Consider the following 553,227-nt stretch of genomic DNA (forward strand, 5'->3'; position numbering starts at 1 on the left):
CCAGACCAATCTGGACAATTTACCTGAGATTGTCCTGTTTTGAAACTTGCAGTTTGGCATTCTGGAAACCTCCTTAGTCCAGGCAAACCAGGATGGTCGCTCCCCGTCGATTGCAGGCAGGGTCTGCTCCGAGTTGCTCGTTGGCGTACAGGACTATGGTTTTCGGCCTGTGCCTAACACTGAGTTACGCCACTTTTTAAAGCAGCAGGCTGCCACGAGTTACTCCATTTTGGAGTACAAGTGCCAAAGCAGAATGACTCCACACCGTGTTTGTGCAAGTAAACAACCACCATCTGCCCAGCACAGCCATAGGCACAAACTGAGGAACAACTTATTTGTGCTAAATTACCAAACGGGAGCATTTGGACATGTGGGCATCTCAACTCATACCAGAAACATCAGACACAAGGAGGTTATCAATCTCAGTGGACAAGTCTCCTTACCTAAGACCTACCAAAGACGGAGCCCCTCGAGAATGGACACAGGCCCACTGACCTCCTCACCTGGTCCCTTTTCACCAGCCTTGCCCAGGAAAATCACCACAGTGGTGAACCTCCGACTTTCTGTCCCTGGGTTCAGCCCAGTGTGGTTTCTCCTGCCCGTGAGGATGGACGGGAGGCCCTCTTCAAATTGATACTTCAAGCTGACACTCTGAAACTGCTATCTGTCTGTCCAGACCCTTTGTTAACGCTGCAAAACTGGTTCCTTCAAACCCTTATCTGATCACCTACAGCGGTGACTCTTTGCATTCCTAGCCGCTCTCTGCCTGTGCCCCATGGTCTCCTGAACCCTTTCTGTTGCCTGTGTATCTCATTGTGTGACCTACGATATGCGACTTGAGTGGTTATTGATATTGAGATGAAGATTGGAATGGAATAAAAGAATTTGTGGTCACCTCAGGCATGACACCAAAAGAATCATGTGTATTTTTGGTGAATTAAAGCCAATGAAAGTGATGTAGCTTAAGTATTTATTGTTATTCAATAAATTTTGACACTGGAAAGACACCAACGTGTTTGGTCTATGCTAGAGGCCTAGCTCACTCTTGACACTCCCCGACTGGCCTAGCAAAGCTCCTTTCTCTTATTGTCCCCTGCATAGAATCTGAGGCCTTGTCAGATGCTTGTGACAAAGGATGAGCTTTCCCCTGATCTTTCCAAGGGACTTTCATTTCAGAAGAGCTCAGGACTGTTTCACAAAGGGGACTGTGCCCAGGGCATGAGTGGACACAGCCTGCTTCCCTCAGGGTGGACGTGCAGGGGAGAGGACTATCCACCAATGGTCAGAATCAGCTGTACCCTCTGTTCCCACACGAAGGACAACTGATGCGTGGATGCTGCAGGCTGCTTGCCGTCCCATTTGGGAGTTTTCTGAGGCTCCCTGTGATGGGAAGATAGAATATATCTGCCTTCATAACTGGAAGGCGGCTACCAATGATTGCATATTGATTTTCATGTTAATAAAACTATAATTAGTGGCTGATAGGATTGTCAAGGACTTGTCAGGATTTCGTTCCCTTGAGTTAAATATGTCTGCTGACAGCTTACGGAGGTGGAGTCATCATGGGGCACACAGGGCCACATCAAGCAGGGCTTGGACTCAGAAGAAGTGCTGGTGGCAGAGGGTGTGATCACATGGTGGAGGGGCGTGGGAGGTGATGAGGAGCAGGCGGAATGGGATCCTGGTGTTCTCTGCAGGTGGGCAGCAGAGAGGACTGTCAGCCACTAGCAGGGCCCCTGACAGGTAGGCAGAGCAGTATTTTCGACCTCTGAACGATGACAGCAAGAAAAGGATGAAGCCACATTTCACAGGGACTAGGGCTTGAGGTAGGTCAGCCCAAGAGGGGACGCAGGGCAAGTACCACAAACTCAGCTGGGCCCTGAGTCCAGCAGTGGCAACTACTTATAGGGGACAAAGGGACCCATTTCTTGGCAGAGGAAGATGCAGAGATACGGGGCTAACCTGCCCCGGGGTGCCAGATTTGGCCATGAGCGCAAATGGCGTTCCAATCACATCTTGCCTCCATCCCGCTGGCTTCCAACCTGCCTGCATCTCCCAGCATCTCAGCACCTCCTTCCTCATCTCCCCACTACTTTTGGGAGTCGGGAGATGCTCCCAGGAACCCAGCCCCCGCTGCGAGCAGTGGAAGGGCGGGGCCTTGCCACAGGGCCGCTCAGGGCCTCTGAGGGTGGCATGGAGCCTCACCAAGTGCTTCAGGAAGATGATTCATCCTGTGTTAGGCTGGTCTCCAGGAAGGTGGGAACCAGTTCCGCAGCTAGGACAGGGGAGAAAGGCCCACGCATCCCCTCCACCCGCACTTCTCTTTCTTGCCCCAAGGCCCTCTTCCTCTTTCAGGTAAGGGACACAAAAGTACACCCACACATCAATCTGTGTGGACAGATGTCCTAAGAGACCCATGGGCTCTGCCCCTGCAGTGCAACTGGGACTTGTCTACAGTGTAATGTCCCTATCCCTCCCCCAAACCATGCCAAAGGATAAAAGGGATGCTTTTGAAGGGACTTCCAAAATATCATAGCCAATTTCGAATTAAAATATGTGATGGAAAAAAATCCTTATATTTGGGATAACTTAAGGTACATTATGGACTCTAATAAATGATGGGGCAATTGATTGTATTGGACTCTAATAAATAATGGGGCAATTGATTGTATTATGTTTCCAAAAAGGATCATATAAAATTCCTATGAGGGTGGAAGGATAAGAGCCTTCCTTTGGTAGTCTTTTGCTTCACGGAGAAGAATTTGCTTGATTTAGTCAAGGAAAGGGAAATGTGGGAAAGCTGACAGGCCAGGTATTTTTAAGGTAGTGCAGTTACTCCGAGTATATAAATTTATAAAGTATCTTCACTTAACCTGTCACAACCACTTGCAAACTTAAGAAGATATTAATTAAATGAAAAGACAACCATCATCAAAAAGAGAAAATCAGGCCAAAGATGAGAATCTGAAGAAAGAAGATTCTCGGTTGCTCTTCTGAGTACTAGAAAGTCAGACCTCTGGCTCCCAAGAGTATCACGGTTAGGCTCTAAGGAGACCTTTCTTGGGTCATCGTACCCTTTCAGACTTTGCAAACAATAAGATAAGAAAAAAGATGATTTTTTCATTTATATTACCCATTTCAGATTTTCCAGGGATGGTCACTCTCTGAACCCTGGGAGAGCCATAGGTGGACCTTGCTCTTGGTTTTGCTGGGGAGTTTAAAGTTTCCACTTGTGTGTCAGGATTCTGCATCCACCATGGAGTCAATAATACCAGACTTGAGTTTGTTAATTATGCATTTAAGAGATGGTTGAAAGATGTAGGGGAGTTTTGTCCCATGTATTGAGACATCATCTGCTGAGGTTGAGTTGACCTGCCCGCGTTTCCTGTGGAATTATGGACAATGAGGAATTATAGACAATGTGCTTTGTAGTTGTGCATTCTTTCTTTCTTTCATGAAGAAATAAAAAAAGATTGCTCATGGTGACAAGGGCCTTGACTATTTCTGGGTTAATTACCCATCACCTTGAGTATCAAACCCTGAGGCTTACTGAAGGAGGGACGTGGGGTCAACTATGATCCTGTGGACTCTGACTCTTCCCTGGAATCCACTCCAGCCCTCTCTACATGTTACAGTGAAGTTCTTCCTGTTCGTGGTGGTGTCAGAGCCAAGAGTTCAGCCAACCTAACCAAGATCCCTTGCGGGTGGCGCTCAGGGAGGAGGATGGATACAATTCATCTTTTTCCCTCTTTGTTAGGTGCAGAGGACTTTTACTATCCCCGTTTACCTAAAATAGCATCAAATTTTCCATCCAAGTCTTCTATGAATAGAGATGACATGACCAGACATTAGGACAGGACTTTGGAATCTAGAGATGGACACTGATGACTTTCAGTCCTCTGCAATGCCATCAGTCAGCCTGGGCTCTAGGCCTTAGTTTCTTCCTTCATAAAATGGGGATTAAATATGTTCATTTACTTCAGGAAATTTTAGGAGAATAATAATTATAACAATTATTACTATTTTTGCAATTGGGGATTGAGCCCAGGGGCACTCCATCACTAAGCTACATCCCCAGCCATTTAAAATTTTTATTTTAAGGCAGTGTCTCCCTAAGTTGCTGAGGCTAGCCTTGAACTTGTGATCCTCCTGTCTTAGCTTCCTGAATTGCTGGGATTACAGATGTACGCCATTGTGCCCAACTAGGGGAATTATTTAAAGACCATCTTTTAATGTTCCAAGTCATTCAGGTGGAAGGTAAAATGGATATGAAGGAATTTTTGAGACAAAATCTGTTTAATATGAGTTAAGTAACCTTTGGGGTTTAGCTAAGACACAGAATGATCTTCAGGCTCAGGAGACCTGTCTTGTAGAAAAGAGCTGTAACTCACATATTAGTGGCAGTTTCTGTGCAGGAGAATGAATTTGGCCCTTCTTGAGGTTTAAACATGTTTGAGGACCATGTTGGAAGATTAATTTTAAAAGGAAGGATTAAGTTCTTTATGCATTTATATTACTTTTGTTAGGATAGACTGGATTTTTACCTACAGATGAAGAGTCAATGCATAATTGCAGTTTCCCGTACATTAACCCATGTTTTTATTTTTTGCCTGCAGACAAGAGCGTGTGGAGCTCCTGTGTTCTTGATTACATCGTGGGTGGGGGATGGTACTTCAACGAAGGTAATCATAAAATACAAATCAACTCTGTTCTAATGATGACTCTGGTGCTTAAAGGTAATTAAAGAGCAGATAGGCAACCACACAGTTATCAGTCCTGAAAACGATTTTAAACAAAATAAACCCCGTCTTCATAAATCTGTGTTGTAGGTTTGCCAAGTTTAACCTTTATGATTTAATTCAATACTTAAAAAAATTTGGAACGAACTGTATGCTGGACACTAGAGGATGAAAAGAACATGAACTTTGTCTTCAAATCAGGACTTTGATTAGAATTAAATTATTAGAATTAAATATTCACCTGAATAATTATAGTAGATATTTATTGAGCACTTATTATGCTAGGCACTATTTTTAAGTGTTAAGTCTCATGTATAAGAGTTATAGGATTTGAAACCTTCATGGGAAGTAGAGTGTAATTAATTTCTACTTTACAGATGGCAAAACTGAGGAACAGAGAGGTTAAGTAACTTGTCTGACTCGATCTTTACCCAATAGAGGAAAAATTTCCCTTTCAAGTTCAGAGGAGCATCTATAGATATTTATTTGCTAAAAGTCTGTGTACTTTTTTAGAAGGATCCTCCCAAATAGTGCTACTGCTTGTATATTGCAATTCTACCAACGTCCTGCTCTCTGATTCGGGGATCCCCGGTGAACTCAGGGCCCTACCCAAACTGCCAGTCTCCTTGGTAGGGAGTCAAGGCAGCCTGGCTGCTGTGGCGGGGGACATCCAATCCCTTAGATTTCTGGTAACTCTCATGGCCTCATTTAAATCTGCACTTGATTACTAAGAACGAAACCCAAATCCTGCTGCTTCCAAAGGAAACCCCATCCATCTCTCTCCCGTCATTTTTACTGTCAACTGAGGAATTTCAGATCAAATGACCTTTAGAGAAAGGCTCTTGAACTTCATTCCAACTCGCGCTTTTGTCCCTTAATGACATGAATGGAAGTGGCTGTGCCCCTCACATGAGGGCACATTAATCACTAATAAGCAAAGCGCCTTTTGATAATGGGATTCTGTCTCTGCCATTTGACCCTTTGGGCTTTCCTGTGATGGGCGGAAAGAGGCCGATGGCCTGGCAGGAAAGGATTTCTGGGGTAGCTTATGATTTTCTTTTCATCCTTTTTCTTCCAAAGTCCGTTAAAGGTTGCCCGTTAGCTGCTCCTGGCCGTTTTTGTTGGCTTTATGCGAGTCAGTCAGTAGTCAGGGGTAGAACCCTTCACATTCCTCACACACCAGGCGTCTCTGTCACCTCTCTTCCGCAGGCCTTTGCTGGGTCCCCTCTTCTCATCCTTCAGCATCCGAGACCAACACCTGCCCTCCGGGCCCTTTCTGAAGGTGGCCTCCTCTCTGTCCTGTCCCTCTTCAGTTTCTTCACAGTATTTTCAAGTCTGGGATTTTTCTTCTCCATTTTTTTTTTTTTTTTTTTTTTTTTTTTTTTTTGTTGCCTGATTTTGTTGGTAGAATAAAAACCTTATGAAGGCAGGGAGCTGCTTATCCGATCCTTAGAATAACACCTGGTATACAGTAGGAATGAAAAGAAATCTTCGTGACCAAATCTAACTTCATCCAGCATATCACGGTCCCACATGTGGATGTTTATGAGAGGACTTGGGTGGCTCGCATCTGGGGGGGCTGAGGAAGGGAGGGGTCCTCACAGGGAGGGTGTGGATATTCTCCTCCATCAGGATGGTAGGATATCATATTGTAATCCATACTTCTTTTTTTTTTTTTTTTTGAGCTAAAATTCACATGTGGTAAAATTCACAGATCTTCAGTGTTTGATGAGTCTTGACAGGTGTCCGCATCTCTGTCAGTCTATCAAGGGACAGAACATGGACGTTTGCTGCTGGTGCTCTCCCTCCCTTCCAGATGCAAACACTTTTCTGACCTTTCATTCTTTAGTTCTGCCCACTCCACACTTCGTGCCATTGGAATTGTACAGCATGTACTGTGCAGTGCTCTACTCCCTCAGCAGAATGTTCTTGAGGTCGTCATGCTGTTGTGAGTAGCAGTATCTTTCCCTGCTGAGTTACTGCCCCCAGATGCCTCTCCCACTGTGGGTTATTGATTCTTTCACTTCTCTTGGGTAAATACATAGGAATGGAATTGTTGGGCCCATGATATGTTTAGCTTTTAAAGAAACTACCCGAACATTTCCCAAAGCGGCTATATTATTTTGCATTCACGGCAAAACGGTATGAAGATTCCACTTTCTCCACATTCTCACCATTTTGTATTGTTCCTTAAAAATTTTCACCATTCTGGTGAGTGCAGCGTCTTTGTGACCAAGTGTTCTAGTCAGCTTTTGCACGGCTGGGACTAAAAGACCTGACCAGAGCAGTTGTAGAGGAGGAAGAGTTTATGTGGGGGCTCACAGTTTCAGAGATCTCAATCCATAGACAACTGGTGCCATTCCTCAGGGCTCAGGTGAGGCAGGACATCATGGCAGAAGAGTGTGGTGGAGGGAAGCAGCTCACATGATAATCAAGAAGCAGAGAGAGAGAGAGAGTCCACTTGCCAGATAAAAATCTATACCCTATAGCCACGCCCCAGTTCCACCTCCTCCAGCCACACCCCACCACTTCCGTTACCACTTAGTTAACCCCCATCAGGGATTAAATCACTGACTGGGTTAAGACTCACAACCCAATCATTTCTCCTCTGAACCTTCTTGCATTGTCTCACATGTGAGCTTTTGGGGGACACCTCACCTCCAAACCATAACCTCAAGTAATGTAACAAATTTAGTTTTGCCTACTCCAAAACTTCATGTAGTGAACTGTATACTTGTCATAACTCACAGAGAGAGTTATGTGCTATGTCACTATAGTTTTTTGATTTTTTGCTACCAGGGATTGAACCCAGGGGTGCCTAATCACTGAACCACTTCCCAAGTACTTTTTATTTTTGATTTTGGGACAGATTCTCACTAAGTCACTTAGGGTCTCACTACGTTGTTGAGTCTGGCCTGGAACTTGCAATCCTCCTGCCTCAGCCTCCCAAGCTGCTGGGATTACAGGTGTGCCCCCTGTGCCCAGCTCTCATTGTGGTCTTAAGGGGCAGTTTGCTGGTGTTGAATCTTGGTGAAACATTTTTCATGTGATTATTGGCACATTGGTTTATCTTCCTATGAACTGTCTATTCAAATACTTTGCCCACTTAAAGAGTTGTTTTCCTTTTATTATTGAATTGTATATTTTGTCAGATATGCATTTTATAAATATTTTCTCCATCTCCATCTCATTTTAAGAAACTGCCGCAGTGTCTTTCTTTCTTTCTTTCCCTTCCTTCCTTCCTTCCTTCCTTCCCCCTTTGATTTCTTTCTCGCCTTCCCCCACACCCCTTTCACAGTTTTTGCTGCTATTTTGGGACTGGTGTACATATATGGCCGTCACAAGTACTTCTGGGATATTCAGAAGCTACTGAATGAAGGTGAGGAAAGCCCGATAATGGTGTATTTATGAAAGATGCGGTAGAATGAAGTCTGGGCTAGTTTCCTGATCCTGAGCGCTATCAAGAGTACCAGGACTTGAGGTGGCAAAAGTCATCCATGTGGCCTGAGGCCAGGTCTTGCCAGTCCATGCGGAGGTGTGAGGTGGGGAGAGGCAGCGTGAAACCACACTGCACAGGGACCTTCCAGGCCTCGAGACAACTCTGTGTCATCTCTGTAAAATGCGGGGAGATCATCTTGCCCAGTCTCCATGATCCTTTGGGAGATCAAAGGAGTCCTCTGACCTGTGCGGCTGGGCATCTCCTTCAACATTTGTGATGGAGAAAGATTTCAAATGGCAAAACCACCATGGTTCTGGGCAGTGTTGACAACAGGTGGCCCGTGGCAGGGCTCCCAGCCTCCTCATGGTGGCCCTGGTTGCCACTCCTTTCCCTGTCCCCCTGCAGGCTGAGTGGTTTCAAGCTGAGTCTGAGGATTTTGTCCCTGTTGATTTTGCTAGGTGGCCTGGGGCTTGCAAACTGCTGTGTGGAAGAATACCCGGACCTCCATGTTACCAAGAATCTGAGGTCGCCCTTCTAGCTTTTCTCTTCCCTTTCATTCCTGCAAAATCTGTCTCCATGCTGAAGGTAACGTGGTGTCGTTTGTTAAATAAATAAAAAGTCTTCATTTTGTTTTTCTTGGAATGGCTTTGTGGAAACACATCCTTTAGAGAATACACTTCCTGTTTACTTCAGAGTGGAATTTGCTGGGGTGGGTCCATCCATGTCCTCAAGGGACATACATTGAGCTCTGGTTGTGGACGTGTGTGTTGAAGTCACAATTGTTTTTGTGGGGACACAGCAGCCTGACCTGTGTGCTGGGCTCTCTGTGGATCACTGACACAACCTGCCTGCCTCTGAGACAGCCTCTGTCTTGATGGAAAGTTCCGCACAGATGCTGCTAAGGCAACCGAGCCTCCTGCACTGGCTGCTTGGAAGCATCGGATGGCTGTAAGAGGAGAAGTCAGGCAAACACATAGTAGCTAGAGAAGAGAACCAGCAACTGATAGCACAAATCAAACTTACTATGAAAATGCACTTGATAAAGAACAAAGGAAAAAGAAAATAAGTCTTCATTTCAAGGAATCACTGAGGAATTGGATGCTAAGTAACTATTCTTGGCTCTGTCTAGAGGAAAGAGGGTCCCACCACCAGCTGTAGATGTGGGTTCCACTGCACACTAGGGTTTAGGGGGTGACAAGGCATGTCAGCAGAACCCAGGTGGCTCTCCTGAGCCTTAGCAGCTGTCACTGGCACCATGCAGGTGACGTTTCCTCAGTTTCTTCTATAAAATGGGAACATTTCTACCTCTTTGCCTACAAAGACCTTGGGAAAGTGACATAACACATATAAACGTTAGGAAAAGAGCTCTCTGTCAATTTTTCCGGAAAAAATGGCATCTAAATACTAGTGTTTCCAGAACAGTGGGGCAGGAAGATGTAGCCAACTCCTGATCCCAAGCAGCAGTTTAAATATCCAGAGCGCACTGCCGGTCTACAGTGGGGACATTTGGATATGAGGCCTGCTTTCCCACTCCTTGGCTGCCTGGTTTTGGACAAGCAGTGAAGACTCCAGGGCCAGGTCACCCTCTCCTGCTCTGTCACTTGCTGGCCATGCTACCCAGCACTGCACAGCTCTTAATCAGTTATGATGGTGACTTGGATCGGGACATTTTGTTTCATATTTGGAAGACAACGAAGGGAGAGAGGGTGCAGAGTCTTGACTCTACAGAATCATTTCCACGTGACCTTGTCCTTTAGAAGTGGGAATAAAAAAACAAAAACAAACCAACCTTCCAAACCTTATACTATGGTATGTTTAAGGAAGTCCTATTTTTTTCACTTAAATTGCTTTAGGGCAGTGCAAACCATGCACGCATGTACACACACACACACACACACACACACACACACACACTTTGGATAAACAACATGTGGAAATAGGCAGTGGGCTAATTTCAATGAACTTTGTGTCTTGAAACGTCACCATAGGGTTTGTGTCCTTCGTTCTAATTCCACTGTCACCAAGTTACCTCTTGGCTGTTTTAATGCCTATTAGATTTGGCTACACGAAGCACATGTACTGGTCAAAGAGGTGAGTTTCAGACCGATTTGACAGTTGTACATATATTTTTTAGTATATTAGTAATCTGGCAAATTTTATTTAGAAATCAGATTCATTACCTAGCAGGAGTCAATGTTACAATAAGAGAGGTTCTATAAATCGAGTCTTAAGAGACATAAAAGCCAAAAGGCAGTGGGAGTTGCTCGAGCAAACAAATCCTGTTAGAGAGAACCAGCTAGGAAAGGCACGTGTGAGACCCTGGGACAACGTGAATAGGGAGAATGAGATATCAGGTAACTCATGTGGCTCGCCTTAGGTGTGACATGGTGTTGTTGCTAGGGACGAGAACATACGAGAACCTTCTAACTCTCTGGAGCTGTGTCCTGACAGGGCGGGGTGAAGTGTTGGATACACATAACTTACTTCAAATGGCTCCACAAAACAGGTATGTGAAGCATTTATGGCAAGGTGCTAACAGTGGTCAAGTCTGGTTGATAAGCACATAGGTATTCTTTCTACTTTCCTGATTGAAAATGTTCCTAGACAATAGTTAAAATATCTTAAGAGATCAAGTTTTGATCACTCCGAAACTTCTTGTGTTGCACACCGTGGTTTTGCTTAGGATCCTGTGGTCCTCAGAGAGCCACGGCTATTGTTGCTGGTCTATCCCTGGTTTCCTGGATGTGAGCAGGGACATGGGGCCCATGGGTGGAAGCTGCCACAGTTCCCTTTACCTGTTATGCAAAATGAGACAGATATTCCTCTAGTCCAGAGGAATCTCATGTCCCTAGGCCTGGGGAAACAAAACAAAACAAAAACAAAAATAAAGAAGAGAAAAAATAAAATGAAGAAAAGTTAAAGCACAGGTCACACAAAGATATAATTCTGTTCCTTTTCCGGAGAGTTTTCCTCCCTCTTTTTCAGGGTTGGAGGTCGGGGTGGGTTGTGGCCAAAAATGTCATAATATGCAAAAATACTGGATCATTTGTTTTTCCCCTTTTCTCCAGACACAGTTATCTTGGGAAGAATGGTCGAAAGCAGAAGCGGTCAGGTGCTTCTGAGTATCCCCTGATCCCTCACGGTAAACCGCGCCTTCCTGCTATGACAGTCAGATGCCCAGTACTTCCTATGGGGACGCTCATTCTCTCCTCCTCCCACCACACGCTGGCTGCACTAAGATTTTATAGCCTTAGTAAGATTATAGATAAGAAATAATTTTAAAGGAGAAAGGTATTCCATTCATCCATTTTCAAATTTTAGAATAAATAAGAGTATGTGGTTTTTGCCAGGCACAGTAGTGCACGCCTGTAATCCCAGCAACTCAGGAGGCTGAGGCAGGAGGATTGTGAGTTCAAGGCCAGCCTGTGCAACATAGCAAGACCCTCTGCAAGTGACCGAGACCTGTCTCAAAATAAAAAATAAAAAGGTTGGGGGATGTAGCTCTGCAGAAAAGTGTTCCTAGGTTTAATCCCCAGTATGTCCCCCGAAATGTGGTTTTAACTCATCAGAGCTAGGAGTCATCATCTCTTTTCAGATTTGGAGTTTTTATCCTTATGGTCAGCCCTCTGTGCCTCCCTCTACTGTGAATTGGTTTACTTTCATGTCCCACGTTATCTGGTAGAGTCCTACGTCCACAGGGACCAAGCCCTGTGTCACCTGCATTCTCCCTGATGTTTGGTGCCAGCCAGTCTGGGACCACCCTGGGGAGGGTCAGCCACTTCTTCCCCAGCCAAATCCCTTCTTTCCCTTAGTTTGTGCATCTTAAAACTCACCTTTGTTTTGGGTCCATTTCTGATGATGACTTTGTTCTGTGGTCTATTTTTTCCACTCACCCCAAACAGTTTTGAAATATATTGTTTCACTGTGCTTTTTAAAGTTTGATGGGAATCTTAGGACAGGTCTTCTAGAAATAGAGAAATGGATTCACATGCGTGTAATTTATTAATAAAGGGCTAGCGGAAGGAGAAAGGGAAGGGAGTAGAGGAGACAGGACTGAGCAGAGGAAGAAACCAAGCAAGGAGGTAGCTGAGTCCCAGCCTCTGCAGGACCCTGCCGGAAGCTCACACCTTGTATCTCAGAGTGTGTCAACAGGTTAATTCTTTTCCTATCCTACACAAGGGAGGCATTGAATCAGTCAATGGAGGGGAATAAACTTGCAAGCATTTTCAATTCTGGGGGTGGATGCACGCAAAGCCAGGCTGGGCCATGGCTCTGAGAGATCTGCATGGGCTGTAGAAGAAACTCAAGGAGGTGGAACTGTTGCTGATGGTTCCACTGTAGTGGAGTAAGACCCCCAAGTTACTCCCTGCCCCAACATATTGCTTAATTTTGTGTAGGATTGGGGGTTGAACCCAGGAGGGTTCTTCTACTGAGCTACATCCCCAGACCTTTTTATTTCTTGAGACAGGATCTTGCTAAGTTGCCCAGATTGACCTCAAACTCTCAATCCTCTCACCTGAATTCCTGAGTAGCTGGGATTACAGGCATGTGCCACCATGCTTGGCTTATTTCTTGATTCTTTTTTTTTGTCCCATAAAATTTTTATTGTCCATTTTCAGAGTCCTCTGAATGAGCCAGGTGGAAATCGAATTGCTATGGTACCAGATCGATAACTGGACCACAGGATGTCCCTTGCTGAGGAGACTTTCCCCTTCCCTTTGAAACACCCCTCAGAATGTACCAGCAAATTTAGAAAGCTTCAGTTGTATGGTTGAATTAAAAAGGCCAGGAATGATTGCTGTCTATTGTTAAAAGTCTAAATAGTGACAGCAAAGTTTTGAGAAAAGAACCGCTGTAATCAATTAAAACCCAGGAATAATACTATGTGCTTAATTAATGCTGAGGATCCCAAATGAACTCTACTTGGGATGGATTCAGATAATGATCATTTATTTTTGTTTTTTGTTTTTCTTTAAAAGTGGTATGTCAACATCACTTCATTTCTACATTTCAGAGTTCTGTACATCTCTTAAAGGAAATAAGCAATGCTCAATGTACAAAGTAAAAACAGAAAACTAGAAAAATCTGAATCAAATGGAGCCAGTTGCCATAGGTCATACAGTACAAATTAGTCATTAGATGTCATCTGAAGTGCAATACCACTGCTGGGATGATGAGTGAAGGAATGAAATAAAAATACTCTATTTTAAACAAACAGTATATATATATTTATATGTATATATTTTTACAGATAGTAGACCCAGTGATATCTGCAGTATTGTAAAAACTTATGTACAAATAACTTTTTTTTTTTAGACATTACATATACATCAGCACCGTAGTAAAAACAAAACAAAACAACCTTATTAAAATCTACCTCTCTATTCATTGGTCCCAGGACTGAGCGCGTGGAGGAAGCTTTGAGATCTTGGAGCCCACCTCTCTCTCCATCAGCCACCTCCAGCTCCTCCTCATTGCTTATGTATTTATTTCCTGAACCTTGCAGGAAAGGGTAACAATTATGCATTCTGTGTCTTCGCATGTTTTTTACTTTTTGGTTTTCATCTGTTTCCTCTCAGCTTCCCTCCCCATTCAGGAAGTTCACGGTCACCCCCCACCACCTCCCATCGGCCAGGTGCCTCTGGCCTCACCTCCTGCCCCTTGCTGAGCAGGCCTAGAACTCCTGGCAGATGCCAAGCAAGTCAAGGGCGATGCCTGCCTGCCTGCCTCCTCTCCACAGCCCTCTGCCCCGGCTTTCCACTGGAACTTGTCTTCTCTGCAGTTTCCCAGGGTGCGCGCGGCCAGTGCAGCCTCCACGGCCTCTGATCTTCCGTAGCAAGATGTGTCTGAGTGCACAGAAGGGAGCCAGCATGCAGGACACGATGGGACGGGGGACAGGAGGAAAGTCCACTCCAACTTGTGTCCTCCGCCTCCATGGAAGGGGAGGCAGACCAACAGACAAGGCTTGTGACATGGAGGTGTCCCTTAGGGTGGACCTGGGTGCATTAGAGAGCACCGGTGCAGAATTTCCAGAGTGGATGGCTTTGCCTTTAGGAAAGGAACCACATCTTCCTCTGTTCACCATCCAAATCTGTAAGGCCGAGCTATTGATTTTTCTGTTCCTCCACCTCTGGGGTTTCAGATTTGTGTTTGATGATAGGAATGATGAGCAAGGCCAATCTGGAATGACACCCCTGGGGTTTTCACCAAGAGAGTCAGAACGGGTGTTTTCCAGGCCAGTCCTCCCTGGGGGTATCAGAAGTATCGGATGTGTAGCTCACGTAAACCCACACCCAAACATCAGCGTGACGCCCTCTGTTCCAAGCAGACGTCTATACGACTCTACACAAGCGGGAGAGTCTCTTGTGTCGCCTTTGCGTTACAGGCAGTGCCTCAGTTCTTGCATTTATTCTGACTCTGCTCCAAGCTTCTCTTCTTCTTGGAGAGTCTATAAGGAGAAGCGGAGGCAGGTTGGGGTGCAGAGAGGCGGGTTGGAGGCAGGGGTGGAGGAGGAAAGCAGCCCAGCTGGCTGAGGCACACATCCAGCAGGGGTCCCTTCACCCTGCGGTCACCAGGAGCGGATGAGAGCCACCTGCATGTGTTACTGTATTGACCGCCAAAGACTCCAGCTCAACTTGGAGTGGTGACTGGCTTTGGGCAGCTCCCTACAGCTGCTGGATGGCCCTTCTCAAGCTCACGACCTGAGGGTCATGGTGGGGCAGAAGACAGGCCTGTAGGAGCCTTGGTGGTCTTCCTGGGATCAGCTCCCTGTTCTTCCTGCCTGCTCTCCAAGTACAGGAGTGTCTGGAAGGGCACATCTCTTTCCACTCAGAGTCTGGACCATTTCTGACCTGTGCACCTGGCCTGTGTCGTCGCTAACAGCCTCTGTGGGACTCTCCTGGCCGAGGCTGTGTCTCTTGTGTCTCCTAAGCTGTGGTTGCGGGACCTGGAGCAGGCGGGCTGGCGGTTCCTCACCTCTGGCCACAGTCCCTCTGGGCTGGAGCAGCTCTTGCTGGGTCTGGCGATCGCAGGGGGCGCTGAGCAGAGGGGCTTCGCGTGCTTCTCTTCCCCACCTGCCCTCCCCGTCTCCTCTTGCAGCAGGGATCAGCGTGGCATCTCAGCTCCATTGCTGTGTGAAAACCAGGTGAATGAGGCCCGGGGGGCCATGGCTGCTACCTGGCTCTTCCACCATCAGCCAGCTGTAGTTTTGCTCAGTTTACGTGGGTCAAAAAAACAAAAAAAACAAGGACGGGTCAACATCCTGTTTCTTTTTCACTTGGTGAGCTTGCACCACTCTAGCTGTGGCTCTTGGGACCCCTCTTGACTAGGGGTTACCAAACAATTCATCAAGCTCTTGCATCCACTCATCCCCTGGCCCGCTTTTGATGATGGAGTCCACCAGGTCTGCGCCGTCGGGGAGTCCAGGGAACGACGCCCCAGCGCCTTCGCTATAATTGTATGACATGTCCTGAGGTGGGTTCCGCTCATAGGCTTGACTCTGGCTGCTGGGAGCAAAGCTGCCACCGGGCATCGGCTGCTGCGTGGGGGGCTGGCTGAATGCTGGCATGCCAGGGACGCCCTGGTTCAGGCCGGACATGACCATTGGTCTCGCCTGGCTGGTGCCCTGCTGCCCCGGGAGCGGTGGCATCATCTGCCTACTCATGGCAGCCGGGTTGAGGGTTCTCACCGTGCCAGTGTTAGCGTCCATGACCGACTGGCTCAGTCCCTGTGGGAAGTGCTGCTTGGTCAGTCTGGGCTGGCCAGCTTGAAGTGGGTAGCTGGCGCCATTGTTGAACGGGCCCAGTTCTCCACTAGTCCTCCCGGGCATTCCCTGCAAGCTCCTCTGTTGCCAGCTTTGTGCTCCTTGCTGGACGGTTCCCATGATGCTCTGAAGTCTTGGAGGGGCTTGGGGCCTAGGTAAGGCCTGGCCCACTGGGCCTTTCATCTGCGGGTGCTGTTGGGTCAGGGCGGAGTTCACCAGCATGCTTTGACCAAAGCTACTCACCATGCCGACCCCCTGACTAGAGGCAGGTTGCCTCGGCCCCTGGGCTTGGCTGTGTGTGATGCTCATGCCACTTTGGTTTGGGTGCTGCAACATTTGGGTCATTCCTGTGCTCATACTGTACATTCCTGGCTGGCTGGTAGGTGTGGTGCTGTAAGGGGCCAGTCCCATCTCTGACTGGGCTGCAGCTGTGGCCATGGTCCCTGGGTTCTGGGAAGGCCCCATACCCATCATGCCTGTGTTCTGTGCCATCAACCGTGACGTTCGCATACTCTGGAGGGCTGCCTGGCTTCTCACAGCTGCTATATCCTGGGGTGAACCTACGGGAAAACACAGGACACACATCACTCACTCTTCTCCATAAGTGTTCTACTGTGACATGTTGCTGGAATTTCCTTTGGGAATGACAAAATTCTTAATATGAAAGGATTTGCTCTGATAATACGTCTTTAATAAAAATGATGATTATTTTTCTGATTATAACATATGCTGATTATGCAAAATTTGGAAATTATCGAAAAGCACAAGTCAAAAACGAAAGTCACCCAAATTTCCACCATTCAGATATGACTACTGTAAATTTTTTTTTTTTTTTTGTATTGGGAATTGAATCCAGGGGTTCTTCACCACTGAGCTACATCCCCAGCCCTTTTTACATTTTATTTTGAGACAGGGCCTCACTAAGTTGCTTAGGGCCTTGCTAAGTTGCTGAGGCTGGCCTTGAACTTGTGCTCCTCCTGTTGCTCCCTTCCCCTGAGTCGCTGGGATTATAGGTATGCACTTAATATAACCTGATATTCTGTTCCCATTTCAGAAGCAAACTATTTCTCACTCTTCTGGATATGATACCATCAACCCAATAGGATACCATTTTCTTTGGAGGTGAGGAGGAATTCACCTTTCCAGCTAAATTAAGAGGAAATGCCTGATCACGCTGTACATTCTATTTGTGAAGTGGAACGTGGCTCAGTAGAGAATGCTATCAATGGAAACCATTAGGCTGATTTCCCTGGAGATTTGAGTAGGATTTGAGAGGTCGGATGTCAACGCTTCTGCCCGGTACAATTTTGACAAGTGGGACAGTTTTTAGATCCATTCAGTAGATTTCCACATTCTCCGGATTCTCTGACTCATGTACATGTCATTTCAAACTGATCAGCTTCTAGAGCTAGAAAAATAAATCATCCTGCTATTTGCCATTTGGTTATGAACTTTGTAGCAAAGTCCACCCTTCCCATTGGCAATGATTGTGAACTTCTCTCTGCAGATCATCAACCATTCTAATGATGCTGTTTAAAAGTTGACCAGAGTATTGGAATCAAGTCATTTAACTTCAATTAGGCATTTGAGGGAAGCCCTTCTTCCTGCTTCTCATGACATGTCCAGACCAGCCAAGTAAATGGAAATGTCACCCGTGGAACACCAGTTAATGTTGTAAAAGGCAGGAAGGAGCACAAAAGTGGATTTTTCTATGACCCTGCTAATGATTAAGTCTATGGGAAAAAGAAAAATAGTTCTTTTTCCTGGACATTTAGAGAAGATACAGCTCAGGAGCTGATCGATATTATAAGCAAATTTGATCCCATCTGGAACTGTGATGAGAAACCAGCTGAGAACAGTCTAACCTTGTTAAACCTGGCACCTTGGCAGATAACTGAAGCATATTTTTGTCTTCCTGATGGGGTTATTGATTTCTGGGTAGCAAATATGTCTCCATATTGTCTTCCTTTCTTTAAGAAAGAAAATTATGAGAATTTTGATTATGACTTAAGTTTTTGTGGCTTGGGATCAATATGAGGCTCCACCGAAAAATGAAACACTATTGTGGGGAAACTGAAGGATCTAGGAACCTAAATCCCTAGAAATATTTCAATTTTTTTGGTTTGTTTTAAGCTTAATTATATTCAAGTGATTTTTGGAAAAATCAAACTGTTTTGGTCAAACACTGGATGGTAGTATCTCCTTCAACTTGTAATCTTGTTATAAAGTTTTGTGACCTTAAACACTGAATTTGTATTGACTGCATGGCCAATCAGATCGCGAGATGAATTATTGAGGGAAAAATATTGCTGACTCAGAGACTGATTGGATAGACTCAAACAGGCTGGAAACAGATGAAAGGACTTTCACAATTTGGACATTTTGGTTTTATATTTATAATGGATGTTGAAGGACTGGACTAATTTTGTGAATGAGGAATAAGTTCCTTTATTTAGAGGGAAATGTTGAAATGCCCTTTAACAGGTAGTGAAACATTAATCAAAGCCAACCATTATTTTTATTTAGCATAAATGCACTATTTAGATGTAATTCTTATTTTTAAAAAAGCATTTAAAAATCAGCAATCAGCACAATATTTTCAGCCTAAGTGAAATAAAAAGACTTTTATTAACCAAGTTTTATGGCTTCAGTAATTTTAAACATACAAAGGAAAAAAAAAATTCAAATGCATCCAGAGAATTAAATTGTCCTTACCTGAATACTACATATGTTAAACAAACTACTTTTTCTTTTTCTTTTTGTCTAAAACAGATATTACTGTGAGACACTGTAGTCACGTTAATTTTCTTGTCTGCTGGTTAACATCACATTGTCAAAGAAAATCTTCCATATTTAAACAGACATGGAAATATGAAGATTTTCCCTCCTAAAAGGTTCTATGTTCTATTTTCACTCACAAGTCTGTATTTGTGAAAAAGAAGCATTTCCCTATAGGTGTGGAGTATCATCCCAAGTCACGGAACTCAATAGGCAAATGACGGTCATTAAGACCTTTAAAATGTGTGCGGGTAAGAGCATGGTGTAACAATCATGTAAGTTATTCCTAATAGAGCTTCTCTCTGAGGATGGTATTTATTATCTATTGATTTATGATCTTCCCAGATGCATAGCAGCATGATAGCTAGGGAGCCCAGAAAACATGAAAATACTGAACACAGTAAAATAAATTATTATATCTCAGTCCAATCAGCTAAGAGGTCTTAAACTGTCATACTAATTTTAACTTATGTGGAGCTAACTTTCTAGATTGATTACCTGCATTTTGGGGTTTCAGAAATATTTAAGGAGTAGAACTTTTAAACTAGACCCAAAGCCTTCAGAACAGCTCATATAAATACATATCTATGTCCTGTAACACAGAGGAATTATTCAATTTTGGTGGGTCCCTTTATTCCAAAAAACAAGAAGTGAGTCATGAACCTAGGAAATTCAAGGGACACTGTGTTTGGTTTATCAGCATTTATGTTTTTAATTAGTTTATAATATAAAGCAGCGATTCTCAATGTGTGGTCCCCTAGCCAGCAGGATCAGCAACTCCTTTTTAGAAATGCAAATTCTCAGGCCCCAGGCCAGACCTACTGAGTCAGAAACCCTGGGAATGCACAGTCCAGCTGTCTGTGCTTTAATAAGCTCTGCTGGTGACTCTGTGGCAGGCTGCAGTTTGAGAACTCAGGTGAAAAGGAGGGCTCTGTATCTGGGACAAAGACTGCATGTCACAACGACTCTCCCCGCACTCTTCTCCACCAGTGGTGAAATGAGAAAAAGTGCTTCTTCACAGGATACTGGCACTGATCAGTACACCTGTGCACAGGTCCATTCCTTTTGTCCTTTCCCCAGGGCAAGTCCAAAGGGGTACAGGGTGATATAAATGGCCCAGGGGTACAAGGGAGTAGGAGGCCAGTGTTTTCACAAGCACTCTTCAGCAAGACCAAGTAAACACTAGTGGTTTCACATTCATTAAGTCACGAGTCATAGTGGGTGATCCAGGATACGTGGACATAGGTTTGTAATAGGAACAAACATTTCTGATAGGCCCTGGTAATTTCTATTGCATTTCATTTACAACATGTTGGTTGTGACCCACTAAATAGTTTTCATCATCTTGTGTGTTGTAATCCAAAGACTGGAAAGCGCTACCCCAGATCAGAAATTGTTCACCCCGTCTGTTGATACAGTTCAGGAGGGTCACACATGTGAAATGATGTCACAGTTTGCAATTTCTGTGCAAGAGGCTCTGTAGCTTCCAACAAATTCTTTTTTCCCCCTATTTTTAAATTGGTATATGATGGTTATATATAATGTTGAGATTTATTGTTACATATTTATACATGTGCACTATATAAAAATACAATTTCATATGACCCTTGACTTTCTGAGTTTGGTTTATTTCACTTATCATAATGTTTCATCCATTTTCCTGCAAAGGACATGCTTCCAGCAGATTCTTAAAGGGTAGATGACATCGAGGTGTTAGAACATGGATCTGGATCCAACTAAAAAGGCAGAGGATGGGAATTAGGATTTCTGCTGCTGGGTGGCCCCTGTGGCCCCCTGAAAGCTCCTGGGACATTGGGAAGGGTTCTTAGCTCTTCCTCTACCCCATACATGACTCTCCAGGATTCTCTCTTGGAGACTATGAGGATTTGCTATTTGAGTGGGCCTTCTACATTTACATAAAGTGGTTGTGCTGGAATACAGTGTGCCCACTAATACTGGGACCGCAATTTAAGGATTTTTGCAAATGGTGGCTGGTTCGGGACAGTTCACTTGACCTTAAGGCTCTGTCTTCTACGTTCCGCAGAGACTAGAGGTTGTCGCAAGCCAGATTCTTCCACTGGGTTGTTGGAAGTGAGGGCTTTGGTCACCTCACCTGTTGGGATTAGCAAGAAAGATACAACACAGAACTTGGGGCCCTGTAGTCACTAACATGACCATCTAGACATAAAAAAAGACTGATACTGAGCCAGCAGGCACTGAGATGTCTTAACTGGTTGCTAAACTAGTGAAATACTCTGTGCCTTTGCCAAAGGACAGCTGCCTGAGTCTTCCCTTCCCTAACTACCCCAATCCTCCTTGGGCTCTTAGTGACCCAGTGACCAAAACGATAATACTGGGCACAATAAGGGCCTCCAGGAATCCATTCTGAATGCTTGGTACTCTTATCTTGCCAGTCACTGAATATTTGGGAGATGCTCTAGACGCAAATACAGGATGCAAGGCAGTGCCACCGGCCACACGTTCCTTCCCCTTGCTTCTCAACTGAGAAGCACACGGCAGAAGGGGTGCAGAAGGTCCTCACCTTGAAACTGATTGACTTGCTGAACAGGGTATGGATTCCGCTGTTGCTGGAGGTGCTGCCGGGGCAGGTGAGACTGCTGCAACTGCTAGAACGAGAGAACAAAAGTGAAGGGGAGGTGAGGTGAGGGGAGGACACTTGATTAAACATCCTGGTGTTTGGGGAAGGCAGAGTTGTTTTCCGAAACTCAACTTTGTGTTGAAAAATAGCAAGCAAACAAGCAAGTGTGCAAAGTACGTAGGTGGCTGGATTTGCACAAAGTGAACCCAATCCAGGTAACAGCCTCCATAGATCCAGAACAGAACTTTACCAGGAGCTCCTGGTGCCCCTTCGGTCATCACCCTCCCTTGACCAGGGCTACCATCAGCCTAACTTTTAACAATGTACATTGGTTATGTCTACTTTTGTACTTCATAGAAAAGGCTTTGATCTGGTGTGGTGGAGCAGGCCTGCAATACCAGCAACTCTAGAGGCCGAGGCAGGAGGATTGCAAGTTCGAGGCCAGCCACAGTGACTTAGGAAGATGCTGTCCCAAGATAAAAAAAGGGTTGAGGATGTAGTTCAGTGGTAAAGTACCCCTGGGTTTAATCCCTAGTACTAAAAAATAAAAAGTAAATTAATTGTAGAAAGGGATTCATATAAGGCTGCTTTTGTGTCTGCCTTCTTACACTCACTGCTATATTTGCGAGGTTCATCTGTACTGAGATTTACACTGATTGCTTTCTTATTATTACTATGGAAGAGCGTCCGATCACATGAACATACCATGATTCACCCATCCTACCACTGATGGTCACCTTGGGTGTTTCTAGCATGGGGCTGTGTTCTGGTCCCTCTGCTACGAACGTTTCTGTACATGCTTTTGGTAAACGCCTGCCTGCATTTCTGTGACTTGTGGGCCCATGAGGCATGTGTGTCGAGGGAGGTGTTTTGGACTTGAATTTCCCAACCTTGGCCTGTATGCCTTCCTTAGCACCCTGGGGACCCAGCTCAAAGGGAAAAGCAACTATTTTTTAATGACCTAAATATATGCTTTGGGTATAGGAAGATGTTATCCTCAGGGATTATAAAAAAGAGCCAATCTTATTCCCGTGAAGCCACACTGCCTGTAACATACATCTCTACAAGTAGAATATTCAGCATTTACTGCTCTGAGGAAACCACACGGGATTCCACATAGACCAAGATCCAGGAGGCCAGCATTTTTGCCTTTCTTCTGCCACTCCTGGGATTCTGCCCTGCTAGCATTGTTACCAGTACACCGGGGAGGCTGTTATGATCATTATCATGTGTTTGTGCAGAGGGAGAGGAACCAGGAGTGAGGTGGAAAGAGAAGGGAAAGAGCTTTTAGTTCTAGGGCTGCCATCGAGTAGCTAAAAACTGCAGGACCTTTGGTTGCCAGTTGACCTCCTTCCTGCATCTGCTGAATATGCATGAAGCACCTTTCATCTGCAAGGGCTATAAAGAACCTACAACAAGTCCTTGCTCTCCAGAGTGTTCATTATAAAAATAACACACATAGACCACTTCTTACCACATGTGTTGGCTTCTATTTTTTCTCTTGTGTTTGTTCCTGAGCAACTCTATAATTTTCTTTTTCTCTACAGGGCCAGCCAGCATTCTGGCATCTAAAGAAGAAAAACACACCAGCCTCTACCCTGTTGACCCCAGCTGAGTGCCTACCACAGGACTCTGCAGAAAACTCTTGACATTTATCGACATGCAGACCATTAAAGTGTAGACCAGAAACCAGGCTAATCTTTTAGGCAGCAATACAGAGGCATTATTGAGAGTTAGCTGAGCATTTAAAGTTTCTCCTCAGCTAAACTTCCCATAATATATAGGAATTTTGGTCTGGGGCAGAGCTTAGAGGCAGAGCACTTGCCTAGCATGATCAAGGCCCTGGGTTTAATTCCCAGCATTAAAAAATAAATAAAAATAAAAAAAAATTAAACCGCCCCATTTATAGGGAGGAACAAACCTGGAGTGTAGCCTGGAGTTTAGAGTCAGGGGTCCCATTTCCCTTTTGGCTCTGCCTCTCTCTAGCTCTGTGATCTCAAATAAATCACATAAGCTCCCTGGCCTTACGTGTTAGTCAGTTTTCTTCACTGTGACTGAAATACCTGACAAGAACAACTTAGAGGAAGAAAAGTTTATTTTGGCTCATGGTTCTAGAGGTTCAGTCCATGGTTGGCCAAATCCATTGCTCTGGACCCAAGCAAGGCAGACCATCATGGCAGAAGGGTATGGCCAAAGAGTATGGCTCTACTCACGGTTCCCAGGAAGCAGAGAGGAAGGGGCCCTAAGGAAGAAGAATCCTTTCAGGGCATGCCCCAGTGACCCACCTCTTCTAGCCACACCCCACCTGCCTGCAGTTACCACCCAGTCAGTCCATTCAAACTAGGATGGACTGATTAGGTTACAGCTCTCAGAACCCATCCTTTCACCTACATATTCCTGTCCTAAGAGGAGCTTTTGGGGTATATTTCATATCCAAACTATGACACCTTAATTTCCTCATTTGTAAAATGATAGGACTTTACTATCTCAACTTCTTTCGTATCTAAAATTCCCAATTCTGTTGACCCTTGGTGAACAGAGGAGAAGTGATGGGGCCTTGCCCCTGGAGAGTGAGGCCTTGAACGGTAATCCGTGCCTGCTTTCAACCTGCTGCACTCTGACCACTAAGCCCACTGAGAAAATCAGTTTAAAGTTCCCAAAGACCTGTAGGATTCCAAAACCTTCTGTTTTCCCTCACATGGCCTTTTAGGAAACCCAAGTGTTTCCAATATGCTGTTTCCAAAATTAAAAAATGCCAAGACACTTTCAATGCTGCAGAGATGGAAAATCAGCAAGGTGTTGATATGACAGTCAGTATTTATTCTCTAGCAAAACATTGACAGCTCACCACGGGGAGACCCCCCCTACCCCCCTGCCCAGGATAGCCTGTACCAACAGGTGTCTCTAGGCCCAGGGCAGATGCCACTCTGATGTGGCTGGTGCATGGGCTGCAGCTCTTCACAGTGCCCTCTGATACCAGGGTCCCATATCAGGTCCCCACATAGGTTTGTGTAGAGCATACAGCCCTCAAAGACGTTTGCACACATTATCTCATGTGACTGTGTAACCAGCTGTAGGAGAGGAATTATTCAAACTTAATCTGGTAGAGGAAGTCAGTGGTTTGTTTCAAAATCACCATTGCAAGCAAGAGGCTGGGCAGGTTCTGACCCTGAGTAAGGTCATCTCAGCTTGGACCCTCATAATAAACTCACATGGTTGCTAAAAAATTGCCTTAGGTCACAGCCCCCTCCACCATCTCTAAGGAGCCCTCTTTGTCCATGTCCTGGATTCTGAGGGGTCTGGCTCATTCTCTGCCTCCTGATCTCTGGGCATCGTTTTGACACCTCTCCTGTATTCCCCAAGCTGGCTGACCTGGCTCCCGATGGGAACACCCTGGGACTGGCTCTGTGATTTCTGCCTGGTCACCCTGACTCCCCTCAGTGCCTTGGTCACAGCACACATATCAAAAGCCATCACTCAACATCTGAGGCACACCTGAAATTTCCTGGGATTGGCCGAGGAGAGGATTTACAAAGCCCAGCTTCGCTCTGCAGTTGCATTTATCACTGCCTGAGAGATATTAGCATGGCTCCTTGTCACACACCTTATGCAGGGTGAGAGGGATGGAGGTTTGTTTGTACAATAGCTGCCAGGCGGCTGACTGACCTTGGTAAAAAGGGAGATAATTACACAGCTGTTCAGGAAGCAAAGCAAAAACAGGGAACATGAGTGAACTGTGCCCAACAGTGCAATTTTTCTCTTTGGGGGATAACTGGTGTTACTTTGAACTGCTGTTCTTGGTTAGTAGGGACCTCAATAAGCCAGTGTCCTATATGGTATCTTGTAAATATGCGGTGATGGATGCTTGGTAAATTTCCAAAATTCTGATCCCATTAGGAACATTCTAGAAGGATTACTGAATCAGAGCCATGTTGGGCCTTGAGCCTGTAGTGACAACCTCACACCTCCTACAATAAAGAAGCTGCCTTGTGAGATCCCCTGGGCAGGCCCCCACAGGGGCCATCTGGGGATCTCTTGCAGGCGGCCTCAGGCCTTCCCTGGGATAATACTAAATCAGGCTCAGGCATCTGTAAAAACAAAACAAATCAAAACCTACAGGAGCAGTCTGCAGGGAAGGCTTTCTTTCAAAGCTGGAGGAATTATATGGCAGGGGTGGACAAAGATGCCTAAGGTAATGGTGTATTTGTGTCAGGCCTTCCTTTAACTCACAGATTTCCTGAGCTGTTTTAAAAGCTGTCAGGAACTTTCTTAAGTTTTCACCCTCTCTGTGACCCCTAGTTCACGTTTCCAGGTGGTTCTGCAGGCCCTATTGTTCTGCTATTGTTCCCGGTCCATTGTTCATGACCAATTCTGCAGAATTCTTTGTAGTCCCTCCTCCTGCCACTTTCCTCCAAGAAACAAAGTTCCTGGAATTATTTTTTGCTTCATGCTAGAAATATTAGTGCTTCAGGAGAATGAGAGCCAGACCCCACTGCAAGCTGATGACGCAGATCCCCGTACCAGAGTTCAGAAGAAAAGGAGCCAGCCTTGAATTGAAGAACTGTCTCTGGCAAATGGGCCTTCAAATTGATGGCTGAAGCTAGTCTTTTAAGAACAAAGTAATTCATTATAGGAAAGAGCCTAACTAATTGAAAAGCTCTAAATTCTGTAGGTTCTTCTATGATCCTGGGAAATGCTGGTCTGTGAGCAGGGGACAGGGATTGTGGTGACTCCCTCATTGACAGCAGGTGCCAAATAAGTGCTTGCTGAATGGATGGATCACACCACGGGGGCAGGTTACCTGCTCAGCCAGAATCTGCTGCTGCTGTTGCTGCTGTTGCTGCTGCTGCCTCTGCTCCCGCAGGAACTGTTGCTTCTGCTGCTCCATCAGCTGAGCCCGCTGATCAATCAGCATCTGCTTCATGATGGCTGCCTGAGGTTGGCTGCCCAGGAAGCCAGGACCAGCAGGACTGGCCCCAGAGACCAGGCCACTCGAGCCCGGGGGCACATTGGACTGCAAGGGGCCTGTGGTCCTGGGAATCCCAACTGGGTGCTGCTCCTGGGGGGACAAGAAGAGAGACAGATGCAGTGATTCCTCATGGACACTTGTTGCCCTTTCAAGGGAAAGCCCTGGGGAGGGGAAATGGATCAGATCCCAGGGGTTCTGAGGGGCACCCATTATATTTCTATAAAAACAACCCAGTAGTCCTCAAACCTGGTCTTCCCTCAGTGGAAATAAGAGGCTACCGGGGATCGTGACAGAGCGTGGATTTGGGAAGCCTGAGCCAAGTTCAGTCCAGTGTGTTTCAGAAGAAACTAAAGGACATAGACTGGATTTTCATCTAACTTCCTGTGCGCTTCTAGGAGAAGGAAAAAGCCCTCAGGCTGGGCTCACCTGGAGCCTGTAGGGTGACATCCTGACCTCACCTCACAATTCTTCCTCCTTACTAGGCATTTGGCCCAAAGGGATGTCTTTTAGCAAGTAGGAGGGACATACCCAGAAAACTGCTGGAATTTATTAAATCAACAGATCTGATATATGATGTTATTAGAATTAATGACAACATTGAAGAGATTTGATATGTTTCAAAAAATCTTGCTGGTCAGAGTTGCGGATGGTGAAAATTGGCAATGTTTTATTCTGACCAAGACTGTGTAATCTCTCAACATCTTTAAAAATGGAATTGAGTCTCATGTGTCTGGGATAATTTTAATGTGGGGGCCTGGATTGGGACTCTTGATTCTATAATCATGTCAGAGAGTCAAATAATGGCAATTTTTAAGGACCGATTCTGAGGGAATACCAAGTGGTAGAGAGCTAATCCCCCCACAGCCCAAGTCCGGGAGTGTACTCAGAGGGGGGCTACACAGCTGGTCAGAGTGGACTATGTAGGAAAAATAGTTGATGGGAGCATCAGGTGGGAGATGTGACGAGATTCAGTTTCGAGACACTTCTACCAAGCATATCTGGTAATGGCAAGTATTGTTCTGCAGAAATATTTCTTCTAATTCATTAAAGTTTCAAGCAACTAATCTGAAGCGGAGGAGCTGACTTCTGAGGTACACGCAAATTAAATGGGTACGGGTATAAGGATGGAAACAACCATACTGTGAGAGACTATTATGAGACCTAAAGAAGAAATGAAAGTGAATAACCCTATGGTTGTGTTTAAAACTATAATATGAATTGGATTTTACCATTTTCCCCTTTTTTGTGTTGCTACCTTTTCAATGTAGAGATTGTTGATCAGGCTGGCCTTTCCTCTCAAAGCAGAGTTGAAGTTCATTTCTCTCCTTGAGGGAGAGTCCTGGATTTGATTCCCCATAACCCTGGCTTGCTGAACGCTGGCTTCCCTCTACTGTATGGGTTGGGCCATGCAGACTTTTCCTTGAATTTCCACCTATACTGAGTCTTTAGCTGCACTTCTCCCCTCTCCCATCCACCGAAACAAACAGAACAAACGAAAAACAAAGATCACAACACAACACACTCCTCCTCTTACCCCAGCATCAGTGGCTCAAGAAATTCTGCTTAACTAGTGCAGTAACCGGGGCAACACAACCAGTAAGTGAATGACCCCCACCTAGCAGAACTAGAATGCTGAGCTTGGTTCTAAATTCAAGATTCTTCCCACTTGCAAGGCTATGCATGGGAATAGACGCACACCTAAGAGTTGCCTGTAGACTAAATATCTAGTGTGTCTCTCAAGAATGCTCAGTGGCCTACTTTTCACACATAAGTGCTGGCACTGAAGTTAATAAAACTTTTTTTTGTGTGTGCATTTTCTTTTGTAATTAGGTAGCGAGTCATGCGATATTTTTAATGTTGATAAAAAAATCTTACACCAAAAAATGCCAAGAAAGTTTATTTTATGGCTGACCTCTGCAGGGGCCTGGATATTTCGGGGTCTTCTTTCTCCCCAATACTTGCTTCCTGCTTTCCAAGCCCTTCCTTCTCACGGAATAGAGTTGTTTCTTGTCACCCATCCAAATGACTGACCGACTTAACAGGTTAACAAATGAGTTTACACTGATGTCTTTAGTCCATCAGCAAGAAAATAGAAATAAAGTATTTTTCCGCATGTTTCAGTATATTTCATGTTTTCTAGTTTTGAAAAGGAGAAGTGAGTTGGAGAGAAATGAGCCCCAAGGAAAGATAACAGTTTTTTGTACCTTGAGTTTTTGAGAGGGCTGGACTGACTGGCCCTGTTCACTTTATGCACTTTGAGGTATGCTTATCCTGTGTGCCCAGCCCTGCACAGCTGGTGTGTCCCCCAGGGAAGGTGGGGGGGCTTTGCTTTTCCAGATTTCTCTCCAAAGGGAAAAGAAATGGAGAGGCGAATGGGGTGATGATGTTCATTTATCAAGCCACTTTTTTGTCCCTGTGGGGAAAAATCTTCCCAAAGGGATAGAACAGTGATTGCTTCCAGGGATTCCATTATTTCCCCCAAATGATCCTCTCCCCAAAGTTTTGCCTTCAGCTTCCTCACTGAAGAACCCAAGACCCACAGGCAGGAGGGCAGTGCGCATTGATGAAGGATCACCAATGAACCATTTTCAGGACCTTCCTGCAAGCTCTGTTTCATTCAACAGCAGTTGAGAGACACCTACCGCCTCAGTCTCAGGTGTGTATTGCAAAGTGTGAAGATGTGCCAAGTGACTTGCCTTACAAATTAAGCTGGTGGGGCCACCACTGTTTCACATTACATGACTTCGTTTAACCTCCAGACTAAGAAGGCTTAATGAGAAATAGTCCCGCAAATCAGGATTGCAAGTCTCTGCTCTTGTTTCTAAGGAGGACACACACTGTGTGGTGCAATTAGAGGAAACCAGGCTGAGCTTTCGTCAAGCGACATGTAATGCCTAGAAGCCAAATGATGCAGTATTTTTAGTTTTAATTACTGGCTTGTTCTCCACTCCCTGCCCAACGACCTCTCTTGCTTTCTCCCCAGAATCTTAATACATTTCCTTCCCCTCAAATCCAATTGGCTGCAGAGATCTTCATGACTCTCCAAACCTTCTCTTTCTTCAGTAAAATAAAGGGAGGAACGAGAAACCCAGGGAACCTGTTTTACGCTTCTTCCCCCTCCAGGGACAAGAACTTAGCAATCTTCTAAAGGCTAGAGTGAGGTGGGAGGTGTAAAAAACACCCTTACCTCCCCCAGTCAGTTTTCAACTTCAAAAAAACAGCTGCGGTAAAAATATCTCCCAAGAACAGCCAGCTGTTTATTTATAAATCTGTGCGCAGGGAAGCTTGATTTTCTCTGAAGTGTTTTCAAGAACATGCACGGTATTTGGGTGAGAGGGGCCGGGGTTACTGGCGGCGAACCAAAGACTGCAGGCTCCTCGGAGGGACTGTCACCAAAGGTTGGCGGCGGGAATGGGACTGGGGTGACAGCGACGTCGTGGATAACTGGCTTGAAAATGCCCAGGGCTGAATCGGGCCTTTTCCAGGCGTTCCTCGTCGGGGCTCCGGGAGCAGCTGCTGTTCTCCCCGCGCCCCAGCAGATGGTGGTGTCAGCCCGGTGCTCCGCACGCGGCGCCCGCTCCGCCCGCGTCCCCTCCCCTTGCAGATGGCTTAATCAGGACTCGGCTGTCCCCCGCCCCGCGCGTCTGGGCCGCCGCTGCGGACGTGGAGCCAGGCAGTCAAGTGTTACTGCGTACAGCAGGTAGCCTGGCAACTGAGAGCATAATACCGAGCAGATGGTGTTCGCACGGCGTGATGGACATCACACACGACAGCCTGAGACAATCCAGGAATTCCCTGGTGACTCGAGGCCCTCTTTACACAAAATGAGTTCTCTCTCCGTCGCCGTGTATCTCCGGGGTTATCTCCCCCCCTCTCCGACAGACACCGAACCGGTTTCTTATTACCGACTTTCCTCCCAGCCCGCGGGGAGGGCGCTGCAGGTGGGGGAGGGCGCGGGAAGAGGACGTGGAAGGAAACGGAAGGGAGCGCGGGACAGGCTGGGGGCGGAGGGGGACGCAATCGGACCCTGGGCGCGCAGTCCGAGAGGGACGGGCTTCCCGGTGGCCCGGGCGGCACGAGGCGCGCGCGGGGAGGGGCGGGAGGCGCGAGCCCGGGGACTGTCGCCGCCACCGCCTGGGATCCCGAGTCTCTGCCACCGCGCTGTCTACCAGCAGCCTAAATGAAATTTAGGATTTTCGTTAAAAACTCCCTGGGGGCGTAATTTAGCCTCTCGACTCGAGCCTGTCTGCTTACAAGTCCTTCGGGGCCTCGGGCTAAGCAGGCGGCAGCGGCGCCCGTGCGCTCCCGGGCTCTCCGCGCGCGCGGCCCTAACAAAGAAGCCGGTCCCAGGGTCCCCGCGCTGGTAGGGCGCGTGGCCAGGCCAGGCCCCAGCCCTGGGGTCCCTGAGGCCAGCGCGTGCATTGCCCTCACACTGCCGGCACAACCACTCCGCGTTGCCAGTGGCCTGCGGGACACCGGAGGGGAGGGCACATGGACAGAGACACAACCGTGGGTAGGAAAGACTAGGAATACCTGAAGAAACAAAAAAGATGTCCCAGAAAACGAATCTGTTTCACACACACACACACAAACACACTCACATACACACACACAGAACTAGGTCAAGTAATTTTGTTTAAAAAAAAATCCATCTTTGGGTCAATGGAATTTCCACTAAATTCTATTTATCCAAAAGGCCTCTAGGTTCAACCTCTCAGTGAGCAGAAGCTTTCTTCTGTCAAGGTACTATCAAGTTTTAAGTTTCAGAGGTGGAGGTCTGTGAGAGGTGAAAGCTAAAATCGCAGGGCTGGGCAAGAGTTCAGCAGTGAGCAGCCAGGGGCAAGTCCAACACCCAGCGCGGGGCTGGAGGAGGCCCCTGGCAGTGACCCCCACAGGCACAGGTAAGCCATCTGACCTCTTCAGCTCAGTACCCACCCCTGAAATGAAAACCAGATTTGTAGGTCTGATTTGTAAGACTCCTCTTTGACAATAGGAATTTGGAGATGGAAATACTAAGATGCTACCCACCCCCTTCTGGTATGGGCAATTTGGGTACAATAATAGGCTAAATCAGGGGTTCTCAAAGTGGGTTCCAGAAGCAGCAGCTTTAGTATCACTTAGGGCTTGTTAGAAATGCACATTCCCAGGTTCGACCCCAGGTCCCTAAATCAGATCCTCTGGGGGTGTTTTAACAAGCTTTCCAGGTGATGCCCCATAGGACAAATTTAATCCTGGCTCTTGGTCACTGACCATAACCTGGGCCTGGAATAGATGACAAACCTGCACTTTCAAAGGCAAGCTGGAGTGCTGAGTTGCTTAGGTTTTATTGCAAATTCTTCTACATTTGGACAAAACTCTCATTTGCTCAGGCCAGCGATGTTTGCTATGTAAACCCATGAATTCCAGAGGGAGTTCAGGGCCATGATTCTTCCAGGAAGGAGAATGTGTTGTTGCTCTACTATGGAGGGTCAGGGGCAGGCCAGACTGAGGAAGGGGTGAGTCTGGTGCAATGTCTTGGCTAAGGGAGTGTCTTCCCTGGTGTGAAGTTAAGGCAGTGCCATAGAAAGCTGTGATTCCAGGCAAGTCCCCTCTGGTTGGAAAGGGTTCCCCAAACATGGAGAAGACCATACACTGGAAGACGTCGACTAGACATGCATGAGGCGCCCACACAAGACAGAGCCCTCTGCCAGGTGCTTCACCTGTGTAATTCAACTCTCATCTTGATCAGCCCCTCCCCCCCAAGTCTCTGAGAGGTTAAGAGACTTGTTCAATGTCCCAGAGTGGGTGGTGGCATCCTTGGGATTCTGACTTCTTCATCACTGTAACGTGCACTTAATCTTAATTGAGAAGACCACCCAGGAGGATTATGGGGAAAAGAATCCCAGAAAGGGAAAGGAATGGACCCCGAATGAAAAGGTAACAATGACTGGGATCAAAGAATGAAAAGGAAAATGCACAAAAATATGTATTTTAAAATTTACTGCCTGGTACCCTAAATTGGGATGCCCCTGTGTATCAACTTTGACATTTAAACAAAGGACATAAGATTAGACCATCCAACCATACGTGGGAGAAAGAAACAAAAAAATAAACTAAGACCTTAGAATTCCCTTTGAAGTTGATCAAGTGTCAGGGCAGAAATGTGGTTTCCGGATGGTGGCATCTTTTACAGATTTTCCTCTTTCCAAAATGATTTTGGATTGTAGGTTTGGAGAGCTGCTTCCAATAAATTCATAGTAGAGCCCTAATAAGATCCATCCCATTTACACCTCTCTGTTTCAGAAAATTGTTAAAGAAGGGTAGATTAAAAGGTTTGATTTGTGATGTGTTGGTTGTGTCCCCAAGATAATTGAATTTAGGGGCACTGATTATTAACCTAGGAAGTTTATCACTGAAATAGCAGTCACTTGGGGCCTACTGGTAGGGCTGCTAAATGGTTTCAGAAAAGTTCTGCTTGTTTATTTATTTATTTATTTTGTGGTGCTGGGGATTGAACACAGGGTCTAGGGTATGTGAGGCAAGCACTCTACCAACTGAGCTATATCCCCAACCCAAAAGTTCTTTGTTTACCCTCCAAAAGGAGCAGTTTGCATTGGGGAACCCAGCAGACTTGGATAGGAACTCAGCTACTCTGTGGGTCCAGTATCTGGCACACTGACCACAAAAGAAGCAGCTGTGGTCTTGCTGCCCTAGCTCTTGGTCATGCAGTGCATCCTCTGGGATGAGGCAAGTGCTGAGTTTCTGGTTCTAGCTTAGCTCCTGCAGTAATGGGGACCAGAACTTTAAACTTTGCATTCTTTCTAGATTTCAATGAGCAGAATGGAATTTCTACCTAGACACTGGATAAAGTAACCATGGTTGGCCTTCTTCATTTGTGGGTTCTACACCTGCGCATCAAAAATCTTCAAAAAGTGCCTCTGTGCTGAACCCGTGTGCACTTTTTCTTCTTGTATCATGCCCTAAATACAGTATTAACACTACTGACATAGCATTTATGTTGTTTAGGTATTATAAGTGATCCAGAGAGGACATAGTACATCAGAGGATGTGTGTGGATTCTACGCAAACACTATGCCATTCTATATGAGGGACCTGAGCATCCACAGATTTCAGTGTTGGCAGGGTGAGGGGTTGTGTCTTGGAACCAATCCCAAGGGATAACTAGGGACGACTATATTTTAAAAATGCATAGTTTGCTGACTACTGCCCTGCCCTCCATACCCCATCACTTGGGGGAAATTTAAAAAGCATTGCAGGGAAGTAAAGAAAAAAAACAAAAAGGCAATACTCCTTTTTAACACTTAAACATAACCATTGTTAATATTTTGATGTGCTGTTGTATTTCTTTCTGCCTTTCCCTGGTAGCAACAACATATTTTCCATGAGTCTAATTATGGCAAACACATGATTGTACCCCTACCGATTCTTACTGTGTAACCCGGGGTTGGTAGAAAGTTGTGGCTTTCCAAGTGCTTACGAGTTAGAATTTTCTGGCAGGGTGCTATAGTATGGCCTCTTTACTGACAAGGTCTTTAGTTCCTTGGGGACCAGGACTGGGAGTTTCCTAGCATCCAGCACAGAGCTAGGTCCATAGTTGCAATGACGTGGGAATTTGCTGAATTCAACTAACTGGCTATGGTAGATTCTGGCAGAAATGAATGAGGGGGGAAAAGATGGCCCTATAAGCTACCTATGGGACCCTCTGCTGACTAATAAGGAAAGGGTTAATGTGGGCAGCCAGTGCAAGATGTGAGAGTGTCATCGGCCACAGGGAAGGCCAGGCTTTCAAGGACTTTCTTGGGGGTAAAAATAACAAAAATACCATTTGTCTTTATCAGCACTTTGACCATTTTACCATAAGTCCCTTCAGTGGAGACACAACTTGGAGAGTTATGTTTTTCCTCTGCCTTTGATGTAAATTATAGAGTCCTTTTGATCCCTTTGTTGTGTTTAATTCCACCACCAAAGCAACTCCAAATTGGTTAAAAGTTCATTAGTGTGCAACAATAGGCGCTTGATTGAATAAATTATGGCACATCCATACCATGAATACGAGGCAGCCAATAAAAATCATGCCTTCCCAGACTAGCTGATCACATGGAGAAAGACCCGCAATATATAGTTGGGAGAGAGGAAGCAGTTTCTAAAACACTGCCACAAATAATATTGCCAGACAAAGTTTATGTGACTTTGATTTTTATACTCTTTCAAATTTTCCATTATGCATGTATATTACTTTTAATTAATGTACTATAAAAAAAAAACTTCTTAACAGTCTAAACTGCCATGGAATGGAATGTGCTGAGTTCACAAGGGACCCAGGTCATGTCTGGGACCCGGGTCATGTCTGGGACCCGGACTGTGTTTTCTTCAAGCCTACTTTATGTTCTGGAGTGTGACAGATAGCCCTAAGTGACAGTTCCTCCTTCAAGGCCTGCACATGGTGTGACCCACTGATTTTGGGTCCAGCCTGGCTTTTCCTTGCTTCAACAGACAGCTCCCAGGGGCCAGGTAAGGCTCTGAAGGGCACTGACCATCTTCCAGGAATCCCTTGATCCACCTGAATGGCTCACTACCCTGATCTCTGTGGCTTTTCTCCATTCTAGGCTGGACACCACAGAGCATGGCCGGAACCGGCCAGATCTTGAGAGTTCGAGAACTTGAGAGATGGGGGAGACTGCCAGTTACTTCCACAGGGGGGAAAGGGTAAGAAAGTCTGAGCCACCAGGGTGGTGACACCTGCCCCATGGAGGCCAGCAGAGCCTCTGCCAGTATCCATGTAGCTGCTGTCAGGACGTGTGGACTGTATGTGGTTCATCAGCTACTCCATTAGCCTTTCTGCTGTGTGTTTGCCACCTTTCTTTCCTTGATTTGCAAGTCAGGAGGGGCAGCGGTCTCAGCTGTCTTCCACTGAGCTGCTAGGAAGATGTTTTTCTTCTTGAGCTACTATTTCCCCCACCCCAACCTTCCTCTCTCAGGGCTCCGCCCTTCTGATGAAGTCATCAAAGATTGCATAAGTGACGCACAGGCCTATCCTGTGTTATACTGGGAGGCAGGCCAGCGTTTCCATTTATAGACAAGAGCAGCAGCACACTGCCAAATGGAGCTCTGTACCGTGGCCGCTACGACAGGAAGGAGGGAAGGATCACTGGGGTTCAGCTTCCTCCATCAGTTCCAGACCCTCCTAACCTGGGAAGGGTGGCCAGGGAGACCAGTGCCAACTGCCTGCAAGGAGCCGTTTCTGCAGAACTGCCTGCTCTGTGTCCCCTTGACACTGCTGGAGGGATGACCTGTCAGCCTGCTCTGTTGGTTTTCTGACTGCTGAATCCGATAGGGGCCAAACACATTTGGTCACATGAGGCTGAGGTCTGTGATGAGGGTCCTGCCTTGACCTTCTTAAGAGTAGCAGCCTTCTCTGTGGTGGGGCTGGGGCTTCAGGAAGGTAGGACTTGGGAGACACAAGCAAAGCTGACAAAAGCAGCAACATTCAAAAATCTGGGATTGGTACTTTACATATTTAGAGATTCTGGCTGAGAACCAGCTACTAGAGGAAGCAGATCTAGGAGAGGGGCTCACCCCTGCTTAGGGAGCGCCTCGGGCCAGTGGGACTGGGACAGAACTGACCCTGGACCTCACATCCACAAAGACCTTGAGTGCAGATTGTTAGATCTATTCTTCAAACAAGCTTTGACACAGAGACACTGAGATGCCCTGATGGGGTTGAAAGATAGCATCTATTTTATAGCTTCCAACTGTGCCCCGTTAGTGCATGAGACTTTGCTGTCCATGATCAATTAATATTCTATTTCCCTGTACATGTCACTAAGAGTATAATTACACCGGCCTGCACTTTTAAAATTATAACAATTACTTTTTTTTTTAACTCCTTAACCCTGTAGACATTTCTTTATTTCATAAATATACCTGGGGACTACAAAGAACAGAAGTGGCCCAGATATTTTCTTTTTTTTTTTTTTTCAAGAGAAAAACAACAAATTTGTTAATATGCACATGTACTTGAGAGTCATAAAATATGAAACTAAGAAAGGACCAGGTATTTAAAGCTGAAATACCCTCTTCACAGGGGAGAGGGAAAGGGGAGGCTGGAGGAAATTTTAGAGATGGAGTAAATGAATTTTTGAAGAAACGAATGATCCCAGAGAACGCACATTGTCCTGGAACAAAGTTCCTCTGTGGCTCAGGTATTTTCTTAGCCTTAAGAAGAGTTGGGGACAAATTGGGATAAAAATGATCTTAGAAAACATGGACCTCAGAGAGCCTCCTGTATTCATTCCACTAGCACTAGTAACCACAACCCCTGACTCTGTGCCAGACACACAGGTACCGGCACAGAGCAATTCTGGAATAATTAGGAATCATCCTCTCTGCAGATCTTAAACTTTCCACTCTCTTTCACCCCAACTGTCTCAGGTAGTACAATGCAGCTGTGCCTGGTCTCTAGCTGGGGCTCATAAATATTTACTCTCATTATTATCACTATTAATAATAATGAGGAAATTAGAAACTTTAGGTGGAGCCTAGACTTCCAGCTCATGCTTATTTTTTTCTTAATGGTCAGATCAGTTCCTCAGCTTTATGAAGGAAAATATGCCTTTCGCTGAGGATAAAAACGAAGTAGGTGGCTAAAGATGGATCTAGACCTGGAGTGGAGGTGAAATTTATGTGAAACTTTTATTTGAAGTGAGGAATAAATCCATTCCCGTGGACAATAGCAATATAGGTCTCAGATGGGGATTAGAAGTCAAATGTGTTTTGCTACTTAGCCTCTGTAGAAAACGTACACCTTTTAGTTTACGTGTCTGTGATGTAGCTCCAGTTTTCTGGTTCTTTCTAACGGAAGCTAAAGTCAACTCCAGCCTCTTTACCATGATTGGACCTTGAACGTCCACTCCCTCCCCCATCTTTTCCTAGACATTTCTTGGGCGAATTCTCCCTCCAGCTAGCTGACCCCCTTCCAGCATCCAGGTGGGCTCCTTCACAGCATCCTCACTAGTCACGCATGCGGTTCCACCTAAACCCACAGCTTCATTTACCAACTTCTACAGCTCCTACCACCCTGCAAAGGTGACTGCTCTCGGGAGGTCAACATCAGGACAGGAGTGCTGACTGACTCCAGAACAGGCCAGGGAGGCCACACCTGCTCTTCAGGATGTTGACCAACCTTTGAGAAAAGCTACCCTAGCATGAAGGATGGTGTTTGTCGCCTCCCTTCCTTCTCCACCATATCTCTGGTAGACACACCTCATTTTTTTTTTTACCATGGCCCAATCAATTTCTTTCTTCCTGGCCTGTCTTGATCCTCACTCTCCCCCATCCTAAGAAGAGACAATTTCTCAACCAGCAGTGAGTGGATCCCTCCCAATCATTTACTCCCTTTTTTGATGTAGTCATAGAGAATGTCCAAGGGAAGAAGGGGACATTGAGTCCTTATAAGTAAACAAAAGTGATCCTCTGGGGAGTGACCCCACATGGGTTGAAAGAACCCAGGGTGCAGGGCTGTCTCAGAAGGTAGATGAGCTGTCTCTGTGGCCAGAGTCCAGCCACCATCACCATGAAAACTGGCTGTATCGAGGTTCCAGTCATCCTCAGCACCTCCCAGAGGTTTTAGGGGACAAATGTATCCACTGTCAGATGCATGCGTACCCTGGCAGGAGCCTTGGAAGCATGGGATATCTGTCTCACTTGCTGTGAAGGATAAAGAAGGAGGACTGGGTCAGAGCATGTATTGTCAGGGCTGCTAAGAGTGCAGGGACCTGGCTTCAGAACCGGGAGCCTGTGAAAATGCCGAACGATAACAGGAAACAGGATCTAAACTACTTTGAGAAGAAATCTTAAAATTTTGTGCTTGTTCAACTTTTTTTGTCTGACTTTCTCTTTCCTAAATGTTTCACTTAACTTTTATTAAGAAAGCACAACAAAGAATAATGAAAGTTATAGGGTGGCCCAATTAAGGGTTTTAACAGCAAGTAGTCTTTGTAACAAATGTGATAACTAATTATTTCCTAGGCTAAAGCTCTTTCTGGGATGGGAATAGTGGGGCACCGTTCTATGTCTTATTGCTAAATCTCGTTTACCCCAGAAATGAGATAGTTACTCTTGCATTGGATAAAAAATAATTTTGAACAAAAATGGTTCTTCAGGAGCAAGCTGCCTGGGTCATTGAAAGTTTGTGATTGCAATTAGGAATGCTTTGGTGGTTCCAGATAAAAACATGTTTTATGTCATCAACTTGGGGACTGAGTATGTTCTCTGAAGATGTGAAAAATCTTCTCTTTGAAAAATGTCCTACCCCTCTGAAACTTGGAATGAAAACAGACTCCGGTTCCCAAACTCTAAAATGACCACTGAGCTCTGGGGAATGGCTGCCCGCCTATGTGTTGAGTTTTCCAACCTAAGGGCGGGGCTGCAGGTCTTTCGTCTGTCCTCATTGCCCTGGTCTTTCCCATGGTGTCTAAAGTGACTAGGCTCCTCAGACGCTGGACACAGAGTCTCCTCCGCAGGCAGCCATTTGTTTTCTTTTCATCCCACCCTGCCCCTCCTCTCTCCCTAGTTTGTATGGAATGTTCTTTCTGTGCACCCACCAAAAGGACAGTGTCTAACTATGATTATTTCTTTAATAAAACAAGTAGAAGGGAGACTGACTGCTTTCCTTCCTTTGATCTAAAGGTAATAAAGCTCTCAGGGCAGGTAGGGGTGGGAGTGGGCTAGGTCCTACCTCCTTGCTCTCCTCTGGAGGTTCACCTGGAGGAATTCTGGGCCACCTGGTTGTGACTTTGCCTGGTGGCCAGAGGTCAGAAGCTGTGGTTTCTCATTTTCCATTTGTGCTTGTCTGTTTTACTGTTCTGAGTCAACTGAGTCTATATGCTAGGAAGGGCTAGGGTGAGCAGAGAGGGAGGCGCAGGGAAATCAAACGTAAATATCTTTTCTGGGAAAGGGACTGCTTTTCAAGATTCCAGACAATCTGAAGGGAGTTAGCAGGTGGGAAGAACAACTCATTTACATCCTTAAAATGTACTACCAGTTTCACACAGAGTTCACCACTGACAAAGGACATGTAACCTGGAGTATGGGGAAGGAAGGGGGTGGGCAGAAGGCATGTAGCACGGGCAACCTTTGCCCTTTGGGGAATGGTTTCCTTTAGGTGCCTGCATCCCTTCAGTTAGAGGATGAATTTTGGGGGAGGAAGTTTTGAAAATCTTGTATGTGGACTGGGGTGTAGCTTAGTGGTAAAGCCTAGCATGTGGGAGGCTCTGGGTTTGAACCCCATCACAGAAAAAAATGTATCTTGTATGATTTTTATTCCTCGCCCACACAATCTTATGACTGCTTCTTGCTAAAAGCAACAGGAATACACACAGAGAAGTGACCCTGTGCAGAGGAGATAGGGAAAGAAACTCCCAGAAACATGGCCTGTGGTACATTAAGCATCTGTCTACTTAAAGGGATGTGCCTCCATCCCTTTAAATCGTCCAGGGGCTCATCCACAAGATGGTACTTGGGAAGTGAGGTTTCGGGCACTGGGTCATGGTGGGAATGCTTCCGAGGTTGAGGTTGCCAGGGCTGCTCACCATGAGTGTCCTTGCCTATCATACCCCCTGTGGGGGCTCCAGATAAACAGATCTGCAACTGGAAATAGAGGCCCTAAGGTCTTGAATACCAGGAGGTGGGTTTAGAAGCTGAAAGACACAGAGCTCAAGTCAAGAACAAATGGGGGGAAAAGAAAAACGAATATCTGGTACTTACATCCAGAACAGACAGCAAGGGGAGGAGAGGACAAAATACACAAATGGAATGACTGAAACTGAGGGAAGAGGATGTGCCGGAGTAGAATCAGCTAAGAAGAGACCAAGAGCAGAGGCTGTCGGGAGTAGCCCTCCACCTCCATCTCCAAATCAGGGCAAGGCTGATTGGCGACCCTCTTACCCCAAACCACGCTTTCTGCAGCCCATACATATTTTGGATAAGGACAATGAAGCTATTGGGATGACATTTCTTTCAGTCTGAGCCAGCTTTGGAAAGACGGTTGGGAGTGTGGAAAGGCAAGCAGAGAAGGACGGAGGGAGGTCTCAACCCGACTGGTGTGTTGCCGGCCGCCATTCTCAAGGCAGACTCAACCTGGTCTTAGTTTTGCAGGCCTCAGAAGAGAGCCTGTCGTGGGGGCTTCTGTGTGCCTACCATTTCTGGTCCTGCATCTCTGGTGAACAGAGGGTGGGCATGCTTTATGGCAGCTGGGGCCTCTGAACTTCAAGAAGACACCCCTTCCTCTTTGGAGACCCCAAAACTGCCAACAGAAAACCAATCCGACAGTTCTAAACAGACTCAAGTGTAACACATCTTTTTCTTCCTCAGGAAAGATTAGGAGTGTCTTCAAATTGGGGAAAGAAAAGATTTTTAAATGTATAGTTTCTATATTCATGAAGATATCTATCCTCATGATGTAAAATGAAGGCAAAGTTCCTATTTGACCTAATAATTTTGTTGCCCAGGTTTCTTTGCATTAATACAGCTTTTAAAAACATGAAACATACATTAATGCTAAAATGCTAAAAAAGTTTTCACGAAGAGAAACCTCAACTCAGGCACCATGGGCCAAGTGATAGGTTTGGTGGCATTAACATAGACATTTGCATATATTCTCTCCTTTATCTGTTTTCCTACAGATCTGAGTGAAAATCGGATTGTTCCAGCCCCAGGAAGAGCTTGGAAATCTCGCCACAGACACAGTACTTGTGGCGACAGGAACCATTCCTTTGGCTTATAAGCTCTGAAAATGTCAAGGGGCTGAGGGCCACTGATCAGAGAGATCTGGAAAGACAGGAGTCTGTCAGAACGTGTGGAAGGTCTTGACGTGGAGGTGGGTTCCTGCTGGACAGTGTGCATGAACACGCTGGACAAATTCTGTCTTCATAAGCAATTCACAAGGCTGCGGTGGCAGTGCTAATTGTTGAGGTTGCTGCCCAAGTGGGGTATCAAACAGGAGCCCTCACTCCCTGGATGAATGATGGAGCTTTGAGCCACGCAGTAATCATTCCACTATCTTTTTATCCCCTGCCCCATAATGGAGTGGAATAAGAACCTCCATCCTTCTGCAATACACCCCAAGTGGAATTCATGTTATTTGAAATCAGCTTAAGAAAAGAGATGACAAGGGGCAGCTCTCATTTCATTTATATGGATGGACTACTCATGTCACCAGAGTGACAGCGAGTTTGATTGTTCCCTGAAGTGCCAATAGGATGCCAGACACAGCCGTGAGAAGCACAAGAAACTCCAAATAGCAGTATGCTTTGGAATTTTTCTGCAAGAAAGCAGATCCTCCAGATAAGGTAGCTGGTTGCTCACATGACAGTTCAATGCCGAGAGAAAGAGGGGAGGGTTAAAACCCTGGGTGCCTCCCACCTCTACTATGAAGGGAAGAGAGGACGACAATCCCCTGCCCTTTCCTAGAGGCATTAGGGGCTTTATAAACGTAATGTGGGTGTCCTTGTGGGTCATTCTCCAGCTTCAATAAAATCACTGAGTAGGAGGGAAGGTTAGGCCTTCTAGGCAGCAGGTGACCAGAGCTCCTGAGGATGTCAGCATTGGCTGCCTCTGCACTAAATAGAAACCAGGCAGAATCTGGAATCACCTTTGGTGCAGTTTGGGACTTTCTCCTCTTTGTTCCTTGGAGATAGGAAGCCTTAAATGCTCTTGGAATTGGGAGTTACCAACTGGGCGGTATCTAAACCACACTGGGTCGGGAGGAAACCCGACTTGCTGAGATTCAGCTCTCCATGGTCCACCCTGTCTGACGCTGTGCAGAAGTTTACCCTCAGGCAGCCAGTAAGAAAATACACTTAAAGAAGGGGTTGGGTCTCTTTAAGCTCAGTTCATTTCTTTGTAGATTGTAAGATCCTCCCACCCAAAAGTGGTTTCCCTATGACCACTGTATTTCCGATTTTAAAAGTTGGTGATACACTTTCATCCTAGCATTTCCCACCCTCAGGCCTCAGCCCTACGCCCACTCCTCGCCTGATTTATTTATTCATTCATTTATTTATTTACTTATTTATTTACTTACTTATTTTTGTACCAGGGATTTAACCCAGGGGTGCTTTACCACTGAGCCACATCACCAGCCCTTTTAATGTTTTATTTTGAGACAGGGTCTCACTAAGTTGTTCAGTGCCTTGCTAAGTGACCGAGGCTGGTTTTGAATTTGTAATCCTCCTGCCTCAGCCTCCCAAGTTACTGGGATTACAGATGTGCACCACTGCATCTGACTGTCCTCATCCTTTTAAATAGGATTGGGAGTTTTGGGAAGAAGGGTTTTTGTTCCGTTTTTAAATCTCTGGTTTTGGATTCAGTTGAAAATGAGAGTTTCTTTATGGGTAGGAGGAGTGGAGGCGTCTACTCCTGGCTGGGGCAGTGGTAAGTTGGTTTCTGTGATTCAATCGTTCTTCCCCCAAGTTGGAGAACTTCAGACCCGGAAGTCAGTCCTTGGGCTCTTTCATGCAATGTAGACAAAGGATGAGTCTTAAAGAGGGTGGGTGGGTGGTTGTCCAGAGGTGACAAAATGCTTTTTTCTTTTTTTGGGGTGGGGGGATACTGGGGATTGAACTCAGGGGCACTCAACCACTGAGCCACATCCTCAGCCCTGTTTTGAATTTTATTTAGGGACAACTGAGTTGCTTAGTGCCTTGCCTTCGCTGAGGCTGGCTTTGAATTCCTGATCCTCCTGCCTCAGCCTCCCAAGCCGCAAGGATTACAGGTGTGTGCCACCACGCCCATTGATAAAATGCTTTTTAAAATACCTCTCCCAAATTTCTGTCTCAAGATGACATTTTTGCATAGTCTAGATGACTGACACCAGAGCGTACCACTAACCTAAAGAGTGCTTTTAGGTTCTAAGGGGTGGTACACAACACGGGTAGGTCTGAAAGACTCCCAGGGGTTTAGGGGGATACAACCTTATGCTTGGGGTCAGGGAGGGAAAGGACACCAAAATAAACCCAGCCCAGGTCACGATTTTGCCCACAGCAAGTCACAGAGTTACAATGACATCTTTGACCTGGAATCCACAAAGAATTCATTCTTACTTCTTGTGGTGTCTGCATGCCAGGTTACAATATAGCTCCTTTTGATAAAGAAAGGTACACATTCAAAGCAGAGACCTCCAAGGATCTCCCATGTAAAAGGAGGCCTGTATTGCATTTATTACTACTGTGGTCTGGGCCCAGCAGCAGAAATCTGAAGCTTATAATTACCTGCCTGACTCTGAAATAGCCCTGTCTTCTCCCTTGCCTGTGACTTGGAGATTCGAATCTGAACTTTCCTTGCAGGTAGGTATTTCACCAATTTCTATAAAATGTCACAGATGGCTATCTTTAGGTCCTCCAACATCTCGTATTTCTTCAACTCCAAGACTCATACATTTTAAGGCATAACTTATATACTACTAGAGAGAGAGAGAGAGAAGCCTGCCTATGACTTGGTGGCATGCGATCGACTGTAAGATGGATCCTGATTTCAGAGAGGCAAGAAAGTGCACCTTAGGATGGATAAACAGGTGTTGTCAGGGACCCGGCCTGGGCCTGGGTCCAGGGTGGCAGCGCTTCTCCTCTGCTGGGTGGTGCCCACCCTGGAAGGAGCGTGGCTCTCTTCATGCTCACAGCCCCCCTGGGAAGGGGTAAGTGATGCCGGCCCCTCCCTACCCTCTTTGGAGACGAGGATAGGGCATCTAGGGAAAGAGGCTGCGGGTCCTGGGAAGCCTTCAGAACCAGGCCTTCCTCCTGATAGCTCCTTCAGACCAAGGCTTGGCATCAACACCTGTTTTTTTTCGAAATGATAGTTAACAATTGTTTTTTTTTTAATCACATAAGATTGTACATATTTCTTTCAAGAGAGCTTGCCCACAGGTAGGAAGCAGCGTGGTCACTCAGAAGAGCATAGGACTAGCACCCACATGATCCTAGGAGACAAAAAAGCTAGGGGCAGGCAATCATTTTAAGGAGAAAAAAGTGTTTTCCAGGCTGCTAATGCTTATGTCACCAGCTGCTTCCTTGTGGTGACATAGGTAAGGACCCAAGGGGGGAAAGAAAATGGGATGACAAAGTTTTTGCAGGCTGGGGTGAATTTTTTTTTTTTTTGGATCTATCTGTAGGTCAAGATAATAGGATACGCTGCAAACGTGAGGAATTTATTCTTCCTGTCTTCAGAAAGACTTATTGTAGTCTTGAGTCTGGTTCAGGAGAGACTCAACTGTAAAAACCAGATTTATAGAAAGAGCAGGCTCCACATGACTCCCTTTCTATTTTCCCTCTTCCTTCCTTCCTTTTTTCATCATGGTAAAATATAGATAACATAAACCTTATCATTTCACCATTTTTAAGTGTACAGTTCAGCAGCATTAAGTACATTCACAGCGCTGTGTTTACCATTACCACTTATTTCCAGAATGTTTCCATCATCCCAAACAGAAACTTTGCATTCATTAAGCAGTCTTTCTTTTTTCAGTTCTTTTCCTTTCATTTAATTTTTTTTTTTGCTGTGAGCATTTAAATGGCAATTATGAGTACTGATACAAATTTGGAAAGGAATGTGACAAATGCATGATGGGAAAAATCCAAAGATGAATTTTAGAAGCTGGTAAGAGAACTATTACAAGCAGACCTTTCCAATGGTCTAATGCCATGAAAATAAAATGTACTTTTACACAGTGGCTGAAGGAAAACCAGGCAATTTCAGACCTTTCACGTTCCTTCCTGATACACCGCCAGGCTGAGGCTGGAACTCGGCAGCGTGCAAGGCTACCCAAGATGAATGGCTGCCAAACCGTCCAGCCTGCTGCTCCTTTCTCCTGTCCATTGGTTGTCGTCCGTCTTTCCTTCCTATCAGGCATTCACCTTTACGGGGCAGGTGCTAGCATGTGCCAGGCCCAGTGCTGGGCACCCTGGCTACCAAGAACCATGGGCATTGGCTGTTCCTCAAGCAACTGTGCCATCAGGAGGGAGACACGGAGATGAAAAGCCACCAGGAGCACAAGGAAGCTGAGGGAAGGAGGCCAGGGCCAGGGCGGGAGTTAATGAAACCCCTTCACCCCAGGCAGAATTAAGATTCCCTGCCCTGTGAGTGTACATTAGTATATTAATGTCCACATGACAATCACAGACCACACATCCCATGGAACTATAATGACAGGTGAAAAGTAAAATATGAAATGGCATCCAGTCTATGACTGCAACCATATAAGCTTAAACAAATGCATAATGTAAAACATACATATACATAACTATGCCAAACAAAGTTGTATTAGGAGGTCAATTAAGACAGATTTTTTTAAATTAAAAAATTTAAACGTAGCCGGGCATGGTGGTGCTGTAATCCCAGTGGCTCAGGAGGCTGAGGTAGGAGGATTCCAAGATCAAGGCCAGCCTCAGCAACTTAGGGAGGTCCTAAGCATCTTAGGGAGAACCTGTCTTTAAATAAAATATAAAAAGGACTGGGGATGTGATTCAGCGGTTAAGCGCCTCTGGGTTCAATCCCTGGTTAAAAAAAATTAAATATTTACTTATATTACTTTACACTTTTTCTTTCTGATTATATATTTATTCACTCCAGAAAATTTGGACAACACAGGAAAACATAAAACAAAAGTAAAACCACTGCCAATCATTATTACAAAATGGTAATCACTTGATAACTTTCCACCAAAATATTCAAGGCTGAATATCATTCCACTGTATGGAGGTGCTATCATTTATTTAACCAATTGTCTACTACCAGACACTTAAATCATTTCCAAATTTTCACCTCTTAAGGCTGAAATAAAGACTTGAGAGTAATAAACTCGTGTCCCAACCTCTGTGTAGTTCCTTCAAATAAATTCTTAGAAGGAGCTCAGTATCAAAGAGCATGGATATTTTTAAGGCTTCTGTTTTGGTGTCTGTTCTCCAATTGTCCTCTGCAATGTTTTTACCTAATTATAGTCCCATCAGGAATATACAAGGGTCTCTTGATTATGCTTTAGAATCGATTTTTTAAGACGACCAATTGGCCCCTTGCAACCGTGATTCTGCATGTTTCCTTCCTAATGAACCTAATGGAAGACGCTGCAAGTAAGATCACCATACCGACATGGAGTCACCCGAGCTTTCCCCTCAGTTTCTTTTCCTCTGCCCCAAGCCCTGGGTATGGGCACAGTCAGCCCCTGCTTTCCTTAATCAGCCTGCTGACACCTGATGTCTCCTGCCCTCCCTCTTCAGGGTGGCGAATGCCCAGATGCCACAAACACTATTCCCCTGAGTTGTCACCTGAGATTCCTCAGCTGTCTGCTTGGAGGCAAGGCCCTTGTGGATCAGAGTGGAAAGCTGCATCCTCATTCCTGTAGTTGGAGAGCCCAGCTGTCCAGCACCAATTCTTATGAATGACAGCTGGTTTGCTGTTCCATATTTCAACAGCCATAAGCCAGTCTAACACCTGTAGGCTCCAGGAAAGAGAAGCACCCAGAACGACACTGCAGAAAGCCTGCTTTGTTATCTGGCTTGGACTCTCACTACCTTAGCATTTTAGACTGACGGTAACTATCAGCAAAGATGGCGACCAAGTTGGAATCTATTGCTCTGTTACAATGGCAATGAGTTCAATTCAGGATTCCATATTACTTTTTTTGGTCTACATATATAATTTATTATAATAAATGTTTCAAGAGAGGAATAGTGAACGTTGCATGTCAGTGTTGAATGAACATTGACGTGCATGAAAGAGAGACACTGTTGGTGAAACTACTAACGGCTAGCATGTTCTATCAAAATTTCTGGTTGTATGAATATTATTTTTTACTAAAAATTTTCATATTGTGTTTGTATGAATTTTAGGCAATGGTCAGGTTAGGGGAATAATTAAAATCAAATAGTAATTCAAAACCTAAAACCCAACAATAACAAATTCCACATTCTGGAATTTGTAATTCAATTTATTGAAGAGGAATTATGAGGTCCAAATTTGATTAAAAGCAATTTTGCAAGTTTGAAGAAAAGTTTTTAGCTTTGCAGAATTTATGTCAAAAGGGGGTGTGAGAACAGGAACTGGAAAGTTAAAAGTTACTTGTTCATTTACATAATTCAATAGCAAAGTTACCTGTAGTAGAAGGAAAAAAAGCAACTTTCTGCTTTGTATCGTAAGAACAGCAAAGAATGTAGGAGCTACATCGAACCTTCAAATCCCAATTTGCAGTTGTTTAGTACGCTTTCGAAGTAACTCTCCTCTCCCAATAAGGAAGCTGATTATTTTGAAAGTGCGATTGCAACAATAAATGGTTATTTGCTTTTTTGAGAGGTTGGTACTGGGGATTGAACCCAGCGTCTGACTCATGGTAAACCATAGATGGATTCTGATAGGCTAGCTAACAACTTCTGCCTCACAGGGAGGCTGCCTTGGGGAGGTTGGTGGGCAAATTCAAGCTGATAATAAAATACTTTTTGGAAATGACTTGGAAGTGACTGTGCTAAGCTGGTTTAGGCTCCTCCTGGCATGGGCAGCTCTTTGCTCATTGCACCATCCCCCTCCCTCACCTGAAACTCTTTGCTCTGGACTGGCTTAATGACTGACAGCTCAGTGTCCGTAAACAGGCAGTTACTGCAAATATCTACACACTATATTCTTGAGATTAAAGCAAGCATAATTCTCTAAGGAAACATGGAGGTTTTGCAAAGCCAGAGCCCCTGTCCTTCTCTCCAAGGTCTTCAAGGAGGCTCTCTAGCTTTGCAGGACCTGATGTGAACGCATGACTACATCCTGTCACTACAGCTCCGCCATCGGCAGAGAAAACAGATAACTCACTATGGAACAGGAATGAAATCAGCAACACTGCCACTCTACTCTGTCCTCTGAAAATAGTGCTGCCATCTTGCCAGTTCGATGTCTGAACCAGAAGACAATTCTAGACCCTTCCTTCCTTCCTTTGTCATTCATCAAGTCCAAACCATCAGAGAATCTGGTAGATCTTACCTCCTTCAGGCCAGCCCACCTGGTGATTCATGGGTCTAGGTCTTAAGTTCCCCTGGGTCACTGTGAGTCTGTTTTCAGCTCTTGGTTCCCTTTAATATGCCCTCCAGCCACCCGCGTGAGGCTAATCTTTCTGACCATGCCTGGACTCTTTGGTACTCTTTCCCACATCCTCACTACAAAAAGGGAAAATCATATTCCTTGCAGGGCACACTTCATGACCCAGCTCCCTAGCCCAACCAGGTGATGGTCACCACTGGGCACCCGAGCTCACTTTGGTCCTACTAAATTGCTGAATGGGTCTTGCTCTCCCCTCTCCGCTTCCCCTTTCTCCAGCTTTCCTGCTCAGTCTTTCTATCCAAACTTTCATACACACATTCTAGTATTGCACCCAGGAAGGCTTCCCTGTCACCAGTGTGGATGGTTGCCATCTGTCTGATCCTTGTGACCTTTTAGAACCAAGTTCTTGACTCAATGCTCATGACTGTTTTCCTTCATCCTTTCCTGCCACTCTCAACTGCAGGAAGATGCCCCATATGTTCCCAAATACTTGGGGTTCTCTCCTGTTGCTTCCCTTTATTTTCCATCAACGGCTGGTCCAGAATAGGTGTTTCCACCTGGTTACCTGCTCTCTGAGGACTAGCTTGCCTCCTTCCCTAAATTCCTCTATATAATTCATATCTTTCTCAAGGCTTTTTCCTGGACCAAACTAAAGTTTCCTGGAGATTGCCAGCCACTGACAGATATATCAAGTGATATCCCTGTTTCCAAAATATCAATCACACATTCAAAGGATGACTGAGCTGGAAGGGACCTCTGGGCAGGGTGGCACCTGAACTTCTCTTGATGGGAATCGACAGGAGATTTTGTTATATGATTGTCCATCCATCCATCTGTGAAAAATCACAGTGATTGATTGAGAGACGGGCTCTAAACTGCACATAATGTATTCAGAGACAGATGTCCAACAAATCACAGTCACCCAGAGAGAACCTTCTCGCCATATGATTCCCCTCTAATCCATGATGCTCAAACTGACGTGTAGGGGAAGACAGAAATGTGTCCAGATAAAGCTCCCAGGCAGCCCGGCATGGGGTACAGCAGTTATGACAGAGAGAGAGAAAACCCTGAAGCACAAGAATGGTCCAGTTATTTCCCTGGGGAAAGAAAATCAAGAGGCTCGGGGGACGGCCGTGAACTGCCTTGAACATCGCATATTAAGACACACTGAATCAAGGAAACAAAACTCTGGGAACATGGCAAAGAAAACCCTGCCGCCCACCACTCCACGTCCATCGTACCTTGTCCCTGGGGCCTGGCCTTTCTCCTCTCCGGGAACTGGTATTCCTCTTTCACAAGTCCAGCTGCTGCTAGTTGGATTCTTGTTGCAGGTGTGGGAAACCAACCCTAGAACTTGCAATGAATTCTTTTCACACCAGGGCAAATTGTCTTCTAGATTCTACAAAGAACTGCTGACAGCAGAGGCCATCTTTAGGACTACTGGACAATTTTGCTGGGGGCTTTCTTTATCTATTTTTGTACTTCCATAGTTTCTAATAGAGATGTGCAATATTTTAATATTTGGGGAAAAGGAAAATGATCGAAGATTACAAAATCTTCTGCATCTATGGTTGTGGAAACACTGTTGATGCTGAGAATAAATGAATAATGGGAGATTGGAGCAAACCCTGAAGACCTGAGCCAACTGCCCCCTTTCACACAGGAAGCAAAGGTGAACAGGACACTAGTGTTGGACAAAGTTTTAGGATGAAAGAGTAAACAAAGATTTGTGGAAATATATAAAATAAAAGAAGCATCTTTCCCACCATTCCTTAGTGCTGTTACACGTTTAACAAATAGGACATCTTCAATCTGGCTTCCAGATAGGTGCTGACGTGGAAAGAGTTCTCTCATGGAAGCCACTGCTGTGGATTGGGATAAAGGCAGAAGATACAATGACACTGATCTGAAGAGAAGAGCCAAGGACCTAAGAACCGCCTGTGCAGTTTCTAAGTTCCTGGGAAATTCAGAAGAAACTCTAATCACACTTAGCAGCAATCTATCTAGAATTAAGGTGAAAAAAAAAAAAAATCAGCTACCCAAGTTCAAGATGGGAGGCAGGAAAGCGGGTTAGTTTGAACATGGGCTTTGGAGTCAGAGTGAGCTGGGTTCAAATCCCAGCCCTTTGGGCAAACTGTATAACCTCACTCGATCCCAGAACCTGTGGAAGAATTAAGGGCGGTATTCATGGTACAATGTTCAGCAGAGCTGCGGGTTCCTGGGCACAGAATGTGCACTTGTAACTGGCAGCCGTTGTTATTATAACTATTAAGTGTGGTCTGCTCGGGGCAGGTTGTGTGCGGAACACTGTGGAGTTTCATTGCCATGAGAACAGTAAGAACTGACAAAAGAGATAAGGCTGTAAAACAAGTGGATTCAAACTCAAGGTGCAGAATCGGGGAGGAAAGTCCATTCTGTACTCATCAGCAGCCACCTGGAGTCTTGTTCCACCCAGGGCGCCATGTTTTAAGAGACATCAGGAGGCTGCAGGACTCCAGAGCTGTGTGACAAGACCGCGAGAAACATTAAGGAAAAGGATGCATTTGATAAAGGAAAATGAGAAACTCTGCTGAGATACTCAAGGGGCTATTATATAGAAAAGAGAGTCAAATTATTATTCTAGAGGACAAAATTCTAAAAGTTCTCAGCTGAGTTTGTTTAACAAAAGGGAAGGCTTTCAACAGACTGGACAATGGAACGGACTGCTGGATTCTCCATTCACTGCATGTGTTCAAGAAGACCCGGGGGAGAGTCACTTAGGGAACTGGAGAGGTCCTCACAACTGCTCCCCACATCCCCTGGCCCTGTCAGCAGCGATGCCTCTACTGCTTGACCTCGCCAGGCACCCTCTTGTCTCCTTAATTACCCTTAGGAAGGACTCAGTCTCCTGACTGCTACCTTTTCTGCTCAGGCAGAGGAGGCACATTCTCCTGCGTCCGGCAGTACCCACCCATGACCGCCACAGTTCAGCCTGTGCAACTTGACAGGAGCTACGGAGATGAACAAAGCATCCCGGGGAGCACCTGGGCTGGTGGGAAACGACCCCCACCAGACCCCTACGAAGTGGGGAGGCAGGTGCAGAGAGAGATTGGCACAAGGCCCTGGAAGCACCAAGGAAGTTCAACGAGCCCAGCTTGACTTGGTCAAGGAGAGCCAGGGAGGGTTTTCTGGGGGAGTAGATTGTGGAATGTGTTACAGGGGCTGGTTATGTAAAGTGTTGGTGGCAGCACAGACAACAGCCCTGGACAGCGGCGAGAGGACTGTGAAGTGCAGGCATGTCTTAGAAGGAATCTGAGCTGGGCGGCTGCAGCCGTGACAGCCCACAGCCCAGCGCGTGTTTCTAAGGGCGGCACGGCGCAGGCACAGACTTGCAAGTGTGAGGAATCTGGCCCAAGTCACAGGATCCCAACTAACTCTTGGCTTCTAGAAATGATCTCTGCAATCGTTGGTTTCATTACTGCGTTAATCGGCCCACTGTCACTGCAACAAAGACCTGAGAGAATCAACTGAGAAGGAGAAATGTTTGATTTTGGCTCCAGTGTTTGGAAGCTTCAGTCCATGGTCAGTTGGCTTCCCTGCTTTTGGGCCTGCAGCGAGGAAGCTCATCAGGGCAGGAAGCAGGTGTCAGAGCAAAACCACTTGCTGCATGGCCAGGATGTTCAGAAAAGAGAGGAAAGAGCTGGGGTCCCACTGCCCCCAGGGCCTGAAGATCTCCACCCCCTCCCAAGAGCACCATGGACTGGGGACCAAGCCTCTGGGGGACACTTACCCAAACGCAGCCACTACCAGGTGCGTGCTCCGTTCCAGAAGCACAGGGACCTGGCCCATCTAACTCACTGCTGTGTCCCCCGTGTCTAGCCCAGCGCCAGTCCATCTTGCATGTTTTCGCGGAGAGAGGGCTTCTGCCAGCTTTCCTAGAGCACCCGGCCCTGGTAAGCAGCCTCAGCGAGCGCTCTCGTCAGCACTCCTCGTTTGCATGTCCCCCTCTCCTGTTCCCGTGGTTGGCAAGCCCACCGCTCGGCACCTTTGCTCTTGTGTCTGTCCCTGTTTAATCCATTTTGATGGGTAATGAGGTTCGCCCAACAAAACAGCCCCAAAGAGGCCCCAGCGTACAGAGTGACAGAAATGTGCAGCATCCTAAACCACAACACGACGCGCAGAGGAGAGTGAGGATGGAATTCCTCGAACCTCAACGGGGACTCTACGACTCATCTCCACTGCGGTCCTCCTCAAAGGAGCGTCCAGGTGTCACACGAGACTCCACTGCCAGGCCGATGGGCAAAACTGGGACCACACAGCCAACACTGGATAAGAGGCAGGTGGACGGCTGGGGGAACAGAGATGTCTACAGACCCCACGGGCCTTAAGGTCGGAAGGGCGGATCATCTAGGGAGGTGAGGTCAGCACAGCGACAGGTGGGCAGGAGTGGGGCTTGATGGGCACAGCTGTCATCACGCTGCTTTCTCTGGCTTCCTTTTTGACCTGGGAATGTCCTGGGTCCAGCTAAACGCTGGTTACCAGCTGATCTTGGTTACAAGGAAATGGACCAAAGGCATTTATTGTCTGTTACTCGTTCTGAAGATTCAGGGGAACAGAACTTTCCCAGAGAATCCAAGGACTTATTCAGGTGTGACAATCCACCTTTTTAGGGTCTGGTAAACAGGTCATGCATCCCTTAACTCCAGAAAGGAGATTTCTCCCATATAGGAAAAAGCCTGGAAAGACCTTAACATCCTCCTCCTTCCGAGTCCCCAAAGGATTCGCTCCTTGAGGAAGATCTTGGAGTCTCCCTTTCCCCCTGCAGGAGTCAGGTTCTGGGCAAGTCTAAAGAAGAGCCTGGATTTTGCAGAAAGGAGCGAGGTGTCTGCTCTGTGTCGGCTGCTGTGGGGCCATCTGTTTACCGGAGGGGAGGTTCTGGGCCAGAGAGGCACATGGCATTAAGACATGCTGGGTCACCGTACCAGGGCTCCTGGTCAGTTCTTGAATCAGAAGAGAAAATGAAGCTTAGGTGTTAAAAGCTTCAGGGAAGCTCCAACGACTTCGATTGCCAAAATAAACAAAATTGCTTAATTAATCTAACCAAAAAAAAAAAAAAAATTCCTGTTCAGCATTGGATTAAAAAGAATCCTGTTGATGTTTCCCTTGTTTATTTGGCTGAGTGCTGGACTGAGAGGGTATATTTAGCCTCGGTGTGCCTGCAAGATTGCATCTTGCCGCTCAACAGGAAGTATCTGGAGTCACAGCTAAAGATATCTCTGCATGTTCGGAAATTTACGAGCAGCTGTAAAAGTGGAGGTCTGGTGGGCAGAGGGCTGGAACAGTCTCCCTTTCAAATGAGGGAGGCCGTGGCATTAAACACTCGAATGTACCAAGTTCATGGCGGGCAGATGCACCTGACATGCTAAAAATAACCAAAGTGGAAGCACTTCTGTTGTCAAAATCATCCTGAACTGATAGACTCCTTTTCCAAACCTATCAGAAATGGGTGAAGGGGTAGAGGGTGGGGTTCCAGAAAGTGTGTTAGAAGCCATGCCAAAGTGAAGGAGATCATTTCCTCACCTTGCCACTTTTCAAAAATAAATAGCTCCTTTAAATGGAGAGAACTGAAGTAGCAGTAATCAATACATCATTTTTTAATAACGTGAGACAGAAACGGTAGCACCAAAAAAGACAATGCATACCTGGTCTGCAGTTGGGCTGACAAGCAAACCTTTTCCATCCTGGTCGGGAGCCATTTATTCGTAAGCCTCCTTTTGCTGGACTCCCCTTATCAGCAGCCCCACGCCCTGCTCACTGATGCCCAGCTGGAAAGGTCCCCACCTACTCTGCACATGTCTGGCTGCCTGCTTAACAGCAGGGACAAGGATGAGTCTGGGTGATTGAATGTGGCCAGGCAGAGGGGCCAGTATCCTCTCCAGAATGGCCACCAGATCCAAGAACAATTCAACTCTCAATTTGGGGCAGAGGAGACTGCCTCATCTTTCCAGGTGCCACTTTCCCTTTTGTGCAACGTGGAGCTTGTAAAGGTCACCTCGGTGGCCTCCTGAGGCTGTGGAGATAGAAGGAGACAATGCCCGTGAGAGCACTTTGTGCATCTGAGGGAAGATGGCGTTACTGTTGTTACCGGGCATTCTCCTGGAAAGGCAGGGAAAGAATGGCCACATCTCCACATTATCAAAGAGCGCTGTGCACACAGAAGGCTAGCCTGGGTTCTTCTGTGTGGGTCCACACCATGGTAAGCAGGTCACAGCACTTTCCACATCCCTCAGGGCAGGAGGGGCATCAGGAAACGGGTTTGTGTTTCATCTCTGCTTGGCTCAATGCGCCTGCTTCCGGAACTGTGCCTCCTCTGGGAAGCTCACAAAGCGGAGCTGGGCCTGGCCTCACTGGGAAGCAGGAACTGAGGCAGGACTGGGTCCAGCCTTCAGGGGAAGGGTTCTCACCAGTGCCCACCGTGGGACTTGTCCCCAGGGGGGAGGGAGATGCTCACCTCCTCTTAGGCAGTAATAGCTTGTTTGACTTCCACTTAACTGAGATGATATATTAATTTTCTTTGGTTCTTCTCCCTCTCCTCTGCCTTACATGTTTCCCCTAAATCTGATAGAAATTTTCAGCTCATCACTGTGCTACCTGGAATGTGTATGTATGAAAATATGTCCGCACGTTGTCTAAAACTGGAAGAGCATATTAAAAAAGAGGCTGCCTGTTGTGTGTTAGGATGATGGGATTATTAAGCCTTCTCTCGCCCCTTTCTGCACTGGCTAATGTTGTTAAATAGTCTTTAAAATAAAGACAAGGATTGTAATTGGAGTTTTAACATTTTATAAAATGGCATTGTTACCATGATTGTGGCTGTACTGGACTTGAAAGTGCAAAGTTAAAGAAACAGCACATATTTCAATATCATAATCATATTTTTAGCCTCTAAAATTCTTCAAGTGTGGTGTCCTTCATTTTCAGGGTTTTTTGTTTTGTTTTGTTTTTTGAGAATGTAGTAAATGGCAAAGGGTAAGTGATGTTAAAATCAAATCATGGTGAGGATATGGGGAAAAAGGTACACTCATACATTGCTAGTGGGACTGCAAATTGGTGTAGCCACTCTGGAAAGCAGTATGGCGATTCCTCAAACTTGGAATGGACCCACCATTTGATGGACCCAGTTATCCCACTCCTCGGTTTATACCCAAAGGACTTAAAGTCAACATACACAGTGATGCAGCCACATCAATGTTTATAGCAGTTCGATTCACAATAACTGAACTATGGGACCAATCTATATGCCCTTCAACAGATGAATGGATAAAGAAAATGTGGTATATATACACAATGGAATATTACTCAGTCTTAAAGAAGACTGAAATTATGGCATTTGCCAGAAAATGGATGAAGCTGGAGACTATCATGCTAAGTGAAATAATCCAAACCCCCCAAACCAAAGGCCAAGTGTTTTCTCTGATAAGTGGATACTGACACATAATTTTGGTGGTGGTGGGGGGGGAATGAAGGGACTTTGGATTGTGCAGAGGGGAGTGAGGGGAGGGGTGGGAGTGGGGGATGGGAAGGACAGTAGAATGAGATGGACATTATTACCCTATATACATGTATGAATATACTAGGGTGTGACTCTGCACCATGTTCAGCCAGAGGGGCTAAAATCAAATCAGAGCCATTTTTATTTGGAAAACCCCTAAAGATTTCTATGGTTTGGATCTTGAGTGACCTCAAAGGCCCACGGTCACAGGCATGGTCCCCAGCCTGCAGTGCTACTGCGATGTGGTGGAACCTTTGGGAGGTGGGGCCTAGCGGAAGGAAGCCAGGTCACCTGGGGTGTGCCTGAGAGGGGGATATTGAGACTTTGGTCCCTCCTGTTCTTCTTTTGTTCCTAGCTCCCCTGAGGCGAGCTGCTTCCTCGGCCACGAGCCCCCACCACAATGTGCCACCTTGCCATAGGGACCAACTGACCATGGGCTAAGCCTCCCAAACAGTGAATCAAAATCAACTCTGCCTCTCCTCCTCTTTCAAAATTTCTATTTTTAATTTTCAATCTTTAACTTTTGAGACCCAGTCTTGCTACATGGCCCAGGCTGGTCTTGGACTTCTGGGCTCCAGGGATCTTTCTGCTTCATACTTCCAAATAGTTGGGACCTCAGACATGCCTGGCTTAACTGTTCCTCTTTTTGATTCACCATAGACATTTATTGTAGTAAAGGAAAGTTGATTAACAAGACATCTACAATCAGTTCAATCAATAATGAAGGCAGTATTTGTTGAGTACCAAGTACGTGTGGGACATTAGGCAAGGTGCTGTGTATTTTGCCTGAGGTCACCTTTTTTCTCTATTTTTCCTCCCACAAAGTATCCTTGTTGGTAGTTTCGTGAGACATCTGACAGTCAAAGTCCTTTGTGAGTATGTGTGTCTCTGTGTGTGTGTGTATGTTTTAAAGCCCTTGGTGCCAAAATAGTGTCAGTAAGGGGAATTTCTAACTACTCGTGGTTCCTCAAGTAAACAACTACAATCCATCATGAAATAGGGTTTGGCTCCCATGGAAGCTTATCACCTTCCACTGTTCCTGCCGGGGCACAGTAACAGGGTGGGTACCTGCTCGGACCTCTCCATTTTCTCCAGACAACTCCATGTTCCCCATTTCCTCTAGCTTGATTTAAACAATCATTCTATTCAACAAAGAGGTAGATGAAGACAAGGTGAGGTGAAGTTCCTGGTGTCTGGGTGCTCTCCAGAGGAAGAGGAGGACTCAAGAAAAGATCAGGGTCGTCTTCTGTACCATCTCCCCTGATGTTGGCTCCACAGTCGTGGTGGTGGAACACACAGTCATGGTGGCAAACATCATCTGGAACTAAGTGGTTGAGCTGGTGACTCAACAATGTTTGTATCCATGCATGGAAGATTAAGAGGACTGAGATGTGTTCCTCCTGACCTCTCAAAAATATCTTGTGATCACCATTATCACCCACTTCATTATCATGCCAATTTGGTCACCTCCATAAATCAATTTATGTTCCTTGGCCTCCCAAAGAAACAAACAAAATAAAACAAGTGGGTACAGGTGATTAATTCTAGCCTAAAAACTCTATGCTGGGTCAGACCTACCATCCATCCACTCAACTAGCTCTGTGTCTCTTTTGGTGGCACCAAGGGACATTTTTAAAAATGTTACCTATACTTTTAAGTTTTCTCCAACATTGCATCTTTAATCTATCATTCATGAGATTGGTTCAAGCCATTTAAAAAGTTATTTATACTTCTATTCTTACCACATCTTACATTAACAAAGTTCCATGAGCTTAGGAAACCAGTTATCTAAGTAAGTGTTGGATTTTTTTCCTTGTTAGATTTGCCTCTTTCAATCTCCAAGATGATCCTCCAGGTGTGGTCTTACCATTCTAGGACTGGGTGAATACATCCATGTTTACACAAATCACATATTTGGTGATATTAAAGAATCCGATTATAGCTTCTCTTGCTTTTTATATTCAGACAAAAGAATTCAAACTTTAAAATCTGCCATGTTGGTGGATCTTGGGGTTGAAGTAGCCCATGCCGGATCTATCTTCAGGGAACAGCGCACCATGATCCTCTTCCCCATCTTCTCAGTGGGATCAGGTTCCTTAGCCTATTATCATAGCATCACTACAACCTAATTTGGGTTATTTCCCCAGACACACTGTCTTATACATTTTCACACTGACAGTCATCTGCTCCTTGGCTGCTTCTCAGTCTGGGTTCTGTCGGATCTTTGGGGACATATGTAATGTGGATTTGGTTTTTTATTGAGACAGTGTCTTCTGCAAATGTATATGTGCTCCTGTGGACTCCCTTTTCTAAACAGTTTATAAATACGTAGCCAAGTCCATATAGTAGGAATAACTATGCCCCCAAATATTGCGCTCTTCTGAGTGGGGGTCTAATCAGCACTGACAATGGTTCCCTGAAACTCTTGGGTCCAGACAAGGCCAAATAACTGGTTCTTGCCAGTGGGACATAAGCAGAAGTGAAAGTCTGGTGAGATGGGGTGGGGGAGTTCTCCATCATCTCCTTCCCTCTATTTGATAATGGGACACAGAAGACTCTGGGAACTTGCTAATAGGAAACAAGCCTGCAAAGGCTGTCTGATGGCCAGGAACACTCACTGACTGTTAGGTGAGTGGGGACTATACACCTGTGCTCCACCGAAATGCAGTGGATTCATTTATGACATCAGCACGCATACCGGCCACTGTTCGGAACAGTTTGCTCCACAGATGGTTCCATTTCTCTCCATGCTTTAATTCAAATGTCTATGCCATTTCCCTATCCACAAGAAAAAAGGTCTTCTTGTAAAATCTTTGTGTCTATTTTTAATAGATTTCATAAAGAGCTTTGTCACAGATATTTTTGATAGTCTCTGACACAGGCTTAAGCTATTTACCTCGATACCAGGTTCTAGTAAAGGATCACATATCTGAAAAGAATTTGGCTTCTCAGAAACATGTTGCTTTAGGATTCCCACTTGTTAGTATTTATTATGGCTTAGTTTAATCTGGCCTTAGCAATCAACCCTACAGTCTCTGCCAGTCCAGTATTAACATGTATTTTGATTTAAAGTTGTAAGTACCTCTTTATAAATCAATGACAACAGAGGTAAGTAACACCGGATCCTTAAACTATTTTCCCAGTGTTTAGGAAATCAGGCAAAAGCAATGTGAATTCCTGGTGCTGATCTTGGCACGACAATGTAGAGAAATTGGCCTTGCTGGCCCGGGGCAGGAGCCGGTTCTGCTGCTGGGTGACACGGTCCTAGCTGATGCATGCAGTCTGGGTGGCTGAAGTCAAGGATTGAGTGCCCTCAGGGCTTTCTTGGGCCAATAAAAACGCTGGACATTCCCTCTTCAGCAACCTGCTTCCACTCAGACCAGCAATAACTGTTTTCCCTTTCTTCTCAGGGGGTAATCTTGGGCAAGACTGTTTCCATCCACTTGGCCTCCATCGACATTGTCACAAAATACACATCACTCCACAGGAATGGGGACAGGGCACCCTGGGACTGGCTGAGCCCTGGTCCTGCCTGTGGTTGCTCTAGTAAGAACGTGGTGTTTAGGAAGAAGAGTCCCGGCCTCTTCCCAAAGCTCACCTCCTGGCAAACTCACTAAAGGAATTCCATGTCTCAGCAAAAGCAGAATCCCTATTGTTAGCCAAGACTTGGAGAACCCTCTGGGTTGGCAAAGGACTCCAGCACTCTGCTGGGAACTGGGAGCAGGTGGGCAGGGCTACACAGCCTCATGCTACGCACCCTTCTCCATGGGAGGTGATGCCCCCCACATCCAAAGGGGCCCTGGGGTCTCTGAATCCAGATGTAGTAGCAGATGAAATAAAGCACTTTCTCCCGAGGATGAATCTCAAGGTCACAGAACATAAAACATGCTGCTTTGATTAAGAGTGCCCTCCTATCTGCTCTGTTCTGTCATCCACAGGAGCAGACCACCTGCCCAACAGTGACGCTCTCTAGTTTACTGTAATGAGCTTTTTCTAGGGAGACTACCTTGAGTGATAGATCTCACAGAGATGACATGACACGGCAGTACCCACTGTGGGGTGGGGCAAAAGGACAATCAGTGTAGGTACTGAAGGACTGGTCGGGAAGGTAGGGGCTGACTCCAGAGGAAATAAAATGCTAACACCTCCAGGTAACCTCCCCCTTCTCCAATCTGTTGCCAAGGTTACCTGCCTCCTGGGAACTCCTCCTCCTAGTAAGGAGTTAATGAAGTACCTCCTGGGTGGCTCCCTTCCTACCCTTTTGGGCAGATATAGAGAGGCACCTTTTGGGTACATAGGTAAGATAAAGGAGAGGGCATGAGAACAAAAGAAATCTGAAATCTATAAAAGGGGCAGGGCACCCCCACTCCCTCGGGCACCAGTTTTGGACCCCCTCCTCTGCTGAGGAGTCTCTCTCTCTCTCTCTCTCTCTCTCTCTCTCTCTCTCTCTCTGTGTGTGTGTGTCCTATTCTTTAAATAAAACTTTTCACACTTGTCTTCGCGTTTCTCAGGTGTTCAACCTTCAACACCGGGTGAACAGGACTCAGAACATGGGTATCATCTCTGGTCTCACAATCACCAGGAAAATCCAGGTCTACATTTATCAACCAGCAACGAAGGGCAATTTTGAAGACCTTCCTTGTCAAGGCTGCTTTTCTGTTAGGAGATTCAGAGACATCTCCAAAGATATTTCCATTACTTTTGCATAGGAATAAAGTAAGGCAAGAAATCTCTGGAAACTTCTGGTTTGAATGTGGGGTGGGTGGGTGTAGGATGGAAGCTCTTAAGAGTCCAACAGTTCCCAAAGACAGGGCAACAGTGAAGGAAGGAAAAGAGAAGTCCCCGCTTTAGTTCTTAACTTGTGCCTTTTCTTTCAAGAGGACTCTTCTGTTTGTGTCTCTGGTAATAAGCCCCTCCCAGGCTCCAAAGGAAACAAGAAGGACAGAGATTGGTGGGGGTTGGGTTGGAGGAGGACAGAACAGGATACTGATGTCAAGGAGCAAGGCAGCCACTTGGTTGGAAAGCTGTTCTTTATTCCTAAAAATAAGTCTGACCCTTTTTTGGGGAATCTTTCCTGGAACAAAGCCAACCAACTGCTGACCTCCTTTTAGAAGTAGCTCAGTAGCTCTCTGTCCAAAGGTGAGTTCCACATCTTCCGGCCCAGGATGAAATGTTATGCAATAAAGTACATGGACCTGAGAGAGAGTTTCTCTGGAAAGGATATGGCTGCTGTGTATATTTTTAAAAGGCAGGAAGAGTGACTGGATAGGACCTAGATGCGGGGGAAGGGGGATGCTGAGGACAGGGAGGGAACACCAGGCTGGAAAGGCTGCCTGGAGGCTGGCGTGTGGCAAAGATGCCTCGCACAAAGGTGTCCACGAGGGACCTTCCTTCTGGAACATTCTCTATAGCACGCTGAGACTTTCTCAACTTTTCTCCATTCACAAAGTCTTCACCCAAAGTTACAGCCATAGCTTATAAAATGGGAGTGATATATCAGGTTGCATATCTAACAAACACAGGGGCCAAACCCTTCTCCTTTGAAGAGGCTCTATTGGGGGAGGGTCAGGGGCCAGTCCTTGAATAGACTGACCACACGTTTTTCTGGGTCCCAGAATCCAAGCTGTTTCTCAGAGCTCTTCTGATCGACCCTTAGAGCGTTGCTATATTGCTTAGGGCTTCGTTAAATTGCTAAGGCTGGCTTCAAAGTCGGCGACCCTTCTGCCTCTGCCTCTCAAGACACTGGGATTATAGGTGTGTGCCACCACGCTCAGATAGAGTTTCTTATTTAGGTGATTCCGAGAGATCACCTCTGCCAGAATCAGTTGTTGGTGCTTTAAAGCTACAGATTCTTGGGCTATGGGACTGATGGTCCTGCGTATAAAGGGCTTTCACCACACACAGGAACACTTTCTGTGGTGTCCTTCCCAACTATTGCAGCAACAGGTCACTTGAAATGACTAAATGCATAAACTAAACATCAGACAGTGAAGTTCTTCCCTGAAAGAGGAAGAGTCTGCGGCCTCAGCCCTCACGCTCCAACATGATTTCCCCCCAGCAGCAACACTGGGAAGAAGATCCACTAAGACCTCAATGATTGTTTTCTATGTAAGTAGTCGGAATTATAGGATTTAAAATAATGGACAGAATTTCACTACCTTATCTGTACACTATCCTCTAGAGTTTGGCTGTTGGAAATAATTTTCTGGTTGAGAAATAGAGAAAGTCCGAGAAACGCTGAGTTTATGGGATTGCAATTTTTTCCCAGCCTAGGCCAGAGTTTTTCTTTCTTCTTGCCTCTTTTTAATTTTAATTTTTGGTACTGGAAACTGAACACAGGGGTGCTTTATTACTGAGCTACATCCCCAGTCTTTTGATTTTTTTAAAAAAATTTTGAGCTAAGTTGCTTAGGGCTTCACTAAATTCCTAAGGCTGGCTTCAAAGTTGCGACCCTTGTGCCTCAGCCTCCCAAGGCGCTGGGATTACAGGTGTGCGCCACCATGCTCAGAGTTTCTTATTTAGGTGATTCGGAGAGATCACTTCTGCCAGAATCAGCTTTAAAGCTACAGACTCCAGGGACCCAAACCAGATCTAGGTCTCTGGGGTGGAGACTGAGCATCTTCACCTGTGACAAAATTACTGGTTGAGTCTTCTTTTTAAGTTGTTGATGAACCTTTATTTTATTCATTTATTTATCTGTGGTGTTAAGAATCGAACCCAGTGCCTCACACATGGTAGGCAAGAGCTCATCCAACTCGACTGGGTGATTCTTGAACATGCTGAAGTTTAGAAATTGCTGACATGTCCTGTCCTCCCAACCTTTTAAAGAAAAAAAAAAAAAAAAAAGAAAGAAAGAAAGAAAGAAAGAAAGAAAAAGAAAGAAAGAAAAAGAAAGAAAAAAAGAAGGAAAAAGACATCACATTCCTCAGGTGTAGTTCTTGCTTGCCTGGCTCACATTTTTAAGAAGTTATCTTAACATTATTGGCCCTCTATTAACTTTTACATGCATTATAGCAAGATCTAAAAGGATGAGCTGTCCAAAAATGGAATGGGTTAGTGAATTTTCCATCACAGAAGCTGTTCAAGCGAAGGCTGGAAAACCACTTATCAGAAACACAGCAGAAAGGACTCAAGTATCAGTAAAGGGTTCTAACTCTGAAATAATGTATTACATTTCCTCTAGCTCTAGGATCCTATGATAACATTATAACAAATCAGCTTTAATATGTCAAGTACTGCATTTTAAAAAGTCTACGCATTCACTCAGAAATTGTATTGGTAGTTTTTAAAAGAAGCAAGAGAACCAGTCTATAAAACTGGAGTCCAGCAGCTGAGGACAGAACTTTCAATGGGCTTGGGAATTCCTAGTCTTAGGTTCAGCTTTGAAACTCGCAGGCTGAGCCTGTGCTGGTGGGGACAAGCATAAGGCAAAAGTCCATTGTCTTCACACTGGTCCACAGTATCCTGCTGAGCCTTCAAATGGTGTTCAACAGATCATGGACCTTAAATCCCTCCCAGTGCTTCAGGTTCTTCCACAGCAACAGAAGTAACTCAGAATTGCCTAGGGAAGCCCAAATCTCAAGAGGGTAAATGTTTGACTATGCTGACGGCACCTGTTTTCACCACCCCAGAGTTTTCTCTTCCTTGGTCAACAGTGCATGGATCATTGCTACTACAGAAAAAAGAATTCCAAATGCAAGAATTCCAAATGCAAAGAAAGGCAAGGCTGGGAGAACAGTAGGAAATTACCAGCAAGCTCTGGGTTAGTGGGGACAGAAAATGGGCAGGGGCAAAACAAAAAGGAGATCTGGAAGTACCTTAATTAACAAAACTAACGATTCAGATAAACAGGGATGTGAATGGTGGAGCTGGAATTATCTGCTACATCACATATATCATGTTGATAAAACGGTTGCTGAACTGACTTCAATTCATGTTGTGTAGACATGCATAAGCATCTCGATTGCTCTGGATGACTTGAAACTGGCCCTCTGAGATGAATGAGAAATGTCCAATGTAATGAGAAAGTACATACCACAGGACCACTGAGAAGTCACATTTATGGATCGTAACTAATTGGGCACTTTGTTTCTGAAACAGTTTTCAAGGTTTGGAATCTAAAACAGACAGCTACAACATGAAGACACCTTCTCAGAGACATACCCGTGTCACAGAATAGCACAGTGCCAGCCAGGACTTGGCACAGCACCCACTGGAATGCCACTCTCCAGAGTTGAGCCTCAGTCTGCCGTTCCTCTAATTTTGGAAGCAGAAATAATGACCAGAGTGCTCCTTCCCCGGACTATCTGATCTGCACAAATTGTCCCCACCAACCTGGGTAGTCATGATTTAACTGGGGGATGATTTTTTACTGTCTGTCTCCCCAACCAATCTGTGAGCGACATGAGGGCAGGGACCACATCTATTCTGCTCACTGTTTTGTCTCGAGTTCCCAGTGCTGTGGCTGGTACATAGCAGAAGTTCACCCCATAGTTGAAGGGAGGATGAAGGTACAAATGAATAAAGAGACCGCAGTCTCTGTAAGTAACTGGAGCTCAATCTTTTTTTTTTTTTTTTTTTTTTTGTGGTGCTAGGGATTGAACCCAGGGCCCTGTGCTTGTAAGGCAAGCACTTTACCAACTGAGCCATCTCCCCAGCCCCTGGAGCTCAATCTTGTAGCCCACTTCTTTATTTATTTATTTTTTTTGTTATCAGGGATTTAACCCAGGGGTGCCTAACGACTGAGTCACATCCCCAGTCCTTTTTTATATTTCGTTTAGAGACAGGGTCTTGGTAAGTTGCTCAGGGCCTCCCTAAGTTGCTGAGGCTGGCTTTTGACCCCCAGTCCTCCTGCCTCAGTCTCCCAAGTCACTAAGACTGCAGGCATGCACGACAGTACCCAGCTCTGTAACCCACTTCTAAAAGCGATATCATTTTAGGAGACCCCGGTATTTTAGCTTCAGAGAGTGCTAAGTATAATTTGTGAGTTATGAAAAAAAAAACTTAAATTCTTTGTCGTTCCATTAATGATCTAGATAGGAAGGGTTTTAAGAAGGGCAAAAGCGAAGGAGGTGAAAACAGCAGGAGAAAAATCACGTTTAAGAACTAATTGAAGATTTATGACAGCAATTTTAAAACCTCAGACAGGAATTATTCTGAACCATGATAACTGAATTCACTACAACCGATACAGGCCAGCTTGAACTGCTGTATGATATTTTATTGAATCTCCACACTGCAAAATTGGTGGAAATCAAGCTGTTTGTAACTTACTTTGGAGGCAAGAGAAATAAATGCGCGTGTAAACGCTCATCAGGCCAATGAGCTGCTTTTGGGTGCCACTGATAGCTACACCTGGGATATGAGCCAAACTCGCTTTAGGGAGAAGACTTACTTTAAGAATACCAGCAACCCCCAAAACCATAATGGTGAATTACACGGATTTGAGAATAAGAGGGAACGTCTCTGGGACTAGAATGAACTGATAATGTGAGGTACCCGGATCAGGCACCGCATGGTATACGATGCTCTGGATTTTATACTGCTTCTTCCTGAGACCTCAGAACTCTTAATCCTGTTTTCATTGCCCTAGCTAAACTGGAAAATATTTTCTCCCCCTAGACTGCAGTTACTCACACAATAAACAGGTAATAAACATTTTACTGCCCTGAGCAACCTCCTGCTGGGCAGGCTGTCAGGAGAGAGAAGGCCAGCCGGCCCCTCCAGGACCCACCGCGGGGGACAAAGGATGCGAGTAACCCTTTAATAGGGCGCACCCTCTGCTGGGCGCTGCTGGATGCATTAGCGACCCGGTTGGTCTAGATTCCTCCCTGCTTGAGGCTAGGAGGGAAGATTTGATTTCACCAAAAGGTAATTTAGTTGCCATTTCAAAGCTCTGTCTAGCTAAATTAAGGATGAGGAATGAAACTGGAGTTTACAATCTCACATCTTAAACCGAGAGTCGTGAGGCTGGAAAGCAAGAAGGGGAAGCCAGCGGCCAAGTGCAGTGCTTCTGGGGACCCCATGATTCTGTTTGATTTCTCTTTGATTTCGCTTTGCATCTTATTTCTCAAAGCATCTTCATTTTCCTTATTTTTGCTTCTATCTTCCTATATGACTTTGTGCCAAGTACCATGGACAGCCCGTTTTCTCGCCACACTACAATTCCCTCAAAAGCCTGTTACCTTCAGTTTAGTTAAAGCGTTTTATGGTTCCAACTGCTTGGGAAATATTTCAGTTTTCTTTCACGCGCTGAAGGTACAACCTGCAACTGTTAGAAGGCGGTACCTCCCCTGCTCAGGGAACAGGCAGAGCCCACGATAACACCATAAGCTGCACTTCTACCACAGCATTGAACTTATTTATGGGAAATCAAAATCTCACTTACATAAATATTTTCCACCAAACAGCACGCCAAGTCTGAATGTATTAACCCAAGGCAGATGACAAATGCATCGGCATAGACGATTTTCCAACATGGAAGTTGAAAAAGTCTGATTATTTTGTAAATCAACGGTTCTTCCATATTGACTGTAGTTCATTTATGGCATTTTGCTCCCATTTTATTCTGAAAGATTAATTTTTGTTACATTTTGTGGCATTTTGTTACATTTTGTGATTGTCTAGCAAGATGCTGCCACTTCTGAAGAGAGCAGAGAAACTGATTGCACCTGCCGGAAGAGGCCAGTGCCTGGACATGAGGCTCCTTCTGTTTTTGCTTGTCTATTGAACCTTTCTTGGGAGGACTCTGCAGACAGGGTGATAACTGAGTAGAAAGCATTGTGAAGACACACGCTCCTGGAGACGAGTGAAGAACAGCAAAGCCACAGGCAGCTGTAGAAACAAGCACCAGACTGTGACTGTTTGGTAAAGGGTCTCAAGTAGACTGAGTCTCTCCTGACCTGTCTTTGTGTTTTTTTTTTTTTTTTGTTGGTATTTTTTTTTTTTTTTTTTTTTTTTTTTTTTGTGGTGCTGGGAATTGAACCCAGGGCCTTGTGCACATGAGGCAAGCACTTTGCCAACTGAGCTATATCCCCAGCCCCCTTAACCTGTCTTTGGATGCCTTCCTCAAAGACAGGGTGGAAATACACTCTGGCAGACACCTGTGGAGTGGAGCTGTTAGGTCCCAAAACAAAAAACACGAAGTCTGCATGGCAAAGCTGGGCCCAGACTGAAGCAAAGGGGCAGAGCTCACGGGTGGACCAAGGATCAGCCAGGAAAGGCTCTTGAGCCTGGGATGGCTTACAAGGAGCACGGCACACGAGGGGCAGGGAGCAGTCCTTTGCTTTATCGATTTTAGACCATTATTAGAGGTTTCTGTTCTACTGTGGCTCTAACCTTGTGCAAACAAGGCCCCAAACCACCCCTAGACCCAATGTGCTTTTTTTTTTTTTAAATTTATTTATTTTTTAAATTTTTAGTTGTCAATGGATCTTTTATTTTATATATATGTATATATATATACATATATATTCGTAGATATGTATACACATGCACACACACACACATACACATACATATAGATGTGGTGCTGAGGATTGAACCCTTTGTGCTTCTGAAAGAGAAGAACGACATGGAGAAAACACAGGAGGACCCAGATGCCAGCAAATACCATGATTAATGGATAGAAAAAAGATTCTGAAAGTTAGACAAAAAGAATTGAGTTGTTTATCCTGCAGAAAATAAAGGTTAAGGGGCGACACTGATAGTATTCAAACATAGGAAGGGCTTTGGAGGGGAACTCATCAAGTCCGTGTGCATGGGAGACACTCCAAAAGCAATAGGTTTAAATAAAAAGCTAGAGAACCTTTAGTCTGATAGAAGGAAGAACTTGCGGAAAGGCAGGGTAATTTAAACTGGGCAGATTATGAAGGATCTTGGGCTTAAGAGGTCTAACATGTCATTTCTGGTTCTTTTTTTCCCCTCCTGAAAATAAGACCAATATCCTTCACGTGCCCTTCCTTTCTCTGCCCACCTGCAGAGCAGCCCCTCAGCTGGGAACGATGTGCATGTGCCCAGGTTTCAGTCCCCACCAGTGTCCCCTGGTCCCATCATCTTCACTTGCTTGGGCCCATCTCTTGTGCCCTCCTTCAGTCACTCTCCACACACTAGCTTTTTAGAGCACAAGTCAGACCAGGTTTCTGCCCAGCTTTATCTCATCCAAAGACTTCCTGTCACGCTTGGAATCAACCATTCCCCGCCCCGCTCCTCACCATGACTTTGAGGCCTTGCATCTTGCTCCTGCCCTCTGCCGAGTCCTCATCTCATTCCTCTGTCCCACTGGCTCACTTGGGCCACACAGACTTCCCTGACATTCTTGAACAAGCGGCTTTGTCACCTTTTGTGCCAGCTGTTCCCCCAGCCTGGGATGCTCTTGCCCAGTCCTTGACTTGGCTGGCTCTTATTGTCATTCTGAGCTCAGCTCCAATGTCACCTCTGCAGGCCGTCTCTGGTCACTAGCAAAGTACACTCAAGTGGGAACCTTGTCTACCTGTTGCCAATGGTATCCTCAAGCCCTGAGCAGGGACCTGACGCAGTGGGGTGAAGGGATGGGTATTGGTTGAACCAGAGTCAACGACTGTAAAAGCAGATGGTCGCTGCTATCCCAAGATATCTGGAGAAGAGCAATAGAAACTTATGGATGGTTGCTATTGCCAAGGACTAGATTATCCTTTGAGTCAGGACTGAGATTCACAGGGCTGAATACCTTTTGACGTGGGGCATCCTCCTTTGGCAAGGTCCCAGAGAAGAACTTAACCCAGCTGGGCACTGTCTTCACCAGCAACCTGGAATTTTAGGGGAGTTTCCCTGAGCAAGAGAAAAAGTATGGAGAGCTGACCTTAAGTCCTAGTGTGAGGGAGGGGGTTGGGGGGAAGCCACAGTGGAAGGAGAGAATGTGGAGGGACTGAGGATCTGTTGCCTCTTCAGAAAACCATTGAGTTGCATCACCTATCAGGATGAAATGAGGTTTCTATTTTCTTGTTCATAAAGAAGCAGGAGAGGCTGGGCTGTTCCTTTATTCTTCCTGGAAGCTAATCCCTAGCTCTAGCTTCAGAGCATTTATAAGGCCCTGTGGTCCCGAGTCCTCAGAGAGTGCTGTGAGCTGTCCTAAATCTGCCTTCCCATCGCCCACTTTGAGTGAGAACTGAACCAAAGAGGAATGGTGAGGACGCGCGCGGACAGGACTGTGGGATTCCGCGGGCCTCACCGGCAGCACCTGCGGGGCCCAGCCGGGCAGCCCGGGCCAATGGCTTCACTTCATTTTTGCTCTCATTTCTCTAAGAGCTTTGAGCTGGTCTTTGGGGTTCTACAAACACTATCGGCAAATCAATGCACAGACCTCTCAGAAGATGTAGCTCTGGTAGGTTTTGGTTGACTTTGTCGCCCTTCAATTCAAAATCTCAAGGTGTCATCGGTGACTGACAGAAATGGAAGACAATTGAAGGAATTAAAAAAAAAATTATGATCCCTCCCTCAAAAACTGTCATAAATTTAATTGTTTTTAAGGCCCTGATCTTTTAATTTAATGTTGTTAAAATGTTCCAGAAAAGCAAGTAAAATATCCTTGAATTTAGAAATACAAGCTAATATTTACTGCCCACTATAGGAAGCGTTTCTTGGTCTCAGTGTGTGTCCTGGAGTTTGCCAGCCACACACAGGACCCTCGGGTTTGATGGCAGCCTGGAACATGGGTGGATGTTTATAAATCAATAACTGGAGGTCTGAGGGACTGTCATATTGGTGATTTCATTTTTAGCCACAGCTGGCCAGATTGCTTATTGGAAAATAAAAGGCATGGCAAATTGAGCTTGACAATAACCAGGCTGGACCACAGAGGCCCCTTCTCCACTCGCTGCACTGACAATGGGCGGAGGAGGGGAGGCGGACAAGGAAGGACGCCCCCGACTCTGTCGCAGACCAGTCTTGGTTATTCTGCAGGCCACAGGGCACAGGTTGCTTCCCCAGTGCTGCTGTCTGTCAGTTTACGGATGCTGCCGTTCCCTGGTTCCTCTTGGCCAGCGAGAGGAACTGGCATTGCCAATTCTGCTCTCCAGCTCCTTAAATGGAGACAAAATCTAGAGCCACGTGTCCAATGCAGCCACCCACTATTTAAATTTAACATGAACAAGGTTAAAAATTCAGTTCCTCAGTCCCATTAGCCACTTTCCAAGTGCTCAGAGTCCCAAGTGCTAGCTGCTGCTGTATTGGCCTGTGCGGGCATGGAACATCTCTCTCATTCCAGAAAGTTCTATGGGACAGTTCTGATCTAGAAGGCTCAGCTGGCGTCAAGAGGCCCTTTCTTCTTGGTTAACAAACATGGCTACCTCTGTGGTCAAGAAGGGAACTGGGTCTGGTAGAATTTGAGGATGCTCGGGCTGGGGATGTGGCTCAGTGGTAGAGAGCTCACCCAGCATGCATGAAGGCCTGGGTTCTGTCCCCAGGACCCCAGCAAAAATCTGGGGATGCTCTGGGCACTATCCGTAAAGCTGGCAGTACAAATGCCCTGACTCAGGACACAGCTTAGCATCCCGAAGTCAAGGTTAGGCTCTGACTGAACCTCACGTTTCTCAACAGAAGCACAGAGTGTGAGGTTTATTCTGCCACAGTACAAAAGACCCCTGGGTGCCCCCTTTCCATTGTTACTCACAATGGAGCCTCAACAAACCTGCTTTCCATCATCTGCATGTCGCTGTGTGTGTGTCACTCCTTTCGGATGACAGAGACTACAGAGGCTCTGATAATTCCCCTCTGCTCATGGAACGGTCACTGAAGTGATCATTTTTTCCTTGTCAGGTTGCTGAGCCCTCCTACCCCCACGCCCAGCCAACTGGCTTCACTAGCTCCTTCCCCAAAAGGCCCTGCACTCTGGACATTTCTTGCCTTGTACATTATGAATTCTTAAATTTTTAATTTATTTGCCACCCTCAAAGGTATTATATATCATCAGTGAAAAATGAAGTTGCAGAGGAAAAATCCAGAAGCACTCGACACCAGGAAGCAATATAACCCACCCTTTCCTACACAGACCAGAATTCATGCTGCATGACTCTGCTGCTGTCCTTCTGGGGCAGGCGCAGTGAAAGGGACAGCCTTTTATATCTACAAATAGATATCAAACTGGGGAGTTCTGTGGTTCAGAAGGTCGGTGTGCTGTTTAGATTCAGTCAGCTTCATGATGTTTCATGTTGGTAAACCTCAGAATCTCAATTCCATGACTGTGTTGAATGTATGGTCGAGCTTTTTTTCCCTAAGGATCTCAGAGCATTTTGGTGCACATACTCTACTCCGGGCACCTGTTGTGGCTGTTTTCTCTACAAACCTCGTTTATTCTGCAATCAGCAGGATTGATTATTGTCCTGATTTCACTGGGGGACAAATGGAGGACAAAGTGGTCAAAAACCCCAGCCTCACACAGGGTCGTCATGAAGGGTGGTTTTACTTTCAGGGCCAAACTTGTTGCACGACTGGGCCCGGGGACACTTGTTTTGATATCATCTACTTTATTCATAGTGATGCTGCCTCTTCTAGAAAACTCGAGAAAAAATATCTGGCATCCCATGGTCAAGGTGACTGACAAAACTGTGTAATGTTTAAGATGACAGGATCCAGATCTTTTCCCACATTTCCCCATATGCATCACCCATTGGTGTCCTTTGATTAGCTAATAATAGGATTATTGGTTTGGTCCAACAGAAGCTGAATTGGCCTGGATGGAGGAAGCTGTAAGGGATGGGGGTGGAGGGTTGCACCCCAGAACATGTTCACTGAAAGACTTGCTGGTTCGTGGAAGGGAGATGGAAAGTGACGAGACTTGGGAATGAAGGCTCTGTCAATATGCTTTATCCACAAATCTTGCTCAGTGCTCTGGCTTGGATGAATGTCCTCCAAAGGTCCATGTGTGAAAGACTTGGACCAGGGTGCTACTATTGGGAGGGGTTGGCACCTTTAGAGGTGGGCCTAGTGGGACGTTTCATGGGGGACGTGTCCTTGGAAGAGACTGTGGGAATATAATCTTTGTTTTCTGGCTCATGAAGTGAGTGGCTTGTTCCACTACCCACTCCTCCCTTGCCAGAGGCCCAAAGAAATGGGAATACCAGATCTTGGACTGGGACCTCCAAAACTGAGAGCCAGAAATAAACTTTTTTTCTTTATAAGCTAATTGCCTCAGATATTTCATCTCTAACATTTCATGATAACAAGAAGCTACCTAATCCAATTAGTCAAAATCAGTTTTTTTTTAAAGCAGCCAAAACACTAAATAATTTCAGTGCATCTTTGACCACCTGAGTATAGTGAAACTTCTAGTTCATGTGGACACAGAAATAAAAGAGTTCAAATCTTATTAATTGTAGGAAAGTCTTCCTTGGAAGCTCTTCCTAATTAAACAGCGTTCTCAGGAAGGACAATACACATGGGAAATGGAGACTGCCTCCCTGGTACCTCTCTGGGCTGGCCTGTAATGGCTGGCGAATGGGGCCAAGGAACGACTGAGGGGTGGGCCTTCTGACCATGAAGGTGCTGGCTGGAGTCAGCGGTGTGTGAGCTGGAACCTGCAGCACCTGTGAGCGAGAGCTCTCTGCAGACAGGAGGCCCTCACCAAAAAGCACTTTCCCCTCATGTTTCGGATGGGGATTTGAAACGTTAGCAGGACCTTACCATTTTATTTGCTGCTCTTTCCTACTTCCCAATTTGGCTTCAGGCTGCCTATTTTCATTGTTTGGGAACCTCAAGACGGAAGCCACGCATAAAACCTCCAGCTAATATGAACCCTTCCTTGGGGCTTGGCATTTAACTGCAGCTCCAGCAGGCATTTTGAATTTAAAAAAGAAAGAAGGGAAGAGAGAGAGAGAGAGAGAGGGGAAAAAAAAAAAGGTGGATGCAGACTCTCAGTGCAGGGACCTTAAAGGAACCGTGGTTCTTAAAGCCCTTTGTGCAGCTGAGCTGCAGAACAGGACAATGAAATCAGAGACATGTGGCTTGGGGTTCCCATGTAAGTGCTATCTCGAGGACACAGTCTTCACAAGCAGATGGCTGATTTCTGCGCTCTAACCTCATTGCTCCAGCGTTCCTGTGTTCCTGTGATGTCCTGCCCCGGGAGTCAGGTCCTAATTGCTGTCAAACGTTCAGAGACAAAAGTGGTGTCTATACATCATTCACGAGAAGGCTGTTCCTGGCTGGGAACTATGGTGCTGCTGGCGCAAGGTCTGCAATATCACCCTCGTGGAGGGTAGTACCTGCCAGTGCAGGGCCGCTCAGAACCTGCCTTTCTGCTTCCAAGAGTCAAACTGCACATTGTCCTTTGTTACTGCTTCCAGCTTGCCCCACCTGCCCCCGTCCAGTATGCCCAAAGCCCCTGCCTTTCTTTGGGGATCTAAATCTGCTTCCAATGGCTCCTGTCTAGTTCTGATCAACTCTTGGCATCAGGCTGACCATGCAAATCCTGGCAGGGCCAAGAGAAGGCATGCTTGTCTCCTCACAGATTTGGGGTCGGGGCTGGTTAACTTGTGGCCCCTTGGAAGCCCCAGTGCCATGGAGCAGACAGGTAATCCTAATAGCCAGGACCCTGCCACTCAGCGATTGGCCGTCTGATTGGATGCACATTCATCTTCAAATTATGTTGTGTGACAGCCCAGCCTGCTGAACACCATTTTAACATGCAGATTGACTCCTCCGAGGCTCTTCATTATGCATTTAGCGGTCTGTTTTCAGACTAACCAGCATGTCAGAGAGGCCCCTATCCTTTTTCCACCTGGGTGGAGGAAATAGCTCACTGACTGGGGGGGAGACGGAGATATTAAAATGCATATGTTTACTTTCTTGAGCATCCACACGCGACACCTTTTCCCAGTGCAAGAGAAGAAGAAGAAAAGAGGAAGGGTCCTGATTCTGCAATGCAAGAGACACGGCCATGCAAAACAAGTGAGGCTTTGTCGAGGACAGGAGTTCAGGAGGCGAGGCCAGGCCCCGAAGCTGGACTGGGTACATCCACATAGCGCTACTGTCACCCATGCATGGAGCCTCTCTTCTGTCTCACAGACACAGCCCCAAGTATTTTAAGCAGAACACTTCCAATTTCCTGTTTCTAAAATTGTCTTGCATCTCCAACGGCATTCCAAGCGATCCTGGCGAGTCACAGGCAGAGCTGACTTCACTCAGAGCAGAGGGAGCGGGCTCCGCGTCTGCTGAGGCGGCTTCTGCAACTGGGCTCAGGGGTGCCCACCCCTCTTCTCTTCCTGGCATGATTTACTCCCACTTGCAGGAATATTTCTCTATGGTTTTGGCTGCTACTGTGCAGCACTGATGTTTTCGTGCACACGCGTGCGCAAGGATCTTTCCCCCTTCCTTAAAAAAGGAATCAAGGAACCATGTTTGTACTGCTTTTAAAAAATTCTCATCTCTTCCCCTTAGCTACTCAGTGTGGTATTTTCTCCCTTCTTCTAAAGGACCAACAGAACTCCTGTGGCCACGAGCTCCTTGGGCTTCCACTGTGGCCCCTCTGTCACCTCCTGTCAGTAGTGCTTCTCAACTTGAAGAGTGGGAGTCCTCCTGCTTTGTATCTTCATGCTACCTGAGAAAGGTTCCGGGCAGGTTTGGAAGACCAGCTCCAACACCAGAGCTCACAGGCCAGGACCTATTCCTGAATTCTAACTGACAGTCCTGCCACCTGCCTCCTGGAGCCCATGGTCTGGACAACACCTGTCCCTCAGCTTCTGGGTCCTTCAGGTGGTGTTGGACATGAGGTTTTGCTATTTACACTAAAATATTAAACAGCAGAGTTCATTTCAGTAGGTCTCTGGGCAGACAAGAAAATCAAAGGCAGAGCTATACTTTTACTTCCCCTGGAAGAGCTGTGAGGGAGGAATAAAATAGTTCCTGATGCTTGCTCAGGGACCAGAATGTTCCTGATGAGTGAATTGGACAGTAACTGCAGCCTTTTATTTTCGTGTGGAATATGGCGATCCCCACTGGCAGGAACAGGTTGCATGTGGTCGCCGGGCTGTTGCTCGGCTGGTGTCACACTGTGGAGTATTGTTTGGAAAGGTCTCACCCAGCAAGAACAATATGGTGACCCAGGGCCCGCGGCGGTGTGTGCAGAGATCTGTCCTCTCGTTCACATATCTCCCCACTAAGTTTTTTTGTTTTGTTTTTCTGTGATAAAACAAATGGAGTTCCTGTTTTAAAGATGCTGAGGGATTTTGGCCCTGGAACAACTCTGTGTTTTAAGAAAAGTCCTTGATTGGCAAGGGAACTGGGGGCCACTTGGGGTTTGATCAGACACAGAGAAGTGAGCTCCAATGATAGCTCCAATGGGGACCTGCCACACGGACCAGAGAACATCGCTAAATCTTGAGGTTTAAGTTCATGGCAGTACAGCCGGGGTACCCACTGTTAGGGGTTGAATCAAACTCCCCACCATCTATATGTTGAGGTCCGAGTCGCCAGTACCTCAGAGCGTGACTGTACTTGGAGACAGGGCCTTTAGAGGCCTAATTAAGGCTCCATGAGGGAATCAGAGTGGACCTTTGTCCAGTATGACTGGTACTCTTCTAAGAAGAAAGTTGGACCAGACTTAGTGGGAGAAGGTGGTTACCTGCAAGTCAAGCAGAGGCGTGGGAAGACATCAGCCTGGCCCACACCTCGATCTCAGACTTCCAGCCCCCAGAACTGAGAGAAAATCTTTTTGTCATTTAGGCCCAATCTTTGGTACCTTCTTATGGCAGCTGGGACAGACTTCACCCAAGGGTGTGAGTAGAAGGAGGGGGAAAGGGGCCTTCAGTTTTTCTGGCAGATCTGAAGAAAGGTGCCAGCAAGTCTAGCCCAGAGGCTAACTTCACAGGATCTGGGTGGAAATGGGGTGGTTTTCTCTTGGCAAAATACCTGGAGAAGCCTGGTTTCTCCTTAGCGTCCTGTGCGTAGGGCAGAACTGACGTCTTGAACCGAGAAAATGCTGTGAAGGACCTATCTGGCCCTTCAAATAAATCTCTAAGATTTTTGTTCGAGCCAATCAATCGGTTCTCCGAGGTGTCAGCCGGTAACAGACATATCTGTCAATACAACAGCTCTGCCGTCACCGGGCAGGTTGTGCTCACAGTGGGAAGCCCAGCTTGGCAGTTCCCTACGTCTGGAAAATGGATAACCTGGGATTACGTGTTTCAGGAGAGGAGGTGAAAGTGGGGTCAAGGGCCAGGGGCTGCTAGTGTAGTCTCCCCTGGAGAAAGCCAGAGCGGTGCATGGACTTGGGGGAAGCACCCGTTTCTGGCCCTGTTTCTCATTCTGCTTCTGTTCCATCCGGTCACCCTTTGACGGGGACTTAACTGTGCCTCATGGATGCACCCCTGCAATTGGTGCCGCAGGAAATGCCTAATCATGACAGTAGAGTTGGAAGTAAAATAAATATTCTGTATATAACAGAAACAAGGAACGTGCCTCAGTTGGGTTCCCTTTCTCTTACCAGCTCTGGGCAGAACTGGGCGGAACCTCCTGCCTCTTGTAACTCCGCCTGTTCTATCATCCCACGGGAATTTCCTTAAACGTCGCTCAGTTGAACAGAGGCAAATGTTAATGTAATCCTGTGCCCCTTAATCAAACCCAGAAGCCCTCCCGGCACAGGGAAATCTACAACTAATGAGCACTGGGTAGGAGCTATCTTATATCTTTGTTTAATATTCTTTTTTGTTGAATTCACCCAGTGTTGCCTTTTCATAGCATGGGACACCAGCACCAAGGAGGAAGTAGCCCTTTCTAAATGATTATTCCTCTTCTCGGTAGTATATCTACTCTTCCTTCCACAAAAGTGTCGTTTTCCAAGTCAGTACGTTTATATAAATCCCACGTCTCACTACTTTTCTAAACTATTTTCACGTCCCTTTTCTGGGATTTACTATCCCCTAAGATAACCCAAACTGGACACAGAATAGCACTAATGTTCTATCTGTTTTCCTAAATTTTCGATATCATTTTTTCCTGTAACCCCCTAAGCATCCTACTGGCTTCTGCAATTGCCTCTGCACAGCACAAGGATATTTTCCCCAAGTTATCAACCATGACTCTTAACTCATTTTACTATGAGTTCAGAGCCTACCAGAGATTATGAGAAGTTTAGATTATTTCCCCCAAAGTGCATTACTTTACACTTAACCAAATTAAATTTCATCTGCTTTCCCACTATCCAATCCCCCAGCTTGCTCAGCTTTGCCTGAAGTGTCTCACAGCAATCCTTAATTTTTTATTAACCGTGCCGATACAAAGCCTGCTACTTAACTCTCTATTTTAGCACTTTGGCCCTCTCCTCTCTTTGTGTTTCTGGAGATCAGTTGATTTTTATTTGGTATGATTCTGTGCTTAGCGACATGTTTAAGATCCCAACAAGTTAAGAAGATAGTCCTGAGGATGAGGTGCCCGAGTCAAGTTCAGCCCCGCAAAGCACCTTCACTCCTGTGCTGAGAACACATGACCCTAAGACGCTTCCCGTTCCATGTGGATATTATATTGACAACGTAAGCCCAGTAGCAAGCTAGTATTTCCTGCAGAGTCACCTCCTATTCTGGCTTCCTCTGCATCCTGTAGCGGTTGCAGGGGGCTTGTCAAACCAAACCCCTGTACCCCCTCCCATGCCCCTCTTCTTCCTGCTGGCTTTTCCTTTAATTAAATAGAAACTAGGATCTGCCGATATTTTTCCATGGTTATTCCCTGATTTCTTTTCTCAGGTATCAAGGAAAAGAGAAATACGTTGTATCTTGTCTCTAATTCTTTGCTCCTTTCTGATTGGGATCTTTTCCAGCCTGAAGGGGATCTTAGGCCTGATAGAATGGAATCCTCCTAACTTAAAAATCACCACTAAGAATGTGGCTGAGGCTTCTAGTTGTCTACTGACTCCCTGTTTTCATCCGGGTCCATTGCTAGCAAGCTTAAGGACTACAACCCTCAAAACTTGCAGATTGGGATGGTCAAGAAACTATGTTTTAGTCTATGGGCGCTAGTGAAAGTTTCAGTAGGCTTTCTTGGTAATTTCCACCAGAGAGGGCATGACTTCTTTTGTTCCTGGTATGCAGTTCATATGTGATGCTGGAGCTTCAGAAGCCACTATGAGCCATGAGCATCACAACCAAGGGAAGCACTGGCAGAAGCCTGTGGAGCTGCCTTGCTGGCCCTGGACTGCTTGCTTCTGAACCCCCTCTATGAAGAAAAACAAACCATGCTGTTTAAGCCACTCTTCTGGGAGATGGATGGGGTGGGGAAGCAGAGGAGACTTCTGTTGTTTGCAGCTGTGTCTAACTTTTATGGATATAGAAAAATTTGGTTTAGGTTTATTTCATATAACTAAAGCCTTTGAATGCTAGAGAGTGGCCTTAGAGACCATCAAACTCAATCTCTTCAAATACGGTCCAATTCATTTCATTTGTTGAATGGCTACCATGTGAAAGGCAGTCGGCCAAGGCACGGGGAGATAGGTCTCTCTGGCTCTGAAGGCGCTTTGGCCACACAGTGGACAGTAACACAGGCAGAGGGTGCTACGTGCTGCAGAGGAGCTCCTGTGTGCCGCAGAAACACCGGAGCCTCACCAGCCATGGGGGTGAGGTGGGCCGGTGGGGACGGGGACGCGCAGCAGGGCTCAGGCTGGCTGGGAGCGCTTCGGCCGGTGCCATGATGTGGAGCTCAGAAAGCGGGAGCGGGCAATGCAAAAAGCGCAGAAGGATCTGGACCTGGGCCGACGTGTGAACTTGGTTGACGGAGCATCGCGAAGCTGCCTGGACTAGATTTTTAATACGGGAGGGTCAGGCACTGCAAGCATCTCGGGAGAATTGGTGGCTGTGGGAACATAGTTTGGAGCCTGGGATAGGCAGACCCTGTTGGGAAGCTGGAGTGGGGACACTGAATTCAGGCCCCGGTAAGGAGCAGCTCCCTGAGGTCAGCCAGCCTGGGGATGTTGGGCTTCTCGCCGGGACAGACGGCTGGGGAGACACAGGCAGGGAGGCGGCAGATCACTGGGCGCCACCCCTGACCAGCGGAGAGACATCTGGAACCAAGCAGGGAAGGCAGGTAGAGAGGTGAGCCTGGACGTCACTGTCCCCAGGCGAAGGCTAAACACAGATATGGGAGAAAGTGAGGCGTGGGAAGGAAAGGGGCGCACGGGCCGGTCCCTGCGAACTCGCCACCTGGCGTAGGCTCACGCAGCAGGTGGAGTGGGGAAGGGAGCCGACGAGGAAGGGCAGGGACAGGAGGACCGGGGACACTGAGGGCCCGAGAGCTTCCAGGACCAGGATCAGCTTCCTCAAGGAAACAGCGAGGGGCGGTACAAGGACCCGGGACTGGGACCCCGTGGAGCCCGTGCCTGGGCCGCCTCAGGAAGGCCACGTGACCTCTGAAACCTGAGTTTCTCCACGCGTAAAATGAGGCAATAAAAATAGGAACTTCCAGGAGTCGCGGCGAGAATTAATAAAATCCTTAATGCCGAACCTGCCCCCCCAGCATGCTCTCCATGAACACAAGTCAAGTGAACAAGTGACAATAATAGACCAAACGCCAACGGCAGGTTATTCTCCACCCCAACTTTTTAATTACAGAGTAATCTTTTTTCTTGATGTATAGAACCAGTTTTTAAAAATTGCAAAATATATAGATAACAAATTTCCCTTTTCCCCCATTTTAAGTGTCTAAATCAGTGGCGTGAGCACAGTTCCAATACTGTAATCACTTTAGTGTGGAAATCTCCTTAGCCAGCCAGTTCTTGACTAAGTCCCCACAGCAACACAGGGGAACCCACATTCTGCAGTCCATTTCAGAAAACTCTCACTGCCCCAAACAGAAACTGCATCCTTTAAAAATAACTCCCTGTTACTTCTTCCCTGAGTCCCTGATGATCTCTGTTCCACCTTATGCCTCGCGAATTTGCCTGTTCTGGGTACCTCATCTATGGGGAATTGTGTTGTGTGTGTGTGTGTGCACAGTTTATTTTACTTAGCCTAATGTTTTCAAGGTTCATCTGTGTTCTAGCATATATCAGAATTTTCTTTTTTAAGGTTGAATAATATTCCACTGGATGTATCTATCACACTTTGCTGAACCTTTCGTCTGTTAAGGGACATTTGGTCATTGCCACCTTTTCACTGTTATGAATAATACAGTGCCTGAATAATCCCATATTAAAATCTCCTTAACCAACCAACCTACAGCAACATAAAGAAACCTACACTATTACACAGTGTTTCTCCTTTTTTTTTCCTGGAAGTTTTGCAGAGGAAATTATATCATTGAAAGATACCATATCAACAAAAATTAAACAGCATTTTTGGACAGAACACTAAGCTGCTATCATGGCATTACATTAATTTAGATGGAAACATCATCCAAATATCTTTTCAATGCTTGATGTGTACTAACTTTCATGTTTTGTAATATCAGAACCTGACAGTAATATAATCTTTAATGCTTATAAACTATCATCTCATTCATTATCCTTGAAGTAAATGAGGGACCTGCCATCCAGACTATGTTATGGACATAAAGTCATAAATAAATTTCCTCTGAAATCTGCTAGAAGAAGCCTCACAGGGGTAGGGGTGTAGCTAGGTGGTAAAGTTCTATCTAAGCATGTGCAAAGGCCCAGGTTCCATCCCTGACACTGTAAAAAGAGAAAAAAAGTTTCATTGCATGTAAGAATTCCCTTCAGGGAGGGGAGGGGAAACTGGGGTAGGAAGGATAGAATGAATCGGACATTATGACCCTGTGTGCATATCTGATTATGTGACCTGTGTAACTCTACATCATGTACAACCAGGAGAATGAGAAGTTACACTCCATTTGTGCACAATGTGTCAAAATGCATTCTGCTGTCAGGTATAACTAACTAGGACAAATAAAAAAATATATTTAAAAAAATAACTCCCTTTTAACTTTTGAACACTCTTAATTCCAAGACAATAGTCAAGGGCAGCTTTACTCCAAACCCAAGAACTGCCCCTCCTAATAGGTACCCACTGAGCTCTTTGGTCACAAAGGACATTACTCCAAAATCCACATTATTCCAGAACCTGAGCATCTTTTACAGCATTTCTAGCCTACTGTGTTCTCGCCGTGAGTTCTGAATCACTTCCCCATCAACATGAGTGAATGTTTAGCAGCTAGCCGCCTGGCATCGCTACGGTAGAGAGAAGTGTTCCCTCCCAGAGCAGCCGGGTAGAGACAGATGGACTCTGCAGTGAAGGACGCTGGGTCAGCTAGTGGGTGTCCATATACCCGAATCTCTGTTTGAATTTAGAGACTTGGAGTATGTGGGCAGATGCGTGCTGTGGGTTAGAGAAACACTAACGGGGACGGTGGGTTAAGTTTTTGTTGCTTTGAGCAAATCAATCCAACCCACACTGACTGAGACCCACTCATGACGGACTCCACAGGTGCCTTCTGCTCATGAGGATCTGGAGAGAGAAGAATGAGGCACAGGCATACGCATTGTCACACGCAAGGACACGACTCTGGCTTGCAGGATATTCAATCTAGGAGACCCAAGAAGTCCTCAACTCTAATTCCTCCTGTAACAAGGAGCAAACATATTTCAAATGGTAGAGATGGTTTTGGAACCAAGATTCAAGCTCATCGCTGAACACCAGTTCAAGTTTAAAATATTTAAGATAGAACTTTGTTTGGTATTCATTTATTGATGTTCCTCATAAATTAATAAGCTCTGAGTTACAAACATTCTGTAATCATCCTACCGCACAATTACATAGAGGTTAAAGTGAATTATCCAAGATGGCACGGCACCCCTCTCTGTATTTTCAGATACACAGCCTTAAAAACAACACATACTTCATGCTTAGAGATTCATGGAAAGGACCCGTTTACATCAGACAGCTGAACAGAGAGGCCTAATGAAGCTGAGGGACCTCCTTCCAGAGGACAATTATTGACGTTCATTGGCCCATGTCACCTCCTCCTAATGGGACTTCAAAGTCCTTTTGGGAGCCTCTCCACTGACTTGGTGGAACTGCCAGGCAAGGTGCCCTGCTCTCTCACCAAGGTGTGGGCACTGATCCGCAGGCCAAGTACATGCTCTCCCAGGTCTCTGAGTCCCAGGAAGATGAACGCAGAGATGGAAAATAGCTGGAAGTGACTCATTTGGGTGGTAGCATCTTTATAGCCTAAATATCACCTCTCGATGAAAGAGTCGCAGAGTTTCCTTATGTTTTTTTAAGCATGGGTGTCCAGTGTTCTGGAATTTATGGGCTACCTACAGCTAGCTAGCTTGCTTCTTTCTTTTCTTCCTTCCTTCCTTTCTTGCTTAAGTTCACTTGAGTTGATTTTTATTGCTTTCTAAGAAAAGCACCCCATTTATACTGAATCCAAAAATGCAGATCTTCCATTTCAGAGGGTAGGACACATTATAATTTGCTCATGTGAGATTAGCGATCATCTATAGTTGGATGTTTGAATGTCCTACAGCATCTACTTGAGAAGGTGCATTTAGAATACATTACTTTTCTAAATAGAAGGAAAACAGAAAAAACAAACCTCTCCACACATCTTGGCTAGTTGCCTTCTCACGTTAGCTAGAACCCTTTGTCAGGAAGTATTCATGTACCTAAGACCTATGTGGATAATCAAAATTCATGCTTGTCCTGGTCCTGTTATGATCTGAACTAATTTGTACATCATCATCAAATAAAGAATACATTAGCAGGGCACAATGGCACATGCCTGTAATCCCAGCAGCTCAGGAGGCTGAGACAGGAAGATCACAAGTTCAAAGCCAACCTCAGCAACTTAGTGAGGCCCTAAGCAGCTTAGGGAGACCATGTCTCAAAATAAAAAATAAAAAAAGCTGGGGATGTGGCTCAGTGGTTAAGTGTCCCAGGGTTCAATACCTGGTAAGAAAAAAAAAAAAAAAAAAAAAAAAAAAAAAGAAAGAAAGAAAGAAAGAAAAGAAAAGAAAAAGAAATACATTGCACTTACTACTTACTTCATTTTAATGTAATGAATTTCATTTGAAAAATTATAATATTCATGTTCAGTATTCTGCTTACTCCAGTAAGATCAACCAGAGCACAGTATTTATGGAGAGAGTCAGAGAAGACAAAGGCATCACACATTCTTGTCCAAACAATGTTGTTCTGGCTAGGACAGCTCTCTGCTCTCTGCTTTCTTGGGGTATCAGAAAGGACATGTAGACTGTAAGGAGGGAGGCCAGCCCCAGGTCAGGAAGGTACACCACAGAACCAACCCAGGCAAGCAACAGGGAGCCTGGTCCCCCAGAAGGATCACCCCACCCCCAATCTGTCTGTGCACTGGGCACTTGGGTGCCTAATAAGCCTTCCCCTACTTCTGGCCCTGCCTGTCTGTCTATCCACAAGGTCTTGTTGAAGCCTACTGTAATTTCTAGCCAATTCCATTCTCTACCTTAGCATTTTCTTTTGCTTTAAAATGTGGCCTCCTATGACTTACTGAGATGGCCTCCTAATTTGGGCTTGGTCTAAAGAGCTCTCTTGGTCTGGGAAAATGGCAACCTCTTTGTCTCCCAGTTTTGTGGCTAAAATGTAGTTCGAAGGGCAAATCTGTGTTCTTTGTTGGAAGAGCACATGGTATCCGATTTTTGCTGGTGGCACTGCTGAAAGTCCCTGCTCCTTGGTAGAACTGGCCAAAATTACCCATCTTGCAGTGCTTATTAGACTGGGGTCAGGTGCCAAGAGATGGCCTGCCCTGGAGGCTTCTTTTTTGGAAGAAGGCAAGAATTGGTGCAGTGACACTTAGAAACTCCCAAATAGCTGAAGTTTTTGAGAGAAAAAAAAAAATCTTTTCCCTTAGCAACACAGTTATCTCTGCTTACAGAGTGACTGGGCCCGGAATTCTACTGCTTCCCATCAGGACTTGGGGCAGCCACACAGTTAGGTGAGAAGGCACAGCTGGCAGCAGAAGATTTGTATCACACCTGTCAGGGATGTCAATAATCCATCCTGAAACTCAGGAAAGCCTGCAAACTGTCTAACTTGAAATTGCATTAATAATAGTAGTTAAAAAAAAAAAAAAAACAGAAACCAAAAAACCTAACCCAACATAATGTTGAATTCATAGATATCTCACTGAAGAGGAAAACAGCAAGCAAATTTGGAAGCCCTGTTTAAAATGTAGACTTCTGGTTGTCAATTTTTTTTAAAAGACAAAATTATAAGGGTGTCAACTAAATCTGAATTCGATGGAACAGGTCATGCCTTCGGTGTCCTGCATATTTTACAAGAAATGTTTTTGGATGCATTTTCGCGAGTGTTAAGGGTGAAATTAGAATGGTTTAAAACTCTGAGGCAATTTCCCGTTAAACTGTCAACTCTTGTTTTGTTACAGGAGCTTCTGGGAACTGTTTATGTCACCCTAGTTCTTGTGTTGTTTTTTTGTTTGTTTGTTTGTTTGTTTTTGTTTTTTACAAGAAACCAAAGAAGTGGACGACATTTTTACACTTCGCGGTAAGGAACAGACTCCATTCTTCCCTCCATAACACAGATGGGCTCTCCTGGCGAGGGCCCCATGAAGTTTCCCACTACAGAGCTGCACTCTCTCCAAGCTTGCAAACAGGAAAGGAGCACCTGTCCTTACAGATGCCACTCCTGGAGGTGTCAAGCTGAGCCACACAACCCTCTAGATCTACTACTGTCAGGGTATAAAGCATTTCTGGAAGACTCTAAATTACTCCAGAAGAGTTCCCAGGTGTGTTCCCACACAGGTATGGGCACACAGAGGCACACCCAAATACAGACAGAAGTCCCTTGCAGATAGACACCCCTGCTTCATGCACCCACACATGAACCCCACCTCTGCAACATCTGCCTGCAGCACAGCTGTGTGGACCAACTGAGGACATTTGATAGGGTAACTGAGGTGGTGCATGACAAGTCCCTCCCTGGATGAGAAAACTCTTTTCTCCTGGGCAGACAATTCCAAGGGAGGTTTCAGAGGGCGTGGCAATTACAGGGGCCTTCCTTTTTTCTCGCAGAATACCTTTTCTGTAATTTTTTGGTAAACAAAGGATAAGACCCGTCTCTGACACCGCAGCAGATTTGTTCCGCGTTATAATCCTTGGCTTACAGGCATCGCGACAATTATGAGGCTTTAGGAACTGCTGATATCTACTAGGGCTTTCAAGAGGGAGAAAACTTTGGAAAAAGAAGATATTTTACGCTTCACATGTCTGACAAGGGTGTGTGGGGCCAATTTACAGCAGGGGCTTAATATATTTTTGATGAAAATTGCTGCAATGTGGCGCACAGATTAAAGAGAAAACAGCTATTTTGTAATGACAGCAGTAGATTCTGAAATGCAGCCCAGCTGGTGCAAAGATCCTACATGGATTTCAAGAGACGTTACCCTCTTTCCAGGCTTCACACAGCGTTTCAAGTCCCTCCAGGCTGCAGTGACTTATCAGTGTCCTGTGGGTGAGAATGGATGGCTCCAATCTCCAAAGGGATTGGTTCTTTTTAATGGGAACTCCAGCTAGATGAACATGTTGAAAAGCCAACCATCAGCTTGGATTTCATGGGCCATGATGTGGCTTTCTCCACCAGAGCCTACAGCAAGCATCTCATAGTGAACCAAAAGGCAGAAGCAGGTTCTATTTCTCTGGGCCAGCAATATGTCACAATACGTACGGTGTTTTTCTCTTTATCTTACCACTGGACCACACCCCCCCCAAACTTTTTATGTTTAATTTTGAGACAGGGTCTTACTAAGTTGCTTAGGGCCTCCCTATGTTGCTGAGGCTGGCTAAAGATCCTCCTGCCTCAGCCTCCTAAGCTGCTAGGAAAACAGGTGTGCACTACTATGTCCAGCCAAATGCATATGTTTTTAAATGATCACAAATCCAAAAAGAAAGGGCATCCACCCCAGCAAAGCATGGCATGTGACACACAGCAAGAACGAACAAAGGACTGAATGGTGACCATGATCAAGACCCAGCAGTGAGCTTTCCCAGAACTTATTTTGCACCCGAGCATTGGAATTGAACCCAGGGAGCCCCTAGGTACGTTATGTGAGTTCCTTAAACTCAATTTCCTCATCTGAAAAATGGGGCTGATAATCCGCAGCATTCTTATGATGCCTTAAAGGGATAATATCCGGCTTATATGGGGTTCCAGATGGGACAGGGTGTTGAGACCCCAGCCTTCAAATTTATCTTTACAGTTGAAGAAAATATTACATATGTCGCATGAAACCTCTCTGTTTTATAGTTGATCTTGGACAAACTTGGTATTATTTTAAAGTAACAAAAACAGGATAGATGCACACACATACATCAGGTGATACTTAACTAATGAGAGCACAGTCCGTGGAGGTGCCGGCCATCTAAACAGTGAACGTGCGGGCAGGCTGGTGCTGCGGGGCATGGGGGGTGGCTGTCAGGAGAGCCAGGGAGGTGCCACGCTGAGGGCCACATACAAGCTAAGGACCTGTGGCACTGAAGACATCTTTCTTCAGCAAGTCAAGGGCAGGTAATAAAAGAGATTAAAAGAGTCTTAATGCAAACTGCACAGCCTTGGTGGAAGGGTGTCCCCATCAGCACGCGCCCTGGACCCGAGGGTGTTGCACACTGAGGAACACGGCCAATTATCTCCTAGAAATACAGACTCTGTGTATGCGGTAAACTGACGTGATGGTCGAAAAGTTTGCTATAAAAGTACTTCAACAAGGGCCTGGGGATGTCGTTCAGGGGTAAAATGCCCAGGAGAGACCCTGGGTTCAAGCCTCAGCACCTCAAAAATAAAAACAAAACTTACACGTACACAAATATTCAACAAGTAGAAAAAAAGAATAAATGAAATAAATACGTACTCTTGACTTTTGTAAAAAAAAAAAAAAAAAAAAGACTTAAAGATAAAACATTTAATGCAATAGATGGACCTTGTTTGCATCCTGACCAGCCATACAAAACATTTTTGAAACAATGTTAATGTAGCTGAAGTACTTACCATTAATTTTTTTGAAGTGTGACAATGACATTGTGGTTGCCTAAGAAAATAGGCAATATTTTAGAATTGTATCATGCACATAAAGTGTAGGTGTGAAGTGAGCTGAGGTGTAGCACTCACTTGAAAATAGACACACACACACACACACACACACACACACACATAAAAGAAGAGGGGCTGATCAAGGAAGTGTGGCAATATCTTGAAACTGATTTTGAGCAGTGTGTCTAAGGAGTTCATAATACACTTATTTTGTTTAAATATTTTCATCATAAAGTAAGAAAAAAAATCACTACTCAATCTGAGCTCTGGCACCAAATATTTAAAATGAGTGGTATGTTTTGGGTTGAGTCACATGAAATTGCCATCTTTGTAACTCAAAATTTGCCATCATTGTTGTGTATGAGCAGTTTAAAAAGGTTCGACTAGGGACCGGGGGTGTGGGTTAGTGGCAGAGCATTTGCTGAGCATGAGTGAGACTGAGAACAAAACAACCCCAAACCCTACAAGGTTGAACTCAACTCAGTTCAAAGCCTTTCAAAGTGATGTTCATTCCTGAAATTCTACCCATAATCCTAGACAGGTAAACTCTGCAGCAAGTTCAGAGTTTTGGGGCAGGACTCTCCAGGAATGTGCTGGACACAAGTTAGATAATTGGCTACCCTCGTCCATTAACTGCTTCCTGTGGAAACTGCATCATAAAATGCAAGGTAAAGACAAAGTCGAGACAAAGGCTCTGCTGTGACCCGCCATGGCTGTTATGGCTGAGCCCCCTGCCCCGCTGCTCCACCACTGGTCCTGGCTGCTTGTTCCTTGTCAATCACTCCAGAGTCTCCCTTATACACGTACCATGTTGCTCATGGCCTAGGAGGTAAATCAGGTCTAGGTCAACCCACAAATTCTGCTTTCCCCACAGTGCAGATGGGAGACTTTAAAGTCTAATATTCCACCGATTTCTAAACTCAGTTCTAGCCTCACTTCCAAAATTAAAATAATAAAACTACTTTTGGTATTGTACTTCAAAATAGCAAATGTTGTCCAATTTAACAAGCTGTGTGTCAACATGTCATCTCTAATCTTGATCCTCTATGGGCACACTTGTGACCTTCACCCATTAAATTTGGTAAATTTTAATATCTCATCTAATACGTTCATTTTTCTGAAGTGGGCAGATTAGAAGCAGCTGAATCCTTTAGTTGGTAAGTAATTAGTTTAGGCACTAAAGCAACTAAACTTATGAACGAGGTTTTGAGTTTCCCAGTTCTCTTCTCTGTCCTGTGGCTAATAAGAACATTCCAATCCTGGCTGGCCTACTGCAGGCCCAGGTCCCCTATGCTGAAAGAATGGTGAGCACTTTTAGAAGCCTGGCCTTTATCCTTCACGGCTGAGCAGTGCCTGTTCTGTTTGTGAAGTACTACCCAGAATTAAATGACCAACTTCTAAAGCCAATTACGTCCATGAATTAAAACTGCTTCTATCTGCCTGGGATCAACAATCCTTTAAGTGATTCTTGCAAGGAAAACTATCCCAACACTATCAATCAATCTAATGCTACCAATTGTCTAATGATAAGGTAACTATTCCACTTTCAAGGTTGAAGCAACTGAACTCAGATAATAACTAGAAAGGGTTCATAGAGCAAATGGACATTAAGTAAAAATAGATGGCTATGAAAACCCTTTGGTAGTGAGAGGGAAACTCCCAGCCTCCAAGGAAGGCAGTGAACTAACTTCTCTTTCTGTCCTAAGTCAGTTCGTTACCAGATTCATGTAAGGACAACTCAAAGTGCAGTTTATAAATTAGAAATAGCTCCAAAGAGGAGCAGAGGCTCAAGGATGGGAAAGAGAGGAGTTGGACTCTCATTTTCCCTCCAGCTTGAGTTAATCCTCACCTTCTGCAAAAGAAACCAAAGACTGGACTTCAGAACACACCAGTCCCCTCCTACATCAAGTGAGATGGGGAGATGACCAAACCCAGCTGCAGTTGATTTCGTTTGCTTGTTGTTTCCACAATCTAACAGTGCTGGGAACTCAAACCCGAGCCTCGAACATGCAAGGCAGACACTCTACGTGAGGGGCTATATGACCAGCACTGCAGCTGATTTCAATTGCAGTACTTTAGAATTATTTGTCCAGAAGGAGGGGTCCGGTAAACCCTGTGACTTAGATTTAAACAGAAGCAAATGCAGTTTCCTATCTTCCCTCTTAAGTTTCAGAAGTAAGGGAAAGAGAAAGAAAAAGAGAATGGTATTTATAATGTGAATCTTTGTATAAAACAAAACTGAACTGCAAAGGATTCTGTTTGTTTCGTCATACTAAAGACTATATTTAATCTAATCTATGCCCCACATCATTTTCATTTTAGGAAAGAGAAGAACCAGGTTATTTTTTTCAGGCTTTAACAGTCTATGCTTTTAAAAAGTGTCACATGCGTCACCCAAAGTGAATATTCTCGAATGTTCTCTGGCACGTTTCGAGGGCAGGACAGAGAGAGGGCTCGTTCTACGTTTCATCATGACCTGTCCCATCTTCTTGAAGAAGGTAAAGAGAGTCACACAGGAGCCTAACTGTGAGGGCCCACAAAGGCAAATTTACAGATTCTACCTTTCCATCACATGAACTCTGTCTGGGGCTGTCATGAACACCAATGAACTTCATAACTGATCTGACGATGATGTTAACTAAAGAAGGAAAGGAGAACTATGGAACTCACTGAAAATGGTAAAGTTTCTGTTTTCAAAGTTGTACAGATCAGAGAAAGGTTTTTGAAAGAGGAGAAAAGAGAGGAGGCACCTCTCGAGTTGCCACGTGGACTGTAGCCATGAGAAGGCCTCATGTCGCTGTCAGGCTGTGTAGAGCCAGCAGATCTAAAAGGATCAGAAAGATCTCCCAGTTAGTTTCTTTGGAAAACTCAAGTCAGCTTTCATTTTTGAAAGCAATGGGAGATAATGACTCAAAATACAGCAAACTCATTTTATAAATAACCCTATGCCCCAAATGAATAATAATTGCAGCTGATGAGTTATACACCTCAACCTATTTCATGTATTTTGCAACCAGGAATAATGTTGCGGGGAGACAGGACTGGCAAACTGTTTTGGATATCTGCAGTGTCTTTGGACCTTATTTGCAAAGATGGAGGAAATCCTGGCAAAGAGAAACAGAGAGTGACATTTTGATCCTTATCATGAGATGTATTGAGGGCATTGGTCTGACCATGTTGGCTTCAGATGTCTAGTTTGACTAACAGACCAAGATGGAATCTGCTTAGTTCTTAGAAATAACCAGGCTTCTAAAGGTAGCTAGGAGCCTGCTGTGGGGCAGACCAGTTTTAATGGCAAAGACCACCTTTAGGGCTGTGACCATCTTGAGATCTCTTCCTGAGAAGATATTGAGGCACCAGACACGGCTCCTGAAGAGGTATGCCAGGTAAATATGGGACACCCAGTTTAATTTGAAATTCAGATTAACAATTTATACTACACACTATACACATCCTAAAAATTATTTGTTGTTCAAGTGAAGTTCAACTTTAACTGGGCACCTTTTTTTTTCCCCCTAAATCTGGTAACCTCATTCTCAAGACAAGGTGAACTTCCCCCAGGCCAGGGCTAAGCTATACCTCTGCAGCTCAGAGATGGAGCCAAAGCAGCAGGGAGCGGGAGGGGGGCATCAAACGTGGACTTTTTTTGCACCAAAAAAGAAGTCCATGGCATATGTCCTAGTGATGAAAATGAGAACAGATTTCAGACTTGGATCGGCATCCGAGGGAGACCTAGACTGAAGAGAACAGGAACAGGCACATGTGGACACAGGTCTGAAGTTCCAGCGGCCATACTGCTGAGGATCAGGAGCGGATCAAATGAATATGACAGGAAAGTTGTTCAAGGAGAAGAGCAGATGAGGAAAAGGAGTAGAGTACTGAAAAGAGTTAATTCCCAAGTCAACAGGCTGCACGCAAGTTCCCAGATGCCCCAGATACCTTAAGCAGAAAGGGGATAATGGACAGAGAGACTGTTCCCCTCAGAACAGGGCAGGGTGTGTGACTCAGGGGCTGTGGTTGGTTGTTTCTGGACACCAAGGGTTGGTTCTCTTTCACTATAGGAGTTCAACCTAGGCCTCAGGTTAGCATCGCATTGTATACTTCCAAATCCCAGATACAGGTGAGCGGGAGAGCTCCAATTCCCTGCCCGGCTGGGTTCAGCTGGGCCTTGGATGGGTAGGGAGAGGGCAGGATGTACAGCTGAAGCTGTCCTGTGACTGGGGACATTTAGGATAGAGCATGTCGGCAGATAATACCTCCTTCTAACAGGCACCTCTTCCCAGATCAATATTGTTTCCTCTCCTTTTTAATTGACATATGTGAATTGTGCATATTTATGGGGTACCATGTGATGTTTTGATAAATGTGTACATCAGAATAATTTTAAAGGTGGTGTTGCCAGATATGATTTAAAATAATCTGTTTTAAGCCATGCTTTACCATAGTCTTTCAAAGATTACAGACTATCATTTTTTTGTAGGGGGGGATATTTTATAAAGTAAAATAAAACCAAAACAGATCCCCTATTAGGAAGTTCTAAGAGTTACCCGTTCTTAGGTGTAGCCTCATAAAGAGGATTTTTGTCAGCAGGTGTTTGGGCGACATGTGAGTTAATGACCATACTTGCTATCAAAACAGCAGAGAGGACTAATTAGTGTAGTGAGGCTGGCTCTGATGGAGAGGAAGTGCTGGAGGTTACTAATGCTACCACGTGACTCCACTGTGCTTTCCTCACCCTGATTCCCCCAGAGTCAGGATGAGAACAACCAGCAATCTCCAGCACTTTACAGTTTATGAAGTACCTAGGTATGTGCGCGCGCACACACCCACACACATACAGAGCATCTGGTTACATCCTCTTGGAGGCCCTGTGAAATAGGTCTTATTTGGGCAACCTGACTTCACAGAAGAGGAAACTGAGGCCAGAGTTGGATACTTTGGCTACGTTCACACAACTGATGAGTCTAGAACCAAATCTCAGCTTAGGGCTTGACTCTAACTAATTTCCACATTGGTTCCAACACACCCAGCTCACATGATGTGCACACGCTGGGTGGGCAAAGACCAGACAGAATCTCACAGGTAGTGCACAGAGAAAGTTGGGGATCAGAGACCCAGCTTCCTTCCCTGGCCCTGCGCTGGCTCTGGCCTGCAGGGCTGTGTGTCCCAGGCTGTGTCTCCTCGGCAGTTTGAGTCTTCTTTTTTTCATCTGACAAATGAGAGGGTTGGGGCAGTTAATCACCCTCAACTCTTTTTAGGGTCTCAGCACTTGGATCTAGAATGTCCCGCAAAGGCCCGTGTATCAAAGGCATGGTTACCAGCATGGCAATACTGGGAGGTGGTGAAAACTTGGGGTTTGGTGGAGCTTGCCACTGGGGGCATGCCCTCTAAAGGGGCCTGTGGGACCTTGACCTCTTTCTCTCTCGTTTTTCACTTTCCAGTCGTTGGGTGAGTGACTGTTCTACTACATGTACCACCATGATGTGCCACCACAAGCCCAAAGCCATGGAGCTAACCAGTCATGGACAGAAACCTCTGCGACGATGAGCCAAATAAATCTTTTTCTCTTTATAAGTAGATTATCTTTGGTATTTGTTACAGTGACAGGATGGTGAGCCACACATATGTGAAATTCAGTTACCCACTCTTTCCTCAGAAAAACGTGTACGTGTGGTTCTATGTCGGGATTCACGGATCCCAGTGGATGGCTTGGGCTAGTTGATTTTTAAGGTCTTTTTACACTCTCAAATCTATAGTATATCCCCCTTCTTCCTTCCCTCCTTTCTTTCTTCCTTTTTAGAGACAGGATCTTGCTTTGTTTCCCAGGCTGACCTTGAACTTGTAGGCTCAGGTTGTTTTCCTGCTTCATCCTCCTAGGGAGCTGAGATTTTAAGTGTGAGTGAGATTTTTATTGTGCCTACTTATCATTCTTTTTCTATAAGCATATTAATTTATATTGCTTGTACTCTCATAGTAGGACACTAAAATGTTCACTTTTGTGGCAGGAAAATGTATGTTTGAGGAAATCAAAAGAAACATTTTACTGAGCCAAGGCCTGAGACTTAGAAGTGTGACTTTGGAATAATAGGGAATAACTTGTCTAGAACATTGTTATTTAGTAATAACAAATAACAATTTGTTTAAAAATGAATTTATTATAGGCATGAAACTCATTTATTTCTCATTTACTCAATGACTAAGAGTGGCAGATTATTAGGGATAGTCACCAGTGGTAATATGAGAATAGCAGCTGGGCATTTCTTGTCTGAGAAATAAAACCTTAAAATGAGTTAATTTAATCCAATTAGTTTTCAGATGGAAATTATTTAATTACTAATGACTTCTAGCTTGTCAGGTTCTGTTGGGTTTTCGCATAGTCTAACCCCAATTTAGCTAATCAGGACCCTCCTTTTAAAAATGCCACTTTGCAATGATTTCAGAAGCAGAAATAATTAAACATTTGTGTTACCCAAGAACAATCTTAATAAGAAATGAATAGGAACTATATGAAAAAAACTTAGAGAATCATTTAAAAAAAACTTGAGTGAATGGAGTTATATTTCATTTCTGAATGGAAAGACTGGATATTTTAAAGATGTTAATTCATCCCAAATTATCCAGTATACTTAATGTAGTTCATAACAGCATTCCAGGGGAATTTAATAAATTTAATAAAATGAAATGTTTATTAGTTATTCTGGAAAAGATCATCTGAGAGGAGGAGCTAAGGAACTTGAAGAAAAATAATTAAATCTACCTATCACCATACAAATGGAAAATAGTGCTAGCAGAAGAATTGGCGGGTCAATGGAAAAGAATAGTTCAGAAAACTCTTAAGAATCATTATCTGTTAAAAATACCGGGAAAGAAGGATTGCTAGTATTTGAAGTTCTATGCCTCACAAATACCCCAAAATACATTTCTAAAAAAGCATAAAATGAACTGTAAAAAAAATGAACTCCCCAGAAATCTAAAAAGTCAATATTTAGTGATTCTGGCACAGAGAAAGTCTTCGTAAGTAAAAAATGAAAGTCACAAAAGAAAAATTTAATGTTATTACATAAAAATTAAAAACTGTACATAAGATTATTAATTTAAAAATAGATCAAAGCTAAGTTATTTGCAAAAATGCAAATTTATGGTATGAAAGTTTTTAAAAGGAACAAATATATGTATTATTATAAAAACTGGTCAACAGGCATGAACATAAGACAGTTTATTAATAAAAAATGCGATTTTGCCAATAATTACTATTAATATTCAATCTCACCAATGATCCTACAAATGCAAATTAAATTTCAAAATTTATATTTTCACTATCATATTGCAACTCTAGAAAAACTCATAATTCTTAAAGCTGGACAAGGTGTGGTGAGAGAGTTCATTCAGATGGCTGGAAAAATCGATATGATTTTTCTAGAAATCAATTATACAACACAGGTCAAGATCCTAAGAATTTGTTAATAGCTTCCAATCCAGCAATTGTTCCTGTAAGCATCTACACAGTAAAAACAATCAGAAATTCCACGTAAACTCTGTTTAGAAGGATGTTCGTAAACAAAAAAAGTAAACAACTACAATGTTCAACAAGAGAGGACAGATTAAATTTTAAATAATTTATGGTATAGCTATACCAGGGAAAATTAGGCAGACATTAAAAATCATGTTTTATAAATAATGTTTAATGACAAAGAAAAAAATCTCAATAAAAGAAGTGAAAATGTAAGATACTACACCAACTGCTATATGATTAATGCTATATAAATCAAAATCTTATAGGCATAGAAATGACTGGGATGAATCAGTTCCAAGTGATATCTGAGTATTTATCTTGAATGGTATGATTATGCATGACTTAAAAAACATTATGTGGTTTCCAAATTTCTAAAACAGACTTTTTAGAATTAAAATATCAGGTAAACAGTAATTTGTTAAGATTCCTCTTAAAAATTTAGAAAGACACTATATACTCAGTGGCAAACTAGATCAGAGGTCTCATCAACGTCTTCTACTCTAGTTTCTGCCACTTATTTGCCACTATGACCCTAAACAAGTCACTTATCTCTCTAAGCTTTGGTTTCTCCAGCTTAAAAATAATAACTGACAATACTTGCCACATGAAAAGCTGCTTTGCAAACTGTAAGCTATCAGTGCAAATAGAAGACATTATTATTAGGTAATTTTGTGTCTGTCTCAGTTTAGCGTTCCAACCTAAGTGGAAGTTGCAGATTAAAGCAAAAAGTTACTAATGCATATCTGAGGAATCCAGATTCTGAAAATCTTAATTTATGTCATTGTTTTGTCATATACAGGAGCCATTTTGTTATAGATCCGCACGGTACATATACATGCTGATCTGTAATAACTGACTTTGTAGCCAAAAGGAGTGATAAATTACATCTAGGGTTATGGGAGGGGCAGGTAAAAGAAAGACCCAGCCAAGGATGGACGGCCTGAGCTGAGATACCTCAGGACACCACGACGGAGCATACATGTACCCAAAACACTTGATGCCTCAGAGGCAGAAGCGACATGGTAGATGCACCTACTTCTATGCCTGGGGTCTGCTAGGGGGAACTGTTGTTTGCCCTCCTTCTGAAGTTAGATATTGGTGTCAAACTGGGAAGTAAATTTAAAAGGCTGACATTATTATTAGCTTGACAAAGGCAGAGTGGGCTGTGGGCATATGGCCCATACATGATGGCAATGCACAGCCACCTTTGATGGATTTTCTTATCAGACAAAACAAATGACCGTGAACTTGAGCTTGGCAAGTCCACGGTCAACGGTAGCACTGATTGGCAGTGAGGGCTGCTCCTCAACCTGGACTGCAGGGCCGAGTGGGGCGAGGGGCACTCCACTTAGAGCTAGCTGTTCCGACCCTCACTTGCTTCTCATCGGCGGGCACGTGTCGAGCAGAGAGGTAACTTACAGTGTGCGCAAAGCAACCGGGCATTCATTTGTCACAGAAGCTGGGCAATTTTCCTGACTTTCCAAGCTGTGTTCATAACACGACACTGAACTCTATTTACCCATCATTCATTCATCCCCCTCTCCATTCACATATTCATTCATCCATCCATTCATTCCTCAAACAGCTCTGTGTGCCTAGGGGGGCCCCCTCCCCCAACATCTCTGGTGGCCTCAATATTTTCAATGAGCATCCATCAGCCTACAAGGGAAGGGCGTATATCAACCGGCCTGTGGCCAACCGCTGCAGGCTCTGTACCACTTCTAAGCCCGGTTATTTGATTATCGCCATCTTTATTGGCCACAGAGGGGAACGGATATTATAGCTTTGTGGCTTTTGAGAGTTGGGTCCTCTCAACTGCCAAGCCTCAGCAGCAGCTCCCAGATCACAGGATGGGGGATTTTTATGACCACATCTCCGTTCTCACCAGAAAAAGCAAAAAGAAGGAAGCAGGCGGCACATTCCAGAACACACAGCCGCGGATAAGCCGGACAAAGCCAAATCCTCATCACTCTCTCTCTGACTTCTGTGTTCTCTCCCTCCCACTTTTCCTGTCAACTCCCCCCCACATCCCCTCCCAACCTGTATTCCAGAAGAATCTAAATTGACTCGACCTCAAAGAGAAGGCAACATACACTGTTTATTATATTCTGTATCATGCTTTTCTTAAAAAAAAAAAAAAAAAAAAAAAAGAGTTGCATGAAGCTCACCCCAGGGTGGGCAGCTCCCCTCAGTGAGCCCTGGGAAGAGGGGTGCAAGGGAATCTGTATGGGATGGGCACAGGGTGCATGCGTGACTGTGTGTGTGTGAAAGAGAGAGAGAGGAAGGGGAGCGGGAGGAGGGAGCAGGAGGGACAGTATGAATGGTGGCGTGTGACTCCCCCCCTGCTCTGCGCAGCCCGAGTGACTCTCCTCTCTCAGAGCAATTACTACAAATGATTAATGTGGCCAGTCAAGAGGGCCTGCCAGGGTTCTTATTTCATCTCCAGAAAAAGGAGCTCTGCTGGAATGTTATCAGGGAGCTTGGGATTAAACTGACAGCTGCCTTTTGTTTTCCTGTGAAAGAGCTTCTCTGGACTGTGGCATTCGTTTTCCACACAGAGAGCCCGAGCTCCAAGCCATGGAGGCACCGATCCGATCGGCTAGCACCCGCCACCAGGGGAGGGGACGGCGGCTCTCTCCCCTTCCCCACTGCTCTGGCCCCGGGAAGATGTGTTCTTGGAGGGATTTCAGGAAGCAGCCTGGTCCCGGCAGGACTGGAATTTTTTTTTTTTTTCTTTAATGTACAGAATACGACCACAGCAGGATACCTGGGTCCTCTGTCACCCGGCTCAGGATGGAAAACAGAGGCCCTTGCATTGTAGGTTGTTGAAATGTGACCCGGCCCAGCCTCTGCTAGACTGGCACACGTCAGGTCCCAGGGAATGGGGCGGAAAATGAGGTGGGCTGCAAAACACACAGTCACACGCGTCTCACCCCCGGACAGCCAAACACTAACAGACCACTGTGGTGTTCCGAGGCCTCCCAGCCCAGCCTGGCTTCCTGGGTGAGGGAGTGAGGGGTCATGGGGCTGATTAAAGCGAGGCGTGTCCACACACACTCAACGCACACAATGTCCCGGTGACATCAGTGTAGAGCTTTGAGGATAAAAAAGAGCAAACACGAATTAAGGAAAAGCAAGGTATCAAGAGAAGAGTGTGGTAAGAAGAGGTTCATGGGAGGGTTGAGAAAAGGGAAAGGACACAGAGGAAGATTGAGGATGATAACAAAGACCGTAAAATCATCTTTATGGTATTACATTTTCTGTGTCTTAAATTCAGACATTCTATGCATGTTTTTAGCTTTTGATTTTGAAATTTTGCATTTACTACTGTTTTGCCCAAAGCAAAATTAATTTGCATCAAGTCACCTGTCTGTCTGTCTCTCTGTCTAGCCATCATCCATTCACCCCTCTATGTCTCTGCAGCACATGGTAATGGTGTGGTGGGTTTGGAGGTCAGCTCTCAGAGGGCTCACGGAGGGATCCCTGATCCCAGAGAAGGGAATCAATGATCACAAAGGCACTTTACCTCTCAGGTGTGGTGTTCTGCATTCTCGAAATGTTTTCTCCTTTATTTCTCACTGTGATTCCACGAGGTAGGTGTTGTTTTTCTCACTTTACAGACAAGGTTATGGATGTCAAGTGAGATTAATTAAGTTGCTCCTAGTGTTGGTAGACACCAGTAACTGCTTTTCCCTTTTTGCTTTAGAATCATGATTGCATTCTTACATTTGAGAAGGGATTTCCCAGCCTCCCTTGCAGCTGGGGGTGGTTGTCTAACCCAGTATTGGCTGAGGAGATGTCTGGAGAAGCCTGGGAATTTGTGAACCAGGGCCTGCCGTTTTCTCCTGTTGCTCTCCTCTTTCTCCTCTGGCTTGGAGCACAGACATAAGGCTGGGTAAGAAGACACCATCTTGTGATCCTGAGATAACAAGCACAAGGATAAAAGCCACGACAGGAGGAGATGGGAAATACCTGCCATGGTGGATCAGCTGCATTTCCTCTCGGCTGCCTGTCTCTGGCTTCTTATTATGAGGAAAATGAAACATTTGTATGATGCTGCTGTAATCTAATGCTCCTTACACACAGACGAATGTGGCAGCGCTGAATGTGGCTCTCAACCTAATCTAATTTACCTAGGGGCATCCATCACCCAATGGTGGTCCCACCCTCTGTTTGCAGAGTGCCCTGGACAAAGGAAGGAGCATGGGGCCATCTCTTTGATTCATACGGAGACTCGCAGCTGGGGTTATTCCAGTTACTTAGGTTGCTCTGAAATTTGTGCACAGATCTCAGTGCCAGAACCCAGCCAATTGGTTGGTTTTGATTATGTGTGAATTTTAGATTACTTGCTGGTGAACCAGAACACCTGACTTCTGATCCTGGGAGAGCTCTCACCTTTGGACCATGTGTAAAAGGTACATGTGAAACATAAATCAATTCCTATTTAGATTTGGATCTCATCCCCAAGATATCCCATTATGTATGCAAATATTCCAGAGTTTGAAAAAAAAATCTGAAATACTTCTAGTTCCAAGCATTTTGGATAAGGGATACTCAATCTACATTTCTCCTCCAACTTGAAAAGTCTGTGGTTTACTCTTTGAAGAAGTGGAAACAGATTTGTTATAGGGACACAAAGCACAGTGGAAGGTGGAGGTATTGTACTGTAAGTGACAATTAAGTGGAAATCTACAATTCAGTGGTGAGAAAACCTTATTTAGCCAAAACCTTTCTGCCACTTGGGTTCAAGAACTCTAGCAGACAGAGTCGTGGCTCCTAAACAGAAAACTGGCAGATTCCTCTGGGAAATTAACCAGCCCACGAAACATGACTAATAGATCTCAGATTCCCCATGGCTTCCAGGTAAATGATCACCACTTTAAAGTCCTCACAAGTACACACAGGACTCCCAGTTAGACTGTTAATGCCTTGCTCTGACTACAAATATCTAGGCAAGAATCATGACACGGTTGGGCATGTACACCGCTGTAATCCCAGTGGCTTGGGAGGCTGAGGCAGGAGAATCACAAGTTCAAAGCCAGCCTCAACAATTTAGTGAGACCCTAAATAACTCAGCGAGACCCTGTCTCAAAATAAAAAATAAAAAGGCTGGGGAGGTGGCTCAGTGGTTAAGTGCCTCTGGGTTCAATCCCCCGGTACCAAAAAAAACACCAAAAGGTACCACAGCACATTTGAGGAAAGTCTCTAACACAAAATGCAGAACAAATGGAAAAGAGAAAGCAGAAAAAAATACAGGCAATGGAAGAGCATTTGAAAAATTACTAATACATTCTCAAAAAAGTAAAGAAAAAGTCAACCTATTAAGAACAGGATATTAAACATTTAAAAACTGAAACAAAGCTTTTTAAATTAAAATCATGATAGCAGAAATAATAACAAACTAGAGGGTGGGAAGGGAAGGTTAAGAAATCTTTCAAAAGGTAGAATAAGATTCAGAGATAGAAGAAAGAAAAGAAAATGATAACGAAATAGGGAATCCACCCAAAAGGTACAATATCTACAGAATAGGAGTTCCACAGAGTTAGAAGAGAAAACAGTGAAGGAAATCTTGAAATTATCAATGACATCATACAAGAAAATTTCCCAGCACCAAAGGACAGGACCCTCCAGATTGAAAAGGTCTAGAAAAGTTCCAGACTGGTGAACGCAAAGAGGGTCACACCAGAGTACCTCACTGTGAAATTTCGTAAAGTCAAGAATACAGAAGAGATCCTGATCATTTTCCAAGGGTGGGAATTAGAATGGCTGTGTACTTTGGGGCAGCAACCCTGGAGGCTGGATGAGAAGGCATAAAGTGTTTCACTGTTCCTGCTGAAAGCTATCTACAGCTTGCAGTTCTGTATCCAGCTAGATGTGAGAGAGAGTGAATCTATTTTCAAACATGGCAAGTCCTCGAGAATTTACCTCTCATGTACTCTTCTTAGGAAGTGATTAGAGAATACGCTTCACTTAAAATGGGAACTAAACCAAGCTGGAGAGAACTTGGAATCCACAATAAGAGATCCAGCATAGATGTGAGTGGGGGGGAAGGTCCCGAATGTCAAGTTTGCAAGTCTTGGCACCAATCCAGAAGGGTCTAGGTGATGGGACTCGGTGAAGAAAAAGAAATGGCTCGATTACGTCATGTTCCAAATGAACTGAGAAAGACGTTCACTTCCGATGAGGATTCTGTGAACATTTTAAGGGCAGAAGCAGAGGAAACTGAACAAGAAATACAACCAAGACCTGAAGGAAAAATTAAAGTCAGTCAATAGCAGTGCCTTCAAAGTCCACCATTTGGTTCAGCTGTGAACACCATTCATCTAGACGTAACACACACAGACGCACACATTAAATACTAATCGCACCAAAAGTTGTGATATTGACAAGATGGAGGGTGAGGAAACCGGTCTGAGCGGTGGGAAGAATGCCAGGTAAATCCCTGTTTTTCATGGTAGGGAGTCAAAAGGTAATATCAAAAACACAATAATCGAGAGATGACCGTAGAAACACGTTATTTAGAAATACAGAGGTTCATATCAGAAGAAAGGGCTAAAACACTTCAAAGCTTTGGGGAAGAGACACTGGGAGGGGGTGGGGCAGTACTGATGCTTCTCATCACATACACTTTACAGATCTCATGCCTCTCCAATTACCTAATGTGTTGCGTGCTAAAGATACTGACTGAAGGAGGAGAGTCAACTAGTTCACCCTGAACACCAACGCTCCACCAAGGAGAGTGGGCGTGACTGATCCCTCAGGCTTTGAAAGCCATGCTGTGAGCATTTCCCACAGGGGGAAGTTTCTACACTGCTAGCATTGTTCCTGGTGAATCTGCACCCATAGTTGTCTGGGCTTGATGTGTGGCTGCTGGGTAGGTGGGGCCAAATTGCAATGAGCCACGTGGTTCACATAACATTTTGGTATGCCTCTGCTGGCTGAAAGCTGGGTGCAAACCCTTCGGATAACAGTTTCTGGGGCTCTTTCTGAAGACTGACTGAATCCCACTTGCATCTGGGTTCTGTGACATCCCACACTGGACTCGTCCCAGAACGTCCAGCAAATGACCTTCCTTCATTTAGTAAAGAGGGCAGGAACTGAAGTGATGGAGAGATCTGAGTGACGAAGACAAAGGAAAACTTCTACAGAGAATTTTATATGCTATTACCATGGCTGTGCTGTAGAAATGAAAAGGTATTGTTAGGGTTTAGAGTCTAATGAGGCAGCGTCAGATAAGCCAAGGAAAAGTCTCTGAATGTAAAATATAATTATCTGGAGAAGAAGAAGTAAGTGTGCTTGGATTTAGAGCACATGAGAGCCAAAACCTCATTTCGATGAAATGAGACTAAAAGTTTGGCTATGGGAAAGGCAGACTGGGAAGCTAGAAGATTCCACTTATGAATAAGAGACAAATAGGCCTGTTCTGTAAGTTAGTGTCCACTTAGTCTCTACAGAATGGATGGCTTGTAAATTTGGATATGAGGGAAGGTAGGATCCTGAGTGGACAGTGTTGTTAAAGAAACCTCTTTTGAGGATTGAATCATTTCTCTTTAAACAGGTCTGTTGTATGACAACAGCTACATTTACTGACCGCTTATTAGATGTAGGTACTGTTTTTAGTTCTTCACGAATACTTTTTAAATCCTCAAAACAATTCTGAGATATGCTTGATGTTATATGTGTGGGAGGTTAAAATCTCCATTTTATAAAAGAAAAAATTAAGACACAGGAAATTAATTACTCCAAGAATACAGGAAATAAGTGGCCAAGTGGAATTCAAATCCAAGGCTCTTAACATATCTGACTATATAAATTATAAATTTAATATAATTACCAGCACACAGAGACCTAGGCAGAAGATATCTTGCTTCGATGGGGCATTTATTTTTCTTTTATAGGTAACATTGTGTTTGGTATTAGCTTTATCTAGTCTCCAGGTCAGGTTTCTAGAATTCAACCAGGATGAAGTTAGAAGTTTCAGCGTCAAACTGAAGTTTTCTCTGAAGATGAGTGTTGGCAATCGGATCCAGGCTCCCTCCCTTGCCTGCAATTCATCTTAGACCTCAGGAGATAAGAGCAGCTTGCACAGTCACACAGCAACAGTAAGGATGACGATGAGCCTAGTAAATAACACTTCTAACGCTTGAACCCTTGTGCACTAGGAGAAAGGAAAACACTCGTTGCATTGAATGGAAGAAATATCGCAGCTGTGCGTAGATTCACCCCCAGCCCCAATATAATTCTTTTAAGGCGGGCAAGCTCTGAGATCTAGAAATGGTGAGTCATGGGGTGGGGTGGGGGGAGCAGAGATAAAAATAGAGATGTTGATTGCATTGTTACTAATTCAGTGGAGCTCAGGCAGCCCCAGCCTGCTGGTGAGTCAACCGCATGACAAGAAGACACCGAAAGAAAAGAGCTGGATGCTCGATGCTCGGTGGGGCCGAGCAGAGGGGACATCAGTAACTTCACGCCAGAACAGACCCGCAGCATCGAGGCTGTGGCGTGGTTCAAAAACAAACAAGAGGAAAGGGTCCAGGAGGGTTGAGGTGGGCTCCAATCGATGAGCAGCAGCGCCCTGACCCTCTGGTGAAAAGCTGCCTTTTGTAAGAGCCCTGGTTGTGGGGGATGGGGCTGCAGACCCGAGCTCAGAGGCCAACTTACAAGGTTCAAACGGAGTATTGTTCTCTCTGGGGCATAAGGCTTACTGTGATTCCAGACATGTCGCCATGGCAGCGGTGGGGGAGGGAGGGAGAGGAGCAGGAACAGATGGGGGTCACTGGGGTCCTAATTCTCATGCAAGGGCCCCACGGCCCGCCCCTTTCTCCTTGAGGACTCCAGGGCTGTGCGCACCTTCTCTCAGGACCAGGATGCCACTGGTGTTGGTCCAGTTCGACTGAATAGATCTTTCTGAGTGCCTACTATGTGCAGGTCTCTCCCTTCCAATTAAAACACCCAGCTTCTGCCTGGGAAAGCTGAAAGCAGAAAAAAGACCTCGTCTTCATACACCGAAAACGGGTCTTTTCCTAGTCCCAAACTGTATGGCTTTAGAGGTGAAGGATACATAGCCACATGGATGGAATATAAAGAATGAATGTATATGAATTTGCTTGTGGTCTATGAGAAGGAATCAAGTAGTCCTAAGCTTCCTTAGAGTTACTCTAACAAACTTGCCCCTTTAGTCTCTTGCTTGTGTATAACACTGCGGGTCAGTCTTTCTGAAACACACCTCTGCCGTGATGTTCAGTGGTGATCCAACTTCCCTAGCTTGGATTTCAGTATCTGCTTTACCTGCTCCTCCTCCCTCCTATTAATCTTCCTCTTCTGTCCTTCAAATGTCCTTCCATGTTCTTGGGAGGACATAATAGGCAGAATGAATGAATGAATGAATAATAAAAGAGGCAGATGAATGTTAAAAACTCATTTCCATCTCCATCCTTTGGCTCATATGGTCACTGTATCTCCCTCTTGAGAATAATTTTTTCCTTGGTTTTCACTCATGCAATTTCTACCAAGGTCTAGTTCATAGCTCAAAGCACCTCAAACTCTGTATGATCCAAATGAAATGCTTGATCTCCACCCTCTGTCTCTCAGTATCTGGGACTATCACTGTCAATCTAGGTTTACAAGTTGGAAACCTGGCCTCTGTCCTGCCACATCCCTTTCCCTCAGTCCCCACTTCAAAGTATCACCTCTCCCTGGGGTTCCACTTCTTCAATATATGAGATTAGTTGAATTTCATTCACTTCCTTCTGTCTCCATATCCCATCATTCCCCTGTATCAGTTATGGGTCTGAAGCCATTTCCAAATACATCTTTCCATGTCCACTGCCCCCCATCAGTTTTGTGGTCAGAGGGAAACTTTGAAAATGTGAATACGATCCTATCACACTCCTGCTTATAACTTGTCATAGCTTTCTCCATTTTTAGGACAGTGGGCAGAATCCTCACCACAGGCCCTGAAGAAATCCAGCACCTTCCGCCTGGCCCCACTCCACTTCCTTCAGGGTCTCTGCCCTGGCCTGGCAGCCCCTGTGTGCTGTGTCCCTTCCAGCCTTGGGGCCTTACTGCACTGTTTCCTCTGGTTGGAAGGCTCTGCCTCAGCTGGGCACTCACCCCATCTCATCTGCTGATACAGTGGTTCTTGAACTTCAAGGTCCATCACGATTGCCTAGAGGGCTTATTGAAACCCACAATGCACACTGGACTATTATTTGGCCATAAAAATAAAATTTTCTCATTTGCAGTAACGTGGACAGAACTAGAGGACATTATGTTAAGTGAAATAAGTCAGGCACAGAAAGGTGCCACAGGTTCTTACTCATATGTGGAAGCTAAAAAGTTGATCTCAAAGAGGTAGATAGCAGAACACTGCTATGGGAACCTGCAAAGGTGTGGGGAGGGAGGGGTGGAGAGGATGGACAGTGGGTACAGGCAGACAGTGTAGGAGGGATAACTTCTAATGTTCTACAGCACGGTACGATAAGTATGGTTGACAATATTTATTTGAATATTTCAAGATAGATAGTAGAAAGATTTTGAAAGTGGCCAAGAAAAAGATATAAGTCTGAGGTGATAGGCCAATTACCCTGATTTGATCATTACATATTGTATATATGTATTATGTGTCACACTGTTCCCCATAAATATCTACAATTACTATGTGTCAATTAAAATAAAAATTATTTAAAAAAAAGAAAAGTGAAGGTGAATAAAATTTCTCAAACTTACAAAAAAACACCCAACCAACTGCTGGGAGCCACCCAGAGTTGCTGATTTAGTTGGTGTAAGGAGGGTCCTGATCATTTGAATTTCTAACAAGTCTCCGGGTGCTGTTGATGCTGCTGGTCCTGGAACTACATTCTGAGACTTGCAGCCCTAGGAACCTTCTGTTGGTTTTCTGGATCTCTGAGAAGCATTTCCTGCAGGTCCCTCACTTGGCTAGGTTACACGAGTTCATGGCTGTGTGTTTATTTCCTTCATAATACTGCTCTTACCAGGGGCTGTAATTATACATCTGTGTAATTATTTCATTAATGTTGGTCTCTGCAGTTAGACTCATGGGCATGAGGTTAGGGCTGTCTCTGTTTTCTGTCCCCAGTGTTTACTGAGTACCTGGTACATTGTGTATGCTCATAAATATTTGTGAAGCAGAGAAATTCTTCCATGAAGTTCTCTAGCTAAGTGCATATCGCCATCCCTTCCCATGCATAATTATTTTATTTAGAGAAAGCCCATCTCCTCTCAGAGGTTCCCTAGAATAGGGGAATCACCCAACACTGTTGAATACCTATGATAGGTGGAGAAAATGTGTAACAGAGAAACCGTTACAAAAACATAGCACCTGCTGCGTAGCCTGCTTCTTGTGTGGTGATGATGGATATTACGCAGAAAGAACCTAGTGCCGAGAATGTAGCACAAACTCAAAATACTAGCTGTTATTATGGATTGATATTATAATATCAATTGCCTTTACAATCTGAGATTGCCTTTACAATCTGGGTCTTTCTAGGACCATTCTAACTTCAAATTCTGTCCTAAGGTCTCATTGCGTACCTTTTTATTTATTTTGGGGTGGGGTCAGGAGAACATGATTGCCCACATGGTCTATATCAAATCCTATTCTGACAGTATACTATATTTGATTAAATACAGCAAACATGTATTAAGCATCTACAGTATGAAGTTTATTTGGTGCATCAGAGGTAGATGCAGATAACAGTCTGATGGGAAGAAACAGGTAAACAACTAGCTGCAGTGAAAGGTGGCATGAAATAAGCATTTTCTAAGTGCCTTAAGAGAATGGAGAGGAAGATAGATTTCTGGCTGAGGTGGTATCTCATTGGGTCTGGAAGGCAGAGAGTAGTCTTGATGGACAGAGAAAAGCAGCAGAGGATCTGAGGGGAGTCCAGGTGGAGGAAGCCTAATGGACTGAGGCTCCACCTCCTTGAGGTACGTGGATCATCCAGGAAAGAGGAAAGAACAGTGAGAGGAGAGGAAGCTGGAATGGGATTTGGGGTCAGCTCATGTGTGATCTTGAGTGTAATGCTAAGTATCCTGTCCAGTAGGTAGTGTGGTTCTGGCTGTGTCCTCTACAGGAAGTTCCTCAATGGGTCATTTTGTCCTCTGGTTTGGCTTAGGGAAGACGGGTTTGATGTGTACAGTCATCTGGATGGCCAGGTGGGCAAGGCTACCCCTAAACTTGCTTTTAACATCTGTGGGCTATTTTCTTCCAACTGGACTATTCTGCTACCAGAAAAGTGGTCATGATTGTTAGGATGCTATTTTTTAAATACCCAAGGATTCTCAGAGATATGATTATGAAAACAAGATTAGCAAAACACTCAGGTGTAATTACATAGCTTTCTTAAAACTGCTTGACGCAGATTTCTCTCCAATCTGATCCTATTCAGGTTTGAAGACTTTTTTTTTCATCTGACCCTGAGTGTTGACTTTAAATCTAAAGTTCCTTCCAGGTCAGATGCAGTGGCGCACACCTGTAATCCCAGCGACCTGGGAGGCTGCGGCAGGAGGTTGGCAAGTTCAAGGACAGCCGTGGCAGTTTAGCAAGACCCTTACCAACTTAGTGAGGCCCTTTCCCAAAATAAAAATAAAAAGGACTGGGGATGTACCTCAGTGGTAAAGTGCCCCTGGGTTTAAAAAAAAATACCCAGTTTAAAAAAAAAAAGAGAGTTCAGCCAGGACATAGATAATTCTCATGTTCAGCATGCATTGGAGAACATACTCATTCCTCTAGTATTAATATAGTATTTTGATGACCTGGACTTTCTCATGCAGTCAGTGGTGCTTTGTTTAGCACTCAAGTCCTCTAGCTGCCTCCCATATCTTATCCCTAGTACCAAAAAATTACTTCCTTTGCCACATGACTGCCACAAGGTAGGACAGCAGAGGCATGTCTCCATGTTGGCCTGCAAATCTCTCATGTGCGTTTTTCTTTTATTTTTTTTTATTAATTAAAATTTCTTTTATTTTTATTTTATTTTATTTTATTTTTTGGGTGCTGGGATCTTTTTTATTTTTACAGACTGCATCTTGATCCATTTTTCTGATGGGGTCCGAGTCTGTCAGTCAATTGATCTACTTGCTTCCACATCCTGGCCGTGAAGTAACTGTTGCACAAATGGTATAAATACCTCTGCTCTTCACACGAAACTACAAAACTATCAGCTTACATCAGAATATAACTTGGGAAAATGTTTTGAGGTAAAGAAGAAAATAAAAGAAATACAAAGTAGTTTGAAGTCAGATATTCAGCTATACCATGATTCCATTTGGATCTTTGATGAGAAAAAGTCTCCATTGCTCAATTTTCCTCTAGGTTCTGGAAATTTTTACTCCAGAGTCATTTATGCTTATTTTCCATCTCACAAAACCAAAAATCCAATCTCAAGTTATTTACATTCTTGCTCTTCTAAAAATATTTGGATTGGGAGCAGTTTTTCAAGATCACTTGAATCTGTGTTTTCCCGACTGCAATCCTAATTAGCCCCAAATCAATGTAACTTTATTTGCTCTTGGGAAAAAAAAAAAAGGAATAAAAATAATGGGTTCATAGGTAGGTTTATATTCTACCTTTTGTCACTTATTATTGTATCACAGACCCCATATTATTATGCGCTTTTCTAAAATAACTAATAGCAAATGAATGTATCATAAGTAATTTAACTAATCCTCTACTTTTGGTCATATAGTTATTTTTTTCCCAATTTTTCACTACTATAAATAACACTAGAGTGAACATCCTTAGAGATACTTTTTTAAAAAATAACATCTATGATCATGTTATTAGGATAATTTTTTTTTTTTTTTGATTCACTAGGTCAAGGAGTAGGAGTATTTGGAGAACCTTTCCATACTGCTAAACTGTTCTATATGTGTTTCTTATGTGGAATCTGGTGTTGGAAGGTGCATAGGAACTAGGATGTTCCTATGAGAAACCTCATTGTTCAACTGATTGGCAGAGGCAAATCCTATTACCAAAGCAGACCTACTGTTCTTGTTGCAGGAATGGAGTATTTTATCTGCATATATGGAGCTGATCCAGGTTTCAGTTTTAATTAAGTAGATGAACTATCTATTGCAAAGGTTGTGAAACACGTGTACCAGGCCACAAGCTAATCTAAGTTAAGAAGAGCCTGGTTGCAAGACTTGCCATTCTGCCACACACCATCCAGGAGAAGAGAAGAGGCAGAGAGGAGGAGAGTCAGGGAACTTGGCCTGGGAATTGGAGCCCTGAGTTCCACTTCTGAGTTCAAAACCTGATCATAGCTTGAGAGGGAGATAACTGAGCCAGGCTCATTTTCTTATTTACATAATATGGACAATAGTGCCTCTGTTCAAAAGATGTGTGGAGGTTAAGTGAGATAGAGGACTACATCATGGCACCATGTGAATTGTGGGCATGCAGGAAGTACCTAGTTTTGAAAATTAATTCCATGCTCACAATTCCCTATGGAACTTCAATATTTGGGGAGTACTTAGAACCAGAGAATAACCAGAAACAAACCATCTGTTTGGGACCAGAGTTTCTAAAGTTTTTAGCCCTTTTTGTTGGTAAGACAAATGGAAATGCACCAAGTACCACTGACCATGGCAGCCAGGGTTGGTACAACAGACAGAATGAACTGTGGCTGCTGCCATGTCACTGTCCCCATGGGTCTGTGGCCCGTGTGTCCGCACACTCCGGGTTTGCATGTGTGCTCTGTTCTGGGTGGAAGGCAGAAGTTCCAGGTGGCCTGGAAGGTGGCAGCCCTCTCACCTTCCCCCACCCTTTCCCCCATACACTTACAGCATCTTGCTTGCTATACAATTTATGCTTAGTTATGATGTCTGATGTTTAGAATGTAAGCTGCACAAGGCCAGGGGTCTTTATCTTTTTCATCCACTGATACATTTTAAGCATCTACCTCAGTGGCTGGCACCCAACAGGTACTCAGTATCTGTTTAGCGAATGAATATTTATTAGCCATTCTAATTCAGATTCTAGTTGAGCAACTGATGTGTCCACAGGCCCAAACCTGCTCATCTGTTGGAAGCATTTTCCCCACCGCCCACCCCTCAGACTCAACACGCTCCCCTTGTCCACAGCAGGACTGGTTCTGAAACTGCCAAGCAATCACTGTCACTTGGTAAAATTGAGAAGGAAGTGGAATACTTAGTGAAGCAGAAATTCCAGGGGTCAGTAGGCTGGGTTGTTTTCACTTAACTAATGATGGCCACTGGCACCCCACCCCCACCTTGGTATTTATTTCAGAAGCCAAAGGGACAAATGTATGATTTTGCTCTGTGATTCAAGGAGAGTAAAAACAATTTTGACACAGTTTTGAAAACCTTATATTGCCACTAACTATGATCAGGAAAAATCCTACCTCAGATGCCTTTCTATCCTCAGAATGCCTTGCGCATGTGTGTATGTTTGAGAATAGTCTCGAAGGTATGCAAGAGAACAGAGAATAAAAATAAAATCACACTGAAACTGGGGATCTCTCAGCTTCTCCTAGTTGCTGAAAGGTATAATGAGGGCAAATACATAATTTTCCACCCAAACCAGGACAAGTGGCATAAACTGGGACAGCCTGTCTTGGGCAAATTATACAGATGGTTGCCTTGGGTCTAATCCGCTTCCATCACGCTAGGAGATGGGAGAGGACTAGCAAAGATTCGTGTGTCTGAGATGTCACAGTTCTGTGGTTTGCATCCTCCTCGGTTTGAATTCAAGGGTCACAGATGTTGATCAAAATATTCATATTGCCAATTTGCACTAATTTCACTAGTTTGTAAGTATCAGGCAAGACTGTTCAATAATTGACCTAGCAAATTAATCTATTTCCCCCCATTAGTTTTCGACTCTTTAGCATGACAATATCAGATACCCTGTTAAAGAAAAGGCCCGTTCACGCTGTGGAACTGACGGCCCCTCTTCCTCCTTGGAGACGCATCTGCCTACTTAGCACCCCGCCCTGCCACCCTGCTCCATCCCGACCAGGCCTCTTTTTCAGTTCTTGCAGTACAATCGGAACAAGTGAAAAAGGACCCCGGTTTTCCGGAGGGACCACGCAGTCTGAAAAGGTACATCTTCAACATCATTAGCGGTTCATCTTCTGAAACCTCGGGGCAGCCCCTAGGCAGCACCCCTGCAATCGCCCTGCCCCCTCCCATCGCCACCCCTCGCTTTTGGTGTCGGCTGATCAAATTAATGAAGCCGATCCAGACGGGAGGAAGTGGGGTAGAAGAACAATTCCAGGCAAGCCCCTCCCTCCTTAAAAAAAAAAAAAAAAAAGAATGGGGGAAAAATCGGAATTTCTTTCTCTTAGAATGGGAAGAGGGAAAGGAAACGGCGCTGGGGGTGGGGCGGGGGTGGCTGTGATTGTCTCCTAGTCCCCGAAGGAGGAGGTGTCTATTTCCTTTCCCTGACTGGAAATTTGCATGTTAAAAAGGCGCAGTTCCTTTGTGGGCAGGATTCATCAGGGCCACGTTTTCTACTCCAAGGAGCAGAGTGCTGGCTGGCTCTGGACTCCAGGTAAAGGAGGCAGCCACTTCCTAACCCTCTCATCCTTTTATCAGTTCCCTGTACCACAGGGGCTCTGGGAGAGTGAGATTTTGTGCCACTGTATGCAGCCTGTTGGCAGGTGGCCCAGGGCTGGTCCCACTGGGTGGCCGGCGTGGGCTGCATTAGAGCCTTCCCATTTCCCTGCATCCAGAGAGGCAATTTTCAGGGCGAGGCCCAAAACATATCAGCATCTCTCATCACATCACGTCACTGACCTAAATATAGACAATGACTTCAAGCAAGAGAGGAAGGAAGAAGTCACACGTTCTTTTCCACCTGCAAATGCTGCAGAGAGCTTCAAACAAACTGGCAATGAGGAACAATAGATAACCAGTCAGATGTGAAGGGAGAAGAGAGGAGAGACGGCTGTTCTAGAGTGATTGCTGTGATAAGGCCATTACAGTGTCTCAGTGTAACATCAATCCTCATTTGTAACCCGGGGTCGAGATAGCGCTTAGGGAGCAGTTGTGTGTCCCTTGCCAGCTTTTCCACAGGGAGCCCTGCGGGAGGAAGGGGGCATCTGCCATAGATCTTCCTGGCTGAGCGGGGCTGGTCTCTTCACGGGGTAGCACAGGCCTCTGATTCAGAGACAGGCACTCACTTGACTGAGAAGCCATTTCTTTCCACTCCAAGAAGAGTGCTCTGCAGTCTTTGTGGCCAACAGCCTTCCCCAGCAGCCACTTGGAGCCATCCCCAGTCTGGCCTTCCATTGTCACATCCGGTGTCAAAGCCCTCCTCCCCTCCGAGAGGCAGAGGTGCACAGGATCCCTGGTGATGCCCAGAGGGGTGTTGGGCAGGTCACTTTCCCTCCCAGAATGAACTCGGAGTCTTGAATGCCATGTTCATAAAAGTGCTTACCTTACAAACGTGGACATTATTCACTTGCCAGGTGAGCAGAAGGGCTGTATTAGCTGCTTTTATGAACACGCATCCCAATGTCCCTAGACAAAGACACGTGAGCCAAACATTCAGTGTAGACAGGCTGGTGACATTAGCAATGAGGGCACAACCATGGACAGTCCATCGTGGAGGAAGAGTCGCCAGTCTCTCACGTTTCTAGTGCTCTTCCTCGCCACCCAGACAACTGCCTGCGTAAGAACCGCTGTGGAGAGCCTCCAATTGCCTGCTGTTAGAGAGCCAGCGAGTCGCTCAGACTTGGGCTGTCCACAACTCCGTCATTTAGGCTGAAACACAAGCCCACACGCTTCTGTGTTCGCAGAGCATCTACAAATGCAGCCATCAATTTATTACCTCAGAATATGTACACAACCCGAGCAGAAGCAGATTCCACCATGGCAAGGAGAGCCCTGGCCCTTGGTCAAGTACCAGTGCAGAAGAATGAAAAGAACACCAATGGTCTATGAGGTAAGGAGGCCAAGGCAGCGCTGCACTTGGCTCCAGCAAGAGATGAGGAGGAGACGCCAGCCACTTAAAAACAAATGACAACCAGGAAAAGGTTGTGGCTCTAGTGGAGCCCAAGATCAGAATCCCTACCCAGGACAGTCTGGGTAGGGATATATTTTGGTTGCTTCCCTGGCACAGTGACCCCCTCTCTGGCCTTTACTGCTGTTGAGTCAGAGCATGAAAAATAAGGAGCTGTATGAAATCAGAAAGAAAGACACCCCAAAGGGTGGCAGAAACCATGGCTCAGAATTACAAATGTCAGTTTAAGGGGATCCACCAGACCAGGAATCTAGTTGCTCTGCTCTGTGCAATGGGGAAGATTGGCTGCTGCTGTTTCTACAAAGGACTGGGAGCTAACTCAGTTCAGAGTCTGGAAGATCCTAACAGTATTTTGCTTCTACCAGGCTTCCGCCTCCCTCCACAGACACTTGGAAATACACTCTCTGGAATAGGTGAATGCAATTAAAAATTACAAAAGACTAGCAGGGGGAAAAAAGCAATTTGGTCAAGAAGAAATATGCCCAGAGTCATTTTTTTTCCAATCCAATATCTTTGTTAATTAAGCATTTTCCAACCTATGATGAGAATACTAATAGTAATCGAATACTTACTACTCATTACTAATAAAACATATTTGTGAAATGGAAATATAATGTGCCTATTTCCAAAATGTGGTTATAAATGACTTACTCTAAGCCACAATTTAAAGTGGTTTGAGAAATGAGTCTTTAATAAAGAATTGATGAGGAATGACGACTGTTGGAAATAATTCTATTTGGTAAGATTATGTGGTTTGCTATGGCAATTTGAGCTGAGGTGATTGCCTCAAAAATTACTGCAAGTAACTAATATAGGGAAATTTAATTGATGATAAATACAGTGGTGGTATGTCAACTCTTGAAAAAGTGAGCATGTAATTGAACAATTCAGCATCATCTTGTCTGCTAATTATACTTGTAGTCATTACAGTGTTGTCAAAGATGTTATTTGTCTGACACATTTGCACATAGTAGGGATTTAAAAGGTGAGTGAATAAGTACCTATAATTAGTCCTTGATGTGAATTCCTATATACAATTATAGTTCATCATAAATCCATTAACATTTAGGAAAAAAAAAACAATTATAATATGGCTTAGGCTAGAGCCATAATAGCATTTGTAATAGTCAGAGAAGTGATGTTCAGTATGGTCAGCCAGCCTGAATGTTAGGTCGTCATGACTTGGCCTGAGCTTCTTGGAAGGAAAAGACAAAACAAAATACAAACAAAAACCCCACCAAAGCTCATTTCTCTTTTTTAACCATCTTATTACACTAATGGGTCAGGGTATCTTGACTTGAGCAAAGCATCTGCTGGAACTTCTTTGGCATCCGTTTGGGCAAAGAGAGCTGTGTCCTTGTAGACCTGGACAGATACACGCACACATCGACTCTTACCAAACACAAAGCTTTGTCCTAGACTGTGAAACCTGAGGGAATAAAAGGCCCAGACCCTCAAGAAGTTGAAAGGCTAGGGAGGCCCAACCAAGAATGAACAGCTGAAGAGGACATGAGAAATGATTAATGACACTGTGGACCAGCACTGCAGGTGGGCTGCAGGGGGGCTTTCTAAAGTGATGACTGTTTGCATTTGTTTAAACCTGTTTTTTAGTGTAATGAATAAATGGCTTTTACTTAATGTGAAAACTAAGCAGAGCAAAGCTACTCATGGGATGTTGCTGGCCTCACAGTTTGGACGTGAGGTGGAAACCCTCTGCTGGGCCTCCCTCTTGTCGACCTGTGGCTCTTGAGTTAAGCCTTAAAGGAGGAGTGGGAGTTTATGAGCTAGGGGCTTATGAGTTAGATCAAGTATTGCCAGAGGCTTCCAAGCAGAGAAACAGCCTGCAGAAGACATGAAGAACCTGTGTAGGAGCAAGCGCCGTGGTAGATCCCATAGAACTTATGAGGTAGGGGCAGGGCACGACAGGGAACAGATGATGAAGTTCTGTGACGAACCAAGGGGAGGGGATTCTACTGGGTAGCAGGGGACAACTCTGAATGGATTCTGTTCTTCATCTGTGTTAGCCATTTGTATCCTGGCATAGCAACCAGGAAGAATGACAATTACAAGAAAAAAATAAATCTTACTAGACCAGGAAAGACAAATATTAATGCCTGAATATACAGCTTCACAAACACCATTCTTGTGCTGTGCTAGAAAAATCTTTTCTATATGTGGTTTATGTTAAAAGATGTGAGATCTGTAATTGATTCAAGCATCATTAGGCTGCAGTTAAGACATGCGATAATTTTCAGTGCACTCTGATTGGTCAAATGACAATTTGGATGTGAAATCTCATTAAAAAGGTGTCAGGTGTTCTGAGCAGGTCAGAGAGAGGAGAGTCTGTGACAGTGGGTCAGGTAATCATGCCTACTTGAAGGGACAGTGGAAGGAGCTGGAAATGTCTGAGTTGGAGAGAAGATGAGAAATACGAAGGCGTTGCTTGGACCTCTGGGAGGCTGCATATGAAAAAGAGATTTACTCCGTGTCACCACATAGGAGCAAGGGAGAGCGAGATGGAGATGGATTTCAGCTGAATGCGAGGAAGGACTCTGAAATCATTCCATATCCAAAAAGCGGAAGAGGAGATAATCAAGGAGTCAGCAGCCATCCTTGCCAAGAGTTCAGGAGCAGATTCCTGACTTCAGCAGGAGATTCAAGTAGATGGCCTGGACAGTCCTTTCCACCCCTCCATTCTTTAAAATGTCAGTCGATCCTGGCTATATCAGGGATCTGTAATTTTAAAGTCAACCAATGATCCCATATAATTTTACACCTCTGGAAATCTAGTTTGTGTGAAACATACTCAATAAATATTTTTGCACAGTTGGTCAGTTTCGGAGGAGGATCAAAAATTAAAATATGCTCCTATCATCTGTGCTTTCCTGGAGGCAATGTGCAACACTCCCTATGAAGGATCTCTGATCGTATGAAATTGGGGATGGAGTCCAATTTGGCATTAATTGGGAAGCAGAAATCGCTCAGAAACTGTTATGCTAATATTGAGCTTATAAAGTACCTCAAGGATAAGGATATGAAGGATTCCTTTGCCTTATGCAACCAAAACAACAAATTCAACCTTGACGGAGTCTGTGGAGTCCGTCAGGTACTCTGCATTCTGGCTGCTGGGCTGTAGGGAAACGGGCAAAAGAAGAAGAAATTTTTCTCTTCCAAATCTGTACCAGTGGCACAGTCATGGCCACCAAAGCCCCTCTGGGAATAGGGGAGATTTCAGCTTTCATAAGCAAGGACAATCGATGAGGTCATGGTGAGGAGGTTTCCGATGACTTGTGGCAAAACCAGTGTAAGGATCAATTTCATATACCAGCCACCTATTTCTACTTGTTATTTGTCAAAAATCCTCAGGGTAGAAATTAGCATTCGACTGCTGTTTTAAAATGTTTAATGAATTTTAAAAGCCCAAATGAAGGTCCTCAGATGTGTTTTGGGAAATGATTAACACCTAAAATCTTAAAATGCAAAAATCAGAATTAACCAAACATTTTAAATTTAATTGGCACCAGGTCTCAAACTCAAACTTGGGGTCCCTATTAGAACCTTGATCAGACACTCCCGTCTTATGAGAGTCAGTTTTCCCACATGATAAATATGCTGCTTTCTGTTTATTGATAAAGTCGTGCTATGTAGCAACATTTTCTATCCCTGGTCTCGAGGGTGTGGCTTTGCTGATCGCAGTAACCAAGATGGGAACCAGAGAGTATTTCTCTCTTGGCAAAGGTACCAAATACATGCCCCATCTTAAGTACAATCTTAGCAGCCTTCTCCTGTGTGACTGAGGCTGAGATTCTGAGCTTGTGACCAGGAGAAAAGAAAAAAAAAATCAATCAAAGCGAATATGATATCCTGAGGAACAAAGGCCAGGGCCATCCCCTCATATTTTAATAGGGATTGTTTTCCTCCTTTGCTGTGCAGGAGGCTGGAGGGAGGAGGTGGATGTATTTACTGTCGCCTCTCGTTTCCTTGAAGTGGGAAGAGAAGCTAAAATAAGTGGAGCCACAACCTTTATTCTCTCTGTTCTCCTGACCTTCCTTCTTCCCCTGCAGATGGATTTCTGTTTCTCCCTTTCCTCTGGTTTTGCTCTGCCAACAGGAACATCGCCTGGTATCTTCTCACTAAACTCTCTGCCTCAAAAGTTAGGATGTACAAAAGTCATTACTTAACTCCCCTCCCCCACAAGGGTTGACCTTCATATTAAAGTAAAACACACAGAAAAGCAGAGATCTACCTGATCAGGTAATCGAAGTAAATAAATTATCTTAAAGGCTCTTTGGCAGTAAATAGAAGTGTCTGATATTAGTGCATATCATCCTTCTTGGACCAGCATGGATTCTTCCTCTTAAATTTTAAATAGTAACCTTAGAATCAGGGAGATACATCTCCTTTATTTCTAGTTAAGCAAAACAACAGGCCAGAGAGCATAACAGTAATTTATGATTTTGCTGGTGTATTATCATCCTGTAATAAGTGCAATGTGAAACTGCCAATTACCTCATAAGAGGGGTATCACCTTTTCTGTTGTGAACGACTACATCAATAACTGTGGGTTCAGCCCCCTCGCTCCCCCCACCCCTCCCCAGTGGCTCCAGCAGCTTTTCTGCAGCACAAGTGAGCCAGAGAAGCAGAGGAAAAACAAAAACAGTCAACACACAAACACTCAAGCCAGAGAGCCCTTGGCCAGGGAAGCCAGAGAGCCAGAGGAAGCCAGAGAAAGGCGGGGGGAGGGGCCGAGTAGATTGCCTGGAGCAGTCGGCAGGTCACACGCACACGGTGCTCGGCAGCAAACTCAGTTTACAAAGAGACATCTGTTCCATTACTCCAATGCATTGTGGCTAATTACATCCTGGCCCGTCTGTGAAATGACAGCCACTTATTCTCCAGTGAACCGTAAAATCTGTACATGTTCGATTTGGGGAGTGGGAGAGCAGAGGCCTGGAGGCTGGAGTTGGGGGGAAGGGGGGCGCAGCCAAGGCAAAAGAGAAAAGTCCGGAGGAACCCGGAGAGAGACCCCTTTCTGGCAAGAGAAGCATGGGCCCAGTGGAAGGATGGGATGAGAAAGAGAGGGCCTCCTCTGGAGTTCAGAGGCCCCGAGTTTAGGATGCAAGAATTTATACTTGCAGGTGTTGCTTGTCCTTCTTGTTCAAAGAAGGTGGTGCCAGGGGCTGGTCACTGGAGGTTCTCCAATGTCATTACCCCAGGCTTGTGTCTTGGGGACAGACAGACTTGCCCATTTGCTGCAGTCTCCAGGGGCTTGTAAGAGAGGCAGCCGGTGGAGGCCAGGTGGGTTCTCCTGTAAGCTCTCTGGAAGAGTAAATCACTGCATCCCTTTTCATCAGGGGCCTCTGCATTCCCCAGAAGCTTCTCTGATAGATTGTGGGTGGGGACTGGGCTTCCTGAAGTGTGGGAAGAAATCTAGTTCAAGCATTTTTAAATGAAAAAAAAAAAAAAAAATCAGTAGAGGTAACCTAGGTGAGAGAGGAAAAAAGAAAGGATGCTCTCCTTCTTTTTGGTTGACATTAAAACTTCATCCTAACAAAATCCAAAATCACTTAGGTAACTTGGTGACAGGTACAAGGGAAACAGAAATGGGAACCAAGAAGCAATGCCATTTTGAAATGAGACTCCGATTCACGGTGGGGTTTAATAGGAAACCTATTCTCATTCTTACACAAAACCTGCCAGAAACTTCGTGCGCTTCTATTGGAATCTATCTGAAACAGGACTGGTTATCTTCTGGGGTTTTGCTGTGGTTAAACATCCTCTTTCTTTCTTCTGGAACAATACCGTATTCTGTGGATCACAATTGGCAGTGGAAAGATCTGACAGTTTTTTGAAGGGAAGACCCTGTACTTTCTGTTGGCTACCACTGCTTGACACTGCCTGTTTCTACTCTTGGAGACCCTGGTGCCACTCTTCTGTGTGGCCTGGGGATTCCCACGCCCGGCCAGTACAGCAGTGCTTCTTCAACTTGAAGGTGTCGAGCATTCACCGGGACCTGGTGAAGTACAGATTCTGATCTGGTACATCTAGAGTGGGCAGGGTGGTGCAATTCCCAGTTCTGAAGGGAGGCTGATGTTGCTGGGTCCCCTAGAAGCAGCAGGTTATAGAACACCCACCAGCATGTATTCCTATCCAAGGGTCTTTAGGCTGAAGGGAAGGGAAGAATAAGACTGAAGTCCTTGAGCATGAAACACTGCATTTAATTGCTCTAGGAATTTTTACTAATTTTTGAATCAAAGTCATTTAAACAACTCTGCATTAACTACAGAGATGTCATAAAATTAATCAAAGGGTGACCACCCCTCTCTGGGAGAGGGATGAAGGGAGGTGAAGCATAGTTAGAGACAGGGTGTGAAACAGGAAATAGGCCCTGATTTTATGGATACCCCCAGAAGTTAATTTTAGTCCGTTCACAAGGGGAAAGTACTCTTAAGGAGTCCTGGATTTTTATTCACATTCTAGTGGTGCATTTTCCGTTCGGCTGAAAAGGCATAGCTCTCGAAAAGATGCCAGGGATAGGGAGAGGGGAAAAGAGCAGGGGATCTCCCCTTTTCTGATGCATGTCCTTGCATAGTAATTTGGATTCAATGAAAATTAATGGAAGTTTATGTAAAGGAAATGATTCCATCAGTAGCAGAGGCTGAATAAAGAGAGGTGACCCCTCCATCCTGGCGCAGAGATGGCCCCATGTGCCGGTGGTGTGCACGGGTAACTTGGGCTGTGCCTGCCTTTCTATTTCTGCCCTGTGCCCCTGATGAATGCATTTTCAGGTGAAGCTGTGGGGCTCCTGATACAGTACTGCAAATACTAAATGTTCAGTGGATGCTCCTGATTAAAGACAGACACGTGGGTTCAGCTTTCATTTATTATTTGAGGCGTCCTGAGGCTGATTTTATTTTGGTCCTTGTCATAGTCCTATCAGACTCTGAACCTGCATTTTTCTGTGAACCAGAGAGTTACGACTAGCCCATGACTGAGTCTGAAAGTCCACTCAGCAGTGGGTGGCCACCTACAAGCAGCCATGATAATATTCTGCAGACTGGGAAAACAGTGTTAAAGCTGACCCGAGAGGATCTAACTTGATCTACATTATCAAAGGGGACTGTCTCCATTTTTACTCAATGGCCTGTAGTCACCAAGGAAAACAAGTAGCTGGGTAGTATGAGAACTTTTGCTTGAACCCAAGCCAGCTGACTCTCACTGGAGAGGATTTCCTATGGTGCAGTGTCATGTCTCACTCAAAATTGGAGATAACTTCTGAATAATAAGAGGTCCTTAAATTCCTTCCCTACAATGACAGAAGAGTCAAATATTATTTCTATGAAGCAACTGATTGTGGCTCAAAAGAAGCAAATATAAATGCAATACTCCGCTGATGGAGTAGAAGAAAGAATGGCTTTGTAATTCAGGGTGCAGGTCTTGGGGAACACATTTCTGCTGCTTACCACGAAGGGGAAAGGGTCTTTAGGGGTGGGGCCTGGGGGCTGTCCCTGAGTCTGCAGGAGGGAGCAGATTGTACAGAACATGGCCAGGCATGGTGGTCCTTGGTGCTCTAGGGCTGGAATGCCAACAGAAGATATCAGGGACCACCCTTCTGTATCTTCTCTTCTGTGGCTATTTCTATAGATTAACCACAGTATATAATACACACAAATAATAGGCACATAAACAGATAAATACCAATGGGGGTGGAAAGGTGTTCTAGACCAGACAACTATCTACATTTCAGTCAGTCACTCAGTTCATCTGCTTCACCCTCCTATTGTCTGCCAACTCATCACTAAGTGAAGAAAGTTAGAAAAGGCAGTTGGGAGAAATGCATCAATACAATATAAAATCACCGACTCAGACGGCCTAAGATTACAGGCGGAGGAGGGAGGGTGGTGGTAGAAATATCCTCAGAGGGTAGTTGTGAGAACTATTTCCAATGCAAAACAACCATGTTGATCATCTTTATTCAATTATCAACTTTGCTGTCTCAATGCCACATTTAGGGGTGGTCAGATTACCAATTAAAAATGGAGTACCACAGGCCCTGCGAGAAGCCCCAGGAGTTTAGCAAAGTGCTGGAGCCTGCCTTAGCTGAGATGGCAAGGGGCCCTTCCCAGCTTCCCAGCACCTGCGCCTGTCTCCAAAGGCCCAGAAATAAATGCTGGCGAGCATGAGCAATATTATTCTTGGTGGAATACATCATTGCGCTCACTTCCAAAACAATACTGTTGTTATTACTGTTCCACCATGTCTCCAAGAAGATCTGAGGTGATTACAGAGCTTTAATTTGCCGGAGTGACTAACACAACACAACCCATCCCTATCCATATCTTTTCCCACAAAAACACAGCTCAACTCTCAGGGAGAAGGAAGGCACTTTCTCCTATATCACATGATTATTTTATAATGCTATTAATTATAAGAACAATAAAAACCAGTTTGACTGAATAAATAAAAGCCATTCTGGTTGGGGGCAGTGGTGCACGCCTGTAATCCCAGTGGCTCAGGATGCTGATGCAGGAGGATCTCAAGCTCAAAGCCAGCCTCAGCAACTTAGTGTGACCCTGTCTCAAAGTAAAAATAAAAATGGGACTATGGATATGGTTAAACGTCCCTGGGTTCAATCCACAGCGTGCACACATACAGACACACACTCATACACACAAAGCCATTCTGACAGTCTGCATTAGACAAAAGATTGAAGAGACGCTGGCTGAGAGATCTGACAATGCTAGATTATTCTCCCCATAAAGGAGAGTGGGTTTGGGTTACATTTCCTAAGATCACCATGAACAGGGTGAGGCAGGCAGTTGGGTAGGTGCCAATCTGGCCTGTCTGGCTCTGTGAACTTTGGGTCTCTTCACTTGGTCCCACGCTACTCTTCATAGTGACATTAGCTTGCATGTGAATCTACTACTAATTTTCCACCAGGCACTGAATTTTTTAACATTCTTTTTAAGGTTATTTCTGAAAAAATACTGCACGTCAGTAGGACTTCCCCACCTCACAGATACCTCCTTCCCTTGAGATATTCCCTACTGTCTTGGATCATGTCGAGTCTAATTTTGAGGAGGATAGTATCCATTAGATATTGCTCAATTCATCTTTTTCTTCACCCCTGAGTACCTCTCTTTGTCCATTGAATTGGTTTGGGGAAAGCAAGATGTCTTTCTTAGAAAAATGAATCCTAAGCTTTGTAAAATGTATTTCTGAGAAAAAGAAATTTTGTTAAGTGTTGCTCTTGGATCCTTGACTCAAAAAAAAATTTTTTTTTTCTTAGTTCTTCTACTCATTGGCTTTTTCCATTCTTTTTCCTGTAAAATGGATGCATTGTCTAAATTTTCCTTAGGAAAAGTGGTGTTAGGTATGTCAAAGACCTCGTACTATTTGCACAGTACGAGAAAAACCTTTATAATCAGCATCATCACAATCTTCATCTTCATCATTAATATTCCTGCCACTACTATTGCTATTAAACTCTAACTGCCATATTTGAAGTACCCTCATAGAATTAAGATGCAGGGTGCTGCCAACTTCCTTGGCTTGTAACATGAGGTCAGCAATGGTGAAGTGGCCTTCCTGGCCACTTGGCCTTTGACACAGTGACCATGACATAGTTCTAGGCAGATTTCTGAGGTCTTCTCTTCTGACCATTGGCTGAAATCACTTGAAAACACTCATCTGAAAAAATACAGGTGGGCTGTACCTTGGCCAACTTCTTAATATAGCTGAAAAGTCTTAAGAGAACAGATTTTTCTGGAAGCCAGGTGGTCTGCACATCTGGAAGTCTGACTTGCAGACCCCCTTCGCCATCCAGAACCTGCTGTCTTCGTTCCTTGTCAGAGCAGCATCTGATCCCTACTCCAGCTCCTCACCAGGAGCACGGGGAATTGAGAATCAGATAGGGCGCCCGATTCTCTGTTGGCCTGGAAAGTTCATCGCTGTCTACTGTCACATAAATCAGATCTTACAAGAGCGAAGGGGTCAAGGGGCTAAAGGACTCTTGAGACGCCTTCTTCACCAGAAAGGGGGGCTAATAACCCATGACGTTGGCATGCTACTCACACTTTCTCAAATCCGATAATCATGAACTGGCTTACCTTCTGCTACTTAGTGTCCCCTCCTCATCCTGCAGATCCATTTCTCTCTTTTTAATGGCGGCTTCTTTGGTTGGCTTTCCTCCTACACCTCCCCTGAGGACTTGAGTTGGGGAGCAGATAGCATGTGTGTGTGCGTGTGTGTTGTGCGTGTGTGCCCCCAGCACGTATTTCCCCCTCCCCACCCGACATTGTTTGTTGAAATAAATATGGAAATAAGGCTGAGCAAGACAGCCAAACCAGCCAAACTGAAATAAATTCATCACTCATGGGCTCTCGAGGGAAGGAAACAGAGCATTTTTTTCTAGATGATTATTTCTGAAGCACTGAAGGAATGGCTATATCACTAATGAGGCCTGTACACCATGACTGCTGTTATAAATGACCTGTGAAGACACAAGGAGATGGTGGACGCCAAGGGGAGATGGTGGCAGGAGCCGAGGAAGCGACTGCTGCTGGTGACAAACAGGGGAGGCGAGTGTCCACCGTCTGCCCGCCCTGCTTTTCTGACCCTGCAGCTGGCCCCAGAAAGCAAGCAACTCATTCTGCGTGCATTCAGGTGGATGGAGGTTGTCAGAAGCCCCGCCCCCCAAAGGAGAACGAGCATCTTGCATGCAATCCTTGAGTCACGACAAATGCCCCTCTCCTCCTGCGCAACACGTTCTTGGCAGCAGAGCAACATCTGCAAAAGGTGGCGTCGGAGCCCACGGCGACACATAGACACTTAATGGTGGCCTGGGGAGCAACCCTTCCTGTCGACGACTTAGGCAGGTGGGGCAAGAAGGTGCAGACAGAAACCCAGTTCATATTTGGATTGGGAACTGTCCACAGAGCACCTGCGGAGCTCTGAGCCAGGCAGATAACTGGGCTTGCCAGCGTTACCATAATGAAGGAACTGAGAAAGTCAAACAAACTTCTCGGAGCTTTGTGACTCAGTGGCACTACTACTTCATGGGATATGCTTGAAGAAAATACCCAAGAATCTTTTGGACAGAAGAGCTCACTATGCTATGAGAACAGCAGCTAGAAAAGGCCTGGCAGGGGACAGACTTGGCAAATGAAGCGACCCTGTTCCCGAGGACAAGGACAAAGTGATGTGGTGGTTGCTTTTTAAAATGTGTCTGTCACTTTACTCAAGGAGATGTACTACTGATCTTCACATCCTTATGGACTTGGAGGCAGAAAAGAGCTTTGGCAGCCTGTCAAACTAGGAGACTGAGACCCGGCGTGAGACGGACATGTCAGACGTAGGTGGTAGTGCCAGAGGTTCTGAGGTTATGGAGGACGGTTGCCCTCTTGGTCCACTGCACCAGTGTGCCCTCCACGACACCCTGGTAGGGCTGCCAAGCAGCATCTCGCATGTCACATGCATGCCTCTGCACATGCATTCAGTGACACAGAGCCATATGTGGCAAGAGTGAAGAGCTGGGCTTGAGCTCCTGCTGCAATGAGCACTCTAGCTGTTACAGGTTATCAGCAACTGATTACAGGGACTGCAAAATGCACCGAGGATTCTGGACTCTCTCCCTCCATTTTCTTAATGTCCAAAGCATAATAGCACTAGAGCCTAAAGATAGGTGCTTCAAGCATAATGTAGGAAGTCTGCTCCCCGGATTTGTCAAGGCAGTTCTCATAAACAAGGAGGAGAACAGAGGACATACAGGACTAATCAGAAAGTCCCACTCAGTTGACTTCTACTTCTCAGCCTTGCTGCTGTGGCAAGAAAGACACGTGCTTCTAACTCCCTCCCTTGCAGCCTCTGGGCAACAAAGAGCCACGTGTCAGCAAAGAGAAAAGCAACCAGCAGCAGGCCCCAACCTTCTTATTCTTCATCAATAGGGCGAAAGCCATGCCCGCATCTATCTTCCTCTCTCATCTTCTCCATGCAGGGTCAAAGAACACACAGGAGTTCTTGAATAATCATAACAAAGAAAAGAATGAAAAGTCACCCATTCCAAGATTCCAGCTCCTGCCTGCCTTGCTGCTTCCAACAGGGGAGCAGAGAGACTCTCAGCAGATGCCGCCTCGCTCCTGGTCCACTGCTCTCTAATGAATCTGACCCCTGGCTGCAGCTCTGAAAGGGTGCAGCAGCGTGTCAATGTAAACAGCTAAACCTAGTGTCATGTCAAGTGGTAACAAGGCCACTGCTGGTTTTTTACAAGCACTGTGCACTTAGCAGATAAAAATGAGCATCCTATCCCTGGCCTCCACAAGTCACACTTATCAACAGTGAGAAGAAACAATGCTTTGTGTGACAGGTGTTGCTTGGTGGCAGTGATAGGAAGTTAAATTTCTTACACGCTGCCCATTAGCATGATCAAAAGGCGAGTAACAGCTGCATTAACAAAATCTTTTTGCATGTTTCCCAAGTAAGCAGCGAGGAGCTTCCTGATGTCCCCTCCGGTAAAGAGAGCTAATTGCCCTCCACAGGGCCACCTGGGCTAGAGACAACCCACGTCAGGAAAGGGCTTTGACAAACACATTTATTTGTACAGGACTGAGGCCAGGGCCGGCAAGCTCCATTCTTGTTGGTATCAGAGTGGAGCCAGATGCACACAAGATCAATACGAGGTCCAGAGTTCACTGTGGGCTGGGGGCAGTACCCGCAGACAAGGCATCCCCGGGGGCTCATGGGTTTCCATCAGCAGCAATGACGATGCACTCCACGCCTGCGCAGAGCACAGCGCTGCCTGAGCACCAGGAGCAGACACCAGGTCAAAGTTCTCGTTTGGAGAAAGCTGAGAGGTGTGGAGGCTGTCAGACCACACAAGGAAGGGGAGCTGAGAAGAAGGGATGCTAAGGTACCTGGTTTAAAATAGAGGGATTTTAAGCAGGTAAATATGTGTCGGCATTATTACTCCTACATTTTACATACTAGGAAACCACACTGTAGGTGAGTGTACCACATGTCTGGAAAGGAAAGAGAAGAGAAAGTATATTTCCTGAGCACATACGCATTACCTACTTGAGCCACTTCCACAATCCCAGGAGGCAGGCTTATTTATTTATTTGGTACTGAGAAATGAATTCAGGAATGATTTACTATTTAGCTACTCCCCAGCCCTTTTTATCTTTTATTTTGAGACAGGGGCTTGTTAAGTTGCTGAAGCCGGTCTTGAACTTGGCCATCTTCCTGCCTCAGCCTCCAGAGTCACTGGGATTACAGGTGTGCAACACTGCATCCAGCAGAAGTTCATAGACACACACACACACACACACATCAGGTACCACACTTGGGTTGAGGACACTGATGTTTAAGGAGATTGATGAACTTGCTCAAAGCCACCCTGCAAGGGCTGGGTTCCCACCTTAATCCACCCAATTTTAAATTCCTTACTCATTCTACCCCAAGCCGCCCAATGCTACAATGAACACTAAGCTCTGCAAGAAGCCCAGTGAGCTGCATTTTGGAACAACTGGAGCACTTTTCTCAAGCTGCTGGGCCCTTCAGGAAGCTTCCAGGAGGCCTGGAGTCTTGGTCCATCAGTGAAGCTTTAAGACAGTGAACAAGCCAGTTGCCAATGCATTCTTCAACCTCTTTTCCTTCTGAAAAGAAGGGAGGACTAAGCCCATAGTTAATGACATCTGTTCCTCTGCGAAACTCTGTGTATTCCCATTGGATAATGAGGCTTTGCCAGTTACCTTGATTCTCCCAACCCAATTCCTCAATCTGCTGTCCAGCTCAGCAGGCAACAGAAAGAACATTTCGTCTCTCTTTTGCCCCCAGATGAGTGAGTTCGTGACTAAGGTGTGTTTCCTCTCTGGGTACACATGCTCACATCTGAGAATCACACCAGAAATAACTTGATATATCTCAAGTGTTGATTTACTCCCAGTCCCAGTGCAGGGAAATAGAGTATTTTAATTATGAACTAAAATGCCAACTTACAGTACTGTCAGGTCTTAATTACCCGTGCTTAAGGACAATGCAAAAATAAAACAAAAAAACTAATTAGTTAAAATGCATGATAATTTAATCCAGCCCATATTTTTACCTTTCAGCTCACCAAATCTTTTACCGGAAAGACATTTACAGACTACCAATTCATAGATGCAAGTCATTATATGCAATTGGGGTTTCTCTGGCAGTCACTTCTAAAGGACTTTAATTCTTTTGAGTCTTGTCATGAAACAGCTGCTATTCCCAGGTTAATAACCAAATGATTACCATCCTCCTTCTTGGCCTGGTCCCTTCCTCATCTGGCCCTGAGCTTCTGTTTCAAAAAATGAGCTTCCCCTCATTTCCTGGAGTCTCCCTCTGTGGGCCTCATGAAATGACCTCCAGTGGGCGGCATCCCAGCCATGGAGAAAACCCTCACCCACCAAAGGAAAAAGCTTTGCCCACAGGGCCCCTGGGAGGTACCATTTTCATCTTCTATTGCACGGCACTGACATTTTTAAATTATAATGACTCCATATCCCAAATGAGTCCTAAGAACATTCTGAATCAGCTAATTAATAAATCAATTGCTCTTCAGGATGGCATTTATCAAATTCACAACTAATATGTGTGTTGAGGTTGGAGTGGAATTCTGCAGCTGCTGTGCCACTGGCTTTAGTACCACCCAATTGTGCAGGAACCAATCTGTTCCAAGACCTTCCACACTCTGGTTGTGAGCTGAGCACTTGCAAGTACATACGGGAACTCTTTGAGCCCACTGGGGGCACGGCCTTCTTATCAGACACAACATCTGATGGAACAGTGAACAGTTGCTCAAGTCTGAAGAACAAAACATCCTTCCTAATCACTCCGTGTTCCACATGATGGTGGTAATGGACACATCCTTTTGGTCACACTGTTGAACTAAGATCAAAACCAATTAGATGCCACCACTTGGATGTTGGTGACTTCCGGTGCCTTTACTTTGTTCATTAGCATGGATGACATAATGGTTGACAATACCAAGCTGGTCATACTTCTTTGCAAAAAGTAGACCACCGGTGAACTCTGGAATTCCTTAAAACCTCGTACATTTTCTACGCCTTTCAGAATGGCTGCCAACACACATGGGTTGCGACAATCAGCGTGCACTGCTCTTCCTGGCCTACTTGGTGCCTCTTCCTTGGTCACAGACTGTGCCCTCACTGCTTTAGCCACATTGCTCCTCCTGGGCTCCTCACTTAGCTAGCTGGTGTGGGCAAAGGAAAGGAATGATGGGAAAATGGTTCAACGGTATCATCCATCAATAGGATGGTGAAGGTGGACCAGACGACAAGACAGCAGAGGGACTGGGGGCTTGATGAGTGGAGAGTCTGAGAGCCACTGCACAGAGGCCAAAAGTCTGCCACTGACTGCATCCTTTTCTGGCTTACACTATTTGCCCTCTTTTGCTTCTTTTTATCATCAATATGGTTTTCTCCTGGAGGGTTTTTTTTTTTTTTTTTTTTTTTTTTTTTAAGAAATGGGCCCTGACTTTGCAGCACAATAGTTACTCAAGACTAAAGGTTTTGCAAATTACTTAGGCAGAATCTAATCTAGGGGGTAGATATCAAGGATAGGGTGTGGGGGGGGATAAGAAATGGCACTCTGTCCTACAGAGAGGATGCCCCAAAGAAGCAAGAAGATGAAGTGACAGAGAGTGGATGTTGAGTGAGAGTGGGGAGGAATTAGACAGGGGGTTGTTGTAGATGGAGCACACAGAGGGGGTGCACCAACAGAGAGGTGGGCGAAGGTGTGGGAGTTGAGAATGGAAAGAGGCTGGGTGCAGTGGTGAGGTCTGTAATCCCAGCAGCTTGGGAGGCTGAGGCAGGAGGATTGTGGTTCGAAGGCAGCGTCAGCAAAAGCAAGGCGCTAAGCAACTCAGTGAGACCTTGTCTCTAAATAAAATCTAAAGTAGGGCTGGGGATGTGGCTTAGTGGTCAAGTGCCTCTGAGTTCAATCCCTGGTACCAAAAAAAAAAAAAAAAAAAAAAAAAAAAAGAATGGAAACAGAAGCCATCTTTACCCAAGTCCAGGGTGTCTGAATCAGGCCAAATTGGCAGAGACATTCAGGTAGAAATTGAAATTAGAAAAATTAAATAAGAAAATGGTATTTGGTTGAACAAGTTCATCTCTGAACAGATGCCAGAAAGCTTCGAAGGCTGCCTGTATTCTTTCCGTGACTGTACTGAGATCTCACAGGAGCGAGCGGTATCGGGAGTTAGACTGGCTTGAGACCAAAGCAAAGCAGGAAGCTACTTGAAATAAAATTTTACTCATCTCGATGTTTTTGGACTTGAAACAGACGCTTACCTTATCTGAACTAAAGCATTTCACAGGATGTGATTTCCTATTTTCTCTTTTGTGGTCCCATTTATAAATCTATGGTGAGCGGTTTAAAATGGTTTTGTTGGCACCACCATCTCCTTATGCCCAATATTATGATAATTCTGAAATACAAACTGAATAAATACACAGGTAGGTCATTTTCAAAATGATTCGTATTTGCTTAGCAGATTGAATCTGTGCAGTAGTAAAATTACAGTTGGTTAAGTCAATCTTGAGTCAGAGTAGGGTTTACCAGGGTAATGTTGCTCTTTAACCCCTTAGTCTAATGTGGTTTTAGGAGTGGGAGGAAATCCCAACATCTGTATCAACAGAGAATCCACAGAGTTTAAAATGCTCCAAGCAGACTTTCTCACAGTTATTTATGACAGTTTGACAGTGACAGAAAAATCTGGAATGCCTTCTCCTCAGCTTTGCGGATGCCTATTTATACAAGCCCGATTGATCATTCTGTGCCTTTATTTCCCTTCCTGCACATTGCCGGAAGCCTTGTCGACTAAACCGTGGATTATAACAAGCTCAAGTTGCACCTTATTTTTAGTTTACTAGCCAGACTCTATTACCAAACTACGCATTTGTGTCTGTAAGGGAAAGAGTTTAAGAAAGAAATGATCTACTAATAGTTTCAATATTATTTTATATTTAAAGACATATGCTTAAATAGTCATCAGTTTATATGACTTTTGATAGCAAATGGAGTTTTTCTGTAGTCACAGTCTTTACACAGAGCTCCGTGTGAACGTTTGCTTCTGGCTCTCTGTGTACTTCCAAGTACCTGCTGCATGGCTTTCTCAGGATGTCCTGCAATGCAGGACACCAAGGTGATCCATTTTGATATTTTGGAGGGAAATGGTGTGAGACTCTGGGTCCATGTCACACTGAGCTCTTTGATAAGCATGAAGGCAGGGGCAGGGGGACCCCCAACAGGATAATGAAACTGGATGGATCTGCTTTTCCTCACATCATTCAATAGGATTTTCACAGTTCACACTTAGGATTTTCTGAATGTATGAAAAGGCAGGTCAGGGACAGGATAATGGAACAGAGCTGAGTGTGACATGGATCAGTAACCTCACAGAGAAAGCCCCCAGTTTCCCTTCAAAATATCAAAATGAATCACCTAGATTCTCTAAATTGCAGGGTATTCTGATGGAGGCAGGCAATGTGTATCTGAAGCACAGTGGTGCAGACCAGAAGCAAACACGTTCACATGGAATTATTTTTCTAAAGATTAAATCATTTTACAGACCAACTTGCAAATGGTATCCAGCATACTACTGGACAAAACTTCCTCTCTCCCTCCCTCCCTTCCTTCTCATTCTCCTTCCCTCCCACCCACTTTCTTCCCTTATTCTGATGGTATAAAATTACAACATTGCAAACAACAACAACAGCAACAACAAAAATCCGTGCTGTCCTGTTCTTCTGGGTCAACATGACTATGTGAGCCCAGGTAAGCGTGGACGGGGCAGAGAGCGGGGAGCGCACAAGCTCACTCTGGGATACAATCTACTGAGCAAATCATAACAATATTTTTCACGGGGTCCTGCAAGAGTCATAAGAAATTACAGAGCTTATTTTACATGTGTTTCCATGTTCTACTTGATATCGAATCTCTCCCGCAAGGACTTCTGACAGCTCAGGTCACGGGGAGGGATCAGATAAACTGAACACTGATTCTGGGCCTCTGCACAAAGCCTTTTAAATATGATTTAGGGAGTTGGAAACTGATTAAGAAGCCAAGTGCAGTGGCCAGCGCTAGGCAGCTGATTGCACTGATGAACAGGCGCAATTAGGCACAGGAGGAAGAATCTTCAAAACTCCTGTCCAGCCATGCACAACAGGCTGATCACCAAACTCCGGCAATGAAAGAAAACACACTTCGCCTGACTGTTGTGACAACAGACTGCACCGCTGCTTCTATTGTTGTGAAGAGCTCCCTTGGAAAGGAAAGCTAATTTGGAGGAATGAATGACTGAGTGGAGAACCCAGGTCACAAAGCACGGGGGCTCCCCTGTGAAACCAGATATCAGGACTCAGAAAGAAACAGAATTGGGGGTATATTTTGTTTGCTTGTTTGTTTGTATGTTTGATCTGGGTAGGGGAGGACTTTAGGGCTCACCAATCTCATCTGTTTGATCTATTTTTCTCTTAAGCATGTGTGCTTAGTAAATTATATATTGTAAGCGACCCTGGGGTGCAATCACATCTCTTTTAATACACTCTTCCATTCTGACAAGGAGCTTCAGTGGATTGGAATAATCCTCTTCAATTGACAAAAGAAGCCCCCAATTTCGAAGTTTTTAAACCATTAGTGGCTGATCAGTTGCAACAAATACGCTGCCACTACTGCTGCTGCACCTAATGATTGAATTTTAAATATTCATGATGGATGGCTGTCTGTGTGTGTGCACAGAAATGACAGCGTGAAGGGCTGCTTCTCACCAGGGCACCGTTAAAGCTGAGACAGAAGCTGCATATGTCAGATATTTTCTGGTTAAATATTCCAGCCATTAAAAAAATTATTCTATCATATAGATCCAGCAGCATGAGTGTGTGAGATAGAGTCTACACAGATCCCACAAGGTGAAAATCGGCAGAATCCATCCCTCCAAAAGAGCCCTTTAAAGATCAGGGAAAAAAAAAAAAAAATCAAAAACCAAAACCCAAACAAAAAAACATTTAGCACACCAGCAATTCTGACACCGGTTATTTTGGACAGTGTGATTTTCAGTGATTTAAATTTTATTTTTATTTTGCTTATCTGTATGTTTTTAAAAATTTCCTACCATAAACAATCTTCCATTTTCTTTGTAATAAGATGAAAGTTCATTTTTTAAAAAATCCCAAGCTAAGCAAAATTATGTCACAAGAAAATTTTGACCAATTAAAAATTCTCATTTAAAAAAAAAGAAATCAAAGAAAAAAAAAAACAAAAAGAAGAAAGAAAAAAAATTCTCATTTGAGAAACACACACTTATTTTTCATATAAATTAACACAAAAGAATAAGTTTTATCTAGATTTTAGCTCTGAAATATGTGGGAAATAAGGTCTGTTTTTCTTCTCAGATGAGAAAAAGCAATCAATTTGGGGGAGAAATTCAACACAGAGGACACGCTCAGAAAAGGGACATGCTGTATCCTATGAAATTATGAAAAATGTACTCTTTGGCCATTATTCGTGGCTCAGATTATAACTGAGACTAATTAATTGAATGAAAAATACTCCCAGATTCTCCCAGTGAGCACGAGTCCCTATGTCTTTCTCGTTTCTCTTTTCACTCCTGTTCAGCAGTCCCTAAGGTTCTTCCTGACACACATATTTAAACACTATGAAATCTTTCTGTTTCTTGCATCGTAGGTTCGTTGACGTTGTCTTCTTTCAAATGGCTCCATGCTGACTAGCCTGATCACAGGAAAAGGGGAAAGCAAGAAACTCAGTTGTTTCAGAGAGCAAAACCAGGCATACTTGAATTGCTCTGTATGTGTGAACCCAAATTTAGGCTTGTTATTCTATAATAGCATTCCATGAGTTCTCGAGACCGGAGATTAAGTAGTTAAAAGGAAAACTGTATTAAGTGCTTGTCTATGATTGGTCCCTAGGAATTTCCTGTAGAAAAGGATTAGAGCAAAAACATCGAAAGGAGGGTCTGCATCTACAAGAAACACCAGGCAAAAATAAGACAAGTTATGACTTTGGAGCTGATAAAGAGGTTGAACTGGGCATCTGGGGTTGGCTCTGGTGGCTTGAGAGGTTGGCTCATAAGTTTGTTCAGGAGAAGGGGGAACAGCAGGGGTGGGGCACAATGGAGGCAAAAGGAGTCTCGTTAGGAAAGAGTAATTTTGAATTTTGAGCCTGGAAATTACTTGCATTGTAACAATACTGCACCTGGTGGCGACTGAACCCCAAAGTACAGACTAGTTAAACACAAATGAGAGCCACTTCAACAACCGCGGAGATTTTAATTTGTCATGTTTGCTCTGTCCTATCAAAATATCCCTTTATGGCTCATTTGTGGTTCACTGTGTTTCCTTGAAACGTTACATAAAATTCTGAAGGGTTATTTTTCTGTAATGGTTATCATTTTCAATAATAATTTGGTCCATTTACAGAAGTTATGGAGAAAACTTTCTGGTGAGAAAACATGACTTGGTGTGGTAACCAGGAACAGAAGAGACATATGGAACCTTATGGTATATAAAATACTTCATGATTTATATTAGTTTTACAGACAAACAGTATTGGTATTACCAACCATCTTTTTAGTTTCCTTAAAATTCTTACCTGCCTAACATCTAATTTTATTTAGATTCTGTGTATTCCCCCTCTCTTAAATCCTATGTGTTTATAGTTGGTTATACCTGGTATCAGAATTAAAAAAAAAAAATCAAAACAACCAGCATTTTTTGAAATCAAAGGTTCTATATGATTCTGTGTAAAAGAGATGTAAATATTTACACAATGTCAAAAATTTTTAAAAAGTTTCAAGTCATAATTACTGTCTTAGCACTCTCTGTTCATTCAAATAATATCATTTAGCAAAATTATGGTGACCATCTAGCACTTATCCAAATTCAACCTAATATATTTTCTTTGCTCCTAAAGGACAGTTGAGAGTAGTTTTTTTTTTTTTTTTTTTGTACTGGGGATTGAACTCAAGGGTGCTTAACCACTGAGCCACATAACTAGGCAAGCCCCCACCTTTTTATATACATATTTTACTTAGAGACAGGGTCTTGCTGAGTTGCTTAGGGCCTTGCTACATTGCTGAGGCTGGCTTTGAACTTGCCATCCTCCTGCCTCAGCCTCCCAAACACAGGTGAGAGTAGAATTTTTTTTGTACATATAGACTCATGTTATGACAGAAAAAGAACTATTTGCAACATGAAGAGGAATCACTCCACCAAAATGTGGAATATGATTGACCCTAGGAATAATTCATATTCTAAGAATCCTTTTTTTAGAAAGGTGAGAAATTATGGTGATTTTACATCATTATTATTAATCTGAGGTTTTAACATTTGTTTCTTCGGTTACTTAAGTTCTAGTACTTTCTATCAACATATTCTTCTTTCAAACACTGTCCCTCTGGGTGTCTTCTCTCTGAGGGTACCAATGGCTCTATCATTTTATAGACTCCCCAATGACACTCTTAGAACTGGTCAGAACCTGGAACTGAAGGTCAGCTTTTCTCAGACACAATGTGATAATCTGCCTTCTCTTGGGTGCTGTTTATCTATGGGGTGGTCTGCTATTGGCTTGCACTGCCTGTACGACATCACAGATTTGACAAGACACCCGGACTGCTTTCTTCTTCTGGTCTTTCTGAGACTCTTCAAAGGAATACCAACTTCCTTTGGCTCTGAAAATTCACTTTATGTTTCCGGTGTCCATGGCTGCAAATCCTGGAGCTTCGAGAGAAATATGGAAGAAAAGGAACAGAAAGAGAAAGAGCAATCTACCAAACTGAATCAGAACATAGAAGGTCTTCAGGCCTGTTCTCTTCTCAAATACTGACAACCAACATGTGGTTCGTTATTTCCATTTCCCAAAGAGTCCGTGTTCACACCTGGCAACGTGGGGCTAATATAAGAACAAGTGAGACAGAATGCTGGGTGCAGAGGCTCAGGCATTTAAGCAGAAATTTGTACCTGACTTCAGGACTCTTCATGAGATGGGAAAATGTTGTACGCTGGTAGGTTAAGATCATTGCAACTTGTAGGTAGATGTTATCACATTAAAATAATGGTTATGTGAGTAACTGATTATTTCAGGAGGGCAAAAGGACATTTCTGTATGAAACTGACCTCAGTGATCTTTGAGTGCATGGCTGAGCGGTCACTGATAGGAAACTGGGAAGTAAAAGGTGTCCTTCTGTGGTAGTCAGTTTTTCATTACTGTAACAAACACCTGAGATAATCAACTTATAAAGAGGAAAGGTTTGTTTTGGCTCATGGTTTTGGAGGATTCAGTTCCTACTCGCTTGACCCTGTTGCTTTGGGTTTCACAGCATATCATGGTGGTAGAGCAAAATTGCTCCATTCGTGGTCAGGAAGCAAAAAAGCATAAGGAGGGGACCAGTGTCCCACTTTCCCCCTTCAAGGGCATACCACTGATGACCTCCCACCAGATTTCACCTCTTAAGGTTCCACCACCTCCCAACAGTGCCAAGCTGGGGACCAAGCCTTTAACACAAGGACCTTTGGTGACCTTAAGATCCAAACTAGAGCGCCCTCTACATCTGTATCATTTGTCTCCCAAACAAACCAAGGGCTTCTAAGACCCCTGAGTGCCCCGGGGCTTGCTGCTAATTTCAATTTGAGTTGGACTGGCGACAAAGCAATCTCTACCCTGGTCCTAAAAGCTGAGTCACAGTTTAGATGGGTCACACAGGATAACAGATTTATAGATCGACCACCTGCAGGAATCAGGCCCAAAGGAAATACACAATTTGGAATTGTTGAAAACATTTTGGAACATTTGTTCTGTATTTCTAAACATTCAATCGGGTATAACATCACTGCAATATTGAATAAAGCTTGGTGAAAACTTTGCAAGGCACAGTTCTTTATAACCTCTCTCCAAATCAACTTATGCCTGGGTCATGTTCACAGAATAAAATGTAAAAGATATAGAAAGCATCACAGGTCCAACGAAGTGTGAAACCTGTCGTCAATGGCTTATTTTTATTCTCAGCTATCACCAAGATTCAGAGGCCTGGATATTTTTAGTTTTATGGTACTTATCTTATTTCTGGACTGTTAGTAATCCATTCCAGGAACTTTGCATTTGCCAAAGTAAAGCATCCTGGTTAATTATCTCTCTTCCTCACAGACTCGGCTATGGTGAATGGAAAGCGCACACTGGGTTTATCTCCACCCGCAGCCCTCGATGGAGGGCAGATGTCTCGGGCAGGCCTCATACCCTCCCTGGTGGGCCTCAGTTCTGTTTTTATTTTCTTATTTACAAGAAGCAAGGTATGTAAAAATGACCTATAGATGGAACTTGGAGAATACATGTTATTACTGTCCTCTTGAGTTGTAGATGCAAAGGCAATGACACACAGAACGACTAAGCGACCAGAACCTCAGAGCAATTCCGTTACAGAACAGGTTCCGTCAGACCTGGTACCTCCACATTCCAGGGACAAGCATGTCTTCTTATTTCTGTCTATACATGACATACAGATTAAGGACAGGCTTTTAATCAGCATTTAAATTCATCATGTTCAAATGACACTCTCAAAAAGACTGATCCTGTTCTCATGATATATAGTATGTTTCCTTAAAAACGGCAAAAATCGAACTCATTACCCAACCTTGCTGAAGTTGCTCGTATGTTCCAGAAGCAGCACGGATGATTTTTATGTCCTCAAATAAATGAGGTGAAAGTAGAGCAGGTGAGGTCTGCAGGTTGGAGTGGGATGGGGAAGAAAACTAGAAGAATGCTTTGAGGATTATGGAGAAGGCCTGAAGGTCCCCAGGAGGCAGAGTTTTGGAGGCTGGATCGTAAGATCATCAAAGACTCTTGGGTAGGCAAATGACCTCTGGTCAGGCTTTTGCTTTATCTCTCAGAGTAACTGAGGAGAGTGGCGAAGCTCATGACACCCAGGCAGAAAATCAGAGGATGTTAACGGGGGAAGGAACCAGAACACCCCTCCTAGGTTGTTTGGGAATTAAGGTCCATCTCTACAGAGCTGCAGCTCAGTGTCTGGCATAGAGAACCATGGCATTCAAGACATACCAGTGGCTTTGCTCCTAATGCAGCTTCCTCAGTTTCCAGTGAAAAACTGAAAGTCACAGAAGTATAGAGACTTGCTCAAATCCATAAGGCTCGAAATAATGGCAAAACACCAACTATAAACCCAACCATTTAGCCACAAATACAATGACCTCCCCCACTCTCCAACTCTATGCTAATTCTGATGAGCAGTGTGCCCCAGGGCACATCAACTGGGCTGGATGTGCTGTCAGGGACCTCTATGTCTACAGAATCAATGACAGAACAAGGCACAGAACTGGCTCTTCACGTTCCGTGTCATGAGGGAGAACATTTTCAGGGACAACCCCAAGCAGTAGACAATCCGCTGGTTCAGGAGTGGCAACAGCAGAGAGCATCAATAATCACAGTCGCCAGCCAGGAGATTCCCGTCCCTAGGATCCTCACAGAGCTGCATGCTGTGGGGCAGTGAGGCCTGCTCTTGGTGGGACAGCATGCTGCTGGGTGTTTGGGCTACCTTGGTGGGGAGTGTCTCTCCAGCAGCATGGTAGCTGAATTCTACTAGAAGAGGTGGCTCTCTTAGGTAACTCCTAGGTGTCTCAGACTCTGAAGACTCAGTGATTATTCTCAGCCCATCCACAGTCTCCCTCCATTTCCTGAACCTTCTGCGCACTCTCGCCCAGGAGAAAAGAGTCTCAAACTGGTTCCATCCCTGGCCTTGTTCAATGGTCAATTCTCAGTCGATGGATCTGAGCCCAGGGGTGGCTCTGCATCTTGACTCTGTCTCTTACCACTAGAGACAGGCATGTCAAAAAGTCGGAGGTTTCCAGAAGAGTCACCAGAGGACGAATGGGGTGTAGCTGGAGCAGGTGTTATATATTAAGCAATGCCGTCCTCCTCCTATTTGAATATGAACTTCATCCTATGCTACACACCATGGGTAATAAATCTCAGGGTCTGACACTTCTGGAGGTCTGAGGGAATGAAGCTGCTGCGAGATAAAGAGCATTTCAGGCAAAGAGATGAAACAATGTCAGAATAAAAAGTTTATCAATGTATACATTAGAGAAAAGAAATTTATCCAAGTAACTGGCTTCAGGGATATGTTACAGTTAAAGCAGTTTTTAAAAGGCCCCTCTCTATACTTCTCCCTGTTTTCCAACACATGTACTAGCTCCCTCAGCCTAGTGGCACATGGACACACATGGCAGACAGTTTTTTGCTTCATATTTCCAAAAGATTTCAGTCTTGCAGGCTTAAAACAAATCACTAGGGAATTTATAAGGAGGGGAAAATATTCCAAAAGCAGGTCTGATAGCTCTAAACCCTTTCACTGGTATGACTGCCTTTATATATAAAGTGTTTTATGTACATTATCTCATCCTTATCAGGCATCTAAGGTTTGCTATTGTTTGGAGAGCAGGAAGCTAGTTCAGGTCTATGGAGATGGCATTGCAAACTGCTTCTTTCTAAATTTTAATTTTCATATGGCAACAAAAAATTTTATGAGTCCACAGGAAAGTAAAATAAACTCATTATGAGAAAACCACTGTAGGCTTCCTTATGAAAATCCCTTGTAAAATTTGTTGTATTCCTAACATAAGCTCTGGAAAACTATGAGCCACCCTTTAAGACTGTTTAGATCTCACTCCTTCTGGGGGCTTCTTAAGCAGTAAGATGACTATAACTTTGATCATTTCTAAAGTGATATTCAAATGAAGGCAGAAAAGAAGAGTCGGGAGGGGGATTCTCTTGCTGGAGAAAGAATAACTATGAGGACCTGCAATGTAGGAGACCTGGATGGACGCAAGCAGTCACTGACCTTAAACCTCTCCTCCAGCTTTCAGCAGTTCTGTGGGTGGGAAGATTCTAGAAAGGCAGAATAAGCAGGCAGGGCTGAGTTGATTGCTAGTTATCAGAAAACAAATGAACAGCTTCATCTTGATGAGCTATACCCAGGCAGTTACGGGCTGAAATAAAGCCTCTTGCCCAAATTCTATGAAGCTGTGAAATGGTGGACCCCATATAAGCCACGAGAAACATATCTTTAAGAAAATCAGCATGTTTTACCTCTAAACTCTGAAGAGTTACCAGAAGTGCTCTGTTCCATCCACCAAAAGAAAGCAAATCAACCATCATAATCTTTGTTACTTATTATTGAAGAATATAATTTGTAACTCTTAGGAGCCAGCAACTAATAAACCATATCTGAATGCTATTTTGTAACATTAACAGATGCTTAAGGCAACAATAAATCTAAACACACAAAGCAGAGGCAAAACTGGGTATGAGTTTTGATGTGGTTCTGAATTTTAAATCCTAGTGGGGGTGGAGTGGGGTGGGGTGGGGAAGAAGGACAACCCAAGAAAGAAACAAGGACACAAAAAGAAGATAATTAATTAGCATAGGCATAATGAAGTTTCGTGATTTTAAATAATAAACGGAACCCAAAGCAAATAGGATACACAAATATCAGTGACATTAAACACTGGAAAGAAAGAGGAGTGGGCAGTCAGCTTAACCTCTGTAACTGGTTTGCTGCTGGCTCAGGCAGGAAGAGGTTTAAAAGAGATTAAGAAAGATAAACAAGAAGCAGTCTGGTGAGCCAGGGTTTCTTGGCTGCGTGCGTGTAGCCAAGCGGAAGGTCTGTTTTTCAGTGAGTGTGCTCACATGCGTGAACAAAGCCAGGAGGCAGACAAGGAGGGGTTGCTTGCTCAGGAACATGGAGGAGGTCACCCCTGACTCCCAGGGAATCTGAAAAGAAACTTTCCTCACCAGGTTCTGATGGGGTGCTTTTGGATTTTCTTCATTGGCATATAATAAATAAATTCATTGATAATACATCCTTTTGCTGTGTCTTGATCAAATGGCCCTGTTTGTTCTCAGAATTCCAGAGACCAGACATTAAAGGTCACATGTCCACCCTTCGATTCATTAGGTGGCCATTTGGCCTATGGTCCCCTCTAGTGACAAGGACCTCATTTCCTCCTGAAGAGGTTGTCACCATCCTTGAGCAATTCTGAATATTAGCAAATTCTTCCTGGGATTGAGCCAAAATTTGTCTTTCTGAAATATCCACCTTTGGCCCCTGGGTAGAAAATAAATCTAAACCATCTACAATATGAGAACCTTTCAAATATGAGAAAATGCTATTATGTACCACCTGAGTCTTCTCCACTTCAGGCAAAATACTCAATTCTTTTAACCTTTCATCATATGATTTTAAGTTTTCCCACCACCACAGCTACTTTCCTCTGAACTCAATCCAATTTCTCTCTCTCTAAAATGTGGTATTTACTGGACATACGATACCTAGTGTGTTCTGACAAGTACCAGTCACAGCAGACCACCCCCACCTCTGACTTACCATGTATTTCCATCAGACTGAAAGCAGTACTTGCTACATTTACAGAGCATCTACAACACGTGAGCACTTAAATGCATGAATTTTAAAGCTGAGAACAGTCCTGCATAATCAATACCATTATTATTATGTTACACCAAAGACAGAGAGGTTAAGTGTCTTATCTAAAGCCACACAGCAACTGGTGAACTTTACACTGATTCCCGGTACACTTCATTTTCATAGATTCTGTGCAGTATTCCAGATTGTGAAGATCTTTTTAGATCTGCATTCCTTCCTTCAATGTACTCTGTATTCAGAATTCCTCTCAGCCCCATGTCATGTCCAACTTGATAAATGTGCCCTTTATAACTTAATACATGAAATTCATAAAAATTTCTACCAGGACATTACTATGGCTGGGTGATGCTTCTTGGAGTTCTCTCCCCCACCTCTCCTTCCCCCCCCCCTCTCTCTGTAATACCAATGGAAATTATTACATTTAGTCAAATTATGAGACTTCATTTTAAAAATGAATTCATTGTTAGTTCACTGAAGGCTGAGACCACGTCACATGCTTCCGTGCATCCCACACAGTCAGTGAGTGCGCAATAAAAATCACTGAAAGAAGTACTGTGTGTGAAGTAGGAAGCCCTGGGGGGGGCACCAGAGTCTGCACAGGCCCGCCAGCAGTGCTAGGGTAGCATGCAGTTTCTCCACCCAGCCTTTCTGTGCTGGCAGATGTCATCCCACACTTTCCGTGTGACAGAGATACTGTGAACATAACCAGGATATCATGGCTTCCAGACTGCAGACTTAACTGGACACCGAGAACTTTGGAACATGAGCCACGTTTAAGACTGAACAAATCATGACTGTATTAGAAGTCGTCTGTAAGGAAGGGCTTCAAGATGACAGGTGCCTGTCACACAGAGGACTGGAGTCTAGAAACCAGAGCAAAAACCAAGAGGAGGCGGGTGTGGCCCTTCCCTTCTAGGACACCATCTGGACTATGCGTGACCACACCATCTCCCAAAGCATTATCCAACCACACTATGGAAGGGCAGCCCAGTGCGCAGGCCGGCTCAAGAGCAGCCCAGGAGGCTGTGCATCCACCACCCTGGTGGGTCAGCTCCTGTCCCCGCCCGCGCTGACAGGAAGGCATCTCTGATTTCACCTGAGAAATCTTACCCGACGCCAGCTTAGCAGGGGTCCCCCTGCACGTCACGTAAATACCTCCCAGTGCGCTGGAGTGGAGAACCCTCAACACAACGCCAACTCCAAGAACCAGAGTGCTGACGGAGTCCGGGAACCGTGTGATTGATTCACAGCCGCGCTCTCGTTTAAGAGTCACAGTGAATTTATGAGACTATACCGGCATTATTCCCCGATTGCCGACGGGTGAACGGAAGCGGAGAGGGTCACTGCCTGGCCTGCGATGAGCCGCGAGCCCAGGTCCAGCCCGGCGCTGCTGCACGCGGGTCCTAAACCCAGTGCGAGTCCGCGCGGTTCTTCGCACGATGGACGCGACGCTATTAAGCGGATGGGGACATTACAGGGGAAGGGAGTGAGGCTCGGTGAAGAGGTGCAAGTGACCAAGATGGTCACAGGGCCGAGGCAGCTGCTGTGGTCAGGTCAAGGGCACCGCGGAGGCCGGCGGGCAGGTCTGGGGTCCTTGGCGCCGCCCTCCGCATGGCCACCAAGCCTCCTCTGGTCTAGGAGAGGGAAAGTCAAGTATTCGCAGAAGGATGTTCATCCAGCAGCGGAAATCTCAGACCCTGCGGAACCGCCCGCCCCCTCTAGGGCCACACGAGTCGGGGAGTCCGCCTGGACAAGTCCAGTTCCCACCAGGAGCTGGAGCACCTGCCCCCGGGGAAGGAGGGCCTTGGGGTCCTGAGCAACCCAACACACCCACTTCCAGAGCACTTTCTTCTGCAGTTTCATGGTTCTCTGAAAAACATTTGGGAGAGGGGTTTCTCTGGCCACATTCCAGAATGTTCTGCAAAAGGAACTTCCTGTGCTGTGGTGCTCATGGAAATAAGCTGGGTATAAGGCTGCCAACACCAATGTCCTTTTAATCTTTCTTGCTCCTGTCAAGCCAACATCTATTCTTCTACAGAATGCCAAAAATTATGATAGCAACTCTTCATTTATATTTAGTTGGAACCGAGGGGAGCAGGCTTATTATTCACCGTGGCCACTGTCCCACACCCTCCTCCTGAGTCAGCTATGACTTTGCTGGTCTTCTGAGTCTGGCTTCAGTTTCGGCTATGTGCACAGACAACACACACGGGTCATCAGGCCTGCATACGTGCCCCTTCATGTACCGACATCTCCATATGATATGCATAGAAGGGCATACAACTGCCTGAAATGAGACTCCACCCTCCTTTTCCTTGGTAGAGCTAATGCCACCTTGCAATCTGGTTATCATCTTCTACCTTGATTTCTGTGTATTGCCTGGTGGACACCTTCAGACCTTGGGGCAGCACTCCTGTCTAGCTGTCCTTGTATCCCCAGATAGCTTCTTTCTGTCTTACTTCCTTGCTGTTTCCTGCGTGCCTAGTCCACTGGGTTCTCCAGGCATGTGCTGGTGAGGGTGGACACACCTCTTCAGTGTCTGGATATTCACAACCAGAGCACAATGCCTACCAAGGAGGAGGGGCTCTGTAGTGAAGGAACCAATGAGCAAGTGAACTGTAGGTCAGTGAATACCTGCATTTGAAGAGGAAAGGACACTGGTCTACACTAGGACTATGGGGACCTAAATCTTCACAGCAATATTGGGTGGAAAAGCATGGGGTTTGGAGCAGTACAGACCTGACAGATGACACCTAGCACAGTCCTGGCAGATGGCAGGCAGGGAAGCAGAGCCCCAGAGATCTAGGCTACTGTGTAGCTCATTCACTAACTTGCTGGTCTGTTCATTCTTAAGGCCTCAAATTCATACTCTAGTATGAATTCATACTCTAGTAGAATTATTGATTCTCATAACTGATTCTTTGGCTTTGCTTGGGTGAATAAAAACCTTGAATGATAAATAACTGAATACCAAAAGTCAACTACGTTCCCTTCCTCTCTGCCCTCTACAGTTGCTATAACATGTTCGAGGCAAAGGGGGCTGGCTCTGTGAGGTGGGGTCCTCACGGAATCTCCCACTCTTCCCCTGCTACGTTGATTGTGAATAAAGCTAAATATGGACAGACAGACTTTCAGGACAATAATAACGCAAAGTTGTGTCTTGATTTTTTGCTACAAATCTTTACTTGTTACTGAGGCTCTTCCCTGTTAAGTCACTCAAATATTTTGTTTCTGAAACAAAGAACTTGTGAATCGGAGACAAATTATAATGTTGAGATGTTATTAGAGTTGTCTTCAGTTCTACAAAGTATGTTTGGGCAATACTGAAATTGTCTTTTCCTCTTTAATTCTGCAAATATTGTATCTTCAAACATAGTGACTATCCTTTCCCTGTTTTGCTAAAGGTTCGATGAACTACCACACTATTACTTTTTTAAAAAGTTCTTTTTTTTTCTCCTCCTTGGAGAATTAAAATTAACCTCCAATTTGGTTCTTCTCCAGGGGATACAATCAGGTGGAATGTTTTCTTTTGAAGGGGTCAAGGGCCAGTTTCCAGCAGGAAGAGGGGGAGGTGCCAGACCAAGATAGAGTCAGGTGACCTTGGGACAAATCATTTCCCGTCCCTGATTTTAGCTCCCAAACCATCATTCTTTTGCTTTCATATCCCTTGTCACTGAATTACAGAGCCCTTTGGCCTCTGTAAAAGCAGCTTTTTTTTTTTTTTTTCTTCATTCTTTAACTAAACACAATAATAAATTAAGAGTCCTCTGTGTAGGGCTGCTCAGATTCTAGCCTTCGCCCTTCTTTTCTTCAACCTCTCCTTCTGCCTGTTTCACTCTTTCCCACTTACCATCTTCTCCCCAAAATGAACTGAATTGTCTTAATTAGTCTTAATGACTCTGTCTTAATCTCCTAAGTCTCCTCCTCCTCTTCAGCTATGCTCTTGGATGTGGGCATTGAGGGGCCCTGGGCTTTAGGCTCTGACTGGATTCTCCTCTGGCCATCCCTCTCCCTACCAAGGCCAGAAGTTGGCAAGGTCAAGATGAAAGACTGTGTCCCCATGTCCAGACCATGCTCTGGATGCTGGGGCCCCCAGAGTCCCTGTGTGGAGACCACAAGTCTGCTTCCCCAGCTTGTCCTCTGGAAGGTAGCCAGATAGCTGTGTGCACTTTTAGACCCCAAAAGCTGCAGGGGGCAAGCAGATGGACTATGGCGGCGTGGGTGAGAGGGTCCCACAAGTTGGGGAGGCCTCTGCGGTACAGCCAGAGTCAAGGATAGAAAGACAGTTGGGTAGACCAGGGAAACTAGGCAGCCGAACCTGCAGAAGGCCAGGATTCTACATTCCAAGCTGGCCTTTGCTCTTACTGTGAGATGTATACTTCCACCCTCAGCCAATGGAACAGATTTTGCCTAATAGCTTGTTAGCTGGTGTATAATGATCACAGGAGGCATAAGAGAAGCAGGCCTGCATTTGTTCTCTCGCCTAGGCCCTCATCAGAGTTAGGGACAGGACTGTCTCTTCCCACCCGACCTTCTTCCTGCAGATCTTCTCTTTTCAATCCACACGCCATTTCAGCCTGAACACTGAACAAAGTTTGGAGTTCATTGCGGTTGAGGTCCCTTCTGACTAACCAGGCCTTCTTCATTCCATCCCTCTCGCACTTCACATTCAGCCACTGACAAGCCTGCTGGCTAATTTGTAAACAAGGAAGAGAAGCTGCTGTGTGTCCCCAAGAGAGGTCTTTACGCAACTGGGGTGCTGCCGGGTCAGACCCTGCCCAATGCGGGATCCGTCTGCAGCAGTAACCACAGATAGACAAGTGACCTCTTTTCTTTCCCTTTATTGATTTTTCTCTCTTCCTCACTGCATTATTTCACCCCTCTTTTCTGAAGTGTGTTTCAGACTGAGAGAGAGGCTGTGATGGAAGTCGGCCAAGCAAAGACAAGGGGTGGGGGAGCAGTCGGCAATTCCAGTTTGACGCTAATGATTTGTGTACAATTCAAGGTCAGAGAATGATATGTGCGGCTTGCGCACCCACCCACACAAGCATACACAATTTAGTACTTGATTATATCAGCATATAGCGCTAATACATCTCACACTGTCGCCTTCACTCGCCTCTCCAATTAGAAAGAAACGCACGGGGCAGGGACCACATGTTAAGCTCCTTTTGTCTCCCACAACACCCACCACCTTATTAGGCATGTAATAGGCATTTGATAAATATGTTTTGCTAAAAGAGGCTGCCTCTGTTAATGAAATAAATGTGTTCTTGAGATGTTCTGAATAAAGTGGGTTTCTGTAAGTGGAATCTGATTTTAATGATGCTGGGAAAGTTGCAATGGAAAGACTCTGAGAATCCTTTTACAAAGCCGATAATCACCCCGTTTGGATTGTCAGATATTGGACCTAAACCAGGGACTCTCAACCTGGGTGTCTATGAATCCCGTGCGACAGAATCCACGCTTGTTGTGGGAATGTGTGTTTTTCTGGTGATTTTGTTAAAGCTTTCATCGTATTCTCAAAGGGATGTGTCACTTAAAAAAGGGAAAAAAATTCAAAAAACTCATGGGTTAGCAGGTGGCCCGGAAGTGAGTCTAAGTTTCTCAGAAAACAATCCACCAGCTTTGGTAAGGAGAAAAAAATGAACGAAGCTACACCCAACACATGACATTTACTGTGCTTAAGGTTCCCTCCCAGGTAGCCATTATCATCTGCATGCAATAGTGGGGAGACTCACCCCAGGCACTTGGTTATCAAACATCAAATGTGAGATTTGAGTCAGGGATGTTTGCTTCCAAATTTAGAAGCTTTTCAATAAAATGGGTTCTGCATCTCTGATATCCTACCTAAAATAAAAATGATGATAATTTTGAATAAATAACTTAAGATTATATTACTATCCCTGTTTCACAGATGGGAAAACTGAAGTTAAGAAATATACATTAGGGGGCTGGGGTTGTGGCTCAGTGGTTGACATATGTGATGACCTGTGTTCGAACCTCAGCACTGCATATAAATAAATTAATTAAATACAGTTCCATTGACAACTAAAAAAAATTTATATATATATATACATACATATATACATATATAAAAGAAATATATATTAAAAAACAACCCAAATATATATGAGTGGCCAGGGATACAGCTCAGCAGTAAATCATTTACCTAGCATGAGCAAGGCCCTGGGCTCCATCCCCAGCACTGGGAATTAAAAAAAAAAAAAAAAAAAAAAAAGGAAAAGGGAAAGAAATACACATGAAACTCAAATATAGAGGATAACTTGGTGAAGAGCCTATAGCTGACAATGAAGGGGACAGTGTCCAACTGAGGTCTATCCACTTGCCGAGCCCAGAGCTCCTCACTACCTTTTCCATGTCCTCAGGGGGATGTCCTGCCCTCCCTGTGATGGATACAAAATTCACTGGGCTGGATCCTGATTTCAATATACAATGATTATTTTTCTGGAATCGAATTCTTTTCCTTCACATTTCTTTAGTGATAAGTCCAATCCTTCCAGCATTTGTAAAGCACTTCTTTTGTACCTATGGCTGTTACTGTGGGAACACACACACTTTTTAACCAAAATTTCAGGTGCTGTTTCTGACTCTCTGATTATACTTCAGGCTGTTCAGGATCTGGGGTGATTGCGTAGTCAACTATGCAAGTCACATACGTACCGCCCCGTTCAATCCTCAAGGCAAACTACCCGCAGATTTAGCTGGCACTCAGAGACAATACTGTTGACACAATATATATGGAAGGTTGGCCACATGATCATTTGAGATTCATTTGACATTATGAATTCATTCCATTTAGCTACTCAGCTTGAGATCAGGAGAGTAAATTAATATGTGAAAGTGCCGTTAGCTCTTTGAAAGAAAATAATGTTGAAATTCAGGCTTAGTCTGCAGCCTTTCAGAAGGCAGTTTTGCACAGAAGGGAAGGAAAGTGTGGATTCTGAATTCATAAGGCTCTGAGTTCAAATTTCCACTCTGCCATTTAACAGGTTCTGTGCCCTTAGGAAAAACGTTGTTTGGTTTTTCTAAGCCTCAGTCTTTCCATACGTAAATGGAGATAAAAAATATCTTTATGACAAGCTTTGGGAAAAGTAAATGAGGAAATATGTGCAGAGTACATCGAATGATGCTTGAGACTATATATTCACTGAAAAAGCAGCAATATTTTGTGTAACTTCATTTAAAGAAATAGGCTGTGCAAAAGTAATGATTGGTAAAACTTCTAAAAATTTAAACAGGATAAAGGATACAAATTCTCCTTCTCCATGAGTGACAGTGGTGGGTTTGAAAAGAAACTCCATCCTTAAATAAAATCTCACAGGGAAAGAATTCTAAAATAAGTCTTTTCCTGTGCATAGGTTTATCCAAATGTCCTTCCCAATTTTATTTATTACTGTTGACACTTTATTGCTTAAAATAATCTTGTGTGATCCAGAGGGAGCCACAGGAATGGGTGGGACACGCTGAACGGCCTTTCTTACATGTCAACATTAGCCTGAATTATTTCAATCCCATGTCTGCATGGGAAGCATGACCCAGGGAAGACAGATTGAAAAGCTTGATGGGTGTTCTCACCGCTATAGTCATTTAGTATATGTAAGGTAAAATTCTTTTAAAATCCTAATTTTCAGAAAAGAAGAGGTGAGTGATGGAAGCAGAGTGTCCATGATATTGGGATCTTTTTTTTTTTTTTTTCCTGCGGTGCTGGGGATCGAACCCAGGGCCTCGTGCTTGCAAGGTAAGCATTCTACCGACTGAGTTATCTCCCCAGCCCCTGATATTGGGGATCTTGACCCTTCCTTCCCATCTGACAAGCAAGTCGACCAGATTCACTGAGTGGAATATCTATGCTTCAAGGACCTGGGGATGCCAGCTTTCTAAAAGCAATACAATTTTTGTTTTTTGTATGCAGTATCCTTCACTGAAAATGACAAGGAGGTTGTAGTAACTTTAGGTTACTGCAGACAAGAATTCTTCAACTGGAGGAAACTGGATAAGAGGAGTATAGTAATATCTGTGTTCTTACCAACAGGTTACTGGAAAGTATGAATTCTCAGACATTTTCAGATCACTTCCCCATGATCCAAAGGCCTACAGACCAGAAATACATTGGAACCCATTTGCACAAACATGAAAATAACCCTCCATTCCAACAAAAAACACAAAGTATTCGTTAAAAACAAACAAACAAGCAAACAAACATAAACCATTTATCTGAGAGATGGGGCTGGAGGGAAGATCGTTTTACCACCTATTACACTCTAGAAGATTAAAAGTGGTCCAGAAGCGAAGAGGCTGGCTGCTGTCTTGGCAAGGGAAAAAAAGAGTAGGAAAAACAAGACCTGTCCTGTGACAATGTGTCCTGTGATCTTCCAATGACTCTCTGGTGCCATTTTGTTCTGTGAATGTCCATGTGGAGCCCAAACCTCGTCTTTGAGCCCAGGTTTGGATTCAAATACACTTTGTTTTGGTTCCTAAATGGTGTGCTTACTGATGACCTTGAACAGACTGTTTAACTTTATTAATATCCCTGAGTTTCAAGATTATTTGAAGCTGACATGAAATGATTCATGTCAAGTATGTGAACCATCAGTGCTTAGCACAGATCTTGGCACACAAAGCATCCCACAGGTGGTAGGTATCAATACATACCTCACTTTGGACCAGTTTCTCAACCTTGGAATACTGACATTTTGAGCTAGATACTTTTTATGTGGAGGTTGCCCTGTGCATTGTAGGATATTTGGCAATAGCTCTGGTCTCTACGCACTTGATGCTAGTAGCAACCTCAATCTCCCCTTCCACCAGCTGCAAAACCAAAAATATGTCTAGATGTTGCCAAATGTCCACTGCAGGATCGGGGAACACAATCACCCATGGTTGAGGACCACTGCTTTGGACCAGTTCAAGTTCTAGAAGGTAAAGATAACTCCATTCTTTTCCTTGACACATAATCTTAAGCCCTGTGTGCAAGAGAGTAAGAAATGGGGTAACTAGCAGGGTCTCAAGTTTCCTCACCTTGAGGTCATTTTTTCAAGTTCCCTCTTGTTCTAAATTCTGACTCTGAGAAATCTCTTCTGATCTCTCTCATTTCTCCAACGATTTAGAATGATTTTTCCCTAAGAAGAGAATGATACAAGTAGTATACCTTCAACTAGAAAACAGGAAGTTCTGATAAGCAGAAGAGAAATATTTGTAATTCAATTAGTCAGAACCAACCATGTTAACAAGATGGTAGTAAAGAACGAGGAGGTTTCGAATGTTCTTTGAACACATGCACATATGTCCATGCACAAACATGTATGTGCACACTCACACAATGCACACACACAAATATTTCTTGTGTGCTTATCATTTTTTCACAATTACTGATTCTAGCCATCTCTAGACCTGGTGCTAGACTCCATGTTTTTCCCCCTCAGGTACAGCATCCCTCAAGAAAATGTTCATCCATTTATGTATTTTTGGCTACCATGCAGATATAGATGGGTCTGAAATCTACACCTTGATTCCTTTTTTCCTCTACAGGATGATAACTTGAATTGCATGTTCAACCAACAAGCCAAGTAGTATTAGAAACTATGCTGTTGGGTCAGCTCCTGCTTTACTAGGAAACAATGGCCATTCTCAGCACTTTAAATTCAAAATTCGGAAATGAAATTTGACTCCTGTCTCCCTATCATGCTCTGACTCCTTCCTGACATGGTCACTTCCACCATTGCTGCTGCTTCTTTTTTTTTTAATCCCCTTCCAGTGTTGCACGCAGTCGGGTCCTAACTATCCAGTTCCAGGGTGCTGTACCTGAGGGGGAAAAACATCTAGCATCTCTCCTGCTAATCACTTGCCTCCAGAGAGTTCTTGACTGTTTCAGAAACCTACAACACTTACCCATTATGCTTATAGTACGTTAGATCACCAGGGGCTCCCATGGAGCCCTTGGGAGGAGATGGAAGGGAGGGAAGGAGCCCCTGGTGACCTAACTTACTGTAAGAGAAGCCTACATTTTATCCCTGATCACCTCCTCACCGTCCAGGTCCCCCTACTCCCCTTGTGGAACAATAGTCCATTCAAAGTCAAGAAAATCAAGGCAAAGCACAGGACTGATCCCTTTTAAAAACCTTGAAGATCCTTCTGTGAACACTTCAGCTACCAACGGTACCTAATTCCTTATGATATTAATAGGGTATATCTTTTTTGTTACAGATTATTCATAAATGCTTTATTTTATTTTATATTTTATTATCATATAATTCCCAAAACACGTTGCTTTTTTACCAGATTGGGTGAAACATGTTTACACTACTCAGAAGTCAACCTGGGGCAATGATTTTCTTGTGGCAATATCTCTGATTGAGCATGTGCAACGCAAGCCACCTTGCATTTTCAATCAAAAGGTGGACCAAGGGGGCTGGGGAGATAGCTCAGTTGGTAGAGTGCTTGCCTTGCAAGCACAAGGCCCTGGGTTCAATCCCCAGCACTGCAAAAAAAAAAAAAAAAGGTGGACCAAGGTACAGTCCTTGAATTTCATTATTGTAACTTGGACAACATGTTGCTCTCTTGGCTAGAAATGGAAATTTCAATGTTATTATTTAAATTTCTTTTTTTTTTAAATCCAGCTTTCAGTAAGAGGATAAACTTAAGAGCAGGGGAGGTGACTTTTGCTTCCTTGTGACGCTCACTGTGACGGAAACGCAGCTCTGCGTGCGGTTGGTCCTGGATAAGTGTTGCTAGGTGATTCACATTTGAAGGGGAAATGGAAAGAACAGCTTGAGGACTCAGGGTTTGCGTGCACGCATCTTGCTGTGAATAACCGAGCGGGAGACACGACGAGGTGGCCAGCATGAGGCACAGAGAGCTTTAACCCCAGAAATAGTAACAGGAAGTTCCACTATGATTAGGGCAGCACCTGGGTTGTGACTTGAAAAGCAGAGAAGGGACAGGAACAATAAATGCTTTAAGGTGAAAAGGTGGGGAAAAGAATTCTGAAAGCAGAAATGAAAATCCTATCCGTGACAAGGGTTAGAATGGACAAGATAATGGCCAGATGCTGAGGTCCTCTTAGGTGTCATTTCCTGCTTTAAATAAAAGCAGAGTCTTCACCTTTGACCAGGGAATGGGATACTGCTTCTCTGCCACGGGGCAAAGCTGTGGTAGCAGGTCCAGGGCTGCTAAGTGAAAGGATGGAAAATTGGAGCCTATGACTTCATCCCTCACCCCAGCAGGCTGCTGGGTCCACATCTGCTCGCACCGCCAGCTCAGGGCTTCCCGTCCTGAGCGTCCTCCGGTGATGCCACGTAAGCACTTTATGAAATGTCAGAAATCATTCGTGGTAATTATGTCGTCCACGAATATGTTCACGAATTCTCCACATCCCCTCAGAAGGGAGGCTGTCATTTCCCTCCCTCTAGATGGTGGCTGGACTGACTTTGCAAGTAATGAATGGAACAATAAGAAGCGAAGACGACTTTGGTGCGATGTCATAAAAGGCAGTGTGGCTTCCTCCTTGCCTCCCTTGAGTCACCCCCTCTTGGGAAGCCAGCTGCCATGTCACGAGACCTTCAAGCAGCCCCATGGAGGGGGATGCCTCCAGGCTCTGAGGCCTTCCGCCAGCAGCCACAGGCAGGTGTGTGCCCTCTAGGGTGCAGATCCTCCAGCAGGTGATGCTTGACTGTCACCTCTGAGATCCTGAACCAGAGCCACCTGGTCACCCTGCTGCTCCTTGACTTCCTCAGGAACCAAAAGTCAATAAATGTTTGATATTTGAAGCTGCTGAGTTATGGGTATAATTTGTTACACAGCAGTAGATAACTCTATGAGTATTTCTAATAGAGCTCTTCTTTATGTTGGAGTTCAAAGTTTTACTTAAATATCTTCTTAAATTGGAATAACCATCAACATTTTTTTTTTTTTTGTACTAGTGATTGAACCCAGGGGTGCTTAACCACTGAACCATGTCTCCAGCCCATTTTATTTTAAAATTTGAGACAGGGTTTCACTAAGTTGTCTAGAGCCTTGCTCAATTGCTGAGGCTGACTTTGAACTTCCCATCCTCTTGCCTCGGCCTCTTGAGCCACTGGGATTATAGGCATGCACCACCATGCCTGAACCAAGACTTATTTTTTTAAAAAAGCATTTTAAAGTAAAAAACACTTTCATGATTTTGGAATACTTGTCTTTTTTTTTTTATTGTAAACAAATGGGATACATTTTGATTCTCTGTACATGGAGTCAAGGCATACCATTTGTGTAATCATAAATTTACACAGGGCAATGTTGTTTGATTCATTCTGCCATTTTTTCCCCCTTCCCCTCCCACCCCTCTTTTCCCTCTATACAGTCCTTCCTTCCTCCATTCTTGCCCACCTCCTTAACCCTAACCCTAAACCTAACCCTAACCCTAACGTTAACCCCTCCCATCCCCCATTATATGTCCTCATCCGCTTATCAGCGAGATCATTCGTCCTTTGGTTTTTTGAGATTGGCTTATCTCACTTAGCATGATATTCTCCAATTTCATCCATTTGCCTGCAAATGCCATAATTTTATCATTCTTTATGGCGGAGTAATATTCCATTGTATATATATGTCACAGTTTTTTTTATCCATTCGTCAATTGAAGAACATCTAGGTCGGTTCCACAATCTGACTATTGTGAATTGAGCAGCAATGAACATTGATGTGGCTGTATCTCTGTAGTATGTCTATCTTCTTTTAATAAATGCCAAGTTTAGATGTTATAAGTGTTTGGGTGAATTAATCCCACTTTCTTTTTTAACTTTGATTTTAATAGAGACAACTAATTTCTCCTATATAATGAGGTTCCAGAATCATCCAGGACAGTCACTGTAAGGCTCTGAAGAGTGCACAGGAGTCCTAAGGAGGGGAGTGGCTAGATTATTTCTCTTCATTTAAGATTATTTAACTTAAAAAAGGCAGCATTTTCAAATTAAAATATGACAAATAATTTTTATTTGAAACAGAAGTAAATGTATGGGTAACAATCTTGTCAGAACTAGGATGAAAAATCTCATCAGTAGTGGAACTTCCTAAAAATGGACTTTTGGGCAGATGGGTCCTGGGGTTGGTGGGTGTGTGGCGGGGTAGTGGGTATGCACTGGGGATTGAATCCAGTGGTGCTTTATCACTAAGCTACATTCTCCACTCCAATTTATGTATTTATTTATTTGAGGAAGGGTCTTGAAGTTTTCAGGCTGTTCTCCAACTTGCGATCCTCCCCAGTCACTGGGATTATGGGTGCCTGGGCTGCAGTGTGTGTCACTGTGCCCAGCCTGCACCCAGCCTGCACCCAGCCTGCACCCAGTTGAACAACTGAGTTTAAGAGAGACACTGCTACCATTTTGCTGGCCGTTCCCCGTGTGTGATTTTCACGTATATATGATAAGATGCTTCTTTCATATCCTTCTTTGTATACTCAATGCCTAGAACACAGGTATATAATAAATGTTAACTGAATGAATGAATGAATGAATGAATGAAGCTGGCTTTAAGGAAATCTGAAACAAAGTTATACTCTGCTAGAGGATTAAAAAGATGAATGGATAAAGAAACTCTGGTATATATACACAATGGAATACTATTCAGTCATAAAGAAGAATAATATTATGGCATTTGCAAATAAATGGATGGAACTGGAGAATATCATGCTAAGTGAAATAAGCCAAGCCTGAAAAACCAAAGGCCGAATGTTTTCCCTGATAAGTGGAGGACGATATATAATGGGGGTGGGGGTGGGGAATGAGAGAATAATAGGGGAACTTTAGAATATGTAGAAGAAAATGAGAGGGAGTGGGGTATGAAAAATGGTGGAATGAGACAGACATCATTACCCTCTGTACATGTATGATTACACGAATGGTCTGAATCTACATTGTGTACAACCATAGAAACGAAATGATGTACCCCATTTGTGTACAAAGAATCAGAATGCAGTCTGTAAAAAATTAAAAGCTAAATAAAAATAATAATAAAAAAAGAAAAGAAAAAAAAAGATGTGAATAGCATATGAAAAGATCCACCTTTTTTTTTTCTTTTTGGTGAGGGGGAGAGGCAAGTCTTTATCTACCTTTTACATGAAAACAAAATCTGGGGGAGGGAGAGAGCACAAGAAGGGGCTGGCTGCTTGGACTCTTCTGTCGGAATGAGAGCAGCTGGTTCAGACGTGGAACTGGGTCCCCACAGTGCCTGGTGATTGTGACTGACCAGAAGTGGTTTATGAAAGCACTCGTTTCAACTAAGTCTTGCCCAAGCTAGCTCCTAGGGGAAGCCCTACGTGACCAAGGAAGAGCTCCACCAGAACCTGACCCAGGAACAGGTGGACTACTGTGTCTCCCACACGAGGCCCTAAGTGGACGGCAGGGGTCGCAAACTCTCCACTGCCTTCCACCATGCAGTTTGCGGCTCACTCTTTGTGAACTCACCCTTTGCTCCCCACCAGCCAGACCCCACCACTTGCCCACCAGGGCCCTACTGCATGTTGGCTCCTCTGTGCTCTTGGAGACAGTGTTCCTTCCCAAGATCCATGTTTTTAATTCCACAAAGAGACACATACAGTAAAGGCTATGGTTTAACACTATGCTAAATGCTCCACATAAATGAGCATAGAGAATTGTCCTAATGACCCTAGTGACATCAACTCCATTTCTAAAGAAACCTGAAGTTCAGAGAGGATATGCGACCTGCCCAGGATCCTGCATGTTCTGAAGTGGTGAAGTCAGCGTTTGAAGGTCTGTCCTGGCTTTGGAGTTGACCCCTGACCTCTACATTTTACCCCTTCCCTAACTTACTGCCCTACACCATCTCACCCCCAGGTGCTCCCAGGTCAAGAGAAGACAGAAGTGGTGGGGGTCCTGCCAAAGCTGCCCTGTTGGGGTTGGGGGACTTGTGTTTTTTTCACGAGTTTCCCTCACCAGACCACCAATTTAACATTCTGCCAAGTGGCCAATTAGCCAGGTTCACCTGAGCTAAGTGGGTTGTCCTCTAGTTGTCTGCCTTTCTTTCTCCATATAATCAATGAAGCGCCTCAAAATCCTAGGAAACAAGCCCAGAGCACCAGCCACTCATTTAAATCAATAGTTGGTCAGACATTCCCACCTCATCACAGGGTGTTTATGTGGCCCCAAGGCTGCTCACAAACATTAGATTTGACAACAGGATGTGTTCCTTCTTTGATAAGAATCCCAGCCTGTTACTGGACACTCGAACAGCTGTGGGAGGACCTGAAGCCAGAGGGACACCCAGCTCAGGTGAATTCTAAGGACCTGGGCACAAGACTGGCTGGGTGTCTGACTGTCCAGAGGAGAGGGCTCCTGGCTGGGTGGAGGGCGCTGGAAGGCACTAATGCATTGTGTCGTTTAGGATTATGTAGTTTTTAAAAGGGGATGTCAACAGTCAGAAGTTAGTGCCTTCTGATCACAGAGTAGATGTTTTTGTTGGTTCTAGATCAGGCTGTCAATCCTGGTAGCTGCAGGTCACCCATGGATATTGGACACTTGACATGTGGCTAGTGCAAATTAAACTGCTGTGTCAGCGAAACATCAGAATTCAAAGACTTGGTATGGAAAAGAGAATGTAAAATATCTTATTAGTACTTTTTAGATTGATTACTGTTGACATAATCGTGATTTTTAATACATTGGGTTAAATTGAAAAGTATTAAAATAAATATCAGTTTCTTTTTACCTTTTGCAACACGGTCAACAGAAATTTTTAAATGACATGGTGGCTTGCACTGTATTTTGACTGGGTGGTGCTGCTCTCGAGTTTGGAGCATCTAAAAATCATTATGCTGAGAGGGATGCAAAGGCCACATGAGTTTCCAGTCTTGTCTCTGGGCTTTTTCTGCCACACTAATGAAAATCCTACTAATGGGTGATATTGAAACTAGCATTATCGACCACCAAGGATGCTCGGCACTCAGACAGGAATCGCCTTGAATTCCAGAGCCTTCAATCACCCTCAGCTCACACGACAGGCTCAGACTCGCCCAGCAAGAGCACCCCATGGCACTGCAGCCCAAGTAACTCGTTCTTACTGCACAGACCTGGAGAGCTGACTCTGTGTTGTGCTTGGCGGCTTTTAGGGAATGGTCCTATGGACCCTGGAGTGCTGCCTGTGCCATGCAGTATGCACCATGCCCAGAAGAAGCTGCAAGGGCTGTCATCACAGCAGGGACGCCTGGGGACAGGGTTTCAGCTCATCTACTCAGAATGGGTGCCCGAGGTGGACGGCTCTCCACACCCAGAGATGGTCTTTTTTCTTGCACCACTGGCTCACTGTAGCCAGGCCCTGAAAAAGTTCCTGGCCAAAGAAGCCCATTGAAATAGTTTTGTCTGAACTCTCTAGAGCCCCATGCAAGAAGCCCAAATCACCTCCAAACATTTCAGACCTAGCGCCATTCAAAAGGCAAGAATGATCATAGAGTCCCTCCTAGGAAATCAGAGTATTGAGAAAATTAAAATAAATAAATATAAATTAAAATATACAGGTGAACTGTTTTGTCTTACACCTTGATATCAACTAATTGTGACCCTGTATTTGTAAACCTAACTAACATGACAGGCATCCTGATTCTTTAGGTACAGGGTCAGATGCAACAACCATTTGGTTTCATGGAGAAAATTGAGTCTATGAAACCTGCCCTGGAACCAAGATGTAAGAGAAGATGTTTGTAAAGGAAAGGAACATTTTCTTTTTCAGAGTTTTATAACTTCTAGAAAAGTCCAGCATTGATATGAACCAATGATGACATACACTACTTTCAAGCTTGCAAGTCTGCTCCTCTCACATACTGAGATAAGGACTATAGAGAGGGCTGTCCTCAAATAAGAGACACGACAAAGTGAATCTTTAAAATGAAAATACTAAGCAAAGAGAGGGTGGGGATGTAGCTCAAGGGTAGAACACTAGCCCAGCATGCAAGGCCCTGGGTTCATTCCCAGCTCTGCCAATAAATAAAAAAAAGGAAAAAAAAATGTAAGCATATGATAAAGGCTGTTACTACTTTCGTAATGATATGAATTTCTGGAAACAAAAATAAACCCTTGTAAAACCAACCAAAAGGTCAACTATAAAACACAGGAGTAGCTATCTGTGGTCCTACGCAACACAAGCTAAACAAACCTGCTTTGAGCTTGCTTCACACCTGTTGCTGCGTGTGGAACAAATACCTGCACAGATAGAAGAATAAGATATGTAATGGTGAGATAAATAACCAGTGCTTGAATTGCTTCTAACTACAAACAAGATTTGATACCTAGATTTACACGACATCACCGTCATCTTTCAGAAACTATCATATTCAAAGGTTCGATTGTAAACGTGGCTTCCTTTCCCTTTCATCTTGCCATCATCACTGAGTCCTGTTACAGCTTTCCTCTAAATGCCTCTGTGACCATTGTCCCTTAAATTCTCTTTGTTTATTTTGTGGGGCTGGGACGGAACCCAGGGCCTGCTGGGTGCGCTGTCCCGCCGAGCTACACCCCCGCCCTCCCTTACAGTTTAATCGCCACATCCAGATAGACATCTCCAGGACTCACTTGAAATGGCAGCAAGTCTGAATGTTTACATTTCACCTTTCTCTTCAGCATGAACCCTTCTCTCCAGCCTGGCTGTAGTTCCAATTATCCACTCATGGAACAGCCCTTCAGCTCCTCTAGGTGCCTCTCCAGCCACCCACCTTCTAGCTCCTTCTTCTTCTCCATCTTTCCGGAAGCTCAGCTGCCTGTGGAGGCTGCTCTGGTCTGCTGTCCTCACCTTTCCCTCTGCCCATGAGCCTGCAAGCAGCACTTGGTAGGGCAGTACTGACTGCTCCGTGGTCTGTGCTGACTGAACAAGGACCCTCCTCATCTTCCTGACTGGACTGTATAGCGCTGGACACCAGACACAGGACCTTGGTAACTCTTTGTATTCACTGAGAACTTCAGGAGTGAGCATACCCAGGGAGGGCATGACTGGTCAAGTGTCACCATTTTCCATACTTGTCAGACCCCTAGGCTAGTAGGCCTGTTCTTCTTCCTGTAAATGTAACTTGTACCCATGGGGGCCACAGGCAGGGGCCTGGTGCAGAGGAATGTACCTTGAAAGGAAGGGAATCCAAGATGCAGGACGTGAAATGAACTTAGGAGGCTGGGTTAGGTGACACCCTGTTCAAAGTCCAGGAACACCTGGGACAGTGGCCTGGGTGCCATCTGTGATGTGGTTGGGAACAGTCCTGCCTATGGAAGATATCCCAAAAGAGGTCCTCCGTGAGCCTCCTGCTGGCTTTAGTGCACACCATCCCTTCCACTGTGGCCTCTCTTCCTACAGATCTCAAGAAAGCAGCTCAGCATGCACAGGGCTGTGCCCTTAGTAGGTCCTCAAACAGAAAAACTAATAACTGAATAATCAACCCTCTCTTGGAAATTCCACCCTTCACCATTTTGGGAGTGGAGAGGAAGAAGATGAACTACTTTATCCTGTTAAGAAAACTGATAGGACATTAACTTCCAGGTTTAAGCAGTGAAGTCAACAAAGGCTGCGTTAACTGTGGTTCTGGTAGCATCTTATGCACGGGTCTCCATTATGGAATGGCAGTGGTGGCGGAGGCTGTTGGGCGGGGGCAGTGCTGCTTATTAAAATGCACGTCCCCAGGCCCCGGGCCAGACCTCCTGATTTGGCAGTGGAGTTTGATTTTCCGCATCTTGACCAAAATCCCCAGGTGATTCTTAGGCCCATAAACATTCTAGAACTGCTGTTTGAAAGGTTATAAGCTCTCTCAGTAAACAAGAATATCCCCATCCTGCAAAACCCTTGTAGAGTGTTCTCATCGGGGGCTAATTAAAACCTCCTTCTTCCATAGTACTATTAAAAAAACAATTCTTTTCCTAAAACTTTTCCTTCTCTACTGTTTTCTCTTAGCCTCCCATTTCTAAGACTCTGACAGAATGTCAATCAGGATTTTCAAAATCTGCCAGCCTGCGTATGGGAATGATTTACTGAACTCATCAATACAGACAGTTCACTTACTGTTTGGATTTTTGTAGCACTTGTGCCCATGGGTTCTCTCAGCTGGGAGGGTCTGGATTCCACCAGCAATGAGTTAATTCTTCGCCTTGAGTCAAGGTACCAAGTCCAGTTGGCTTAGTCAGGGTCATGGAATCTAAATGTTTTTATAGTCCTTGAAGTGAGCCAATATTTTCAAGGTTCTAAAAATGACTCAATGGTTATGATCATAAGGTTATTATTCCAAAATGGCACAATGATCATGGTGACACTGCTGTCCTTTTCAACACATGCATCTGAGATAAGTAAATTTTACCTAAAGAGAGCACTTTAGGTTTTATGAAACCTGCTCTGTTGAAGCCAAAAATAGTAGAAACAATTGCATGAAATTTGCCATACAACATATATTTCAATGTTGGACAATTTTGATATTCAAATGCAAAGGTGTTGAAAGTCACTGCAGAAGCGTCTGATAGAATGAACTTGGCTTTCTCCAATGCCCCAGTACAGTGACAATAAAGGAATTAAAAATGATATAGAGATTCCTGAACAAAGAAGATGGGAGATGGCAACAGCCATCAAGGGGGTGTCAACAAAATTCTGGAAGATGAAAATCAGATGACTTATCAGCTCTGAGAAAGCTAAATCTAATTCTGCCGCAGGGAAGTAAAAAAACAAGCGAGATGGTTCAAAGCAAAGCAGGCTATACAGGCCTAGGAAGCAGAGGTGCCTCTGAACATGGGGAGGGAGGTCTTGAGACTCTCCCCCAGACTGGAAGAAAGAAGTTGCATGACCTTGCAGAGATGAAGCCACTCAATTCTGGCATCCTGGATCCCATGCCTGGCTGAGAGCAGGTTGAGGAGAAGCCATACAAAAACCAAGTTTAAGTTCAAGTCTACACAGTCGCCATTGCTGCTACCTACGAACTCTCTTTCCCTGCTTTGTTGTGGGAAGCCTGCTGCCAGACTTAGAACCCTCAGCAATGAGACTCAAGGAATCTTTTCTGTCTGGCCCCAGCGCAAACCAGATACTGACCCAGCAAACTGGTGAGTTCTGATCTAACTTCCCTGCAGCAAACCACATTTGACAAGTCCTGTCCAAGGACACAGAGCAACTCACTGGCTTTATTGAGCCTCACTCTCAATAAGCAGACATTTGAGAAAAGCTTCTACGATGAAACAAAAAAACCCCAAATACGCATACAGACAAAGGTGCATGGGAGAAACAGACAAAGCAGGAAGCATGGGAAAACTCAATTTAAAAATGATGAATAATATATTGGGATAGAAAGAATGCATTGGAGAATAGGAAAGAGCTTATAGAAGTTACGAGTATGAAAAATAAAATGAAATATTTAATATTAGGGTTGGAAGATAAAGTTAAGGAACTCTCATAGAACATGGAATAAAAAGATAAAAACATGAAAAATAGAAGAGATGAAAATAAGAGAACCATCAAGGTGATTCAATACATAATAAACAGAAGTTATGGGAAAATTTTTAAAAAAGGAAGAAAGAAAAGGAGAGGGATAATTGATCAAATAAATAACAACAACAAAAACCCACCAAGACCATATCCAGATCTTATGATCATACATTACCAGATTAAAAATAAGAGTTCACAGTACCAGATGTACTGAGTGAAAGAGAGCTACCCTAAGATGGGTCGTCATGAAATCTTAAGGATAAAGAGAAGATTGGAAAAGCTTTCAGAGTGGAGAGACAGGTACCACCCACAAGGCGGGGGATCCAAATGTCACTGGACTTCTCAATACTCTGGAAGTCATAGGACCATGAAGAAATGTCTTTAAAACAGAGTATGTTTTCTAAATTATAGTTCTACCAGAGGGTAAACTGTCAATCAAAAGGACAAGACATTTTCAAGAAGAGTTTTCATTAAAAACCATCTCCTATACCCTTTTGCAAGAAACTATGTGAATGTGCTCCACTAATTTGAGGGAATGTTCCAAGAAGGAAGATAGACCAAGAGCACAGTGCGACACAGAAGGTGGTAGAACACGTCCGGAATAACACTGAAGGGCAGGTGCAAGAGCGGAGTCACACAGCAGGGCTGGAAAACGGGGGAGGGGGCAGAAGTAGATGGCAGCAAGAGAATAGAAGCCTTCAGGAAAGACATGGAAGGAGAGAGGAAGGAGGGAGGGAAGGAAGGAGGGACAGAGGGAAGAGGAAGAAATACAAGAGAAAATAGATTTTTTTTATGTTCTTGATCATATTGAAAGTTTTACAGGGTCAGGAAAGTGTGAGGACAGACTGAAGATAGGTACAGAGATAATGATAATTTTTAAAAGAGGCAATTACTAATTCCAAAAGCTGTACAAGAAAAGAAATGCAATCATAATATAAAAATGGCTAAATGGTGAGGCACTGTGCAAAAATTAGCCATGTAAGCATGGAATACTTAAAAAAATTTTTTTGTAGTTAGTTGTAGATGGACAGCATGCCCTTATTTGTTTCATTTTTAGGTGGTGCTAAGGATCCAACCCAGTGCCTCACACATGCTAGGCAAGCGCTCTGCCACTGAGCCCCAGCCCCAGTCACAAGGAATACTTTTAAAATCATAATCTGTGATAGGGTTAGCTATATTGAAAGTATGGGAAGAGAGAGAGAGAGAGAGAGAGAGAGAGAGAGAGAGAGAGAGAGAGAGTAGGGGCTTAGACATATTTATGAGGACGTAGTGTAAGTGAGCCAAATCCTCATCTTTTATAGAATCAAATAATTGAAAAATTGAGGAAGAGCCGTTTATGGAGATAAATAAGGAAACAATGAACTGAAGTGTTGGCCGTTGTGAAGCAGAGTTTAAGAACTGGCAGGTGGAGCAGGGGACTGCTATCTCTCATCAGAAGCTTGGCAGTGACTGCTTGGCTTTCTGATCAACGTAGGTGCATTATTTGGATAAAGTAAGCAATGTGTATTTAAGGAGAATGAACAGAGGGGCTCTAGTTTTTTAAAGTTAGAACACATGTATACTCAAAGAAATTTCTGCAATGGCTGTGAATATTGAAGGTCTATTCTTTCTATGGAGATTCGATAGCTGAAAAGCTCATAATAATATACCTTACAGGGTACCCTACAAATTTTGGTAAAATAGCCTTGAAAGGGAAAGCATGTATTTATGATACACAAAGCCACATGCAGAAGACACACACACAAAGAGCAAAGTAGCAGAGTCATCGATGGCTTATCAACTCCTATGATTGCAAGTTCATTTTGGAAATGACTTAACCCTCTGCCTGTCAACACAGGAATTATTCTTGGGCTCTGGGTAGCTTGTGGCCTTCCCTGACCAGTAGAAAGTCACATGCCTTCGGTTTTCTTCTTTCAGCGTTTTGTCATTGTTTTTTGTTCGCTAAACACAGGACTTGTGTTTGCTTCCCAGCAACCTCATGGCTGCTCCCCTGTTGGAGATAACCACCTCCTTGCAAAGGGTTCTCTTTCAACTTGCTTTTCCAGTTCTTCTATTTGATCTCAAAAGCAGGCTTGAGTCATTTGTGCTACTACTTTCTCCACTGGAATCACCTGAAAATATATTTTTGGCTCAAATTTTAAGAATTTCCACCAAATGGCTTATTAAACATCCTTACGTTTAAGATGCAGAGTTAGACCCTACACAAAAATGAATGAGAGAGAGAGAGAGAGAGAGAGAGAGAGAGAGAGAGAGAGAGAGACATTGAGAGATCTTATCCTTGAGAAATAGCAACATTAGGAAAAGATAACAGATCAATAAGGCCAAAGTAAGTTCTGCAATATTTTGTTACAGAAACACATATTTGAAAAAGTAGAGAGTGATCTGGGAGGGTCAATCCATGATGAACAGAATCAGAAAGGAAATAAACAAATGAACAAAAAATAGGAGTGAAGGGAAGGGAGAAATGATCAAAGAACTAATATAAGAATATGTTTATTTCCAATGGTGGAAATATGTTTTTCTTTCTTTTTTTTTGGTGGAGGGATTTAACCCAGGGGTACTGAGCCACATCCCAGCCCTTTTTGTATTTTATTTAGAGCTGAGGTCTCACTGAGTTGCTCAGGGCCTTGCTAAATTGCTGAGGCTGGCTTTGAACTCACGATCCTCCTGCCTCCACCTCCCGAGTTGCTGGGATTACAGGTGAGTGCCACCAAGCCTGGTTAATGGTGGAAATTTTATTAGTATTTTAATTATCAATAGATTAGCTTAAATTTTATAGGAATTAGGAGAAGATGGTAAGGAGGAAAGAGGGTAGGGAGAGAGAATGCAAAAGAGGGAGGGTGGGAAGAAGGTTTTAGAATCACCTGAAGCAGGGATTCACAGCTAGTATATGTAAATGAACAGGAAATAATGGCATTGCGTCAATCCAACTGGCAAATCAATTCGACTCAGAAATCTTTTTTAAAAAAGAATTTGCAAAGTGTAAACTTTTTTTTTTTTTTTAAATAGGGACTTTTCCTTCCTTAAAATTTTTTTTACTGATGGTAGAATTAACCATCCTACGTATGATAGGATTTAGAAAATTCAGTAAAACATGAAATGCAAACCAGTAATCACTTGACTTTACCAACCAGAAATACCATTTCTAACATTTTGGACATCATTTTTCTATGCATATTAGACAATACAGTTTGGATTGTAACATAAACTGTTTCATGATCTGCTTATTTTACTCATATTAGGAGCACACCTGTGTGATTAATCATTCATTGGTATCATGATTTTCACGTACATTATTTTTTCCAAAATGTTTATTTTGATTCCAAATTTTCACTGTCACAAGTATACCATGAGCATAATCTTTGTTAAATCTTTGATTATAAGGAATATGTAAACTTTGAGAAGTGGAATTACTAGATAAAACACATTCAAAATTGTGAAATTTTTTTCTTCCTATTTTTGGTTTCCTCTTTTTTGAAATATCAGAAAGCGATGGCATTTCTGTTCGTTTCTGAGAGTAATGGGCTTTTCTACAAGCACTCCAAGTAAGCAAAAATCTATACAACTTTCTTGAATCAAATATGGCTACTATTCTCTGGTGCTCAAGTCATTCATTAGAACTAAGTGTTGATCGTGGCCCTTGTGGCCAAGAAAGAATAAAATGAATTTTCTCCAGCAACAGCAGAAAACAAAACCCAACTATATTTTGTGTCCTGCCTGTAATTCACGCTAGTACCTGTGCAATGTGCCTGCAGACAGTGTAGCTATGTGAATATTGCTCTACGATCAGCCAAAAACGTGAAACCAACGATGTTTGCTAAAAGATATCCACATGTCTATATACGTGTTTTGAAGCGTCTTTTGAGTAGTGGAGAGTTAATATTTCATTAAAAAGCATGATTTCGCCTGCCAGTACTTTGTGAGGTTGAGAAGTGATTATTCTAATGAGCGTTTGCCTGGGAAGATTCTGTCCACACTCAGAGCACCTCGGGATAAGGCAAGAGGAGCAGAGGTACACAGATTGAACCCAGAAAGACTCACATTTGCTCCTTCACCTGGCTAAGCCCTTTCAAAACATGACCTCTGCAGCTCAAGGCTTCAGTGACTCACAAGCAAGCATTAAGGACCAAAATGAGCACCTTTAAAATTCATGTTCCAGCAAAGACAAGAACTTTATCCCAAGTGAGCACATTTCAAAAGCAGTTTAGTGAGGGTGGGGTATACAGGTGGGTACATAATTGCACCTACATGTCTGCAGGATCTGTGAGTTGAAATTAATCATCATTGGTCTGGCTTGGAGGAAATACTGGTGTAAAAACCAGTGAATGTAGAGGTACAACTTGTATTAAGATCAACAACAGTTCATTGTGACAGCTTTTAGTCTCATAAGTCTTGCAACGTCTCAGCATTACCACAAACACCCCTATGTATTGCCTCTGTTTTTACCTGCTTCTGAACTTAGTCTTTCAAAAAGTATGTAAAATATTGCATTTTCTAATAATGTGTGTATATATATATATTTAATATATATTTATATATATTTTATAGACATATTTTTAAATGAAACCAAGATAAAACATAAAAGTTCACATTTCAATGATGTTTTTCTACCAGTTACTGATTGCAGTTGATGTAAACTAAGCGATACTTTTATTTATCCAGACAGAATTTCTTGAGGGCTGCTGGCATGTGCAGACAAGAAGCCACTGTGAGGTTTTAGGGTTGGAAGGCTGTGAAGGACAAGAATGAAGCCACAGAGCTCAGGCTTGTCTCTGCAGGCCAAGGCCACCCCCAGCCCTGTAGCTTCCATGGAACTTGGGATGGGGGTGGGGGATGGGAGGCAGAGGTAGGGTGGGGTACTCCAGGAGATGTAAGATGCAGACAACCACAAAACAAGAAAAGATGGGCCTGCGTGACTTTCCAGTGCTCCTACTGCACCCCATTGTGGCTGTATATCCAATCACCAGTTTAATCATGAAGGCCTCTAAGAGCAGAAGTCTGCAAAATCTCCAACTGCAATACCCAAAAGGGGTGGAGCTTAGTAGCAACTGGTAGTAAAGCGAGTCCCATGAATTCATCCATGATGGGGGAAGGAAAGCATAAAGTGCATTTCTCTGCTCCTTCTTTCTTTCATGGTAGATACAGTGTTAATCTAGAACTGGGCTGGGATGTCACTCAGTGGCAGAACGCTTGCCTAGCACACACAAGGTCCTGGGTTCCATCCCCAGGACTGCAAAAAATAAATGAACAAAAACTAAAGCTGTGGCTGTTGGTCACTGGTCACTCTTAGCAGAGGTAAATGCTTGTTGATGAGTATTTTCTACCCAACTGTAGCTGCATGAACCACCCTACCCCGCAAAACAGGGCCTCACAAAGGAAGATGGTGGGAAACAGGAGACTTTGTTTTTAATACAGCACCAAAGGACATTCACCATCCAATTTTCCTGAAATACAGCTGGATGAGCTGGACAGAGGTCATGTCCTCTCAAGTAACAAGACTGAAACTGCTTCTCACTCTTGCTAGTCTAGCAGCACGTGTTTAAATATTGACTGGTCCTACAAAATCTACCCTCGACTTCACTTTGAAAATACAGAAAACTCTCCCACATTTGAACATGGAGAATCCAAATTTCCCATTATTCATCATTCAATAAGATAGTGGAAGGTTGCTCAGTCCACATAAATGGTTGTAGGGAGCCCTAAGTATCCCTGCCTTCCCATCACCTGAGTTGGGGATTGAACCACCTGGAAGGGAAGTTACAGAAGTAGCAAAATGTTTGCTCATGTGTCCTCAGCCTGCCTCCCCCAGAGCAAGAATTTTGTAATTTTTGGTTTCTAATCAGGCAGGAACAGGAAATTCGAGTCCTAGGCATTCAAATACAAGGAAGTTGATGGGGTCACGCTTTCTCCATCTCTTAGAAGAAAGGAGAAACATACGCACGCGCTGTAACTCCAGGAGGACGTGGAGGGAGGATTTCTGTGGGTAATTAGACCCGGCTCAGGCTGAAGCTCCGAGAGCATCACACTTGACAGCTTGAAATGCACGGGGAGGAGTGCTCCAAGCGTGTCTCACTTTCACACTTACCTGACCGTGGGATGGAAGCGCGGCGTAAGCCATGGGCTGATTCATCACTCCTTTCTGCTTCAGGAGAAGCATGCGCTTCTGGTCCTCGCTCAGGTGCGCCCTGGGAGCCTGGAGCTGGGGCGGGGGCGGCGGCGGCGGCGGCTGGGGCTGCTGCGGGGGCTGCTGCTGCGGCTGGATGTAGGGCATCAAGGGGTTTTTGTTGGGGTCGGCCATGGGTGGTGTCATTCTCTGACTCAAGTCTGCGTTAAAATGGGTCAGAGGTTTAGTGTTGCCATAAGTGAGAATATTGTGCTGTTTGTTTAAGGAGTTTGTACCCAAGTTATTTGGCTGATGATTGATGATGTTTATGTGGTTCTGAGGGAGGTAGTTATTCATCGTGGTCTTCTGCAGGTTGTTTGCCATTGGAGGCACTATAGGGTTTTGGTTGTTAAAGGCTTGGGGGTACATCATTGGGCTATTTGGTTTTTCTGCAGTGAAAGCTGTTCCATATGGACTAGATGGAGGCCCCAGGGGAGACCAGCTTGAAGTCTGATTGGAGTGCTGCTGTTGCTGCTGCTGCTGCTGCTTCTGCTGCATGAGTTTGGCCCTTTGCTGCTGCTGGGCAGCCATCTGTTTGAGCTGCTCTGCAGGAGACATGTCAGAGCTGGGCACAGCCACGGGCCCTGTCCCTGTCCCAGCCACTGTCACTGAGGCTGGATTCAGGAGATAACCGTTGCCGGGCCGAGGTGGAGCTTGGCCTGGAGTGTGGGCTTGGTTTGGCGTTTGAGGGGACGGGACAGCACAGTTGGCTGGTGAGCTGGCAGGGTTTGGAGCTGCGGGAGTGCTGGCAACAGACGGTAAGCTCGTGGCGGTGGACACAGTAGAAAAGGGAGGACCGGAAGAGGAAGGCCTGGCCTGGGGAGAGCCCATGGAGACATGTGCAAAAGGAGAGTGAGAGGGGTCACTCTTCACGCTGGTGCTCTCCTGGGAGAGTGGCGTCTCCACGGCTGCCTGTGAGAATTCTGGCTCCTTCTTCTCTTCAAAGTCCTCGTTGAACAGGTCCTGTATGTCATCTTCGGGAACCGTGTTGGCCAACTCGTCTATTAATTCCTGCCACTCCTGGTCATTCAGGTTAATGTCTGAGAACAGCTTGTTCTGATTAGAAAGAGATGTTTCTGATGTGTCTATGCAAGTAGGGTCGTCGAGAGGTTCCTGTTTGAGGTCCTTGCTCTGCAAGATGGCAAAGCTATCCTCCAGGTCACTACAACCGTTGACTGGAAGCTTAATCTCAGGGAGCCTACCGTTCTTACTAAGATCCTCCAGAAGCCCGGGAGTGTGAGTTCCACTATTCTGCAAGGGCAAAGAAGGCTTCAGGTCAAGTTGGTGAAGAGGAGAAGCTGAAGGCAGGGGCATGTTGTTGGGCAAACTGTTGATGGCTTCCATCCCCGCGGGAATGTCCTTTCGGATTCGCTTGCTAGTTGGAGAAAAACTTCCATCGCAAGCTCCATTCTGTTGGTCTCCATTAAGTGGGGATCGGGCTCCTTCCAACTTCCTTTTCACAGTCTCTTGTAGCTGGAAAAGAAGCAGAAAAGAGGTTGACTCAATCTCCAATTACGTGCATGGCTGTGAACTAATTTTAAATGCTTTAGAATATGTGAGAAAGAAATGATGCTTCTAATTTCAAAAGCAGGCAGCACTGCAATTCAAATTCTATGTGAAAAAGTTTTGTCTAAATGAAGAGTTTGGACGGCTAAGAGAGAGAAAGCAAACTGAAAAGTGGAGGGTGGGGAACAAAGAAAAGATCGTAAGGGAGAGTCATCTGTTGTTCTTTTCCAAATGAATGCTAGACACGAGACCAGACCAAAATGCTTCATACTTGAGAAAGATGTGAATACCCATCTTACGTTCTTGCTGCACCTTGGGAACATCAAGGAATTTAATCGATATTTTGAAGAACACTAAAAATCCCTCTAAGGATAAGGAATTTAGTCCATCAATTGAATAGCATATAATAGGTGACTAACACTGGACATGATCACAAACCTCCTTTTGGTTCCTATTTTACAATTCACTTCCAGTGAACCAGTGATCTGCTCTCTTCTCAAAGCCTGTTTGAGTTGGCTTCCATGATACCTCACTCTTGTGGATCTCCTTCCTGCTCCGTCTGCTCTTTCTCAATCTCCTATAGTCTTATTTGTCCTAAATGATGGGACTCTTTAGTCTTTTGTCTTAGGTTTCTTTTTTTGTTCTCCTGTTCATTCTACACACTTCTGTAGATAATTTCATGGATTACACTGGCTCCGACTCTCTCTAGGTTTATGATCCCAAACAGTGCACCCAGTCGGGCTTCCCCGCTGAGCTCCACTAACTCCAAGGCACTCTCCTCTTGGACATTTCACGGGCAGTTAAAACTCAGCATTGAGCTTATTAGCATTTGTTACCCAAGTACGACAATCCTCACCAATGTTCCCCACCTCAGTATCCAACCTGTTACCCAAGATGAAAATGGATGCATTTTTCTGAAGTCTCCCATGTCACCAGCCCCGTGAATAAGTCCACTCTGTCAATGTACCCTGCCACTCTCCTAGCCGGGGACACTCATTTCTTACTGGCCTCTTTGCTCTGTCTTCATTCATCCACTCTCTCTCCCATCTATCCCTTGATTCACTGTTTTGTTCTCTTCCAGTGTATTCTCCATGCTCTTAAAAAAAAAAAAATGTCCTTCCTGTTTATAACCCTGCAATGATTTAATGAGTGGGTCTGGATTAAAATCCAACTGGACTCCTGATCAAATCACCTGGCTGCTGCTTGTCCTTCCAGGTTCTCTTGCTTCTCCGCTCAGAGTCTCCCAGTCCCCCACCCTTCACCTGTTATACTTCCAGTCAACTCTCCTGCAACTCCTTCAGTTACTTCAAGGTGCCAGGCTTCCTTCTGCCTCCAGGGCACCATGTGTCCTGTTCATCTCTTGGACCACATGCCTCCTCCTTTCCTCCCTTCCCTGGTTAACAGTTGCTTATTTTTCAGGTCAGATTGCAGTCAGATTGCAGGTCAGATTGTAGGAAGTCTTATTTTATATCCCTTCTCCAACCAACCAGTTCAGGAGCCTTCCCTGACCCATCCATACTGTGATGGATAGACAGGAGTAAGTTTTCCCAGGCAATCTCAACTTCCCCATAGAGCTTTTATCATACCTGAAGCTGATGACTGACATGTCTGTGTAGTGGACTGTGGTTGACTTGCTTATGCTATATCCACAGTGCCGTGCCCAGCACTTGGCTCCTTAGCAGTGGTTAATAAATAATTGCAAATTCAATGAATAAGTCTATTGTCCAATTCACAGGGACTAAAAGAAGCCAGTTGGACTCAGAGCAGGAGGCAGCGCCACTGACGCCGAGGAATGCCGACTTTTGAGACTCGACATTCCTCGTGATGGGAGTGCTGGATCTCTGACCCCAAAGGGTGTGACATCCACTTAACTTGACCCATTTAAGAAGTCCAGTTAAGAAAGGTCTTTCTAATGCTATAGTTTAGAAATTTTCACCCCAATTCACCTGTGTGCTGCCTTCTTTTTTGCCAGAAAGTGCCAGCGCACGTGACTCTGGTAACAGGGCTTGGCATAGAGTGGGTACTGGCTGAGTGACCGAGGGGGCTCCGCTGCCTTAGAAGGGGTTGAGTGGCTTTGCACAGTCAAAGGGGAAGGTAGCAGGATGCTGGGTGGGGGGAGCAGCTCTCCCACCTGCTGCTCCTACTCTTGGCAAAGCTGCTGCATTACAGAGGCTGTGGGAGAGCAGCAGGACTCCCCTGTCCCCACCCCACTGCGCCCACATGTGGAAGATCCCCACTTATGAGAAGATCAGCGTCATGATGATGTCGTCAGTTTGAGGAGCGTCACTCATGGCTGCGCACCTTCTCACAGCAGAGAACTCCACTGCGAAAGTGAGGAGAGTAGAAAGGGCTCTCAAATCAAAAGCCAGTGTAACCCTTGTTCCTGAATCTTATAGTTTTAATCACAACATCAGATGCTGTCTGCAGTCACCAGATAAAAGTTCCTGGACTCTGAAAACAGGGTCCTAACAGGGACACACTGGGAATTTGACTTCAGAGAAAATACCGATTCAATCCATCCCATTAGGTAGACACTGCTTGAAAATGATGTTATTTATGGAACAAACCAAGAAGTCGGGGTTCTGACCATAGAGACAGCAGACACTTGAATGTACGAGGTTCCAAATCCAGTGGCAAGTTCAAATATCACAGCTTCAGGGCCTGAAGGAAACGGGGCTTGGGGGACCTCCTGAAGTGATGTGAGCTTCAGAAAATAAACACTTGTCTTAAAAACGAACCTGACTCTATTTTAGAAAGCAAAGGTTCGTGATGATTCTGTTCTAGATCGTGTAATGGGTGGGGCAGGACAGAGAACCAAAGACGCTCCGTTTGTTCCCCTGTAAGACAAGGTGGCGCATCATGGAGACAGGTCTGGCTGGAAGCCCAAGTTGTACCTCCCATCAGCTGAGGGGGTGCAGCAGGAACACAGTGTCACAGATGGGGAGCAAGCTCTGGAGCCAGATGCCAGGCTCAAACCCAAGATCCCCTACACGAGAGTCAGCATACATGAATATCGGGCCACTCCTTAATGACCCATGGCTATGATATCCTCCATTAGAAAGGAAATTACATGAAGGCAGCGAGTTTTCTGTTTTATTCACTTTGGGGTCCCCAGCAGCTCATAGTGGACACTCAATAAATACCTGTTGAATGAATGAATTTTAGTAAACTCATAACACAGAGCCTCGATTTCCTTCTCTGCAAAAAGGGCTAATACCTAGCTCATGGAGTGACTGGAAGGATGATGTTAAATGAAATAATGCAGAAATAACGCAGGAAGCCTTAGCTTCACCATTTTTAAAATTCAGGGACGCAAATAGTCATAACTGCACTGAGATAGAATGCTTCCTGGATCTTTGAAATACAAATAGGTAGAATGATAATATTTCTGTTCCCTGGCTGGCAAAACCCTAATGTTTTCCAAGCATCTGGTGGAGCTTTTTAAATATGAACAACAAAAATCAAATTTGCAATTCAAGTCCAAGTGCAAACGCATTCATGTCCTAGATTGTACAACAGCGGAGGCGAGGTTGCTGAGGTTCAGATCAAATACATTTTCAGCACGCCACCTGAACGAAGCTGCCGAGCACCGCCTTTCCCCAAGGGCCTCACGTTCTCCACCGATGGCCCCTTTTAACCCAAATCTTGATATATGTTTCAGGTATCAGCGTTTTGGAACGTAAGAAAGACATCATTGAAGATGCGAGGTTATGGTTTTTCATGTTGTGTTTTGTTTTATGATGCCCCAAATAGCAGCGCAATCTTCCCATCAATTCTGTCTGTCTCATCATCCTTTGTTATATGGAAAGGTGGTCTGAGAGTCCAATTCTCTCTTTACGTCCCTCGTGGGAGACAGGAGAGAGGGGAGGAAGATAGCCAACCAGCTGTGCGTTTGAGAAGGCTGACTAACTCGCCAGCAGTCTGCTCGGTGAGCGTGAGCACGGCTACCTGTACACAGGGAAGTGTCTGCCTGAAGGACTCAGGTCCCAGTCCAGCCCAAAGACTTAGCAGGTCCCTTGTCCTTCCACCTCACCATGCTGGGAGTCTCTAGTACCACTGGGCCTTGTGGAAGAATCACAGAAACTCTTTTCTGAGCATCGCAGCTCTTTGCTCCTGAATGACCATTATTACATATAAATGTTGCGCCCTGTTAAGAGAAGCTGAGGTGCCAGCAGCCGAAGTGTGACAATATGGGCTGCTGTCATGTGTCAATGGCTCTGGAGGAAACAATCCCTCCTCCATAATGGCTCCAGCAATGGTCTCTTGTCCACGGGGTGTGGCTTGATGGCTTGTGTTTCTGTGAAGTTGTGGCGGTGGCGGCGGCTTGTGTGGCGCCCAGATCAGTAATAACAAGAATAGCTGCGCCTTTGGAGTGATCAGCGCTTTCACACCGGATCCCACTTTATCGTCCTAGCAAAACTTGGGGGCGGGCCAGGTACTGTTTTGATGGTTCTGCAGGGAAGGGGGCAGTGTTTGGGGGGGAGGTGGAAGGGGCAGGTGTGGCTGACACCCGTGACGAGGACGAGGCTGGCTAGGACTACCAGGCCTCTGGCTGGCACAGTGGAGTGCTGCTCCCAGCAGGTTCTTGAGGTGTTCCCTGGGTCAGAGTGTCCATAAGAGATCTTTTCTTTCTTTAGACTTCCAGCAGTGCTAGCTAGTTCAAAGCAACTCTCCTTGTTCTGTCCTTGATTTTGCATGAAATTGGGCACAACCACTGAGCTTGACAATAATAATTGACCATTAATAATGAAGACTCTGGGCTGGGGATATAGCTCAGTTGGTAGAGCGCTTGCCTCACAAGCACAAGGCCCTGGGTTCAATCCCCAGCACTGCCAAAAAAAAAAAAAAAAAAAAAAAGAATAATGAAGACTCTAAGATGGAAGACATTGCCAGAAACCCTCAGAGTCCCCATCTCCTACTCCTGATGATTTTTAAAGGGAGGTTTTATTAGAACCTTCTTACAGAGGAGGGACTCAAGGCAGAGCAGTGTTTTTGAGATTACCAAGAGAGGTGGCTAAACTCAGGGCCGAGGTCATAGCGCACCCTACGCCCTCATCCCAGACTGGGTCACATGCCGCCAACCCAATCCATGGTATGGGTCCTAATGCCAAGTGCAAGGATGCTCTCCAGATTGTTTTCGGGACGCATCTTCCATTCCACCCTCTCCCTGCCCCTAGCACCCAATTAAGGCTCAAGGATTATCTGGTCCTATCTTCTGTGGATTTTAGGCTCAATCCACCTCAGTGTGACCACCTCCATTCAGATCAAAACCGTTCTCTTGCAGATTTCTGCATCAGTTCCCAAGAAGACCCTGCCTGTCTGCTTCCTCCAGCACAGCCCCTGCGGTTTTCTTCTTCGGCGTGAATGGGACCCTGCCTGCTCTCCACCTTCAGCTCTTCTGCAGCCCCTACTGTCTCGGCCCCATCTGAACCTGGCACACAACTCGATCCTCACTCACTTCCAACCTCTTTGCCAGCACCAACCAGCTCCTAACATTCAGCTCTACCGTCGTGTGTGGCTGGACAATGGAATACGTTCTGAGAAATGCACCTTCTGTCCTGTTTGTTGATGCTCATCAATGACGTTGATGTTCACAGGGTGTGCTTAAACAGAAATGGCCATGAGGTCACTAGGCGATAGGATCTCATGGGACTGTGGTATATGTGGTCTACGGCGGAGGGGAATGTCATGATACATTTAGTGTCCGTACTTAACCATTTGTAGTCCCTAGGACACCCAGTGATTCTTCTCTCTCTGAGTCTTTGCACGTGTTCCCACCCACCCAGCTTCTTCGGCTGGTCATTTATCCTTCCCAGACCAGTCTAGACCTCACTTTCTATGCAGCCTCTCTTGACAGCTCCTGCCCACAGCTCCTGATCTTGGTTAGGTGACTCTCCGTGCATACTAATCCATGTCACACTATAAAACTGTTTTCCTTTTCCTTCATGAGTGAATGAATAAATGTTAAACAGAGCTCTCAAATAACCACACTGAGTTCATGTCATTGATCCTCGAAGCAGGCACTTGAAAATGTTTGGCTGTATAGTGTTTTCAGGGAAAACATACAATTTCTTTTGGTTATTTTGAAACACTGGAAACAGACCATCTCTTCCTTCATATTTTTGAAGATTTTAAGGGTCCAGGGAAACCACATTAGGAACCACTAGGGAACCCATACAGTGATTGTGAAAAAGAAAGCAGAAAGTGAAAACTGGTTTTCTTAAAGGGACACTACCAAGGTCACATGTTTTCACATGTGTGTGAGATGCTGGATCTGTTCAGAGTTGAACTTTTAATTTCCAAACGAAGCTTTTGCCCATCACACGGCACCTCCGCCTTCACCAGCTGCTGCAGACACGACTCTTTCCCAAGACTTGAAGAATCAAAGCTGTAGATGCTCTAGCTAATTCAGAGGCTCACAGAGAACATTTTGGTTACTTTGATCTGTTCTGGTCAAACTAGAAGATGATTCACTGCAATCGATTTTCACACAGTTTTCTTTTTCCCTCTACCATCAGATTCTAAGCCTGTGGACACATGGATGGATCTGATTTGCTTATTTAAGGTATTTGATGAGAATACTCAAGCGTTCTGGGTATTTCCATTAGTAGAATACGGACTGTGTGCAAAATACTTCCAGAACTGTCATCTGCTTGTAAGCACTCCTACAAAGGATTTTTAAAATTAATTTTTTCATTTGTTCTAATTAGTTATATGACAGTAGAATGCATTTATGCATTTTGATAAATCATCCATAAATGGAGTATAAATTCTCACTTTTCTGATTGTACATATTGTAGGATCACATCAGTCATTGAGGTTGATTTAGAAGTTTGATTTTCTTTAGTGATATTCAAACTTCAGTGAGACCTGAGAAACTATTAAAAATGCAGCTGTCTTGGTCCAGCCACCATAATTCCTGATTGAGTAGCTCCAGGTGGGGTCCAGACTGGGACACAGGATAGGGACATGCATCTAACGAAATTTAATAAACACCCCAGGTTCTTTTGAAACAGTTGGTCTAGGATCTGCCTGTAGACATTCTGCTCTAGGCTAATAACTATTAGATTCTGACATTTTGAAATCATTGCTTTGATTTTTTAAACATACAAATGCAAACCCAATGTCAACATAGAATGTTCCCGACTTGGGTGATACCCTGGAGCATCTCCTAAGCATGATTATGAAATAATGCTCTAGACTGGGATTTTCATGAAAATCATGAATACTTTTCATGAAAAATGTATATTTTTCAATGTTTTCTGTTTCTCTGAACACAGTAATAGTCTAGACCTTTCCTCCTTACTCATTAGCTATTAAACTCCACTCTCATTCAATGGATTGGGGAGGTGCTAGGTGCCTGTGTGCCCCAGCCACCCCACCCTGTTCCCGAGAACAAAGACCACTCCACACAGCGAGCACGTGCTATACATATGCTGCCAAAAGTTGGGTCCTTTTGTTTCAAAGAGATCTGTACGATGGACAGAGCAACACAGAAAGTAAAGAAGAACCCTTATCCCAGCTCTTGAAGCCTACACACTCCTAGTAGTATTTTAGGGACAAAACCATTCTACTATATGAATTTTTAAATTTTTATATAAATACATGAGATTACTAATGTGTCATATTGCCATGAGATCAAGTGCTTATAACTTCTGCTTACAACCATTCTGGAGTGCAGCTCCCCTGGACCTGGTCTGTGACCAGTGTTGGAGGGGGGATGCATCAATGTTGGATGATAGCCATGACTAAATGGCTAAATGGAGACTAAAAAGTCTCCATTCTGAAACGGAAAAACAGGATCACTTTCAGAGGGGCTCCACACTCTGAGCAGGCATCAGCAGTATTAGCCAAAGAGCCCCAATGGAAGACTGGGACGCTCGAGTCTCCAGCCCAGGGGAACAGGACCATTCAAAACACTTTGATGTACTTTGAGGTTATTATTAGCAATGCCCATGATCCTTTTCTAGAGTTGAACTTAAAACTACCCCCCCATCAGTCTTAGGTATACACAAGGCTGATGGTACCTCTTTTTCGAGTCTGGGACACAAGAGATGGTCATCTAATTCCAGCTGTGAGGTATTAAAGCAAGGTCAGGTTCGTTTTTAGTTTCTCTTTAACAACATTTGAAATCTTTGTGTGTGGGGCTGAATTTTTAGGTATGCTTTTATCTTTTAATTGTGTTTAAACATGTATTAAGTACCGGTGGAATGCAAGACACGTTGGGAATGGATCACAAAACATCAGGAGCAGTAAGAGACAAAGCACTTGACATTTAGAGACCCCAAGTCTTAAGACTCCCTCAAATCTCCACATTTCCAAATACATGAATGTTCATGCAGGCTTTTGACTTCCTCCCAATTGAATGAATAAATTATATCTTCATCACAAGTCACATGAATCTTGTGTACTCTCTGTATCTGAAGTTACAAGGCTTCTCGGAAGCTCCATACACGGTTTAAACTGGTGCATTAGCAAAATGATTAGCTACTTGTTAAAACCAAGACTGCTATCTCTGTAAAATACCAGGACTATGGGATTTTCAAATCTCCTCTCAAACGGGTTTCTGCAGAATGCTTTAAACTTCTAAGTTTTTATCAGAGAACTGGGTTCAGTGCTTAGTAAATATTTCCAGATATTATTGTCATATAATATTCGAATTAGCTGAGAACTTTGGCTACAAGCAGGCATCGAACTAAGTACTTTACATGTATTACCTTGATTAATCCTCATGATAACCTAGGAAGGAGGAGAAATGAGTTCAGAGAGGACAGGTCATTTGTCCCAGAGCAATCAGCAGAGCCCAACCCAGTGGTGAAATCTGTGCTCTCACCTCCTCTGCTGTTCTACATCTGATGACACCTGTCCCAATCAAACTTTGGCAACCCTTGCTTAGAAATTGTGGGGAAGTGCTTCAAAACCTGTGTCATGACGTGTCTCTGAGTGAGGTTGGCCTGATTGACAGAGGAGAGTCATGCTATTCTGCAAGGGAAGATGCTGGTCTGCCGTTCCGCATGCGCTGGGGAAGCGATGCCCGCAGGGCTCAGCAGAGCTCCCGAGCATCCAGTGGCAGCTTTAGGAAAAGCTCCCCCCACACCGGAAGTTGCCCTAGGAATTCCACAGCCTGGACCCTGACTTCTCTGTCTTTTCATACACAGAAGCCAAGGTACATTTGTTTTTAAGGACAAGAGACAGTTTCCAGAGGAATCTCTCCCAGTATCTCTTCCTAGACTCATGCATACATTTTCTATTCCAACACGCTGTGTACACGAACTGGTTACAATCCGAAATTCCTGATGGGATTTTATGTAGAGCTGTAAAGAAATGACGGGGAGGGAGTAGTTGGGGAAGAAGGGAAAACCATAGGGAGGGGAAGGGGGCAAATGGGAAGATCAGATCTTATCTGCATCATGCGTAGCTGGAGAGATACACCAGCAACTGCAGACCAAAGGACAGGCGTGGAGGACCAAGAGGGCGCTTGGACTGCTTTGTTTCCCGGGAGGAGGAAGGCAGGAAGGAGAAGCTCGGTGCCCTTCTCTCCCCTGGGCGGGAATCAAGGATATTTTCATTTTACTCTTTACTCAAATCATCCCTTCTTGTCAATGAGAAGTTCTCACTTTTGTTTTTAGTCCCTTCCAGGAGCCCAATTTCCTCCCCAGCCTGAAGTTGTGAAACAGCTCAGGCTGGGGAAGAACGCTGGGCTATTTGCATCCCAGAGTCCAGATGTGACACTGCTTTTGAATAAAATCACAGCACATGTTTACCTCCCACTGGAAACCAAAAGTACTGAAATAAGACCTCCTCCTCTATAAAAAGATCCAGTTTCCCCCAAAGAGGTCAGACCAGTCCACTGCCTCGAGTTGTCTGTAGTGTGGATGAAGCAAAATCACAGACAGCCAAGAGCTACCTCCTGGACGAGATTTCGCTCTCTCTCTCTTACACACGCACACACACACACCCATCTCAGTGAGCAAGCAAACAGCTGAGTTCTTATTTCCAGAGAGTGTTGGACTCTCAAGTCTGTATTTCACTCTATTTTGGAGTTTTTACTCCAAAGCTGAAGGCCGAGGGACTCGCCTGTCTTCCTTCACCAACTGGGGGTGACCATTATTTACACATCTTTAGCTGAACTTCGATCACAAACAGAAGACAAGGTAGAAGAGGTGTTTTCTCTCCAGGATGCGTCACCGGGGGAGGGTGAAGAGGGCCACGTGCCAGGAACGTGTCTGTACTCAAGCCAACGTGGAGGAGATTTAGCCCACGCTGAAACTTTGCAGCGGGCAGCGGTGAGCACCACGTACCTGGCCCCTCAACGGCAGAGCTCCAGAGCCTGTTGGCAGAGTTTCATCTGTGGGGAGAAGCTGCTCAGCTTCATCCCGCCAGTTGAAATTCATTTCTCAAAAGAAATGACGCTGAGGAACTGTTGTTATAGCAACAGTAAGTCATTTACACAGTCTCTTCCCCAGAACCTCACTCTGACTTCTGTGGGCAGCAATTTCAATTATGTATAGGGAGTGACCAAGGCTGAGTGACCAAGGTGGACCCTTTATTAGCCTTTGAGACCTGAAGCCCAAATCCTCTATGACCACTCTGAAGCCCAAAGACAACAAGACTTCCTTGTGTTCTGGAGAGTTCTCCAAGTCCTGAAGTTCTTATGAGCTTCATCTCCCAGGTGGGACCTGAACATGTGACCGCTGAATTTCCTGGGTGAACCAGGGACCAAACACCTCATAGCAGGAATTTCCAGTGAGGATGGTAATGGGGAATCCTGAAGGGATTTTGTTACTTGAGCGCCCCAGGACTTCACTCTTGGGGGTGTGGACTTGTCAGCACCCCATCTCACTCCAACCTCTGAAGATAACACTCAACTCCAGTGGCTCCTTTCTTGATGAAAATGTACACTTATCACTGAATCTTTATGGCAAATAACTAGCCAGAGAATTGGTGCCATGGAGAGTCCATATCTACCCTCAGGGCACACAGAGGTGGTAAAAATCTACAAGACCAGTGCTCAGAGCCACAGTTATGTGCTGACTAGTGCCCCACCCCCCTGCCATCTTCCCAGTTTACTTGTTGAAATCCTAACCTCCAATATCTCAGAATGTGACTATATTTGGAGATGAAGTCTTTAATGAGGTCATTAAGCTAAAATGAGGTCATTAGGGTGGACCCTAATCTAATATTACTGGTGTCCTTACTGGAAGAGGAGATTAGGACACAGACACTCACAGAGGGAGGCCCATGTGAGGACACAGAAAGAAGATGACCATCTGCTAGCCAAGGAGAGGTGCCTGCCTTAGTTCATTTGCGGTACTATAACAAAATGCTTGAGACTGGGTAATTTATAAAGAACAGAAATTTTATTTTTCAATAACTTCAAGATGGAGACACTGACAGGGTCAATGTTGGGTGAAGCCCTGTTCCTCACAGATGGCACCATCTAGGTGTTCTCCTGTGTAAGAACAGAAGGTAAAGGCCTAAACTAGTTTCCTTCAGTCCTTTTACTGGGCACTAATCCCATTCTTGAGGGCAAAGACCGTATGACTTAATCGCTTCTCGAAAGGCTCCATTTCAATACTATCACATTCAGATTAAGTTTCAACACATGAATTCTGGCATTCAAACCATATCAAGGTCTTAGAAGAAACCTGAGCTTGGACCTGCAGCCTCCGAGCTTGTGTAAGCCATGTATGGTACTTTGTTGTACCAGCCCCAGCAAACTAACAAACTAACTGAGTCATTTGATTTAAATTTACCTCTGTCCTCTCAGTGTCTTATATGAGTTAGGTACTTAATAACTATTTGAAATGAGTATCTTGCACAAATTTATTCATGCTTTGACTCAACTCTCTGAGCACCTACTAGGCGCTGCTTCTGCAGCAGGTACCAGGCCTCTAGTGAACGAGGGACGGTCTCTGACCTCAAGACCCTTCAGGATGAAGGGGGCAGGAAAGCAGATGAGCCAGAACAGCGCGGTCTGCACTGGGCACTGTCCTGTGGGGCCACAGAGAGCACATGCCTCTCAGCACACAGGAGGGAAGGCTCTCTGGAGGGACTAATGTGGAAACTATGACTTTTGGGACCTAGAGGAGAAGATGGTCTGGGCAGAGGGCACATGGCCTTTGGCCAGAGAAGAAAGGAGTATATTTGTAAGCAAAATCTCACGTTGTTGGCTTGAGCCAGAGTGTCAAGTGGAGTGCTGAGAAATGGGCCTGGAGAAGTAAGAGCTACATGGATCATGGAGGGCTTGCAAAGCATGGCAGGAAGCTTGGACTTGATCCAGAAAGTTCTGGGAGACAGTGGAGGAAAAATAGTTACTTGTGGTGCTAATTTCTGATTTCATACTGATAAAAAATTGGTTAAAGGTGATCATAAATGGTAAACTATTTGAAGTGATCTGTACTACTGTTTGCTAGGGCTGCATAACATAATGCCAGACTAGGTGAGCCTGGGTGTCCATCAACAAATAAAAGGTTAAAGAAAATTGTGGTATATATATACACACAAATAAAGAAAAATGAAAATATGTCACGTGCAGGAGAATGGATGGAATTTGAGAACATTAAGTAAAAGAAGCCAAACTCAGAAGGTCAAGGGTCACATGTTTTCTCTCCTATTTGGAAGCTGGAGAGGAAAAAGGAAAAGGAAGGGGAGGGGAATCTGGTGAAAATCAAAGGGAGATCAGTAGAATAGAGGAAATGGAACAGGAGGTGAGAGGAAGGAAGGGGAAAGTGGTGGGGAGGGATGTTGGCCAAATTCTCTTGTTATACTGTGTGCCGGTACAAATGCATAACAAATCCTATCATTATGTACAACTATCAAGCACCAATAACAAAATGAGGAAAGAAACCAGTACCAGACTGGGTGGCTCTTAGAGTCTGGAATGTCTTCCAAAGGCCCAGTGTTGACAGCTGGGACCTCAGCCTGTGCTGCTACGGGCCATGGAGGATCTTTAGGAGGTAAGACCTAGTGAGAGGAAGTCAGGTCACTAGGGGCATGCCCTTGAAGGGGACCCTGGCTTCTTCCTCACTTCCTCTTTGGCTTCCTGGCTGCCATGAGTTGTCAGCAACTCCTTCAACCTGCATTCCCACCATGATGTATTGTTATTGTGTTGCCTCTGGCCCAAAGCAATGGGGCCAAGTGACTGAACTGAAACCTCTGGAGCCATGAGCCAAAATAAACCTTTCATCTCTTTAAGTTGACTTGTCTCAGGTGTCTGTCACCAGGACAGGAAGCTGACTAATATAAACTTACTTCCTCATGGTTCTGGAGGCTGAAAGTCTCAGATAAAGGGGTGAGTGGGGTTGGTTTCTTCTGGGGCCTCTTTCCTGGGCTTGCAGATGGCCACGTTCTCCCTGTGTTCTCTTATCATCTGTCCTCTGGGACCTCATACTCCTGGTGTCTCTCTGTGTATCCAGAGGTCATGTTGGGTAAGAGCCCCACTTAACTACTTTATTTTGACTTAAACTGGTTCTATCTTCAAACAGTCATCTTCTGAGGTATTGAAGATTATTAATCCAGGAATTCTGAGGGTGACACAGCTCAGTGCATAACACAATCCCATATCATTCCTGCATAGCCAATGGGGCAAATGGACAAAGCCATCCTCGTCTTATAAATCAACAGGATGCAGATTTGGCCTCAAGAGAAAACTAGTTCAACAGTTGCTACTTGATACAGAGCTTAACCATGGTTTTCATCTGAAAAGAGTTTGTCTCTCACCTTCAAAACCAACTCCGTGTTCATTCCTTAACACCTTAACTGTCGGCCAAACCTCAGCAGGAAGAAGGGAGCTTGTCCTGACTTTAAGAGGCTTTGAATAGTAACTGAGTAAATAAATGTTACTTGACCATGATAACCACCTGACGTCACAGAGGCACAGAGAGGGAAAGCTGTCACACAGAAATGAGGGCCGCAGCCTAATTCAGAGGCATGATGACCAGGATTCCTGCTCCATCTGATGCCCCTTGCAATCAATCACTTTGCTTATAAAAGGTTCCAAGTTTGTCAACTTGCTGTTCAAACTGTAGTGCACTGTAAATGTACTGTAAAACTGTAGAGTCAAAAGTCTGTATTTCAAGGTTTTATCTTTCTTACCTAGCCATCCAGACATTATTTATGCAGTTTCCATTAGAATGCTACAGTTAAGTTTGCATAATATCTTCCATAACTACCTACTTGAGCATGGTTATGACTCTTGAGAACTCCCCTGGGGCAGAATTATTTTTTCACCTTGGTCTCTGTTCAGAAGTACCAAAAAAAAAAAAAGAAAAGAAAAGAAAAAAAATTTTTTTTTGAACAATGGATGATGACTTTGGAGATATTTTTGGAGTTCTGTGAATGGAAAAGAAAGGAGGATTTTTACTGCAGTGAATATTTTGTTACCTTTTGTCCAATCAAATACCACACATCAAAAAGCTGAGTATAAAGGCGTTGAGTAGAGCTGTAATAGATTTCACTGAGGACTGCCCACACTGCCAGATGTAGCCAAATGAGGTCTGCATTCACATGGTTATCAGCATTTAAAAATACCCTGCGTGCACACAACACAAAATGTCAGGAACTTGAAAAGCCAAAAAATATGCATGTGGCGTTTTCCAAATCTCTCCAAAGCACAGCAACTAAACAAACTTAATTATGTGATCGGGCGGCAGTTACTTAACCTCTCTGGACCTCTGTTTCCTCAATTATAAAATGAGAGGGTTGAACTACATGATCTCCAAGGGTTGTTCTAGCTCCAAGAGTCTCTATTTGGACTCTGGATTCAAATCAATAGCTTACTTTCAAAATCACCCCGGAAGGCACTGTTAACTCAGATGGGCAGTTGAACTTGGCAGGCAGTTACTGAGTAACTAAGATGCTCGTTTTCCAGCAGAGAAAGAGAATTCATTACACTCTTTTGCAAAGGTTTCTTGGCTTGGGTACATTTGAAAGACAATTACACTTGAATCTTAATCGTAATTATCTTTGGGAAAAAAAATCGGAAAACCATGTGTGCAAATTACACAATTTATATAAAAGAACGTTTTATTTTTTTCTTGGCACACCTGGTGGCAGGTATTGGGCTGGGTGCAGAGGACGTGAAAGATACACCACACCCCTGATTTCAAAGAAGTGTGCAGTTTATTGCATGTTCTCATTTTTACTCCTCAGCATCTAATTGAAAATGTTCCTGTTTAGGGTAAGGCTTTCCTGAAACAGGTGACTGTGCAGCACTCTCTTCCCGCGACCCAAGCCCGGGCTGACCCACACACCTGCGCACGGCTCTTAGCTCCACCAGGGATGATTTTGAATAAATGGACTTAAATGACATGAAGAGTCTGAATGTGTCCATTTGGGTAATTAGATACTGGACCAGGTTACAAGAGAGAGCTGTGTACCTTCGAAGGGACCCACTACTGTGAGCTCACCTAGAAGAGGAAAAAGGCTTTTAGGCCTGTCTTAGGCTTGGAGTCAGGGGCCCTGGGCCCTGGAACCCCTTCTCTCCTGACCAAGCTGTGTATTCTGTGGAAATCAGTTGACCATGCTGTCATGTCATTTTTACCTCGGACAAAATAATCTCTAGCGTCCTTCATAATTTCATGATCTCTCTAGTTAATCTGGGTACAGCTGGAAGATAAACTAATTGACATTTTAGGTTTTACTTTAATATAAGTAAACAGTCTGTTTATATAGTCCTTCCTAAAATATATTACTAATTGCTAAATTTGAAAGAATAAAGGAGTCTGTGACTTTTGCTGTTTCTATATATTGTACAGCAAAACCTGGTTAATTCGCTTCCTGCTAATTTTGCCTTTCTGCTGTATCTTGGCAAAGGGCCAACCCAATATTTATCCTTATGTACAAAAAAAGAGCTTACCATGTAAAAGAATAAGCACAATAAAGATTATAGGGGGAATGCTTAACCTACTTAAGACAGAAATGAGTCTCAAGGACTCAAATTTAAATCAACAATTGGTGCATGTATTATGAATTCTTCTCATATATTAGAATGTCCCCCAAGGATGCTTATTTACTCACAGTTTGATAGTCTAGTTTGAATTGCAGTTGTTACTTTTAAATATATCACATGCCGTATATATTTATTACTATACTTCAATTCAGATTTTTCACCATTCAGGAAGCTGTTTGCCCAAATTAGTTTAAATTAGGGGGAGTCTATTGTATTCATAAAATCTTCATCTAAACAGCAGAAACGATGACTGTAACATTTGTCTTCGGTTTGTTGGAACTCTGCAGCTTAACTTCTAGTCTGAGATTCATAAAGAATGAACATGGAAGATTAATGGCCATTACTGATTTCTTACAGCTGTAACTTATCAGAATATGTATACTCTAATACTGTACCCATGGTAATTATCTCATTACTATGAAGTGTCACAGAAATGCATTATGCGAAGTGCGCGCTGAATCACATTTGCGCAATTTCTTTTTATGTTTAAGACCCAGAAGCTCCAATGGTTGGAGCTCCGCTTGGGAGTCTGGGGCTGAGCATGAGTCATGTACCTGGGCAGCAGGTCTGTGACGGCTGTGTCACCCTGACCACGCCTTTCAACTTTTCTGCACCTCAGTCCATAATTTGAAAATGGGCATATTCATGTGTGACCCCCCACTACAGCTCTGGGAAGAATCGGGCAGAATAAGTCTATAAAACAGCTGGTCACCTCCGGGAAAGGCATTAAGGAAATTACTCAGCCTGCTGCAGTGGCGACTTCTCCAATTGCATGAATATTTAATGAACAGGTACACATAATACTTGACATTTCTACGGTGCCTTTCACATGAGCATCTCAACACATTGCCGAAAACGAAATGCATGGCGACAATTATCAGAGACCTGGGAAGCATCAGTGCACTGGTTAGAGAGGGTAGAGAGAGAGCTGGCAGCTTAGTTTTGAACCTCACGGTGGTTCAGAGTAGTGGTATATCCCAGCACAGTGATTCCGCAAACCTGAAGACATGGCCTTAGGAATAGGGGAGGTCTACCTGAGAATTATCCATCTAAACTACGAGGTGGCCCAAATGATGTGGATGAAAAACTCCCTAAGATGAATGCAGAGTTGAAAGTGGCCCTGTTAATAAGACAAGAGGAGCCAGCAAAGAGACAAAGGAACATTATAAGAGATCAAAATGCAACAACATCAAGAAAGTAGAACAAAACAAAGAGCAATAATTTGTGGTCACATCTGTAGAGCCACTTGCAGCTTTGGAATGAAAGCTAAGAGATGGTTTGATTGGCATGGGAGTAATTTCCTGGGACTCTAAGAGAGGGTTCCTCTGGACCCCGGTACCATCAACACCACCACCTGAGAACTTGCTGAATGCAAGTCGTCAGTCCTCAGACTTCCTGAATCAGAAAGATTGAGCATGGGGTCCCACATTCAGAGGTTTAACAAACCCTCCAGATGACTGATAAATTTCAGACTCCTTATAAAGGAACAGGGCAAGGACCTGTCCTCCAGTAGAATTTGATAAGAAAAAGGAAAAGTTCTGCATCTGCACTCACACCTCCATCACTAGCTGCATGTGGCTTCTGAGGCACTGACTTTGAATCCCAATAATTTTAATTAAATTTAAATTACTACATGCACCTAGTGGCTACTGTATTGGGCAGCAGGGTTGTAGAACTGCACTGGAAAGGAATGCCAGGGTTTGGGTCAGTCGACAGAAGCAAATGGTAAAGGACAGAGATGCTAGATGTGACTTTTGGGTACAAGAAATCTTGTTTGGAGAGGCAGGAAGGAACAAAGGCATTATAGCTTATGTGTCATGAAGTAAAATATAGGTTCTTTTCAGGAAAAGGAAGCTATGGGCACATGTGAAGGAGAAAAGAAGTCAGGGGGCCCAGGAAGCTGAGGGATAAGTGAAATTTTGTGTTGGAAAAATCTAAGAAGTATAACAGGTGTGTGTGTGTGTGTGTGTGTGTGTGTGTGTGTGTGTGTACATATTTAATTGTGGAAAATATTGATGACAAAATTTATCATCTTAAGTATCGTAAGCATAGAGTTCGGTGGCATTAAGGACTGTCACACTGTCATACAACCATTTCCGCCATCCACCCATCTCCAGAATTCTTTTCATCTTGCAATATTGGAGCCCTGTTTCCACTGAACACCTCTCTCTTCTCACTCCCCCACACCCATCCCCCACCTCTGGCCAGCAGTCTACTTTCTGTCTCTATGAATTTTACTACCGCAGGGAGCTCATTCAACATTTGTGTTTTTATGACTGGAATATTTCATTTAGCATCACGTCCTCAAGGTTCCTAACATGTCAGAGTTTCCTTCCTTTTTAAGGCTGAATAATATTCCAAAGTATGTTGCTATAGTTCAAAAGTTTGTGTCCTTCCCCAAATTCATGAGTTGGAATCCTAACCCCCAAGGTGATGACAATAAGAGATAGGACCTTTGGGAGGTTCAGGTAATAGGGGATCCACCTTCATGAATTGGGTAGGTACCCTTACAAAAGAGATTCCAGAAAGCTCCCTCATCCCTTTAGCATGTGAGGACGCAGTGAGAAGTCAGCTAAGGAGGCAATGAATCTGCAGGCGCCTTGATCTTGGACTTCCAACCTCCAGAGCTTGTGAAATGCTTCCCATTGTTTGCATGGCGTTCGGTTCCAGCAGCCCAAGTGGACTAAAACATATGCGCATGCCACATTTTGCTTCTCCATTCACCCACTGATGGACACTTGCCTTGCTTCAACTGTCTGGTGACTGTGAGCAATGCTGCGAGTGAACAGGAGAGTACAAATACCTCTTTGAGACCCTGCTTCCATTCTTTTGGGTGTATACCCAGAAGTGGAGGTAAGATGACTGTTTCAATTCTTTTGAGGAACTGCCATATTGTTTTCCACAGTGGCCTTTGTTTCTGAGGTAAGAATGGCACATCAGAGTCATGAAAAGAACAATGAAAAGGCAAGTGTGTGGGAGAGATGTTTTGAGATGCAAGTGGTGGAGCAGAGAGAAAGCAGCTTGCCTCTAGTGGTTTTCATTTTCTCAATGACCTTGATCCAAGGATATCACCTCCAAGGAAGAGCATGGTGGGGGAGGAGAAGACAGGCCCCAGGAGAGCAGTGCATGATGGTTTTTTAGGGATAGTTCATTAGAAGAGAGCAGGGGCAACTTCTGAGGGCGCCAAAGCAGAGATGTGGCTGTTGTTGTTCCTCGGACTGTGTCCCTTTGAAAAAATGATGTGCTTCACTCCTAACCCCACAGTGCCACAGAATGTGACCTTTAGGTGGTCTTTGCAGATGAGATTAGTTGGGATGAGGTTGCATTGGAGTAGAGGGAGCTCCAAAGCCAGCACAGCTGGTACAAGAAGCTGGGCACATGAAGACAAGGAGACGCACAGAGTGATGTCGTGCAATGACAGAGACAGTGATCAGGGTAAAGTGGCTCTAAGTCAGGACACCATGAAGGGTCTCCGAGGGAGCGTGGCCCTGCTGACACCTCGGTTTTAAGCTTCCAGCATCTACAACTGTGAGACAAAAAAATCCCTAGTGTTTTAAGCCACCTAGTCTGTAGTACTTTGTTTTGGCAGCCTTAGGAACTAATACAGCCACAGAGCAGGAGTCTGCAGTAGCCAAGGTCATCCTGCATGAAGGGCAAAATCAGCATTTCCAAATTGCTGTGGTCCCACCTATGAGCAATATGCTCTTTGACACTCAATGATAATACACAGACAATAAGTCAATGTTTTCAATCAGAGTCCTTACTAAAAGGGCTTCTTCCTTTCTGTCTTTTCCAGACAGAAATGGGGCATGTGTAGAAATGCACTAAACTGTAGCTTCTGAGAACCGGTATCAGAGGTATGTGAAGTCCATGTGTCCAAGCAACGCCCTGGTGCTGTCTTTACCTGGAAGTTGTACTGTGTTTTATTTCACCTACATTTGTCCCCTAAAACTTTTATCTGAGTTGTCATCCTGATATGGCTCTTGCTTTACCTGTAAAAGTCAGACCTTTCTAAGTTTTAAAATTTCTAAATATATCTGCTCTTACTGATTTTGGTCTTTCCCCTAAGTGCCAATGATGTTTTGCCTTTCTCTTTATTTTTATTTATTTTTTGATGCTGGGCTTGAACCCAGGTTCCTCACACATGCTAAACACATGCTCTACCACTGAGCTACACCCCAGCCTATCAGTGATTTTTGGAAAATCAGTAATACAATGGTTTTCCAATTTTTGCACTTGAACTTCATGGAAAAAAGTGTTAAGGTAATGAGAACAAACCAATGAAGCTTTTTATGAAAAGACTGTCTGGTTACGAACTCTCTCTCAGAGGTGGACGTGCAATGGCTCTGAGGGCCAGAGAGCCAGTGGACTGCGAGGGTCAGTACTGTCCTGACTTTCAGTGCAAGGCAAGGAGGGTTGAATCCCTCACCAGGTCCTCACCACGGGAGTGGCAGTATACTCTGGAACAGTAGCTTAGCTGCACTCAGCAGTGTAAACTATTTGGTTAAGCAGAATAACCTTGGGCATTTGGCAAGTCGAAACACAGCGCCTCTCCTTTGCTGCCTACTTGCTCTCTTTCAAACATACTTCTTACTTTTGTTAAAATTCACCTAGGAAAAGTGCTATGAACTGCAGTTGTAAATAAAAAACAAAACAAAACAAAAAAACTTAGAGATCTACATTTTTGTATTTGTTTACGAGAAAAATATCCAGCAACAAATTCTTTCCCTCCACCCTCTCACCCTCTCTCCCACAGCCCGTCACATTAAACAAACAAACAAAAAAAAAGGAAAAAAGCGTTTAGACTTTGGCTTTTCATGAAAGGCATATAGCAAAAGCATCACTGCGGCAAAATTCCAAAGCACTTTCACAATCATAATGAAACGAGGGAGGAAATGGCTTTGTTTAGGTCTTAAAAACAATCACCCCATGTTGGCACGCAGAGTATCTTTATACATTACAGAGGGTTTTGCAGAAATTAGTTCATTCACTGAAGGGACCCTCCTGGAGCACCATGTCTGCACCAGGCCCTGGGTGGGAAGCCGGGGTGGCAGAGATGAATAGGGCTCAGTCTGCCTGGAAGAGCCGGCAACAGAGGGGACGGATGTTAGTATTACTCATTATAATGCAGTTGGGCTTCCCGTGCCCATTCCTACCTTCAACCCCAGGAAACTTGATTTTATTTCACGAAGAACCACATTGTGGGGAGGAAAAGGAAAAAATAAAAAAGAAAATGACTACGGTCCATCCTGTACAGGTGGCAGGTCTCTCCAGAAACAGCCACACTCTAAGCTCAGCCCTCCTCTGAACTAAGGGCAGGGACAGAACTGTCACAGCAAAAAGCCTCACCGAACAGTACCAAATGGAAGCACGGCAAACATCTGTAAGCAAGTGAGAGAAATTCGAATCTGATTGGGAGAGAAATTACAGATGGAGTCAAAATCAGTGAAATAGGAAAATGAAACAAACTGGAATCGAGTCCAAAGCATCTTCCTTCCTCTCCTTTCCCCTCGCAATTGCCCCGGAGTATCCGCTGAAGAAAGACATTGGGGGTTTTCTCATAGAGAAAGGATCCAGGTATGGAGTTGGTAACCCAGTTTCCACCATTTCAGCTTTCATTCAGATGAGACAACTCGAATTGCAAAACCCGGGTGTTGAGACGTGACTCTAGGCTTGCTTAACGCCAGGGGCTGAGGAGAAAGTACATATCCGATAAATCTAAAATCATTCAATTACCTTAAGTCAACTGGGAGGCTTCTATTTACCGAAATAGGCATTTGACTCCCATATTACAAAGACATGCAAATGACTCCCATGTTGCAGAATCATTCTGGGTAGTTTATGACTCTGCTCACAGTTGCTGCAGGAGCCGGGGAAAGGTTTGAGAGCTGGATCAGGAAAATACTACATTTGTCAGTTGGCAAGAGCGGCATGTTAGCAGAGCCTCCTGAATTAACTGTCATGTGAATGTCAGCTCACAGGAAGGGAAAAAAATCAACCTCTCTTTGGAAACAGATTCATGCTGCAAAATTATCCAAGTTAATTTCCTTCAGTTAATTAAGCCAGTTCCCTTATTAGCAAAGGGAGATGACCAAGTCTAGTCTACATCTAATGACTCACAGGATGATGAGGTTAACGGGCCCCATCCCTATTTTTAAACTTAACTTTTAGACAGAGTCTCATGGAACTTGCAGAGGCAGAATATATTCTACCCAGTATTTAGTTCTGCCTCCCTGTACTACTGTTGAGGAAAGGATTCTCAGCAGTGTCCATATAAACTACCATCGACATCTGCTACCTGCTGAATCCCTACATTTCCTCATTGCAGAGGTGTGTATGTCTGTTTGAGTTCAATGTACCAAAATATTCAGTGTCCCTTTTGAAGCTGTGAACTAAGCAGCATTTGGGGTGTTCTCTGAACCCCTTCAGTGACATGATACCTCACGTGGAGCCTGGGGTTCACCCTGAACACACCCTGACATCTTCTTCACCTTAAGCAAAATCTTAGGGTAATGGGGGGTGGGGACAGGGACAGGAATTCATTCCTCTGGAATCACTCTGAGATCTGGGTCAAAAGAGAGTGAGCCTGAGAGTGGGGCTGGGCCAAACTGACCGTGACTGAGATTGTCCCCAACAATTATGCAAAATTATCATCAAGCGACAGACAACCTTTTTTTTTTTTTTCTTTTCTGTGCCAGTTACATGCCAGGCAAATCCAAGAACTTTCCTCTTAATTTCCACATTAACATGTGAGGTAGGTTAATGAACATCATTTATTCCAATAAGGAGACTGGGACTCAGAGAGATTAAATAAAATGCCCAAGGTCACCCAGCTAGAGTGAGGGAGTTGAGATCTGAATTCCAAAGTCCAAGTTTCCCCCCATTACATGCCTTCCACTTGTGAGTGGAATGCATTTCTCATTCCCGAGCTGTTCCATAGCAGGGATCCTCAGTGAGAGGAACCAAGGAAAGGCATCCTCTGAACCGTTGTCCCCGTCAGAGGCCACCTGACACAGAAGGAAAGACCATCTGAAAGTGGACTTCCTATAAGGGCTGAAGTTCTTTCACATGTTCTCCAAACAGTTTTAGAGCCATTTGAGTTGCAGATGTCTAGTGACAGATTGGCCACTGACCCCACTCCAGCCTCAATCTGAAGAAAGTGACATTGGTGATGGCGTGTCACCCATGTGAGCCCCAGTAAGGATATATCACACCAATGACCAGTTTCCAGGGACAGTGCTCCAGAGACACCCACACAAGCACACATTTCCCAGGAAACTCAACCTACTCCCGAGCATCTGGAATACCACACGCTACTTAATCTTATTCTTTCAGAGTAAGGAAGGCCACACCCACCACGGCTCGTTGCAGAGCCTGCGAGGACTCTCACTGTGCCTTCACCTGGGGCTTCCTGACGCTTTTATTAATACCTTTAAATTTCGTTTGACTCCCATTATGGTTTGGGTATTAAATGTCCCCCAAAGGCCATGTTCTGAAGGCTTGGTCCCTTGACTGTGACACTCCTGGAAGGTGGTGGCACCTTTAGGGGCTGAGGTCTAGTGGGAGGCAGTTAGGTCATTGGGGGTGTGCCCCAGAAGAGATAGCGGGACCCCAGCCCCTTCCTCTTTTTTTGGCTTCCTGGCCACCAAGAGGTAAGCAGCTTTGTTCTCCCACCTGCTTCCTGCCATGATGTTCTGCCTCGTCACAGGCCCCAAAATGATGGCCAACTGGTCATGGCCTGAAAAAATCTCAGAAACAGTGAGCCAAAATAAATCTTCCCTCTAAGTTGATTTTTCTCAGGAATTTTGTCACAGTGACAAGAAGCTTTCTCACTAAGTAAGTTAGGGCTGATGTGATCTAGTTCAGAAGATGATTATAGGGACAACATGAGGTCCCAGAAGCAAATGTAACGCCCAATGGCACTTGAAGACTTTTTATAACTTTCCTCTTCCATTGAGTAATTTGATAGTAGGCTGTACAGATTTTCAAATTCCCCTGTACAAATATGTCCTAAAAGATACAGATCAGGCAGATATGCAGTTGTAACCGGGGTTCCACAATATTGACATGGCTGGCTTCTTAAACTGGAGGAGTACGTGAATATGGATTTTCAGAGCTCTGAGAACTCTGAAAAAGTATTATGTGGAATTCTATAGGTATGTTTTTCAGAAGGGAGGGTCCAAAGCTTTTATCAGACTGTCAGTGTGGTCTGTGACTTTCCCAGAGTTCAAGAACCACTCTCCTATAGGTAAGCAGTAACAAATAAGATTGGGGGTATCTTATTGTAAAGTTTTGCCTTTAAGACAGGAAGACCTGTCTTAAAAGCAGCTTTGGTTTCCTTTGAGTTCAAAGTCAAATGCTCTAGCGATTCCAGGTTGCATTAATGAATGTCTATTCTCTGAATTCAGGGAGGTTCTACACTGATGGCACCTGGAAGGCTGGGTTTGGTCCTGCAGATCTCATTCTCACCAGACAGCTGTGCAGCAGGAGGTAAAGAAGACCCTGGAAACCAGGTCAGGTGAGAAAAGTGTGAAGGAGCTAAGGACATCTGGCTACAGAAAGTTCTGGAAGAGTAGAGGTGCAGGCATGCCAGAGAGCCTCTTTAAACAGTTGACGACTGCTCCTAAGAGGAGAATTAGAGCTAATCTATGTAGCTCCAGAATACGGAACTAAGATCAATGGCTGCAAGTCATAGGGAGAAGGAATTCAGCCTCTCTATAAGGAGGGACTTTAAAAAGCGATTAGAGAGATTCAAAATAGAAAGGGCTGCCTTGTGAGGCTAATGAGCTTCCTGCTCCTTGAAGTTTTCCTACCAAGGCTGCATGTTTCTCCGTCAGAGATTTTTAAAGGGGATTCTTTATCAGGTAGAAGGTAGGAGAAAATGACCTCTACGATTCCTTCTAATTCCATGTCCTGTCTATTAAGGTTTTATATCTCTTATTAAAATTTATAGTTAAAGGCCCAGACACATCTTCCTTTACTTTGTAGAATAGATACTTGAGTCAAATGGCTTTATTCAGGGAATGATTATTTTTTAAGTTTTGATTTTCACATATTTTGTATCCTTTAAAGGGGGTGCCACCTGTGTGCAACATGGTGCGTCTGGATGGCAGCCCCCCGCCTCCCACATGACTCCTCTTCCAGCTTGCTCTGCGCCCACCAAAGTTCACCCCACTCCCCTCCCTGCCCTGGACTTTTGTGCTACTGAGCCTGCTTCCCTCTTCCCAGCTCAGTCTATACTCCATGAACATCCAGAGCAATCTTGGAAAAACACTAATCAGCTTGTGTCTTTCTGCTTAAAACCCTTCTATAGATTTCCATTGAAGTCAAATTCATCACCCTGGCCTATGAAGAGCTGGGTGGCCTGGAGTCTCCCAGGCGCATTACGCTCTAACCCCCATGGCCTCTCCTCTGGCTCTTTTCCTCTGCATTTACACCTGAGATTCTCCACTTGAGGAACGTGCTTCTCCTGGCTCAGGCTGGGCTGTCATTCAGGTTTTGGCTCAAGTCCCTCCCCAGAAAGAGGGTCCACTCTGTCTCTGCCAGCCGCACCTCCCCACCTGGGCTCTGCACACCCTGTGTTTCCTTTCCTCCTACTGCTCACCACAGCAGATCACCTTCTTTTTTTTTTTTTTTTTTTTTTTTTTTTGGGTGCTGGGGATTGAACCCAGGGCCTTGTGCTTGCAAGGCAAGCCTCTACCAACTGCGCTATCTCCCCAGCCCCGCAGATCACCTTCTTGCTTCTCATTCTTTCCTTGGATTTGTCTTCTTCCCTGAGTCAGAAGATAAAGACCTGGCCTGTGTTGTCTGCTTATGTGTCTCTCTGGTATCCCACAGAAGGCCAAGCATAGGACTGGAGCCAGTAAGCACTTTTGAATGACTCAGTGAGTGACAGAGATCGCACAAACAAGTCTGTCCAGTATTTATGGTGAGCGTGACCTCAGCCTTCTCTTAGACCATAAACGTGAACGTGGACTTGGTTCTTCATCCTCTCACCTGTGAGAGGGCTGTGCATGCTCCAGGCCCTCAAGAGAATTGGGGTTGACCTTCAGGAAACTCACAAACAATTTAAAGCCAAAAGTCAGTGAAAAGAGTCTTTTTTACTGGTGAGAGAAAGACACAGTCCATGCCTCTGAGTTTCCTCCAGTGCAAAATGGGGTAAAATCCTAGAGGACTCTGAAGGTCCCCAAATTTAGGAGAGTGTGTCTTTTTTCTCTCTGAGGACTCCCAGGAAAAATGCTCTGGGAATGAGGAGCAAGAGATGCTGGGATGGTTATTGAGGAGGTGGGAGAGACTCCTTCTCTGGGTATCCTTAAAAATAGAGCTGCCATATGGGATGCTTGAGATAGGAGAAGGGGGACAGGAGGGGGTGAAGGACCTCTCTGAGTCCCATCTCCTTCTCAATTTTCTGATATTTCCCTTTAGAGCTTTATTCACAGTAAAAGTCTGAAAGAGCTAGAAATTCACTTTTTCTTTTGAACTGCACGTTAAATCCCATTTATTCTGAACTGTCCTTCTGCCGTTTCACTACCCTTCTCTTCAAATGGGAAATTTGAATGCCATCACTTTTTTGTTATTCAGGAAGTTTGGATGAAGCTTAACTTCCATTTTCTCTTTCCTAGAAAGAAAAGCGAAGGGATTGAAGATGGGAGAGTTTGGATACTGGAAAGTGAAAATCCAGAGAACACAAATCTATGGGTGGGTCCTGCTCGTGCTACTGAAAGGGACAGAGTGAGGGGCTGGCCAAGATGGTGCAAGGTGTGGTGGTGCAAGGTGTGGTGGATCCCAGCACGGGACCTGCTGCAGACGGACATGGAAATGAAGTGCAGCCCAAGATCTAGTTTTCTACTTACAACTATGGATTCCTCACTTATTTTTTGGTGGAATTGAGCTTGGCAAAATCAACATGCAAATGAGTATATGTTTGTAATGTATATTTTTCAATGAAATGACAGTAACTGAGCTGTGTCCTAGTTTTGCTCTTATTGACTCTAGCTTGATGTGTCCAAGTTGCAGAGTCAAAAGAAAAATAGATTCTAACACACATAGGGCTGAATTTTACTATTTTTACCATAGAGACTACACTGTAAAAAACAAAACTAACAAAAGCCTTCTTGAACTTGTTTCTTGGTAGTATTTACATGCCATAACCATTTTTTAAATCTAAATAAACGTGGTTACGATTATCAAGTACATTTAGTTTTAAATGTTCATTACAAGCACTGCTATGCATAAAAAAATAAGGACCACTATGACTCTAGAGTTTTTTTCCCAAAAGGAACACAGCTTTCAATGATGACATTAACTTTTTTGTCTTTCTGTGAGTTAATGAATAATCCATATTTTAATGGAATATTGTGTTAACTCAGAACAAAGTGTGACCATGAAAGTCTTCACAAACCATCCCTGAAAACTGGCCTTGTCACTTCACCTGATGTACATCGAGTGCCTGTGCTCCTTCATGTGCTGATGATCCCAGTCGTTGGCTGAGCGTCCATGCGGGTGGCCGCTCTGTGGATCTGTGTGGTGTGTCTGTGCATTTGTGCTAGAAATCAGAGCTGAACCCAAGGGGGGTCACAGAAAGAAAATTCCAAGGTAGAAATAAGGACTCCCCAGAACAAAAAGGCATCAATGGGATATTCCCAAAGAACTGCAACACGACTTATCTAAAGAGCCTTCATCATCTAAAACCCACATCCTGTTGTGCTTGGCACATCCTGTTGTGTAATCATTTGCTGAAGTGGCCACCACCCACTTCCCATTAATGGATGGAGGGTACATATTTGTCCAGACCAGACAGAAACATCTGATCCTTTAGCAGAGCAGAATTAACTGTCTGCAGGGACACTGCCATTTCCTCAGAATGACGCTCCAACTGTCCACCCATGAGTTTAGTTCTGTGCTAGAGACCCGGGAATCGCCACCCGGTACAAGAGCCCAACTCAGCCAGTGGCTAAAGAGCTGTAGACTGTGATGATTTAGCCCCTGGGGTAAAGACTGGCCACAGGGAGCCACAGCGAAACTCAGGGCATCAGTGAGGCATCCTCTGAGGAAGCCAGCTCTGAATGTGGAACTGGTCCCTCAAATTGCCCAGGCTCCAGGATGACTGGTGCAAAAGTGGCATGATTTTCTTCTCCCAGCTTCTGGTTCTCTCTTCTCCCTTGCTGGCTGGTGTATCAGAGAATCGGTCATTTTGCATTTCCCAACTGTAGTTTTCGGTCTCACTCGCTCTCCTGAGCTGCTCACCATCCCTCCTGCGGGGCTTGCTCCTGGCCTTCCCTCACAAATTCAACACCACCAGTCCCTGAGTGAGTCACAAGCCTGGGGAGCTTGCTGGGGCTTGCAAGAAAAGGGGAGGGGCTGCCTTCCCAAAGCCTGTCCTCTGGCATCGCCAATGTTAATGCAGATCTGCGGGGAGATTGCAATTCTAACATAATGAGATATTAATGAGGTTTGCACATGTCCCCAGCCACAACACATCTCCCCCCTCCCCCCTCTGCCCCCTCTTCTGCAAATCCAAAGAGAACCAGCTGCATCTCTGACACCATGATGCCTTCACTACCCCCGCCCCCCCAGCCCACCCTCTCCGACTCCAGTGCCCCGGCTGCCCTGCTCACCTCGAGCTGCCAGCACTACAGAGCACCAAATGGGCTGGCACCGCCTTGTTTCCTGGCCTAATGGATGCTTGTTTAAACACTGGAGCTGTTTGCATTGCTGCGGCTCACTGCATGTTAAACACAGTCCTCTGAAACCCTATGCCAATCCAATAAAGGTATCAGCAGTTCAGTGTGGGGAGGCAATTACGATATGGTCCCAAGTGTGCCTTCTAAGCTCTAGGAAGGAAAATTTGATCGAACAACTAAAAGGAAAATCTGATTCGGCTCAGCATCACGTGGAGGACACAAGGCTTAACTGCAGCCAGGTCTGTGGAGGGCAGAGGGAAATCAATCCACGCGCGAGGGAGAGCAAGTGCGCGTTTTAAGAGGGCCTTAAGCCAGCCTGTTAGTCGTCCCGTCTCACATGCCTGGCCTCCGCCTTCTGCTGGCTTGCTCTGTAATTCCAGGGGGTACACTTATTTATTTTTTAATGACAAACTGCCATCTTTCTGAGCCCCCTCCGCCTTCTCCCTCACCTTTAATTCCTTAAGCACTCAAATAAAAAAAAAAATGGCTTTTCTTGTGCAAGATCATTACCATATCAAAGGTGGATGGAAAAAGCAGAAATGATAGCGGGCTAGCATGCAGGCAGGTGAAGAAGGCAGGCCTGCTCAGAGATCCCTGGGTCCCTCACCTTGAGCTCCTGAGACCAGTGCACGAGGCCATGGGTTGTTTTTCTACCTTAGCCAAGTCCAACAGACCAGGGGAATAGATAAAAGATTTATATTTATTTCTTGTCCACGAAGCAAAAGTTTGGGAAAAGTGAATCCTTTCTTCTGTCCTGAGGATCTGGCTATGAAGAGATGGGGTCTTAGCTTTCTTTTATGTCTCCTTTTTGCATTGAACAATCTGCTCCAAAATGGCCCTCCTTTCCCGAGGAAGAGTGAGAAAGCAGCGATGGATGTGTCTGGCAACACTGAGAGATGCTACCCACAATGCTCACTGGGTGCCATCCACTTACCAGGAATTTTGCCAAATTTCTGTCTGTTCCCCAAGGTTCTTGGCACAGGGGACACAGCCAAGATGGAGCTGGATGGCTGCTGTCAGCGTCAGCCAGCAGCAGCTCCCAACCAATGGATGTGAGGACAAAGCTATGCCTTCAAGGGGTTTGGGCCAGAGTGCTGGGGATCCTAAATCCCAGGTGACCCCAAGGCCCAGAGAGGACTCTGCCATGATAGGACTCCACAGGGCTACGCGACACACTGACCAGTGTCCAATCCATCAGCACGATCGTGGGCCTCTCGACCAGCACACTCCGAGGCCCTGGAACCTAGAGGGCCCGGTCTAGTCCCCTGCACCTGCCTTTTGCTACTCATGGCATTGACCTTACACAAACTCCAGCTCCCTCTGCCCAGGCTCCAGGCTCCAGCACGACTGTACTGGCTGCCTTTGAGGGGGCACCAACCCCTCACCTCCCTTTGTCACTAAGTGGGAACAGCCAAGGCAACTTGTAGAGTGTGGTCATCTTCAGTGCCCATAACTGTGGACGCTGGGTGCAGTACTGCTGATTTACACAAGCCACAAATAGTACGTTTGGTGTGTTCTCCTTGGTTTCCTGATTTACTTCATGGAACAACCTCACCTCAGGCCTGGTAATACAGTATGTGCACTATCAAACTCCTTCTGAAAATGATAAGAAATGCCTTGCTGTCCTGCACATTGGGGAGTGTTCTACTTATCACATGCACACACACGTGAATACACTCACAGACATATATCTTAATATATGTCTAGCCGTAGTGTGTGTGTGTATACAGGGGTGTATGAAGACACACTGGTAAGGCTCCCTTTAAAATATAACCATACACACAGAGATCTGTAGGTGCATGCATTATACACTAAGACTGCCTCTTTTAATAAAAGTGCCAAAATGATTTCTCAAGATTTTAAACCTTTGTGATAAAAAGCCTGTCTAAAAACACTCAGGTGCTTCTTGGTTTATTAGAAAGTAGATCTTTAACTTTTTTTGATAACTCATGGGGTCATAAGTTGCTGATCCTGTATTGGTTATAAGTCTGATGTTTAGTTTCTTTGTCTAGGAAAACAGTGAGGGCTACTTATTTGATTACCAGTTACCTTTTGAAAAGGAACAGAAGCTTGCAAAAGATAAAAGAACAATGTGTTTGTGAGGCTCACTTCTGGCCCTGTTTTGAGACAGTACCAGGTTGCATTTTCAGAATATGGAGTCTTATGGGCCTGCTGGTCCTGCTTCTTATTAATGCATGAACCTTCCCATTTCTACTCAGCAGGAAGAGCACATTTTAATTTCTTTCTTTTTCCTTGTGTTGGACATGTCACCATGAAATAAAAAGAGTGGTCCTGGCCCCAAATGTCTTCAACCTACTCTCTCTTTCTCCACCCACATGCAGAAACTCACCTCCAGTAATTCTAATCCAGAGGCAACAGCTGAACTGTCAAGTAAGGAATTCTGCTCCAGTGATAGGGAAGTCTGGTAAAAGCAAGTCTATATTTCAATAGCCATTTGAGATTTTCAAAGCAGAAGCAACTACAGAGGCACAGGGTATTCCTCTTCTTTTGGTTGCTGTTTGGTGAAGAGCAATTTTAATTTAAAGTATACAAAAACCCACCTTTCATTTTGCTTATATGAAAACCTTCTTTCCTTTTTCTCATTTGTAACACATGAAATTTTCCCTCTCTGGGGAGTTTCAAGATGGCAGAATAGAGGAGGTAGATTTTCCTGGCTGCTCTGTGGCATGAAACCAAGAAAGCTGGCAGGCAGTTTCTCAGCTATGTGCTACTCCTTGGGGTCACCAAAACAAGAAAAATTAGCTTTTATTTGCAAGATCTCAAAGCCCTCTTACATATAAATAAATAACTACCAACAAATGTGAGAATGCTAAATATTCAAATGAAAAACCCTAGACAGGGGCTTCTTTGGGGTCAGATAGTAATTCAGGGCCTAGTTCTGCCTAAAGTTGCTCCTACGACAGAACTTACATCCAACTGGGATGTTTCTAATCAATAACTACTGTTATTGATATACTTTGAATATTATTAATCTGAAATAGATGCGATATATAATTAACTTAAAATCTTTGTGACTGTGATCCTAGCTACTTGAGATGTTATGCAGGATAAGTCTCTCCATTTTTTAAAATAGAATATAATTATGTTTGGCTACAAACATTTTTTTTCTCCCTCTCCATGTGAATACCTTGAAGCCTGTTATCCTGAACTGAGAAATGGTATTCTATCCCTCTCACCACCATGAAACAAAAATCATATTCTATTGTAAAACTGTTAGATGATTATTAAAATCACTGAAGCCAGGCACACTGAAGTGGAGTTTCATCCTCTGGTTAGTGATACTGAATGAGAAGCCAAATGTTCCATTGCTTCCCTCCCTACTGGTCCTTCTTCCAAAGAGGTGTGTGGTTTCGCACTTCGCTACCAACACGGACACAGATGTAAATATCTCTTTCTTCCCCTTGGGAAACTGACATTTTATTATTCATCTCGTGCCTTCTCTGGGAAGAGTTACTATGATCTCATTTCAGTATCTACTCCGGTCATCACTTCCCAAGAACCAAAAATTGCTAGAGTGCTTTGTTAGGAATAAAATCTGAAATTCCTAAACCTGCATTACTGATGATGGAAAAACCCAAATTAACACCTGGAAGAGCTGTGGTTCTGTGACCTTTCATTAAGCTTTTTCCTTCAATGTTTAGTAACGCAGAGGTCTAATCAGTGAAACACAATTTCAGCTTCCTTTGGAAGAATTAGACCTTTAGAGCAACAGTGATTTTGACATTATAGTAAAAGCATAAATTAAATCATGGGCCCTTTAGCAAAACACTTAAAGAGGGTCCCTTTTCACACACTACCCCCAGAAATGGCCTCAATTTTGTGCAAAGGAGTTGGAGAGAGGAACTTTTAGTGGGTTTTTGCACTCTTGATAAGATAGAGTGGCCAAAAAGCAAGGTGTTGGTCCAAAACCGAGAGTATAAGAGCAAGGATGAGGAATGCTGGGACCTGGGGTCAGTGATGTCCCTTATTCCTGCCATGGATGAACGTTTTAGGTACCTAGCTGGTTAAGGCCAAGTTGATAAAGGTTTTATTATTTTCTATTTATCTGTAGATTTGAACATTTTCAAAATAAAAAGTATTTTTAAAGTAGGTTGCCTGGCTTACTGGAAAGGAGAATGCAAGAGGGTAAAGGAAGTGTATAGTCCACTAGTGTGGGTGGGATCCCTTCCATGTCACCGTGCCAGCAGAGAGGAGGACCGACAGTCACAGATCCAAGGAGGCGGTAGTCCCTGGTCCTTTCCAGAGAACTTCCTGGGGTGAAGGGACAATCCAGGGAGAGAAGAACAGGCTGTGGGATTCTGCTCCAGGAGAGGATTCAGACAGAGCCGGCTCAGTTAGAAAAACCCAGCAGCCATATTCAGAGAAAGACATGGTTTTATTCTGACCCTGAAGGAAAAGGCTTTTGACATAGTGTCAGCCCCATTTATCTGGAAACAAATGGAAACAAGAGTCAGACATGGAAGGGGGTGGTGAATAGAAAAAGAATAGAAAAGGACATTTGCTTGACTTTCTTTAAAGGATCCTCTTTGATTTAAAAAATCCTGAAATATTAATTACCAATAGCCTCCCTTGAAAAAGACTTTTAAAACACTGAACTATTTTTTGACTTACAGTAAAGTTGAAACATAGTCCAAAGCTCTTCTTTTCCTTTACACCACTTCCTTTAATGCCAACATCTTGCATGACCATAGTATAATTACAAAGAACAAGAGATTAACATTCATATGATGTTATTAATTAAACTACAGACCTCATTTGAATTTCATCCCTTTTGTTCCCTGTCATTTTCTGTTTCAGGAGCCTATCCAGGGTGATCCCAGATTGCACTGAGTTGTTTCTCCAGCACAGGCTCTTCCGGTCTGTAACAATACTCAGCCCTTTCTTGATTTACTTTGCCTTGACGTTTTGAAAGAGAACTGATCAAAATGATTTTATTGGATGTCCCTTAATTTGGGTTCACCCCATGTTTTTTCATGACCAGAGTGACGTTATGCATTTTCAGCAAGAATACCATGAACATGATGTTGTGTTCCTCTCTGTGCATTGTATCAATGGGTTCATCACGTCGATATGTCTTTTTATTGGCAGCGTTCCCTGACTCACTTGGTTAGGTTGGTGTATGCTGATTTCTCTACTGTAAAGTTTCCTCCATAGCAAATAAATACCTTCAGGGAGATATGAATGAGACTCTGAAGGACTGTTTCTCCTCACACCATCGCTGGCCAGTTCTGGCATCTGACTATGGATCTCGTCTGCAACAATCTCTACCATGGTGTCTGTCTAACGGTGATTCTATTGCCCACTTTCCTTCCATGTCTATCATTTGGAGTTTTACTTAAAAAAAGAGTTGTGCCTTTTCCCTCATTTTATTTAGATCAGAATATTTGTTTTAGTCTGTGGGTTATGATCTGATACTGTCATTCTTTATTTTGCTCTTCAAATTGTTCTGGTTTTGGACACCAGGAACGAATTTATATCGGATTCCTGGGCTCTTCTAACAATCCTGTGTCTTTGCAGGGACAGCGCTGGGGTGGGGGCATTTCCTTGTTTAGTGGCACTGTAAGATGTTTCAGGTTCATTTTTGTTCTTTCTCTTCCTGAGCCCTGCAATCAGCTGCTTCTCCATGGTGACTTGTTTCGTGTCACTAGAGAACGCTGTTTAAAAACAAGATATGAGTACTGAATGAGCTTAGTGATACTGGGCTATCTTCACTTGTAGGCTGTGGTAGCCATTGCTTGGTAATGTATGTATGTATGTATGCTAACTCACCTAATTACACATATCCGTATTTCTTTATCTGTTGGAATACTTACATGTATATTTATAAATATATATATATATATATATATTTATAAATATACATATATATATATACATATATACAAATATACATATATATTATATTATTTCAATATAATATCACAGGGTTCGTCTCAGCCTTCCCCTTTCTACATTGATGTCTGAGACAGCCTCCTTTTAGTTTATAAGTCAGTTACACTTAACAATGAGCTTCCAGGTGACACAGGCAGGTAGATTACTGGAATCCAGGGCAACATAGCAAGACTTTCTCAAAAAAAGGAAGGGGGCAAGAATGTAGAACACCCACAGGCAGACGGAATAAGGGTCTCAGGGAAGGGAAGGAGGTAACGATACCATGCCATCCTGGGGGAAGCTTCGGGTCTAGAGAACATCCAGTCGCTGCCCCTGACAGCTTTGGCCATGATGGCTTCTCCTTAGCTAGGATGGCCATCACTGCCCCTGACAGCTTTAACAGCTCTTCCTTACTTACCCTACCCCTAGCCCTGGTGATGACCAATCACAAAGTCCACCCCTACCCCAAGCACTTCCTTTAGTATCAACAAACCCTCACCCCCACCCTTGTGCTAATAGAGGTTTAGAGATCACTTTTCTCCAGATTGGCTGAAGAGGACAAAATAGAGTGGATGGGTCCCTTTCTGAATCCTGTATTTACATGTCATCCCACCCACCACCTGTAGGGACCAATCAAGACCATAACCCCCTAGACAACAGGCACCGTCGGCTACTCTCTCGGGACCCCTCCCTATTTGGGAGCACTGCTTTCTTTCTACTACTCTAACAAATCCTGTCACTTTGTCCTCACCCTTGTGTCTGTGGATTTCATCCTTCCAATTCATGAGACAAAGACCCGACCCACCCATGCTCCTTGTTACAGCAACAACCAGCTCCACAGTCATTTTGATCTTGAGTGTCCCCAGAGACCCAAGTGTTGAAGACCTGGTCCAAGTCCATGGTGCTCTTGGGAGGTGATGGAACCTTTAGGAGGTGTGGTCTAGTGGAAATAAGTTAGCCTACTGGGGTCTGCCTTTGAAGGGACTATTGGGACCCTGGGTCCTTTCTCACTCTTGGCCTCTCAGTTGCCATGAGATAAGCAGATTCTTCTGCCCACGCTCCCACCATGATGTGGAATATCACTACAGGTCCAACAAACAATAGAGCCAACTCACCATGGACTGAAACTTCTGAAACTGTGAGGCAAAGTAAACCTTCCCTCCTTACAAGTTGATTATCTCAAGTATTTTGTCACAGTCATGGAAAGTTGATTAACACACCGTTCATTGATTAGTTTGGAAATGAGATAATTTGTTTAGTAAATATTCGTTAGGCATATACCATATGTAAGCCCGGTACTCTGGGGAAACTCTGGAGAACAGAGATGAATTTTAGGTGTTGACTCCAGGTAGTTTATGGACTATCAGGAATCATCCAAATAATACAGAGAGAAGTCTTAGGAGAAACAAATAAATTGCTGTGGGCAGACAGAGAAAGGAGAAGTGCATTCCTATTGAGGGAAGATGGACAGACTCCAGGCAGAGCTGTGGATCTTTAAGGGTGTATAGTGTTTGGATCTTGAAAAGATTTGGGGACAGCATTCCTGGAAAGGAGACAGCTTGAACAAAAACACTGAGGGGAACAAAAGAACAGCGAGGCATATAAAAGAGACAGAACATCTGCATCTGGGTGGGAATAGGGCCCACGAAGGGAGCTTGCCCAGGGTTGGTGCAGATTCTGGTGGAATCTGGGCATCCTTGGGGGTGCCATGGAGAGAGAGCCCATGAGTTTGTGAGTAAAGAAATGACCTGTCTTGGGTGACATGGCAGGATCCAGAATGGAGGGGTATTTGATGGACAGGGAAGATCTTTGTAGGGGAAAGTGAAATAGTTTAGGGAATCAGAGTCTAAATTGGGATAAGGAGAACGGGAACAGAGAGGAGGGGATACATCTGAGCAGAATCAGTAACACTTGCCAACGACTTGATGACAGCTCAAAGGATGAGTTAAGGTAAGGTCAGGGTTCCAGGGAATGTTAAAAACCACTGGAGTGAGAAAGTAGGAGGTAAGAGGGTGGGAAAGTGTCTGACAGCGCCCCAAGTGCAGAGTTGGGATACACTACTTCCCTTGTGACCCTTTTAGTGCCTTGTTATGAAGGAAAGAAAAGAAAAAAAGTCAGACTTCATACCAAAAAACACTGTTACCTTTTAGCAGCAATGCTAACACTCTGGTAGAGTAGAAAACGATACTAAAAAGCAAAATAAATTCCTAGCTAGTAATGAAATTTAATTTACCCATGGCAATGGTTAGCCACTGCTACTGATAATCGCCACTTGGCGGTATTTGCTTTGAAGTTAGGTAGTTAGCACTCTCTAAACTAGAAATTGCCCACATTTTATCCATTACGACTTGGAGGATATTAAAACAGTCATATAACTCTAGTCTCCAGGGAGTTTTAGAACTCTGAGGTTGGGATGAAACCTTCAGAGCTACTCTATTAATGTTGTATCACCATTCAGATGCAATCTTTTATTTTTTCCCAGGGAACAGCTTAAACTGACGTCTACACAATGGTGACAACGCCTATTCGTGCATAATGTACAGGCCTAGGCTGCGCTTTGGGAGACTAGCTGTCTTTCAGGTTCAGGAGGATGCTCCAAGCTGTCTGCTGTTGTACCTGTCTCTGTTCATGATGTTCTTACTGCGTAGGCAAGAAAAGCAGTAAACTTGTTCATCCGTTTTGTAAGATGCTATACAACTCAACCACGTCCTAGGGCGACCAGAGGCTGGAAGGAGAGTGGGAAGCAAGCAACTTTCCTTCCCTTATGTTGGAAGAAGTCTGGGGCTGTAGACCCAATGGCTGTAAGGTAGCCTGGTTATAAGGATGCCCGGTTTTGCCCAAGCCTAGGTGCCCAAGCGGGAGTGGGTGGCATCTTTGAGGGCCTCTTCCTCCTTCCCCTCTTCGGTGCTGGTGAGCCGAACTCGAGTCTTATTTTAGACAAAGGGTCTCCTACCCCAAAGCTCTCACAGAACAAAGCTTTTAAACCAGTTCCTAAACCAGACTTTCTTCTGAGTGAAACAGAGTTAATTTTAATCTTCAGAAAAGAAAATGAAAAGATAATTTAATTATATTCTTCAGGACATAAAAGTACCATGTGGAAAATGGAGGCTGATGACTTTTTTTTTTAACTCCAGGAAAGTCAAAAGTGTCACATTGAAGGAGAGGGTCGCAATCTGTACAAGGAATCTGCGACTGTGAGAGCCGTTCACCGCCGGAACCGTTTCTAGGCAGTCTGCGGGTGCAGATTCGTCTACTGAGCTGGTATCGCAGGGCAAAGGTGGTGAAGGACGGGAAGGTGGGGAGGAAGTGCTGACCCCTGCTCCTGGGGGTCAGCACCCTTGCAGATATCAGGCAGCAATTCCCCCAGGAATCTGGTCCCTCATGACAAAGCTGCCACATCAAAAAAATAAAATCCTCATAAATGAAGGGGAGCAGCATTGGCAGTTGTGAAGAGTCAGTCGCAAGCTCTGAAACACACAGCACAAAACAGGCAAAAACTGGGCAGCAGTGTAGCCTGCGGTGTCCTGCTCCCGCCCCTCCCCTTGGTGCCCACTGCCCCTGAATCCAGCACCCTCTTCTTAGACCCTTTTCTTACTTTTCAGTGGGGGTATTGCGACACTAGACCTTTATGCTGATTTATTGATGAATTAGGTTATCATGTTATCAACTGAGCCCATGATTTTGTTTCTAATTATGGAACTGAGGCCTCTGCCAATTGCTAGAGGCACCTCGAGCCTGGGCCAGCAGTCTGTGATGACAATTGCCAGGGGTCAGGGAGCAGCTACAGGCATGTTTTTTAGTTCTCTGAAAAAGAGGTAAAAGAGGCAGGAGAGAAGAGTTAGCAAGAGGCGAGGTTCCCGTTTCCTTCTCTCTCCTGGGACGACCCAGGCTCTGGTGCTCATGTCCCCAGCTGTTGTAAAGGAACCTTTGCTTCCAGCAGGACCCAGTTTGCAAAGAGCAGTGTTAAATGAAATCGCTCGATCCAAAAATGATAATCTCCAGAGGTGACAGCAGTCTTAAACCAAGTCCCGGTCCCAGCCGCCACACAGCTCCGATGCTGAGCCGCTGAGCTTTCTCTTTGGTCCCCGTCCCCTGGCGACCTGGTTCATTCCTTCCCTAAACCTTCACTGCTTGAGAGATAGGGTCGCCCAGCAATCTGTGGTTCTTACACTAATATTACCCAACATGTTTCAAACGCTACTAGGCCACACGGGTTTTCCCACTGTCTTTTCTTCTTCCCTTCTACTGGCTAGAATGGCATGTTTATCAAAACACCTTGGTGTTCTTTAAATCACATCTAACTTGCATCAGATGCTTTCACAGGATGTCTCATGCTCTGGAACGTGTCTGCAGGTTTCCTCTAACGTTTTCCTACTCGACTGAAGTTCCAGTGGGCCTACTGAATACACCCTCTTCCTCAGGAGCCCCACCCTGCTCTGCCTACCTCTCTTTACCATGTCTCCTTTAGTCCACTGGTTCTGGGATCACCTTCTCGAGAGGAAAAAGAACTTTCGAGAAGAAATTTAGAATCATCTCATGACTTGCATAATACTCTGAGTAGTGTTTTGGCCTGACTTGCTTTGCCCATATTTAAGCAAGGAAAATATGTAATTAAGAAGTACTCAATTTGTGTCTTGGGACACAAACTTTCTCCTCAGATTTTTATTGCTTGATGTATACTTTAGTTCCTTACTGGCTGATAATTTTTATTATCTTGGATTTTTTAAAAAATTTCTTCTTCTAATTTAGACTAAATGGAATTGGAAGGCTGTCATCAAGTGAGAAAAAAATTTTAAACTATTTTCAGAGAAGTTAAGGTCCATCAATCTCAAGATTAGGCAGTACCTCAAGCTAAGGTTGACCAAATGTTGCTTAGTTAATAGGGACCAGGAGTCAGTTAAGTGCTTTAATAAATAGATAAGGCTAATTTGTAATTAGCATATTGATTGTTTATATATAAACGAGTGTTTCTAAAGTGCTTGAGGGGAGCTGAGAACAGCTTGTTAGGGGCTTTAAATACCCCCTTACAGATCATTTATTTCAGTACGAATAGACACTGTCTTCTAATCCTATCTTTGCTGGATGCATCAACCAAAAAACTAAAACCACTGCAAATTCCAAATAAACATCGTTAACCGATAATCTTTGTTTGTAGAAAATGTCACCAAAGTCCCTCTTCTGACCCTCTGAAATTCATGTGCAAACCTAAATAGATGCATCGGCAGTGGCAGCAGAACCTAAAAGACAGTGACATGGAAGAGATGAGTCATAGGCGAGAGTCGGAAATGCCTGTGAGGAAGCTGAGATGTTGAGAAAGAAAGAAAAGGAAAAGGAAGGAAGACTGGGGGAAGGAAAGGAGGGAGGAGAGAAGAGAAGGAGCAGCACGGAGACAGACCTCCCCAGACCTCGCTGAGACAGATGACAGACCGACCAGGTGATCCCCAGGAGGGAGCAGTCTGTCCCTGGAGATCCCCTAGTTGGCCTTTTCTGCACAGGCCAGCCCACAGCATCCTGTAGGGCGAACCTCTTTGTTCTCTGAGATCGAGACGGAGTCCTCACGGCTTACTCTGTGACTTGCTGCCAGGGACTAGCTACAACTGCCCAAGCCAGGAGCAGGAGCAGGGCCCTGGGCCAGGGTGGGACCCAGCACACACTGTCCCCTCAGGAGCCTCCCTTCTGACGCTCTGCATTGCCTTCAGTGCTGGTTTCTTCATTAAGGCAGAACCACCAGAGGGTCTTTCCCCGTGTGCCCGAGGCCTAGAAGTGAAGAGACCCGCGGGTGGCTGCGCTCACTGCTTGGGCCTGGTGCCAGCGACAGGGTGGAGCGTGTCACACGCCTTTGATGTGCTCAGTCAGGACAGCCTCTGCCTGCTGAATATTTATTTAATCCAATTTGGCCAATCAAACTTCGGGTCTAATGAGTGATTACAGTAACAGGCAAGCTCTTGACCCAGAGTGCCCTTCTACTTCCTGAGGTCAGCCTGGGCTTTGTTTGAAAACAAGCACAGCAGGGAGCAGAGACCCTGAAAAGGGCGCGTGCCTGTGAGCATGTGAGTGTGTGAAGATGTGACTGCATGTGTGACTGTGTGTCTGTGTGAGTGTGTGAAGACGTGTGTATGTGAATATGTGTCTGTTAGTGTATGAATGTGGTTGTATCGTGAGTGTGTGTGTGTGTGTGTGTGTGAACATGTGTCTCTGAGTGTGTGACTATGTGATTGTGTGCATGTGTCTCTGCGAATGAGCGTCTATGGATATGTATATGACGGTGTGTGTGAATGTGTTGGTCTGTGAATGTACGTGTGTGTGACGTGCGAGCGTGTGAATGCATTCCTGAGTGTGTGTGTGTGTGTGTGTGTGTGTGTGCACATGAGTGCCGGCCTGAGCGACTGTGGCTGAGTGTGTGTGACTGTGGGCGAAGGAGGAGGAAAAGAAGGCTGGGAAGCTGGGGAGGAGAGGCTGGTAGAGGTGCCTCTTCCCTCAGCTGGAAATGCAGATGCCAGTGGCGCAGGAGCAGCCAGGAACCCGGCTGCGCGCGGTGATGTCACCCTCCATTAATCAGGAGGCAGATGCTCCGCCCGTGCGCCCCGACATCGCCCAGGAAGAGGGTGAGGAAGCGGACCCGGGTTCTTGGGCTCTCCTATTTCTACCTCCACTGAAAGACAAACAGGAACCACGTGGCTTCTCCACCCCTGGCTTCAAAGCCTGTGCTGGAGGGACCTCCACTTCCAGGGGGGCCAGTCTCCCAGGCCTTCCTGCCACTGCCCGGCCCCTGGCCCCTGGGGGGCTGCCCACACGGCTCCCTCTAAACCTCTTTGCCCTAACAACACTTTGTACAGCACGGAAGGCAAGATTCTCTATCTGCTGGGAGAAAATAAACTCCAAGGCATACTGTGATTATCTGCTTGTTGAATCTTGTGCCTGTTTTGTCTCAACAAAGCCAGGTTTCCTTAGCATCCCTGGCCCCATGGATAGCACGGGCACTTCCAGAGAGTGTGACCATGTTTAGCACGAGATCTCTGCTTTGCCAGCTGCGTAAGTCCTGCACAACCTACTGCTGCCCGTCGCCACTCAATCTGAAGGTATTAATCATGCGTTTACTGCTGTCCTGTGCTGCCTACCCCCGCCCTTCAGCAGCAGGACACGCCGCACAGCAGACTTCTCAGGAAACAGCCTTCCAGGCAGATGCAGTTACATGGCAACCAGAAAGACTCCTTCTTTTTTTCCTTTTTTTTTTCTTTTTGGACTGATATTCTATTAATCCTTACAAGTTTATTAGTTCTGACTCACAGCAATCCATCAGCTATAAGTGCAATAAATGATGCTTGGAAATGAATACCCACATTTCAACAGAGGAGGTTTTACATATTAAATTATCTTTAAAGTTATAAATAAATAACATACGTGAAATAGATTTAAGCAATAAACATACATTCTGCAAACAATACTAAGTTTAATATTCAGCAAGCTAGAGCCATTCTGGCAATATCTTGTTAATAGGTCCTTCACTCCCTGATCTGCTTCTCTTCTTTGGTAAGATTATAAATCCATCACATCAAATATGGTGGTTGTTCCTCTCTTAGAAAAAAATAGTGCTTCCTCTAATACTCGCAATGCTTCAGCTTTCCTAGGTTGTTGCTGAGGATCTTTTGTTTTTTCTTTTTTAATTTTTAAATTATTTTATTTCTATGCTTTCCATTATTTTTTTCTCCAACTTTCATGAAGTATTTTTAACCAATAAAAACTGTACATATTAAGGTGTACAGCATGCTATCTTGATACACGTATAACATGATGGCAACGGTCAAGCTAATGAACATAGCCATGGTTTTTTGTGGTGTGCATAGTGGGAACTCTTAAGACCTACACTCTTAGCAATTTTCAGCTATACAATACAGTATTTATTGGTCCCAGTTACCAAGTCCTCTGCTAGACCTCCAGGATTCATTTATCCTGTAAAACTGAAATTTTAGACCCTTTGGCCAACATCACCTGATTTTCCCTACTCCCAGGCCCTGGCAACCACTGACCTACTCTCTGCTTCTATGGGTTCAACTTTTTTAGATTTCCTCATATAAGTGAGTTCACGCAGCATTTGTTTTTCTGTGCCTGACTTAAAGTCACTTAGCATGTCCTCCAGTTTCATCCATATCATTGCAAATATTATAGACTTTCCCTTTAAAAAAATCTGTATAATATTTCAGTGTGTGTGTGTGTATATATATACATACGTACACCAGATTTTTAAATCCATTCATCAATGGACACTTAGATTGATACCATTTCTTGGCTATTGGGAAATAGTGCTGCTGTGAACATGGATGTGCAGATAGATATCTCTGAGATACTGACTTCATATCCTTTGGCTATATACCCAGAAAAGGAATTGCCAGATCATATGGTAGTTCTATTTCTAATGTTTTGAGGACCCTCCATCCTCTTTTCCATAATGGCTGTACTAATTTACATTCCCACCAATGTTGTTTTAAAATAATAATTAAGAAATTTTCTGTGATATCTTCATTTGATCCTGCTTCCTCTTCTTCTACTCCCCCCCTTACACAGTTCCTTGAATAGCTTTTAAAAAGTGATTCCCTTAAAGGACGTCTTGTTTAAATCACAGCTTCAGTAGATGTTTTCAAGGACCAAAGCTATTAGAAATTCATCTTGCTTGTGGGAGCCCAGAGTGTGTGCCTTTATGAGCCAGGAGTTTCTGTTTTTGTTGCATTGTGATATGAAAGCAAGAGAGTCAAATTTTAAACAACTGTATCACATTATCATCCAAAAATAAGTAAAAAAAAAAATAGCTGCTTATTTTTGGTTTTGTTTTTTCAACAAGGAGAACCAGAAAGAGCCTGCAGTGCTGTTTGCTAACTTGTATTTCTTGCTAGCTAAATTCTCTAAAAGAGACACTCAAATGAAAAGTTTTATAGTAATGTTCTTTTTTCAGTAATGAAGTAAGTCTGTATAATTTCATCAAATTTTTCCCCTTGTGGAAATGCAATTATTGCGCTCTTGTTTCCTATAACTAAATACTTTATTCATGATTAACCTCACTTATAGATTTAATATATAACAAAATGCCACAAGATTCATGCCAGTGCCAATTTAAAGTGAATTAAGGGTTAACGACACGGGTGTGGTCTGGTCTAGTCTGGTTATAAATAAATAACATACGTGAAATAGGTTTAAGCAATCAACATATACTCAGGTCATGTGACCTATCAAGGGGCATTTTATTACTTAACCTCAAAGACTCCAAATGCTGGAACTGCACTTTTTGTCAGTCACTCCTCCGGTGTCTCTGGTCCCTCTCTAACATCTCCTCTTCCTACGCCTCTCTGCACACAGACCTGCTTTGGCTTGTGAATGTAGGAAAACCATATCCATAAATTATATCACACCTCGCTGCCAGCATGCAATCTCTCCAGACTTCAAAACTTCACAAACCAGACAGATCAGGATGCAAAGAGCTGCACTCAGTGTCCCTGCTGGATTCTGAGGCTGGAGAGACAAGCACTGATTCAGTGGCTGTCTGCCAGGTGGACGAACGGCTCAGACAACGCCCGACCAGAACTCCCGGTTTACCTGTCTCCCATGCTAACACGTACCAAAATCTGGTAGCCAGGGTCTAGGTGGGGGCCCTGAGTTTGAGAGATTTCAAAATACAGGCAAAGACATATTCTGAAACCATAATAGCAAAGAGTTGGAACTGCACTTGGTGTTTGGGTAGACACTCAAATTCTAGAAATGGGGATGGGGCAGGAATGGTAGGCCTTGGACATCAAGTAGCTTGCAAGTGAGGGAGACCTCATGACCTACTAACCCACCTCCTTTGGTTTTCAGAAAAGGACACTGCAATGCAGTCATGAAGTGATTTGCTCAAGATCACAATGCCTGAAGCAAGCTAGGGCCTGAACCAGGGCCCACGATCAGTCAGTAAGGCATCTTACAAAGCTAATTCCAGCCAACTGCAGATCAAATGATCACAAAATATAATGATGTTCTAATGCTGAGGTCCATATTGCGTTAGAACAGGACATACCACTAACCGTCTTGACATAATGGCACAATTTCATTTTGCCTCAAGGGTGACACAATGGATGGAGATAAAACTCTAAATTAGAACGAGAATGGACACTTTGTCAATGGAGGCCATCTTTTCTCTGATAAAGGCACTTTCAATATATGTAGTATACATATTGTAATTAAAATAATGAGACTAATTTTACTGGCCAGGGGTGTTAACAGTACCTACCCAGTGCACAAACACCTGTGGATAGACATAAACCCAACAAGTACAGCATGTGGAAATCTCTTGTCCTCCCTAGACACAATTCCGCTAATGACTTCCTCCCCCTGATGCGCACTGTGGTTGAGACAGATGCACACCATGAGGGCTGGCTTTTCATTGACGTCTGTCGTCTGTGCATGGCATCGCTTGCCCGCTTCACGGACACTCAATACCTTTTCCAAGGAACACCCAGAGCTGCATCCCTGACTCCTCACCTCTCTCGTTGGTCCATGTTTCATCTGATGCCACCTTTTCAGGGTCTGCGTTTTGTCCTTTTCAGGGTCTGCCATGACTTGCCTGAAGTTGCCCTACCTCTTTTTGTTTGTTTTGGATTGAACCCATAGGTGTTTTATCACTGAGTCACGTCCCCGTTCCTTTTGATTTAAGACAGGGTCTCGCTAAGTTGCTGAGGATCTTGCTAAGTTGCCCAGGCTGGCCTCGAACTCTTGATCCTCCTGCCTCAGCCTCCTGAGTCTCTGGGATTTTAGGCATGCACCACCACACTCTGCTCCCCTATCTCTTGTATAAACTGTTTTTCAAAAGCATTTCTCTTCATCCTTGACAAAGGCCTCAGAATTAGCATCCTCAGGCACACCTCTAGACACCATTAAATCCCTCGGGAACCTTCTGTGACTCCCCAGGGCTAATTGAGTAAAGTCCAAATTTCTTTGCACCATGTTTCAAGTTCCCTATAAGATGGCTCAGTCTGGATAAGCACCATGGGCCCAATCCTCTGGAAGCTCCCACCTTGCACCTTTGTGCTGGCCTTTGTGACGCCTTTTCACTCATTACCATCTTTCTCCCGGCCCCCTCATCCAGGGTCAAAACTCTGTTCTTCAAAGTCCAACTCCAAAGCCACACACTCAACCGTGCTTCCCCAAATCCCTGAGTTCAAGTTGACTCTGTTGTCCCCTGTCCTTCTACAGTGCCTTGTTAAGACCACCAATGAGAGCACCTAATACCTGGTTATATGTGCTTTTCTCCATTGCACAATAAATGCCTGAGGGCAAGGAGACCTGCATCTCTGGACAAGTCACTGGCACCCTGCTTTGTGTGTGGTCTCAGTCAGCTCTTGCTAGAACGAATCCCCTACCTCTACATGTCTGCGAGTGCTGATTCTCCAGCCTGCGCCACTCCTCTGCACAGTTTGGAATCCTGTTTTCCATGTATTCTTACACTCCCCTCTTCCTCATCCGCCCCTAATACTGCTGTGATCGCTTCCTTTAACTTGACAGGAACAGCCTTCACTTGTGTTTGGGCAGCTTGTTTTCTCCACATTTGGCCTACCCAATCTCCATCGTATCTGTGCACCCTCTAAAGATTCATTAGGGCCCTTCTAGGAAGGAGTGATTAGAATCTGTGCTCACTCACTTCCCTGCTATGTGGCTTTGAGCAAGGTGCTTAACTGCCCTCAGTCTTGGTTTCCTCACCTGAAGAATAGGACAGTAATTCCTCAGTGCTGTGAGGATTACTGTGGCAGTCATATCTGACATAAAAAGACATTCAATAAATGCTGTAATGTGCTGTATATTTTAGACCAGGTCAAGGTGAGTCAGCTGTAAGGGAAGCAAACTGAAACCTTCTAGCTGCTTCACAAATGAGTTCTTAAACCCATCCCCAAGTTTGGTTTCTCCCCTGCACACTGTACTTCTGAGTTCCTTCACAGGGGTGCCTTTACCCACCCTCTGCTCGTAAACAACACAACGAACACCCGGCACATACCGCCCTGCACTTTGGGAACACAGTACAACTCAGATTCTATTCTGCCTTGTTCTAGCACACAGAGATAATTCTGGGGAGTTGCTGTTCATTAAGATTTACATGCATAACTTAGGCATTTTGCTAAATCCACAGACTTTGTTACTAATGACATTGTCTTATAATCTACGATAAATATAGACTATGAGTGATACTGATGAATGGGTTGGCTCTCACAATTGTGTTCGTTCACTTTACAATCATAAATTAAAATGTTCTCTCCTCCTACTATGTAGATTTGATCTAAGTTTCATTAACAACTTCATATTCTCTTAGTTTTCATAAAAACATGCTGGCTTTTCATTTTGTTTTCTAACTTTAGATGTAACTGTATATGATTGGCAACATGTACTGCCCAGAAGACAGAATTTGGTAATAAGGTATATTTATACTATCCTTGAAATTCTTTTCAGGGTGGAATATTTTCTAGCTTAAGTCGTTGTATGTGTTTAGCCCTTGGTTTCCCTATAGTATTATGAAGATTCTGCAAAATGATCCACTGACTCAAATATTTATCACTGTAAGTTCTGAAAGGCAGCCATCAACATATGGAGGTAGGATGAGGCCTAGATGTGAGCTTTCTATAGTATTCACATTGGTTAGAAGTTTCTTCCCCAGACGTCATGCTGGAGCTTCCCTCTGGTACATAAAAGTTGGATAGCCCTTGATAAGCCTAATTTGTTGTTGTTGGTACTGGTGTTGGAATCTTTCTTTAGGGCTGGGGGAAGATTTAGGGCGGTAAGAAAGACAGTAATGAGGGGCTGGGACTGTAGCTCAGTGGTAGAACACTCACCTAGCATGTGTGAGGCACTGGATTTGATCCTCAGCACTACATAAAATAAACAAATTAATACATAAATAAAGGTATTAAAAAAGTTAATAAAAAAGAAAGTAATGACCAGACATCAACTAAGGCCATGTTCTCTTCTATGCACAGGTGCATGTATGGGGTAAGCGTGTGCCATGTGCACGTGTGTCTAAGGTGATACATGTGCAGCGTGGCTTGGGGCAAGACGATGGTGCTCAGCTCTGGCCCTTTGGTCCACTATGCTTTTATATTTCAGTTTGACTACAAATAACTGAATAAATGACTTAACCTATTACTTCACATCAGAAACCTTAATATGGAAACAAAGCCATAATATCAAGGAGAACACAACCCAGAGGATTTCATATCATTCTTTAGTAGCCAAGCGCTAAGAGATGTGGGAGTCCATGCCACCTACAGTGCACCTACAGAGCAACACAGCCTTGCTAGTTCCTGTCCCCTGTCCTGCTGCAGACATTCTGTGGCCCAGAACCCCTCCTGATTACTGAAGGAAGCTCCCCGGGATTCACCTCAACATAACACTGTCCAGATGAACCAAAGCAGACCTCTTAACTGAGAGCCACCACCCTGTCACGGCGTGAGCTCATTGTCCCCCTCTGTCTTAGGCAGCCTTTTACTGAAATCACTCATCAAAAAAATTGATTTAAACCAACGTTAAAGAAGACACGATTTCATTTTTTTTTCTTACCAATTATGCCCTTTTTGTATATACTCCTGATATTAATCACAGAGACCTCAAGTTTGTAGCTTTTCCATGTAAAGAAGGCACATATTCTATGTATAAACATGTTAAGGCAGTTACATTAGAAAACTGAATTGTGATTTGACCATTTTATTCCCCAAAGCTGAATAAAGCAACTAACCTGTGACATCACAGAGACAAAACATTTTCAGACTGACAGGTTAATTTAGGCAACATTTGGGCTCTGCTCTATTAGAATAACCAGCATAACTCAGAACAACTGATATTGAATTTTTGCCAAGATAAAATGTTGATATAAACCTGTTGGTATTTTGGATCTGTTTTCTCTAACAAAACGCAAAGATTTTAATCAATCTATAAAATCAAAATTTATTTTGTTTATAGATTAGAAATGGGGTGCTGACAAAATGGGAAAGAATGTCTCACCTAAAGAAAAAGATTCTTCCAACATGAAAAAAGTTCAATTATAAGGTTGTTGTGAATATTGCCCTCCCCTTCGAATCACAAAACTTTAAAGGGTAGAAAGCTGCTTTTCTTGTAGAATAAAAAAAAGGTACATAATCTTTACAGCATCCAAATATGAAAGAAGATACTGGAGACAGGCCATATTGATGGGAAGAGAGTAAAGAGGAGCCAGGGTTGTGGGGGTCTGGAGGCAGGCTGGGTTGGGGGTTCATACATTGCCGAGGGCTAGAAAAGTAAAATACCCAAGCTTTGAAAACAGAGAAAAGAAGAGGTAGAGAAGAAAGGAACTAAGCATTAAAGAGGAAAAATAGGGCGCCAGTGTAATTTGAACCCTGGGGAGGGAGGCATCCAGGAGGCTTAAGGAGCAACCCCACCACCGCATTCCTGGAATTCTAGAGGGGCCTGCTTTGGATTCAAACAATGATGTATGGGATGATTTTGGCTAAAACCCAAATCGAACCAGAATGAGGAGTTCTTCCTTGACCCAGTTGTGCATCAGCTTGGGTCCCACGCCTACCACAATGGGGGTATGTGATTTCCTTATGCAGAATAGGTACAGAGGAGATCTTGCTATGGCAGTTTTGTACACTGCATAAGCACAATCTGTTCATTATCCACTACAAAAAGTCTGGAATATCACATGATACTGTAAGGTTCGGCTGTAGGACAAAATTTGAAAGGATCGATTTCACTTTCCCCAACCCCACCAACCTTGACCCTAGAAAGGAGCAAAGCAGTTTCTAGAAAGTTCTGATTGAGACCCACCAGTCCTCTCAGCCCTCTCCTCCTTGTTTATCTGGGCTACTGAGGAAAGGAGCTTCCTGCCTTTTAAATTCTAGGCTCTTCATTAAGAGTAAATTATTCCAAAGCCAACAACTCTTCCTATTGCTGCAGACTATCTGTATTACCATTTTATTTGTATCTGAGGAATTCACATGTTTAAATATCTCCAGCAATACAGTGATGTGTTCTCATCTAAACCTTTTTACAAAACTTTTTTTTAAAAAAAGATTTGTCCCTAAACCTTAAACTTTATATCGGGTTTTAGGGGTTGGTGACTGGTGAATGCCATTTTCTTCCTTTCTTTTTTTTTTAAGTAGCTAAACATTTATCCTTTATGCTAAAACCAAACCCACGGACAAAGCAGCATATTCCACACCCCTCTGTATTCTTTCAAATATCATTTAATAGTTGAAGTTTCAATTGTACAAAGATATTTAAATATCACCAAATCATGCTTATCCTCACCTCTGTCATTTGATATTGAATTGGCAGACTCCCCACTTGGGACTCACAAACTTTGTTTCACTGATTTTTAAACAGTCTATTGAAGGATAGATATTTAATAAATGTTTGTCCAACACAAATTCCCCCTCACCCTCACACGATTAATAAAACCAAATCCAAACTTTATTTAAATCGTTGACATATTGAGTTCCTCCTGGTCACGGCTGCGCCAGCACTGTTTCGTCTACCTATCCATGCATGTGACATGAAAGCAGTTATTCAGGCAGTGGGTTTTAATAAGTCACTTAGGAAACACAACAAAAAAATCAGGGGAAGGCGCTGCCTGGAAGCTAGGAGCAGTGACCAGGTGCAGGCACATGGCTCCTTCCTAGCCTGCCCTGCACACCTACCTCCCCAAGCCTGATTAACTACCTTCTATTTTAGCACCAGACATCTCCTAATGAGAAAATGTTAAGTTTCTCCCAATGGGATGATAGTAGAATCAGAAGAGAAAATACCAATAAACCTTGGGAACACCCCCCACCAAAGGTGAGCGTATAAACGGTTTTATCTTTCTTAGTTCCATCTTGATTTCTTTTGAATTAATCACTCGATATGCATAATCCTGAAAATTTGCCTTGTGCAAGGTATGGTAAAATCTTATATCCAGAAACTCAAGATAATATATGCATTAGCTTCATCATAATAGTGGTTTTTGAAAGCGAGGAGTTTATTAATTATCTCGACAAACCATCCAGGCTGATGCTTTCAGGCTCAGGGAATGTTGGCTTGAGCAAATTTTCATGGTTGATCTGAAGGACTTAAGCCTAGAAGCAAATACTTTTCAGTCTGTGTAATGAGCCTGACAATGTGAATAATCTCAATGCAATAATTTTGCAGATGCTAAACACACAGGTATGTGCAAATTTACAAAGGTAGCCCCTGAAAAGACAAGAAATAACTGCTAATTCTAGAGGTAACATAATAAATAATTTTGATTTTTTTAAGTACAAGTTTCCATGCTGGAAAAAAATTATTTCCAGAAGAACAATTAATGTATTATTTAAATAAAGATCAAAACGAAGCCTCCTAAATAGTCCAGGTGGCATTCCTGGTATTATAAGCAAATAAATATAAATTTGTATGGAAAAGCTAAAACAGACAAATAAAATATTCTTCCTGATCTCAGGGAGGTTATCAGTTCATTGAGGGTCAAGAAATAGCTATACTTCTTATACTACCTTACTTACTTTGTAAACTGCTCCTATTGCTATTTCAAAAGGAAAATAAAATAATAGCACACAAACCTCTCTACACACACACACACACACACACACACACACACACACAGACTCTTTACAAAAGCAAAGTTTGCAACATGCTATAATTAAGCTCACATCCTGACAGTAAAAACACAAAGTTTTATTCTAAATATAGAGGAAGACTCTGCATTGTGTGACCACTCTGATGGCTGTTTTTTAACATTAGTCATTGATACAGAGGTGTCTCCTTTGCATAAGAAAATGAGTCTTTCTGAAAATACGCTTCCAGGAGACACGGAAATCGTACTGCTTTACGTCTTCATTTTGCATGGAGATTTTTCTTCAAATCTCTGGTACATTTGATCCCTGCCTCAGCCTCTTCATGGCTCTAAACCACTTCATTTAAATGGCATTTTCCTTCTTGCTGTCAAGGTTGGAAAGTGCTGTTTGCTACGCGTACATAGACAGCTATCTATAGCCTCATTTCTAGACCTCAACATTCTACAAGGGCTGACCCCAGCCTCCTCCTGAGATGACATTTGTCCATGGAAGACAAGCTACACACACAAGCCAGCTGTCGGGAACCCCACAAGTCCTACTCCATGCAACACTACAACTGCGACATGGAAATTCCACTTCCCAGCATATCAGAGTGGACTCAGTACTATTTAATAAAAGACTTATTACCTGAGACCAGCTCAACTCACGCCCAAGAAAGCACTTTGAAGTCCGGAGGGCAAAGTCGGGCTGATTGTAACTTAGGGGACTTAAAGAACGTCCCTAGAGGGTGGCTGTCAGTGTTTGGGCTTTTGTACTCCTGCCACCTGGAATCTACCTGTGGGCCAGCTACCAGACACAAGTTAACCTCTTCAAGCCACAGTGTCCTCCAGGGGAGAAGAGTGATATTTGGTTGGATTGTTTTCAAGATGACATGTGAAGATACATATAAAAAACTTAACATGGTGCCTAGCAATGAAAGAACTCAAACTTAACTAGTACTATTTTCAAATTAGGACTTTTTAGAAGAATGAAATCTTCCGCTTTGCATCAAACAGCAAACACAGAGGTACACAAAACAAGCCCTATGTAGAACTCCCCCCACAACACTTCACAAAGGGAAATTAGATATACAGGAAGCAAACCCACTCCCAAACACCCCTGCTGCTCTGCCCCTGGGCTTCATTTGGCTGTTAAGAACAATTGCTGGGCCTTTAGAGAAAATATTTCGGCTTTCAAATAACTGCTTCAAGAGGGACTAAAAACTATATTTAACTGCCTCTCAGGCAATTAGACCATGACCATCACCACATCTGCTATTTGCTCATCAGGAAACTGCTTCCAAGACATTTAACATTCATAGGTGTATTAGCTCATTATTAATACCCTAGAAATCCTCCATGACCCTAGGAGGTATGGTGCAGAATTTGAGGCAAGAAAGCTCCATCTTGGTTTCAATTCATCTAGGAGGACTATGAATGGAACCTCCCAAAGGACAGTCCATAAAGTGGTCTCAAACATGGACTGAATCATTGCAAAGTTCCAGTAGAAAGACTGCTTCTAGAAACTTTTCTTCAGGGGCTGGGGCTGTAGCTCAGTGGTAGAGCACTTGCCTAGCATGTGTGAGGCTCTGGGTTTGATCCTCAGCACTGCATATAAATTAATTAATCAATCTTTGCTCTTACTCAGATTTCATTTATTCACATTCCCAGGAAGCAATCATGATAGCAAACATTTATGTGACATTAACTAGGTGCAGACACATATGTTAATACAATGAATCCTCACAAGACCCCCATGAGGTAGAAACTAAGACTGTCGTTCCCATCAGATACATGAGGAAACTGAGACCCTGGTAGGTTAAATAACACGGGAGTGTTGCTGGAGCTGAGATTTGAAACCAGCAGCCCCATCCCAGGGTCAACAAGCTCTTCCCTATAGCCACTCCACCTCTAGTCTCACTACCAAGCCTCTGAGAGTCCAGAGGTGGTGGTGGAAATTCATTATTCCCACTGTCACCATTTCACTCATTGTACCATATTCTTCTTCTGACACTGAGGTGAAAAAGACTCTTTCTGATGAATGTCCACTGGAACTGAGATTATACCGTGTCACACCAGCAAGCATGTCATTGAGACAACCTGGCTTTTGTTCTAAAGACATTCCCATCATTGGATGTAGGGATATCTGAATATAATTTTCATTTTTCCATTTATAAATACAGATCAATATACATGAAATTTATCCAACTATTAGGCCTAAAGATAGCAATGTTATCTTGAAATAATTGGGATTAGATTGTCAGTTGCCCGAGGAGTCAGGTCCATATCTTTAATTTCCCTGAATTCCCCTATGTGATGGTTAATTTTAAGCATCATATTGGCTGGGCTATGGGGCCCAGTTGTTTGATCAAATGCCAGTCTAGATGTTGCTGTGGAAGTTATTTTTTAAAAGTGATTAACATTTACACGAACAGATGTTAAGGAAAACAGATTTCCCACCATACTATGGGTGGGTCTCACCCAGGCATAAGAGCAAAGACTGAGGTTCCCAAGAGGTAGCTTTCTGCCTTAAGACTGCATCACAGAAGACCCACCTGTACTTCCTGCCTGAAGATGTCGGCCTCAAGACTGCTACATTCATGGTTATCCTTTGTTTTTTGTTTTTGTACTGGGGACTGAACCCAGAAGCACTTACCTACTGAGCCACATCCCCAGCTCCCTTCAATTTTTATTTTGAGACAGGGTCTCTATAATTTTCCCAGGGCCTTGCTAAGTCACTGAGGCTGACTTTGAATTTGCAATCCTCCTGCCTCAGCCTCCTGAGCCATTGGGATGATGGGCGTGGGCCACTAAACTAGGCGGCTATGGTTATATATAGAAAGACAGGGAGCCCCTGCAGGTTCTGTGTGTTCAGTTCTGAAGATGCTGATGTGGTGCTGTGTCTCTGGAGGACACTAACCCCAAGCACCACTCACCTGTCCCCTTTCACCCTGGAGACTCTCAGCAGAGCTGTGGTGATGGAACCCCATCCTGATTTGCCTCTGTTGGTCTTAGACACAGAGTGTCTTAGAGACAGAGTGGCCAGTTCCCAAGAGAGCACCCAGAGCAGCCAACTTTCTGGAACTGGGTGGCTCCCTGTTCCTGGTTGGGTGTGGTAGATTCGAATCCACTCCCACTCTGCAAAGGACTGTGACTTGATAGGTTGTAACGACATGTCCCCAAATGGGACTCCAGAGACCCCTGGCCACCCTGCATGGAGGGGTCCAGCCCAGCCCTGCTCTGCAGATGGTCAGTTCCCCCCACTCCAGGCTTTCTGTGCCCCTCAGGACTGGCCTGAAGGAAAAAGAGGCAGTTCAGTTTACATTTGGCTTGGTAACCTTTTCCTCCAGGCCTGTCGAGAACCATCTTGCAGCCCTGATGGCTTCCAACCGCTCTGCATGGGGTTCAGTGGTTAGAGTTCCGGCTTGCTCGCTTGAGCCCCACCCATTTCAGCTGTTGCAGTTCTTCTTTTCTCTTGCAGTCCCAAAAACCCAGTGGTATACCAATATTTATTTTCTTAAGACCTCCCAGGCACAGTGGTGCATGCATGCCTATGATCCCAGTGGCTCAGGAGGCTGAGGCAGAAGGATCGCAAGTTCAAAGCCAGCCGCAGCAACTTAGCCAGGCCCTGAGCAACTCAGATCTGTCTCAAAATAAAAATAAATAAATAAATAAAAAGGGCTGGGGATGTAGCTAAAGGGTTAACTGCCTGTGGGTTCAATTCCCAGTACAAAACAAAACAAAACAACCAAAACCTCAACAAGCCAAGCCTCCATCTCCTTTCCCCTTCCTTCCTCTTTTTCCTCATCCTACCCAAACCACAAAGCCCCATACTTTACAAAGGGCTTGTGCTGGGAGCAAGGGCTATGTCACACCAAGAAAATCCCCCAATGCCCAGGGCTGTTCTCCCTGTGGCTTCTCCAGTAGCAGGCAAGCTGCCTCCAGTGTTTACAGTCAGCAATTCTGAATGTGCTGACATGGATAATGGTGACCACAGAGTCAATTCAAACCAGCAAGGATGAGCAGACAGCTGCGGAAATGCTTCCCGAGGCCCCCAGTGAGGACCTGGCTGGGCCAGTTGGGGCTGGACGCAGGAGCAGAGGCAGCCTCCCCTCCCTTCCCCTCCAACTCCATCTCCACACTTCTATTTCGGGGGCTGACGCACGCAGAGCTGTGGAGGAGGGAGCCATTCCCCGGGAGACTTAGGTTTCCCTCCCTGCTGCTGGTTCATACAAGAGGAGGGAGGAAAGGGTCAGGCTGCCACGTTCCCAGCAGCTTCAGGAACTTCTCCCTGGCCAACATTTAACTTAACAAAAGTTCTTTATATTGCTGATTTGTGTTTGTTCTTTTTTTTTTTTTTTTTTTTTTCCCTCCAGTAGCAAAGGAAACTTTCGTAAGCAAAACGGGTGCCAGAAAATGTCTGGGTAGCAAGCCTAGCATTATAAGAGGAGGGGAGAGAGAGAGGGAGAATCCATTAAATGAAAGCTTGAAGAGGACTATTATAATATGGCTATAATGTTTTACAGGCAGACTGGGATTTGTGAATTCTGGAATCTCTATAATCTGAACCCTATTTGGGTTCGATAACAGAAAAGTCATTTCGTCCAAGGTGGTTCAAGAAAAGAAATGACCAGGTAGGCAGTGGGTCTCCCTGTCCACAGACACAGGCCTGGGGCAGTTTGGGGAACTGGGCTCACACACTAGCACAGACAAAAGCTGCACTGGTTTTTTGGACTTTTGTCTAAAGTGATGCTTTTCCAAGTTTACAGACCACAGCTGTGGTCTAAAGATCCCTACCAACCTCCTACTGTCCTCTCCTGTGCCAAGAGGAAAACAAAGTCCCACTCCCTGTAATTGAAAGAAAACCAGGTACATTTGGGAACGACATCTGTGGCAGAAGTGGCTAGCTCCTCACCAGAGACATGTGCACTCTTCCAACTGTGTGGATTTGATCCTGGTAAGTGGACATGCACTTAACTCTCAACATGGACTTAACCCTTCTAAAAAAGTGTGGACAGATATAACATGCACCGTTCCCAGGCTTGGGCCATAAAAACCTCCAGCAAGAGGGCCAGGATCCTCCAGGTTCTCTCTTTCTCCATCCACTAAGTGGACATCAAAGATCCCAAGACCCATGAAGCAGCTATGAGAGGAAGGAACTGGCCACCTGCCCAATACCTGCCCCCACTGGGCCATTACACAAAAGGGAAATAAACTTCCACGTAAGCCACTGGCGTTCGGCACTTCTCCATCTCCAACATTATAATAACGGCACAAAATCAATAAGTGGTGTCAGAGGGAAATTATCAATTAGACATGATGACATAGGCATTAAAAAGTATGTGCTACCATTTATATTTTCTAAAAAAAGCAGATATCCACCTTTGTGTTTATATATGCTTAAGCTGTCAGGGAGAAGAAAATGGTACTTTGGGGAAGAAAACTGGGAGAAAGGAAGAAAGAGATAGGAGAGACATTTATCTTTTACTGTGTATTGTTTCTAGCCTTTTGAATTTGTCCAATAGCAGGTATTACCTACTCAAAAGTTAACAAAAAAGACAAATTCTGAAAGGATCCGGTTTTCAGACCACCGGGAGAATACTTCCGCACACTATTCATCCCTGGGGCCCTTTTTGAAAACCAATGGTACAATGTGTTGACATTTAAAAATACACAAAATTGTACATTTCTGGAAAACTCAAGGGATGGGAAGAAGTGGCGGGTGTGCCTCCAGCGCCTCTGAATTCTTGGGGTGAACTTTCTCATTCCTCCAACAGTGGCGGTGACTGCTGGACGGGGCTGTTCCTAAAAGTGCGCACTGAGAGTCCCCACAGTGCTCTGGAAAAGGAGGATTCCTGCGCCTCTTTCCCAGAAATGCTGAATCAGCAGTTCTACAGCGAGGCCTAAGAAACCAAACCATTACCAAGCCTCTGCTGACTCTCAGGCTGGGCACACTTGGGGAACCCCGTTCTCATCTGTCCACATGCATCCCCTGCCACCCGGAATGAGTCGCTTCACTCTCACACTTCATATCCCTGGAATACAATGACATTTATGACCTATGAAATGCAAAGGTGTCTGCTGACCCTGGAGATGCCTGTGGAAGCAGCTACGTTCCCTACAAAATGACATCATAGACAAGCATCAGTTACCATCGTCATTACCATTGTTAGCACGTGCATTCTAGATTGTTGTTTTAACATTCCCTTTCTGAAAAAATACTTCATTTACTAAGGAGAAAGGGGCTAGACAACATGTCTGTGCTTTCATGGAAAGCTTTTTAAGAATTTCTGCTGTGCTGCTAGGTGTTGGGCAGGGAGCTCACGTGGGTGGATCCTCTGCTTATGACAAGAACAGCTGTTTCCAGAACTGGGGAGCAGGGCATGACCCATACGGAATGGTGCATGGGAGCCCAGTGGCTTGAGCTCAGAGCAACTCCAACATAAGAAATCCCAGCAGTAACTATTCCAGGGAAGATCACTTTAAGGAATGGGGTTGAATGCAAGAGATTCACTTTGCATTAGAATTGTCTTGAGGAACCAGGCACGGTGGCACATGCCTATAATCCCAGCAGCTCAGGAGGCTGAGGCAGGAGGATTGTGAGTTCAAAGCCAGTCTCAGCAAAAGCGAGGCCCTAGGCAACTCAGTGAGACCCTATCTCTAAATAAAGTACAAAATAGGTCTAGGGATGTGGCTCAGCGGTCGAGTGTCCCTGAGTTCAATCCCTGGTACCCTACCGCCCCACCAAAAATAAGAAAGAAATTCAGAATGAGTGTGCTTGAGTTTTTGCTCCCATCTGAATCTTTCAAAAGTCAACGTGATGTGGGTGAGGCCATTTTGGCTCTGTCACTGAATCAAGTGGCATTTGAAAGAGGGCAGATGTGCAAAACAGAGATCAAGTGCTTGGAAAGAAGGATGATGTTGAATCCAGAGGTTCTTTCTGTCTTTGTCTTAGGCCTCTCCCCCAAACCCCCTAAGAAAAAGAAGTGTCTTGAGTTGCCCAGGCTGGCCCTGAACCATTTTACTTTCTGCCTCGCTTGTGGTTCCATCCTGCACCTGAATATGCTAAAATCTTTCAGACCAAAGGGCCACCCAAATCCAACCTCTTGATGTAACTCAGTCACTAGGCTAGGGAAGCACTCTACCACTGAGCTACATCCCTGACTTTGAGGCAGGATCTTGCTAAGTTGCTAAGACTAGCCTTGAGCTTGTGATCCTCCTGTCTCAGCCTCTGGAGTCACTGGGATTACAGGCATGTGCCAGCTCAGAGGTCCTTGCATGGTGTCTTTAAATATGCCACCAAAAATCCTGTGACAGAGGGATTTCTGGGGCTCATCATAGCTAGTTCCTTTGTGAGTATCATGGGAAAGACTTCCCAGGCTCTCACGGAGTTAACTGGGGGCCAAGTCACCAGTTCTGATCTTTGGGTGTGCATGGAGAAAGAACTGGCATTAGTTCGCCCCGTTCTTTTCTCCTTTGCAGCAAACCTGGGGGGGTCACATGAGATGGTGGAGTTTCCGTCAGCCTGGTTCCCTGAGAGACTAGGTGGAGCAGAACCTCCCTAATCTCCTCCCACCAACCTGAGCAGGAAATGTAGCGGGGGACATATTTTGCATGAAGCCAATGAAGCCAAGGTGACATCAGGGAGGGTGGATTTGTTACTACAGGATAATCTTGCCTTTTCTAATGAATTCAAAGCAACTGATTTGAAATCTCTGAGCTCTAGTCAGAATACCAGACTTTCCATCTGTATTATTGGTAGAGAAGTTCCCTTATCCTTCTGAGCCTCAGGTTTTTTCACTGTAAAATGGGGATAATGATTTTTGGCTCGTCCACCATTTAGAGATATAATAGGATCAAATGAGTTTTTCTGGAAGTGTTTTGAAACCTGCAAATCACAGCTAAAGGGGATAAATGTGACTGCTAATTTGGAGCCAGTTATTTGAACTCACTGCCACATCATTCTTAAAAAGCCAAGCAGTCCATTCCAGTGCAAGATCAGGATCATGAAAAGTCAAATTCTGATCCCGGTTGGAGAACAGCGTATCCTAGGAGTGTCGGGGTAGCTGAGTGGTTTCAGAAGCCTGGCTCTGGCAAGCAAACTTAACTATTTGCCTTTGGCATAAAAAGAAAGGAAAAATAGAGGCCCCGAATGAAAGACCTGGCACAAAGCCCTTCGTTCCTCCCACTGCCTGTCAGAGCGGGAGCAAGAGGGAGGAAGGGAGACTGGGCATTCCGGACTCCGCCCCTGCACAAAGGAACAGAGGGGAGTGTGCACACGTGGGTGGGGGGCAGTGCAAATCTATTCTCTGGGACCCTTGCAGGGAAGCAGGTATCTCTAGAGGAAACAGCAACGGTGGAAAGGGCCCTCATACAGAAGATCCAGAAGCAGGACAAGGATCTGTGTTCCCTGCTGTCACTGACCAAGGGGCCCAGCATCTAATCCTAAGCCAAGAAAAGGGCTTCCTGACCCCTAGAATGAGTACTGAGAACGCCAATGCACAGACCGTTATACCACAGGGCTATGTTCACCCAGCTGCTTAGGTTGTCAGATGTTAACTTAAGTTGGCTTTTTTCGAACACTTGCAAAATGCCAAACACTGACATTTTATATATCAAGGAACTGAAAGCACAGCAAAGTTAAGCAATTTGCTCAAGGTCACACAGGAAGAATTTGGCAGAATCAGAAGTCAGACCCAGACAATCTAGCTCCAGACATTTGGGTTCTTAGCCACTGCTTTTATAAGGGAAGAACAGAAAAAGAAGGAAAATGGGGGCGGGGCAATCTATCACCTGGTCCATGCCTTGCAATGGGTTTCATATGTGTAACTCACCTAGAGCTCATGTCTATTCTAGCATGATTGGTATTCTTGCTGCATTTTATAGCTAGAGAAAGAGAGGGCAAGAGAGGCTGATTAACTTGCCCAAAGTCACAAAGCCACAAAGTAGTAAAGTTGGAATCAAATCCAACCTGACTGTACGAGAAGGTGGGAAGTTCTAGGGCTGCAAAAATATGCAAGATTTCTGGGAAGAAAGAAAATTTCATTAAGAAATTGGTAGAAAGAAAAACCATGGAAGGGATTTAGAAGCTGGCATTCATGAAAATAATAACATCCAAATACGGGATAATACCAATCAATAGAGTTCCCATTATCAAGAGTGCATTTGTGTACAGGGTTCAAAAGACAGCGAATCAGTGTTTGGACCAAAGAAAAATAGTCCAGAGCATCAGGCCAACTTCTTACACTCAGCAAGCGGAGGGCTGCTATGAACGCAGCCAGCTGCTTGTTCTCAGCTGTCTTTACATCTTCTCAGATTAAGTTATCGTGGTCATATACTTCCACCTTTCCTAAACATACGAATCACTGAACAACTGTTGGCTGTTTTGTTATTGTTATTTTGCATCACTTGTTAATTCGCAGCTAGAATGTTCCCCGCACCTCAAACTCCGTGGGAGCAATGCAGTCATGACACAGGAGCAGAAGCAGCTCATTAACATACTCGTGACTGACACGGAGGATCATTAATTAGGCATTCCAAGCATAAGTATATATGTATAAATTAGCATCTATTCACCATTTAAACTGTAAGCGATTTTTCATATCTGAATATTAACTATGTTGGAAAATTACTAAGTTTTCCTGAGTGAATTCTACAAACAATACTCATCCCTGATAACAGAATCAAAATGTAGAGAAAGGAATCTCCGGGCAGGACCGGACACAGAGGGGTCAAATGGTGCGGTTACTCTTCAGCTCTCAGGACACTCCTCTGTTTTCTCTTGTTTGTGTTTCTGGCTATGCTACTTGTCAGGAGCTTCCTGGGACTCCTCTGCTGCACATTATCATTAATGTTCTAGAGACGCTGTGCCGAGGTCTGTATTCTGTCCTTGTTCATCCATTTATCATTTCAATAAATACTTACTGGGTGTGGCCTAAGCACAAGAGACGAGGTGTAGGATGGAGATGGCAGAGTCCCTACTCTTGAGGACTTTACAGTCTAGCTGGGAAGATGAGACCTGAAGCGTACAGAGAGAGCTAAGTGTAAAGTTTACAATGACAGCTACCCAAGAATCTAAGCCCTGCTCAGCATGGGGACAGACTTCTCCTGGCAGGGACAGGATTGGGAGAGCTTCACGGAAGAGGCAGCGTTTAAGTAAGCCGTGAAGGTTGGGAAGAAGACACAGATCAGGCGAGGTTTGAGGCATACCTGGAGTCACCTGGAGAAGCCAGAGTCACCTCAATATCTATCTTTACATCCAGGTCTCAAATTTTGCTACTACTGGAGCCAACCAAGCTCCGCCCCCAACCTGTCCATGTGTCTGGAGTATTTATCCCCAGGGTCGTAGTGATCAGGAGACTGTCCTCGCGCACATGTACGCCACGAGGCCCACTGCTCTACAGAGCTCGGCCCGCTTTGGTTTTCTTGCAGTAGTCTTGGGGCCATGCCGGCACGTCCTGTGTTCAATGTTGGCCTTTCCTGTGACCAGTGGCACGTTCCATTTCTGTACCATGGCCATCCTGGATGAGGGCTGGAGGGTGTAGCTCTTGGACTATTTTTTTCTAGGATCTCATCAGGTCTGTGTGGAGACTGAATGGAGGAGCCTGGCCTTCAGGACACTGGACTACGACTACGTGAACCCGCCAACCCTGTGAGTGTTACTGCCAGGACTTTGCCAGGGGGAGAGCTAATGCATTTTAACCACATCTCCTAAATGAAGAAAGGCCGTCAAGTGAGCAGCTTGTCTTGAATCTCCATGCTTCACAGTTCTTGATGTCTACCCATAAAAATCATGTAGCCCACAGATCCGTGTGCTCGGGAAGAGGTCCAGAGCATGGGCCTTTCTCAGACGTCTTGAGTCTGTATCTGTGGGCACTTGGGCTGTGGGGCAGTTTGGGCAGACACGGTCAGTTCTGTCCGCCACGGGGCATTGATTCTTGAAACACCTCGGGCGGGATTCGAGGTCTCTCAGCTTCACACTGGATACTGCTCTATGGCGGAAAGTACTGCTGCCATCCATGTCAGACTGCAGTGTGCTCATGGGACAGAGAAAGTGGCCAGCTGTGGTTCTCGTGAGTACAAGCCTATTCTGTCTCCATGATTGGCAGGCACTGAGATTTCAGAGGTCCTCCAGGCCCTGAAGGGCACGTACAGCTTAACTACTGTGAACCAAGCTGGAAAAACACAGGCTTTTACTGAGGAAAGTAACATGATGGCTGATTTCTTCCATGTTCCTAGTTATGTATACATCTACCTCCTATTTGTGTGGCAGATTCATGGAGAGTAAATATTAATATTCTGTTTTTCTAATGGAAGTAGACCTACCCAGGGCCATTAATACCCATGATTAAAATGGTAAGACAATTCTTGACTTCTACATCACTACAGGGAATAGCAATTAATCAACTGAAAAACTTCATGTTCTATTCCCTACCCGGTGCCTGGTATGTAGTAAACAGAGTGTTAGAAAGCAGAGAGCATCAGTTAGTTAGCAAGAGTCACAGAGAACCAAATATGTGCTTGTCCTAGAAATTCAGAGGAAAGGAAAAGTTCTTGGTGGCCCAAGGTCATTCTAAGTAGTCTACCTGCAGGGAGGAAGAAATGAAGCCAGGTCCTATAGAAAATGAGGATGTCGCATGATTTTCACGATGGAGTTATAGCCTGAATCTTGGAAACACCCAGGGCAAAAAGAATTTGAGTTCATCTCAGTAAAAATTTCCCAAATTTAACTGCATGGCAGAAGGAACATGAACCATGTCAGCTGTGAGCTCTGCAGAAACATGTCTGCTTTAAGAGATGGCTGGCTTCAGCCAGTGGGAGTGTTTGCCCTCCTCCCTCTCTACCTTCTAAAACTGGACAAAGCTCTTCCCATGGCGGCCTCCTGACAAAAATGGAGTCCTGGATTTTTATGTCGGAGCTCCTCTGCTACCCCGAGTGGAGCTTGGTAGAGCTTCACAGAAAGAGATGTTCGCAGGCCAGCCTATGGAGACACGTTCCAATTTAAGCCGTGGAATGAAAATTACAGGGCAGCCACAGAGGCAAGTTTAAAATTAGGACAAACTTCACTTTGGGCCTCTTAAATCTCAAAGAGTTAGGAGATGAGGCAAAAGAAAATGAGAGAGAGAGAGAGAGAGAGAGAGAGAGAGAGAGAGAGAGAGAGAGGAGAGAGAGAGGGAAACTGCAGTAAGGACTTGAAAAGCAAAACCCCTAGACTTCTGTTCTTTCCCATGATCCTCCTGACACCCTAAGCTTTTTGCACATCTGAAAATTAGCAGCTAGAGCTTTCTTAGTCCCCCGCTGTTTCACACGAGCCACTGCTGAAGACACAGCCTGTGAGGAGATTCTGAGTGAAGGTTCAGGAAAATCCTAACTGGAAAGAAGAAAGAAAAAGAAGTGAGAGGAATCATCCCCGGCACAAGTCCTGTATCTCAGTTCCCGTCACTCAGTCCAGGACTAGTCCAGGTGATTGGCTCAAGAAGCAGCCACCAGTATCAGTCAGCCTCATTGTGGACACAGGAGACAGCCCTGCTGGGCCCAATGGACGCTTCTTAGGGGGTGCCTAAGTTGCTAGCCCATCAACAGTTTTGGGGTTCAGGGTAACACAGAAAACCTCTCAGTTGCTTTGCCAACTTAGCAGCAGTGACCACCCTCCCTACAGAGTTGGTCTGGGAGAAGGAATCTATGTTGTTATTTTCTTCTTGCCTCTGCAAGTTCATCTATTTCTCAAAGTTAGGAAACCACCACCTACATTTCCCTCCTTTTGAGACTATTTTTGACTCAGGTGCTATGTTTGTGAAGAGTTTTGAAACTCCAGGGAATTCAATGATTCCAAAATAGAGAACAAATTATTCCTACTATTCCATAAAAAGGGGTATGTTCCCCCACACACTGTGTGTTTCCTGAAAGCTCAAGGGCAAACAAACTCAACTTTCAGCAGAAAACCTTTCATTAGCTTATCCTGAAAAAGGTACTGAGTATCTGAATGTGGGAGGAACCAGACAAACGCCATCAGGTTTACAAGGTCCCACGGTGGCCTGCCATGGCTTCCATTTTCAAAATCATTTGTGCAACTCACCTCCTCGAGGCAGACTGTCTTAGATGTGTAGTTTCTAGTTCACATTCCCAAGAGCGAGAAAGTAGAGGACAAGGACAGAGAGAGAAAAGGTCACTTTTCATGCGTGACTTCCTCACTGACGGTCCGAAGCCTATGTACAAAAGTTGGTTAAAGGAAATGCCCACATTTTGTTATGTCACTCTTTGTCAATCAGAAGTAGAATGAGTCTCCAGATAAAGAAAAACTACCTTCCTGATCTAATTCACAGTGTAAATCAGAAGTCAGCCATGTTAGCAGAGGGCTGCTTCTCTGAGGTGGTCATGTTAAACCTCCAACTTTCTTGGTCCAGAGAAGGAATAAACCAGCCCATCATATCATGGTGCCCCTCCAACAGGTGTGGCCTTTTAGGATACACCGCTCCCTCTGTCAGAGCCATTTCAGTTGACTTAGAGCACACCCAGTTCCCCACTTGATCCCATTGAAATATCTGGTGCCTGCTGATATGTTCAAACAAATTCACCAGATCTTGATTATGTTCTGGCAATTAAAGCTATTAAGTCGGTAGATAGACAGCAGGTTATTTCATTGCTGTTGGAAAAAGCCAGCTTTCTTTTCACCCCTTTTTTATGTGACAGCACTGTAATTAGCCTTAATCAAATACTATTTGTGTTCAGTGCTATAACTTTGCTTCCTTAGCCAGGCATCTAAGAAAAAAAGGGAATCTAGGAAAAGGAGAAACCCAACTCAGGTCAAAAAGCAAGAAAGCTAGGCACGGGGTGCATGGGGACTCTCTGGGCTATCTTTGCAACTTTTCTGCAAATTTAAACTGTTCTTAAAAAAAGTTTAATTTTCTAAAAAAGCAAGAGGGCTGGAAGTGTAGCTCAGTGGTAGTGCACCCTGGGTTCAATCCCCAGTAGTGCAGAACAATAAAATCCTAATAGGTATGTAAATAAACTAATCAAAAAGCAACAAAGGGGGAAAAAGAGAGAAATGAGAATGAAAGATGCTATTTAGTGTGACTTCAACTCTAGCAGCCTACCATGTAAAAGTAAACTTTAGAAATAGTTAATTAATTCAGAAAATACGGTTCCATTTGGAAATTCCAAGTTAACTCCCTGGGGAGACCCCAGTGCTTCTTTTTCCCATGGTAAATTCCCATGGTAAATGAGTTCATAGTGGAAACTAGAGGTGAGCGAAGGGAAAGACAATAACCACAAATACAATTGGTTCTTCCACCACGTATCCAAACTTCTAGTTATTTCTCTGTGTCTTAAATTCACAACTTCCTTTAATGTCTCTGGAAGGAAGAGCTTGTTAGGAAATAACCTTAGCGAACCATGGAGACAGGACTTCTCAAATTTTAACGTACATACAAATCATCTGGGGATCTTGCGAAAGGATGGATTCTGGTTTGATAGGTCTAGAATGTTCCCCAAGATTGTGTCTGTAGCAAGTTCCTAGTTTACACCAAAGCTGCTGGTCCACGGATGTTACTTTGAGTAGCGAGCCTATGAGATTAGTAATTGGGTGAGTTCAATTGGTCAGAAGCAGAACAGCAATATCTTGTCTGCACTGTTGACAATAAGAATCCTGCATGAAATAGCTGCCAACAAACAGATACACACTTTCTATTCTTTTGGCTAATAATCCCCTGTGTCAAATTTTCAAAACACAGTGGTAGAATAGCATTATACTACAAGGTAGATAGTTAGTTCGGAGAATCCCAGTAATAGAAGTAACTTTTTATTCTTGTTCAAAGAGTCCTTGCCATAAGGAGGAATCAGGGACAATTTAAAAACCAATGGTCTGATTTTTACTTGTTATTTTGTTCTGTTTTTTATACCTCAAATATTGTAGCTCTAAAACATTATCTATTAGAACTAGTTATTTTATTGTTGTTCATCAGGCATTTACTTGTATGTATATATTACATTCCGAGAAAAAGACTCCCAGGATTTTGCCTCCTGTGTATTTTGGTCTTGCTTCTTTGTGGTTCGTGAAGCCAGCTGAAGTTATCGTTGTGATGAAATCAAACTGATGGCTTGGGAACAAATTATTCAGCCATTTCTCTAGAACTTTGAGTTGCACATCAAATCTGGGGCTAGTCACTCCATGCTGGTTTAACCTGTCTGTGAAGTTCACAATTTTTCCAGCTCTGTGATCACCTGTGATTTCAAATTCACCAACATAACTGTGATTCACCGTCACAGTTAGGAACCCAACAGTGACGTGAGAACACGGCCTAGTAAGAACCTGCTGTTTCCTCTCTGTTCATCGATGATGCTCTTGAGAGATTCCTCTAGAACATTCATGTGTACCACTATGGCAGCACAGGACGGTGGCAGATAGCGCTAGCACTAGTAATATTTTGAGGTGAGGAAAGAAATGTGATAGAATTCTTAGAACCTTCCCCACGGTAGTTTGCCTTTTTTTAGGAGTTGATGGCAGTTATATTCCATGGGAGGGACTGTAACAAGATGAAATGCCACCCTGTCATCTGGCTGATGATCACTTGACAAAGAAGATTACCCTTACTCCATTCAAAATGGTGAGACTGGGCCATCATGGCTTTGAATAACAGAGGGAAACTTACTTCTGACAACTCGTGGAAGGTACTGTCGTAACTACAACAAATACAGTCTGATTCTCCTCATCTGGTTTGTTTTCCTCTTTTTGTACAATGACTGAATTCTAAACAATGGATTTTCTGCTTATTCTAGATTTCTCCCATCTCTTGGTTAATACAACTCAACTAGGCTTTAAATCCAGGTGTCTGATGGCAAATATTTGGTAACAAGTTCTCCAGAACGACCACAACAAGAAGGCCCTACTATACAGCCAGCAATTTTGATGGCACAAATATGTCCACTGTGGCTGATTCCAACCACCTCGTTTTACTGAACCACAGAATTGGGAAGAAATGTGCACAGTGACAAACCTGAACAAGTGTTCTGTGGCACATAATAGCAAGGGATCCCTGAAGATAGATAAAAAATAACAAACCAAAAACCCTGTGCTTTAATAATTACATTATAAGGATTTAGGAGGGGTAAAAGCATTCCAGAATTCCAAGATGGCCCACCTCTTAAAATGTTTTCATTTCGTTCTGAACAGCAGTCATCCATAAGCCTTTGTGTTTTCATAAACCAAAAATAACTCCTTGCTATTTTTTTAAGACATGATCTATGTAATTATCACAAAATCTTGTAAAGTAAGCCCTTTGGATTTTAATGACACAAACATACTGCAAGATTCAGAATTCTTCTACCTGAACTTGAACACTGAACGCTTCCATTTTTGTGTTTTGCTCTTTACAAGCTCTTCCATGTACTCTAAGGCACAGCTCAGTCAGCCGCAGGAGGCTGCAGGAAAGGTTAAAACATCACCCTGTTTCTTGCTGTTCCCTGCGATTGCTTCTAAGAAGGATGGTGGCTTCATATTGTCATGTCCCTTCCTATATCTGAGATGATTTGTTTTAAATGAAAAATATATATTGAAAAAGACACTAGAGTAAGAAAACTGCATTTTAACCAAAAAGCTATCACATAGGCGCATTTCTATCTAACACACACAATTCTAACATATGCTTCTTTGATTATCCTTTTAATCTATGTGATTCTTTGTTAAACTGTGTTTTTCCTATTTTCCTCAAGTACACCTGCTTATTACCAGCGAGGCTCTTTTAAGAACACAAAAGCTAAGAAGCCTAGAGCTGGCAGGATGGGGGAAGGGAGGACGCTGGGGAAGAAATATCTGGCCAAGTAATGTAATTAACTTGAAGGAAAACATTTGCATCATGGCTCTCCTTGTGTCTTTTTCCATCAGCAAAAGCCAAAACCAAGCAAACAAAAAGCCACACCACTCGCCCACCACCTCGAACGCAAATGATTTTGGCAGTGTCGTCAACGTGAAAAAAAAAAAAAAAAAATACTGCTTGAAACAAATCCAGAAAAAAAAACAACCACACACTGCTTCAAATCCAGCCCTCCTGCTTGCTTTCCCCTTATCCCCTTCAGATCGTGAAACACGTGGATCATGTGTACCTATTAACGCTTCACAGATAAATGTATCTCTTCAAGTCTTCTTATTTTTTCAACTCGTAGTATTCATTTTTACTAAGCACCCCGTTTATGATGAGCACGTTTGGCTCCAGCACATGCAGAACCCAGCATCGCACGTGCCCCCTGCCATGCTCCAGATGTTAGCAACTAGAAGCTCGCAAGGATTTTTCATGTTGGAAAAATGGTGGAAGTCAGCTCATCAAAGGTGAACAGGCAGAATATGTCTCTGCCTTTCCGTTCTAAGGATGCATTTAAATTCACAAGGTGCACTTGTAGTTTGACAGGATTATTAATAGGGTGGGCTCACCCCTTATGTGCGTGAACCTGTTAGCCACAGGAAAACCTTTTGCTATCTTGGTGTTTCTTATCAATGTCTGATGACTACCAGCTAATCTTGCCATTAACCAGACATTCTGGCTGATCCTGATCATCAGTTTATAACAACATAAAAGTGGCAACATTATTTTTACTAAATTGGAGTGTAGTTTTGTGGTTATTTTCTTTTGTCCTGTTTTCTTTTGTTTCTTGTTTAAGCGGGCTATTTTTACATCCATCAGAAGCCTTTGGTTAACAAGCTGGAAAGGTAACAAAGATACCACGATGAAAGACCTCAATCCTGGATCTTCTTGAATGATGGCAACAGAGCCCTCTTGACATCCCACTAATCAAGTGCACCAGCCCGGCCAGACCTAAGTGGAAGCTACGTCAAGACATTAAAAAAAGAGACTGAAGAACAAAGATTGACTTGAGGGACAGATTTAGAAATTGACTTGAACATGGACATACACACAGCACAGAGTCAGATAAGCAAATGAGTGTTCACATCGTTTCTAACCATCCCGAATAAACTTAAAAACCAAAGTGAAGATGAAAACAAAAAGATCCTAATAATCTCTATCAAAGGAAACAATGAAAAATATTTGGCAGCAATGGAAAAGAGAAGCTTTTTTTTTTTTTTTTTCCTAAGTGATTCTTTACTCCCCACAAGCTGACAGCTTTATTTATTTATTTATTTATTGTTTGTGGTGCTGGGGATTGAACCTAGGGTCTTGGCCATGCAAGGCAAGCCCTCTACCAACTGAGCTATAGCCCCAGCCCCCGACAGTTCTTCTTGAGGTCGTCATCTTTCCTTCTTCCTCAGTGCCCTTCCTGTGGGTAGCATTTGGGAAATCCAAGACAGAAGAGAATCAAGTTGGCATTAAAATACAATCTTACCCTATTTCTATGTGGCCTAGAGCATACTCCTTATTAAAAACAATGTTAAAAAATACCAAGCTGAGCCTGGTGCAGTGGTGCATGCCTATAATCCCAGCAGCTAGGGAGGCCGAGGCAGGAGGATTGTGAGTTCAAAGCCAGCATCAGCAACCAAGTGAGGTCTAAACAACTCAATGAGACCCTGTCTCTAAATAAATGAAATATAAAACAAGGCGGGGGATGTGACTCTGTTGTTAAGTGCCTCTGGGTTCAATCCCCAGTATCCCCTCCCCCCCAAAAGCAAACTTTCTTTTTAAGGGATGCACACACATTCCCTCCCCACCATCCTTCACCACGAGCAGTTTCCCAAATGGGCTACCTGCCTAAGGCAGTGAGTGACCCAGCCTCTCCCACAGGCCTGAAGAGTCCTGGAGGGCATCTAAAATGGAAAGCTTTTAGCAAAACACAGATGAACGTAAGTTACAAAATCAGAGTCTACAGGACGGGATTCTGGTTGGCACAGATGTGGAGGTGATTTTTCCCAACACCTGAGCAAGGGGGAAGCAAACCTCTTACACCTGGACTGCCCCCCCCCCCCCCGGCTGCATTCAGACTCATTCCTGGCTTGCTTCCCATCCATGTATCGAAATTCAACCCCTCTTTCCCAACAGATGCACGTACCAGGATTGGTATGACTGGCAAGTTACTTTAGGGTGTCTGTCCTTTTTAAGAATCAGTGGAGCAGTGACAGAAGGCCAGACCGGGTTTATAGCAAAACCACTGTGGGCTCAATCTGATCTCTCTTGACCTCAGTGGGTCAAGGAGGCTATTAATTCCCTTTGGCAAGTCCATTCCAAGTACCGGAAACCAAATTTCTGAGCAGCTGGCAGAAGCATTCTTACAGTAATAATAGCTTGATATTTGTACAGTGCTTATTATTAACTACCGGACACTCTCCTCTGTGCTATATCTATATAAACTTCATATAAACTTACTTACTTTTCACAAACTTCCTGCGAGGTGAGTTTTCTTACACCCACTTTACAGATGCCCATGCTAAGGAACATAGAGGTTCATTTCTCTGCCACCCTGAGAAGTAGCAGGGCTTGAAATCCTGCAATTCCACCAGAGGCTAGCTGCTAGCTCCAACCTCTTGGTAAGAATTTTTTCAAGCAAAGATGACCAAATACCTTCTTCTGCAAGAGCTTTAGTGGCTGCAGAAGTACAGCAAGCAAATCCTTTCCATCGAAGACATTTGCAAAACACAGGAAGTTCTTGCCCATTCCAGGGAGGCAAGCAGACTAGCAGGCAGCCCTGAGCCTGCCTGGACACATTTAAATGACTATAAAATAGAGCTAGATAGAAAACACAGGCAAGAGAAAGAGAATGAAAGGGTGCCTGGCTGCCCAGAGCCAGGATGGAGATGCAGCAGGCCACCTAGCAGGCCTCACTGAGCCCCAGGAGCCCACAGCATGAGGCACCATAAAGACCATGAAGATGGGCCCTGGCTGCAGAGGAAGAAACCCGTCAGGGAGGGAAGATCTGCATTCTCCCTCTCCCTCTTCTAGACCCCCACCACATACAGATCATGCTAGGTCCATCAGACCCTTGTTCAGGCACCACCAGCAAATAGATAGGTAGGTAGATGGGGGCGGGGAAGAAGGGAGAGAGATTGGTTTAAAATACTAAAGATTGAACCAACCATTCTTCATTTTACCCCTGCTCCCTCCTGCTTCCCCACATTTTTGCATCAGAAAATTACACTTGGAAAAATGCACACACACATACACACACACACACACACACACGCGCACATACGCATTGTACCTCCTTTCAGCACATTCTTTTGTCAAGGACCTTTATAAGCGTGAAGAATTCCCACATTTCATAATTTACAACAAACTTTTCATTTGGGTATTAAAATGTAGGCATTTGAAAGCTCCCTGACACCACTGCTCCTGACAATGGGAACATATTTATGTAAAAGAATTCACAATACAGATTTTACGTTAATATTCCTTCATCTTGACTTCTTGAATTTCAACTTAACCTCCCTCATAGGAAATGGCTTCCAGACTCCCCTTCAAATATTCACAGGACCTACTGTAGAAGGGAAAATATGTTCTATATAAACACATCTGCCCCGACTCCCTCCCCCGCCTCCTGCCACCATAAATGTTGGGAGCCGTGACCAGACTGGGCATTCTGCACACCTGACTCACAAAGAAGTGTTTTCAAAGTGAGCAAGCGATGGAGGGTCCATGCCAGGCAACACACTGGAAGTCCTAGAATTTGGATAAAAGGAAAAAAGAAACCAAGATTTTAGACCTTGATCTGCCACTAATATCTGCTACCTTGGGTGATATACAACAATATCTGATGAGCACATTTTATTAATTGTTGGATAGGAGATCAATAGGTTATAAAAGACAGAGTCCTTGCCCTCCAGGGACTATTTGGAGGAAAAGGTAGATCTATGAACCAAACCCTCATCAAAACAGAATGCGGCCATGTCAAGGAAGTTGTCTGCAAATCAGTGTTGTGGAAAAGTCAAGAATTAATAATTGGAACAAACCAGGAGAATCACAGCAGGCTTCCTGAACAAGGTAGCGTTTGAGAAGGACTTTGAAGGAAACTAGTTGGAGGAAAGAACATGAGCAAGAGCTGGAGGTAAAAAATGCTTGCAGCACAAGAAGGCAGCAGAGTCACTGGGCTGTGGAGCAGAGTTTGGGAAGGATGTAGTGAAAGGGAAGGAGACGGTGGTCGAAAGTCATTGGGGGGACTTTGGACTTAGTGTACAGGCAATGAGGAGAACTCCAACTTCACCGGCTTTAAGAATAACCAGAGAACAAGATGTAAGGAAGCAAGAGGGAGATTGGAAGGGTGCCTAGGTGATGGATGATGAGGAAAGTCATCTAGTTTTAGGGCTTTAGCATCATTTTCTTTTCTCCGAATGAGAGAACAAGGTCACTCATAGAATCCATGAGCCTAAGTATCTTAAAACAGACTCAGGGGCTTGGTCTCCTAAGCTCTGATGGCACCTGGTACATATCTTCATTACAACAGCTTCCAGTGAATTCCATAGAGCATAATTGTGTCTTTCTTCTTGCTAGAAATGCTTATGAGGAGGACCTGTTCACTGTTTCCAGAAGCCTACGAGAGTAAGTATTATGGTTTGGATCTGGAGTGTCTCCGAAAGTCTCATGTGTTCACAGGTAAGACTTTGGGCAAGTGATTGGATTATGAGGTCTCTGACCTCCTCAGTGAATTAATCCACTGATGGTTGAATGGATTACGGGGAGCGGGGGACCTAATTGGAGGAAGTCAGTCATTGGGAGTATGCCCTAGAAGGGTCATCTTGTCTTCGGCCCCCTCCCCCGGGCCCCTGCTTCCAGGATACTACCATGTCCTTCTGCCATGATGTTCTGCCTCACTGAAGGCCTAGAACAATGGAATCAGTCAACCATGGGTCAAAATCCCCTGAAACTATGAAGTAAAATAAATCTTACCTCCTCTGATGTCCTTTTTAGGCTTTTTTGGCCACAGTGACAAAAAGTCATCAGAGTCAATCAAACATGTAAAGCTTTCTACTCTATTATTTAAAATTTTGAGATAAATTCCCCAGGATCACAGATGAGGAAAAAAAATCTAAATTTTAGGTTTGTCTGTTAACTAGAAATGGTTACACTCATGCTTAAGGAAGCCTTAAAATGTGATATGTATCTGTTTTCAAGGACCTTGGAGTTAGTTTCGCAATTTCTTCATATCCACTAGTTCCCCTGCCCACCCCAGTACCTTTGAATGATCTCCTCAAGCACTAACACTTCCCAGTCTCATCTCAGCTACCCTCACAGCAGGGCGGCCATGCCTTACCACAAGTCTACTGGGCTCTGTCATTCAAAAGTCATCCTGGTGACTGTAAACCAAATTATTCAAAGTATCCAAAGGACGCTCTTCTAGCTCAAAAGATTCTATTTCAAATGTTAACTTCCCTCATATTCTTGAATACTCATCAAGCATTTAATTTGATGGTGTTGGTATCTAAACTATCATAATAGATATTACAGAATAAACCCTCAATATTCCTTAATCCCCCCATTCAGAAATACAGTAACATGTAATTTGTGTTGTGCTTTATACTAATAAAAATATGAATGAGAATATAAAAGGTCTTTTCAATCCTAATGACTTGTGTGTCTCCTAAAGAGTGATTTTTGCATTAGATTTTTCTCTGAAACAATTTTAAAAGCTTCTTCTTATTTCCCTATGCTAAATTCACTTGTGGCCATGACCTAGCCACCCTTTCATCTACTATTTCCATTTTTCTGGTTAAGAAAAATTACTATCTTAGCCTTCTTCGCTTCCATCTCTAACACCAGAACTTAACTTCCCTTGTAGACCACATCTCATGAAGATGCTATGCTTCTGTCACATTATGAAAATCTCCTCATGCAGACTTGTCCTAGACCTTTCTATTGACTCTGAGATTGGGATGATTGGCAGCTGGCTTGGCTCACTCACCAGTGAACTGATTTACTCTTGTAACACACTCCAGCTTGTAAATTCAAGATCTGAATTTATGTCTTGGCAAAACTACAAAGTTCTTTCTATCTCAGATCTTTGGGGGTTCTTTTTGTTTCGTCTGTTTGTTTGTTTTAGAAGTGCTTGGGATGGAACCCAGGACCTTGCACATGCTAGGAAAGTACTCTACTAAGGAGCCTCTTTTAAATACACAAAATGGTAAATTCTGCAAATACCAGGCGTCTATTAAGGAACCAAATAAATGTTGTGACTCACAGAGGGAGCCACACTTGGAGACCACACAATGGTTCATTACAAAAATATATCCAATCTATTGCTCAAAATGCTTTTGGAACTCAGCACTGAGATGACCATCAGAACAAGTTTACAAGTCGATCAGAAAACAGATTCCATGATTTCATAGTCATTTTTGGTTTTGACCCAAAGTCATTTCATGCTGTGTGATGCTCTTTATGCCTTTTCACTTCCTACAAAAGTCAAATCCACTAAATCGCTGTCACCAAACAACAATAATAGTAAACAGTGTGTGTTGAAAAGAGAAAGCTTATTGCAAGATGAACATGTTCTATATCATAATTATGGTGGCTGTTATACAAATTATTTATCTAAGCTTACATAAATGTATGCTGATGATTAGTGAATTTTATGTCAGTGATACCTCAAAAATATTTCAAGTGTGAACTCAGAAGAAAATTTCCAAAGCAGTAGCATATCCTAAGTGTGAAAATAAAATGTATGAAATTTTTGACAATTGTAAAGGATTAACACTTCCTTGAAATATTTAAAGAAAGCATAATACATATAATATATAAATATACAACAAAATGATGGCGAATATTTTACCCAGAATATTGTGTGAGTCAGATTTCTGTTATTATAACAAGTTACCTGAGATAATTAACTTATCAAATAAAAAGTTTATTCACCCCACTGTTTTAGAGGTTACAGTCCATGATTAAGTAGCTCCACTGCTTTGGGCTCCTGATAGGGGTGCTAGTTAACAATGGCTGGAGTGTGTGGCAGAGCCAAACCACTTACATCACCAACCAGGAAGTGAAAGAAAGAGGACAAGACCAGGATTGTCCTCTTTGAGGACACATCTCCAAAGACCTAAGGACTTCCCATAAGGCCCTACCTCCTAAAGGTCCACAGCACCTCCTAACAGTGCATCCCTGAGGACCAAGCCTTTAATACATGGGGCTTTGTGGGACATTCAACACCTAAACTGTAGAAAATATGTACCAAAAACACCAGATATTTCAAGTTTCAGATGATATACTATCTAGATTTACTTTCAGTGAGATTGTGTTTCTGATGGGTTCATGGAGCAATTGACCTTTTAGCTTAGATGTGTGACCCCTAATATGCATCTGTTAGATGAGTAGCTGGGGGAGGATCCATTATGAAGGCATAAATCAAGCTACTTGGCTCATTCAGGTATCTCGTCCTTCTTCTCAGCTTTACCAGAATCATATTATGGTCAACTAAGTCAACTGATGGTCATAAGTCCAGATTCTGGGTCACTAACACTAGACTTAAGAGTTCTCCAAAACAAGCAGGACTTCTGCAACAGGTCACTTTCACCCTTGGGAACCCTGCTTTGGCTGCAGCACATGAACAGCAATGGCGGACTGACTCACTGTCCATCCTTCAGTCAGTTTAGATCATAAATAAGCCAGACCCCAAATAGTGCTGAATTTATTGGCAATGATTAAAACAGTGGAAAATCATTATTGATTTGTTTGGATGGGTCTAAACTGTAAAGGTTAAGTGCAACAAGTCTACATTCTGGACCTCGGACTCTTGGAAAACACTTCATTACATGAAGTAGTTTTTACTGGAACAGAGCCTAAGTGTGGCCCCCACATGGAGCTATATTTTCAGGTCAGACCCGGGTAAGGACATTTCTTGGTCAAAGGATGAATGGGATCTCCTAAAAGGGTGCCGACAACCATCGGCATCTGTGAACATCACAAGTTCACACCCACAATCAAAACTACTCATTTTCCAAAGAAAACAGTTCAGAGAATGGATTCTGCCACAACTGTCCTTCCCTGGTGGACAAAGAATAGTAAAAACCATTTGTTTTCAATCCAAACTGCTTTGATAAATCTTGCTGAAGCAACAAAAATAGCTGTATCATGCAGAGACGACAGAATTACCTTTTTACCATTTTGTCAGGACAAACACCTCCTAAAAAGGCAAACTTTTTCATTCCCCCCTCTACCCACAGCCACAAGCAAATCTGTAAAAATCCAAAGGCAAATCACACACAAGAGTTCCACGTGACTTTTGGCATCCAGAATATCTGTGAATTCAAGATGTTGCTGATGAATTAAGGACCTATAGTGTTGTTTTAAAAATAAACGAACAAACCAAAAAAATCAAATTGATTTTACATTTAACTAAACTTAACAAGCATTAGTTACATAGTACTTTGTTATCTTCTGTCATAAGATATTTTTGAAAAGTGTAAGACCTGGGGTCATCCCTTGATGAGCTTACTGTTTCACTGAGAAAGACTGTGTACACATCAAACAGCCAGCTAACAATGTCTAAATTTGTCTCAGCTCAGTTTCCCCATCTGTAAGAAGAAGGAGTCAGAATGGATAATTCCTGAAACCCTTCCAGGTCCCAAATTCTCTAAACCTTTGGATGCAATTCCTATGAGGCCTTCTTAGAAAACAACTTAAGACAGCACACTGTGAATACCAAAAGCACATTATAAATAATCGATGCAACAAAGGATGGAGAAGAGAGGATTCCTGGAAAAGCAAGAATTTAAGAGCAACAGAGGATTCCTGGAAAAGCAGAAACTTCAGCATGGATTTGAAGGATGGGTGGAATTTGATGGGGAGGGCATCACACCTCACTGAATGCGGAGAACTCTTGCATGGTGAGTAGGTCTTTTTGAGTTTGTATTGGTCCCTGTGGATAAAAGGATCACACACTGTCAAGCAGTGGGAAAAGACTTGATGACTTGGTCCCATTAACCTGTAAGTCAGTTCAACTCCTTCATTTCTCAGAACCATCCAGAAGCATCCCATCTCTAGATTAAGGCCACTGTCCTTGTAAGGGCCTACGAGGCTCTGCCTCATCTGCTTCTTTGGCCCCTCTTCCCTCTCACCTCATCTCCTGCTTCTCTGCCACACCAGCCTCCTCAGGTCATTGTTCTCAAACAGACATTCTTCATGCTTCGAGCTTTATTGTTATTGTTTCCCAGCTTGGTTCTCACTATGTTGCCCAGGCTGGCCTCAAACTCCTAAGTTCAAGGGAGCCCCCGCCTCAGTCTCCTGAGCAGCTGGTGGCACCGCCTGATTCAAGTTTTTGCATCTGCTTGTCTTCTTCCTGGACTGCTTTTCCCTGGGTATCTGCAGGTTGTCACTTGCTATCGCCATATTCATTTACTCTTCACTGTGCTGGGGATGGAACCCAGGTTCTCTCACAGGCTAGGCAAGCGCTCTGCTGCTGAGCTAGGCCCCCCAACCTCTATCATCCTATTAAAAATTGCAGCCCACCCTTCCCATACACACCCTCTCAAGCCTCACTCATCTCCTGATTCGCTTTTTGCAGAACATCAACCACATTCCATCATAATATTTTAATTTATTTATTTTGCAAAACATTCATCTCTATCTGAGATCCCTCGCCCCCAGTGGAATAAAAACTCTACGAGGACAGTGAGATTTGCTTGTCCTTTTCCCTGCCGTATTTTCAGAGCCTAGAACAGTGTCTGGGAGACCACAGGGGCCCAGGGACTATTTGGCCAGAGAGCAAGTGCAGGAATATAACAAAGAGCGTGAGGTCAATAGAGCACACAGCTTGGACTCAAGTGGGAGCCAGAGGGTCCGGAGGATGAATTACGAAAGCTTGAACTAAAGAAGGCCACGGTGGGGTGGGGGAGAGAAAGGGCTGACTCAGTGACTACATCCAGCAGTGCCAACCTAAAGGGGTGGTGAACTCATTCTCCATCCAGGTGTGGATGAACAGAAAAGAGAGTCCCCAGGGAAGTCAGGAGAAGGGGCGAAGACAGAAGTGGACGTGTGCTGAAGCTAAAATAACACGGAGCTTTATAAATAAACATCAGTCGTATTCAACTTCAGTTGTTTCCAAACACAATTGATTTCTGTTTTCTTCCTGCTTCCATTTCTGAGAATGGCTGAAAGGCAACTAAAAAAGAAGCAAGGGGAAAGCTTAGTTTCCTTTTAAGGCACCTCGGCAGGAGTGGCGGGCAGAGCCTCACACCCTCCGACGGCCACTGTCAGGACCCGGAGCAGAACGCAGGATCCTGTTTTTCTGTTTTTGTTTTCTTTTCTTCTCCTCTTCAGTGTATTTTCTCCTCCCTGCAAACAGTGATCAGTGCAGATGACCATCAATCTCTGACATCAGACGGGGTGGAATAAGCATAAAGGAAATGGAAAGAGAGAGGGCGTCTGTGACAGTCTGTGCAGATGTTAAGACTCGACTGGAGCCACCGCAGGAAAAGACCGTGTGGGAGGTCGATATCTTATGCATGCATTTCTTAAGAAATGATGAAAACATGGTGCGTTAACAGCCAGTCATGCAGAATTATTTGGAATCATACGTGATATCTTCAGGGCAGAAGGCGGCGGGAGTAGTCTCTCTCGACTATTTAAAGAAACCTCAAGTGCAGGGTGAAGATGTGCGTGGATGGTATGTATGGAGGAAGTGAGCTTTAAAAGACTGTCCTCCACTTCTGCAAATTCATGTTTTACTCTTCTTTGAGTATTTTTCAAGAGGCATCTACTTAATGAAGTTCACTTCAGTGTTTATTTTTCTTATATACATACCCTAAACAGCCCAAAATTGGGGTTCTGGACTAGACTCATTTGGCAGTGTCTGACATACTTCATCCTAACTGGGGTGTGTGTGTGTGGGGGGGGGGTCCCTATTCACATCTGGTAGGCAGAGGTCATGTGCTACCGTCTGAATATTTGTATTCCTCTAAAATCCCAATGTTGAAAGCTAATTATCAATGTGATAACATTGGGAGGTGTGGCCCTGTGGGGAGGTGGTTAGCATCAGGTCAGAGCCCTCATGAATGAGATTAGTGGCCTGTAAAAGAGGCCCTGGAGAGCGGCCTCACCCTTCCCCCGTGGGAAGTTACAGCGAGAAGACCTCCGTCTGTCCTGGAAGCGAGTCCTCGCCAGACACTGAATTGTGATCTTGATCTTGGACTTCCCAGCCTCCAGAATTGTGAGAAATCAATTTGCTTTGTTCTAAGTCCCCCAGTGTGTGCTACTTTCTTATGGCTGGACAAAGGACTCAGTGCTGGGGGCACTGCTGAATATCCTGCCCTCAACACAGAATTCTCTCATTTGAAGCCCCACTCTAAATCAACTGCTAGAGATGCCCAAATTATGATAAAGCGATAACCTTTTTGGTCCACGAGTGTCCTTCACATACGACTAAGTACTGCAAATGCTATTGTTTTAAAAATGCAGCCAGACCCTGCTTTGGACATTCTTCCCTTATTGGTAATGCTAATTAGGAACATTCAGATTAAATCTCCAGATGAGCTTTCAAAGGCTTTCTATGCTCTTTTCTGTTCCCATACAGAAATTCAGGGAAATTTATCAGAGAATCAGAGAATACCAAAGCTGCGAAGGAGTAGAGGCTGTCACCACAGACCCTCTTACCTTACGCTGGGAGTGGGGACAATGCCCAGTGAAGGCCGTAGACCTGCTTCCAGAACACAGCTGGTTAGTTTCAACCTAGCCTGGGAGTTACACCCCCATCCCTCAGCTCTGAGCTCCTCCTACTTGAATCTGAAGCAGATTCGAAAGTGGAGTTCAAGAAGGTCACAAAGAAGTCCTAGGACCAAGGTCTCCCTCTTGATTTTGGCTCAAAGGAAATGAACGCATGGGTGGTGGCAGGGCACCCCTGGCTCTCTGTCCCACACGGAGGAGGATTCAGCCCTAATTCCAGCTGCATCTGTCCCAGGGTCCAGTTACCAAGAGCCAAGACCTCTTAAGGTAGAGAACGGCCTCAACACGGAGCAAAAGTGTCTATAGTACCACTTCTCTCAAAGGAATGTGCTAGAAAATGGAAGACCTAGAATTACTTTAAAAACAAGGGGCAGCAGATGGCTGCTCTGCTCTTTCTCTAACTGGACGGGGCAGTGGCATCCTCCTCGCAGTCTCCAAAGGTGGCCTGTGAAGTCCCAGTCACCTGGGAACAAACTCTGTTGGGCCTTTACAGCACTGTCTCCCTCCAGGGCCTGCACCCTGGGCCTGATGGGTAGTCAAAGAATTTTGGGTCTGTGCTTGTGGCTGCCTTTGGGCCTCCTGGATGATTCCCCCAGACAGACTCTGCAGCTCAACCTGCCCCTTTCCAGCTGCCACACCTGGCCTCTCTGCAGGCCCGGCAAAGGAAGAAGCCACTCGCCACTTCTCCAACTCTAGGTGGGCCTGAGACAAGTACACATCCCCCTGGTACTTTCCATGGGCTTTCTGACAAGTTTTAGAGAAACAGGAGCAAGAACAACAAACTTCCCCTGTGACACCGGCAGGTCAAAGCACCAGCCACCCCGTATCAAGCATCTTGTCCGTGGCGGGCTGCCTGTTGGGCGGTACTCCTGCATTCTCCGTAAACCTCTCAACGACCCGGGAAGGCAGGCAATTTTACTCCCAGGTGAAGGTGAGCGAACCCTGGGTTAGAGGTTTAAAATCCAGAACCTGTAAATAAACTTTGAAAACATTTTGGTCTGAGCTGTCTTTTCCTTCGACATGTTGTAAATGAGTCTAGACCGGCCTGGTCCACAGCACCAACCTGAGCTCTCTTTTCATGATCTTCATCCTCATGCTTTGGGAGGTGAACTTTCACTATGCTCCCTGTGGAGGACCCTGCCCTCCCAGCCCTGTTCCGCCACTCTGTCCTGATGGCCGAGCCCTTCTGGACTGCCTGCAATGGAGTTCTCTAGCGGCCACTTTAGTGCTATCCAGACGCTAGAGCTGGAGACTCAGGTGTGGCCCACGTGATGGCAGCAAGAGGCAGGGCCTTAAGAGGACACCAGGCCAGGAGAATTCCTCCAGAATGCAAGGAGGGACCCTGTAAAAGAGGTTTCATGTGGTATTCACTTCACTTGCTCCCCTTGTCTCCCATGTGAGGACACAGGGCTCCCCCTTCAGAGGAAAGTGGCATCCAAGTGCCAACTTGGAAATAGCAAGCAGCCCTCACCAGGCAAACAAACCTGCCAGCTTCGCGATATTGGAATTCCCAGCCTCCAGAACAGGGAGAGAACAAATTTCTGTTCTTTATAAGTTACTCAGTCTTGGGCATTCTGTCATAGCAGCACAAGATAGACTAAGACTTTGGTTTTCTAGAAAAATCACCATTAGAATGTGGAGCTAGAAAGATCCCTCTAAGTCACAGGCCAGCCTTGAACCCCTGCTGGCTGTCTGGAGACGCTAGTTTCTCCCAGCCTCTTTATCTCAGGGAAGAAGCCTGGCTTTGGGGATCCCTCACCTCCTCCAGGGTCTCTCCCCACATCTGGGGTTCCTCATCTGGGGCTCTCTTGGGTCCACAACCTCCGCATCCACATATAGCAGAGCCCATGTCCACCCTGAGATCAGATGCCCTGCTCTGTCAGTTTGCCACAGTTTGCCCTGCTCTGTCAGCTTCCTGTTCCTTGTCTGCATACACACCTTCTTTGGTGATTTCTGTCATCCTATTTTGACTTGATTTTGTCCAAGTCTTCAAGGTTTGGTGAGGGCACGTGGCCAAGTCAGCATTCCCCAGCCTCCGTTCCTGGTTTAGACACGCCTTAGAAAAAGAGTTTGAACATATCAAAAATCCAACACCTTGGGCTTCCTGGTTTGCAGTCTGCCCACCCTGCAGATTCCAGTAACTACAACTTATAGAAGTGCTTTAAGTCCAATCACAGAGTTGAATAAGTGTCCAAATCAAGAGTTCTCAGCCTCCAGGGCACATAGCGTTCATTTAACAAATATTCACCGCGTATCTACCACACAATTGGCACTGACCATGGAATTTGGTGCTGGAGAATTGCAGAGGACAAGACCTATGAGGTTCCTTCTCTCAGAAGTTCCTACCCAGCTGCAGGAAGACAGGCAATAAATGAATAAACAAATGAGAAAAGTAACCTTTGGTGTTAAGCCCCATGCAAAGAAGTAACAGGAAGCAAAACAGGGCAGTGTGACAAAGAGAGAATGGTGTGGTCAGAGGACGCCCCTCTGTGCAAGATCCTCAGCTGAGATACAAGAAGAATTCCAGGCAAAAGCCCGGGTTGGCAACAGAGTGAAGCCAGCATTGCTTTTAAAATCATCTTGTATTTCAGAATAGCACATAGGTTTTCTAGGACTGCCATAAAGACACATGGCTGACTGGGTGGCTTAGACAGCAGGTGTTTATTGCCTGGCAGTGCCTGAGTCTGGAAGCCCAGGATCAAGCCTCTCTCTGTGGCTTGTAGATGGCCACTCTCTTGCTACCTCTTCATATGGTCAGTCTCTTCCCTTTAAGGACACCAGTCACATCAGGCTAGGGTCTCCATTTAACTCAATTGCCTCTTTAAAGAGCTTCTAGTCAAATATGGCTACATTCTGGGGTACCAGGGGTTGAGACTTCAATACCAATATGGGGTGGGGAGAAGATGGTTCAGTCTATGACAAGCAGTTTAAAGAAAATTTCCAAAGACCAGATCAAGGATTCCCATATGCCCTGCACCCATTTCTCCTATTATTCACACCTTAAACTAATATGGTAATTTGTCACAACTAATGAGTGAATTACAGTTTTGGTAACTCAAATTCATCCTTTATTTGGATTTTCTTCATTTTTACCTAATGTCATTTTCCATCCAAGGTACCACATTACATCTTGTCAGTAACTCTCATTAGTCTCCTGTGGCTGCAACAATTTCTCTGTCTTGTTTTAGGTAACAGGTTTGGAGAAGAAGGGTAGTTATTTGGAGAAGACTGACCAGCTTATAGCGTGTTTCTCTGCTGGCATTTGTCTGATGTTTTTCTCCTGGCTAGACTGTTAGGATTTCTAGGAGAGGAGCACAGGGGTAGAGAGCCAGTCTCATCGCATCCTATCAAGGATGCACGGTACCAACGTGGCTAATCGCTGCTGACATGAGCCTTCATCATCTGTTTAAGGTAGTATTTGCGGGATTTGCTTACTCTAAAGTTACTTTCCCCCACTCTTCTATACTGAACTCTTCAGAAGAAAGTCACTGTGTAAAGTGTATTTAAGGGGTGAAAAATTATGCTCCACCTTCTTGACAGCAGAATATCTATAAAAATTAATTGGAATTTTTTGTGGGAGACTTGTCTTTCCCCCACAAATATATTTGTTCAAGCATTTATTTAAATGAGGATAAACTCATGATGTTTATTTTATGCTTTGGGTTATTATCCAAGTTAGTTTGCTCAGATTTTTCCAGCTTTGGTATTTGAGAGTTCTTTCAGTTGGCTGCTGTGTCCCTTAGACATACCCTGACCCCCAACTGTGGGTTTTGAAAATTCCTGACATTACAAGACTCCTCAGGTTCATCTTATATATTTCCTGTCCCAGCCATTCAACCATTCATTCCTTCAAGATGCCCTTGTTCCTTTCACTAGAGAATGGTATTAGAAACCAAGAACTGGGCTCTGGGGGTGCTCATTGTTACTGGGGTGTCATTTCTAGGACCTCTCAACTGACAGAACAAAGGAATACATGTGTGTGTATTAACCTGTTTACACAGTCATGTCTATAAACATTTCTATATGTCACCTTTTGTCTCTACATTAAGTTAAACATGTTCACACTTATGTCTCCAACTCGAAACCACAAACCGCATGGGTGGTTCTAGCCCCCTCTCCTTACTTTATTTAACCCTCTACTTCGACAGTAAGAAACCTTCTTCCCACCCTCCGCCATCTATTTATTTAATTGTTCAATTCCAATAGACATTATAATTGTGTCAGAATTGTTGATTCGTCCCTCCCTGGGGAGAGGATACTATGAATGAAAGTGAAGCACTTCTATACAGCTGCCTTTGTCTCCAGTTTTGCTGACCTCATTCATTTCTAAAGTTACTTGAAGTCAGCACCCTCGCCCCCAATCCCTAAATGGTATTATTTCATATATTCAAGACAGAACCTTCTATTACAATCTGCATGTCTTCTTGGGATTCTCTGACCTCCTAAATGTTTTTAAATTTGCATACATTAAGGCATACTCATATGCTGTCTCATTCCATCGGTTTTGACAAATTGTGTTATGCATTCACCATTAAACTATCATAAAGAATAGTTTCACCACCCTAAAAAATCCTGGGCTTCACCTATTCAGCCCTCCCCCTCACTCAAATCCCTGATCTGCTTATTATCTCCGTAGTTTTGCGCTTTATAGGATGTCATAAAAATAGAACCACAGATTTCGTAGACTTTTCAGACCAGTGTGAATGTTATAACGTGAGGTCACGGTCAGCAGGTGGAAAGCTGCTGAGTGGTAAGTGTGTGCAGAAGAGTGGCTATTAGATTTGGTAACATGGAAGATGGTATTAGAGGAAGGATAAGAAGGGTGAAATTTTGTTTGCAAAGTGAAAAAGCAAACACACTAGGGAGGAAAAGGTGTGCTGGACAGTAGAGTGCCACCCGAGAATTGTGCTCAAGAACTTTAAAAGAAAATCACACACTCCTGTGTTTTCCTCTATTGCATGGATGCAGGTGAACAGTAGTCGGGTAGATATATTAACCAGGGTTCAGACTTTGCAAGGCAGGTTTAATGGAAGATAAGATAGGAAAGAAAATAATGCAAAGACATAAAAAATGCAATTATAATAACAGACCCTGAGCTCTTAAGTTGATTTGGGAGGGAGGTAAGAATATGGACAGGTAATGTGTCAGGATTGATTTTGATGAACTCAGTTGGAGCATAGGAAGTTTAAGATCAGTTATTGCTGATGATAGGCTAAGAGTGTAGCCTTGAAAAGAGATGGTTCATATGAGATAGAGAAAAATACCTTGCAAATGAGATCAAGGAGCACAGAGCCATGAAAATTCACGTATTAAATATAGTGAAGAGGTAGGTGTGTGGGGGGGTATAGTAACTTGTGGTTTGGATTTTAAATGTCCCCTAAAGACTCATGGCTAAAGGCTTGTCCCCCACCTGTGGTGCTATTGGAAGTGACACACCTTTAAGAGGTGGGGCTTAGTGGAAGGACGCTGGGTCGCTGGGGATGTGCCCTTAAGGCCCTTGCTCTGCTTCTCTTTGCTTCCAGGCCACTACGAGGTGACAGTTTTGCTCCACCATGCTCCCTGCCATGACAGGCCCAAAAGCAACGGAACCAGCCAACCATGGACTGAGAGCTCTGAAACCGCAAGCCAGAACCATCTGACTTCCTCCTCGGAAGCTGTTGCAGGTATTTTGTCAGCAACAGAAAGATGACTAATAGAGTAACCAAGGTACTACAATCAACTGTGAAGAAGGCAGAGTAACCAGGAGATTAACTCACATTTCGAGATTGAACTGGGGACCAATGTCAGTGCTCCACTTGTCCACTTGGTGTGAACAAGTCAACATACTTTTTTTCTGACATGTCCGGCATCTTTTTATTATAGCATGACCTACCCAAAAGAGGATCACAAGACAAGGTTAACTAATTCACTCTTGCTCTTACAAATATGTCACTTAAAGCACTCCAAAGAAACAGAACCAACAAGAGACTTATTTTAAGGAGTTGGCTCATGCGATTGTAGAGGCTGGCAAGTCTGGAACTGGTAGGGCAGCCAGCAGGTTGGAAACTCAGGCAGGATTTTATGCTACAGTCTTGAAGCAGAATTTCTTCTCTAGGAAGCTTTCATCTTTGCTCACAACCTTCAACTGATTGGATCAGGTTCACCCATATTTTCCAGGATATAATCCTTTCTTTAAAGTGAACTGGTTGGAGATATTATCCCATGCACAAGACATCTTTACAGCAACATCTAGATTAGATGTAACCATCATGCATAGAATAAGTGAAACAGCAGGTATGGAAGATAATAAATTGCAGAAAGCTGCAGAAACTAAGGCAAACATAGAGTAGTCCTCTCATCCTCAGAGGATACATCCCAAGACCCCCAGGGCATGCCTGGGCACTTATTAAGTATGGAACCCTATGTATACTATGCTTTTTCTTATATATGTATACTTATTATAAAGTCTATAATAAATTAGGCATAGTAAGAGACTAACAACAGTAATTAATAATAGAACAATTATAATGATATATTATAATAAAAGTTAAGTGAATGTGGTCTCTCCCAAAGTATCTTGTACTGTACCCACTCTAAAAGAGTGAACCATCTTACTCTGTAGGCCTTGTGACATGGCTTCCACACAAGGGTTACTTGAACACAAACACCGCGATACCACAATAGTACCCCTGAGAGCCAAGATGGCTAAGTGACTAAGGTGCAGGTAGTCGATGTAGAATGGATGTACCCAACCAAGGGATGGTTCACATCTTGAATGGGACAATCTGGAATGCTGTAAGATATCATCACCCTACCCAGAATGGCACGCAATTGGCAACTCATCAATTATTTCTGGACCATTCCATCCAAAATTTTTGGACCACAGTTGACTGTGTAACTGAAACATTAGAAAGTAACACTTGGATAAGGTGGGGGGGTCAGTACTATAGATTCTGGCAGCTATTGATTAGAGGACATTCACCTTGATATGAAAATGCCATTGGATTATATTTTTCTGTATACCAGGAACCAGGTTTTCTTTCTTTTGTGGGGGTGTGGGGGTGCTGGGCATTGAGCTCAGGGCCTCATGTATGCTAGGCGAGCAAGCCCTATACTACTGAGCTACATCCCCAGCCCCAGAAATCAGTTTTTCTTTAGTATAATAAGACATTCTCAAAGACTATCTCCGAAAAACTTCAAGACAGGTCAAACCGACAGTGTTTTAAAAGTTTCCTAAAAAGTGCCAGCTATTGGCATGGCACATCCGGGTCTAGAAGTTTCCAGCAATACAGCTGAACTTGCTATTTTAGTTCTCAATGCCAATGACTCAAGAGCAAGGAGAGGACCTTAGCACCAGACTCCAGAGAAGGAAGACCTGCCATGATTAGGGAGCAGAGCTCTGGAGAAGGAAGGCTCAAACCTCAGAGAGCCTTCAACTGTAAAGCACATCATAAGCTTTTAGGTTGAGCCTAAATTCTATGCCACATCTGAAGTCTCACAGCACACAGTGAAAGGTCAGTGCCTTTAGACATACTTAATCTATTTATCTGAGCTAAAATGGATTGTGATCAACAGTGAAACATGCCCAACAACCTGGGAATCAATTAAACCAGCTGTCCCCGTCATTCTGCTAAAAGGCCCCGAATGAAGAATGCACACATCCTGGGAATTAAGCCTGGTGTAGGGAGGTGCCCACGGAAAGCCTCATCCGGGCACAGCCCGTGGCCACGTTTGCCTCAGCCTGTGGAGAATTAGCTAGAATTCTACCGTGTGCTCCAGACCCCAGGGAGTATTTAAACAAACAAACAAAAGCACGCCAAAAAAGGCACGATCTCCACAGAGACCCTTATAGCAATTTCCTTAAATAAATTTTGGAATGCAAACTCTTCAAGAGTGACTCTGGAAATAGACTGGATCTCTCTGCTCCGGTGGCGATGTCTTCACGCTCATTCCCGCCCGTCCCTGCTGGCTCCTCGGAGTTCTCTGGCAAATGCATACCCTCCTCCCGTCGTTTCCCCCAGAACGACAGAGAGCAGGGTTGGGACAAGCAGAGGAACAGACCTGTGTGTGATCTTACCCTCCACAGCTCTCGTCGTTTCTGCAGACCGATGGGCATGAACCCCTTTTCTAATTCTGGTTGTGACAGTATGACTCGTCTCCCAGAACGGTCATCTATTTATTCTCCTCCCAGAGATCTCCTCCTCCTACTGTGCTCCTCCGTGGACAGAGAATCAGGGATCTTTAGTGTACACCAGGGACAGGCCTATTTGCCAAGATCCAAGGATAAAGCATCTTGGAAGAAAACCGAGAAAATGGTACAGCTACTGAATTTCTACTTCTTTTTATAACTACTTTTAGTCATTATCACTGGATTAAACACACGCTCGCACAAAACTGATTAGTTCTGGTTGTTATTCATTATTCTAGCACTTCTTGTTTCTAAAAAATCTGCATTACAAACACCCCTCCAGGATCGTATTCCAATCAACCCATCTCAGGTCTTACAATTAATATTCCTAATATAACCACTATGCCACTTTTCTTTTTTCCTTTTTAGCAACAAAACCAATGCCAGTGAATCCCAAATCACCCTGAAAAGGGAGGCCAACGGTTGAACTTGACATTGAAAAGCAAGAACCTCCCCTGCGTCTCCCTATCCACTAAAGCCAGTGACTTTGGTTAACACAGGAAACACAGGAAGTACACAGTCAATTGCACACACGAAGCAGCCGACGGCAATTTGCCTGGTGGGGTCAGATAGCATGTGGCTGATAGGTCTCAGGAGATGGGGAAGGGAACAGCCATGATGGATTAAGCGATTGCTATTGGCCGGGTGCTTGCCCTGAATATTTCACCACGACAGTCATCAATTACTAGAGACCAGTAATGATACCCATCAAACGCAGCTAGCACTTCTGCACCACCAACCTGAGGGTTGCTGACCCACCAGTTTGAACAGGCTCAGACTGTGTGAGAGGTGACATGTGAGGTGGCCACAGAGAAGACTGTACAAAGGGGAAAGCAGCTTTCCGCCTTCACGGTAGAAAGATAAATGGATAAATTAGCCACTCACCTGCCCTACATTAAGCTTTATTTTAAAACAAGCAATGTTCTCCCCCTTCCTTCACTCCCGGAGGGATGACCATTTATAAATATTTTGGCATAATACAAGGTATCTTGGTCAGCAGTTTTTTGCAAGTCAACAGCTTGGGGGAAAAAATGACTGAACAGAGGCTGTGGTACAGCAGGAAAACAGCCTCCCTGCTGTTTCTAAAGCCCACCAGTCACCATGAACTTGGGTCAAGATGATGGCACTCCTATTATTGTGTTCTCTGGTGGGTGCCATGCATACTCACTGTATGTCCAGAATGTGTCCTTCTAGAATGTTCTTTATAATGTCCATGAGAAGTCAAAAATCACCCTGCATCTCTAGCATGACAACAGGGAAGCCATTTTCACCTCTTCTTTAGGTTTGCCATCTTTTTTTTCTCCCTTCACGGCCATCTTTACTTACAGGATGATATGCCCTGGAATTCTGAAATACAGAGTTGTACGCTCGTGGTGTCTGGTGCCCCAGCCTTCCCCTGACACTCTCTCAAGTTCAAGTCTTCTGCTGAATAGTGGGCTGTCCACTGTCACCACTTTGATGGACCTCCTGGCTTAACGGTAATGGAAACCAATCAGAAGTGGGGAAGGCCTCAGAGAGCTGTCCTGCACTTCCTTCTTGAAGTCTGTGTTTGCTATGCTTTAGCTGTTGCTCCAGACAAGTGTAAATTCCCCTTTTGTGAGCTGGAGACAACAGAAAAGTCTAAGTCCATTAAAGGCTTCCATTAAACTGCTCTTTGCAAGCTACCTCGGTTATTTAGGAGTCCTGCCTTACACTTGCACAAAACAGGGACAGTGAGGGGCAAAGAGAGCTTTTAGGAGAGTGGAGCCATGGGACACCTTGGGGGTGGTGCTTACATGGGTACAGATATTTGTCAAAACTCAAACTAGACCCTTCAGATGTGTGCCTTTGGTGTATGTAAGTTTTATCTCAATAAAGTCAAAGTAAAAACTCTTGATTGGCAAGCAACTCTGAAATGACACACAAGATCACTGGTTGGGGAAGTGAGATAAACGCGTCCTTACCTTATCCCTGGCATACAGGGGGTAATCATTTTCAAATATGACACATTCCTTAGAGAGCCATCCTGCTCTGCCTGCTGATCAGCAGTTTCGAATCGAAGCCAGGGCCAGCTGGCTGTTTGAAGCTGCTCCTTCTCTGGCTGCCCCTCGGAGGCAGCAGTAGGTACAGATTTAATAAGTCACCTCCATCAGCACAACTGCCCCTTCTCAGCGATTTATGAACTCTGTCCATCTGAGAGTGCAGGCCAGAGACAGGGCACTGCAAAGGACAGAGGCAGAAATCTTGTCCAAGGATACAAATCTCCCAGAACCAGCAAGACGCCGGCCTCTAATAAAATACGGTTCTGAATGGATCCACTCATGTTCCAGTATCAGGACTGGATCCAATCATGTCCCACTATCAGGACTGCTCCTAATAACATGTGTCACCTTACCTGTGCTGCAAGGGCACTGTGAGAATTAATGTAATCACACCTTAAGCACTCTGGAGTGGGTGTCCAGAGAGGGTCCCAGGGGAATCAGAGCCATCAAACCCTCTCTACCCTGCCACCAGAATTATTTGGATAAAACACCCTTAAATAGTTGGTGGTTTCTCTCTCTTATGGTACCTTTGTTATGCCAACCTGGACAAAGGTTTTGCCACTGGATGCATCGACAATTCTGCTGAAGCATCTCCTGTGTGGGATGTTATTGCTCATGGTCCATGAATCACAGAGAAACTGCACTCACTATAAACCCAGAGACCCAGCCTGGTTCCTGTCCCACCATATCACCGGGTTTCTTCCTGCCAGGGAGAAGCACGCTCTGGTCGAACTTCTACCTGGCACTTTTAGCAGGCTACTTTTTTCTCTGAAAGCCAATGGCCTAGGCTTTGAAAGAACTGGGTCTCCATGGGAACATGTGAATGTGCCAAGGCTACAGTTGTGAGCCTGGTGTTTTAATCATTTCCTTCATCTAGTGCTTCCTTTAGTACCACTGCACCCTACCCTACACACACAAACACACTTCCAGAACAATTTAAATACTGAGTATGTTTAAAGCAAATTGAAAGGTAAAAGAGAAAAATCAGGACTATAAGAAATAGGATAGAAGAAATCTTTAATTTTTTTTATAGTATTCACATTTTCTATAGTCTTTCTGGTTATAGGAAGCCCTGGTTTCTAGTAATCCTATCAATACTGAAATCTTTGATGTTGCTGAATTGTCTCCTTCATTCAGGTCTGTCAGTTGCCATTTCATGTAGTTAGGTACAATAAATTTTTATAGTTGGTATATATTTTTGATAACGTTTAATAACTGAAATACTAATAATAATTATGAAATATCCCTCTATCTTTAGTAATAATTCTTCAAATATATTTCTCAAATGTTAATGATTAGTATCTGCATAGCACATCGTTTCTATACTTTTATCATATTTGTTTTAAATCAACAATGTGTTTTTTATGGATAGCACATAGTGGGTTCTTATTTTATTTTGTACATTCTGACAATTTTTACCCTTTGATCAGGATGTTTAGACCATTCATATAAAATACATCACCAATATGGTTGGATTTACAAAGGCCGTTTTGGTATTTTTCTATGTCTCCCAGCTCTTCCTCCCTCCCTTTCCCTCTCCCTCCCTCCTTCCCTCCCTCAGTGCTGAGGATGGAACCCAGGCCTCGTGCATACTGGGCAAACAGTGACGTCCCAGTCCTTTTATCCTCTTTGTTCCTCTGTTCCTCCTTTTCTGTCTTTTTCTGTATTACATACATATTTTTCTGCTGTACCAATTCTTTATTTTTTTTACTCACTTTTTAGTTATCTTTTTAGTGGTTATCCAATGAGGTATGCACCCCAACTTACCATAATCTATTATAGATTAAAATGAACTTAATTCCAGTAAAATACAGAAATTTTGCTACAATACAGCTTTACACTCTTCTACATTCTTGGTTACATTACATATGTTATATACAAATTCGGTAGTATAGCGTTATAATTTTTGCTTTATGTTTTTTCATCTCTTTTACTAGTGCATTATCATTATTACAATTATTCATATGTGCACATGCTTTATATGGTTTATGTCTTTTTAAAGAAGGTACACAATAAGAAAGATACACGTATAAAGTAATTTATGTTAACCCATGTAATTGCCATTTTCAGTGCTCTTTCTTTCTTTCTGGGGATTGATGTTATCTGGAGTCATATGTCATATCCTTTTGGCTCTAAGGATTTCCTTCAGTATTTCTTGCAAGGAAGGTATGTTGACAGCAAATTCTTCCCCCCCCACCCACCCCACTCTCTCACGGGGGATGTCTTAATTTCTCCTTCAGTTTTTTGTAGGATAGTTTTGCTGGGTATAGAACTCTTACCTGACCTTTTTTGTTTCCTTTAAAATTCTAAATATTCTAATTATTTCACCACTTTCTGGGTTGTTTTTCTAATGAGAAGTCAAATATGCATCATATTGATGCTCCCTGAATGTGATAAGTCATTTCACTCTTGATGCTTTCAAGATTTTCTTTTGGCAACAACATGACTATGTGTCTAAATATTAATCCTGCTTGGGATTATTTGTGTTTCTGGTTTGTACACATTAAGGTTTTTCATCACCTTTTTTCAGTGTTTGACTATATTTCTACAAATATTTTCCGGCTCCTTGCTCTCTCTTCTCTCATTCTAGGATTCCCATTACATGTGTATTGGTATGCTTGATTTATTCCTCAGGTCTCTTAGGATCTGCTTATCTTTTTCTTTAAGTTTTATGGTTTTTTTCCTTCAAACTGGATAGTTTCTATTGATTTATCAAGTTCACTGATTCTTTATCCTGTCATCTTGAATCTGCTGATGGATCCTGCTACTGAACTTTTTATAGAATTTCTGTCTGGTTCTTTTTATTTCTTTAAGTAATATCTGTTTTAATTAGATTCTCTATTGTTTATTTGTTATTGTCTTTTTCATTAATGCTTTAAACATGATTTCTTTTGGTTCTTGTCCCAAGCTGGTCTTTCTTCCCTTCCTCTTTCAGAGTCCTCTTACATTTGTTTTATGTACAATGCTAAACATACTTATAGTAGTGATTTCAAAAGTCTTTGCAAATGCAACATCTGGGGACACTTCAGAAGTTTTCATTGATTGATTTTATTCCTGAGGATGGGCCTACAGTTTGTTTTTTCTTTGCACAGTTCATATTTTGTTGAAAATGGATAATAAAGGTGACATATTGTAGTAAAGATGACATATTGTAGCTCCCTCCCCATTCTGCCACTGGCATTTTGGGGATAAAACATCCTTAAATGGTTGATAGTGCTGTTTTCTCCCTGGTTTCTTCCTATCATGGTACCTCTGTTATATAAACCTGGACAAAGCTTCTGTCACTCATTGTACCTAACTCTTCCGCAGAACTATTTCCAGTGTGGGATGTTATATTTCCCCACCCTGCTGAAGTTTGTTGTTGTTTATTTACTTCTTTAATAACTTTCCAGGATTAATTCTGTGAAATCTGTCTCCCTGACAGTAAGAGGTTCTTGAAATCTCTTATTAAAAAACATAAAAGTACTTGCTTTTCTTTTAATCTTGGCTTCTTATTTGCCACCCATTTCTGCATAGCTCAACAGTTGGCCAATGACTGGACAGAGATTATGATCAAGCAGCTTGGGCCAGTCAGACTGCCATCCTCTGCCAATGGATCTGTGTGTGGATGAAGGAGCATGCTGAAAGTCTGGGTCATTTTCAAGTGGAGCTCTGCTTCTGCTTTCCACTGGGCATTCCTGCATCTCCTCTATTTATATGCTCAGCCCTCGACAGGTCAGGACTACACATTTAGCTTGGGTTCTCTTTGTTGTCTGCTGCACATGTGAGCAACCTCATCTCAGAACATGCTTGCTCCAACCATGACTGCAAACTCAGGACAACAGGGCCACTGGCCATCTCCAATCTGCTGTTGCCCGGATCCTTATGTTCACAGGTCATGAGCATTGCCCAGCATTCCAAATCAAGTGAGTCCCCTTTGACAGCAGGAGCATCCTGCCAGTCCTGGACTATAGTCCTCTCTACCCCAAGAATCTCCATGATAACTCAGCTGGAGGAGTGTTGGGTGCAGGCCAGACAAGAGTTCCACAGATTCCTACTGTGTTGACAGAAGTTCTGTAGTGTTCGAATATAAATTTCTCAGATTGGATGTAGCCTTTACGCAATCTCTGGAGCATGGAAGTGATTGTTTTGTTCATTTTGTCTTCCTTACATTTGTTTTCTGAATTAGAAGACCTGTTGGCTTATTCATGTGGATGTAGCTGGAAGTCCCACCCAGGGACTTATTGATTGACTGATGGATTGATTGCAACACAGGGTACTCTACCACTTTGAGTACCATTTTGAGACAGGGTCTTGGTAAGTTGCCCAGGATGACCTTGAACTTGGGATCCTCCTAATCCTCCTACTTTGGCCTCCTGACATTGTGCCAGCTCCCCAAGGTTTACATGTAAATATTATGGATACTTCCTAGAAACTTGTTACTCTAAATTATTTATGTCCTATCCAATATGATTTTATAGTTTCAAACATTATACAGTTTATTGTTGGTCTGATAAAACATTTTTTCCAAGTGAATAAGGCCCAACTGGAAACTATGGATTGTTTTCTTAAAAGGAATAGAAACACAATTGATTTAAAGATTTAAGTAAAGCCTTTTGGGAGCTTGGTTCTGCATATTTAGTAGAAACTCAATAAATGATCCTTGATTCTATTATTACTTCTGAGGAGAAATATACTTATTTTCCCTGATGTTTATGATATTTCCTGTCTACCAGGTTTCACCAACTATCTACACCAAAGCCATACAAAGGATACATTTAAAGATGATTTTAAAAAGATCTCCCTTAACATCCAGTCATAGTTACACGTTTCTTTATGGCATGATCTTCCCCTTGAAAGTCACAATAGGTCTTCCAGGTAACCGCAGGCAAAAATCTGACGGAGATGTTGCTGACGTTAAATAGCAATACCATTGATTAATATGTTAAAACTGTCACGGTCATCTTCATTTACCTCAGTAAAGACTGTCCATTACTTTCAATGGCTCTTTATTTGCTATATGACTGAAAAGAGGAGATGAAGAGTCAGGGAAGCAGCAGGAGATCCATAACCTCTATTCCCCTATTCCTGACCCAAAACACAAAAACTGCACTTCCTATGGCATGATTCAAGCTGGAGATAAAAAGCACTTTGCCCACATCAACTCAAACTCACCGCAGCTGGTGAAGTTAAAATCAATACTAGCCCCTTAAAGGAACATAAACGTATTTGCCTGAGATCGTGTAACAAATTGGTACAACAACCAGAAAAATGTCCCAAAATGCGTGCCCTTTCATTGCCACTCTCCAGTCTCCCTCTACTTCCATCAAAACCAAACTACAGGGCCAGTTACCTCAACCTTCATCCCAGTCCCACTTCGGTTGGAAATTCTCCTCCTAGAGGAGAAGATCAGTGGTGTGCAGAGAACAAAATAGGCTCCTGATCCAGTTGTGTTAACACACCCTCCAAGCAAAAGAACAAAGGGGCAAGAAAAGATTTGGCCTTTTTTTCAAACGCAATGCAAATATGATCAAAGAAGCAAATCTCAAATAAACTAACAAAACACAGATTGATTTTCCTGCTCCAGCCCAGAATGCAGTAGATGTGTGTTAAATTTGCAACACACGACTGCAATTTTCTCCATGAGCAGTTTGTGATTTGAGCCACTGTTGGTTCTTACCATGTTCAGACAGATTTTCGGAACTTCTTCTCTATAATGAAACCAGTTTGAAGGTTCCAAATTGCTTTCTTATGGGGGATGTTATCCCATATATCCTGATAACTGTTATAATACTCATTTAAAAAGGAAGAGGGAGCAGGCATTATAATTTCAGTGAAAAGACAGACAAGAGCTTAAAAGATGCCCCCAAGAGGTCTCCCAGTTAGTAAGTAGCAAAGTGAGAAAAAGTCAAAGTTGCTAGAGTCAGCACAGAGCTGCGCCTTAAGAAATTGAGCTCACCCCATCCTGGGTCATCACTTCATATAAGAAATGGGTCAAAATTACATGTGACAAAAGGCCAGAGGAACACTCTTCAGCTGTCTGCTCATGCGAACACATGCACCTTAACCCACTCAACAAGGCTTCCCAATCAAAATCACAATGAGTCCGCTGCATACTACAACTTATTTGGATAATGAAATCTATGTGTGCTTTACAAAAGTGTATCACTGCGGACCATATCCCGTGCCTAACACAGACTGTCAATCTATGCTGGGAGCTTTTTACATTTTCCTTTTTCAAAAAAAACAACAACAACAAAAAAAAAAAGAAGATCCACACCCGGATTCGTATGCTCTTTTTCATTGCAACATGGAAAGATGAAAATCATTCATATGAACATTATTATTTTTTCTTTTAAAAAATATTCATTTTAATTGATAAAAATGAATATATTTATGGTATATGTACAACACAATGTTTGGCAGAATATCTACTGCCAATATTAACTGCAATAGTTAAATCAGAGATTATGCATTGCTTCACATATTTAACTTTTGTGTGTGTGCTAAGAACACTCAGAATTTGTTAGCAATTTTGAAGTATACTATACATTGTTATTAACTACAGTGACCATGTTGTGCAACAGATCTCTTGAATTTATTCCCCTAAATTGAATTTGTCTGACCAATATCAGTACAATTCCACCTATTCTACTCTCTGCTTCTGAGTTCAACATTTTTAGATTCCCTGGATAAGTGAGATCACACAGCATTTGTCTTTCTGTATGTGGCTTATTATCATTTTTTGTCTACCTGAACTGTGTTGTTTAATTTATAATTACATTTGGAATAGGTTTAAAATCTGAAAATTATTTCAGTCGAGGTCTGAGGTGGGAAAACTTACACAGAAACAGAAGCAGAAAACACAAATCATGATTTTTAATAAGTCACAATGGGAAAGAGTAAGACTGGTCAACTTTCTATCAAATTTGTGTTCATGATACATTCATGTGTATTCAGAAGACGGTGATGACTTTAGAATCTATAGTCCAGTGGAATTTAAAGACTAGATTCAAATCCGAAGAATCATCGTTAGCATTAATTGCTTGCTAAGTAGCATCCCCCTGCCCAACACTGTGCCGTTGACCAGCTGCCCCGAAGGAGCTTGCACTTGTGGGCTGAGTCACAATATTCACACACTACATAAAACCAAAAGAGCATAGCTACGATATCCCTTGATTTGTTTACGAGATATAGCCCAACCAACCTGGCACAAAAGAAACTTGTGTTTATTAAAATTCACTTTCCAATTACACAGCACCCCTTGTACTGCAGAACTCCCAGGGTCTGCCTCTCCCAGCATCCCTGGTTCCCTGAGCAAGCACTAGCAGAGTGCAATTGCTGCCACCAGGGTGAGAAGACAGAGCCCCCAGCTCCAATGGCACGAAAGATCTGCGTGTCTGCACCATTTTAACATAATTTCACTGGGTTGGTGCTTCAGTTTACTAATAATTTCTCAGGATTCCTCTCTGCAAATTGATGTGATGATTTAGGATTCTACAGTTGGAAGGAACTCAGTGTGAGAGTTTACGTCTTCCCACTGGGGATAGCCCCCAGGCTTCACCTCCTGTCCCCAGGCCAGCTCTGCTTTTACTGTACCACACACCACATGGTACATTTAGAAAGTGCTTCTTTGGGAATACTAGGTCTGGGAAAACCTAGTATGGTAAAATTCTAGAGGAGCTCTGGAACAGAGTTGCAGACATCCTGGGAGTTAAATGTCCCCAAAAGCAGAAGAAGCAAAAAGACATCTTTAATTAAAGGAGAGGGAGATAAATGTTATTAAGGTGTAGAGAGGACAGATGAGGAGGCACTTCAGGAAAGAGAAGCAGGAACAGAGTCAGGGGCCAAGGAACGGATTCCCTTAAGGTGAACATGATGAATCTCAACTGGCTCAGCAGGACTGTAAGAAAGACAGCATCTTATCTGGCTGGTTTTGCCATTTTTTTTTTTTTTTTCCTGTGCCTTGGCGTTCCCCCTTTTAGAGTGGGTTAACATCTTGCTGGTGGCATTTTTCCAGGGGGGACTGAGATATTAACATGTGTCCCTGAAAGAGACTTGAAAGAGCACCCGATTCAAGTGCTGGTGTGGCCACCCACCAGCCCCATGTCCTGGCCACAGCCCCAATATCCCCGGAGCTCAGTCTCCATTCCCATCTCCACACAGGACTGGGCTCCTGGAGTGAATTCTGTCCCACCTCCATGATCTCCATTCACCAAATGCTTCAGTTCCCCGAGGAAAGTTTCTGTATGAATTAGAAAAGGCTTTAAGAGCCTTGTCAACCCCACCTTTCTCCTCAGCTGCTCTCCTCCTCAGCACAAGCCAGAGAATCACTTAAAACGCATTGTGAGCTACAGGTAATGGAAGGAGAGAGAGAGAGAGAGACTGCAAATGGGCTCTTCAGAGGAAAGCCCGCCAAGCCATTAATGCTTCACTTTGCACAAGACAGGCTGTGGGCTGGCGTGTTTATTTCAGAACCCTCTCTGAACTGGCTATTTAAATTCACAAGACATTTGTCGTCACATTTCCTATCTTGTTAACAATGGCACAGAAGCCAGGGGACACTGGCAGTTCTCTCAGTACCCCAGAATATGTGGTGAGGCTGGTTCCCCTTAACAGGGCAGCTTCTCTTGACTTCTGATGAACAGCTTCTTAAGGTCCAGGCCTACCTCCCTGCCTGCCGCCCCACAACGCCATGTCCCTAACATCCAGGGTTTTCAAGCTAGAAATTGCTACACCCAGAACATAACTTCCAATGCACACAGGAGCCCTGTCAGTTTTAAAGTCATCCCTGTGTTGTTTCCTTACTTCGTGGAAGCACATTAGAAACCCTTCCTTTTGAGCATTTCCTTGACCAAAAATGAGCTTCAATTCCTTGAATGACAAACCAGTAAGAAAGGAAGGGGCTTGGGGTCAGGGGGATAGTGAGACTAGAGAAAGAACATGGCATGCACAGGGCTGAGACTGGCGAGGGCGTGTGACATGAGCTACCCACCTCAGACAAAGGACCCGGGAGGCCGGGGAGGGAGACAATGAAGGCGCCTAGCAAGACGCAGAGGCAGAGCCCGGGCTGCCAGGGAAGCCACGTCCCCTCCCCAAACCCGCACTCGCTTCTTGCCAGCTGAGGGCTCACAGCAGCTGCTCTGCAGAGCAGGGACACCGTCGTCCTTCCCTAGCTGAAAGGATTTCTACCCTTGTAATTAGGTTGTTGCTTTTTTGAAGATTAAAAAAATATCTAACTTCTGCACTGCCACATTCCCCAGATCTAGAATTTCCAACTAGCAAATGAACAAACAGAAGGATTTTGTTTTCTTAGAAGAGTTTCAGATTTCTTGTGAAGTAAAACAATGGAGAGGAAAAAAGTACTTGAGCAAAGTAGCTAAACTCTGTGCTTGCTGACATGTTTTCAGGTAGAAGAACAAGGCTGGGGAGAGTGGTTTGGAGCTGGGGAATCCACGGGGACACCAGGGGCTTTCCGCTGCAGAGGGAATTAGCTGCAAGGTAGGCTGCTCTTTGTCCCCCTCAGCTGAGTGGTGAACACGAGGCAGAGGGACAGGATTTCTAAAGTTTCCCATTTCACATCTCCTTCCCCCACAAAGTATCTAGAACAGAGTCATGCGCTACCAACTCCTAATCATCCCTGACAAAAAGAATTGGCAATTTGACAAATAATATGTACAAAATCTTCTCTAACCTAGAAAACACTAAAGAGGAAAAAAATCAACCTAGAAGAACAGAGGTAGAAAGCTAAAACGTGGAAAAGGGGGAAACCAGCCACACTAGGATGTTGGAGACACAGGCACCTCAGACCTAGGTCTTTCTAGAACCACAGTCTGCTTACCACAAAGCACTTTCAAATTAATATCTAGGTAACGATGACTATAGAAATAGGGTTTGCTCTTTCAAATACCAACAGATTGGAAGAATAGTTCTATATCATCAGACAGTAAGTTAACATGAAGACATGCAGATCCAGCTGAGGAAACTGATTTCCATCCACCCTCCATGCCCCTAAAAGCAGATTAGAAAGAGAAAACAGAAAACAAATTCTGGAGATGAACTTTGGCAATGAGCACCATAAACATTCCTATGGAGAGAGGTTCTTATTTCATAGGGCTTTGAAAAAAAAATTTAATATGCACACATGAGCCAGGCTTCAGTAAAATGCATTGAATGTTTCATTTTTTATATACACTGCAAGCCTTGTCACTCACCTGATGAAATCCGATCTCTCTCCAATCAACTCACCCAACAGTGTTAGAGTCTTTACCCTGTGACATAATTCAACCTCAAGGCTTGTGGGGAACAGGTCAGTTTTAAAGGACCAGGTGGGTAAACAGACGCTATTAAAGTCTCCTGACCTTGAATTTTAGGGGTTGGTGTCTCATCCTTTGCTTAGAGGATGCCAGGTAAGATTGTGTGCTCTGCAAGGGTTTTCCAAACTTAAGTGGACTTCACAGAATAAACCAAATTTACAAAAAATATTCTGTCTCGACCCTAATTCTAAGATGCCAATAGGGAGCGAGGAGAGGAAGGAGGAGGAACTGATAATCCTACCCTCTCCTGGTTGGTGTTATGGTGAATGAGAAGTAAATTAGGGAGCATTTCAAGACCCCTAGGCAGAGCAGAGAAAAAGGCAGTTGGCATGTTTTCTCATTCAGATGAAGTACTTTTGGTAACCTCTAAAGGTCAAACCTCGGGCCATAGCTAGGGAGAACAGGAAATCAGCATTCTGTAGTCTCCTATCAAATGAGAACAGCAAAACAAGTAACACTACTACTAATAGCAATAGTTATATAGAGCTTACCCTTTGCCAGGCACTAAGTTAAGGGCTTTGCATAGATTAACTCTTTTAGTCTCCCCAACAATCCCATGTAAAAATGAATATAAAATTGGTTATATCTGAGAAATAAAATGCTTCATAAAGTTGGTAGTAAATGGCGCCATGGTTTGGGTCTAAATGTTCCCCTGAAGGTCCCTGTGTTGAAGACTGGGCATCGCTGGGAGGAGGGGGAACCTTTTGGAGGTGGGGATTAGTGAAGGGAAATTAGATCACTGGGGGCAGACCTTTGAAGGATTATTGGGTCCCTGTCCCTGTCTCTCTCATTTACCTCCTGGCCGCCATGAAAGTGAGCAGCCTCCTCTGCCAGATTCTCCCACCATAATGTTCTTCTTCACCTCAAGCCCAGAAATAATGGTAGCAACTGACCATGGCCTGAAACTTCTGAAACCATCAACCCAAATAACACTTTCCTTTGAGAAGTTGATTATGTCAGGTATTTTGTCACAGTGAGGAAAGCTGACTAACACCACATAGAGGTGGTGACCATTCTGAAAAGTATCTCTGAAGTTCGAATATCCTGTGAAACTGGACGTGGTCCCATATATTACTGGGGCAAATGTTATGTGAAGAAAACACATAAGTATACCTCTTTCAAGTTTTGTTTTAATAAGTGGCGTTCATAAGTCTCCACTGAAGAAAATACTAATCTCTGTAGAGAGAAAAGTTAAGATTTAAAAGAGATTAGAAATAAAAAGAGGATCTGTGGTAAAGGGTGAAAAGACCTCATAACAGCTAAAAATCCATCATCAGCTTGAGGGAAACCATCTGCACTCATTGAAAAAGCAGAAAATCTCAATCAAAACAAAACAAAAACCCAGGATGGTCCTTCTTCGAAATCATAATCATTACAGTTTTTACTTCCTGGTATTCTTCCTAATGCCAATTCCTAGTAGCTAAAATAATAACAACAAGGGTCTAAAAAATAAGACAAAAGGAGAATAGGAAATGCTCCTGCCTCTCAGCATGGGGGTGGAGAAAGGAAAAGAAATGCCATTCAAAAAGGGTTCCTGTACCTGTTTCTTTTACCTTCTCCCCCATTGTAAGCTCAGCCATTTGGGAGAGAAGGGGGAGGTGGGACGATCCAGTTGTAGTCTGGAGCCAAGAGCTCAGGGCAGCCTGGGAAACCTGGCGGCTCACATCCCTCCACCACAGCTAAGATTCAGGGAAGGCTACTCCTACAGGCCACCCTTCATCCTGTGCCTTCCCCAGAGGACTGGGGAGAAGCCACCAGCCTCCTCTCAGTCACCCATACTACAGAAACTTTAGTACTGAAGCCTCCTGCCTTTGTAAGCCATGGTCCTTGAGGTCACCTTAATCCAGTAACCCAGTCATTTATTTGGCCCCAATGTCAATTTCATCAGTAAAAAAACTGCACTGTTAGGGGGTGTTGTCAATTTATGCTGCCAAGAAAAGAGATTCCAGATGTCTGGGATTCATATTTGCAATATGGACCCTAGGCTAGTCCCAGAGTTGGACTATTTTTGGAAATGTTTTTGCATGGTGCTTACAGGTTGCTGAACTTCCCCGCTCGTATCCCATGGCAAGGACCAAATGTTTTCTGACTGAACATTTTATCAAATAATGCAGGATTATGAGGAACACATCGTTGCCCCCCAATTCCCTGTTGATGCTGGTACCCAAAGGAAGAAAAAGGCAATCTAGCTGATAAGAGATGAAGATGCAAATGGTAGATCTTATTCTTCCTTTTTGCCTTTCTATTGATTTTTAGATACTGAATATGCACAGTTCATCTTCTAGATAATCTCAATGTGTCTTATTCCCATAAACAAATAAAACTTACGAGAATGAAAACAGGAGTCTGTATCTGTAAACAACCTGCATGCATACACACACAAAAATTCACCTGGTATGCCTTGGGATCCCTGTGATAAAAGAGACATTTCTGTCAAGTCCAGACCTGTCAGCTGTGGCAGGGTGTAGCTCCACCTGTACATGTCCCCACAGTAAAAATTCTTTATCAATTAATTTGGCAGGAAAGGGACAGTGAAATTGTTTCTAAATTATAATTTGCATATCTGGCTTAAGTTCTTGGAATATCTAAAAGGGTCACTTTCCCCTAAATTCTAACACCTTTCAAACTGTGATTTAATGAGAGTGTTTTCTGTGCATATGAATTCCTAATATGATACCATGATAGATGCAAAATATAGTATTCGTTGGCACCACTGCATAGACGCACCCGTATGCTTCAGTCTGACAGTTGCTAAGACCCAGAGAACACATCAACCTGTACTCCTTGTTACTAGTAATGAGTATTTTGATCACTAGAATTTTGGTTTACCACACGGGAATTGCCCAAAAGATACAGAGAGGGGTCACGTTTAGGAAGCCACAAGCCCAGGTCCCCGCAGGTCTCATGCTGCAGCAGGGGGTATCTTGCATCTTTCTATAAAAGGAGCTGTCCCTGGCTCTTCTGTCACGTGTGTTCCTGATCTGACCCACTTTGCCTGGTCTGCACAGTGTTCAGCGTAAAACGTCTTCTCCCAGCCTGAGTCCCAGGTCTCTTATTCTGGTTAGCAAGAGATCTTTTCCTATCAAAAAAAATTTTGTCCTCCATTAACCATGCTGACCAATGCTTAAGAATCATTATGTTAGTTTTCTTACTCGACAGTAACATGTTATAATAATAATACATTTTGAACATCACTATACTTTGCAGATCTCCCCAAGTCAAGGAAACTATTCTCAGCAATCCAGGCACGAGATTTAATTACATGTACTTAATTTAACAAAAATATCTAGTGAGTACCTATTGTGTACCAGGAACTATTCAATGACTCAATGACGTGAAAGTGGAAGTGAAAAGAAAGTCAAAAATTCCCACTCTTGGGGAACTAACCTATACTTTCCTATATTCATAGGAACCTACGACGGTATCTAGTACCAAAGGAATCTATCAGCTTAAGTGAAACTCACTTGGGTTAGAATGCATCTTCACATAGTACCATTATTTATCCATCCCAGGGGCAGGCTTAGCACTACTTGAGCAAATGGCAGGATGATATCGAGAATTAAGCAACTTTGGTTATCCAGAGAAACTACTTCCAACCAACATGTCCAAATGGGCATGGCTTTCACTGTGGGCTTCCACATTTCCCACATTTCTTTTCCAGCACTAAAGGTAATTTTATCTTCAGGACTGAGTGTCATCACATCAACTAAATAAAGCAAAGGAGAAACAGAAACATCATTCTTTATCCTCCACATGCTTCGTTTTTAAAAAAAACTCCTCAATGTGTGCTACAAACACGAGGGCCCTGGTTAGTTCCAGACCTTAGTGACAGGGGGCTCATTTGGCTGGATTCTAAATCACGTACCGCATTCAGTAGAAGGAACAAAATTAAATTAGATGTTTGGGGTGATTGGAAATTTGTGCCACTGATAAATACACCTGTATGCATACAGATCTGTGTTTTCCACATGATAATCATGTTTTTTTAAATGATAGCATTTGTTTCAAGTGAATAGGTAAACACACACACATTTACTAGTAGATTCCTGTGTGTTCTTTAATTTATTCTCTGTGTAGGGGGTAGATTTGTCTGAACCATTTAAAAATTAGAACTAAGAACTTTTATTTAAAGAAATGTAGTTTTGTTATCAAGTACATTACCAACTAGAACTAAGTCAAATAAACATAAACATTGCCTAGTAGACATTTCAAGGTATTTTGTTAAGTGTGTTCACAAAGCTACAAGTTTCCCATGATCTGCTCATGTTAGGAAAAGTCTTTTCAAATCAGAGAAAGCAAAAGAAGTGTCAAAATATTTTGAAGTGGGGGAGGTACCCCTGATAAAAATATCAAGCTGTTTCTAATTTGAATTACGGGAAACAAATGAAATAAAGATCCCATTAAACAATATATTTAAAATGTACAGACTCTTAAGAACTTTACTTGGATGCTTTGCAAAGCAGAGAAAAAATATTAGCTTTTCGTGAGCTAACATTAATGGCTCTAATGATTTTTATTCTTGCTTAAGGTGTGGCTATTTTTGTCCAACTTGTTTGGTGACAAGTTTCTGTTTAGGGGAGGATAGAGGTCTTAGTATACTAATCACTTTTCTAAGTGCTATTACCAATTCATTCTTTTCAATATTCTATCTCTGAAAAAAAGGGAAAAGGAAGACAAGTCTTTTTCATGAAGAATCACAATGGAAATTTCTTCCTGCCTACAGTACCCAAAGTTCTGAATTAGCAAGTGCAAGTTAATTTTTACCATATATTAGAGAAGTAATCTAAATCTCAAAGGGGGAAAAAAAAGGTCTAGAGATGCTTCAAGCAATTACCTATTATTTAATACCTCTTCAATCAGATGAGTTTTCTTGCAAGGAAGGGATCTTAAAATAGAAAGTTTTGAAAAACGGAGTTCTTGCAAGCTTGGCAACCAAAAAAAAATTTTTTTTTTTTTTCACTTTGGAGATAATTCAATGAGGAAAAGCAGATAAAAGAATTAGTTGCCATTTAGATTTAAAAATAAGTTTTGCTTTTGAAACCTAAGCATCGATTCCATGACGTAGAGGAACAATCGACCTCGTGGTGTGTGACAGAGGACATGCATTGTGAGTGTTGGAGGCTGAGTGTAACCAACACACCTGGTAGGCCAGCGAGCCTCAAGGTCTGGCCCGGTTTGCTCCTGCTTCCTGCAGTCCAGTCCATCAGCTCTTCTTCCCATTGCCTGGAGCCCTCAGTGTCCCTCCACCAGCTGGACTTCTGACGGTAGCCAGCACTAAGACCTCACAACTCCATTTCAAAACATCACCACCAAATCAGCTTTCTGCCTTCCTTCTCTCATGTACTTCCCCACCAAACGAGTGTTCCTAAATCCCACCAGGGGTACTTGTGTAGCAGCTTCCGAGAGATATCTTCATTTAATGAATAAAATCTAGAACTTTCTAAACAGGCAGCCAAGTTTCCTAGGGTGGGGCCCCAGGTGCCTTTGAGCTCTACATTCTACTCCTCTTCTTCATTCTGGTCCGACCTTCATGGACACCCAATGAGACAAGCGCCCTGGCATTATCCCATAGGGGGCACTGAAACACCACTAATAAATGAGAAATACAGTGCCAGCGAACTCCAGTTTCTACCCTCCTTCCCTACCGGCAAAATGTAAGGCAGACCCACCCCATGCAGCCAAGTAAGCCCTCAGCAAAGAGACCATGTGCCTGTATCCACGGAAATGACCTCCACCATCATGGCAGACTAACCACATCTCATTATGAACGATGAAAAAGAAACACCTATAAAATGAAAGGCAAGTCCAAATAAGTTAAAAATGTCAGACTGCAGTCAGAGCATATGAAAAATATGTTATTTTGAGCATCCAGAAAAGTGTATCTACTTTTTAATAGAAAATTATTTTTTCCTTTACTCTCCCACTAGAAATGGTTGAACAAACATTCAAGAAGCCAAAAACTTAGTTTACCAAGGGCACCACGTAGCTCCCTCTGCCTTACCCTTGCAGTCTGGTCCACCCATGGTCCCACACACACCCCTACTAGTCTTCTTGCCTGTGCACAGGTCCTCTCTCTCTCTCTGGACACCTTCCTTACTTTCTTCCTCATGCGCCTGCAATTCTACCTGTCCTTTAAGATTCAGGTGCTTTTCCACTGTCTTCTTTAACATCCTCCTCATTCTCACTAGCCATAAGCTCTCTCCTCCGTCCTCTGAAATCCTAATACCTCTAACACAATACTGTACTGGACTTTGTGCCCACTTTCCCCTTTTTATGAAAATCTGTCCATCTTGCTCATGACAAGCCATTGTCTAAGAGTTTTATGTGTGTTTTCCTGTGTATTCTTCAAAATAACTGTACTAAGGATAGTGGATAATGGTTCAGTGGTGAACACTTACCTAGCACGCATGGGCCTTAAATGCAGCAATTAAAAAAAAAAAAAAAAGGTAGATACTATCTTTATTTCCATTTTGCAGATGAATAAACTGAGGTTTATTGAAATGAGATAATTTAGTGCCAATCCCACTGCATCCTCGGCTGCTCCCAGAGCACTTCTGGCTGGGATAAGGCTTCCCGCAGGAGTGTGGGCAAAGCCCATCTCACCAGAACAGCATTAGTGCTGAAGGCACACAACATAGAACCACCTTTCCATGGTGCTTTATGAAATCATCTTAAAATGTTAGACACAACTTTTATAATCTTTCTTGGTCAACTTTCTAAAAAGTCTCCTAAAGACTCACCATCTAACAGTGTTCTGACTTCCCAGCACCACAGCAGAGCAGTAAGCCAAGCCAAGCACATTTGTTAAGTGGCTCAACACAAATGTCCAAAGGAACAACCAGAGTAATTAAAACGACAAGGTATTGGGAACAATTTAAAAAGTCTTAAAGTCCAAAGTTGAAACGAAGACATGATTTAAAATGAGAAGACTAGTCAAAGCAGGAAGGGATGCAAAGATTTAGCTACATGTGTATCATTGTAAAACTAGAATAAGCCTAAATGTCAAAGAGGAAGGGATTTCTTAAATAAACAGTGCCTCGAATGAACAGTGAGACACTACACGGTCGTCTGAAATAATTCATTCGACAAATATTGACCAAGTGCCTCATTTGTATGCGATGAATAGGAAAGAAATGATACCACCCTCACGGTGCTTAGAGTCTAGATATTGATGTAGAAGAGTTTATTATAACAAAAAATTTATATTGAATGGCATAGTAGATCATAAGAGAGCAAACTATGTAAATTGTGTGTTGTTGCTGCTTTTTATAACTTCAAGATAAATGTGTTCTGTGCTCACAGCTCACCTTGAAGATGTTAAGTTCAGCATCAATGTCTTAGAAATTCTTGAAGTTCAAGAACTGCCCTCCTTATTTATTTATGAAACACTAGGACATCAAGAAGTCAATCTGAAAAACCAAAGGTCAGATATTTTCTCTAATATGTGGGCTGATTCACAATAAGGGGGTTGGGCACTAAGGAATAATAATGCTTTAGGTAGAGGGGAATGAAGGGAAATGAAAGGGTTTGGGGGTAGGAGGAATAGTAGAGTGATACAGACATTATAACCTTATGTACATATATGATTGCATGACTGATGTGATTCTACAATATGTACAATCAGAAAAATGAGAAATTATACTCCATTCATGTATGATTCATCAAAATGCATACATGCATTCTACTGTCATGTATAACTAATTAGAACAAATAAGAAAATTGTTTAAAAAAGTCTAAAATAATACTGAAAGATCTCATTACATGTGTAAAGAACGGAAAATAATGCTATTTTATATAAGGTGATACGTAAAAGTAGACATTGAGTACATCTTGCAATATTAAATTTTATGAAAGTCAAGCTGCACTTTCAAAGTTCAAATTTCAAAGTGAAGAGTAACACAAAGCTCAAAATCCAGAAACATTTCAAATTCAAAAATTCAAAATTCAAAGTAAATCAAAATTCAAAGTGAAAACCAGGCAAGTATCAATCAAATGAAAATTAGTTTGGAATCCCAATTGAAACTGATTTTAGATAGCTTTTTGAAGAGCTTTTATATACACATTTTAAGTATACATTATTTTAAAGTGTGAATAAAAAGCCATCTATCGATCAATTACAATGAGGCAGTATTACTTAGTGATGCATTTTTATTTTTTACAGTATACAGTATTTATTTTTTAATTTCTTTTTTTATTAACAGGCATCAATACGTAGTAACTGTGCATATTAACATGTTCAGTGTGATATTTCAACATATGCATACAGGACATTTTAATGAAATCCAGTCTCCCTTTATATACCTTCCCCACAACCCTTCCCAATTGCTCTAAAAACTGATTTTTTTTTTAAAGAAAAAAAAAAGCAGAAAAAGAAAAAAAACAAAGTCAAGCACAAGAATCAAGAACAAAAGGAAATTTTAAATCTCTTATGAGACATCAATAAAAAGAATGGCTACTATTCTAGGTTGCCCTGTTTTGCATAAATCCTGAAGATATGTCTAAATAATGAAATATACATTCTCTAATTTCTTAAGCCAAAAAACAAATAATGTATATAATTTATAATATTTGCCAGTGTGGTGGTACACATTCCCAGTTATTCAAGAGGCTGGGATATTAAGAAGTCTAAAATACTGAAAGATTTCCTTATATGTGTACAAAAAATGTAATGGAAAATGTAATGCTATTTTATAAAAAGTGGTATGTAAAAGTAGACATCTTATTGAGTAGATCTTGCAATATTAAAGGTAGGAAGCAGGAGGATCACAAGGAGTCTGGCCTGGGCAATTTAGTGAGATCCTGTCTCAAAATAAAAAGGGCTGGGGTGTAACTCAGAGGTCAAGTGCCTCTGGTTTAATCCCCAGTACCCCCCCAATATATAGAGGACACACACACACACACACCCCCACACACACACACACGTACATGTATATATATATCAAACTCTTAGATTTTGAGAATGAAGGCAGACTTTAATAAAGTGAAAAAGCACTTCTAACAAAATTCCTACCATTAATACTGCTAATGTTAAAAGACTGAACCTTTTCCCCCTAGAATGAGCAACAAGGCAAGGATGACTACTCTCACCCGTTACACAACAAGGTATTAGAAGTGCTAGCCAGGGCAATAGGATAGGAAAAGAAAAGAAGAGCAACACGGATGAGAAAGGATTTGTTCCTGTTCGTACATAATATGATTATGTATATCCCAAGGAATCTAAACCAAAACAAAGGAAAACCCTTTCAAAACTAGTGAGTCCAGTAAGGTGACAGGATTCAATATTAGCATACAAAAATATAATTATGTTTCTACATACTAGCAATAAGCATGTGGGCATCAAATTTTAAATCGTAATAACATCTGTAATTACTAGAAAACTGAAATAAGTTCAGTTTAAATCTAAGAAAGCACATACAGGGGTTATACACTGAAAACAACAGCAAAATGTTGATGAATCAAATAAAAGAAAATCCAGTCAAATGAAAATACATACGATTTTTATGGACCAGAAGATTCAATATAATAAAATGATACAAATTTTCTCCAAACTGATATACAAGTTCACCACGATTCTTACCAAATTCCCAGTAAGGTATTTTGTACATAAAGAGAAGATCATTCTAAAAATTGTATGAAAATGCAAAGGAAGTAGAATAACTGAAACCATTTGGGAAAAAAATAAGATGAAAGGAATCAACGTACCTGATTTTAAGATGTATCATGTTGTCAGTGTGGGTGACTCAGAGAGAGACAGAGGCCAGATTCATAGAACAGAATGGAGAACTCAGATCCACACAACACAAATATGTTCAGTCAGTTTCTGACAAAGGTGCAAAAGCAGTTTGATGAAGAAAAGAATGGTCTTTTCATTAAAAGAGTGGCACGATTAAACATTCATTGGCAAAACCAAGAAAAAACAAGACTGAGGTTGATCTAAACCTTACGCCTTATCCAAAATCCATTTCAAAATGGGTCACTGACTCAAGTGTAAATGTAAAACCATAAAAAACATCTGGGGAATAAAAGAGAGAGGGAGAGAGAGACAGAGAGAGAGAGAGAGAGAGAGAGAGAGAGAGAGAGAGAGAGGCACTATGTAGGATCTAGAGCCAGGCAAACAATTGTTAAACTTGACACCTTAAAGTGTAAAGAATCAAGAAAAAAATGATGAATTGTATTTCATCAGAACTAACATTTTGTTTGAAAGATTCTCTTAAGGGGATGAAAAATACAAATTATGAATTAGGAGAAAATATTTGCAAACCACATATCTGACAAAGGACTTGCATCTACAATACATAAAGAACTCTCAAAACACAGCAGTCAGAAAACAATTCAGTTAGAAAATGAGCCAAAGACTTGATTGGCTACTTCATGGAAAAGGCATGCAGATGGCAAATAAGCACAAAAAAAGATGGTCAACATTCTTAGCCACCAGAGAAATGCAAATTAAAGCCACGATGAGATGTCACCATATTCCTATCAGAATAACTAAAACTAAAAATAATGACATAACCAAATGCAGGCAGGGTTCAGCAAAACCGGATCATTTGTACATTGCTGGTAACTAGGCAAAATAATACATTCACCATGGAATGCAGTTTCTTAAACTAAACAAATAATTAACATCTGACCAAGCAATTGTACTCCTGGGCATTGGTTCCAGAAAAATGAAAATTAAGTCCAAAGAAAAACCTGTACATGACATGATTGTTCATATCAGATTTATTCATAATGATAGATTGGGCTTATCAGCTTTACTCATCCATAATGCCTAAAACATAACTAAGACATAATGCCTAAGACATAACTCAAATGCCCTTCAAGGGCTGAACGGTGAACACTCTGGTGTACATCCGGACCACAGAGTACTTACTTGGCAAGGAAAAGGAATGGACTACTGATACACGCAGCAACTTCAGAGAGTAGTGCTGAGTGGGAAAAGGTTACGTGGTGTGTGATTACATGTGTAGCTTTCTTGAAATGACAAAATTACAGAAATGGGGGAAGGACCAAGAGGGGCCATGACTTAAGTAAGTGGGTGGGGGAAAGGAAGAGTAGCTGCAACTGATTGGGGACTTCTGGTGGTTATAGAAATATTTTACAGTCACTGTGTCATTATTAATATGCTGGTTGTGACATTGTACTATAGTTTTTCACCATTGGAGGAAACTGGGTTAAGGACACATGAGATCGCCCTGTATCATGTCTTATAACTGTATGTGAATCTACTAGTATCTTAAATTAAAATGTTCAATTTTTTTACTAGTATCTTAAATTAAAGTGTTCAATTTTTTTAAATAAATGAATAAGCTAGATTATTAGTCCTAGAAGCAGCTGCTTTTCTAATCACGTTGAAGAGGGCTTCTGCACTCAATTCCGAGTTTAGAAATCCAAGTTCAAATAACCTACAATTTTAATTTGAGAACTGATCTCTCCTGATTCTAATTTAAATCTGTAGGTGTTGCCCACAGATTATGTGGCAACTTCAGTTGGTATATGTACAGACACCAAATATATGTACAACACTATGGAAAACAATCAAAAGGCTTCACTCAATGATATTAAGATGGAATTTAAATTTGTGAATGATCAAAACAAATGCCCATATATCTACTTGTAGAATACAATGAATAAATCAAATGAAAGTACGCTATAATATTGTTGTAGCAGTGATAGGGTAAATGTTTTAATTAAGAAAAATCTTGTTTATCTTTATATAGTAATGCCACTACATAGAAAGGAATATGAAAAAAAAAGCACATGAGTTATTTGACTCTGAATTAGTTATTCCAAATATCACATTAATCACAATAGTTTGGTTAACTTCCATGCGATTCTTTTCCTGCAACTAATTTCTCTGTGAAAGGGGAAATCAGGAGTCTCTTGTCACCATGCTTAATTTTTCCCATTCATTCATTAATGTGTCCACAAGAACTTTTGAAAGTCTATCATCATCAGGTACTGCTTGGAACTGAGAAAGACAGGGAGATGAAATAGAAAGGGTTCCTGCTACTCATGTTTTATGATTTTATTTTTAAACACATGGGTTGAGAAATGAATGGCTACATGTAGTTTAATGTTTTTATAACTTTCCTCCATATGGTACACAGTATTTTAACTTATCACAACTTATGTAACTAATCCCTTAATGTTGGGCATCTGAATATTTCTCAACTTTTCATGCTAGTAGTTAACACAGAGCAGTAATCAATGACAATAAACTAAAAAGAGAAAAAAATTAAATACTTTAAAATAGATGAAGTCTTATAAAACTGTTCAACTCAAATTGCTAATATGTAAAAAATGAGTAATTAGAGAATGATTTTTCTTTTCCAAATTGCTGAACCCTCAACCTCTTGACCAACTTGGGTTCCAACTGTTTTCTGTTGACTAATCTAACTCCACCCACTAGACATATTGAACTACTTTCATTTCCCCTAACTGGTCATGCTCTTTCCCAGAGATTCCGTATGGTTTCTCAGTCTTGAAAACTTCCCCACCCAACACTTTGACTATATCCTAATAGATCTTTGAGCCTTAAAGATAACATTTTTTGTATGAAACCATCCCAGGTCCCTTAGATGGCCTAGTGAAGCACACCTCAAGACCCAGCAATTTTTCACCATATTGTAATTACCTCTTGACTTCTGTCTTCCCTGCTGGACCCAAAGCTCTCTGAAAAAATTCACTATTTTATCCCCAGCATTGAGAAAAGGGCCTGACCCATAGCAGATGCTCAATAATATCTCAAGAGTGATGAATGTACAAGACTGGATGAACAAATAGACCGCTAAACTCCCAGCACAGGGAGAAAGACAACTCTGTGTTCTCCCAGATGAATGTCTCCTGCTAAGGAACATGGTGGACAACATGGGAAAGTTCCCAGGAGCTGCCCCAAATGTATTTCATCTTTCCACTGCTATACAACTTAAATTAAGTCAACAATACCTAATCTAAGGCTTGTCTCCAAAAACTACTCAAATCACCCAAGTCCTTTTTGGTGAATACTGCAAGGTCCCTGAAAAGAGACATCATGTAACTTGAGTGTGTGATGAGTGGCTGGAAGTGTAGAGTTAAGTGGCTTTTATGACAGGGTGCCTGTCATAGAACATTTAGGTAGGTTACTCGGCTTAATTTACCTGAAGAAATACCAAAGCCCTGGGTGCTTTAAAGTAAGGATTTCTTAGTACTAAGGTTCACTGCTAAGTTTCCATTTTTCTCAGTATTGAGACTATGAATCTTCAAATGGCAGTTCTGAGTGAGCCAGATAGTGTTCCCGGTGACAAAGGCCGGGATGTTGCTTGCCCCTTGTTTTCTCATGTCTCCTTTCAGAGGGCTCTTCCTACTGCAAACAGCAGCACTGCTTTCTTCTCTCCTGACCTTTGTCAACTGTGTTGCCATGCTGCGTTTGGAAGTATTAACAATGGTCATTACCTGTCCTATTTATTCAGTGTTAAGCATTAACAAGGCTGGGTTATCTCTGTGGCTGCCATATTTCTCCAGGAAAGAAGTACCTATGCACATGTCCATATGTAAACACCAGCCTGGACTTTTCCCAGGTGAGGGTGGGGAGAAGACCCGAGACAATGAAAAGAATAGCAGCAAACACAAGATACAAGTGCAGTATCCAGAAACATAATTACACAATGAACTCTGAGTCGAGACTGATTTTGTCTGTGTACTCAGTCAGTTCTGGTTTAGGAACAATTGAGCACATATTTCTGGATTTCTGTATAACTTTGAACAGTTTGATATTGACAGTGTATAAATATTTTACAGAAAAAGAGTTGGGGATGGGGACCCTTGGCACTGAATTCTTTGTTTAGGGTCTGCACTTTTGGGTTTGTGTGTGGAACAGCTATGTCGGAGTGGGTGGGATTCTGTTTCTGAGGGATGAAAGAAAGCTGGCAATATTAACTTGAGGAGGGTGAAGAGTTTTATTAAAACTCCTATCAGATACTGCTTGTTGGACAGTGAAATTGCAAAACTTGCAGAGAAGGGATCGACACCATGCAGAAGAGATCAAATACAAATAAAAAACTGACTTCAGGGAAAAATATCTTTCACTGGAGTCAGCTTTTCGGTAAAAATTGGCCCACTCTCATAAATTGACCTAAGTTTATGTGCTTGGGTCAGGTGGGAAGGCAGAATTCCATCCTCAGATAGTTTCAGGAACAGCCTGTGAAATAGACCGAAGCCAAATCCACACTTCCTCGACAAGATGTGATCTGCAGAAAGCAAAGGGCTAGGTCACCTTTTGATTTTTAAGGTACCCTAGCAATTACATGGAGCTGAAAACAGATAATGCATGGATGGAGAAGAGAAGACTCTTTCTTTCCTGAACACCCTAAGAAATAAAACAACAATGCGGCTTCTACCAGCATTTACAAACTTGCATATTGTTGAAGAGGTTAGGCTTTGGAAAAGTGATACTTTCAAGTTTCAGGTTCCAATTTAACTATTTTGTAGTTGTGTGATCTTGGAGCAGTTACTTAGCTAAGTAACTGCTTAAATTTAAAATTTCCTACTTTTCAGTAGTGAGCATGGATTACTGAGTACTATAAATTAAGAGACCATAGAGGGGTGGGAAGAATGATTTGCTGAGAAGTATTTAGTAATATAACCTTGACCTAAGAACAAATGTCATCATTTACTAGGGCCTAGTATGTGTGAGGCATTTGAGAAACACTGTTCTCATCTTTATATATCCCTGCAAGGTTAATTCTATTATTCCCAGCTTATAAAATGAGAAATCCAAGATTCGAAGTAGCTAAGTAATTAGTCCTAGGTCTCAAAGCTGAGAAGTGGCAAAACCACCTACCTATATCCTGACCTCATTTTTTTTCCCTTCCTCCTTTAAAAAAGAAAAATGACCCAAGAATTTCCCATCCCTCTCTGATTTCTGTTTTCCTGATTCTGCTCCAGGTCCTTGGGAATCTCCCTTCTTTGTTCTTTCCTTTCTTCAACAGTTTAACTTCTCTAAATCTACTCCACTGACCTCCTCCTCCCTCACCTGGGTGCCACTCACCCCCATATTCTGCCTCGTCAAACCCCTCGGCTCCCCTTCTCCCATCAGAGTCACCCTATCAACACCTCAAGGTGAAGATAGCAAACACCTATTGAGCACCTTCTGTATGTCAGGTTCCTTATGAGATAGGTACCTTCAATGTCCCCATTTTACAGATGTGAAAACTGAGTCACCAGAAGGTGAGTTAACCTACTAGGGGGCAGATGGAGCGGGAAGCTCTCTGTCCAATCCTATACTCTTTGGCCTCCACAGTCCCAGGGGACTCACACAGTGAGTCCCTTATTCTAGCAAGTAAGTCTGGGGCAGGAGAGGGAAGCACCTGCTTAAAAAGTCAATGAATATGTATAAGTGCATTTTACTGTCATGTACAACTAATTAGAACAAATAAAAAAAATAATTTTAAAAAGTTGATGAATATATTCTATAATGTTTTGGCACAAAATGGCTTCCTTTTTATTGTAAGTGTGTAGCTTGTTAATTACGAGAGGGAAAATGGTTTTTTAGTGGGATCGCATAGGAACATTGTGTTTGGGGGAAAAAAATTCTGAGTTTCAAAAAAACCCTCCTGGAACAGCCTGTTGATATACTGGGGACTTCCTTTATTTCCACTCAGCGTCGAGTTAAAGGGAGGGAAATAAGAGAAAGGGAGAAAGACTTCTCATTCCTCGTTGATACAATTCCTGCACTGGGGAATGCAAAGCGGGGTGATACATCCCAATTTTCTAAGTGCGCTAAAAATAAACACAAATGGTTCATTAGAGCTAAGCTGGAAACCAAAAGTGAATATTAATAACTGGGAAGATCAATAACATGTCTAGCAAAGAACAATGGATTAACTTCATTCTAGAAATAGCCAAGTTTGTGTAGGCCAGAGAAGCAGCAATGGGGCAGGTTGCCTGGTCAGAAGAGAAATTCATCTCTGCTTTATAAGATTTAGGGAATTGAAAAGAGACAAAATATGCCCATCTCTTCTTGGCTCAGCCTACTCCATAAGCAGTTTAATCAATTTTTACCTTCCCTTTCCTGTCTTCATCTTTCACTACTAACTCAGTAGAAGAATGTATAACCCTAGTTCAAATGCAGGTCAGGATGGCTGCTATAAATACCATGAGCATTGCTAAAACTTCCTCCCTGGGCTCTTGGGGTGTACGCTCTATTCAAGTTCAAGGACAGCATAGAGTAGTTTTTACCCAAAGCATATTCAATGGAAAAAGGGTTCTGTGGCCAAAAGAAATCTGAGAAGTGCTTCATGAGGTTTCCCCTTTTAAGATACTGAAGGTTCTGAGCTGCCTGGCTGGAAAGACACCTGTGTGTCATGTGGAAGCCAGTGTTTCCCAGGACTTTGACAACACAGTTCTTTTTTTCTTGGCCTCTATTAATACTTTTATGCAGAATGATGGGAGGTACTCTGGACCAGGAGAAGAGTGTTATGGTTTGGATGTGAGGTGTCCCCCAAAAGCTCACATGGGAGACGATGCAGGAAGGTTCAGAGGAGAAATGATTGGGTGGTAAAACTCTTAACCCATCAGTGGATTAATCCATGATGGGATTAACTGAAGTGGTGGGGTGTGGCTGGAGAGGATTGGAACTGAGGCATGGCTCTGGGGTATATATTTTGTTTCTGGAGAGTGGAGGAGTGGAGACTCTCTCTCTCTCTCTCTCTCTGTTTCCTGATGATGTGAGCTGCTTCCCTCTGCCATGCTTTTCCGCCATGATGTTCTGCCGCACCTGGAGTCCTGAGAAATGGAGCCAGCCTTCTATGGACTAAGACCTCTGAAACTGTGAGCCCTCAAATAAACCTTCCCTCCTCTATAATTGTGCTGGTCAGATCATTTAGTCACAGCAGTGGAAAGGCTAACTCAAACAGAGAGCAAGTGGAGTGTCCATTTTTCTTTCCCAAGTGATGTGAAGAAGCGACCTAGCCTCCCTGAACGTCACTTTCCTGAGGGAGCTGGACCAGGATGGCTAAGTTTCCATCCAGTTCTTTGGCTTCCTGGACATCATCCACAGCGGGGAAGCTGGGGCCTGGGGAGTCACTCCACAGCTTGCTCGCTCCTAAGCCACCTCAGAAGCAATCACACCCCCCAGGAACAGGGGACAATGGGTCCTTTACACCCCTTCACATTCAGCCCTTTATGCCCAGGCTACAGGGGGATTGTGGAGGGAGGGAATTTGCAAAGAATCGTTAAAACAAGCTTATATTTGTTCTTTGAAACATTTGTTGGCATTGAGACATGGCTTCTTAAATAGTTTTTTGTGCTTTTTCATTTAAATATGCAAGTTTAATAAACATTATTCACCCAAAACAGAGAAATGAAGCAAAGTCTTATAACTGATTCTTTAGGCCTGCATTCTTAGGCCACATTCTCAGATGCTTTCCCTTGAAATGCTATTAATCCTGACCTTTCAACATTTTTTTTAAATTATCACCATCCAGAAGGTTGTTTCTAATGTTGAAAATATATGGTTCTTATTCAGTTTCAGTTTCACAAAATTATTCATCTCTTGTATTTATTTGCATATTATTCTCCTTTAAAACATGGAGAACCAAGGTTACCTCTCTACAAGTTGAGGTTGGCTTTTCACTTTCTTGTTTTTATGGCAAGGACATGAATGATGTACCAACAGTAGCCAAAACTTACTTAAGTGCCTACTATGTGATAGACCTGATTCTAGTAACATGTATATGTGTCTACTAATCTTAACAGCAACCTCATAAAATAGGTACCTCTGTTGTTCAGTTTTTCAGATTTGAAAACTGAGGATCAGAGAGGACTCAGTCAAGATCCCACACCAGAAGTAAAAAGCAGAGTTGAGATTTGAATCCAGCAGTGCATGTTCTTAGTCACTATGCCACAGGAGCTCTTGCTTGATTTGTGAAACAAAGGAACTATCATGATTTTTAGATAGATAGATAGATAGATAGATAGATAGATATAGAGATTCAGAGACATGAGGGGCATAATTTGGAGATACAGGAACTCTAGGATATAAAGGAAAAGGAATATCTGACCATGGCATTCTTCATAAGTCAGATGCAAGGGGAAAAGACCTGATCTGTCATGAAAGATACAGTTTAGATTCACAAAATCATGTTCCGTGAGCTCAGTGCTATAAGATGGGCTTCCCCAAGGCTGGGGAATCTCCTTCCCAAATACTCTATAGTTTTCTCACAGAAGATAAAACAGAATCACAAACCTGTTGTTCTAAGGCTTTCCCAGAGCACTCCTTGTCTATTTTTCTAAGACAGTCAAAGAATGTTTTTTACATGTTGATGGGGTGTGTTGAGGAAACAGGAACAGAGATTAGGAAGATTTAAGAGACATAACAACCAGTATAAGCAGGGACTTTGCCTTGATTCTGACAACAAAACCAAAATGGAGAAGGTTTTCTTGGGTTGAATGAGGAAATTTGATGATGGTCTAGGTATTACATGTTGCCAAGGAATTACTGTTAATTTTTTTAGATTTGTCAATAGCATATGAGAAATCACTTATTTTAGAGATGCATCCTAAAGTGAAGAAGGCTGAAATGACGTGATGTCTTAGATTTTTACTTTGATGACAAAAGGGGGATAGGTGAAGTAAGTGTGGCAGAATCTTGAAAATCACTGGAGCTGAGTGAAGGCACATGGATCATTATACCGCCTCTCTTGCTTTTGCATATGCTTTACAGTTTTCATGATAAAGCATTTTGATAAGTGTGTAAAAATTTTCAACCTCATGAAAAGAAATGCACGCCAGGTAAAATAATTTGAAAACAAACTACTCAGGGAATGGTCAAATACACACCTGGGGACATGGTTCCCCTAAGGCTGAGGCCAGGAACAGGGGGAAAATTAAAGAGGAGAGCACAGGGTGACACAGAGCTGAGAACGATGCAAGAAAAGAACACCACCATGGCGCCCACTTGATTCAGAGACTTCGCAGGACCCCTGTCAGCTCTGATTTGCTGTCTCCACTTCTAATGTGCCTTTTTCATGCACTAACCTCAAGCACTGTTTGAAAGTACTATATGAGCCTGCTACCCTTGCCCACCTTACATGGTAGGCATTTACAATCTCTCCCAGAGACTGGCTGCCAGTCCTTGGGAGTCACTGGCTTAATTACTGAGGTACCTGTGGGCATAGGAGTGAGTGTCTTTCTGTAGGTGGCCAGCTCCCCATCACATCCTTGCTCCCTTCTGGTTTTGATTTTGTACTGCAGAAGATGAACCCAGAGCCTCGTGCATGCCTGGCAGGGTCTACTGCTGAGCTCCACCCCAGCTCATGCCCTTGTGCTTCACTTGCTGGCTTATGCCTTTACACAACCCGAAGCCAAACTTCTACTTGGTATTCCACGGGTGCTTAATGTCCACCTATCTTCAGGACAATGAAATATCCCTCAATAATTAAGAAATTAGACCTTTTTTTTTTCCTGTAGAAAATAACCACATAGCTAAATCATTCTATTTTCCCAAAATACCTTTACTAGAGGTTCAACAAAACATATCAAAATGCAAATAAAAACCTTTAGAGACAGGAACAAACACAGAATATTAGGTCAGACTCTGCAAATATTTCATTGCCTAGCATCCTCTTTCTCACTCCACGAAGACAACCATTTTGTTTCTAAAAATACACTGACTTTATGCTTCTAATCACACTGTCCTGTGAATTCTGCATCTTCTTTTATCATCTAACATTTAAAATACGAGTATCTTCCTGTTCTAATTCTTCAGAAACACCCATTAATGGCTTGAGAATGTCCTGTCAAGTGAGACAGTAATGTTTTCTTAAATTTTCCCCTACCACTGAATATCAGGTTGTTGCCATTTTTTTTAATATTATAAATAACTAATGAACATTTCTGTGTGCAATAATTTCTTATGCAATTATGTATTTCCACGGTATTGGTCCTCAGATTATGATAAAAACTAATTAGGACAGCATCGAGTACCTTAACACAAGAAAAATAATCATAAAAAAGAGGCAGATCCCTTTGAGACGTGACTTTGTACTGGATGAGCCCAATGTCCTGACTTTACTCTCTGTGCTAGAAGAAAACCAATAAACCAAAAAAAGAGTCACTGTCCTGTTGCTTCTTGGAGGCACATGGTGTTACCCTTGATCCAACCCTAGCCTCTTCCTCTAAATGGCTGTTTTTCTTACAGTGTAATGACATGAATGTGCAGTCCTGGCTGTTCCCTTTAGAACGTCATTGTTCCTCTGTTCCCATAGCAGTTTTCTGGTACCTTTATTACAGCTTCCTTCTGCAGAACTAAATGTCTATTGTCTGCTGAGATTTTTTTTTTTTTTTCAGTGCTAAGGATGAAACCCAGGGGGTCTGGAGCATGCTACGCTAGCGCTCTACCACTGAGCTCCAGCCATTCCCAATGAGGACTCTTTAAATTGTCTTTTAACACCTGTAATGCCCAGGATCATGCTCTGCACAGGAGTCAGTACTGTGGGTGCATTAATTGATTTTAATCAAATTATCAACAGTAAACTCTTCTTGAGCAGGTCAATTCACTTTACATTGTCCTCTGTACCTTTAAGCCTTCTTTAAAAACACCTCTCCGTTTGGCTTTTTCTACAAATTTAAAGAACGTGCTACTTACACCCTATCCCAGATAATTATAAAAGATGTTTTAAGTAAGACCATGCTGAACATACACCCCCACCCTCCTTGAAACCCAATACACTGCCATTTATCATTACACGTTCAGTTCTTCAGGCAGTTTTCAATCAATTTGACACATCCAACTCAGTTTGAATTCATTTTCTGAACTAGATTTCATGAGACCTACTACCAATTCTTCCATTAATGGTAGAATATATTTAGAAATAATAATATATTTCATGTACTATTTTTGCCTACTGTTTTCTGATTTCAAAACAAAAAACATTAAGTTGGTCTGACATGGTCTAAAATCTTTATAAATCTGTGTTATGGTTTGGATGTGAGTTTTCCCCAGCTCACATGTGAGACACTGCAGGAAGGTTCAGAGGAGAAATGATTGGGTGGTAAGAGTCTTAACCCAATCAGTGAATTAATCCTTGATGGGGTTAATTGAAGTGGTGGGGTGTGGCTGGAGGAGATTGGAATTGGGATATATATTTTGTATCTGTAGAGTGGAGTCTCTCTGCTTCCTGATGATGCCAGCTGCTTCCCTCTGCCACACTCTTCCACCATGATGTCCTGCCTCACCTTGAGCCCCGAGGAATGGAGCTGGGCTTCTATGGACTAAGACCTCTGAAACTATGAGCCTTCAAATAAACCTTTCCACCTCTATAATTGTGCTGGTCAGATCATAGTCACAGCAGTGAAAAAATTGACTAAAATAATCTGTGTTGATTGTGGCTCATGACTCCAATATCCCATAGAAGTTCCTATATTTGCCTTTTCAAATCTTCTGTTATTTGTTAGCAATGTAGTCTTCTTAATTCATTTGTTTATTTAACAAAAGCCCATGGAATACTTACTATGGGCAGGTACTGTTCTTGGAACAGATTTAGGACTAATTCTATCTAGACATTAATTATTCAGGGGCTCTTATTCTGTTAAACATACAGAATAGTGTCTCTCCTAAACTGGTATTTTTACTACACAGTAGCAACTCAAGAACACAATGGGGCAGGAAGAGATCATGGATGGAGCATAGGGACCTCAGTGAGGCTTCCTAGTGGCAGCTCTGATCACAGGTTCCTGGGGTGAGGTTTCTGAAAGAGCTAGCTAAAAAAGATAATAGAATGAATCTGTCTGATGATCTGAGACATCCTTGCCAACGAGACGTGGAGCAATTTAGAATTGGACGTGCACTTTTTACTCCCGAGTCCATCTGTCCGTCCGTCTCTCATTATTCTTCATGCTTTCCATAGGAGAGCGTCCATATTTTGATCAAGTGATGACTACTTTCATTACCACTGGTTAACACATCATCCAAGACCTGGCCTATTTATTTGTTTTCTTCCTCCTTTTTTTTTTTTTTTTAATGAAACAGGTCTTCATTACTGTTTAATTATCCTTATTTGTCTTCTTAAAGGCCAGTTTTAAAAAGCAGTTCAGCAGCTCAGCCATTTTGCCATCAATAGCTCAGTCATTTGAGCATAATCATTAAGCTTAGCTCCCTCTTCATCTAATGCCAGGCCTCCTTTATCTCTGCTGTGCCTTCCTTTCTCTTCTTTATTATGTTTGTATTATTACCCTTTGCACCACTGATCACCATAAATACTTCTAGATTGTAACTCCGGAACCTCTCTGATGATTCATGCTCTCTCATGAGAGTCCTACAGACAGATTTCATTTACTCTGTACTCTCGAGTTTCTCTCTCTCTCTCTCTCTCTCTCTCTCTCTCTCTCTCTCTCTCTCTTTCTCTCTCTCTCTCTCCCTCCCCTCCCCCTTCTATTTTTGCACAGTTGTCACTGTCACTTGGATAGTGCCTCTGTTTTTCTGGCCCTCATGGTGAAATCGTTCACCCTGAGCAAAGCACCTGCCCCAATTTTACAAGGTGAGAAAAGCCACAGAACCAAGGGACCCACTATATGGGCACAGACTGTGCAGGTGCATGGCTCCCGCCCCAGTGGGTCAGGTGCAACCTTTCTGGTAGGGTCAAACTGCTCAGCACAGTAGGCAGCAACACAGATTGAACTGGGAAGAGGGCATCGGCCCCAATTTGTGACTGTCCCACCCCAGAGCAGTACCCTTGGCCTTGTCCTACAATGGTCTCCGCTGCCGTGGCCACTAGGATAGCCTCCTCTGCTTACCAGTTACACCTCAAAGACCCCAACCTGAGATGAGACCCTATGTTCCCTCTTTCCTGGGTGACATGCATGCTTATTTTTGAACCTAGAAACATTCACTCCTGCTCTGTGTATTCCTTTCTTATTTGTGTGGTGACTCAATTGGTGACTGTTGATTGTTATGTTGGATTAATCGGCAGTGAATTTTTATCCTGTATGGCAGCCCAGAAATAAACTTTTATAAGTAGGGACATTTTTGAGAAAAAGGTTTATTTTAAAGAGTCCAGCTAGGAAGAATTCACAAAGAAAAAGAGAGTTTACTGTGATATTAGTAAGTATAAAACTATTTGTAAATATTATATCTCTCACTTCAGTTATAATCTTTTTAAAAGACTGAAGTGAGCTGGGCACGGTGGTGCCCGCCTATAATTCCAGCAACTTGGGAGACTGAAGCAGAAGGACCCCAAGTTCAAAGCCAGTCTGGGCAATTTAGAAAAACCCTGCCACAAAGTAAAAAACAAAGCCAGGCGTGGTAGCGCACACCTGTGATCCCAGAGGCTTGGGAAACTGAGGCAGGAGGATCTCGAGTTCAAAACCAGCCTCAGTAACTTAGTGAGGCCCTAAGCAACTCAGGAAGACCTTGTCTCTAAATAAAATCTTTTTTAAAAAGGGCTGGGGACATGGCTTAGTGATTAAGTACCCCTGGATTCAAACCCTGGTACCAAAAAAGTAAAAATAAACAATAAAAAGGGCTAAGGGTGTAACTCAGTGGTAGAGCACCCTTGGATTCAAACCCTAGTACCTAAGTAAATAGATAGATAAATAAGACTGAAATAAGATACATAATTATTATGTAAATGCCATTTTATACCAGCTTAGCAAATGGGTCTGTTTTTCTTTCAAAACTACAAGGTAAATAAAGATGCCAACTTATTATATTCTGTAGAATTCATACCCAATAAAGAAATGTAAATGTTTGGGTCCTAAACCCAGATTTTTTTAACTAAAATAATTTTGGATATTTTGGGGAGGTCTCTGCTTGGTTTCATAAAGAAAGACATTGAAGACAAACAAGTTGACTTTTTCCTTTTTCTGACTGACTCACCCTGTTTGCAGGGGGGAGTGATTTACTGTTCTGTGAGGGGAAAGAAGTAGTTAAGGTGAAGTGCGACCTTTTCCCCCACCACCTCTTCTGTTCGCCATCCTGGTCTCTCTGATCTCATTTCCCCTACAATTCTTTCCTTCTTTTCAGCTCTGGTGCTGATCTAGGTGCTTGATCCTTCTAGCCCACCCCTTCTATTTCCAGGATAATTGCATTCTTCATCTCTGAATGCCACGCCAACCACACATCAGTAACTTCAAGGAATCTTCTTGGGGCAAAAGGATTCAATTATCTTAAAATTACAGCCATTGATTGACAAACTATGACCCATATGGCCCTGGACAGCCAACACCAGGTTTGGGGAAGGGGCTGCTCCAGTACTTGCCAAGGGAAGCCTGTCTCCCCCAGTGGAGAAAAATGCCAAGGGAAGGCAGAGTCAGCTTTTAGTAACTGGACAAAGGAAAGTAAGAGCCAGGCTCAGAACAGCCATGCTAAGGCCTGAATCCTCCTCTCCACCTCCTCCCTCGCTTCCCTTTCTCCCCATGTGTGCCCTCCTCTTTCCTCCTCTGCCATCTTTGTTTCTGTGTCTCCTGAAAACTGCAGATTCTCTCACCTCATCTCAGCCTCTGCTTTCCACTCCTGGGCATTTTACCTACCCCACTTCATGGCCCTCTACCTTAGCTTCCCAGCTGCTGAGATCCAAATGCATGCTTCCATCTGCTGCCAGATAAATGCTCCAGGGAGAGTTGCAGGGTCACCCCCTGCCACCGGGCAGGTCTCATATCAGAGGTGACCCTTTGAAACCCAGGGATGGCACAAATCGTCATCATCATCACCTCTCCAGGCACTACCGTGTTAAGGGGAGACCAAGGCTCCCCTTTGATAATGAGAAACTCAAGAAATTTCAGATTGGTTACAAGCATCAGCATATAACACCGACTGAAAACCCCAAGCCCCACAGGCAGCCACAGCAGAGACGAAATCCAACCAGAAAACAGCTGCACACTGTCCCCATGCCGGGCCTCTTTCCAAGCCACCCAGGTTCAAAAACCCCTTTCCTTCAAATGGCCCCTAGTAAGGACACTGAGGAAAAAAAAAAAAAAAATTGTGCGGGGCATTTAAAACAAATTCAAGCACAAATAGATTAACAACAAAGAAAACTTCTCCATTATTCTTCCAATGCTTACCTATTCTATGATTTAAATATTTATTCTTCAAATACAGCCAGTGTGTGTCCCTGTGAAATCATCAGAACACTGGACCTTCGGCTCTCCTCCGAGGATCAAAGCTGAGATTTTGTGTGTATAATATTATTATAGAAAGAATAAATATTTAAAAATGAACTAAGTAATTTTTCCTTATAGATGGCATAGAGAACAAAAAGTTTCGTGCTGCTTCAAACTCTGAGGAAGTTTGTGACTGTGTGTGAGGAGACTACAGAAAACTCTTAGAGGAGAGAGCACAAGCCCTGTGAGCTTGACATGATTCTTTCACTGAAATTTCGCTTTATTAAATTTTGATTCAAATAAGTAATCCGTCAGTAAAGGCTTTGCAATATTGGTTGTACAAAGACTTTCTGTGAGTGACATCTTTGAAGTGGGATAGAAGTTAAATTTTATAATAACTCTGTGGAGGCATGGAAACATTCATCCATCGATTACATTTTCATAGAGTTAGTCATCAGGATATTTTGGAAAGGACAAGATTACCTTAGTAACTGCCTCCGACTACCTCTGCCTACCAAGGTGTAGCTGAGAAAGTTCTTTCAAGGAGATTGTCCTTATCTCTCATTCTAATGTGCTTGCTCTGTCTTCTGAATATACTGGAATTTGCCTTTGGTTCTATTTCCAGTACTGTTGGAATCCTCACTCCCAACTTACCGGGAATAGTTCTATCAGCTACTTGGACTAACTTTGCCGTCTCCGTCTGCCCTGGCTGACTGGTCAAGTGACTTAAATAGTGAGCTCTAAATAAATAAAGATTTTCCACAGGAAATGTGAAACTTTGAGCCCTATTGCTCCCTGGCCCAACCTCACATTTACCTCAGTCTTTAACTAGGAGGGGTTCACTTCCCACCCCGAACACTATTCCCATAGCTCTGTTTCTATACAGATTTAGATTGATGATTCTAGAATCACAGACTTGGAAGTAGTTTGAGATATAATTTAGTCCTATTCACTCATTTTCAAAGACAAGGCCAGGAAAGCTCAAGAAGGCTAACTGCCCTTTTATCACAGTGATAAAATTCAGGCAAAATTGAAAGTGGCTGCTTGGGCCTATTTTTACAGCAACTGACCTGTCTTAGAATTTGTTGAACTTCCAGTGTTGAACGTAGAGTGATTTTACCCTGAATGAAAAATTCAGACTTGAATTATTCTATTTTCAAAGACATTAAAATTGCTAATTAGTTATAGTAAACCAGAATTTAAAATTATCTCATTCATTCAGTTCTTCACCAAACCTAAGCAGGCTCAAGGTTCTTTGATATCAAAACTGTAAGTCGTTTGAAAATAATTTCAATCACATTATATAAGCACAAGAGTACTAGAGTCATATCTCTGCAGCTGGTTGCAGCAGGTAAATTGGTACAATTCTATTGAAGGGCTTTTGGCGGTATAAAAGAGTTAACCTTTGAACCCTGCTCCTACTGTCAACATCACTTCTAAACATTTATTCTTAAGGAAAACTTACTAGAGATCTAGAAATACAGTCAATTTTTATTCTCCTGCCTTTCTACTTGTTGATAAATTCCAAGCAATGAATTTATGTCATTTTTGCCATCAGGGGGAAAAATACTATTTGTGAAGAATGAGAAAACCAACTGACTGTTTATCCTCCAAGGTCCCTTTTGGGTCTCATGCACTGGTTGATATTTTTCTCTGGTCAAAAGGTTATAGAAAGGGAGAAATTGTGTTTTCTGGAAAAAGTCATCAGCTTCTAACTGTGAACAAGTGTTCAGAGCATCAGCTAATGTTTGCATTTTCAAAAAGCTATGGAAAGATAAGGCTGCAGCTGAATCTCCTCTTCCCATGATCACAGACCTAGAAAGCCCCATCGAACGCATCTCAGGAGAATCACTGCACCAAGAGCCACGAGGAGACTAATGGCCAGAGCTTTCCCAGGCTGCTTATAACTGTGCCCTGCAGAGATGACTTAAGCACATGAGAAGATGACCAGGAAGGAGAGTCAGCAATTATAATACAAATATATAAAATGTAGGAATCTAAAGAAGGGAGGAGCCCAGGCAAATGAAATTGAGGAGGAAGAAGGACTCAAGCCTCAGAAAAGAGATGAAGTGTGAAGAGGTAGACTGTGGGAAAGAGCTGGGTCCGAGGGGTAAAATACCAAGACCCAAGGGTCAGAGGAAAGGCTGCGTAGGCCCAGCTGCAGGAACATCTTCACTCTAACCACATTTGATCATTAGTCACCAAATACTCACTGGGTGTCTACTCTGTGCCAGATTCCATATGAGCTGGTACAGCAGAGGTTAAGAGCACTAAATTCCAGAACCAGAGTACCTAGTTTCAAACCAACTCTGGTGCTGACTAGCTCTTTGATCTCAGATGAGTCAACCTCTCTTGGTCTGTTTCCAGTACGTCAAATGACGGGAACAACAGGACCCACCCTGCTGGGCTGTCCAGAGGATTGGGCCATTAAATGCATAAGAATGGGGTAAAAAGTTCCAATGCTGGCAAGGTGCTGGATATAACATGGCATGATGTCTGCTGGCATTAAGCAATGATAGCAGACTTTTTAAAATTATAATGCACCAATAAAAATTAAGAAGATACTAGAGACAAAATTAACTTTTATTCTTACTTTAAAATCTTTTAAAGATATATTAAACAATTTACCTGCCTTTGGAAATACAGCAGCCTGAACATTAATGAATGGTTTTGTTTTGTTTTGTTTTTTGATGACTAAATTGCTCTTCTCACAGGATGGACCAGTAATAACAATAACAACTACTATTACTACTACAGCAATGACAGCCTTGTATAGTACCCAAATGCCTATAAAAGGCTGCTACAGAATCCATAGACTTCTGCGTGGTAAGCCAACCACTTTTCAGTATATAGGCAAGAGTGAGGGTCTCCATGTTCTTGGCCAGGTCCTCATGGAAGAGACAGGCTAAATGTGAACTGATTCCTAGACTCAATGTGGAACTCAGTTCCTTCTACATGAACATCTGATATGAGATAGTTCAGTGGTTCTTTGGCTTTGAAAAAAATGGAGTTGATTACCAAATGTAAGCCCTTAATAGTTTATTGGAGTTTAGTGTTTAATGTTCACAAATCTATAAACACAGCTACTCAGTAACTGAACACATTTTTGTCTTGCTTTGGATTTGGAGAGGAGGTAACAGAGAAGGCATTGCTATTAACTGATTATATTTTTGACTCCTGGTTGCCTATTTCCAGTAAATTCTAGTTAATGATATACAACCAAATAAAATAACACATTGATGGATGGGAATGGACATGGGTAGACACAGGCACAGTAGCAGCTACAAACCCCACTGGAAAACAGTTACCACACCCAGGTCAAAAAATGTGCTTAGTTGTCCAACAAAACAACTTTAGAAAGTTCCAGGGTTAAATCCTCAAAAATAGAATGCTCATGTTCTAAATATGTAAAATCAACACAGTTCTTTTCAGATCTCATATGTGAACTCGGAGACCAGGTTTTCCTTCTTGTTTTAACCAATAGAATAATTATTGAAATCATCACTTAATAAAATATAGATTTTAAGAGACAAATCCTGTCTTTACCTTTGGGGAATATGTGGGTAAGGTATTTCCATTAAAACACTAATAGAATGCTAAAATTTAACACCAGATTGCTCCATCTGAAGTTGACAGGTAGAGCTTTCTTCAGAACCCAAGGTCTACTTTCTTGTTGGAGTTTTATCCTGCTATATCTCTTACTGGGGAGCTTCTAGAAGAACAAACAGCAGAGATGAACATGGATTAAAAGGAATTCCAACCAGAAACAAAAGTAAGGAAGAGGCATATTCTTTTTCCAAATTCTTGTCTTGGTACTACAGTCTTTTTTCTGTTGCCAACCGTACTTCTGGGCTTAGCTGAGCTTCCAGACGTAGCCGGGTCCATCCAGGTTTCCATGAAATGATTATTGTGTGCATTTTCCCAGTACATCTGAGACCCATCCTGACATGGCACGTGCTGCTCTGCGACAAGGGATCAACCAGCAGTTGCCCAGGTCCCAGGCTACCTCCCGGCTCTCCTGGAGCCATCTGCCTCTGTTGGGGTGGCAGGAAGGGAGAGGAATGGAGAGAGGGACCTCAGTCACCAACATACAGAAGCATGGTGTGTCTGAGCTCCATCTTCATTGTCTGGGAGACCGGAAAGCTACCTACCTTGGTTTAAAACCTCTTGAAATCAGCATGTCACTGTTGTGCACACAATGACCCTTTCACGTCGGGTGCTGAGACAGACCAACACCCGCCCCCCACCCTTTTAATGGTGCACCAGCCGGTCCATACACAGCTCCGACAGGGCTCTCCTGCTGCAAGGCAGTGGGGTGACGAAGGCACAGCTTCCTAGCCTCCCGCCTCAGCGATGCGCATGCCTTCTAGCCCAACTGTGCCCACTCCTAATGAGGCCTCTTTTCCTCCTCCTCCCTATTTCAGTCATGCAAGAATTTTTGGACTATATGAATGACCATGCTTTCTTTCCTTTCTTTTCCCAACAGTTTGTCTCTTAGAGCCGATTTCTTGCCTCAAACTCTGGGTGTCTATTTTAGAAAGCACCTCGAAGGTGACGACGGCTCAGGAGCGCCTGTGGTGAAGCTGCGGTTACAGCTGTTCCCCTGAGCATGTCAGGCTGGCCCTCCAACATGACGACAGCTTCCTCCAACACCCAGGAGGCCACAACCTCCAGGGAGTCCAGTGGTCATCACCTGGTCCTGCTTGGGGCACTGCTATCTCTTGGTCCACTGCAGATGTTGAACACAAGTCAACAGATCCCTGGGAAACTGAGGCACTAAGAACCCTGAGAATTAATTTCCAGGGAAAATCACAAAACTCAAAGTTTCTTATAGCAAAACATCATAAATGACTTCTGACTCTATTGGGGGGTGGCAACTGGAGATGTGTGTATTTCAGCAGCACTGGCCTGGCATGTGAGGCCCTGGGCTCAAACTCTAAAAAAAAAGTACTTAAAAAAAAAAGGTCTAAGATGTGATCGAGAAGTTCCCTGAGTTATACTTTAACTTCATCTTTCTACTCTACAACTAGAGTTTGCACTTTAAACAGAGATTTCAATAAATGAATGCATTAGCTACAAGAAATGGACTCGATTTAAATGACGAAACAAGTGACCTGAATATTATTTCCTCTAAACAGCCTGAGCAACATGAAAAGAAAACGAATACGAAAAGGAATCTGAGTAATGCCCTATGTCGACAAGTTTCCTTCGAAATAGAGCATGCCTCCACGTGATGTGAGTCACGGGAAGCCTGCGCTCCAGTTTCGAACAAATGGGTGCACACCTCCCCCGCTGCCCCCACCGGCCCGAAGCTAACTCATGTGAGTCACAAAGCTAACTAGGTATCCAGGCTATCCCTGTTTGAAACATAACCAGACACATACCCTTCTTCAACAAGACAAGGCCCAGTGAGTGTAAGGGTGACCCTAAGGTACACGTATTTCAAGGCATGTCAAACTCTACTTGGCAGAAAATGATTTCGTTTAGCAAACTCTCAGCAGGCACCCTGACTAGACATAATCTATAAGGGCCTTTTGTCTCCAGCTGCACGGCTCTGCCATACAGGGCTCTCTTTGCAGTGGTAATTGGTTTGGCTGTCCATCCCACCCATCAGGTGATAGAAAACTATCAATCAGCCTTAATGCAATGTGAGAGAAGTCTCTTTAGCCAATTAGTCAGTAATGAGAACATTAGCCACGACATCTTCTGCAGAGGGCACCTTAGCCATTCCAAGAGTCTGAGGAGATCACAGTCCCTGTGTGATTAATAAAGATCACAGGACACTTCAGAAATTCTACATGGGTGAAGAAGAGAATCAGAAGATCTGTGTTTCCAGAGCCACCGCATGCCCATGCAAAATATTCCCAAAAGACACAACCAAGCAGCTTTGGAGCTGGAAGGGACCTGGAGCATCATTTGATCCCACCTGCCCCCTGTCACAGGTGAGGCGAAATGGAAAGACATGTCCAAGGTCACCTAGCTGGCTGGCAACAGCACTTTTCTCATGGTTTCAGGTAAAAATGTCAGGACTGCTGAACACAAACAAAAAGCACAGCCTATCAAGAGGAGAGACCCCTGCACGACTTCTGATACTTTTTAATGTATCTTATGCAGTGCAAAGACTTTATGCTTATTCCCCTGACTTCCCAGGGTCTGGCACAATGGCTGTGTGCCCCCAGGAAGGATCATATACTTGTAGATAACAACCCCTAGGCCAGACTACCTGGGTTCATAATGCCAGCTCCATCACTCACCAGATGTGAGACTTAGGAAAGTACTGAACACAGGTACCTCAGTTTACCCATGTATAAAACAGGGATGATAATAGTAGCACCTGGCTCCCAGGATGGTCCTGAGGATTGAGAGTCAGTCTACATATGGCACAAATAACAGCCCAGCCCAGCACACACGAGCTCAGCTGCAACCACAGAGCTGCCTCTGTATGTACAGGAATAACAATAAGGTAAATTAAGGCAAATTACAGGATATGCTATAACCTTCCTTGGGAGGAGGACAGAGGGAAGGATGGAAAGGTCAGTACATCCCAGGGGACAGCCAAGGCAAGGCTGGTGCGGTGGCTTGGTGGAAGGATCTCTGACACTTTGGAAGAGAGTGCCATAATATCCTTATCTGCCTGCTGGGTCACCTGGGCACATTCAGGTCAAGCTCTGTGTGCCCATTCACTCCTGCAGCAGCCCACCAGCCAGGGGGCATGTTCCCAGTGACCATGCATGACGACCTTCACCCATGTGTTCATGGGTGATCTGGTCACCATCTTCAGAGTCACCATGCTCCTGACCTTGAAGGTGACTTTACCTGTTCCGAGACTTCAGTCATCTGCTCCTCCTACTGACACCCTTCAGGAACAGCACTCTGGACAAACATCGCCACTGCTGGTCTCATTCCACCTCTGCCTTTTCTGTTCCACTGTGGCCCTTCCTGAATGCAGGGCCAGGCAGGGATTAGACCAAAGGGCCTCCTCAGAGGATGGTCCCGGAGTCATGCATTCCAAACACAAGAGCCTTGCCGACACGGGTGCTGCTTTGCAGCCATAAGACACCTGGAGGTGTTTTTTTCCTTCTTTCTTTCCTTGAGGTGGGGCCTTGCTACGTTGCCCAGGCTGACCCTGAGCTGTAGGCTGAACTTGGGCCTCCAGCACCGGGGCCACAGACACATGCCACCACACCGGCAATTTTTACCTTTTAAGAACCTTAAGGTTACTCTACTGCCAACTTCTTGTTACACCGTCCCCCACGAAAGAAATACACACACCAAGTTCAAAGACCAAGTCCTCTGCCACTGCCTGAACAGGAGGCAAAGAATGAACACAAACAGAAATGGACAAGGGAAGGAGTGTGGAGAGCAGAGAGCTTGGTGGACACGCTCCTGGACCAGAAGGCAGTCAAGAGGGAAGGTTCGGGTAGAAAAGGTGGGACACGGAGGGGCGTGGTGACTCTGACGCTTCCTTCCTGTGTCATGCCGATCTGCTCTACGAGAAGGGGGCATCTTATAAGATCCTCGAGGGTGGGAACATGTTTCCATTTTCATTTCTATTACATTTTTATTTCTACTTCATCATCACGCTAAGGGAATCTCTAAATGTCTGAATAAGCAAATGGATATTGAATGGGAGACAAAGGGAAAGAAAGAACTATATCTTGAACTTACGGGACACACCTCAACCACCACGTAGGACTCACAAACGGACTTCATGTCCAGGTGCAGGGTGAAGGTCCCTCCCAGCTGAGCATCTGCAGGTACTGAAACTCCGTCCCTCCCATGCAAGGTTAATACGGTTGACATCCTATTGCCTGACCAGCTCTCCTCCCCTGTGGCTCATCTGCCACACCGTGTCTGAGATTACCTTTAGGAGAAATCAGAAACCTCAAAGTATGCCCCCTCGGAAAAGTGACAATCCACATTGTAAAGTGCTTAACAAAAGGCCATCATGATTTTGTGAACAATGGAAATGTGAAATTTCACATGGAGTAATTGCCATATTTATGTCTTTCACACTGACCGTATCTTGCCAGAGAAAGGAATCAGTGTCAGGAATGAACTCTTCACAATTTAACTAGGATTCAAATATATATATTATGCATAATAATAGCCTTCTTCCGCCACTACATAAACATAAAATATTACCCTCATATACTTGAGACGCTATGACAATCTGAGCTAATACAGTTAATTCAACTCAAGTCCCCGAGAGAACAAAACTACAATTACTGTTCGGCAAGTGTCTGATCTTGCAGTGTATGAAACTTTTGTGGAGGGCGCCCTGGAATCGTTGTATTGTATGTCACGCTGTGAATATTTTTTAAACTTCTATGGTTTTGACATTTAAAATAAAACTTTATTTTATGTAGTCAGGAGTTAATGTCCGATTCCATACACATATGTAGTGAGTTATCCCAATTCTCAAGAGGTACGTTCCAGTACTTTCTGAGTGGATCTTGCAGGGACATGAATGGAAGTTGTTACATACACACCACTGGACAAACACAGCTAGGCTAGCCTGGGCTTTGGAGACAGTACATCAGCCCTTAGGATGAAAGGAAATCAACAGAGAGAAGGAAGGGAGGGTGAGGACGAGGATCAGCTATTCAAAATTGAAGGACTGGGTTTAAATACAGCCCACCTGTCTCCACAATCAGAGGAGCGATCTCACCTCTCACACTGTTTATGACGGGGAGAATATTCACCTTTTAAATTATCCAGATCACGATAAATATATAGAAAAACCATTCCTCCAGGACTTAAAGTTTCCTTTAAGTTTACAATTCCATTATCCAGAAAGCCCCACTATTATACCAGAGACCTTCAACTCTAAGAGATCTTAGTAAGACCGTGTAGTCCCTCTCTCATTCAGGAGATTAACAAACAAGCTGGCTATTATGGCATGTAGGAGGCTGAGGCAGGAGGATCCCTTGAGCCCAGGAGTTTGAGGTCAGACTGAGCAATATAGTGAGACCCCTCTCCCATCTCAAAAAGAAAAAAAAAGAGAGAGAGAGAGAGAAAGAGAGATAAATACAATGACTTTACTAAGGTCATACTAAGTCTAAGGTACTATTTGAAGCATATATTAACTAATTTAATTCTGTCTGCCTGAATTCCTCTGAATTTAGAAATATTACTATTCACCTTAGTGTACCCAAACTGTACATGCAGGAAATGGCAGATTCAAACCCTGCTATCTAGATGACTTCAGAACCAGCACGATCAACCATTTCATCAGCTGAGTGAGTGAATGAATGAATGAGTGAATGAATGCAAAAGGCACAGTGGCCATTTCTAACCTGGGGCTTCAAGGACTGCTGCAGACCTTGTCTGTACACAGAGAACAGCTATATGAACCAGCTATATGAACCAGGCCTCCCCACAGCCCTTCCCCACCACGCTCCACTCTGATCTAGAGCCCCCCCTTTTCAAAGGGGCAAAGTCAAAGTCAAAAGCAAGGGTGATGTCTCATATGTCTAGTCCAAGTCACACAGGGACCATGTGACAAGACAGTGTTGTGGGGATCTGTGTAAGGACCGTGGAGCTTCCTGTGGGCCCCCCGGTGCTTCCTGTTGAGGAGAGAGATCAGTCCTGGTGCCCTGGTCTGAAGTTTCAGTTAGTGGCAGGGTCTTCACTTCCTGTTCCAAGCTGTTGGGTAAGTCTTGCACTTCACATCCCTGAGGCCTCTAGACTTAGGTCATGTAATGCCCTGAACAGCTTAGGGAGTATGAAGTGCTAGCCAGAAACAGAGGCTCAGTTGTGATTTAAAAAATAAAAAAACACTACCTATCAGGACAAAGAGACAAGCTATTCAAATTCAGGACTGTTCTAAGATGCACCCTGGCACTAAGGACGTGACTAATCGAACGTGACATGCATATTTTATGAATGTATCTCTCCCTTCCCCTCTGCTTCTCACCCCTCTTCTCTCTTAACATCTCCAGTTGTCATTTATAGATGCAGAAGAGGAGACATTTAAATCTAAATTCATTTACCTAAGGCTCTGTTCAACTCTTACATGCCAGACTGAATCCTTTGCCTTACCCAGTTTCAATCTTGTTTTCCTATATGTGAGGAATGTGCTCTTTCAAAGGCCCTGATTTTTTATTTTCTAGGAATGCTAAGGAAGAGGCCCCAGGAAAGCCATAGCATAGCATTTTCAAATCCGTCATCTGGGGGATTTGTGACCTTACAAAAATTTCTGGTGGTTTCTGACATCCAACTTCCTCCCTGTCTCAAACTCTCCCTCTCCCCACGTTCTGCGAAGTATTTTCAGGCAAGAATCTGAGCTGGTGAAAACTAAAGACAAGAAAAGTGCAATATCCAACAACCACCATAAAAGTTTTATTTTAAAATCACAGCATCTACGGGGAACAGCTTATACAAGAATACACAGTGTATTTTAATCATATCAACTGTGCCCACCTCAATTTAGCTCCTGGGAAAAAAGGCTAACAAAGCAACACTCTCGGCCAGTTTAAACTAGTCTACTGCAACAGGAAAGTACCTTGAACATCAGTGAAGACTTATACACAGAACAAATTTCCCCTCCAGGGAAAATCAGCGAATATAAATTCATTAGGGCTGTTAATTCCTACACATAAACACTATGGACAGCACTGTCCATGGGAGGGGAAAAAAAAAAATCAGACTCTTTAATGAATAGCCTGTAAAACCTAAAGCAAAGAGTTGAGTTCTGATTGTACTTCTTATAAAAAGACAATAATAACACCTGTTTCTTTCTCATGGAGAATAAATATGAAATTGTTAAAAAAAAATACGTTTAATTCTTCTAGGTAGATCTCTATCTAATCCCAAGGGAGTCCAATCAGAAAGGGGAAATAGACTGGTGTGTTCTCTGCAGTTTTGATGAGGGCTAGGTGCCCGAAATGTTTTAAAAGCAGAAAATTGGTAATGCTGGATGTATTGTCAAAATACGTTTCCCTCCCGTTCAGGAAAGGAGAGAGGGAGGGCTGAGAGGGTGGAGCGGCAAGCAGTTGTCATCAAAGCATTGTTAATATGAACTGAATTATATTACAATGGTGATGCTTCAACATGGAGAATGAAAATTGTTCTGTATTATTGTGGATTGACAATATGACAGTCGTTCATTGAGCGTGGGTGACTGCTGTGGCATTCCAGCTTAGTGCACAACACAAGATGAATGAGTGCTGTGAGTTCTTCCGGAATGGGCCCCTATTTCACAAGAGTCCGTCTCATCCCCAAAATAAATACACGCCGGCTTTTCACTATCTCAGCAAATGTAGCATCTCTTTACAAACCAACGTGCTACCCGCGGCCTCAAAGTGCCAGTGTCATGTCCCTGCTTAGTGGATTTGCAGCAGCTGTGAAATGTCAAGTCAAAATGCCATGGAAGATCTATACAGCGTCTCGGCAGAAGAAAGGGCAAGAAATGGTAAAACGCCCGTGTCCACACATATGTGAGCTGACGTCAAACTGTCTCCTGATCCGCAGGAGCACGGCTTCAGAATGCCTGTCTGCACCAGGCTCATCCCCCCACAGACGCAGAAGAGACATCTGCGTGCCTCCTAGACCAAACTACTCACCTAAAAGAAGTCACATCATACGTGCTACTTGAAATTAACACACTTCAGAGTCCAGAGCTATTGACATATCTTCTTAAGGACAACAAAAGCTGTTCCTGCCCACCCCAACAAAAATCCAGCAAGGCTAAAAGCTCAAAATCCACTCATCATGTTACATGAAAGACTGAAAGTCCTGTTAACATTCACAAATTAATATTCTTATTCCCAGCTTTATTGCACTTAAAAATATTTTCATTAAATTTATGTTTAACTGATAAATAAAACAAGTTGCACATATTTACAGCATACCATGTGATGTTTCGATGCCTGTATAAACTGTTTAATCTCGTTAAACATTTCTTTCTCTTCTAACATATGTTACTTCTTCATGGGGAAAACATTCAAAAATCTTTTCTTACAGTTTTGTAGTTATGCAGGACACAACTGTTATCTGTGGTCACCTTACTGTGCAAATAGCATGCTAGAACCTCTTGTTCCTATTAATATGCAACTTAGTACCTGCTGGTCAACCTCTCCCCATCCTCCCATTCCCCTCCTCTCTCCAGCCTCTGGTAACCAGTCACTACAATCTACTCTCAATTTCAATGCATTTTTTTGAAAGAAGAATTTGCTGCATATCCTTTTTCAGGGCCTGCTTTTTCAGAACTCAGCAATCAATATATTCTGAACATTTTTTTCAATCTCATTTGAGTATTCTAAAATATAATTTGAATGGCTATATGTATTCCATTTTCTATATATATATATCTCATAACTTATACAATCCCTTATTACTGGACATTTAGGCTGCTTCCAATGTTTCACTGAGAAAAATAATGCAACTATTATGTAAGAGGTCCATACTCTAATTTCTTAGCATAAATTCATACTGATTTTCTGTAATTCTAACTATGGCAACAGATAAAACCTGAGAGTAGCCCTTGGGTAAGTACCTGGAGCATAATCTGCCCATCAAAAGAATCTCTGAAGTATTGTTGAGAACAGTTGAAGAGACACAAACAGACAGTTCTCCAGCGTGTCCTTAGAGAAAACACAACCACTCTCCCTTAATGGCAGTGGCTCTATCTTCTAGAACTTCCCCAATCTATCTTGGGGAGAATAATATACACAAAGAGAGGAGAATTATGTGACTCTTCCCCATATTTCCAATCTCAGTATTAAATATAAGCTTCCTCTAAAAGCTCTGAGTGAAGAGTCCACGGTGGGAGCTATTCATGCTATCTCAATCTCCAACTCTCCTCCAGGTGCATGGTGGACCCTCATTTCCAGAATGTTGTGTGGTTAGATGGGGTCAGATGCCTAGTTCTAACCAAAAAGTTGTGAGCAGAATGACAGGTACCACTTCTGCGTTGGAGCACTGAATTGCTGAGGTTAGACCCTATGCTAATCAGCTTTTCATCTCTGTGACCAAAATACCTGACAAGAACTTGGAGGAAGAAAGATGTATTTGGTCTCATGATTTCAGAAGTTTCAGTCCACAGTCACCTACTTCCATTGCTTTAGGCCTGAGGTGAGGCAAAACATGGCAGGAAGGCATGGTGGAGAAAAGCTACTCAGGTTATGGCATCCAGGAAGGAGCGGGAGAGGAAGGGGTGAGTGGCAAATACAGTCCCCAAGGACTGGCCTACTTCATTCAACCATGCCCCACCTGCCTACCTCCTGCCAGAAGTCCTTTCAAACTATTAACCCATCAGGTGGATTAATCCACTGTTGCGGTTAAAGCCTCATGATCCACTCACTTCTTCAAAGCCCCACCTTAGGACATTGTTGCACTGAGACTTAAGCCTTCAACATGTGAGTTTTGGGGGAACATTCCAGATCCAAACCGTAACAAACCCTGTGAAGCTCTCTTTCCTTTGGCACAACCAGGAGTATGACACAGAGCTGGTTTTACTGGAATGAGTCCCCGAGCAACATGATAAGCAGAGTCCCCCTTTTCTCCACCCACCCACAATAAAGATGAACAAGAAGTAAATTTTAGTTTCTTTAAACTACTAAGATTTGGAAGTTGCTTGTTACTACAGGATCATCTAGTCTCTTCTGAATGGTAAGTACAATAACATTTAGCTGACTTTCTTTGTGATCGCATGATCCGATTTAAAATGTTCACAGAAAATTCATTTCTTTTCCTCACATATTGTTTGTGAAGCTGGCAAATGACAGACATGATCTTTCAGGTTTCCTGGGCTTCAGTATGTGACAATTCAACAGGTATTTCTTCAATGCCCACTCGGTACAATGCAGTTAAGGGCTTTGGGAAATGCCATGGTTTGATTATGGTCTGTCCCTTAAGGGTCATCTGCTGGAAGCTCGGTCCCCAATGTGGCAGCATTATTGATGGAGGAACCTTTAAAAGGTGGGACCTAGTGGGAGATGGTTAGGTCACTGGGGTCACTGCCCTTAGAAGGGATTGATACAGTTCTCATGAGACTCCAACTTTTTCTAGCGGGAGCAAGTTAGAAATGAACAAGCCTGACCCCACAAATTCCCTGGCTTCCTGGGTTGCTGGGACCTCTTCTGCATGCACTCCTACCACTGCAATGCCAGCACCCTGAGGCCCATACCAGATGGAACAGAAGCTGAACCTTCAGAACTGTGAACCTCAGGCATTTTGTTATAGCAACAGAAAATAGACAAATACAAGAAATAAGCAGATAAGAAAGACACAGGTCTGGCTCTGCATAATTTAAAGTGAAGGGTAACAGTTTCTGATTTTCTATAAAGAAGGAATTTATGGTTATTAACTGGACTACGAAGGGCACTTGGGGAACTATATGGAAGTGGTATTCACAAAACAAACGCAGCCTACATGCAATTATATATTTATTTGAGGTGGCTTTGCAGGGAGGCTGCAATGGACACAGGAGAGGGACTACAAACCTCCTGGGCTGTACCAGTATTACCCAGGATATAGCAAGTTCAATTGAAAGTGAAGACATACAGTTCTAAAAGGGGAACGAAAAAAGTGGCCACGGTGCTTCAAAGGACTGGAAGATAAAGTCTGAGGGGGCGCGACCCTGAGAGAAGTTGTAGTGAGGACACTGTATTTGAGAGCACTTTTGAGGCCACGGGGAGAGACTTGAGGGAAAGGAACATTCTGGATGGAGGGCCCAGGTTAAGCAAAGGCACAGGGGGCACAGAGCCGAGGACACCACAGGTCCCCAGAGCAGTCTGACAGAGGCCTCATACTAGTGCCCACGAAGAATGTTAGACAAGTGCGTATTTGAGGGGAAGGTGCCAAGGGAATTAGAGGGGACTGTGTGTGGCCAAAAGAGTCAGGAGGTGGGGGTGAAGCTGGGGTTTGGAGGAGGAGAATGATAAACCAGGGAGAAGCAGAGGAGCTGGTCCTGGCCGGTTTCCCTGGCTGGAGCACAGCGCCTGGATCTGAATAATGAAGCTGCTAAAACCAGAGGCTACAGCCCAGAGATGGAGCCCCAGGCCAGGGCCTGGCTCTCACCACAGCGCTGAGCACAGACAGAAGAGCGCAAGGAACACCACCTCATAACACCTGGCCCCTGGCCCACTAAAGGACAAGTTGGTTTTACCAGACTCGCTGGTCTGTGTGTCTGTCTTAACTTCTGGTCCATTTTTGTAGCATTAGTTAGTCATTAACACCTTTCCCCCGCCCCCAGAACGGGTACAGAAGATAAAGGTGTTGGGCTACCTGTAAACACCTTTGGTTTAACTTGGAGGAGACTGAAAGTGAAGTGAGATTTGAAGATTATCTATGAATTTTCTCTTTAAATATTATAATCAAGAGCTGGCAGCCCCAACTATCTTTTCATGATAATCAGAAAAAGGACAATGTTCCAGATATTCTACACCGGGTAAGGGTTTTCAGTGGGGGCTTTCCCTTTGCTGAAGCAGATACTTTCTTTTATGAAAGCAGTTTAGTTTTGGTTCAAACAAACAAACAAAAAGTCCAAAATTAATATAAAGGCTGGGAAAAGCAGAGGGAGGATGAGAAAAAACATCACTTTTCTGTGTGACTGACCCCGGGCGAGGGGAATGGATTTCTGGCCCCAGAGTGGAGCTGGATTTCAGGTACAAAGGGAACACTTCCCCAGGCCAGCGGACAGTTTAAGCCTGGACGTCATCCTCTGACATCCCACCCAAACAGAGCAAATCCACAAAGGGGTCACAGTGCACCTCAACACCCTTGATTCAGAAATAAACCAGATTAGTTTTTCAAAGCAACCAAATAATAGAGCCATCTCCAAAAGGTCAAGAGCAACTGGTTGGGAACCTGCCTGACACAGAATGCAGGAAAGTCTCCTTGAACTTGGGCTTCATGTGGTTGCAAGGGCAATGGGTACCTTTGCTACTGTCATCACCAGAGAGCAAACATTTTCCATGGAATCTGTTCTGTTCTCAGGTCAGATCTACAAAGCCATAATTACCCAGGTAACTCGGGTCTGATGTTGCCTAAAATATCCTGGTAATTATAGAAGAAAGGTCATTTCCTGTGTATAATCTCAACTATACCACTGGCTGTCTACACTGGCAGTGATCCAGTTAAGAACAGCCTCTCATTTCACTTTGTACTAGCACAGTCCTTGCCAAAGACTATGAATCCTTAATGGGGGCTTAAAAAAAATTACCTTCATAAATATGCCTCCACCCTTGCCCCACTCCCTAAAATGATCTAAGGATGTCACAAGATGATACATAAAATACCCTTTGCTAATTTTTACATCCAAAGGAAATGCACTCAGGAATGGGAGGAGGAGACTATCAGGAGACAGAAAGGATAGGAGAGAGAGGAAGAGCGGGATTAAAAGATTGCTGGCTGCTGCACCGGGAGAGAGAAGCCCCGCGGATGTGCAGGTCAACAGACATCTTATTCAGAGTTTGAGCCCTGACAACACAGGCAGTTTGGGGGCAGAGAGAAGCGCATCTGCTGGTGTGCGATTGCACGGGGGAAGCGACCGTTCCTTTTCCTGCACAAAGAAAAAAATGGCATTTATCTCAAGTACAGCCAAGCGTATTAGGATTCACCTCCCCCATTCTTTCTTCCCTCTTCCTCCTACCATCTCCCGCGCCACCTCCCCTTCCTGTTGCAAAAGAAAAGGTGGGAGGGGGAGGAGGACCCGCCGGTCACAGACAACACTGTGGGGTTCTCTTTCTTCAGCTTTTACCAGCCTCTGGGGGTCAGGATGCTATTGGTTCAGCTTTCCGTGCGATTCGGTGCCTCTCACTTAGCAACAGCGAGCAGGAGAGGCAGCAAGCGACGCCACCTGGATCAGCGAGTGTGCGATGGTTTAAAACGAGCCACTCGCTCAGGGGGAGACAGAAGGGGAGAGAGAGAGGGAGAGAAAGAGCAGTCTGAGCTTAACATATTGTACCATGAAGTGCAGGGCTTAATCAGGCTGCTACCAGCAGCCAACAGGCAGGCTGGGGAGGAGCAGGGCTGGACATGAGTTATTTTAATGAGTATCTCTATACACCCTAGATTGTCTTCGTGGGTTTTTCTTTAAAGGACAATCTACTGCTGCATGGGTCGTGGGTGGGGAGAGAGATGGTTGTCTGGGCAAGAAATGAGAGATGAGATGAATCTGAAACTCTGCAGTGAGTTTACTCGGTTTTATTTTGTTTTTACACCAGGGTGTTGTTACTAGAAAAGAAAAAGTAAAACTGGGTGTACTTGAAAAGGCAATTGGCTATGTAATCAGGGGACTTTTTTTTTTTTTAATTAGTCAACACTAGCTATTTCTAAATCCTAAATTCCATCTTAGTGGTTGAAAATTAGCTTTCTGGAGTGGAAGTGGCAAAAGAGAAGTACAGCTCTGCTAGAAAGATGCTTTTTTTTTTTTTGCTTTGCTTCCTTTGTGGCGCAAGGGAAATTTCTGAGAGGAGGCTGATGGAAGTCCTGCACCCCCTCGCTGCCCAAATATAACCGCTCAGCCGAAGTAACCAGGGCACACCTTCTGCTGGTTCAGATTCTCCAGCCGCTCTTCACCGAATCCCCCTTCCCCTGTTCTAGGTCTCCCTACAAAGGTTAGAAAGATCATCTCACCAGTGTCTCTACTCCAACCCAACCCACCCCAGAACATCCAAGAGCCAGCCTTGGACTCTACAATGTAGATGGCAAAGTATTCCTCTGCACTTCCTAGAGAAAAATGGAGCCCACCTGAATCTTCCATCGGGGTCAACTGTGCCCTGGAGACAAAGACCAGCACCCTACAGGACACAGATGGGCCCCTTTCCCCTGGCCACACCAGAACCGATTAACCCCTTAGGCACCCAGTAGTAGAAGCCACTGACTACAGTGACACCTACTGCTCGGGGCACGGCTGTACATCCTGAGATCACCTACAGGGTCCTCCCAGGCAGCCACTGGCTCCAGGGATGGGCACTTGGCTGAACACAGTTCTTGCTACTCTGGGCTCACACTTGAATGGGGACATTTGTGGTTCCCTCATTTTCAGGCAGACCCCAAAGAGAGGCCTGTAATTCAGGTCTCCTCAGTGGGAACACAACATGCATCCATCAACAAAGAGACTTGCTCTAGCAGGGACTGTGGAGGACAGCAAGAGCAGTTTCCAAGAGCCCACGCCTTCTTCAGAGTCACTGCCAAGGTGAAACCACTTTGTTATCCTCTCGGATACCTGATTAAATTATTCTGGGAAAAATGAAAGTTTTACCCAGGATTCACTGAATTTTGCTCTACTTAGAAAAACATGATAGTAAAGCACAGGTACAAGGAATAGGGGTATTTAGAAACTCCACTTCCACAGTTTGTAGGATAGCATTTTAAATTAGTCTGTTTCTTTTATTCTGTGCATTCAGTTAAGATGGCAGAAATTCCCTCCCACTGAGAAAAAAATCCATTTAATTATGAAAATCCAAGTTAACAATATTCTGAAAGCAGGGGAGAATGCCCGAATGTTGCTGACAACATATTTACAAGTGTATGATTCTTTTCTCCAAGGACAAGAAACAATATCACAAACAGAATCCATGGTTTTCCCCAAAATAAGCACTAAAACCATATGCCAAGAGCATAAGTCAAGATGGTTATATAATTAATGGGTCAGGAGGTACAACCTGTTTCAATTTTGGCAAAGCACATCTAAGAAGTCTTCAACCAAGATAGGTACACACTGAACAGAACACTAGTAATGCAGAAACTTCACTATCACCCTTTCTTCTGGATGCATGAAATGCTTTGCAGATATTTTGCTTTTCATTCCCAAAAAATTCACTTGGAAAAACTGGATGTTAAATTGTGATATTCTCATTTCCCATGTGGGAGACAGAGGAGTCGTGCAGTTTACCCAAGGTCACAGGGCAAGCCAGTGGAGGTGCTAGGGATCAGGCCTCCTAATTTAAAGTCCCTTCTTAGCCCCTGGGCCAGAAGTGGCAGGCAGTTCTCTGTGAATCACAGTGAAGTTGACCCCATCCCTCCAGCAGGCCTCATCCCTGTGTTCATTTGTGCTGCTCTCTCAGAGTTGTTGATGGCCCTATTAACATTCTTCTTGAACTTTCTCATGTATCAGTCGCTTTCACAAAATGGGTTAAGAAAAAAATTTAGTGTATGGGAGGCGTGTAAAACCTATGAGAAACCCAGCCGTGGTTCAAGTGTCAGTTGAGTGGAAGGCTGTATTTACCACCTGCACCTCCCCAGCTAACGCCAACTCTGAAGGCGAAAGGATCCTCGGGAAGCAGCTGCTCGAGGTCTCCACTAGACAGGGATCCACAAGGTGGAGCTGCTCAGGGTAGCCAGCTGTGTAGTCGCATTCATAGTGCAACACTGAAACTTTCACTCTTTCCCACTGAATGTCGCACTGGTGGAACACACCTGAACGCACCCTGTGTGCAGCATGCCAAGTTCAGCGACTGTGGCCCAGGACAACTGGCCCATGTGTGGGGGGTCTATTTGGTGGGGTGACGGTGACAGGGATGGCATTCTTAAATGTCCCTGGAAAGCCCTATATATTATGAGAGGCTCCTTCTCCCAAAATATTCCTAAATCAACAACTATTTTCTCCTAGGAGGGAAGATAAATAAATGGTGATAAATGTAACCCCATAATTCAATTTTTCCCCCAGACTGTTTTAACATAAATCCCTGATATCTAGCCTTAACCTACAGGACAACACTTCTGAGTTAGTTATATGTTGCTGAAAACAGCCCACAGAACACCCCTCCTGAAAACATGAAAGTTGTATTTTATGAAATCAACCATCAGAGGCAAATACACTGTGAAGAGCTCTGCATTCTTCAGAGGGCGATATGAACAATTCCCACTAACAACTGGAACCCCCAGTGTAGGAGAGACAGCTTCAAATTCTGAAAGTCATCTCTCCATGTGTCACTTCCAAAATTCTTCACATCTCCCATGGTGCTAGGATTCTCCCAGAACCAACTTGGAAATGGGGAAGACCTTGACTACTCCTCATCTGACATCCCCCAGTGCCCCAGGGTACCCCTTAGAAGGTTCTGGAATGTCTTACATCCGGATCTTCCATTTCTGTCTGAAATAGGTACTGGAGTTATCTATTAGTTAGGCTTCCAGGGCGAGACCACCTTACACCTAGAATTTTCCCCTAATCCTTGGACTTCCCGATGGGCCATCCCTCTTCAAGTCACTGTTGACCCTCACAGACAACAGTAACTCTTATGTAATTTAATCACTTCAGATCTAAAGACCTTTGCTGCAACTTGGTTCATAAACTTCTATAAATAGAACATGCTTATGTGTATATATTTAATCAAACTTTTTTTTTAAAGACTACACAGGGACCAGGAAATCTTTACCATAAAGGATCATTCAGTAAAGCCATTTTAGGTTTCCAGGGCTGAAGGACAAAAGTGACCTCACTTATGAAGATATTGCTAACTTGAGAAAACAAATTTCCACAAATATTTGTAGACAAAATTCAATACTTTGTTTATGAACACTGAAATCAGAGTCCCATTCAACGTTCATGCACCATGAAATACTATTATTCTTTTGATTTTATCCCCCAACAGTTTAAACATGTAAAAATCATTCTGATCATGTGAGCCATACAAAACAGGTGATGGGCCAGGGTTTGGGCTCATGAGTCATGGTTTAGTGACCACTAGCATATGCATTAAGTGGTTCCATCTGTGGTCATATGCAGACCAAAAAAGGAAAGTTTTTAACCCCCTTCACTTTCTATTTAAGATATTTCTGTATTGCTCACATTTTTATTACAGACATGTATTATTTTTATGATTTAAGAAGCAATAACAGGGGCTATGAAGGTGGCTTAGTGGTAGAGTGCTTGCCTCTCATGCATGAGACGCTGAGTTCAATCCCCAGCACCAACAAGAAAAAAAGAAAAGAAACAATAACAGAAGTTTTGATTGACTGATTAAGTTAAAGACCTCTCTAGAGCTTTCGAGTTCCTGCCCTCTGTTTCTATGAGGATGCTGGTGTCTCTATGACCTTCCTAAAATCCCCAGTACCTTTTCTGTTTTCAGGCATTTACTGCCTAGCAAGATCAAGCTCATAGTTCAAGTTATTGACATCTCCTAACTTTCTTCTTCAAGACCTTCGCACATGTGACAGCATGGGGAAAAAGCCTGTCATCTGATCATCATTTGTCAGTTAATTTAGCATGTGTTTAATCTTGTCTCTTAATTGGCCTATGAGCTCCCCACGGGAAGGGACCACCTCAGAACCTCCTGCACCCTACGGAGCCGCACATGGTGACGAATCTCCATCAACAAACACTGCGTGGCTAGGTATTTGATCATTCTATGCTAAAATGCAACTGTAGATTTTTTAAAATGGCATTTAATGAATATTCTAGGATCAGCAGGTAGAAATTAGCAACATGGAAATTTTGTCTTAATGTGCGAAATGCTATTTTTTAACTTTTAAAACTGTCCAACAATGAAATACATTGCCTCTTGAAATAACACATTTCCTGACACTAAAAAGTATTCAAAACACAAGTGTACAGCCATCTGTCAGGGATTCTGTGGAAGGAATTCCTGCATTATGTAGGTCAGACCACATGGCCTCTAAAGTCCTTTCTCACTCAAGAATCTGTTATTCTGATTGACTGTATTCCCCTATCCAAAAAAAATCTCATTTATTTGTTGAAACTGAGTGGTTTAAAGTAACAGAAATCACAAATGTGCAATACAGACCATCAAAAACCCTTTGACATTTTTTGTAATTCTGGGGGTGTGTGGAGATGGTATTGGTTGGTTCGTTTTAAGCAGCCTTAGAATGTTTGATAAACCTCAAGCACCAACCTGAAAAAAAGATCCCAGAGCACTGAGATTTCTGGCCTCCCACTGAGACCACGCCCTGGAGATGGTTCACCTATTGTTGTTTATTTTTCAGGAACAGTGGTTGGGTTGATGTCACTAGTCACCTGTCCAAATGACACCACGTAACTCATAATTATACCTGCATTTTACTTATCCCAATTCTATCTTTCTAGATCCTTTTAGAATTCCAGGAAAACCCCAAATTCAAAAGGAACTTAGAAACATATTTTCACTCCCTTCCAGAAGTAAAAATCCAGCCCTTTGGGCACTCAGTTACAAGTGCACATGATTTCAAAAAGCCAAAGGTCCAAAAGGGCCTCCAAGAGTCCTTTTATCAAGTACCTGTGGCAGCATCAGGCAGTTCTCTAAGTACCAGGGACAGACGGTAAGTAAAATGTCCCTACATGGGTCACCTACCAAAGGGTCACTTTGTTGTTAAAAAAAATAAATAAAAATAAGAGGGAGAAGGAATTACATTGACTGACTTGCATTGTCTGGGAAAGATGAGGCTTTTTATTCAGAAGCCTACAGATGGATAACTGGGGACGAGAGAGATAGCAGACAACAAAAAAGTACACATGGCAAGAAAGAGGAGAGAAAAGAGTGAGAATCAGCTGCAGCAATAGGGGCATCAGAAGTAAGGACAGGGACAGTAGGCACTGGCAGAGAGGAAGGGGCGACTGAGACTCTGCCTGGAGGCTAATACTGCAAATGAGTGGGACCCCCTTTATGAGTACCTCCAATGCCACATGGTCCCTGCCACACGATGCCTTCATGTTAGCAAATCAACTGGTGCCCACAACAAGGAATGACCTGTCTATATTTCAGTTCCCCAAGCACCTTCCAAGACAGTCTGACACATGTTCTGAAAAGCACCTATTTCAAGCCCTGCCCATACAGTATGCCCTCTGCCCCTCTTAGTTTTCTTTCTGTCTTTTGAATTGTTTCGAAAAGTTTGAAGCATGCTCTAAGTCTTCTGATTCTTTAAAAAAAAAAAAAAAAAAAGGACTAATAATAATAGCTTATACTTACTGAGTGCTCACTCTTATACTTACTGAGTGCTCACTCTAAGCAGGTACTAAGCTAAGAACTTTACATGGATTATCCCAAGTTTTAGACATAAAAACTGAGAAAAGTTCAGTCACTTGCCCAGGTCAGAAGGCTAGTAAACAACACTGCCAGGATTTAGACCCAAACCCTGAAACTCCAAACACAGCATTCTCAACCACAGAAAACAGCAGCCTATGCCATGTTGACCCACCTTGTCATCCTCCAAAGTCTCATCTTCAGGCCATGCAGAGGTGATTTAAGCTTTGAATACCAGCAAATGAGAGGTTAAAATTTCGCACTATTTGTTAATCAAACTTCTGTTAACTAAAAAGTTCTTCCCCTTAAAAAATTTAAAAAAAAATTTTTTTAAATGCTCGGTTAATGAAAACCACCTCCTAGGAATACAAAATGAGAATTTCCCCAAAAGACTGACATGGGACTATTTACCAGTAGCTTTATTTCTGAAGTTGTAGGAAGAGGACAAAATCAATCAACTTATTGACATTAAAGCAGAAGAAATCGAAGGAACAACCCTTGGTCAGCAAAAGTCCATGCTAAGCTGACGGCTAAGACTATACTTCATTAGGCTTCAAGGGAAATACAGTATCCTACTGGGTCAGTCCACAAAACTGAATCTAGTCACTGAAATAAGGAATCTTTGAAGGACATCTTTCTTGAGTATTACAGATATTTTTATATCTTCTCGATGATCTATAATGGGATCACTGTTATGGATATTATCAGCAATAATAGGCTGCAACACAATTTGCTTTAGATTGGGGATGTTAAAATCAATGGGGTTCTTTGACTTTGCCCTAAAGGACCCTAAACTGTCCTGTCTTCCAGGCCTCAAGTCTGCTTTTTCTTTTACTTTTTCTCTTCTTTTTTGTACTAGGAATTGAACTCAAGGGTCCTCTACCATGGAATTATATCCCCAGCCCTTTTTATTTTTTGTTTTGAGACAGGGCCTTGCTAAGTTGCTGAGGCTGGCCTTGAACTTGTGATCCTCCTGCCTCAGCCTCCTGAGTTGCTGGGATTACTGGTGTGCATCGCTGCGCCCAGCCCAAGACTGCTTTTCCTATTTCTTTCCTTCCTGCCCTCCGCTATCTTTACTCTCTCTGCTACCACCCTAATTCTAGTCTGCTTCTTACTCTATACAAGGCTGCTTGCTGAGGAGCTCAGGTGGCTCCCTGTCTCTCCAGGGTTAAATGTGAAACCCAACCCACAACACACCCTTCTGAGTGTTTAAAAAAAAAAAACAAAAAAACTCTCATTTACAGGTTCCAGATGGTTGAGGTTGATGGAAGGCTAACCTCTGTTAAATGTAGAGTTACTCTAATTTTCTCTTTAAAATGCATGGCTGAAAAGATCCAATGTGGATTTTAAGAGTTTTCTTTCATTCATATGAGAAATTAGGCACGATGCTTTTTTGAAAAATTAAATATTAACCATAATGGACCAAGAAGGAAATAAAAAGGATGAATCTTTAAAAAAATATTCGAATATGACCTGTGTTTTCCCTTGAAGTCTTTGTCTCTGGTGGTAGCCCCTTAAGTTTAGAATTTTTTTAAGTTATGAATTTAAGCTACCTTGCTAAGAAAGACGGACCTAACATGTGATGTGATTCTTTCCTTATTCCAGGTTGATTTGGGTCAATGAATGGACAGATAAACATTAGACATCATATGGACGGTTACACATACGGGTGGCATTATTGTCAATCTACATGTCCATGGTACTTGTATCCTGTCGAGTTATATGACTTCATCGTGTTTCTCGATGCGACACAGTGTCCATCTCAAAATGTTACAGCTTTCTGGTATTCCCATTATTTTTTGCCACCATTTACCATCTTTTTTTGTTTCCCTCTTCCTCTACTGGAGCATATTTAGTTTGCTTTATTTTTTTTTCTTCTTCCTTTTTTGCTCTTCTAAAGAGCAGCACCACAATGAATTTTTTCATAGAAGTTCAGTTCCTCTGAATTCATCCTTCAGGTCTACACACGGATCTTCATGTTGCTGATCCAATAGGAGGCCCAAGCCCGGTTAGAAGCGAGAATAAAGGAAGAAAAAGAAAAGGAGTGGGAGAAATGAAGAGTCTGGGACCCATGTTCTCCTGAGATGACCGCACCTGACGTGTAAGACAAGATGCGCATGCGCAGCAACACCGTAGGCCAGAGTGCGGGGCAGGTGAGGACTGTTTCCGAGTGACTGCCCTGATGACGCAGGTCTTGTAAAGTAGGGCATGCTGAACCAAAGAGCCGTGCTTTCTAGAACAACTCCCATTCCTTCTACTGGATGGAGCTTCACTTTCATTTTTAAAAAATTTGTCTAAAAGAGGTCAAGAAATAGATATTCTATCATCAGAAACTTGAGGGCAACTTTAAGTTTGGGGAAAGAAAAACATCTTTCTTATTTACTACAATATCCCAGGCATAATCAAGGAACACAGCAGGTATTCAATAAACATGGCCAGAGGTTGGGAGGATCCCTGGCATGGAGAAGGGTTGACTAAGGGGTTTGAAAACACAGACAGGATTAAGTTCTAGTGTTCTACAGCCTGGTAGGGTAACTGGAGTTAGCAATAACTCATTCTGTTTCAAAATAGCTAGAAGAAAGGATTTTGAATATTCCCAATACAAAAAAAAAAAATGATCAATGTTTAGGGGTGCCAGATATGCCAATTGTCATAATTTGATCATTGCCCATTGTATACAGGTGTTAACCATACTGTAGCCCGTGAAGATGTACAACTATTGTGTGTCAATTACAAATAAATAAGTGCAGTCACAGGAATAAAGAGAGGGCCCAGTAAACACTTCTGGAGGAACTCCTAGTGGTAGAGGGTGCCCCTTCCCCTAAAGAACAATCACTCTCCCTACTGTGTGCAGACATAAGGTTGGAAACATTTCAAAAATCAGATAATGCACAGGTTCTAAGGAATGTACACAGGAGCATGTGCTGACTGGGGATTTAGGGCAAATGTAAAAAGAAATACTCTGACATTCTCAGTATCTGATTACTAAGGAAGTGAAATAAATCTCTATTACAAAAGTAAATAAATAAAATAAAATAAATCCTTATGATTTAAAAAAGACATAAAATAAATAAAGATACAAAATAAACTGAATGAGTTAATGGCTGTGTGCTCAAGAAAGGACTGCCCTATGTGAACTAGAGAGTCTGAGAGAGGCCCAACTTCATAAATTTGTATTAGGAGATCCCTTACTGAAAGGAATCGGCCTTTTTAAAGAACACATCATTACCCTGTGTACATGTATGATTACACAAAAGGTGTGAATCTACATCGTGCACAACCATAGAAACGAAATGATGCATCCCATTTGTGTACAATGACTCAAAATGCAGTCTGTAAAAAATAAAAAAATTTTAAAAAGATTACAAGAAGGCTGAGATGAAAACTGGCCTGGATGACTAAGTTTGTCTTTAAGAGCTAAAGACCAAGACAAGAGAGAGGAAAAATAGAAAAGGATGTTTTCGTTTTGTAGAAATTGTCAGGGTTTCTATGGAAGTGAAATGCAAAATCAAGTGTGCATCTTTTCCATGTATAAATGTAAAAGGTATCTTAAACGCAGGTAAAAATGTTTTTTCTCCAAGAGTTCTTATACATATTTGGAACTCAAAACTCCTGTGTTGTATATGACATGACACCTGATGTAATAATATCCATTTTATGTCTATTAATAAAGGTCTGGAAGACTATCTGGGTTTACAGAGGCATCAAAAAAAGAGGGGAGTAATAAACCATTAGAAGTCACAAGCCTGAGATCAAATTCAAAACGGTGAACAGAAATAGGCTAACTTTCCTTAATTTAGCCCCAATATCCTGCCACTGATACAGCCCATGAACACATCTTAAACACATTATAAAGACTTCCTTGACTTGGGCATTAGATCAGGGTTAACATGGCCAGTCACAGTGAAAGCATAGGAAACCATTTCAAGTCAGACACTAAATTAAAAGGAAAGTCTTATTTATCTCATGAATTTCTCCTGCAATTAGTGTCAGACTCTATATTAACTTTATAAAACACTGTTTGAGTAGTGCTTTTGGTTTGGATAAGTGTCTCCCAAAGGCCTTTGTATTAAAGGCTTGGTCTCCGGTCCCTGGCACTACTGGGAGATGGTAGGAACCTTTAAGAGGTGGATCCTAGTGGGAGGTTCTTCTGGTCATTTGGGGCATGCCCTTGAATGAGATGCTAAGATCCCAGCCCCTTCTTCCTCTCTTTCTACTTCTTAGCCACCATGGAGTGAGCAGCTTCCTCTGCCATATGCTCTCACCATGGTGCGCTGCCTCACCACAGGCCCAAAAGCAATGGGACCAAATGACCATGTAGACTGAAACCTCCAAGACTGTGAGGTATAGTAAATTTTTCTTCTTTTTCAGTTGATTATTTTGGGTATTTTGTTACAGTAATGGAAAACTGACTAACACGAATATGCATTGGCTAACTAAAACATCACTATTATACATGATATTCTGATGTTCTTAAATAACCTATAATCTAGTTAAATACAGGTACTGCATATTTTGTATTGTTCATATAAAAGTAATTCCTAGTCCTAAATACAATATTAATGCAAGAGGCAAAGTGACAACTTGTAAACAGAAATATAACTATACATGCCACTAGATTTCATCCTGAGGGTCCAGATTTGAACTGAAATTCAATGCTATCAGCACAGAATAATTTCATCAGTTAAATAGGCAGAAACAGCAGCAACTGGTCCCAGGAAACTTTGATTTTATTCCAAGTTATCATCAGAGAATATGATAGCTCCAATTTGATGTAGCTAGGAGTGTCAAAAAGGCATGCACATCTGAGGTGGATTTCTATTTAGCACACACAAGCAGAGGTGGGCTTTCAAAACTCTCCTCGTTCCTCTCTTCTCTACCCTTTCAACCACCAGCACCTAGAGCCATATTTCATTTTCATTTTCATTTTTCATTTCAGTGAACAGTCAACCCTTTTTACCAGAATTGGACTCAAAAGACTGTCCCTAAGTAAGTTACAGAATTTGGTGCACCAAGGAGATTTATCATAGAGAGAGATCTGCCTAATGAAAGTCATCCCCTAACTATGACATGGAAGACCACATTTTCTCTCTACCTGAAGAACACACAGCTTCTGCTCAGGGAGGAAGACATCAATCTAGGTACCACTAAGATTAGCAACAAACAAACAAACAAAAAACCAAGATGCTGTTCTGGTGCCTGGTAAGGGAAAATTCTTAAGGATTTCTGTATTCAAAACCATGATCAAAGTTCAACAGTGATGCAGGAGTTCTAGTATGTCAACTCAAAGCAAAGAACTTCACCAAGTTTATATCCAGGTACTAAAAAACAATCTTCACTGGTAATAATCTATGCCAATTCAGATACATCTTCTACCTACTTAATGAAAAACAAGAAAACCCCGGGTTCAGAACAGAATGATTTTCATGGACCGTGCTACTGCCTGTGTCCCACATGATCACCTTGGTCCACACCATGTTACTGAGACTTTATCTGGTGTTGGCAGAAATTACCACTAACTGGCAAAAGGAACGGAGAAGAAAATGACAATATGGTGCCTGTACATGGAACCGCCACAGAGCCCAGTGTTTTGACATTGTTACTGAAACAAACTCAACTATTTATGAGAGCTAAGTTGAATCAAACAGTTGGTGTGGCAGAAAAAAACATCTGTTTCTGACGTTTTTTTTTTTGTCTAGAAAGTCACTAAGAAAGGAGGAGGAAGCACAGTGTTCCCACAAACACAAATACCTCCGGAAAAACTGTAAGGAGCATTGTCACTTGGGAACAGGGACCTCCTGCACCTGCTAAGGGCACTGGCAGGACTGGCCACCCTGAAACCTCAGGCAGGGCATCACTGTAGATGGCTCTCTCTCTCTTTCTTCTGGATAGTTCTAGATAGTTTCCCTTTTTATCCACCAGATTTGTTGTAATTAACTATTTTGAATAAAATACCTTCCTGGAATGGAGCACAAACCATTTTGCCTTTATTAACAGAAAGCACAGACAAAAGTAAACTTGTCTCTTGATTTCTGGATGGAGAAAATGAGAGTCCCGGACAGTGGGGTGTTAATTCTACCCGGCGGTGGCAGCATCAGCCACCTGGGACTTGGAGAATCACAGAACTCAGACTCCTCCCAGACCTACAGGGTCAGACATGCTTGGGGTGAGGCCAGGCAGGCCCCTGACAGCCTTCCAAGTGAGGTGGACGGAAGCTAATGGACAAGACCCGTGTCGTCTAGAAGGGGCTCAGGCTGCTGTACTGGAGTTTTCTGTTTCAAAAAATTCCCCTTCTATTTGCTCTCGAGTTACTACTCATTTCTGCCCACCCCTCAAGCTGCCTTTCTTGGTCCTTCTCTCTTTAATTTGCTGTATCTAATCTGCTCTACGCTTAGAAATCAGTTGTCACAGTTGTTAAAACCATGTGTACAGTACAAACAGGTGGACCCGACTTGGTAGAGAGCTGCTGAAGAACTGGAAAGGCACCAAAGTGCCCAGCTCCAGGTCAGATTCTGGGCATCGATTTTGGGTGCTCTGGGCCTTTCGGGCATCCTTTCATGGCTGCATAGTAAGTGTCAATTTCTGATCAGAGAGAAGGCCACAGAATAACTGAATTCCAGTAGGTGACACATTTCTGTAGGAAAAGTGAGTCACTGCCACATGTATCTTAAGTATTTTTACCGAAACGCTGTTACCCACCATTCATTAACAATTTGCTCTGTGCCAGGCACTGTGCTAAGCATCTCACACAGTGTTTAGTTAGAGCCTTACAATGAAACAAGCTTTATCAGCCTGTTCTAGATGAGGAAACAGAGACAGTTAGCTATTCAGTAACTTGCCTAAGATCATAGGGCTATTAAGAAGTACTGCCAGAAGGCAGGTTTGCTAGATCCCAAAGCCCCAAAGCTTTCCTCCTTCAAAAAAACAAAACAACAACAAAAAACAACTTTAAAAAAATTAATACCACTGGGCTATGTAAGAAAGAAGCAACCAGGTCTAAACTAAAAATTTAAAGGGAAAATGAATCTCAAGAATAAAAGAGAACTGTAATAAATGGTGAATATTCAAAAAGGGATGGGTGTGTCTCTCCTGGGATGGGGTCAGGAAGACATAGGACTCAAGCAGGCACTGGAAAGCTGACATCCACCAGCATCTGGTAAGAGGGGCTCCGTGGTCCTCCGCACCTGGCTATGGTGCCCCATCAGCACTCTCTCTGCTTCCTGCCTGGAAGCTGCTCTAGGCTGGACAGTCTTCAAGGATCCCTGGATCTAGCTCCCACAGGGATCCACGTTCCCTTTTCTATCCTGCCTTGGCGTCCTCACAGTTGTTACTTATAAGCTGGTCTAAAGCACACACAATCTCTGCATTTGTAAACATCATGAAGTCAGAATCTTCTAGCACATGACTGAGAGCCTAGAACCAGTACCTAACCATCTGTAACATTACAATGTGAAATGTCCTCTTCTTCTTCCCTTTGTTGTTTTTGTTTGTTTGTTTGTTTGTTTGTTTTTTGCAGTGCTGGGGACCTCTTATTTTTGTTTGCTTGCCTTTTTTAAAAGAATAAAAGCAAAGATGTTAGGTTCACTTTCTTTTAGCCTAAGATTTTGCTAAATACACAATCACACTACAGCACGCTGCGCAGTGTTCTCTGAAACATTTATTAGTGTACAGACAGATGCTATGGGTGGATATTGCTGGAAGAAGTCACAATGGGCAGTGAGAGGCTAGTTAATAATGTGCTCATCAAGCATCGAGGCTGACCTGGTATGTATTCCTGGAGCTGCTGGGAATATGTCATTTCTTAAATCATCTCCATTTCTTACTGAGAAAAATCAGAAGCAAAGCTTTGTATTTCAATAACTTGATTATAATCCATATTTAATCACATAAATGGGCTTCTGCTTTCTAAATTTCAAATAATCCCCTTTGATTTTATTCTTTAAAGAATCTGTGGTCGTTGAGGCAATATTTCAGAGGAAATGCATTCTACATGGTACCTACAGGAATGACTGAAATGAGAGGTAAATATGCAATTATTTCATAAGCAGAATACCAGCATTCTGATATAGCATTCACGCCAAGGGAACTGTGAAAGGCACATATAAGCACATTATATGAGATGGAATGTGACAGTGATCCAGAGGTTTCCACACTAATGTATAAACGTGTTTCACCATTGAGTATTAGTCACATGCCTGTGATCCTGGCTACTCGGGAGGCTGAGGCAGGAGGATGGAAAGTTTGAGGCCAGCCTGGGCAACTCAGTTGAGATCCTGTCTCAAAATAAAAAATAACAAGGGCTGGGGATGTATTGTAGCTCAGTGGTAGAGCATCCCTGGGTTCAATTTCCAGTACCATGAAAAAAAAAAAAAAAAAAAAAAGAAAAGAAAAGTGTGCTTTATTGCTTTGTAGATGTTTCTATCATTTATATAGCTGGGCTCGAGGTAGCCTTTTGCCTTTCTGCATTTTGAACACTAGTTGCTTTTTGTTGTTATTTGTTTATTTGTGGCTGATTCTTCAGAGAAGCAAAAGCTGTGCATCAAGCTTGGGACCTCTCATTCCCAGCAGATGGGTAAGGGACAAAACTTGTGAGCCTTTTGACTCTGCCATGGCCTGGTCCTCTTTGGAAGCCAATATTTCATAACAGTGTACAAATCAGCCCTTGGTGTGTCTGCTGAGGGGTACCCCCTTCCTTCCCTGCCCGCCCTGCCGACAAACATCACTTCCTCTCTCCTGACCCTCCCCCATCTTACCAAAAACAAACGAACAACAGCTGTGTCCTAAAATTAAAGTGGACCTTTTAAGTTTTGTTTCTCAAACCTCTCTTCTAATTACTAGAAGGTTTTCTCAAGGCTGTTTTCCAAACCACTGGAAGGTTCTAAAGACTCCAGACTTCTCTTGAAAATGAAAACTCTTTCACCCCACTCATCAAACAGAGCCCATTAAGTCAGCAGGATGACATTTTTCTAACAACCATGTTGGTCTGTACTTTGGTTGTCTACCTTTTTCCCTGACAGGAAAAGGGACTCAGGCCACAACTCTTACCCATGAACTCAGCCCATCACTACATGCCAAGACCCAATAAGGAAGCAGAAGTAAAGTCTTGCTGTTCTATAAAGGGTGTGCCAGTGAAATCCCACAGCTACTTTGTGAAAGTACATATATATCAAAGTATAAATTATGTTCACACTGAGCATGTGGTCACTTTTGAACTTCCAAGTTTTTTTTCTTCCCCTGTAAAATTCCATCAAGGTAGAATTTCAACTCTCTTTAAAAAATTTTTTCCTGTCTATATATTACTAGTATGTATTTTATTATAGCAGAAGGAAAAGAAATGTAATTATTGCACATATCCGTTGGCTGTACTGAGGGTGCTATTTCTCATATAAAATGCAGCGATTCCTTCTGCTTTGGAAGTCAGTACAGCCTTTCACCCACAGAGCTGTAACTTTTCAGAATCAATCTCTCCTGGCTTTGCCATCATCAAGACCTTCTGGATTAAACTTGATCCAGATACTGTCCACTGACCTTCCCAACCCATCAGACTTGCAAAGTTAATAGAGTTCATTTTAAGAATTTGGACCTTGAATCATCCATTATTAAGATTTTTGAACCCTTTGACATAGACTTGCCTTGAAGTCTCGCCTTTGCTACACAGGACTTGAAAGTTTTCATCACTCTTTAAAAAGCAATCTAACCCGTGAAAATCAAGAGCTCTAGGCCAGCTGAATCAATGTGAGATTATTCTCATCCTCAAAAGGGTCTTCTCTGCCCCACCTCCCCTCACCACCAAATTCCATAGAAAACATGACAGCGATGCTCCTACTACAAAGAGGCTACTCAACAAACCCTCTCCAAGGACTAAATGACCCTAACTTTGCAAAAGGATTACTCAAGATCTTCCTCCCTCAGAAGAGCTTAAATAGTCATGCCTCTTGGTATACAAGATTACCATGGTTGATTGACACAGGTAGAAGTGGGTTCCAGCCTCAGCATTGCAGGAGAGACAGACAGACAGACATGCTGGTGTCTCAGGCAGTAGCCAGAGCAAAAAGGATGGGTGAAAATAAGTAAATCAGATGCATAAAAAATTCCAGATTAGACCAGTGCTTTCAAAACTGGGGGCACTGGAATCTGAGACGTATACAACCCAAACTGCAGAGATCTGAGCGCGAATTATGATTTTCTTAGGAAGGACTGGCAACTCCTCCCTCCCACCCCAGTGCTAAGAATGGAACCCTGGACTTTGGGCTTGCTAGGCAAGCACTCTACCATTGAGCTACATCCTCACCCCAGAGTCTTGATTTTCTAACAATGGAAGCAGAGAAAATATCTCTGACGTACCACTGAGTGGCTAACATAAAGCCTCCATGGCAGACAAAGGCCAGCTCCTAGTTGGTGCAGCAGTCTCCCGACTGACATCTGCATGGTTTGCTATCTGTCCCTAACAGGTTTAGGACACAGTTTTCTGAGAGCCCGGAGTTCTGTCTCAGGTAGAGACTTCTCACTACCCAGGTCAGCTTGCAGGATTTGTCAGGTAGCAGAAAGACGCACCCTGGGAATGAATCTAAGAGGAAGGTGTGCCACCTTAGTTCAGAATATTAGCATAGCCACAAACATAGGAGCAGGAAAAAAAATCTTATTTGTGAAAATGACTCAGTGAACAAGGGGATTCAAAGCTGAATAATTACGATAACAAACAGTACGTGAATTCCAGCTCTCCTCCCCGAAAGGTCACCAGAGGCAGGAAATGTGCACCACTGAGTAGCCCCATGTAAAAGCTGCTTCCAAAAGCTGCACCTGACCTGCACCAGCACCTGACCGGCAGAGCAGAGGATAGGAGGGCCTCAGACCTGCCCCTCCCCCAGCTGCTCTTCCTTTCCGGGAGATCCCACGCAATTAAAGCCCTGATGGGTATCGCTTTGAACCTAATATCTGTAGATCAGTGTTGAGAGATGAGCCACAAATCTTTTAGTGCCAATTATCTGAACTCAGAATGAAGGGGACTTTATGCCACACCGGCTATTTTTAATCACAAAGATTTCCAATCTTTTCTGTAAATGGGCAAGGGCCAACAGCACTTATATGAACAACCTCACAATAATGTTCCCATATGAGTCTCTGAATGATATATTTTGGCATGCTTTTTCTCCAATATCAAGGCTTTTTGGAATATTTTCACTCATTTAGAAGCAGGAGGAGGGACTCAGGATGGTAATCAAGGAAATCACTAAATGTTCCAACCCCAAAGGGCCATGCATGACAAGATTCTAGGATGGGCATGTGCACAAGTGTATTGGTGGTGGGGGTGGGGAGGTGGGGAGGGAGGGAAAGGGAAGAAGAAAAGGGGAGATAAAAAGATCTCCAGGGCTGGGGATATAGCTCAGTTGGTTCAGTGCTTGCCTCTCAAGTACTATAGGCCCTGGGTTCAATCCCCAGCACCGCACACACACACACACACACACACACACACAAAAAAAAAAAAAAAAAAAAAAAAGATCTCCAAACCTCTCAAAAAAGGTTTAATTTCCTCAACTGCTCAGGGATGTGTTTTGAACCCAGTTATTGCAATGGCCAAGAGTTTGCAAATCTGTCCCACAGATTCTAAAGAAATGCTAGGAAGAGCCACCAAATCAGAGAAGGAGATAGCACAAGTGACCCGATGAACTTCAATAACAATGTCTATGTGTTATTACATTATAATGTCCCAGAATATAACAGTAATTGGGGTGGAGAGGAATGTGGTTGACAATAGTAAGTTCCTAAAACATCACAATCTTCTGTATTGTCTCTACCAGTTAAATAGCATACTCAGATGCCAAGACTGGGCAGCTGATTCTATTCATGATAATAAATAAAACTTAAGGTTGACTTTTTTCCATATGCAAAGCTTTCCAACATTGAAAATGTACACTTCAAGTAATACATGAATCTCAGTTCTAACTTTTAATGTTTTTTTGTGAACAGAAAGGCCTTGGTGTACTTAGCCTTAAAACCCTAGAAACTATACACATCACTTCTACATATTCTGTTGGCCCCAATAGTCACAAGTTGTTCAGAGAAAGGAGATACGGACCTCGCCTCTTACTGTAAGAGCGTCTGAAAGTTGGGTGCCATGTTTTCCGGCTGCCACAGTGGTGTCGTCAGTGTGTGTATTCTCTGTGATTCCTTGCAATGGCTACGCTTCTGTACACCTGAACACACACAGACTTCGCACACAGTAGGTGTTGAATAAAATTTGAGAAGGTACATCATGAATTCTTTTGTCAGAGGGAAGGTATGGCCACTAACTTGAACCGAAGTCATTTCACCAAGGAATGTTCCAGGCTATGTGGTGGGTGAGAGAGTGCAAGCAAGACCTGGGTACTTTTCAAACTAAATCACCTGGTTCTTAAATTTGTAAGTGAATGAAAACAAACACCGATCCAGAAAGAGAGCTCTGTTGAGTGCTCACTCTATCAACCTTAGAATGAGAAAAATGTGGCTCTGATCCCTTACCCTTTCATTTACAAGTTGGACCCTGAAACATGTCACCTCTCCAATACTGTCACTTAAAAAAAAAAAAAAAAAAAAAAACAGCAAATAATATTACCTATTTCATATTGGTGTGACAGTTCATTGGTGGAAATACCTACAGAAGGCAAGACAGAGCCAGGCATGGATAGGTGCTCAATAAATGTGTGTTGCTTTTGCATCATTATTGTTATCTAAAAATTCTTAGAGAATCTCTAGTATATAGTGAGCACTCCATGAATGTCCCCTATTAATATAATTATTACCCAGCACCCTTGATGTGTCCATTTCTCTCTGCCTCTTTATTGTATCACCACAACCAAACATCGAAGGGGCTGCTGCCACCAACTGACTGGACTTTCTGAACTTCTTATGCCCTCTCCCTTCTTCATATTCTGAAAAATACATAAAAAGAACAATGCAAATGCCAAAAGATGGGTAACTTCAAGAAAAATCAAGCTTTGTAAGTAGCTTGAATAATCATATCATCAATACATGATTTTATCAGCTTCCATTTAACATAGGAAAAAAAAATCTTCGCCTTGATTTTTGCAACTTCAAAGTGTTACCACCCCATGGAAGAAGGCCAGCTGTAGCATCTGACAAGATTCCCTTACAGACCGGCTTGCTCACTCTTGAGAAGGAGACTGAGACCAGGGAACACAGTGGATGTGGTAAGTCCAAGATGAGATGCCACAGGAGGAGCAGGGACAGTTCCGAAGGACAGAACGTATTACGGGAAAGGATTCTCTGGAGAAAGATCACGCTGGAATCGCTTTTTAAAAACTGAACTGAAGATGAGCCAGACTCTCACACCTTGTGAGGACAGGCACACTCCGTCATGGCTGCCGTTGCACTTCCAATCTAGCGTCAGTATTTGGCACTGAGCGAGTACTTCAGAATTATTTGTTGAATGAGTTGCATATATCCATGTCAAATAAATGGTTGGGAAAGGAGCCCTCTTGAGATTTTAGCCTCAGTACTTTGAGGTCTACAGACGATCCTATTTTAATCTCTAATAATCCTGTTTTTCCATTATGAAAATGTTTCTCCCTTTTGAATGTGAGCTTATTTTTTCAGTTCACTGATGAAGATAATCAGAATAAAGTAGAACACACTCAAGAGGGAAAAAAATAGACAAACCTTAGAAATAAAGACAGAAGCCATGCAAACAAGCAAAGAAAGTGCTGTGCCGTCTCCTTGCAACTGACACCCCAGAACCAAAGGGAAACTGGCCTCTGCTGAGCAAAACCCAAATTAAAGCCATGAAAAGCAAATCCTTGAAATACAAATGGCACCTATGTGACCAGGAACATTGTGGGGGGTGGCGATGTCATCAGATGAACCACTTGAACAGGGAGGACATGGATCCAGGCAACCTCTTCGTGCCTTAGCTAGTTGGTATTTTTATTCAGATTTCATCAAGTCTTGCACACACACACAAATGACTTCCCCTCTGCATTTGGTCAAGGTAGCATCTGGTCATTTTAAAATCACTGGAAGTAGAAACGGATCCTTCCTTCTCCTTTGCCATGCTAATAATGGCTGCCGTCCAGTCCCCGGGTCTTTCTGAGAACTGCCAAACTTCCCAAGACAGATAATAATGTGCCACTTAAGTAGGAATGCAGCATCTTTCACCCCAAATGCCAGTTTCCAAGATCACTTGCCTGAGCCTCATTTGCAGCCTCCTTTGTCCACCAGAGTCACACTGTGCCTTGTCATGGTTGGGAAACAACCGGGGGTTTCTCAACAGCTGTCAGGGAAAGCGGCTGCCCAGGACACACATGCCCAGGCCGCGCCCCTCAGAAGCCCCAGAACCTGTTGCATCCAGGAGTCCGCTGGCCAGCCTGCACTCCTGTGGCTCCCAACCCCTGCAGGAGCTCTGCTTTCACAGCTGGACACTCGGTCGGACCCCACCCTCACCCCATGATCACTCCCCCTGCCCATGTTAGCTTTAGATGTTAAAAACAGCCATCAAGACAACAACCTCTTTCCAAGGGTAAGGAATCCAAAGTGGCCTGTGAGAGTCAACACCCACACATCGACATGAACCCAGGACTCCAAAACACAAAACAAACCCAAAATCCCACTTCTAGCCCCACAGCCTCACAGCAATCACTACTACAACAAAACAAAACCACCATCAAATGTATGAGCAGATATCCTCTTTCAGATTTGATAAACAGATGATCTCTACATTTATAATTTTATAGGGATCAGGATAAAAGAGAGAGAGAGAGAGAGAGAGAGAGAGTGTGTGTGTGTGTGTGTGTGTGTGCATGTTGTGCATGCATCTGCCTTATGGTCTCAGTGACCAGCTGGACAGATGGTCAAGAATATCATTAGTCAAGAAAGCTCTCATTATCAGAAAGTCCCCTGGGCAGGCTGGTGTGGGGTGCGAAGGCCCCAGAAGGTGATGTTGGAAGAATGCGTCTGTGTCTGAGATAGGAGCCTCCGCATGGACTTCAGGGAGGAAGGGGAAGAGCAGACCGTCTGCTGTGATCCAAGCAGCAACCTCAAGTCCCCCAACACTGGTTTGTCACCCAGACACTTCCGGCTCCCATTCTACCCACTTCTGTGACAGTATTACTCATGAAGAAAACCACTGCTGGGTCACAGTCGCTGCCATGATCCCTCCTTCTCTAGACACAGGAACCCCACAAACAGAAAAACATCACAGAAGGAAGAGGAGACACTGGCCGAAATGGCCACTTCTTGGGCATCTTTTCTGGGCTCAAATAGAACATGTAAAGGGAACAGGGATCTGATGGGTCATCCCAATATCAGTGTTTTGGGGGTGAAGGTTCTCTAGATCTAAGTCACAACAGAGAGCACGGTGCAGGGCAGAGTGGAGGGGACAGGTTGGAGGAGGGCGGTGACAAGCACAAGTGACCCCGCGTGGGCTCAGGAGGACCAGCAATCAACAGGTCTCCTAGTTTTCTGTACCAATTCACATCCACCTTTCAATGTGATGTCCATAAGCTCCCATTAGAGGGACTCTGGTACCTAAGATGAGTCCCTTGGCACTTTGGATCCTTCTTCCTACCCTGCACTGAGCACTCAGTAGGTGTACAGGGACTCACAGGAGTACAGGAGAACTGGGGGTGCAGGGATCCCCAGTCAGCCACCTTGGGAAAGTGTGTGTGCATGCGTGTGAACATGTCAGCCGTCACATCTTCTGGAAGCAGCTGGGTAGAGGGGCACGCCTGTAATCCCAGTGGCTCAAAACACTGAGACAGGAGGATGGCATGTTCAAAGCCAGCTTCAGCAACTAACTGAGGCCCTAAGCAACTGAGACCCTGTCTCAAAATTTTAAAAAATTAAAATAAAAAAGGGCTGGACGTGACTCAGTGGTTAAGCACCCCAGGATTCAATCCCTGGTACCAAAAACACAGAAGAAAATAAAAATAATAATAACTCACATATTGCTTGTTGCCAACAACTCATGTTAGTCCTTTGATCGGAGAGTTCTAGGGAGAGAGGAATTCAGTGAGAAACCTTAGGAGTTAAGTAGGAACCAGAGTCAATCAACAGGCAGGTTGGGAAAACAAAGCAAAGAAAAAGAAGGATCCGTGTACTGCTACAGAGATGGGCATTTTTATGCTCAGCTTCCCCAGTGCTGTCTTCCATCTCTCCGCCAGCAAATCCTGGTCCTCAGAAAACATCAACGGCAAACTCCTCGGCAGTGACCACATCTGGCCCCTGGGCAAACCATCAGCAACTGCTCCCTGCACCCAATCTAATGCTTGTAACATCTTTCTAAGGCAGGTTTCACTGCCACTTTACATCTTGGTGGCTTAAACTACTGGCCCAAGGTCACATTGCTAACAAGTGGCAGAGGCAGAAACTAGATTCTGATACATCCCTTCCAGAGTCAGGGCTCTGAACCACTTTAATTTATGGAGTTCCTCCTAGCTCCTGGCCAAGACCTGGTTGAGCCTCTACTCAATTAAATGCATTAAAGAATTAAGAAGGTTGGAGATGCCGCAGTGGTAGAACGCTTGCCTAGCATGCACAAGGCCGCGGGTTCCAACCACAGCGCGGCAAAAAGAAAAGAAAGAAAAGAAAAGAACAAGACAAACGCATAGAAAAAAAACAAGTTTCTTGCACTCTTGATGGCAAAATCCAAATGTTTAGCAATTAATAAGGCACTAATTTTCACCACCAAGTGTTAGGAAGAATACACACACACACACACACACACACACACTAAACATTTTAAAGCACATTACAAAAGTATTTATTTTTTCTAGGAATGTTCTTCTTCATCCCCCAACCCAAGGTCTGTGAAGATCAAATAAGGAATTATGGTAGTTGAGGATTCTACCTTAGATCTCTTCTGCAATTTCAAAATTGTAAAATAATCTGGTGCCTGGTGGTATTTGCCTGTAATCCCAGTGGCTCAGGAGGCTAAGGAAGGAGGATCACAAGTTCAAAATCAGACTCAGCAATTTAGTGAGGCCCTAAACAACTTAGTGAGAACCTGTTTCAAAATAAAATATTTAAAAAGGGCTGGAGATGTGGCTCAGGGGTTAAACGCCAGTGGGTTCGATCCCTGGAACAACAACCAAAAAAAATCATAAAAGAGATAAAATATTTTAATTTTATATCTTCAAAAATGAAAATATTGTGGGTGTTGCTATGTTTTTTGGTCCATTTTGTTGTTGTATTAGGGACTGGACCAATGAACTATATATCCCAGCCACTTTTATTCTCTACTTTGAGACAGAATCTCATCAAGTTGGCCAGGCTGGCTTCTAACTTGCAATCCTCCTGCCTTAGCCTCCCAAGTCAGTGGGATGACAGGTGTGTGCCACCTGGCCCGGGGAAAACATTTTCTTTTTGAAACAACAGAAACAAAGCTCAACCAAACTTCTTGACTGGTGGAGATTCCTGAATCATAGGAGGAGACAAAAGAGCTTCTGGGGTTTTGTTAAGTCATCTCCAGTGAACCTGGGCTGGTTTTGTAGTTTTCTTGTGTGTCTCTCTAAGGTCTCAGGCTCCAGGCCCCTGGAAGTCCTGCCTTCACGATTCTTCACTCTCTGGGAACCATTTGTTCATCTAAGTTTGTTGAGGCTGTTTCTACTCCTCTAGAAAGTTCATTTTCTTTGCCACTTATTCTGGGCTAGCATTTGACCTCTTTCACCCTTGGCCTCTACATGGATGCCATCTTTTCCTGAAGCCTGTATGCATCTTTTCTTTCCTTCTAACACTCTCAGAGTCTGTTCTTTCCAAACAGTACCCGACTGGTACACAGCTCCAGACTCAGGGAAGGATTTCTCACCCTCAATAACTGCTACAAATTCTTTACCTTGAAATACCCTGAAGAATGTTTTCTTCGTCTCTCCATGTCTAAAACAGGAATGCTATCCAAGTAGTTTATAGTACCTATGTTCCTAATCCATACAAAACTTCCCCATCGGGACTGACACCAAAAAAAAAAAAAAAAAAAAAAAAAAAAAGTAACAGGCAGGGCTGTTTTCTTCTCAACCAACCAAAACTGGCAGCCCCCTGTCCAAGGCAGCCTTGAAGGGCCACTTCAACAGGGAAGACAAATGCTTTTATCTGTCATGGTGCCATTTTCAATATGAGTTTTGGAGTCAAACAGATCTCAGTTCAAACTCCACCTCTCACAGAGCTCCGTGATATTGAATAACTGATTAAACTGCACCAAGCCTCAGTTTACCTATCCTCAAAGTGGGGTTGATAACGATAACCATCTTACAACTGCTTTGGGATTTAACAGGGTATTGGATGTCAAATCTGGGCACAGACCACACGGAAGTGAGCTAGTGTTATTTATCAAGGTAGTCACTAGGCCCTCCGAGCAAAGCAGAGTTAAAAATAAAGTGGAGTCTTTCTGCACCCAGAGAGTTCTGGAAATGAATCAGTTGCAACAGGCTTTCCTAGAAGTTAGGTCTCTCCCTTCCCTCCTCCTTCTCGCTCCTTCTAAGAGTGTCTGACAACAACAGGAATAAAGAGCACAGGCACAGGGTTAGAAGGCCCAGCCCAGTCAAGTCCAGCATCAAGGAATGGGAATCAGATGTTTTGGTGTTAAGAAAAGTGCCACCCACACTCAGACCAATCTTTTACCGGGCAGGAGCCTTATGACGCCTACTTTGCTTTGGATATAGAAGAAACCTAGAGAAAGAACAGGACTCTTTTAATCATTACCATTTTTGTTACACTCTGTGCCTCCCACATAGTGCTCTGAGGAAAGCGACAGGAGCTCAGGTCTGTTAATGTGACACCAGTCAGGTGGTGGTCATCGGAGGAGGCCACTCTGAGCTTGGCTTTTCAGGGCCTCATTCCCAAGAATGGGGGAGGGGTGGCTGGAGCCAGTAGAAGACCCTGCACTTGGGTCCTGAAACTAGCCTGCACTCCATGACCCTCTCTCTGTACCTGTAGAAGGAAATTTAAAGGACAAAGCTAAAGATTGAAGGAAAAGAGGGACAAGAGCAAGAATAGACAAGGTAGGAAAGATAATGAAAAGAAAACTATAGTCAAATAAATGAAGGATGCCTTCAGCTCCCCAGTCAGGGCGGCAAGACTCCTGGCGGTCATGGAGGGAGCCTTCTCCGGATGCAGTACAAGCTCACTACAGCCCAGCTTGAGGCTGGGAAAGGAAAGACAGGATGGTTTCCAGATCCCAGGTCCCGGAGGCCATTGTCACCAGAGGAAAAGTAGGCAGAAGAGAGAGGAAGGTCTGGGGGGGGCCATTATAAACTATATTCACCATGGTGCATGGAAAACCCACGAGGGCTCTGCTTATTCAGAAATGAGGAATCTAGCTTCTGCATCCATGGTAGGGCAAAGCCAGGAATCGAGAGCCCAGTGCTCTTTCGTGGCACCCTCCACCACCCCCAAAGGACATCTTGCCTCATGCTCAATATAGAAGGAACCTCTTCAACCACGATGGTTTCTGGAGAGGACAGAACTGGGGAAACAGATTTATGAATGAATGCCCTTCAGAAAGGAGGAAAGGTAGGAAGTCAATGGAAGTTCTCTGTGTTCATATTTTTTACTCCTGTCATTGGAAAATTAAAGAGCAAACGATTCCTATCCTCAAAAAAGTATTTCCTCTAAATCCTAAATAAAAATTTAAAAAAAAAAATGTTTAGTTAAGGTTCAGCCACAGATGAGAAGGCAGACAGACAATAGTTCCCCAATGACCCCAGAAGGAAGAGTGAATTCTCCATTCCTAATTCCACGACCTTCTCATTTACTGCCCCGTACACAGGCTTTCAAAGTCAAGGACAGGAATGTTCATTCTCTTAATTGTTACATAAATGTCTCAGGCTGACCTGTAAAACATATGGAATCATCGGAGGTGTAATTCACTCTTGAAATACATGTTTACAAAAGGCCAGACAGGTGTTTGGATTTATTTCAAATGTATTAAAGAAAAAAATTACGATATCCCTTGAACAAATGGTATTACAGAGTGTGTGTAAATTGGGGGGAAAGGAAGCATGTGTAATCACTTATATTTCAAAGTAAATGTTAATTTGCCAAAAATGGGATGTTAAGACATGTGTAATTAACCCAAAGGTATAAAATATAAAGAATAGAAGACAGAGACTAATAAAGGGCAAGGGTGGGCTAGCATAGACATACTTGCAGAAATGACCAAAAAGGCTGAACTATTTCTTCTTTATTTAACCATCATCAACAGAAGCTCTAGTCATGGTCAGAATGTATTCAAACACATTGCTACTCAAAGTATGGTCCCTGGACCCCAGTGCTCATCCTTAAACTGGCCAGTGTTTAACTGCTCACAGGGTAAGTGCAGAATTTGAGAATGCCTGCTAAGAAGCCTATGCCAATTTGAAACAGAAAGAATATTCAAGTTCATGATCATTTTTATTGTATTTCCTAAATGTATCAGTCCACATGGATTAGAAATAGGTAAAGAAACTGGTTTTCCAACACAAGTAATTTTACACAGCACCAATAAAGTAACTGAAAACCTAAAATTGTCATTAATAAGCATTCACCATGGAGTGAATATATGAAAATTTTCTGTTGCTCAGTTTTTACCTTTGATTTGTCTTTCCATTGCAGAAGCCTGCTTGGCAAATATGAAACCAGATCTAAGAAATGGGCAGTGGTTGCTATGTTAGCTTGAAACATGGATTCCACCAAAACTAACACATGCTTTATTTTTTTGAGCTATTCCTCATATGATCTTTATGTATGTAAGAAGAAATTCTAAACTCAGAATGCTTTGATAGAGAAAAAAATGGTTTTGATTATTACACATAGTCAAGTAATTATACATCATTAAGCACAAAGTACACAAGATGTATGGGTGATTTTCCCACTCTGCCTTATTACAAAGGAATATAATGAATGGACCACACCATGTAACTCACTGCTTGATAATAACATACTATAACATATATTTTGTTTGAATATCTATGGCTCTATCGATATCATTTTTTAAGCTTCTAAGAATACTTTAGGTTTCCTTTGTTTTATCCCTGGAATTCTGTTTATGAAGAGGTATAGATTATAAAAAGAAATTTATAAATCTTGGGTATGAGATTGAACATATCAAGAAAACCAAAATATACATATACATGTGGACATGAGCACAAATATAAACATATATCCATAACGGAGTCCTACAAAATCCTCGCAGAATATCTTATAGCTAAATGGAAAAGCAATAAGACCAAGGACCATTATTTACCAACACTGTGTGTTCACTGAATCAAAACTTGGTAGTTATTGCCTCGGTTATATTTAAGTAAGCTGGTTTCAAGTTCAAAATGCAAATGTAAATTTTACTAAATATGCAGATGCTGGCTGGCTGCAGACGGGAGGGGCCCTGGCTATGGGAAGAGCTGAGGGAGAATTAGATGGGGAGGTGGGGACAGGTCAACAGTGACTCCCTGAGGAATCTTATCAGTCAACACTGATGTCTTCCTGGCATGATTTTATCTAGTGACTTTAATAGTTCGCTGCTGCTACCCATGCTGGGGTCATCTAATGAGAAGGGTAAAACACAGACCTCATGCTCCACAGCACTAAGGATGCTGTGAGTCTAAGTTGCCCCCAGATCTTCATAAACAAGGACTTTCCCATCAAAGGTCTTCGTGGAATGGACCTGCGGTTGTTTATACGGCTTTCTTTTTCTATTAGGTTTACTTTCCCGATGTTAAACCCTGTCAACTTTACGGCCCAGAAACCTGTCTTTGGAATAAGACCTTCTGCTTTGAAGACTCCTTTTAAGAAATGTCAAGGGGCAGTAAACATAAAATAGGATCCATAGCACCACCAATGGCAACAAAAACAGAGGCAGAGCTAATCAGTCTCCTCCATAAAACACACGCTCAGTCTCCCTCTCTCACACAGTAGCCGCCCAATAAGATCTGTGAGTGAATGTAAGCAACAGAGGAGGAAGCAGCTGAAAAGAAAGAGTTCCTGCTGTGCTCTCCCCCTGCGCCTCCTTCACAGTCAAAAGGACGCAGGGAAGGAATGTTTTATTGCACACTAGCAGTGCAAGTTTATTCTGCCTGGGGGCCCACGTGGGACAAGTTTGGTCATCTCCGCATGTTCTCAAAGTGAAATTCTTTGTTTCATTTTTCAGGCCTGGTCTAATTTAAAACAAGCCACACAGGGCACAGCTGCCGGCCTACCCACTCTGACTGGAGAGCTTGGCCTGCAGTCCTGAATCTGAGGGAGGCTCCTTCCTTCTTTGGTCCCTGGCCTCTTGGGCCTAACATGGAGTCCATAGGAGTGTCGTTTCTATGGCCATGAGCCTGCATCAGTGTGAGGCCTTCCCAGTTCACACCACATGCAGCTCCTCGCCTCACAGACCAAGGGGTCTCAGTCGGTGTCAGCAGGCGAGGAGTCTACCCGGTAGGCACAAAGTCCCATTCACTCCCAAGTTACCAAAGCACGCAGCAGACTTTCCCCAGAATGGAACTAAACCATTAATGGATTTCAATTAAAAAGAAGATGAAGAAAAGAAACTGGATTTGGGACTCTTCAAAACACACGCACCCTTAAGTTGGAGACCAGAGTGAGACTCACAGGTCTTACTGGGCTAAGTTCAGGCAGAGTCTGACAATCAAGGCAAACTGGAAAATGTTCCCTTTACAGGCCTATTGGACTCCCGAGGCTCCATCCAGCAGGTAATTCCTGCAAACAGGTGAGGCTAGCAACTCTGAAGCACTGTGGGAATGCTGTTATTATCACCATCTCTATTATTACTTAATAATCACCATCATACATGTGTATATGGGCTTAGCAGTTCATTCTGTATTCTTTCTATGACAAATTTCAATTTTATATTCACAACAAACCTAGGAGGAAGAAGGGTAGAAATTATCACCCCCATTTTATGGAAGAAGAATCCATGGCTCAGAATTGCTAGGTGATCTGCCAAAACAACCAGTTAGAAAGCAGAGAACCGAAAACAAAACTGTCTGGGCTCTTTCTACCACTTTGCAGTCCACCTGCAGCAAGAAGCCTTAACTTCTTAAAAGCCCCGACTTTCACCACACCTCCCATTCTTCTAGGTGTGGGAAGAAAAAAATGACCACCCCTTTTATGCACGTAACTAACGCGTGGCTGCTGCCCAGCAAATGATTTCTAAGTGGGTGAGCACTCCCTTCCACACCGTCCTGATGGGGCCTGCCTCCCCGTCCTGGGTCATGTTTAGGAGACCTACGTGCATCTCACATGGAATCTTAAGTAGTCAGAAAAACAAGAAGGAATACAGGTGGATCGACTCCTTGTGTGCCCATAAACGCCATCGGGCTTCCCCAGCCTGGCACTTGAGCCTTTCCTGAACCCTGTTCTTTCCCAACACGCAGGTCAGTCTGTAAAAGCCATGCCACGGGTCAGTCATCTGCCTGTCTGGGACTCCAGTTACTCTGTAGCTTGACTTCTCTTGGTTTTACCAGAAGTTTCCTCCTATTCTTCCTGGTTTTAACTAAGCCAGATGATGTTTTGCCAATGGAAGGGCCCAGAGTTTCTATGCTCTTGGAATCAACTTGGAGCTCCCTACCTCTCCCTGACTGGCTGACCCAAGCATTTGGCCCATTCCCCTCCTCTGTTAGGCCTAAGTTCTCTCCCACACACTGACTCCTGCAGGCTTCAAAGAGGCTCAGTGGCAAAAGAAACACCCCAGATTAAAAGACCAAAAAAAAAAAAAAAAAGTTCTGCAAAAACCTGCTGATAGTGAAACAGAGCAAACCAGGTGCAACCCCTGGTTATCGCCCCTGCCAGTAGAGAACAGTCAAACCCGTCTTCCTGATTCTATCATTCCTAGAAGTTTTTAAATCTACGATGTGTCGCTATCACTCTGCACTCAATATTTATGGCATCAATGAATGATCACTAGCACCCTGTAACAGATCCTTGACATAAACTTGATCAGAAAAATTTTTACTAAATGTTAAGCTACTAGGCAAGCAAAAGGTCAAGGACTAGCAGATATTTACTCTGTGGTGATAGATACAACTTTAAAGTCATGCTTATTTGCCTTGTCACAGTCATTTAAATGTTGCGCTTGTTGGCAAAACTTTTCTTCACTATTTTTTAGGGTGTGCTGTGTATGAGCAATGTAATATGCATGTAGTTGCAGGTGAAGAACAATGCTGCACTTTATCATTCTAAAGATCATACTCTTCAAAGTCAATGGCAAAGTTGTTTATTTATTTATACATTTTCACAAGTAGATCAGACATTTTAAAATTTCTCTTTGTAAATTCTTCAACTTCCTATACCTGAGTATATTGGTCTCAGATATTCCCACCATCTTATACCTAATATTATATAATATTCTACGGTTCATTTCGGGTTCTGTGAAGTATGACTTATAGTCAGCATTTATTTCCTGACCTCCAAAATGAAAAAGACTTATAAATGAAAAAAAAAAAAAAAAAAGGGATGAAGTTTGAGCAACTATTTTTGGACCTGATAAACAAAACTTATTTTTCCACAGAAAGAATCCTTTGACCTACTTTGAGAACTAAAAACCAGTTTGGACACATTGAATTCGAGATTTTTTTTTTAATTATAAGATGAGGAAAACTACATTTTGTGGGTTTTTTTTTCTTATTTTCTTTATGATGAACCACCCCAACCCAATAGTAACCCTGGAAAACAAGAAGGGAAAAAGGGTAACTAAAATTTTTAAAGTTGGACTATTGTTATTGTTGATGTTACTGCTGTTGCTTGGCGATGATTTGGAAATACTCCCTTTAATGTCCCCTCTAATGCTCTTTGCACCTATCTTCCCCCGGACCACAAGAAACTGTTAGCAGGCTATGAACAGAGTTCACAGAATAGAGTTCACAGACTCCAGGATTTGTTTACCCACCAGCACAGCATGGGGAAGCAGAAGGTCCAAATGGCCGTTGTCTAACCTGTTTTCTGTGTTTTCTTTGCTTATTTCTTCCCAAGCCCTTAACAAACAGGTACTGGGTAGTTAAACATATAGAACCAGTTAGTTACTCATCCTGCTGTGCAGTCACAGGGCTGGCCCAAGTGGAGCAATCTGTAACTTCAAAGGATACCCCCAGTTTAGAACAGGGGACAGAACCCAAGCCCCAGGGCACCTTATAAAACTGAAGGAGGCAGCGACTTCATTCCCAGCCTGGTCACCTGAGCCACACACACGGTGCACATGCACATAACCTAGAAGGACTCTCTACTGTGCCCCATTGGACTCAGGAAAAGGAACAGAAGACAGGTCCTTGCCCTGGTCCCTCCTGCTTCTTCCTAACTCCTCTCTCCAGACCCTTATGCAAACTCCTGGGAAAGATCACCTTACAAGGGCAGCTTGGCCAAAGCAGAGAATGCATGGCAAAGAGAGAAGGCTAGAATTTTGAAAGTAGTTAAGATTTCTTGTTTCTCACACAAACAGCGTGCTTAACCCACAAGGACCCTGCAAATTTAATTTATGACACAGTTTCAAAATAAAGAACAAGGTACCATGACACATAGAAACATCTAAAATCCTAATAATGCAGTATAGCTGCTGCCTTTGTTAGGGTCACAGCTCCAAGGGTACTGAAGATTTTCATTTTTTTTTTCTTTTTTCTTTTTCTTTTTTTCTTACTGATTTATACTGGGGGGCTTTGGTCCAGATTAGATTGGTTCTTGGAACTCTATCATTTTTGCCAGAGAAAAATTCATGCCTTCTCCTTTAACTACAACCAAGCTAAATTTACTTGACTGAAGGAAATCTGGCCCTAAAACTCATGTAAACTTTCCACTTCTTTGTGATGTTTTCTTTTCTTGGATTCAGCACAAGTCTTTTCCAATCTAAGAAAATGGCTCTTAACCCCCACCCCCCACCCCCACCCCAGGAGTGTTTGTTTCCCAATTTAAGAGTATCTCTCGGTACATACATAAAACATCAAAAGCTCCAGGATGTGTCCAAAGTTGCTTCTAGATGGGAACAGCTGATCTCACGGAGGGTTCTGACCCACCCCACCCCCACGTGGGCCCTGCCTCACAGGTGCGGCCATGGAAGACCCTGTCCCTCAGCATCCACTGCAGCCTTTCCGCTTTGAGCTCCACTCTGATATCCACACAGGTTTGAACTCACATCCTGGGCAGTCCACCTCCCATATCCATTGTCTTCATTTTTTTTTTTTGTCTCACAACAGACTTGGACATTGTCAAAAGGCCTCCGTGTGTCTCTGGGTTTTATGTCAGGGATCCCTAAGCAACCTGGGACTAATCGAGAGCCCTACGACTTTCCAAACACTCTTCCTAGGGGGAAAAGGCCTCTGAATCGGCAAATGCTTTGTGATTGGCTTAAAAACAGACGAATCAGAACCAAAGTCCCTGTTTTCAAATTACTAATGGACATGCCTAATCTGGCCTACTACCTGTCTCCTGAGGACACAACAGACATAAATGGAACCTCAACTACTTAAAGAGGAGGAGGGAAGGAAAGGGGAGGGGCTTAGTGAGCAGGAAACCATTTCCCTGGAAGTTTTCTTCCTTTTGTCTCTGTCCCCATCAACTCAGGAAAAAGAACAAAAACACAAGAGTCTTTTTTCAATTTCTGCCCTACATTAGAAGCATCCATTTTTTCCGTGGGTAGTTACAGTTAGATAGGAGGTGTTCTACTGCGCAGAAGGTTGACTACAGTCAATAATAATGTGCATGGATTTCAAAGTAGCTAGAAGAGATGACAATGTTTTGCCACAAAGAAAGGATAAATATTGACTACCTTGATATTGCACAATGTATACATGTATAAAAACATCACACGTACCCCATAATTTTGAACAATTATTGTATACCAATTAAAAATAAAACTAAAAAAAAATTTTAAATTGTCCTGCATGTGTGGTTCTAAGTCCTTTTATTTATTTATTATATTAATTTACTTATTTATTTTGGTACTTGGGATTGAACCCAGGGACACTTAACCACTGAGTCACATCCCCAGCCCTTTTTACATTTTATTTTTGATGCAGGGTCTTAGTAAGTTGCTCAGGGCCTAGTTAAGTCACTGAGGCTGACCTTGAACTTGCGATCCTCCTACCTCAGCCTCCCAAGCTGCTGGGATTACAGGTGTGCACCACTGAACCTGGCTCTAAGCCGTTTTAGTGCTCACATTCTCTGGCTATAACCACAGTCTGTGTTGTCTAGTACCTTAAACATTATTCTACTTACACCTGTGGTAGCATCCCATTCCAAGACAAAGGAAATATCTGATTGAGCAATATTTGCCTCAACATTCTGTGACTTGGAAATTTTGACTATTTTTATTTCATTGATTCCATTGTTGTATCAGGTGCTGCCACGAGAAACTTTATTCCTTACAATTACATGGAGTTCCGTATGGCATTTAGGTTATGTCAAGTTGCAGCCCTGTTGAATCGCTGGAAGAGTCTTCTCTGGGTCTGTTGTACCATCCACAGAGACATCAGCAGGGTGGAAGTTGTTTTGTCCACATTTAGATCAAGACTGGTTTAAGATTTTTGCTTAATTTCCCTTTAGTCTTTTAGGCACATAACTTCACACTACAGTTGCCTTAATACATGCACCATATCTCCTAATTAATGATAATTTATGGTCCACACTGCATCCTGTGTAAACTGCCTCCTTTGTCAGTCATGCCACCTCTTTTTAAGCCCTGAATCATGCTGTTGGTGGAGGAAGGGGCCTAAAATAATTATTGAACGCTATGTTTAACTGTAACTGTGTAAGTCTCTCTCTGCGTTGTGTGTGCGTGGTGCTGCGCGTGGAACCCACGGCCTCATGCAAGCACTGTACCTGTACTGAGCTATGCCCCTGTCCTATATAACCAACTCCTCAGGACAAAACCCAGAATTCTCTACTCACAGAAAATGGGATTATAATTAGCCTTCTGGAAATGAATAACAATCAAGCATAAATACTTGTTAACAGGGTCACACATAGCACATAAAAACAAACTTGACCTGGTCAAAGACAGAGCCCTGCCCCTCCTCCCTGGCCACCAGATCCAGCTCCAGCATCCACTGACCTCCCATCCACTTCCCCAACACGAGCCTGTTTCTCCAGCACGGTGAAGCTGCCCACCCAGGCACCAGGGCTTGGTCTCTTGACCTCTGCATGCTTGCCCTTGTATCCAGTAGTTCTTCCTATGACCCAAACACCTCTTTCTTCCATCCCCTCTGCCCTGGCTCTGTCTTCCTCACTTCTTTCCAGACTAATGCATTTCCCAGTCAACTCTTTTCTAGCTTCACTTTCCTTCCACCCTCTATCGTCTGTGGTGCTTCTAGATAAACCACCTGTAGCATAGCCAGGGCCTCGTCTTCCCTCTATATAAAATTCTGGGGGGCTTTGTGCACTGAGTAACCATATCCCAACCTATTTTCACCAAGAAACCACATTTCCAATGGCACTTTATCTGTACTTCCCTTTGACACAAGCTTACAGCTCCCTGAGGAAAGGGAGTTTGCCTTATCATCTTTAGATTTTCAGAGTCCTTAGCAAGTGTACCCAGAAGAACTCTAAATTCAAACTTAGAGGTTTCTGTGTACATAGTTTGCAGTACCTAGTCATCGAGTGTGAAATTTATTTTAAAAATGGTCTTAATTGTATTTTTGATACTTCAGTTCTTTCAGTGTATAATTTCCATAAATCATTATTTAGCAAATGATCCATGAAACCAATAGCTCTAGCTGGGTGCAGTGGTGCGCATCTGTAACACCAGCAACTCCGGAGGCTGAGGCAGGAGGATTACAAAGTCAAGGTCAGCTTCGGGACTGGGGATGCAGATCAATGGTAGAGCAACCCTGGGTTCAATTCCCAGTAGGAGAAAGAAGAGGAAAGAAAAGGAAAAGAAGTCAATAGTTCTCTTCCAATCAGATCCACTGCTGAGAGCTCTAGAATAAGTCATCTAGAAACATATCAGTATTTAAAATATTAATGAAAATAATACTCAAGATAACTCTGGTAAATTAGTTATCAAAAAGAAACCATTGGAAACATAAAATAAATGGTAGGTCTTTGGGTTAAGCTGTTATCAAATCATACCTGAGATTGAGACCAGCAAAGATACAGATGTTCCTCAGGAAGAACTGTGTTACCAAGAGACGAATCCACATGCTTTCTAAAGAAACTGCACCTCCTAGAAATCTATCTCATCCTTCTAAAGTTGTCATCATAAGTAAGACTAAGTTTGCTTGATCAGATTTTGATCAATAATAATTCAAAGAAGAATAAAACCCCCTCGACAATCAGCTACACACCATACCCTTCTTAATCGCAGTGTGATTTAACAGATAGGACCTGAACTGATGGCAGGGAATCCCAGAGTTCAAGTTCTTTAATTAGTTTCCTGACCTTGGGGAAGTCCTTATACCCCAAGAAGTCTGTTTCTTCACCTGGAAAATGAGAATGTTTGGCTCTGATCTTTAAGATTTATTCTAGAATTTGATGATTTATGAGTATTAGAAATAAGTGTTTTTTCCAGTACTGGGGGTTGAAGCCAGGGCAGTGAACCACTGAGCTACATCCCCAGTCCTTTACTTTTTGAGACAGGGTCTAACTAAATTGCTCAGGCTGGCCTTGAACCTGGGATCCTCCAACCTCAGCCTCGGAGTAGCTGAGATTATAGGTGGGTACCACTGCATCTGGCTTAGAAATAAGTTTTTTCTTTACTGATACCTCAAAAAGAACTAAGAAATCTCAGATGCATTATGCTCAGTGAGGAAGTCAGACTCAAAAGGATACCTATTCTATGATTACATTCTTTTCTTTTTTGGCACTGAAAACCCAGGGGTGCTTTGCCACTGAGCTACATCCCTAGTACTACTTTTTATTTTCAGATATGTCTCACTAAGTTGCTGAGGTTGGCCTCAAATTTGTGATCCTCCTCCTGTCTTAGCCTCCTGAGTAGCTGAGATTATAGGCACAGGCCACCATGCCTGATACTATGATTACATTCACATGACATTCTGGAAAAGACAAAAGTATAGGGATGGAGGAAAGATCAGAGGTTGCTGAGATTAAATATAGGGAGATTGTCTGACTATGAAGGTATAGCATGGGAAATGACCTCTGGCGTGAGCCATGGACTGTTCTATATCTTGGTTGTGATGGGGTTATGTGACTCCATGTATTTGCCAAAATTCACAGTATAGTATACCAAAAAAGAATATACTATGTGAATTCTATTGCATGTGAATTAAGTTAAGGCATTTAAAAATTCCCAAGTCAATGCAACTTTTGATTCAATAGCCATCCAGTTTCCCAAGAAGTTAATACTGATCTTTTGTATTTGCTAACACTATTTTGTTCCAAGACTGATAAACCAAGTTTGTATCTAAATACCTCACTGTTTGCTTTTGTGGCGTTACTCTTGTTTTTAACCTTTAGACAGACATTCTGCAGAATCCTTTCTGTGCAGTTCTTTTTCCAAGTGTGATACGTCTAACAATGGAAAAGTGGAATGAACCCAAGTGGGAATGATTCTGGAGCTGCCGGGTCCACGGCCTTCCTGGAATGCCAGAATGCTGTTATTACTTTTTATGATTCACACTAAAGATAGGAGGTACAGAACACAAACGGTAACAGGACAGTAACAATAACAGCTAACATTTAATTAGCACTTAATATGTTCCAGGCGCTAAAGTGCTTCTATAAAGCTTACTAGTGCTGCAGAAAGTAGCTCATTTCGTTCTGAGAACAATTCTGCCATGGGTTATATCGTTATCTCGTTTGACAGTTGAGAAGATCAACCAATTTTCTCAAGGTCAAATGGCTACTAGGTGCAGAGTCAGACTTGAAACCTAGACAGCTTGGCTCTTACCACAGAGCTCAGACCATGTGTAGAAAAGCTGTATTTAAAGGAACAATCTATTCATCTTCTTGGAGAGTCTCCAGCTTCTACTGTGTGATACCACCAATTCTCATCTGGGTGCTCTTCAGAAATTGGGTAGAGGCCCTCTCTAATGAGGACAAGCCAGCACCTCCCACACCACCTGGTGAGTTCCGAAAGAAGCTGCGCTGCAAAAGCCCTACAGAGACTTTTGCTAGCAAGAGGTAGAGCTGCCCAGCCTGTGTCCTGCTTCCTACTGGCAGCAGGGCTGACTGGTAGGAGCTCCAGGTTTCCATAGGCTCCAACCCCCGGCAAGAGAAGGGCTAGACCTCTGCCTGCACATGGTTAGGCCTCAATCATTTTGCTGTTTTATGTAGGTTTGGGCCTCTGAGGAGAGAAACGTGTCCCCAGAGCAGACAAGTTCCTATTCTAAAAATGACCAGTTCTCCTAATTCACAAGGTAAAACCAACTGGCTAAACTCTAAAAACTAGAGGGGGACAGTTAGTAAAATCAAAGGACAAGGCTGTCCAGGCTGAAGGAAACCACCAGAGCACACACACTGAGCCCAGCAGACAGTACTTGTAAGGTACTTAGACCCCAAGGACTTTGAATGCAGTCGAAAGTCAATGACGGAGAGAAAGGACCCTTGACTAGTTGGTGGGCTTGTCTAGTCTGTTGGCCTCAAGTCCAGACTAATCATCTTAAGGGTGGTTTACAGCCAGAACAGGGTTGGATGACCTTTCAAAAGATCAGGGCGAGCCTAACCCAGCCTGCCCTAGACTGCGCCACGCCCCTCCAAGGCCCCCAGCCCCTCTGTGTTAAGGATCCCCACTCTGAGCAGGTGAAAAGTAGACCATTGTTTTATTTATTTATAATTTGTCTGTTCAAAGAAGGCTGAAAGCCCCAAAGAGCAGCAAAGAATCATCTCTGTTCTTTGCTGCATCTGACTCATAGATCATTTTTGGAAAAAAAAAAAAAAAAAAATTTCAGAGCATTAATGGACTGCCTGGAGGGAAAGACAGCAACTCTCGTGGAGTTTTAGGCCTTTTTTTTTTTCCTTTTTTCTTTTTGTGGTGCTGAGGATTGAAGCCAGGGCCTTATGCATGGGAGGTGAGCACTCTACAAACTGAGCTACATCCCCAGCACTAGGTCTCACTCTTCCCTGCCGTAGACACCAAAACCTTGTCACTGGAAGTTAACCAGTCTCTACAGAGAACTTTTGTAAAATCTACACCAACTATCATTCTAACACCAGAACCAAGGATACCAACTTCCCAAATTCAAATCCAGTGGGGTGAGTGGGTTTGAGGGAGACAGTCAACAAAGCAAACCTTCTCCAGACCTTCCCTTCCCACATCCTCAAAGCAGGTGCAGACCAGGAGCCCAGCCTGGCAGGGCGAGGTGTGTTAACCGAGAAGCCCTCCTCCAATTAATGTGTCATTGCTCCTTTAAAACTGAGAACAAACGGCCTGGCTGCTCCTGATCCCCCAGGCCACAGAGCGGTAATTGTCACTTAGCCACTTAACTCCCTGCAGCACTGCTCACTCACTCCTCCTGGTTTATCTCTCAGCCAATTACTGCTGTCATTTGCCTTTCAATGTGTGCGGCAGGGGCCAGGGCCCTGAGCACAGTCCAGCAGAAAACACCAGGCCAGAAGCCCAGTGGGTTCCAGAACCCAGCCTCTGACTGGAGCACAGTGGGGCTGCACAGGTCTCCTCCAGAAGCGAAGGCCTACCCATTCCAGAAGGAACCCAGGGCTCCCCGACCACACTGCAGCTGTGTTCACAGCCCGACTGTACGCTAAGGCAACCAAAAAGAGGAACAGCTGACCCCAAAACGCCATGTCAAGAATAATGATGGTGATATTAAAGCAACAGAAATTTTGCTGCTTAGTGATGGCAGACAAGAGGCCAAGAGGGAAGGAAACAGGGATTATCGCAATATATTATTGCAAAATCAAGACAGGCATAGCCTACAAATGTAAAGACCCAAAAAATCTAATTCAGGTCTCCCTGCCAGCAGATTCCCACGAATGGTGTTGATCCATCTATAACTTGGCTCTGGTGTGAATATTCTCAGGCAGTCCCGAGTTAAAATATCTAGAAATTGTATCTGTATGCTATTGACATATTGTAGGTTAGTGGTAAGTTGTGTACTTAGTCACAAAATTTTACATAAAAAAAGACTCCTTAAAGGCACAACCAGATGTGAATTTTTATAATTAAATCAGAATAAAAGCTTGCCAGACCATGTGTCCGAATTTTTAGGTTTCTGCCTAGATACCTTTTCTGATTGCTCAGTGGATCCTTGTTTTTTTAAATATTTAGTTTACTATGCCTTCCTGGCTCAAATCTCCATATACCCGTGGGCACTGCATTAACGCTTTTATCTCCAAAGAGTGAAACCTCCCCTATTTGCAGAGGCAACATCTTAGCTGAAATGTATTAACCTAGCCTGGGTCTTTCTTTTGAATGCACTTGATCTCCTTGAGGGATCTACGCATGTTTAAAGCCCTGACCATGGGAGGGAAGGGTAAAGGAAAGAAGCTGAGAACACACAGGATCCTTACAGCAGGGAGCAACTGGAAGGCCAACATGGAGGCAGATCAGCAGCCGGCTGGGTGGGGAGCCACCTCTGGGTTGTCAGCATCTTAGTGTTCCCGGCTGAATAGCAGTGAGGTTGTCCTGCTCAGCCGGCAGTCTGCGGCTAGCTTGCTCTGACATTCCATGCTCTGAAACCCCAGCAACCGCAGGAGGAGGGCCTGAGCCAGAAGAGACCTGTTCTAGCTAGATCTACCCAGCCTGTCTCCTCCTGGTCTAAAATAAAACTCTTAACTTCTCTGCCAATGAGCTCTGCCAGGCCCAGTGACGTAGCAGTACCGTCAGTTCTATTTGCAGGCAAGGTCCATGTGCACCAGGGTTTCATCCAGGTAAGGAGGAATCTGTGGGGGAGAAAATGGGAGGGGCGCTCAGAGGATGGGCCTGTCTTCTTCCTACTGTGCAGAGGGAAGGTCTGAAAGAGTTGGTGAGGTGCCAGCAACATTGCACACGTCATCGTCATCGCGGGCTGTGCAAAGAAGACTGGGCCTAGCGATAGCTAATTGCTATCCTCAGGCTATCTGCTCCCCACTGAAGGCCAGACAGGGGAACTGTGCAGTGCATAACAAAGAAAAATCACAAGTAAAATCGAGCTTAGCAGCAGTGGCCAAGGCTACCGTGCTGGGGACAAGCGAGCATGGCCAGCCACACCACAAGAGACTCGGGTTTGGCTTTGCTCATCTTCTTCCAGTTTTCTAATTAAGAAAAGCTTAAGTTTGGAACCTATGTGCACCTTTCTTGCTCATTTCAGTCCTTGCCAGTCCCATCTCTGGTGACCAGAGAGCACCTGGAAAGATGGCAAAGAGCTCCAAAGTGGCCACAGGGTGAACCTGGGTCCCGCAAAGAAACTTTCTCTTTCTTTCAGCTCTGTGTATTTTTTTAAATTTTGCTTCAAGCTGAACAAACTATTGGAACATCTACCCTCCTTCCTCTTTCCTCTCCTCCCTCCCTCCCCCTCCCCGTCTATTTCTCCCTCCCTCCCTCCCTCCCTCCCTCCCTCTCTCAGCTAATCAATAGCTGGCTCTCTGGGTCATGAAGTGTGCAATAAGCTGTTCTTTTTCTTTTGTCTCAAAGCCAAAAGACACTTTATGGAGAAGCAAATCCCTCTTCTCCCGCCCTCCCGCATGAGTGGCAGCCTAGTGGAGGTTTGGCAGCCTGCCATGGATGGTGGAGAACAGTACACGGGCCAATCAGCAGCGCGGATCTGAGCCCCTGGCTACAGAGGAGCTGTCTTTCCCCAGCCTGGGCTGCTGCCACCAACTGCACCCAGGGCCACTTGGCTCAGGCTGGAGTCCCGCCTCTTTCCTAAAAGACGTCACTGAGCACCAGTCCTTGGGGTGCAACAGGTCTTTCTTTCCTTGTTTTTGTCAGATTCGATTTTGACAAGCTGGGAAAAAGCCTTGCTTCTTTCTCCCTTATTTATTTCCAGCCATCTCAGTTGCTGTCCCTAACTTTCACACAGCAAATTAAGAGGCTTGGCCACTCCCAGATTCTCTAAGATCATACTGAGGGACTAGCTTGGAGCCCAGTACTTCCCTGAACATCTGCACAGATCAAATCTGCATATGGAAAGCTGAACACGAACCACTGACTATGGCACCACCCTGAACTTGGGGCTGGGGCCCTATTAACTGTACCTCTCCTCATCTCCTCTGTCCAGCCTGAATTTAACCTCACACTCATGTCTCAGAGACAAGACCACAGCCCTAATTCAATTGAAATCTATCCTCCTCTGGTCCCCTTGGTCCCCCAGCAGAAAGAAAGTAACACCTAAGTCTCACTCCATCATGGTTCCGCCCCACCCTCGAGAAGTCATGTTCCTCTCCTCTGTCACCACATTCACTTCTTGCAGCAGGGACCTGAACCAGGGCTTGCCCCACCAGGAAGCTCCAGCCTCCAGACTGACTCCACCCTCCCCACAGATCGGCCCCACCCACCCCTTCACCAGGTTAAGCCTGGGACTGTGCCAGAGGCGCCCCACCCCCACTCTAGACTGGGTGCCGCTCTCCCTGACTTCTGCAATGCTCAGGCACATTACTGTCACTGCATCAAGTTCCTTAAGGGCAGCTTATGAAACGTCATGACGTTTCTCCGGGTAAGGGTAGTGACACACCATGGGCACCTGTTACACATTGCAGGCCCTTGGCAATTGGGATATTGGATTTGTACTTTCTGATTACCAGTCAATGCCTCCTATTACTTACCACGGGACAATCAATGCCTTGGTCTGAATCGGCTCCATTTTAGTGTGATCTATATTTAAAGGCTGAAGATTCCCAGACATCAATGAGTGTGCCTGTGTAACATATTTTGTCTCGCAACTTGCGTACTCTGGAGGACTTAATAATATGATGGGGTTGAAGACGATGACGATGACGTCAACCATGACAGGAAACGGGAGATGATTAGACATCCCTTTATTCTCTGAGGCTGTCTAGCTGCTTAAAACAGGGCAGGATGAGTCACGGAGTGACAGCTCACTTATCTTGAAACCTTAACTAACCAGAATCCAGCAGGGATCTCGGTTTAACACACTTCTGAGAAGCCAAAATACATACAGGAAAGTCCGCGCACTAAAACCTAAAGAGAGAACTTGGGGAGGGGTCATCTGGTCTGCGTCCACAGCCTATTTGTTCCTGCTTTAAAGCCACCTTGATAATCTGGACAACCTCATTTCCCAGCAGAGAGTTAGAAGTATGGGAAGAGGTGAGATAGAAAGAGGCTCCTGGGGACCCCACACAGTCCGTGGCAGAAGTGCTAACCAGGTACAAAAGAGCAGACAGACAAACCTCAAAGAAACACAAAGGACACAGCAGCCGGGGACATCTCCCATTTAGGAACGAGTTCCACACACTGTAATAGTCCCTATTACATCCCACGATAAAGATACAATATGGACTTCTCAAATGATGACCAAGATAGCAAGAGAGAGTTGAAGCCTGTACAATAGTTGCTACTTGCAGAGGAAATTTACAATATTTTATGAACAATTTTTCTTCTTTAAAAAGCATTTCAGAACTTACTGGTCATGTTTATCTGGACACTTGATGCTTCTGACATACCTGACGAATGAGCCGTTGCTTAACTTCAGCTGACGTGCGTGGAACTGCTAAGTGCCACGCCACACTCGCCCACCAAGGGAGCTCAACCTAAAAATTCAATACTCAGGGGAATGCATTTGTATGTGCAGTTTTATTTTTAAACACCATGAAACAGGAAACCCTATCTGCCAAAAAAACGACCAAATACAGCACGTCCTACATCTCCACATCCATGCAAAACGCAAACGGACTAAGATTTTAATTCGGGGCCAAAGAACATGAGGCGACTATTTCAAGGCAGGTTCCACCAGGGAAACAGTTTTTTGGGGTCTTGACAGCCCAGTCTATGTCTCTCTCTGTCCACTTTATCCACCTTATCTCAGACCCCTCAGCTGTCCAGGAGGAGCTGAGTTGGTGAAGATGACCAAGACTAGGTTTGGTTGACTCATTTTCTTGGTGGCTCATCAGGAGGATGAGCCATACCTGGTTATTTTTCACAAAACAGGAGTCTGAAATAGAATTAAATGGAAATGCTGTTGGATGAGAAAATATTAAAGGGGCAACATTACAAAATGGGATATTGCTGGAAGGAACATACTGAAGGAAAAGTGAGGGGGAAGGGCAGCCAGGAGGCAAAATTGGTTAATGCTAGGAAGGGAGCAAAGAGTTTACCACAGAGCATGACGGGAAGGAAGCCAAAGTTTGGCCGCTTATGTGACCATTCCTGCAAAACTGGAAATTTCACAACTGCAATTCCTAGCTCACTTTTCTTCCTGGTGACAAGAGGGAAGCAGAACATTTTAACGAGATGGGAGAAGTTGCCACAATATTCTCAATATCGTGTCACCGCCTAAGGTTTCGCAATCAGCTCTCGCTGGTGGGCATCTTTGTCAACCTGCCTGATTAAGAAACTAGTCTTGAAAGTAACTTCTTAATGAAAAGCTAAAAACCTTCAAGTTTCCCACATCTTTTATTTTTTCCTCCACGATATAACATTAGAATTGCAAGAAATAAATGGTAGTCATTGTTTATTTACCATTTCCTCAACACCTATTCTGTGCTTGGACCAGGGAAGTTCCTAGAAATCTCACATTTTCAAAATTGGGGTAAATTTTAATTTGCATGTGTTAAGTGTGTTGATTCACACCAAAAATAATATTCTGACAAAGAATATGTGTGGTGGACTCAAAATATCTGTGATACACCCAAAAGGTTTCTTTGAGCTATGCAAATCCAGGTTTGAATCCTATCTATTACATACGAACTGCATGACCTTGGGCAGGTTAGTTAATGTCTCAAGGCACCGATTTCTTCATTTGTTGAATGGAAGACCAGGTTTCATTGTTGTTATGAAGATTAAATGAGCTCAGATGTCAAGGGCCTAACAGAACCTGGCACGTGGCGGTTAAGCAATCGTTCATTTACTAAGTGTTTACTGAACATCAGCTACGTGCCAGACTCTATTCTAGGCATGGAGCCTCAGCAACAGAAAAGAGAACCCAGATCCCTCCTCTCTCCTCATCTTTCACATTACTATCACCAGCACTTGTCATGGGCTCTGCACGCCTGTGAAGATTGGATATGGTCCGGATCTTCCAAAGGCCATTCTTTTCCAGATCTCATTAAGGATGGCACTATCAAGAGAGACTGAGCCTGAACCCAAAGGCCCTGTGGCTCCTGGTCTTCCTCAGGCTTCACCTGGGAACCCAGAAGCAGAGGGTAGGTGACACATACCCTGGTCTCTGGGGTTTAGGCAGAAATAGAATTTAAGAAATAGACTGCTGTCTCTCTTGCCTTTTTACTCTAAAAATGAGGAAGGTGATTTATGGGGGGGGGGGGGGGCAGCTCTATTCAGAGGAAGTTCCCAAATGAACTGCTCCATTGTTTCTTGCTCTGTGACTCATTCTTACTTTTCCTCCCCAGCACCCCCCCACCACAACGTCTTGGTGTGTTCCATATGGGGCACAATAGAATCTTTGTTTACAAGAATCGAATGTGCAATAAAACCAGTTATTAGGGCAAGAATAATTTATGAACAAAAAAATAGGGCCAGCACAATTAACACAAAGTGTATATTTCACAGTTCTTTCTTATCTATAGCATTTTAGTTGATAGAATTGATAAAGAAACTAGCTTAAAACCTTAAGAGTTTATAAAATCACATTTAAGTTAGAAGCATGTGATACACACACACACACACACAAATTCAGTAATGAAACATCTGTAAAGCTCTTAAAATTCTGAATTCTTTGTTTTTGCTGCTAGTACAACCATCTACCTGGCCTTATGATCTCATAAGTAAGAAAACTGCAGTCATTTTCAATGGCTGAGGAGATGAGGTTTTATGAGAAAAGTCAGAGGCACTTTGTAGCCCAACACACTTGACTTTGAACCTCAACCCTATTCACTTCATGCTATCCACCATCGAGGAGGTGGATAAATGTCTCAAAGTCTCATTGACCTCACTGGAAAAAAAAAAAAAACGAATTTTCAAGAGGACTAAATTAGAGGAAGGATGGAAGCAGAGTGTTTGAACACGTTAGGCATTCAGAAAAAGGTGTCTCTCCAACCTCCCTGCCCCCAGCAGACCATGCTCAAAACCTCTCTTTCCCCTCCACTGTGATTACAGCTTTCCTGGACAACTGCCCTCCAACTAGTTTTTCTGCCTCTTGTCTCCAACTCCTTCAGATCATCCAAAACCTGCTATTAGAAATAGCATTCAAAAAATGGGAAATTTGACCATGGCTCTCCCTGCTGTAAATCCTGTAATGGGGATCGCATTCACAACCACTCTGCATTCAGAGCGAAGTCCACAACGCCCCCAACCCATCTGTTCAGCCTCACCTCTTGTGACCACCCACCCCTGCCCCTGAACGACCACAGCCCCACATTGCAGGCTGCAGGCATTGTTCCTGGGAGGCGCACCATCTGCTCTGGTGCACTGACTTTCGCTGCTCCCCTCCTGGCTGCCACCCCACCCCAAACCTCCCATCTGTAGAGACCACTGTCCACTCCAAGGCTGGGCTCAAGTATCACCACGTCTTTGAAATCCTCCCTGACTTCCCTGGCCGACTCAATGATTCTCTCTCAAGCGTCACCATGACTCTCAAGTTCGTCACTTAAACTTTGTGATCTACGGTTACCCATATCGATGACGGTCCTCTCCGCTGGATTGTTGGTTCCTCCATGACAGAGACCAGATTTTATTCATTTAACAAAAAAACCCTCAAGTTTTAACACTCCTTGCATAAAGACAACATAGCCAAATTGATAATTTCTTGACCTGAAAGGATAGACTAAAGAAACTCTAAAAAATACCTTTATGAACAGAGGAAATTCTTAGTAGAGAAAAATCCTTCCCCCATGGACAGGTGAGTCTCTTTCCCTTCTCTTGAAGGTGAGCTGCCTGTAACTGCTTGGACAGTAGAGTTCATAAGTGATCACATGTCATTTCCAAACCTAGTATCTAACAGGACTAACAACTTTGACCTCGGTCTCTTAGAACCCTGAGTTTTGCTGTAAGAAATATGATTACCCTACTGGAGAAAACATGTGGAGAGGCTCCGAGGTTACTTGGAAAGACAGGGGGACCTAGGGGAGCTCAGCCTTCTGGGCATCTTGCCAGGGTGCCAGGCAGATGAATGGAGCCATGTTGGACACTCCAGACCAGACCAGCCACTAACTAGATGCATTCAAGTGACCACAGTCAATGCTACACAGAAGAGAAGAATTACCTAGGTGATCACTGCTTAAAGTCAGGATCAACAAAATCATAGATACACATAAACGATGATTGCTGTTTTTTAAGTCAGCAGGTTTTGGTGTGGTTTATTAGGCAGCAATAGGTAACTGGGACCCATCTTAATCACTTTTGACTTAGCATCCTACCCACCTAAATAAGACTCGCTTCCTCCAAAAGTAATACTTATTTGTCAATGGATAGAATAACCAGGGATAAACTGAACTTAAAGAAGCATATATTGCACAAGTATATTACAACCTCAAATGCCCTAGAGCCCAGTATGTCTCTCATCTCAACCCTCAACACCTGAAAGAAGCATCCATGTTTTATGTTATACCTCCCCAACGGGTGTGGCACACAGCGAGTACCCAACACTGTTTCTTTGAGCTTCAGATTCACTGACTGCCTGTGTAGTAAAGTCTGTACCAGAAGATTGGGAGGTAAGAACCTAAGCTCTGTTCTTCACTTTAGAAGTGAATGGACAGACTTGTCACTCATATTTAGACAGATGAAGTTAACACATAACTTCACGAACAACCTGGTAGAACATGTCCATCCTCTCCCCCCAGCACCTCCTACACAGGCGATGAAGAAATGTTTGTGCCTTCATGTGTCTTGTTATCAACTGGGGAGAAGCATTCCTGACCAGGTGAAATGAGGTCATGGGTGGAAAACCCTCAGGTCCCAGTTTGTTGGCCAAAAATATTACGTCAACTCAGGTACTGCTGTTATTCTGCAGATATGTGATCCTAGTACATAAGATGACCCGAATTAGTCCATGCAATTCCATGTGCTGGAACTTGTCATCTGAACATTTGCTTGACATCTGCCAGACTTCCCTGTTACCATCTGTAACGTACAGTAAATAGAACAACACTAAGATGTATGGAGTATGACTAACTCTTAAAGAAGATATAACACGTGTTGAACCAGAAAATAATCACCTGTGTCCTAAGCATGGTTCTTCTCCAAGATGTCAGACAAAATATGGTGAACAACTTGAAACTTTCATGCTCAGTGATTTGTATTGTTTTTTTAAATAATGCTAAGTACTCACCCAAAAGTCATATAGGAAATAGACACTCACCTCTTCTTATGGACAGAAATTCTCCATCAATGAGAAGGCATCATGGCGGCACTGGGTTGACGACATTATTCCACCCTTCTCATACAGCATCCCCTATAATGTCAGACCAATTTCTAACCCCAGCTTAAAGTTGGGAACATGGGGGCTTAGAGAGATTTCAGTATTCTCTGGAATTTCTTTTCTATTTCTGACATAACAAAACAACTGATACTTGTTTTCTTCCAGTTCTGGAAGAGTGGAAGTCCAAGATAAAGGTGCCAGCTGGGTTGGTTTCTCCTGGCCTCTCTCTGAGGCCTGCAGATGGCCACCTCCTCTCTGTGTGCTCACATGGTCTTCTTTGTACCTGCTTATCCATGCAGTGCCTTCTTCTTATAAGAATACCAGTTTAATAACTTATAACTTCATTTAGCCTTACAACCTTTTTCAAGGCCCTCTCTCCAAATATAATAGCAATCAGGAAAGGGGCTTCAGCCTATGAACTTGGGGGTGGGGGACACAATAAATCCATACAACTTCCAAAATCACCAAGCTAGTCAGTGGTAGAGCTGGGGTGTATACCTGGCGCCCTGCCATTTCCTGGGGGTCACCCAATTGCGGTCTGTGGTGCTGCACACTCCACACCACCTCACTCTGACTACAGAAAATCACCTTGTGCAATCACCAATTACACAAAGGTAAGGGAGTGAAGCCGAAGAATAGAAGAAGGGAAACCAAAGCTACAGAAAGGCAACTGTGAGATCCATAAAAACTGACTGGGCCAAGATGAATTGCAGCTTACCTCCAACCCATCCCTCCATGGACAGGAGCCCCCTCTCTGCTGCCGGGATGCTGACTTGGTTCTAACAGCAGAAAAACCTGACCCTCCTCTCAAATGACAGGGCAAGAACCATGCTCCCTATTGAACGCACGGCAATCACATGCTTTCTGCAAAATCACAAGACAATATACAGTTCAATTGTTCTCATCACATTTTTTGCAATCAAAATAATTCAGACTTTCTTAGAGTGCTATATAGCTCATAAATGTAATTAATAAAGATTTTATGATTAGCTAGAATATGTTAAATCCAAAGAAGCAAGACGTGACTTTCTCCCACTTTTAGATAATGCAGAAAAAGCATCTTGTGTTTAGAAAGCACAAGCTTTCAACTCTATTGGATTTTCCTTTTAAAAAGAACAATAATTTAAAGTGGCTGCTTGCAGAGAATTGTTAGGTGCATTTAAATGGGTATTTGTGTTCTGAAAATCCTAATTGGAATTCTTTTATTGTTGTTGTTTATGTATGTGTTTGTTTTGGTTCCGAGGGAGAACTGAGGATTTTTTGTGCATTAGGAAGCCTTTCATGTAAAATTCTAGTTTCATACAAAATTAAACCAGCATATTGGAAATATGACTTTATATAAAGCATTAAGACATGCCCAAGTATTGTCTTAAAGAGATATGAAATATTGAAATGATTTTTCTCTGTGAATAATTCCACAACAAATTAGAGACACGGGGGAATGAATGTACCTTGGAAAGAGATGGCATCTGTGTTTGCTGTTGCCTGTCCCTCACTGGGTTGGCTCCCTGGGTTCTCCGAGATGCTAAAGCCTTACCAGATAAGACACGGCTACTGGGAAGAATTGTAATTCACCTTCTGTAGTGTCGGCTACAACCACGGGAACATCAAAACTACACTCTCATCTTCACCAGAGCAGAGACCCAATTTTCACTTATGAGCTAGGAGGATCCTATTGATAAGGAAATGACTCAAAGAATCCCAGTCTGCTACTCTCCTGGTAAAGAGACACAGCATGTACCATTGAACACATCACATCAGTACCCTCAACTAGTGGTGCTCTTTTGATACCAAAAATCAATACTAATAATGTTTTCTTAAACAGTACCTTAAATAAAAGAAAAAAGGCATCATTATAAAACTCTTTTCTATTTTTACCAAGCAAAGGGATATAAAAATCACACAGCCGTATTTTGTTTATATTTTAGTATTCTACCTGTGGTACTATTCTTCGTCTGTGATATTAATTCAAGGACTTTCCAGTTTATCTCCTTAAACTTTCCAATTAATAGTAGAGGATCCACAGTGCTCATATAAGGAGCAAAAACGTCTTTATCCTGAGGCTCCTTGACTTAGCTGACTACATAAAGACCCTCACTCTACAAAGCCACAGGTAACTGCCTGCCTTATACCTAAGATCATGTGTCCTATCATGAAAAAGACATTGTGTAAAAGAAAGTCCTTTCTTGCTTCTGCATCTTCTTGGATAAAGCATGTCTTTGAGAAGAAGGAAAAAGAAGGTTTATTGCTTTACTCTTTTTTGGTTTTGGGGTTTTTTTGGTGGGGGGGTTGGTACTGGAGATTAAACTCAGGGGCACTTGACTACTGAGCCACATCCCCAGCCCTATATTGTATTTTATTTAGAGACAGGGTCTCACTGAGTTGCTTGGTACCTCATTTTTGCTGAGACTGGCTTTGAACCCTTGATCCTCCTGCCTCAGCCTCCCAAGCCACTGGGATTACAGATGTGCACCACTGCACTCTGACTAAAGCACATTTTTATAACTTAAGAAAAAGCCCTTCAAAAATTGAGACCAGAACAGTCCTGATAACAGACAACTACTCGTGGACCCAAAGACCTCCTGAGAAGCCTGCCTAGCACGGTGTCAGTATCATGTTCCATTTGGCATTTCCACCAAATCCCTCTCTCCTACTCCACTTTTTCAGGGTTTAAATAAGTGCAAAGTGAGTGCCAAGGACCCCTGCAGAACCTCTTAGTACCTTGAGGAATGAATAATAAGAATTAAACATGAAAAGATCCAGCAGATCAGCCCTTCCTCTGTCTGACAAAATAGGATTATTCCCTACGGGGCATTTTTGAGTTAGATCACATTCATTTTTCTTGTTTACAAAGTCTAGTATTGATAAAGTAGAACAAACAGCTGCCTGTTTAAACAGCTTCATTGACAAATTCATAAGGGAGAGTATCACTGAGAAACTGCTCGTGGGAAACATGGCGGAAGGAACCACTTTCTCTTCCAGGGTCTGGTCAAAGATGCATCCATCCAGTGAGGGGACGCTGGCCCACTGAGGCTGGTATCCTGGACTTCTGGAGTGCAATGGCACAGTTCAATAACCAGGAAAACACGTCTATACCTGAAAAACTTACAGCTGACAGAGATGGCTCTGGTTTTCCAAATTCGAAAACAATTTAAAATGAGCTAGCCTGGTTTTTCCTCCTTAATGTCCTAATCCCACTTTCAAAACTTCCTAATAATCCCATCACCCTTCATTATGCACACCACTAGGGACAGTCATCCTAAACTGAAGGGACCACTCGTCATCTTTATTTCCAGACATTTCTTGGTGTAAACAGTGACTTTAAAAAAAAAAATTAAAAAAAAAAAAAAAAAAAAGAACTGCTTCCCCCTGAGACATAGAAACGATTCGGGGAGAAAGGGCCCAAATTAAGTTTCCATTTCCTGTTTTTCAAAAAATCTTTCTCTTTGATTAGACATTCCTGTTTAGAGGCCAGGGTAGATCCACTAATGCTTCTATTCAGCCGGGATGGTGCTTCTAATTGAACTCAGCCCTCATTAAGTACCAGTTTGGGCCCATGGATTTCTCTCTCCCCCTCTCTCTCTCATACTCACTAAATACCCTTACATGACATACTGGGTTAACTGCTATATGCCACCTGTCTTAGAATTACCAATCCAACGGAAGTATACAATTGTGCGTGTGCACACACGTGCAAGCGCACACATGTAGGCACCCACAGGTAAATGAAATATAAAGATCAAGAAGAATCTGTCTTATGTAACTGTGACCTTAACTTTGATGTCTTGTCCAAAATCTTAATTAATGAACTAATTTAAAAATCAGTATATTTTCAAATACCTCTGGAGTACCAGGAAATTTTTATATTTGTGTCCTATGGCATAGAGACCCACACACAGCAACACTCAATTTTATCATCTTTAAGGGCTTTAATAGTTACCTTTTCCTTAATTGTTGGTATGGTACTCACCTAGAGAATTTGTAAAGCACTATCAACCAATCACTGCTTGAGAGAAGTTCACAACTTTCCTTTTAGTCTAAAATAGGCAGGGTTTGGCAAATGCCTGCAATGAATTTCTGAAATAAAATGTGCACCCAGGAATGAGGTTTCAGGAGAATGATGTCTTCATGAAAACAAGAAAATAAACAGCAGAGGATGTATAAACACCTCTGGTTGGAGGACCAGTCTCCAGTATGTACGTAAACCATGTGACGGAACTACGTGGAGCGCACCTGGCACAGAGATGAGTCTAGCTGTCAGTCACCTGAGGCTGAACACTGAAGAACTGTCACCAACCAGTCCTTTTACTGTACAAAACGTCCTCCTCTTAGTTATTTAAATGGTTCGTCTAGGACTGATGGGTGGTCAGTCTCCTGGCCGTTCTACCTAATATTTCCTTTCACTTAGGGTCTCAAAGACTATGGATCAAAAATCACTTTAGGTAGAAGAAAGCTTTTAACTAGAATAATTGAAATAAAAAGACAATGTGGGATGAGCAAAATATATACTCTGAGAAAAAGAGAAGGCATTGAGGGAGAAACATGAATGTCAATAAAACAGAAAGCAAAACCTCGAGGGACCTGCCATGCGAGTCAATGACCTCGAGCTCATCAGGACTCAGCAGGCAACAACTACAACCACTGGGAATCCCACTTGCATACCCAAGACAAGACATTCTAGAGAATCACCTGGCCACCTTCCCCAGCCCCAGCGCTCCCCTGTGGGGATACATTCACGCCCACCCCATTCCAGAAGGTGCCACGTCTCACTCAGTCTTTTGTGTCTTCACTCATGGAGTCTGCTCAGCCTGGAATTCCCTATCCTCTTCATTTACCTTCAAATTATCCATTTGCTCTTTAATAGCCAGCTCTGCAATGAGCTCCTCTTGGGAGTTACTTGTCCCCTGTTTTGTATCCCTGTGTCTCTTGGAGCACTTAACGAGCTGCACTGGAGTTATTAAGTGCTTCTTTGGATCTTCAACAAAACTCTGAGTTCCTTGCAGGAGAGGCTAATCTTGTCCATCCCTTGAAACCACACGGTGGGGAAAAAAAAAATAGAGCCCGAGCCCTGTGTATCCCATTTGGATTTTTTGTGGAAGTTCTTAAAACAAAATGGTAATGGTAATGGTAATGGTAATGGTAAAGACTTTTTCAGATTACTATGAAGGTTAATTTAAAACAAGGTGCTCAATAATTTTGAGACTCTACTTCCTTCTCATTACCAGGACCTAGTTAAATACCTACCAGTTAGTACATATTCAAAATACGTGTTGGATTAAGATGAATCCCTCTTACTCTGATTGATTGATTGATTGATTGATTACATACCAAGGGGATGGAAGAGTGTTTTCACTTTCTCCTGTGAACTTAGACTTGAATGCTCAAGAATATGCCAAAGAGTACCACAAGTAAAATATCAGAGGTAAAGTCACTGCCTAACACAGGCCAAAGGATCCACTGCCCCCTGTCCCACCTGATGCTCCAGTGAATACCCTGTCCTGTCCTGAATACTTCTTTTCGAATACCACAGAAACTTGTTTCCCTCAATATAAAATGGAAATGGAAACATACACACTTTTTCTCTCCCTATATTATCAAGATGGTCTGGTTCCATGAGAAATACAAGGCAGGTTTCAACTTGTTGGGACAAGGGACCATGTAATCACATGCATATAAGTTACACAGCGGTCTCAGCATTTGAGGGTTTCAGTTGAAGACATTCATCAATTTTTAAGGAAAGACAGAAGAGACTGTGAAGAGAGAAGAAGGGAGAAGAAGAGTCGTAGCAACTACTTGACAAGGAACAAACCCCCCAGTTGAATGTATCCCCCAACCTTCCACAGACCCCCTACAGCAAGCAACCCAGAGCAAGACCATCTGCTCATGCTCAAAGTGCTCTATTAGAATTTTACAGCAATGACTTCTTACCACTTCTAACTAGCAAAAACCCAGTGGTGCTCTCTAGCAAAAGACATCTCAGACCTTTTCAGTGTGCAGAGCGGGCTCCCTAATCCCCAAGCAAAGCTTCGAGACCGTAAGGTGTCTTCTTGCCTCTTCTGAGGCCACCATGTTATCACGTTAGCTCAAGGGGGAAGCAGAAAGGCATTGTGTTAATTATGTGTATGCAGACAGCTATGCCACATCCAGAAGCCATTTCTTTTCTTTTAATAGTCCACTTTCATCTTATTAATAAAAAGTAAAAACTCTGACTTCCTCGGAATCACCTAGAGCTTTTAACGGAAATCTTTTCTTCAAGTAGGCTAGCTTTTCTCCAGCTGATCCTATAAACACTGCTGGCAATTTTTTCCCCAATGCCTCTAACATATTTTCACTTAGCACCAGTTTGATGTATAAGATCTGACAGCCCGGCAGTTATAGGCCACCTGCATCACTGTCGCCATGACAACAGTGAAAGACAATCCATGATCCCATGCCCTGGTCACACGTTTCAATACAGCTTATCTGTCCAAAGCCACTGAGTCTAATGGAAGAGAGTAATTACCATCTTCCACTCATTGTCAAAATTCCCACCATATAATGCTCTTCAAAATTATTTTATTCCTCTCACATGGCTGCTTTGCAAAAACTAAAAGAAACCTTAAGTGGAAAGGGGGGGTGACTGGGAGAAGGAGGAGGCTGTGACTGGTATAAATGTAGCTGACTGTGCGTGAACTGTCCCTTTGCAGCCAAGGAATGCACCAGCCAGCAAGAGAGGGGGGGCGACAAAAACAACTCTGGTTCCTCGACCATCCTCTTAACATTTTTTTAAAAAATCTGGGTCAGGAAATTGGACAGTAGGATCTCTCAGTTTTGACCCGTTGGAAAGGTATTTCATTACTACCAGCACAGCCTCTGCACAGGGACCTTGATTCAGCAGGACAGTAGCCAACAAGCACAGTGACACAGAACAGGACGGAGGTGAGGCCTGGGCGGAAGCGTCCATGTGAATGTGTGTCCTCTGTCCTTTCCTTCAGGGAGTTTCAAGCCTTCCCTTTGCACTCTGATAATAAATGTGGACACTTGTGTGTCTTTGGCATCGAGCACTGCATATTCTCCGTGGTGGGTAGAGCCCTGCCTGAAAAAGCCTCCTTCATAGGGTATTAAAAAGTGAACTTTGACCAGCAAACACTTTTGTGGAAAAACATTGCAAAGAAAAGTACTTACAGGAAAGAGTAATTAAATTTAAAGGCAACATTCAAAGTCACGTGCACTTGAAAAACAAACTATAAAGAGCCATAATTTTTCAAAAAATGGACTAAAGGGCACAGAGAAAGATAATGTTTCAGGTGCAAGCAGTGCAACTTGGTGCCACTGCTTCACTTTCTCTAACTTCAGTCATCTGCATACCAATAAATCCCTCTTCACCAGAGAGGGTGCCCAGCATTATGGTTAACCTAAAATACTCCTATTAAGAAAAAAACAAGCAATTTCATATGATGAAATAAATCCCAATACAAAAAAAAAAAAGGGACAAAATGTGATTAAGGATAAATAACGAATTCTTAGGTTAGTACTTACACACCTGTCAAAATGTGCTTGAAATTATTTATTTATGGCTAAGTCTTAAAAACCATAGCCACAAAATATTTAACCAGCTGTCAAAACATTATAGGTATGAACTGACCTTACGTAGGCTAGGTGTATTCAACATGGCATTAGGTGTATTCTACAAAAAATAAGGAAAGCTTGAGGAATCCGTGACCTCTGCGACACTGCCCCTCTATTTGGTGGCTGGTGGACAGGCCTTTTATTTTTCTCTCCATCACTTGGCCACCTCACTGTTCATTAAATCTTCAGGGGAAGCCCGAAAAAGATGATCTGAGATGAAACTGAGGCTGAGCCTATCAATGGAAAAGTTCAAGAGTTTGCATAATTTTTCTACAAGACATCACAGATACAGGTGCTTGCAAACACACTGGATGTTCAATAATCTCTGGTCCAAATGACCAGCCATGACTAGAATGTTCCAAGGATTGCTGCCAATGTTAACACTTACATGAGACATATTCACATAAGCATTTGTGGATTTTTATTAAGTTATCCTAGTTTTTACCCCCTTTCTGTTCTAGAATTTGATAAACATCATTTAGGTAATAAGGGCTTGATAAATAGAAATGCCTTGAAGGAACATACCTGGGAAACTCAAGTTGACATTGGCCTTTCTGTACCCTTTTGTGAAAGGAGACCAGTCTTCTGCCATGTCTCCTGTAACCTTCACGGTGAGAGCATTTTCTCCACTATTCCACCTCACATGAAGGAAACTTCCCTCAGGAACTTGCTCTTCAAGAAGCCAGAGGTTCCCAGCAGCAATACAAAGAAAGTATTTGCCCTCTTCTTCCAACTTGCCCACGGATGCAACTCCAGCCCTCAGCCTTGCCCTCTCCAGGTCTTTGACTTCTTGAACATGACTTCTTCAGGAGCCCAGGCCCGCTCCTTCATAGAACAACCCTCAGTTTGAGTTTGTCTGATATTCTGTCCCGATTGGATTCAGGTCACTCTTTTTTCAAATGAGGCAGAAATAACATTCCATCTTTCTCAGTGCGTCATATCAAGAGGAACATGGTGTTGCTTTCTCTCTATACTGGCGATGTTAACTTGGATCATTTGGTTAAAGTGATCTCTTCCAGATTTCTTGGCTATGAAGTCAGATTTGCCTTTGTAATTAATTAAGTCATTTGTGGGTTGATACTTTGGAGCTATGTAAATAACCTGTTGCTCATCAAATGTTCACTTTTCAGTCTCACACACTGATGACTTTGTAACTATCAATCCTTTTATGTTTAGTGGTTAGCGCTGAATAAGAGCTTTCACCTCCCCCTCCCACCTGTTGACCTGATTAATTTCTACATCAGTAAAAATGGAGTTCATATTTTATTAAATTGGTGATAATCTATTACCATATTTATTATGATGGCTAAATTCTCCCAATTTGGCCAGTGGGAGATATCAATCTGGCCAATCTCACCCATGTCATTTTGATTGTGTGGCAATTTCCTCTACTTTCTGGTTCCATAAGATGTTCCAGATCCATGTTGTCCCTTCCCTGAAAGTCATGTTCCACACCTTTAAAGGTAACATGTGGACTTGATGGTATAAAGCATAATATGTAAAGTAAACATATTTGAGGATGGGATGTTAAAAAAATACCAAGCTGTTCAATATAGAATAAAAGCATCAGTGGGAAGCAGTGGAGAAGCCCAGACTGTTTCATGTGCTCACTCCCAGTAACACTAGAACTGGTTTTGCTTCGGGCCGCACAGCTGGGCTCTGGGAAGTCAAGGGGTCACTATAGTCAGAGAAGGAGAGTGAGAATACAGAAAGCAAGAAGCCAAAGCGATAGTGCCAGGTGATGGGGACAAGCCAGCATGCCCACCAGCATGCCCTGGGCAGGACCAAAGTCAGCAAAGATTCTCTTCAGAACCAGGCGAGTTTACCCAGGAGGTGTGGGTTCCTTTCCTTCTTGCATCAGGACCAGATTATTTATCACATTTCACTTGTCCCCCAAAATAGCATCTACTTCCATTTTACATACAATTGCATAGTAATTGTTGAGGGACAAAATATTGCTATCTGTTCTTTTCAGAACAAAAATATAAAGCAGGGAGAAACTTCCACATGCTGCTCAGAAGCCAAGGACATCTTGGTTTTGAGAGACCTGGAGCCTTTAGGCCTTATCCTTTAGGAGTCAAATGACTAATATAAATAAAAACATGACTAGATAGAAATTTCTAGAGCCCCTCCCTGAATTTTGTGCAAATGAGGAGACTGAAGCTCAAGTTTCAGTCACTTCTTGATAAAAGTCCACCTCTGCTCAGAAGCCATCTAGCGAGGTCCCCCAGAGACAGTCACCCTGCCTTTGCGCTGGTCTGGGAGAATGAGACCATCTACTCCAATAAATAATCTCAAGGATTTCTCTACTTGATGGGCTTCGCACACAACCACTGTTTTTCAATTTAAGTAGGAAAGCAACCAGAACTCCCACAAAAGCCTGGAAGCAATCTGTTTGACAGAGGATTAGAGAGCTTTTGGCTGTCAGCAAACTTCACCTGTACACCATGCCAGTGTGTGCACCTGAGTGAGGCCATGCTGCAGCTAAGACACCTAGAACCCCTCAGCTCCAGCAGGGGAGACGGACGCTATCCAAGGGCACAGGTGCGGTCTGACATTGGACCTGCAAACTCAGGCTCACAGATGTTAAGTACGCTGGCCTCTGGCAGGGGGAACTCGAATTCTGAATTTTACTTTGATGTTCTTGTACCTGCTCCCACCTGCTTTACCCCACTTTCAAAGAACCCAGGTATGGCTGGCCCAACCCACATCCCCCTGCTCCCTGCTCCAGATCCTGTTTTTTATGCCTGCCATGGCTCTCCCAGAGCCTTACCAGGCCTCTGCCCAGAAAAACACTATTTACTCCTCAAGGCCCAGCACAGATACCAACTCCCAAACATGCTCCTTCCCTACCCCGCTGCCTGAACAAAGCAGAATAAAAATCACCTCAGCCTCTGTTCCCAGAGCACTTTTCCTAAGTCTACTAGAGCCCTTATCACATCATACTGTGGAATACCATGGAGAAATCCCAGTTACTTCAGTGTAAGGCCTGCATCAGTGTTCTTTGAATTTCTAGCAATTTCTACAGTACCTGACAAGGAGTACTGTACGGAACTGTTTGCTGAAACAAAGATTGTTGTCAAAATGGCAAGTGTTCTTTTTTCTTTCACCTAAGCAGAGGCTTACCTTAATTAAAATAAAACTACAATATTATGGAGTTTTAAAATCATGTAGCTGTATATAGCTGTATGTAATTGCAATGCAATCAAACCTGTGATATTTTTAGGCACTTCCTTCCCTTGTTACCCTCCCTAGCTCCCCTTGAAAAAATATCAATGTATTTCTACTCGATAAGTTTTATGCATGTTTCTTTTTAAAAAAACTTTTATTATTAAACATTTCCAATACACCAACAGAGTGAGGAGAGTGTAATAATAAATCACCACCACCCAGCATCAGCCAATGCCTCTCCTGTTTCTATACTCCATACCTACCTTTCTCTCCCATATCACATTAAAGCAAATTCCAGTCATTATATCACATCTGTAAATATTGCACGATGCACCTTTAAAAGTGAGGGTTTCTTTTTTCAAAAACAGAACTGTAATACCATTATAACACATAAAATCTTTAATAATTATCCTCAATACCATCAAATATTCCGTAACTGGTATAATTTCCAACTGCCTCAAATCTTCTGCACTAAGTATATTTTTAACAGTGTAAATATAATGTTATTTTATGCAATCATAAACAAATTGCCCTATTTAAATAAAAAGCCCCAAACGCACATGCCATAGAGTCACAACATTCCACAGGGCAGGACACATGAAGTATCATTTCAATGCAATGTGCTAATTATGCTGCTGGCATTCTGTGAAACATTTGTCCTATACAGATATGAAATAATTCTTTCAGTTCATTACCTTTCTACTCAAAGATTTTATCCCACAAAGACTTCCACATGAGTTAGCACTACTTCTGGGTTATTCATAGCCCATAACAATACATTTTATTTTTAAGACTCAAAGTACATGTTTTCCTTCCTCCTGAAACTCAAGAGCTCACTCTCAATTAACACAAATGCTTCCACTCTCAATTTTCGCTTTTAAAATAAAACTATGGCTAGAAAAAAAATTCTGCTGTCCATGAAACAATTCATAAACAAGTAAAGTGTGCAAAGCTATGAAATATCCCTTAGAATTTTTACTTGGCTTGCAAATTAACACATGGGAATAAATATTTTCATCTAAAATAACAGAATTCTTATATCTGCCTTCTGGTCTTTTGAATGCAAAAGACCAAAACCAGGGTAGATCTGGTGCTTCCTATGTATGAATGTTCACAGGAAAGTGAGACAACTATGATTGGCTGTATTAAGTTTACTTCTTGGTGATTCTGGGCATGTACAATATATTCTGATCTGGAAGTGGACACTGGGCCATGAACACTATATAAATAACTGTATTCGATTTAACTAACTGAAATATTTCTGAAAAGCTAAATACATTTGTACAGAGAAATCTTGCCATTAGATGAATATTAAAGTGACAATCTTAAGAAGTCAACATTTTTTTTATAATGCAGATAATCACCCTTTCAAATTTTATGTTTGAATATAAAGGGTCTTCCCACCACCACATACACAGAATCAGTAGACATGCAGATGTCAATTTAAAAATAGAAAACATTTACCAATTCGCACTCATTGAAAGTCAAGTGACAAGGAAATACATACAAATTCAGAGACCACAAAAAATTTGCTGGAGATATACCTTAAAGATCTTTGGTGATTTTACAGGCAATTTTATTGTTTCCTTGTCCTCCCTTCACCCCTGCCAAAGATTGATTCTAAATAAAAGCAGTTTATTTTATTGAATGGATTAAACATCCTATCCCATGCCTGTTTTTGCTCACCACTACTTTTTCATTCAAGGTAAAAAGCCATATCACAATTACCACAAATTCTGAACATCCAAACTCAAATCCAGTTATACTGTGTTCCCAGGATTCTGAATTTTTTTTTTTTTGCCTTTTTTCATATGTTCAAAACAACTCTGTCCTTTTTCCAGGACCCCCAGAGTCGGCCTGACTCAGGGGGTCCCTTACTCAGAACAGCCCTGCCATGTCTCCATGTGATCTCCTGAGGAAGACACCTCACGAAGGACATGACCTTGTGTTTGGATGACTGCTCTCACCTGAAACCTAGAGGTGTCTACCCTACTGCAATATGAGGACCAAGGACCAGGAGGCTGACAAAGGACACAAAAGAAAACATGAGTCAAAGAACACAAAAGAAAACACAAGTCACACAGAGCCCTCTGCTCCGATTCAACCCCCTCAGAAAGTCTCATTAGTAACAGCCACTCCGACCCCAGAGGCCACCCCCAAGGCTTCCCAAGTTGCCATCCCCTCCAGGGTGGGTAGCCTGGGTCACTGGCACACTGAACCCATAGAGCTGGCTTATCCCCTACAGGGCAGGAAGTGAATCATGTTTTACTCAACTGAAACTGCAGCAGGTTTTAAGGAAGCTGAACACAGTGGGCCAAATTGAATCAGTAACACTTAGCTTGTAAAGAAGTGTCTGGGGATTATGACTGATGACAAAGGATTAGCACTTTGGATTTACATCTCCCCTTGCCCAGGAGAGTTTTAGAAAGCCCAGGCCCTTTCCATCCAGAGGTGAGTACAACTGCACAGACCACCTTCAGTCAGGGGAGCTGTAGGACCCACCCAGCATCTGGGCTCCGGGGACACTTGCTGCTCTGGGCAGTCCATGCTGAGTGCCAGACTTGGGCTGCCTTTCCTCTTCCTTGGCAGAATAAAAAACAAGTTTATTTCCTTTTTAAAAAGTTCTGCATTTTGTTCTTAAAAGGGGGATGTCTCTCATCTTTACCATTGGTGTCACCTGGGTGATGGTTAGGGTCTTCAAACAAGGAAAATCCTAATTATGAGGAGGACCATTATCTTATATCTTATTTACCACAACTCAAAGTACATGTTTGGGGTTCCTAATTATATCAATCCAAACATATCCCCTGTATGTTCTTCAATGTTCTCAAGTAAGACCTTTAAAAGGCGTGCCTAAGATGGCTGGTATGTCCCTGTTGTCCTGGATACTCAAGAAGCTGAGGCAGGAGGATCACTTGAGCCCAGGAATTCAAGACCAGCCTGGGTAATACAGTGAAACCTTGGATCAAAAAAAAAAAAAAAAAAAAAAAAAAAAAGAGAGAAGGAGGAAGAGGAAAAGGAGGTATGTTTACTGCTGACCATAAAATATAAATATCTAACTTCTAAAAATAAAGTTAAACTTAAATGCAGTTTTATGTTTTTATGCACGATCTAAACACGAACTTAAAAAGTCAAAGTTACAGAATATTTATTTCCCTAAGAAAACATTCAAATGCATCAGTGACAAAGCAAGTTATTCCAAATCAGAAACCCTTTGTAAAACAGTTTTATAAAAATTACAAAATATATCAAAACTGTAAATAGATCCAGAAGAGAAATTGGTTTAATCTGATACCACTTTCCTAAGTCCCATAAAAATACAAATTAAAAGTTTCTAAATGACAGCTGTATCTTTAACAAAGTTACAAAAAAGTTGAAGTTATCAAAGGAGCCAAACAGGTTCTCTGAGGACGTCACACAGGACCAGAGGCCAAAAGCCCAGATTAAAGAACAGAATTTGATCTAATAATTCTCAGGGTGATTTGTGTATACATAATTTTAAGGCCATAAACATTAATATATGCCAAAAGTAATATATCCCAAAAGGAATATAAACCCTAAAAGAACACACTAACTTCATTTTTAAGTGTTCTAAAATGAGAGACATGACATCCACAGTTAGTTATTTCTTCAGAGTCTATAGCTAGACAGTTGCCACAAAATGTTCTCTCTATATCAGCTACAACCCATAAGTCAAAATATTTAAGGTTTTCTTTCCTTCTTTTTTTCCTTCTGTGTTCAGTCTTCTAAAAAATAACAGTCACAGGCTAGGTATACTCAGAGTTGGAGCTCTTGTCTGGCACGCTGGGTTCATTCCCCAGCAGTGCAAAAGAAAGGCAATAATAGTAACAATGACAATAATAATAATAGTCGTGAGTGTAGACTCTGAATCTAGACTTCGTGGACTCAGTACTGTATGACCCCGGTCAAATCGCACAGCCTCTGTGCCTCAGTCTTCTCATCTGTAAACATGCTACTTCGCAGGGCTGCTTTGAAGATCAAGAGAGTCACTATGAGTAAAATGCTTAGTACAGTGTGAACAGATGAGTTCCTACCAAGAGAAGAGTATGTACCACTGAAACTGTTCTAGAAAGCTCTGACGCATTCCTCTGGTCAATATTTGTATTACAGCCCACTGGACATGAACAAGCCGTAGCAGGGGAAGAGAACCTGATACCCTCTTCAGTTCCAAAAACAACATACATAAGAGCCACTTTGGACCCAGGGATCCAGGCTGAACAGATTCTCCCCTTGCTGCCCCTGCTGCATCTGAGGACATACACAGGAAGGATATAGGGTCCTGCAATTCAAATGAGTCAACCCAATTATTTTTTGATAAGGAATTTGGAAATTAACTAGGCTTGGTAGCAAGAGTGGCTGTCAGCAGCAGCTTCAGTTCAAGGTAGCTTAGTAATGTTTTTTTTTTTTTCAATTTTATCTATTTAGTTTGGTACTGGAGATTGAACCCAGAGGTGCTCTGATACTGAGCTAGATCCCCAGCTCTTTTTATTTTTTATTTTGAGACAGAATCTTACTACCTTACTGAGGCTGGCCTCAAACTTGTGATTCTCTGGCACCAGCCTCCTGAGTCACTGGTATTATGGGTACACACCACTGCACCCTGTCTAAATGTCAAAGTCTGCTGAATTTCCAACAGAATTTAAGGCAAAATTTGGTGTAAGCGTGTTTCCAAAATCGTCTGCTCAGGTCAACCTCCAGATTTTCTTCTCCCATGATAGGAAAACTTATTTCTGTTTTCTGCTACATCATCCTTTCTAGAAAGCAATTAAAAGATGTTCCTGTGATCAACAATTTTAATAGATATTGTAACTACTTGTTCACTCATTTCAGGTGTGAAAAGAACCTGGATTCAGCCATTAAAGTCTTATATTAAATGGAAATCCATTTACACTAATCTGATACCTCCCTGGATGCTTATCTTTCTTTCTTACATCTCACCATCCATTTCTGGATGTCCACCAGTGGTTCAGTTTGTGTTCCTACACATGGTACAGATTTCCTCTGTGCTACCTCTAAGAGACGCAGTGGGATACACTGTGTTGATGCATCTGAAGACAGGCACTCTTCTGTCATCAAACATCCTTCCATTTCTCCGTTTAGTCAACTACTCTTAGCTCCTCCAGAGAAGCAAATTAATAATTATGGGATTGAAAAGAGACTTCCAATCACGATCAAGATGGTCTCTCGAGGTTAAAAGCTAACCAGTGTGTGACATCTACAAGGCGAATCTGAGTGCCTCTCCTAATGAGCAATGAGCAGTATTAAATTACAGGTTACTACCGATACTATATACAAAAAGCTGCACATACAAGCTAGATGACGTCTTATAAAAGTCCTTATTAACCATAGACAAATTAACAAAACCTTTGGCTAAACTGATATCCCTCCTTGTTTTTCTATTCCCTTCCTTTTACATGGAACTGGGTAAAGACGTCTGATGTAGATTCATGTTTTAAGGCATCCAATCCTTGGGCATCATGCTTCCACATTAATCTTCTGCATTTTGTTGCATATAATCCTTTCCCACAGTTCTAATTTTAGATATAGTTAGTCCATCAGAATTAATCTTTTCCCATATAAAGACCAGTCACAGCTAAGATCTAATAGTTTCTCCTTAATCTTTTTTTTTCTTCATAGAGAAACATATGGGTTATGCTATTAACTGTCCTTTTTGCTCTAACTTCTCATTTTGAAATTAGTAGCAGATAGGGGAAAGGTGTCCCTCGCGGCTTGCTCCCAGAGCATTACGAGGACACACAGTTTGCAACTCAAGAGCCTCCTTAGGAATGGGTTACATTGCTGTGGTCTTTAAACATTATTTTAAAAAACACACAGTGGTTCTAGGAAAAATGCACTTCTAGTATCAAAGAAAATCTTCTGGGCTAAAAACTCAATCCAGACTGAAGGACAGACTTAATTTTAAGCTTCTAATAGAGTCTGACTGTTTCTAAGTTTACAGATGAGGTGTTTTTCTGGAAATTCTGCCACTGGATATGTCGTAGAGAGAAACATCAAAGGCAAAGTTGTTTTCACTTGGACACATAACTATTAAACTCACACTCAATTTCTTGGCTTCTTAAAGCTTTGTTTTGTTTTGTTGTTACATCTTGCAGTGGTTTCTGAAGCAGAGAGATTTAGCTGTTCCTAATTGCACCAAAGAGATACAAATATTAACCTTTCCCTGATACATACCATAACCTGGGTGAAATTCAAAATGTTAAATACGCTTTTCTTTTCACATAAATACGCCACTGTTAGAAGCCTCAGAAGACAGACTATCTCAGCCACTCTACAACATAGCACATCTTTCTGTGATTCTAAGGGAAAACAGGTTCCCATGTTCTTCCACGATCCATCAGAAACAGGCTTTGGCTGGTGAGCTTGACTAAACCACCATTTCTGAAAGGGAAAAAGAGGTGCAGGCTTCATAGGCTCCAGAGACGGGGACAAGACTCTCCTTTTGCACCAGCCCCTGACTTAGCCTGTGTTGATAGACTCAGTGTGCCAAGGTAAAGAGCAGAGTTTTACAGACACATTTTATTTTATTTTATTAAATGACTTTTTCTGCTAGACTTGAGTGGTACACACTTGCAAACCCAGCTACTTGAGAGGTTGAAGCAGAAGATCACAAGTTCCAGGTCAGTATGGGCAACTTGGCTAGGGGTGGGCTAGGTATGCTAGGTGCTAGGTGGTAGAGGGCTTGCCTACTGTGTGTGAGGACCCTGGGTTCCTTCCCCGGCACTGCATGACAAAATAAGACAAAAACCACTCAGATGACAGGAGTAACAAAATGAGAACAATCTATAAAACTGAAAGTGTCATCATTTCTTAAAAAAAGCACACCAGTATTTAAACATTAAGTAAATATCTACAAGTACTTTAGGTACTTAAGAGTTTTGATCCTAATTTTTTTAACTATCTCATCCTCCAATAGCGCCCATTCTGCTCTAAAACAATATGGTTCCTATATTAAATATAAGGCAAAAAACAAGTTCTGAGCATTCCAAACCTCTTCCAAGAAGAGCTCTATAGCTTTTTAAAGAGATAGATATAATCAAAAAACAGCTTCACATTTCAGACCACACTACAACGTGACTATATTTCTTCAGTCCCAACTTGCCCCAGAGAAAGTTTATTCAGATGACTTGCAAAAACGCACACCAAATAAACTGTCAAATTAGCTAGGAGGTATTACCAATTGTGGAAAAAGGAAGAAAGCACCTATATGCCTACATATACAGTAAAAAAGCATCTGAAAAATTATACCCGATTTCATAGCATATGCCACCTGAATAGTGCAACTGTGGATAATTTTTTTTTAAACAAAGATGTATTTACAAAAGTTTTTAAGCAGCAGGTGAGAAATTGACACCTGGTAAACTTCTTTGAACAGGCTTCCCTCCCTCTCTCCCCCCTCTCAAGTATAACTTCCATTAGGTTCTTGAGTCTGATTGGTTCAGGAGGATCTTCTTAGGGCTACGGGGGAAAAAGAAAGTACAGCCTACTTCCTTGGGGACAGTAATGTTTGAAGTCCATTATTGCGCCCCACCATTCAGATCTGAGTAACATAAAGCATTTAAAGAGTAAAACATCAGAAATTCAATTTTGAGGAGGAAACATCTTTAAAAGAAGTTTGGTTTCTTTTCGTGTAGGCAGGCACTGAACGTATCCTTGGAATATTCAAATGAAGTTAGGAAGGTGAAAAGAACTCATCATAAATCAGGAGGAGAAGAGGACAGGACTAAACCCCACCTTTCTGGAAGGTTCCTGGAGTGGAGCCCAGGTTGGGCCTTTTTCATGCAGACTCAAGACAAACACTGCTCTTTGTGTCAGGACAAACCCTGATGTGATTAAGCTTTGAAACGAAAATCCCCAAGTTTTACTTCAGTTTTTAGGAAAAATTTAGTCAGATTTCCCCCCAAAAAATTTCAGTAAGTGCTGATTACCACTTAGGAGCTTTCTCTCCTCTCAGACTTCCAAATTCAGTCCTCAGAATGCTTGCCCTTCCAACAAACTTAATTTGACCCTTTTCTCTGAGGTCACATTCTGCCCTTTTCCTCCAAAGCCTTCTCCAGGCTTCTGGAACATCTGTCTTAATCCCCACACCTTGCACGATGCCTTGCGTGAGTTAGTATCTCAAGGCCCGAGCATGGAGAGCTGAAGACAGTGGCTACCGTGAAGCAGTGTCCGAGACACTACCTTCTTGATGGGCAGCTAGGCACGCCCACCACAGAGCTCACATGACCTACTGTGTAGCTCCCAGCAGCTGCCTAATGCAGAGATATGACTTCCTTACGTGGCGCTGACTAGGTCTGCCTGGGAAAGTTTCTAAGAGGAAACACACTCAGCCATTGCCAAGTCCCTCTTAAACTGGAAAGAAAGGCTAACCATCAGGAGTGCTGTCTCAAGAGCCTGGAGGTCCCACCCAAGGTATCCCTGAGAAACGTGATAAAAATCTAGGTGATGGGAACTAAGCGTATCACAAAACAGAACACTCAGCACCTCTTTAAAAAGTGGACTTTAGGGACTGGTAGACCACGTGCTTAGCATGCACAAGGCCCTGGTTCCACCCCCAGCACTGCGATAAAGAGAAGAGAAGGGAGGGAAAAAGAGGGGAGGGAAAGGAAGAGGGTCACCCAGAGTATGTGGATTTAGCATTTGGACATTCAGGGCTACCAGGCCTATTTCCAACCTTAATTTGTCTCAAGCTGACATTTCTTCACAGTCGTCAGGCTGGTAAACTGCAAAACCTGGAATACATCTTGTTCTTCCTGCGCAAAGGCCTATGGTACAGAGGGCAGAGCTTTGGGCATCCTGAACCGCGACCCCAGCCCTGGAAGTACCCACAAGCAAGTCTTCCTAGGTCCATGCCCACGCAGCAAATGCCCTGCATCCAAAGCAGAGTCAGATTCTCCAAGGCAGAAGAGGCCAATGCTTCTAAAAGAAATGATTCACAGAAATTAATTGTTCTCTAATGCCCTTTAATTAAAGAAACTGAGCAATGGCTTTGGCTTTTTAATTAAGCCCAACTTTAGCTTATTTCTCAATATCCTGAAGTTTAGACATTCCATTCGTATGTGTTCTATTAAAAGACACTTCAACTCGTATCAGAACAGAAATTAATATTAACATATGTAAGCTGAAAATACTCAATAAAATGAGCATTTTTATAAAATAAAAGCTATCAAAATACGTATGTTTTCAAACAATGAAGAATTCACCGTAAAGCAATTAGTAATTTTATGGACTTCCTCTTACTTGTCCTTTCTAAGAATCCAAATTGTATTACATACATATGTATGTGTACCCACACAGAGAAGTCAAACCAAATGACCACGCCACTCCTGTGTAGAGAAGGTACAGGCTTTAAATTGACAACCCCATAATTCCCTCTTTTAGAATAAACAATAAGACTGTAATAGCATGGGGGGGGGTCAATAACAAGAACTACAAAACCACAGCTCTTAAGACAGTCCTACCCCAAGAGGCTCACTGGCTACTTGAAAGCAGGCCATTCTCCTGACTGAGATGGCCTGACCCTCCTCCCCTCTGGAGCACTGCTTTTCCTCAGTCAAGCTACACTTCTCATTCCACACCCCCCATTCGCCATTGCCACCACTGACACAAAGCCAGGAGCTCCCAGTTGCCAATAATAGTAGCTAGGTTGGCCTTACTCTTCACTGCTCCTTGTCTCCTTTAAAGATGAAGCTGTGTTTCCCAAGGTTCCTGCCACTCTTCTCCTCCTTCCATGCTATCTTTGCTTCCCCAATTCCGACCACTATGAAGGCTCAGTCATTTGCAATCCTCCCTTGTCTCTCCAATGAATCATTTGCCCCATATTTTTTGAAAATGGTCTCACATCTATGTACCTCTTCCCTCTTAAGCCCTACAACATTTCCACTGGAGTGTTCAATCATCCCTTACCTGGCCTCCCTACTTCCAGTCTTTGTCTCCACCTGTCCTTCATATGGTCATCTGGGTTCCTTATCCAAAGTCTAATAACCATGTCACTCCCTTAAATCCCCTGTTGTTTCTCTCAACCTGGATCATGGGGTTCTCCATCCTGAACATGGCCTCCAAGGCCTCCTGCATCCTCATGTTGGCTAGTCTAACCAGCCTCTTCCACCGCTCTCTGCTCTGAACCTTCTGTTTCAACACTGCCAAGACTCCCTGCTCACTTCTAACATTTCATCCTCCATCCTCCATCTACCTAAACCCTCCTCAAGCTCTTCAGGACAAAGGCAGTAGCCCAGATGGTTCACTTCCATGCTGTCTCGGCATCTGGCTCACAACAGGATTCAGGTGAATGGTGGGTGATAAATAACGAAGACACCATGTAGTTAAGTCCAAAATGAATGGAAGAGATCAAAGTGGTGAGGGAATACGAACTGACATGGAAAGTCACTACAACGGGACATGCTAACCACCTCCACTAAGAGATGCAAGAGCCAAGAAAAGCTCCACTCCTCCTTATATATCCCCACCGGAGACATGGAGTCATGCTCTATTTTTTGGAGAGAACAGCCTGGCTACCCGCTGAGGCTGCCATCCCGAGGCACAACAGTGGGCATCTTGGTGATGTGCTAATAATAACATGCTATTTACAGAATGCCTACTGTGTACCCAGAACTTTACTGAAATTCTGCAATAAACCATCTCTCTCAGTCCCCGAGTCAGGCCTATGATGAAGGAACTACTGTTACCTTTGCTTTACAGGTAGGGAAACCGAGGCCCAGATAGCAAGTAACTTTACTGCAGATACAGAGATTTTAAATGGACATTATTCGCCAGAACACGAGCCAAGCCTCCTGTCCACACACATTTCACTTAGGTCCCAAGATTGCATATGTATATCAAGAGCTAACCGAGACTGAAATGGTAACCTACTGTGCCATCAAGCTTTGGAGTCACTGTCCCTCCAAATAAAGGGACTTCACTTAAATGATAGAGTCACTGCCTGCAACTGTGCCTCATATACACTGTCAAGTGCACATCATGGACACCTAAGTGATAAGAGACAGCTCTTCTCACTGGGGAGGCTTTGCTCCCATTGCCTGGCTCTCTCCTGCCTCTTCAGCTGTCTATGGTATTTTTCAGTTTGCTCTAAATTTCTCCCACCTTCGATTATGAAGGAAGCTTTAGATTGCATAAGAGGGGAGAGCTCCTCTTCATTAAAATGGCGCACTCTGTAGCTCAGGAAATGCAGAAGCCCAGCATATTCATAAGCTCACAAAGGATCCAGATAACTTCATGCATGAGAGATAGAGGGGAGTAGGGAACATGGAGGTGAACTTGTGCCTATGGACAACACTGCTCGGCTATAAAATGAAGTCCATAGATCTGTACTGAGCCGCTAGTATGCCCAATGCACAGGTCTAGAGCCAGCAGACAGAGCAGGGGACAAAGGAAAAGAACCTCTGCCTTTAGAGAGCTTCACACTCTGGTCAAGGGGTGTCTTCCTATTAGGGAGGGTTGGCTCCACTCGGGGCTCATCTCAGGCATGAGGATGTGTGTAGCAGAAGCCTCCTTCTAACACCATGAATCTGGGCTCTTGGAAAACTATGTGCCAGGCAAAAAGGGATGCATACACGCTGGCTCTGCCCCACACAGCTGCACATGGGAACTCTCTGGGACTCAGTAGTCTTATCTTTTAAATGGAAATAGTAATGTAACAGCCACAGGGGATCACTGTGGAAATTGAAAGATGATTATATGTACAACATTTAAAACAGTATCTGGCACTCAGGCACTTGGAACCAGCTGCTCTGGTCCTCCCATGTGTGCTCAAAGCCCAAGGAGATTTTGACTTCGGTGATTTGGGAGGGGAACCAATTGATGGAAGTAGATGGAATGTTTTGAGACTAACTATGGTTAACAGGCCACATGTGGGGCTAGGGATAGAGCTAACGCCAGGGAACTGTCCTTAAGCTCAGGGCAGAATCAAAAGAGTCAATCAGGGAATAAATGGGAATCAAGCAGAATCCGGAGCGGACCTTCTCCTTCCCCTCACGCATGCTCTGCTGGCACAGGCAAATAGTCTTCCAAAGTCCTAAAGTCATCCACCTCCTCCAACCGCCAGGCTAGGGAGGTAATTAGACATGACACTTAGTAACCCAAACTGAGCAGTACTGTAGGGTTTGAATCACTGTTCTACCACTGGAGAACCTGGGTAAGTAACCAAAATTCTTGAGACTTAGCAGCTTCATCTTTTAGATGGAAATAATTATACAGCTGCAGAGGGTCATGTGAAAATGACAAGAGACAATTCCATGTAAAGCATTTAAACAGTGTCTGGCACTCAGGAACTATGAGCTGTGAGTACTATTACTTTTTCCATCCATAGGAGCATCATGGAAACCCCTTCTGGGCTGTAGTAAATTCTGGAAGCCACCTAGCTGCTATATAAATGAGCAGCTTAGGGTATGAGCTATTTCATTTTGAGGTCAAGCCAAAATTCTACATAGGTGTTTCTAAAAGCCCTCACCCCCTGAACTTCTTGTACATACTTCCTCCAAATGAGATTTTGTTTTTGTTTTGTACTGGGGGTGGAGCCCCTCAGGGCCTGGATGCTAGGCAAGTGCTCTACCTTCAAGCTACATCCCCACCTGAGACAATTACTTTTTATTTTTATTTATTTATTTTTTTGGTAACAGGGATTGAGCCCAGGGGTGCTTAACCTCTGAGCCACATCCCGAACCATTTATATATATATATATATATATATATATATACATATATATATATATATTATGTATATGTGTATAAATATAAGATATATATTAAAATATATATTTTTATATATTAATATATATTATATATAATATATAATAAAATATATAATATATTATTATATAAATATATATTAAAATATATTATATATATAAAAATATATATATATATATATATATATTTTTTTTTTTTTTTTAATTTAGAGACAGAGTCCAGCTAACTTGCTTCAGACCTAAGTTGCTGAGGCTGGCTTTGAACCTGCAGTCCTCCTGCCTCATCCTCCCTCCTGCTAAGATTACAGGTATGTGCCCCCACCCCAGGTAGACAATTACTTTTTAATCAAGTAAGGCAAAACTGATTTTTTACTGCAGTACATATTGTCAAAAGGTAAAGGCAGAAGAGTTGGTAGATGTTGCCTGCTTGATAATTTCCCTAGCCCTCTGAAAAGACAGGTCGAGTCCATCAGCCAGAGAGCAAAAACCAACAGAGAAGAACAAGAGGACCATGGGAGTCTGCAGGCTGTCTGTCCATCGGCAGAGCAACAAGAGACCAAGTTTAACCAGTCATCTAAAATTGAAACAAAACATCTGAATATTTGCTACTCTTCTAATGAATCTTCTATAATGGAGCAAGACACAATGATAAATCTCAGTAGTTGTCAGCTGAAACAGAAAGGAGGCAAGAAAAACGTAACCAGGGGGAAAAATGTTTGCAAACCAAACATGGAGCAGGCAAGATTTTTTTTGTTGTCGTTTAACTGTGACATGAGAAAGAAGTCCATCCGTGCACTGCAGCAATCAGAATCTCCTGTGTGGTTGCCAAGCTCAAAACAAACATTACACTAAATCAAGTCCATTTTTCTTTCTGTTTAATTTGATTGGAGCAATGCCCCCCACCACACATACATGCAGGAATTGGAGAAGAATATGAGTTGTCATTAAAACAACCTGAACTTGATTTAATTCCAAGGCCTTCTCCTGTTTTTCCACTTGCTTGTCAAAACTACTCAGAGAGCCACAGAAAATGTGCTTGCCAAAAGGGCGGGGTGGGGGGCGACTCAGGACAGAAAAATGGCTACGTACAGAAGAAGATGCTCGGTATGTACTACTTTGGAAAAGTCTTTAATTTTGCTTTATTGGGATAATCCAAGCACTCTAGTTTATTAAATTTCTTTTATTTAGAAAATGTACTGGGAGCCCTACCCTAATGGTAAGCATCTCTAGAACTAAAGAAATAGTATGCTGTTTGCATATATAGTGGTGCCCATACCAACACGGTCTGTTGCTCATTTCCAGTTTCATCTGCTCAAGCACATATTTTCTAAAGAAAACACAACTAAAAGTGGTATCCTATCATGTTATTTGAGACAGTCTACTAGTAAGGACTTGAGAGTCTCAAAGATTGTGCTGAGGGTCACCATCAGGCATCTGCTGCAAAGGCCTCTGAACTGTAATTTGTATAATGATTTTTTTTAAAAAGTTAAAAACAGCTTAAAACCAGGCACCATGGTACATACCTGGAATCCCAGCGACTCAGGAGGTTGAGGCAGGAAGATCACAAGTTCCAGGTCAGTTTGGGCAATTTAGCGAGATCCTCAGAAATTTAGCAACATGCTATCTCAAAATAAAAATTAAAAGGACAGGGGTGGATGGGATGTAGCGCAATGGTAAAGCTCCCGGGGTTCAACCCCCAGTACCACAAAAAAAAAAAAAAAAAAAAAAAAAATCTTAAAATCTTTGGGATGTTATTTGGCCTTATGAAGGAGGGGTTTTACTTACACATCGACAGTTAGCAGACAGATATGTGCTAACTCAAAAAGGGGACAAGTCAGTGCAACTCCCCTGACGAAAGGTTTGCAGACCTCACAGAGAAGTCACATTTAGGACTTCAGCCCTGAAGTTCAGGACTAAGGCCATGATAAAGAGAGTCAATATTATACTCAGTTTGAGAAGCACTGGGTTCCTTCTATGAATCGGGTCTAATTCTCACCTCGAATTTCCTCACCACTCAGTGTTGGCCACATACCCATGGGCAACACAGAACAGCCACAAGGCACTGTGAGAGCATGAGGGGACAGGCAGCCCCAGGTTCTCCACAGAGAGGACGGGCAGAACTCAAACGTCCCCTCATGGCTTGCTGACTAGCCTAATTTTACACACCTGATTTCCAATCAGGGCGTGTCACAGACATTAATTTTATAACTTTACGGTCTTTTGGGACAAAATCCTCCAGTCCCTTTGGGGTTTTACTGTGGTCAAGGCCTCCGGGTGGTCAGAAAAAAGGACGCATGTGTTCCTATTATTTCAGGTAGTAGACCATGGCTACAGAAAGTCACCAAAAACTTGCATGCCATAAATCTGTTTCCTTCTTACTGTAAAATGTCCTTCAGAATCGGAGTTGTGTGGTGCCCAGAGATGAGGCGACTCAGTCAAGGTCACGGTGTTGGTAGTGCAGGCCTGAAGCAGACTCGACTTCCTGGTTCCCACATCACACACCTTCCCTTAAACCCAACTGCCTTCCAGATGAAGAGGAGGAGCCAGAACAGATGTGTGATGGGACTGTTTGTTATGTTCGATAATCAGAAATTCTGTCATTGATACAGACAGATGATGAAGTCACTGCTTTGGTGTTGGTTTAGTCCGGGAAATTTACAGAGCAGGCCAGGAAAAAATGGGGGAAATGCCCACAGCAGCAGACCTCTGCCCAGACTGAAGCTGGGGTGTTTCCATGTAGGGCACAAGGTAGAGCCACAGTCAGGGAGGAAGAGGGAGGGGCTCCCCGTAAGGGGCAGGTCCGCTTCGGCAGACTCACCAGCTTCTCCTGCCAAGGGACTCAGAGTAGAGGCACAAAATGCCTTGGGGTTTGTGCAGAACCACACACATGCCTCCAGAAATGCAAATCAGAATGGATTCCACAGGCTGTCTGCAAGAAAAGTGAAGAAACTCAGGAGCTCCCCATTTCAAACATCAGTTCTAGCTAATGAGAAGTCAGTACCCCAATGTCTCCTGGCATGCCTGCTCTATTTCATTTTTTTCTAGGTAGCTCTCCCCCCACCCCATGGCCCATCTCACCCAGCTGCACCATCTCCATTACCAACTTCGGGGGCGGCCGTGGCAGCTGGTGTTGACCCTGGGGCGAGGACCGGCAGTCAGCTGCTGCCCAACGCCAGGCCAGGCCATGAGGCGGTGATAGGGAAGGTTGTTCGGGTCATCTGCCGCTGGTCTTCACGCCAAATGAGACATTCCGGGTGTTCCCCACCCATGTAAAATCAGGAATGCTGCTCCAATTTCTATCCGAGACATCACCAGGGATGCCACAATTGCATAGGTTCCTCCCAACAAAGTAGCATCCTTCCATGGACACTGGGGTCACGAGACGGTGTGGTGATGGGCACGTGGGTCTCACAGTGAGGTGGCACTGGGGGGGCTCTATACCAATGCACTTGACCCTCTCAACCCTGCCCCTTCTTCCTGACCTCAAACTGGCACGCATGCTCAGTAATGACAAGCTTAAGGGTGCTCCAGAAGACGGTCCCGAATGCCTGCCCTGGCCTCCTGCCCTTCCCCTTCTCTCTTTAAGAACAGACTTTATCAAACACGAGACTTAGGCAAAAATGGAAATAGGGACGTTCTTATGAATGTGCTGATGCCGGCCACAAAGCCTGGCCAATCTGCTCAAGTCACTTCACCTTCACATATACCTGGTCCCTCGCAGGACAAAGAGGAAAAACAAAGACGCCGTTCAGATAACCAGGCTTCTCACAGCTGTGCAGTCAAGAGGGGAAAAACACCTTTTATAACTTCCTCTGGCACGAACTGAAAACTCTGGACTTTGGGGAGGCTATTAGAAAAAGGTTAAATATGAGTCTAGATAATGATACACCAAGGGACTCGTGTCAGGGTTGTTTGAACACCACTCAGAAGCAATTGCTGCTGAGAGTTGGCGACTACTTTAAAGACCTCTGGAAGAAGGTGAAGCCCTCTAGTAAATGCCTCTGCTGAGCCCGGGAGTGCGGGCTGAAGCTTCTTATTTGTACAAACATCCCTAAGAACATTTGTTCTGTTCTTTAATTCTAAGATTACTAGGTACACAGATCTAGTAATTATTTCCTATATGTGGCATATTTTCTTACATTGTTCTTGGTTTAATTTTAGTTTTACAAAGACATAGCTTCATGTTCACAAATGTACCCTCCCCCCTTTCTTTCACTGGAAGCGTTAGAGATTTGGGGTCAAGATCTTCTTAACCTCATGTTGAATTTATCTTGAACTAATCGGTCAGTGCATTAATATTATCCATTAATATTATTGTATCGATGAGTTGACTTCAAGGTGTGAGTTGCTGACTCTAATTACTATCAAAAATATGCAGATGAGCTGGGTGTGGTGGCGTGGGCCTGTAATCCTGGCATCTTGGGAGGCTAAGGCAGGAGGTTCACATGTTCAAAGCCAGTCACAGGAACTTAGTGAAGCCCTAAGCAACTCAGGGAGATCCTATCACTAGATAAAATATTTAAAAGGACTGGGAATGTGGTTCAGTGGTTAAGTACCCCTGGGTTCAATCCCCAGCAAAAAAAAAAAAAAAATTATACACACATACACACACAAGTACAGATTGAGATTTGTGTTTGTTTATTTTTAGGGGGAGGTACCAGGGATTGAACTCAGGATCATTCAACCACAGAGCCACTTCCCCAGCCCTATTTGTCTATTTTTTATTTAGAGACAGGGACTCACTGAGTTGCTCAGGGCCTCACTAAGTTTCTGAGGCTGGTTTTGAACTTGCGATCCTCCTGCCTCAGCCTCCTGAGCTGCTGGGATTACAGGCGTGCGTCATCAAGCCTGGCTAGATTTATATTTTTAAAGGAAGGGAGAAGGGATATGGATTTCTACCACTGCATGTTGCTTGTATAACATACCTGTGTGCAATTTTCCATGTTGGAAAACCAGCACAAAGAGGAAAAAGGAGTTTACTTCAAAAGTCCTACTTGAATAACTTAAAAGTTAGTATGTAACCCTTCCCTCCCTCTAAAAACACAGTGGTCTCCCCTTATAAAATTTGCAGCATTATCCAAAGCACCTTGTGTTATCAATTACAGGGTCATGAATCTCCACCACTAAAGCCACCTGTTTGACTGAACGTCCGCTGGTGCTTTATAATGATAACCACATAGTATATAATTACACAGCCCCCAGAAGATACTTAGAATTGAGTCACAGGGTATTTTGTGAATGTCTGGGACAGAGATTAGAGACCCACAAAGTGAGAGTATTGCAACTCTTGCCAGCTACAATGTAAATGAAGCACCCTCAAATTCAATTATGAGTCCTTTAGGTATTAAAAAAATATAATACAAATCATATTAGAAGGCAAGTCTTTTTTTAATTGAACTGTCCCCAGAACTCCTGAAGGTTGTATTTTGGGGAGGGGGAGCAGGGATTGAATTTAGGAGCACTCAACCACTGAGCCACATCCCCAGCCCTATTTTGTATTTTATTTAGAGATAGGGTCTCACTGAGTTGCTTAGTGCCTCGCTGTTGCTGAGGCTGGCTTTGAACTTTCAATCCTCCTGCCCCAGCCTCCCGAGCCGCTGGGATTACAGGTGTGTGCCAGCTTAAAAATTGTACTTCTTAATAGTTTACAAACCAACAGATAGACTTTTAGATTCTGATTTCTTTGTCCAAAACTGGAAAAGCTGTTCCAAAGGTAAAGCATTCAAAAACTCATTAGTACTTCAGTTTTGCCACCCATGTTTTTGGTAACTGCAGCTCCATTTGTCCCATAAACAAGCTGCATAATTAGAATATCTAATATTATTCAGCAAATATAAAATGCCTAAAAGATATTTGCAAATTTAGCTACATGGAACTAAGGTTACTTCATCTAAATTGACTTTTTTTTTTTTTTTTTCGGTGCTGCCAGGGCTTGAACCTAGGCCCTCTCATATGCCAGGCAAGCCCTCTATCACTGAGTTACATACACCCCCATCCCCCATTTTTAAATTTTATTTTGAAACAGGGTCTTGCTAAGTTGCCAAGGGTGGCCTCCAACTAGCAATCCTCCAACCTCAGCCTCATGAGTAACTGGGAATACAGACTGTTACCCATTCTTAACACCCAATAATGTCCTACCTTTTCATACCCTCTCCTTTCTGATTTCCTCCAGCTGTCCCTTCCATCTGTTTTGCTTCTTTCCCACCCATACCTTCCACCATCTCTTATCATCTCTCCACTCTGGAGAGGTTATAATAACTATAGGGAAACCTTAGGGAGTGGCTGTGGTTGGCTCCACAGTGCTCAGGGCAAGAGTAAGGAAAAGCCAAGTGTCTGCCTTTTTCCTCCATTGTCTTCTTGCTTCCCAAGATTGGTCTCCTAACTTAGGAATCATGGAGGGGGGAAGCAATAAACAGAAATACTCATACCCTGCCTTTGACTCCAGTGAACACACTATGTGATCAACCAACCTGGCAAGTCACCAGGAGACAGGACCCTGGCTGCATCTCAGAAGACTCTGAATCACTTCCGGGACATAGGCATCAAAGTCCCCAACTCCTGAATGCCAGCATCCACTTATAGCAGATTCATAAACAGACCTATTCTCCTCCACTTAAAAACAATTTTTCAAGGTCAGTGATCAAAAATGTAAAAACTAAGGCCTGGAAAAAAAAAAAAAAAACAGTACCCCTAGCAGAGCCTGGTATTAAAATATAATCTCTAATTAGTGATCAGACCATCACATATACATACACATGTATATGGGGGGTAAACTTTGGCCTTATAATGACCTTTGTTCATGAGAAAAAGAAGTCCACTCATCTCAACACCATAACCTAACCAATCATCATGGGTGTTCTGCCAAGAAAAAAAAAAAAAAGGTCTCAAAGAGAGGAGGAATATGGTGACATTTGGTGATGTGCCATCATCCGAGTGTGAATACCACTTGTTTTCTTCTTTTAGCTCCTGAAATAAAAATATTCTCATGCACGGAGCACAATAGCACAGGCTCCCGCCCTCCTCATGAAGTGTGATTCTCTCTGAGCCTCGCCTTCTGCTGTGTTCCAAGAAACCTCTCCCAGGACCATGGAGCCCTTCAGGATCACCCTCCACCCTCTGGAGCCCAGAGAAAAGGAACCTGAATGGGTGTCCATAACCACAGACAGGATGAAGCCATAGAGCGTTCAAGATGGCGGGGAAGCTCTGGCCCACGTGGAGCACACCAACAGAGTGGCCACGGAGACCCTTCCCAAGAAAGTGGAGTTAATTAGCCTTTTTATGCACACACACATGCTGGCTTCACACATTCAAAAAATAGACTCATGCTAAGCAAAGGGCCTATTTTAGCACTGCCTTGTAAAAACCAGACAGACAGGGACTCTCTCCTCTCTAGCAGTAACCTGGCCCCACCATACTTGCTCATTTTAGTTACCCGAGACTTTAAGAATGAAGAGGTAACATGGAAAGTGCTTTGAGAAGCGCTGAAAAATCAAACAACTTTCACTCTTAGAAGTCTGGCGCGTCAGGGAAGGGAAGCCTCTGATAATTGGCATTCCTGTAGAAAACTGTCTTTGCCATGGAGCCACTGGGCTGCTGTGGGAAAAGGTCCCAGTGTCTACTTGTTGAACAAATGACTTGATGAGTGACCAAAGTAAGGAGTGAGTGCTCTCCAAACATGAGCTTTTCCGCCTGGCCTGAGCCAGCCACCCTGCAGCAGGGCTGGCACAGAGCCAAGAGCACGCCTGCCCCCGTAGCAAGCTCCCAGAGCTACCCAGAGCCGGTGCTGGGAGAGTCCCCCAAACAAAAGCCGGCCACCGAGTTCAACAACTGGCTCGCCCAGGCACCATATGCTCTGCAATATTGTCCTGCTGCAACACCAGGGCCTGTCTTCAGTGTCCTGTGTGCTGCACGGCTGTCAGCCCAGGAGCCTGCTTATCATTATTTTCACTGTTTTATTACTTTTCTGGGAATTCAAATCAGTGGAACCGCGCTTGATGCACCCGGTGAAAAATGGTATCTCCCTCCCCCTCCTCCCTCGACCTAATGAATTGCCTTTTTTCATATCAAAGAGTAATGAGCACCAAACCACATAATATTTATTCATGGAACAAAAGACACAGGCACAGGAGTGCGGGAACAGAGGCGGCTCCTGGTGTGGAGAGAAGAAAAGCTGGACATTTGAAAGGCGCTCCTCACTCTGATCCCTGGTGACACTGGGTTCAATTTATTGGGAAATCCAAACCTTTGGGCTCCCCCATTCTTCCCTGGGACCCCCAACTCCCTTGGAGCATGCTCTTAGCCTGCTGCTGAGAGCCGAGGTAAGCAAAGGTAACTCCTTCCTTAGACTTGACTGATCTAAGCATTTTTTCTCAGTGCAATTCCGCTAAAAAGCCTCCCCTTTTTCTCTCATGAGAAATAAGCCAGTATCTCCCAGAATGTTCTAGATGGATCCTTTCCCCCTCTCCTTCCCTCTGTGTCATCATGACCTCCATTGCAGCTGAGGGCATGTTTGGTCCAGGAAGGGAGACCCTTAGAAACAGTGATTCCGGACCCCCGCTAACCTTAGATGACATGAGTTTTGTCCCTACCCACTTTCTGTCTTAATCTCTCATTCATTCTATAAATTTTACTATTAATGCAAAAAATAAATAATAAATAGTAGGACAATCCAATCCATCATTAGTCTCTTTCTTTATAAACACTGAGACTGGTTACCCTTTGCAAAGGATCCCCAAAGTGGGAGAGGTGGATGAACAGCTAAATCGAATTGGTGCAGAATGAGTCTCTTTTTTGGAAGTACTGGGGATTGAACTCAGGGGTTATCTACTACTAAGCTATACCTCCAGTCCTTTTTATTTTTTGAGACAGTCTTGCTAAGTTGTCCAGACTGACTTTGAACTTGCAATCCTCCTGCCTCAGTTGCTGGCCAGTGCCAATATGCTGGGCTGTCATATTTCTTGAAGGTCACATCCCCCACTGCATGAGCCAGAAAAGTGAAAGGAAAACTATTTTTTAAGGTAAGGTAGCTACTAAACAAAGTTTCCTCAAAAATAACACACTTACGGTGAGAGAAGTTAATGTCAAAGGGCCCGGTGAACAACCTAGGGAGTTTCAACTTTCAACCGCAGCAGCTGGGTTGCTTTGTCCCTCCTGTATTTACTACTCAGACCTTGAATTTCTCCATTTAAAATTTATATTTTTAAAATTCAAAAGATTTTTTTAAACTATAGAAAATGGTTTTTGTTTTAAATCATAAAAGTAGCCTCTCCCTTCCATAACCTGAGTTGTCCCTATGGTTTGTGAATTTAACACTGAAGAATTTCTAATCTGGAGAATTTTCCTCAAGCTGGAAACCAAATCCTTTTCCAAAGCAATGCTCTCGGTTTCCCCCTCTTACAGTCTCATTTCTGCAAGTCTGTCAAAGCTAATTATCTCTCTTCTCAAATTTATTGCTCTTCAGCATATCATAAGCACATATATTACAAAAAGTTGAAAAAAAAAAAACCAAGTGAAATGTGCACTACACTGTGAAGGTAAAGACAGACATAAATAATTACTCAAAGTATCCACTGTCTCTGTTAATAAGAGTAACGAAGATGGCATTAGAACACACAGATGAGAATACCAAGGCCAGCCAATCCCCTTTCTTCTTCCATATATGGTGGTTCCCACCCCATGACAATACCAGACACTCCTACACCATCACTTTAGGTTAAAGAGGAAAGCAAAGTTCTCAGGTTTGCAATCCTTTGACATTCCAGACCACAGATAAACACCCAGCCGACCAAACCAGCAACACAACACCCGGGCCTCAGGAAGGGAGCCAGGACAGGACCCTCCCAGCACACACCATCATTAAACTCCCTCCTTGAAACTATTAGTCCGTGGTCCCAGTGTTCCAATTCCAATCTCAACCACAAATTTAAAAGTTAATAAAAGGCCCAGAATGATTCCTATCAGTCCTTTAAGAATCAAATACAAAAGGATCAAACATCGAAAAAGGAACATGGCATGTGAACTTCAACAGCCTGGGTACCACATATCCCTGATCCCCAAGATACCAGTTTGCCACACTTTGTCACCCTCAAAATCACCATTCCACGTCTCCAGTTCATTGCAGCCCACAGACATTTCCACTCTTAACAAATACAACTTGCCAAAACTATTTTTGAGTGTGGTTATGAAGCGCCATGACAAACAACTCTTTTCAAATACTCCTTCAATAGGTTTTGAGAATCAGGCAGCATGAAATCCAAATCTGAAATCATTGTTTCCATGCTTCACTAAAGAAAATGAACGTGTTTTTAAAAATTCAATAGCAGCTGCGCGCCATTTAGGAATTCCTAGTTAAACTCCAAAATCCATTTTCAACCATTTAGCCATAACAACTTTTAAACTGAGAAAGCTGTTTCTTCATATAAACCACCTCTGTTTACCAAACATCAGAGAATCTCTGGGTAAAGGTTACTGCAGGATGTGAATAGTTAATGTTACCATTCCTGAGGTGCACTACTGTCCCTACCATAGCCACACGGTCACCAGGGAGAGAGGGTGAACCTACCACAGTGCCCTGGAACTGAAGGTGACAGGGGCCAGGAACAGAAGACGGAGCTGGGGAGGGGGATGTTACCCCCCACACCCCACTAGCAACTCCAATTTTATTATCACTTAGATATTCTTAAGCCCAAACTCAAGAATAAACCACTGAAATAACTTCATCTCATTTCTTTCACTTACTATCCAGAAAATTCTATCGAACTGACATAAGTCAAATGTCTTGGCATAAATGTTAACATTAACCCCTACATATTCCTGTTTATGAATTCACGCCCATAGTTATAACTGAGCTGTCTTCATGGCTGTCAAGATTAGCCTTGAACTTTAACATTTTCCTTTTTTTTAAAAAGCAGATTTGAAACATCTACTTTTTTTAAGTAATATATTTTAAATAAGGTAAAATTTACCTATAAAAAGGTAAAATTTGCTTCTAGTCATTTATTACCTTTTATAAATGATCTCTGGACTCTTTCAAAGAAATACAGTAAAACATTTCCCAAAGGAATTAAGCATGAGATGTTTATCATAGTAAGTCTCAATAGCCTGTGGAGAAGTTTTTATCTAATATTATAATCAGGTAGGGATGAACTAACTAGGTCTGAAAACATTTCAACATAAAGGTAAGGTTTATACTCCATGCAAGACAGTTGTCTACCTTGTATGTAGGTGAAATTCACCCTTTAAAGACAATATTCTAGAGCAAGAAAGAGAGCGAGCCAAGAAAAATTAATAGCAAACACACCAAAAGGTGACATGGCACTGGTTGGGGACCACAGAAAAGATTACAGTCCAGGAAAAGCTAAAGACTGGGATTCTATTGCATGACCACAGCAGGACCTTTAAGAATCTCTTCGTTTATAATATTAGATGTCCTAGGTTCAGCTAAGGAGAGAAGTTTCCTATTTTCTGTGTTCAACCAATCTGGCTAATTTAAGCCACAGAAACAGAAAGAAAAAAAAAAAATCTAGCTATGTTTAGGACGAAGCCTTCCCTAAAGCCTGCACTGAGTACACAGCTGAATTTTCTTGGTTGACCAAAGGTTTTTCTAAGATGCTACGTGACTCTGCTAGTGACCGCAAGAGGCTCATCAGCATAAACGAAAGCACAGGGCCTCCGTTTTGGAATCACTTGGTAGACGAAGTGTGTGTAGGCTCTCATCTCTCAGCTGCCCACCCTTAATTTATATCCCTGGTTCATCTCACTGTCACCTACACCTTGCTCCAAGGTTCCAGGTGCTACTGTCTGTCACTCTGACAAGAGAGAACTGAGATAGTAGCGATGGGGAAAGGCGGTACACACAAGGCCAGAGGACAGTGAGGCCAGGAGACAGCAAGGCCGAGGTCCTCCCAGCAAGGAGCAGCACCACCATTGTTTTAGTCAGCTATTTCATTGCTGTGACTAAAAGGCCCCACCAGAACAATTGTAGAGGAGGAAAAGTTTATCTGAGGACTCGAGGTTTCAGAAGTCTTAGTTCATAGAAGGCCAACTCCATTCCTCTGCCCCAGGTGGGGCAGAATATCATGGCGGAAGAGTGTGGCAGAGGGAAGCAGCAAACATGATGACAAAGAAGCAGAGAGAGAGACTCCACTTGCCAGATACAAATATATACTCCAAGGCCACGCCCACCAACACTCCACCTCCTCCAGCCACGCCCCACCTGCCTTCAGTTACCACTCAGTTACTCCCATCTGGGGAGCAATTCCCTGATTGGGTTAAGACCCTCACAACCCAATCACTTCTCAGAACCTTCTCTCATTGTCTCACGCATGAGCTTTTGGGGGACACCTTATACCCAAACCACACTAACCCTGTACCTTAGTTTGGACCCCTAATTGGATACCCTGGAGGCAAGCGGAGCAGGCAAGGGCCGTTCCTTGAGAGAACATAGCTATTTAGAAAATTGAACTATTCGGGCGACCTTTCCAAGAAAGACTACTGCAGTCAAGTGAGGGCAGAAGAACGAAGTAGCCAAGAACGTGGACGCTGGAGCCAGACTGATCCAGCTACTGCAAAAAATATAGACGAGTTACTACCTCCACCCAAGGAAGCTGCTATGCCAGAGGAAATCAACCCAAGAACTGAGAGGATGACCCGCTTCAACACCTGAGAATAATGAAAATGATAGAACTTCTCGCTGTCCACCAACGCTGGGAGGCTGCTGTTGAGGCAAGTCCATTTGGACGCATTTTCTCCAGTTGGCCTGGTCAGCAGGTTGTTATTACCATGTTACACAGATGACTGGATTAGTCAGGGTAATTTAACCTGTAGGAAGTGGCAACGTGAAGACCTAAGATTTTTAGGACCACTCAACTATGCACCCTGGACACCCCAAGTACTGTATCTCTAGCTGAAGCACATTTTACAAAGAAAGCCACACAATCAGGCCTGTGAAACACCAAGCTCAGGGCAGGAACAAACTTAACAAACTTGCAGGAGACCTGCAGACTTATTCAAGGAGGTGAGTTCTGTACTTTGAGAGAGTGCACAGCTGCTGTTAATCAGTCTTCCACTTCTGCCTCTTCTTTAGGTCCAGCTGAAGAGGGAACCATCATCATCTCTATACTATTATTTGCTAGATACACTGCCTCTACAAGTTCTGTGCAAAGACCAAGGTAGTTACTAAAAGATACTTTTTTTTTTTAAGCTACATTTTTACATTTTAAGGAGACAACAATTATCATCTGCCCTAAAATGGGCTGCGATAAGGGTCACGTGCCATCTTAAACCATATTAGATTAAGATACTTTTTCTGCCATCGTCTGTTTATACATATTAAATATATAGAAGAACCCTACACATCTATGCTACAGAAATTGGCATGTATGTTCAAGGGATGTATGGAAAGGAGATTGCAACATTTAATTAACAAGCTAACCAGTGTTTATAAATGGGGGAATCATGCATTTAATTATAGAACTTTCACAGTCTGCAGTGCTAGGTGGCAGTTTAAAAAAATTAGTCTAGCCAGGTGCGGTGGCGCATGCCTGTAATCCCAATAGCTTGGGAGGCTGAGGCAGGAAGATCTCGAATTCAAAGCCAGCCTCAGTAAAAGCAAGGTGCTAAGCAACTCAGTGAGACCCTGTCTCTAAATAAAATACAAAATGGGGCTGAGGATATGGTTCAGGGGTCAAGTGCCCCTGAGTTCAATCACTGGTGCCCCCCAAAAAAGAAAAATAATGAGTCAAAAATCTAATCGGGTGTGGTGGCACATGCCTGTAATCCCAGCAACCCCAGAGGCTGAGGAAGGAGGTTCACAAGTTGGAGGCCAGTGAGACCCTAAGCAACTCAGGCCCCTGGGTTGGAAGAAAGGAAGGAAGGAAGAAAGGAAGGAAAATAGAAAAGAATCAATATACTCCAATGGGACAGATCTCTAAAATATATAAAATGGAGAACTGGAGATACTACTGCTCAGGTAGAACACCTGCTTAGCTTGCTCAAGGCCTTAGTTTGATCTCCAGCACTAGACAAAAATAAATAAATAAATAAAATACATTAGATGGGGAAAAGTATATCTTAAAACCAAATAATGATTCAATTTATATAGAAAAAACTAATGTGCAGTTATGTGTAATATATAAAATACATGTAAGCCAACAGAAGACCCTAACCCACGGTAACTTTAAGAAGGAGAGTGCCGCCAGGGAAGGGATTCAGTACTTCTTATTCTGTTTTCTTTCACTTAGTAATTGATTCAACAAATACTTAGAGTGCATCCTATGTTCAGGTAGGTTCTTTTGGAGTCATAAAGATAAAAAAAAAAAAAAAAAAAAAGAATAGAGACAGTCCCCTTCCTTCTCCTTCTCCAACATTCCAGCCAATTGAACAGCTTTTGCTGGGACACTGCCACTCACCAAGATAGCCCATTCCATCTTTGAGCAGCTTTAATTTTCATAAAATTGGTTTTTAAAATATATATTATACTGAAACCTGGCTCCTAATAACCACCAACCTCTGATCCTAAATTTATCCCCTTGAGGCCATGAAGAGCACATCTAATCCTTTCTTCACATGACAGCCCTTCAAATATTTTAAGGAAGCAATCCTGTCACCCCCCCCCCCCAGTCAGACCAAACCCCCAGCGCCCCCCACTGCTCTCCCTGCTCATTGCAACATTTAATTAACAAGCTAACCAGTGTTTATAAATGGGGGAATCATGCATTTAATTATAGAACTTTCACAGTCTGCAGTGCTAGGTGGCTTGTTTCTTTCTGAATCTGTCCTCTTGTGTAATTTCTCTAAAAGCTGATGTCAAGTCCCGAGCATGGTGCTGCAAGTGACACCTAGGAAGGAAAGAGAGAGAGAAGGGAGGGAGGGAGTAAGGGAGGGAGGGTGAGTGGGGGAGGGGAGGGGAGGGAAGGAAAAGTAAAGGACAATGTGGCCTCCCTTTTAGTAAACAAACCTCAATCTTATTCCCCACCATGCCCAGTAATCGCCTCCCCCCAAATAACTGTGAAATAAATTCCGTAATTTTGTTACAGAAAGCAAGCTTGCAAGAAGATACAAACCATTTAGCACCCTTAGGCTTTTCCTAAATGTTAGTTTATTAATTGTCTCCATTAACATGTCTGACAAAACCACAAATATCATTTCAGGAAGCTAATCTGAAAAGTGCAACTGGGTCCTACTGTTGGCCAATGAGAACCAGGACGTCCCCTTCACCACTGAATCCCCAGTGGCTAGAATAGAGTCCCCAGTGCAACTGTTACCCAATGCAGATTCCTTAGACAGTGGCTTAGGTATGAATGAAATAAGCCTCAAATCATTCAACTTTCAGTCCACGATTAAGCAGGAGGTTAACAATGAAGTGAAATGAAAGTAATTTTAACATGCCAGGTGCAGTGGCCCCTGCTTATAATCTCAGCAACTCAGGTGGCTGAGGCAGGAGGATTGCAAGCTAAAGACCAACCTCAGCAACTTAGCAAGACCCTGAGCAACTTAGTAAGACCCTACCTTAAAATGAAAAATAAAAACGACTGGGGATGTAACTAGTGGTAAAGTGCCCCTAAAATGGTATGTATGGTTTGGTTAGACATACTAATGGAAACAATAAGTGCCCAGTACCAAAAAATAAATTTAAAAAAATATGTGTAAGAGATAACACTTGTGCAGTAGACTCCTACAGTACCAACTCGTGTGATGCTAACATTTGTGCCAGAGACAGCTGTTCACCTTCCTGACAGGCCAGGGGACAGAACCGACAATCACAGAGTAAAGGGCAAAAGGTCCCAGGCCAGCTAAGACAGAACTAAAAAACAGCATAGTCGTCCACTGAGGGCTCTGTACCTCCCACAGCAGCGCTGCTGCACTCCACTCCTGAGGCACTAAGAATGTTTTCAAAACGCAAGTAAAGCCATGTTGCATAAATCCAAGCCTACCATATTTTCAATTTTCTAGGGACGCTCCTTGTACCAAGCAGGGTTTCTCAACAGCAGCGGTACTGCCACTCGAGACCAGGCGGTGCTGTTGTGGGTACCTTGCAGGACATTTAACAGCCTCCCTGGCTTCTACCCATTAAACATCTCTAGCACCCCTAAGTTTGTGACAAAGAAAAATGTCAAATGTTCCTGTAGGCTGGCATGGGGCAAAATCTCTCCCAGCTGAGAATCATTGAATTAAAGGGATCCTATAGTAATTCCATACACATGGCAGTAGTAATCATTTAAGAGAGCAATTTAGGAACATGACTTTTTTCCCAGATACAAGTAATGCAGCAATTAGCTCTTGAAAATTCACATCCAAGTTTCACTGAGATCTGCAGGTCCAGGATAGACTATTAAGAGCGTAGTTTTCTTCTGTAAATTTTCAAGGCAACGGGACATGGTTTACCACAAATGGGCCAAACCAACCTTCTCTCCTATACCCATCTCCGGGCTGTCTGTTCCAACCATGCCTTCAAACTGCACATTCCCTTTTGCTTCTCCCTCCCTGTTAGCGCCTTAAAGCTCTTTACTGGGGACCCATCCCTTTAGATTCACTCTCAATCACTGAACTACTTTCAGCATCTAACAAACAATCAAAGACAGAAAAATAACCCACCACTGTGAGAATAAAGGATGTGAACTGAGTTTTTCTCCTGGAGCCCTGTGATCCCTTTGAGTCACAGGCACAAGGCAGGTTGAAGCTACACACAAATGCGCTCATGGCTCTTCTGCCTTTTCCTTTGAAGGGAAGGAAGCCCCTGTCCAAATGTCCTAGAGGTGGAGAAAGATGCTGGAAGAGGAAAGGGGGACAAACCCCTCTACCCTAATCTTTTCCCAAGGCTGATGTAATGGAGGGTTGCAGGATCCATACATGTGAAACTTGACACAACCAGATTCTGCCACCAGGATGGGGACATCAGGCGTTAGAAGGGAAACTCTGAAAGTAGCTAGTAAAGAATCAAATGTGTCACTGAAGTTTTCTACAGTTGTTCAGTTATTGCTGAAGCGGATAAATGTTAGTTATCAGTACTTTGAAAGATTCTACTTCAACATATGGTCATTTCCAGTCAATGAGAGGTTCCAGTAATTAAAAGGAGGTGCCTAAATTATTCTTAAGGAATCACTTTCCTCTGTCAGAGCAAACACTGCAAGCCTTTTGAGATTTTTATTAAATTCTCACAAGAACAGTATTTTACACACACACACACACACACACACACACACACACACACACGTGCACAAACCAAAAACAAGGAAAACCTGAGACATATTAGTAATTTCCGTTTCCTGTGCATGTGTGTATGTGGCCCTAAGGGAATGGCTGTGTTTCTTTCCCAAATGCAGAAAGGAACTCAAAATCTTCTCCACAGTTTATCAGATGGAATTACCATGTAGACCAAATAAAATAAAACAAAATAAAATAAAAACAGTGCGTACTCCTTCTTTTATCCACTGAGTGGAACCCTATGATATTTAAGTATTTGTTAAACACAGAGGCCTCAACTCCATTTTCTGAGTAATTTTACCCAAACTTGCATCTTTTGTTCTTTACACTTTATTAGATTTAAATTTTCAAAAAATTAAGTAAAAGAGAATTAATCAGTTCTTGATAACTGATTGTCCCAAAGCTATAGTTCCAACTCATGATCCTAAAGAATGAAATTTTGGAATGTGTCTGTTTGAAAAGAATACTGTATTTTTTTAATGAAAATTTAAAAAATAAAATTAAATTAATGAAAATTAATTTTTTAATGAAAATTAAACTGTGTAGCAATCATCTGTAAATCAGTTTTGTTTTTTCAGATGCTAATGTCAAATTAGTTTGAAACAACAGGAATGTAAAGCATATTAAATGCATATTATTTTACTTAAACTATTATGGGCAAGAGTCGGAAGCCTAAAGCAGTTAAGAAGTTACTGGCATCGATTACTATCCTGACTTAAAAAAAAAAAAAAAAAAATCTGGTATTCCCCTAAAACTAGGTAGAATAATAATGGAAACCTACAAAGAATATACATTGAGAAAGCCTGGGGTGCAAGGACCTGACTTCACACTTTAACTGCTATGAAGCACTGTGGGTTGTGTACCCATATGGCCAAATGAATGAAATTAAAAATCTGATCTATTCTCTATTATTTGTGCTAAGGAAGAGTAAACAATGTATAAAATCAAATCCACACTAAATCCAAAGCAGTGTCTTATCCAGTTGTTTCATTAGTTATGAGAGCCAGAAGCACCAAAATTAAATTTCTCCTTTTCTTATTGCTTCTTCCCACTCTTTGGTAAAAGTGTTAAGGACCACGGGAAAGACCAAAAGGTGGGCAGTGGGAGGGGGAAGGGAAAACAAAGCCAGCAGCTGCAGCTTCAGGATCTGAAAACTCAATAATCAGCTCTGGAGGAACAGAGTGAAAAATGTAAAGCTATTTGAGAGACTTAAAAGGCAGATATTATGAATACCTTGAGAGAGAGTTTTAAATATGTTCTCCTTTGTAAGAGCTGAATGTCTGGTTGATTGATTTTATACCTCCCTATGATGGATCATGTAGGAAAAGACAGAATTTAGCCATCCTAAACTCAAGAGTGAGGCACAGGACTGTTAATGAACAAATAGAACACTCATCACAAATTTCCACAAGTGGCCTTAGTTAAAAGAGAAGTACTTCAATTATGTCCAAGAATTACTATGCAGTGTGGTTTATCATACTAGAGTCCTAATACGGCATCATTACCTCTGTGTGTGTGTGTGTGTGTGTGTGTGTGTGTGAGAGAGAGAAAGAGAGAGAGAGAGAGAGAGGAAGAGAGAGAGGCAGAGAGAGAGAGAGAGAGAGAGAGAGAGAGAGAGACTTCCATTTTTTCCTACCAAGATGAAAGAACCCGTGTCAGGAAATCTCTTTTAGTTGACTATTTTTCTCACAGAGGACTGTAGATAATAACTTTTTAAAACTTAACTTTAAGGTCCAAGATACTCATCCTTTTTACAGAATGTCACCAGGACAGTTCATTTCTCTCATAATAGGTAGCAGAAAACTTGCAAAAGAAGTTTGACTTCACAACTCTAAAACGTCAGGATAGAAAGAGCACATATACTAACACAGCAGCTTTCCCTGGGAAAGACTCAGCCTGAAGAGCTTTGTGTAGATTAAGATTAATGATTAACGGACTGTACTTCTACTTTCTGACCACTGGCTGCCCGGGACTAAAGAAAATGTACCACAATCAAAGAATTAGATGTATTGGAGCTTTAAAAAAAAAAAATGCTTCTTGAGAATTAAAAGACCAGAACATGTGAAGGACCCAGAAATGGAAGTTCAAAAAAGTTTCCCATAAACTTATAAAGTACACTATGTTGGGCTATTGGAAGCTTTTTAAACGACAGCTATGTCCTATCACCCACGACAGCAGCAGAACAGGATAAGCCAATGAAAAGGTTATCGCAGGAAAGATTTAGAAATGGATTATGGTACGAGCCAGCGAAAAAACCTGGATGAAGAGCCAGAGTATCACCCTCAGCAGGATCAGGAATAGCAAACCCAATTCATTTATAAGAAGGTTTTAGCACTGAGCTAATATGTTGACATTTCCTGGATCTCTTTCAGGAATGGATGAGAATATTTTGGCCGGGATATAGTGGTCTCCAACGCTCAGTCATTAATATATTAGAATCAAGTGAACTTTGATAATCTCTTCAGAGCTCCTGGGTCACACCGAATTATGTAGTCTGTAAACGCTCTACAAATTAGCACACTCCCAAAGTTATAATAATAGTAGTGCCGAGAAAAGGTCCTGAACACAGTATGAGTCTTATCCATGTGGAGTAACACTACCACCATTTTGAAATTTTGAAAACCTCATTGTGGTGTTGTTCAATGTGCCTGAATGATTTCCCCCTGTCAAGGCAATTTTTCTTTGGGCTTGAAAATGAATTTGCCAATTGAAATTTACTTTAAAACTATAACCAGGGCCTGGATTCAAAGTACAGCAAATAAACAACTCCATTTGCCACCATAAAAATTTCAAACTATTTTAGGAAAAGATACCTTGGTGACTGGGACTCTTTAATAGGTGAAATCAAGAGTTCTCACCATCAAGTGTTTGCAGAGAAAAGTCCTTGGCTATAAACAGAGTGGCTGATGGTTGGGATTGGGGAGGGAGGTCAGCAGACTGTCTAGAAAAGACCTCTTATCTGAGGTTGAGCAATTTCAAAATTAGGAATCCCACCTGTTTCATCAGCTCAGCTGTTGAGAACCCACACAAACTCCGGACCCCAATACAACAGCCTGGAGCCCGGATCTCTATTTGCCCTCACCTGTCCTGATTTTTACTTTCTAGTTTGTTCTCAGTACCCCTGCTTGTAAATGTATAAAAGAGCAAAACAATCCAAAAAGGTAAAGCCTTCATTAGATTGCCTTTTTAACCCAAGCCAGGCAGAAAGAGAATTAATCGATATTTTGTACTTTCAACATATTGGCCCCAAGAAGGTAAACAATAGCAATAAAACAGAAAAGAATCCTATTCACCTTTATTTTTATCATCGTGGTTATTATTATTTGGCTGTGGCTGATCATCGTTTTTCTTAAGGGCTTTCCAAATACAGAGCCCAATCTCAGATCTACATTTAATTGCTCTGTGCCTCACTGGAGCCCAACTATAGTTCGGAAGTCAATTCAAGAAAATGAATATCAACATTTTCTTTGTAACCTCTGTCTAAGATTTTATCTCACACATAAACTAAGTTAAAATAGTCTTCATTTCAGAGGCTGATGTGAATTTTTAAACTAATTATTTTGAAAGGAAATGTAACTTGTAGCGAGGATGATGTTAATTTTTATCCTTTTTTAGTACATAGAATTTATACACAACTCTTCGCTTAAGATTTAAGGCTGTTTATTTTCATAACATTCATCAGACATACCTCGCACTGATATCAGTTAGATGTATATGTGAAACAGTTGAAGCTAGAATATAATCCTATTCTGTACACGGCCTTGGCACCAAGTATAGCCAATAGGCTAAATTATTGTCACAAAAAGTGATAGGAAGATTTTATTTTCAGGCAATCATTTTTCAAGTCTGTTGTCACCTTGCTGAACTGAGATTCATTATGAAATTTACAGATGATGTCTTCATCTATTCAAGTAAGCATCATTTTTTCATTTGCAAAAGTAGCTCTGGCTTGGGCTTGCGCCTCCCAAGTAACGTCAGGACGCTGGGCTTGCTTCCACCTGCGGGTGTATTACAACCGAGGCGCGCGCACCCCGAGTCCTCCCTACCCATCCCAAGGCTTATTGGTAAGAACATAACCCAAACACGAAAACTTTGTGGTCGCAAACTCTTCTCTCGCCGCGATCAAAAGCGACCCAGCAAGGGGAACACACTGGCTTTTGTTCCAGAGTCGCCCAGCTGGCGAGGTAAACGCTTCCACGGTCCTCCATCACCTAGGGTCGTGATTCCGTGGGATCGGAATTTTGGGAGTCTCACGCAAGACGCCCATTTCTACGCAATCTGTGAGCATGGGGTGTACACACACACACACACACACACACACACACGAAAAGGGGGCGAGGGTGGGCAAAGCTGAAATTTAAATGCACTTCAAATTCCACTCCAGGCTCAGGTTCACAAAGTGGGTCTCCACCGCTGAGGGCGCGAGCGGGGCGGGGGCTGGAAGAGAAATGGGTACGCGATGGGCACCCAGCTGCAGGTCCCGCCCCGCCTCCGGGTACAATCAGGAAAGCTACAGTGTGTCAGTGGTTTTCGGCTTCCTGTTTGTAAAGCGAGAAGCTCCCTCCCCGACTCTGGGACCGAGGTTCCTCCAACCCAGCCGGCCCCCTCTTCGTGCGGTCGGCCGGGGGGCGGCGGAGGGGGCAGGGCCGCGGGCGCAGCGCCCCTCCCAGCCGGCGGCCCTGGGCTGCGCAGGGCCGCGAGGCGGACAAAGCGCCTCCCGCTCCCTCCCCCACGGCCGTGTTCCAAAAGGGAGGGGGAAGGCGGGCCGGAGGGGCCGGGGGAGGAGGAAGGGAGGGGAGGAGCAGGGGAGGAGGGAGGCGCAGCCGGCGGGACCGGGCAGCATCTTGCCCAGGAGGGAGGGGAGGGAGGAGGGGAGGGAGGAGGGGCCGGGCGGCCTCGGGGAGCGGGGAGGAGGGCAGGATTCTTGAAGCCCAAGATAAACAAATTGTTCCTCTTCACGTGCGGGGCGGGGGGAGGTGGGGAGCGAACGCCGCGGCCTCCCCTCCCCCAAGCCGGCTCTTTGTCACCGAGCGCCCGGAAAAAACCCGCGGCGGCACTGACACCACCCTCGGCGCGCCGAGGACTCCCAGACCCCGGACGTGCGCGATTGGTACACTGCACACCGCCAGGGCCGCCGGCGCGGGCTCTGCGCGGCCGATCGAGGCGCGGAGTGCACGGGGAGCGGGCGCGCTCCAGCCAGCATTCCCACCGCGCCGCGCACCCTCGGCCCCAAGCCCGGCCGCGCGGTGGGGGAGGGAGTGCAGACACCTTTCCCAAGCTTCCGGCCTCCCTCCCTCCCAGAAAGGAAAGCCAAAGAACCGGAGAGAGGAGATAAGAGAAAGGATTCCACCCTCAGGGTTAGGGGGTGGGAACTGCCCCTTCCTCCCCTAGAAGTTAAGCCATTGGCTGCTCATCCTGCCTCGAACCCACCCACCCAGCCATTTAAGCCTCTTTCACCTCCCCGCTACCCTCCACTCCTCCAGCAGGCTCATTACACAGGCCCGGAAAGTTGGCGGGGAGCGGGGCGGGGGCGAGGCGGTGAAGACTGGGTGCGAGCAAGTTTAGGGAGAGGAGCGGACAGAATCCCAAGCCAAGTTGCGCGGCGGAGACTCTGGGCGCAAGCCCGGGGTGTAGCTCTTGCCTCCCGCCCCGCTGGGCCGAATCCCTCCGGACCCTCCAGACTGCTCCACCTGCCGGGCTAGCCCCGGGTCTCCAGCGGCGAGCGCAGCGCACCCGCGCCCCGCATCCGCGCGCGCTCCCGCGAGCGCGCGCGTAGCTAGCCTCGCTCGTTTCTCACCCACTTCAAAGTTCATTCACAAAACTCTCAGACTTTCTCAGCCCAAAGGGGGTGAGCTTGGGAGGGGAGGAGAGACTCTCCCTTCCCCCTTCCCCCAAGGAGTTGAGGGCCCTGTGCCCGCCCAGAATCTGCGACAGCATCAATTTCTCCCTACACCCGGCGGATGTGCAGAGAGGGGTGGGCGAAAGGGGACGGGTCCAGGGAGGCTAGGCGGCGCGGCGAGAGATGGGGAGGGGAGCGGTAAAGAGGAGGAGCAAGGTTTCAACTCGGGGGTTCACTCTCTCTCAAATCGGTATCTAAGAAAGGGAGGGGGGAAACTTTTCCAGCACCTCACTCCGACGCTTCTCGAGGCTCCCTCCGCCCCTCGCAGTCGTGACTAGCTTCTCCCCCCCACCCCCTCCTCCCCAAATCTGACAACCCTGACAGATTAACAGGTAGCGGCGACGACAGCTTTTTCCCTGGGAAAAGTTGACGTTAACCCTTCGGCTTCATCCCACCTCACCCACGGTGCAAATCAGACAGACCCTCACACCCCCAGTAAGAAGCTCACGCCCCCCCCTCACGCGCACCCCAAGCCCGCTGCCAGTGCGCCCTCACCATGATCAGCGTGTGGTTCCTCTGCTCCGCCGAGGCAGCCTCCGCATCTTGCTGGGGTTTGCTCGGGTGCTGCTGCTTGCCGGTGCCGGCGCCCGATTTCTTGGCCCTCTGCTCCAAGGTCCGCTGGTAGAGGCTTACGGTGTCCCGGCGCTCCAGCTCCAGCTGCTCCACCTGAGCCTGCTGGTACCTGTTCTCACAGTTGACGTGGTGCCGCCGGCAGCCCTCGATGCGCTGGCGGAGCCGCTCGACCACCGTGCTGTGTTTGGGGACGACCGCGGAGCTGCCGCCGGGGCCCCCGGAGCCGCCGCCGCCGCCGCAGCCGCCGGCAGCGGGGTGATTGCTACTCGGAGCAGCGGGAGTACTATTGGGAGTATTATTCACACCGATCCCGGCCCCGCCGAGGCTGCTGTTCAGGCTACTGTTGATGCAAATACTACTGCCATTCGCGGCAGCAGCGGGGGCTGCGAAATCCCCCATCCTGCTCCCCGGGCACACTATTTTGGAAGAACTTTTTTTATCCACCCCCCTATCAGCCTCCTCCTTGGGTCCAAGGATTAAAATAGTTTAAGTGGAACGCGGGGGAGACGCAAGCACATGGATGGAAACAGCGATCCCGACGGGGCGAAAAAAAGGGGGAGAGATTTTGGGGTGGTTTTTTTGTTTCCTTTTTTTAAACTGTAAAGCTCGAGGGGAAAAAAAGGGGGGTGTTATCGGAATACCATCAGACACCTATCAACAAAAAGAATCACAACAAACTGAGCCAGCAGCAAATCGGGTTGCAACTCAAGGGGAGATCCGCTCCTCGCCTGCCTTCTTTTTATAATCCATTATTTTCTAATAAATTCCAGGAGATTTCCGGTGGTTGGCAAGCATTTTCTCCCTACGTACCGAAAAACACACCCCATGTACACACACAAGCATATGCCTCCAGTGCGGACACGCGCGACACACACTCACTCCACACCGCATCGGAAAACGGCAAGCTTGCTTATTGCATTTTCCTTCCACAAAAAAGTTTTGGTGTTTATGCCGCCCCGTGTTCTCAAAGTACTTTGGCTGCTCAGTTGCATTTCACAGGAACCTAGATATCGAATCCTCGGGCTGGGGGAAGTAAACACATGGACAGTCCGAGGCGACTGCAAAAGTAGATCGGTGAAGTCCTTTGGAAAACGCCGCGCGGAGAGCAGCCCCTAACGCTCGGCTGGGCTGCCGCTGCCGCCGCTGCTCCTGCCACCATCACAATGATCAACTGCTCGCCGCCGCCGCCGCCTCCTCCTCCTCCTCTCGCTCCTCCACCTCCTCCTCCTCCTCCATGCCAGCGGAGTGATATCAGGACGCGCGAGCTCAGTAAACACGGCAGCGGCGGCGGCTGGAGGCCGTGAGACAAGCCCGGGGACACGGCGCAAAACCCGGCCCGGACTCACCCGGCAGGAGCGGGCGCGGCACGCACCGGCACCCGGCGCCCGGCTCCCGGCTCCCGCCTCCCTTGCCTCGCCCTCCCCGCCCCTCCCACGCCCCAACCTCACTACTACCCAGGCTGGGAAGCCCGAGCCGCCAGGAACCGGGAAAAGAAAGATTCTCGGGGATCTCAGGAATGAATCAACTTTTGACCTGTGTGTGCGTGTGTGAGAGTGTGTATGTGCATGTGTGTACGTGTGTGTGCGCGTGCGCGCGCGCTAGGACAGTCGCGGGGACGCGCCTGGCTGGATTTCCTTATTCCAAGCGAGGTAGCATGCGAGCCCAAGTTGTTGTTATACATTTATGCATTATATTGCAGAAGTGTGCATGACCAGGCAGAAACATTGCGGCCTCACAGCAGTCGTCTGTCATTCCCATCCATGTGGAAAGAGAAAGGCAAATGAGTGACTTGTTTTTCAAACCCAGGTAATAAGTCCTCGCTAGTAACAAGCCTGCTTATGGACACTTGTTCCAACTCTAGACCAGTCTTAACACACAAATACCGAATTCAGAATAAACAGAAATAAGCACCAAAAAACTTGCAATATTATTTAATGCACTGCATAAAATGATTGTTATTAAGACAATTATTGTTTTACTTACCCTTGGGAAAAAAAATAAAATAAAGCAAGCAGGGACTTGGAGGTGAGACTAACTACATTTTAACAGACTGTTTTGAACACTAGGTGCTAATGACAGCAGTAATTAAGGGCCCTTCGTAAATCAAGTGGAAAGATTGCAGATTTCATGGACTAGAACTATAAGAAAAACACAGCATTTCACAGTTTGTCATGACCAAAACAAAAACAAGCAAAAATAACAGGCTTACTTTATGGCTGGATATATTCCTGTTTCAATGAATTCACAGCAAGTACAATTAAAAGGGAATGGCAACAACAGAAAGCAATCTAAACTTTTCATTTTATCATGGAAAATTTTCTTTCCAAATATTGTCTATCTAAAAACAATGAGAAGGATCAAATATCATGGAATCTGAACATAAACCATGGCATGTACATAATTTTACAAAAATTGAAAGGGAGAAAATGCTAACATTTCTGTGATCATTAGTAGCATAAATCTTAATTGTAAGGTGTTAATTATAAGACATTTCGTATTATCTCAATAATCTTATAGAATTAGTTTTTAGGGTAAAAATACACCCCAGTTTTCTAAAATAGCCAGGAATAAAAGAACTTTGGATCTTATGCATTAGTCATGAGATCTGATTTAAACCATCTTCATTTCTTGGCATTGCAGATTAGCATAGGATGCTATTTCTAACCTCATAATGTCAGCGATAAGAAGCTGTATTTTTCTTTAATTAATCAGGTTATATGGTGAACTACATCTTTAATGTCCACTAGATTATATGGTAAAATGGACAGCAAAATGTTATTCAACATGGTGTGAGCCTACCTCTAAGTAGTAAATCCAACATGGGAGGGTATTTTTTGTTGAAGTTGCCATACTTTACTTTTTCTAGGGGCTATGTAGTTAATATGCAAACTTCTGGAAGAAAACTGCTGTCTTCCCCAATCTCAGTCAGAAAATTAAACTGGATTTATTCTGTAGAAAATGAATCCATTCACACCCTAAAAAAACCTTTAAAAAAATTGTGATGTTATAAGAAAAAGAGATGCCAAAGTAGCCTTTTTCCTTTTCACATATTTACTAAATAATATCTGTTAACTCAGGAAGCACATGACTTCCCTCAGAGGGGAAGCTATGACTCTGCGTTCACTCTTTTTTATATATATATTAATTGATAAACATATTTACTCTAAAATGTTTTCCCTTTCTTCATGATTCATTTCACCTAGCAATTATTCAAGACTCTTTCAACAGGACCCTATTCAACTAAATATTCAACCCCATCTGCATTGCAAGAGTTTAATTCTTATTCCTCCTGCTACCCCACTAATGAACACGTGACTGCAACTTGATTCACAAAGGCAGCAATTCCGAGGGTCTTGAACCCTCAGCTTTGTGACATTCTAGATCTTTTTTTTTTGTGGTGCTGGGGATCGAACCCAGGGCCCTGTGCTTGCAAGGCAAGCACTTTACCAAATGAGCTATCTCCCCAGCCCTTCTAGATCTTTCTTGTGACTCAATTTTTCATTGAAATTTTATCATTTATGTAAAAATAAATAAATAAAAAGACTTTGGCAACCCCACATATTCCCATCAAACTATTATTCTCACCGGTGGCATATATTTATCTCACCTATGGAAGGAAAATGAAAACACACAGGAATTTGCATCCTTTCCTTTGGGGAACCTTTAGGTGAGGGAATCATATTTTGTGGCTTTACCCTAAAGCCCTCCAAGGACAAATGGAGCTATTCTTGCACAACGACAGTGTTTTTTGTTGCCCAGTTTTACTTCGAAGAGGCCTAAACCCCAAAGAAAAATTGTTCATTACACACACTCACAACAGACTCACCCTTCTCTTGAAGATGGAGGGAGTGGCAGCCACAAGCTACAAGATCAAGCTGAGGGGAAAGGACTTTAATGCTGTGTGATGGCCAGAGGGAGGAGAATCTTTGAGAAAACTGACCTGTACAGTACTCCACGTGACTTACTCGAGGTCAGAAGACCCATCCTAATCGTGCAGGGTAATTAGAAGAAAGAAGCAGGAAGTGAATAAGACTTGAGTCTTGAACAGCCTAAGTTAGTCACTTTGAATTAGAGATGTCCACCTACTCCTGTGACCTTAGAAGAAACGGACACCTTTATTCTGGCTACTTCTGGACTCTAGTGATATATTCCTGCAAGGCTGCTAACTTTCTTTTTTTGGGGGGGTGGGGAAGAGGGGGGTTACTGGGAATTGAACCCAGGGGCACTTCATTACTGAGCGCTTTTTATATTTTATTCACACAGTATCTCACTAAGTTGCTTAGGTCCTTGCTAAGTTGACGAAGCTGGCTTTAAACGTGTGATCTTCCTGTCTCAGCCTCTGGACTCACTGGGATTACAGTCATGCACCCCTGGCCCAGCATGCTAACTTTCTTGAGCACCATTCTAAACATTTCCTTGAAAGTCACAGAGAACTTCAAGTTCTAGGGAAGCAATTTTAGTCCTTCCCCATCACCAGGTACTGATAACATGAACTTCTTTGTTTTTTATTTGAGCTTGCTACAAAGCAAAACTTTAGGATGTGTTTATAAGACACATCATGAATGCAGCTTCTCTTGAATGGCAGAAAAAGAAAATTGTCTGAAATGCCATGGTGGGATGACAAAGAAATTCCTGTGGCTGTATCCTCAGACTTTGATGGTAACTCTGGATGCTAAAGAGACAGGGCTTGACAAATAAGTCCCTGTACCAGGTTGTCCTGCAGCTCTGGCCCTGAGCCAAAGTTGGCAGGTTAGAGGATAGAACCAGGTTCTCTTTCCTCTGGCCAACTCTGTCATCCTCCTGTGCCTGGATAGCACCCAGTGTCCCAATGGCAAGAAGGAGATCCTAGTGCAGACGCTCCATTTTATGTGCCATTTGTCTGTCCTCACAGAGTGGGGCCCAGGCATTCCCGAAATGCTGGTCTTGGTGGAGCTTGCCCTCTACCCTCTAGCAATAGCTATCGTTTCAATAATTCCACAAGTATGTTTATGGCCTTCTGTGTGCCAGACGATGTGGTAGGCACTGGGCATACACCCTAACCGAGCAGAGCATGTAGTCCCAACCTCAGTGGATCAGGGCAGTAGATGCCATGATAGGACTAATCTGCAGTTGGTATGGGAACAGATAAAAAACTGCATGCTTGGGGGTCTAAGAAAGTCTCTGCAGAAAAATCCACCAGTAGTTCCCTCCAGGATTGTGAGTGTGAGAGGGTGTGATGGGAGATGAAGCGAAGGCTGGAGAGATAAGCAGGAGCCAGATTGTTCAAGGCCATCCAGAAGTTTAGACTACATCCCTGGGACCATGGCTGCCATTAAAAGGATTTAAGCTCATTTACAAGTTTGACTTTGGCAACACAGCCAAAGTATTGTGTTTTTCTAAAGTGTATTCTGAAAACTCTGATCCTATCAGCTGCTTCACCAGAAAGATTTCTGAGCCAAGTAAGTTTAGGAGGTGATCTGAACAACATCTCTCTGGAAGATTCATTACCACATTGAAGGTCACAAGAAATCCTACAGCAAAGCATGTTTAACTTTGTTTAACCTAACATTGCCAAAATCCTGTTATGTCCCACAGAATACAACATATTCTAGAAAGCTCAGTGCAGGAGAGAGTGAAAATTGTAGACAGTTCTAAATCCACTTAAATTTACAGCCTGCCTGGTATGTAGCCTGAGGCAAAGACCACACTCCCCTTACCATGCTCCTTGTCTGAATCTCTAGTCCTCAGGGTCAGGGCTCAAGGTTGAATTCTGACTCTTAAGTATTGAGGAAGCAGACAAACAAGGCAGAAATCCCAGGAGGGTGCTTGATGTGAGCCTTGTCCAGTATTAGTCCTCTGAGTATGTTATATTAATATCACTCTATAACAAAACCTCCTTACTAGGGAAAGTCGGTCTTACTTAACTGAAAATCTTAATTATATCATATTTTTAAAGATGAAAAGTTTAATTATGTTTGAAACCTGCATTCTGTCTAGCTTACCAAATACTGGCCTCTTGGAGCAATTTTAATGATGTCTTTCTACCCAGTAAACCAATTGTATGTAGGTGACATCCCCCATGAACTAGGGGTCTTTCAAAGTTTGTTGCGTTAAGTCATTAAATATTCCCAGCAAGATCCTAGTTATTAATTTTTACTTTTTTTTCATTAAGAAGGATTTTACTGAACACTCCATGAAGAGGAATTCATGGATTTTGTTTTCTTATTCACGTATGTTAATATGTATATAATGATTCTTATGGCTCTTAGGGGAAAGGTTATCTAAAGTCCATGGCAGGGAAACATTTTAGAAGCCTTTCGTTTTATTTCATGTATTCCTCTTCTCTCAGCACTCAGTCATTTGATAGATTAAGGGATCTGACCTGAGCACAATTGGCTTCCATTTTGGATGTTGAAGATTTCTGAAAGAAAATATTTATAAATTTTTTTTATTGATTGAAGGACTATAATCAGCTAAACTGTTAACTTTAGAAATAATTCATTTTAACTGCCCATAGTCATGGAAGATTGTCCTATCCAGTTCTATTGTTATCCCCATTTTACTAGTGAAGAAATGGAGGCACAGGAAGCATAAGGAATTTTCCCCAAACCTCGCAGTGTAAAAAGTGGTAGAGACCAAATTTGAACGCGGGCACTCCGACCTCAGAAAACAAAACTATGGAAAGAACATGTTCCTTAGGTTCCTAAGCTTCCCATTGGCTTTTAAGTTTCTAAATTTCTATAAAACTCCACTCACTGTGTTTTACCCAGATCTGGTGCTAGTCTGTTGGTGCAGAGGAGCGAGGGCTGGGGTAGCGTTTGTGCCAAAAGATGTCTCCAGCATATATTCCAATGGGTCCACTTATTTCATCTGTCCTCAAAATGAACAGTGGAGGAAGGACTGTGAATATCATTTGGGAGTTGTAACAGGCAGTAAAGGAATGTGCCAAACCCCAGATTCTTACTCTACTTCATGGATGATGTCAAGTGCTGTGGGCTGGGTTTGTACCCTCCTCTTCTTCATATGCTGAGCCCCAGCGGGGTGGTATTTGGATATGGGGCATTGGGAGGTAATCAGGTCATGAGAGTGGAGCACTGGTAACGTGATGGGATTAGTGCCCTTATAAGAAGAGACAGGACAGTATACTTCCCCTTGCCCCTTCCCCCACTCAGGTGCCAGGTGACAACACAGCAAGAAATCATTCACCTGCAGACCAGGAAGAAGGCTCTCACCAGGAACCAAACCATCCTTAGCCCAGTCCTCAGAATTGTGATGAATAAACATCTGCCCTGTGGCCACCCACTCTGTGGCATTTCAGTCCACGCTGACTAGGATGTGAAGGGTTTTGAGGAAGTTACAACAGCACACCTGAGAAATACGGAAGTACCATGTTCTCATGCACTCCCATTTTATGGATGAAAAGATGAAGGCTTAAGGAATTTACACAGGTCTGGGGGTGTGGCTCAGTGGTGGCGTGCTGGCCTAGCATGTTCAAAGATCCTGGATCCCATCCCCACCACCACGAAAAGATGAAATAACAATGAAAAAGAGTTTGCATAACTTGCATTCAAATCAGACCCAAAGCCTCCGTCTTAGGCACCTCGCACTATCTGAACCTCTCTTTACGGTGGCGGCGTTGTTGAAGAGACTTTAAGTCATTCTTTCTCCCTCGTGTCCTTCATTCAGCAAGCGTTTTGTGTCTGTGGACAAGTCTGTGCTCAGTACAGGGGATCAGACTGGAAAGAAGACATTTCCCCCCTTGAGAAAGCTTACTGATCTGGAGGTGAGAGGGAAATGGAAATAGCGTACCAAGCAAGCAAAAGGGAAGTAGTCACCTCCTCTCTGACCAGAGTTTGCAGGAGGGATAGGGCAGCCTTTGTCACAGTTAAAACTAGTAAGTTAGGGGATTTGAAAAAACAAACGTAGTCTCAGCTTAGTTAGATTACGCCCAACACTAGAAAAAACTTTGCCACCCTGTACACGTCATTCAAAAGGTAAAAAAAATAAATAAATAAATAACAAGATGCAATAGTTTAAGAACACGAAGTCCTATTTTCGTTGTCTGATGAAATCGCCTAGAGGTAGCTGCTTAATGGTTGGGACTCATTGGCTCCAATGCCCCGTCTCCCTTTTAACCCTGGAACAAAGCCGAGGCCCCGTCCACCGGTCTCTGCGCATAGTGCAATCACGTTCGCCCCGTAGACAGTCTAGGTCAGCGGATTTTAAGCCTTGCTGAGCCTGAGAACTCCCTCTGAGGGGCCCCAGGGACCATTGCAGGGTGAGGAGGAGAATGGTCCCAGACGGGGTCTGGTTCCTCTTCAGACCAACAGCAGTCATTTACAACTTGGAGTAAGAAAGATCCATAGCCAAAAAGAGTTTGCATACTGTTCTGTGCTTTGTCTTGTTTTTGCTGGCACGTTCTCCCTCTGGCCCCTGCCCACCCACCGCTCTCCATCACACATGGGATTACTTCATTCCTCTCTTCCTGATGTCTCCAAACCCTGCTTCGCATCGGCTCCAAAGCTCAATTCTCCATTTGTTTAACGTCAGGGACCTCAGATGTCTCTTTATTTTTCTGAGCTGGGCAGACTTAAGGACAGCCCAATTAAGTGTATGATAATATAGAAAAAAACATTTACTCTACCTGCGGGGCTTGGGGTGAGGCTGGGAAGCACATGCTCAGAAGGATGCTAGGATGGTCTGGCTGGTGTAGAGGTGGGGTAGGGCTTGAGAGACCCTACAGCCATGCAAAGGTAGATGGCTAATGAACTGCTCCTCACAAGGGTGTGTCCTGCTGCCACAGGGTGTGCCAGTTAGGGACTGTGGAGGAGAGAGCCGGGTTACCCAGCTGCTTTACCCTCAGTTCTCTGAGTCAGTGCCAGAGGAAGTGATGTCAAGGGCAACCAAATGGTTAACCTCTCCAGGACATGCACATGCTTTGGCCTAGTCATATCTCTGATTATACTTGGCTCTTGACGAGGCCAGGAAATAATCTAGTATGAAATAAGGAAACGTTAGGACTCCTTGTGTATTAGTTAGCTCCCAGCAGATTCAAAACAAAGGTGTCAACTTTGGATTAAATGCACTTTAATTTATTATGCATCCCCTCCTGAAAATTCTCTGTTAAAGACCCTTGGTAGGGGAGAAGTAAAGAGTGTGGTAGGTCTCCACTTCCACAAGGAGCTGACCTTGCTTGAGGATGAAGTCATGGCCTTTCAGGACAGTGGAGGTTCACTGAGCCAGCTCCGCTCACCATCCACAGATGAGTGACAGATGTTATAAAAAACACAAGACAAGTCTAATTGGCAAGGATTAGGAGTGTCCCTCCTTAATGTAGAAACTGTGGCATCTGCTGGTTAAAATGGGGTTCCAAATCATGGGCCCCTTCATACAGATTGGAAGTCATCGAAAACTTACTTTTTCACAAAAATGCTAGTGCTTTTTTGTTTTTGTTTTTGTTTTTGTTTTTGATTTTGGTGGGGGGGGGCAGGTACTGGGGATTGAATTCAGGGGCATTTGACCACTGAACCATATCCCCAGCCCTATTTTGTATTTATTTAGAGGCAGGGTCTCAGTGAGTTGCTTAGCACCTTGCTTTTACTGAACTCTCGATTCTCCTGCCTCCAGTGCCGCTGGGATTACAGGCGTGCACCTGGCTGTTTTTGTTTTTTAAACTATGTTAATCTGTCTTAATTATTGTTGTTTGAGGCTTCCCAATAAACTTGCCCAGTCTTCCGGCAACAGGACATCTTGATACCCTCTAACACCATCCAAACTGCTTTGTAGCCCTGGCAGTTTGCAGAGGGCTGGAGAGGCCTGGCCCCAAGGGCATGTTGGTCACCCAGGGCATGTACATCCTGATCGCAGTGATTGGTTCCAAGATGAATGTGTGACTCATGCTGGTCCTATTACAGCTTTCTGGGAATTTTGCTGTAACTTCCAGAAAAGGGACATTTGTCCTCCAGGAATCATGGAAACATATAGGGTTGGAGCTGCCTGAGGCAAGTTTTGATATAACATGGATAAGATCTACCTGAAAATAAGGCCAACTCAGGGGAACAGAGCCAAGAAATGAAGACAGTCTTCAGGACACCATTTCTGCCCTGGATCTAGTGGGACCTAAAGCCAGTATGCCCCAAAAGTTTCATTACAAAAGCCAACAATTACCTATTTTCCCTCTCCATTCTTTCAATCATATGTTTGTTGCCTGTGGTGTGATTGAAATGACCCTCATGTAGACACTGGTTAAATAAATTGTATCATATCTAGATAATGAAATATGGACAACAATTTAAAAGATGCACATAAATCTACACATAACATTGCATTACTTACCAGAGCAAAATAAATAAAAATAACTGAAAGCCATCATCAGGAGACTGGATAACTAAATACAATAAATAAATACATTTAAATAAGCAACTGTTAAAGTGAGTCATATTCAACTGTATTAATTGACACTAGAAGATCCTCAGGACATCTTGTTGGTTTTTAAAAGGCAGGTTATTTTTTATACCATTGATGGGAATATGAAATAGTACAGCCATTATAGCAAATAATATGGCACTTTGTTAAAATATTTTAAAATAGCCAGTCCTGTGACACACATGCCTATGATTATAAGTAGCTGTCTCCCAGTGACTCAGTAGGTTGAAACAGGAGGATCTCAAGTTCAAGGCCAACCTGGGCAACTTAGCAGGACCCTGTCTCAAAACAAAAAAATTTAAAAAAAGATTGAGGGTGTAGATCAATATTAGTGCACCCCTGGGTATTTATACATGTATGTATATATATGCATATATAGAGAGAGACATGAAATCAGTACCCCCACTCACACACAAAATTACAATAGAAGTACCATATAATCCAGCTATTCCACAACTAGGTATATATCCAAAGGAAATGAAATCAATATGTCAAAGAGACATCTGCACTCCATGCAGATGGTATTGCAGTACTACCCACAAAAGACAAGGTATGGAAACAACCATAGTGGCCATGGATGGATGAAAAAAAAAATTGTGGGATATGCCATATACAGAGTGGTGTAGTATTCAGTCTTAAAAAGGAAAGAAGTCATGTAATAAGTGACACCAGGGATGGAATTGGAGGATATTATGTTATGTGAACTAAAATCAGGCACAGAAGACAAATACCCCTGATCTTGCTTGTTGCTTTGATTAGCTAACAAAGGCTAATTTCACAGAGAGTAGAATTCAGAGAGTAGAATCGTGGTCTCCAGGGTTGGACTGGAGAGAAAGGGAATAGGGAGATGCTGGCCAAAGGGTACAACATTTCAGTTATGCAGGATGAATAGGTTCTGGAGAACTACAGGTAACCCCAACATATTATAGACTTGAAAGTTCCAGAAGAGTAGATTCTCATCACTAAAAGGTGATATGAGGTAATACCTATGTTAATTGGCTTGATTTACCCATTTCATAATGTCTACATATATTCACGCCTCAGGTTGTATACCATAAATATCTTCAATTTTTATTTGTCAATTTAAAGACAAGTACTTTAAAAAAAATAAAAATTAAAAGGCAGTTTATAAAACAAACCATAAAAATATTTATTTTGTAAAATTATGTAATTTTGTTTTTGTCAACCTAGCAAGCTCTAGAAATCTAGTTCAACATCATTACTCTGGGATTTAGTGGGCTTCTTATTACCTTAATCTTTTCCATATTGCTTTAACTGTATATACAATTATGCATATACAATTAAAGCAATGTTGAAAATATTGTATATATATAATCATGTGTGTATATTCATACATATATGTATATATATGCATATATAGAGACATGAAATCAGTACGTCAAAGAGATACCTGCATTCCATGTTTATATATATATATTTGTATATGTATATATATATATGTATGCATATATACATGGGGGAATGAAAACTTTCTAAAAAGGAAGAGAAATACAAAAAGGATGAAAGGGAGGGCATAAAGGAAAACCTGGAGGGAAGAAAGGATGGGATGTCTGTAGTCTGGAGTTTGTCCAAGTGACTTAGGAAAAGATTTCAGAAGGAGGAGATGCCATCTAATGAAACTTTAACAGGCATGTCCCAGGGGGTGGTTGAGCAGTGGGCTTCCAGAAAAGGAAGCAAGGAAGGTGAAAGTTCAGAGAAATGAGCAGCCATGACATTGTAGAGGGAAGGGTGTCTGATATAACTAAGTACGTGTCAGTAAATTAGCAATTTATCCTTAAGGACTAAGGCAGAGTCAATTAAAGTCAATACTAACATAAGGAATCACATCAGGACTACACATGGGCTGTGCTAGGGAAAAGAAAACCCTGGCAACTGCAGGGCACTGTACCCAGTCGCTTGACCACATCTCTCCTTTGAGTCCTAATGCGTATCACTAACTTTACCTGTCTAAAGCAAAACTCTCAGTTTCCTCTCCAAATCTGCTCCTCTTCTGTGATGATTAATTACATGTGTCAAGGTGACTGGGTTTTTATAAGGTGCCCAGATAGTTGGTCAAACATGACAGCAGATGTTTCTGTGAGAGTCTTTTTGGATGATGTTAACTCCACAGATGACTTTCTTAGGTCCCAGTTTGCCAATGCACCTTGCAGATCTTGGGATTTATAACTTCCATCATCACTCAGCCAATTCCTAGACAGACAGACAGACAGACAGACACACACACACACACACACACACACACACACACAGCTTATTTGTCCTGTTCTTCAGGAGACTCGGACCACTACATCCTCCTTCTCTAGAAGCAGCCATAGTTCCCTCAGGTCTTGGTATAAAAACTTTGGGATCACTCTGGACTCTTCTCTCACATGTAAGTTCCAACCCAAAAGTTTAAGGTCTATCACTAAAATATATCCAGAATCTGACCACTCTTACCTTGTTTCCTGCTCCCTTGCTGACTGGAACCTACATCCAACACAATCATGTCCTAAATCAGGTACCCCTGCTTCTACCTCTGTCCCTTTACAGTCAATTATCAGCACAGCATTCACAGTGATCCTTGTCAAACATGTCACATCATGTCTGTCCTCTCCTCAAAACCTGCAAATCATTCTCATCTTATTCTAGATAAAATCCAAAGTCCTCACCAGGGTCTAGAAGGCCCTGCAGGATCCAGCTGCCCATTCCACTTTGCTGGCTTCTTCTCCTTCCACCCCTTCCCTCTGCTTCCTGCCTTCTTTCCTTTTGAGCACACCATAGGCTCCCCTTTTTGAAATACTGGATTCCCAGATGTCTGCAGGGTCCATGCTTCCCTCCCTCAGGAGTGTCCCTCAGGCACCTTCCCGGCCTACCTCCTCTTACCCTCCTTTGAGCCCCGTTCTCTGCCTGGCACAGTGCATCTGATTTTACTTCTGGGTATCCTTCTAGAACCCCAGGCCCTTGGCAGCAGTCAATTTCTTTGCTTCTCTATCCCCTGTGCAGGGAGCAGAGGCTGGCATGTGGGGGGCACTTAATACCTGCTTGCTGATGAATGGATTGTTTCTTTCTCTACATCGTAGGAAATTAGATGCTTTTGATGTAATAATAGTTAATGTTTATTAATCATGTGACATTTATTGGGCACTGTGCAAAGATTTTATATAAATCAACTTATTTGGACTCACAACCACCTAGAAGGCACATGGCATTTTCTGCATGAGAACACTGAGGCAGAGATAACTAATGTCCTACAGCTGGCAATGACACATGACAGCTAGGTCTCCCAATTAGAATTGTTCTTCCTGCAAAGTCATTAAGAAACACCAAAGAATAGCATCCTCCACCATAGAACATCTTCAGCAGTTTACATCTGAACAGTGCAGTGGAGAATAAAGAGACAGCTGGAAGTTCATTGGACTCTGAAGTTTCATCTTGTGAGATCTTTGAAGCAATTTAGTTGAGACTAACAAGGAAATGACCAAGATTTTGCAAAGCTTTCTTGGGTTCTGCATCCACTGTAAATTTGGAAGGAGCTTTACAAGCTTGTTTGCAGATGTGGGCAGCCCTTTTCGCCCTTATAAATTTATTCACCTGTGTATCCAACAAATATTTACTAAGCCTCCTTCAAGAGAGGTCAGGCACAGTTCTAGCACAGGTATGGAAGTGTCTTCTTCTATGAGCTCCCACCCCCACCTATAATGAAAGGGAGCTTATATAGCATAGTGATTTTTGAGCTAGATTCTGTAGTGGGCATGGATGGTTTGGTTCAAATCCCAGTCCTGTGTTACTGTCCATATGATCTTGGGCAAGTTACTAGTAAAGATTCAGAAATAAACTACCTATGATGGTGAGATTGGGCTTAGGAAGTCTTTGTGATTTTTAAATCTGGTTTTGTACATACAATAAGCTTAGACTTTCGTAGGTTTTTCTCTTAAGTGTTAAGAGCTTGTTCCAATTTTAGCATCTTGAAAGAATGCAAGTTGAGTCAACATTTTCAGTCAGTGCCCAAACTTGTGATGAAGTCACAGAGTCTTACGTTCACAATTAGACATCATAATAGAACTATTAAAAGAACTCTGATTCACTAATTTGTTGACTCTTTTTTCTTTTTTTTCTTTTTCTTTTTTTCCTTCTGAGGCTCTCTGGGCAAGCTGCCCATTGCAGAGAGCTCCTTTGGCTATCTTCCTCTGCTTTCCAGGTCCTCCAAACAAAGTTCTTAAGTAGCTCATAATGCGTCCATGAGGTTGTTGATTTTGTTTATAACATGTCAGGAGTAACAATTTTTATACTACTAATAGACTCATTTCAAAGTATAGGGATCTCTCAGGTGGCTTCTGAATGGACCAAATATTCCTGTTTATTCATAGGCTCTCTGCTTTCCTGAACATTAGATCAGGAGTTAGGAGACATAAATTCTAACCCTAGACCTGATGCTAATTAACTGATCTCGACTTCCCTGGTACTTTGTCACCTTAACTATCTATATCAGAAGGTTAATGTCTGCATCATCTTCTGGCTCCAGAATTCTATTTCTCACAAATAAAGCTGATCAAAAAGAAACTTATCCCACTTGGTGTGGAACTGATTTGGACAGAGGACTATCAGAAAACAGATAAACACAGGGACTCTTACATTTCAAGTTAGAAACACTGTTGCAAGATAGTGTTAAAGAACACATACATCTTGAAAAAGAAAACAAAAGCATAAAGATACACAATAGCTACAGTTTCTCCTAGAACAAGATTTGAACAATATTGGTTATTAAATGCCTACTGAAAATGCAGGTGCTTGTGTATCTAATCTCTAACCCAGTTCAAGCACACTGAGTTAGAATCAATATGAGATTTGAGATTCAGAGTGGACCAGCACTCCAGAGCCAGCTGGTCCTCAGAGGAGGAGTGATCATCTGACACATAACTTTCTGAGGATCTTGGGATCCTATGAGATAAATGGGACACTTTGAGTCTGAGTTCCTGATGAAACAGAATTAATAAAGTGTTCCAGTTTAAAACCAGTTCTCCCTTGGGAAAGAGAAGGGCTCTGGCTGACCCGTGGCTAGTTTTGTAGATTGAAAGGGGCCATCAGGTGAGTATGTTGACACCAGTATCCCCTTGGTAGGGAAAATATTTCTGAACATTCCTTCTGAGGCTTGGTTGGGCCCCTTTGCATAGAAGGAAGAGTTTGAGGTAGCTTCTGAAGAGAAGATGGACACAGTTTGTCACGATGGGGGTTAAACCCATGTTCTTAATCTATGAGGCTCCTAATTACTGTCTTCTATGAGCCAAATTAACCTGGGACCGAAGCACTGTCTGACCATAAAAAAAGGAATAAGTAAATAAGTTACTGTATTTTTATGTGCCTCTTACCTTTAATCTTGATTTTCCTTGGAATGTACATGCAGGAAGCATGTTTGATGCAAATAGTTGATTTCCTGAGAATGATGAAATAGAAAGCTAAACAGAAGATAAAACATTTTAAGACTCCTCATTACTGCACTGTAATGATTTTGACAGAAAATAGGTGCTCAGTTTATGAATATTATAAATAAATAAACTGGAGTGAATTTAAAGCACTACTCTCTCAAAAACTTAAAGTTCTGAATTTTCCAAACTTTAATGCAGGAATGTAGATATTCACACAATCAAGTAGTAATTTATAGAGAACAACAATAGAAAAATGAACATTTTTCAGAACGTGTAGATACAAAATAGAAGTGATTAGAAAATTTGGAAACCACAAATGCATTACTTGAAATAAATTATCAAATAGGATAAAGTCTAGACTGAAATCAGTCATAGAGAGAATTGGAAAACAGTGCCGAGGAATTCACACATAATACTGCACAAGGAGACACCAACCACGAAAAAGAAGCTATGAGTCATGAATAATAGATTAAGAGGCTCCAAAATAAATCTATAGAAGTTCCAGGGGAAAACAGATGAAAGTAAAGATGAAGGAATAGCATTTAAAAAGAAAACGGCTGAGAATTTTCAAGAATTAAAGACATATATCCTCCAACTAAAAGTTCACAACAAATTCCAAGCTGTAAAAATAAATCCACATTGTAGGGAAAGCATCAGGGGCAAATAGAATCCTAAAAGCTACAAGAGAGAAAAGAGAGGTCACCTACAAAAGAACAGCCACTGGTCCTACAGCAGACTTATCAGCATTGATAGATGAAATGATGATTCAAACCTCCAAAGAGGAATCATTTTCAACCGAGCTATGTTATCAGATGGAAATTAAACCATCATCGAAAAGAGACACAAATTAATGACCTTTCACCTATGGCGACTCCTCTCACAGACCCATTAAAGATTAACTTGAGTGTAAAGGGAAAAGCTTAATCAGACTATTAGTAATAATAATAATAGCTAAGACCACAACACTTGGAGGCAGATACATTTTTTAATCCTGTTTCACAATCAAATAACTGAGACCCAGAAAGATGAAGATCTCAGAGATAGTGAGGACCAAGATTTGAATCAGGTAGGCTGGGAGACGTGGGATAAAAGAAACAATGTTAAACAGAGAAGAGGATAAAATACATGGACATATTTTAGCTAACCATTGATTGTAGTAATTAATGTTTTATGTTAAAAAGAGGAAAACCTAGGGCTGGGGATGTGGCTCAGTTGGTAGAGTGCCTGCCTCGCAAGCACAAGGCCCTGGGTTCAATCCCCAGCACCGCAAAAAAAAAAAAAAAAAAAAAGAGGAAAACCTGAAACTCTATAATAGTAAAAATCAAGAGTTGTTCTATAAGTGGTTAAATCATGCCCAGACCCTCAGTGTGTTTAGGAGGATGGTGATAAAATAACTTTAAACTTTTCATAAAAAGTTATGTAGGTTTAAAATATAAGTGTGAAAACAACAGGGATGGAAATGTAATTTACAGTTTTTAAATCAGCAGAGGAAAATTAAAAATGGAATAAAAACATTTATCAAGTTAGCAGAAAGCTAGAAAAGGAGAAGGAAGATTACAGAAAGGAAAGATGACTAAAAGAAGATGAAGACAGTAGAAATATATTCAAATGTGTCACTAATTACAATACATTATTATAAAATGGATTCTACTTATTAAAGGAATTTATTAACCTATTGCATTTTAAAAAGTAGCCAAGAAATTTTATTATCCAGATTTTATAACTACCTCCTACAGATTAGGATCATTTTAAAAAATGATACACAGAGAACATTGAGAGTGGTACCTTGCATTTCTGATTTTAAAATCTATATATATATTTAAAAATTGGGCTTGTGTTTATATAAGTAGGATGATAAGGGAAATTAAAACCCAGACAGATGATATTAACAAACTTAGTATTTCAGAAAAGGCCCTGAAGTCAGAAGTCTTTTCCTACTCTTTCTTTAGTTGGAGAACAATTATTTAGCTTTAAGTATTTTTTTTTTCTAATTTAATATTCCAGTGTAAAAGGGAAAACATGTAGTAATTTTAAAACACATACCTCCTGGGCTGGGGATTTAGCTCAGTTGGTAGGGTGCTTGTCTCACAAGCACAAGGCCCTGGGTTCAATCCTTGGTACTACAAACAAACAAACAAAAAGACAACAACAAAAGGGCATACCTCCTGAAATCTTAGATCAATTGCTTTCTAGAATGATTTTCTAATCAGAATTATAACAACTCCTCTAGCTAAGATAGGGCCAAACATTTGCCCAGTTCTTGGGAGTTGGATGATTTTTTTTTTTTATGTATTAACAGATGGTATCCTATATTTAACATACTGAACCAGAGAAATAATTTTTATTGTCCATGTACTAAATATGAAATTAAAATGTAATTTTCTTTGATGACCAATACTATAGATTCCAGGTTATGATTCATTTGGAAGCACAAATTTCTTCATCTCCTGCGGAAACTGCATTTTTCAGTTCTAACAACAATCTCAGAGTTTTCAAGTTGTCATTATCTGGCTTCTTGTGACTGCAAAGTGCAGCGCCTACCTCCTCTCCCACCCGTCCCTATGCTCTGGCAACTGCTGATCTTTTCTCTATCTCTATAACTTTGTTATTTCAAGAATGTTATATAAATGGAAGCATACAGCATGTAACTTTTTTCCCACTCAGATTTATTCCCATGACTGTCATCCAAGTTGTCGCATGTATCAATATATTGCTCCTCTTTATTCTAGAGTACTTTTCATGGGCAGGGGTGTACCGCTGTTTATCTCTTCACACTTGAGGGACAACCGAATAGTTTCCAGTTCTGGGCTCTTATGAATAGAGCTGCTCTGAATATTCATGTACAAGTTTCTGCATGAATGTAAGTTTTATTTCTCTGTGAAAAACACCCAGGAGTGCATTTGCTGGATCATATGGCATGTATGTGTATAGTTTTAAAATAAACTGCTGAACTATTTTCCAGAGTGGCTATTCCATTCTTATCAGCAGTGTGTGTGTGGTTGAGTACCTCTTTCTTCTGGTCATTACTGGGTACAGTGGCAGTCTTTCTTTATGTTACTTATTCTGATATATGTAGTTTTTTAAAATTTGCATTTTCTTAATGTTGACCATTTTTATGTGCTTATCTCCCACAGGGATATCCTTTTTGGTGAAGTGTCTGTTGTTGTCTTTTGCCTACCTCTTAATTTGATTGTTCATTTATTTAAGAATTCTTTATATAGTCTAGATACAAGTCATTTGTCAGATATGTATCTTGTGAATGTTTTCTTTCAATATGTAATTTGTCTTTTCATCACCTAACATAGTCTTTCCCAGAGCAAAGGTTTTTAATCTAAAAGTCCAATTTATCACTTTTTGTTTTTATGAATTATGATTTTGGTATTAAAGAACTCTACCTAGCTCAAGTTTCAAACATTTTTCTCCTATTCCTTTATATTTACATTTTATAGTTGTGTAAAATACTTTTACATATAAGTCTATGATACATTTTGAGTTAATTTTATACAAGGTATGAGGTTTAGGTTGAGATTCCTTTTCCCTTTGCTCTCTTTTCTCCTTTCTTTGCCTATGGATGGCCAACTGGTTTGGCCTATTTGTAGGACAGGCCATCTTTCCACTGCTGATCTACTTTTGGACCTTTGTTGAAATCAGTTGAGCATATCTGCAGGTGTCCATTTCTGAGTTTTCTATTCTCTCCCATTGATCGTTGTGTCCAGTCCTCCACCAACACCCCAGTCTAGATTATATGAGGCTTGAAATCAGGTAGACCATTTTTACCCATAATATTCCTTTTCCAAAACTGTAAGCTGTTCAAGTTCCTCTGCCTTTTTAAATAACTTTTGGAATAATCTCAACTGTTTATAAAAAAAAAAAAAAAAACTCACTGGAATTTTTAAAGGAATTGCATTAAGTTCAAATATCAATTTGAAGGAATTGAAATCTTTATGTCCATCTTTCCAATTCATGAATGCTGTATTCCTCTCTGTTGAATCAGATCATCTTTGATTTTTGCCCTCACTAGCATCTTATAGTTTCCCATACAGATACTGTACACATTTGTTAGATTTACACTTAAACATTTAATTTGGGAGGAACAATTATAAATGGTATTGCATTTTAAAATTTCATTTTCCCTTGTTCATTGTTAGCATACAGGAATACACTTTATATTTGCATGGTGATCTTATGTCCTGCAACCTTGCTGAGCTCACTTATAAGTTCCAGGGATTTTTCATTTTTCTTTTTGTAGATATCTTGAGATTTTCTAGGTTCACACTTAAGGTCATTTGAAAACAGAGACAGCTTTATTTATTTATTTTTTTCATTTATCTTTGTGTGTGTGTGTGTGTGTGTGTGTGTGTGTGTGTGTGTGTTTTGCTGGGAATTAATCCAAGGGTCTTTTTCATGCTAAGTATGTACTCTATCATTGAGCTACATCCCCAGCCTACATTATAATTTTTAAGAGTCAAGTTCTGTGTTTCTTTAATGATATACTAATAAAAAATATTCTGAAGATTTGAAAACAAAGAATGGAACAAGACATACTAGGTGGGTACACAGAGGAAAATGATAGAGACTTCTTAACACAGGAAAAAAAAGGATATATGTATTGATTAAGATAAAAGTAAGACAGTAAATAATATAAACTATCAATTCACCAAGAATAGATAATGATTATGAAGTTCTATGCAACTCACAACATAGTCTTGGTATGAGTAAAGCAAAATCTGACAGTTATGAAGATAATTTGGCAAAACATGGGGGGATATTTTAATACTGTATTAAAAATTCATCAATCAGAAAAAAGTTACAAGAAAATGAAAGTATAAAAATAAAGCTTATGATGTTAAATATGTGTAAATATACACTCATTCCATATCCAACTAATATAAATTACACTTTCATTTTATTTTATTTTATTACACTTTCATTTTACTTGCTGATGCAACTCATATAAAATAGACCATCCAAACCACGTTATAAATTTCAAAGTAAGGTTGCCACATAGAGCACAATCTCATGTTGTGGTACATTTAAATTAGAAATTAACACTAAAAGGAAAATTGACGAGCAAATATGTTTGGGAAATTGAAAATATCTGAAATAATCCAATAATTACATAGACTATCACAGTATAAATTATATAATGTTAAAGATAAGCACTATGAAATTAACACTTTACCCAAATAAGATATGATTAACATGATATTTAAAGATCAACTGAAGCCAGCCTGGGGTTGTGGTTGAGAGGTAGAGCACTTGCCTAGCCCGTCTGAAGCTCTGAGGCACTGGGTTCAATCCTCAGGACCACATAAAAATAAATAAATAAAGGTATTGTGTCCAATTGCAGTTCAAACAGTATTTTAAGAAATCAATTGAAGCATTGAATTTGTTTATGAAAAAGGTAATAAAACTAAAGTGAGCTAGAAGAAGAGTAAACCTAGATAGAGTGAAAGGTAAGAAATGATGCTAGGATGTGGATATGAGGTGTCCTCTAAAAGCACCTGTGCTGATATAGGAAGATTTAGAGGTGAAATTTATCATTATGAGAGCCGCAGCCTCATCAATCCATCCTAAATGGAGGGGCCCAAGGGAGGATGGAGGTGGGTCAATGGGGGCGGTCCTTGGGGATTGTACCTTGTGCCCCTAGCTCCTCCTTGGCTTTGTTTCTTGGTCTCCATGAGTGGAGCGGGGTTCTTCTGCCCCACCTTCCGCCATGATGTTCTGCCTCATTTTGGGCCGGGAGCCTGGGAGTTGGCTGGCCATGGACTGAACTTCTGAAACTGTGAGCCAAAATAACTTTTCCTCCTCTAACTTGTTTTTTTTTTTGTACTGGGCATTGAACTCAGGGGCAGTTAACCACTGACCCACATCCCCAGCCCTTGTTGTTTTTCTATTATTTTGAGACAGGGTCTCGCTAAGTTGCTGAGGCTAGTTACGAACTTGTGATTTCCCCTCCCTCACCCTCCCAGCCACTGGGAGTACTGGCGTGCACCACCGTTCCCGGTTTCTAAGTTATTCTTGTCAGATGTTTTGGTCACAGAGACAAAAAGTTGACTGGCACAAATAATAAAACAATCATAATGATAATAATAATAGTAGTAATGAATAAACTCAAAAACAAAGAAGTAAAAGAAAGGCAAACAAAATAAAAATCTGTTCTTTTGAATTCGTTTGTATTTCATTTGTATAGATGAATTATTCACATGGTTCAAAATTCAAAATGGTATGCAGTTAAAAGCTTGCTTTCTATTTCTTGAGCTGGTCACCTAACTTCCCTCCCACAGACAGCCAGGATTACTATTTTTTTCATTTTTCTAAGCATAACTATTTTACCTTAAGTCAATATACATAGTATAGTTTCTTCCTCCATTTTTTTTAGCTCCAATGTTAAAGATGGATACATTTTTCAGATTTTTTGCTAGACTGATGAGAGAGAGAGAGAGAGAGGAAGACACAATACTGGAAATGAGAAAGGGAACATAAATATGGATATGGTACAGATTCTAAACCTCCTAACTAAATATTATGCTAGCAATTTTTCAAATGTATGCCACAAACTAGAAAACTCAAATGAATTAGATGATTTTCTAGAAAAAATATGAACTATCAGGATCAACTAGGTCCAGGCAAGAAAAAAAAAGCCTCTCCAGGTAATTCAGTAATAAGGAATTTAATACGAGAGTCCACGGCAAAAAGTGAACTTCAAAGCAGTCCTCAGATTAGTCACATCAGGAAGTTGTTAGCACCCCTCCTTGGCACTTGCCAGAGTGTAGGAAGTAGGGTCACCCACAGGCCCTGCATTTGTCGCAGAGGCTGAGAGGGAGCTGAGCCCATGGGGACATACTGTCCTGTGGAAGCTGGAACCTCAGAATGACAGCCACCGCTGGAAGCAGAGACAGGAGAAATCACTAGGTTTCTCTCTGTCCCACCCACTAGTTTTCTGATAGTGACTAAATCTAGCTAATTGGATCAGGAAGCTTGGAAATCCAGTTTGCATCAGGAAGACAGAGAAATAATATGAGAGCAAATGGGAAAGAAGTGGTATCCTCTAAATAGACTCACAAAGAAAAATAACAACAACAACAACAACAACAACTAATATCAAGTCTGTAATGATTAAAGCAGAGGAACCTGTAGGTAAAATATACTCTCTAGGCTCCCTAACTTCCTGGCCCAAAGACCCTGGGTCCAGACAATTTTATAGAAGTTTTAATCTCATTATTATAAAAATTATTTAGGTAACTGAAAATGTAGAAAAACTACCAAATTCATTTTATGAATGTGGTATATCTTAAACACTAATGTAGAAAGGGTAGTACAAGAAAAGATCATTATACAGATATCATTTTTCATTTATAGGCATAGTTGGGGATATCCTAAATAAAATAAAACAAGTCATATTCAACAAATATGTCTGTAATAATCTATAGGACACAGCATAATTAAATGGAGTTTTCCTATCCTGTAAGGACATTTCAACATCATAAAACATTAATTCAACATTATCAGAATGAAAGAGAAAAAAATGTCAGTAGATGCAAAAAAAATCATGATGTTGGGATAAAATGAAATAATTAAGATTTTTTAAAGAGCCTTAGCAAATTATGAACAGAAAGGAATTTTCTTATTCTTTTATTTCTAGATAAATTGCTTCCATTTCATCACCTAATATTTTTTCCTCAACCCAACTAAGTCAGGCTATGATCATCCCAATTTCACTACCAAAGTTAGTGGGCAACTCTACTCTTCTTCTCTTGGCATCTTGATAGGACAGACCTCTTTCTCCTTCCTACAATATGTTCTTCCCTGAGGTTTGAGCCTCTACAGTCACTTGGTTTTTCCTTCTAGCTGAATGGTCACCGTGTGTGAGCACTCCATCTCTGCGACCACAGTGTCTTTCTGATATTTAGATGTCAGGGTTCCCTGGAGTTCAGTCCTCCATTCCCCTTGTTTTTCCCTCCACTCTATACCAGCCATGCTGGTGATCTCATTCATTCCTGTGACCTTAAAGACCTCGGCTATGCTAATGACATCCAAATGCATCTCCAGCTTCAGCCCCATCATCATTGTTATCTTCATTAAAATATAAATATAAAATGTGTGTGTGTCAAACCTGCCTTGTCCACAACAGAACTCTTGGTTTCCCTTCTTGCACCAACACAACACTTTCCTACCCCCACTCTGTCACATTTCTAATTCTGTAAAGGCAACTCCATTTTATCAGACACTCAGGCCAAAAATGTAGGGTTTTTGCTGTTCTCTTCATCCCAACCTTACATTCCATCCATCATTAATCCTGTTGGATTTATCCTTAAATATATCCTTAGCCCAACCATTTCTCACTACTCTCACAGCTACCAATATGGCGCCAAGCAGCTAACCTCTTACACAATTGGCTGCAATTGTTGCCTAATTGTTCTTTCAGCTTTCACTCTGGTTTCCCTATAGTCAATTCTACCACTATCAGCCAGAGAGAACTTCTTAAAACACAATTTAGTTATATCATTTTCCTTATGATAGTTCCCCAAATCTTCCCTTCAGAGTGAATTCCAAACTTCTTGCCATCGCCCTGTGTCCTACACTAGTCTACCTCTGGCTCCTCTCCTGCTTTTCTCTTTGCTTGCTCCTTATAGTCAGCTCCCCTTCACTCATGCCGCCAGGCATAGCAGGCTCATGCCTAGCTCCGGCGTGTTTTTCACTGGCCCCTGCCTGGACTGATTTTCTTCCAGATCTTTACATGACCTCTGAGGTGTACCAGTCAGATCTCTTTTGAAAATCATGTTAGCTCAGGGGCTGGAATCCCAGTGGACAGCCTTCAGTGGATGAGAAATGACCTTGTCCCTGTCATTCTGCTTCCTGGAATGGCTGATGTCCAACATCTGATCATTGCAACGATATAAAGGCCAAGTCCCCTTGCCCTCACTTATTCTAACTCCCAAATGGGGTCTTTTATAGCTCTAGGGCAGTCTATTGGACTTGGCAAGGCTGCTGTTGGACTTGTATTGCAGCTCAGTTTCTTCCTCTGCCCACTCTTCTGTCTTTCCCTTTGCTTCCATTGATGCTGGTCCTAAAGTGCGACCTGCACACTGCATTCCTTCTCAGACCTGCAACATACAACCCACCTCACTTATTCAGTTCTTTGACCACATGTTAATTTTTTTGAGCTACTTGCCCTCTACATCTTATCTAAAATAAGCATTCTTGTCACTCTCTGCTTTTCTCTATATTACATATCAAAACCTGGAAGTGTGGACGTGTGGATATGTATACGGGCATGGTTTTCCTCACTATCCTGCAAGCTTCCTGGAAGATTGACATTTTCACCACTCCATCCCCACCACTTAGAAAAGTGCCTGTCACAGAGTAAGTGCTCATGAAAATGTGCTGAATAAAGGCAGAATAAAGCAAGATGGTAAGTACCAAATACAAAAACAATAGAAGACCTTTTCTTTTTTTACCATATTAGGGATTAAACCCAGGGCCCTGTGTATGCTAGGCAAGTGCTTTATCACTAAGCTACATCCCTGATCTCTTTTCAAATTTTAAGCCGGTCTCAAATTTATGATCCTCCTGCCTCAGCCCCTGAGTAGTTGGGATCACAGGTATGCATCATCATGCTGGCCTGAAACCTTTTCCTTAATGGTACAATTTAAAAAATTTAAAGTACGGAAAGGTACTTGGATGTCTGATATAATCCCTCTATTAAACAATGCAATGAGGTACAAGTGAAGATGTGAAGAACAAGAACTGGAATGGAAGAGATAAATTACCTTTATGTATAGATTCTGATTATCTATACCAGAAGTGCCAAAAATGTTTGGAAAACCAATTAGAATAAATAAAAGAACGTGACCTCTGCCAAATATACTAAATACAACATGAAAATACCTGATCTATAGCATTCCTATACACAAGTAATAATTAACTTGAAAACATAATAAGTAATAATTTACCAGAGAAGCAAAAAATGTTAACTACTTAGTTATAAATCTGACAAAAGTGTGTAAGAAGTTTTTGAGAAATAATTATGAGAAATGTATAGAAGAATATGAAAGAGAACTGGAAAAAATGGCTATGCTCATGGATAAGTGGGTATAAGACATCAAGAAGTCAATTTACTCTAAATTGTTCTAAAAGTAAATAAAAATCAAGTCAGAATCATAATAGACTTATTCAAAACAATTGACAAGCAAATCCTAAAATTCATTTGAAAGAGTAAAAGGTGAAAATTAGCCTAGGAAACTTTGAGGTAGAACGAAACATGACAATCCTGGTCCATTATCAGTTGAGAATATTTAAGGAACTGTGATTTTTAGGGCAAAAATGGGAAAACCAATCAAATAAAATTGAAGCCAGAAATTGGTCTATGGAAAACTTGGTGTGAGACAGAGGTTGTCTCACAAATCCTTGTCAATATCTGATAAACAGTGCTAAAATAATTCATGAGAAAGGAATCCTACCTCAAACCATACCAAAAGAATAAAAAATAATAAATAAAATCCAGGTGGGTTGCAAAGTTAAATATATAAAGTAAAAATTTTAAAATATAGGACTTTTATTATAATAAATCAGTGCAGGTGAAGATTTGTTACATAAGACATAAACTGCAAACCCATGAACAATTAATACATGTTATGATTTAGAAATGAGATGTCCCCCCAAAGGCTCATGTGTGAGACAATGCAAGAATTTTCAGAAGTAAAATGATTATATTATGAGAGGTGTAACCTGATTAGTGGATTAATCCACTGTTGAATTAACTGGGTGGTAACTCTAAGCACCAGGTAGGGTGTGGCTGAAGGAAGTAGGTCACTGGTGGTGTGATTTTAGGGTATATGTTTTGTTCCTGGTGAGCAGAGCTCTCTCTCTGCTTCCTGATTGCCGTGTCCTGAACAACTTTCCTCCACCACACCCTTCTGTCATAATGTTCTGTCTCACCTTGGGCTCAGAGCTATGGAGTCAGCCAACAATGGACTGAACCTCTGAAACCATGAACCAAAATAAACTTTTTCTCCTCCAAGTTGTTCTCTTCAGGCCTTTTGGTCACTGCAATGCAAAGTTAACTAAAACAAATATGACACTACAAAGTTAAAATTCACCGTCATATAAGAGCAACTACACAACAATAATAACAAAGCTCAAAAATAGGTATAAAGTCAAACTACAGACGAAGAGAAGTCATTTGCTATACATTTAGCTCACAAATAATGGGTAAGACAGTCCAACAGAAAAATGGGCAAAAGACATAAATAGACAATTTACAGAAGTAGAAGTTTGAATGGTCAATAAGCACATGTTAAGATGGTCAACCTTGCTAATAAATTATTAACCTTGCTAATAAGTTCAAATAAAAATGAGATGTCATTTCAAGCTGGACATGGTGGCACATGCCTGTAACCTAGTTACTCAGAGGCTGAGGCAGGAGAATCACAAGTTTGGGACCATCTGGGCAATTAATCAAAACCCTGTCTCAAAATAAAATTTTAATAAGGCTGTTGGGGATCTAACTTGGAGGTAGAGTACTCCTGGGTTAAAACCTTAGTAACACACACACACACAGACAGAATAAAGAGAGAAGAGAAAGGAGAGATACCTTTTTGTACCAATTGGATTGGAAGATCACAAAGTCTAAGAGGCCTCAAAGATTCTACTGTTGGGAGTAAAAATAAGTAGAACAACTTTGGAGAGCAATTTCAATAGAAAAATTAAAATGCTTGTACATCCATTTCTAAGAAATATTTTCTAGTTGAGAGAAACTCTCACATAGGAGTAACTTGTGAATATTTCTTACTGCATCATTTGTAATAACAGAATATTAGAAATCATATTCTAATATAGAAGAAAAACAAAACAAAACAAAACAAAAAAACCAGTCAGATCAGATACAGTTGTACATTGAAATATTGTGCAGCTGTGAAAATGAAGGACCTAAGCCACATGTTTCAATTTGGACAAATTAAAAAAAAAAAAAAAATAACACTGAGTGAAAAAAGAAGTCAGAGATACACGGGAGATAATAATATTGATAAAAGTTTAAGTACACAAAAAGTGCTATATGTTGTTCATGGATATAGTATGTAATTGCAGCTTTAGCTGTATTTATATCATCTTAATTATTTAAAAATACTTGATTTAACCAACAGAATATTGGGATTTTTAAAAACTTGGTGCTAGTCACAGAAGTGTTCATTATATTATTCTACATACTCTCATATAATTTTGAAATATTTAAAACATTTAAATTTTAAGTTATGTTCTCAACCAAAAGAAAAATCTTCAAAATGTTCAGTTTCCTCCAAATCACCTAAATACCAATCAATAGACAACCAGGTAAGCAAATGTTAGCACATGTGCAAATAGTAAAAATAATACTTCATATTTATGTAATATGGGAAAATGTATAAATATTTTGTTGAGCAGGAAAGTTTCTAAAATATTATATACAGTGTGATTTCATATGCACATATTAGGAATATTAAATAAAAATTTAAATGATTATCTCTGCTTATAACTAGGTAATACATGTATTTTGCTATTTTCTATCATTTTAATTATTGTTTTGTAATAAAAATAATAAAATTATTGAAGTAGGTCTTTAGAATTTACCTTAGAAAGGTAAATTAAAATGAAAAATATTGCCAATTTTCACTTATTTAAATTTTCATTTTTTTTTTCAATTTATAGTATTGTGTGCTGCTAAGATTGTATTTAAATATTACCCTCAATCACTGATGCTAGCCATGCAAATCAGTATTGTATTTTCTGAAAAATATTTTGGCAATATATAAAATGAGCACACTTACCATAATAAGGATTCTATCCCAAGGAAATAATCAGAGATGTACACAAGAACATACAAATAAGGATACTGTTGTTATAGTATTATTCAGAGGAACTAAAGGACTGGAAACAACCTAGATGTCCAACGGCAGGGGATGGCTTAGTAAATGACAATAGAATACCGTGTAGGAAAAAAAAAAAATCATGTGTTTGAGGGATACTTTATAAGATAGAAACACACCCACAAAAAACAGAATATGAGATAAGTCTTCAGATTTTGTCACATAGACAATGTAAAATACCAGGAAGAAACACAAAATTGGCTATCTCCGAGATGATTCTCTCTAAGAGGTTGGTGATATAGGACTTTACTTTTTAATCTATTTCTGTATTTTCTAATTTGTATAGCTAACATAATTTTATAATTGGAAAAAACGAATTTTTAATAAAGACAATGTCTTTCCTCTCTGCCTCTGTTTTGTTGCTCTCTCCAGCCCAGAGCACATGGAGATCCCTGGGTTACAGTCCACTGCAGGTAATTACAAACCACCTTGAGAAATTGGCCCCTTGTTCAGACTCTTTCAAAAATGTCAGCAGGGTTAGATTTCTGTGCAGGTCAACAAACAGGAAAAACTGGTGAAGGACCAGGACCTTGTTCTCTGGTCTTGTCCAAGTCTATAAATATTCCTTATTAGCCATTGCCCTTGGTTGATTGGACATTGCTTTTCTCCTGAACTGGTTTGACATGAACTGAATAGCTTTTTGTTTTTGTTTTTTTGTCCCCAGGGCAAGGGTTAAACTCTGAGAAGGAGGGGTGGATTAGACAAGGAAGAACAACTATCAATATGTCATAAATATACACGCTATTTCTAGTTTATTCCTGTCCATTTGAGGCAACATATCTAACACGTTAAAAATATTTCTGGCAATACAGTATCGTTGTTCCCTTTAATAATGCGCTCCTGTCTGTAACTCTCATTTGAACTTGGTGAATTACTGTTTTATTTAATGAAAAGAAGATAAATTGTACTTGATTTGTATTTATTAATTTCTATGAATTTAGTATATGACATTTATGAAAGCTCAGGCACATAATTTCTCCTTTCTTTAATTTACAGTCAGAGAACTGTTTAAATATAATTTTAAATGATGCATAAAATGCTTCCTGACATATTTGTTTTCTGAATTTCCAACATGCATATTTGCCATTTCTGTATGATGAACAAACATGTCTCAAATTGTGGAGAAAGAAAAATGTTACCTGTTCAGGAGTCCTTTATTAAATCTGAGCTCCTGTGTTTTGGTGGCAGCAGGCTGAGTTTCCTGGAGGTTGATGAGTTTAGTTGCAATTTTGATCTAGTTCATGGTAACTCAATTTGATAGGTGAGGCTCTGCAGGTGGACCAATCGTCAATTTGGTGCAAAACCTCAGAACAAAGTCTAAAAATAGATATTGCTTTGATAGCATTTGGGGGAAATAGAAGAAGTTACATGATAGAGGAAATACATTTCTTAAAGAAAATTATTTGTCTGATTGTTTCCTAAGAATCAAATAGCATTTATAATTAAATAGGCATTTTCCTTCATATTTAATTTCTTGACAATGATTCTACTTTTCCAATCCTGGTTTATACTCATATTAGTGAATAAGGCTTTTGAAAAATGGTCTCTCTGTGGTTCAAGTAATGTTAACTTATTCTGAAATTTCAATTTCTGAACTTTTAAGTAAACACAAGCTTCATGGGTATTTTTTCTTCAACGGAAGTGTGGATTCTTTTGCTGTCTTTTTAAGCAGGGGGAACATATTGGAAAGAAAATAATCAACAACTCTTTTTCTTCTGTATTTTATTTAGAGACAGGGTCTACACCAAGTTGCTTAGCACCTCACTTTTCTGAGACTGGCTTTGAACTCACGATCCTCCTGCCTCAGCCTCCAGAGCCACTGGGATTACAGGCATGGGCCACTGTGCCTGGCTCATTAACTCTTTGATGAGCAGTCATGGATAAATGACAGAGGACTCAAAGTTCTGCTCTTCTCCTGACTTCTGTCATCAAAACAGATGTTCTCTATGACCTTGACCAAACAACTTCATCCCTTAATCAGAAAGTGCAGATTTGTTTGCGGATTTATGATAGGTGGCTGTATTTCAGCTTAGAAGGCTGACTGGGAAAATAGGCTCTACCTGACTCTTTTGTGTTGCAATTTGACTGGTAATTCCTATTTTAACTTGTCGTGTATACTTTTACCCAAATCTGGGATTATTTGGGGATTTTTGAGAAAATATTTTCCTATTAAGTGGATATTTCAGATATACACATCACAATTATGAGTCGCTATCGCTTTAAGTATATGATGAATTTGCTGATGTCAGCAGCTGAAACTGATGCTGCTGAGACCAGCTGACAGGACACTAATTACTAGTTATGTGGCTGTTGCCTGCTTAAGGAGCTATTCAGTGAGTTAGGATTTAGAAAAGCTGGAGATCACAGGGCTGATTTGTGAAGAGATATCTAATATGAAAATACCCCAGAAGTTCTCAGATGGATCCTCATGACAGAGATCTGTCTAATTAGGAAGCATCTATTTTAATACGAAACCGCACAAAGCCCAGCTGGAAAGGGAGAATTTATAGGAAGACATGGAGCCATCGCTAGTTCAGTTGACAGCTAGTGCAACTTAAGCACGTTTGCCAGCATTTAATCAATAGCAGCTATTGGAGGATCCCTCCGCAGTCTCTGTGGTCATATGAAGGAGGGTCTTCCAGGTGTTAGCAGGGAGGGTTCCTGACCAACCCCACTTCCTTTCTCTTTGGAGGTGAGGCCTGTCTAGAAGCTAGACATTTCCTTGATGGTCACCAAGGAGGTGGCAGAGCAGGTGCTGCTCTGTCCTGAGGGACTGTGTGACTGTCATTCAGTGAAGTATGCCAACAGGAGACAGGAACTTCAGTCCCACTGAAGGATTTGATTGCCACATTCTGTGATCAGACCACAGAGTTTTTGCTGACAGGAGCTTGTTGCTAAGCTTATATTCTAGGTGCTCAGTAATGACTGACTAAGTCTGGCGAAATGCTTGAAAACCAAAACAACGATGGAGTTCCTCAGGTTAGAAAGAAATCTGGCTGCTTATTTGAAAGATGTGAGAAGACACTGACCCCTGCCCGGTGCCACTTCTCTGTGGCGTGAAGGGCATGCGTGCACAGTGGTTGAGAAGCGTTTCTGCGGGCACCTAACCAGGCACTCGCGTGTGGGTGCCTCTGGACATCCCTCCCTCCGCTTCCTCCCTCCATGTCTGAGTCGTCCATGGGGAAGCGGAGCCTCCCAGCATGGCCTGCCTAGCAGGTGGTTAATGAGTCCCTCTGCTCCCTGCTCAGCTTGGGCACCGGCTCTGAACAGAGAAAAGACAGAACAGAGGGGAGAGAGGTTCTGAAGATGCTTGCTTAGGTTGATACTTGCTTTATCGTTGCTGATCCATCGGAGTAGGCAATAAGGCACCACGTGTTGTATCAGAAATATGGGTGAATGGATACCACAGATCTTCTGGGGCATGTTGCAGAGTAGGAAGCTCTGGTCTAGGCTACTGGGGTAGGAGGGATCAGGATGGTCATCAAGCCAAAGAGAACAGGAAGCCTGCAGTGACCAGCTCTGTGACCACCAGCAGGTTGCATGGAATAGCTTCCTATGTACCTGGGCCAGGGACGAAAGATCACACCTGCAAGAATTCTACCACAATGGCAGGCACAGGAGGTGTTCTGTGGATGCTTCTTGCCTGCTCCCTGTCTTAGTTTGGTTTCTAACCACAGCAGACCCACAGATAAGCATTGGGGGCAGGATGCAGGTGAGGGGTGCAGCGTGTGGGAGGGGAAAGCAACCAGAGAGTGCGTGCTATTTAATAGGCCAGACACCAGTGCGGGTGATGGAACTTTGTCCTGCAGGGGAGCAGGTGCGACACAGAGCCTCAGGATTACCTGAAGAGTCTGGAGAGACTGGTGTGTTCACACACCTATGGACTGAAGGCGACTGCAGAGCGTAGATGGCCAGTCAGGCACTTTCAGCCTTTTGCTCTCAGGGTGGGGAAAGCCCTCAGCTCCCAGATGCAGACGCTGTGGCTTGGCAGTCAGCTGAAGCACACTGAGTGTCCTAGAGACGTGGGCAGGGCGATGACAGAGACAGCGGGGAAAACCAAGAGAGCCACAACCCCGTGGTTCCCATTGAGAAGCCACCACTCTAACAGGGAAGATAAGAGAGCTGAAGCTTCAAAGGACAAGGCTGGTGATGCCCAGATGTCTGCAGTGTCCAGGGGAGATCAGCACCTGGATCTCCCCAGGGTGGCACTTGCTACACTCAGGCCTTTGGTCCCCTCAGCTTTGCATCTGATCTGTCGGCATCTGGGGTGTGAATTCAGAGGAGCTGTTAGACTCACATTAACCAAAATCCATACAGCCTGAATTTAAAAACTATCTTGGGATACCTTGAGGAAATAACAATTCTCCACTGAAGGGATGAACTTACCATGTAGGTTGTTCCCCTGTAATTGTCCCCATCTCACTTTACCAAGGGTGGACACCATCTCTTTAACTTGTGGCTTCCAGAGAGGCAGGATATGCAGTGGTTAGAAGTGAAGACTGGGGTCAGGGTGGCCCTGGCTCAGGCCTTGTCCCAACGTTGCAGTAGCTGTGTGATCTTCGGCAGCTGTTTACTTCTCTGTTCCTGATGTTTCTCACCCATAATAATACCTATTTTATAGAGTTGTGAAGGTTAAATATAATATATATAAAGCAGGCAGAATAATGTTTGGCACATAGTTAAGTGTTAGTTATCATTACAGCTGCTACTAGGAACCCTTTTTTAGATGACACAGAGTCATTCTTTAGGTATGTTAATAGCTCTCAGCAGGTATTACACTGTTTTTAGAACCAGTTTGTCTCATTAAGGGGTCTTTGCAAATCCTGCTATACAACATTGTGTCTCCGGCTTACCACACTGTATGGTGTGTTTAAAATTGGTTAAGAAAATAGATCTGATGTTGAATGCTCTCATCAAACCAAACCACTGCAACAAAAATAATCATGATAAAGGGGGTGGGAGGAACACTGGGAGGCGATGGGTGTGTTAATGACTGTGATGGAGGCAAGGGATTCGTGGGTATATACTAATCCCCCAACCCACTGAGAAACGGACATTCAACACACACAGCTTTAGCATGTCAATCATACCTCAATAAAGTGGTTTCATGACAGGGAGGGGCCTGGGCTCATTGTTGTCCTAAGGGGTCTGTCATGTGCACCTTGCAGGAGGGAAAGCCTCACGTCTCCTGACCTTGTCCTGATTCTACCAAATAAACACAGAGGCAGCTCAATGGTGCAAGGACCTGGGGAGGGCTCCGGAGACTGCACACAGTACCCGGAGGCTCAGGGCTCCTGAATCACGGAGCAGGAGCTCGCTATGGCATTGGCCAGGTGGCTGGACAGTCAGCAAGCCTAGAATGTCATGTATGTTTGAATGTCGTACAATCAAGAGCATCTTTCAGAACCTGGCCCGGGGAATGCAGCCTGGAATTCTGCCAAGTACATCTCTCTTATAACTTGGGGGCAAAGAAACAAATCAAACCACTGTCAGGTTTAGCTCTGATAAGAGAAGTATGTTACTTGATGGAACCAAAGATCCCAAATCATCCAGGAGGACAATAGGACTCCTTGAGGACAGAGTGACATATATCTGTGCGGAATGTACACATTGAACAGAATGTTAGAAATCCCATCAGCTGCAAGTGTGTGGGAAAGGCTGTTGCATGTGGAGACTCCTTATAGTTCAGGAGAATAAAAGGATTCCTGGAAAAGTGGACTGAAATGATCATTGACTGTGAGCCTCTGGGAGGGTTGTGTGGTCTCCTGGGTCTTACAGGGTCCTTCCCTGTCAAATGGAAGGTTTGACTCGTTGTCATGTAAGATACATTCCAAGTCTCACACTGCTCTGTGATGCTAAATCTTGAGATAGATAAGAGAGTGAAACTGTTTCAGATGGAAAAACAAAAATTTCAGTATTCCCGTAAACTTTCCCCTATCAATCTGTAGTCCCTGGTAAGAATATTCATGTGCTAAAATGAAGTCAAAGAACATTCCTTGTTACTGCTCTGTCACAAATCATCGTTAACTCAGAGAAGGCAGATGGGTGAAGAGCTATGGGACCGGTTTGTTCCTGTCCCACACATTTGATTTCAGAAAACCAGGACTTCATTTCCATGCTTCTGAAGCACAGGGTACTGCAGAAATTCCAGGAAGAGGTGCTGACAGGTCAGTCACAGGAGGACTAAGGACTGCCCACCAGAGCTGAGCAATGTGGGTCATTGGTGACTCGATAAGGGCAACTTTGGTGGACTGGTGGTCAGGAAAGCTTGACTGGAGTTGCCCTAAAGCAGAGTTGAGGAATGGAAATTGTAAACGGTGGAGTAGGTTCTTCTTAAGCTTGGCTGTAACGGGAAGAGACAAATGAGTGCTGTGGATCAGGAAGGTCTTATTTTTTCCCCAAATGGGAGAATAACAACATGTGTATACACTGAGAATAATCCAGTAGAGAGGGGACACCTAACCCAGTGGACACAGTTGAATTGTGGGTAAGACTTTGAATTAACCAAGCCATTCAAGGGAGGAAGGGGCAAAGAGTGATATCTGTGTGGGAAGGAGTGGTTCTGGAGATAGACCATGGGTTTAACCTGAACAGGGAGCAGAGAGGTGGTAATGACTGTAGAATTTAAGTCCTGGTGTCATCGAATTGTTCGTGTAGGACTGGAGAGGGAATGACTTGGAAAGATGGTAGGTTGTGATAAGAGTTGAGGATTCTAAAGTTAAGATTCTGGAAGTGGAGAAATTATTAATACTGAAAAGGTCAAAAGTATGACCATGCACAAGAGCAGCAGAGGTTGAGGGAAGAACAAGGTCAATGGAAAAAGGAGACGAAGGAACAGACAAGTCCAGACGTTGAAAGAATATTGGTTATTGAAATCACACGAATAAAAATGGGACTGGTTTTAAAGAACCAACTTGCTGAAAGCTTTGGGATGTAAGGGATTAAACTGGGTCAGGTGACATCTGATGAGTGAGACTTTGAACTGAATGCTTGTAGGAAGAAGAGAGGGCTCTAAGTGACACTGTGAAACACACAGAACTCCATTCCACTCTTGACTCCACAGTATGAAGGGAAAGTAGCTACAGACCCCTGGCAGGGCCGCAGGGAAAAATACAACCTTTGCAAGAGGCGGGTATCAGCCAGAGAAAAGTCAAGGAAGCCAGAGAAAAGTCGTGGAATGTTCTTAGAAGAGGTCAACAAACAATGGTCTGTAAGCCACTTGGTTTTGTAAGGTTTGGGGGCCACAGCTATGTCCATTGACATCCACAGTTTCTTTGGACTGTGAGGACAGAATTGGGTGGTTACATCAAGATCATTTGACCCACAAAGACTAAAACATTTACTATCTGGTCCATTCAGAAAAAGTTTGCCAAAAGTTTGTAGTGGGTATTATCACTGATTATTGACCTCCAATTTCAGAGGCCTCCGTGAAAGTGTCTCAGGGGACAGCGAGGGGTGAGATGGGAGAACATCAATCATTGTTAGTGAATGAAAAGCAGGCAATAGGGGGAGAGTTGGGACTCTTAGGCTTCTTGAGGAACCTCCACCAGCAGTGATAAAGGGTGACCTTGAACTTGATGGTCCCCGGATAGGCCATGATGAAGAGGCTGTGAACAGGAAGGGCAGGGCTCCTACCAGGATCGAGGTGGGCCCCAGGGCTGGAATCTGAGCTCTGCAGAGAAGTGTGGAGTGGAGCCAGTGGGATTCTGATGTGACCCTCACCTGACCCACAGAGGGGCGGAGGACTTTCATGCTCTCTGCCCCTAGACCACAGGCATTCAGACCAGCAGAGTCCTGCTGATCTTTGGTTAGGAGGCATCAACAGAGTGCAGTTTCAGTTAGCCTTACTTTCATTCCTCTTCCTAGATTGGGTGTTGCTTATCAGATTCTCCTAATACTAATTTACTGGTTCCAATTTAATATTGATGCTTCATTAAACTGGAGGACCTTTCGCCTGACCTTCAGTAAGATTAGCTTTATTCTGCTTTATGACGAATGGTACTAAACACACCATCCATGGGCAATAACTTTAAAGAATTAAGTTAAATATTCAAAGGCAGATGACTCACTAGTGGAACTTATTTTATTTTTTAAATATTCTTCCTGCACACCCAAAGAGTAATGATTCAGCTTGGACCCCCTTGCGTAAGTGGTCACATGAGAAAAAAACTGTGACATATAAAGTTTTTTTTCTTTCTTCTCTTAATGACAAAGGAATAAAATAAAATATCTTTCAAACAATGGCAAATCAAGATTGAAGCTGTATCTCTGCAAACATTTCCCAGCTTAGGTGACATCTGCTCTAAGGACTTAAACTCGGGAACTGTCACATTGACCAGGCAGTGCTTTTCCCTGATGTCAGACCCCTCTTCAGGGACTAGCCTTTTGCCTTTGCCTCTTGGAATTCCCTCTAATGCAGGAACACATTCAGGGCTGCCTGCCTCTCCATCATCCCTGGAAGGAGTAGGGAACTTGGCTCATTTTTGTCAGCATGCATTTCCCAGTGCCCCATGTCTATTTGGATAATTTCATTTATGCTGTCTTGAAAATTTTGTTGGATGATAATAAGCTATTTTTCATTCAGTCATTCATGCATTAAACACTTATTAAGTGATTACTTTTTATTTTCCAGAGCAGTGTTCTGCAAAGGGGATACCAAGTCCAATAAAGCTTGGTTCCTGTTCTCATTTTTCAAAAAGAGGTGAGGACAAGTTTGGAATGGATTCTGGAAATAGGAGACTTTCTGATGATTTCTGAGAAGGTTCTAGAAAGGATTTTTTAAGCAGATGTTTTGAGAGCTTGCACTTAGACAGGAGAGCAGGGATTATGGAGAGTCTGGGAGACCACTGGGGACAAGCACTGAGCCTAACATAATTTTCTCTTTTGATAAGGTTACTAGACTAGTGGATCAAGGAAATAATATAAGTCAGGTGGCTTAAGTAGCATTTGAGAGTCTTTCATATTATCCTTGTGGACTTATAGGAAAATGAATAATAAAATAGGAGGCAGATTCTCAACCCTTCCTTCCTTTTTTCCTTCCCTCCTTTCTTGCTTTCCTTTCTGTCTTTCTAATGGTCCTGATGTCACAGAAATAATGTGTAGACACTCTGGTCATTAGTGGGGGGAAATCCATGATCCCCGCCTTCGTGAGACTTGTCTGTGGCAGGAATGAGACAGGAACTACACAAGACACACACAATGAAATGGGGATCCATATGGGAATCACTGAGAGTACTAATTACGGGGTTCATATAAGGCCAAAAAGAAGCTTCTGTAGCTTAGGTGGCAGACTGGACTCTGTACCTCCCTACAGTTTGATCAGTAAGTTGAATGGTATAGAAAAGATTCTAATATTTGGAAGGAGAATTAATTTGTGCCCATTTGTTAAATAACATGCAAACTCATTCTCAAATATTTTAAAAGTGTTAAATAATTCAAAATTAAATAAAAGTCTGGTAGGAAACAGAATAAAATATTGGTAGATCTATGGAGTCATGGTAATGTTCTCAACTATAAAAAAATACATATAGCTGGGGGTGTAACTCAATGGTAGAGCCCTTGCCTAGCATGCACAAGGCCCTGAGTTCCATCCCCAGTACCGCAAAACAAACCAAAATCACAAATAATTTTAACAGAAAAGACTGGCAAATAACAGATGTTAATAAGTAAAAAATTTAAAATATCCACAAAATGCAAAATAACATTGCTAACATTAAGAGGAAAAAATCAGACTGGAAAAATATTTTAATCAAACAGAATAATAAAATCTGTAATACAAAAAAACCCTTAGGTTCAAATTCATGTAAAGAAAGACCATGATGAATAGCAACAATAATTCACAGAAGACAAACTATATTTAAAAGACACTCACAGAAAGAATGGTTCCCCCTTCGTGGATCAGGGAGGGTCTTGCGGAGTCTGTGGGGACTCTCCCTGCTGAATGGTGCCTTCTCTGACATCCAGCCTTATTGCATGTTAGACGTTTCTCTTTTGTGGGCTCATGATATCTTTGTGTATTTCTCCATTGTGTTTATGACTTTGTATTTATGCTATATGTTTCTGTGCTGATCTCTGAGCATAACAAAGAGTGAGTAAAATTACAGCCCACTGTCCACAACTCCATAATATGAGTCTAAGAGCAGGCCTTGGAGTTTCTGCATTCAGGAAAATACTGTCCCCAGATAGCTCATTAGGGGGAAGTGAGGAATTAAGGACATAACTTTGCATACTCTGAGCAAGACCCTCAGCCTTTGCTCCATCCTTCCAAACACTGACAGACTAAGCCATGGTATTTGCTTTGAGACTATCAGGATCACCATCATGGACTACTTCCTGTGTGCGTCAGCCATCAAAAGCTCAGCATGCCCAGGACAAGTTCATCCCCAGGAATCTTATCCACAGGGCAGTGAAGCTGCTGCTCTGTCACCTGACTCCTGAATCCATGAAGAAGCTGTCTTGCCTTGCAGCCTGTGGTAAGAGTTAGCCACTGCAATGTGAGGCAGGGTTCCAGGAGGACAGTGGATTCCCGGAGCGTGCATCACCTCATTTCCACCTTGCTGGGTTTCATGGATTGCCTGTACCTCTCTTCCAAAGGGGTCTCCTTCAAGCTACCATCTTGGATCCCTGTAACCATTCTCTCTTCTTGTCTGTTAGGTGGCAAGAGCTCCTGTTTGTTGTTAGCCTCTGAGCAAAATTACCCTTACTGTCTACCCACGTGTACAATAACCCCTTTATTAAACTCTTTTCACTTTGTGCCATCTGTTTCCTGCAGGGAGTTTGTCTGTCACTGCTGAATAATTAGTTGCTAAATGAATGAATGATTGACTTTGAGTCTCCAAGAAAACCAAGAGCACCAGAAAACAGCAAAGTCAGTGACTGGGAGGGGATGGTGGAAATTTCCCCCCTTGGGCAATCTGACTCCAGAAACACTGAAGGGAGGAGCAGTTACCTGTCAAACAAAGCAGAGGATACATAGGCAGTCCACAGAGTGGAGGAGAAACCCAAGGAACTGACTTGGAAGCAGCCATCAGTAGCAACGACAGAGAGGAAATGCAAGGTCACGGTCATTTATAGGCATCAGTGAGACAGACTCTTCAGGAGCCCCAAGTTTGAAGGAGCTGAGTGGCCTGTAAGGCGGTGATGTCACACTTCTCAGGACGGAGGCTGGACTGGAGAAGTGCCCCTCCCTTCTGACTTCTTCCTACATGTCCTCTGCTCCACCCAGCTGTTTCTTTGTGGCCTCAATGAGCATGAGCAGCAGTAGTCATCAAAGAAATGAAGTGAGAGCAACCTTGGTCATAAGACATCTGCAAAGTCAGCAAAGCTATTTAACTGTAGTGAAACTAATATTCTCATGGACTTTGGTAGCATTATAAATCAATGCAACTCTTTCAGAGAGCTCATGGCAATACGGATTGCATTTTAAATAAAATGTCATATCTGTGACTCTGTAATCTCATCTCTAAATGTTCATCCTAAAGAAAGTTTGTAAAGGCAAATATCCAATATGTTATTATCCCTACTGTTGAACAATGTATAATATTTATTAAAAAGAATGAAATATAGAAGTAAAATGGGCTGTGATATGAAAATAGGTATACACACAGGTAGACTCTGCAGACAATAAGTAGAAATAAAACAGGATCAATAGAATGAAGTGTTACTGTTTCCTAAAATTTATTAATGTTGCTGCAATATGTTTATAATCAAATACAAACAAAATTTTAAGTGACATAGCACCAGGGAGTATCATATCCTTTCCCTGTCTAGAATCCTCCAATCCTCCAAAGGTTTCCTTATGCAATAAAAGTTCCATGTGAATCCCTCTTGTGGTCTTTAAGGTTCTACATATCTGATCTCTGCCATCTTGGTCCTCATCTGTTGACCCTTCTTCTATGATGTTCTGGCCACTGAACTCTCAATGTCACTTTAAAATGCCAAGCTTATGTCTGTTTTGGTGTTTTGATCCTATTGTTCTCTTGATCTAGAATGTTCTTTCTCCAGATTTCAATATGGCTACCTTTTCTCATTTCTTCAAAATCACTTCAAATAGCACTTTTTAGAGAAGGTGTAGAGACATCATGTATTACCTGTACAACAAACATCCCTGGCTCCTTCCATGTAAACTCCTGAGGGACCGGTGTCCACTTTCCACTCTGGAAACTTAAGACACGTGCAGCATAACCCAGAGCATCCCGTCAGATCCTGACCCTGGACATCTCCAGTATAGTACACAGGGGCAGGTGCAGTGAGAGATCCACAGTGGCTCTGAGGCCTGGGAGAGTCCAGTGAAATGCTAGTGGGTGTCTAAGGTTGGTGGGGACACTGCAGTGATGGTTGTCCAGGGCCGATGCTCCTTGCTATGGTGGTGGCTAGCTGGTGTGGAGCTAATGCAGACTACCTCGTGATAATATCCTCTTGTGCTTTGCCTCCCTTAGTCCTTCAGAAGCTGGGTTCTGCAACCTAGGTACCAAGGCTATTAGCCACTTGAAGCTCTTCCAAGAAGTATCTTTTCTACTTAAGTTTAAGCAGAGTTGTCTTCTGTTATTTATAACTAACAACCTATACAAGAACTTCTCTGACAATCTAAGCTAAAGCACCATTCATTACCTTGGCTCTTCTCTGTTACAGTATTCAGTTTTACTTTTTTCGTGGCAGGTATCACTATCTGCTATATACTACATATCTGCATTCCCTACCCCCAAATCTGTAAGTTGAAATTGTATTCCCCCATGTAATGGTAGTAAGTGGATTGGGGACTTTGGGTGGGGGTCTCATAAGTGGTGTGAGTGTCTTTATAAAAGAGGCTCCAGGAATCTCCCTTCTCCATCTGCTATGAGGACACAGCAAATAGTCATTGTGAAGCAGAAAGCAGGCCTTCACTACACACTGAATCTGTCAATGCCTTGATCATGGCCTCCAGAACCATGAGAAATAAGTTTCTGTTGTTTACAAGCCACCAGGCTACAGCATCTTGTTCCATTAACCAAAAAGACTAGGATACCATCTGAAATCATTCATTTATGTTATCTGGTTATTATGTTTGCCCGCCACCCTTGAAATGTCAGCTCTATGAGAATAAGAACAGTGTGTGTAGACCCCACTCATCTAGAACAGCACCAGGCATATAGTTGGCACTGATAAACATTCACTTAATAAATGAGATAGATAGTAGAATGGATGACAGAATCAAAATTCAAAAAAGATCTAAGGATCAAAATTAATATGAAGAAATTTAACAGAATAAATGTGAGATCTAACTTTATCAGATCAATTGAGCACACAGGTACAAGATTAAGGAGACCTTACTTATCAAGAATTTAAGGTTAGAATGGAGAACATAGTCATGATAGAATGCAAGCTTAGTAAAAATTAGTTTATAACAAGGGTCAAAGCAAATGCAGTCTATACTAACAGGAAGGCAGCAAAAGCTAGTGACTGTGGAACATACGGGGACTTTCTGTTTCTGCTAAGATGAATTAGCAAGGACCAGCTTTAGTTTCTCATATTAACTAAAAACTCTGGAAGAAATATGTGGAACATTGTTTTTCAGGTTTTGGACAAAGCAGCACAGAGTAATGATCACTGAGAGAAGAAACAAACAGGGCGATCTTTCTAATTGCCTACTGTGGTACCTGGATAACGTTTTTAGGTCACAATGCAGGCAAGAGAACCCAGGCAGAGCCTGGTCATCTTCCTATGGTGAAGAGATGGAATTGTGGGTTGAAGGAGGTCAAGGTAGCTAATGTTCACTGAGAAGCACGTCACCGGGAAGACGGCTGCATAGAGAAGGTATCCCACAGATCTTTAGAGAGTGTACTTGAGTTGTCAGGTGGATGCTGATTGGTGTAGGTGTATAAGGATATAACCCAAGATTATGGAAAGAAGCACTCAAAGAGAGTAGAAGTCACAATTGGTGAAAATTGCTTGGGGCTGGGAATAGCACTTTGGGTGTGGGGTAAAGTACTCAGAGGGTATTGCTTCAAAAGTGCAGCAAAGTTTGGCCTACACTAGATGCCACATTGGTCTTTTCAAATAAGCTTAAAATTAAGCCTCAAAAAATACTAAACCATTTTCAAGTACCTTAACCATGCCCCAGAACAAATCTCAAGATTATTTAAAATAATACAAGAATATCCAGTACCCAATCAAGTAAAATTCATAATGTCTAGCATTGAATCATAACTTGCTAGGCATGCAAAGAAGCAGAAAAATAACAACATTACTCAAGGAAAAGAGAAGTCTATCCAAGTGATACAAATGATGGAATTAGTAGACAGCGAAACAGTTCTTGTAACTATATTTCATACGTTCATAAAGGTAGAGGGAAACATGTATGTTAAGGAGAGACGTGAGTGATAGAGAATAGGGAGAAATGAAACTTCTAGAGATGAAAATCAATGTCTGGGATGAAAAATACACTAGATGGGATTAAAAATGATTATACATTTGCAGAAGAAAAGACTGATGTCTTAATCCATTCAGGCTACTATTAAAAAATACCTTAAACTGTGGCTCAATGCTTCTCACAGTTCGAGAGACTGGGAAGGTTGAGATAAGGCATCAAAAGATCTGGTGCCGGGCTGAGGATATAGCTCAGTTGGTAGAGTGCCTGCCTCGCAAGCACAAGGCCCTGGGTTCAGTCCCCAGCACCACAAAAAAAAAAAAAAAAAAAGATCTGGTGCCTGGTAAGGCCCCTCCCTCACTGTGTCCTCACATGGTGGAAGGGGTAGGGCAGCTCTCCAGGCTTATTTTTAAGACTAAAAATGCCATCCACCAGCATTACATGACTCATCATTTCTCTAAGCCCCAGCTGCATTGGTGATTAGGTTTCCGTATATGAATTTGGGGTAGGGGGACACCAAACATTCAGATCATAGCAATTGGTTAACTTGACATAGCAGTAAAATCTATTCAAAACAAGACAGAGAGGAAAATGAGAAAATAATAAGAGTATCAGTGAACTGTTGGAGAATTTCAAGCAGCCTCTTCAAGAATCCACTCGGAGTCTCTGAAGGAGAAAAGTAAGCAGGAAGGATAGGAGAAGAATCTATGAAAAAATAATCGGTGAAAAATTTTCCCAATTTGATAAAGATGATGAATTCATGGATTCAAACTGCTCAATGAAACAACAAAATGAATAAAGAGACTTCATAATCAATTTGATTAAAAGCAGTCATTTAAAGCTGGGTATGATAGTGTGAACCTGCTATCTCAGCTACCCTAGAGGCTGATGAGTCACTTAAGCCCCAGAGTTCCAGGTCAACCTGGGAAACTACTGAGACCCTGCCTCAAAAATAGCAAAAACAGCAATAAAATCAGTAATATGGAGGACATCTTCCAAGCTTCAATGGTAAAAAGACATCATGTGAAGGTGTCATCATGTACTATGCTTTGTCTATTTCTTTTTGTAGTTTTACTGAGATATAATTGGTAAAGGTTACACTGAAAAAAAAATTTTTTTTTTTGGTACTGGGGATTGAACCCAAGGGTGCTCAGCCACTAAGCTACATCCCCAGCCCTTTTTAATATTTTATTTATAGACAGGTCTCGCTGAAGAGCTTAGGGCTTCACTAAGTTGTTGAGGCTGGCTTTGAATTTGTAATCCTCCTGCCTTAGCCTCCTGATCTGCTGGGATTACAGTGTACACCACCTTGCCTGGCCATGGGAATTTTTTGATTGTACAATTTGTTGAGCTATTACATATGTAAAGATCCAAGAAACCTTCACCACAATAAAAATGAGCACATCCATCACCCCCCTAAGGCCTCCTCATTCCCCCTTATGAGCCCACTTTCCCTCTGTCATTCTTCACTCCATAGAATCTCTGCACAATTTCCTTTTAGGTTGTGTTTTAGTCAGCTTTTTCACTGCTATGAATAAAAGACCCAATCAGAACAATTATAGGAGGAAAAGTTTATTTATGGGCTCACAGGTTCAGAGGTCTCAGTCCATAGAGAGCAGGCTCCATTCCTCAGGGCTCAAGTTAAGGCTGAACATCATGGTGGAAGAGTGTGAAGAGGGAAGAGGCTCACATGGTGATCAGAAAGCAGAGAGAGAGCACTTTACTTGCCAGATACAAATATAAACCCTAAAGCCCTGCCCCCAATGCTCCACCTTCCCCAGCCACACCCCACCTGCCTCCGGTCACCACTCGGTTAATCCCATCAGGGAATAATTCACTGATTGGGTTAAGGCTCTTGTGACCCAGTCACTTTCCCTCTGAACCTTCTTGCATTATCTCATACGTGAGCTTTTGGGGGACACCTCACATCCACACTATAACAGGTTGCATCAGTATTTTGGATGAGGACGAGCAAGACTGGCTTATATGCAGATGGTTGAGAATCAGGCTTGTGAATGGATTATTTCTGCACAAGTATCAACTAAGTACTTGTTGAATGCATGTAAGGGTGTGTAGGCCCTCCTTCACTGAGGCCTATGGATTCAATTTTGGGTTTCAAGAAAATTACGTCATGAAACTTCACACAAATTCTTAAAATTGTTAATTTAAAAATCTCACAGGCCCAGAGTCTACTGTTTTAAATTCTGGGTACCACAGTCTCTTCTGCCTGAAGAATACGTGGGTATGCTCTGTGGAGGGATCTAGAAGGAGGCTACTGGGCAAAAGGAGGGAGGGTTTCATCTGTTAGGAGATGGATACTGATCAAAACAACCTTGGGATTAAATTTCAACTCCCTGAGTAGATTTTGATCTAGAACAAGAATACTTTGACCAGCCAACACTATCATTATGTGTATGATTTTGGAATAGACATCGGATTATATAGAGTTTGGCTAGAATGAGACTATTTTTGACAGTCTGTTTCTTGGCAAACAGAAAAAAAATAGGTTTCTGAATCTAACAAGCTGAGGTTGAGATCCTAGAAGTTTATGATCCTCATATGCAATCTTTTGCTCTGTGGTCTTTAAATGAATGAAGGGAAAACTTCTGTTGTTTTCTTTTGTAGCCACTTGAACATGAATGAACACTGAACGCCTGAGTCAATCAGTATTGGAAAGAGTTGCCACACACAATTGTAAACCCCGCATCAGGGTGTTATTTGTAGACCTGTATTGCTTTCCTCTCGTTTACAGCAAGTCTTTTTATCCTATCTTACCCAGTCAATGGAACCCCACAGGATCTTTGCCCACTTCTTCATATTACCTGGTCCACGGTGTTCCTGCCGTCGTGGCCTGAATGCAGCCTAGCTCTGGCCTTCCTTGGATCTTACATCCCAACTCAATATCACTTCCTCAGAGACTGGAACCAAATCTCACCAATGCCTCCTGCTGTTACCCTAGACTCAGCCAGGTCCCCTCCCCAGGGCCACCACATTCTTCTTCCCAGCCTCCAGCAATCTGTAAATTTTATGGATATTTTCAATTCTTGTCTGTTGAGGAGCAGATGCCTAGATGGAATTAGACACCCAATAGATGACTTGTGGGAATTGCTTACAAAAAGCATAAAGCCTGTTAGGAGCATCACCAGAGGTGTAGGTGACATCTCCAAAGGGAACAGCAAAAGGAGGAAGGAGAGCTGGGAAGGAAGAGCCTGGAACTGCAGCACAGCTCAGAAAGAAAGTTTTGGCCAGACTTAGAGGGACTTATCATGCCGAAGTCTCCTTTTGGGTGAGTCTTACATCTTGCAGAAATGGCCTTCATTGGTACCAGTGCCATGCTCAGTCACTGGTTGGGATCTGGTGGTTTGGCCACAAGATGGGCAAAAGCTGGGACCATTAGTCACTCATGCTCCCTGTCATTGGTCATCTGAGAGTTGCATTTCCATGGTTGCCAAGTGCTGTGGACTAAATGTTGGTGTGCCCCCAAATTCATGTGTTGAAGCCCTAGTCCCCGGTGTGAAGGTGTTTGAGAGGTAGTTGGGTTTAGATGGAATCATGAGGGTGGAGCGCCTATGATGGGATTAGCACCTTTTAAGAAGAGGAAGAGACCAGAGTGCTCTCTCTCTTTGCCACAGAAGGACACAGCAAGAACTCAGTCCTATGCAAACCAGGAAGAGGCCCTAACCAGACACTGAATCTGCCAGCACCTTGATCTTGGACTCGGCAGCCTCTAAAACCATAAAAATCCCAGGCTCTAAAATGGTGGGTGGTTGGTGTGTAAACTCTCCAACTTCTGGCACTTTGTTTTAGCAGCCTGTCTTAGTTCTCTGTTTGCTGTTAAACAGAGTACCATAGCCTGGATCATTTGTAATCAACTGAAATTTATTGGCTCATAGTTCAGAAGACTGGGAAGTCCAAGGTCAAGGGTCTGGCATCTGGCAAAGGCCTTCTGACTGTGTCAATCCACAGAAGAAGGACAAAGAGAGGACAGGAAAGAGAACATAAAACGGAACCTGCAGCCTCAGGCTCTTTTACGGTTGACATTATTCCATTTGTGAGGATGGAGGCTTCGTGACCCATACACCTCACATCGGGCCCCACCTCCCAACATGGTTGCATTGGGGATTAAGTTTCCAACATGTGCTTTTGGGGGCCAAACCTCAGTACAGCCCAAGCTGACTGAGGCATCAGGTCTACTTTTGGGCCACATGAATTTCTTTTCTGGCAAGTTCAGTGGCAGCTTCTCCATGGTTCCTATAGATTTCTTCCTGAGGGGACTTAAGAAAGGGAAGCTGATGCTGCAAACTGCAGTCCTAATCTGTGCAAATGACCTCCTGGCTGCAATTGGTACTCATCCTCCCTCTCGACACCATTCTAAACATTCCTTATCCTCAGTAGCTCTTGGGGGTTTGCCAGTTGATGGGACCAAACTTATACTCCTAAGAAGTCTAAGCTCTTGGCTCCCATCACCTTCTCAGTTACCAAGGGAACAAGGAGCACCTGGAAGCATCCAAGTAGGTCAGTGAGGTTCCACACATTCCTTGTCCCCATTGTATAAAAGTCATTTTGCCACCTTCTGCTGATCAGGGTCAATTCTCCCTGACAATGGCGATTTCTGCTTTTGCTCGCTAGTCATTGAACACTAGGAATTCAAATTATCCTGGCAACAGTCATACCTTGTAGTTCAGTGGACTCAATTTGTTCCCTGACAGGACTAGAGGACTAGGACATTCAAACCTGAATACCACAGAGCTGGAGCTCATTCCCCAGTTGGTCACTGGGAGTGATGGCAATTGGTCCTTGATTTTGGACCCGTGTATTCTTCTTAATAGAGACAGCTTTGGAGAGAGGCCCCTTTTTGACTTAATGCACATGGCACCTTCCTTTGTCAGAGTGTTGCCTCTAAGCTGGCACTTCTGCTGTGACATTAGAAGGTCGTTGTAGTGTTCTGTGAGATTGGATGATACAGTATGTGTTGTGACTATCGTAGCTCAAGGTCATGGGCCCACTCTTATACTTCTTTTGCAGTGAAATGAGCTTTCTGATCAGATATTACATTGGGTGGGACATAATGTCTGGGTAAGCTCCCAGTTAGTGCCGGCTGAAGCTCTATGTGCAGGAAAGACCAAAATTATACCGAGAAGGAGAATCTATCCTAGGGATCAGAGACAATCAACCCTTCTAGGATAGCAGGGGCCCAATGTGGATGATATGCCACAAAGTGACCAGATATTCTCCTTGTGAAATAGTGCTAGACTGGACTTGAAAAACAGTGTGGTGTCCTTTGGGTCCTCCCACTCAATGTAACCCCCTGGTACTTTTTCTGGACTAACATACTATTCCATCATTTTATTATGTCCATGTCCCTTGGGATTTTTATTCCTTCCTCTGTCATCTTCCAGGAGAACTCGGGTATTTGCACTTTGCTCAAAATTGCCCAGCACTTTTTCTAGACTTCTAACAGCCATGCTGGTCCCTGGGGCTCTTGCTAGAGTGGTAAACTGGGAGAAAATTCCCTTCAGGCAATAAATTCTCATCTCTCTTGTCTTACATCTGATCCCATTGATCAAGCACCCTTGATATCTAATCCCAGAAGTACTCCCTGTCTTCTGCTGGTAGTTTCTAGCTAATTCTTATACTTTATAAATCTTGAGTGTATGGTCTCTTTCTTCCTTATAAGACGGCACACACTGACATGGAGCCCTAGTTTTGAGTCTGGCAACTAGAGAGGAAGTGGGGTAGCTCCTGAGGGGCATGCTTGCCGCTCTTGGACATGGGGAACTGTGGGGAAAGTGCTAGCTCTTACTAGATGTGCTATTGCTGCATAAAATACCTCGGTGGCTTTAAACAACACTGCTTATTGCCTCACAGTTTCAGTGGCTCAGGAATCTGGGCGTGGCTTAGCTGGGTCCTCTCTTTAGGCCCTTAGAAGGCTGTAATCCAGATGTCCCCTGGGCCGCATTCCTTTCTGGAGTTCAGGATCTTGTGGGTGTTGGTAGAATTCAGTTTCTTGAGGCTGTAGGACTGAGGTCCCTACGGCTCCTGCTGGCTGTCCACTGGGGACTGTTCTCAGCACCTAGAGGCCCCATGGTCCCTTCCACCTAGGCTTCTCCCAGGTCCTCCCACAATATGGCAGCTCCTTTCCTCAAGGTCTGCTGGAGGAACTCTCTGACTCCCAGGAGGATCCCAGTGCCGATATGAAAGACTTTGTCCTGATTAAGTCAGGCCCGACCAGGATAATCTTCCCTCTGATTAACTCAAAGTCAACTGGTTTGGGAACCTAATTATATCTGCCAAATCCCTCCATCTTGGCTTCCTTCCATTGGTTAGAAGCAAGGCACCGGCTCAGCCTGCGCTTGAGGGAGGGAGTGTTCACAAGGGCATTACTCACTGGGGTCACCTTAGGGTGTGTGCACACTGGAGCAGGGTGGGTCCTGCAGGCACATGGTGGCGAATCCAGAGGAGCAGCAGTTGGGGCCACCAGCCACTGATGTTCCAAGCACATTTTCAGGGGCACCACATGGCATTATCGCAATCTCTGATTCACGAACTTTAAAATATATTATTATATGTTTAATATCTTCCCTACTGGAATACAAGTTCTACAGGAGTAGGAGTTAAGTCTGTCACAGTTACATTCTCACCATCTAGAACTGTGCTATTATTTTTTAATGTGGTAAATGCTCAACATTGTGGTTGAATAACTGAATGAATGGCTCCTCTACTGACAGGAGCCATTTAATACTCTGACACAGTCCCCTGCCTAGGATTCAACTGATCTAAGTTAGGGTGACATCCTGACCCAGGCTAAACCAATGAGTCTCTTCCCCAATGATTGTGATTTGAGGCTGACACAATCCTACTCATGACTGAACTGTAATTAGCAGCATCCTCCAGAATGTTTTCCCTCTCAAGTCTCAGGCAGCAGAGGATGCCATTTTGTCGCGTGAGGGAATCGCCCCAGACATGCCACAGGAAACAGAGGAGAGAGACAACACCCGAGCTCTTTCAAGTCTAGGTGCACATTTCTCCTGGGACTTCTTCCCTGACTGACAAGAGGTTCCACAGAATTCTTCCCAAGAGTTTCCCTTTTTTGCCTAAAGTAGCTTGAGTTTGATTCACGGGTCCCACTTAATACCCTCCGGAGGTGTTAGCACACAGGGAAGCAGCAGACGCCCGGCCTTAGTTCATACCAAACAGAGAGGAGCCAGAGGGGCCTTTATGGAGTAAGAGGAGAGCTTCAGGCTAGGACAGAGGCCAGGAGAGAAATAAGAGGCATCCAAATGGGAAAGAAGTAAGATTATCTCTGTTTGCTGATGACGTGACTATTTACGTAGGAGGCCCTAAACACTCGGCAACATTCTGTTAGAGTTAATAGATGTAGTACGATTACAAGGCACAAAATCAACACTGAAAATTCAGTGGCACCTCTGCACATGAACAATGAGTTATCCCCGAAGGAAATAAAGAAAACAGCGTCATTTGCAATAGCAACCCTGAGAATCAAATCCTTAGGAGCAAATGGAGCACATAAGCCAGGAATTCTGCCCCACAGCAGAGCAGGTGGGAGCTAATCGGGAGGAGAGAGTCCATGGGGTGTGAAGCAGCTGCCTCTGGGGACCAGGACGCATTGTCACCCTTCCAAGTTGAGTGGCTCAACCTGTCCTGTCCTGTCCAGCAGGAAGATTATCCGGTGTTGGGAGGAGTCTAGTGCTGTTTTTCCCACTGAAGTCTCCTTGAGACATTACCTAAATCAGAGGCAAATGGACACTTTCAGGATGTGATATATTCATTCATATTTTAATTGTTTAAGCATCATTAAGGTAGAATAAGGAGGTGCCAATGAAAAAAAGTGGGACTTTGACTGAGCACAACAAAACAATGTGGTGTTGTTCCAGAGGATGGGAGACAAGGGGAACAGGATGGAGCAGAAACAGGAGAATCAGTGGAAGGGGACCATCAGGGGGAGAACAGAAAATTTTGCATAAATGTAGGTGGAACAGATGGGTGTCCAATGAGACCCAAAGGTCAGGGGGAGCTGATGAAAGGGGCAGGGAGATAGTGTCTTTCCTCCAGGTGGAAGGGCAGGTAGAGAAACACACGTCTATTTAGTTCTTCATTTAGTCAGCAAATATTAATGAGCATGTACTATGTGGCGGCCGCTCTTCAGGTTGACAGTGTAGCAGTGAACGAGATCAGCAGAGTCCTTGACTTCATGGAGCCCGCTTTCTTGTGAGCCACGTGGACAGCACATAGCTTGACCCTGACTTACTCCATGGGGAGTAAGGAGGCCTGACTTCATGAATAATTGGGTGAGCACACGGGAGTTCCTTCCATCCCCTGATGCCATCGTACGGAAGCCGCGAGGGGGCAGTGGGAGCTGGAGGGGAAGGCAGTAGACAGGAGACAACAAGGCAAGGCAAGGAAGGAGAGGGGCCTTTCCCTGAGGACCAGGCCCACTGGAGCGAGGTGGCGGCTGACCATCCAAATTCATGCCCTTCTAAGAGCAGAGAAGTCGCTGCTCATCCGGAGTCTATGGGTCCCTTTGAATCCAAGATTGGATATCACAATGGTCGCCACAAGCACCCAGAGGCCCGCGGTGCGGCTTACGTCCAGGACAGGAATCTCTTCTTAAATCACAGCTTTATCTTTCACATTTTAACATGCTACATGTTCTTGTTCAGTAATGCTTGGCGACATGAGAGCATGCTCATTCCATTACTATTTACATGATGAAGTCATAAAGAATTTCAAATAGCATTTCATGTTGTTATTTTATTAAATTTTACAGTGAAACATAGCAATTTGTTGATTTAAAAAATACTACTAACTTTTTAAAAACTAATATGTATACTCATCCCTCAACTAAAAGGATGCATGGGATTCCACTAGGGAAAAACAAACAAACAATATCAGTACTGAAGATAAACTCACACACACAAGTCTCACAAGGCAGCAATACCCTGAAGAAAGGGTCAGGAAAAACCTCCAACAGGAAATGCAGCAACCCGACAGAGCCAATAACTAGACACATTTAAGATCATGAAAAGAATAAGATATGCGATTGAAACCACAAGGAGCGTGGCATGCTGGTGCGCACATCTGTAATCCCAGTGACTCGGGAGGCTGAGGCAGGAGGACGGCAAGTTCAAAACCAGCCTCAGCAACTTAGTGAGGGCTGGGGGTGTGGCTCAATGGTTCAGTGTCCCCGGGTTCAATCCCTAGTACCAAAAAAAAGAAAGAAGAAGAAAGAAAGAAATAAAGAAAGGAAGGAAGGAAGGAAGAAAACTGTGGGGGAAACACAAAGAGTTAAGAAAGAGTTAAGGAGAAGAAAGGAAATGGAGACAGAGGGAGAGGACATTTTTAATTAACTAAAAAATCACTATGTTACATGCAGATAGAGAAATGTGTAAGTCATAGGAAGATAAGAAGAATCAGAAAAAGTAAAGAGGGTAAGAGGATGAGAAAACAGCATTGGGTTTCCTATAAGCCAAGGTAAAAAGGGAAACATACTTATTGCCCCAAAGTAAATATTGCTTCAAAATGCATATGTGTGTATATATGTATATATATTTGTGTATGTATGTATAAATACATATATCATATATATGCATTTTGAAGCAATATTTACTTTGGGGCAATAAGTATGTATATATGTATATATGTGTATATACATATATATGTGTGTGTATGTATGTTCAGGATGTGTGTGTGTGTGTGTGTATTCTCCCTCCCCCACCCATCAAAAAATATGGACCAGCCAGGAGCAACACCTGTAACCCCAGAAACTCAGGAGGCTGATAACAGGAAAATCACAAGTTCCAGGCCAGCATGGGTAATCTAATGAGACCCGGTCTCAAAATAAAAAGTTAAAAAAGGCAGCGGAGGTAGCTCAGTGGTAGAGTACCTTTAGGTTTAATCCCCAGCACAGAAACCAAACCCTAAACCAAAACCCCCAAACCAAAAACAACAATAACAAAATAAGGGAGAGATGGACTTTTGTGGCCCTGAGATCTAAGAGAAATATACTCACTGGGGGGACATTTTTATTCAAGGTGAACTTAGTCACTTTGTGAATTCTGTCTTTAGCTATAGATTTACCAAAAATGCAAGGTTTGATTTGTCTTTTGCTTTATCAGCCCTTGATGAAAGCTGAGAGTGTTACTTCGATCATAAAGAAAATTCTTCAGAAGGTAAGGATGATGATGGTTTGATGATGACAAAGCTACCAGGAGAGGGGAGAGAGAGGAAAAGAACCTAAACACAATGGAATTATTAAAATGCTATAAAATTTTGGGACAATAGAGAAATTATCACTCTAGTTCTAGGTTTCTCAACTTTCACACTGGTGACATTTTATACTGGGATGGTATTTGTAGAGGACTGTCCTGGGCACTGTAGATGGCTAGCAGTATTTCTGGCCTCTGTCCCCAGTTGTTTTCGCCAGCTATATTCATTCCCCTCTGGCTGGTTGCAGCAACCAAAGAATATACTTATATATGTCAAAAAGCATATGGGGGCAAAATCAACTCCAGCTGAAAACATGTTCTAATTGTACCAAGTCAATACCATTTCTTTCATATTTGTGTAGTCCACTGAAACCTCTTCACGTTGTACATATGTTTACATATCTGCACGTATTATAATGTATCTTGTGTTTTTCATTTAGAATACATAAAGATGGTTGTGGATAACCACTGCACCTTGGAGAAGGCTATCCGAGACCTTCGTAAATTCCCAGTTGGCAAGTACATCGTTAGCACATGAGAGCTTCCATAATTTGTGTTTGGGAATGAAGCAAGAACTATGGACCTGCTCCAAGAAGCACTGACCAGGTTCATTTGGGACCTCGAGCGTCTAGTGTCCACTCTTGCAGCTCACTTTAATGCCACTGGTCTCAGCTAAGTTACAAATCAGTACAGGTCCCTGGATCTTTCCGTAATTCAAGCAGTGAATCCAAACCCCAAATGCCCAGGGCACTTGTGGATCTTGGGCACCAGTGCCACAGACACTTTCAAATCCTTGGAAGGATTACGAAGGTCTCAGAGCTATTGCTACATTAAAGTCTAACGGCATTCATTTAGGCAAGATAAGGCCATTAAATCAATGTATCTTAACAGAGGTTTTCTCTGTAGCTAAAAATATTTCAAAACATTGGAAATGGTGTTAAGGGTGATGATAAAAATAGATTCATATTTAAAAGTTGGTATGTAAGTTGGATGTTATAACTTTGACTTGATATTTCACATTGCATCCAAGTTTCCTAAAGTCCACCCAGCTATGATCCAGCCCTGGGTCTGCAGAATCAGCTGGGGAGGCCACCTTCTGCATAGGAGAGTGTGCTGCATATGGTTTCTGCTCTGGGGTCAGCTCAGTGGTCTGTGTAGATTCAAAACCTCAGAGATGATCCCCGGTGGTGTCCTAACTGAAAGTACTCTGGCGCAGGCAGATCATATCACAGGGAGAAGACTGGATCCCATGTAAGAAGAACTTTGTCCAAATAAGGACTTTGCTCCTGACAATCATTCCCCACTGAAAAATCAGTTAACTCCTGCCAAGTCCAGGTTCACCACAGAGGCAAGGATACCTGGGAAGGCTACTGGGATGTGAGAAATAAATGAAAAGAAAGAGCATGGAAGAACTTTGAAAACTAAAATGAAAGGTATTTGGGGAAAATTCATCTCATCTCTAAGCACTTCTGTGCACTATAAAGTTATACAAATTTCCGAATGTGCACGTCATGTGACCAATGGAGCAGTTTATGATGTCACCTTTCTTGAAAATCTTAGAGAAGCCAGGGTAAATTTAAGCTGCGGGATTAAATTGAAATGTGTTTGTCCTCGTACTCACACCCAGAGGTTAAAACGAGGTGATGGACTGTCAGGAGAAACTGTTCACAGAGTTGATAAATCATTCAAGTGTTAGTCCCTCGTTCTCACTTTCCATTGCTCAACAGTTGGTGATGTGCGGGAGGCAGAACAGCCATGCCCAGGGCGTGGCTCAGTGATGAAGCGCTTGCCTGGCGCGAGAGGCCCTGGATTTGATGATCCCTGGTACCACGAAAATAAAATAAATAAATACAAAAAAAAATAAAAATCTGCCTCAAGGTTGTTGAGAAAGCAAAGTCCTTATTTGGACAAAGACCTTCTTACTCTGGATCCAGTCTTCTCCACACAACATGCTCTGTCTACACCCTAGAGTATTTTCAATTATGCTACCACCTGACATCAATTGATCTACCTACCTAACTATATGGAAGGGGCAGTGGATTTTGTACTTTCTGCCACACAAAGGGGCCCCTGACAAAGTCACCTAATCTCTCTAAATCTCAATTCCCACACCTGTCAAACTGGATATTTAGGGCATCACGTCGTCCCTTGGTGGTGGTGAGGCTTAAATGGGATGATAAGTTTGCACAACAGACTGTAGATCATCTTTTGCAAATACCAGGTATTATGAGGTAATTTGTGGTTTATTATTAGCTCCATTGCTACCTGGTATAAAGACAGGTGAAGAAGGCCAGAGATGCTAATGAATGCAAAGGAATGTGGGAATTGTCACTAGATTTTCAAAATTTGTAGTATTTTTGCTTCTCACCTGGAAATCAAAGTTTAAATGTACAATGAAATTCTGTTCTATTGCATTTCAAAAGAAATGTTTACACATCAATGTGGATGAATCTCAAGAATTTTGTGCAAAAATACAAAAACTCAAAAGAATAGACAGAATATAATTCATTTTTTTATAAAATTTAGGGAAACATACACAACCAATAAACTACTTAATAATATGAACTTATGTGTAAAATTATAAGTAAAAATAAGGGAAAAAGAATACAGTGAGGAGTGTACTAAGGGTGTGATAAAATTATAGTTTGCTATGTATTTCTTAACCTGGGTTTTGAGTACAATCGTGATCATTTTATTGTTTTATTTTAAATAAATAGCTTAAGAATCCTTTAATGAGTGTGCATGTACAAATATGTAACAATGAATCCCACTTTACATATAATTATAATGCACCAATAAAACATTAAAAACAAATAAAAAATCATTTAATGAGAATATAGTTATTTAAGCTATATATAAATATCATTCTATACAAATATGCACTCTCTATAATATATATTCCTCATTAATAAGATATACCTCATAATAAAAAATTTAAAGGTTCTTCATGCCTCTAGAACATACTATAATAAAACTTTATTGATATGGTAATTCTTTTTTTGTTTCTCTTGGTCTGAAGTTCACGGCTCAGCCTGGGCCTTTGGTCAATTTTGCGTTAGGGGTTAGGGGACTTTCTTATGCCCTCCCTGGGCTGGGCCTGATGGGGCATGTTGCCTTGGCTCTTCCTTCTGCCCCAAATGCCCCCCTCTCCATTCTCCTGTCTTTGGGGTCTCAGCTTGAGCACTGCTTCTTCTAAATCTTTCTGACCCCTCTGACTAGGTTGAAGGCCTCCGAGGACCCTGCATGTTTCCTGCCTAATGTTCATCACACCTGTAAATACTCAGATCCTGGCTTCCCAGCACAGTATAAGCTATCGCAAAGCAAAGGCTGTTTCTGGCTTATTGCTTCGTCTCTGGTGCCTCACCCAGCAAGTAGTGGGCATGTGACAGTGTGTTGAATGAAGGAATGAAGGAAAGCATGGGAACTCTGGGGGAGCCCAGTGGCAGGTATGATCGTGAGATTATGAACTAAATTCTATCAGTTGCATTTGGGGCATTGTTTGGCTCATGCTTTTCAAGGAAACCGATGGCCAATTAGTACCAGCTCTAAACAATGGAAAGCATCGTGAGATAGACCTCTATCATATTCAATCTGGCCTAGCATTTGCTTCTTCCTGACTGCAATGAATTGAGGTTGGGCTCTCTGAGATCTTTCTTTGACTGCTCAGTAAGAAAAAATAGCAGTCCTTCTTAGAGAGGGGCAGGGGATAATTCATTATTTGAGTTATCACTGTTCAATCAAAAAGTACATGCAGGAGCCACATAATTCATCCAGACAGAATTTGCTGTGGAGTTATGCAGGTCTCTTATGTAGGTGATGAAGCAGCCAAATTCCCTGACAGTGGTGAATTATCCCCATGTCACTAATAGTAATGCCAAAAGAAGCATCAAGGCCGCAGACATGGAGAAGGCAGGATCTCTGAACTGCACGAGTAAAAATTTGATATGTTTTATTGCTTTGCTTTAATCTTGATCACTGAGGTTTTAAAATAAAATTACAGGGATACTAAGCCTAGCCAATGGCGGGGGTGATTAATTTCCACTTGGCAATGGTGTAGGTATGGTGGCTTCTGTCCAGACCGAGCCTGGGCTGGGGTCCCTGCACTTCCCCATTCCACCTCCCTCCCCATGGCTCGGTTGGCACTTCCAATCCTAACAAAGGCTGCATGGCATATGGGTTTTTTTTCCTTTTGTGTTTACTGTCAAACAATTCATCAAATATATACTCCCTCTTCTCCCATAGTTAAAGTATTGACCTATATAATGAATCTCTGATTTTTTAAAGCTTGTAGTGAGAGATAGGCAAACATATGAATTTGAAATTTGGTGATTAGGAAGTATTTTGAGTGGCTGAGAACTGTAGGCAAAACATTAAATTACACTAATATTCTTGTTTAGTTAAACTTTTTAATGTTTTCAAAAGCCTTTCATAATATTGTGGATACGTAAATTCTTGGGCCTGCCTGATTTCAATTTGACTCAAATTCCAACTAATAATGTTACACCCATAAACTTTCTCCTTAACAGCCCATAACATTAAACTGCAAACAGAATTCTTCAAGCACCTTCTTCTGCTGTTTACCCATGAAACAAGCATTACAGACTCTCAACAGATGTCTTTAATAGACATTGTTATTAAAAAGAATATTACACGAAATAAATTTAGACTGTTAGTCTTACACAGTTACTAAAGGTATACTTCTGCCTGTTCAGATCATCACATCTATACTTAATTGGGAGGCAAAAAAATCCGTGGGCATTATAATCTCCTGATCATGGTCATCTACTTATTTACTCATCCAGCTCATTATCCCAGATTAAGATTTGTAGCACCTTCTCCATATAGATCATAAGCCCCAATTTTCAGGAAATTAAAAGTTGGTTGGAAAAAACCCTCCATTAACAAGCATCATCAGCCTAAGTCCTTACAAAAATCTTGGGGAAATTTTCAGCTCTTTTCTGTTATAAGCACCAAAAATAAGAAGTTTTGTGGTTTCAGGCACTTATAAGCTTTATAGCTTGAAAATGAATAGGACTTTGAGCAGGAAAAAAAAGAAAATCCCAAGTCCATAATATGAATTAATGCCCCAGGTATGTTTTGAAGATGACACAAAGCTAGTAAGAACATCCAAACTATTTGTTAGGAAATAAGCTCTATTATGAATGAATATTTTTTAAAAATACTACTACTTTCTGCCAGCAGTGAATTTTGGTTTCTGCCTTCTGTCCTCCAATATGAAAATAATTATCTGCTATAGTTAATTAGGTAATAACTTGAGTTTATATGGCATTTCTCACTCTGGATGTTAAAGTAAGGGGGAAAGGACCACTTTTCTGGTTAACCATCCATCCTGTGGGTGACAAGCTCTAATGGATGTAAATCAGAGGTCGATGTCCCTTAGATAGCCTTGATGTTGCCATTCCCTGTTCACAAAGGGAGACCAGGAAGGAAGGTCCTTATCCAGATCACACAGCAGATGGAAGCTGAAGGGAATGTCTATGTCCGGGGTGGGCGTATAGATCTGTTAGGTGGTGGCCTTCTCCCCTTATGTGGATACTCTGGGGAAGGCAGGTGTGGGAGGAGGGGTGAATCAGCGATGACAAAGGGTACCGTTCTGCCAGGACTGAGCCTGCCTGAAAGGGCAGAGCCAAGTGGCTTCTGGATCAGACAAAGCTCGATTTGACTTATTCTGCAACTTACCAGCCGAGTGACTTTGAAAGTTACCCAGTCTGTTTATTCATTTCTAAAAGAGCTAAAAGAAATACATATTCTCATAAGTTATTTTTATGATACACAAAGAAAAGGATCTGGCAAATAGTAGCAATGAATAAATGTTAGCCACCATCATCATCGTGATCTTTATTGTGTTCTTTGTCATGCTTCCCAATTGTCTGAAAGTCATACTTCAGGGACAGCTCTCTCTACCTTATGTATGTAGGAAATAGCAAGTTGTGATCCTTTTTATCTTTTATGTATTTTATAAAACCTGACCATGGAGTTAAAGAAGTATCAGCGAAAAAAGACCCCACGTGGGATTTGGAAAGTCTGCTTCCTGACCCCAGCTGCACCTTTTAAGACTTAAGCAAACTGCATCAGCTATGGGAGCCTCAGAGTGTGTGTGTGTGTGTGTGTGTGTGTGTGTGTGTGTGTGTGTGCACTTTAATATGCAAAGTTGAGTGATACATCTAACCCACCTCACTCAATTTTTGTGAGGCTTGAATAGGAAGACAGATGTGAACACATTTTGAGAACTATAAAGCATTTAGTTAAATAAATTAGAGTGTTTTAATAATTGCTATCATGCCCAGACTCACTTATGACTGATTTCTAGATCCATAATTTTTCCCTAAAAATTTATTCTTATTTGGAATGATGACAAATTATTACTCATTTATTAATAGACATGAAATTAGTTCTGATGACAGCCTGTTGCTAACAATAAACCAAAAATGGGTTCATGGTTTAATAATGCTCTTCTGTTTTTTTGCCTTTTTATGAAAAGTTGTCTTTGCAATTTGTTGGACCAAAGAAAAGGGCTGTATTATTTAATAACTATTCTACTAAAGTTCACCAAATTGTACATGATACAGTCATTTTTATTGCTTAAGGAATGTGTTTTCCCCTTGACCTTATTAAACACATACACACAAACACATATACAACTTGCTCTGATATCAAAGCGGTCATGCTAGTATGGTTAGAATAACTAGTGAAATTAAACTTGTCCAGAACTTCAGCATTTCAAGAATTAATCTCAAGTGACAGAACTATTGAGAAATTTTGACCAAGAGAGGAAGCTTAGGAAAAGTACAAGCATTTTGTGCCAATACATTGGCTCCTTCCTCTAGCGAAGTTGTGGATGCTCAGCCACCAGAAAGTTTCGACTGAATTTGGATCGATAAGGCCCAGTAATTACCAAGACACTGGCCACCTACAGCCCAGATGGAGACAGGAAGCTTGACCTGCTGTAGCACGGATACCTGCAAGGATCATCCAAGTTAATGAAACACTTTCCTTGGGATGCCAGTTTCTCGATTTCACGGTCACACCTAGTACAGCCCCTCTGACAGCAGGTCTGCTCTGCCCAAGAAAGAAGGAACTTTGCTGGCAGGAGAGAATCATTCTTCAGGCCTCCCTGTGTTAGTCAACGCCATGCCGCCCTCGTCTGCTCTGGCACACTTCCTGTCTGCTAATCTTCAAGGAAGCCACCCAGTACCCACTCAGGTGTGATTACCTGCTAGCTGCAGAGTTACAATCTCAGTTTCATACCCACCTTTATATACTTGGATTTACAATGCTGAAGCTGGAACTGTACAAACCACATCTTTTTTTGCCAGCAGATCCATGCTAGTCTCGGAAACAAGAGGGAACTTGCCAGGTTGGAAGACAAGAAGGGAACCACTCTGCCGCACATTCCTCACTCCCTATGGCTTGCCGTCCACCTGCCATTGCTGTGAGCACCCCCAGCACACTTCTGGACTGCACGGAAGTGGTTCTTCCCTACAGCGGCAAGGGAAGCCAGTATTTCGTTTCCCTAGTGCTCACAGCTCCAGCCTGTCACTGATGGTTGGTGGCAGGGTCTCTCCCAGGGGTCCGCTAAGGTGAGGTGCGGCCAGGCCTCTCCTCCAAGCCTCTGGATTGAACAAAGCTGCCTTCTTCCCTTCTTCCCCCAGGCTGAGTTGTTATAGCTGCTTCCTGCAGTTGTGACCCCAGGGTATCTTAATATCCTCTTTTTTTACACTTTTAGTTACTATATTAGGGATCTCTAGAGAAACAGAACCAATAGGATATAAATAATGATACAGAGAGACACTTGTTTTGAGGAATTGGTTTATGCAGTGTGGAGGCTGGGAAGTCCCCTGATCTGCCACCTGCAAGCTGGAGGGTCAGGGAAGCTGGAGGTGTAGCTCAGGCCAAGTCCAAAATCTTGAGACCCGGAAACACCAAGGCCTGAGGACAAGAGTTGGACGGCCTGTGGGCAGAGAGAGTGGGTTCCTCTTCCTCCTCCTGTGTGTTTGTTCATGCCTTCAACGGACAGCACAGTGCTCAATCACATCATCAAGGAGCATCTTCTTTACTCATCTGACTGACTTAAATGTTCATCTTTTCTGAAAGCCTCTTTATAGACACACCGAAATGAGGTCCAATCGGCTCACTGGGTATCCATCAGCCCAGTCAAGTTGATGCATAAGATTAACCATCAGTTACCTAGTTAACAATTTTGTACCTAGTTATGAGTTTCTTATATGACATTCTCTTTGTTAACATAATTGGGGTAGTTTCTGCTGCCTGATGGGACCTGACTGATATACCAGCTAGTGACAGGATTGGTTTGTTAACACTCCACAGTGTTTTCTGTTCTATGAGTAGCTTGTAGTCGGCCATCTACTCCATTTGTTTGCCCAGAACCCAATCTTTTCATTTTGGCAAACTCCCCACCCTCACTGTCTGCCCGTGGACTTTAGGTACAACCAACTCTGCCTCCTTGTTCCAGAGGTGGGCTTGTGACCCATCTAACCAATGCAGTTACTGCCTGTTTTAGCCAGAGTGGTTGGTTTAGTGGAGGACATGTGCTCCTGATGCGTTGGAGTCAGTGTTACCTTCTTAAACCTCCAAGTTACATGAACCAATAAATTCCCAATTTTTTTTTTTTTTTTTTTTTTTTTAGAAATACAATTATTTTCCTCTTTTACAGGTATTTATTGCAAGGCATTTGTGGCTACAGGCCAAGTTCTTTTCTTTTATCTTTTTTTTTTTTAATGTTTTCATTAGTTGTAGATAGACCTTTGTTTTATTTATTTATTTATACGTGGTGCTGAGAATCGAACCCAGTGCCTCATGCATGCTAGGCAAGTGCTCTGCCACTGAGCCACAACCCCAGCCCCCAATTTTTTTTTTTAAAGGGTTAGGTGGAGTTGCGTTTCACTAACAGGATCTTGAATGAAAGGAATGAGACCTAAGCAGAGGTACTTTAGCAGAAGCTTGACGGATGTGTGGGGAGGCAGCAGGCAATACTCCATGATCTCAAAGCACACGGGTTTGCAGGAAGGCAAGCACCTCACACCATCCTCCTGCAGGCTGGATGTGGCCCTCTTCCCCACGGGATTGATCCAAGTGACCACTTGCTAATGAATATGCAGAAGAGCAGATTCAGCAACTTGGTGCTTTGACATCCATAAAATGTGAGACCAATGGAACTTTTTGGATGCACATCCTAAGTGACTATTAGCTTAATTATATTGATGGGGACTGAACTAAAATACTTCCTCATATTCTTTTCCAAATATGGTTATCTGACATCGAAGAGAATTGGCATCTGTTGAATATCATTATAGCTAGATTTGAACTAAGTACCTTTGTTTCACAACCAGCCTAAGAAATAGGTATCATCAGCCACTTTTAAAAGAAGAGAAGTGAGACTCAGGAAACTGAAGCAAGTTGTTCGAGGTCGCAAGCTACTAGATTCAAATCCAGTTTCCTCTGACATTGAAGTTCATTTTTCTCCACATCAGGAAGGATCAAGGAAGTGAACAGATGCTCAAAGGGGAAAGACGATCACTCCAAATGACTTATCTGTGACCTGCCTTCTGGTTTTCCCACACTTAAAGCCCCAAAGCAGAAATGTGGCCAGAAAACTGTTCTAATGTATCCCTGCTGAGGAATCTGGCCTGTGAATTGAGGAAAGCGAATCCTAGAGCAATAGAGTGTGGAATGCTGGGCAAGTCTGAGGCTCTTCCTAGTCCAGAGCAGCAAATTGAGTTTTATATTTGTTGAGTGATTTACTATCACTCATTAGTGTGTTTTATACTTCACTGAACTTCGATAGGCAAATTATACAAGCACTTTATATATAAGCAAAACATGTCAGATGTCAGGACTCAAAATATGTATTTAATTAAAGAAATACATCTCTTAATACCAAAGCCCTAAATACATATTAAATGATACCCTAATCTGAAGGTAAATGAGATATGCCACCTCCCAGATACTAAGTGACCCACATATACAGTAATACCTCCATTAGGGAGGGAGATGCATGCCCACAGCTCACTGTGGTGTTGGAAACTTCATTACGAGAGGTGGCATTAACACGGAAGTCATGAGAACCCATCCAAGGAGGACAGAGAAGTGGGTACAGCGTGGAATTGCTAAATATTAACCAAAATGACATCACGGAACTGCCAGAAAACGCATCTGCAAGTTCTGAGATAGAGAGGGGACTAAGAGGGAGTAGAAGTCACAAGGATAACCCGGCACCCCTCAGGGAAGTGGAGAAATGGTTTGAAGAGGAAGCCTGAGGGGTAGGCTGGACTGCTGATTCGGTCATCCCAGCAACCCCCAACAGACTTGAGGAGGGAGCTGGGCTTGGCCAGATGCATTTCTGCAAGGGCACAGACTCTCTGGAGAGCAGGGACAGCATCTCTGACTCCTCTTCCCCTCCAGGTCCTTCCTCAATGCAACGAGGACAAGATCAAGAGGTGCATATGTGACTTCATTGCATTCCATACCGTGCCATCCATTTGAAAGTCCTTTAACGACAGGGATGTCTTTTATTGCTCCATTATAATTAAAAGACCAAGTACGTTTAGCTGGTTAAGGTTCCACATTGACTAAAATTCACTTATAGCATAGCTAGCTCGTCAACGAATCAGACAATCAGTACAGTGAAAATGACCTTGATCAGAGACTTCCCTTTCTTAACAAAGTCAAGGAGTCTGGGATGTGGTTTGACACTGGGCAGCTGGAAGGACAGAGAAGGTAGCCAAGGATGAGGTGACTCAGAAACTAGAGGCTGGGGAACCCCTAAATTTTGCTGATTTCCTATTTATACCATAAACCATGCAGGACAAACACACTCCATTCACCGAGGTATTTTTGTCCCTGCAGCTGTGTGGCTTAGCAGGAGCTTTGCTGTCGAGCCATATGACTCATGCCAACACTGCCGCATATGATTTATGAAGACTTAAAGAAAAGGAAGACAGCTAGCTCCATGATAAAGGAGCTTCGTTTTCAGAGGAATTTGCTCACCAAGGACCACAGTACTGCCTGGTCCTTTCTTGCTTGTTGTCTGAGTAGAAGAGAGCAGCTTCCTCAGCAAGTTATGGGTCAGAGGACACCTTCTGCATCCTTCTTCCCAGTTGGAGGAAGGGCACCTCAAGTTGAAGGAAAGATAGCCAGAGTCAGAGTATTTATGACCTTTAGCTGCTGTAGGGGGTTCAGTGGCTGTTAAACCCACCAAACCACTCCATCGGAGGTATTGCTTGGATCTGGGGCTGCTCCCTTCAAAAATGGGTCTGTAGCCCAAGGGATGTGGAAAAGGTCAACAAGGAACCAGGTTTTCTTGTTACCCTGGTTAGTAGCTTATGCCAGTTTGCCTCCCTGTGTCGTGGTTTAAATTTTGGGTCTCTCCCCAAAGGCTTAAGCATCAGAGGCTTGGTCTCCAATATGATGGTGTTGAGGTGGAGCCTAGCAGGAGGTCCTGAGGTCACTGGTGGCACGCCCTTGGAAGGGGCTAGGATATTTCACATGGGATCATGGTCAATTCTCCAGAGAGGTTGTTACAGAAACCTCAGCCTGTCACCATGCTGTCTGTCTGGCTTCCGTTCCTGCCATTGCTATCCACCATGATATGAAATTGTCAAGAAGGCCCGCACCGGAACTGAGACAATGTCAGTGCCATGACCTTGAACCTCCCAAACTATAAGTTATAGAAACCGTTTTTTTCCTTCAGCTACCTCAGGCATTTTGTTATAGTGACGATTAGCTGACTAATACACCTGGCCTCATTGATTAGGAGAACATCTGTAGTTGCTCTCCTGAAGTCATCCCTGGGGGACTTTCGACAACTCCCTTCCCTTCATCTCCACCTCATGCTTTCCAACAGTTAGAAAAGAAAGGGCTGAATTAACTTGAAAGGGTTTTTAACTCTTACCCTAGAAGCTTTCCAAGCCAGACTTGACTAGTTCTGTATCTTTTTGGCCTGTCCAACAAGGCCAAGGTCTACATTTACTTATGCAGAAAGAGGAAATCAGGCCAGTGGATAGCCCAGGCTGTGGCTATTGAACACAATGAATGCTTCAGGATAAAGTAGTTTTGCCTAAGAAAGCAACTCTGGCAATATCCTGTTTATCTGCTTCCAGGAATGCACTGTTACCCACAGATATCCTTGCCACAATGGAGTAAAATAAAAGTTCATAAGAATTCATGAATAATAAATGCAGCCATAGAATCTGCACTTTGAACACTTTCATCTTAAATTAAATTGTGGGAGGCTCAGGATAGTTTGTATTCATATTGTCTAACTTGTTAATAAGATAAATAGCTTATCTTGTTCCTCTGAATGATGAGAGCAAAGTCCAACCAGGTCCTATTTTTAAAAGTTAAAAGTTTTAGAAAGTTGAAAAACCAAAACAGATAAAAGTTTTGGTGCTATTTCTTTTTCAGCAGAAGTGTTAAATATCTTGCCCTTTGCTTAATTTCACTGTTGTTAGGTGGGGCACTGAGCTTCCAATGCACTATTTGGTATATTTAATTTGTGTGTGATCCAGCCCCTGCTCCTACTAACACACACGAAAGACCCGAATAATTAAGCTACAGGTAGTTGTTTCAATTTGTACCCCTGGAAGCTTTGAAGATGGTTCCAGCTGCATCAAAGTGTTTCATTGCTGTGTGCATCTGCCCGACTTCAAAGCCTCGTTACAGGGATTTGTAATGCAGGGTACCCCGTAGTTCTAAGGAAGCTGTTACTCTCTATTTATTGTGCAAATTTTGATGGAGATTCCCTAGGATCTTTCTTGACCCATCACTTAGCCTCATACAGGCTCTTTCTAGTTGTTACCAAGAATTATCTAGGAAAATTATCTAAAGGACTAGGTTAAGGCCAGACAGCCTGAAACTAGTCCTGCTGACTTCATGTCCTTTCAGTGCCTGCTGTGCCACACCCTATTTTGCTAACTCTTCTAGAAGTTTCTACCAGTAGAGTAGTTGGGGAGCTTTCTCTTAGGAACTGGGAGAAAGCTACTCAGTTTTGTTTGAAGATGCAACTAAATAAAAAAAAAATTGCACCTTTACAAAAATTATGTGTAACTGATTCTAAAAGGAACAGGAATCTGAGGATACAAGAGTCAATAAATGTTCTGAGTTGGGCTGTCCAAAGATAGAAATATTCTAATATTCTGTGCTATTTAGGACGTTAGCCAACAGCCACACATGGCTGTGGAGCAATTTTGAAATATGGCTAGCATAACTGAAGAAATGAATTTTCAATTTTTTAAAAACTTTATTTAATTTAAATGGCCTTAAGTGACCAGTGGCTACCATATTGAACAGCATAGCTCTAGGAATTAACTACATGTGCTTAGAAAATCTAGGACCTAAGCAGGAGGAAAAAGAAGAAAAAGGAGGAAACAAAAATAATAGTAATGTGGACCTTACTGGAAAGAAATCCTCCCTACTTGCACTGTCCTCTCTCTGTCCAGGCAATAAGGAGATTCTGCAATCAGTCCTTAAGAGGACAGGGTCACCATTTGTTTTCATTCATCACTGGGGAGCAAGGCTGCCGTGCCCACCTCCAGGTCGGGCACTTGCCTGCCTCATGCCCACTGATGGATCGCATTTCCAGCAATCTTCTGCTCAGCAATAGACAAGGGGGTAAGGTAATGAAATTGCCTCATTATCAGCCCAAGCCAATGGCGTGTCATTGCGTGTGCCTGTCACTTTTATACGTCAAGAGTACCCAGTAACAGGTAGGACACCCGCCCTTTTAAAGCGACATCAATCAGTAGTTGTACAAGTGGAGAGGGGTCACCAAGAGGCCACAGGGATCTCAGGCCTGCCCACTTGTCTGCCTTGGGGCCTTCGAATTGTTCTCTGGGCTGGCAAAAAGAAGAGATCCTGGGTACTTTGTTGGGGATTTCAAACTGCCTGGAAGCTTCCTAACAGAAAGGAGGGACCACAGAAAGACTAAATGGATATGACTGTCAAGGGTGCAGGGGTCTCAAACTCAGGCAGCAGGGAAGATATCCTGCCCCACGCTTGGGGTCCCTCTGGGTTCATTTTCCTGCCATGTTCTAATTAGGAAACACTGAAAAAATCTTGGCACGTAAGAAGAACCAGACATGAATAAGTTTTTCTCCAATCAGGGGAGAAGAAAACTTGTTAATTAACCCACATTTCACTTCTGTAAATTGGTCTTTTTCCTTCTGCCTGATGCGGGGCCAGCCTTCAGTCCGGTACTGAAATGTTTAACGGCTGCTTGTTGCCGAGGTACTTTCTTGTCAAGAGAGATTTGCCTTTTTCATCACGAGTTCTTTTGTTTTTCCCTGTGGCCAGCTGCTACAAAGATGCAGTCAATTTAGATGAAACCGGCTGAGGAGTGCTATCCAATATGTCAGCCAGGCGCTCGGGAGCAGGTACAGCTTAGAAAGCACAGAGGGGCACAGCCTCGCCTGGGAGCGCCCACCGGGGCGTTTTCCTATTCAGCACTGGGAGCAGCTCTCACCCTTTCTTTCTGCTGTCTTCGCCCTCGCCGGGCTCCTCCCCTTCCCTGCTGCCACCGGTTTCTATCTCCATTGTTCCCTTAAGCCCAGCAGCCAATGTGCAGCCAGGCCCAGCACACGCTCCTGCAGCCAGCAACTTCCTCTGAAGCTGCAGCGCATAATTACAACCAGCTGCTCCGGGCTGCCGGCTGGCCAGCTCTGCAAACAAGCGTCCTGATACCCTGAGTTCCAGGGAGGCGACAGCCCGCTCCTGGCAGCAGGGAATTCTCCCAAGGAAGTGCCCACGCCCTTGTAAGAAGTGGGGGCAGCCCTTTCTCTCTCCTGCCTGTCCTGGCTCCCCTCTTGGGGGGCTCTTCCATGTCACAGCGAGTTGTTTTTATTGCTAATGGGAAGGTGCCTGATCTGTCACCTGGAACATTCCCTGCTCTGATTGGCCTATTGTCTGTGCTGGTGCCACCAGGAGCAGGATGATGTGTCCTCGGCAGTCACATTAGGGGGTCTGGCTCCCGGTCAGCATCTGAGGTGACTGTGAACGGAGAGATGGGGTAGAAAACGTGCACTGTCCTCCGCTAACATGAGGCTGGAAGACAATTGGCATTGCTTAAAAAAAAAAAATCCAAAACGAGCCTGGCTAGCCCTCCCTGAGGAGAGCCAGAAAGCTCAGGACTCGCCCGCTTTCAGCCTCTGAGCGGTGGGTTCATTTTGGGGCCTCCGTGATCTTTCAGACTTGGCTACAAGGATGACTCTGATCCAAAATTAGGCTTTGAATGTGTGACACAAGGCTGCCGGCCCCACCCACCGCCTCTCTCTACCCTGTGCTGTTTCTTCCCAGCCTGGCCATGGGCCAGATCTGGCCCTTCTGGCTCCTGGGGGCAGGGCCAGCCACAGTGTGCTGTTTCCAGGCAGGGTTTTAGCGTGGGTGAAGGTGCCTGGTGCAATTCAGGAAGAGGCTGATATGCTGGGGAGGGCACCCAGCCCTCAAATCACTCACCCCACCATCCCAAAGTCCGAGAGTACCATGCAAGAGAGACCGCAAGTGTGCCACCAGGACTACCCGGCTGCTCTTGCCCACCTGTGCCTTCTGTCCCAGACTCCCAGTGGTCCTTTAGCAACCAGACAGCCAGGCTCGGAGGGCCCCTCGGTCATGTTCAGTAGCAGCCTCAGAGGTGGGAAGCAGCTGGGAGTCTCCTGTTGTAAAGAAGCTGCTCATTTACAAGGCGATTTCCCAGGGAGGCTGACAGGCAGGAGCACCTTTGAGAGGGTTCATTCTTGCTATCTGAGTTCTGGCTGCCAGGCCAAGGCCCGGCAGCCCTCTATTGTCCTGGGTTTCCCCTTCCCAGCCCTTTTTGTCTCCGTGTTGAACAATCTCAAGAGAACTCTGCTTGCTGAGTGGTGCTGGGGCGTGGGGGCACGTGCTGGGAAAGGATGGTAAGAGCCAGGATCGGCCAAGCGGGGGCACAGAGGACGAAAGTCATGGTTGGGTGTGTGGAGTCAGGAGCTCGCCAGCTGTAGCTTTTCTGTTGCTTCATCAGCCTCTGATCGTCTTTGCAATTTAATTCCCCGCAGGGGGAAAAGAGAACCAGTTGAAAGTGCTTTCCTTTCTGCATCTTAAGCCTGGTTACCCTTCAGAGGCACGTACACAACCAGCGCATGTGCGGAGAAGCATCGTCGCAGCCCTTCCCGCCCGAGGATGATTTGCGTGGCGCCACTGACCGGGGCGCTTAGCGCAGTCTGGAGGTCCCAATGACTCGTTCTGTGATTTTCAGCAGACTGTTCTCCTGGCTCACAATGGGGAACAAACTTAACGAGCCAACAGGCATATCTGGGCTCTCACCACAAGCCTCGCTTGACAGGGATGAGTGTCGCTTGAGAAGGCTCCATTCCCTAGAGACGGAATGTGGAGAAGGGACCTGTAGCCTTTTAGATCCGTAAGTGCAGGAAAAAAAGATGTCTAAGGACAGGCAGAGAAGAAAATCAGTCTTCAAGGTTATAAAAAAGTTTAATAAAAAAAATAAAATGCACCATGCATGAAAAAAAACTAACTTTGTCCCTCATTACCTGCAGGGACCTGGCAATTCCTGATTTCTCCTGGTTGACTTTTTCTTCATCTATAATACAAGGTGAACACTTCGGTTCTGCAGTTCTACTGTGTGGTGTGAGCAAGAGAGGAAGCACACAAAAACGTTAAGTCGTTAAACGTTAAAATGCATTTTATAGTAGAAAAGTAAAATACTACTAGTAATAGCATCTTCTACATGCTTATTTGTTGATATTAAAATGAATCATTGCAGGGCTGGGGATATGGCTCAGTTGGTAGAGTGCTTGCCTCACATGCACAAGACTGGGTTCAATCCCCAGCAACACACAAAACAAAACAAGAAAAAAAAAATCATTATGTCATCCAGTTGAAGCAACCAGCGAAGAGACACAACTCTTTTTCAGGTATAAGATCTTATTTTTTGAAAAACATGTGTTCTGTCAACTAACCATCAGATGAAGTTTTATTTTGTCACATAGAGGGAAACAGGAAGGCTTCTAAGCCCCTGCCAGCATCTCCCAGTGCTTTACAAAGATGTCCATGACACTCAGCAATGTATCCTGGGCCACTCTTTCTACCAACAGATGGAGAAATGAAGCATGGAGGGGTGAATCGAGGTCACTGAGTGAGCAGGTGACGGGCTGGCTTCCGGTGTCTGACTGCAAAACCTGCTCGGATTTGTCTCTCTTAGAAACAGTCATCAGTAACTTCACCTCCAGGCTGAACACTGCCAACCAGGAGCCACAACGTGCAACGCATTTGCGTGCAAATGAAATCGCCACTGTCCTGGGGCAGAACATGGGTGCTGAACACGAGTGGAGGAAAAAGAAGTGATTGTCACCATTGGAGTCAGAAACTTCATCAAAGGCCAGGCCAGCAGCAAAATTCTAGAAACGAGGACATGATGAGCAATATCCTCAGTCAATCCACTAAAAGATCAAGATCATATAAACCTAATTAACAGACCCTCCCAAACATTCAGTTGATTTAAAAACTTTTTTCTGACATTCTACTTGGAGATGTTCCTTCCTTAATATCAGAACTGTGCAGAGAAATAAACCCACAACAAAATAATTAAAATGTCATGTTAGTGCTCCTAGGTTGTAGTAATCACGTGTGAGTCAACCAAATGATTATTAGGTTGACAGCACATTTCTATTGAAAAATTAAGGCTGTGACTCATTTTTCCTTTGACATATTGTCTACTCAATCCTATGTACCTTATTCCTTTAGATTTTCAGTCTGGCTCTGCCATTAACTTTGTGACCTTAAGCAGAGGCCAAGAGCCTCAACCTCATCCTCTGTCAATGAGATCAATTGGGCCTATCCCAGGTTTTTTGCAAAGACGAATTGACTTCATGTTTGAAAAAATTAAAAAAAAACAGTACCTGACATGCAGAGAGTGCTTAGTTAATGCTATTTCTCTTCTTACCCACTAGCGAATATATTTTTTACCAAGTGCTTTAATTATCGGAAGTACTTTCACATACATTATTGTACACAATTCCACAAGGCAGCTCAGGAAGGTGTATTTAGCTTCCCAACTAGATGAGAAAATTCTGTCTCTGAAAGGTTGAGTAATTTGCTCAAAGTCACACAGCAAATTCGTGCAGAACTGAAAAACTTGAACCCTGATTCCCTGTCCTGTGATTTTTCTATTAACTTCCCTCCATTGCTGCCAGGGCCTTTACCTCAATGAAAGCACTGGTTTGAGGCCACCCAACCAATTCCAGCTCCCAGGATGCAACTTCTTGGTGCTTGCTTCCACCTGCCCTGAACTGGAGCCCCAGCTTCTGTCCCATCTGGATCTTCGGGGACTTCCCTCTACCTCCATGTGGGTCTTCACGTTCAGAGACTATGTAGCGAATGAGTCAGGATGAATTTGGGGGAATATTCTTTTAAATGAAAGAGGTTGAATTAGATTCCACTGTACATGTTGTGTTGTTAAATATCTCCAGCATGATAAAATCATCCCAAATGTCACTGATCCCTGGGGGACTTATTAATTATTAAGCATTTTTAGTTCACTTAGGAATGCAGATTCCATTTAACAAGAAAATGTACACTAAATATGTCCATTATATTGCAGTTTGCAGCAGAATATGTGAGGGATCTCAGTTGGGTTTCTCCAGGACAGAAGACAAAGTTAATGCAGGTATCAGTCTTTCTTAAAGACAGCCCAGGAGCCAAAAGTAGCATCCTGGATTGGTTTATAGGGCTTGTGTTTATTAGGAGTGTTTATTAGAATGACTAATAATGGAAGAGACAACTTGGCAGGGGAAGGGAAGGGTGGGGGGAGCCCAGAGAAACCCAAGGAAATGGGATGACCTCACAAACAGGGAAGAGCAGGGACTCAGTGTCTGCGGTGGAGCAAGTCAATTGTCCCCACACTGTTAGGGATTTTAAGGGATAGGCAAAGCAAACTATCTATATGTGTCACTCAATGGGACGGACAATTACTTTTAAATTTAGTTTTAAAAGGTACATGGCCCTGGTATACAACACACACACGCTCACACACACACACACACACACACACACACAGACACAACTACTTTTTTTTTTTAAAGGTTTTTTTGTTTGTTTGTTTGTTTGGTAAGATATCCAGTTCTCTCTCTTTTTTTCTTTTTCTTCTCTTTATTTCCTAGGCAAAGCCAGAATAATCTAGAAAGAAAGAGGAGTCTCTCTCTCTCTCTCTCTCTCTCTCTCTCTCTCTCTCACAGACACACACAAGCATACATAGAAAGAGAAAGAGAGAGAAGCAGAAAAGAAGAAGGAGGAGGGGGAAGAGGAGGGGGAGGAAGTAAAGAAAGGGAGGGAGGGAAGGGAAGCTAAAAAACAGGTTGCCAATCTTCTTAGTCTTTTATAGAGATTTACTGTTTTCTTCCCAGACCAGTCAAAAACTTTCCTTTTAAAGATGATCAAGGGGAGGAGGGTGGCCAAGAGAGAAAGCGAGAAGAGGAGGAGGAGGAGGAGGAGGAGGAGGAGGAGGTGGAGGAGGAGGTGGAGGAGGAGGAGAGAGAGAGTGAGAGAGGAATGTCGGTAAGTTCCAGAAGAAAAAAAATGGTGGACGCAGGCTTTAGTTCTGGAGCTCCGCTACAAAGCGTAATCTTGGGTGTGCTGTTTAACTCTCTCTCTAGGCACCTCTACCTAGCAACAGAAGTTTTCATGACCTTAGAGACCCCCTTTAGCTTTAATGTTTCAGAAATCTAGACTTGAAGCAGGAAGAAGCCCGCTTGTCAATGGTGCCTGAAAATTTTTGTGACCTTTCAGCAGAATATGGCTGTGGCTAAACTCACTACTTCCTTGCTTTCCAAACAGAACCCCAGTTGCAGGCCATGCCTCTTCTTTCCTCCCTACTCAGAGCACCTGGCAACCTCATAAAAGAGCCATAAATTTAGTTGTAAGGGCCCAACAAAGGGGCAAAATCCTCTCCTACCAGGGTGGTCAGTGAGACAGGCGGTCACCAGGAAGTAAAAACAGCAGCAAAGATTGCTCTTGTCGGGGGTGTAACCAGCCTGAGTGCCCCGAGGTAACTGCCAAGATGAGAAGCAGCAGAGAATTACTAGAGTGGATTTGGCCAGTTGTGAAGCCTCTTAACTTTCATCCCCATGTTATTGGAGTTCAAGGTCCAGTTAGTACGGCCTGGCCTGGAAAGGGTGTGTGTGCATCTGGGGCGTTGCTCCCTAGTGTACTCTGTGACCAATGCCTTCTGTCCTTCCATCTAGGGTCCAGGCTAGATGAGTGTTGAGTAGAGATTCTGACCTAACTTAGGAAAGACTTGATGGAAGGAAGAGGGAGAAGGAAGGAGGGCATGGGGGATGGGCACTTGGAGCAGCAGCTCATGGACTAGTCCCTGCAGAGAGGAGAGGGGGGAGTCTCAAAACAGTGGTGGACTTAGAGAATGAAAAATGGTGGAGAAAAGAAGACTTAAAATCAGTTGGATTAATAAGCTCTAACATCCTGGAGGATGTTCCTTAAGCTACTGTGTTTTTTTTTTTTTTTTAATTCTGAAAAAGCACTACCATTCTTTCCTGCTATGACCAGCTCATCCCAAATGACAATAGTGTGTATTGTCTTTCACCATATGGCAGCAGGTGGTGAGTTTTCTCACTCTACCTTAACATACACATGTACACCACCGTCACTAACCCCACCACCAGGTAACTTGAAGAATTGTTTTGCCTGTCTCTTTAAAAAAAATCTAGACGAGATTTTTTAAAAATCTGGGCTAAGTGATCAAACTTGTGCTGATCACCAAGTAGGATCCTGTCACCTATGGTTCATATGTTGTTTCAGATGGGGACTGGGGTCATATCAGGTAGGGCGTGGCCTCCCACTGTAGTAGGAGTAACAGAAAGGTGTGTGTGTGTGTGTGTGTGTGTGTGTGTGTGTGTGAACTGTCACCTGGTTTAGTTAGCTCCTGTCATTTTTCACACTTCTGGCTCCTGGCAAAGAAAAATATCTTTGAAATTTCTAGTGCTGTAAGCAGGATCACGTATTTTCCAAACTTGCAGGAATAGAGCCAACCCACTGCACAGGTTATTAAATTGTGGCCCCAAGAAGTTGGAAGGATTAAGTGTGGGTTAGTTACCCCACTGGTCAGTCAGAGATCCAGGAATGGAACACGGGCCTCCAGACTCCCTGCCTAGGTGCTTTCTCCACAGGGTGGATTCTAGACCAGTTCTGCAGAATTTCCCTTAAGCTTTGTACTCAGCTGGAGGCAATAAATCATATTATAGGTTTATGTATCCACAGTCTTCATCAGTCAAGAGTCCCAGCTCCCTCCACTCTTCCACCACCACAGAGGCCGTGTGTCTGCAGAGGCTATAGCAGGAGCACTCTTTTCCCAAGCTTATATGTACCTTTTCATCAAAGTCCTTTTTCTAGTCCTGAGGTTAATTTCTTTTTGGCCTCAATTTCATTTTTTATCTGTGCCTATTCTCTGTTACTGGTTTGTATATCAACACTTATGTAAACTCGTCTTTAAATTTGGGGACATTAAACATAGCTAAATGCAACCCATGGTACCTTAAAAACAACCTGAGTTTGGATAATATTTCTTGCCTTCTTCACACAGTGATGATGTGATGGGTGGGAACTTTGAAATCATGTCAGCATTCTCCTGGGAATGGAATGGTCTCCCCAGAATCACTGATGCTTCTATTATGCCACAACACCAACTTGCTAAAATATAGATTTGCATTCTCTTATATTCATATCTAAGCCCTGGTAGAAAAACTAATAGGCAATGAGATGATTTCCATGTACATTGAAAGGAAATGCAGAGACCAAGGGAAGCCAAACAACCCAGCCTGTGTGCCACAAGCCTCATGTGCATACGTAAGTTGAAATTAAATGAAATAAAAAGTTTAGTTCTGGGCAGCACTACTGCCTTCCAAGTGCTCAAAAGCCATAGTGGCTGCCATATTGGACAGTACAGATATGGAACATGTCTGTTGCAGCAGAAACTTCTCAATCCCAGGCCATCAGGACCAAATAATAATTACCATTTATTGACCACGCAAAGAATACCAGACCTCATCAATGCTGTTTTTGACAGTTACCTTATTAAGCTTAATAAAGCTCATTAAGTATTTTTATTTACATTTGATAGAGGAAGAAACTGATCCTTAAATTTCTTGATAATTTTACCTCTGTTCAGCAGTAAAGGGCAGAAATATGAACCCAGACCTGCTAATGGCAAACTATAATATGATCTCTGTTTCACTGTGAGGAGCCATAAAGGTTAATAACAATATAGCAAACATCTATTGAGCACCTACTATGTACCAGGCACTGTTCTAACAGGTAGCATATATAGTCACTGAATCTTCTGGAAGGTATAATTATAATCTCTAGGTGAAGAAATGAGTATAGAGAAGTTGAAAACTTTCCTATGGTCATCCATCTGGTAAACCATGGAGTCAGGATTTGAACCCAGGCAGTCTCACCTGAGTGACCAACTGACAAACAACTGGTGGTTGCTTCTCTGTTGTGTAGAAGGCAAAGACTAACCTGTGGCTTATGATTCCAATCCTGGTTCACCCAATCCTGGGTAGAATTTGTTCTTCTACCCAGATGGGCTCTCTCTTGGTATTGGCCACAGAATGCCTCTGGTTGGAAGGCTTTGCTCTGTTTCTCTTCACTGCTGGCAGCAAAGTTTGATCTCTCTGCCAAACTGCTGCAACTAGATGTCACCACAGGGAGCATAGCTTGAGTAAGGCTTGGAGGGGGTCCTTTGGTGCACTCCTTGGAGTTGTCCTGCCTCAGTTCATCATTGGGCAACTTCAAGAGTATCCTGTTAACATTCCCTTTTGACTGTGGCCAGCCTGACTGACCTACCTTCAGCCCTACTGAGCTGGTTGCATTCCAGGGCAAGCTGATGAACCTATTGTCTAGTAGGTGAGCCATACGAACTGGCTCAAGAAATGGGCTGTGATATTTGTGGCACTGGTCTGCAAATTTTTATTTAGTTTGGTTTAGAACCAAGAGCACCATATCAGCCAGCCCTATCAAGATACACTGATTTTTATTTATTTATTTATCTTCACTGCTATGATATTTCTAGAGCTATGTGAGAAGTGAAATTCAGTGGATGGTTTTTCTTGTGTTTCAGTGGTGAAATTCTTTGGATTTTCATTGTCAGAATTGGCATTTAATCTTGGTCAACTTTTTGCATCCTTAGTGATATCACAATGTTTAAAGATGGGTCCAACACACGCAATGACTTTCTCAATAGAACCCCTAAAGCTCAGGAAATAATGCCAAGAGTTAATAAACGGGAGAACATCAAATTAAAAAGCTTCTTCACAGCAAAGGAAATAATTAGGAATGTGAAGACAGAACACACAGAAAGGGAGAAAATCTTTGCTAGCTAATTTTCTGGCAGAAGATTAGTATCTAGCATATATAAAGAGCTCAAAAAACTTCACACCAAAAAAAAAAAATCAAATAATCCAGTTAATAAATGGGCAAATGAACTAAACGGACTCTTGTCAAAAGAAGAAATACAAATGGCCAACAAAGACATGAAAAGATGTTTAACATCATTAGCAATTAGGGAAATCCAAATCAAAACTACACTGAGATTTCATTTCACACGAGTCAGAGTGGCAGTCATCAAAAATACAAATAATAACAAATGCCGGAGAGGATATGGAGAAAAAGGAACACTTTTACACTGTTGGTGGGATTGTAAATTAGTACAATTGCTATGGAGTTTGGTATGGAGATCCCTCAAAAGACTAGGCATGGAACCAACATATGATCCAGCTATATCACTTCTCAGTATTTATCCTGAAGAATTAAAGTCATCTTACTAAGTGGTACATGCTACCCATGTTTATAGCAGCACAATTCACAATAACCAAACTATGGAACCAGCCTAGATGTCCATCAGCGGATGAATGGATAAAGAAACGGTGGTGCATATACACAATGGAGTTTTATTTAACCACAAAGAAAAATGAAATCATGGCATTTGCAGGAAGAAGGATGAAACTAGAGATAATCATGTTAAGCAAAATAAGTCAGACTAGAAAGGTCAAGGGTCATATGTTTTCCCTCATATGTGGAAGCTAGAGAGAAAGAAGGAAAACAAAGGTGGGGGTGATCTAATAATCAAAGGGAGATCAGTAGAGGAAAGGGATCAAGGGATGGGAGGCAGGGAGGGAGGAAATGTTGGGTAGTGATATTGGCCAATTATATTGTGTGCATATTCTGCTATGTAACAACAAATCCCATCACTATATGCAACTATAATACACAATAAAAAATGAGGAAATTAAAAAAATGAAAGGTAGACCCAAGTCTTTTGAAGGCTGTTTCAAACATGGTGGCTCAATAGTCACTTAGCAAACTTCATAAATGACTTTAAGAGCATGACCTGTGGCCTGTGAAGTTAGAATGACCTCCCTAAGAAGGGAACACTTAGGTTCCTTTACGAACTCTGGAACAAATAAGCACTCAAGCCAGCATTCAACTCTCAGTGGTGTGTACTGCTCTGGGAGTACACACCAGCAATAACTGAAGGAATCTTTTGGGATCCCACTGAGTTTCTCAATCAGGTCAATAATGGGCTGTGTGAAAGTCAACTCACATTATCAAAGGCTTCTGCAAAACCGGTGAGTCTGGTGCACTTCCTCTACACCAAGTACCACAAGTACCAGGGGGAAGTCACTCCCACCTCACCACATAGCTGTCTTGCAAGGGCACAACTGACCTTATTGTGCAATCTTTGATTTGCCAGGAGGCTGCCCGAGTTTTGTTACAATAAAAAAACAGAGGGAAATTTGTGAGAGATATCTCATCCATTTCCAATTTTTTTCCCTCCCAAAATGATGATGAGCTTGAAATCTTGCTGTCTGTCCTTGACACCACCCCACATAATAAGAAAGACAAATACAGCTTCTTCTTTTTAAACTTGAAAATGTCCTCAGTTGCAGGGTTGTGACTGCAATTCATGATTCCAGTTTCAGTTTCCTTAAGGTGGAGCAAATTCACATTTTTAAACTGAATTGGCATGGATTCTTCAAGAGGTAGTGTGTTCTCCCTTTGGGAGAGACTCCTGTACAGGGTGGTTGATAATTTCAAAGAAGCAGAGTGAAAGGCATTGAAGAACTGGTTGGGTGGCCAGCCTAGATTACCCATTGGAACTCTGACAGGCTTTGACTCCAGCATGTTCTTAACTCTGCAAAGGTTTGTATCCATAACGTTACTCTTTTTAATAGATTCTGCCTTTTCCTTCTCAGAGTCTGTCCATATGGATTTTTATTGATATTCCCATCCCTTTATGTGGCTAGTGTAGACTTTTAAAAAAATTATTCTAGTGTTAAATGTTTTCTTCTTAGGCCATTTCTGATCTCCTCTATCAATATATGCATATTTAGTTATTCTTTATCTCTGAATCCATTTAATTCCCCCCCCCCAAAGCATATGCAGTTTACAAGTAGATCTCTACTTGTTTGCTGGCTGGTTATCTGTAGACTGTTTTATTCATTAATGTATACCTATCCCTGGAATATGCAGGCATTTAAATAATTTTAAAGGTCTCTGACTGAATGAATATTAAGATCAGATTAAAGTCATTTGTAGACTAAGCTGCAGAATGTTTTAGCTGAAGGACATGTTTAGGGACAATCTATTATTCAGCAATGAAGTATAAATTCCTTCAGTTCCTTCTATGTCTTTCCTCCACAAGGTTGACACGGTCAATTTCTGAGCTCCATATACCTATTTTTGATTAGGTTCACATATTGGGACTTGTGTATTTCACCATCAGAAATCTCAGAAGAAAAAAAAAGGTTTTTGTTTTGTTTGCTATTTAAACAATATCCAGGGCTCGGATGTATCGAGAGCTTATCAGTTTCTTTCCAGAATCTTTGGAACAACTTCATCATGCTTCAGACTCTGGGTAGCTCCCGCTCGGCTGTCTACAGTGGGTGGGTCCTGGAGGTCCTCCTCTGGTCCTGTGGGTGGAAAATGACCCTGCCTGTCTGACTTGTGGTCACTGTGGTGAACTCCCCAGGTGGGGGCTCTTCACAACTGAACATGATGAGACCAAAGGGAAGGCACCAATGGCCAGATGCTAGAGCAACAAAGAGGGAAGAAAGTGAGGTCCTGAAAATAGAAATCACATCAAAATACAGATGACGACTTGATAATGCCTTGAGGCCTTTGTTCAGGAACACTCTGGCACTATAAAGGGAAGAACACCAGCACCATGTTCTTAAAGCGTGAGCGGTTTTTCCTTCGAGAGCTCTTCCCAAAGAAGGCCTTGTGGGTTGTGGCTAGCCCCATTTTCTGTTTTTATCTAGATTTGTTCTTTAACGCAAGTGGCATTCTTTTTCAAGGATTTGCTGTATCATCACATTAACAATAAGATAAACAAACGACAAAAATTCACTGAAAACAATAAACGTGGTAACTGCATACTCTTGTCCCAGGTATTCCCTTTTTGTTCTCAATTAAAAAGCAGTCCCAGCAGTTGTGTTTGCTGTATCATTTGTTCACCTTAAATAAATACTTTTGGATCTAAAAATATAGCAGAAATAAAACTTTCTGAAAAAAAAAAAAGCTGCAACTTAGTATCACATCAAAAATAAGAAATGGATTTTAAGGGATCAGGCTGGGTTCTAAGAGGTAGAATTTCTGATAAACCAGTTCCATTATAGACCTGGATCTGGGGGAGGTGGGGTCTCTCAGGGTCTGTGGTGGCCCTGGACCTCCAGCTGAATGCATAAATTCTCACATATTTTAGATTTGATTAGACTTCAAAGCACAAGTTAACCATACTCATTGGCAGATTTTTCATGAAAGGACAGGATTTCAGGTGGCATTTGGTCGGCCCATGACTGCATGACTGCAATCTAATAATTCATTTTAATTCTCTCTGCCTGAATTGAGCATGTGATTCCTAAGTAGCACCAACAGTGAAAACTTGTAGACCCCTACTAGGCTGAGTGTGTGTGCAAGTGTGAGCCTGCCACTTCTAGGGATTTGGGCTCAGGGACCTGCTTTTATCTACAGGCAACCATCCCGGAAGTGACTAGGGAAATACAAGAAAGAAGCAAAGTGACCCGACAACTTTAGCATTCACACCTGATCTGTGGAGCAGCCTGGTCTGTACCTTTCAGGCCACAGTGTCCTGCCACCCACCCACTGGCATTTCAGCAGCAGGTGTCTAACACAAACACGGAGAGATCTAACCCAGCCTCCTTCTGCACTCCCTTCCCCATGGTGTGCTGAAACCAGCAATGTCAGAGCAGACGCTCATAATGACCAGACACAGTGGTGGTACTGGCAATTTCACATCTGAGCCAAATGCCAGGACCAACTTTGAGGAGAGACACAGGCCAGGAGGGAATGCACTACTCTCAACCCTCTGGAAACAAATGTGAGGACCACTGTTAACTGGGGGCTCTGGCTGGAGGGTTTTCCCTAGAGCCTTTGGAGGGAGGGTCTTCCTGGGAGGTCAGGTGGGGGATTCTAGATCTCAGCCATGGACTCAACAGAGTTGACCAAGTGAAGGGGCAGGACCTGGTCTGATGGCCCCACTTTGGCCAATGAAAGCCTCATGGCTCTTTTGAGGTTTGCTGTGCTGGTCACTGACACTGCATCAAGTGCAACCAGATTCTTTTTTTTTTTTTTTTTTTTATTTTTTTTTTTAATTCACCCAGTTTTCTGTGGGTCAGGAATTCAGGGATGGCTTAATTGCATGAATTTGACCCAGGGTCTCTTGATGCCAAGATGTTGGCCAGGGTTATAGCAGAGTGTAGGCTTGATTAGCCGCATCAAAGTATCCTCTTGCTCTCACTTGCAAGGCTGATAAACTACTGCTGGCTGTGGTAAAAGGCCTTCAGTTCCTTGATTCTAGACCATCCATATAGCTGCTGATGTTCTCAAGGCCTGATGCTCGGCTTTTCCCAGAATGAGTCACTTAAGAGAGAGCAAGGTAGAAGACACACTGTCATTTTGCAATATTTATTTAGCTACACAGATAAGCCCTGCTTAATATGGGAGTGGAATATACAAGGACATGTATACCAGGAGACAAGGGTTGTTGGGACTTAATAGGCTGGCCACCAGAACTGCCTATTGGTTCCAATCTACCATGGAGATCAGTTTGCCCAATGCTTGAGCTTCTAAGAGCTCCACAAATCTGTTGCTCATGGAAATATTTGAGTATCCTTTTAGAGAAGGGTTAAAAGCTCCTGACCTCCTATTTGCCCTCAGACACGTGGTGGCTCAGGACCACACCTCAGCTCTATACCTCTGCTTGACTAGTAGTGGGTGAGTGGTGTATGCTCAGAAAGAACTGTCAATCACCTAGGCACACTTTGACTTAGAATCCAACTTTAAAGTCAGTCCTGCTCCACAGAATCTTCCTGTAGGAGTATTGCTCTGAAATTGCTTTGGTGGCTCCAAAGAGTTAATAAATCTATTTCAGTGTCTGAGTTATACCTGGGAGACTCTGGGGGAGAATGAGACCTCACTGGATTTTTTTTTTTTTTTTTTTCCTGGAGGGAAAATATCCTGTGAACCGAGATGGGAGTAGAGAAGCTAATTGTTGGAAGTTGCTGGGTTCACCTTTGGTGGATGTCTGTAGAAATCCCAGCAGAATTCCATTATGTTCTTACAACAGTCTAATCTAGTTTCAACTGCAAAATTTCAACTTTTAAATTTACTGAAGAGACAGTACATGTCAGGTTGTTTATATACATCTCCCTTCGTCTTCACCAGAACACTATGAAGTAGGTTACAAGACCACCAATTGACTGAGGAGCCACCTGAAGCTCCAGAAGGTTAAATGATTTGCCCAACTTCCCAGCTAGCAAAAGCGGGAGCCAGGAGTCCTAACGGCTGCGTCTGACTCCAAAGCCCACGGACAGCCTACTTTCTCAGAGTGCCCCAACAGAGAAGGGGGCATAGATCACAGGAGAATGAATCCAGGGAGAGGAAGAAGAGGATGGCCTCAGGGCCTGGCAGCAGGAAGAAGACTGGGGGCGACACAGGAAGAATGGGATCTTGTGTTAGGAGCCTAGGAGCCGCCATTCTGAGGACCACTGCCTTGGCCCTACAGTTGAACCCTTCCTCCTCTGCCTAGGCAACAGGGATGCCAGATCTTCCTCCTCCCACAAGGGGAGTGGGTTGTTAATAACGATAGCAACTCCGTGCCAGGCCTCCTGCTAAGTTAAGCACCACTTTAAAAAAGTCTTCACAACATTCCTATAGGTAAGTATTTTTGCGGGCATTTAAACCGGGGAGGTGGAGGGTTGGAGAGTTTAGTCACCTCTTCAAGGTCACAAAGCCCCAGGTGCCAATGCTCACGCTCCAACCTAGGCCTCTGACTTTCGGGGCCATCAGGACTTTCTTACCATGTTCTACGACACAGAGGTTGGGGGGTCGCGCGACCGCGTGGAGCGTTCGTCTACACTGAACTGAGAGCTAAGGGGCAGGGTTCGCGGGGTCTCCTCCTGGAGGCAGGTTCGCCAAGGACCCGCGCAGGCACCCGCTTGGGGGACCTCCGGCCGCTTGGGGACCTGGCAGTGGCACCCCCCGCCCCCTAGGCGGGGTTCACGTGGCCGACCGAGCCGCGTCGCGGGCTGACTGGGGCTCCGATCCCGGGGTGGTGGAGCTGAGCTGGAGGTGCCCAGACGCCAGGGCGCGTGGCTCTCTGTAACTGGGTCCCGGTTCCTTCCCGGAGGTCCCTCGGCAGCTCTGGAGGGAGCCGTGGCCAGCTGGGCCGCGCCGGGGGAGGGACGAGAAGCCTCCGAGGCCCTTGAGGCTTTGTGTACTTGGAACTGGATTCCCCACCTCCCTTCCCGCCTCTCTGTCCCCCCGACCCAAGTCCCAGCGGAGCATCCAGCAATTAGCGCGCGCGGAGGGGCGGCGGCGCGGCGGGTGGGGCGCAGACCCTTCCCCGCCGCCCGCTCCCGCCTGCGCTGCCTTCGTGCGCCACCTACCGGCCGCTAGGGGCGCGGCGGCGCCCGCCCGCGCTGTTCCTAGGCAGATCTGGATCTCCGTGGACAATAGACAATGGGAATTTTTTTTTTTGAACAATGATTTATTTTTTTTGGGGGGGGGGGAGGGCGGATTAGGAGGAAGGAGGGAGGGAGGGCGGGAGGGAGGGAAGGAGGAAGCTGCAGTGTGTTTGTCATCGCTTTAGAAAAAAAAAATCTCTGTTCTATCATTGTTTCTGCATATCCATTATATTGAGGACAAAAGAATCCCGTTCTGGAACAACAAAGCTAAGGGAAATGTTTTCTGTGGCTGACATTTAATTGTGTGCACAAGGTGCTACATTATCATAGGGAGAGATTGTAGAAGGGAGGAGGGCACAGCTTCAGTTCAAAAGCCTGACTTTTCTGCTTGAAGATGTGAGCTTCCTTGCATTGCTCGGTTATAGATTGCCTCATATGTCTCCACTCATGCTATACACGGCACCATTCTGCATTTCCATATTTCTATGTAGTTTTCCGACCTTTGCAAGACTCCATGTGGTTTATCTTCATACCCCCTCCAAGGTCTAGTCTTTCACAGCTAACAGGGCTGATCATGTTTTGCTTCACAATCTCCCTACATGGTCCTTCCTAAAGGATCCTAATTTTTCTGGAAACTGTTACAGCCCTTGGAGAACACTTAATCCAGCCCTTTGATTTTACAGAGGAAAGAGGTGGAATACCTGTGCAAATTATTTGAGATGGAGGCGAAACCCATCTCATGTTTCCAAATCCTTGTTCCGTGGGATCTGCCATTTGATACCCTCATGCCTGGCACTTCCTCACTTGCTTAGAGCTCACTTGTGGCAGGAGATACCCATTCCCAGTGAGTCCTGTTGTACCAAGATGGGTGATAACTGGGGGGAAGAATGGGATCAAGTGCCAGCTTCCTGACTTTCTGGTAACACCTTTCATTCCCCTTCCACCCCATCACCTCTGTAAGGTGAAGAAGGGGGCAAACGTGTCACCTTATTTATTTATTTCATTATTTTGCTCTGATAAGTTAATATTTAAAACCAACAGCAATTATCCACAACTCTCCAGAAAACACTTTCCTGGGATGTAGGGCTTGAGCTCCTTCTCTGATCCAGGGCCCATGTGGCTACTGGGACATAAGAACAAGGAATGCTTTTCATCTCTGGAAACTGTGCTTAGTGGTGTCTTGGCAAAGGTGGTTGCCCTAGGGAACTTGAATAATACAGATTTCCTTGTAAGGCTCATGGAAATTCCTTAGGGGAGATGCAGCTAGCTGACGATGCTGCAGAACAGAGACATTTTTCTTACACCACCTTCCAAAGCATCCTACGGCAGACGGCACTCCCCTTTAAACTCTTGGTGTGTCACGCTAAGTGAGACAGAATTTTCAAGTCTTAGATGAGAAGCTCAGTAAACATCTTTGCACATCCAAAATAAGTCAACCCGTCATAGCCGTCTGCTTGTTTTAAAGGTTGTTCCGTCTGTTTAAAGCAAATAGACCAATCTCACAGTCTGCAGACAACTAGACAACAAGCAGAGAAAATTTCAAAACAAAAGACTCGAACATTCCCTAACTCTCTTTAAACTGTCTTCTAAAAGCATCGTCGAGGAGAAAACACACTTGGATTCTGAGCAGTTCTTAAACCTTTCTGCTGAGTTTTGGCATTTTAAGAGCATTGGTTTACATATGGGCCCAGTGACATGTGAACAGGGAGCTTAGATCTCAAAATCTCCTGGTTTTCCTTTGTTTGTTCCTTTTTCCCCCACTGGGTAGTGATTCATCCTGTCTCTGCTAAAAGACCCACAGTTCAATGATACTCTAATATGACAACACACACAAACACTCTGCCTCAAGGATTTTGTGAGAATAAGATGTGATCAAATGTGATAACATAGAGAGGCACTTTTAAAAGCTCCAGGTATTCTTCAGATGTATTAGGAAGCATTGAGATCATTAATTGGTGCCCTGTCCCAACAGTCAGGTGAAGTGATTTGGCCCATTTTTCAGAGGTAAAACTTAACGTTAGAACATCCAAATCTCATCTTAAAGAATGCCCCCACCTCATGCTGGAATCTGGTAAATGCTAGAACACTGGTGACTCATTGCTTCCCCAATGTCCTTATTTGGTAGCATGCAAATAAAAATGATCATTTTCAGATTTAGATTTTCTCAAAGTGTGGTGTGAGCTGCTATTTTTACTTTTGCTTCAGTCACCATTCTCTGTAGTAGAAAGTGTATTTAGAGTTGTAAAAGCTGTTTTCCCCCACCCCCTACATTTGCAGCCTAAATTCAAATATGGAATACAGCAACTAAAGGACTCTTCTGGTCAGAGACACAGGAGTCAAGATAATGAGGGTCAGCGTGTCTGGTGTGTAGCTCTCATTCCCATATGTTTAAGGGTGCTACCTGGCTACCTTTGTGGGGACTTCATGAGACTGTGGGTGCTATTTTCATAGCACATATTTCCATGGGGCCTTCTTTTAGGACCCCTCCTCAAGTGATGTCCTGTAACTAGTTCTCTCTTTTTTGGGGGGGGGGTACCAGAGATTGAACTCGGGGGCACTCAACCACTGAACCACATCTGCAGCCCTATTTTGTATTGTGTTTAGAGATAGGGTCTCAAGGTGCTTAGCACCTTGCCATTACTGAGGCCAGCTTTGAATTCTTGATCCTCCTGCTTCAGCCTCCCAAGCCACTGAAATTATAGACCAGTGCCACCACACCTGGCTAGTTCTCTTACTATGTGCATTGGAGAGCTAGGGTCCATTAATGTGACACTCATTTTACAGAAAGTGAAGCCTAATCCATTCAGCTGGTTTGTATATTGCAGACGTGTGGGGTGTGTAACCCTGTGCTTAGCTCCACAAGAAGAAACGACTGATCAGCAAAGGATGGTAACCCCAGCGTCCCCAGTAGTTGTCATATCCTGTGAACACCAAGCTGCTATCAAATTTCTCCAGAGGTCAGACCCGAGCTGACTTCCCGTGAGACACAGGCTTCTGGGTCATGGAGCATTGGGGCATTGAACCCATCGCTTGATCTAACCCCAGGCCTCTACCTGACCTGCATCTTGGACTTGTCTCAGCAGCCTGAGCTGTGACTAACTTCCGGTGACTCTGCTTTCAAATAATGTGGATGATGTTCCTTTCAGGATAACCGGTCCAGACTGGCCAGCTGCAAGAATGGTGTCAAGGTCTGTTTAGCCTCATCACAATCTGATCCCTGATCCCTTGCTCTTTGATAAAAAAAATCAACTCTGTGGTTCCTGGGGGCCAGGTTGGTGGCATTAACTTCCTGGAAGCTTATGCTGCGGGGCTTTGTGGGGTAGGTAGGTGAGCCTCAACCTGTTCTCATTGGACCTTCTAGGCTTCCCAGATGCCCTTTTTCATGTCAGATTTTGTGATGAAATAGAAGACTTAGATCTAGAGTCTGATACCAGGTCCTAGTGAAGCATGGGACGCGGCATTGCCACTGAGCCCGCCCTCAGAGCAGGTGGCTAGAGTCCAGAAGTAGAGAGGATGCTGGTGGCCTGGCACTGTGGGCAACGGGTATGTCCTGCCTAAAGCCACCTGCCCTGTGTCCATTAGAGTCTGGGGCTTGCTTAATGGCGTCTCTCCTTGCATGTCACTTCTGGGCATGCCACTACTTGGTTTTCCTCTGTCCCTTCTCAGCTCTGCCATTCTTATGGTGGACTTCTGCCCCTGTGAGTTCTTTGACTGCAGGAAATGCCCAGTGGAAATGCAAAATAATCATGTCATCTCTCACGCATTTATAGTATTTTGGCAATGTTTCTAATAGCCACTAAGGGACGAGAGTTTATCTTTCTATCTTACAACTCATAAATCTCTTCCTTCTTTTTTCATCACTAGCATAAATTGCGCTTAGTCCAATAACAAGGTTAAAATTATAGTGCTTTTCATCATTATAGAACTGTTCTTGCCAGTGAAGGGGACAGTGGCTACATCTGAGGCTTAGCAAATTTATTTTTTTCCCTTTGCTTGCATCAGGGTGTCCTCTGGAAGGTCAGCGAAAGATTTTCATGTAGCCGTGCACAGGTTTTGCTCAGGACATCTGTTGGTCAGTGCAAATGTTTATGGGAGAGGCCAGTAGCCTAGGGGAGGGCGGCTCATCTGTGCTTTTCTTCCTCCTCTGAGTTTCTTTTTCAGATTCCAAGGCAGGGAGAGTCATCTGAGGATTCTCACAGCAGTGAGGAGCCCAGGCTGTGTAAATAGGGGCCAGTTATTTAACTCCTCTGCTCCTTGGTCTCCTTCCTGTAAATCCACAGTGAGGATTGACGGGAAGGGGCTTGTCAGGAACTTAGCACGGTGCCTGACGTGGAAGAGACAGGCAGGCCAGCCAACATCAGGATTGTTACTGCCTCTGTCCTCTTTCTGCATGGCAGCCTTCTGGACCTGTTGGAAGAATCCGTGGGTCCCCGGGTTCTCACACTCTGGTCATGGTACCGTGACTTCCCCTTGGTCAGGGAACAGGCAGAATTATTGACAAGCTGATAGAAACCCCACCCCGGGCGTGCTGGGGCTTCGCCTGTGCCAGACTGCCGCTGCTCACAGGGTTCACGGCTGACCCTGGCTCTCCGCCTGCCGCACCCAGCCACGCGTGTGCCTGTCCTCGAGGCTGTCTGGCGGGGGTGCTCTTTCTCTACCAGGCTGTTGTGCTCCATCGAGTCTTTCCTTCAGCCCACACAGCTCCAGAAGGCCCAGCTCTGGGTGTGGAAATCACCCCCACTTTTTCTGACTGTGATGACATGCCTATTAATACCTTGCCTCGCTCCAGCTCTCGCCCATATCCACACTGAGGGTTCGTCCTGTGCTCTTTCCAGAAGTCCATCCTCATTAGCTCCTTTCTGCAGTGTTCCTGGGTGCTCCTAAAACCAACTTGTGTTTCCAAATGTCTACGGGGCATCTCTTTCCCCATCTCCGTCCAACTACCTGCTTCTTAATCAAGGGTTCTAGGAAGACATTCAGTGCCCTCTCCAGACAGGAAGGGATCCGTGTCATCAGGCTGTCCTTAACTGGAGGCTCGGCCCTTCTCTCTGGAATGCAAGGCCAATGCCACCCACACGCTTTCTCATTTGACTTTATTACTTTTTTCAAATGTTATCAGACATCCATTCACTGCAGAAGTGGAAGAGCTGCTGTAGACAGCGTCTGAGTGGGTCCACGAATCTCCCTGAAGAGCTTCAGGCTCAGCTTTCTCTTCTCTTGCTGAGTTATTGAGTAAGCGCCAGGAATAGCTCACAGTTGGCTCTCGTGGACGGAAACTAGCGTAGAAGCTGGAGTTGTTTTCTGAAATGCCGGCGCATCCTAGGTGTTCACCATTTTTCCTCATCACGATTCTCCTACCATCTCCCTCTCTTTCCTTCTCTGTCTCTCTTGTACCTATTTTCTGTAAGCTACATATGTGTTTGCTCGTTTGTTTTGCTGGTTATATGCTTATATCAGACCCAGAGTACTTCCATTGGAAAGCAGAGATACCAAGATATGACTTACCACTTCTACAATGGCCTTTTTCTTATTTTTTATTTTTTTTGCCAGCTTCTGTTTACTCTCAACAAGTGGAATTAGAGACCTCTGGTAGCACTCACATTAGGGCACAATACAGAAGTGCCTGGAAATGCACGCCGACAGGGCCATTACCGAAGCTGATATAAGTCAATGGAAAACTGTATCGGCAAGGCCCAGACACAGAGGAAACAGCTTCGTCTACGAAAGGATCCATCTGACCCGTGATCGATACTTATGAGATTAAAAAGGATGCCCATTTTTGATTTCTCTCTCTTTTGCAACCTCATCTCCAGTTGGTCACTGAGTCCTATTGTCCATTCCTTACTTTGTAATATCTCTTGCCTTTCTTTCCTTTCTTTCATTCTTGTTATTCTTTAACCTTGGTTAAGTTCATAGCTCATGCGTGGTCCTCTGCAATAGCTTTCTGACTGGTCTATAGGCTTCACATTCTGTCTCTTTAAAAGTTGCCCTAAAACTGCCATCTGATTAACATTGCTAAAATATGCCCTTCCCAAATACATTGACATTTCCCATAGGAAAGTGTCGGGAATTCTTACATTCCAATTCACTCCTGTATCTCCCTCCTGTTTTGACTAACCCTCCATCTAGTCACGTGGGTTTACCTCTCCTTGTCCAAACTCTGCTCACACTACTCCAGCTCCTCAGTCTTCCTCTCCGGCTTTCCAAATTTTCCCCATTCCCCACTCACAGCTTGAAGTGATCATTCTTTTTAGAACACCCTGTTATTTATAGAATTAATTGCATGCACTCAGTAAACATGGTCTCGTGCCCTTTCTTCTAGTTCGGGAGTCTCCTCCTCGCTTTGCTTTCCTCTGGTCACCAGTTATGGGTAGTCATCACCTCACAGGTGGACAGTTCAGATTCCCAAGTTGTTCCCAAAGCATCTAGCACAAGTCTTACACTAGGTGGGCATTTAAGAATGTTGGGTTTAGTAAACAGAAGAAAAGGTAATGGAAAGAAACAAGCTAGTGCCATTGCAGTGACACATACCTGTAATCCCAGCAACTTGGGAGGCTGAGATCGGAGGATCACAAGTTGGAGGCCAGTCTCAGCAATTTAGTGAGGCCCTAAGCAATTTAGTGAGACCCTGTCTCAAAAGAGCTAAGGATGTAGCTCAGTGGTAAAGTGCACTGGGTTCAATCCCTGAACTCTCTTTATGACAGTTCTCTCATTTGTCACTTTAGATCCATATCCTCAAACTTAGTTACCTTAGCACTTCCTATAGTGAATGTTTTAAAATGTAGGTTCCCAGGCTGGGTATAGTGGTGCAACCTAGAATCCCAGTGACTCAGGAGGTTGAGGCAGGAGAATCACCAGTTTGAGATCAGCCTAAGCAACTTAGAGAGACCCTAAGCAACCTATTGAGACCCTCTCTCAAAATAAAAGACCACCCCTGGGTTCAATCCCCAATACTAAAAAACAAAACAAAAATGCAGGTTCCCAGATTCAATCCAAAGAATGTTTAATCATTTTAGGATGGTGAGACATAAATATAAACTATACATATATGTAGAAATATTACATATATAATATCTATAACATATATGTAATAGATTCAAGGTAATTCTGATACCTATGGTCTATAGAGTATACTGAGATTTTTTTTTAAAAGCTGTTCTGATTTAATTTAAAACAATATTTAATTTAATCATATTCATTCTAGAACCATTTTCAGTAAACATAAAAAACAGCTGATTAATAGTTTTTTCTTAACAATTGTGTGTCCTTACATAGATACTTTAAACCTCACCTCTCTTATGCTCTACATTAAGTTGAACTTGATGTTTGATACTTATCTATCAAGCACCAAGGTGCAGACATTGTAGTTATAAAGATGGATGAGTTAAAAAATAGGATAGATAGATCCTCATTCATATGTAGTGGGAAAGTGAAAAACCAAGGTGATGATGGTGGTGATGGCAATGGTGGTGATGATAGTGGTGGCTGGTGATGGTGTTGATGGCGATGGTGGTGATGGTGGTGGTGATGGTGGTGATGGTGATGGTGGTAATGGTGGTAATGGTAGTGATGGTGTTGATGGTGATGGTGGTGGTGATGGTGGTGATGTTGGTGATGGTGGTGGTGATGGTGATGGTGGTGATGATGGTGATGGTGGTGATGGTGATGGTGATGGTGGTGGTTATGGTAGTGATGATGATGGTGGTGGTGGTGGTGGTGGTGGTAATGGTGATGGTGGTAATGATGGTAGTGATGGTGATGGTGGTGATGATGGTGGTGGTGATGGTGATAGTGATGGTGGTGATGATGGTGATGGTGGTGGTGATGGTGATGGTAGTGATGATGGTGGTGGTGATGGTGGTGATGATGGTGGTGGTGGTGATGGTGGTGGTGATGGTGATGGTGATGGTGGTGGTGATGGTGGTGGTGATGGTGATGGTGATGGTGGTGGTGATGGTGGTGATGATGGTGGTGGTGGTGGTGGTGATGGTGGTGGTGATGGTGATGGTGGTGATGGTGGTGATGATGGTGGTGGTGATGGTGATAGTGGTGATGGTGGTGATGATGGTAGAGGTGATGGTGATGGTGATGGTAGTGATGGCCTGTCACCTTTCAAACATCACCTATATGTGTGGCAGTGCAGCAGGACAGGGATTTGGGGGTCTGTTGCCGATGACATGTGGCAGAAAGCATATATCCAACATATCCCTCTGCTCTGACTCCTGAATTTTGCTTCTAGGGTTAATAGAACTAAAATGCTGTCACCCCACTGCCTACAGTTTCCAAACCCGATGGGCACTAGCCCATCAGTCAGTTATGCCTTATGAAACACGCGGAAAGACTAGTGCTCTGTAACACATTTGGAGAGGACATTGCTCTCCTCTCCTGTGCTCTGGACTTTCCCATAATAATGCTACAGTTCTTTCCATTCATCTGGGTCCCTTTGATTTCACTGCCACCAACACTAAGGGTGGAGTGCCCGCTCCATTCCTGAAATAAATGTGCAGTGAGTGCTCCAACTTGTAGGGCATTTGCTAAATGATGTGATGCATATAAAAATAAAAATCAAACTCAGGTTCTACCATTAATAAACATAGTCTAGTGCTGAGATACATCATGTAATAAATACCATTCCACAGAGTAGAATACAAGTGATATACCAATGGGCTACTTCAAGCCAGGACTGGGACCCAAGGGACTGGGGATGGAGGGATGGGGAGTGCCAGAGTATGTGCCCAGGGGAGGTGAGCTCAGGCTTGACATGTTGAATTGAAGGTGTTGAGGAACATCCTGGTGACAGTGGCCAGAGAGTTGTTGGAAAGAGTTAATGCAAGAGATGCTAATGACATATGAAGCTGGAAGATTCAACTCTATTGTCAGAAGAATCCAGCAGGCAGAGGAAGGAAACTGAAGAACAAGAGAGAGGACTCCACAGGGCCATATTTTCTTAATAAATAGTAATTGCATCACTGACAGTTTGAATGAATCTTAGCTTCTATATGATGAAATAAAACACCTTATCTACTGATATAACTAATAAAATGCATTTTATTTTCCCTTTGTTTTTCTTGGGGGATGGGTTTAAAATGTTTCCATGGAGATTGACCAAATATTTCTGCTAGACTTTTAAAATCAGTTTAATGCCTTTTGTGTTTGTTTTATTCCAGAGAATAAATGAAAGGAATGGAAAGGATGGAAAAAAGAAAGGAAGAGAAAGAGGACCAGGCTCCTCTTTTTGGACAGTTCTATTTGTTGATGATCGAGGAAAAGATTGTGGATTCTGACTGACTTGGTTGAAATTAAATGCACTCTTTAGAAGACTGAGTTTAATCTCAGGGCTTCCAATGACTCAGTTTTGAAGATGCCCTGTCTTTGGCCTGCTGGGTTAAAATAGCAATCCCCTAAACGACCCCATAGTCCTAGGGTGCTGTGTTTTCTCTTTTCTCATCTTTCCCAATGTTCCACTCCTTGTTCCTGATTTGATTTTTGTGTTGGGCTCTGTAAGAGCGGCTACTTGAGTAGGAAGAAAGAAAAAACCATAAAAGCGTAACACAGAAATGTCAATTTGCAAATTCCCTCAGAGTAACTGTTTAGGCACATGCAAATTAAAATTACTGTGCATAATCCTGTTCAGATGCACTGTGTCTCTTTGAAATTTACATTCAGGAGATTCACCCTCCCTTTTTATTCCCTTCTCTCTCTAGCTTCTGCATATGAAAGAAAACTTTGAACCCTTGACTTTCTGAGTCTGACTTATCTCACTTAACACGATGTTCTCCATTTCCATCCATTTACCAGTAAATACCATGATTCATTCTTCTTTGTGACTGGGTAAAACTCTGTTGTGTATATGTATTACCTTTTATTTATCCATTCTTCTGTTGATGGGTACATAGGCAGGCTCCATAACTTGGCTATTATAAATTGTGTTGCTGTGAACATTGGTATGCATATATCACTACAGTATGCTGATTTTATTCCTTTGGATAAATCCCAAGGAGCGGTATGGTTGGGTCATGTACTGGTATCATTCCTAGTCTTTTGAGGAATCTTCATGCTGCTTTCCAAAGTGGTTGGGTGGACTAATGTGCAGTCCCACCAACAATGTATAAGTGAAACTTTTACCCCACATTCTCAGCAGCAATTATTGTTATTTATATTCTTGATGCTTGCCATTATAACTGGAATGTGATGAAATCTCAGTGTAGTTTTGACTTGCATTTTCCTGATTGCTAAGGATGTTGATATATTTTTTTGCCATTTGTATTTCTTCTTTTGAGAAATATCTGTTTAGTTCACTTGCCCATTTATCCTTCCTTCCTTCCTTCCTTTCTTCCTCCCTCCCTCCCTCCCTCCTTCCCTCCCTTTTGGTGTTAATTTTTTAACACCAAATTATCCTTCCTTCCTTCCTTCCTTCCTTCCTCCCTCCCTCCCTCCCTCCTTCCCTCCCTTTTGGTGTTAATTTTTTTGAATTTTTAAAAAATATATCCTGCATATTAATCTGTTGGAAGGGTAGCTGGCAAAGATTTTCTCCCAAGTTTAGGCTCTCTTGTCACATTCTTGATTGTTTTTTTTGCTGTACAGAAGCTTTTTAACTTGAAGCCATCCCACTTATTGATTCTTAGTTCTATTTCTTGAACTTTAGGAGTCTTGTTAAGGAAGTCAGAGCCTGCGCCAATATGATGGAGTATTGACCCTGTTTTCTTCTAGAAGTCGCAGTGTTCGTGGTCTAATTCCTAGGTATTTTATCCACTTTGAGTTGATTTTTATGCAGGGTGATAGTTTCACTCTTGTACATATGGATATCCAGTTTTCCCAGCACCATTTGTTAAAAGGCCTGTTTTTTCTCCAGGGTATGTTTTTGGCACCTTTGTCGAGGATCAGATGACCTACCTATGTGGCTTTGTCTTTGTGTCTTTTATCCCACTGCATTGGTTTTCCTGTCTGTTTTGATGACACTCTCAGACAGGATTGGATGCTGTAGCTCTGTAGTACAAATTGAGCTCAGGTATTGTGGTGCCTCTGACATCGCCGGCTTGCTCAGTATTGCTCTGACTATTCTGGCTCTTTTTATTCTTTGGTATGAATTTTAGGACCGTTTTTTTTTTTCTAGTTCTGTGAAGAATATCATTGGCATTTTGTCAGGAATCTCACTAATCTCATGGAACAGGAAGGGAGATCAATAGAGTAGAGGAAGAGGATCAAGAGGGAGGAAGGAGGGGAGGGTGGGGGAAGTACTGGGGAAGAAAGCTACCAAACTGTGCTGTGTCTTCATACAAGTCTACCACAATGAATCCCCCTTGTAATAGTGATAATTCACCGATTAAGATAATAGTGATAGGGCTGGGGACACAGCTCAGTTGGTAGAGTGCTTGCCTTGCAAGCACAAGGCCCTGGGTTCAATCCTTAGCACCGTAAAAATAAATAAATAAATAAATAAATAAATAATAGTAATAATAATAATCATCAGTAAGGTAGAGCAGATGGGGGAGGGGAAGGGGGGAGGGGGGAGAAGAGAGAAAGGAAAGGTGCTGGGGAAGGAGATCGAGGAAGTTACGTCAAGTCCGACTATGGCATATTGAATTCCTCTATTATTTATAATTCTAATGCACCAGTAAACTCACGCGCGCTCACACACACACACACACACACATATACCGGTGTCATTCTAGGAGGAAGTCCTGGTGGAGCTCATTGCCAGAGTGACTAGCAGATTTTCAAGGGCCTGGTGACTTATGCCCGCTTACTTGACAATGATGTTCCCCCAGGAGAATGAGATCTTGTCCTCCACATCTTAATTTAGGACCCTCGTGTGACACGGGCAGGGCCAACTTGTACAGACAGTCGGCTAGAATTTGCGTGTGCAGAGCTGAAAGCGGGGTTGGTAGGGAGCAGGGGATGCCGCATTCCAGATCTGCCCTCAGAGACACAGAGCTACACGGAGCCACCGTGGGTGAGAGGTGAGCCGATCGTTTCCGAAACACCCCACTTGGCTGGGGATCCTTTGTTCGGAGGACACCGGGCGTACAAGCAGGTTATCCTCACTGCCCAGTGGCCTGACAAAGCAAACGAAGAGCTCGGTGAGGTGAGGAGAGGTGAGGAGCGGTGAGGAGAGGATTAGTGAGGCTCAAATGGGATAATTGGAAAAGCAGGACCCAGGCAGTAAATTATGCTCCTTTTCCTTGGCTTAGTTATCATATCGCACAAGTGGTTGAAATAGGTCGGCCACCCGGGGATGGAAAGCAAACTGAGAAAGGGTCGAGGAGGGGAGCCCAGAGCTGAACTCTGGGGCACTGTGGAGGGCCAGCTGAATGGCGCTGCTGGAGTCGCAGGCATAGAGAGAGGAGCAGGGCAGAATAAATAAACAGTCGCCCGCGATGGTGGTAGCCTTTTTCGAGTGGTTGCAGCCTGGACCTGTCGGTAGGAAACAGGTTGCAAAAGCTCCAAAGGAAGAAGCGACAAGGAAAGGGGGTCGTCATGGTGCGTTTGCCCCCACCCACACTGCAGGCTTGCCGTGACCTTGGGCATCTGCGTAACCTCTCTGTGTCTGTTTCCTCATGTGGGATAAGGGAATAATTGTACCCACAACTTCACACATTTGAAGCTCTTAAAACCATTCCTAGCACCCAGAAAATATTCAGAAAGGCCAGCTGATGCACATTCCAGAGCATGGTTTTATTGCCTTTGAGGGAATTTTGGAAATGGAGGGGGAGCTTTTGGAGTTATTGCCATTTAGTGGGTGAAAACCAACAACAAAAGAAATGTTCCTGATTCTCACCTGACTTGTGAGTGTTCTACTGAATGCTCCTGTAGGTGAACAATTTGACTAATACCTCTGAAACCCGGAGTCTAACTCAGTTTTTAAAATTCACATGAGGTCTTCTTGCATGGAAATAATAGACACTGGATTTTGCATGACCACATAAATCAGGAAGAAGGTTACGCTCTGCTGCCTTCCAAGGATTGTCAGGAGTGGTTCACCATTTTGGAAAATCACCTCACCCACGGCAAAAACAACCCCTCGTGTACGGGCTGCATCTAACAATTATGTCACAGGGGCCTCTGTGCAGCTGTGGTGCCTCATGACTGGATTGTGACTTCTGGTATAGCCATGCCTGAGCATTTGCATATTGATATGCACATTATTTTATTATAAAAAATGTGTGTCTCTTAGATCAGTTAGGGCATTGCGTTGATTTATTTTTGATATGTGCGAGGATGAGTTATGCTTATTAATTTACTCAGTCTATTAAAAAACACTTGTTATAAAAAGGAGGTGTTAGCTCAAATAGGCTTGAAAACCATAGGTCGTTAGAACCAAGCTCAGCACAATCATAAATTTGTACTTCCCAGAACAGATTCTTGAGTCAAGGAAATCAGGACCCAAAGAAAGGGCGTTGGACTTGATCTAAGTTTGTCTCCATTGTTTCAATACTCATCTGGTGGGTAGAGGGAATCGTCTGCACCTGCCCTCCAGGGCTTTCTGCCATTCTCCTTTCTGGAAGGATGGGGACAGCCAGGCAAGAAGGACTGGAATCCCTCACTTATTGTGGAGTTTCTTGCTTTCAAGGGCTGCTTCCCCATGTGAGCTAGCGTCTCAAGGGCATTCACTCCATGCTAGGAAGGCCTAGTGCAATTAATTCTGAGGCCCTGTCTCTGTGGATCCTGTCCTTAGAGGAGGAGACCTGTCTACTCCCCAACATGGGCAAAGAAAAAATGGTGTAGAGACAGAAGAATTTTTCAGTTGAGAATGTGTCGTACCTAAAAGAGGGCTGTGTTGCCTGATGGTCATGGGGCAGAGGGCAAGCAGAGCCAGCTTTTTAGAGTGTCTTTGTCAGATCAGACTGCTATAACAAAAATAACATTGACAGGGTAGCTTTTAAGTATCAGAACTTTATTTCTTGGTTCTGGAGACCGAAGTCCAGATCAGGGTGCCAGCATGATTGGGTTCTGGTGAAGAGTCCCTTCAGATTGCTGAGTGCTGTCTTCTACCTACACCCTTACATGGCAGCAAAAAAGAAGACTGAAGAGCTCTCTGAGGCCTCGTTTATGAGGGCACTAATCCCATTCACTAGGGCTCCAACCTCATGACCTAACTGTTTCCCAAAGGCTGCACCTCCTAATACCATCACCCATACCAATTCTAGAGCAAGGGAGGGAGGACAACAAATATTCAATGCCCAACGTGAGGATAAGTCCCGAGTTCAGTTTCATTTTATGATTAGATTAGAATATGTTAATGATGAAGGTACCCAAGTCTAGTCTGGCACAATTAATAAAATAAAAGTTTAATGAAAACTTTGCAGGTTTCATCTGTGATTAAAAACTGTATGCAGAAATGTACTATTTCCAAAGTTTGTTTTCCAGTGTCTAGGTACTAAGAGAGAATTGCACAAGAAGATAAGGAGGGAAGAAGGAAATCTTTGAGAAAATTACTAATTAGGGTTGATGAGATCTTTGAGGTCTGTACCTGGGGCTCCTTGCCTTTTCAAAGTTGACCACAATAGTTTCTCTTTGCTCTTCTGCAAAGAGGTGGAACCTAGCTCTCCTCCTCCTGGAACTGGGCCCTTCATGAAAGCAAAACACCACCGTCAGCTAGAGAAGAGAAAAGGTTAGGGCATATTTCTGTGGTAAAAAATCAGGATTATTGTCACTAAACCGGGATCATACCCACGAGAGCCAGGGCTTAGCTGCAGCCGTGGTTCTGTGACCAAGTCAAATTGGTCAAGACTCTGGAGAGTCAGTGGGACCCACAGTGAGCTAGTAGGCCACAAAAACATCAGTAAACAAGGAGAGGAGGCCCTGGGTGGAACACTGAAGGGGGCTGTTGGTGGAGGGTGGAGATTTGACAGGGTCGGGCTTTAATAAGAAAAGCTGGTCTGGACAGTCTTGTCTAAGTGTCAGGATAGTCATCAGAGGCTGAGACCTTTGAGCAGCCCAGTGACCTTGGGCTGGAGGATGGGCCTGTGCAGGGTCCTGGAGACCAGTGTCCTGGAGAACTGCTTCACGGGTTTGCTGGCAGTGTGGGGCCTGGGTCTGTTGCCCTTCACCTGCCCTGCTGTGAATCAAAGGGGTCAGGCCCCTCTAGGTTGCTTTTCCAAGACTGGGGGTGACGGGAGGTCCCGAGAAGGGGCTGGATGGTGAGGGGAGGAGGGAGAAGCAGTCTCTCCTTCCCCTCTCACCAGCGGCACACCTCCTCTGGCTCATTTGCTGCCAGACAGGCCCACTACTTGACATCACGTGACACGTCCCCTATCCCTGCTGCCCTGCAGCAATGTCAGCTTTCTGCCTCTGTAGTCTGGATTCCACTCTGTCCTCTGGCTGGCCTTTCCTGTCTTCCATCCCTTGTGTGATGAATCCCTGTTTCAAATTCTCCAGTGGTTTCTGTTTCCTGATTAGATCCTGACTGGCTCACAGGCCCCACAGCTGGTCAGCTCTGACTGGGGACAGCTGCTAAGGACTGGCCTGGGGAACACCTTGCAGACAGAGGTTTGTTGGAAAGCAAGGGACTGCAGGAGGGCTGAGGATGTGGCTTGCCTTGTTCCTTCCCCTTCGGAGAGGCAGGAGCTGTTGCCTTAAGACTTCGATGGAGGAATGATTGGGGTGGGTCCAGGTAAAGAATTCACTAGAATAGGGGCACCAAGGACACCGGAAAGAGGAGAGAGTTTATGTCAACCCAGTTTAGAACTAACTGGGTTCTCTGATGGGGGCCCGTGAATAACTGTATTGTCATGGCAGTCTGGGGACTCACTTAACGTTTGTATCATGTACCTTGCTTCAGACAGAACAGAGAATAATGTAGTGAGTGTCTTTAATTTAATATTCCTTGAATATTTCCACCACATCAAATTCCCACTGGGACAAATGCCTACAAATGAGTCATAATCTTTTCCCCTCTCACCCCAGCCAAGCCACTTGGGCCTCTGCTAAGAAGCGATGATAAAAGTGTTATAAACAGAGCATACCATGACAACATCGTTTCAAAAAATACCAGGTTTCAGGGGATCCCCGCTGCACAGGCTGCCTGCTTAAATGACTTCTGTTTCCCCTTGTCGAAGATCACAGAGTAAGGCAACAAGTGTCATCCTGGGCTCCTGCTGACCTGTGGAGCTGGTCAAAGAGCAGAGGATCTGGAAGGGAGGCCAGTCCTGGAGGCTTGAGAAGGCATCATTTGTGGGTCATCCCTCAGAGAGAGCAGGTGTGTGCTTGAATCGTGTTGTGTAGGCTCCCACCCACGCTGGAGATGGGGACAAGGAGCACACCTGTATCATAGGCCCTGTAGATTAGGATGTGAGAGAGAAATGCCATCTGGGCTGGTGTCCTTGGAGGATGTGATTTTTCATACCGTGTAATGAACCTGCAATAGGGAAGGGCATTTCATTGTGGGTTTTATTGCTCTAGCAGCTCTGACAGGTATATGGATACCGATTCCAACTCGAAGTCATAAGACGAAGATAGTAGTGGGGAAGTGGCCTGGCAGGCAATGATATACTGGGGAGAGGCTTCAACACCCAATGTTTAGAACAGAGTAAAATTATGAAGTCCTAGGGTCCTTTTGTTCTACTGCCTTCACTAAAAAGAGGGTTGTAACTGAATAGTGTGGGGTAGTTTAGGAACATGGTCAATGAATTCTTTGACACTCCTTCCATTAAAATACAGGAACCACCTCTCCAACTGTGGGTCTGGAGAAGAGGTAAGAATAGCACTTGAGTGTCTCTACCAACTGAGGACAGAGAAAGGAGCAAAATGGGACTCCCAGGGCTGGATTACAGAAGGTCATGTAGCTTCCATCTTGCTAGCGGGAACACTTTCCCAGAGCCCCAAGCTGCATGTAAGACAAGATTTGTAAGAACATCTACAACATTCTGTGTCAGAGTCCTGGTGTGGCACCTAGAAGTCTCCAGTCACTGCCCTGTATCTCATAGAAATAGCAGAGTCTTGACTACCCCAAGGCCACCACCATGTTGGAGAGGACTCCAGTGAATAGCCCCAGCAGAGCCTGGTCTTCAAACCATTGCTGCAAGGTATCAGTCATATGAATGGATCAGCCCATCTGCTAGCTAAATATCTTTGAGCAGCTTCCAGAAATGTCTCATGAAACAGAAGTTTGGCCAGCCAAGTCCTGCCTGAATTCCTGACCCACAAAATCATGAGAAACAATGAAGTGGTGGTTATTTTAAGCCAAGTTTTAGTGTGATTTGTTATGCAGCAGTGGCTAACTAGAACACATTCCTAACTAGAATAGCTCCTTATCAATTCACAAATGAAACTCAATACGTGGAGTTTACCACTTAGTAATGCTTTGCTGTCAAATAACCATCGGCATCTTTTATTGAGTCCCTGTTACCCACCTCAGTAATGTGGGGGATATGAGGTGTAAGGTTTGGTCTGTGGCCTAGAGAGTCTAACAAAATAATAATTATGGAATACCATTCATCAAATGATTGAATTAGGTCAATGATTCTGAAAGTGTGGTACTGAAACATAGCATCAGCATCACCTAGGAATTTGCTAGAAATGCAGATTCTCAGACCCTATCCTGGACTTACTGAATTACAAACTCTGGGAGTGGGCCCAGCAATATCTATTTTTATAAGCCCCCCCAGGTGACTCTGATGCATGGTATAGATGGATGTAAGCACTTTAATTTCTTTACCTGGTTGAACCCTCATGATAACCCGGGGTTTCTCAGTCTTGGCATTTTGGTCAAGGTAATTCTTCCTAGCAGGAAGCTGCCCTGTGTGTTGCAGGATATTGAGCAGCACTCCTGGCCTGTACCCACTAGATGCCAGTAGCATCCTTTCCCCAGTTGTGACAACTCAAGATGTCCCCAGATGTTGTCAAATGTCCCCAGGGGATCCAAAATCACCCCAAATCAAGAATCACTACTACAACCCTATGAGATATGCTTAAGATGGACTCAGGATATATGGCAACCATCTATGCAGACATGGAAAAGACTGTCATAAAGGAAGGAGTTTTTACTCACAGTTCACTGGAAACAGGAGGCGTTTGCGCCATGATGGTGGTAGGGGATGCACCATGGTCCTGGGTAGGAGGGGAAGCACCTGGCTCCATCAGGAGGCAGAGCAAGCACAGGGAAATGGTGGGCAGAGCCTTTATTGTGGTTGCTGTGGGAAGATCTGTCCAGGCAGGGTAAGCAGGTTTGTGATTGGCGAGCTTGAATGATATTAACAGGTTCCTGGGCATGGAGTCTACACCTTATTGCCTGTCACCTGGCCCAGAGGCAACTGGGGGCAGGGAGCTGGAGCCCAAGCATTGAGAGCCTGCAAGATTGCTGCAAATAAAGAGGGGAAGGGCTGGTTGGCATCAAAGGCACATCCCAGGACAGCTGTCTGTTGCCCCCAGTATTGGTCAGCCCTGGGAGGGGCAGCAGTGCCTCAGTTGTCAAAACATTAGAATAAGAAGATGCTTATGAAGGTAGATCCAATGATCCCATTGTTCAGATGGCAAAGCTCAAATCCAGAGAGGTAAATTGTCATAAGTCGTATCTCCACCAAGAAGACAACCCAGACGTAAGCCTGGGTCCACTGAACCCCCAAACCAAGCTCTCGCCAATGTGCCACTCTGCTCTTCATCTAGTGAACTAATTATATATGTGGGCTTCTATAATATATAAAAAGAGAATTGAAGGAGCAAAAGAGGATGTTGAGTGATATCCATATAAAATAATTCCTCTAAGTCATGAGAAGGAGACTGAGAATGCTGGTAGTATTCAAAGACGGTGCTTCAGTTTGGATCTCAAATGTCCCCAAAAGGCCTGGGTCTTAAAGGCTTGGTCCTCCATGTGGTGCTATTGGGAGATGTGGAGCATTTCAGAGGTGGGCCTAATAGGACGTTTTATGGCTGTGTGCCCTCAAACGGGATTGTGGGACCCTGGTCTCTTTTTTGTTTTTGCACCTCTGCCATGAGGTGATTGGTGTAGCCGCCAAGTGCATCCGCCATGATGTGCCATCCTGCACCCCGACCAGAGATCTAAAAGCAATGGGTCTTCCCCATCATGGATTAAATCCTCCAAAACTAAAATGGGGCCTTAGGCTGCCTTTGCTACAAGCACTGACTCTGCAGATGCCCAATGGGTAACTCAAAGCAGGATAAAGGTTGGCATCTCTGCCTTCATTTAGTGTCTGTCTCCTTTGTTACCTTAAACGTGACCTGCTCAGCTCTGCACGTAGGCATGTTAATCATTCAAGGAGTGTTTACTAAAACTGGTAATGCAAGGTTTATTAGCCCTGAATTTACCCAACCTGTCTCATCCTCCTTTAAGACTGAGACAAGATTTGTAAGGACATTGACAGCATTCTGTGTCCGAGCCCCGGTGTGGCACCTAGAAGTCTCCAGTCCCTGCCCTGCATCTTCTAGCCATAGTAGAGCCTTGCAGGCATGTCGCCCCAGATGAGACCGCCCCCACCCAGCAGGAGCAATCATCTCCTGGGAACAGAATTTCCCCTTCTGGGATCACAGGGCCGCGAGATAAACATCCTGAGCTGCAAGTGGAAATTGCCCCCTCAAGTGATAAGGACAGAGCCACATCATAGAACCAGAACTAAGGGATGATCAACCAGGCCACAGTCTGACGGAGACTGCTTCATCATGCAGACCCCTCTCCACCCCTCAGTGCTTCCTCTGCTTAAACCTGCAGCTCATTTCAGCACCCAAAGAAAGACAGGGCTGGGGCACTTGATCTCACTTTGCCTTCCCAATAGAGCCATGTTGAGGGAACTTCTTTTCTTCCTTTTCATCGTCTCTGGTTTTTGGGGTAAGTGGTTTGTTGGGATCCTCAGGATCAGACCTCTGACCTGGCATACTGGTAGCAAAATCATAAGCCAAAATAGACTTTCTCTCTAAATAAGTTGGTTATCTTATAATCAACAGCAACAGAACAGGACAATGACAGAAAACTGATCAACACAGAAAGCTTGGTGCAAAGGCATTATTCAGACTGGGGGTGCCCCCATCAGAGACGGGGGGCTTCATGCTTGCTGGGTAGGTCTTGACTGTTGGATAGAATGAGGACAGACAAGATGAAGGAGAATAGGCGTTCTTTTTTTTTAAATTAATTTATTTTATTTTTATTTTTACAGATTGCATTTTGATTCATTGTACACAAATGGGGTACTACTTTTCATTTCTATGGTTGTGTATGATGTAGATTCATACCATTCGTGTAATCATACATGTACATAGGGTAATGATGTCTGTCTCATTCCACTATCTTTCATACCTCTGCCCCCTCCTCCCTCTCATTTCCCTCTATGTAATCTAAAGTTCCTCTATTCTTCTCTCACCCCCACCCCTACCCCCATTAGGTATCATCATTCACTTATCAGGGAAAATATTCAGCCTTTGGTTTTTGGGGATTGGCTTATTTCACTTAATATGATATTCTCCAATTCCATCCATTTATCTGCAAATGATTCTTCTTCTTTATGGATGAATAATATTCCATTGTGTATATATGTACCACAGTTTCTTTATACATTCATATGTTGAAGGGCATCTAGGTTGGTTCCACAATCTAGCTATTGTGAATTGAGCTGTTATAAACATTGATGTGGCTGTGTTACTGTAGAATACTAATTTTAAGTCCTTTGGGTATAAACCAAGGAGTGGGATAACTGGGTCAAAAGGTGGGTCCTTCCAAGTTTTCTGAGGAATCTCCATACTGCTTTCCAGACCAGAGACCCTGCACCAAATAGAAGACAAAGTAGGCCTGAATCTTCATCATGTTGCTTAGGATCAGATTTCCTTAACAAGACTCCTAAAGCACAAGAAATCAAAGCAAGAATCAATAAATGGGATGGATTCAAACCAAAAAGCTTTTTCTCAGCAAAGGATACAATCAAAAATGTGAAAAGAGAGACTACAGAGTGGGAGAAAATCTTTTCCATACACTTTTCAGATAGAGCACTAATCTCCAAAGTTCATAAAGAACTTATAAAACTTTACACCAAAAATACAAAGAACCCAATCAATAAATGGACCAAGGAACTAGACAGACACTTTACAGAAGAAGATATACAGGGGATTAATAAATTTATTTTTTATATATTTTTTATTTGTTCTAATTAGTTATACATGACAGTAGAATGCAGTTTTGACACATTATACATAAATGGAGTATAACTTCTCATTCATCTGGTTGTACATGGTGTAGTTTCACAGGTCATGTAATCATATATGCACATGGGGCCATAATGTCTGATTCATTCTATTATCATTCCTACCCCCATGTCCCCTCCCCTCCATTCACTCTCCTCTGTCTAGTCCAAAATACCTCTATTCTCTCCCTGCCTTATTGTGAATTAGCATCTGCATGTCAGAGAATACATTTGACCTTTGGTTCTTTGGGATTTTCTTATTTTACTCAGCATAATATTCTCCAGTTCCATCCATGTACCAGCAAATACCATAATTTTATTCTTTAAGGCTGAGTAATATTCCATTGTGTATATACACCGCAGTGAGAATGGACATTCTGAAAAGATGGGAGATAATGTGGCTTCACGGTGATAATGGGTAAAATCTGATAAAGTTCAAGTGTTAATATAGGCTGCCTTGGTTACTTGAAAGTAGATTAGGAGAGAGAAGAAAATGTGGATGCAGTTGTATGTTATCCACTTTCAGAAACTAAACCTATCAGAGGCAATATATGGATAGACCAGTATCCAGAAAATATCTCCATCTAAAGAGTTGTGTCACAGTCTGCTACATGTCTGGGCTGGATGAAATTTAGAGTAAGAATCAAACTGGAAATTTCCAACTGGATTTCTTGCAAGATAACAGTAGTCTAAGAATCTATGATCAACCGGCAGCACCCAAAGAAAGGTTCTTTCAGGTGGACTGAATGGAGACTCAAAGGTTTTGGCAAGTGGAGCTGACAGCCATTCTTTCTTAGATATTTCCAGGTGTTCACTGTGCCAGGCACTGTGTGAACAGATGGGGAATTAGGAACCCCTAGTCATGTTAATGGAACAGGATCTCTGCTGTTGAAACATGAACAAAGCAACGAGCTCACAGTCTGCAGCTCTAGAGAGAGCCGAGGCAGCCTGCGCAGTTCACCCTTGGAAAGGTTTAATGAGTGGGCACCTGGCCATATGGTGAAATTCCAGGAGGTACCCACAAAAAACACGGCAGCTCAAGGCGAGCATCCTGTGGGTTGGCTTGCAGGTCTCCCACTTCTCTGGGCCGAGTTGTCTCTTATGCCTCACGCTCACACTTTAGGAAGTTCCAAGTCATCAGGGGTTTTTAAATCATGTACACTACTGAGCCCTCCTCTTCCAGAGATGCTGATTCCTGTGTTTCGTAAAGGAGTATGACCTTAAATCCTTGATAACTCTGCTAATTTATTTGCTATCGGTTAACATTTAAGGTGCCAGGATTAACAAAAATTTAGATAGAATGCAAACTCCAGGAAGCAGAGGCATTTGTCTCGATTACCCACTGATACATCCATGGTGCCTGGTCACACAGGGCATGGAATAGCTCTTTGTTGAATGCAGGAACTAGAACATAGGTCTAGAGGAGGCAGGGGAAGCAAAGGAACCGAGTCAGGTAGATGAGACATCTTTCCAATAATGGAGGTGGAGGGGTATTGGATGCAAACTTGGCTTCTACCAAAGGTTTGCTATATTGGGGGGCAACTGTGGTTCAGTAATGCTGCTGAACTGGATTTATAAATTGACTGACACCTCTTAAACCATTGTTCCAAGAAACTCTATGCTTGTGAAAACATAACCATTCAGTGTTTTTGAAATCCTATGAAAATTCTTCTCTCTTGCTATTTCTAACCTTCAGCCCATGCCATGCTCAGAGAGCACAGACACTACACACTTTTAAGCACAGTGAGTGACCCACATGCTCATTTTGTCCACATTTCCTAGTTCAGGGTTAACTCAGACCCCAGCCACAGCCCAGCAATGTCCATCATCTCCATATCTTCTTCCCCAGGAGAGGAGAATGCAACTTGGAAGCACAGTGGGAAGGGAACAGACCCTGGAAAAGATGAAGGAGAGAAATCAGGATACCTCACGGAGCTAAGCAAGCACCTAATCAAACATCTGGACTGAAGGGTTGTTTAATCAGGTTTCCATAAAGTGATTTGAAACGGGAAATGAAGTTTTCCTTAATATCTATCAGACATTTGATTTTCAACATTTTCCCACCTAAATTTAAATTCTCAGTTTTGGTTTTGAATCTAATTTACTTCTCTATTTACAGATCTTCTTCGGAAAGATTTTCCATTTGTTTGCTTCTAATACACATTTTCTCTCTTATCATTTCTATGTTTGGCCTAGTTCTTCTTTTGCTTTGGACTAGCAGTGTGTGGACCTCACAGGTAAGGCAGGAAGTGACTGGTCTCTTTAAAAGAACCAAGCAGATCTCAAAATGTCTGTCAAATGAACATGTCTGCCTAGAACTTCCCACTCTGATGGGGCTTAGTGCTGAGCTCTGATTTGCTCTAGTTAAAAAAAAAAAATTCCCCTAATTTCACTGTCAAGATTTTGAGAAGCATTCTCATGGTTTTAAAGAGATTATTGCATAATTTGTTCATGTTTAAAGAATTATATTGTTAAATAAATTTAGCTCTCCAGATTCTAAATGACAAAAACAAGTGAAGTTACATCATTTGAATTATGAAGTGATAATGTCTTCCAATTCTGCCCCAATCAAAAGTGTAACAGTTTAAAGCTTATAATAATCATGTTCAAACATATTCAGATTATAATTACTTTTCTTCTGATAATGATAGCCCGTCTGATTGGATGATTACCTATTTGACTTTGATAAGTCTCAGAGGTCAAAAAAGGGATAATTGCAGACATCTGTTTTCTATGGAAAATATAATCTCAGAAAATAGTGTTTAAAGTGACATCTGCAAATATGTGTTTTAGAAAGAAACTCATTGCACATTTAAAATCACAAGGAAAAGAAGCAATTCCTAGGCTACTGTGTATCACACTGCCTTTGTAAATAGATGAACAAGTTTAACTTACTAGTATTCATGTATGCATAAGTAATTACAAGCAGGCATGATTATATTTTGTGCAGGTAGAATTAGAAATGGAAATAGACGATGAGAAAGGAATTCGAAAGAGTCTATGGTATGGAATGAAACAGAGACAGCTCTCTTTTATTTGTTTTAATTCAGTCTAGACTACATGGGTGCAACCATTTTCCTGGTTGATTTTTATTTTGCAATTATAGCTGGAAGATCTTGTCTCCTTGATTTGTCCTTGTAGGTGACCTCCAATTGTGAGATGGCTCCTTGTGGAGGAAAAAGGTTCATTCCTGGCTGCCATGGTTCTCTGTGCAGGAGAGATGCCCATTTCTCCCTGCAGGTGCATCAGCTTCCCAACCCTCTTAGGGAGATGCCAAGAGTCTCTCCCTCTCTAGCCAGCAGCTGCATTCTGTGGCAAACAGGAAGAACTGCCTTTAATATTCCCATCCACGCAGGCAAAACTTCCTTGGTTTTAACTCATTAATAGAGAATCTTCTCTATGCAAGACCTGGGCTATCACTTTTGCCAGATGAAGCATTCTAAAACATAACCTGCGCCAAACCACTTCCCTTCTCAAGCCCTTGGCGACTCCTCTCTGTCTTCGGAAGGAATTCTAAATTTCTCAGCAGTTCACGATCCTTCATAATCTGACCTTAGCCTGTTTTTCTCATCCTCTTTCTCCTTGAATTCTCCTCTTTTGTTAAATCCATACCATGCCAAAAGGTGCTTACCTTTCTTTACTTTAGACCAGATCTTTGGTGATGCCATTACACTTACCTATAATTTTCTTTCTCCTGTCTTTTTTGATTAATATTTTGTTGTTGTCAGTTGATTAATTTTTTTGCACAAAACTGGGAAAAACATAATCTTTGGTTTATAGCATACTAGTATGGTTGATATGTATTTATGCATATTAAAATTTTAGCCAACTCCATCTTAACTTCTTGGCAATAAGGTCTCCCTATGTGCACCCCTGCTAAGAGAGCTTTCTGTCCTCTGAATGATTGCAGGATTTGTTTTCTAGGGTCTAGACCATCACTTGCTTAATACATACCATATTCCTTTGGTCCCATCATTGTATCCGCATGCATCCGCAGCCAGTTAGTTGTGTCCCGCTAGGTTGTGTATGCCTGGTATTTTGTCATAACTCTGTAATAACCCTTACCAAGTTCCATTGTATTTTATCTGTGTCCATTTGTTGCAAAGTCAGTAAGTTTCTCAAGGCCAGACTCAGTCTCTTACTCCTTGTGTTAGTCAACTTGTTGTTGCTGTGACCAAAACACCTGAGAAGAACAACCTGGAGGAAGACAGATTCATTTTGGCTCCTGGTTTCAGAGGTTAAGTCCATGATCAGCTGACTCCATTGCTTTGGGCCTGAGTTGAGACAGAACATCATGGTAGAAGGGCCTGGTGGAGGAGAGCTACTCTGCTCATGGCTCAGAAGCAGAGGGGAGATGGGGCTGGAGAGAAGACAACCCCCTACAGAGTATGCCCCCAGTGACCTCCTTCCTCAAACTAGGTCCCACCTCCCAGCCACGGGGCGATTAATCCATCTCACAATGATGCCAGAGCCCTTGTGGTCTAATCATTGTCTAAAGCCCCACTTCTGAACCTTGCTACGTTGGCGACCATGCTTTCAGCCCCTGGTCTGGGAAGTCATGAGGTAGCTACAGCATTCAGGCAAGGGGTAAACCTCAGGACTTATAAACTTTTGTATCTCTCATAGTGTTCCACAAAGTACAGGGAAAACATAGCACTTCATAAATAAGTATTGATCAGCTGATGCTTCAACTCCTTCAGAAAATTGATAAACCATATACATTAGGGAGGACAATCAATTATTCTGAGTTTTCCCTGAATTACTCCAGGCTTAAAGCACAAAGTTCCATGTTTAAATATTCCTCTTGGTTCTGGGAAAACAGAATAGTTGGTCTAGCTTATTTTGAAGTCTCATGTACACACCAACAACATAATTCTCCTTCCTTGTTCAAGTCTTTTAAGGACCACTTTTGCAAACTTGAAGTTCTGTATTTTGAGAGTGACTGAAAAAAGTTTCTTGAAGATTAGTCTAAAAGGCTCTTCAGAGTTAATTTTAAAAAAATTGTATTGTTTTTCCCTGGTCAAAATTAGTAAGATTTTAAAATGCAATTAGATTTCATTTTTCAGAATGAATTTTTTAAAAATTGGAGGTGTGCAGGGGAGACCGCTAAACCTGCACTGGAATTTTCTGGCAATGTAGGAATAGGGGGAGTCTGGTCCTTCAGGAGAGAGGCCACATCCACTAGGCTGCAGACCCCTTCCACTGAGAGATTTGGGGAAAGGGGAAGCTGTTGAAAATCGCCAAGTCCCTTTCATGTAAGACCAGCATTTTTGGATCCTATCAGAAATCTTTTATTAAATCTCTGAGAATTTTCATATGCTCTGCACTGTTCCATTTTTATTCCACACCACATCCATTGTGATTGAGGGAATATTTACTTGCTATTGAAGGAAGTCATGTGGGATGTATAGTCGATAATTTCATCAAGGAATAACTTATCTTTGTGCTTTTAGTGAAAAAAGGGAGGGAAATAGTTTCACACAAGTAGCTTATGAGCTTTTGAAGAATATTTACAAAGAGATATTTTTAGACAGACCAAGAGATTATTATTTTCCCATTTTTAGTAGAAAAGCAGCATAAAAACAAACAAAGCCCGAAACAAAGCAAAACAGTAGAGACATATCCAGAGAATATAATGGCCATTGATTTCTGTGTTAGTCACTTAACACATATTGTACACACAGAGGATGTGTGTTTGTTTCTAGGGAAAGACCCAAATGGGAATTATCCTGGATGTAGCTTACATGATTAGAGATTTGTTGGCTCTTTTACTACCAAGGGAGGGACAAAGTAATACATATTTGTGGGGGGAAAATAACCCAACCAAGCAACAAAACAACTAGAACAAAGGTGAAAAATCTACCAAAGTGAATATGTGCCATAGCGATTTCTAGAATAATAATTCTGTGGGTTTATATTTGCATCTTTTGAGATAACGAGGTAAACTATATCTGATTGCTAAAGGTGGTGTCTTAGTCCATTTCCGCTGCTCTAACAAAACACCAACAACTGGGTAATTTATGAATAATAGGAATTCATATATTCCACTTTAGAGGCTGGGAAGTCCAAGGTCAAGGTACCAGCAGATTTGGTGGAGGCCTGGTCTTTGCTTCCAAGATGGTGCCTTTTGACTGCACCCTCACATGGCAGAAGAATGGAAGGAGGCAGGTTTCTGCAGCCTCTTTTATGAAGCGATTAATCTCATTTATGTTGGTGAGGCCCCAGTGCCAATGACTTCAGAGAGACCCCACCTCTCATACCACCATCTGGTTAAATTTCAACACGTGAATTCTGGAGGGACACGTCCATTCACACTGTAGTAGGGTCATTCTCCTTCGTGTTAGGAAGTCGACCTCTTCCTGACAGCTCTCTTCACTCCCTGACATGACTATGATTCTAATGATCATAATTTCTTGCCTAGGCAGTTGTGACAATTTCCCTGCATTCACTTTCCGCCCACCCCACCTGTTCTTCTTAATAGACCCATGTTTGGTTTTTATACAAAATCGTATCTTCCTCCTCTTTCACTTTGTCGTCTTAAATCCTTCCCTGGAGATGAAGTGCTCCAAGACTGAAGACCAAGATCCTTAACATGATCCTCAAGACCCCGTGTGGCTTGGCCCTCTCTGCCTTTCCGCCTCACGTACCAAGCTCACCTTCTCCCTCTCTGTATGTCAGCCAGGTCGCATCCTGTTCCTCACTCAACCATCCTGTTAATCTCCTCCCACCTCAGAGCTTTAGCACATGCTGATGCTTCTACCGGGAGAATGTTCTCTCTCATTCTCCACTTGGTTAAGTCCTTTTATTCCTGAACGGTGCAGCTCAAGTAAGTATATGTCCTCAGGAAAGTTTTCCCAGGAACCCATCCATGTCAAATTCCTTTGTGATTCTCCTTAAGTTCGTGTTCCTTCCATGAAGAGAATGCATGCAAATATGTAAAAGTACATCCATCTTTGTGAGTAGGTAACCTCTACAACTACAGAGCCCAGGAAAGCAGGGTCTTTGTTTTTAGTTGGTATTTCATCCTCAGTGCTCAGCGAAGTGACTGACACAAGGCAGCCACTGATCAACTGCTCAGAATTTCTGGGAAGGATTTGTTTCAAGGACTTCCCTGGACATACTAAGCAGCAACTTCCCTGGACATACTAAGCAGCAAAAGAACTGGACTTGGAAGCATAAGAGGAAAATTCTAGCTGGGTCTATTTTGAGTTGCTAGAAGACATCACATATTTTCCTTGTCTCTATCTATACAATGCAAGAAAAAAGCTCTGGTGCCACCAACCTTCTCTTGTCCCTCTGTGTGTTCCTTGCTGAGACCCTGCTACATAGTTGTCCCCCAGGAATTATTCATGTAATTAATGGAATAAATCAAACTTGGTAGGACTCAGGGTAGCTGCTTGTTGAATAGCAGATGTTTGTCAAATATCATTGCTTTTATGAACACTTAGAAAGAGCTCACTAAGTGCTCTGTCAATCACTTTATGTAATCCATACAAACAACTCAAGTATATTTGAACTGGGATGCACGTATGGGCTTCAGGAAATGTTTTTCTCGGGAGAGGGTCTTTAAGACTCTCAGTGGTTGCAAGCTGAGGATATTTAAGAACCCCTGACAGGTATAGAAGGATGGAGGGTTCCAATACATCTTCTGGAATCCAGAACCAATTGAGATAACAGCTGTGGGATTGGCAGATGGAGGCCAGTGCTTTGCCTGTATTACCACAAATGATGCCATTCGAGAATGTGGCTTATGTGGTTGGCAAGTGTCTTCCTAGTACTAACACTAGATTCAAGCAACTTCCTTGCTGGATAGCCCTGTCCATCTTATCCCCTCCCTATGGGAGTCTTTTGTGGAGAAGACAGGCAGAACGTTTTTCCCCTGCAGCCAGTGATTTCCAAGAAAAAGAGAGGAGGAAGTGGCCTGGTGGCATGTATCCATTTTCTTCGTCTAAAAGTCCCCATCATTTTAAGTGGTTTTTTTTTTTCTTCCCTGGGATAAAGTAAATGAGGTGAGACCACGGGAGGTGAGGCCAGGAGTTCTATGCTAATGGGACTCCTCCTACTTGGAAGCACGCATCAGGTACAGGGAAGAAGGGCTCGCTCCTCACAGTAAAGACTAAAAGGAGGATTTCTGGTAATGAGCCTCTCCTTTCTTCATTGGAAAAATGTAAGAAAGGAAGAAACAAAGAAGGAAAGAAAGAAAATGAAAGAATGAAAGGAAGGAAGGAAGGAAGGAAGGAAAGAAAAGAAAGAGGTACAGGTTAGACTAGGTAAGCTCCAAAGCCTTTCCCAGCCCCCCACACATATGAGATGATTGGCTTCTAACATCATGGCTTACCTTTCTGATTGGGATATGGGGAAGTTCTTAGGAGGTGCCCTGTTTGCTGCTTTTTAGCCCAGTCTTAGAACCTGCCTGTGCCTTGAACAGCTGGCCAGTGCTGGTGGGATGGTTGTCCCTCCCAAATCTTTAGCCAGAGCCATGGGAGTACGGCTTCACTTGAACATTCTTCCTGCTCCTCACCCCATCAGCTTACTTAGGGAAAAGAGGAGAAAAAGGAAATGGGAGACAACTTGAGAGTCTCTGGGAAATGGGGGCGTGGGGGGGGCTGACCTTGGTTAGTCCTGCTTGTTTGATGCTTTTTCCTGTCTTGAGAGCTCTCCAGAGGGTCTCCCTTGCAAACGGTACGGAAAGTGGGCATCTAATATGTATATAAATAACATCCTTAATCATCATTGACCAGATAGGCTACATCCTCCTTAGGATGCTTCCAAAAGCAACCAGGGCACTCCCAGGGCCTTTGGAGGGATTTTCCTTGATTCCACAAAGCCCTGAGTTACACTGAGCTTCTGTAATAACACTGAGCTGCTTTTGCATTTGTTCTAGTCTTAGCTTTGAACATTATAATATTAGTTGTTTAAATTTTCATAGAGTCCAAGGTTCAGAAGAGTTCTGGGGAAGTCATTTAAATTCATCCTCTGCAGGTCTCTTGGTGGGACTGCAACTTGGCTAACAAAGACAAATGGTTTTCTATCTGATTCTGAAAGGTCTCTGGGGGAAGATTCCAGAACCAACCACAGTAATCACGAATTGCTAACATTGAGTGTGTCCCACTTTAAGAAGACCTGACATGTGAAAGCCTATGTGGCAGGTTAATTTATTGAGATACTAATCTGTGCTTTGTTCTGTATAATTTGCCTCCCTACCCCATCCCCCCTCCAGGAAAGTGGCCAGTTCTGCTTCCCCGCTCTTAGAGTTGATAAAATGGACTTATGCTGTTCTCCTATTGCTTTATTAGACAGAAACACAGAGAGACGGGATCCTCTAGCCCCTGTGCTAATTCTAAAGTTAAAACCTAGCCCCTCCAGTGACCCTGTAAGGAGGCAAAGCTTCTTGGAGGATACAGCAGGGGAAGCAGGGGCACCGTTCAGTCCTGGCTCTTCATTAGTTAGCTATGTGTTCTTCGAAAATGGTTTTCATCTCTTTGCCCTCTGTTCAGTCATCTGTAAAATGCAAGGTTGATTTAATGACTCTCGGGTACCTCCCTGCTCCTGATTCTGTGGGGTAATCGGATTCTTCGGTCCTCACTCCCAGGACTGCTCTGGAATATTTGTTCTAGGCTTTTGGAACAGGGAAGCCAACCTTACCATTGAAATAAAAAAAATGAGGACACGTAATATTCGTAACATATTTATGTTTATGTGACATAACATTTATGCTAAAAATTATTTGCTACTTGAATTTCACATTTAACCGGAATCCTATTTATTAGGCAACTGTTTTCAGGGACACCTGCTTTTGGGGAGATGGGAGGTTGGGGGTGGAAGAGGTTGACTTCTTTTAAACCCTTTCTCAACTGGATCTAGAGTTCCAAAACCAAACTTGTACATTTTCTCTCCCTGGGAGCATGCCCATTTGATTTTTAAATTTAGAGAATGGACATCTCGAAATGAAAACTATCCTAACAATGATTTCTTCAAAATCTTCAAAATAAATATTTAACAGGAAAACAATAAAAGGGATCCACTCATTTTACTAAAGGTCAATTTGTTTTGAACTTTATAGAAATGAGAAAGCAGGCTGCTGAATCCTCAAGCAAGGAGAAGACAGCTGCTCCATTGATCAAAATAATAGAAATTCTTTCACATCACCTTTCCCAGGGAGGGCATGACTGGTGTGACCAGTGGGAGTTATATTTTCCCCTTGTCCTCAAAATTTCTATGACACTGAAAAGCAAATGGAGTCTAAATTCTGATTGCTTTTTCCTGTAACACAATAAGCCTTTAAAAAAAATGCCCCACTAAACTTTTCATTCTTTAATTTTGGAATTACATTTAATGTCACAATATGATTTAAGGAAATTATCTGAGAATTAAGTCATTCTTGATACACGCTGGACTCCCTGTGATTTCCAGACACAAAACAGGTCAGGATCTAAACCTGGATGTGGAAAGAAACATGATTTATATTTCATCCAATTAGCACATATATGACCTTCGTGTGAAAGGCATATGGCCTTGGGTAAAAGGACTTCCATTGATTTATCCCATTTTTAATCAAAGTAAGGTACTAACACACGTAGGATGCAGTAACTCACAGACTCAAGATTGAATGCTGTTAAAACTTGCAGCAGGTTTAGCATCAAATATATCCTCACCTATAGCAAAGAGGTCACTCTATTAGTGAGAGGGTTTGGGAACAGCATTGGGAAGTCCATTGTCCTGTGGAATGGAAAGCTGTGTGAGTGAGAATGACTGACTGACCCTCTCATGCTGAGTGCATCTGTATTTGAATTGAAATTAACCCAAGTACAGTCTGCAAGATATAGGAACCTGTTAAAGATAACTTTACCTCTGTGTGTGTGTGGTGGAGGGGGATCTGATAGACTGAGTGAGTCAAAGTCATTCATCTATCAATGTTCAGTTTTCCTCAATGTCAACCTGATCTCTCTCTCTCTCTCTCTCTCTCTCTCGCTCTCTCTCATACTTTCCAATCTAAAAACAGGTTTCATTTGAGTCACAGGAAGTGCCAAACAAAACAAAACAATTACTTGCAATTTACTTCATTTACTTTGCTGAGGGATTTATAGGAAGGGCAAGTGGGAGCATTTCAGAACCATGAAAGAAACATGTGATGGGTTGGGAAATTTGTAAGCATGGTCCAGATTCAGGACCCTGCTTCTCAAGTGCATTGCAAAAACCACTGCACAGGCCCAAGCATTTTCTGAGGGGCAGGACTCTTGCAGTATAAATAAAATACTCCAATGTTTGCCTTGGAGAGAAGGAAAAAATAAAACTATCCAGGAATGTAGGCAAGTGTTTAAAAGTGTTATAGATGCTTAGCATTGGCAATGGTCTGATGCTCAGCAGAGGTGGAGAGGGTAGTGTGAGTTGTGCCCTGGAGCCGAGGGAACAGGTGCTGGGTCGAAAGGTGGAGAGAACTTAGATCAGACATGATGCTGCCTAATCAAGGTGAAGCCTTAGTCTGTTGCCAGGGAGAGGAAGAGCCAGTGAATCTGATTACATAATTGTATTTCTGTCTTAAAAAAAAAAAAAAAAAAGGCAGTGGAGGAAGAAAGGAAGGGACAGGTTTAGACTCTGTAGGTTATTTCTGAATAATGGAAATGTTTTAAATTCTTGTTATAATTAATCAAATCTATGTTCTTTCGGAGTAGAAAACTAAATGAATGCATCATTAATGGCTTACTGTAAAAGTACAATCATGCAAATGTAACAGTCTCCTATTCATTCCAGTTGAAAACTCTGCTGATAATAGGTAGCATCATGAACTTCCTCCATGTGCCGGATGCTGTGTTGAGGGCTTTGATTACTTTATTTTCCTTAAGAGGATGGATGAGGAAACTGAGGCTTAGAGAACAAAAGCAAATCGCCCCTATTTCAGGGTTATATATGGTGTAAACAGGTTCGGAATTCGATATCTTGCTCCAACGTTGTGCTCATTGCCATTGTGTTATATTTCGTCCCATGCCTGCCACGACAGACACATCCATGCAATCAGGGACAGGTTTTTCTTACGGAACCAAAGGAGAGAAGAGGCAATTTAGATGATAGGAGGAAAATTGTGGCAGGGCACACCTCTGTCACACACAGGTCTTTGCAAATCTCAGGTGACTGAGCCAAAAGGAATGGAGAGAGTAGACTCATTTGGTGTGGGCATGGTTTACTGCTATACTGAATCTTTGATGGCCAAGGAGCCAGTCCCTTGAAGACACAGACTGATGATAGAGTTGGCAGGAAAGAAGCTCTTGGTCGTTGGGCTCTGGGCTGGGAGAGTATATAGCTGGGGCATTTTGTGGGTAGCTCTAAATTACTGTCTTTTAGCTTATTTACAGAGATGCCAAGAGAAGTAATATGGAATTAGGGCTTTTCAAAATTTCAGGAGGTAATGAAATGAGAATACGGCAATTTTATTGTGATCAGACTAGGAGGAGAGAAATCTCTTCCTCTGTTGAACGAGTGAATGCTACCTAATAAGCACAGGGTAGGGGATCCATGTTCAAGTGGTAGCAAGGAAAGAGCCAGGCCTGCCCAGCTGCCTGCCCAGCTCCTCCAGGCAGGCAGGTCCTTTAGCCTCCCAGACTCAGTTTCCTGATCTGTGTGCAGTCAGGATGCTTACCTCACTGGGTTGCTGTGAGGACCAGAGCTCACGGCAGTCAGGTCTGGCCCAGATGGTACCCTTGGTAATGGGAGTTATTATGGGTCTACTGATTTTGGGGGATGGATACGAGAAGGCTCCTTCAAGAAAGGAGAAAATATGTAAATGCTGGAGGAAAAAAACCGAGGGAGGAATGGGATGGCGGCATCTGGCCTGTGTGCCCTGCTGCCGCCCCTCCCGCTTCTGTCCTTTAAACGAGCCATATGCAGCTTCCAACAGATGAGATCTGGTGTCTGCAAAGACAAAACAGAGCCAAAAGGCAATGTAACATGGAATTATAGACGGCCTTTCTCCTAATGAGCCAGCCTGCCGGCTGAGGATGCAGTGCTATTTGGAGCCCAGACCGGGCGGCGTGTGCAGCCGCGCGCCCACCCCTGCTCACGTGCACACGGGTGGCCTAAGCACGCGAACATGACTGCCAATATCACGGTTGGTTAGCTCCCGGCCCAACACTGGGTGGCGTGATGCCGCGGGGGGCGGGGCGCCGAGCCGCTGTCAAGGACGACTGCGGGCGGGCGGGCGAGAGCGCCGCCTCGGCTCCCGGGGGAAGGGACTCGCCAGCCAAAGGCGCTCTCCAGAGCCTGTGAGTGGAGAGGTGCCCTCGGGAGGACGTGAGAGGAAGGAGAGACTAGCTGCCACCCAGAGGGCCCGCTGGAGCCTAGCTGGAGGCCACACACGCCGCACACACTACACACACCACACTGTGTGCAGGGCACACGCAGCATGCACACGTGTACCATAGAGCACGCATTTAAATATGTACATGCTGCACACACACCGCATGCTTCACCCTTGTGTGCATGCCCCTTCACACACCACACAAACCACATACACTTACACCTCACACACGTGTGTATGTACACTCCATGTAAAAGGCACCAAATGCATACCTAGCTCAACCCCATGTACACAGCACATATACATGCACATGACACACAACAAACACACAAGACACATGCATGTCACATACGATCATACCATATGTATACCACACACCATGTGCACACACCCATGCACACCCACTGTATAAATCACACACAGACAAAAACCCACTTGTACCTACCATACATGGATGGTGACATGTATTTACCACATGTCACATGTGTGTGCAACCACACATGACCCCCATGTAGGCATGCCACACACACATGCACACCTCATGTAGGCTGTACACAGACATATCACTCTCATTACACTTGCCACAATTAGACTTATTACACACAAACATATCACATCCAGCACAATACACACACATATGTATCACACTCACACAAACAAATCAACCCCCCGCACATACTAGCACACACACTATATGTGTAGACACCACAGTTGTACACAAGCCACACCATCCCCCATTCACCACATTTGCATACATGTGCCATGTCCACAATTCTATGCATAGTATGTACATGTAGAAATAGACACCGCCTAAATACCTCCTCCCCACAGATCACACATACACATACATACCTGCCACATGCCACACAAACATTCACAGCACACACCTGTGTACATGACACACAAAGCCCCACTCCCACTGGCTACACACATAGGTGCACACTGTGCAGGCAGCCCCTGATGGTAAGAGGCAGGCTTAGGAGTGTTCAACTTTGTGGTGGTGTGAAGTGCGCACAGACTACCATTCCGGTTTTTGCTTTCAGTGCAGTATTCTATTAACTAATGAGCTATTCATGCTTTGTTCAAATGCAGGCTTGGTGCTAGATGTTTGGCCAGCTACAGGCTAACCTGAATGCCCTGAGCTTGCTTAAGGCAGGCAAGGCCAAGGGTGGTGTCTGGGAGGTTGGTGTACAAAATGTATTTTTGACTTAATATTTTCAATACTGGGAGAAAACGCCACAGTAAGTTGAAGAGCATCAAACCACCTTTGGACTCATCATCCACTCCCCATGCATTTATATCACAAGCATGCTCATCAGGGGCCACCTATACCTTACATGGTGTACATGTATTTAGAAGACACCACATGGGCACACATGTGTATCATTATACACATGGTGCACACACCATGCCACCTCATGCATACACACATATATAAACCACACATATATGTCACACACCACCTCACACACATATCCCCTCAACACACCACACATATGTACACATATGCAAACAATGCACACCTCACACATGTACACACACCCTTCATGTAGAACATAACACTCTCATGCATGGCCCCACCACAAACATGCATCACATACATGCACATAACCATATGCCACACACCTGATCACATGCGACACTCAAGGCACACACATGCAGAAATATCTCCTATGGCCACACACACACAATATGTATACCCACTCCCACCCTCACAACACATGACCACACACACACGCACTCCAGAAATGCATCTAAATAAGAACACATGGACTATGCTTTTGTTGTGTCCCTGTGTGAGAGTGTGCTGCTTTGAGGACCATGACTCCAACCTTGCAGAGCCCTGAATAATGGGGACAGAAATTACAAATTGCACAGTGAGTTATTGGGAGTGATGTTAAGTAGAGTCACTCTTGATTCTACTCCTTGATTCCCAGACCCGGATGTCCTTCCTGTTGGGGACACAATACCACAGGGGCCCCAGCTGACCATGTGCATCTGATCCTCATGGAGTATTGCCTCTAAATGGGCATTTGGCTGCTCTTGTAGAAGGTGGTTCCAGAATTTGGAGGATGGTTGCTTTTGGGTGATGCAGTTTGTGATATAGTGAGTATACTCGTGGGTCCACTCCCTTATTTCTTCCATTGTGTCCCCTGTTGGGTGACCTGTTCTTTGGGATTCTGAGAGTGTGCATCAGGGAGAGTTGCTATTGAGGATCCACAGGTAGGAAAGGCAAATTCATGTTGACACTGGTATCTGTCCCTGTAAAGGTGACCTGCTGACCATGCTAGGATGGAAGGGGGCCCAATGGTGCAACTTGTTACCAAATGGCTCATTATCCCCTTGATAAATAATGGCACACGGAGGGCTCAATACTCACCTCTACAGCTGACAGCTGCACAGCAGTTTCAGCCTTGTTGAACGAAAACCAATGTTGTTGGGTCCACCACATAGCCACCATGTTTGTCCCTGTGGCCGTTCCATTCACGTGTGCATTATGCCAGCTCTGAGATAGCTTGTGATAAAGAATGGCCCACAGCAGCTGGCTGACTCACTTTGTCTACTTGGTTGTTCAGTACCTCTTCTGTACAGTACCCATAAAAGTGTGATCCAACAACCTTGACATTCACTGTTCAATCCTGTGTCCATCCACATGCCTCTGCCCTAGGACTTCTCATCAACCTTCCAATTCTGGCATCCCCCCAGGCTTCTGGCCTACCAAGGAATCTTGGTATGTTCTCATTCTCAGGTCACAAAGTGGATGACCAGGTTCCCTGCTCACTGCTCTGCCCATTGGGAAAGATGTCCCTTCTCTGCTGCCTCTTGAATATCAGTGTAATGCAGCTGTCACCCATTTTTGGCTTGCACCCCATACGAAACCAAGAGCCTCTATTATATCTGCATTTTGAAAGCAGAGGCCCTGGCTACTTTAGACCCAGTTCACCTTCTCCAGGTTTGGATAGTGAATAGTTTTGCATCATAGAGAGAGTGATCCCCCTCCATAGGAAAGAGCAGGCACCCTTACTGTCCATTACCCACTAGGTTTTTTTTTAAGCTCAGAGTTTCTCTCCTGGAAAGTAAAGCCAGCACATGCAGGTGTCAGTCAGCATTTATTGCAGTACCTTAGAACAACTGGAGCTCCTGGAACAGATGCAAGAAAATGCTGGACTCTGGCTACTGCTGCGGTGCTGAGGAATTAAGTACTTGGTCTCTGATCTTCTATCTTCTGCAGGTATCCATGCAAGAGTGGCAGGATGACTTGTTAGCTCACAAGCAGGGCAAAATCTCAGAACTTTGCAGTTCATAAATCAAGTCTGGGCTCCCTTTTCCCTCCTCCTTCTGCTGGTCACATGAAGCACTCCTCTGGCAAGAGGCGAGAACAAGGGATGGGCCCTGGTGCACTCATGGTGGTGACAAGGAGCTCTGCTCCCTGTTCATGCAACTCCCTCATGGCTCTATCCCACTCATTCCCATCTTATGATAGTCTACTGCTGAGCTTGTCTTGCTTCATGACTTGGCAGTTTCAATAGAGCCCAGACCATCAAAATGGACTCTCTGGACACATGGACATTTGACAGTCCATGGTCCAACCTTCCATCAGAAACACGTGGGAGCTTGTTCAAAAGACATATGATTTTGTAATAATGGCATAACCTTGCTGCAGCACTCCAGAGGACTGCACACTTGTTTTCTCATGGGGACCTGCTGAATCTCCACGCTATATCTTTGTCTCTTATCAACACTCCCAGCACCATCAGGTCTGCTGGTTCATATGGCCCTAGAGGCAGGGCTGTTTGTCCCAAAGCCTGGGTCTGCTGCAGAACCCAGTGAAGGCTGGCTGTCTTCTGTGTACCCCAGTAACTGGCTGAAGTGACTTTCCTAGGTGTGCAATGTGCTGTCTCTAAAGAGACCCATCAGGTGTGGTACTTCTTTTTATGATAGGGTATGCAAGACATGTGCCTTTTACTTCAGGGAGAATGTTCTGGACCCCTAATGACATTACTCCAGTGGCAGCTCCCTGATCCTTCACAAATCTCACCCTGTGGAGCACATGTGTCTTCCCAAGGCCTCCAGTGTACAGAAACCTCTTGTTCTTCTTGCCCCATCAGTAGGCTATCATCGTTGTGATGGATAAATGTGATGTTCTACAGAATATCCAGAGGGTGGGTCCAGATCTCCTGGGACTGTGTCATAGCAGAGGGTGAGTTTAAAAAGTCCCAGAACAAAATGGAATTGTAATGAATATTGGTTTTTAGACACCAAATCAATGGCCGTGTACCATGTACCTGAGGTTTATAATCTCTTCTGACAGTGAAATCACATCTGGCACAGTTGTTTTGATCAGGATTACAACTTGGCTACATCTGTAGTAAACAACAGGCTTCATTCAGGATTCACCTAATTTCTGCAGGGGTAAAACAATCAGAGATAAGTCAGGCACCACTCCATCTGTATCTTTTAGACCTTTCATGGGCCCAAATCTCCATACCTATAAAATATTGTTTTTTTATTTTCTTTCTTAGCTGGAGATGGGGTGGAGGTAGGAGCAATTTCAGTTATTCATCTGGTTACCTTACTGTGATAGTGCATACCCAATAGGCCAAGGGGTCACTGTGGAGATTATACCAACTGCCAAGGTATCCACAGACTACCCAGAGGATGCACTATAAATTGGATGTTAGCCAGGATGAATTTATTTATTTCATGTGAGCCTCAACTCTTAACAGATTATGATGTGAGAACAGTATCATTGCCAACTCAGCCCTTGTGTCTGATAGTCATCAAAATATCTGGATGTTTTCTTTTCCTAGTGTATATAGTCTCCTTAGGAAAGGACTGGAGGAATCATTACACTGTATATTTGCCCTGGTCTTGCCATGGTAGTTATACAGATTTAAAAATCTTCAGTCAACAGCATCTATATCTGAAAATTTTTGCAAGTCTTGGAAATGACTAATCAAGACTACTTATTGGAGTTAACTACCTTTGGTGATTGAACCTCTCTTCTTGCCTTTTTCTAGGTCTTTTCTGGGTGTAGGTATTAGGTAGCACCCTCACTGCTTGGTCATCTATTTTGACTCCAGTGTTATATTCAAGAACCTTGACTGCACATGGTCAAAATCTAGTACCAGGGGTACGGTGCTGTCTGTAGCTGGTTTATGCTAACTAATTCTCACAGCTCCACTGGGAGCTCTCTTTCTTTCCTTATCAAACTCAACACATCCCTGACTGGAGTATGCTGAGATTTGAGCCTATTGGTCCAGCCGCCAGAATACAAGATGGAGCGACACCTGAGAAAGGCGATTGTTCACTTACTGAGTACCCCTCTGCGGTATTTTTTATGAATTGAAAAAAATGCTAGTTCTTTCTCTGGAGGCCCCCTCTGAGAGCTCTGATGGTTTGAGGGAGTCTGAAGAATCAAAAATTCATTTTAGAGTCTCATGTTTTTCTAATTAGGGTTCCAATACCATAGGTCTGATGTGACTGGGGCTTTGCAACCTGAACAATCAGATTCTGAGTTAGTTTCTCAGCTGGGTCTGCTCTTCTACTGCTGGAGATAAGAGCCTCCTTTATAAACTACCCTCCTCATAAGATTCCCTGACTACCACACTTAGTTTAATCTGTGTGTTAACTTCTCTTAGTGTCTTATAATTCCCCTGCAGAACACCTGCACAACTTATAACATCCAGCAAACCCCACTGTCCCTGTAGGTAAGGTTTCTCTTTTATCTTTCAAATGTTTGAATCATTGCATAGGAAAGAACATTATTCCTTAATAGAATGTTCTCCCAGGCAGCCACTCATAAAATTCTCAATAATTGGGCTGCCACATTGTACCAGGGAATATCCATATCTTACTCTCACTCAGGATGGCGTCCTCCTCATGACCCAAGTGCAAAACCCCATCTTACTGCCTATTTTCTCAGACCACTCCTGGTATCTCCTGTGTCTTCTGAAACATGGGCACTAAAATAGTAAATTTATTGGGTAAATGCCTATATAGAATGGAAGAGGAGCAGGAATGGTAAACAGAGGGAGTCTGACTTTTATTTATTTTGCCTAAGAATCATTCAAGGAACTTATTACAATATGTATTCATGGACCTGATTCCCAAAGATTCTTACTAAATAGATCTGTGGCAGGGACCCAGGGATTTCCATTTCATAAACTCCTTGGGTGGTTTTCATGCATGTGGTGTTGTACAGGTCTGACACCTGTGGAAGAAGAGGGAAAGAAGGACTGAGTAGAAGAGCCGTAGACCACGGTGTAGTTCTACATAAGACTCGTGCAGGTCAATGAGAAGACCCTGAGCTAAAGTTTTTTATTATGGAATTCTACATTGGGTGGGCATTCTGGTCCAGTACCCCTATCATTCTGTCACTGGCTGTGAGACCTCAGAAGAATGCCACACTGGACTCAAAAGTACAGCAGTTAGAGTCCATCAATCAGCCATGATTCACATGGCAGGTTCTTTCAGAATGAGATCGGAGCAATACACTGCCATGGCCACAGTGATGGGAGAAGAACTCAACTTACAGGATGGATGAAGGCAGCAACTCAGGGGAAAGTAAAACACAGCTGGCCTCTAGGAGCTCTTCAGAAAGGAAGGGGAAGTTTTCTGGGCAGCAGATTGGTATCAGTTTATTTGCTGTGACTAATAAAGCTGTGCCATGGATAAAGAAAAGAGGCTTTGCTGCTGATGGCCGTCTTGCTGGTGGAGTCCTGAGGAATGGCAGAGCATCCCTTGGTGACAGAAGGAGCACTCACATGGATATCTGTCTCTGGTCACACTGCCTCTTCTTTTAAAGCCACCAGGATCCACCATGGTGGCTCCACCCTGATGATGTTAATCCTAGTCACCTCCCAAAGGCCCCACCCCTAAACACCATATTTGGATTAACCCTCTGAATATGTCACAATGAGGGTTAATGTGAGTTTTGGAGAGGAGATGAACCATCTTCCCATTCAGTCAGAACTGATTACCCCTTGGTTAAGTTGAGAAGATGGTAAAGAAGACCCTTTATCCAAAACACTTTAAAAAGAGAGAGAGAGAGAGATCTATAGACAGGGCCCCAAACCCACACTGGCAGGTATGGACAGTGATGTGTGGAAGGAGAATAAGGCAGTGTCAATATCAAGGAAAGGTGTGTGGAGGGGGAGCAATTGCCACAGGAGTTTTCAACAACTTGCCATAGAAGTACCCGTTCCAATGTGAAAACTAAGTGACCCGATTTAAGACATTACTACCCAGTGATGTGCTGTACATGAAAGTCTCCTGAATGCGTGCATGCAGGTCTCTAAACACTGGGGAAGAGATTTGGGCCCTGGAGAAATTGTCTGGGCACATGTTAACTGGCTGACTGACGACCCACTTCTCCTATTCAAAGACATGGAGGAACCAGCCCAGAGGTGCACACCTGTAGCCCCAGTTACTCAGGACACTAAGGCATGAGGATTGCTTGGGCAACACAGCAAGACACTATCTCAAAAAAGAAAAAGAAATAAACAAATTTGGAGGGAATGAGTCCAAACTCTGATGGGAGGAAATTTTAGTGGCTTTGTTCTATTTCTTGGGCTAGAGGACATTATTAAGAATCACTCTCATCTCTAGACCCACTTCTGGCAAGTAGGTTTCATGTTCCAGGTGGTTCATGGGATCTCAAGGTTAGGAGGGATCATGCCACCCAAGCCCCCATGACTTGCCATGTTGACCTCACTGTCATATAGAAATAAGGACCTGATGCTGCCATCCATATCAACTTTGGTATCACACTGGTTTCCTTTTCTGCTGATCTGGATACGGCTAGAAGGAGCTACTAGTCCATGTTCTGGCCTGTACAACTATTTGTTGTCCAAGGTTTTGTGTTGAAATATCTAGACCCTGAGACTAGAGAGGCTTACATGCCATCTAGTTAACATATTGAATTTGACATACTATCCCATGCTAACTCCTCCAGCCACCCCATACGCTTCCATCTCACCATGCAATCAGCTGATACATGGCTTAAGAAATATCAGCCACATACCAGTAAAAACAGGGCACAGTTAGGAAGCGTATCTCCTGTCAAGGAACCATGCAATTAATTTCAAAGTGAAAAATAATTGGATTATCTGTGCCATGGTTTTCTTCATTAGTGCAGATAATTGGGAGATTTTGGTATGTTTCCTTCCTTCTTGAAGAAAATGCTTACAATGTAATGATGCACATCCCTCCCCTCCCCTGTAGGTTTGCACTGGGTGGGAGCTCATAGGAGCCTTGTCTGAACATCTTCTATTAGCAAGTGAAGGGTAAAGTACTAGAGAAAAATAACCATGGTTGTCTGGACCAGGAAATCAAATATCACCGAAGCCCCAACTATCACTCCCCAGGTGAACACAACACTTGCCACACATGACTCCTGGGGTGGAAGTCACACAGAGGTGTGCCTTCCGGAGAAGCCAGAGATCAGCTGTGGGCTGGCCAGGAGGGATCTGAAAATGGAGTAACAGAAGAAATCCAGGGTCCCAAGGACAAGGGCTGAGAGTTGGTAAGAATGGCAGGGAACAAAGGAGATGGGAAGGGAAATAGCTCTAAGTTGCCCTGCCTGCTGACTGGGCTGGGCTCAGGACACGCTTGCTCAGTGTGGTCTCAGGACCACCTGCATGTAAATCACCTGAGGAGTTCATGCAAATGCAGATCCCCAGGTCCCTGTCCCAGACCTTTTTCATCAGTACCACTGGTATGAACCCCAGGAATCTGCATCTTAACATGTTTCCTCAGTGATTCTTCTTGTGTGAATGGAAATTTCAGACTCACTGCTTGCTCAGGGCACATTGTTACAAATTCTGGGTACATTCTTTCAGGGTTGTTTCACATGCCTAGGTGCGAATCGGTATCTGGTTGTGGCAGGTGCATCACGAGAGGGGGTCCCCACAACCCCCACTGGCATCAATATTCACAAGGATCAAGTCCAAAATGGATTTAATGAGCATGTTCTTTTTGAGAAATGCTGTTTGGAAATCCCAAACCAGCCATGGGCAATCTCTTAAGGCAGAAAGGCTGAAAATAAGCAACGATTTATTTCCTCAGAGTTGGTGAGGGTGGGGCGACTGTCTTTTCTAGCTGGATGTGCTGAATTAGAACCATGCAAAACAAATACAGTTCCCCTGGGGCCCTGTGCATGATTTATTTCCAGATTTAATGAATGGCCACGTGCCTGGGTTGTGGAAAATAACCCGCAGACTGACTCATCCCTGAAGTGCAGTGGAAAAGCCTCTCTCCCTGATGTCACTGGAGGACACTGGCCCGTTTCCGCATCCTAATCTCCCAGCAAAGTAGGTGACATGGCGGGTGGACAAGGTACAGGGGCTGCCTGTTTTTGCCTCTGAGAACACAATTTCCCCACATCCTCTGGAATGTCTATTGATCTGAGCATGTAGCTGATGTCAACACTGATTGTCTGAAGGGAAGCTACTCAATATCACAAGGTCATGACAAGAAAGAAAAAAAAAAAAAAACTAATAATTCACTATCCTTGTACACAAAGGACGCGCACATTGTCTTCTTTCTTCATAGTATCTTTCTGTGGCTGCCGAGTGACTCTCTGACTGTCGCTGCCCTTGCTGTGGGATTTAGGTCTTACATTCGCTTTTATTTACCTGTTTCTCCCCTGGCTTAACTTTTCAGATTCATGTCACAGCGAACATCTGCTTTATATGCTATGTCCCCTCTGCAGCCTCATCTCACACAAGGCTGATTTAACTCCTCAAGAGAAAGCCATCGTTTTGCCAGCCCTGGGACTTTTCAGAATCCTATTTTCTGCCTGCTAGGAGCACAGTCCCTACCCTGAAATAATGTTTATCAGTGCTTAATTGATTTAATAGGCACCTGCTCCAAGGTGTACCGTTGGGCTCAGTGAATCCATTACTGTCTGCGAGACCCTTTGTGCCTCGCAGAGGGAACCAGTTACAGAGGGGAGAGGTCTGGTCACTGTGCATGGGCATCGTCGTTGGTACCTTAGAAATGAGTCACATAATGCATGACACCTCCCAGGAAGAGCATCCACCTCGAGGAGAAGCGGGGTAATTTTTAACAACAATAGCACTAAGAGTTTAGTTCTAGCCTTATGGCTGCTCCTATTCAAAATTACCGGGTTGGCAAAGCCTGTATTCCTAGGGACCTCTCTCCTTTTACTTTTTCTTCCCCCGCATTTTTTATTTTTAGTCATTTGATTCATTCATTCTCTCCTACCCTCCCAAGCCCCTTCTTTATCTCCATCCACCATCCTTTCTCTTTCCTTCTCTTATGCAGGAAACTTTCCTTTCTTAAGCTCTGTAGCCAAAAAACACAGGCTAAACTGATTCATATCAAGCAATAAGTGACTAAGAAGGCTAACATCCATCAAGGGCATGTGTATTATAAGAGGAAAATCTAAAATCAAAGAGGGAAAAAGAAGCATTCTGATGGTGGGAAATTCACAAGGCAGCCCAGAGGGCAGGGAGAAGGTGGGGGAGGGAGGCTTCCCATTGTTCCGGAACTCATAATACTAATGAAATTAACACCCTTCTTGCCTTTTCTTTGAGGTACATAGAAATCTGTTTCTTGGATCACACACGTCATGGGCATTGATTTCATTCCACATATCCAGGTGTATCAGAAATATAATTTTTGTTTTCCTTTCTTTCTGTGGTCTTCAGCCTCCATTCCTCTGGGGTTGTAGAAATTTAATTTCAATTAATTTCGTTTCTCCCCTCCCCGCCTTCCCTAGGGTTGTGTTACATTTTGGAGGCCTAGGCAGTGCCAGGTATGGGGAGGGGACATCTGGTCCTCAGGATCTCTTGCCACCCATGCTGGGCTCCCCACAGGCGTCCACCTTGCCATCTGGTCTTTGGTTATTGGTTCACCAGGTGGGTGCTGAGTCATCCTTGCTACTGACCCTGGGCTCCTCACATCCAGCCAGCTCTCGCCTACTTCCAGGACCCTCTTGGGCACAAAGGTATTATCTGTTCCTGTAACACAACTCTGGCCCTCAGAAATCTCTGAGAGGCTGTCAGAAAGCCTTCTCTATTTCTTCACAACTGGCATGAAAGATACCAGTGCCCTGTGCCATGCTAATGCCCAAGATCACTATCATTTTGTGGGATCATGTTGCTCTTCTTGCTGCAGCTGGGAACCTACATGTCAGTCCTCTATGCAGAACCAACCAAGACGGGCGGGTTTTGTCTTTGTTCACAGTTCCTACACCTGCAAGGGGGCCCAGGAACGTTTCTCAGGAACCCAGAGACTATGTTCTTGGAGGTGGTCTTCCAATTCCCTTTTTCCTTATGCAATTACTTAACCCTCTTTTCTCCCATTTCTACTGGGTCATCCTTCTTAAAGCCCAAAATGTAAAATGACTAAATATAGGGATGATCCAGGGATGCAAGTAAAGAGGTGGACAGGGATTACTTTTATTTCAAAATATCCAATAAACTGTAGAACATTGTGCTAGCCATTGTGAAGGCTATAAAGTATGGTAAGGTACAGGCCATGACCATGAGAAACTTACATAGTATGTGTGATGCTAAAGGTCAACTCAGAAATCATGTGAATTCATAAGGAAAAGAAATGAGTTCAGAATTATCCCCCATGCTTTTTTCCCCCCCTTTATAAGAATTAGAACTCTTCAACTGCCAGCGAAAATATCATGAAATTAGAAGCTAAACAGAATATGGGCCAGGGTCTATATCAGTAAATATTATTATTGTACAAATCTGTGATTAAATAAAAAAATCAGTTTTACCATGAAACTTACTTATTTTGGTTTGTACTGGATACAAATGAATGCTAAGACAACCAAAGGATTTGTACACCCCTGCTTGGGACTGGAATGTCATTTGCCTTTTTGTGAGCTACAGGTCTTTATTTCTAACACACACAATTTGGGCACTGGTGTAGGAGGAACTAGTTATATTAATTAGGACCAGTAAGGCTTGCTGCTATAACAACAAACAGAAAGGCTCAGAGCCTTTCTGTTGGCTATTTTTTTTAATTTTAATTTTTTCGTAATGCTGGAGATCTAACCAAGGAATTTGTGCATGCTAGGCAAGTGTTGTACTACTGAAGTACTCCCCTGTACCCAAGGATGGTTCTTTTCTTCCTTATGACGCAGTCCTTTGTTTCCCACAGTTATCTAGGGACCTAGCTTCTGCCTTTATCACATGGCTCCCAAGTTCATACTGGATGTCCATGTTGAGCCACCAAAGGGGATAAGAGAGCCCGGAGGATCCCACAGGTTTACTGCCTCTAAGCCAAACCCCTCTAATTGAAAGAGACTAAGAAATGTGGTTAGCCATGGGTCTAGGAGACAAAGGCAACGATTGTGAGCACACAGCAGCCTCCCTGCCATGTTTGTGACCAAAATTCCCTCATTGCATGGGGCTCCCAGTTGTATACAGGGAATTGGAGTGTCAGGAGGCATAGTACTTTCCTCTGGCCTCCTTCCCTTCTTCCTCCTGCCTGTCTCAGCCCCTCCGCCCTCCGGAGGACAAGCCAAGCCAGAGCCTGCATCTGCAAGTTCACTGGCAACCTTCAGAAAGCGGAAGCCACAGCAGTCAGAGCTGGGCTTGTCCTCCAGGTGCTCCGGCGCCCGAGAGCCCAGATAGCACAGCACATGAATAATCAGCACTGATGAATGCCAGCCTCATCACTGGGTGCTGGCAGATGCTCAGGACAGCACTGGATTGACAGCTGGGCGGTTGTGCTGGCCACGTAGGGTGGGGAAGGAGCTGAAGCCCGCTGAGTGTGGCTGGAGCCGTCTTTGCCAGGAGGCTTCTGGTGGAAGGTCTTTTGGTCTCTCTTGTATTGTTTCAGCCAAGTACAGACCCTGTAAAGCACTCACTTTGTTGATTGAAAGGGAACCGTCTGAGGCAGAAAATGTCAACAGCGCTAGTGGGAATTCTGCTTTTGCTTTTTAATGTCTAAGTGGTTTTAAGGTAATGGATTAACCTGGAGGTTTCAGACAAAATAGTCTTCACTTCCTGTCTTCAAATACATCATGTGTGTATGCAAGGCAGCTGCCTTCTGAAATGAGTCACTACCTCAGGACAGAGGGCTGGCATCTCCTCAATGATGGTGACATTTATATCAATGTTCAGACCTGGCTGGTTTAGGCAGCCATCTCCTTATATTACCCATGCCGGAAAACCAGGCCTTGGGAAAGGGTACTTTCCTACAACGAGCTAAGCTTATAGCAAAGCAAAAGGGCATATAGATCCTGGTCCAGGGAGAAAGGCAATGTCACTCAAAAGCGAGAATTTAGGAATTCGGGAGAAGTAGCTTGGCATGTCCAGAAGGGGACAAGTTGAAGTTCTGCACAAGGAAGAAGAATGGATCTGATGAGGCAACATAGTATAAAAAGAACTCTACTGTTCTTTCATTTTCTCTTCTAGTAAGTTCCAAAACATGCATTGAATTTTCTTCCTAGGGCCTTTCAGTTTAAAAAAAAAAAAAAAAATCCATCTTCAACTCATCTCTGTGAAGTCAGGGAGAATGGAGTACATGAAATTTGAGTCTCTTCCCCCTGACACTTTTGTACTCATAGGCTTTACAAATATTAAATCCAACAAACTCTTTACTGCTATAGATAGTCCCATATCCCTTTTATTCACCACAGAGGGTCAAGCTCTTAATTGTAATTTTTAACCTCAGAGATGGCAATTGTACTAAATGCTGGCTCCAGAGAGACTCACACTGAGGTGTCTTCCAGAGCTCTGTCACGGATCATTGCTGCCAGAGTGAGGTTAGGGTCATAAAAACTTTCTACTGGTAGGATCCTTGCCCAATCCTGCCTAGCTCAGAAAATTAAATGAGAGTCTGGGTTTGAGTTGTAAAGTCACAGTTACGGTTGAACTTTGCTACACTGAAAATGTGCATTCTGCTATATATAGTCTCCCTGCCTTGGAATTTCATAATCACTTTTTCTGAAGATTCCTGTCTCTGAAAAGCAATTGTCAAATATAAAACATGCTTTTAATTTCTCAAGTAATGGTTGCACACACACACACACACACACACACACACACACACATACACTTAATTACAGAACTGTGAGACAAGGTCATTGCATGTCCTCATGCAGAAGGCCAAGGGGATCTTTGTCATTTCATTTTTTGTCATTCTTTCATGCCCTCAATAATGAATTGTTGTCAAAGACCTACCATGGACCTAGGAATAAATACTGCAAAGAAGACTTGATTCCAGAAATGGTATTACAGACACAGTACTTTGGGATTCTTGCCTTCAAAGAAGAGTTTGGGCTGGGTGCAGTGGTGTGTGCCTGTATCCCAGCAGCTCAGGAGGCTGAGGCAGGAGGGTGGCAAGTTCAAGGCCAGCCTCAGCATCTTAGTGAGACCCTAAGCAACATAATGAGACCCTGTCTCAAAGTAAACAATAAAAAAAAGGACTAGGGATGTGACTCCGTAGTTAAGCACCTCTGGGTTCAAACCCCAGTACAAAAAACTGCAAACAAACAAAAAAAGAAGTATTAGGGGAATTGAAGGAATGATAAGAAATGATGGGTTTGATTTTTGGCACGAGCACTGAACCAGTGTAAGACTGTGTAGTTACTGACGTCCCTGAGACTTCTACTCCCCCATTCATATGTAAAATTCTTAGATAAAATGTACTAAAAATAAGCCAGATACTATTTCTACTCTTGAAAGTCATCCTGAACAGTATCTCCAGTATGGATATCACCCTCAAGATAATCAGGTGATTTACTAAGATTAGAAAGGAAATAAATCAGCTAAGTGATGCTTATGTCATTCACGAGAGACCAAAGTGAACATGGAGAACATTATCAAGGTGGGTGTTCCTATTCATGTAAGTGTTGAGAGCCAGTAATGAGAGTAGATGGTAGATGCAGTTACCCAGTCGAATATTTAAATGTGTCCTTACTTGACTGTGCAATCACACAGCCAAATGTATTCAAGGGTGGTTTCCTTTATAAGAAAAAAAAAAGTAAATGCAATGTTCAATGATGACATTAGCTCAATTTTATGTTTGAAAACTTAATTGCACCCAAGTGAGAAAATACAAAATTAAAGTTCTCACTGTAACAACAATTGAGTCTAGTAACAAGGAGAGATTTCGCCACAAATGTTGGAACGAATGTGATGTGGGTACTGAAACCTCAGCTAGGGAGCTGCCTGCAGATCTATTTCTGCCCCTCTGCTAGAGCTTCAGAACAGCTTCCCTCAGAGGTTAGGCACAGAGCCTGTATCTGAGCTACACCCAGGAGTGCATCTGGGATGGCACCGATTGAAGGGTTGACAGAAAGAAATTACTATTTACCCAGTGTCCTATGACTGGCTAGGCACTGGTATGAATTCTATCTAAAAATAATTTTGCCTTTCATTGTCCCCTATCCCTTGTCTGCCAAGACACCCCATCAATTCAGAAAGATGAGACAAAGCCTGGGTGAGCACCGGGAGGTGGAGCGTCAGGCCCTGTGGCCCTGTTGCCAACCTCGCCTGTAAGTGACTAGAGAGCCCTGGCACTGGTGACACTCAGACCTTTTCAATGCCTGTCATGGGGATCCTGATCTGATTTCCTCCTTCCCAGCCTCCTGGAGCTTTGGGCTGCCTGTCATGGTGTCTCTGCACCCACAGCAGCTGGGAAGAGCCCACATTTCCTCTTTCCTTTCCGCAAGAATGTTCCTGAGTCCTGCTACCACTTCAGGAATAAGCCCAGGAGCTTCTGTCATCTTGTGAAATACCTAGGAGGATGGAGGAAAAGTCACATGAAGCTCATTCTAGTGAAGTAGTTTTGGGGACTGTTCACCTAGAATTCCTGGTGTGGCTAACTCCCTTGCCACTCGCTTCTGTTGCACATCTTGGGGTGTCTAAGTGACAATGAAAACAAGCATTGTTCGTGCATCACCTCTGCATGTAGATCTGCTCATTCAACCATCTGTTCCACGAGCTCTAATTGAGAGTCTGCCTTGGAGCGGTGCTGGTCTCCTCAGGACCCTGACGACATGGCCCACACCCTAAAGGGCTCACGGTAGAGTCTGGGATTATGCGTGTAAAAATCAGCCAGAATTTTAAGAGTATGGGAGAAACCCAAGTCCTAAGGGGCTCTGATTTGAGGGGAAACTTTAGGGGAGGAGTGGCATTTGAACCTGATCTTGAAAGGAAAAGAGTATAGTGTCTGGACATGGATAAAGTCAAGATGTTTGTGATAAGGTAGCAGCAGTAGACCAGGAGGAAAAACAAGGATTTTTTTTTTTTTTTTTTCCTACAGTGGGGAGACAAGTAAGAAGTAGTTGTGCCACTGGTTCATGTATATTGACTTTGAAACTCCAGTAGGACATCCCAATGGAACTTTCTAGAAGGCAAAAAGAGCAGAGTCTTGAGAAAGTTTAAAGTTGGGATCATACATCTGCACAAAGAGGCCTGTTGAGATATTGGATGTTGCCTAGGAACTGGAGCTAAGCACTACAGTGAAGCAATTAACACTCTAAGCAGCAGATACTAATGTTTTCATTACTTGCAGGCAGGCCATATACCAACACACAGAAGATTTCAGCTTTTTGTCTGCAGAGCTGCTGGGAAAGCTCAGACACATGGGGAACTTGGGTAGATTAGAGCAGTAAGGCTGGTCTTTGGTAAGTCAATAATGTGGGGGCATTTCGACCCATGACTAAAAACAAATTGGTCCCTTTAAATTACAAAAAATAAAAATAGAAATAAAGATTACTGCACTTTCTTCTCATCCAGAACTGTTTTGAGATTGGCATCACAAGTACCCCTTTTCCTCTTGCTATCTGGTGGACCCCATCTTCTCAGAATGATGTAGACACGTGTTCTGGCCCTTCTGTGATTTGTCCACTGCTGTGCTATTATAAGCATTATTGATCACACAATCCATTAGGGCACTGTTCACCATAAATAATTTATCTCTTCAGGCATGAGCTCGTCTCTGCCACAGATGCCATCAGCAAGAATCTCCTTCAGGAGGTTTGTGCTGGAGGAAAAACAACCGCATTGCAGATGTAGATTAAACATGTAAGGCCCAGAGAGAAATAAAAATACTGTCTGAGCAAACCCCATGCCTGGTTGCTGTCAAAGGCAGGGTTCAGACCAGCATTGTTCCCACAGAAAGCACGCTGTCCTAACAAATAGGGTACGCCTCGTCTTCTAGCTGAGGGAGTTCATTTAGGCAGCATATCAATATTTGCTGAACACACTAGAGTAGTTCTAGATGTTATAATTATGGGGAGGGAGCAGGGGCTGGAGGGAGAGGCAGGAAACAGGAAGCGAAAGAAATAGGATTTGTGGTCTCGTGTCTATATACACCTTGAAATCCTATTGGCCCAATAGGAAAGCACATGGAATTAAAACTACAAGATCTCTGGCAAAACACAAAGAAACCAAAGAGAATGAGAGTACTAGACCTCAGCTGGCATCTATAACCTACACTCTCAGTGCTCAGATCACTGACTTTAAGCAGGTTGACAAAGGAAAAAGAGCCACATAGACAGGTGAGTAAGGGAGATGCTGCTGCAGAGGAGCAGGATGGGCATGCAGAGGTCTCTAATTGGGAGCTCGGGATTCATGGATGGCAGCAAACAGATGTCAGCTGGGGCAGTGATTCCCTGATTCGATGCCAGAGAGTAAGAAGTCAGCAGGGTGACGGGACTGCTGGGTCACAGCCGTCTAACACCATAGTAGGGCCAATGGAGCCTTTTGTAGGGTAGACAAGATCTGGGGAAATTCTACCTTTTCTTTCTTTTGAGTTCTCATTCTTGAACTTCCCAAAACTACCCTGCTATGAAAGATCTTGCAGAGAGAAAAAAGAAGCATTAAGCACACTTATAATTTGTGTATATGCTAACCTTCAGAATAAGTCAGAATCAAGACAAGAAAATAGAGCCCAAGTCAGGTAGTTTAATAAAGGAACTGAATAGGGAAATGAGTTACAGATAGGTTGAAGAGCCAAATGGCGATAGGAGAATATGAGGCAGAGATTGGCAACAGCCAGAGCTGGAGGTATCAAGGAAATGAGCCTGGACCACCACGGAAGAGATGTAGACACCATCAGAGACACTAGGCTTAGCAGAGAGAGGCTGGCAACAGCCCAACTTCTTCCCTCCTTCACTCTCTAACCACCTACTAGGACTTCTTTGTGGACTGACCTAATTGGAAGTCAGTATTAAGGACACCTAAGAAGTGTGGTTTGTAGGTGAGCAGAGGATATTCAGGGAATGATTGACATCTTCTTGCACAGTATTTGCAGATAATCCTTTTTTTTTTTAAAGAAAGCAATGCTTGACTCTATTAAGAAGATTTATACTGGTGCAATCAGGCATCAAATGAGTCTATATTTGGGGGCAAGATTTAGTGACTGCTGTGGTCTGAATGTTTGTGTAACTGTACAGTTCATTTGTTGAAACCTAATCCCCAGTATGGTGGTAGTAAGAGGCAGGGAAGGTGATTAGATCATGAGTTCTCCACCTCATGATAGGATTAGTGCCCATATAAAAGAAGTCCAGGGGGCTCTTTCATCCCTTCTGCCATGAGAAGTCACAGCAAGAAGGAGCCATCTCCTGAAGCAGGAAGCGAGATTGGCCAGACACTGAATGTGCCAGGGCCTTGGTCTTGAACTTTACAGCCTGTAAAACTGTGAGCACTAAGTTTATCTTGCTTATAAATTATCCAGTCTAAGGCATTTTGTTAGAACAGCCTGAACCAACTAAATACTTGGCGCTACAGGTCCTGGGACTGAGCATGTGCAATTGAAGTCTGAAGGGTGGCGTAGGTGGGAGCTGCCTGGATCTCCCTCCAGGAGTCTGAGATTCCTACCACTGTAGCTACCCTGAGGTTATTCCTGGTGGAGAATTAGGTGGCACCTGTCTCAGTCAAGGAACAAAAGAGCTGCAGGCTCAGTGAAAACTGAGCAGGAGCTGATGAAAGTTTGTCATTTCTGCTTCTCTGTCTCCATCCTAGCTACAAAGCCTTGTGGGGCTACAGCATGTGCTATTTCCCTTTCTCTTGTTCCTCGGGGTGCTTGATGACCTCAGAAGAGCATTCTTGACCTTCCTAAGTTTTGTGGGTCTAATTTGATTCAACCATATATAAGTTCTATCCAGGGGACTCTACAAAACATTCCAGGGACTGATGGACATTCCTGGAAACTGACTTGCTTCAGAAATCCTGTCCCCAAAGAGATGCTATTTAGTAACCTTTTGGGGTTATATGCCATTACCTGAAATAGTTCAAAATTATCTCAAAGGCTGGTCATAATGAGGGATAAAAATAAGACAGAGAGACTCTGTTGTGTTGCATCCCAGAAGGTAATGTTGATGTGGATCCCACTGATTCAATATAGTTCACTTAATAGGGATTGATCAACTACAGGGCCAATGGCCTTATAGAGATATGATTCCTACCTTCATGCCAATTTAGTCAGGGCCAAAGGCAGTGTCAGATATTTGCTGGTGGCGGGGGCTCTAAGTTCAGGACTGTGCAGGCGGAGTGGAATAAGATGACTGTGATGTTCATCTGTTTGCTACTATTGCTGCAATTCACTGCTTCTTAAACAGAGCTTGACAAAATAGGCTTGTTGTTAAGCCAGGCTGCTAATTGTGCTGGTAATTAAAAATTGGCAGTGCTGCATTTGGCCCACATTCCCTACTTCAAAACCTTCCAAACCAGCATTTGCCTTTCACGATGAGCAAAACACCTGCTCTGTTTCCCCCACTCATTTTCTAGGACCTTCAAATGCCACTTAGCTGATGCTTTTGCAGAGCCTGGGAGGATTTCTGGTATTTCATTCAGAAAGATTGCATGTGCATTGGAGAAATCACGCTATATATAGCCAGGGCCTTCCGGAGGGGTGACCTCTGAGGATGCTCCATGCAGCCAAGGGCAGGGTTGAGCTCCTGGCCTCAGAGCACCCCGCAGCCAGGCTTCTTTGATGATGTCTCATTCCGGTTCAGATTTGCTGGTTGTGGGAGTTGGGGGTCGGTTCCTGGAGGTTGAGAGCCACGTGGCAGACTGCAGCTTGCAGGTCTGTTTGTGCATGCACGCTCACGCATGCACATCCACTCACAGTTGGTGCGTCATCTTCCTATATTTATCCAGTTGCTGTTTCAGTGGTTCTGAGAAGTGTCTGCAGAAGAACAGAGCTGCCTCCTCCTGCTATGCAAGCTGTCTGAGCTCTGGAGACAGGCTCCACTGCTCATTCTGTGTGTGTGTGTGTGTGTGTGTGTGTGTGTGTGTGCGCGCGCGTGCATGTGTGTGTGTGGGCGGACCATGGTTGCCACTGATAACACATCTTCCACTGCCCCAGCCAGCCAAGGGCTTACAATTCAGGAGCAGGCATTTCGGGTGCTCCAGCTGCAGCCTCTCTGACTCCTAGACAGATCTGTTTAGGAGGGTCCTGATGCGAGTAGAATAGACGTCTGGGTGAGGAACTGGAGCTGACCAGCTCCCTGGGTCAGGACAAAATGGCAGCAATAGCCACAGAAAGAAATGAGTACCTGGAAAGATAATGTTGCAGATAAGAGTTGAAAGGGCTCATTGGTGTCATCTTCCAAGACTGCTGTGTCATGGGTGAGGGGACTATAGCCAAGCAGGTGAGAGGCAACCAGCGCCTGAAGCTCTGCACTTATGAATTCCACTGCAGGGACTTTGCAGACCACGTGCCCTGCAGCTGGCACCTCTCCTCACCCACTGTTCAGCAAACATCCTTCAGAAGGAAAGAATTGTGCTAAAGAACATTCCCACGTCTTGGCCAGGTGAGCCCACCACTGAGCGAAGGGAAGTATGTTGGTGAAGAATGACTGGAAAGGTGACAGCAACTTAGGTCTCTGCCTTCTGCCAAGGGCCACATCTCATCTGTCCTTGTTACCACTCTGTCTTTGAGTCGTTGCCACATCTGCTGTGCATCATGGTCACCTCTCAGGCACATCCTTTTATAATTGCCTCTTGATATTTTGTGGAGGAGCACAGTACCCGCAGAATGACTCACTCTAGAAAGATCCAAATGGATATATCCAAATAAATATATGGGCATCTTTGCCATTCCATAAAAGTCCATCAGCCCATGTCACATATCCAAGAGGAAAATAAATACCATCCCCAAAACTATGGATGATGAAAAGCTCTATTAATGCTTTTCTTGAATATGGGTAAGAGAATTACTCAGAGGTGCCTTTTCAAAACCTACTAGAAATCCCCTTCACTCCCTCCTCCCCAAAATCCCACCACTTATGGCCACTATTCAAATTTCCCCACTTTTAAAATCTCCAGTACAGCTGCCTCTCTTGTGGGTCCCTCCTTCTTTCTCTTTTGCTATCTGTTTTGATTCCTAGATGTTTGCTTGGCTTCCTGCATACTCTCTGCCCTTTCCTATGTAGATCAAGGTAGTTCTTACTTTCTCCCAATTCTCTTTCCTACTCATTTCTCTGACCAGCACAACAAACACATCCAAAGGTACAGGACTGAGCAACTGAAACAACACTCTTCCTTGGAATGTGGGTAAAGGAATGGGTGTAAGTTCTTACATGTTAATTTTTTAAATAGTTGCCACATGAAAGATCAATTCAGGTTGATCTTCAACTAGTCGTACCAGGCAGGTTGTTCCGGTATTGGATTTCTACAGTGCTAGAAGTGATTCAGTATTAAAGACTCCTTAAATGTAAAGCTGGCTTATCTCACACAGGCTGCCTCTGCCCTTCAGGCATGAGAAACAACCATGTGGTAGGAACTTCCATCCTTTCAAAGGCCTGGGGATGTGAAGCCTCTGCCCCTCTGGGCCCTGTTTACTCTCCCCCGAGAGACAAGCAGTGATTTACTTGTTTGGTGAAGTGGGGAAAGACTCAGCTCTTTCTTCCCTTTCTTTGTACTGTCTGAGTACAGCTGTGTTTTGCTCACTTTCTACCTGGTGGGTGGCAATCACGAGGGGGTCAGGGCCCAGGCCTGCTTCTAGGACCACGTCTAAAAATCAAGCTGTCACTTTGTTCTGATGCAGGGACACCGTAGCTGCAGGTGGCACAGCTGTTTACCTGTGTATGTATGTTCTGCAGAGCCGACCTGCCCCTCCGTGAGACGTATTGAGTTTTAGACCCAGGAAAGAGCTTTAGGAATCTGACCGTGGCCACAGTCAAGCCCTACCTCTAATTCCAGCTTGATTCTTGATAAAACAGATTTTATATTTTTGCCTTCATTTGTCTGATTTCTCCAACTGCTTCTTGGTTGCACTTGTAAAGCCATAATATCAGCATTCAATTCAATTAATCTAATATTCAATTACCAATTCTGTCAATACCCCTGGGGGGAACAAACTCATAACCCCTTCTAATAAGTGAATCATGTCATGCAATTGACATTGCCCAATTTTTCACTATAAGTGACTTGAAAGCCAAGAAAAATGGTAGAAATCATCCTAGACAAGTTCTTAAGATGATATCAAGGTTGAAGAAGACTGCAAGCCCTCTGATCCAACTTACAGTATATTAGTATCTTCGTGCCCCATAGACTAAGGAATTGTTCCCTTCTTCCCCACACACTTGGATGTGTGGATAGGCAGCACCGTGCCAAGGCTAAGGGGTGGCTTAGTGTCACACTGCTTGAGTTCATCCTATCTCTACCTCAACCATGATACCTGGGACTGGTACCTAACCTCCTTTTCCCTTTGATTTCTTATCTGGCAAATTGAAACAAAGTCTTAGAATTATCGTGCGGAATGATGAGAGAATTATATAAAGATCTTTGAACAAATGCTTCCCTTATGGACACATCTTTGAATGTATCAACGGGACTCTATATTGTGCTTTTAAAATAATCTTGCTTTGCAAACAAGTGCACTTCCATATAACTTTGTAGCTAATATGAATTGTTATTTACTTGTTAAAAAGCAAAAGTACTATTTCCATAGCTTTCCTTACTCATACCATCTCAGGGAATATTTCTTCACTGCTTTTACCCAAAGACACATGTCAGACCTAAGATCTAATGGCAACTGCCTCCCGAAAGTCTTGCCATGGGCCCCAAATGGGGAAATTTTTAATTTTGAAATGAATTATGTGGTTCAAAAGCTCTGTGCTTTCCAACGAGTACATGATTGATAAGACTTTCTTGTTCACTGATCAAGCTTGATAAAAAAGAAAACAAGGAGCTAAAAATATCCTTTGTGTTTGAACTTTGGGCACTGAAAGTAAAGAGACCTGGATTTACATATGTGATTACATAATTTCATATTTAACTGATGGTTTAGAGTAAAAAAATTCCTTAAATCTAGGAATTTTTGTTGTCTCGACTTTAAACTTGTAATTGTTGCCACAACAGAACAAAATGCTTCTTTACTGATTTTTTTGTTTTTAAATTCAACATACTGGTCCTTATGCCATCTAGGAATATTGTAACCTATACAACTACCAACAAGAAATTCATTGAAGGTCACATCAGACTTCACATGAATTTTCCATAAAATCAAGATGACATTTTACATTTTAACTAAGTAAAGGTGACATGATAAATGGCGGTCATTAGGGTCTATTCCTACCCTCCAGTTGGTGCGCCCAGGTGAGAGACTCTCTAGAGTCACCCCTGCAGAGTCAATCCTCCACCTATGTATGCCAGGGGATCCTTGTGTCATTCAATACATTTGTCATAAACTGTGGTATCAAACAAATAAAAGAACAGTCACTAGCCTGAAGTTTACCCTGCAAGCAAAAAGTTACCAGACCAGAAATTTATTTTAAGCTTAGCACATGAACTAGTGCAGAAAACTCATCTGTTTTATTACAAGTCTTCCATGTACACCTGAGAGATAGTGGTCTCCGGCTCAGGAGCCTAAGCTAGTATCCTAGGGGAGGGAGTCATTAAATTCAAGACCCTCTTGTGAATTTACAAAGTAAAGCCCAAAGGCAGAAAAGACATCATTTCAGAAAAGAATCAGGTCTCATTCTTTATGTCTTTTGGGGACTGCAGCCCTTCCCATGAGTGGGAACTCATCCCTGTCGCAGGCGCCCTGAGTATCGGAAGATAACAAATTATCCCAGGCAGATTCTCTGTCACGTGTGCGCATCTCAAGGAGATGGGGATGGAAGAGGAGCAGATGGAGAGTTGACAGAGAAGCTGGCCAGGTGTTTAGTGGTGACAGCCTTGGGGCAATGTGAATTTGGCCACAGAGCGCAATGAAATTACTAGGGCAGAGGAACCCCTGGGGCCTGAGAGCCCCAAGAGCCAGGAAGGTCCCTCTGGTTCTCCATGGGGTATGGCTGTGTGGCTCATTTTCCTATTTTTCCGTGTTCCTATTTATTCTTATAAACTCCTACCACCTAATGAATCCGAGTCCCTAGAACCCAAAAGAATCTAACATTGGGTCACACTTTCTCTCATGACTCTGAAGGCTGGGCAACCATTTAGTTTCCCGGTCACATGCTGGGACTCCCACTTAAGGCTCATGGTCATGGACCCCCCCAACAAATCCCCTGAGAGTAATTTTATGCTCTCCCTCTTCAGTGGGTGAAATAAAAATGCAAATCTTGACTCTTCCCCTGGATGTCACTAGATGTTCATTTTCAAAGGGGCTCTTTCTGGGAAGTGACCTCTGAGTAACACTACAAAGTAAGGGACCTTGGTGTAAATATTTTACAAGGAAAATGTGAAGCAAACAATATCTAATTGACTGTTTTTCTGGCACCTCTGCACTGCATGTATATTCTTTCGTTTAATCTTCACAACAGCCCTTTGAGGGAGTTATTACTCTTGTTCCCTTTTTATATTATAGTAACCGACAGGAAGTCACACAGCGAGGAGGTGGAAAAAGTAGGATTCAAACTCAGTTTTAACTCCAGAACTTGAGCTTCTCAGCAGTGTACAATAGTATAAGCAAATCCTCAGAAACACACTTCATCCAATTTCTGCACAGGATACTTTTTGTTCCCAATAATGTCTTCTATTAAGCTGGTCAAAGTGGAAGCCCACATCTATCTCCGGGCAGCACTAGCCTGTCCTGAGCGGCAACCTTCCTTTCTCAGCATGCTCTATATACACCTGAACCCAGAGTTCTGCATGTTTTTACCTGGTTCTTGCATTTTGCCTCAGTTTCCAAGAGATCCATGGCTTCAGGCCTTCATCCTCCCCTTCCCCCAGAGGAGAAAAGATGTACTATAATGTGATTTTATTAGATGAGAGAAATCTGCCCAACGCTTGCAGCAGCTGTAAGACATCTGGGTGCTGTGACCTTCTGTGGTTGTGAAACATTTCCAAAAATAGGAGCCCATGTCCCACAGCCATGTCCCAACAAGTGTGTCTCTCCACAGTGGTGTTGCACCAAAGCTCTGGAAAATGTGAGACATGAGGTGTTGTCCCCTGAAGCTTCCAAACCTGCACATCTGTGCTATGGTAATGCCAAGGACCCTTCACCAGTGCCCCAGCACCAAGCCTCAGTTGACAAAACTGAATTGGAGGAAGGTGGTCAGCTCCTCACTTGTTCACTTGGGGGACATATTCATTCAGATGCTTGTGTGTTATGCTCACTTGATCCTTCTCACATCCTGGATGGATCAGAAGGAACCAGTTCAATAACCTCTTCCCAAGAAGGAAATCACAGGATGATTTTTTTTCTTTTGGCCCCAGATTCGCAAATAGACCTACTCTTCAGCTGCTTGTTACACAAGTACTGGCTTGTTACACAAGTACTTGTTACACAAGTATATGTATATGATGTTTTCACATAGGTATAGTTGCTTTACATACACCTTTGTAAGAACACATCTCCTACTTACTAGAGTCACTGTGTCCTTGTTTTAGTGTTCCAATGGCGGGGGGGGGGGGGGGGAACTATGCACACAAACCAAGAAAGAAGAATGCAGATTCCCAGGGGCGGGATGGGGGAAGGGCTTAGGTGGTAGGAGGAAATGTTTTTTTCAGAATCACCTGGGGGTTGTATGCAAAGGGCCTTTCTCTGAGCCTCTGTCATCTGCCCTACTCCAGAAAGAATTATTATAGTGGGTGTGCATTGACTCTCCCAGATATGTTGGTGTTGAGAAAATCTTGACTAACTACAATCTAAAAATTTTGAATATGACAATGATAGCCAGGTCCTTGGAGCACACAACTCTTTTTTTTTTTTTTTTTTTTTTTTTGTACCAGGAATTGAACTCAGAGGGGCTTACCTACTGAGTAACATCCCCTAGTTCTTTTTCATATTTTATTTTTATTTTGAGGCAGAGTCTTGATGAGTTGCTTAGGGTCTCACTAAGTTCCTGAGGTGGTCTTTGAACCTGGGATCCTCCTACCTCAGCCTCCTGGGCCGCTGGGATTATAGGCATGTGCCACCGCTCCTGGCCTGTAGTATATAACTTTTGTAGTAGGTATCTCCATCCACAAGCAAAGGTATGACAGCAATATTAAATCTTTTTATTTTAAAGAAATTAACTAAATTTGACTTTGATTCCTGGTGTCTCTAGGCTCATGAAGAAATATAATGTGGGTCTTTCTTGAGAACTCCTCTCCTTCATGAAGATCAAGTGTATGTCTAGCACATGTAGCAGATTGAAGAATGAAAGTGGAGGTGGAAGACTTTCATCTGTCCCTTAGGTTTCCTCCACCCAGACTGCCATCGTCCTTCATTCTAAGGGCTTTCAGGACTGTTGGCACCTGGATACTTCTAAGTCACACCTAATATGGGATTTTTTTTTTTTTTTTTTTTTTTGTACTGGGGATTGAACCCAGGGGTACTTAACCACCGAGCCACATTCCCAACCCTTTTTTATATTTTATTTAGAGACCAAGTCTCCCTGAGTTGCTTAGATCCTCACTAAATTGCTGAGGCTGGCTTTGAACCTATAATCCTCCTGCCTCAGCCTCCTGAACTGCTGGGATTGTAGGTGTGTGCCACAGCACCCAGCAGGGAAGGTGGTTTTGGGTCCTGTCTGCCCAGACACTGCAAGTACCTGCAGACTCTTTTCTGCTCTGTCCTAAGGCCTCCTTTGATGACCAGTCCTGGTGCATCAGTTTCTGAAGGTTCCTATTCTTCCATTATCCTTTTTGCTGCTTCTTCTTCTAAAACAAAACAAAACAAAACAAAACAAAACAAAACAAAACAAAACCCTTATGCTTCTTGTCCCTCAGCAAATCCTCTGAGTTCTACCTCAGGCTCATCTTTTTGGAAACCCAACCCAAGAATTCTTGGAGGTCATTTATTCTTTCTGTCCTACCATATACTTCCCTTGGGGCAATGAAACACAAAGTCAGCTCCAAATTTGAGTGAAAGAAAAATTCAGGGGTGAAAAAAATTTTTTGACCAAAATATTATTTTTTAACATTTTTATACCCTTTTTAGTAATTCCTAGTTCTGGTTTCCAAATTTACCTAGAAAGATGTTTTTTGAATGTTGTAAATAGAAAATCCTCCCAAACTTTCAAAATCAAGTAAATGTTAGTGAAATTTAAACTTTAAAACATAAATAATGGTTCTTGGAGATTTAAGAGCTAAAAAGAATATTGTTCCCACTCTTACAATAAGAAAAAAGCTAAATAAACTACAAAATTAACAACCTTTCTTGAGCCTATCAGGGAACTGATGTTACTGACAAATAACTAACTTAAAACCAAGAGACAGAGAGAAAGGCCTGCAGGGAGAAACAGGATTCAAACATTTGCTTACCAAGGACAGATGCTGCCAAATGCTATAAAAGCTGGTAAGAAGATTAAGCTAGAAATGTTTAAAGAATTGCTAAAGGCCAAGTGTGGGCGGGCATGAGAGAGTCAAGTCCCAGGGGCTGCAGATATAAGAGGGTTTGAACCCTCTTATAGGTTTTTCCTTCAGGAACACAGGTTCTTAGAGGGAAGATCAGGAGAAACTTTAACAATGTCCAGCCAATGTGCTGATTAGGAAAAGAGAACAACAGTTATGTTACCAATACTACCCTGCTGCACCTAGTTTCCCATTTCCAACAGAGTAATAATCTGTAGAGGGAAGGGGGTCAAAATGTACCTTGAGGCCTTGGTGGAAACCAAATGCAGCTAAGAGAGGAGGAGGGGGATGGGAAGAAGTTTCACCATGGGGGAAGGACAGGAATACTTGCTAGGTCCAACATGGCAGCTAGAGAAGGGACTAGAACTCTTGAGGATCCAAGTGTCCAGTGTTTGCCCAAAACAGAGACTTCAGAAGAACTCAAAATGTCTAATTTTCCCCCATCCCCTGCCCGCATGCTAACAGGAGTTTCAATGGAATGTAACTAGGGAATCTATAAGATGTATAACTCTCTGGGTTTAGCCCAAAGGAAAGACCCAAAACAAAGAGAGGGGAACAAAAACACAGAATCATGAGGAATTTGAAGCCTCTGGAGTACTGAGGTCACCATTGCAGCAACACACTCCCAGTCTAATTCTGGACTAGATTTACACAAACCCCAACATGAAAGTTCTCCCAAGAGGAAAAGCATGCTTATTTACAAGCATAAAAATAAAAATTATGTAGTACTACTGTCCTATTGACATATTCACTTTTCAACAAAAATATTATGGCACACAAAGGGGCAATGAAAAACACAGTCTAGAAAGACAAAGTAATCATTAGAACTAGTCTCAGACATCTGTGGGATTTACCAGGCAGGAAATTAAAAATAACTGATTATTATGCTAAAGATTAATGGAAAAGGTAGACAGCATGCAAGATCAGATCGACAATCTCAGCAGAGAGAAATAGTAAGAAACAAATGACAATACTAGAAATAAAAAACACGGTAATAGACATGAAGACTATCTTTGATGGGCTCATCAGTAGACCTGATGCAGTTAAAGAAAGAACTGATGAAGTTGAATAGAGGTCAATAAAACTGGCTCAAATAGGAAAACAAGGAGGAAAGAGTAGAAAAAATAGAACAAAGTGTTCCAATAGTCATGGGACAAAAGTCAGACAGTCTAATGTATGTATAATTTGAAATCTCAGAAGGAAAACAAACAGAGAATGGACAGAAGAAATACTTTTGAAATAATTTTTGGAAAATTTCCGATTTAGTGACAGACACTGCTATGGTTTGAATGTGGCTCCCCAAATTCATGTGTTAGAAATGTAGTCCCCAATACCACAGTGTTCGGAGGTGGGGTCAAAGAGGAGGCATTTGGATGAATGCAGCTATAAAAAGGTCTTATGGAAGTTTGTCCCTTCTACCTTCTGCCATGGGAGGATGCAGTAAGAAGGCTCTTGCCAAATATGCCAGCACCTTAACCTTGAACTTGCTAGCCTCCAAAACTGTAAGAAATAAGCTTTTGTTCTTAATAAATTACTCAATCTGTGGTCTTTGGTTATAGCAGCAAAAAATAAATAAATAAATAAATAAATAAAAAGGACTAACAACTAGATTGGTACCAGAGGAGTGACCATAACAAATACCTAAAAGTATGGAAGAAACTTTGGAACTGGATAGTGGGTAGAGGTTAGAAATGAATGCTAGCAAAGCATTTATTGCTGTAAACAGAGCATTAAGGGCAATTTTGGTGAGGGCTTAGAAGAAAGGAAGAGCTGTAGGGAAAGCCTCCATCTTCTTAGAGATTACTTAAGTGGTCATAAACAGAATGTTGCTAGAAATATGGATGATAAAGGCCATTCTGATGAGTACTTAGACCAAAATGAAGAACAGCATATTGGAAACGGGAGAAAAGGCCATCCTTGTTACAAAGTGACAAAGAACTTTGCTGAATTATGTCCATGTCTGGGGACTTTATGGAAGGCAGGACTTCCATTTAGCAGAAGAAATCTCTCAGCAGTCAAGTGTTAAGGATGCTGCACAGCTTCTCTTAATTGCTTATAGTAAAATGTGGGAAGGGGAAAATGACTCAAAGACAGTTTATAATTGAATGAGAAGCAGAACATAAAGCCTTGGAAAATTCTCATCCTGACCACATAAAGAATAGAACAGCACATTTAGGAGAGAAAACCAAGGGTGTTGCCAAGTGACCGCTTGATAAGGAGATTAGCCTGGATAGAAGGAGGCCTGATGTATTCATCAGACAGTGGGAGAGTGACTCGGAAGTCTTTTTTTTTAAACCTCTCTGAGGCTGCCTTGTCCATCACTGTCCCAGAGTGGAAGGCCAGGAAATATCATCTGAGCAAGTAGACGCAAGGGAGTGGTATAAAACAGAAGCAATGAAATTTAAAATAGAAAATACATTGACCAGGTGTGGAGGCACATGTCTGTAGTCACAGCAACTGAGGAGGCTGAGGCAGGAGAACTGCAAGTTCAAGGCCAGCCTCAGAAACTTAGCAAGCCCCTCAACAACGTAGTAGGGCCCTGTCTCAAAACAAAATATAAAAAGAGTGGGGGATATAACTCAGTGATAAAGTAATCCTGGGTCCAATACCTAGTGCCAAAAAAACAAACAAAAACTAACCAACCAAGCCAACAAAACTCCCACAAAATCAATGCTAACAGAAGTTGATTCTTTGAAAAAACTCATCAAATTAATGTCTTTGCTCAGGGTGAGGAAGACAAAGAGGGTGTGGACACAATTTACTAACATTAGGAAATGAAAGAGGGGGGATCACTACTGACTCTCAGACAACAAACCCATAATATGGAAAATCACAGACAATACTATGTTCATAAATTGAGCAATTTAGATAAAATGAGTCAGTTTATTGAAAGACTCAAAGCACAACTCACTCCAAAAGAAATATCTACTTGAATACTCCAATATCTACTGAAGAAATTGAGTTTTTAGTTTTAAAACTTCCCAAAGAAAACTTCTAGCAACATTGTTGTCAACATAGATAGTTTCTAAGATCTCAAACACACTCCTAGAATTACTAAGTAAT

The 553,227-nt window shown here is 43.4% G+C and overlaps 1 protein-coding gene, 1 non-coding gene and 1 pseudogene across 3 annotated transcripts; 1 reads left to right on the forward strand and 2 right to left on the reverse strand.

The window, feature by feature from the left end:
* Positions 1-13,122: 13,122 nt before the first annotated feature.
* Positions 13,123-405,929, reverse strand: Maml3 (mastermind like transcriptional coactivator 3). Of its 2 annotated transcripts, none has more exons than XM_047566322.1 (5): positions 404,621-405,929; positions 166,442-167,992; positions 26,119-26,376; positions 21,261-21,342; positions 13,123-16,500 (listed from the first exon to the last, which is right to left on the reverse strand). In XM_047566322.1, the coding sequence occupies exons 1-5, from the start codon at positions 405,095-405,097 to the stop codon at positions 15,503-15,505; spliced, it is 3,366 nt and encodes a 1,121-aa protein (XP_047422278.1). In that variant the 5' UTR covers positions 405,098-405,929; the 3' UTR covers positions 13,123-15,502. The 2 variants fall into 2 exon arrangements, with proteins under 2 accessions (XP_047422278.1, XP_047422277.1); XM_047566321.1 differs by having other exon boundaries at positions 21,261-21,345.
* On the forward strand, positions 172,788-172,860 carry Trnav-cac (transfer RNA valine (anticodon CAC)). Its single transcript has one exon. It is a non-coding gene; the product is annotated as a tRNA-Val (tRNA).
* Positions 234,082-234,742, reverse strand: LOC124994776 (40S ribosomal protein S15a-like; annotated as a pseudogene).
* Positions 405,930-553,227: the final 147,298 nt, after the last annotated feature.

The sequence above is a fragment of the Sciurus carolinensis genome, chromosome 10 (genome assembly GCF_902686445.1).
Source record: "Sciurus carolinensis chromosome 10, mSciCar1.2, whole genome shotgun sequence".
NCBI classification, from domain to species: domain Eukaryota; kingdom Metazoa; phylum Chordata; class Mammalia; order Rodentia; family Sciuridae; genus Sciurus; species Sciurus carolinensis.

Coding starts and splice junctions, on each gene's coding strand:
- Maml3 (XM_047566321.1), bottom strand. CDS start 405,097: ATGGGGGATTTCGCAGCCCCCGCTGCTGCCGCGAATGGCAGTAGTATT. Junction 167,993..404,620: donor GGAACCACACGCTGATCATG/GTGAGGGCGCAC, acceptor CTTCTTTTCCAG/CTACAAGAGACTGTGAAAAG. Junction 16,501..21,260: donor GCAAGTCAATCAGTTTCAAG/GTGAGGACCTTC, acceptor GTTTTCCCGTAG/GTTCACCCCAGGATATAGCA.